The following is a 576,716-nucleotide window of genomic DNA, read 5'->3' as shown; positions in this document are numbered from 1 at the left end:
GGCGGATGAGGAGGAGTAAGAAGAGCATGCTTTAAACCTTTCTGGGACCCCTGTTGTTGTGCGTGGATGGGGAGAGGAGAATGAAGAGGACGACATTATCCTGGATGATGAGCAGGAGCCAGGCCACCACACCGCTTCCAGTTTAGTGCAAATGGGGGCCTTCATGCTCCAGGGTTTTAATAGGGACCCCCGTATAAAAAGCATAAGGGTCAAGGACCAGTACTGGGTGGCAACGTACTTAGACCCCCGGTACAAACATAAAATGGCGGAAATGCTACCGCCGTCACAGAGGGCTGTCAGAATGCAGCACTTCCAGGCCTTGCTTCGAGAAATGCTGCATTCTGCTTTTGCGTGCGCTGGCAGAGGAGCAATTCCCACTCCCAGAGAAGGAGCTGCGGGTACCAATCCAACAGCGCCTGCAAGAAGAGGCCGGTTTGAAGATGTGTTGGTGACTTCGGATATGAGGTCATTCTTTCAGCCGACCCATCGACAGGTGTCATCCGGATCCAGCATCAGGGAACGCCTAGACCGTCAGGTGTCCGACTACATCGGGTTAACGGCCGATGTGGACGCTCTGAGGAGTGATGAACCCCTGGACTACTGGGTGGGCAGGCTTGACCTCTGGCCAGAGCTTTCCCAATTTGCAATCGAACTGTTGGCTTGCCCCTCGTCCAGTGTCCTGTCCGAAAGGACTTTCAGCGCAGCAGGGGGGATCATGACCGATAAGTGTACTCGCCTAGCTCACGACAGTGTTAACTACCTCACATTTCTAAAAATGAATGAGGCATGGATCTCGGAGGAATTCAACACATGTGACCAGTAGACCATGTATAGGTCTATAAACAATTTTTTTAATCGAGCACACAGACCTTCTTTCTTCATTTGGCTCACTTCCTTGTCCAAAAAAAGCACACCGTACTATATGCCCGTACCCTCCTCTTTGAAGAGGTTGAGCGGTGTCATATTTCTACTGGGGCTGCTTATTATGAGGGGCTCCCACCATCCCTGTGCTGTGCTGACTTCCTCCTGGGGCTGCTTATTATGAGGGGCTCCCACCATCCCTGTGATGTGCTGACTTCCTCCTGGGGCTGCTTATTATGAGGAGCTCCCACCATCCCTGTGCTATGCTTATTATGAGGGGCTCCCACCATCCCTGTTCTGTGCTGACTTCCTCCTGGGGCTGCTTATTATGAGGGGCTCCCACCATCCCTGTGCTGTGCTGACTTCCTCCTGGGGCTGCTTATTATGAGGGGCTCCCACCATCCCTGTGCTATGCTTATTATGAGGGGCTCCCACCATCCCTGTTCTGTGCTGACTTCCTCCTGGGGCTGCTTATTATGAGGGGCTCCCACCATCCCTGTGCTGTGCTGACTTCCTCCTGGGGCTGCTTATTATGAGGGGCTCCCACCATCCCTGTGCTATGCTGACATCCTCCTGGGGCTGCTTATTATGAGGGGCTCCCACCATCCCTGTGCTATGCTGACATCCTCCTGGGGCTGCTTATTATGAGGGTCTCCCACCATCCCTGTGCTGTGCTGACTTCCTCCTGGGGCTGTACCTCTGCTGTGCATATTATGAGGGGCTCCCACCATCCCTGTGCTATGCTCATTATGAGGGGCTCCCACCATCCCTGTGCTATGCTCATTATGAGGGGCTCCCACCATCCCTGTGCTATTCTCATTATGAGGGCTCCTACCATCCCTGTGCTATGCTGACTTCCTCCTGGGGCTGCTTATGGTGCAGGTGTCAGTGCTGTATATCACGGTGCTGATGTGAGTACTCTCTATCACGGTGCTGCTGTCAGTGCTGTATATTACGGTTCTGGTGTTAGTGCTTTATGTCACGCTGCTGATGTCAGTGCTCTCTATCACGGTGCTGTTGTCAGATGACTCTATCACGGTGCAGGTGTCATTGCTGTATGTCACGCTGCTGATGTCAGTGCTCTCTATCACGGTGCTGCTGTCAGTGCTGTATATCACGGTGCTGGTGTTAGTGCTTTATGTCACGCTGCTGATGTCAGTGCTCTCTATCACGGTGCTGGTGTTAGTGCTTTATGTCACGCTGCTGATGTCAGTGCTCTCTATCACGGTGCTGGTGTCAGATGACTCTATCACGGTGCAGGTGTCATTGCTGTATGTCACGCTGCTGGTGATCATCTCCTGCACCCTCTTCTTTGCCTACCCTGGTCCCTGACCTTCCCTCTCCTCCATTGCCTTCATGCGCTCCACAGTACTGAATTGTCACAACAATTTCCCATATAAAAAAAGAATGCTTGTAGTTGTCGATCCCAGATTCACCTCATACATGTGTTATGTCATTGGCCATGTGGTGGGACTATGTTTACACAGCTATTAATTATTTTGTGGCTGCAAATTTGACCTGTAGGTTTGCAAAGTTTGCCTCCCATTGAAGTCAATGGGGCCCGCCACGAACGTTCCAGTTCGCAAACTATCGGCCACGTTCGCGGTCCGCGTTCACGAAACGTCCCGTCGGAAGTTCGTCCATCACTACAGGTGTATACTGTGCTGGAGGCACACAACACCCACTAACTCCTGCAGATGGCTGCATTAGAGAACACCAGCAATAAATGGTAGATACAGGTGTATATTGTGCTGTGCTGGAGGCACACAACACCCAATAACTCCTGCAGATGCCTTTATTATAGAAAACCAGCAATAAAGGGTAGATATAGGTGTATACTGTGCTGTGCTGGAGGCACACAACACCCACTAACTCCTGCAGATGGCTGTATTAGAGAACCCCAGCAATAAAGGGTATATACAGGTGTATATTGTGCTGTGCTGGAGGCACACAACCCCCACTAACTCCTGCAGATGCCTTTATTATAAAACACCAGCAATAAAGGGTAGATGCAGGTGTATACTGTGCTGGAGGCACACAACACCCACTAACTCCTGCAGATGCCTTTATTATAGAACACCAGCAATAAAGGGTAGATACAAGTGTATACTGTGCTGTGCTGGAGGCACACAACACCCACTAGCTCCTGCAGATGGCTGTATTAGAAAACAACAGCAATAAAGGGTAGATACAGGTGTATACTGCGCTGGAGGCACACAACACCCACTAACTCCTGCAGATGCCTTTATTATAGAACACCAGCAATAAAGGGTAGATATAGGTGTATACTGTGCTGTGCTGGAGGCACATAACACCCACTAACTCCTGCAGATGCCTTTATTATAGAACACCAGCAATAAAGGGTAGATACAGGTGTATACTGTGCTGTGCTGGAGGCACACAACACCCACTAACTCCTGCAGATGGCTGTATTAGAGAACAACAGCAATAAAGGGTAGATACAAGTGTATATTGCGTTGGAGGCACACAACACCCACTAACTCCTGCAGATGCCTGAGAAAAGAACAAACTGTCCCTGCCTATCCTTCTCTCCCTGCACGCCGGAACAAACTACACAAGGCCACCGCGCTGGCTGCCTTATATAATGTGGGGCCTGTACTAAACCCCCTGAGCTATAATTGGCCACAGGCATCCTGCCTGTGGCCAATTGTGGCTCTCCTCGTTTCCGGGGCTGTGATTCACAAGCATGCGGGGTCACAGTGCATGCTTGGCCAATCATGAGCCAGCAATGCACTACGATGGCGCAGTGCATTGTGGGCCATAAACGCCACATGAATTTGGCGCGAATGGCTCATAACGTTCGGTATTTGACAAACGTGCGAACAGCTGATGTTCGAGTCGAAACATACGTTTGACTCGAACACCAAGCTCATCCCTAGAGAGGAGTATAGAGACGTAATTCAGGATGGGGCCCAGACCTATCTGCACTAGAGACATTTGGAGAAATTGGCAGTCAACCCGGTCGAATGCTTTTTCTGCATCGACAGTTAAAAGACATAGAGGGACATCATGGGTATGTGCATAGTCAGTAAGAAGCAGGCCGCGTACACACGCGGGGACTGTTCGCCCAACTTTGTCCGCTGAACAGTGTTTCGGCGGACAGTCCGCCCGTGTGTGGGCTTTCAGCGGACAGTTTCAGCGAACAGTCTGCTGAACCAAGTTTTTCGGAAATTCCGAAAAACTGTCCGCTGAAACTTGGTTTCAGCGAACAGTCCCCTCGTGTGTAGGCTTGTTCATCAAACTAAGTTCCGCGCATGCTCAGAAAGTTGTAATGCAGTGTATAGGACGTCGTATTTTCCGTCCCGTCGTACGTGCCGTTCACGTCATCGCGCACGGTTTCAGCAAACTGTTCGTTCGTCGTGTGTGGGCAAGTCCGTCCATGCTAATTTTGAGCGGACTGTTCGCTGAAACTGTTTGACGGACAAAGTTGAGCGAACAGTCCCCGCGTGTGTACGCGGCCGCAGGGTTTTCAAGGTGTTATCTCTTCACGACCACCTACAAAACCCACCTGATCCAGGTCTATGAGGTGGGGGAGCAGCAGCTGCAATCTATTGGCTAGAATTTTGGCATATATTTTTAAGTCCACTCCAATTAACTAGATGGTTCTATAATCAGCGCACAAAGTTGGGTCCTTATCTGGTTTTGGGATAATGGCAATGTGGGCTTTAATTGGTTTGTGGGGTAAACACAGAGCCTTCAACTTTTATATTTTACCCAGAAAATTCGTTAATAAAAATGTACCTTCGCCTAAGTAGACAAAAATCCTTGCACTGACCCTTCTGAGCTTATGCAGCAACCTCCTGTCGTCTACATGCATTCACTCCAGCAACTGCTACACATTATTTTTCTGGACAAGTTTCCTTATGGACATGACAGTGGATCATGCCTGTGCAATGTATATCAGCAAAGCCACTTGTAGCATCCATTGGAAGAGGCAGATAACAGATGACATCTATGTGTACCATCCAGCCCCTATCATAGGGCAAAAGTACACCCAACGCTTCCATCTGGTACTATAGGTCAATCAGTAGGCAGATAACAAATCACTTCCATCTTTGCCATACAGCCTATATCATAGGTCAGAAAATACACCCAATTCTTCTGTCTGGTACTATAGGCCAAGCAACAGGCAAATGATGTATAAAATCCTTGCGTGGCATCCAATATTTACTTTTATACAGAAAGTGTATTAGAGGATCTGTCTAGTACTATAGATTAGCCAAGCAACAGAATTAAAAACAACCTAGTGGTAAGCAATAATCATGGTACAAGGGTAGATAAAGGACATTAGTAGAAGAAAAAAAAAAGGAAAGAGCTCAAATGGTAGTAATGTAGAAGAGATTGGGAGAACAGAAAAGGACATGAGCTTTGTTCAATGTGGTGCTCACCAACTTTTCACCGTTGGTGGAGTTGCTCAAAAATGCTCTTTGTTTATCAGGATTCTAGCAACAATCCTGGCACCCTAACAGCCAGTCAACTAACATTAACCATTAATGTTATGATTGATTATGCTCATGAATCAAAAATGATAAGACCACCACCTGACAACAATAGCCTATAGGCAGGTAGCCTACTGTATGTGTAGTTAGCACAGATCGGGGGGAAAGGGTTAACGTTTTTTCTGCCTTTCCCTGGCATGTTCATGGACTTTTTCTGGGGTCCAGCCTTCCTCCTGTGTTCTATAAAAGGGAAGAGGTCCAGATCCTAAAGGGGCTCCAGGGAACAAATGGGGAAACGCATGGGGAAAGTATACTAAAGACTTGCTGGGACCCATGGTCCGCTCTGGAATGCCGATTCACTGTAAGAACTCTGGAACACAAACTTTAGATCACTGTCAGGTTTGAACTTTCCTCTGAGAGACTTCGTTTGTGCAGGTAACCTGGGGCAGCCATAGTTAGGTTCAGTTAGGAACGGAATGTTATTAAAAGTTATACATGTTTGCCATACTAAAGTAAACAGTGATTTAACTGCTGAGAGCCTGGTCTGAAGTTATTCAAAGGGGTGCATGTGAGGTCTAGGCAGATTATTATAGAACTCGTGCACTCAAACACAATATGGGGTATGCGTAACATTACAATAGCAAAGGTTCATGAGTAACTACATCGGTCACCGAGACTGGACTAATGTTACAAAGATCTATGCCTGGTCACTTGGTACGGAGAGAGAAGAGTTAAACGAGTGCATCCATGAGGTCAGCGCTATGTGCTAGGTGGAACCTGTTTGGTTACTGGGAGTCAGGTAAAAGAGGTATGCTGACCGATGAAGTGGGTATCGGCTCAGCCTGTCCCTCTGAATGCAACACGCACAGTACATCAGAGAAAGTGTGTAGAACATGAAACGTAGAAGCTTAAGGAGGAACTCCAGGTCATGGGTACTGCACACATGTGGCTCATCATGAAGTTATGAGACCGCCTTAATGTTTGACTTTTCACATGACTGCAGCTCCCCCCTGGTCCCTGGGCATTGGAGAGCACTTCCTGTGGAAGGGTTAGTGACCACGTTTAATGCCTGGTGTAGTCCAAAGAACCCACCTTGAGGGGGAGCCTTTCATGTGACCCTTGCTTGGCGCCCAATGAGGGAGGGAAGCAGGGAGGACATGATAGACTATCAGTCTAATCAGGGCCGGTGCTACCACTAGGTAGGCTAGGCAACCGCCTAGGGCACACTGCCACCTAGGGCGCCTGGCCACTGGCTATTCTACTCCCACACTGTCCTCCACAGAGCTTGCAACTACCGCTCTGCCATGTCAAGCAGCAGCGCCACCCCCCGTGTGCGGCGCTCTGGCACTCCGCTCTGATGTGTTTCTAGACAGTAATCCCCCCTCTCTGCTCTGCTATCATAATCAGGGCCACTGATAGGGCAGTACAACTGGCCCTGCTGTACCGGGCCTGACCAGCAGGGGGGCCCGGGCAACCTGAACTGCAAAGTAAATTTTTAATGAAAAAAAAAAAAAGATTCTCCTCCACCGATCATCGTCCGCACCCCCCGCCATCAACACAGTGCTGACTCTGCTCACCGCTACATGGAGAGATAGCGGGTTGTTTACCGATTGATTGGAGCTCACTCATAGCTCCGGATCACAGCCAGGGACAGCCGCTCAGAGCCAGCGCTGACACTTCCATCCTCCCCTCACAAGCAGGAAAGGAGAGAGAGCTGCTAATGCTGCTGCTCCTCCTCCTTCCGCCCACTTCTCCTGTCTGCCCCGCTGACCCATCAGGGGATGAAGCCAGTGTCGGACCAAGTCCCGAACTTCCGGCACTGCGCTCCACTCAAGGAGGATTCTTAGCTATGCCAGTCTGTTCCTCCGCTCGGTGCCTCTCTCCCCGCCCGCCTTGGTAACCCTTTTTTGGATCTGCTGCTCAGCCGCTGTAAACACAGGAGAATTCTGTAGAACCGCTCCACCTCTCAGCTCCGCCCCCCCATCTTCGGCTCTCACGGTACCTTATTCCTGCTGGTAAGGCAATATAAATGATGTGGATCTTAAAGAGGGCAAGGGGTGCTGCTATAAGGGGGGTCTCTAGGGGGGGGCACTCTAATGTAATGGGTATCTTTCTTTCCCTCCACTCCCCCTGTACCACTTACCCTCCCTCTGTGCTGTGCCCTCCAGCTCCCTCCTTTACCTTACTCTCTTGTCATGTGCCCACTTACCCTCCCCTGTACTGTACCCTCCTCCCCCCTGTACTGTGACCACTTACCCTCCCTCCTGTGCTGTACCCACTCACCCTTCCCCTGTACTGTACCCTCCTGCCCCCTGTACTGTGCCCACTTACCCTCCTCCTGTGCTGTGCCCTCCTCCCCCCTGTACTGTGCCCACTTACCCTCCCCCTGTGCTGTGCCCTCCTGCCTCCTGTACTGTGCCCACTTACCCTCCCCCTGTGCTGTGCCCTCCTGCCCTCTGTACTGTGCCCACTTATCCTCCCCCTCTTCTGTGCCCTCCTGCTCCCCTGGTACTTTACCCTCCTGCCCCCTGTATTGTCCACTTACCCTCCCCTGTACTGTACCCTTCTACCCCCTGTACTGTGCCCACTTACCCTCCCCCTATGCTGTGCCCTCCTGCCCCCTGTACTGTGCACACTTACTCTCCCCTCTGTGCTGCGCCTTCCTGCTCCCCCTGTACTGTCCCATCCTGCCCCTGTACTGTGCCCACTTACCCTTCCCTTGTGCTGTGCCCTCCTAACCCCTGTACTGTGCCCACTTACCCTCCCCCGTGCTGTGCCCTCCTACCCCCTGTAATGTGCCCACTTACCCTCCCCCCATGCTGTGCCTTTCTGCTCCCCCTGTACTGTACCCTCCTGCCCCCTGTACTGTGCCCACTTACCCTCCCCCTGTGCTGTGCCCTCCTACCCCCTGTAATGTGCCCACTTACCCTCCCCCCATGCTGTGCCATCCTGCTCCCCTTGTGCTGTACCCTCCTGCCCCCTGTACTATGCCTGCTTACCCTTCCCCTGTGCTGTGTCCTGCTCCCCCCTGTACTGTGTCTAATTACCCTCCTTATACAGTTATTTATCACTTGAATTATTTTTCCCATTATGGATGTGAGTGGGGCCTCATGCCTAAGTTTTGCCTAAGGCCCCACAAAGCCTAGAGCCGCCTCTGCCCTGCCAATACACCTAAAAACTATCTACAGTAAACTATCTTTAACGAGACCTGGCTTGTTGTTTTTTTCAACCTTTGTCATTTGTTTAATCTCCCTAATTTTTTCAAAATACCATTTTATTTATCCATTAATGGTTTGTATTACATATAGATATTAACGAGGTCTGTTCTCATCTGAAAACAGTATTTCTTTTGGATAATCAAACCTATAACTGGCTGGAGAAAAACAAATATCACTTGTAGACAAACCTACACTTTGTTTCAAGGCGGGGTCTGGGGAGGGGCAATGGGCGTGGCCAGGGGTGGGGCTGAAGGAGGGACCAGGGGCGGGGTCAGGGTGGAGCTGAAGAGGGCCCCATCAGGTAGGCTGTATGGGGCCCCATGATTTCTATCAGCGGCCCTGATCATAATGTCAGCAAGCTAGTCACAGACAGTGTCACATGTGTCCAGCAACCCCCAGGGGGCTCTCTGGTGTGTGTCAGTGTCAGGCAGCAGCCCCAATTCCCACTCTACTCTCCGCCTGACACTGTCTGTGACATGTCATGTGCCCCCGAGGCCGCTCTCCGCTCTACAGTATCCATGTCCTGTGTCCAGCAGCACAGCCCCCCCTGGCCCCCCCATGCTCTCCTGGCCGTGTCACTGGAGCAGAGTACATGGAGGATCATGGGATATAGCATGGCATGGCACTGGAACTGGAAGAGTCACACATTGACACAGAACAGTGGCATCAGGCAGGTACACAGACAGAGGAACAGGCTGGCAGCAAGCAATCACAGGGTCACTATTCATGTTGTCGGAAGTTTGCTGAGCCCATGACCGTCACCTGGTGACACTGGTGTGGTAAGTAAAAACTGTTGCTTTCTCTCTTAATGAGATTGTATATGTGATGAAAATGAAATGGAATTTCAAAATGTGTGTGTATATGACTGATCTGCCAAATGCCCCCCCCCCCCAGGCTGCATTGATTGTCGCTAGTGAAGCCGCATTGATGGGCGCTGGACCGCTGGTGAAGTGGTATTGATGGGCACTGGTCAGGCTGAATTTGATGGCCGCTGGACGACTGGTGAAGCTGCATTGATGGGCGCTGATGAGGCTGTATTTGAGGGGCTCTGGTGAGATGGAATTTAATGGCCGCTGGTGAGTCTGTATTTGATGGGTACTGGTGAGGCTGTATTTGATGGGCACAGGTGAGATGGAATTTGATGGGCGCTGGTGGAGCGGCATTGATGTGCGCTGGTGAGGCTGTATTTGATGGGTGCTGGTGAGTCTGTATTTGATGGACGCTCATGCAATACATGCAAAATTTTAGCGGTCTATAAAAAAGTGGAGTGTACATGGGCAGGGCAAAGGGGGTGGGGTCAGGGGTGGAGCTGGGGGGAGGGAGGGCGGCAAAATGAGGTTTCACCTAGGATGTCAAAAATCCTTGCACCAGCACTGAGTCTACCCCCCCCCCCCCCCCTTTACAAGCCTGTTCAGATCTGTTATATTCTATTTCTAATGCAGCAAATAAGCAAATCTATTCTAAAATGCAGCTGATGTAGCATGAATCTGCAAACTGTTCTCTTAATGGTGTAATGAAAAACTCTAAACTTAATGTAAATACAGCTGTTACACTTTTTAATTTGACCACATAGTAGAATTTTGTGCTATAAACATAGAGAATGTACTGACAGCATCTGCCACGGCTTCTAATTTACATAAAAAAATGTACAAGAAAAATTACCCGATCCCTTGCATATTTCATCTGTGGGTCCTGATTCTAAGCCCTTGTACACACGGTTGGAGATTCCGACAACCAAATCCGTCAGATTTTGTCTGACGGATCTTGTCCAAAACTGTTGCATACACACGGTCGGAAAATCCGACGTGATGACGTTATTCCGTTATGACGGGAATACGTTCACGCTAGTACCCAATAGCTTTGGTGTAGGAATTTGATCCGAGCATGCGTGGCACTTTGTCCGATCGGAATTCTCTACACATGATCGGAGTATGTCCGATTGGAGCATTTTGTCGGAAAATTTTACCAACAAGTTGTCCGTCGGATACCTCAACGGAAACAGTCCGATGTAAACCACACACATATATCCGACAAATATCTTCAACATCACAAAACAAGTTAAGCTGTTCTTGGTAAGGCGTGTCAATGCTATGTAAATGAGTTGCCTAAATAAAACATTCATGAGCCATTACCTATAATAGCCTTTAGATTTAGAGGGGCCACATTTAAACTCAGAATTTACTCTTTATATTAATTGTTTTTCCTCTGTTTGGATTCACTTGTTGGCAAACCAGCAACACAATTACTGGAGCAGCAGTAAGGAATCCTAAAGCCCCATACATACGATCGGGAAATCCGACAACACACATTTGTTGGCGGAAAATTTGAAGACATACTTGCCAACATTTGTTGGTGGAAAGTCCGTCAACAATTGTCCGATGGAGCACACACTTCCCGTCTGAGTGTACAGGTCTTAAGACTTCAGGTTTAGGGATACACAGCTATTGTCCCATCCTTCTGCAGACTTCTACTTGATCGTGTTCTATCCAGTGGAGGCTATGCACTTGAGGTGCAGGGTTTAATATTACATACTGTTTTATTGTTATAACGATATTTTAGCATCAGGAACCTAAAAATAGTAAATACTTTGGTTGATCAAAATACAGTGAAACAAAATTGCAAACAGAGACACAATGGACTGTAATTTTGTAGAATCAGAATGATATAATTGTAATGGAAACCACTAATCCTAAAGATGGGTACACACCACAGGTTTTTTTTCGTGCAACGCAGTGGGTTACACAAAAAAAAACTGCCAACTCCAGCCGGAGCCACTGTACCAATAATCCGAGATCAGTTCAGCGATCTCACCCGCTGAGCTGTTGTGTTCTGATAGGGAGACTCCACCAGAACACTGCGTTGGCTGAGAGCACTGATTGGGAGTTGGTCGCTATTGGTTTTCCAGCATGCATGTCCAACAGAAGCGGACAGACCAACATATACATGGGCACAGTGATGGCAGTTTTTTTTTTCAACAGGCAAATGTCTCCAGACATTCTGCCGATGTGTATGGAGGGGCGGATCCAGGGGGGGCAACAGGGCAATTGCCCCCTCCGAGAATACGGGTGGCTCCGTAGGTGATCGGGCGGTCATCTGTCATTCTGGGTGGGAGGCTCCGTGGGTGACAGCCCGCGAGCTGTTCCGCAGGTGTTGTTCCGAGCGGGCGGCTCAGCGGGTGACAGCGCGGGCGGGTGAGGTTGGGACAGCTGGGCAACTCAGTGTTCGAGCAGGGGAGCAGGGAGATTACATCATCTCTCACTTCCCTGCATCTCTGCAGTTCCGTCCGGAATTGTTAGTTCAGCAACAGCCCATTACAGGCAGTCCCTTGGCAAAGCAACACTTAACGAGTGAGCAGCATATCATATCACCTTCTACTATCCTGTGGCCCTGTTTTCACCTGGCGACCTGTATTAGAGTGCCCCAACTTAGATGTTAGATGTACGAGCAGATATAAATACACTAACAAATTGAAGCCAAACTGAAGCTACACTTTCTAAGCAATTATAGCAAAATGTTTTTCTTTCTGTGATAAAGGTGTTACACATATAAAAGCTAAGCATTTCAAGCACCCCTGACTGTGTTGAATGATTTATCTCAACCCTGTAACTGATACATTCTGCAGGAGAGCTTGTTCTGTTGAAAAACCAGGCCAAGACCACCAGATGAAAATAACAGAAAGAAAAGCAGGTATCCTTGAGATATAATTATATTATAATAATAATAATTATTACTATACAGGATTTATAGAGCGTCAACCATTTGTGCAGTGCTTTACAACATGCAGGCAGACAGTAGTTCCAATACAATTCAATACAGGAGGAAACAGAGGGCCCTGCTAAAAGGGAAGGTTAGGTTATATAAATGGTAATAACTGTGGGAGATAAGCTGATGATGAAAATAAAAGTACTGTGGGAGTACTGTGGGAGATGAGCTGATGGAGAAAATAAAAGTACAAAAAGAGAATAAAAACCGGTCTGGAAGAGCCTACAGTGTTTCTGCCAGTTTGTTTAGGTTGGTGTACCCATAAGTGTGCACAGCCTATTGCATTAGGGTGTGCACCCCAAAGCTCAAACACACGTGCCTTTCTCTGCAGTCTCAGTTGCACTGGACAGTGAATGAATTAAGTAGTGCTCTGTGCTGAGCGTTTTCCTGTTTATTCACAAACTGAAGCATGATAAACACAGTTTACCATGCCTCAGTTATGAATGAACACAGTGTGTGAGAGTATTAACTGTGTTCATTTAGAAAATTAAGGGGCCAGTAAATTATATATTTACTAGGGGGTGAGAGGGGGGAGCAACACGGGAAGAATCGGCATGCCTGGCACACCCCCTGCGCATGCCTATGAGTGTACCACATCTGCCTTGGCCAGTTTGCCGCTATATCTATTACTGGTATGCCTGGCATAAATCAGGTTGTACTGGTCCCAATGAGTCACCAGAGTATCCACTGAAGATCTCTTCACCTGTATACGTACCTGTCCATTTTGTTGTTGAAGCTGGAGACCAGGCAATCCACCAATTGTGATACAGGTCCTGAAACACCTCTGGGTGTAGAGGCCATTCCTCCAAGTCCAGGTGCTGCTGGCAGAAGTAGTGTGCTTGTTAATTGCCCATATCTGGGATGTAAACAGCTGACAAGCCTTAAAACAAAGTCCTGTCAAGGACAGAACTATTTCTTGCCATCACAAAACTTCTGATTCCGCTCTAATGGTTGATGTATGCCCTTGCTTTGGTGTTGTCTGAATTGAAATCGCATGACCTTCCATTTGGGAGGTCCAGTGTGATGTCCAGTATTGTAGGGAAAAACTGCTGACTTTGACAAAAAGTCAAAATGGGCAAATCTGTAAAAGCGCTGTTTAGTCCGCACAGTTTAACTGCTTCCCACTTAGCCACTTTTATATAAACGGCTGAGCGGGACAAGCATCGATCCAGGAGTCATTCGGGGGTATTTGTACTGTCCTGGCATTTTAGGGTCTCAAGAAATGAGATAGTCCATCTGTACATCATGAATGATCAATTTTCAAATGTATATATACCATAATTTGTAGACTCTATAACTTTCACACAGTACATTGATTTGGGTTATTTTTGCCAAAGAAATGTAGAAGAATACATTTTGGCCTAAATTTATGAAGAAAGATTATTTATTTGTAAAATTTGCAGAAACCAAGGAAAACATATTCAGTCTTCAGTCGTTTTCCATACATACATATATATATATATATATATATAAAGCTCTATCTTTTTCAAAAAATTATCTAACATTCATTTAGGTACAGTAACTGAGTAATTGTCATTCAAAGTGTGACAGTGCTGAAATCTGAGTAATGGCCTGGGCAGGAAGGGGGTGAAACGGTTGAGTCTTCAAGTGGTTAAGGAAATAGTATGTTTGAAAAAACCGATAAGGCAAATTATGAATGCACTACTATGTTTAGATATTTGGAGAATATAAAGGATCACTTTAAGATAGGACTCGAGATACAATAATGGATTCATTTTCTCTATTGCCTCCCATATACAGTACATAATGTATACAGTATAACCTTCTGCTGTGTATAGCTGTGGAAAGCAACACAACTATATTTCCTCTTTAGTAACATAGCCACAAACAGGTCACACTCACACTATCTCACCCTAAATGTCATATTCTTTAGCAGTTTGTTTAAAATTTGGATTTCTTCTATGAAATAAACACCAGGATGCATTATATATAGTGGTGTTATCAGCAGCATAAGTCTTTCTCTTGTGTAATTTACTGCTGCCTTAAACCCCGTTCATGTGTCCTTTATCAAATAGCATACGCACACAATGCGTGTGTACAAGGTATATCTACAAACAACATATGAGGGGCATGGCCAAGAGACAAAACCTGTATTCATAGCTCAGTTCTAAAGCCTTCCTTTGTGGAATTGTTATCATTCACTAGCAGGAGTGCTTCTCTAATAAACATCAGTACAAGCTGAATAATGGCCTTTATCTCCGTAAAGCAGCACTAGATAAACCACAATAATGTAATGACTCCATCCACATTTATAGGTTTGGAGTGAACATTTGATGCAATATACAGATGATGCAATATTTACAGCTGTAAACGATTTTTGCAAGGTAATTTGTTTTCCCCTTCTGGGGAAATACTAGTTAAGTGGTGCTTTGGGTTCCTTACCTTATACACCAGAAAGCATAAAAGCACAGACACATGAGCTGAAAATAAAGTAATTAGAACATGTCAGCATTTTTTAAGCAAGAATACGTACCTCCAAGGGATTTTGTTGCTCTCCTACAGTGGATACCCCTTAAAAGAAATAAAAAAAAAGAAAATCAACTATCAACTTGGGTATGCAACATTGGCTTTTGAAAGATGCAAACATAGTTGTGGGCGGAGCCACTCACCTTGCACGTGGGGATACCTTTCATCATGCACACGCTCATCAATGCCAGGGACCAGGCCGGACTGTGTTCATGTGAAAGTCTAAGCCCCTGTACACACGGTCGGAGATTTCCACAACCAAATCCGTCGGATTTTGCCCGTCGGATTTTGTCCGTCGGATCTTGTCCGAAACTGTTGCATACACGCGGTCGGACAAAGTTGGCGAAAAAATCCGATCTTTCAGAACGTGATGACGTAATTTCGTTACGATGGGACTACATTCAGGCTAGTAGCCAATAGCTTTGATGTAGGAATTTGATCTGAGCATGCGTGGCACTTGGTCCGATCAAAATTCTCTACACATGATCGGAGTATGTCAGCCCAGTTGGTCGGGAAATATTTCCAACATGTTGGAAAATTGGGTCCGACGGATATTCAGACGGAATCAGTCCGATGCATACCACACACAGTCGGATTATCCGACGACACGGTCCGATAGGACACATTCCGACGGATTCTCCGACCGTGTGTACAAGGGCTTAGATTAAAACAATTCCCTGACTTAGAGATGAGCTGTATCACTCTGTACAGCAATAAAAATACAGAGTTCCTCTGGAAAGTGCTGTCCTGTGTCACTACACACTTTAACTTTATGTATGTAACAATTCAGAGGGATGTTGTTGAGCCCACACCCTCTCCAGCAGTCCAACATATGTTGGTTACCCCACTCCCAGTAACAGAATGGTGTGCTTCCCTGCACCTGGCATGGACCTCATGCGTGCACTTGTTAACTCCTTCACTGTTAACTCCTGTGACCAGGTCATGGATCTCCATAACGAAAGGTTGGTACTGGTTGCTACTGAAAACTGACCGCTGGGAAGGAGCCAGCATATCGACCCATTTACTACTGTAGGACCCCTCACCTACATTGACCACCTTAAATGCACCTTGAAGATTCTGAGATCACATGGAAAAAGGGATTTTGATCAGATGAGACTAAAATTGAATTATTTGGCCTCAACACTCAAGCGATATGTCTGGTGGAGATCTAATATAGCTCACCATCCAAATCACACTATTCCTATAGTAAAGCGTGGGGGTGGTAATATCCTGTTATGGGGGTGTTTCTCTGAAGCAGGGATTGGAGCACCTGTCTGGATAGAAGAAAAATGGATGGGCAAAATATTGTGAAATTCTTGAGGAAAATCTGCTGCCCTCTGCTAGAAAGTTGTCAATGGGAAGAAGGCTTCCAACATGACAATGACCCAAAGCATATAGCAAAAATGACCACACAGTGGTTGAAGGAGAAAAAGGCGAATGTCCTTGAATAGCCTTGTCAGAACCCAGACTTAAACCCCACTCAAAATCTGTGGATTGACTTGAAGACTGCAATTCAAAAATGGTCACCATCAAATTCAACTTAACTTGTGCAGTTCTGCAAAGAAGAGTGAGCAAATACCGCAACGCAAAGTCGAGATGTGCAAAGTTAGTAGAGAGACTGTCTCTAACTTGTGTAAAGTTGGTAGAGAGACTGGATCTCTACTAACTTTGCTCATCTAGACTTTGCAACAGACTAAATGCTGTAATTAAATAAAATGTGATTCAACAAAATACTGACACAAGAGGGTGATCCTTTTTTCAACTCAGTGATTCTATTTTTGAATCTTTTTATTTTTTTCTGACACGTTGGTGTTATATCTTTCACTTCAATGTTATAAGTTGCGCTATGAAATACAGCTGGATAAAATAAAACCTGTGTCTGTCTTCATTTCAGGCCGCAAAGCAACAAAATGTAATTATTTTAAAGGGGGGGGGGGGGATTCTTTTCTATACCCATTGTATATTAGGTACTACGCTTTGGTTACATTGTACCTTGCACCAATACTTGGTTACCCACAGCAACTGCATTATTCCTCCTGCTTGACTTGCTGAGTAGACCTTTGTAGAAGCTTTGCCTCATACCCGACATGTGCCTTACTGACCCACGTTCTTTCATACGTCAGAACCAACATGCACCCCTTTGAATAACTTCAGACCAGGCCCAGAACAGTTGAAGCAGAGCTGTAGTACTGGAAACAGGAGAAGTGTGTTCCCGGATATCTGTAAAAATCACCATATACTATACAATCTCCTTTAGATCTACCATCAACTATATAGTGCAAGGGCCTGCCTGATTGTATACAGAGTGATTGGATAGATAGGTGTGTCCTCCTATTATATAGTTTTGGTAAATTTAAAGAAGATTTTACAATCAGATTGTATGGTGTATGGCCACCTTTATGACAAAAATGGAGTGAAGATGTGAAAAACATAGGGGATATCAGCGCAGTCACATGGTATGTATGAGAGCAGAAAGTCCATCATTTTAGCCCTTGTTATGGAGATCTTAGTATGAATGAAGAGGGGCTGAGACTAAATGGGGAGGGGGGGGGGGAGACTTGTATACAATTGGCTCCAGGATATGCAAAAAGAAGAAAACAGGCACCTCCAGGTTAGAACTAATAGTATTTAATGAATTACAGGTTCAATTATCCACTTACATCAAAGTTATGGAAGTCCGGCACATGTCACATCCACGCTGATGTGGCATCCGTCTGGCGCTTTAGCATTACTGCAGCTTTTTTTAGTCAGGAGAAGGGAGTCCCGTCCAGCAAGATTTCTGGGAGGCTGGAGAGCTGTAACCAAGGCTTGGTTGAAGCTGTGGGTCGGTGTTGGAACACAGCATCGGGTTCAGTGATGTCACTGGTGGCCGCAACGACATTTCAGAGCGTGCGCTCTGGCTAACAAGACAGGCGTGCTTCTTTCTCAAGCTTGAAGTGACGTCAACACGCCCGACGCTGCATTCCAACACCGACCCAAGGCTTCAACCAAGCCTTGGTCACAGCTCTCCAGCCTCCCAGAAATCCTGCTGGACAAGTTTTCCCTTCTCCTGGGCAAGAAAAGCTGCAGTAACACTAAAGCGCCGGACGGACGCCACATCAGTGTGGATGGGACATGTGCCAGACTTCCATAACTTTTATGTAAGTGGATAATTGCACCTGTAATTCATTAAATGCTACTAGTTCTAACCCGGAGGTGCCTGTTCTCTTCTTTTTGAGTGAAAATGTGAGGAAGGGACATTTTACCCACGTGAATTTCCAGTTACCTTGGAGCTCCGCCTGTATAGCCCGTAAGTGTTTCCCCTCCCAGCAAACAAAGCAGTGACTGTTCCTTAAAAGAAGAAGTAGGAAAGTGGTGGAAATAAAAAAGAGGTGGTGTAGTAATGAGGGAGGTGTGGTCCAGATAGGTAAAATGCCCTATTCTGTGATGCGGTAAGGCAGTACATCAGGGATATGCAATTAACGGACCTCCAGCTGTTGCAGAACTACAAGTCCCATGTGGCATAGCAAGACTCTGACAGCCACAAGCATGACACCCAGAAGCAGAGTCATGATGGGACTTGTAGTTTTGCAATAGCTGGAGGTCCGCTAATTGCATATCCCTGCAGAAAATGATGGGATATGAAGTTCCTGGAAGGTCACATGATTATACAAAATGTCAGACCTCAGAAAGCATTTTACCATTTTGAAATGGAGTTGAAAATTCAAAACTTCCATTGACTGGGTAACTGAGAGATAAGCACATCGGGATGGCTTGGACAGAAAATACGTTTGAAAAGGCTTCTATTTACTCTGAAAAGAGAGCCCGTAGCTGACAGCAAAGCGATAAGTGTAGGGCGGACATGACGGGGTTAACAGGAGGACAGCAGAAAGAATGGGGGAAGGACGTAGGTGCCGAGGGGGCGGGGACAGAGAAGAGTCAATATAGTCTCCCGGAGCATGCTGGGAGTCAACAGAAGAAGGAAGAAAAGTTCCCACCCTCCCTCCCTACTTGATGGCGGTGGTTGGTTTTGCATAGATTGTACGGGGGTATGGGGGTTGTTTTTTCTTTCTTTCTTCCAGGTTCCTGGATGGTGGATGTCGTGGCAGAATGGCGGGTTTTTGGTCGGTGCAGGCGAAGGAGATATGGCAAATGGTTCAGGAACTATCGCTGGATTGGATCCTGATGGTGGTTTCCGGCTAACGGAGGTTAGACGGAAAGTGGTATGGGGCACTGCGGCCAGCGTTTGTCTTTGAGCCTGCTTGTCGGCTTGAGGCCCATTATTACGCTGGGAGATGGACCGCAGTGTCAAGTTGGTCATGGTTTTAGATGTTTGGTGATAATTGCCTGCACAGACCAATGCCATGCAGTGGTTGCTACTCAGTAGTTACATGGGGATATTGTTTGTTATTGTTTGTTATTGTTAAAAAAATTTTTATTTTTGAGAGTACATATTTTCATACAGAGTTTTTTCCCCTATTGGAATTTATTTGTTTAAATTTGTTTTAAAAAATAATAAATGCAGGCTGCTACGGCCTTTCTTACTCCAACCAGTGTGGTGTCAATTTTAATGGGATATAAGGTGAGGTTGGGGTTTTTTCTGGAAGCGGCATATCTGGTATACCACAGTCAAGAGAAATTCTGTCTGAATTCTATGAATTCTGTTGGGGCTTTACTGCAATCCAAGCAAATTGAATAACATGGAGTGGCATTCTTAAGCAGCAAAAAAAGCTCAAAAAAAGACGCTGTTAAAACATCCGTGTGTACATGGGCGTCCACAGAACTTTTTTCAGGGGGGGGGCATAATTTTAGGGTCACCCATGCGCCGCTCCCTTTTCGACAATGTCATTATCACATTATCATGGTCAGAGACTGCAGACTTAGTACATTCCCTAGGATAAGTAATGGATAATGGCCAACAGGCCCTCTTACCGGACCCAGTGAAACAACACCAGTGATCCCTCCGGCTGGACAATCGCTCACTCGTCCCGGGGGCGACTCTTGTCAGTAGTGTAGCATGTCTGTATCCTGGCAGTGACTCATTATTTCTCTCTCTGGTGGTGCTGAACAGCATGGTTCTCTCCAGAGTGCTGAACAGCATGGCTCTCTCTGGTGGTGCTGAACAGCATGGCTCTCTCTGGTGGTGCTGAACAGCATGGTTCTCTCTGGTGATGCTGGACAGCATGGTTCTCTCTGGTGGTGCTGGACAGCATGGCACTCTCTGGTGGTGCTGAACAGCATGGTTCTCTCTGGTGGTGCTGAACAGCATGGTTCTCTCTGGTGGTGCTGAACAGCATGGCTCTCTCTGGTGGTGCTGGGCAGCATGGTTTTCTCTGGTGGTGCTGGACAGCATGGTTCTCTCTGGTGGTGCTGGACAGCATGGTTCTCTCTGGTGGTGCTGGACAGCATGGCTCTCTCTGGTGGCGTGGGGCATTGTAGTTTTCTCTCTGTTGGCGCTGGGCAGCGTGGCTCTCTCTCTCTCTCTGGCTTCTGCCCAGCACAATCCTTGTTCATTTTGCTGTAGCGCACTCTCCCTCAGCTTTTTTCCCAGGCTACGGTCTCTCAATCTCTCTCTTGATCGAGCTGTATCCTCCTCCCTGTGGAAAATGGGGCCGCCAATCTTTGGGACTACATGTCCCATGATTCTCTCCTCTCCTAGTCTCCTTTGATTGGCCCTTAGTTATGGCCAATAGGGAAGAAACAGAGTGGGCAGGAAGCTGGACAAGGAACCTGGTGAGAGCCGTCATCTCTTCTCCCTGACAGAAGAAAGGGGGGGGGGGTGACCGGGGGAAACCTGATAGCACCGCCGCTGAGTTCTCTGCTGGACTGAGCACGGAAAAGAGCCTATACTGATAGGGGGGCTTGGCAGAACCTTGATGGTGTCACCCCACTGGCGGGTTGCACACAGGTGTGGGCTGAACGCACCCCAATAGCGATGGAACTGTGTTGAATTTAAGATCTCATCCCTGATTCCAGGGGGGGCACTTGACCCCCCTTGCCCCTACCTGCGGACGCCCATGCGTGTGTATGAGGCCTTACAATCCATAACACCACAAGCAGAGAATTCATGTTAGAGAACGGAAGCTGGCATCTGATTGTATAACAAAATTTGCAATACCTCCTGTTCCTCCATTTTTTTAGAACTAAGCCCCAGGGGTCATAATGTGTGCTTTGTTGGTATACAGACAAAAAAGTGTCATTGATAAATCGTTAAAACAAGTGGGCACTGGAAACCAAAGGGGAAAAATAGTTTCAAACGTGTTATGCAGTTAGGTAAACATTCCCTATTCTGTGATGTGGTAAGGCAGTGCATGATGGGATATGAAGTTCCTGGAAGGTCACATGATTATACTAAAAGTCAGACCTCAGAAAGCATTTTACCATTTTGAAATGGAGGTGAAAATTCAAACTTCCATGGACTGGGTAAGTGAGAGACAAGCACATTGGGATGGCTTGGACATCTATTAGCAGTGTTTGTACAGTGTATACTAGATTCTATGCAGCACAGACAAATTAGAAGTGCTCAGGTGGGATGCAGAGAATTAAAAAAAAATATGTTAGCAATCAACAAATTAGTTAATTAAGGCATGATTTATTAATGACAAATTAATTATACCTTATTTTGCAGTTCTATTAAGCTTGATGAGTATTTTTATTAATCACCACTGTGCTAATTGCAGACACATACAGAAGGAGCACTAATTATACATGCAAGCATATGCAAAAGAGCTGTAGCTGCTGAGATAGGCAGAATATTTGTGCTATTTTTCTAAGTTTTTCTTCATTTCCAAACTTTACAATTTTACTGATAATAAAGAATGGAAAGCAGCGTACTCAGTAGCTGCCTTCCAACAGCCATCAACAATGGATTACAGGTATAGCACTTCTTATCTTGTAATTTACAACCTCATCTATTATTTCTCATCATTCATTTTGTTAATGCCTATGTTAAGCCTAAGGCCCCTTTCACACGAACGATCCGTTCAGGCCCGCCTGTCAGTTTTTTAGGATGCTCCATAGAGGTCTATGGAGCGTCGGATGTCAGCGGTGACATGTCTGCTGACATCTGACCCGCTCCGATTCGAAAAAGTTTGACGGAGGAAAAAGCTATTTTTCCATCCGTCATCGGATCGGATCGGGTGCCGACGGACACTGCGGTCCGTAGTCATCCGATCTCCCATAGGGGAGAGCGGTGCTCTGACAGGTCCATCCCTGCGCAGTGTGCAGAGACGGACCTGTCATCTTCCTGCTCAGCGGAGATCGCTGATCCGCCCCGTGTGAAAGGACCCAAAGAATAAACATCTCTTATTTGCTCCCTCTATGTCTGTTATACACCATTGGAAGAGTTTTGTTATATCTGTTTGAGAAATGCAAAAAACCTGTTGATCTTCTGAGCAGTCTTGTATACTTTTCACACTTCCTGTATTATCCTCCTCAGAACCTCACCCCCTGCGCACACCCTGGGCATGCTCTGTGACTGCTGTGTCCCACAGCGGCCCTTTACCATGTGATCAGCTTTGTCCAATCAAGGCTGATCACTTGTAAATAGATTGCCAGTTATTGCCAGTCTTTTCCTCATGACCTGTGTCTGTGTGAGGACAGGAGAGCTGATACCTGGCAAAACTGTCAGAACATTGTTTATAATAAGGGCAGTGATCAAGCGTGCAATGATTATCATCCTTTCCAAAATAGAATTTAGTTATTTTTGTACTAATGAGGAAAGCTGAACTCAACGTGACCGATTATCAATTATGATAAGCAAATCAAATAAATCTCAAATTAGGCAAAATGTGATTATGTATTTTTAAAGCATTTTGGGTATGTCTAGTCTGTGTAAAAACCCATATTAATAAACATTGCCTGAATATGGTATGATTCTCCACAGATCAGATATATCCTCATACAAAAATATTCTTAAAAATCACATTTGCTAATTGCCAGATCACCCATCACTACACATCTTCCACGGTTCTGACTGTTCCAACCTGAAATCAGATCTGTCTGCCCAAGGATACCACACTTTGAATATCGCTGCTCTTGAACTGTCATATTAAATATGTCTGTTAATGTCTTATGTATGAACATCACAGCCAGTCTCACTGCCAATTTCATTTTAAATCTCCAGTCAAACAAGTCACTGCCTATGTTAGAAGAAGATCTTCTAAATTATTTATAAATGCCTATTCCCAAAGGAATAATTAAGTAGATTAATTAATAGAAAGTGACTTATTCGGTACATTAATGGATTAAGCCTCTTACGTCTTCCACTGCATTACCAGAGATACAGAAAGCACAGCAGCCATCAAAGTAGGGCAGCAATACCAGGGCAGACAGCATATGGTAACCAGTATACAACACAGATCAATGAGTCAGTGGTGTGTGGAAATCTCAGTGTCTCAGATAAAGAATACCTAATGCTTATGTTATATGCCACCCTACTGCCAAATTATAGACACAATCCGAGACTGGTCTTTTTAGGAAACCCAAACAATCACACTGGTAGCTTATTGCAGGGTATAATTTGGGGATGTTATTAAACTTTAATGGGTTATTTCTAGATTATACAGCCTCTGGCACTTTTGGGTGAAGCAGAATGACATCTGCCAAAATCCACTTTTTTATTAACATAACAAAACAATTTATTTCAGACGCCAGAAGGGGTACCCTGCTACTGTAATAGTATTCAAACATAGACTAAATGTAGATGGCTTCCATTCTCCATTGCGATCCTGTTGGATTTATCTTTTTATCACAAAGAATGCAATAGAGCATACAAAGTTGTATGGGAACAACAAAAACTCCAAGATAGACAGGAATAGTCACAGGAATAGAGCAGGGAGATCTTACTGTTGGAATATACAGTGCATCTAAGCCAGGGCTTCGGAAACCATGATCCACCTAGCTAAACACAGCTTTGGAGGAACTTAGCCTTAAATTATTTTACCAATACAGAAATAAATACAGAATCCAGGAATAAATATTAAGGGCCAATGTCGATGGGGTTTGGTCTTGTGTTGATGACATCATTTTGAGATGCTTCTGAGATAATTCATAATTCACTGACAGGTGCATCTGACCTACAGTTGGCCTTCCTCTGCCCTGCATTTGACTTGCTTTCAGCTGACTTAGAATTCCTTTAAACTAGTATGGCCATATAATATCCACATGATATGAACTAAAGCCCACAGGCCCTAAATGCCTTGAAAGCCCTTTAGCAGGCCATACATAGTTCATTAGGAATCATCCAAAATTTGATCAGTGAGTAGCCCTGTTAGCACTACTCTACCTGAGATCCTTCAATTGCCATTTGAAGAATCAAAGGAGTCAGGTGGAAAGTTGCTGGCCCAACAGTGGCTGTATCCAATCGAGTATCCTGACCGCTAGCAGGACATTCATCCATCCATGCTGTTTAATGTTGATAAAGGAATTTGTTTGATTTCTTTCATTCTGCCCCAAAAGTTGTATGACCAGCTTATTTTTATTCATTTAATTTTTATTAGCAAAAAAACATTTTATTTTAGTTGGTATAGTTAGCATTTGATGACAAATAGCTAATTACAAGCTTAAACCTGCATGTTTGGTGCCCCTTATGAAAATCAATTTAGGCACCATGAAATATTTTCAGACCGCCACTTTTAGACTATGAGGTCCTCACGGCAATTCCATTCACTTATAAGGTGGACCACACTATGGTAAATAAAGTACAATATTCCCAATGTACATGTTTCTGAACCTGGTTGTGGGTATAGATGGGTGCTGTAGCGTCCATGGGTTGGAACAGAGAATGTTCAACCTGGTGTGCTGGTGACATACTTCACACTCCTTGTTCTATTTATGACTTGCCAACACATTTGGCGAGCAGTGAATTTGCTTGTTTAATATTAAAATTATTAACAACACGGTGTTGCTTAGATGTTGAATTTAAAAGATTTGCTAATATATATCTATATATATCTTATCTTTCACTTATAGTGATGTACTATGAATTTATGAAAACAACCCATTGTCAACATTTCACTTTGCACACTGAATGAAGCAAAATGAAGAATTACAGAATACATATATGAATATGGCAGAGATACACTTAAAGTGTTATTAAACCCAGGACCCTGCATTCACTATATCTGGTCCCCCACAGTACACAGAACATGGAAATGCAATTACGTTAGTAAATATAAACTGCTAAATACCTTTTCTCATTAACAGTATATGGCAGTCTTGTGACTTCTATCAGTGTCTGGTTAAAGCTTGTAGGAGGAGTTTTCATTCTACTCTGACTGTCCTATGAGGCTGCAGGACCCCTGACCAAACAGAGTCTGTTTGGTCAGTGCTGATTGGCCCTGTTAGGATCACATGCACCCTCTCAAGAAAAAAAAATCTCTTTAGCACTACACACCAAACTGAGCATGTGTAGAGTGATTCCAAAGGCTCTATCTTATCAGGAGATGGATTGGGGACAGTGCAAGAAGGGGAGGATCAGAGTAGACAGGATCAAACAGCCTTTTTACACAATGTAGAGGATTACCCCCTTATGCCGCGTACACACGTATCAGACTATCCGGCGGACTTAGTCTGGCGGACAAACCGCCAGACTGTCCGCCGGACTTTCCGAACGAGCTACCTGCCCACACACGGCACTTTTGCGGCAAACTTTTCAGATGAACGGACTCGCCCACACATGGAGGAAAGTCCATTCATTTTGAGCGCGGCTCCAGGTAGCCGGGACCAGCAAAGGAGGCGGCCCTGGCCCCGTCACCTGGTATGGACTTAAAGGGGGATCCCTACGCCGAAAACGGCGTGGGGGTCCGCCCAGAGTCCATATTAGACCCTTATCCGAGCACGCTATCTGGCCAGCCAGGAAAGGGGGTGGGGACGAACGAGCACCCCCGCCCTCCTGAGCCATACCAGGCCGCGTGCCCTCAACATGACTAGCACACACACATATTACTAAACCCACAACAGTAAAATCAGTCTGTATATGCAGTAAAGCATGCTTGTTATACTCATTGTGGTGCCTAAAGCCACGTACACACGATCAAACAATCCGGTGGACTCGCATTTCGGAGGACAATCCTGCCGTGTGTGTGCTAGTCCGGCGGACAGATTGATGTGCAAAACTACAATTTTAGTCCGCCGGACTTTTGGGTAAAAAAAGTCCGCCGGAGCCCACACACTTTTCCACCGGATTGTTTGATCGTGTGTCCTTGGCTTTAGGCACCACGATGAGTATAACAAGCATGCTTTACTGCATATACAGACTGATTTTACTGTTGTGGGTTTAGTAACACTTAAGTAACTAACAAAAGTACTTATGGCTACTACAATAACAATATTTATACTGCTACTTCTACTATTACCACTGCTATGAAAATGCTAGCAGTGTTAATTCAATAAATAGATGCATCGTTATAATAATTAAGTCAGGTTCATAATGTTAAAATTAACTAAAAAAAATATTCTTCAGAATTAAAGGAGGCAAATAAAAAACTACCGTATTTATCGGCGTATAACACGCGCCGGCGTATAACACGCACCCCAAGTTTAGGAGGGAAGTTTAAGGAAAAAAACTTTTAGGAAGCAAGTTTAAGGAAAAAACCTTACATTTTAAATGCCCATCAATGTAGCCTTCAACTGTCCCCCTGCAGCCCTACACTGTTCTCCTGCAGCCTTCCACTGTCCCCCTGCAGCCCTACACTGTTCTCCTGCAGCCTTCCACTGTCCCCCTGCAGCCCTACACTGTTCTCCTGCAGCCCTACACTGTTCTCCTGCAGCCCTACACTGTTCTCCTGCAGCCTTACACTGTCCCCCTGCAGCCCTACACTGTCCCCCTGCAGCCTTCCACAAAATTGCAGTATGGTTAGTTTTAAATTTACCGCCACCGCCGCCATCTTCGGCTCCTCCCGCCACGATCTTTGGCTCCTCCCGCCACCGCCGTCGAGATCTTCGGCTCCTCCCGCTGCCACCGTCGAGATCTTCGGCTCCTCCCGCCGATGACATAGACCGAGCCGAGCTGAGGGTACTCGGCTACTCGGCTCTGCTCGCAGTAACGCCCCGTAAAGGCTAGGAGGCGGGACTGGGCGTGACTGAGAGCGGAGCCGAGTACACAGTACACTCGGCTCAGCTTGGTAAATGTCGGTGGCGCTCCACAGAGTGCAGATCGGCAGATCGGCGGGGGGATCGGCGTATAACACGCACCCATGATTTACCCCCGATTTTAAGGGGAAAAAAGTGCGTGTTATATGTCGATAAATACGGTAATTGTCAACCAAAACTCAGTTACATATTAAGCATTTATTTGGCTCCATCGCTGAATAAATTGTCCCTCCCCCCACCCCTAATATCTTGTTTACAGTATGCCTTTCATGGTAAGGGTACCCACCTACTGAAATTGAAATACCCCCTGGTGAATGTATGAAGCTGCTTCTGACCTCATGTGCTTCTCCAACCATGGCATCTTGTACATTTAAATCCTAAATCCTCTAGCAACCTTCCTCTATTTTTCCAATTTCCAAACCCTGCTTTTAGATTTCAGCTTTTTTTTAACACAATACAGTTGTGCTCATAAGTTTACATACCCTGGCAGAATTTATGATTTCTTGGCCATTTTTCAGAGAATATGAATGATAACACAAAAACTTTTCTTTCACTCATGGTTAGTGTTTGGCTGAAGCCATTTGTTATCAATCAACTGTGTTTATTCTTTTTAAATCATAATGACAACAGAAACTGCCGAAATGACCCTGATCAAAATTGACATAACCTGCTGATTTTGGTCTGATAACATGCACACAAGTTGACTCAAAGGAGTTTGAGTGGCTATTAAAGGTAACCATCCTCACCTGTAATCTGTTTGCTTGTAATTAGTGTGTGTATAAAAGGGTCAATGGGGGTTATTTACTAAAGGAAAATCCACTTTGCACTGCAAGTGCACTTGGAAGTAAAGTTGCTGTAGATCTGAGGGGGGCATGCAAGTAAAATAAAAAAAAGCATTTTAGCTTTCACATGATTGGATGATAACATCAGCAGAGCTTCCACTCATTTCAGACCTACCCCTTAGATTTAGAGCAACTGCCGTGCAGTGCAAAGTGGAGTTGCCTTACATAATTAACCTCCAATGGACTTCTGACAGACCTTTGCATCTCTCATTCAGTACTGCACTGATGTTTCTGGATTCTGGAGTCATGTGGAAAGCAATAGAATTGTCAAAGGATCTATGGGAAAAGGTAGTTGAACTGTATAAAACAGGAAAGGGATATAAAAAGATATCCAAGGAATTGAGAATGCCAATCAGCAGTGTTCAAACTCTAATCAAGAATTGGAAAATGAGGGATTCTGTTGAAACCAAACCACAGGCAGGTAGACCAACTCAAATTTCAGCCACAACTGCCAGGAAATATGTTCGGGATGTGAAGAAAAATCCACAAAAAACTTCAGGTGAAATACAGGACTCTCTGAAAACATGTGGTGTGGCTGTTTCAAGATGCATAATAAGGAGGCACTTGAAGAAAGATGGGCACCATTGTCGAGTTGCCAGAAGAAAGCCATTAATACACAAATGCCGCAAAGTATCCAGCTTACAATATGCCAAACAGCACAGAGACAAACCTTAAACCTTCTGGCACAAAGGCATTTGAAGTGATGAGACCAAATTGAGCTTTTTTGGCCACAACCATAAACACTACATTTGGAGAGGAGACAACAAGGCCTATGATGAAAGGTACACCATTCCTACTGTGAAACACGGAGGTGGATCGCTGATGTTTTGGGGATGTGTGAGCTACAAAGGCAAAGGAAATTTGGTAAAAATGAATGGCAAGATGAATGCAGTATGTTATCAAAAAATACTGGAGGAACATTTGCATTCATCAGCCAGGAAACTGCGCATGGGACGTACTTGGACATTCCAACATGACAATAATCCAAAATACAAGGCCAAGTCGATCTGTCATTGGCTACAGCAGAATAAAGTGAAGGTTCTGGAGTGGCCATCTCAGTCTCCTGACCTCAATATCATTGAGCCACTCTGGGGAGATCTCAAATGTGCAGTTCATGCAAGACAGCCCAAGAATTTCCAGGAACTGGATGCTTTTTGCCAAGAGGAATGGACAGCTTTACCATCTGAGAAAATAAAGAGCCTCATCCACAAATATCACAAACGACTTCAAGCTCTCATTAATGTTAAAGGGGGCAATACACAGTATTAAGAACTGGTGTATGTAAATTTTTGATCAGGGTCATTTGGGTAATTTCTGTTGTGATTATGATTTAAAAAGTTTGATAATATATGGCTTCAGCAAAACACTAACAATGAGTGAAAGACATTTTTTTTTGTTATTCATATTCTCTGAAAAATGGCCAAAAAATCATAAATACTGTAAACTTATGAGCACAACTGTATGTGTGAATACTGGGTAAATCTTTTTTGAAAAAAATGTATAAATACATAAACCACAATTAGACCCATGCACATGCAGTAATGGTATCCTTTATAGCAGCTTAGGTGGTGATGTTTTTAAAAAAACAAATATTGGAATTTCTAATGTTTAGCACAGAAATACAAACAAAAGAAAAACGAACAGACATAAGTATAATGCACGTAAGTACAAATGACCCTTTCCAATATAAAGGGTTGTAATTCTTTAATCAACCCCTTGCAACCCCTAACATATTGCCCAAATTTCAGTTTTACATGCCAAGCAAGGTAAAACCCAGGTCTGAATATTGTGAAGAGTCATGACAAATTACTAATACAATTTTCTAAAATGTCAAATGTAAAATTGTGAACTATAAAATATAATCTGATTGTGACACTAATACCAGGACTTTGTGTGCTGTATAGTGCCGGGACAAGGTCATCCAGTGTCCAGGGCGAAGATTGAAAATTGTGCCCCCCTCCCTGCCTATCATCCCCACCAAACCCTCACAACCCCATGTTGGATAGAGAAGGGGACAAGGACAATACATCGGCACATGTCAAATGCTAGTAATGTTTGCAGCATGAAATTAAATAGTACCAATATTTATGGTACACTGCAGCAAAATGAAAGGTTTAACATTTGTGTACAAATATAATGTTAACAGTGACAAATTATCTTGGAGTTGGTAGTTTACTGAAAGGAAAAAAATGTCCCTGAGTTAATGGTTTCATTGAAATTAAAAAATGTACCTGAATCGATGGTGTGACTGGAAATAAAGTCCCATGCGTCAGTGGTGTCACTGGGAGGAAATTGTCCCTGAATCAGTGGTGGAAGAAATACCATCACAAGGATCCATCCCCTAGTACAGAGCTGTTCCCTGAACCTCTAAAATTTGTCCCAACTACAAAATTCTTCTATCCCCACCAGTACAAATCTCTCACAATCCCTGAACCTCTCAATCCCCCCACTACAAAATTATCTCTCCCCCCATCCCAGTACAGAGCTCTTCTACCCCCAGCTACTTACACAGTTCTCAGTGTAGGAGCCACTCTGTCACTTGTTATTGTTAACACAGAAGCCAGCATAGGAATTTGGCTTCTGTTTTTAGAACAATAACAGCAATGAGCACAGTGCTAGTGCTGGAGGTGGCAGTACTGAGTATCACCCTGTTCTGCCTTACCACCAGGAGTAACGCTGCAGTCACTCTTATAAAATTATATATATATATATATATATATATATATATATATATATATATATATATATATATATGATTAATACTGTTGCGCACAACCTTGCCAGAAGAACTAAATCACATTTTCTAGAAAGCTGCTCACATATAAAAGTGTTCTCTGCACTCAAGCATAAAAATAAAGGGGGGGGGGGGTGTTTTATGTGGCGCTAACTATAATACAGCTACATGTGTATACCCTAAAACAATATAAATAATTCAAATTACAAAAATAGTAATACAGTGCATACAAATGTGCAAACAGTGCCAAACAATAAAGTGCATAGAAGTATCCGTATTAAAGTGCAAGAAGATGTATGTCAATATGCTAAATAACATCAAACAATCAATCCATGCAAATAGTGTAAAATAGTGTATATAGCAAAAATATGATCATGCTAAAAATTAAATTAAATCAATAAAAAATATCCGGTGAAAAGTGCAAATGCAAAAATAGTCCACTCAAAAAATATGTGCAATCCGTCCAAACAGCTGATGATAATCGTGCAATGTGAGCAATAAAGTGCAATCTACACCCTGTCTTCCAGGCTTCAGTGCTTAACGTGCACCCCTTATTTCCCCCAGCCTCTCACCTCTAATAAAGGTCCCTATGGACCGGATACCGCTTAGGGGCTGGTTGGTACACAATCTTCCACCTCTTATAAGTACACCTCCGGGACATAAACTCAGTTCCGCCAATATCCACACTCCGGTTTCATATATAAGAGAATAAGGGGGCCGCCAATGTGTAGTAAAGTTAATCCACTTTATTAATAAGAAATATCCACACTTACATTGAAAAGTAGAAATACAGATGTAAATACTGGTGCTTCCGGTCTCGGCCGCGACCGGAAGTGACGATTGACACCTAGACTCCTCCCTGGCGCGTTGCGTCACATATCACGTGACTTTCTCAAAGGGTGACAGGTTCTCAAACTGTGACAGGTGACTTTACAAACCACAAACAATACCATTGCTGATGCAATTTTTTTGTGCTTATTATTATTTCCAAATAATCATAATTTGAACCCACAAAATGTGATATGTGTACCAACATCAGAAATTAAAATGTAATTCCCAAAAATTTGAGGGTAACATCACGATTCTACACAGACCCACAAAGAACCACCAAATATCACAGAATACACGAAGAAGAATAACTCTTGAGTAATGTAATTCCATCACCTGTATTTCCAAAGGAATGCGGTATTTATGTGTAGGAGGTTTCCACATGTGGCAGCTCTGTGGCTTGGAGGTTAGAACTTGTGCTTAGCATCTCTGCATGTCTGGGCTCAAATCCCAAACATGCTGCTTCATGTAGAGAAGTTGTCTCATCTCCCCAGTCTTAAATCGATGTCTAAATGTAGTATTTATGCGTAGGAGGGTTCCACTACCATTGTAAATCTTGCCAGATACACTATCTAGCCAAAAGTATTATGACACCTACCTTTACATGCACATGAACTTTAATGACAGCCCAGTCTTAGTCCATAGAGTTAAAAGTTGATTTGGCCCATCCTTTGCAGCTAGAAGGGCTAGGAAGGCTGTCTACAAGGTTTAGTGTGTCTTTGGGAATTTTTGACCATTCTTCCAGAAGTGCAATTGTGAGGCCAGGCACTGATGTTTGATGAGAAGGCCTGGTTCACAGTCTCTGCTCTAATTCAGCCAAAAGGTGTTCTATTGGGTTCGTGTCAGGGACTGGACTCTGTGCAGGCCAGTCAAGTTCCTCCACCCCAAACTTGCTCACCCATGTCTTTATGGACTTTGCTTTGTGCACTGGTGTGCAGTTATGTTGGAACAGGAACAATAAAGTCCACCCCCAAACTGTTCCCACAAAGTTGGGAGCATGAAATTGTCCAAAATATCATGGTATGCTGATGCGTTAAGAGTTCCCTTCACTGGAACTAAGAGGCCAAGCCCAATTCCTGTAAAACAACCCCACATCATAATCCTCCCTCCACGAAATGATTTGGACCAGTGCAAGACATGGATGAGTGAGTTTGAGGTGGAGGAACTTGAATTGAATGTGTATGCAAATGGACTTCGATCTTTGGCTAGGGTTGCCACCTCATCCCTTTAAAACAGAACACATATTAAAGTGGAAGTAAACCCATGGATTTAAACAGTTAAAAAAAAGGCATGCCGGGAATGCAAAACTGCACATTGGCTGTCCTCTCAGCCAAACTATCAAACCATCCAATGGCTGGTGTCATAACGAATCACATGTGCAGCACCATAGCAGTTGAAGATTAAACAGAGGCAAAGATGGCAGCTTCCTTGGCTGAAAACGATAGGGGAGTTTACTTCCACTTTAATTACACATGTTCTGTGACAGATTAAGGTGGTAATTAAACTCACTTGGGGCCTTATCTGCATTAAATTAGCCTCAGAACCCGTGTAATTCATATGCTTTCGGGTTTAAAGGGATGAGGTGGCAACCCTATCTTTGGCCTGTAGTTGGAGATTTGATGCACATAGCCAAGGGCTAACACAGTTGCAAATAGTATTATGTGTTCCTGCTCATCAGGTTCAATCACTTTAGGCATACATGAAGAGACAGATTGAAAGATACTAGTGAGCTTGTACTTCTATTGGGCGTGTGTCAGTGTGCTAATAATACAACCTATCTCATATAAAGGACCGCAGTGGTGGTGGGGGTTGATTTAGCCTGAGAAGGCTAGGTTTTTTGCTGTGATTTGTGGGGTAGAAGGAATGATATTGTGCATGTTGACAAACGTCCAACTAAGGCCGCGTACACACGGGCGGATTGTCTGCCCAACTTAGTCCGCTGAACCGTGTTTCAGCGGACAATCCGCTCGTGTGTGGGCTTCAGCTGACTTTTTCAGCGGACAGTCTGACGGACTAAGTCTTTTGGAATTTCCGTAATTTTGTCCGTCCAAACTTGGTTTCAGCGGACAGTCCGCTCGTGAGTAGGCAAGTTGGACGGACTAAGTATGACGCATGCCCAGAAAGGATTTACAGGGCGGACAGGGCGGAAGCACTCGGTCTTGTAAAACTAGTGTTCGTATTGAAGCTAGCATATTCGTCATGCTGCTAATTTTGTGGTTTTTTAATATAGCCCGTTCTTTTCTTCTTCGTAATGCAAGAAAAGTGAAGTAGCTTTGCTGCTTATATTCACACAGTTATACCAAATGTTTTTATTCATCCTCATCCTATGATTAATCTTCCAATTATAGAAAAATATATTAAAAAATAATTAAAAAAAAAACCCCCAAAAAAAATCAAAAAAAAAAAAAAAAAAATATATATATATATATATATATATATATACATATATATTTTAAAAAAAATTATAGAATTTATCTATTACTATATATTTTTTGGAACTACTATTGTCAGTAAATTTTTTATTTATTTTTTTGTGGGGGGGGGGGGGTGGTGGGGGGTTTGAAACAAGATGGACTTGCATTTTTTTTGGCCAAGCAGGACTATGTAAGTAGAGATAGATAGATAGATAGATAGATAGCTAGATAGATAGATAGATAGATAGATAGATAGATAGATAGATAGATAGATAGATAGATAGATAGATAGATAGATAGATAGATAGATAGATACCCAAACCAGCATGTTAGCTTACACATGATTGCATGTTCAAAATCAGCAGAGCTTACCCTCATTTCAAATGTTAAGCCTCAAATTTACAATAATAATAATAACCCCCAGAGTATTTTGACATGTACCTGCCTACTCACAAATAAACTCTGTTTTTTCAGCCAAAAAAAAAAACATACAATATTTTTTGAAATAATAAATATTTATTTTTCGTCAGAACAAAACTAAATCAAGAGGGAGGCAACACTGGAGACAATTTTGACGTTTGTGAAGCCTTTTGTCCCCCAGGCACACATCAAGTGAGTGGCCACCAAAATTCAGAACCTGTGTAACATGTAAATAGGGAGCACAACATGGTCCTAGAATCCCAAAGACCAGGAACAGCAGCAGATGAGATCTATGTCCCCAGACTGTGGTACTACAACAGCCTGCGTCTTCTTTCAGAGCAGACTGAAGCCAGGCAGTCACTTCCGACTCTTCCGTCTAGCCTTCCCTCCACGCTTCGCTGGAGGCTGTGCCTCTGGTGGTGGACTTGTGGTAGGAGGAGGAGGAGGAGGAGGAGGAGCAGTAGGGTCTGCGTTATACAGTTTGGTGGTCGGTGTTAGCTCCCCCCTCAGACCCCGTTGAATGGCATAAAAAAAAATGGCTTCGCACAAGTTGCGCTGTGCTTTTTCCATTTCTAGTAACTTACTATCCAAATAAGTACCGTAGGCCTCCTCAGGATTGGGGGGTTTGCTCAGCACTTGGGTGGCTTGGCGTATAAGTGCCAAGGACTCCTCCTCTGTACGTGTCATCCTCCTGGGCCTTTTGCTGGCTAGGCGGAGGGGAGGGACCTGGCTTTCGGTCCGACTCCTGCTGGGTCCAGCTAGCTCCTGCGTGTGGCTGGTCTCCTCCTCCATACCACTGGTCCCGGCCTCCTCCTGGGTGAGCTCATCCTGTGTAAAAAAACTAAGAAATCAATAAATAAAATATGTCTATATTTTGAAATCATCAATCACTGACAATTTTACAGTTCTCACTTGCAAATACATTTGTCTTGAAATACAAAAGGCTATCATTTTGACACTATCATTTTTCCATCAGTTCACCAAGATTTGAGCCACATTTGTGGAAACTACTGTATCCTTCTATCTAATTTAATTTGTGATGAAATCCTAGATTTGGAAGAAATTCAAACATTGAACTTTACATCATTAATATTTGAACAATCCTAACTTTAGAAACTAAAATATACCTGGCTCCAGCTGGGCGCATCAACTTCGTCCAGCAAGGAAGGGTCTGGATCTTCCAGGGATGGCTCACCTGTCATAATACCACAGCCTAGGTACATAGACCTGACCTGCTGCTGATCCTGATGTTTGGGACTCTAGGATCTTTTTGCGCTCCCGCCTATACACGCTACGCAGGTTCTGAATTTTGTTGCTCACAAAGTCAGTGTCTGCCTGGGGGAGTCGGGTTTTCACAAACGCCAAAACTGTCTCCAGTGTCTTCCTCCGGCCAGGACGGCTAGAATATTGTGGGTGTTTGGAATCCCAAAGGCTCCTGTGTGATTCTATTAGATCAATAAATGTGGAGAGGAAGGCCTCCTCCTTAAAGGGGTCTGGGTTATACTTTTGCATTTTGATTTCTGAAAAACAAAATAAAAAAATAAATAAATACTAAAAAAAAAAAAAAAAAAAATGTCAGACCAAATGCACACTATTTATATTGTGACAATGTAGGCGAGACACACACTACCACACACGCTACCCCCCCACACACACACACTACCCCCCCCACACACACACTACCCCCACACACTACCCCACACACACACACACACTACCCCCACACACTACCCACCCCCCCCCCCCCACACACAACACACACACACACACACACACACACACACACACACACACACACACACTACCCCCCCCACACACACACTACCCCCCACACACACACACACTACCCCCACACACTACCCACCCACCCCCCCCACACACACACACACACACACACACACTACCCCCACACACTACCCCCCCCACACACACACTACCCCCCACACACACACACTACCCCCCACACACACACACTACCCCCCACACACACACACTACCCCCCCACATACACACACTACCCCCACACACTACCCCCCACACACACACACACACACTACCCCCCACACACACACTACCCCCCCATACACCCACACACACACACACACACACACACACTACCCCCCCCCCCATACACCCACCCCCACACTACCACACAAAACACCAACCCCACTCAACCACCAACCCACATAAAAATCAATTAACCATCAATAAGGCTAAATTTTCACTATACACATTCCTAACGCAGGCTTAAAATTAAAATAAAATAAAACGATAACTATCTTACCGTCGCGTGTAGCACTCGCTGCTTCCGTTCGGACAAGCGTACGGCCTCGCGGTAACGCTTTATATACAGCGCATGCGTTCAAGCTCCGCCTGCGTCGCCCGCCCCTGACGTTCCGTGTGACCGTATTTCCCCGCCCCTTTTACCCTCGTTCCGCTGTGGGAGATTGATAGGTGAAAATGGCGGACGTAAATTCAATGAGCAGCGCGGAGGAAAGCCCTGAACCCCATGCTTCCGGAGCAAGGAAGAGATATAAGGCCACAAACATGGCCTTTGAAGAGATGGTGGCTATATTGAGAAGGGAGGACTATGATGGGGATAATGGGCCGTACCCCAAACCCAATATCCACAAAAGCAGCATCATGGACATGGTCGTCACAACTTTGCAGAGCAAATTTGGGTTACGAAGAGGCAAGGACCAGCTCCGGAAACGATGGTCCGACATCAAGTCCAGGGAGCCGGACCAATATCATCGCATCAAAAAGGCCCTGAAAAAAAGTGAGTAAACTCCGCGTTTATCGTGACTGTCGGACATAATCGTTTGTATAGGTATTATATGTAAATCTGGCGAATTTGATCGTAATCGTTCGTATAGGTATTGTATGTAAATCTGGCGAATTTGATCGTTCGTGTAGTTAATAGTTCATGTAATGAGCGCATATGGTTGTTCGTATATGTGGGCGTAAATAGCATGAATTTGTATATGGTGTAAATTTATCTGGTGTTGGATTAGATTTTAATTAGTTATTAATTTTTTTGTATTGTTCATGATAAACTGAATTTTCACACGCAATTTAGGATATACATTTTTAATAAAGTTTCATAAATTTATTCAGTGCAATGTAGTCTCAATAAAAAAATGAGATAGATAGATAGATAGATAGATAGATAGATAGATAGATAGATAGATAGATAGATAGATAAAATGCTGGTTCAACATCTGGACTGGGAATCATTTAGTGTAGTTTGGGACATCATTGAACATTTTTTGACATAATCACACACAGGTACTCCAGGGGATGATTCGAGTGTGTCCGTCTGTGAAACTTGGACAAAAGATATAAAGTATCACAGTTTGGTTAAAGGCTAGGTTCACATTGCTGCAATGTACGAGATCAAATGTGATTTGCACCGCACTGCAGTGCAAATCACATGTGATCTCTGTGTGATGCGATTTCAGCCATACATATAGTATGGCTGAATTCGCATCGCATCCGGCCCAAACTTGTACATGGCCCTTTTTTTAGTCCACAGCCGAATTGGATCACATGGGTGTTCACACCATGTGGTCCGATTCCTGTCCGAGTTTAAAGAGTGCACTGTGATATGAGAACTAATTTGGAGGTGTCAATAAAACTTTACACTGATACTCCCAGCAGGTCACATAGGGCATTGCGAACTGCCTCCGGGAGGCATGCGATGCGTGAAACCACAGTAGATTTGCAGCGTTCGCACATCGCAGCAGTCTGAACACAGCCTAACTAAAAAAAAATCATTTTAATGATGTATTAAACTAGGAGCTTGTAATAACCAGCTAATAATTGTACACCACTTCAAACCAATGTTTCATATTCCAATTTCTGAACTCAAATATCACTATGCTTAAAAGTATACCTTTTTTTGTTTGTTTTTTCATTCTCATAGGGGAACAAAGACTCAGACAAGAGGCGGAGCAGCCCAGGACCCCCCGACCTCACCAGCCTGATTGGGCAGTTAGCCCCAGCCCCGTGTCCGTGATGGAGCTGCCCAGCCCTGTGTCCCTGAGGGAGCAGCCAAGCCCAGTGTCCGAGCTGGATCAGCCCAGCCCAGGGCTAGATGTGGAGGAGGAAGAGGTGGTGGAGATACACACCCCACAAAGTGAGTGTCTGACAGCCCAGCTTAAGGTAAACAATTAATGGCTGTATATTTTAACCAATTTTTTATCTACACATGTTTTTAGGTGATGATCTGGTTGTGGATGGACAAGCCGCGGAGCCATTTTCCACAGACAGTGCCCAGAGGCTGATTGGGCAGATCATGGCCTGGAATGGCAGGATTGATTTCATGGAGAACAACATCCATGCCATGCAACACCAAATCCATGCCATGCAACATCAACTGGACACTATGAGGCAGGAAATGAAGAACATGATCAATGTTTTAGGGAGAATCTAAGCCCCTTTTCCCTAAAACAGAAGATCATGTTCTTCATTTCCTTGCTAAAAAGTTTTTAATGTTTTTAGAACATTGTTTTTAGAGGCCAAATTTTGAAGATGCACACGGTGTGTCAACATGTGCTATGTGCCATCAGAGGATCGCAATGGACACATTTGGTGTTTGCAAACCCTTCCTCATTCTAGTATGTGAGAGGAAGGGATTGCACCCACCAAACACGTCCATTGATCACTCATGATGGTACATAGCACATGTTGACATTACCAATTTTTGGTGTGCATCTTCAAAATTTGGCTTTACCCCTTGTTTTCTGTAAATAGTTAAAAATTTTATTTTATGTATTTTTTTTATAATTTTATTTTATATATATATATATAGATATATCTATATATTTATATGTTTCCAAAAAAAAAAAAAATTACCAAGAAAAAAACAAAAAACAAAAAGAAAAATATCTAAAAAAGAGGCACTGGTTGGAATGTGCACTATTAAAAATTCCAAAAAAAGATGTGTGTGTGTGTGTGTCTTCTTCTTTCAATACTCAATACCAGTTTGGGAAGTCATTTTGTGTTTTCTGTCACAAAGGGCCTTATTTACTATTGGCAAAAACCACTTTGCAATACAAATGCACTAGGACAGGAATATGCAATTAGTGGAAATCCAGCTGTTGCAGAACTACAAGTCCCATGAAGCATAGCAAGACTGACAGCCACAAGCATGAGACCCAGAGGCATGATTGACTTGTAGTTTTGCACAAGCTGGAGGTTGGCCAATTGCATATCCCTGAATTAGGAGAATGTAGGAGACAAGCAAACAAGAACCAAACTTAAATATTTGAACAGACAATACATATTTCAAGAAAAATAAATTTTTATTGCTCAGCTGGCATTGGAATAGCCCCCTACCATTAAAATAGCTGACATAGCGGTCACGCACCTCACGTGCTGTTTGGGGGGCTAAACCAGGAAGGGCATGATCCAGCCCTGTCAGTTCTGGAAATATTAGTCCGGCCTCAGGCCCAATAGGCTGCAGGTACTGGTTCCCTGAAAGTTTGCGGAGAAAATTGTGCAAAATGCAGCAGCACAGAATCACATAGTTCAGTTTATATTCTGCTAGGTTGATCGCTGTCAGTAACAGACGGAACCGGCTGGCCATAATGCCAAAGGCACTCTCCACAACCCTTCTTGCTCTGGCCAGCCGGTAATTAAAAACCCTCCTCTCCGGGGTGAGGGTCCTTTGGGGGAAGGGTTTCATAAGATGGTCACTCAGACCGAACGCTTCATCAGCTAGAAACACAAACGGTAGACCCTCCACATTCTCGGCATCTGATGGCAAGTCCAGGCCACCAGTGATGAGACGGTGGCAGAACTCGGTCTGCCTAAAGACTCCTCCGTCAGACATCTGGCCGTTCTTCCCCACATCCACATAAAGAAAGTCACATTGTGCTGACACCACCGCCATTAGCACCACACTATGGAACCCCTTATAATTCCAATAGTAGGATCCCGAATGGGGTGGGGGCACAATCCTCACATGTTTCCATGGGTGAGTAGGGTGGGGGGACTAATTAATGAGTATCCAATACCTGCAACCAATTTGAGTGGGGTGGGGGGACTAATTAATGAGTATCCAATACCTGCAACCAATTTGAGTGGGGTGGGGGGACTAATTAATGAGTATCCAATACCTGCAACCAATTTGAGTGGGGTGGGGGGACTAATTAATGAGTATCCAATACCTGCAACCAATTTGAGTGGGGTGGGGGGACTAATTAATGAGTATCCAATACCTGCAACCAATTAGAGTGGGGTGGGGGGACTAATTAATGAGTATCCAATACCTGCAACCAATTTGAGTGGGGTGGGGGGACTAATTAACCACTTCCCGACCAGCGCACCACGATGTACGTCGACAGAATGGCACGGGCAGGCATATTGGCGTACATGTACGTCCAATATTCGTTGCCGCCGTGCCATCGGGGGCGCGCCGCCGGCGGCGTGCTCCCGCGCTGGTCGGGACCCCCGTGAGTCCGGTCGCGGGACCCGCGGACTCGATCGCCGCGGGCATCCCCGCGATCGTCTCACGGAGCGGCCGAATGGAGGAAATGCTGTATAAACAACATTTTCCCATTCTGCCTAGCAACTAGTGACGCTGATCTCTGCTCCATGTGATTGGAGCAGAGATCAGTGTACACTAAATGACAGCCCAACCCCCCCACAGTTAGTAACACACCCCTAGGAACACTTAACCCCTACACTGCCACCCACTGGTTAACCCTTTCACTGCCAGTGTCATTTACACAGGAATCACTGCATTTATATAGCAGTGATTACTGTATAAATGACAATGGTCCCAAAAATGTGTCAAAAATGTCCGATGGGTCCCCCACAATGTCGCAGTCACAATAAAAATCGCAGATCGCCGCCATTACTAGTAAAAAAAAAAATAATAAAAAATTATTAATAAAAATGCTATAAAACTATCCCTATTTTGTAAACGCTATAACTTTTGCGCAAACCAATCAATAATCGCTTATTGCGATTTTTTTTACCAAAAATATGTAGAAGAATACGTATCGGCCTAAACTGAGGGAAAAAAATGTTTTTTTATATATTTTTGGGGGATATTTATTATTACAAAAAGTAAAAAATAATGCGTTTTTTTCAAAATTATCGCTCTATTTTTGTTTATAGCGCAAAAAATAAAAACCGCAGGGGTGATCAAATACCACCAAAAGAAAGCTCTATTTGTGGGAAAAAAAGGACGTTAATTTTGTTTGGAAGCCACGTCGCACGACCGCGCAATTGTCAGTTAAAGCGACGCAGTGCCGAATCGCAAAAAGTGGTCTGGTCTTTGACCAGCAAATTGGTCCGGTCTGAAAGTGGTTAATGAGTATCCAATACCTGCAACCAATTTGAGTGGGGTGGGGGGACTAATTAATGAGTATCCAATACCTGCAACCAATTTGAGTGGGGTGGGGGGACTAATTAATGAGTATCCAATACCTGCAACCAATTAGAGTGGGGTGGGGGGACTAATTAATGAGTATCCAATACCTGCAACCAATTTGAGTGGGGTGGGGGGACTAATTAATGAGTATCCAATACCTGCAACCAATTTGAGTGGGGTGGGGGGACTAATTAATGAGTATCCAATACCTGCAACCAATTTGAGTGGGGTGACTAATTAATGAGTTGACTATCCATATATATATATCTATATATACATATATATATATATATATATATATATATATATATATATATATCTATATCTATATCTATATGTACACACACACACACACACACACACAAAGGGTGTATACAAAGAGTATACAAAGGGTGGGGGGGCCAGTAAAATAGTACAATGGAGCTGACAATATGAATGTGGGTGTATAGGGGCCCAGGATTGAATGCTGAGGACGTTAGTGAAAGCAAATATGCACGTGGGACGCAAAAAGGTAAAAAGCTCAAAAAAAATGACACAAAAAAAAACCCAAAAAAAACAAAAAAAAAAAAACCATCAAAAAAAAAAAAAAATGCATGCATTCATATAAAGGGGACATTCACATTATATTCCTGTCATGGATATTAAAAGTCATGATGAAATGAATACAAACATACAATGCATATAACGCATATAATGCAATATTAAAAGAACAAACTTACCTTCATATATTCCTTCTGCAGGACCCGAATAATGGCAGAACAGGTCTCTGGAATAATGATCCCCAGAGCCTGGGGGGAGATGCCTGTCGAGAACTTGAGGTCCTGAAGGCTTCTCCCTGTCGCCAAGTAGCGCAACGTGGCGACGAGCCTCTGCTCCGGAGTGATGGCTTGCCGCATGCAGGTATCCTGCCTGCTGATATAAGGGGTCAGCAAAGCCAGCAGACGGTGAAAAACGGGGTCCGTCATCCTGAGATAATTCCTGAAATCATCAGGATTATTCTCACGGATCTCACGGAGTAAAGGCATCTGCGAGAATTGGTCACGCTGGCGCAACCAATTCTTTGTCCATGAACTCCTCCTCACCCTGTTCACAGACTGGGCTCGGGTCAAAGTATTAACCCCAACACCAAGCCCCAATATAGCACAAACTCGTTCCCGAGTACGTCCACTCTCCATGGCTTTGAAACGGTCGGCTGGACAAACAAGCTCAACTGAACGCACTGAAGAACAGCCAGACCTATGAAGAACGACCTGAAACCCAGAAACGAGCGGACCAGAAGCGCCTAATAACAGGTACAACTGATCCACGCGTACCGAAAGACAGATACAAACCTCACAGGTAGACTGCGCCGCAGTGAACGGACAAATTAAGCTGAAGTCTGAAAAGCGCGAATCGTCTCTAACCAAACTTCTACTAATGCAAAGTCAGCAGAAGGAGCCCAAAGGGTGCTTTGCTGTGTCTTGGACTTCCTATTTCTAGTCCCGTCGTATGTGCCGTACGTCATCGCGCAAGCTTTCAGCGGACTGTCTGTTCGTCGTGTGTGGTCAAGTCTGTTCATTCAAAATTAGGACGGACTGTCTGTCGGATTGTCTGACGAACTTAGTTGGCCAGACAATCCGCCCGTGTGTACGCGGCCTCAGGCTGTTTGTTTGCTGAAATTCTTGTGTAGTTTTTCCATTAAAAGTGGATTTATGTGGCCATGCTGTCAATGTTGCGTGTATATTGTTCCTGTCTGACCATGCAAACATGGTTTGGGAGCATGTGCTGACTAGGGATGAGCCGAACACCCCCCAGTTCGGTTTGCATCAGAACTTGCGAACAGGCAATAAATTAGTTCGAACATCCGAACACCGTTAAAGTCTATGGGACTCGAACATGAAAAATCTAAAGTGCTAATTTTAAAGGTTTATATGCAAGTTATTGTCATAAAAAGTGTTTGGGGACCTGGGTCCTGTCCCAGGGGACATGTATCAATGCAAAAATGAATTGTCGGCTCCTGGTAATACAGAGAACAGTCATTGAAATCATTGATAAAAAAAAGCGTAGTGGTCCCCCAAATTCAATTACCAGGCCCTTCAGGTCTGGTATGAATATTAACGGGAACCCCGTGTCAAATAAAAAAAAAATGACGTAGGGTTCCCCCCAAATATCCATACCAGACCTATAGGTATGGATTTTAAGGGGAACTCCACGCCAAATTGAAAAAAAATGGCGTGGAGTTCCCCCCAAAAATCCATGCCAGACCCTTTATCTGAGCACGGAACCTGTAAGGGCCACAGGAAAAGAGGGGGGACGAGAGAGCACCCCCCCTCCTGAACTGTACCAGGCCACATGGCCTCCACATTGGGTAGCCCCCCAAAGCACCTTGTCCCTATGTTGATGGGGACAAGGGCCTCATCCCCACAACCCTTGCCCGGTGGTTGTGGGGGTCTGCGGGCGGAGGGCTTATCGGACTCTGGAAGCTGCTTTTTCCTCCATCTTCCTCCGCTTCTTCCTCCAGTCTTCACCATCCTCCTCTGGCTTCTTCTTCCTCCGGTCTATCTCCTCCGCCGCTCCCGCCCCCGACCCACTGAACATGAAAACAACGATCTATCCGCTTCCATAGCACACATTTCGTATATGACTCTGGGGTGTGGCTGCTGGATGATGTCAGCAGACCCCTTGTGACATCACTGACCCATCATGTCCTGGGAGGTGAAGTCACAAGGGACAGGGTCTCAGGTAATGTCATGCGCCTCATCACAGCATTGGAGGAGGTTAGTTTTTTGAATGTTCAGTGGGAGCAGCGGTGGGAGCAATGGAGGAGAAAGACTGGGGGATGAAGCGGGGGACGAAAAAGCCGGAGGAAGATGGAGAAGACCGGAGGAAGATGGAGGAAGAAGCAGCTAGAGGAAGAAGGAGAAAACTGAAGGTAGACCAGAGGAAGATGGAGGAAGAAGGAGGAAGAAGCAGGGGAAAGAAGAAGACATTTTTAATAAAGGAATTGTCAAAAACTGGCTATTGTCTTTTGTCACTGCTTTTTTAGGTGAATGGGTAGGGGTACAATGTACCCACTACCCATTCACATTGGGGGATGAGATCTGGGGGCTTCCAGATTCCAATAAGCCCCCCGCCCGCAGACCCCCACAACAAACGGGCAAAGGTTGTTGGGATGAGGCCATGGCGATGGGGACAAGGTGTTTTGGGGGGGATGTGGTATGGGCATGTGGCCTGGTATGGTTCAGGAGGGGGAGGCTCGCTTGTCCCCCCTTTCCTGACCTGCCAGGTTGCGTGCTCGGATAAGGGTCTGGTATTTTTTTTCAATTTTGGTGTGGAGTTCCCCTTAATATCCATTGCAGACCCGAATGACCTGGTATGTACTGTTGGGGGGGGGGGGGGGGCGCTACGCCATTTTCTTCTTTGATTTTTACTCTATATTGCCGGGAACTGGAAATTCACTACAGCCGCGAGCAATTTTTTGTTTCAATGTTTTTTTTTTTATTGATTATTATTGATAAAACAAAGATTGCATGTTACATACACATAGTAAAACATAAATCTGAATATCATTGTAATTATGAAATACAGAATTTGAAAATAAAGCAACAATATGAATTGATATTTGGCATAAGATAGAAATGCATAGATCAATAAAATAAAAATTAAACAATAAAAAAAACACACTTGTAAATATCTATCATATAGATGAAATTACTCCATGCTGGATAAAATTGATTTAAACAACACATGCGTATATATGGAGTCATATTAGTCGCATACCTACATCTCATAAGAAACCAAAAAAAAAGTGTAACAAACTAGAGTAACAATGAATCTGTAAATTCCATATTATCTCACGCACCCCTAATGGGATCAAACTGTGCGCGAAAATAATTTGAGTCCTAACATCAGACTGTATATAAGGTAGTGGTCTATATGGCTTTAATCTGAGCTACAACCAACATGGTTGTCTACCTTATAAGGGATTAGTATCCAGAATTGAGTACAAGCTGCTATATAAAAGCAGTGAAATTTAATTTATTCTATTATATTAAGTTGGGGTCCCCAGGTCAAGCTAAACAGGGAAAGATATTAGGGTGTTATATGTAGTCGAGCACTTAAAATGTGACCAAAATGACCACGTTTTATAAAATTTAGTATGAGTATCTTTCACTTGAGAGATCAAGCCCTCCATTTCAGCTATTTTCTCTATTCTGCGGAGCCATTCAGAAATAGTGGGGGGGCCGCGAGCAATTTTAATTTACATTTTTTCCTTCAGAAATGTAATTTTGCTGTGGTACTGTTCTAAACACGGGAAAGGTGTGCTAATTTACAGGCATACTAAGGACACCTCCCAGGCACGATAATTAAAGGAATTTTTAATTTTTATTGTTTCACTTTAAGCATTATTAAAATCACTGCTCCTGAAAAAACGGCCATTTTAAAAACATTTTTTCCAATTGATATATGTTCTCTGGGGCAGGACCCAGGTCCCATACACTTTTTATGGCCAAGCACTTGCATATAAGCCTTCAGTGAGAACTTTGGATTTGCAGGTTCGAACCCTATTGACTTTCACTATGCCCACATATGTGATCTGACAGGTATGTTCGCCGGCAATAGCTCTGCTTTCCATTTGTATTAGTGCCCAGTTTCTAAGAGTTGAAGTCTTAATTGGCCTTAATTGGGTGCTATTTTCCGGGACTGCAGGATCATTTATGGGCACTATAGTAAATGACCCCCTATGTGTCTCACCCACATTTGGTCTGCTTTGGTCTGAAATACCCGGCAGTGCTGTAACAAAGTCCCGCCTCCTGCGAGATAGATGGAACACTGATCCAATGCAGTGAAATCAGCTTGACGTGTATCATAGGAGCCACAGCTGATCTAGAAGCAGGACTTTGTTACAGTGGCCGCCTGGGAGATTCAAATCCAAGCTCCGTGACAGCAGGAGATTGTCGCTGCTCTGTGTGATCCAGGATCACCGACAGGCAGCAATTGGTGGGCACTGGTAGGCTGCAAATGGTGGGCACTACCAGGCTGTAATTGATGATCACTGGTAGGCTGAAATTGGGTGGGCACTGATAAACTGCATTTGGTGGGCACTGATGAGGCTGCATTTGGTGGGCACTGATGAGACTGCGTTTGGTGGGCACTGATAAGCTGAATTTGGTGGGCACTAATAAGGCTGCATTTAGTGGGCACTGGTAGGCTGCATTTGATGCAATGATTTCTTGTATCATGTCTGCAGTCTCTGACCATCTCCTGTAGTATGTTTGCAGTCTCTGACCATGTCTTGTATTATGTCTGCAGTCTCTGACCATCTCCTGCACTATGTCTGCAGTCTCTGACATCTCCTGTACTATGTCTGCAGTCTCTGACCATCTCTTGTATCATGTCTGCAGTCTCTGACCATCTCTTGTATCACGTCTGCAGTCTCTGACCATCTCCTGTAGTATGTCTGCAGTCTCCGAACATCTCCTGTAGTATGTCTGTTCCTGTATTTTGTTTAGTGTTAAAAGATCATGTGAGGATCCCAGGATTATTAAAGACTCCTTAGGGGAGCATCTCTGCGTTTGAGTTGTTGACATAGAAACATTTGTAAAGGGGAGAGGTTAGTAAGATGACCATGCCCATGTGGGGGCGCCAGAAATATTTCTGCACCCAGGCGTCTGTGACCTTAGCATTGGCCCTGCCTGAAAGTACTCCCCACTCCCAGGATGCCCCCTGGACATCTTAGGGCCAGGTTTGTAAATAACCCCCCTGGTAATATTCTCATGTTAATCTAGGGGTATGAACATTTTCCTCAGGTTCCCAAGAATTTTCATCTGGCCCAAATCCTTCCCAATGGACCAAATATTGTAATTTGGCTCTGGGGACCCTGAAGTAAGGCTGAGGTGCTCCAGGGACCCTGATGTAAGGGGGATTACTCTGGGGAGCCTTATGTAAAGGGGATTACACTGGGGACCCTGATGTTGGGGGAGGGGGGGAGATTCTTGGGACTTTGATGTAAGGGGATGGACTCTGATGTAGAGAGGGGACTTGAAGGAGAATTCTGATAGGGGATTCAAGATGTCAGAGGCAATCTGATGTAAACCAGTGGGTTTGACCTGATGCCGCACTCTAAAATGTTGTTTTGTATTTTTTTTCTGACTCCTGCATTCTATACATTATGTTGTACATTACATAGTCCTGCCCTGGGGGAGCCCAGTCATCTGCAACCCCTACGGGGGTAGTGCTACATACATTTAAAAAGGTACAGCATTCTGCATTTGTTTGCACATAAGTGTACTAGAATGGAAAAAACCCACATGCGCACCAAATGTGAGGATTGCAGTGTAAATGAGCTTGGTGTTCGATTCGAATGTATGTTAGACTCGAACATCGGCTGTTCGCACTTTCGGCGAAGCCAGAACGTTATAGGCCGTTCGCGCCAAATTCGTGTGGCGTTCACGGCCCACAATGCACTGCGCCATTGCAGTGCATTGCTGGCTCATGTTTGGCCAAGCATGCACTGTGACCCCGCATGCTTGGCCAATCACAGCGCCGGCAGTGAAGAGAAGAGCGAAGAGAGCAGCAAAGGATGCCTGTGGCCAATTATAGCTCAGGGGGTTTAGTACACGCCCCACACTATATAAGGCGGCCGGCGCGGCGGCCTTGTGTAGTGTGTTCCGGCGTGCAGGGAAAGAGCTTGATAGGCAGGGACAGTGTGTTCTTTTCTCAAGCATCTGCAGGAGTTAAAGTGGATGTTGTGTGCCTCCAGCACAGTATACACCTCTATCTACCCTTTATTGCTGGTGTTCTCTAATACAGGCATCTGCAGGAGTTAGTGTGTGTTGTGTGCCTCCAGCACAGTATACACCTTTATCTACCCTTTATTGCTAGTGTTCTCTAATACAGGCATCTGCAGGAGTTAGTGGGTGTTGTGTGCCTCCAGCACAGCACAGTATACATCTGTACCTACCCTTTATTGCTGGTGTTCTCTAATACAGGAATCTGCAGGAGTTAGTGGGTGTTGTGTGTCTCCAGCACAGCACAGTATACACCTGTATCTACCCTTTATTGATGGTGTTCTCTAATACATGCATCTGCAGGAGTTAGTGGGTGTTGTGTGTCTCCAGCACAGTATACACCTGTATCTACCCTTTATTGCTGGTGTTCTCTAATACAGGCACCTGCAGGAGTTAGTGGGTGTTTTGTGCCTCCAGCACAGCACAGTATACACCTGTATCTACCCTTTATTGCTGGTGTTCTCTAATACATGCATATGCAGGAGTTAGTGGGTGTTGTGTGTCTCCAGCACAGCACAGTATACACCTGTATCTACCCTTTATTGATGGTGTTCTCTAATACATGCATCTGCAGGAGTTAGTGGGTGTTGTGTGTCTCCAGCACAGTATACACCTGTATCTACCCTTTATTGCTGGTGTTCTCTAATACAGGCATCTGCAGGAGTTAGTGGGTGTTGTGTGCCTCCAGCACAGTATACACCTGTATCTACCCTTTATTGCTGGTCTTCTCTAATACAGGCATCTGCAGGAGTTAGTGGGTATTTTGTGCCTCCAGCACAGCACAGCACAGTATACACCTGTACCTATCATTTATTGCTGGTGTTCTCCAATGCAGGCATTTGCAGGAGTTAGTGGGTGTTGTGTGCCTCCAGCACAGCACAGTATCCACCTGAACCTACCCTTTATTGCTGGTGTTCTCTAATACAGGCATCTGCAGGAGTTAGTGGGTGTTGTGTGTCTCCAGCACAGTATACACCTGTATCTACCCTTTATTGCTGGTGTTCTCTAATACAGGCATCTGCAGGAGTTAGTGGGTGTTTTGTGCCTCCAGCACAGCACAGTATACACCTGTATCTACCCTTTATTGCTGGTGTTCTCTAATACAGGCATTTGCAGGAGTTAGTGGGTGTTGTGTGCCTCCAGCACAGCACAGTATACACCTGAACCTACCCTTTATTGCTGGTGTTCTCTAATACAGGCATCTGCAGGAGTTAGTGGGTGTTGTGTGTCTCCAGCACAGTATACACCTGTATCTACCCTTTATTGCTGGTGTTCTCTAATACAGGCATCTGCAGGAGTTAGTAGGTGTTGTGTGCCTCCAGCACAGTATACACCTGTATCTACCCTTTATTGCTGGTGTTCTCTAATACAGGCATCTGCAGGAGTTAGTAGGTGTTGTGTGCCTCCAGCACAGTATACACCTGTATCTACCCTTTATTGCTGGTGTTCTCTAATACAGGCATCTGCAGGAGTTAGGGGGTGTTGTGTGTCTCCAGCACAGTATACACCTGTATCTACCCTTTTTTCGCGGGTGTTCTCTAATACAGGCATCTGCAGGAGTTAGTGGGTGTTGTGTGCCTCCAGCACAGTATACACCTGCATCTACCCTTTTTTCGCGGGTGTTCTCTAATACAGGCATCTGCAGGAGTTAGTGGGTGTTGTGTGCCTCCAGCACAGTATACACCTGCATCTACCCTTTTTTCGCGGGTGTTCTCTAATACAGGCATCTGCAGGAGTTAGTGGGTGTTGTGTGCCTCCAGCACAGCACAGTATACACCTGTATCCACCCTTTATTGCTGGTGTTCTCTAATACAGGCATCTGCAGGAGTTAGTGGGTGTTGTGTGCCTCCAGCACAGTATACACCTGTATCTACCCTTTTTTGCTGGTGTTCTCTAATACAGGCATCTGCAGGAGTTAGTGGGTGTTGTGTGCCTCCAGCACAGCATGGTATACACCTGTATCTACCCTTTATTGCTGGTGTTCTCTAATACAGGCATCTGCATGAGTTAGTGGGTGTTATGTGCCTTCAGCACAGCACAGTATACACCTGTATCTACCCTTTATTGCTGGTGTTCTCTAATACAGGCATCTGCAGGAGTTAGTGGGTGTTGTGTGCCTCCAGCACAGTATACACCTGTATCTACCCTTTATTGCTGGTGTTCTATAATAAAGGCATCTGCAGGAGTTAGTGGGTGTTGTGTGCCTCCAGCACAGCACAGTATACACCTGTATCTACCCTTTTTTGCTGGTGTTTTCTAATACAGGCATCTGCAGGAGTTAGTGGGCGTTGTGTGCCTCCAGCACAATATACACTACCCAATTGCTGGTTTTCCCATCTCCCTGCAGGCCATTACTATGTCTGGAAGGCCAACAAGGAGAGGCAAACAGTCACGAACCAATAAAAGAGGGCAAGCAGGCTCTGTGTCTAGAGACAACAGTGCTGGTCATGGATGTGGTGCACCGGCATCAGCACGTGGCCATGGGAAACGCTTGTCCTTATTTTCGGCAGCTGGATGTGTTGACCCGCATCATGCCGAAGACTTGGTAGAGTGGGTGACCAAGCCATCTTCATCCTCCTCATCCTCTCTAACCCAGGCTCAGGGTACTAGCAAAGCAGCTGCCAACGCATCGTCTTCCCTCCTCTCAATGTCATCATCAGTCACTCCTTCCCTAGACCCACCATGTCCTCCTGAGGAGTCCCCAGAACTCTTTGAGTACAGTGTTGGGTACATGCTCCAGGAGGATGCCCAGCGTTTTGAAGGCTCTGATGATGATACTCAGCTAGAGGAAGGCAGTAGCGTGAGCGCAGAGAGAGGGGATGCTCAAGAAGGACAGCAATCTGGCAGTCATGTTCTACTAGCTGCAGCACATTGCCAGGTTTGCTCCAGTGATGAAGAGGTAGGGGGTGATGAGGTCACTGACTCCACATGGGTGCCTGATAGGAGAGAGGAGGAGGAGGAGGCACATCTCCAACGAGGCAGGATGCCCTCCAGGGGCCAGCTTAGGGGCAGCACACTGACTGAATCACACCGCAGAGCTCTGCCTGTGCAGGGCGCTGCCTCTGCACGTTATTCCAAAAGTTCTTTGGTGTGGGCCTTTTTTGAGACCAGTGCATCAGATCGTACTGCTGCTATTTGCAACATATGTCTCAAGCGTATCTCGCATGGCCAAAACATCAGCCGCTTGGGCACCACATGCTTGACCAGACATATGTTGACCTGCCATGCAGCTCGTGGGCAAGCGTACCTTAAAGACCCACACCAAAGAACAAAGCGGAACTCTCCTTGCTCCTCATCAGCTGGGATCTCCAACCCCACTAGATCTTCAGTCCTCTCTGAAACCTACACTGAGAGGAATGAAGGTGTAGAATTAGGTGTGTCACTGTCAGAGACCATGAAACAGACTGAGACAGAAGTACAATCAAATCACATTTGTTTATTAATAAAAATAAAAAGGTAAATAGAAAAAAGCGTAGTCAAGCATAGCCAGAGACCTGTAGCCAGATCGGGTAGTCAGCCAGTCCAAAGTTCATTAACCAGGTCGGGCAATCAGCCAGGCCAGAAGTCAGGGATCCAAGGAGAGAAACCGCAAGCAGGATAAGAAGCCAGGTGGGATGTCAGCGAGCCAGTCTTGAAACAAACAGCAGGAGATGGTTCCCTGTGATGTGACCAATGCAAAGGCAAATGAAAAAGTGAGCAGGAAGGCTTTAACCACTTCCCACCCGGCCAATGCATATATACGGCCGGGTGGGAGCCGTCTAATCCTGATAGGACGTTCAGGAACGTCTTTCAGGAGTAGCGGGATCGCGCGCGCGCGCGTCCGCGCAGCGGCGCGATCCCAATGTGCTCGTGTCACCCGGACACGGCACATCTCAGATCGGCAGGAGGGCTCTGTGATTGGCCCTCCTGATCACATGACGGCCGTGTCCAATCACGGCCGTCATGTGATGTAAACAAACAGCCGGTTGCTAGGCAATCGGCTCTCCTCTCCTCACACGGAAGTCACCGCTGAGGAGAGGAGAGCAGAACGCTGCAGCCGGCTGATGATCAGTGAGTATGAGCTGCTTTTTACAGCTTTTTACTCACTGATCATCAGTGTAGTGTAAACACACAACACACCACACAGTACAAACACAGTCCCCACATATGTCCCCAAAACACACATGTCCCCAAAACATACATGTCCCCAAATAATAAAAACACATGTCCCTAATAATAAAAACATGTCCCCCACATATGTCCCACTAAAATCACATGTCCCAATGATTATCTGCACACATATGTACGTGATCACCTGCACACATATGTACATGATCATTTGCGTACATATGTCCGTGATCACACAAACCAATTATTATACACTTAACGGAATTTTTTTTACCAAAAACATGTAGCAGAATACATTTTGGCTAAAATTTATGACAAAATTTGATTTTATTGGATTTCTTTTCAAATAGAAAAAAGAAAATATAGTTTTTTTCCCAAATTTCCGCTTTTTTTGCGCTTATATCGCAAAAAAAAAAAACGGAGTCGTGAATAAATACCACCAAAATAAAGCTCTATTTGTGCGAACAAAATGATAACAATTTCATTTGGGTACAGTGTAGCATGACCGCGCAATTGTCACTGAAAGCGCTAGAGCGCTGAAAGCTGAAAATTGGGCTGGGAAGGAAGGGGGTGAAAGTGCCCTGTATTGAAGTGGTTAAATAGGCAGGTCAGAAGAGCATCATCGGGAACAGCTGGTAACTGTGGAAAGAGAAGAGAGATGGCAATTAGCCGACAGCTGAATGGCCAGCCCAGAGGAGGAAGGGCTAAGCCAGCCCTGACAGTCACAGCCAAGTACTTGCGGGCACTCTGCTAGCAGTACACCCACATCCGATTGTAGCAGGCAAATTTCCCTGCCCCAGCTGCTGGACCGTCAAAAGAAGTTCACTCCCAGCCATGCACATGCCAAGCAGTTGAATGCTAGCTTGGCTAAATTGCTAGCACTTCAACTGCTACCTTTTCAGTTGGTAGACTCAGCCCCCTTCCGTGAGTTTGTGCAATGTGCGGTTCCTCAGTGGCAGGTCCCCAAACGCCACTTTTTCTCACGGAAGACGATTCCGGCTCTCTACCGGCATGTGGAAGGCAATGTCCTTGCCTTGCTGGACAGGGCGGTCAGCGTTACGGTGCATATTACCGCTGACTCATGGTCCAGCAGGCATGGACAGGGATGTTACCTATCTTTCACGGCCCATTGGGTCACTCTTCTGGCAGCTGGGAAGGATGCAGGACAAGGTGCAGTAGTGTTGTTCTGCCACCACGCCTCCTAAATGCTACTACTGGTTGTGACACACCTCTCTCCTCCACCCCCTCCTCTTCTTCTTCCTCCATGGACTCTTCCAGTGCTCTGCCCTCAGAACCAGCGGTGCTCCGTAGGCGTTCAGGGGGCTACGCATGTACGCAGGCAAAAAGATGCCATGCCGCGCTTGCGCTAGTTGGTTTGGGGGACAGGAGCCACACTGGGGCAGATATTTTGTCAGCTCTGAAGGGGCAGGCCGAGAGGCGGTTGACGCCATGCCAGCTTAAGCCAGGAATGGTGGTTTGTGACAATGGCACCAATCTCCTCTCCGCCCTCTGACAGGGACAACTGACCCATGTGCCCTGTGTGGCTCACGTCCTTAACCTGGTGGTGCAGCGGTTCTTGGTCAGGTACCCCGGCTTACAGCATGTCCTGAGGCAGGCCAGGAAAGTCTGTGTGCATTTCCGCCGATCATTTAATGCCAGTGTTTGGCTGGCTGAGCTCCAAAAGGAGTTGAACCTGCCCAAGAACCACCTTATATGTGACATGCCCACCAGGTGGAACTCAATGTTGGCCATGCTGCAGCGGCTGCACATGCAGCAGAGGGCCATCAATGAGTACCTGTGCAACTACGGCACCAGGATCAGGGGAGCTCGGTTTGTTTTCACCACACCAGTGGGGCATGATTAGGGATGCATGCACTGTCCTGTCACCATTTGAGGAGGCCACCAGGATGGTGAGCAGTGACAGTGCATGCATCAGTGACACTGTATCTCTTGTCCACCTGTTGGAGCATACACTGCGTGGAATAAAGGACAGGGCACTTGAGGCAGAACAGTGGCAGGAAAAGGAGGACTTCCTTGCCTCTCAAGGCCCCCTTTATCCAGACAGTGTTCCTGCTGTCCCACCCATCACACAGGAAGAGGATGAGGAGGCTTGTGTCAGCATGGAAGTGGAGCCTGGCATTCAGCATCAGTAGAAGCAGTCTTTTAGGGATGATTTACAGTCCCAAGAAACACGTGGACTTGTACGTGGCTGGGAGGAGGTTGCTGCAGATCATGTTGTTCTTAGTGACCCAGAGGACTCCGGACCAAATGCCTCAGCTAACCTAGGCTGCCTCCCCGATTCTGCAAAGCCTTCGGAAGGATCCTCGTATTCTTCGGATCAAGGAGAGAGACCATTATTGGCTGGCCATTCTCCTTGCTCCACGGTACAAAGGTAAGGTTGCGGACATTATCTTGCCGTCGCAGCGGGAACAGAGGATGAGACATCTCCGGGAGGCCTTGCAGAAAGGTCTGTGCAACACGTTCCCAGAGACTGGGAGGTTACAAACTCCTGATCCTGGACAACGTTTTGCTGAGGTTTTGTTCAGTCACAGAAGGAGCGGTGGAGAAGGTGGCCATCTGACCGATGCGTTCAGACAATTTTTTAGTCCACAGCCCCAAGGTATGATCGGTTCCAGCAACCATCGCCAGCATCTGATTTACATGGTGCAGGAATACCTAGGGGCAAGGTCAGACTTGGACACCTTTCCCACCGAAAATCCTCTGGCTTACTGGGTCTTGAGGATGGATCACTGGCCAGAGCTTGCACAGTATGCAAGTGAGCTACTGGCCTATCCTGCATCCAGCGTTCTTTCGGAATGCACGTTCAGTGCTGCTGGTGGCTTTGTAACCGATCACAGGGTGCGCCTGTCCACCGACTCGGTTGATCGACTGACCTTCATAAAGATGAGTCAGTCTTGGATCACCACCAGCTACCAAGCACCTGAAGCTGATGTAACCGAATAATTTTTTTGAAATGTCACATCCCTTCAAAACTGCCTATGCTGATGTTGAGTGACTGTCCTGTTATGTTGACTGACTATTCTCTTCCTCCTCAATGATCCTGCTGATATATTGGAAGAACATTTTTGATTCTGGGTGATGCCACCAGCCCAATTTTTCAGCCCCTGTTTAACAGGGGCGTGTAATTACAATTTTTGATGCAATGCTTTGCAGCAGGGCTCATTCCTGCACTCCAAACAGAGTATATGGAAGAAGTTGCAGTGTAGTGGCACCAGAACCAGTGCCTAAGGCCCAATTTTTCAGCCCCTGTTTAACAGGGGCATGTAATACAATTTTTGATGCAATGCTTTGCAGCAGGGCTCATTCCTGCACTCCAACTAGAGTATCTGGGAGAGGTTGCAGTGTCGTGGCACCAGCAAGCAGTGCCTAAGGCCCAATTTTTCAGCCCCCATTTAACAGGGGCATGTAAATTACAATTTTTGATGCAATGCTTTGCAGCAGGGCTCATTCCTGCACTCCAACTAGTGTATCTGGGAGAGGTTGCAGTGTCGTGGCATCAGCAAGCAGTGCCACAACCACCAAAGGTCAATTTTTCTACCACTGTTCAACAATGGCATGTAATTACAATTCTTGATATAATTGTTCACAGCAGGGCACTCCAGCGCCCACCAAGAGTCACTTTGAGGGCTTACAATGTTGTGGCAAAACCAACACCTTGTTCCCCTATTTCTGCAGAGCATATAGGGCAGGTCCCTACTTTCAAACATCCAACTTACAAACGTCTCCTACTTGCAAACGTCTCCTACTTGCAAAAAGACGGACGGCCAAAAAAATTATACAGGGGCGATAACCCTTCCCTATGTTTTCCGAAAAGCTTAAAAATACATTTTTTGACTGGAGCTACACTTTAAAAATGTACCAGTTCAAAATTACAAACAGATTCTACTTAACAACAAACCTACACAGTCCCTGTCTTGTTTAGTATATATGACCTGGGGGCCCCACGCCTTTGCTTTTTTTTTTGTTGGGGTACGGGGTTCCCCTTAATATCTGTACAAGACCCAAAGGGGCTGGTAATGGGCAGGGGGGCTACCCATGCCATTTTTCTCAATGATTTTCATCCATATTGCTGGAACCAGATATTACATTAAAAGTGCAAGCATTTTTAAATGACTTTTTTTTCTGTTAAATATCATTTTGTCCAGGGACTGTTCTAAACATGGGAAACATGTGCCACTTCACAGGCATACTATAGACACCCCCCAGGCACGATATTTAAAGGAATATTTCACTTTTTTCACTTTAATCGTCATTAAAATCAGTGCTCCCGAGAAAACAGACATTTTAAAAAATATTTAGGCATTGACCCATGTCCCCTGGGGCAGGAGCCAGGTCCCCAAACCCTTTTTAGGCGAACCGAACCAGGGGGGGGGGGGGTTGTATGGCTCATCACCACTTCTGACATTTTCTGTCGCAGTGACAACCAGTTTGACCAGAAAGGAAGTGAGGAATAAATTAGGGGGTTTGAGTTCTACTCTACGGGGAGTCTGGAATTGAAGCAAAATGGGACAGAGGTTCTAATCCTTCCCAACCTCAGCAATGTTTGGCTCATCCCTACAGTGAAGGTTAGTTAGGTCTATCACTTCAACAATTGTAGGAGGGATGTGGTCTTTCCATTTTCTGGTAATTGTTAATCTGGCTGCTAGAAGTATATGTGCGTTGTAGAGAGACGGGGAATTGGTCTATCCCCAGAGAAAGTGCCAGTGCTGGGTTTAGTGGAACTTGTAGTTGGGCTGATATTATGTTGAAAACTTTTGTCCAGTACAATAAAAGTTTAGGGCATTTCCATAACGTGTGTAACAGGTCTCCTCTGGCACCACATTGTCTCCAACAGTTATCAGAGATTTGAGGATTGAATCTGGATACAGTGGCGGGTGTGTAGTACCAACGTAGGGTTATTTTAACCGAGAGTTAACACAGTGTGGAGCAATTGGATGTTTTTTGAGTGATTTTACATGCTTTTTGCCACTGAAGTGGTGTGAAGGACTGCTGCAGATCTGTTTCCCATTGTATGTGGGAAGGAGACTTAACATAGGTGAGCTTTTGCTGGAACATGTTGTAGAATAAAGTGATTCCCTTTTTCTGTGGGGTGTGAGATGTCAGGAAGGATCATGCTGATGCATGAATATTTTGCAAAGGGTCGGGAATGTTGTGTAGACAATGTCTTATTTGAAGGTATTGGTAGAAGCCTGTTTGAGGTATATTAAATTCCTTCTGGATAGCGGTAAAGGATTTAAAAGAGCCGTTAGCGTAAAGGTTATGAAGATATTTTATGCCACTATTTTCCATAGCTTAAGTGACACTTGGTCTATTTTAAAGTTCAGTACTGTAATGGGAATATTCATAATAGTCTTGGGGTCTTTGTATTTTTAGTCTCAGACTTTTTAGGCTCAGTAGCCTGAGCCATGTTTTGATGGATATTACCATTGTAGGTGGGAGGTAGGATGGAGTCCGCAATCCCATTTGGACACCGAATAGCGATAAATTGGTTGGGCCATAAGTGCTATAACTGGATTCTATATTGCCCCATGTTGTTGTTATAGGTTTAGGCCAAAACCATTCTTTTAACTGGAGTATGGAGGCCGAAAAGTAATCTTGGAAATCTACATCGCCCACTCCGCCATACATTCTATGTTTAATTAATTTGGATTATGAGCATCTGGGTTTTTTCCCATTACAAACATATCTCGATAGTAAGGCTCGGAGGGATTTAAAGAAGCTGGTAGGAATAAGGATAGGGAGATTCCTGAAAAGATAGAGAATGTGTGAAAGTTGAATAATTTTGAACGCAGCTAGTCTGCCCCACCAGGAGAATTCGTGTTTACCCATTTTGTGCAGGTAATTTTGAATTTTGGCTCGCAGGGGTATATAGTTGTGTGAGAAAAGGGATTTTGTAGACCTCGTGAGATGGATACCTAGATATGGTATACTGTAAGGATGAGCCGAACACCCCCCTGTTCGGTTCGCACCAGAACCTGCGAACAGACCTAAACTTCGTGTGAACTTTAGAACCCTATTAAAGTCTATGGGACTCGAACGTTCACAATCTAAAGTGCTAATTTTAAAGGCTAATATGCAAGTTACTGTCCTAAAAAGTGTTTGGGGACCTGGGTCCTGCCCCAGGGGACATAGATCAATGCAAAAAAAAGTTTGAAAAACTGCCGTTTTTTCAGGAGCAGTGATTTTAATAATAATTAAAGTGAAACAATAAAAGTGTAATATTCCTTTAAATTTCGTACCTGGGGAGTGTCTATAGTATGCCTGTGAAGGGGCGCATGTTTCCTGTGCTTAGAACTGTCCCTGCACAAAGTGTCATTTCGCAAAGGAAAAAAAGTCTTTTAAAATCACTTTCAATTGTAGGCTCCCGTAATACAGAGACCACTCAATGAGTGTGCTCTGTATTACGGAGCGGACTATTCATTCATTGATTAAAAAAAAAAAAAAAAGCGTGGGGTTCCCCTAAATTCAATTACCAGGCCCTTTAGGTCTGGTATGGATATTAAGGGGAACCCTGCATCAAATAAAAAAAAAAATTGACGTGGGGGTCCCCCTAAATATCCATACCAGACCCTTCAAGTCTGGTATGGATATTAAGGGGAACCCCGCGTCAAATTAAAAAAAAATTGACGTGGGGTCCCCCTAAATATCCATACCAGACCCTTTATCTGAGCACGCAACCTGGCAGGCCGCAGGAAAATAGGGGGGGATGAGAGAGTGCCCCCCCTCCTGAACCGTACCAGGCCACATGCCCTCAACATTGGGAGGATGCTTTGGGGGTCTGTGACCCCTCAAAGCACCATGTCCCCATGTTGATGGGGACAAGGGCCTCATCCCCACAGTGGTTGTGGGGGTCTGCGGGCGGGGGGCTTATCATAAATAATGTTTTCAGCTTTGAACTCTGCCAAAAAACACAATTGTACGACACTTCCAACCAATGTTTCATATTCCTATTTCTGCCCTCAAATATCTGTGTGCTAAGTATTCCTTCTTTACATTCTCGTAGGGGAGAGAAGACTCGGGACGTCTGAGGACACCAGGGAACCTACACCTCCCAAAGAAGGGGAAATACTAACATCAGAAGCAGAGGAGGAGGAGGAAGGAGAGGTTGTAGAAGTTTGCGAAATTGACACCACCAGGGGCGGACTGACCCATCGGTGATTCGGTCGCCGCCCAAGGGCCCGGGGCCATTAGGGGCCCGTGCCGGCCCAACGAGATGCCCCTTAAAGCTGCTGTAATAATACCGCTAATGGCGCGCTGCTCCCAGATGGCCCCGTGCAAGCCTTGCGCTGTATCACCTAGGATTCTAGGACGGACGAGAGGAGGGGCCGGCGGGGACCAACGTGCTTCACTCACCCGATGCCTGTAATAATACCGCTAACGGCGCGTTGCTCGGCGCCGGCCCCTCCTCTCCTCTCATTCGTCCTAGACTCCTAGGTGATACAGTGCAAGGCTTGCACGGGGCCGACGGAGAGCAGCGAGCGCCGTTAGCGGTATTATTACAGGCATCGGGTGAGAGAAATTATTTTTTACTGGAGGGTCGCCATCGGAGGGAGGGGTAGTACAGATGAATGGGGCCCGGGCCATACTTCAGTGTGCTCTCCCCCCTCCCCACACTGTCCCCCTTGTATTCTCTCTCCGCCACACTGTCCCCCCTGTATACTCTCCCCCCCACACTATCCCTCCTGTATACTCTCCCTCTCACACTGTCCCCCCTGTATACTCTCCCCCACACACTATCCCTCCTGTATACTCTCCCTCCCACACTGTCCCCCCTGTATACTCTCCCCCCACACCATCCTCCCTGTATACTCTCCCCCTTCACCGCCCCCCTGTATACTCTCCCCCCTCACCGCCCCCCCCTGTATACTCTCCCTCCACACCTTCCCCCTGTATACTCTCTCCCCCACACCGCCCCCTGTATACTTTCCCCCCACACCATCCCCCTGTATACTCTCCCCCCACACCTTCCCCATTGTATACTCTCCCCCCACACTGTCCCCCTGTATATTCCCCCCCCACACTGTCCCCCCTGTATATTCTCCCCCCACACTGTCCCCATGTATACTCTCCCCCCACACTGTCCCCCCTGTATACTCTCCCCCCCACACCTTCCCACCTGTATACTCTCCCCCCACACCATCCCCCTGTATACTCTCCCCCCCACACTTTTCCCCATATACTCCCCCCCCCCACACCTTCCCCCCATATACTCTCCCCCACACCTTCCCCATTGTATACTCTCCCCCCACACTGTCCCCCCTGTATATTCTCCCCCCACACTGTCTCCCCTGTATATTCTCCCCCCACACTGTCCCCCTGTATACTCTCCCCCCACACTGTCCCCCCTGTATACTCTCCCCCCCACACTGTCCCCCCTGTATCCTCTCCCCCCACACTATCCCTCCTGTATACTCTCCCTCCCACACTGTCCCCCTGGTATACTCTCCCCCCACACCTTCCCCATTGTATACTCTCCCCCCACACCTTCCTCATTGTATACTCCCCCCGCACTGTCCCCCCTGTATATTCTCCCCCCACACTGTCCCCCCTGTATACTCTCCCCCCACACTGTCCCACCTGTATACTCTCCCCCCACACTGTCCCCCCCTGTATACTCTCCCCCCCACACTGTCCCCCCTGTATATTCTCCCCCCACACTGTCCCACCTGTATACTCTTCCCCCCACACTGTCCCCCCTGTATACTCTGTCCCCCTGTATACTCTCCCCCCACACTGCCCCCCTGTATACTCTCCCTCAACACTGTCCCCCTGTATACTCTACCCCCACACTGTCCCCCCTGTATACTCTACCCCCACACTGTCTCCCTGTATACTCTCCCCTTACGATGTCCCCCCACACTGTCCCCCTGCATACTCTCCCCCCACACTGTCCCACCTGTATACTCTCCCCCCACACTGTGCCACCATATACTCTCCCCCACACTGTCCCCCCACACTGTCCCCCCTGTATGCTCTCCCCCACACTGTCACCCCTATATGCTCTCCCCCACACTGTCCCCCTATATGCTCTCCCCCCACACTGTCCCCCCACACTGCCCCCCGTATTCTCTCCCCCACAGTGTCCCCCCTGTGTGCTCTGCTCCCCCCCACAGTGTCCCCCTGTGTGCTCTGCTCTCCCCCCCACAGTGTCCCCCTGTGTGCTCCGCTCCCCCCCCCACAGTGTCCCCCTGTGTGCTCTCCCCCACAGTGTCCCCCTGTGTGCTCTCCCACACAGTGTCCCCCTGTGTGCTCTCCCCCACAGTGTCCCCCTGTGTGCTCTCCCCCACAGTGTCCCCCTGTGTGCTCCCCACCACAGTGTCCCCCTGTGTGCTCCGCCCCCCCAGTGTCTCCCTGTGTGCCCCCCCATGTCCCCCTGTGCAGGTGTGGCTTGGGATGCAGGGGGCCCCATGATCTTTTATTGCCCGGGGGCCCCATCAGTTGTCAGTCCGCCCCTGGGCACCACAACAGGTGAGTGTCTGAGACCACAGCTTCAGGTAAGGTAATCAATATATGCCTGCATATTTATAATACACAGTGTTTTTTTTTGGTTTATTTTTAGGTGCTGTGGATGTTGTGGAAGAAGAATTGCATTTTACCAGTGAAAGTGCCCAGATCATCATCGGGGAGATAATGGGGTGCAATCGCTATTCAGATAATATCAAGAAAAACATCAATGATGTTCAACAAAAAATGAAGAACATCATTGAAGTTTTAGGGAGAATCTGAAACACCCGAAACTAGCTAGCATCCATTTTCATCTTTAAAAAACACTTTTATATTTTTAGAAAAGCCAAATTTGTTCAGTGTGTCAACATGTGCTATCTCCCATCATGAGGGATCAATGTACGCATTTTGTGGGTGCAACCCCTTCCTTGCAACTAAAGTGGCTGAGATTAAAGGGTTGCACCCCCAAAACACGTACATTGATCCCCCATGATGGGAGATAGCACATGTTGACTTTAGGCATGGGATCAGGAGGAAAATGGCCAGTTTGATTCACAATTTGTGTGCATCTTCCAAATGTAACTTTTACAGGGGTGACACCCCATGTGATGAAGGCAATATCAACACAGTTTCTACACATACTCATGTCTGATATTGTGTTCACTTTTCAAAGTTGAACTTTGTAAGTTCCTGTGTATGTTATGCTTTGATACATGCCTGTTTACACAAAAACGGCAAGTTATATTAATGTTACCAGAAATAATGTTATATACACCAAATATGTTGGTTTGTTGTAAAACCCTTTTATAAACTCACATGTGAATGTGCTTTAAGTAAAAAGTGTAATTATCAACAATGTGTTTTCAATGCACAAAAGCAGTATTTGTAGTAAAGTTGTTGTTTTCTGTGGCAATGGATGGTATTTACTAAAGGCAACTCCACTTTGCACTCCAAGTGCAGTTTCAGGTGCACTTTTGCAGTGCGCTTGCAGTGCATAGTGGATTTGCCTTTAGTAAATAACACCCACAGTGCTTTTTAAATTGCCTCAATCACACCATTTTCATGATTCCACACATTTCTGTCATGGTGCTGAAAATGAGCAATATTTTTGGCAGTAATGCACTACATACACTAACAACAAAAACAAGGTGTGTGTAGCAGACCCACAACATAATAATATTCCACAATGGGAAAAGTCCCAATGGGTGGCAAAGTGGGAGGCCACAGTCTGCCATTTCTGTGGCATTAAAGGAAACTGTGGAGTCAAACAAGAAAAAAATTTTTTGTCATTTTGCACATCAACATTGCAAGCAGATTAGACACAAACCAGATCAGTATAACATTTTTGGAAATGAGTATTTAAAGCCAAAAGTATAAGGTCCCCTTATCAGATTCGCTTGAAATAGATATGATGTGTATCTATCACAGGGTGGTTCTGTGGATACACTATAAAACAAAAAACCAAATGCCACGTCCTTTATATATCTTGAAAGAAAAAAAGGGAAGGAAACAGGGAAGGGAAAAACACAAAAAAACCTCAACAAAAAATGTTGGTTGTGTTGGACTTTTTAGGCATAGTAATATATTTAAATGTAACAAAAAGGGAAAAGAAAAAGAATGTTTTAAATAAAAAAAAAAATTTATTTATAAAAAAAGAAAAAGAAAGAAAATGTATATTCCCATTAGGCATATGAGCCCCAAAAAAACAGACAGTAATACTTAATATAAAAACTGTTTACAGTAGACAGGATATTAGTTACAGAACCAATTGGATATATTCTGATGCTCTACATGTTTCGCGTTTTGATTAACGCTTCCTCAGGAGCTTTACCAATTTTATTTTTCATGGGAGTGCTCCAAGAAAAACATGCAGGAAAAAAGGAAGAGAGAAGGGGAGATATTTTTCTATGCAGATACAACGATTTTCATATCGACATCACACTGTTGTATGTACAGGAGCCTGCGGTTAGCATAGAGGCTTCAAATATTTATGATGTGAGACAGCAACGGAAAATGGTATAAACCATAATCTCTTAATGTTGAATTTAGCGGGTTCCTATGTACATTTCTTCAACGAGATATATGCAGACTTGTTGTGATGGTTCAGAGGTGTAAGGGGGACAGTTCAACCCCTCAGGTGCCTTCCTTCACCAGAAAATTCAGACCACTGTGCGTGATCTTTTTCTTTTCCCTTTTTGTTACATTTAAATATATTACTATGCCTAAAAAGTCCCACACAACCAACATTTTTTGTTGAGGTTTTTTTGTGTTTTTCCCTTCCCTGTTTCCTTCCCTTATCAGATTCCTCACCCCCCCATCCCCCTCATCTGATGGCCCATTGCAAACAATTAGGGGGGATGTTTTGGACAGGTAACCCTCTACACTTCATTGAGAACTGAATGCATAAATAATGTTTGATACTTTGACCAGCCCCTCCTTACATGCACTATTGGCAGCCCACCGGACAGGTAAGAAGTGTCAATGGCGCTTACTGACGACGTCATTACGACGAAATGTACGTTGAGGCGCATTCCGGTCACATCGTTTGGTCCGAACTTTTGGTTCCCGAGATCAAGGGGATGGAACTCACGCCAATTCAAGCAGCGGAAGCGGCACGGCTAGGTTCCAACTCACCCGGTCTGATACGTTTGTTCGCTCTAGTGCCGAGGCATTGCCACTTTTAAAGTAATAGGCCATTTGGCTATTTTTGTTTTTTATGTTATTTTAAATAAAAAGTTATTATGCCATGGTCTGGTTCTCTCTATATTTTTTCTTGAGAAAACGTGGATTGAAACAACATTTCTGGTAGACCTAAGCAGAGTTTCCCCATCAAGGTTGGCAGTTCCCTAAACCTGCTAAAGCTTTACTTGACCTTCCTTTTAAACAAAGGGCTCAAGGTGAGTCGGTGAGTAGGCTACTTACCATAATTCACCGGGTGACGTGTTTGTGCATTTCTCCTAAGCGGTGACGGGGTATACAGGACTCATCCCTACTTCAGCTTCACCACTTCTCTTTTTTCCTTGTCAAAAAGATTTTATTGAACATACAATAGAGTATTTGACAATAGGTTAAGTACATAATATACAACAGAAGTAATGAATCTCAGAGTTATATATTCAATACAATGTAATTGATATATTCAACTATAATTACTCCTATAACAATAACGCATATTAATGGTATGATTTATTAGAGGAATTAGCTTAAGTAGGAAAGAGCTTCAAAATCATCACTTCTCTTTTTTTATGTACATGGACATTTTCTATAAGTTGACTGTTTGAGTTGATTTGATGTATTCAATTTATATTGCAGCATGTATTGACTAATAAGATACCTGCAGTACTATTAAGCACTAGAGCACTTTATTGTTATTTTTAAGGTTTAGTGAGCACTAGAGCCCTTTACTGTTGTTATTTAATGTTTATTATATTTAGCGCCCCCTTATCACTTACAACCCACAAGAAGTGTCATGATACAAAAAAAAATAATAATGAACAAATGGAAGCACATCTTTACATTCTGCTATTACCTATCAAGATAATAATAGGATAAAAAAAAATTAAACAATAGCATTTGAAGGTATTGAGGCAAGCCCTTGCACTACATGCTTTGGTGAATTCATCCATAAATCTGACCATAAAAGAGGTAGGTATAGTGTGTATTGGGTTTGGCAAAGCCAGCAGATAGAGGATTGCTTTCAGCTGACCTAGCAGTTGGGGGGAGGGTGGTTCCTAATAAGTTTGGCCCACCAAAAAAAAACCATCTGGCACTCTGCATGAATTTAAGCACACCCATAAGATTTGTACACATTTCAGGGGGTGTTTAGGGAAAAGCAATACTATGGAGCTGACAAAATACATTGCTAAGTGACTAGGCTATAGGTTTATGGGCCCAGAAGAGCATTCTGGGGAGGTTGGTGAAGGCAAATATGCATGAAGGACAAAAAAGGAACTTTAAAATCTTCCAGCATGCATGAGGACAAAGGGGCACAGCATATCAATTACAGCATATTGCAATCATGGTAATTAGGGAATGAGGAAATAAATACAATACATTAGCAAACATTAAATACATGAATGTGTTGTTAAAGGAGAAAACTTACTTTAATATAGTCCTTCTGCAGGACCTGTATGATGACAGAACAGGTCTCTGGAATAATGATTCCCAGAGCCTGGGGGGAGATGCCTGTCAAGAACTTGAGGTCCTGAAGACTTGGCGATGAGCCTCTGCTCTTGAGTGATGGCTTACCACATGCAGGTATCCTGCCTGCTGATATAAGGGGACAGCAAAGCCAGCAGACGGTGAAAAACGGGGTCCGTCATCCGGAGATAATTCCTGAAATCAATATATCGTCTCTAACCACACTTCTACTAACACGAGATCAGCAGAAGGAGCCCAAAGGGTACCGCACGTGGTGCTGAACATCCCTTTTCTAGTCCCGTCATGCGTGGTTTACGTCACCACGTTCTTGTCGACCGGAAATTCCAACAACTTTGTCTGACCATGTGTAGGTAACACCAGTTCCGGACTAAATCCGTCAGAAATTATCCGACGGATTTGGTGATCGGAATGTCCGACCGTGTGTACCGAGGCTAAGATTTGTGAGCATTTCACAAGATCCCCGGGTCAGCCACTGATCCTGTATCACTGAGGAAGAATTCTGCTAATTTTTTGGAGAGATACTGGAGATTGTCTGGGTTTTGCAGGAGAGAGTTGTTAATTCTCCACATGAAAGAGTTAGGCCTGGAATTGTTGTTTACCAGTTTGATGCTAACAGGGGCATGGTCTGACCAGGTGATGGTGTGGATTCGGGCTTCGGGTATATTTTGCAACAACCACTTATCAGATATAAACAAATCAATGCGAGAATAAGTGATGTGGGAAGAAGTATGTGTAGTCCTTCTCGGTCGCGTGACAACACCGCCATACATCATATAGGTCATTATCTGTAAGGAAAGAGGTTAGTGGAGAGATAAATCGTTTGGGTGCAGAGGACGAGTCCATGTCATTGTCTGGCACTAGGTTAAAGAGGAAGTAAACTCTCCCACTCTGATGCTTCTTTTCATTAAGTACATTATAATAAGTAATTATCAAACTATAGCCACTGTAATCCAGCCCAAATCGCATATTACTTACTGTTGAAAGAAACTTTAAAAAACTTGTTTCCAGGGGTTAGGTAGTGCCATCTTAAGTATTGTTTTCAGTCCACAGGGGAGTGTATTTCCGCCCTTACATTGAGCACTTCCTGTACTGTTTATCAAGCCTCCTTCTCAATCCAACATTTCTATGGCAACCCTGCTTCCCTTTTCATAGCTGACTTGTTTTATTTCATAGTATTTACTTGTGCCGATTGTCTAATGTTTGCCTTTGTCAGTCTTATTAGCTTCAGCTGATAAGACTGCAGTAATGGCCAGATTTACACTGCATGTGATGTCACAAGGGGGGTATAGGAGGAAGCTCTGAATGATTCTGCAGTCTCCTGGGATTTCAGTGGTGTGCTGTAGGAAGTCCTGATAACAGATAGACAAGCACGTAGAGAGTGTGCTGTAAATCAGGGGAGATCTGGGCATGCTCAGTGATGTCATTCTATGGCCTATGGCGTGCAAAAGACACCCAAAAACTTCCACCCGGTGCCAAAAAAAGCGCACACACATCAAGAGTGAAACACAAAAATGTGCCACGGGTGTCTGCTATCCTCCACAAGGAAGGACCTTACCCTGATCCCCCGGGGCTCTAGGCTCTAGATGGGGACTGAGGTACCAATACATGGCTCATCTAGCCGAAGCCAGACGACCGCCTTTCTCCGGAAGGTCTGCCGAAACTCCCCGAAGGGAGACCCCCCAAAGAGAGGGCGACCCAAGCCAGAAGGCCTGTGTCCACCCTCCCACACAACTTTCAGGATTGGCCCGAGGACCGACACCCTACTCGTCAAATGTGCAGTGACAACATAAAACGTGACACACAACACACAAATAAAATAAATAAAAAGTGGGGAAGGGATAGTGAAGTAGGAGAGTGAAAAGGTGGCCATTGTGAATACAATGACCAGGCCCTCCGGACAGGAATCAAAAATTCCTCTGGTCCTAGCCAAAAGGCTGGGCCCTAGAGGCAGGTGTGAAAAGGTGTATTATAGTGACGTGACCAAGGTGCCAAACATCAAAGTGATTAAATCACAGTGAAAGTAAGGCACCCCTGAACTGCCACTTCAGGGGCACATCATATGCTGAGTTACATGGGACAAAGTTGTGGGGGAGAGTTTACAGCCACTTTAAAGTCTCCACAAATTAGCAGGTGTCCATGCTGTACTTCCCTTATTTTCTTTAGAGTGTTTTTAAGGAACTGTATTTGTCCGTGATATGGGGCATACACAGTTACTATGGTATATGTGACATTGTCTATGAGACATACTAGGATGATAAATCTTTCTGGGACCAGGGTACATGTTTGTAGCTGGAAAGATATGGTGTCTCTGATAGCAATTAGAACTCCCCTTTGATTCTGTGAGTAGCATGCTTTGTAGATGTGAGGAAAGGATTTGTGTTGGCAATGAGGGGTAGCATCTTGAGCAAAATGTGTTTCTTGCATGCATAAAACATCGCTGCCATGTGACAGCGCTGTTTTCCATAAGTAGGCTCTTTTGGCCGGGTGATTCAGGCCTTTTGCATTAATAGTCAGGAGATCGATAGTCATTATGGAAATGCTGAAGACAATTGGTGTGTGGTAAAACTCACTTTTGGAAGATATGGATGTTGCTCCGTAGTTGGGTGGTAGCGGATGTTGGTCTTCTGGGGTTCCTTGGTTTCTCTGGAAATGTGGAAATTACAGCAGGTACCTTGTGTTGGCTGTGTTGGTAAAGATAAAGAAGTCAAAATAAAGCAGTTACTCTATACAGGTGGGTCCTGTGGGTCCCTTTACCAAACTGGTTAGTAAGTAGATATCTCTGTCGTTATTTAGGTAGACACTGTGTCCCACAGCCGTGGGAAGCCTAACTACGGAGTGAAAAAACAAAACTAACTGTAACTCAAAAAAGGTCAATAAGAGTAACGAGTATTACTGACTAAATGTGAGGGTAGTGTTCAGAAAAGATGTACCTCAGCAGGACAGAGGACCGGGGATATATGTCGCAGGTGTAGTAGGTTGCTGTGAGGCATGTCACTTTCCTCTGGGATTGCGAAATTCCTTACGCTGATTACTCTGTTGTTCCAGCAGGGGCCTTATTTTCTTTGCTGGGGTACTCAGGGATTATTTTCCAGGATCACGGTTGTTGACCCATTATTGGTGATCACTATAGTAGCCGGGTGATGCCATTTTTATGGGATCTTGTGGTTGTTGAGGGCTTTAGTGATCGTCTTCATCTGTCTCCTCATGTTGAGAGTGTATTGGGAAAGATCAGCATAAAGATGTATCTCATTGTATGGTGCAGGGAGCTCAGGTTGGGATCTGGCTTTTGCCAGCAGTTTCTCTTTGGTGGGGAAGAAGTGAACTTTCATTAGGACATCTCTGGGTACTGAGGCCTCTAAGTGTTTAAGTTTTGGTATGCGGTGAATGTGATCGATAATGCATTCAATCTGTGACACCTCAAGGAGTAGTTTAGCAATCATGTTGCCCGTGTATTTCTGCAGCTCAGCGGGGCGGGGGGTCAGGGGCAAATTCGGGCACCCCCTTAGTTTTACATTATTTCTTCTCGGGTCCTCGAGGTCTGCGAGTTTCGCCTTTATCCAAGCTGTGCCATCTCTTTGACCTTTGCATGCATCTACTATAAGATCGTTTACAGTTGTGGTGCATTCATCGATTTTATGTTCAATGTGTTGCACTCTCTCTCCCATTCCATCTCAGTTGTAAAGTTATTAATCATGGCTGATATGTTCAGCATTAGGGATGTCTGTATGGAAAGGAGTATGTCCTTCATTGTCGTGTCAAGGATCGGCTGGCCAGATGTGGGATAGTTGGCTATGGAGGATGGCAAGCTAGGCCTACCTGGTCCTGACACGGAGCTTCATTCCCAGCGCTTGAGGCCTGTGCCTCGGGATCCATCCGCATCCATGATTTTGCCAGGCTGTTGGATGACGGGCTGTGTAATGCCGATTACGGACTTATCCCTGCGTCCCATGATCCAGGATTGACGTCTGGGAGGTCGGTGTAGGAGGATGAGGCCTGTGGATGTTCGCCGCCAGCGCTATCTTGCCACTGCTTCCCCTCTGTCGCTGGCATTGTGAAGAAGTCAGTGAGTTTTTTAGGGTATCAGTCCTCTTTTTTGTTTTTGGATTGCATCGAGCGGTCCCCCGGTGAAGTGGTGTTCTGTGGTGACTTCTGATGTGCTGTGTCTTGTTGGCAAAGTCGCTCTGTCCCTGGTCTCTAGTCAGAGCTGTCGGCTTAAGCAGCCATCACGATCATGTGCAAGCCACGACCCCCCTCGTATTACTCTTTTGATAAATCCAAAGTTGATTGTACAACGACTGTATGGTCAGATTGTGTATGGTGACTCTTATATGCACTAGCAGAGTTAGATGGACTTAACAAATTAAAGCTGAAATCCTGCTAAAAAAATGGCCATACATTCAGGGCCGGGACAAGGGGTGGGCAGGAGGGATGGCTGCCCCCTGGGCACTGTGGTATCTTGTGAGGTAGGGAGGAGGGGGGCACCACAAGAAGATTGGAGGGAAGGGATTTGTGTTGGAAGAGGTAAGTATTGTTCTAGGAAGGTAAAGGCTGGGAGGTGGGGTCCTAAGAGTGGTGATTTAGGTGGATTTGTGTTGGGAGGGGCTATGGGGGAAGTAGCTTTGTATTGGGAGGAGGATTTAAAGCAGGGGGGGGCAAAGATGTGTACTGGGAGGATTTGTGCTACGTGGGCTCAATTTTTTTGGGGGGTGGGGGTTTGGGGGCAAAGATTTATGCTTAGGGGGTAACTATGCAGATTAGTGCCCAGTGTGTTTGTGTGGGAATTTTTTGCTGACACATAATGCTCATACATCTTGGGGGTGCTGTAGCTGCTGACTTTTAATAGAATGACACTTACCTGTCCAGGTGGGTATCCCACGATCTCGGCATGCCTAGTCGATTCATCAATCGGCATTGGGTGCAAGCGCTGGCATTTTAAGGAAAACAGGAAGTGAAGCCTTGCGACTTCACGGCCTGTTTCCTACTGTACATGCGTGAGTCGCGATGCGCCTTTCTGAATGGTCCCGTGGTCTTCTAGGACATGTGTGTTTACCAGAAGGCAGCGGGGGGGGGGGGAAGGAGGGGCCAGAAGTTTTGTACATTACCCGGAAGTGGGAGCAGGTACCTGGTTTTGACAAGTATACACTCCCACCTCCTCCCTGAAAGGTGGCAAATGTGGCAGTGGAGGGGTGGAGTAAGCAAACAGGCGGAGCCTCCCCTTTTGGGTGAAGCTCCTCTTTAAACAGTTACACCAACAGTTTGTTTTCTTTTGGATATGGTTTAAGATAGAATGTTGATCATTGTAAGTTCCTGTCAATTGGCTCATCTCAACCCTCAATTGTCACTTTTGTTGGACAGCTCGGTCTGTTAAAAGAAGTTGAGAAATAATGTCAGGATCACCAAGTGAGTAAAGAAAAAAAGCCTAAAAAATGAAAACAAATGCAGCCACCCTATTTACAAATTGAAAAGCTGCAATATATTACATTTTTGCTTTTGGGTTTTAGGGTCACCATACACATTACAATATGTCCATACAATCTCTGAACAATCAATCTTAAATATAACAAAACTATGTAACACGAGGACCTACCTAAACAATCCAACTGATTTGTATTTAGCCAGGCAGTCCCTTGTACTACATTGATGGTAGATGTAAAGGCTCATGCAGACTTGCAGTAGAGGGTGTTAAAAATGCATGTTTGAGCTGCATTTTTAGTGCCCCCCCCCCCCTTACAGTCCCCCCTTAAAGAATATGTTAACTCAACATTTCATATTCCTGATATGTGCTTACTAGATGTACCATCTACTTGTGTGAATACGAATCATGTTCTCTTTGTATTGCTTCCTTTGTGTAAAAAAAACCCTGGTGTTCCTGCCAGTCCCTCTGCTTTCCTATTAAAAACTGACCACGCTAGGCAGGAGAGCACAGCTTGGTGAGTTCTCTATCTATGATGGGAACTCAGCCTGCTCTCCTCCAACGTTTAGACTTGTACTTACACCCCCCCCCCCCCCCCCCGCTCAGCCTATTACTGGGAAGCTCAGTGGACTACTGTTTCTCCTCCCTCAACTCTCTGTGAGGCTGAGAACAGAGGCTATGTGATCATTTAGGCAAGTGGTCATCAACCCTGTCCTTAGAGACCACTAACAGGCCAGGTTTGCAAGATAACTGAAATACATCACAGGTGATATAATTTTCTGCTCAGTGATTTCAGTATTGTAGTCTGCATCTCCCCAAGGTAATACATAAAACCTGGCCTGTTAGTGGGCCCTGAGGACAGGATTGATGACCACTGATTTAGGCTACTTTCACACTGATCCGTGGCAAAAACAAAGCAGCAATTTTGTTTTTAAAACAAATGTGACCCGCAGTTGCGTTTTTGCTGTGTTTTTTACAGCCTTTTCCATTGCTGTCAATGGGAAGGTGCGTTTTTTGATTTGTTTTTCTTAGCTCCTCAAACATGCTACAAGCAGGATTTTTTTCACCGCAACGGAAGTGTGAACACGTTCATTGATTTTAAAGGGAAATATTTTTCTTGAGCTTTTCAGGTGCATTTTTTTTTAACAGAAAAAGCTTTTGAAAAAGAGAAAAAGGTATTTATAATGTTTTTTTTTTTTTTATATCTAAACACAGCATTTTTGCCTTTCATTTCTATTTTAAACTGAATGGGATATTTTGCAAGGTGAGGGTTTACATATGCTGTAATCTGCAAAGGCAGCAAACAGAAAAAAATTATTAATATTAAACACGAAAAAATTAATACTATTACTCTTCTACGACGTGGTTGTGGCACGTTGGTGCAGCGCTTATAGGGTTAAAACAGGCAGTGAGGAGCTGTCATATTGCCTCCTCACTGTCTGTCAAACACCACTAAAAAGTGATCTGAATGCAGCTTGCTTTTCAGAGGTGCAGCCTTTTAGACACAAGTCTAATAAATGTAGCCTAAAGGGGATTGGACAATCAAATTGTATAGTGTATGGCCAGTCTAATACTGCTTTAACTAATAACTGATTTACTGCTTACACATCAGCTATAGCAAATAATGTCCATAGAGCAGCAATGCTACACATAATGATCACATTCACTTTGGGGGGGCATTTGAATAATTGTTTACAACTTCTAAGTGAGAAAATCAAAGCAGCCAAGCCAAAGGCTTCCTCTGAATGAAGCCAGCTCCATGTGATATAAGCAAACACAAATAAGAATGACAAGGATGTGTTGTGATATTAGTAATTGACTGTATTTGGACATGATCTAGATTGCTACTTGGTGTATGTAGGTCCCCAGCATCTGATTAATGACCTCAATTGAACATCTGTCACATTGGAGTCAATTATTTCTCAAGTGCATCCTATTGTTGGAGGATTATGAAGCTTCATTTCTCATGTCTCTGCCTCTGTAGGGCTAATGATCTGTTGTCCAAACTGCAGAGCATCAATAATTGCTCTGATGGCTTCATTAACTACAGGACCTGCGCACAGTCCACTGCTAATACACATAGGACATGGCATGTCCACATAGAAGACTAGGAGTAATGACATATATTATTGGATTTCTAGTGCAGGACACTTCATGTGTCATTAGAAGTGATTGATGGATTGTCTGAAAATCACTGTAGATCTTGTATAGAATTGATCTCCTGTGTGGGGAGATCCTAGTCCTGGACAATACAAGTCCTAGAGCTGGACAGGAGATAGTGTTCTGCTGCAAATTTACTTATTAATGAGATTGCACACAGTGTGCTGTAGAACAGATGGCTGAGCCCTGCCTGGGCAGCCTCACATAAACGTTCCAGCAGATCCATGCTGTATCCTTCCAGATTTGATAGATTTCCCAGAATCCTAGCATATAGGTCCCAGGGTGGTAATGAGCTGGTATGGGAGCTTAGGGACGCCTGCCCACCTGCCACCATCTGCTGAGCCCCAACATAAACAATATAAATAGTGGACACACCAGTCAACCATTGAGGTGATCAGTCCAGTGCTGGGATCACAGCATATACCACGCTACCGCCTGTGTTATAGACATTTGTGACTGTGCCAGAGACTACCAGGGGCATCTAAACTACCTATATGATGTTCTAGAAGTTCGCATCTATACTTTTGGAGATAACCCAGGACTGCTGAAGACATGAAATCTGATGCATCATCTCCTCCTAGTGATCCCACTTCTGGGTGCCAGGGACAGTCCAAGGGGGCATCGAGATGCCTACTAAGGTGTATGCCAACCAGAGTGGAAGGGTCAACCAAGAGGAGGCTGGCAGCCAATGCCAGGGAAAGGAGGAGGATGCAAGGGCTTAACACAGCGTTTGACAGCCTGAGAAAAGTGGTCCCTCAATGGGGAGAGGACAAGCAGCTGTCCAAGTACGAAACTCTACAGATGGCACTGAGTTATATCATGGCACTAAACAGGATCCTAACAGAAGCAGAGAGATACAGGGATGGAGGCGACTGGTCTGCCACCCATCACTATGAACAATTTCATCAGGACTGTCAGAGCTACCTGGAACTGTCTTCTCCAAGTGACTGTGATCACTTCATTTCACAGACCTTTTCTCACTAGGGGAGGTGGCAGGACTTTCCATATACTCAACAGCACTGGCACAATACCTGAACCCCTTTATATGCAGTGCTACCTACAGAGACTATTAGGAGGAATATAAATGACGGGGGGTTCTTATTTATAGACTATAAAAATTGAATATAACTATTACAGACCGTTTATTGAGAATATTGATGCTTTGGATTATTGTAACATTTATCCTTGCAGAATAACAATCATTGTAGCATTCTATTGTGGGACAAAAGGTATTTATGGGTTAATTCGTTTTATTTCTGGCTTAATTCTTATTATTGTTAGGTTAACTTGTCTTATTTACTGTTATTACTTCATTTCATAGACCATTTCCTAATGGGGAGGGTGTCAAGAGGTTCTATGTATTAAATAGGACTGGTACAACACCTGCACCCCTCTATATGAATAATATGAACCTTGGGGACTGGTTTATAAACTATTAGATCACATGGCAATGAATATATCTATTATAGACCATTAGATGAGAATATTGATGCTTTGGGATATTATAACATTTACCTTTGCACTAAAACAATCATTGTAGCATTATGGACAAAGACAAAGGTATTTCTGGGTTAATTCTTCTTATTACTGTAATCATTTAATTACACAGACCGTTTGCTAATGGGGAGGGTGTCAGGAGGTTCTATGTATTAAATAGGACTGGTACAAAACCTACACCTCCTCTCTTTATGAAGAACACAGACCATGGGGGCAGGTAAACTTAGATCTCATGAATATATCTATTATAGATCTATTATAGACTGGTTGAAAATATTGATGCTTTGGGTTATTATACCATTTATCTTTGCAGGTAACAATCATTGTAGCATTATGTTTTGGGACAGATGGCTTAATTCTTATTATTGATAGGTTCATTCTTATTACTGTAATTAACTTTATTTAAAAGACCATTTTCCAATGGGGATGTTCTATGTATTAAATAGGACTGGTACAACACCTGTACCCCTCTGTATGGGGGGGGGGGGGGGGGGGTATCTATAGTAGACCATTGGTTGAGAATACTGAACCAATACATTTTGGTGATTGAAGCATTTACTTTTGTAGGGTGACAATCATTGTAGCATCCTGTGTTGGGATGAAATGCGTTTCTGTTTTCATTTATCTCATTACAGTGATCACTTAATTACATAGGCCTTTTCCTACTAGGTAGGGTGTCAGGACTTTCCATGTACTCAACAGGACTGGTACAATACCTGCACCTCTTTATATGAAGAATTTAAATGGTGTGATTTATAAACTATTAGATCACATGGCAATGACTATATCTATTAAAGACCATTGGTTGAGAATATCCATGCTTTGGTGATATTGTAACATTTATCTTTGCAGCATAACAATCATTGTTAGGACAAAGGCATTTTTGGGTTAATTCTTCTTAATACTATGATCACTTAATTACACAGACCATTTCCTAAGGAGAGTGTCAGGACTTTTCATGTACTCAACAGGACTGATATAACACGTGCACCCTTCTATATGAAGAATATAAATGATGGGTACTGATTTATAGACATAGGATCAGATTGGAATGAATATATCTATTATAGACCATTGGTTGTTTTGGGTTGTTGTAGCATTTATCTTTGCAAGATAACAATCATTGTAGCATTCTGTGTTGGGACAGAAGGTTCTGTATTTCTGGGTTCTCATTGCACTGACATTGTAACCATGTCCAGCCTGTTACTGCAATCACAGAAAGTTAAAATGTAACAAGTGTTTCCTATGGAACAAAGGATAGCAGTTTGTAGTTGTATAATAAAAGGAAGGTTTGGAAACCAAGTTGGTTGCTAAAGTGCTTTATAGAATAGAAGAAAATACAGGTGTCATTATACTTTGTACTTTCATATCTATTAGCCATTAAAGAAAAAATGTTTTTTTTTTTTTTTATAAAACACTTCTCCGAATTCTTTACTGTATGTTACTAAGCCAACACATACACAACAATCTGATTGTACAATCTCATTTAGATCAATATAAAGGCCTGCCTAATTTACTACTGATTGAATGGATTGTTTAGGTTTGTCCCCATATTACATCATTTTATTAACGTTAAAGCTGGCCTTAGAGCATGTATGGGCAGGCTGAATGTACCCAAGTTGATCAATCGATTAACTTGGGTACAACCACCCCGCCAGAACACTTTGGTCAACGCTCTCTGCCATTGGCTAAGAGCAGTGATCAGGAGCCGATCGGCAAACCTTTTTCGGTCATGCCCCTTCTACAGAAGCTGGTCGACTCCAGTACACACGGGACCAATTGTGGCTGGTTTCTATTGAGTGTGTACTAGGCTATATATTTTTTTCGAAGGTTTAATCATTTGTAGATTGGGTTTCTCTAGATCTGAACATTATTTAAATGGTTCCTCCACAGTAAAAGGGCTGGAAAAGCCAAATTCAGACAAAATAACATAAACATTGGGGGTTATTTATGAAAGGCAAATCCACTTTGCACTACAAGTGCAAACTATAAGTACAAAGTGCATTTGGAAGTAAAGTCGCTGTAGATCCGAGGAGGACATGCAAGGAAAATAATAAACAGCATTTTAGCTTGCACATGATTGGATGATAAAATCAGCAGAGCTTCCCCTCATTTCAGACCTACCCCTCAGATGTACAGCGACTGCACTTCCAAGTACACTTTGGGGGTTATTTATGAAAGGCAAATCCACTTTGCACTGCAAGTGCACTTGGAAGTGAAGTTGCTCTAAATCTGAGGGGTAGATCTGAAATGAGGGGAAGCTCTGCTGATTTTATCATCCAATCATCTGCAAGCTAAAATGCAGTTTTTTATTTTCCTTGCATGCCCCCCTCCGATCTACAGCGACTTTACTTCCAAGTGCACTTGCAGTGCAAAGTGGATTTCCTTTAGTAAATAACCCCCTTTCAGTGCAATTTCAAGTGCACTTTGCATTTGTAGTTTGCACTTGTAGTGCAAAAGGCAGCAGTGTACCATGCAGGCTAGTGTCAGACTCGGTTCACACCGGAAACGGCCGTGGATCGCACGGGAACGTGTGCGTCCTTGTTCTCTGTTTCAGGGATGAATCATTGCTGAATCTTTGCCTGAATATGGCTCTGAAACAGAGCCAAAGATGCAAGGGTTTCTGTGCAAGCTGCACTGCCCCGGAGATATGTGAACCGGCTCCATAGAGAGCCAGTCACATTCTCCTACTATGCGAATTGGATGCGGAGAAAAAAGCATCCAATTCGCATAGGGGTGAACCCAGCCTCAGGGCTGGCTGCAGTAGGGAGCAGTGTGATGCACCTGTTTTTTTAATTATAAGTGTCACATAGAGATTTAATAAAACGGGTGCACTCAGAATCTGGTGCAGCTGTGCATGGTAGCCAATCAGCTTCTAACTTCAGCTTGTTCAATTACAATTTAACAATAAGCCCCCGTACATGTAGGCCCGTTTTGACATGCGATTTGACCTGCCAAATCGCATGCCAAATTGCTGTCTATTTCTGGCAATGGGACCATCCGACTCGGTGTGATGCCGACTTTTCGGCGCTGTACCGATTACCAAAAGTATTTCCTGCACTACTTTTGCCAAATTTGGGGGAGATTTCAATACACATCCGTGCAGGAACCCTCACAGATGTCTCTGAAATCACTCCCGAAGTCGGCCTGAAATGCGGATTTGTAATCTTGCGAGTTCATCTGAACTTCCACGATTTCAAACCCGCATTCAGTGTGAACCCAGGCTAAAACCTGGAAGCGGATTGGTTTCTATGCAGAGCTGCACAAGATTTTGCACTCTCCAGCTTTAGTAAATCCGATTGTGACACTTCATTCACGTTCTGCACAATAGCAAGGTGCATTGTGCTGCTGTACGGTGACATGCAGTGTGCTGTGGAAAAATACACAAGCATTATGATATGAACAGGGCACATAGAAAACAATTGTTCTATATGTGCCCCAGCCGTGACCTACATTTATCAGCCGTGTCATTTTTAACCCCCCCCCTCCCCCCCAAAAAAAAGAAAGACAATAAATTGCTGATTATCGGTGCTTAGATGTGGTGACTGCATTTGTTTTCTTTATTTAAGGTTTTTTATAACCTGGTGATCTTGTATCATATACTGTACTATACAGAAAAGCAGCATTGTCATCCTAGGACAGGAATTGAGTTAGCACTGCAGCTTTTCCAAACACTTTAAAGAGTTAGTCCAGCAAAAAATGTTGTGTTTGAAGTGGGGAAGGAATAGAACCCATGTAAGCTATGATTGATATCTGAGGCTCTATCAGAGAGTATTCCCCACACTTCTGACCAGGGAGAAGCCAGAACTCTGTGGGCCGTTCACGCCATATTCATGTGGCCCTCACAGCCCACAATGCACTGCGCCATCGCAGTGCATTGCTGGCTCATGATTGGCCAAGCATGCACTGTGACCCTGCATGCTTGGCCAATCACAGTGCCGGCAGCGAGGAGAGCCATAATAGCTCAGGGGGGTTAAGTACACGCCCCACACTATATAAGGCGGCCTTGTGTAGTGTGTTGTGGCAGTCAGGGAAAGAGCACGATAGACAGGGACAGTGTCTTTGTGGCTTGAAAACCTAGCACTGTTAAAGTGGGTGGTGTGTGCTTCCAGCACAGAATACACCTGAAGCTACCCTTTATTGCTGGTGTTCTGTTTCTGTAATACAGGCATCTGCAGCAGTTAAAGTGGGTGTTGTGTGCCTCCAGCACAGTATACACCTGAAGATACCCTTTATTGCTGGAGTTCTGTTTCTGTAATACAGGCATCTGCAGCAGTTAAAGTGGGTGTTGTGTGCCTCCAGCACAGTATACACCTGAAGATACCCTTTATTGCCAGTGTTCTGTGTCTGTAATACAGGCATCTGCAGCATTTAAAGTGGGTGTTGTGCGCCTCCAGCACAGTATACACCTGAAGCTAATCTTTATTGCTGGTGTTCTGTTTCTGTAATACAGGCATCTGCAGCAGTTTAAGTGGGTGTTGTGTGCCTCCAGCACAGAATACACCTAAAGATACCCCTTATTGCTGGTGTTCTGTTTCTGTAATACAGGCATCTGCAGCAGTTAAAGCGGGTGTTGTGTGCCTCCAGCACAGTATACACCTGAAGATACCCCTTATTGCTGGTGTTCTGTTTCTGTAATACAGGCATCTGCAGCAGTTAAAGCAGGCGTTGTGTGCCTCCAGCACAGTATACACTTAAAGATACCCTTTATTACTGGTGTTCTGTTTCTATAATACAGGCATCTGCAGCAGTTAAAGCGGGTGTTGTGTGCCTCCAGCACAGTATACACCTGAAGATACCCCTTATTGCTGGTGTTCTGTTTCTGTAGTACAGGCATCTGCAGCAGTTAAAGTGGGTGTTGTGTGCCTCCAGCACAGTATACACCTGAAGATACCCTTTATTACTGGTGTTCTGTTTCTGTAATACAGGCAGCTGCAGAAGTTAGAGTGGGTATTGTGTGCCTCCTGCACAGTATACACCTGAAGATACCCTTTATAACTGGTATTCTGTAACACAGGCAGGCAGCTGCAGTAATTACAGTCGGTGTACTGTGTCATCTGCTCAGTGTGCACCTAAAGCTACCCAATTGCTGGTTTTCCCATCTCCCTGCAGGCCATTACTAAAGGAGAGGCAGACAGTCACGAGCCAATAAAAGAGGGCAAGCAGGCTCTGTGTCTAGAGACAACAGTGCTGGTCGTGGATGCGGTTGTCACGTACCTGGTAGCTGAGCCCACAGATGCTGGGAGCGGCTTCTCGTATTCCTCTGGCTCAAAAACTCCTGGTAGAGCAGACAGATGTTCAGGAGCACAGAAGGGGCACAAGCGCCTAGCAGGTCACTGATGCAGGAGCTGGTCCGGACTCCAAGAAGCAGAGGGGTACCGGATGCAGGCTGGAACTGAGGTCAGCGGTGAGCAGGAGCAGCAGGAACACTCACACCAGATCAGAGAGGAAGGTGTCTTGTAGTTCAGGACACTCAGCGGATCTTCAAGCAGATCGGGTAAGATGCTGGTCGACAGGAACAACTCAGAGGCAGCAAGCAAGGCGTAGTCGTAGTTAAGCCGGGTCACTCACGGGTGGGCAGGTATGGTACCAAAACAGCAGGCAGAACAATAGTCAGACAAGCCGGGGTCGGTGGCAGGCAGCAAGCAGAGAGTAGACAGAGGCGATCCGGGTAACAGGAATCAGGTAATAACTAGGTAGTAACAGGGGGACTCTCAGGAACGTTGTAGACCGGACAGCAAGGAGGCAAGGTGACAGGTCCCTTTAAATAACCCCTTTGGCACCAAGACCTGTCATACTGCGGGCCCACGTGTGTTCACGCGCATCTGTGCACGCCCATGCGCATGTGCGCATACACCAGCATTAGCGCGCACCCGCGTGCACCCACCAGCATTAGCGTGCACCCACATGCACCCACCAGCATTAGCGCGCACCCGCGTACACCCGGCAACATCAGCGCCCACCCGCGTGCAACTACCAGCGTTAGCGCGCACCCGTGTGCGCCCGTCGGGGTTAACGCGCTCCCGCGTGCGCCCATCAGCGTTAGCGCGCACCCGCGTGCGCCGGTTGACCCTTTTGCAAGGAATTCCATAGGTAAGACTACCGGGGACAGCCGGATGATCAGAACGTCCTTCTTGACATTGCCCGCCCCCAAGGGGCAGCCTCTGGATGCCCAATTGAGCCATATTAGTTGGGTGCGCCTTCTTGAAGGCAAAGATCAGTCTTTCAGCATGAATGTTGGATTCCTGCTCCCATGAATTATCTTTTGGGCCATACCCCTTCCACTTCACCAGGTACTGAACCTGACCACGTTTCTTCCTGCAGTCCAGAATTGATTCCACCTCAAACTCAACCTATCCCTCGATCAAAACAAGCTCAGGCGGACCAATATTTCTGCCAATGAAAGGATCTGGGACAGTGGGCTTGAGTAGAGCCACATGGAAAACCGGGTGAATTCGGAATGACTCTGGCAACTGTAGCTCATAAGTCACACTTAGGGATGAGCTTCGTGTTCGAGTCGAACATACGTTCGACTCGAACATCGGCTGTTCGCCCATTCGGCTAATTCCAAACGTTATGGGCCGTTCGCGCCAAATTTGTGTGGCGCTCACGGCCCACAATGCACTGCGATGGCGCAGTGCATTGCTGGCTCATGATTGGCCAAGGATGCACTGTGACCCCGCATGCTTGGCCAATCACAGCGCCGGCAGCGAGGAGAGCCATGATTGGCCACAGGCAGGATGCCTGTGGCCAATCATAGCTCAGGCTGTGTAGTACACGCCCCACACTATATAAGGCCGCCAGCGCGGCTGCCTTGTGTAGTGTGTTGGCGTTTGAAGCAGTTAGTGGGTGTTCTGTGTACCTTCAACACAGTATACACCGATTGTTATCGGCCGATTTTTCGATCTTGCTCTTCTGTAGTGGTTGTTGTCTGCGTGCCCTGACCGCAGTATACACCGCTATATTCACCTCACCTATATAGCTAGCGATATATCTATCTTTTATAATAGAGCTTGCAGTCAGTGTTAGGAGCTTGTGCGTGCTGTCTGCGTGCTCTGTACCCAGTACACACCGCTATATCCACCTACATAGCTCTTCTCTATTTGAGCCATCTGCCATCTGCAGGAGTTATTGGAAGTTGTGTGTGCCTCCAGCACAGCACAGTATACATCTGTATTTACCCTTTATTGCTGGTGTTCTATAATAAAGGCATCTGCAGGAGTTAGTGGGTGTTGTGTGCCTCCAGCACAATATACACCTGTATCTACCCTTAATTGCTGTTCTCTAATAGAGCCATCTGCAGGGCTTAGTGGGTGTTGTGTGCCTCCAGTACAGTATACCCCTTTATCTACCCTTTATTGCTGGTGTTCTATAATAAAGGCATCTGCAGGAGTTAGTGGGTGTTGTGTGCCTCCAGCACAATATACACTACCCAATTGCTGTTTTACCCAACTCCCTTCAGGCCATTACCATGTCTGGAAGGCCAGCAAGGAGAGGCAGACAGGCGCGAGCCGATAAAAGAGGGCAAGCAGGCTCTGTGTCTAGAGACAACAGTGCTGGTCGTGGACGCGGTGCATCGTCATCAGCACGTGGCCATGCGACATGCTTGTCCTTCTTTTCGGCAGCTGGACATGTTGAGCCGCAACATGCCAACGACTTGGTAGAGTGGATGACCAAGCCCTCTTCATCCTCCTCATTCTCTCTCACCCAGTCTCAGGGTACTAGCAAAGCAGCTGCCAACGCATCGTCTTCCCTCATCTCAATGTCATCATCAGTGACTCCTTCCCTAGACGTCCTCCTGAGGAGTCTCCTGAACTCTTTGAGTCTCCTGAACTCTTTGAGCACAGTGTTGGGTACATGCTCCAGGAGGATGCCCAGTGTTTTGTAGGCTCTGATGATGACACTCAGCTAGAGGAAGGCAGTAGCGTGAATGCAGAGAGAGGGGATGCTCAAGAAGGACAGCAATCTGGCAGTCATGTTCCACAAGCTGTAGCATACTGCCAGGTTTGCTACAGCGATGAAGAGGGAGGGGATGATGAGGGCACTGACTCCACGTGGGTGCCTGGTAGGAGAGAGGAGGAGGAGGAGGAAGCACATGTCCAACGAGGCAGGATGCCCTCCGGGGGGCCAGCTTAGGGGCAGCACACCGACTGAATCACACTGCAGAGCTCCGCCTGTGCAGGGCGCTGCCTCTGCGCGTTATTCTAAAAGTTCTTTGGTGTGGGCCTTTTTTGAGACGAGTGCATCAGATCGCACCGCTGCTATTTGCAACATATATCTCAAGCGTATCTCGCGTGGCCAAAACATCAGCCGCTTGGGCACCACATGCTTGACCAGACATATGTTGACCTGCCATGCAGCTCGTTGGCAAGTGTACCTCAAAGACCCACACCAAAGAACAAAGCGGACCTCTCCTTGCTCCTCATCAGCTGGCATCTCCAACCCCACTAGACCTTCAGTCCTCTCTGAAACCTGCTCTGAGAGGAATGAAGGTGTAGAATTAGGTGTGTCACAGCCAAGTGCTTCCAGGCACTCTGCTAGCAGTACACCCATGTCCGATTATAGCAGGCAAATGTCCCTGCCCCAGCTGCTGGACCGGCGAAAGAAGTTCACTCCCAGCCATCCACATGCCCAGCGGTTGAATGCTAGCTTGGCTAAATTGCTAGCACTTCAACTGCTGGCTTTTCAGTTGGTAGACTCGGCCCCCTTCCGTGAGTTTGTACAATGTGCGGTTCCTCAGTGGCAGGTCCCCAAACGCCACTTTTTCTCACGGAAGGCGATTCCGGCTCTCTACCGGCATGTGGAAGGCAATGTCCTTGCCTCGCTGGACAGGGCGGTCAGCGGTAAGGTGCATATTACCGCTGACTCATGGTCCAGCAGGCATGGACAGGGACGTTACCTGTCTTTCACGGCCCATTGGGTCACTCTTCTGGCAGCTGGGAAGGATGCAGGACAAGGTGCAGTAGTGTTGGAGGTTGTTCCGCCACCACGCCTTCAAAATGCTACTATTGGTTGTGACACACCTCTCTCCTCCACCCCCTCCTCTTCTTCCTCCATGGCCTCTTCCAGTGCTCTGTCCTCAGAACCAGCGGTGCTCCGTAGGCGTTCCAGGGGCTACGCAAGTACGCAGGCAAAACGATGCCATGCCGTGCTTGCGCTGGTTTGTTTGGGGGACAGGAGCCACACTGGGGCAGATGTTTTGTCAGCTCTGCAGGGGCAGGCCGGGAGGTGGTTGACGCCACGCCAGCTTAAGCCAGGAATGGTGGTTTGCGACAATGGCACCAACCTCCTCTCCGCCCTCCGACAGGGACAACTGACCCATGTACCCTGTGTAGCTCACGTCCTTAACCTGGTGGTGCAGCGGTTCTTGGGCAGGTACCCGGGCTTACAGGATGTCCTGAAGCAGGCCAGGAAAGTCTGTGTGCATTTCCGCCGATCATTTAATGCCTGTGCTCGGCTGGCTGAGCTCCAAAAGGAGTTGAACCTGCCCAAGAACCGCCTTATATGTGACATGCCCACCAGGTGGAACTCAACGTTGGCCATGCTGCAGCGGCTGAACATGCAGCAGAGGGCCATCAATGAGTACCTGTGCGACTACGGCACCAGGACAGGGTCAGGGGAGCTTGGTTTTTTTCTCACCACGCCAGTGGGGCATGATCAGGGATGCATGCACTGTCCTGTCACCGTTTGAGGAGGCCACAAGGATGGTGAGCAGTGACAGTGCATACATCAGTGACACTGTACCTCTTGTCCACCTCTTGGAGCATACGCTGCGTGGAATAATGGACAGGGCACTTGAGGCAGAACAGAGGCAGGAAGAGGTGGACTTCCTTGCCTCTCAAGGCCCCCTGTATCCAGACAGTGTTCCTGCTGTGCCACCCATCACACAGGAAGAGGATGAGGAGGAGGAAGAGGAGGAGGAGGATGATTGTGTCAGCATGGAGGTGGAGGCTGGCACTCAGCATCAGCAGCAGCAGCAGTCTTGTAGGGATGATTTACAGTCCCAAGAAACACGTGGACTTGTACGTGGCTGGGAGGAGGTAGCTGCGGATCATGTTGTCCTTAGTGACCCAGAGGACTCCAGACCGAATGTCTCAGCTAACCTACGCTGCATGGCCTCCCTGATCCTGCAAAGCCTGCGGAAGGATCCTCGTATTCTTCGGATCAAGGAGAGGAACCATTACTGGCTGGCCACTCTCCTTGATCCACAGTAAAATGGTAAGGTTGCGGACCTTATCTTGCGGTCGCAGAGGGAGCAGAGGATGAGACATCTCTGGGAGGACTTGCAGAAAGGTCCGTTCCCAGAGACTGGGAGATTACAAATGCCTGGTCCTGGACAACCCGTTGCTGAGGCTTCGGTCAGTCACAGAAGGAGCGGTGGAGAAGGTGGCCATCTGACCGATGCGTTCAGACAATTTTTTAGTCCGCAGCCCCAACGTATGATCAGTTCCAGCAACGATCGCCAGTGTCTGATTTACATGGTACAGGAATACCTAGGGGCAAGGTCAGACTTGGACACCTTTCCCACTGAAAATCCTCTGGCTTACTGGGTCTTGAGGATGAATCACTGGCCAGAGCTTGCACAGTATGCAATTGAGCTACTGGCCTGTCCCGCAATCCAGCACTATTTTGGAACACACTGTCAGTGCTGCTGGAGGCTTTGTAAACGATCACAGGGTTCACCTGTCCACGACTCGGTTGATCGACTGACCTTCATAAAGATGAATCGGTCTTGGATCACTACCAGCTACCAAACACCTGAAGCTGATGTAACCGAATAATTTTTTTTGAAATGTCACATCCCTTGAAGACTGCCTATGCTGATGCTGAGTGACTGTCCTGTTATGTTGACTGACTATCCTCTTCCTCCTCAATGATCCTGCTGATAGCTTGGAAGAACATTTTTGGTTCTAAGTGACGCCACCAGTGGCTAAGGCCCAATTTTTCAGCCCCTTTTTAACAGGGGCATGTAATTACAATTTTTGATGCAATCCTTTGCAGCAGGGCTCATTCCTTCACTCCAACTAGAGTATCTGGGAGAGGTTGCAGTGTTGTGGCACCAGCACCAGTGCCCAAGGCCCAATTTGTCAGCCCCTGTTTAACAGTGGCATGTAATTACAATTTTTGATGCAATGCTTTGCAGCAGGGCTCATTCCTGCACTCCAACTACAGTATCTGAGAGAGGTTACAGTGTCGTGACACCAGCACCAGTGCCTAAGGCCCAATTTTTCAGCCCTTGTTTAACAGGGGCATGTAATTACAATTCTTGATATAATATTTCACAGCAGGGCCTGTTCCTGTGCCCATCGAGAGTAACTGTGAGGACTTATAGTGTTGTGGCACCAGCACCACCACCACAACCACCAAAGGCCCAATTTTTCTACCACTGTTCAACAATGGCATGTAATTACAATTCTTGATATAATCGTTTACAGCAGGGCGCTCCAGCGCCCACCAAGAGTCACTTTGAGGGCTTACAGTGTTGTGGCAACACCAACACCTTAGGCCCACATTTCTGTAGAGCATATAGATCAGGCCCCTACTTTCAAACATCCAACTTACAAACGTCTCCTACTTGCAAACGGAAGGAGACAACAGGAAGTGAGATGAAAAAAGACGGACGGCCCAAAAAATTATACAGGGGTGATAACCCTTCCCTATGTTTTCCAAAAAGCTTAAAAATAGATTTTTTGACTGGAGCTACACTTTAAAAATGTACCAGTTCAAAATTACAAACAGATTCTACTTAACACAACAAACCTACACAGTCCCTGTCTTGTTTGCACCTGAGTATATTGGGTCTGGGGGCCCCATGCCTTTCCATTTTTTAATTTGGGTACGGGGTTCCCCTTAATATCCGTACAAGACCCAAAGGGGCTGGTAATGGGCAGGGGGGCTACCTATGCGATTTTTTTTTCTCAATGATTTTCATCCGTATTGCCGGAACCAAACATTACATTAAAACCGCAAGCAGTTTTAAAATACTTTTATTCCGTTAAATGTCATTTTGTGCAGGGACTGTTCTAAACTCGGCAGACACGTGCCCCTTCACAGGCATACTATAGACACCTCACAGGCATGATATTTTAAGGAATATTTCACTTTTTTTTTTCACTTTAATCGTCATTAAAATCAGTGCTCCCGAAAAAACTGCAGTTTTAAAAAAATCGTTTGGCATTGATCCATATCCCCTGGGGCAGGAGTCGGGTCCCCAAACCCTTTTTAGGACAATATCTTGCATATTAGGCATTAAAATTAGCACTTTTTATTTTGAACGTTCGAGTCCCATAGACTTCAATGAGGTTCTAAAGTTCCTACGAATTTTCGGTCCGTTCAAAAGTTCTGGTACGTACCCGAACCGGGGGTGTTCGGCTCATCCCTACTTCTGACATTTCCTGTCACAGTGACAACCAGTTTGACCAGAAAAGAAGTGAGGAATAAATTAGGGGGTTCGAGTTCTACTCTACAGGGAGTCTGGAATTGAAGCAAAATGGGACAGAGGTTCTAATCCTTCCCAACCTCAACAATGTTTTTTGAATGGGTGTGCTGAAATACTGCTCCTAATTTTTGATATATGTGTAAAAATTGTGTTTTTACATACATTTATATGATATACAGCAGGGATATGCAATTAGTGGACCTCCAGCTGTTGCAAAACTACAAGTCCCATCGTGCCTCTACCTCTGGGTGTCATGCTTGTGGCCTAAAAGTCTTGCTATGCCCAGGGCTGGACTGGGACAGAAATTTTGCCCTGGACTTCATCCAGACTGGCCCACTTACATTTTGAGTGTCCCATCAGCACTCCCTTACATCAGAGTGTCCCATCACCAGCCCCCTTACTTCAGAGTGTTCCATTACCAGCCCCCATCAGTGTGTCCCATCAGCACCCCCTAACATCAGAGTGTCCCGTCAGCACCCCCTTACATCAGAGTGTCCCGTCAGCACCCCCTTACATCAGAGTGTCCCATGAGCACCTCCTTACATCAGAGTGTCCCATCACCAGCCCCCTTACATCAGAGTGGCCCACTGAGCCATCGGCCCACCGGGAAACTCCCGGTAGTCCCAATGGCCAGTACATGCCTGGCTATGCCTCATGGGACTTGTAGTTCTGCAACAGCGGGAGGTCTGCTAATTGCATATCCCTGATATACAGGATCTATAAATGGAGGGAGTGGAGCTATCAAGCATCCACCCAACTGCCATTCATAAATCCTGTTACATTCATAGGAGCTACAGTGCCTTGAAAAAGTATTCATACCCCTTGAAATTGTCCACATTTTGTAATGTTACAACCAAAAAAAATGTATTTTATGTGATAGACCAACACAAAGAGGCACATAATTGTGAAGTGGAAGCAAAATAATAATATGATTTTTTAAAAGCAGCTTACCTGCAGTGGCGGAACTACCGCCATAGCAACACATGCGGGCGCTATGGGGCCCGCAGTCAAGTGGGGCCCGGTGAGGACAGGCGCCACGGCTCCGCGGGAGATAGCCGGCGGCTCCGCGGGAGGTCCGCGGGTAGTCCGCGGCTCCGCGGGAGGTCCGCGGGTAGTCCGCGGCTCCGCGGGAGGTCCGCGGGTAGTCCGTGGCTCCGCGGGTGGTCCGCGGGCGGCTCCGCGGGTAGTCCGCGGGCGGCTCCGCGGGTAGTCCGCGGCTCCGCGGGTGGTCCGCGGGCGGCTCCGCGGGTAGTCCGCGGCTCCGCGGGTGGTCCACAGGCGGCTCAGTGAGTGAGAGCGGGCGGTCAGAGGATCCGTGGGAGGCGGATGAGAGTGGCCAGTTCGCTGGTGAGAGAGTGGGCTGGCCAATCAGGGAGCTGACAGGCGGGGAGCATAGAGATGACATCATCTCTGGTCGCCCTGCATCCCTGCAGTGCAGTTCCCCCCTCACTGGGCAGGCAGCCAGGAAGCAGAGAGCTGACATTATTATCTCTCTGCTGTCTGACTGATAATCTGCTGCCTGACTCAGTGACACAGCAGGAAAGTGGCAGAGCAAGTGACAATCCATAATGTGTGGCAGGCGACGTGGCAAGTGACAATCCATAACGTGTGGCAGGTGACATGGCAAGTGACAACCTGGATGTGGCAAGTGACAATCCATAACATGTGGCAGGTGACGTGGCAAGTGAAAATCCGTGACGTGACAAGTGACAATCCGTAATGTGTGGCAGGTGACGTGGCAAGTGACAATCCGTAATGTGTGGCAGGTGACGTGGCAAGTGACAACCCGGGACGTGCAAGTGACAATCCATAATGTATGGCAAGTGACAATCTAGGATGTGGCAAGTGACAATCTGTAATGACGTGGCAAGTGACAATCCGTAATGTGTGGCAGGTAACGTGGCAAGTGACAACCTGGATGTGGCAAGTGACAATCCGTAACATGTGGCAGGGGACGTAGCAAGTGAAAATCTGTGACGTGGCAAGTGACATTCCGTAATGTGTGGCAGGTGATGTGGCAAGTGACAATCCGTAATGTGTGGCAGGTGACGTGGCAAGTGACAACCCGGGACGTGGCAAGTGACAATCTAGGACGTGGCAAGTGACAATCCGTAATGTGTGGCAGGTAACGTGGCAAGTGACAATCCGGGATGTGGCAAGTGGACAATCCACAACATGTGGCAGGTGACATTCTGCAACGTGTGACAAGTGACAATCTGCATCTGGTGGCAGGCGATGTGGCAAGTGGACAATCCGCAACATGTAGCAGGTGATGTGACAAGTGACAATCCTTAATGTGTGGCAAGTGACAATCCAGGACGTGGCAAGTGACAATCCATAATGTGTGGCAAGTGATGTGGCAAGTGACAATCCAGGACGTGGCAAGTGACAATCCATAATGTGTGGCAAGTGACGTGGCAAGTGACAATCCAGGACGTGGCAAGTGACAATCCATAATGTTTAGCAAGTGACGTGGCAAGTGACAATCCAGGACGTGGCAAGTGACAATCCATAATGTGTGGCATAATGTGTGACTTATCTATCTTGGCAAGTGACAATCTGGGATGTGGCAAGTGGACAATCTGCAACATGTGGTAGGTGACATTCCGCAACCTGTGACAAGTTACAATCTGCATCTGGTGGCAGGCGATGATGGCAAGTGACACGCTCAGGGATCCCACTGATTTTGCATTATGGTGAGTTGAACTATTTCATTTTATATAATAGAACAGAAATTGGTTAGAAGGCCTGGAGGTCTGCAATGTGTTCCCTTCAGGGGCTGCATACAGTATAGTGCATACTTTGTTGTTCAAAATTAATATAAGCTGTTGCCTGGGTACTGTGCCACATGGGTGTGGTAGTCTGTTGTTCAATGGCATTAGTTCATTTTTTTTTTTTTTTTGATGGGGGGGGGGGGGGGGGGGCCATACAACATTTTGCTATGGGGCCCTGTGATTTCTAGTTACGCCCCTGCTTACCTGTACAATCCTTTTCTTGAGATCACATCACGGGACACAAAGCTCTATTCATTACATCATGGGTTAGATAGCCACCTTCAGGTTTTGGACACTGGCAACCCTAAATGAGTTCCTCCCCTATGAAACCCCTCCCATATGGAGAGTACCTCAGTTTTGTAGCAAAGCACTAAGTATCCTGATGCATATATATTCATAAATCCCAAAGAGGGGCGGGGAGCTCTGTGTCCCGTGATGTAATCGCAAGAAAAGGATTTTACAGGTAAGCTGTTTTAAAAAAATCCTATTTTCTTCTTCATACATCAGGGGACACAGAGTACAATTCATTACATCATGGGACATCCCAGAGCAATGCCAAAATTGAGGGGAGGGAGCAGGGCCATCTTTAAGGCAGGGCAAAAGGGGCAGCTGCCCTGGGCCCTGCATTGTTGGGGGGCCCAAAGCAGCTGCCTTATACTTGCCAACTAACCTGGTTTAAATTCCCTTGTCCCTTGAAGTTTTAGTCCTGTGCTGTGTCCTGATATCTCAGTGCAAAGTGCTGCTACTAAGGCTGCCCAGCTCTGCCCTATTGTTGTGTACAGATGACTCACCTGCAGACCCTGTGTTTACATGTAAATAACCGGCATTTATATGTAAATAGCAGCTTCCTGCAGCATTGATATGTAAATTAAGGGGGCATTCCTATGCATATCATGCTGCCCTGAGGTCATATCCACCATCACCTATACTGAATGCTTCCCACTGGGGAGGGGCATGCTTGAAAGTCCTGCCTGCAACTGTGGTCATTAAGCCTACCATCAGCCTGTTCTGCAAAGGTAAGCAAATTGGTGGTGGTGGTGGGGGGGGGGGGGGTAGTGTGGGGTGTGTAGAGGTAGGTAGAGAAGGAATTACAGCTTGGGGTGCACAGATGAGCAAGAAGGGGATTTATGGAGGTAAGGAAGGTAGGTGCAAAGATGAGCAGAGGAGGCAGGTAGAGTTAAAGGGGGAAGGTTGGAGTGGAGAGGATGGGGAGGTTTGGGGTGCAGAGGCACTGCTATGTATCTGCTAAAGGGCAGCACATTTCTGTGGTGTCAGGAAAGCGATTTTGCATGTGTTCCCAACACACACATGTGAACGCAGGCTAGTGTGAATGCTCCCCTTACATTAGTGGTCAGTGTAAATCCCTCCTTAGATTGGTGGTTACTGTGAATGCTTCTATTACATTAGTGGTCAGTGTAAACCCCTATTACATTGGTGGCCAGTGTTGAAACTCCTCTTTATATTGGTAGTCAGTAAAAAAAAAAAAACAGCATTGCCATTGGTCACACCCTCCCCTTCCCTCCCTCAGTACTGCCACAGATCCGTGGAGTTCTAGGATCCCTTGGAGTTTTCTGTCTATTGATGGGTCCATTCACCACCCCAGTCCATGGTGTGCAGGCAGTGAGGAGATGGTGTGCTGTAACCTCTAGCAACCAATCAGTGGGCAGTATTACTGTAAAGTAATCTCTAGCGACCAATCAACAAGAAGAAATCATGTGTTGTAACCTCTAGCAACTAATCAGTGAGCCATATGTATGCTGTAACCTCTAGCAACCAGTCAATAAGCGGTAATGATATACTGTAACCTCTGGCAACCAATCGCAATTGCTCCCTGATCGGATACAGTAAACTGATTTTGAGTCCAGTAGCTATTTATTGTATGTCTCAGAGCAGGTGGAGAGCGAAATTACATGGCGGGGGGGGGGAAGGGCCCAAGAATATTTTTGCCCAGGGTCCAATCAATATTAAAGACGGCCCTGGGAGGGAGACACAGATGAGAAAAAACTGCCATTGGACGTGAGGGCCTACACTGCTTCCTGCAGTACACTGCGCCCGAAAGCGATATCCTCATGCTCTCTTACATCCACCTGATAAAATATAGTGAATGTATGGACCGAAGACCAAGTTGCAGCCTTGCAGATCTGAGCCATGGAGGCCTGGTGATGCACTGCCCATGAAGCACTTACTGCTCTAGTCGAGTGAGCCTTAACATAAAAAGGAGGAATCTTCTTTTCCAGACCACAGGCCTGAACACTAACCTGTCGAATCCACCTAGCTATAGTGGACTTCGACGCTGCCTGGCCCTTTCTGGGACCGTCTGGCAGTTCAAACAGAGAGTCAGTCTTCTGCATCTGAGCAGTTGCATCCAGATATACTTTGACTGCTCTAACAACATCCAGTGTAATAAAATTTCCTCCACGGACTGCGGATCAGGAAAAAAGGATGGTAGGACCACATCTTGGTTGTAACCCTGTTGTAACCCTGATACCACCTTAGGTAAGAAAGCCGGGTGAGGACGCAACACCACCCTGTCCTTGTGAATAATTAAGTATGGCTCTTTACATACAGTATCACGCAAAAGTGAGTACACCCCTCACATTTTTGTAAATATTTTATTATATTTCTTCATGTGACAGCACTGAATAAAGGCCACTTTGCTACATTGTAAAGTAGTGAGTTTACAGCTTGTATAACAGTGTAAATTTTCTGTCCCCTCAAAATAACTCAGCACACAGCCATTAATGTCTAAACAGCTGGCAACAAAAGTGAGTACACCCCTAAGTGAAAGTGGGCAAATTGGGTCCAATTAGCCATTTTCCCTCTCTGTGTCATGTGACTCATTAGCAGGGCCGCTGATAGAAATCATGGGGCCCCGTACAGCCTACACGACGGGGCCCCCTTCAGTTCCACCCTTGGTCCTGCCCCTGGTCCCTCCTTTAGCCCCACCCCTGGCCCCTCCCCAGACCTCGCCTTGAAAAAAAGTGCAGGCTTGTCTACAAGTGATATTTATTTTCTTGTGGTGGTATTTGGTCACCTCTGCGGTTTTTACTTTAAAAAAAAAACAAAAAAATAAAAACTATTTTGAAAAAAAAACAACACATACACAAACATCTATATATATATATATATACAGTGGTGTGAAAAAGTGTTTGCCCCCTTCCTCATTTCCTGTTCCTTTGCATGTTTGTCACACTTAAGTGTTTCGGAACATCAAACCAATTTAAACAATAGTCAAGGACAACACAAGTAAACACAAAATGCAATTTGTAAATGAAGGTGTTTATTATTAACCACTTGCTTACTGGGCACTTAAACCCCCCTCAGTCCCAGACCAATTTTCAGCTTTCAGCGCTGATGCACTTTGAGTGACAATTACGCGGTCATACAACACTGTACCCAAATGAAATTTTTATAATTTTTTTTCCCACAAATAGAGCTTTCTTTTGGTGGTATTTAGTTACAGCTCGGAGTTTTATTTTTTGCTAAACAAACAAAAAAAGATGCAAAAAAAAAAAAATCATGTTTTAATAGTTTGTTATAAAATTTTGCAAACGGGTCATTTTTCTCCTTCATTGAAGTGCGCTGATTAGGCGGCACTGATAGGCTGCATTGGTGGGCACTGATGGGCTGCATTGGTGGGCACTGATGGGCTGCATTGGTGGGCACTGATAGGCTGCACCGGTGGGCACTGATAGGCATAGTTAAGGCGGCACTAATAGGCACAGATAAGGCGGCACTGATGGGCAAAGATGGGCACAGATAAGATGGCACGGATGGGTGGCACGGATAAGTGGCACGGATGGGTGGCACGGATGGGCACTGATAGGTACCACAGATAGATGGGACTGATGGGCACTGATAGGTGGCACTGATAGGTGGCTCTGATAGGTGGCACTGCTGGGCACTGATGGGCGGCACTGCTGGGCACAGATGGGCGGCACTGCTGGGCACTGATGGGCGGCACTGGGGTGCAGCACCTTTGAGGCAGATTGGGTGGCACTGTGGGTGGCACTGTGGGGTGGCACTGTGGGTGGCACTGTGGGTCGCACTGTGGGTGGCACTGTGGGCACTATGGGCACTGACGGGGGCACTGACGGGGGGCACTTACTTTTGCTTTTATTTTACTTCAGGATGGCACTGCGGGAGGCAGGTGGGCACAGGCAGGTGGCAGGTGGTCCCTTGTATTGATGGCCGTGATCGGGACTGATGTCCCGATCACGGCCGCCGGTGATCGGCTTTTTTTTTCTCTCCTCGCGCTGTCAGCGCGAGGAGGAATAATAGCCGATTACCGGCTCCGTTCTATCACATGATCAGCTGTCATTGGCTGACAGCTGATCACGTAATCAGGGGTCGGGATCGACCCCTTACACGGATCGGTGATCAGGCGAGTCTCACGGACTCGCCGATCACAGAGCGCGCCGCGCGCGCCCCTCAGGGGGCGCGCAGGCCGCTCGTAACCGGGACGACGTCAATAGACGTAGTCCCGGAAATGTAGGTCCGCGCTAATGCCGTCATTTGGCAATAGCGCGGATCTGTAGTGGTTAAAGGTGAAAAAAAATCCAAACCATCATGGCCCTGTGTGAAAAAGTGATTGCCCCCCTTGTTAAAACATACTATAACTGTGGTTGTCCACACCTGAGTTCAATTTCTCTAGCCACACCCAGGCCTGATTATTGCCACACCTGTTCACAATCAAGGCATCACTTAAATAGGAGCTGCTTGACACAGTAAGGTCCACCAGAAGATCCTTAAAAGCTACACATCATGCCGAGACCCAAAGAAATTCAGGAACAATTGAGAAAGAAAGTAATTGAGATCTATCAGTCTGGAAAGGGTTATAAAGCCATTTCCAAAGCTTTGGGAATCCAGCGAACCACAGCGAGAGCCATTATCCACAAATGGTGAAGACATGGAACAGTGGTGAACCTTCCCAGGAGTGGCCGGCCGCCCAAAATTACCCCAAGAGCGCAGCGACGACTCATCCAAGAGGTCACAAAAGACCCCACAACAACGTCCAAGGAACTGCAGGCCTCACTTGCCTCAGTTAAGGGCAGCGTTCATGCCTCCACCATCAGGAAAAGACTGGGCAAAAATGGCCTGCATGGCAGAGTTCCAAGGAGAAAACCACTGCTGAGCAAAAAGAACATCAAAGCTCGTCTCAATTTCTCCACAACACATCTTGATGATCCCCAAGACTTTTGGGACAACATTCTGTGGACCGATGAGACAAAAGTGGAACTCTTTGGAAGGTGTGTGTCCAAGTATATCTGGCGTAGAAGGAACACTGCATATCATAAAAAGAACATTATACCAACAGTAAAATATGGTGGTGGTAGTGTGATGGTCTGGGGCTGTTTTGCTGCTTCAGGACCTGGAAGACTTGCCGTGATAAAAGGAACTATGAATTCTGCTGTCTACCAAGAGATCCTGAAGGAGAATGTCCGACCATCTGTTCGTGTACTCAAGCTGAAACGAACTTGGGTTCTGCAGCAGGACAATGATCCTAAACACACCAGCAAGTCCACCACCGAATGGCTGAAGAAAAACAAAATGAAGACTTTGGAGTGGCCTAGCCAAAGTCCTGACCTGAATCCTATTGAGATGTTGTGGTATGACCTTAAAAAGGCAGTTCATGCTCGAAAACCCTCTAATGTAACTGAATTAGGACAATTCTGCAAAGATGAGTGGGCCAAAATTCCTCCAGGACGCTGTAAAAGCCTCATTGCACGTTATCGCAAACGCTTGGTTGCAGTTGTTGCTGCTAAGGGTGGCCCAACCAGTTATTAGGTTTAGGGGGCAATCACTTTTTCACACAGGGCCATGATGGTTTGGATTTTTTTTCACCTTTAATAATAAACACCTTCATTTACAAATTGCATTTTGTGTTTACTTGTGTTGTCCTTGACTATTGTTTAAATTGGTTTGATGTTCCGAAACACTTAAGTGTGACAAACATGCAAAGGAACAGGAAATGAGGAAGGGGGCAAACACTTTTTCACACCACTGTATATATACATATACATACACATACATACACTATATATATATATATATATATATATATATATATATATATATATATATGTATAGATGCTGCTGCAGTAGTATTAGTAGATCTCGAATCAGATATTGAGCTCAAAATAAAAAAATAAAAAACTCAAAAAGTAACCGGGGGGGAAAGGGAGGATGACTCCGACAGACAATGTTTGGTCATGGTGGCTGGAGGATTTATTTTTTTCACATTAATTAGTTTTGTGGACAGGTTTCCCGGGCCCCCCTGCTGGCCAGGCCCGGTACAACAGGGCCAGTTGTACTGGCCTATCAGCGGCCCTGCTCATTAGTGTTACAAGGTCTCAGATGTGAATGGGGAGTATGTGTGTTAAATTTTGTCTTATCACTCTCACTCTGTCATGTTGGTCACTGGAAGTTCAACATGGCGCCTCATGGCAAAGAACTCTGAGGATCTGAAAAAAAATAATTGTTGCTCTACATAAAGATGGCCTAGGCTATAAGAAGATTGCCAAGACCCTGAAACTGAGCTGCAGCACAGTGGCCAAAACCATACAGTGGTTTTACAGAACAGGTTGCACTCAGAACAGACGTCGTCCTGGTCGACCAAAGAAGTTGAGTGTCACGCACCTGGTTATTGAGCCCAATATGCAGAGGGAGGCCTCCCTTACAGTCCTGACTCGCAGCCCCTGGTAGAGCTGACAAGAGGCACAGGAGTGCAGGGCAGCACGAGTGCCTGGCAGGATCAACAGCTGGTATGCAGGTCTGATGCTCCGGACGTAGCTGGGACAGCAGGAACAGCAGGTGGAATGCAGCAGACTGGAAGCTGAAGCTGGGAGGCAGGCACTCACAGGATTCGGATGGATGGTCCCAAGGATTGAGACACAGGAAGGTCAGGCAGGCTGTGTCATACACTGGAAGGCAGTACTGGAACAGGTGCAGAAGGCAGAAGGAAGCTCACTAGGCAAGCCGGGTCGGTAACAGACTGGTGCAGATAAGCTAAAGGATCAGGCAGGAGAGAGGTCGTGGACAAGCCGGAGTCAGATGCCAGGGGATGGCAAGGATAATCACAAGGCAAGCGGATAGTCACAGGAACGGATCAGGAACACAGGAACTCTCAGGAAACGCTGTAGATCTGGCAGCAAGATTTCTCTGTCATGACATGGTTTAAATAGCGATTCTGGCGCCAATGGACATGCGCCCATATGCACACATGCACCCACGCGCATGCGTGTCAGCACGCTCGGACGCGCACAGGCGGCGCATGGGTGCGCATGGAACTGTTGCTCTCAGGAAGCCTTTCCTGACATTGAGTGCACATGCCCAGGGTCATATCCAGAGGTTATCTTTGGGAAATAGACGTATGAGTGCTGCCAGCATCGTTGCAGAGGTAGAAAGGGTTGGGGGGTCAGCCTATCAGTGCTCAGACCATACAGCGCACACTTCATCAAATTGTTCTGCATGGCTGTCGTCCCAGAAGGAAGCCTCTTCTAAAGTTGATGCACAAGTATGCCCGCAAACAGTTTGCTTAAGAAAAGCAGACTAAGGACATGGATTACTGGAACCATGTCCTGTGGTCTGATGAGACCAAGATAAACTTATTTGGTTCAGATGGTGTCAAGCGTGTGTAGCTGCAACCAGGTGAGGAGTTCAAAGACAAGTGTGTCTTGCCTGCAGTCAAGCATGGTGCTGGGAATGTCATGAATGAGTGCTGCCGGCACTGGGGAGCTACAGTTCATTGAGGGAACCATGAATGCCAACATGTACTGTGACATACTGAAGCAGAGCATGATCCTCTCCCTTTGGAGACTGGGCCGCAGGGCAGAATTCCAACATAACAACCCCAAACACACCTCCAAGACGACCGCTGCCCTGCTATAGAAGCCGAGGGTAAAAGGTGATGGATTGGCCAAGCATGTCTCCAGACCTAAACCCTATTGAGCATCTGTGGGGCATCCTCAAACGGAAGGTGGAGGAGCGCAAAGTTTCTAATATCCACCAGCTCTGTGATGTCGCCATGGAGGAGTGGAAGAGGACTCCAGTGGCAACCTGTGAAGCTCTGGGGAATTCCATACCCAAGAGGCTTAAGGCAGTACTGGAAAATAATGGTGGCCACACAAAATATTGACACTTTGGGCCCAATTTGGACATTTTTACTTGGGTGTATTCACTTTTGTTGCCAGTGGTTTAAACATTAATGGCTGTGTGTTGAGTTATTTTGAGGGGACAGCAAATTTACACTGTTATACAAGCTTTACACTCACTACTTTACATTATAGCAAAGTGTAATTTCTTCAGTGTTGTCACATGAAAAGATATAATGAAATATTTACACAAATGTGAGGGGTGTACTAATTTTTTGTGAGCTACTGTAAAAAAGCAGCTAACTCCGATACCCTCCTGGCAGAGGATATGGCAACAAGAAAAAACAACTTCTTGGTCAAAAGACACAAAGAAGCATGACATAATGGTTCAAAAGTCAGTTTTTGCAAAACAGCCAAATTCAAACCCCATGGACACACGGGCGGCCTGACTGGTGGGCTTAAACGCAGTGCCCCCTGAATAAAGGCCCAGGCTAGCGAATGAGAGGTAAGCAGTTTCTGAAAACATACCGATACCGACAAGGCTAAGATCTGACCCTTGATAGTGCTCAAGGCCAGCTTCATCTCTAATCCTAATTGAAGAAAAGCAGGAATTCTATCAAAAGCATAGTCCTTTGGACTCACACCAGGAGACATATGCCTTCCAGATTCTATAACAGATGAGCCTGGAGGCTGGATTCCTGGCATTAACCAGAGTGGTTAGGACTGGACCCGAGAGCCCACATTTTTTAGGACGTGGGTATCAACAGCCAACCCTTCAAATTTAGATTTTTTTAAGGAAGGATGGAATACTGGCCCTTGTGAGAGCAGGTCTGGTTGCAGTGGGAGCACCCATGGCCTTCCGACTGCCATCCTCATGATCTGTGCATTAGACATGTGCAGAGTAAAATATTTCGTTTCGGAATTTCGTTTTCGTCTGAAAACTTAATTTATTTAGTTACTCCCGAAATTCGTTTTTATTTATTTCGTTTTTCGTTCAAAAATTGCATTCGTCCGAAAATCCACATGAATTACGGTCGAATCTGTCTTGGAAGGCTTATGGTGTCTGTCGAATGTATAAAGAAGATTCGACGGAGCTAACTATATAGCATACTTTAGAACCCTATTAAAGTCTATGGGACTCCAACGTTCAAAATCTAAAGTGCTAATTTTAAAGGCTAATTTGCAAGTTACTGTCCTAAAAAGTGTTTGGGGACCCGGGTCCTGCCCCAGGGGACATGTATCAATGCAAAAAAAAGTTTTAAAAACGGCCGTTTTTTCGGGAGCAGTGATTTTAATAATGATTAAAGTGAAACAATAAAAGTGTAATATTCCTTTAAATTTCGTAGGGGGGGGTTGTCTATAGTATGCCTGTGAAGGGGCGCATGTTTCCCGTGCTTAGAATTGTCCCTGCACAAAGTGTCATTTATGCAGGAAAAAAAGTCCTTTAAAATCACTCGCAGCTATTATGAATTGTCGGTTCCCGTAATACAGAGAACACTCATTGAAAGTCATTGATAAAAAAACAAATAAATAAATAAATAAAAAAAAAAGCGTGGGGGTCCCCCAAATTCAATTACCAGGCCCTTCAGGTCTGGTATGGATATTAAGGAGAACCCTGCCTCAAATTTAAGAAAAAATTTGACGTGGGGTTCCCCCTAAATATCCATAACCAGACCCTTCAGGTCTGGTATGGATATTAAGGGGAACCCCGCGTCAAATTAAAAAAAAAATTGACGTGGGGTTCCCCCTAAAAATCCATACCAGACCCTTTATCCGAGCACGCAACCTGGCAGGCCGCAGGAAAAGAGGGGGGGACGAGAGAGCGGCCCCCCCTCCCTCCTGAACCGTACCAGGCCACATGCCCTCAACATTGGGAGGATGCTTTGGGGGTCCGGGACCCCTCAAAGCACCTTGTCCCCATGTTGATGAGGACAAGGGCCTCATCCCCACAACCCTGGCCGGTGGTTGTGGAGGTCTGCGGGCGGGGGTCTTATCAGAATCTGGAAGCCCCCTTTAACAAGGGGACCCCCAGATCCCGGCCCCCCCCTGTTTGAAATGGTAAGGGGGTACAAAAGTACCCCTACCATTTCACAAAGAAAGTGTAAAAAATGTTTAAATAAAACAAACACACTTTTTAAAAATTCCTTTATTAAAAATAAAAAAAAGATTCCAGCGGCGGTAATCCACTCTTGCTATCCAGCGACGGACGGTCAGCTCTCCATCGATGTCTAATGTCATCCAGCGCAGCGCAGCATCCTTCTTCTGTCTCCTCCACGGAGACACTGGAGGCATTCCGGCGCTGACGTTTCTTATATACGGAGGGCGGGGCCACCCGTCACCTGACCCCGCCCCCTCTGACGCAAGGGGCAACCCGGGGTTCCCCGTGACGTATGGGTGACCCCACCCCCCTCTGATGTAACGGAAACCTGCCTGTGTTACATCAGAGGGGTGCGGGTCACCCCTACGTCACAGGGAACCCCGGGTTTCCCCTTGCGTCAGAGGGGGGCGGGGTCAGGTGACGGGTGGCCCCGCCCACCCTATATAAGAAACGTCAAGCCGCCGGAATGTCTGTAGTGTCTCCTCCACGGAGACAGAAGAAGGATGCTGCGCTGCGCTGGATGACATTAGACATCGATGGAGAGCTGACCGTCCGTCGCTGGATAGCAAGAGTGGATTACCACCGCTGGAATCTTTTTTTTATTTTTAATAAAGGAATTTTTCAAAAGTGTGTTTGTTTTATTTAACCATTTTTTACACTTTCTTTGTGAAATGGTAGGGGTACTTTTGTACCCCCTTACCATTTCAAACAGGGGGGGGGCCGGGATCTGGGGGTCCCCTTGTTAAAGGGGGCTTCCAGATTCTGATAAGCCCCCCGCCCGCAGACCTCCACAACCACCGGCCAGGGTTGTGGGGATGAGGCCCTTGTCCTCATCAACATGGGGACAAGGGGCTTTGAGGGGTCACGGACCCCCAAAGCATCCTCCCAATGTTGAGGGCATGTGGCCTGGTACGGTTCAGGAGGGAGGGGGGGCCGCTCTCTCGTCCCCCCCTCTTTTCCTGCGGCCTGCCAGGTTGCGTGCTCGGATAAAGGGTCTGGTATGGATTTTTAGGGGGAACCCCATGTCAAATTTTTTTTAAATTTGATGCGGGGTTCCCCTTAATATCCATACCAGACCTGAAGGGTCTGGTTATGGATATTTAGGGGGAACCCCACGTCAAATTTTTTCTTAAATTTGAGGCAGGGTTCCCCTTAATATCCATACCAGACCTGAAGGGCCTGGAAATTGAATTTGGGGGACCCCCACGCTTTTTTTTTTATTTATTTATTTATTTTTTTATCAATGACTTTCAATGAGTGTTCTCTGTATTACGGGAGCCGACAATTCATAATAGCTGCGAGTGATTTTAAAGGACTTTTTTTCCTGCAGAAATGACACTTTGTGCAGGGACAATTCTAAGCACGGGAAACATGCGCCCCTTCACAGGCATACTATAGACAACCCCCCCCTACGAAATTTAAAGGAATATTACACTTTTATTGTTTCACTTTAATCATTATTAAAATCACTGCTCCCGAAAAAACGTCAGTTTTTAAAACTTTTTTTTGCATTGATACATGTCCCCTGGGGCAGGACCCGGGTCCCCAAACACTTTTTAGGACAGTAACTTGCAGAATCTTTTCTCTCTGTCAAATCTTTTTTCTCTGTCGAATATTTTCTCTATATAATCTTGGACTAATAGAGGTAAGGTTAGGCACATTCGACCACAGGTTCTATAGACACAGATTGTTGTCAGAGTCATGTCGAATCTCCTATTCTATATCGAACTGTTGTAACAATGAAAACGAAAATAAAGCATTTATTTATGTCGGATCTTTCGTTTTTCGGATTTTGTGCTTTCGTTATCGTTTGTCAAAACGAAAACGAAAATAGCTGAAATTCGGACGAAAATGCATTCGGACGAAAACGAATGCACATGTCTACTGTGCATACCAGGACCTCCTGGGCCAGGCTGAGGCTACTAGGATCACTTGCTTCCCTTCTGACTTGATCCTGCCAAGTAACAGAGCAAGAAACGGAACAGGAGGGAATGCATAGATCAGAAAAAAATGATCCCACTGAACTATCAAAGCATCTGAACCTTGTGCTAGCAGGTCCTTTGTTCTTGATACAAATCTCTCCAGTTTGTTGTTGAACCTGGAGGCTAGTAGGTCTACATCCGGGGTACTCCACCTCTGGCATATTGCCTGAAATATGTTGGGGTGTAACGACCATTCTCCTGGGTCCAGCTGCTGGCGGCATAAAAAGTCAGATTTCCAATTCTCCAATGCCAGCCAAGGCAAAAGAGGATTTAAGTAATGATTACAGCTTTTTGTCAGTTGGATTAGGCTTTTATTCACATAAGAAATAGCCGCATCTATTGCTGGCACACTCCATTACTTGGTGAATTTTTCCTCCCATGGGGCAGAGCAGGAAGAATTTCCTAGGAGGAGAAAATGATTGAGGCCGCGTACACACGCGCGGACTGTTTGCCCAACCTTGTTCGTCAAACAGTTTCGGCAAACAGTCCGCTCAAAATTTGCACGTCGCGGGCTCCGCCGCCTGGAATGGGCTTAAAGGGGAACCCCAACGCCGAAAAAAATCGGCGTGGGGGTTCCCCCAAAGTCCACACCAGGCCCTTGTCCGAGCACGCTACCCGGCCGGCCAGGAAAGGGGGGCGAGCGAGGCGCCCCCCTCCTGAGCCGTACCAGGCCGCGTGCCCTCAACATGGGGGGGTGCCTTGGGGAAGGGGGGTAGCGTGCTCGGACAAGGGTCTGGTGTGGACTTTGGGGGAACCCCCACGCCGATTTTTTTCGGCGTTGGGGTTCCCCTTTAAGCCCATTCCAGGCGGCGGAGCCCGCGACGTCTCCTTCGCGGGCCCCGCCTACCTGTACACGCGCTCGAAATGGGCGGACTTTCCGAGCGGGAACAGTTTGCTCATTTCGAAAGTAGCCTACACACGGGCGGACTGTTCGCTCAAACACAGTTTCAGCGGACAGTTTTTCGGAATTTCCGAAAGACTTTGTCCGTCCAACTGTCCGCTGAAACTGTCCGCTGAAAGCCCACACACGGGCGGACTGTCCGCCCAAACACTGTTCAGCGGACAAGGTTGGGCGAACAGTCCGCCCATGTGTACGCGGCCTTATCCGGGTGAGCCCAACCATCATACAATAGTTTTTCCATTAATGGATGGATGGGAAAGGAAAAAGCAGCCTGTGGAGACTTCCGAGATCCCAAGGATGAAACAGGGGACACAGCAGGTTCAGTACAGGGCAAATTGTGGGTGGTACGCACCACCTCTGTACAATATTGTACCTGCAGCCTGAGAGCCTGCGAGGTAGAAGAGAGCTTCTCCTCATCCCCTGATTCGTCTGACTGCTCATGATCCTTGTCCCCCGACAATGTTGTATTATCATCAGACTGCTGATCATCTGATAGGGAAACCAGAGCAGAGGAAGGAGACCTACCCAGTTTTCTGCTATCTGCTAAGGATGCTGTGATAAAAACAATAATCCTTTGTTCTAAACCACCAATGTTGCTTCCATAGCATCTTCAGTAACATATGCAGGGTCTGCAATATTGGGAAGGGCAGCAATGCCTGACTGTGGCGATGGGTCCCCTTGCATGGCTGCCTCCAGTCTCCAAGGGGACTCAATATGGCAGCTGGGGGTGAGGGGGGAGGAAAGAGAAGACCGGAAGGCTACTCGGAACCCTAAGACTGCATGGGATCCCCTTTATTATTGAAGTGGCAGAGCCTGCAGCGGAGGAGGTGAGCGACTGACAGAGCGGCTTCACTGAGCTGTATTTCCTGGAAGCATGTAAGTAACACCAGATATGTCTCTTACTCCCTCTAGTGGTGGAAACAGGTAAGACATGCAACGACTCAAAGAATATAATACTTAAGGCGTTTTCCTAGGAATGCTTCATTTACCTTATCTCCACCACAGGATACTGCTGAGAAAAACCAGACCCAATCTTCACCCCTCACGGTGGGTAGTGTTGTGCCAACCTTCAGGGTTTTGGGTTCCTACATACAGGAGCCTCTTACCTGGACCCGTAGAAGACTCTGTCAGAAAACTTTGCACAATTTTAATATATGTGCTCAAAAGTACTGGATCCCAGAGCCCAGTCCTCAGAGAGAGACATTACAGGCAAACATTGTATCTTCTTCCACAAGGCCCAGGTACCATCCATCTGAGGCGATATAAATTGGCCCAAGGTATGGATCCTGTTTAGTTCCTAGTACCCCAAACAGAGCTTTCTTCTAAGCACATCTTGCATCGTGACCAAACACCTTAAACACTGGTGAAAAAACTGAGCTACTCTCCATATGGGAGGGGTTATATAGGGGAGGAACGCTCCATACAATTAGCGTTGCCAGTGTCCAACACCTGAAGGTGGCTATCTAACCCATGATACCGTGATGTATGAACAAGAAAATTTATTTTCAATTTTGTTTACAAATACATATGTGAAAAGTGTGGCTTGCATTTGTATTTAGCCCCCTGACTCAATACTTTGTAGAACCACCTTTGACTGTAATTACAGCTGCAAGTCTTTTTGGGAATGTCTCTACTAGCTTTACAGATCTAGAGTGATGTCTTTGCAAAATAGCTCATGCTCTGTCAGACTGGATGGAAAGCGTCTGTGAACAGCAATTTGCAAGTGTTGCCACAGATTCTCAATTGGATTTAGGTCTGAACTTTTACTGGGCCAGCCTAACACATGAATATGCTTTGATCGAAACCATTCCATTGTAGCTCTCGCTGCATATTTAGGGTTGTTGTCCTGCTGAAAGGTGAACCTCTGCCCCAGTCTCAAGTCTTTTGCAGACGTTAACAGGTTTCCCTCTAAGATTGCCCTAAGATTTGGCATCATCCATCTTCTCATCAACTCTGACCAGCTTCCCTGTCCCTGCTGAAGAAAAGCATCCCACAACATGATGCTGCCACCACCATGTTTCATGGTGGGGATGGTGTGTTCAGGGTGATGAACAGTGTTAGTTTTCCTCCAGCGTTACCATGGGCCTCTAGGCTGCTTCTCTGATTAATGCTCTCCTTGCCCGGCCTATTAGTTTAGGTTTGCAGCTGTGTCATACGCTTTCCATTTTCAGATGATGGATTGAACAGTGCTCTCTGAGATGTTCAAAGCTTGGGATATTTTTTTTATAACCTAACCCTGTTTTAAACTTCTCCACAACTTTATCCCTGACCTGTCTGATGTGTTACTTGACCTTCATGATGCTGTTTGTTCATTAAGGTTCTCTAACAAACCTCTGAGGGCTTCACAGAACAGCTGTATTGATACTGAGATTAAATTACACACAGTTGGACTCTATCTACTAATTAGGTGAATTCTGAAGGCAATTGGTTCTACTAGATTGTAGTTAGGGGTATCAGAGTAAAGGGTGCTGAATACAAATACATGTAACACTTTTCAGATATTTATTTGTAAAAAAAAAAAAATTGAAAACCATTTATCATTTTCCTTCCAATTCACAATTATGTGCCACTTTGTGTTGGTCTATCACAAAAAATGCCAATAAAATACATTTAAGTTTTTGGTTGTAACATGACAAAATGTGGAAAATGTAATAGTGTATAAATACTTTTTCAAGGCACTGTATAGTACGAGTAACGGTGTCGGTGTATGAAATAGATTTTCACAAAGGAGTATATTAAAAAAGTCAGTTCCTCCAGTATGTGGACCGAATGTCTGGGGCAGGAGGGGTGTTGTTCTGGGTATCTTGCATGGAAATTACCCTCTGTCGCCATGTATGTTCACCTGTACCTGGACCACGTTGTATGTCTACCCCCCCCCCCCCCCTTATTTCCCTTATGTATGTTAATTTCCTGTGATGTTCCCTTTTTCTGTTCAAACTTCAAAATGAAAATAAAAATTATACAAAAAAAAAATAATTCAGTTCCAAAAGTGTTTAAGCCAGCTAGCAGCGCCGCAGGTAGGTATACGGTATCCCTAGAATAGAACAATAAAATAAAGTGCAGCACCAAAAAATTTTTTAACCGATACAAATAGCATATACAGTATCATACACTAACAGCAAAAAAATATAAAGATGTAAAAGTAATTATAAAGTTATTGGTATAAATTCAATTTAATTAAAAAAAATAATAATTTATATACATTCTTATATTCATGATGGAAATGTTCCACTAAGAGAAGAGGAATCAGCACATCCTACTGACTGTAAAGGCTGGTACACACAGGACGAATATCCATCAATATCAGATGGTTCAATAGAAAGCGGCTGACATTCGGCCAGTGTGCATAGTAGCCTGTCCAACAGAAGCCAGCCTAGTGTCTGGCGTCTGTCAAATGAGCACCCTGGAAAGCCAGCAGGTTTCAGTGCATATTCAGAAACATTGGTTATAGTCAGCCATTCTGATGACAGCCTATGACAGCTCCCACAGTTTTATTACAATAGAAGAGGCATCAGAACAAGGGACAAATCCTACTGACTATAAGTTAAATTCTTTGTTCTGATTTTAGTATTTTTTTATTTTGACTGCACTTAGGCTTTAAAGAATTACAGTCAAAACCTGGCAGGTTTCTATTGCTGTCTGTGCCACTGTTAAGGAGATGTGTCTCCTTCATTAGTCCTATTAACCATTATCACTGAAATTGAAAGTAAAAGAAAATCTCACATTTTGGGTTGCCCCCAGAACAGTAATAGTGGGGATATCCTCCAAATAGTTCTGTTGACCCTAATGACACCCCAGGATTCCCTCACTTTAGAGGGATTTTCTCTCACTTCCTATTTTGGCTATGGGACAGATAGTGAAGGAAAATTACCCCTCTTTACTCCACCCAAAATGAAAACAAAAGTTTTTCCTTTGGTTGTAGTTTACATGATTCTTGTGAAAAGGTAAAGTATGGTCAAAAGGCTATATTTAACCACTTCCCACCCACTGCCCCCCAGAGGCCAATTATGGCAAGATGGTCAGAAAATGAACCTGGTGGAGGAGACGCTCCAGAGACACTGTGATTCGTCCACAAGCAAAGTTGGGCAGGCAATGGGATGCGGTGTGGATGAGGTGTGTTTGTCAATAAGGAATGTTTCAAACAGAGCCCCCTCTTATTCCATCACGAGGCCAGCTACTAGGATGTGCTAAGTATACTCTTGTATTGTGTTCTGATTGGATGCTAGGTAATCTTGTAATTTTTAATAATACCTTATATAAGCTTTCTTACTTCCTTGGGAAATAAATGAGACTTGTTTACTCTTAAACAGTAGCATGCGCTCAGAGTTTTAATAGACTAACTATTCTATAGGGACTAGACAAATTAATACACAGATGATATAATAATAGTAATTATAATTTATTGAATACTTCATTTGGCACCCCAGATGGGACACGAATCCACAATGTGTGATTAACTGTGTCCAATCACAGCTAATCACAACAAAACGCACTGAATGGATCAGCTTCAGTAAAAACGACTGCTTATACCAGTAAAATTCACTGTAAAATTACCACTTCAAAAAAACTTACCATGCCTCTTACTAAATACCTTGGACTGTCTACTTTCCAAAGAAGAGGTAATTTGGAGGAAATTTCTACTGTCCTGGTATTTTTGGGTCTCATAAAATGAGTTAGGCCATTAGAACATCAGGAATGATCGATTTTAAGATATATACCATATTTTGCGGACTCTATAACTTTCCTAAGGACTAAATAATAAACACTGATTTGGGTTATTTTCACCAAAGAAATTTAGCAGAACACATTTTGGCCTAAATTCTTGAAAAAAGATCATTTATTTGCAAACTTTTATAGCAGAAACTAAGTAAACTGTGTTTTTTTTTCAAAAATTTCAGCCTTTTTTCCTCTTTATTTAGCAAAAAAAACAAAACACAGTAATGATTAAAGTGGATGTAGGCAGAAGTTTTTTTTTATGCTAATGCATTGTATGCATTAAGATAAAAAGCCTTCTGTAAGCAGCAGTCCCCCTCAGCCCCCTTAATACTTACCCCACCCTGATCCAGTGATGTTGCACGAGAGACTGCCTCCTCATTGGCTGAGACAGCAGCGTAGCACCATTGGCTCCCACTGCTGTCAATCAGTGAGTGAGCCAATGAGAAGAGAGAGGTGGGGTGGGGCCAGGCCATGGCTCTCTGTTTGAATGAACACAGGGAGCTTCAGCTCGGCTCGGGTGCCCCCATAGCAAGCTGCTTTCTGTGGGTGCACTCAACAGGAGGGAGAGGCCAGGAGTGCCAAAGAGGGACCCAGAAAAGGAGGATCTGGGCTGCTCTGTGCAAAACCACTGTACAGAGTAGGTAAGTATAAAATTGTTGTTATTTTTAACAAAGAAAAACAAGACTTTAGTATCACTTAAAGGGTAACTCCACTTTTGTGGGGGAAAAAATTGCAAATAAAGAAAAAATAATGTAGCACATAATTAATTATAATTATAATAATAATAATTGCGACACTACTCCTATTGTAATTGAATGTTATTAAAAATGACCTTTCCTTTTCAATCTGCAGCCAATGTAATTTTCTGAGAATGCATTGCAATATGGCTACATGAAGTTGTTCTGTACACAGATTGTGTACTGACCACCCCCCAGAAACATAATTTCCTGCTTGTGTAATTGTCTCACTAGTTTTCCCGGAAGTCTGTATAAGATTCAAGTTGGATTTCAGGAATCCCCTGCAAAAAAATTTCATTTTTGGAGAGATACTTTCAATAGGAGCATGTCTAAAAGGATGCAGGCCCAGCAGATTTCCTCATTAGTGCCCCGCAGCTGCACACCTGACAGTTAATTATGAAACCGCTCCCATTAGACCCACTCAGTACAGAGGCACAGACAAGCACACATGGATTACTTCAGAATAACAAAAGGTAGGAATCTGCAACAAAGATTGTTATAATCCTTGCAGTGTATATAGATCACCCAGAGGGAAATGTTTTTTCATCAAAAGTGGAGTTACACTTTAAATACCACAAAAAGAAAGCTCTATTTGTGTGAAAACTGAAAATTTGCCTGCGCAGGAAGGAGGTGAAAGTTCCTGGTATTGAAGTGGTTAAAGTAACTGTGTAAACAAAAGGGTTGAATGTATTAATATTAGTCCAATAAATGGTTTTCTATAAGTTATCTATAGCAGTGTTTCTCAACTCCAGTCCTCAAGGCGCCCCAACAGGTCATGTCTTCAGGTCTTCCATTATTTTGCACAGGCGATTTGATCAGTTTCACTGCCTTAGTAATTACCACAGCCGTTTCATCTGAGAGAAATCCTGAAAACATGATCTGTTGGGGCGCTTTGAGGACTGGAGTTGAGAAACACTGATCTTTTTTTTTTTTTTTTTTTTTTTTACAATAAAGTTTATTTATTTTGAATAAAACAAAATAATAGATACAGTGGTAAATTCTCTGCAATTCACATATACAGTACAAATAGTAGCATAAGCAACCTGATATTATAGTCTAGAGTAGTATTACCATGCCCGGGGGCCCCACCAGTTCAGGGTCCAGAGCTAGTAAATGAAGGTCCCGCTGGTTGAACACAGATCTAGTTCAACATATATATAGTTTATTAATGAAGAGTACGGGGGGGGGGGGAGAGGGGGACCGCCTCCCTTCAAGTTCAACCTCCCAGCAAACTCTGGCTGTTTGGTGCCTGACTCCAAACCTATTCCAAACTCAAGCTCCTTTCTTAACCCGTGCCGCTCCATACTTTCTCAATTTTTTGGGGGCAATTGTGTCCTGTATAGGTGAATTTATACAAAGGTAAAGCTGTATCTACAGAGGATCGCCAATGTTGCACTCATGGGGGAGCGGGGTCCTTCCATTTCAGGAGTGTTGCTTTTCTGGCATAAAAGGCTGTGTAGAACAAATAATTTTTTGGATTGGGTGGTCTCAAGTGATTCAATAATACCTAAGAGTAGAGGTATTGGATCACGCTGGACATGTAGCTTGCTAATAAAGTTAATGTCCTTAAGCACCCCATCCCAAAAAGACTGGATGCGCTGACAGGACCAGGTTACACGTATAAATAAGCCTACTTCCGTGCTGCTCTTGGGACAGAGTGGGCTGCTGGTTGGGTAGATCTTGGCTAGACGTTCCGGTGTGTAATAAGCTCAGTGTATAAACTTGAGTTGCGTAAACCTGTCCCTCGCTGAGATCATGAGGGGAAGGCATTGCTGTATCCCCTCCTCCCAGTCATCAGCAAGGGTTGGTATATCTGTCTGCCACCTGGAAAACAACTTGGTCACTTTAGAAGTGTCCAGCCCAGTCAAATCAGAGTAAAGAACTGACAATGGTTTAATGTCCTCCTCCAGACTCAACACATGCTCAATCCTATTAGTCGCCAAAGTAACAGGAAGGGGAAACTGGCCTCGATGTGCATGCCAGAGCTGTAGGTAACAACAAAACATGTGGTTAGGTACTCCATGATCTCTGAGAAACACTGATCTTTAGGGTTCAGAAAATACATAGGAAATAAAAGTGTTTCAATAACTTCTGGGTTTATTTAAAGGGATAAGAAATAAAGAAATATGTGGGGTGCCATTGCTCACCCCTCGAAAATGCTGTTATCCCATCTCTAAATTCAGCTCTTGCTGACCAGCGACACGTATGCAAGTAGCCACTGGCATCTCTCTGTCTCCTATTTAAAAAATTTAAATTTGCTCTTTAATGGTAAAATGTTATATTTGTAAAGTGAAAGACTTTTTCACAAACAAGATTCTGCGCAAAATAATCAGAATGCACAATAAGACAAACAACTGATGGGGAAACTGTATATTTTATATTATTGTTGGCTCATATTGTGGCTCACTAATGAATTCTAGACCTCCACATCCTGGCCAAGGAGCCATATAAGGGCATGTGTATAGATTTATCGTTCACCAAACGATAACTGGTCAAGTCCTTGAGGGGTCTTATTGCCAAGAGAGTTGACTGGGGGGGTATTTTCAAGTTCTATATTACTACAGCCAAATCCTATAAGAGGCTAGTCTCACCCAGAACAGCCACGAGGCAAGTGTCTGGTCCTGTTGCGGAACAGCAAACGAGACTCCATGGTGGAAAAAAGCACCTTTAGTTAATTATTCTTGTTATATTTTCTTTATCTTTATCTGTACCTGTCATTACATTTAATAAATGTTATACTTTTAAGTATTTGTGTGATCTCTTTTTTGCACATATCGAACACAACCCAAAAACATGACTAAACATTTGGTACCAGGAGTGGGGTCCATTTGTGCAAACAAGAGATACAAAAATGATGCAGAATTGTGCTATACTGTTTGTGCTGGGTTTAATTTGTATTGTAAGCCATAGTACATTCAGAAAGCGTAGGAAATGTATCCAGCACTGCCTTAACCCTCTTGGGCATGGAGTTCACCAGAGCTTCACAGGTTGCCACTGGAGTCCTCTTCCACTCCTCCTTGAGGACATCACAGAGCTGGTGGATGTTAGAGACCTTACACTCCTCCATCATCTGTTTGAGGATGCCCCACGGATGCTCAATAGGGTTTAGGTCTGGAGACATACTTGGCCAGTCTATCACCTTTACCCTCAGCTTCTTTAGCAAGGCAGTGGTTGTCTTGGAGGTATGTTTTGGGTAGTTATGTTGGAATACTGCCTTGCGGCCCAGTGCTCTGCTTCAGTATTTCACAGTACATGTTGGCATTCATGGTTCCCTCAATGAGCTGTAACTCCCAAGTGCTGGCAGCACTCATGTAGCCCCAGACCATGAGACTCCCACCACCATGCTTGACTGTAGACAAGACACACTTGTCTTTGTACTCCTCACCTTGTTGCTGCCACACATGCTTAACATCATCGGAACCAAATAAGTTTATCTTGGTCTTATCAGACCAAAGGACATGGTTTCAATAATCCATGTCTTTAGTCTTCTTGTCTTCAGCAAACTGTTTGCAGGCTTTTTGTGCATCATCTTTAGAAGAGGCTTTCTTCTGGGACAACAGCCATGTAGACCAATTGGATGCAGTGTGAGGCATATGGTCTGAGCACTGACAGGCCTCAGGGGGGGACTCGAGAGGCGTAAGCCTTCCTCTGAGTTCACGTCATTTGGTAAGCCTCCTCTCCCCTTCCTTATCACGGTGGTGGTGGTATTATTCTACACATCAGAAGTTGAATTTCACCTTTTTTACGTCACCTCAAGTTTGGAATTGTGATTGATATTACACATTTCAAGGACTGTTAGACGTTCACTTGATGGACGGTTCCCAGGATAATAAATTTTTTTGAAAAGAAAAGTTTTCGAATTTGAATAGTTTTCCAATTTCCAAAGAGAATAAAATAGAATAGAAAATAAAGGAATAGAATAGAAAAAAAAATGTTTTCTATTCTATTCCTTTATTTTCTATTCTATTTTATTCTTTTTAGAAATTGGAAAACTATTCGAATTCGAAAACTTTTCTTTTCAAAAATTTTTATTATTAATTAACAGAGTGATTACACAGTACAATGTAGTCATAATATAAACAAGTCATTAGGCTAAGTAACATGAAGACGGCAGCACTGGGACTACGTCCCAGGATAATAAAGTCAAGCTTAAAGTGGGATCTAGAGAGTCTGATCGTAGAGGAGAGTAAATTCTAATATGAACAATGAGGGACCGGCGTCCCGAAATCTCCGGGGTTGGGGAAATGGGTTACTCCCTGGATTGAGAACTGAAGCATACATGGGAGTACAGATACTGCGTGGGCAGCGTTTTTAGGTATGGAGAGGTAGAGTGGAGAAAGAGGATAGACTAGAAACTGAGAGAAGAGTGAGGAGGGGAACAAGATCGAAAACTTCAAATTTGAAAACTATTTGAAATTGTTTAGAATACTTTTTGAATTCGAAAACTATTCTGAATCGATTACAAAAACGAATAAACAAAACGAATCCCGAAAGCGAATTAAACTAATGAAACAAAAATTTACTAAACGAATTTAAGCAAATAACGAATCAAAATTAAACAAAAATTCTGCCCATGTCTAGCAGCAACCATCTGTAAAAACATTGCCACTTAACCGCAGCTGAACTGTTGGTGCAAGTTCCATCTGTTCTGATGGTCGAGTACCTGAACGGTTCCATCCGCTATCATGGTCAAGTACCTGAATCTGATGGTGAAGTACCTGAACTGTGTTTATCTGCTCTGTTGGTCAAGTGCCTGAACTGTCTGTAAAGTTCCAGCTACTATGTGGTTATGTGCCTGCATGTCTATGATTTGTGAGCTCCAATAGTCTGGAGGATGGATGATATGGACTTTGTATTCTACAGTTCTTTTAGTTCTACAGTGTTGCAATTGCTGTGCTGCAGTTGCAATCTGATAACTGAATGTCTAAAGACCCCTACACCCTATCAGATTTTCTGCTGATTTTTTCCTTCGGATTTACCAAAAGCATGTAGCGCAAGGGCCTGCCTGATTGCATACAAATTGAAACTCCAAAGGTTTGACCTCCATATTATATGGTTTTGGTAAATCTGAAGGAAAAACTCAGCAGAAAATCTGATAGTGTGTATGGGGCTTAAGACTCTGCTGTCCATCACCAGATATGGAGGTCTTTGACAAGTTTATGCTTTTAGCCACTTCAATACAGGGCACTTTCGCCCCCTTCCTTCCCAGCCCAATTTTCAGCTTTCATTGCTCTAGCGCTTTCAGTGACAATTGCGCGGTCATGCTACACTGTACCCAAATGACATTTTTATCATTTTGTTCGCACAAATATAGCTTTATTTTGGTGGTATTTATTCACGACTCCGTTTTTTTTTTTTGGCGATATAAGCGCAAAAAAAGAGGAAATTTGGAAAAAAAACTATATTTTCTTTTTTCTATTTTAAAAGAAATCCAATCAAATCTAATTTTGTCATAAATAAGCTAAAATGTATTCTGCTACATGTTTTTGGTAAAAAAAATTCCGTTAAGTGTATAATAATTGGTGTGTGTGATCACGGACATATGTATGCAAATGATCATGTACATATGTGTGCAGGTGATCACATACATATGTGTGCAGATAATCATTGGGACATGTGATTTTAGTGGGACATATGTGAGGGACATGTTTTTATTATTAGGGACATGTGTTTTTATTATTTGGGGACATGTGTGTTTTGGGGACATATGTGGGGACTGTGTTTATACTGTGTGGTGTGTTGTGTGTTTACACTAGACTGGGGATCAGTGAGTAAAAAGCTGTAAAAAGCTCATACTCACTGATCATCAGCCGGCTGCAGCGATCTGCTCTCCTCTCCTCAGCGATGACTTCTGTGTGAGGAGAGGAGGAGCCGATTGCCTAGCAACTGGCTGTTTGTTTACATCACATGATGGCCGTGATTGGACATGGCCGTCATGTGATCAGGAGGGCCAATCACAGAGCCCTCCTGCCGATCTGAGATGTGCCGTGCCCGGGTGACACGAGCACATCGGGATCGCGCCGCTGCGTGGGCACGCGCGCGATCCCGCTCCTTCTGAAGGACGTTCCTGAACTTCCTATCAGAAGTAGATGGCTCCCACCCGGCCGTATATATGTGCATTGGCCGGGTGGGAAGTGGTTAAACACTTGGAAAGGAAAGTTTGATGTTCTTACCCGCTCCTGTGCTTTCGAAAAGGAAATGTTTGGTGTTCTCCTGTTGGTCCAATATATCCCAGGTAAATCAGACATGGAAAGAAAATTAGGTACCTACACATAGATTAGATAAACTTTAGATTCCCCATTTTTCATGTAAGGTAAACCGGGGAGGGGGAGAATTATTCTTTTTGTTTACAATCATTGGGTGCTCTCCTTTCAATGCTGACATGTTGCCTTTATGTACAGTTGGAGGCATTATATGATAATTGTGAGCCAGGGGGTGGTGAAGTGATGGGGAAATGGTATATTTTATATTATTGTTGGTTCATATTGTGGTTCACTAATGAATTTGAGGCCTCCACATCATGGTCAAGGAGCCATATAAGGACATATGCATAGATTTACTGTTCACCAAAGGAATGTTATTCTTAACTGGTCAAGTCCTTGAGGGGACATATTGCCAAGGGAGTTGGCTGGAGGAGGTATTTTCAAGTTCTATATTACCACAGCAAAATCCTATAAGAGGCTAGTCTCAACCAGAACGTCCATGAGGCAAGTGTCTGGTCCTGGTCACCCGTGCCATGCTGCAAAACAGCAAAACGAGACTCCATGGCGCTAAAAAGCACCTTTAGTTAAGTATTCTTGTTATATTTTCTTTATCTTTATCTATAATTACTTTAAATAAATGTTATATTTTAAAGTATTTGTGTGATCTCTCTTTGCACATATCGAACACAACCCAAAAACGTGACGAAACAACAACTGATGATAAAACAAGTCTAAAAATATGCAGTATGTTGCCGCTTTATTTCACAATACATCTGTTTTTCCATTTCACATGGACAAACTTTCCAGGACTTAAATAGTGGGAGATGGCACGGTTAACTGAAAGCATCTACAGTGTCAGCCTCACTACAAGAACAATGTAAATATCTGTTAAATACAAATGATACACATCTTCATATTAATAGAACATCTATTGATCTTTATTCTGCCTAATAACATAAATAATTAAATAAGGTAAATACACAGCATTACCATGTTAAAACAGATCCCACTGTCAGTGACACAGTGACACAAATCTGTGTATATTTCTGGTGTGCCCAGCTTGTAGAAAAGATAAATTCATTTCTATATGGGTGAACAATGGTGCCTATAAGCCCCAATATGGTTAAATGTTTAAATACTTTTTAGGCTGTTTAAAACGGGCAATAAACTAAAACCATATTTTAAAAAAATAGAAAAATTGACTTTTGTAAACTTTCCGCCATAATTTTCTTCACAGTTTTAGTGTTACTGTAGCCAGCTGAATTCACAGCTCATCACTCTCTATCACATCACGGACTGGAGACATAAAGCTCAGCGGGGTTTCTGCGGTTGGGTACGAATTCAGAATATCCAGGTTTGGCATGGAGAATGTTGAGTAACGGTTTGAAGGAGGTCGTATTTTTTTAATTGACTGAGGAATCTGCTGGTGCCACTGAGCTGCAAAAAGTTATGGAAAATAATGTAATACTGTCAATTTAAATATACTAGTCATTACAAACAACAACACATATTGTTAGGCTATGGTACCACAAAATCTGACAGTGTGGAAGGGTGAAGGTGTCAATACATTCTGCAACACACAGTTTTCTTATACTTTAGGCACACCTTTAGCAAAAAGTTTGCTTTGAGTTTTGGATAGCGAGAGTAAAATATAGAACTCCTGTTAAATTGTTATTGAAGTTTTTGTTCTCATTCTCTCACTTCCCCAGTGGACAAGAAATAAAGGGGTCCTGGTGTCACCAGGAAAGGAAGACTCAGAGAGCAATATAAACCTGATAAACTTTCTAAGCTGCCCTCAATCTACTTAATAGATTTTTTTTGCTGCTGTCTCTGTCTCCATCAGAGCTATCCATCCCATCATGTCATTTTATGGTAATAAAGGGGAAAGTAAATGAAAGTAAATCTTCCCAAAGGGGGCAAAGCAATAAAGACATAGGTTCTAACCCAGTGGCCTCCAAACTGCAGCCCCTTACTTGCTTTTATCTAGCCTTAAGGGCATTATTCCCCCCCCACTTTTAGCAATAATGGGGAGTAGTTCCTCACACAAACATGGACAGTGGGACACTATTCCTCCCATTGACAGAAGTGATGGGGCACTATTCCTTCCATTGATTTCAATGATGGGGCACTATTCCTTTCACAGACACCAATGATGGGGTACTGTTACTTCCACGGACACTAATGATGGAGCACTATTCCTTCCCTGACACCAGTGATGGGGCACCATTCCTCTCACTGTCACCAATGATGGGGCACTAGTCCTCCCACTGACACCAATAACAGGTCACTAGTGCTCCCACTGACACCAATAATGGGGTACTAGTTCTCCCACTGTCACGAGTGCTGGGGCACTATTTCTCACACTGACACCAGTGCTGGGGCACTAGTGCTCCCACTGACAGCAAGGATGGGGCACTATTCCTCCCATTGACATCAATGAAGGGGCACTATTCCTTCCACTGATACCAACAAAGGACAACTATTACCCCTCCAAATATCAATGACAGGGAATTGTTTATTCCCACTGACTTCAGAACACTTTCTTCTTCCACTAGCTACAACCCCCCCTCCCCAAAGTTTGCAGGACAGTAATCTGGTCCTTTGTTTAAAAAGTTTCGAGAACCCTGTTCAAACCCATCCACACAGTATTTTATTAAAAAAAATAACAAATATATTGGCTGGGACTGGGTTTTTAGCCCTTCCATCTCCTGAGTAAGAGGAACATTTTGATAACATCTCCTCACAGTTAGCCCTTGTACACACGGTCGGAGAATCCGTCGGAATGTGTCCTATCGGACCGTGTTGTCGGATAATCCGACTGTGTGTGGTATGCATCGGACTGATTCCGTCAGAATATCCGTCGGACCCAATTTTCCAACTTGTTGGAAATATTTCCCGACCAACTGGGCCGATCGGACATACTCCGATCATGTGTATAGAATTTTGATCGGACCAAGTGCCACGCATGCTCAGATCAAATTCCTACATCAAAGCTGTTGGCTACTAGCCTGAACGTAGTCCCATCGTAACGAAATTACGTCATCACGTTCTGAAAGATCTGATTTTTCGACAACTTTGTCCGACCGTGTGTATGCAACAGTTTCGGACAAGATCCGACGGACAAAATCCGACGGATTTGGTTGTCGAAATCTCCGACCGTGTGTACAGGGGCTTAAAGACATATAAACTCTCTACATGAACACGAATACTGGTCCCCATTAGGCTGTCAAATTTGCAGTGGAAAGCTGAAAGATATAAGAAGGCTGATTCACTAGAGATATTTGGAACCTTCACAGAAAAAATTTGTACATTTTCAATTCAATTATCTGTGTGTGAAAAGCATCTAGCCATGATTTATTTTATTTCAAGTGAACAGGAATTTCTTTTTCACATGATTGGATAATTGTAATAAATATTCACACAAATTGTTCAGTTAAGGTTCTCAACTCCATTAGTAAACCAGTCTCAATGTCTCCTTTGCTCTGTTTCAATAAATGTGCGCCGCCCCCCCCCTCAATTCATTAACAGAAATATATAAAGCATTCCATTGGTTGTTCTGGACAGGGGCTTGTCTTCATTTTCTCCATTGTAAGACATCTTTCGAAATCTTTGTGGTCTTCTAGGATCAGGTAGTCCCTAACCTCTCTGGTAACCCCCTTTTATTAACAATTTTTTTTAATGATATTTATTTTAATTTGACATGTAAATGTATGCCAGGTGAGTAGAATTTATAGTATAGTGAAGATTTAGAGAGAGTAGTACATATGAATGCACCAAGTATCTCTAGAAGTACCCACTGAATCCCTTCGCTCTATCCAGCTTTTATGTAAATAGCTAACATAATGTGCATCTATCATACAACGCTCTGTGGTTATGTACAGTTCCCATACCACTCTTCTTGGTAACATGCTTCTCTTATAATACACATCAGATAACATGCATGTCTCTTTTGTACATTTTTACCAGTCCAAGAAATACTGCTTGTTTGCTAATATACCTTAGTTATAGTCTTTGTTTTTTTTCATATATTAGAATGCACTTAAACCTACCGTATATGTCAAGTCTAGCAGTACAGGACACAATCCCTGCTTCATTCTTTGCTGACAATGTATACCACCCTGCGTCCTCTTTTTTAGCTGGCTGGATGAGAAGGCACACATACCCCGTGGCATCCTGGTGCATACTGCAAAATGGACAAAAACAGCACATATCTTTCTCACAATTTGGAAAATCAAATGCGACATATAAATACGGGGCAAATATAGATGGGCATGTAAAATTGCAATTTTTTTATGCCATAATCTTGATGAATAATATTTATCAGACAACGTAGAACAGAACCTTAGTATTGTCGGCTAAACTAAGTTTTACACCTTTTGGTCAAGAGAATACTGAGTGAATTATAATTATCTTCTGATCTCCAGCCACGATAACAAGAAATCTCAGGAAAAATAGATCCAAATCACAACATCTCTCTTGAGTATTAATTTGATCACACAGTACATGGAAGTACAGTGGTACCTTGGATTATGAGCATAGTTTGTTCCAGAAGAATGCTTGTAATCCAAAGCACTCGTATATCAAAGCAAGTTTCCCCATAGAAGTCAATGGAGACTCAGATAATCCATTCCATAGTGACTTCCAATGTATGCAGTACCGCATGTGGCCAGAGGTGGGGGGGCACCAGAGACACATTCAGAATCCACTCGGATGCACTCAGAAAAACTCTGAGAAGCTCGGAAACAGTCGGGAACAGAGTGTTTCCGAATGTCTCCGAGTGCATCCGAGTGCATCCAAGTGCATCCGAGTGGCTCTGAGTGTCACCGGCGCCTCTGGCCAAATGCAGTATTGCACACCACAAAGGTTTGAATCCTGCTTGTTTTGTGAGACAACGCCTGAAAAGTGAGTCAGGATTTTTTTTAAACAATAGCTCATATTGTGAAATGCTTATTAACAGCATTACTCACAATCTGAGGTATTACTGTAATAAAACAGAGATCTGTTGTAGTATTATACACAATGAAAGTGAACAGAGCATCTCATTTCAAAACAGCATTTAGAAGCAAAGTATATCCCCCTTATTAATAAGAAGATCTGGATAAAAGTTACGTACAATATTACGAGCACACACCCTTAAGCAGCCATACATTAGTATTTTTTTTTTTTTTTGGTCAACCAGTGGGTTGCACAAAGAAAAAAAAAAAAAAGGATTCAATTACAAAATCCACCTATTTTTGGTGGTTGAAGGAATCCTCCCCCCTGTGAGATTGTGTTCTGACAGTGGGAAAACTTCTCCACCATTGGAACACACTGAGCAGTGCTGCCTGCTATAGTCATTAGTGCTGATCGAGTGAAAATGTTCCAATAGGGCGGTTGTACACAATTCGATTGGTAGATCAACTTCTATACAACCAACCTGCCCATACATGGATTAAAATTCAGGTGGAACCGGAAAAAAAAAAATCAATCCATGTATGGCTGGCTTTAGTTTTTTTCCTGAGGCAAAAAGTTGATTGGCCATTAAGGAATATTTTAGCCAATCTATTGTTGTTTTTTGTAATGGTTTCCAGGCACTAATGACTCATTGGTGTCAGAAAACTATCTTTCATTCATAGAATGCATGCTAAAGATATATTGGGCTATATAATTATGAAACAATCAACTTCTAGTTGGACAAACGTCCTTATATGAATTCCTGTGTTAATCCCAAAGACGTTATTACATAAGTATATTGTAATAACACGACAGCTTAGTTAACACAGATAATCATGATAATGAACAGTGTCAGTACATACCTTATCCTAGGTTTGTGGGCTGGAATGGTTTCATTGTCTTTCTTCCAGTAGAAGACTGGAGGAGGCATTCCAATAACTCGACTCTCCAATCTAACTGGATGACCCTCTGGTACCCCAGAGTTCTGCAGCTTCTCCAAAAATACAGGTGGTCTCTGCACTTCCTTTGCTGAAAGAAAATTGGGAAAAATGTAGGAAGGTTAAATAGGTGCATTTTTAAAAACAGAATGAAAATCTACATCTAGTAACCTCCTCTCCAGCCACTACTTTTGTCCCAGCCAGCAAAAATGAAGTGCTTCCTGGCATGTTGGGGCCAGTGACCTCCACTCATGGTGCAGTACTCAAGCCTAGCAGGCAATAGCTAGGCCTAGTTACTGTAATGCCGCGTACACACGTTCAGATTATCCGGCGGACTTGGTCCAGCTGCCCAGAATCCACCAGACAATCTGCCCGTGTGTGGGCTCCAGCGGACTTTTTCTTCTCAAAAGTCTGGTCGACTTAGAAAGAAGTCTTGACTCAAAATCTGTCCGTCTGTGTGCTAGTCTGCCGGACTTTTGAAATGAATGGACTTGCCCACACATGGAGTAAAGTCCGTTTATTTTTCAACGTGACTCCAGGTACACAGGACTAGCACAGGAAGTCAATGTCGCTGCCTCTAGCGGCGAGATTGACACCTTGCGAGCCCCGTCACCTGGTATGGATTTAAAAGGGAACCCCTACGCCGAAAAAACGGCGTGGAGGTCCCCCCAAAGTCCATACCAGACCCTTATCCGAGCACGCAGCCTGGCCGGTCAGGAAAGTGGGTGGAGACGAGTGAGTGCCCCCCCGAGCAATATCAGGCCTCGTGCCCTCAACATGGGGGGTGCTTTGGGGAAGGGGGCCCTGCGGCCCCCCCACCCCAAAGTACCTTTTCCCCATGTTGATGAGGACAAGGGCCTCTTCCCGACAACCCTGGCCGTTGGTTGTCGGGGTCTGCGGGTGGGGGGCTTATCAGAATCCGGGAATCCCCCAGATCCCGGCCCCCCACCCTATGTGAATGAGTATGAGGTACGATGTACCCCTACCCATTCAGCTGGGGGAAAAATTGTTAATAAAAAAACACAACAAAAAATACTTTATTAGAAGCTCCGGGGGTCTTCTCGCCTCTATCTTCTGCTCTTTTACTAGCTCTTTTACTAGCGGAGGAACCCGGCTTTCTCCTTCATCGCCGCCGCCATCCAGGGGCCTTCTTCCATCTTCGGGGGGCTTCTTCTGACTTCAGGGGTCTTGTTCCGGGCCAACGCTAGTAAAAGAGCTGGTAGAAGTAAGCGGAGGCCCGGCAAGAAGAACTGAAGAGTGGCACAAGACCCCCGAAGTCGGAAGAAGACCCCCGGACGGCAGCGGCGACGATGGAGAAAGCTGGGCTCCTCCGGTAGTAAAAGAGCTAGCGGTAAAAGAGCAGAAGATATCGGAGGAGTCCAGCGAGAAGACCCCTGAAGTCGGAAGAAGACCCCCGGAGCTGTCTAATAAAGTATTTTAAAAACCTGTGTTGTGTTTTTTTATTAACACTTTTTCCCCCCAGGTGAATGGGTAGGGGTACATCGTACCCCATACTCATTCACATAGGGTGGGGGGCCAGGATCTGGGGACCCCCTTATTAAAGGGGGCTCCCGAATCCTGATAAGCCCCCTGCCCGCAGACCTGACAACCAATGGTCAGGGTTGTTGGGAAGAGGCCCTTATCCTCATCAACATGGGGACAATGTGCTTTGGGGTAGGAGGGCCGCAGGGCCCCCCTTCCCCAAAGCATCCCCCCATGTTGAGGGCACGAGGCCTGGTACGGCTCAGGAGGGGGATGCTCACTTGTCCCCACCCCCTTTCCTGACCGGCCAGGCTGCGTGCTTGGATAAGGGTCTGGTATGGACTTTGGCGTAGGGGTCCCCCTTTAAATCCATACCAGGTGACGGGGCTCACGACGTGTCAATCTCGCCGATGGAACCTGACTACCTGGAGCCACATTCAAAATGAACGGACTTTACTCCGTGTGTGGGCAAGTCCGTTCATTTCAAAAGTCCGGCGGACCCCAGCCTTAGTCCGGCGGACCTAGTCCACCAGGAAAGTCCGGTCGTGTGTGGGCAGGTCTACTCGTTCGGAAAGTCTGTTGTAGTGTCATATTTTGCTCCCCATCGTAGAATGCTCCGGAAGTGACGTTGCGGCCAGAAATTTTGCACTGCGCATGCGCCATGCGTTCCAACACACTTGCGCCATGCGTTCCAAACACTTGCGCCATGCGTTCCAGAGAATTTGAGACAATGCAGTTCAGTGAGACCGTCAGATAATGTCATGAAAGTGAGGGGAGGTAATCGGGACGTTAACTTTAGACAGAGTGACGTTATCTTTAGACAGAGCGGAGAGCAGCGGAGAGAGAGTGGGCTAACCGTGGCTCGGGGAGGGGATTACCTCCCCTCACTTCCGTGACATTATGTGATGGTTTCACTGGTCTGCATTGTTGCAAATCCTTTGGAACACATGGCGCTTATGTTTGGAACGCATCGCGCATGCGCAGTGCTAAAATTCTGGCTGCAACGTCACTTCCGGAGCATTCTACGATAAAGAGCAAAATATGACACTACACCAGCGGACCCCTGCTGCAAAGTCCAGCGGGTTGTCCGCTGGACTAAGTCTGCCAGATAGTCTGATCGTGTGTATGCGGCACTACATGTCAGATGGGGTGATATCACCTGACACCAGCCAACATGTGGTATTTTGGTAGTGGTTATGGCAGAGGAGAGAACTGTGGGGAAAACACTGAAAAGGTCAATATCAATAGGTTGGTGAGGTTCCCGGTGCCTGTACACAGGCACTCTCATTTAGTGGGCAAGGTGGCAGTGCCACTTTCATTTTATTTAAGTAATATTGTAGTACATGATGCTCTGACCTGTCCTAGGATAGGATATCTCAGGATAATTATCAGTAAGACTACAGGTCTGTCTGTGCTTACAGTACTGATTTCAAATAGCGCACAGACACAAGCCACAGTTACTGAATTCTATTTAATGCTGTGGTTCATTTGACCTGCAGTTATCAATGATTTTTTTTTTTAGCAAGTGACCGGTATTGCCTTCAAGTGCTTACCTACTGTTCACGCTAGGTATAAAATAACATATCACATGCAATCTTACCCATCACACTCAGCTCTAAGCTGAATGAGTTTTGTCCTGTCTTATTAGTGGCAATGCAGGTGTATGTCCCGCCATCAGCTTGTGAAAGAGGATCAATGAGAAGTGAGTGAATTCCATTCTCTCTGACCAGCATTTTGTGAGTAACATCTGATGAGACGGGTATTCCATTAAGAAGCCACATAATGTCTGGTGGCGGTAGACCACTAACCTGTTAAAACAAATAATTTTTTCAATTTCTTTCTTTGAATTAGTATAGGAAGGGCATTTAATAGAATACCATTAAGTAGACCTCTATATTTCTTACCTTGCAGTCTAACCTGCATAACCGCCCTTCATGTGCCACCATATCTCCAGGAGCTTGGAGAAAGTATGGCCGGAAGAATCTTTCCTGTACAGTTTCACTTTCCACTTCTGTCTGACGTGGCCTCACCCTACACAAGGGATATGCAATCTTAATAAAAAAGATGCATTCATTTATAACAAGATAAAAAGTTTGTTCAGCCCTATTTTTAATGTACAGTGGTATATGCTCTCGACAGGTCATTGCTGTAATTCAGATGTGTCAAACACAAGTCCCATGGGCCAAATCCGGCCCTCAAGTCCATTTCATGAGGACCTCACACCTCTGCTGCAGCTGCAGCATCCCCCTCCTCGCCACACCTACCTTGCCTCAGCAGGGGGCAGCAGTGAGAAGCACATCTGCAGCACCCCCTTGTCTCCCTGCCTGCCCTGGTCTCAGCATTCAGCAGACTCTGGCAGTTGACATCAGACCTACTCTGGTCCTCCTCCAGACCCTGTGCTTTCTGCTTCCCATCTTTGTCCCTGCTTCTTCCTGGCAGTGGCACAAGGAGTGGATTTATATAGTTTTACAGATACAACCAGCCCATTAAGGGCAACCATATTGATGATGCGGCCTGCTACTAAATTAAGTTTGATACCCCTGCTTTAATTGCTTCACATTTCATCTGCATTTTTTGTTTTATTCATAATATACAGGAGGGCAGCTAAATAATTAATTGAATTTCCTTCTCATTTTCTTGGGATTTATATAGGTCTTTGTGAGTTCTCTCCACGTAGGATCTATAAGATCCTAGGACTGACGATCTGATTCTGGCTTCACCATGTAATTAATTGCCCAGCAGAGCAAGCATGTATTTTACAAGTGTTTTCAACTTCAAAAACAAGTCAGAAATTAAAGTTCCCATATTACTGTCCTGTGTAAACTATTAATTTATGTACCAGCAGAAGTAGCACAGCAGTCATGCATGGCAGGCAATCATATTTCTATCCCTTTCCCCTTTTGACACCAGAAGATTGAAGTCTGAGTGTTTGCTCTTGGTCTCAGCACTTTACACATAATCAATGCACTTTACTCATTATCACTACTTTTGCATTTTCTTTAACATGTGTAGCCATGTCCCAACCCTCCTTCAGTCTAATGAGAACCTCCGGGGCCAGAGATAGCTGACATCCTTCTGGATATGGTGGGTTGAATGGCATAGTGGGTGTAATGCAAGGTAGATTAAATGGGCGCCATACACTTCTTTAATGCAAAAGAGATTTTATTTCTCTTAACAGAACTTTGGGAGAGAGGGTTAGGGCCAGGACAACCTTAGGTAGTTGCAAGATTAATTGGCAGACTCCAAGACTTCAACAGTAGGATAGCCATTCAGGGAAAGGCATCCAGCAAGACCCCACATCTGCATGTGTAGGAATGCTGTCTCCTATGGTAACAGTCTTTAACAGTCCCTAACACAAAGTGTAACAGTTCCTTCACTTCCACTACAGTCACTTCTTGTAGTTCTTCAGCGCACTGAGCTCCCAGTCTCTCTCTAGACTAGATAATTCAATGCCACTGAATCCATTGAGCTCCTCAACTCTTTGTAGTAGTATCTTCCTCAAGCTTCACTCCCATCTCTCTGCTGGGTCCCTTGCTTGGCACTCAAGATACTTCTCAAGCTTTACCCCACTGGCCTGTTCTGTCCCTGGCTTGACACACAAGGCTGCTCTGCAAGCGTTACCACTGCTGGCTGGGTCCCTGGCTTGATACCCACTGAAGTTTCCCGATTCTTCACCATCCCCGGTTGGTGTGAATGCTGCTCCAGTACTTGCTTCAGTTACTCACTGTGGTCCCTGGTAGTAAGGTGGTTGGTCCCTTAGTAGCGACAGCGTCCCCTCTAACTCGGACTACTAACAGGTTCTGCGGCTGGCAGAACCGTCACTTCTGGTTGGACTGCAAGCCGCAATCCCAACCCTGCGCTGCTCTCTTGCTTCTGGATAGGCCCTCAGACAGCCTAGCAGCCAGGATTGCCCGGGATAGGCCCAAACTCTGGCTTAGCAGCCCAGGCATTACAACAAACGTCCACCCAGACAGGCATCCAGGTGGCACAGAACACTGATCACCTGACTCCACCCAAATATATAGGTTCTCCCAGCAGACCAAGGGATCCAAGAAAACCCCTGCCCATTTGCTGAGATGCCCCATATACCCATAATCTGACCTTGCAGTGCCCCTCTCATATCTAATGCCACCAGGCACCCGGCCACCTAGAGGCATAAGAGAGAAGTGCAGCAATTACAGACTTAGAGTGAAATTATTTGATCCGCGACAATTAGCCAGGGCAGGTAAATTTAGGAGCAACCCTGCCTAAACACCAGGGTGCTACATCTGTAAGCCTGTTTATACTCATGCACAGAAACAAATATCGGACTCTTTTCAGCCACATGACTGTTCTGAAAGATGGGAAACCTTCCAATGGGGATGCTTCCAGTAAAAGCTGTCTGAAAGATTTAAAAATCAGCAAGTCAGATACCAAGTTAGCTCAAGTCTTTGCCAAGCTGACATATTGCACAAACCCACCCATCTCAAGCAACGAAATAGCTCACTGAACAGCAATCCTACTCAAATTATCCAAGCATTTTACAAACATATGTCAGCCATGACAACTAAACAACATTCTTTTAACCACCTTAAGGCGTCACGTTTTTTTCCATGATTGCAACACCAATAATCACACAAATGCTCAGAGACGCTTTAGAGGCAGAAATTACTTCAATGGAGGTTCAAAACACAATCAAGTCTCTTAGGCCTAACAAACAACCTTCAACTGAGTGGTTTACCATAACCTATTGTAAGAAATTATCCTGTATCCTTTGCTTTATGTCCTGTCTGACTGCCACATTTAACAGTTTGCTCAAAAGCAAACATTTCTGCACAATTTCCTTAACAGCAGCCATGTGCATCATGATACCCAAGCCATCTACTGATTTCTCTAATTGATCAAATTACCCCCCTCCTCATCTTACTACTACATTTAGACATCAAACTATTAGCCAAAATATTGACCTCCTGTCTCAACACAGGTCTGCCCACCATCGTTTTCAAAGACTCAAGTCAACTATGTACCTGTCCAAAAGGGTAGAGACAATATTCACAGAATCCTACAGCTTAATCAACTCTTTAAATCACACTAATGACCCTCAATATTACTGTCCCTTAATACCCAAAAGGTATTCGACTTCCTTCTGTTTTTTCTATGTCTTAGAACAATAGGGCTTTGGAGTTTATGGTGCAAAGTCCTATATTGTAATCCACCAACTTTTATAAAATATTCTGCATGTTGGCCATCCCATTTTCTTACCCTTGCTGGAGCATGCCAGGTTTGTCCCCTCTCCCCTGATCTCTCTGAAACTATTCAAACATCATTCACGTTTCAGTTGACCCCAAGTTGCCTTTCCTAATTGGGGATCTTTTTGACTAGTTACTATAACCCTTTCCCGCCGAGCATACGCAGATATGCGTACTCGGCTTCCGGGGGTTATACCGGGATGATGCCCGCACCTGCAGGCATCATCCCGGTACCGTTTTTTGCAGCAGGCGATTGGCTATCCAGGCATAACAACCGATGTGGCTAAAAGCTGCTCGGCTGTTATGCCAGAGGAGCGGGAGGGGACGTCCCCCCCTCCCGCCGCCTCCCGCCGCTGTTACCGGTGCTCCCGCTCGATCGGGAGCACCGATTCGTGATCCGACGCCTCCGGCTGCTGGGGAGGAACTGGAGCGAAGCCGTAATCGGCTTCGTTCCAGTCTCCTCATCGTAAACACGGAAGCGACGTCATGACGTCACTTCCCGTTTACTCGGCTGCCAATGGCGCCGGTTTTAAAAAAATATCCGGTATTCAGAATCGCCGTTTTCGGCGATCTGAATACATTGAAGTGTAAAGGAAGGGTGGGGGGTCTTTAGACCCCCGATCCCTCCATAAAGAGGACCTGTCACCACCTATTACTGTCACAAGGGATGTTTGCATTCCTTGTGACAGCAATAAAAGTGATCAATTTAAAAAAAAAAAAAAAAACAATTTAGTCATTTTAAAATAAATAAAATAAATAAAAAAATAAAAAAAAATTTTTTAAAGCGCCCGCCGTCCCCGCGAGCTCGCGAAGCAAAGAAAACGCATACGGAAGTCGCGCCCGCATATGTAAACGGTGTTCAAATCACACATGTGAGGTATCGCCGCGATCGTCAGAGCGAGAGCAATAATTCTAGCACTAGACCTCCTCTGTAACGCTAACCTGGTAACCGTAAAAATTTTTTAAAGCGTCGCCTATTGAGATTTTTAGGTACCGTACTTTGTCGTCAATCTACAAGTGCACGTAATTATAAAGTGTGACATGTTTGGTATCTATTATCTTTCACATTACGCAAAAAAATTGGGCTAATTTTACTGTTTTGTTTTTTATTATTCATGAAAGTGTCCTTTTTCCCAAAAAGTTGCGTTTAAAACACCGCTGCGCAAATACCGTGTGACACAAAATATTGCAACAATCGCCGTTTTATTCTCTAGAGTCTCTGCTAAAAAAATATATATAATGTTTGGGGGTTCCAAACATTTAGTTACATTTAGTTGAGACACTGTAATCAATGTGGCTGTAATTGTTTGTTAGGTAAAAGCATCATTTTCTTACTGTACACAGTGAAGCTGCAATCTATTAGTCAGGTCTGCTCAGTGCGTACAGCTGCTGTCAGTCTGGTCTATAGCTTCCTCTTCAGGGAACTTGAAAAGTTTCTGGATGATTGGTGTGGAGTTATGCAGATGGCAACATGAATATGGATACAGCCCTGACCTATCCCATAGAGGCAGGCTCTGATGGCAAGCCTGAGGGCCTAGATGCTGAGACCTGGGTGCTAAAGAAAGTTGGCTGAGGAGAGACTGTTTGCAGAAGATCTGGTTTGGTATCACCACAGTAAGGTGTTGCTTGGAAGTTGGAAGGAGGCAACCAGCTGTCCTTGGGCCTTGTGTAAGTACAGACGCTTAAGAGATCTTGGAGACCTTTGTGCTTTTGCCACCCCTCTGGTGCTGGAGAAAGTCAGCTGTGGGCCTATTTAAAGGGAACACTGGCTGGTGTCCTAAAGAGCTTGTCCATATATTCTTCCATTTAAAAGGGACTCTGTTTTTGTAGCTCTAAGAGAGGAATTTATAGTTTACTACTGCTACTACTACTACTACTACTACTACTACTACTACTACTACTACTACTACATTAAAACTAAAGTCTACTGTTTGCTATAAGCACAGACTTTAATATAGCTTGTCCTGAAGAATACCTAGGTCCTTAAGTGAACACAGTTCTAGTTTTTGGAGTATCTCACCTACTTCCCTCAACCCTATCCAAGTTCCCAAAAATAAAAACAAATAAAAAAAACACCCCTAGACTAGTCATTGAAGAAATGTGTGAATGAGCCTGTGTGTGCCTGGCTGCAGGGCAAAGTCTGTGGGGCAGACCCGGACAGTGATCCTATGGCTCCTACGAGTGTAGCACTTCAATGTAAATAAAACCTTATTAAAAAAAGAAAATCTGACTTTACATTATTTTGTATCTTGGGGAATTAAAGCCAATTCAATCTAGTGGGACACATATACCAAAACTAAACATATCAGTGGTTGTATCCATTCCCTACTTTGTCTATAACTAATAAAAAATAAATGAAAAAGTTTTGGCTTTAGATGTACTTTGGCTAATCTACAGATTGCTGAACCATGATGAACAGCAGTAAATCGAGAGTCTGGTTTCCTTCCAGACCTTATGCCTGTGCCTGCACCAAGCTTTCTGTGCATTCCTTTATAGTACCCCTAATGGGTCCTCATGTTTTGGGTGCCCATTTGGGAATAGTAGCACAAGCTACACAGGTAATATGTAAGTCTCCGTGCTTGTGAACTGTGAGCATTCCAGTTTAATAGGTCAGTATGAAAAGTGAAAACCAATGACAGGAGTATGTAATAAAGACATTACCTGTGGGCCAGTACAGTAGGAATTGAACGAGGACGTAGTGGAGCTGACTGTACAAGTAAATGTCCAGAGCAGCTGATTTTTCCCTGAAAAATAAAATATAATCTACATCAACAATGGTAAAGTATAACATAAGAAAGTGTTAAGGCTGGATTTAATACTGAGTAAGACATTTAAGAAAGGGCATAATTCTTCGGTAGTTATCAGTCCATCTGTAGGCACCCTTTAAACACTAAGTAAATCTGTGTTGAATAGTTCTGATCTGACAGAAGGCTGCCAGTTTAATTTATGAATTCCCAAAATAAAGTCAAAACTTATGTTCAGTATAAAATAACATGTATTATATGGCAAATTGCATCCAAAGACCAACTATATTATTCAGCCTATATCGGGCATTCCAGTAACAACTGCGCCATCTTGAGGCCATAATGTCTTGTGCATTTGCGTCCCTCCTTGGTTACATTCACAAGGGTGTCTAAATTCCAGAGTTCTGCTATGTTTAGAAGAGTTTTCGAAAAGTTGCTGGACCCACACAATGCAAAGAAATCATGTTGTTCTTACATAATGATTAGCAACGTTTAGTTGCATACAGCTTAGCTGCGTTTAGGAAAAGAGGGAAAGTGATGCATCCAGGGTCGACTATCTGTGGCTATCAAGAGCTATCTGCAATTAAACATGAATTTCATTTAGCTACAGATAGCTGCAGTGTGTTTTTGAAATGGAATGGGTTGTGTTTGCAGCCACTTTCCTGGGTACATGGAGGAGGAAAAGCTCATGATTGCCTGTGCCTGTGCTGACATTCCCAACAGATCCACTGATTACCTGCAGCAACTGATGTCACCCCTCTCTAACTGTGTCAGGGCCAGTTCACACCATATGCAGTCCAGTGCGTTTTTTTTCTGCATCAAAAATGCATGGATAGTAGGTTAAATAGTTTTCAATGGCACAGTTCATACCAGTGTGGTCAGTTTCAGTGCGTTCCTCTTCCATAAAACAAAGTAGAACATACTGCATCTCTTTCTGAATTGAACTGTAATGGAACGTGGTAAAACACATTAAAAATGCACGGAACGCACCCAAACACACCAAAAATACACTGGAACACACAAGTCCTTATTTAAGGTGAAGAAAAAAGAGGGGGGAAAAAAAGCACTGGAACGCACCAAAAAGGCATCAAAGATGTTATCAAAAACAGATGAAAAATACGAATGCAGAAAAGCATCTGGAACGCATGCGGACTGCGTTTCTATGGTGTGAACTGGCCCTCAGTCATCTTCTGTCAAGCAGGCACGCAACAGTAAATGCAAGCTTTACTCTGTATTCCATTTCAATTGCACAGCTCTATCTTTTGCTCAGAAAACTACCCACCAAAAGGAAGACAAGGTGCTTGGTTTATAACATTCCCCAAGAATGAGGTATTGGGAAAAAGGCCTGAAAACTCTGAAGCAATTAAACACAACTAAACTTATTTAGAAGCCGCAACTATCTGCAGGAAATATTTTTAACTCCCCATTCGTTGAGAAGAAAAAAAACATTCCCCTCTGTGTGATCTGTGTACATTGCAAGAATTTTAAGAAACTTTGTTGCAGATTCCTACCTTTTGTTATTCTGAAGAAATCCCTGTGTGTTTGTCTGTGTCCATGTGGTAACTAAATCTAATGGGAGTGGTTTCATAATTATCAATCAGCTGCTGCACATGCCGGGCTCTAATGGCGAAAATTGCAGTGTCTGCATCCCTTTCGATGCGATTTCCTATTGGGAGCATCTCAACAAAATTACATTTTTGTTGCAGGGGATGCCTGATAACTGACTTGCATCTTAGTGCAGACTTCTGGGAAAATCAGTGACCAATCACACAAGCAGGAAAATACATTTCTAAGGGGCATTCTGTACACATTCTGTGTACAGAACACCTCTGGGTAGCCATATTGCATTGCATCATACAAAAAATTACAGAGCTGCAAATTGAAAAGGAAAGGTCATTTTAAATAACATTCAATTACAATATGACTTGTGTCGCAATTATAAATGATATATATATATATATATATATATATATATATATATATATATATATATATATGTGTGTGTGTACGTGTATGTGTGTGTATATATATATATATATATATATATATATATATATGTGTGTACGTGTATGTGTGTGTATATATATATATATATATATATATATATATATATATATATATATATATATATATATATATATATATATATGTATTATTATTTTTTTTACCACGAAAGTGGAGTTACCCTTTAAGTGCAGATTACTGGTGTTAAGTTGTAAGCTTATGATCAAACAAATGTGCATATGGTTTGCCTAACATTTTCCCTCTAAAAAGTTAAGACTGTAATGTAATTTATTATAAAACTACACCAATTAACCACTACATTAGTGTACATCACACTATTTTGTTTTTATACAAGTTTTAAGCAAAATAGAAAATCCTGAATTTGTAATAAAGCTATTTATTTATTCAGACTAGTGAAATGTTCATTTATAGAACATATTCAGGCTAGTGTTGTATGTGCTACCTGCTTGTTGCAGACTGTAAATATGAATTTGTATTATTGTAAATTAAATTACAATTTTGTAATAAATGTAATAAATAAAATTATATATTTTTAGATTCCTGAACATTATAAATAAAAAAAATATGCATACAAAAATACAATCCATTTTGGAATTCAGTGAAAGCCATGTTGTGTCTGTAATTGTCCTCACTACCTACAGCTATGATAAGCTTAGCTGCAGAAGTCCATTTTTTTATTTTAATTCTTTCAATTCTTTCAATTCTTCCACATTTATATAGCAAGTAAAGGCATGGGAAGAGTAGTACTGCATGTTATAGTATTTGTAAACTCACACTGGGCCAATGTTCTGTCACTAGTTTAGATGAAAATAATGCTCAGCAAGGTTCTTTTTTCAAATAAAACATTAATTTGTATTTAATAATCTTAAAAAAAAATACATAATATTTAAATTGCATATAAAAGCTGTTCATGTTACCTGAGGATTTGCAGCCATGATTGTATAATTTCCATCATCATCATTATTGGCATATTCTATATGTAAAGAACAGGATCCATCTGCTTCTCTCCTCATGTTACAGTGTTCATTTTTCTTTGAAATCTGTTTGCCATCTTTAAACCAGTATACCTAAAACAGTTATAATGTCAAAAACATAATATAACATTAGCTTTAACCTGTTACATTTAAAAACAGTACGGGTGATCAGAGATTGGTAAATCCGATGCTGTGACCTCTAGCTCAGTACAGGCTGTAGGGGACTTTGACATTTCATTTATGGGCAGTGCACACAAAGTTGATCTTGTTTCTTTGGTAGATGCTGGAGAGTTAAAGCGGGAGTCCACCGGGACTCCGCGTTTTTTTTTTTTTTTAAAAGCCAGCAGCTACAAATACTGCAGCTGCTGACTTTTAAAATAGTGACACTTACCTGTCCAGCGCGCCCGCGATGTCGGCACCCGAAGCCGATCGCTAGGTCGTCTGTCGGGTCCTGCCGCCGCCATCTTGGGTATGGGAATCAGGAAATGGAGCCTTTCGGCTTCATTTCCCGGTTCCCTACTGCGCATGCGCGAATTGCGCTGCGCAATAAGGACGCTCCCCGCTGCCTCTGGGAGCTGTGTGTTTCCCAGCAGGCAGCGGGGCACTTGCGGGAAGGGGCGGGCACTTGCGGAAAGGGGCGTAAGTTACTCCCCTTTCCGCAGAGAGCTGTCCCGGAAGTGGGTGCAGTTACCTGGATTATCCAGGTAACTGCACCCCCCTCCCCCCTGAAAGGTGCCGATTGTGGCACCGGAGGGGGGGAGGGTTCCGATGAGCGGAAGGTCCACTTTAGGGTGGACCTCCGCTTTAAAGTAGTTGTAAAGTCTCAAGGTTTTTTTTACCTTAATGCATTAAGGTGAAAAACCTTCTGTGCTGCAGCTGCCCCCAGAGCCCCCTCCCCCCCTTTTCTCACCTCAACCCATCCATTCCAGTGACGAGCACAAGCCCAGTAGCTCCAACCGCTGTTTCAGTCCCCATTGGATAGATTGAGCTATTGTCTCCCACTGCTGTCAATCAAATCCAGTGACACAAGACCGAGTCCTGCTGTCTGTGTCAATGGGCGCAGCAGCGGGACTTGTGAGCGCGCCCGCACAAGTGCCCCCATGGAAAGCGGCTCTCTGTGGGGGCACCCCTTGAAGAGGAGGAGCCAAAAGCGCCACTGGGCCACCCCAGAAGGAAAGTATCGGGCTGCTCTGTGCAAATTCTTTACACAGAGCAGGTAAGTTTAACATGTTATAAAAAAAAAAAAAAAAAACAAACCTTTAAAATCACTTTAACCCATTTAACAGTTTGGGAACCTTCGAGAACCATATTGGTAATATCTCTACAATGAAATCCTGGGTCTGCATATTCATTTTTCATTTATTCTATATCAGAAAATGCAACACTGATTTTTCTGTTGAATCTCTCTCCAGCGATGTCCACGAGTGTCTTAGCCATCCGGCTCTCCTTGTGATTGGCTGAGACAAAGCAGCAGCGCCATTGGCTCCCGCGGCTGTCAATCAATGTCAGCTAGCCAGAGGGAGAGGGGAGAGCGGGGCCGGGTCAGGGCTCTGTGACTGAATAGACACACAGAGCTGGGACTCAGCCAGGGTATCCCCATAGAAAGCTGCTTGCTGTGGGGGCACTCAACAGGAGGGAGGGGGGCCAGGAGTACCGAAGAGGGACCCGAGAAGAGGAGGATCCATGCTGCTCTGTGCAAAACCACTGCACAGAGCAAGTAAGTATAACATGTTTGTTATTTTAAACAAAACAAGACTTTACAATCACTTTAAGCAGATGGAGGCTGTACAACTAGCACTACACCATAATTACAAATAAACCCCATTTTTCTTATGAAGCCTGCTCTTATTACTCATGTCCAGTGCTAAGTATAAGGCCTTCTCTGAGTATACCTAAAGTATACCTAAAAGCATTCTGATTTTAGTTTTAGATTGAGTGGAGAAGGATTGCAATCTCTGCTGCATCTTTACTGCTGTTAGGGAGATTTACTGCCTCTATTTGTCCTATTTACCATTATCAATGAGAGTGAAAGTAAAGTTTGGGTGGTCACCAGAACCAGAATATAATGGAACCTTCCAATGGGCAAACTAGTATCGGTGACCCTGGTGACAACCAGGATTTCTCTCACTTTGGAGGGATTACCACTCATTTCCTGTTTGGCTATGGCACAGGATATAAAAGGGAAATCTTCCCAATGGGACACAGATGGCAAAAAAATCAACTCTAAAGACCCATACACACTATCAGTTTGACCTCATATTATATGGTTTTGGTAAATCCGAAGGAAAAAGTCAGCTGAAAAACTGATAGTGTGTATGGGGCACAGCAGCTACACTATCCAAAAAAACAAACATTTGCCTTTAGTTCTACTTTATTTCACACACTATTGCTACATATGACTGTCATTTGTACCAAAAGCTTCTGTTTGTTATAATGATACAGATACTGAAGACATTCTAAGTTTGGTTCTTACAAGAGAAGAATGTTTTTTTTTATTTTATTTTTATAGAAATCATACTTACCTAGGTGGATGCAGCATCTGTCCCCCTGCCGACTCTAAGTCTGGGTTCACACTTATGCAATGTGAATGAGTGCGATTCTCATGCAGATTTTTTCTGGAGTTTAGTGCGATTTTGCATTGCAATTTGTGCTAAGGACAGTGTAATTTTAATGCAAATTGAATGTGTTCTTCGGATGGGATTAGGAGCAGCTCAGATTTCTGTGAGGGGCGGGGAGATATGTAAAAATCTACACAGGAAAAGCAGCGTTCGCACACATCTGAACACAAGATGCGATTTCATGTCAGTTTCCACTGATGTCTATGGAGAGGAAAACTCACACAGGACTCTTTTTGTTGCTGCATTGCATTCGCATAGCAATCACAACGTATAGATGTGAATGACCGTCATTGAACATTGTTTTTGGATGACATGCACATCAAGGCTTTTTGTAACACATCAAATTTGCAACAAATTTGCATCAGTGTGAACCGGCACTAAGACTGAGAACCGAGCGATCAAAGACCGCTGATCGCTCAGTTCTCAGTGCCCTGTGAGTCATTGCTGTCTGCTCTGCTTATCCCCCGTGTGCTCACTGGAGCCAGCCTAGACTGACTCTGTGATGTCAGCCGACAGCAGGCTAAAGCCTGAAAGGCTGAAAATAGGTCACAGGAGTGCAGGACAAATTGTACTCCTATGATCCACAGCAGAGGTACAGCCAAACAAGCTTTGGCTGTTCTTCTCCTTTAATGCCTAGCTAAAGCGGTTATAAACCAAAGATGCTTAACAAAAAAAAAAAACTGCAAGGCAATGGCATAATGTGCTAGTATGCATCGCATTCTAGCATATTATGAAATACTCACCTTGGAACAAAAGCCTTGCAGTGCTGTAAAGTCACCACTGAGAGAGCTGACATGTTCCCTCCTCTGTCTAGCTGGTTTATGAGCTCCGGCTATGTTGTTGGCCAGAGTTGCGATGACCTCACTCTCGCGCATGTGCGTGGGAGCATCCGTTTCCGGCATGGGTTTTGAAGGTCCGGCCCTGCAAGCCAGATCTTCAGAAGGCATGCGCTGCTGATGTCATTGGCTGCATGCACTCTGAATCTCTCCCAAACTGTGCATGTGTAGGAGATATTCACAGTACCTACAGGTAAGCCTCATTATAGGCTTACCTGTAGGTACAAGTGGTAGCACTTTAATAGATTGGTCTAATGTGACTTAAAAGGATAATCACAGATAAAGATACAAGTATGCTTTCGTTTTTACATTGGTGTGGTGGTAACAGCCATAAGTGGCTTATCCAATAATTTAAGAAGAAACTACAGTGGTTTTAGGTTAACTGTATTTATGTATTTTTCAAACTGTATAAGCTGATAAAAATGTATAAAAATCTATTTTAAAATTAAAACGGTATTAAAATCTTATTGTTTTGATTTTTTAAATAACAAACATGTTATACTTACCTGCTCTGTGCAGTTATTTTGCACAGAGCAGCCCGGATTTTCCTCTTCTCAGGTCCCATGCCAGTGCTCCTGGCCCCCCTCCTGTCGGGTGCCCCCAGAGCCGTTGCTTTGTGTGTCCATTCACACACAGAGCCATGGCTCGGCCACATCCCCTACGTCTACTGATTGGCTCACTGGCTGTGATTAACAGCAGCAGGTGCCAATGGCTCACACTGCTGGCAAAAGCCAATCGAGAGTACGAGTCACCGGAGAGCCAAGACTCTTGTGGAAATCACTGGATTGAGAGGGGGCTCAGGTAAGTATTAGGGGGGCTGTGGGGGACATAGAATGCACGAAGGTAAAAAACCTTGTGACTTTACAACCACTTTAAACATTGGATTCGGGATGTTTTCATTCTTTCATATATGCAATGCATATCTTAGAAAAAAGAAAGAAGATCCAGAGGAGACTGTGCAGGACAGGAGATGGTGTACCTTTCCTCTTAGCCACTAAGGGGTTGAATTACTAAAACTGGAGAGTGCAAAATCTGATGCAGCTCTGCATAGAAACCAATCAGCTGCCAGTTTTATTTTTGTCAAAGCTTAATTGAACAAGCTAATATTAGAAGCTGATTGGCTACCATGCGCAGCTGCACCAGGTTTTGCACTCGCTAAGTTCTATGTGTGTGTCCCGAGATCCTGTAATTCTGTACACTACAGCACAACAGAAAATCAGCACTCTGAAATTCAGGAGCATCAGATTTGGACTTGCCATCAGCTGGCTACAAAAGGGTAAATGTGAGACATTGGGGGTTATTTACGAAAGGTAAATCCACTTTGCACTGAAAGTGCACTTGGAAATGCGTTCACTCTAAATCTAAGGGGTAGATCTGAAATGAGGGGAAGCTCTGCTGATTTTATCATCCAATCATGTGCAAGCTAAAATGCTATTTTTATTTTCCTTGCATGTCCCCCTCGGATCTACAGTGACTGCACTTCCAAGTGCACTTTCAGTGAAAGGCGGATTTTCCTTTAGTAAATAACCCCCATTTAAATGCAGTTATACTTGAATAAATGTATATAAAATAAATATTGTCTACTCCTGAACATTACACATTCGAGAAAACATATGTAAAACACTATTCATTCTCTTTAAGCGCTCCAAACCATTTCACTTACTTTGGGTATAGGTATCCCAACAACTTTGCACGTAAATGTGACTGATGCACCTTCTACAACGCGGAAATTTTTCAGCCTACGATCGAAGATAGGTGCAATGCATTTTCCTGTAGGGATCTCATCATGTTCTACTTCATCATCTGATTCATCTACCGGGGTGCGCTCCAAGCGAAACTCTATCTCATTCATCAGCCTCTGTTCGAAACTTGATATTTTATATTCCTACAAGTATGGAAATTTAACAGCTGATTAAAGCTTGTAGGAGGAGTTTTCATTCTGCACTGACTGTAATATCAGGATGCAAGACCCCCGACCCTCTATCTGGACAGTGCTGATTGGCCCTGTGCCCAAGAAAAAAAAAAAAAACTCTCTAGCAATGCACACCAAACTGAGCATGTGCAGCCTGTCCCTGGCTCTGTATTATCAGGTAATATATTGAGGACAGTGGAAGGAGGAGAAGATCAGAGAAGACAGGATCAAACAGCCTTTTTACACAATGCAGAGGATTAACCCGTTAGGTTCCACAATGAATATAACGAGCATGCTTTACTGCATATAGAGACTGATGCTACTGTTGTGGGTTTAGTAACACTTTAATTATACTGTTCTTCAAGTTGCAATTTCATTGAAACCTCTGTAAGGGATTGATGTTCCCGAAGTGGGATCTCCTATTGGCGTTGGTCTTTTTTTGCATCAGATGCCTTCAACCAAAGTGGCCCCTGTGGTACCTCTCGCTGAAATCTGCTTTCCTGGTGGCAATTGCATCAGCCAGAATAATGTTGATATTAGCGACCTTGGGAGTTTAAAGAACCCTTTCTCACCATTTCCCGGATAGGGTGGTACTCATGCCGATGCTCAAATTTGTGCCTAAAGTAGTCCATATCATACAAGAAGTTGTCCTTCCTATGTCCCTTTTGTGGTGTACCCAAGAAGTTAGCCCATTGGATGTGGACAAAGCTTTAAAATGTTACATCAAGGTGACTTCTGGCATCAGGAAGTCGAAAGCAGCTGTTTGTTATTCCAGGATTCCAGGTGGAGCGCACAATGATTTCATGGCTTCAAACAAGATTATTGCCTCTTGGTTGTTGAAACTCATCCCTAGGCCTACAATTTGTAAGGGTTGACTGTGCCAGGGGGATCACAACACTCTCCACTAGAAGAGTCTCGACCTTGTGAGTGGCAGCAGGCCGAGTGTTCCCAGAGATGATATGCATGGCAGTTACGTGGATGTCAATATAAAAGCAGCCTCAATGACAGTTGAGTTTGACAGATGCATCCTGGCATCTGCTTTTAGCCAGAACTAAGGAGTGTGTAGAATTATCCCTCTCCGTGTGGCTAGTTAGTTCCCAGCTATGCTGACATGGAGCCATCAGGGAAAATACAAAATTGAATGACAGATACTTACCGTAATTTTCCTTTCCTGACAAGTTCCATGTCAGCACTATTCCCACCCAGCTTGGTAGGACTAGTTACAGAATGCCGAGGCTGCAGTTGGGCTCAAATTTATGAGTTAGGTTCTGGTGGCATGGGGGGGGGGGGGGGCAGGGCCCATACCCAGCTGTACTGACATGGAGCCATCAGGAATGGAAAATTATGGTAAGTATCTATAATTACATTTTCTGTTTTCTGCTAGTCTGTCTAACATAGAATCACTACTGAAGTGAAAATCCTCAACTTTTGAAAAGTTGATTTTTTGCAAACTTTCTTAATATGCATAGTTGTTCTGGACCACTAAGAAAAATGGGACATAACGTATCAGAATAAAAGCCAAGAAAATATTCCCTGCAATGGCATCCCATTCCAGATTGTTTTCATGACAGGTTAATCCTAAAATAACACCTGGTTATCCTACCAGGAAATTCCTTGTTTAGGCCCTTCCTGTTACAAAGTGTTAGTTTGCTCCTGTTTCCTAATTGTGCTTCTGCGTTGTCACCTTATCTTGTGCATCTCTGATTGAGATTATAAGTGATCATGCTGATATACAGTCATACAGGTATTGTCCACTGCTGCCATTATCAGGAAGCCAGTCCAGAGGAGCTGACACTAGTGTGAGTTCATGTAGACAGGAAGTGGCTTTAAAATGCTTCGAGTGGGATCATCAAGTTAGGGCTTAAATCTACTTTAAAGCCACAGGGTTAGCATGAAAGCCAAGCAGTGAACATTTTCAGGAGGATAACATAATCACTATATAATAGACATTACACACCTGTTGCCGAGGGAGTGCATCCTCTCTAAATGAGAGTTTCTTTTCTAACTCCCGTACCACCAAATTCTTATTTTCACGAATTTGATCTTGAGGTGTAAACCTTACAAGATTTAAATTTTTCTTTAATGTAGCTTGAGGAGGCCTGGGATTAAAAAGACATTGTATTGTTACTATATTATAATCTGTTATTTGAATAACATCTAGTTCTAGGCACATAATAAAATGATCTAAAACTGCATTCTGTTAAAGATATTAGACATCAACCAATACAGGGGTATAGACATGATTACTTGAACATCTGCACATTTCGTTTTGTTGTTTTTTTTTTTTTAAACTAAATCTGTTTTTAGTTGTCATGGCCAGCCTCACCTGGGTTTACTCCTCTTAGGCCCCTTTCACACGTGACGGATCAGTAATGATCCGCCCCGTGATGATCCGCTTGCTCAGCGGGGACCGCTCCGTTGTCCCCGCTGAGCCGGCGGCGGACAGGGCGGTCTGACACCGCCCTGTCAGCTCTCCACTCTCCTCTATGGGGATCGGATGAGCACGGACCGTCTGTCTGTGTTCATCCGATCCGCTCTACAGACGGATAGAAAAATAGGATTTTCCTCCGTCTCAAGAATCGGACAATTGCGGAGGCGGACAATAGTGGGTGTCTGCAGATGTTCATCCGCAGACACCTGCTATCCCATAGGAATGCATGTATGTCGGTATTTCATCCGCAAACGGATGGATGAAATACAGACATAATGTCTACATGTGTGAAAGGGGCCTTATGGACACTCAGAACCATCTTTAGCCTAGCACATAAATAGAGAGTCCCTCCGGCTCCCTCTTGTTCTCCTTTCTTGGTCGACTCCATGCCAGCAGAAACAGCGAGATAGAGAGAGAGAGCATGGCGCTCCCCCTGCCGAACCTCCCCACCCAGGTTCAGTCTCTCCTGGGGCTTGAAGGTCCAGAGTGATAGAGGTAAATCTTCTTAAAAACCCAGACACCCTTAGTGATGGGGCCACAGGCATAGATGGCTTAAAGAACCTTACATTTCTATGGCTGTGGTGTGCTATTAGCAGGATCCCTCTCTAACCTGTCTTTCTTGTGCTATACTAGGGCTACCCGGCCAGTCTCCTCAGCTTTTCCTTAGGCTGATGCTGATGTCCCGAGTAGGAGAGTGAGCAACAGGCATTGATTATCAACTGCTCTGCATAAAACTGTAAGTCGCAATGGTGGAGGCTCGGAATTCCACAGTGACAGCAGCCCACTGTGTAGGTCAGTGTGCAGTGAGGCTGCTGAATTCTCTGTGTGGTGTGGATCTGGTTCTGGCCATTTTTAGTGTGCTTACATTGTTTCTTATTCTCTTTTCCCCTTCCTGATCTTCAATCAGCTCTCTGCTGTCACCCGGTGGAGCCTCTGCTTCATTGCCTCTCACCTGCAGGCTTTCTACTATGTACCAGGTGCTGGAGGCCAACGGAGAGAGAGGGCTTCCCAAGTTACAGATCCCCCTGAGGGTGAAACATGAGAGGTCAGCAAGATGTTGCAGGTCTAGGATAGTGCCAAGACTGGAGCCAGGTTGGAGGAAGCCATAGTAAGGAGCCAGGTGGGTATCAGAGCAGACGTGGTGGATAGCTGACCTCAAACATAGGAAGCAGGAGGAGGTCAAGCCAGGTCGGTAACAGGAGACACAGGAACAGGAATATCATGGAGATAACACACTGAAGGAGCCGAAGATCAATCAGAAACTGTAATCACTGACAGGCTCCCTTATAAAGGCTCATGGGCACCAAAACTAGATTGTGAGCGCGTATGTCTGAGCGCCAGCACGCATGCATGGTCTGGCCACACTTGTGCGCGCACCTCCTTGCGCACATGCACTGTGCATGCATGTGCGCCTGTGTGCATTGGTTATGCACCAGTGAGAATTCCTGTGGCCATGTGTAGTACTGGCCGAGCTGCCAAGTCCTTGAGCACTTCTATTGCTGTTGGTGCCCTGACACTTTCCCTCTGGTGCGACCTGGTGAAATTACTGCCTTATTGCCAGTAAGCTATGAAGAGATCTTAAAGGGCCGGAAAAAAAGGATTATACTAATCTTACTTTTTCTATCTATAGCTATGAGCTTTCCACAGCCACACAAGGCACAGAGATCGTCAGAAAGGTAGGAGGGGGCTATGAGGGACAGGAAAAGAGTGCTCTACACCAGACTGACTAAGTGTTTATCTTTTAAGAGCAAAAGCCCTAAAAAGAAACATTTAAGAAAGGAAAAGATCCGCCAATGCTCAATTTCACAGCAACCAGAACCATACTCTAGCCATATGCCTCACTCCCCAGGTGGGCCTCGCTGCAGTAAATCTCCAGCCGCAGAGCCAAAGAAGTCAGAGGGCAGCCTGCTGAGGGCCTGTGTTGGGACCCAGAAAACTCCTGTGTGCCGAGTGAATTAAAGATGTGGCCACAGATAAGTAGGTGGAGGCGATCAGAATCAAGGATTATATCCAGGAAGCCATAGCCGATAGTGTACATCTAGTTGCTAATACAAGCCCGCTGAAGAGTAGGCCTAAAACAAGAGGTACCCCAGAACAGACAGGGTTGTCTCCAGTGCTGGAAATATCGAAGGAATTTTCCAAACGTTTGTTTGATATTCAATTTATAGATCCATATATCACTGCTATAAAGGAAGCCATAGAATAGGAGCAAGACTCTCAGTCTCCAGAAAAGATAAAGAGATACTTTCCAAACCTGAAAAAGCAGGGAGCAACATTTCCGTTTATGATGCAAAACCAAGAATTATTTGAGGACGAATGGGAAAAACCTAAGAACAAAACAAATAACCAAATTCGTTTTACAAAGCTATATCCGTTTAGAGCCACCAATGACGATTTCTGGGAGACACCGCCAGGGGTGGGCGCAGTCTTGCAATACCTGGCAAGGCAGGTATCTCTTCCCTTAGGAGACTCCACCATCTTTAAGGACCCGATGGATAGGCGAGCAGACGTAGATCCTAAGAAGATATACTCGGTGGCAGGCGCAGCCTTTTTGCGATCATATCGCTGACCTCCATTTCTAGGTCCTTAAAGGTATAGGTCACAAACGTGGAGACAGCAATAAGATCTGGAGTGGAGAGGGCCAGGATCATTACGGCATTGAAAGAACTAAATCTGATAGCAGCCTTTCTGGCAGAAGCATCCATAGACCTTGTAAATTTGCTAGCGAGACTCAGAGCACTCTGTGATGCTGAAAATGAGAGGCAAGATCATATAGGTCCAGACAGGAATATGCGAGGGGCCAATGGAGAGTAATGCAGAACTCCTTTTTAAGGGGTGTGAAATCACGAGTAGCCCAGACTAAAAAAAAAACTTTTTGACGGTGTAACCATCCAACTCTTTCAGGTGGGCGCCAGGCCTTTTGGAGGGGCGGAAAAAAGGTCAGGGATCAATGGGTCCAAAAGACAATAAAAATGGGCTACAAGACAGTGTTTCAAGAGAAACCACCGAATATCTTTGTCCAGACAGACTGGCCACAAGTTTGGAGGAAGTGAGAATATTTGCTAGAATATGTAACCGAATGGCATCAGAAGAATGCAATTATATCAGTACCTCTACAAAGGCACAGAAAAGGCATTTATTCACTGATCTTCTTGGTACCCAAGGTATCAGGGGACCTCAGACGAGACTTAGGCTTAATATCTCTGAACCTATTCATCGATCCCCAAGGATTCAGGATAGAATTAATGTATACATCAGTGATACAGCCAGACAATTGGCTGATATCAATTGATCTGGCAGATGCGTACCTGCACATTCCAATAAACAAGCGCCACCAGAGGTATCTGAGATTCACATTGGGAGAAGACCATTATCAATTCAGATGCTTGCCTTTTGGGATCAACACGGCTCCCAGAGTTTTCTACAAAGTGCAACTATCCACCATTGCAAACATTGTCTAAGAAAGATAAGAATCTACCATTACTTGGATGATATCCTGATAGTAGCCCAATCAAGTGAAGAACTGAACACGAGAACACAACCGGGTATTACAGATCCTCTCCGACTTTAGTTGGCTTGTAAATTCTCTAAAGAGCCATTTAATACCATCTCAAAAGATGGAGTACCTGGTTCTGATATTCAATACACAAAGAGGACAGATCTTCCTACCTGATAACAAAGTGGCCGAGCTCATAGCTTGCGTTGACACATGTGATGAGATCACCTGTACTTTCAGGAAGAGACTGCATGACACTCCTGGGGATGTTTACGGCAGCAAAGCCTGCAGTAACCTGGGTGAAATTTCACGCAAGAGCTTTTCAGATGTCTTTCTTATGTTAGTGGAGCGGCGCATCCCTAGAGCAGAGGATCTGTTTGCCAACACGAATCCACCAGAACCTTGTATGGTGGAGGTTACCGGACACCCTGTCGCAGGACATGTCCCTCAGCCCAGCAGATCTTCCCTCCTGTTCCTCTGATCTTGAAGACATTATTGAAGATTTTGAAAGAAATGACCCATGCCATCCTGATACTACCCTTCTGGCCTTGAAGACTATTACAGATGGTGTCAACTCCACCAATATCACTGCCCCTGAAGAGAGACCTACTGAAGCAGCTCCAGTGGATCCATCCAATCCAGGGAGGCTGCAACTAGCGGCTTGTCTCTTGAATTAGCCAAATTACCACACTATTGAAGGCAAGGAAAGCCTCATTGAACACCATGTATTCCATAATTAGGGGATGATTTGTATTCTTTGCTGGAGAATGAGGTGTTCACAGGCCGCAAGCAGGCAGAAGAGCCCTTAATACAATTTCTCAGGGCGATAATGAGAATACGAACTCCTAGGAGGAACCTCTTCCCAACCTGGATCTTGGGCACAGTACTAAAGGCTCTGCTAACAACCTCCATTAGTTCCCACAGAGACATGTCTATTGTGGTTTCTAACAGCTAAATTAACCTTTCTTACAGCCATTACGTCAACCAGAAGGGTGTCGGAAATAGCAGCCCTATCTTGAAAAAATCTGCTTGCATTATTCTGGCAGATAAGGTAATTCTGCGGCCCTCACCAGCCTCCAAGGTAATCTCTAAGTTTCACATAAATTGGTAGTCAATCGTACCAAGTTTCAAACAGCCACTGGCACAAACAGATGAGCTAGACCTTAGACCACTGGTCAGCTTATTTACAACGTACCTACTGTGTGCCCAATAGATACATAATCCAAAAGTCTATTCATTTTACCATCAGGACCTAAGAGAGAGGAGGCAGCATTGGCAAAGATCATATCAACTTGGATCACCAGGACAATTAGCCTGGCATACAAGCAACAGGGCTCCTCCACAGGTGTTATAAGCTCACTCAACAAGAGGGGTGGCAGCCTCATGGGCAGTACTTACCAGAGTGTTGGTGGAAGAAATATGCAGAACTGCCAGCTGGAGTTCCTGTGCGACCTTTGCCAGACACTATAAACTGAGGGTAATGCCAACTAGTACAACTAGATTTGAAACTGCAGTGATGTTGACCTTTTCAGACAAAATAAAGTCTATTTGTGAAGCATGTTATTTTATTTGATTTTCCCACCCTAGATAGCCAAGTTAGATCCCAGGTGGGCTAATGTGAGGCTGGCCAGGAAAATGGAAAATTATTACCAATACTTATTATAATTTTCCTTTCCTGGCAGGGCCTCATATCAGCACAACTTTTCTTCCCTCCCTAAGTGGTCTGTCGCTGATAAATATAGAAGAACAAGAGGGAGGGAAGGGGAAAGGGTGGGGCTCTCTTTTTATGTTCTAGGGTAAAGGTGCTCCTAAGGGTTCATAGGAGGAGTAAACCCAGGTGTGCGGACGTGAGGTCGGGCCAGGAAAGGAAAATTACGGTAAGTACTGGTAACAATTTTCTGTTTTTTGCATAGTAGGGAAACAAGAAACAAACTGGGGTATAAAACAAGTTAGAAAACACTATTATTGGATATTGTAGGATTATTCTGATGAAGTAATATTACACAATAAACCTTGATAACAAAAAAGTTACATGCTCATATAAATTATAATACAGTTTATTTGATGTGCTCGTATAATCAATTTTTGTATACCCATGAGGCAAGATGCTGTGTTTTAAAGACTGAAAAATAACATTTGTGTGCATTTGTGTATGAAGTTTGAAGAGTATAGTCAGACAATAGTTTGCCTATGTTCTTTTATTTAGGGTGTGCAAAGGGGGAAAGCGGGCATCTATGTTCAGGATGGGAAAAGTGGGTTAAAGTAAAGTGCATTAAAGCAGGAGGATGAATCTGTTTTAAGGATCATCTGCATATTTAAAATGTATTTATAGCCAAATAATTTTTGTTTTTTTTATAATTGGGAAGCATTAGTCAGGTTTACTGCTATCCAATGCTCTGTTAAGCCGGCCATAGATGGTTTGAATCTCGGCTGGTTCAGCAGGAACCGCTCAAGATTCGAACCATTTAAGGTTCCCTACCCCTGATTTAAGGGCAGACGGAATTTACCCAAGTTGATCGATTGATCAACTTGGGTACAACAAGCCTGTCAGATTTTACATGTAATTATTGCGAGTGGTTGCTATAGCCACTAGCACTAATCACTGTGTTCTCCCAGTGGGGGCGGCTTCCCCTGCCCCCCAACTTGGAGAACATAATGTCTCCACTGGAGAGAATCAAGCGATTTTACCTCCTGCAACTCATGACACTCTAGTCAGAGTTCCAGAGCTTTGATGCCTATAGCTCTGTGTAATGTTTTACAGACATGGAGTGGTGGGTGAGTTGTATCCACTGGGTATATATCTTTAGGAATTTCTTACTCTTATCAAGAAGGAAGTTAGTAAGCTTTTCATTAATGAAGAAAGTGTCTAAGTGACAGCAGACCTCTGTGAAAGAAACAATTAGCTGTTTCCAAGCTCTTGCTATAGTTTGTTTAGCTGTCAGTAAAACATACGTTGCCAATTTAAATTGAGATCTTGTCAGACCTGGGGCTTTAAATGTAGTAAGATGTGCCAAGGGTTTCTAGGGAGGGAACATGTCAGCAATGACTGTAAGAGTTTAGGAACTTTCTTCCAGGGCCTGGAGAGCACAGGGCAAGTCCACAATATATGGAGAACATCCCAGGAACAGAGCAGCCTCTGAAGCAGGCGCCGGTGAACGATGAATAGAGGTGTGCTAAATGAGACAGGACAATATGCCAACTCAATATAAAAAGAAACAAATGCTCCTGCGCTCAAAAGATTGCCTTAGGGTAAATAGGGAAAAAGGTCTCCACAAATAACGACTCTGCATCAGCTGTACTGCTACTCTCAAAAGGTCAGGGGAACTCAGAACAAACTCTAAAAGAAAACAAGGACCGGGGGCGCACCAGCCTTGGCATTACCTTTCTAACACTGAAATGTATTTAAAGGTAAAATTGCATACTCACAAACGAGTGGTAAAAAAATGCAGATAATAAAAAGTCCATCATAAGCATCATCCAGCAAGATCTGCTGGGTGAGATGAAAGTCCAAAGAAAACGGACATGTTTTGAGGGGTATTCCTTCTTCTTCATATACCATATGGGGATGATTCAAATTTAAGTTTATTGATGGAGAATAAGGTTAACGTGGACCAGATTTGTGTCCAGTCTTCCTTATCTCTGGCCTTTTTAAGGTTCTGTTCCCATTTAGAAATGTAAGCATGATTGTTAGGACTTTGGAGGTCATTCATTTGCGAGGAGATGAGTCTGGGAAAAAGAGGTATGCGACGGCAAATGTGCTCAAATATTGAGAGTCAGGGTGTCAGGTCTTTATTAGAAAGTACAGTTTTTAGCCAATGCTCAATTTGTAAAAAGTTCAGGAGATGGAGCCTGATACTTGTCCCTGATTTCTGCCCAAGCGTAAACAGTGTGACTGTTGATGAAAGAGTAGAGGTTATAGAATTTGTGAGTCACCAGTGAAATGCACTGGGTGACTCTAGCCCTGGAAAGTATAGTGGGTCACCTAAAAGATGGAGAAGGGGCAGGTGTGGCAAAATTAAATTGCTAGAGTACTTAGTGGAGGCTCTGAGTTTGTGGCTCATTAGAGGGCTTATAGATCTGAATTTTGAAGGGAGTTATGTGAGCAATCGGAGAGAGATCAGACAGCAGTAAAGTGCCTCCAAAGCGACCCATAAGAGAGGATGTTACTCAGTATGAAGAGCGATCAATTAAATAATCTTGACAGCTAGTAATTATTTGATGAAATTTAGGACACCCAAGCCCCCTTATTTCTATTGTATGAAAATAGTATGTCTTGAGACTTGTGGCTTTTTGTCAGCTCAGGCAAATAGGCATAGGAAGATATGGGGCAGGAAGGGTGCGAAAAAGGTATAAAAGCTTTAATAAAATTGTCATTTTTATGGCAATAATTCTTCTTATTAATGCTGTAAGACCAAGACGAAAGTAATGCTTTTAGGCATTGGAGGGTTGAGGTGGACAAGGAAGTGGATTTCATTTGATAGCGAAAATAACTTCTGATCATAAATTAACCTTCATATCTCTTTTTGTCCACATAATCTCATAATTTGAACTGAAGAAATAAGATTGTATTCATGAACAAAGTATCTCAGTGATGCCAACTGATGCAAAACAATCCATAATTTTTTGGGCAGTCGACTAAGTTTGATTGATCTTTATCAAAATTGAGTCGAAATTTATCAGAAGGGAAGTTATGGCTATTTGAATGTTGGCGGACTTAGTCATTTTGATCGAAAATGCACATCAATTGAAAAAAAAAAAATGAAGCGTGTGTAACCCTCATTAAGGAGCCCTGGATAGCAGTTAACCCTGACAGGGGTTTTAGCCTCTCTCTACTCTATTAAAACTAAAAATAAGTATACAGATACAATTTGATGATACTTAATAAATTGTTTACAATGGGGTGGCGGTACCAAAGGATTAAAGATTATAAAGGTCCATGTGACCTTTATCAGAGCGTGGGCCTTGACTAAAAGGACTGAACTTCAGGGTGATATGGTGTCACCTTATACTCTGTGGCGTAATCCAAGCTTATGTCACTTTTTTGCTTATCCAGATCCAATCATCTGGACTAGATATGGGATAAAAACAGTGGGTGCAGTGGTTGGAAATGGGGTGTTGTTGACATTTGATGTGCTCAGAAGTAAGTACCGCTGGCAGAAAAAAATAAATTACTCTGAATAATTCACACATGAGATACACACAATCTATAAAGTGCTTAGTGCTCATAAAATACATTGAATAAAGTGCAGCAGTGCTCCAAACTTGTTAGGTGCCACACTCCTCCTTCGGTGATCCCACTCACCAAAAATAATGGCTCCTCAGATTTGTAGTCTGGGCCGAAATAGGCTGTGATCTGGGGTATGAGGAATGGTTGCTCGGAGGCTTCTCCAGAAGGAAATCTTAAAACAGAGAGGATTCAGCACAATCCATAGATGGGAAAACAGAGAGAAAACTCATAGTGAAATACCGGTAAAATAAAGTGCAAAGCGCAAGCTAGGTGTCACTACAGGATAGCTGGCAAAAACAAGCATTAGTTAGAAATCATCTGAGATTCCGCCACTGGTTGTTGTGTGTTCCACGGATGCGGAAATTGCGTCAATGGTTTACTGTGGCACCTAACAAGTCTGGAGCACTGCTGCACTTTATTCAATGTATTTTATGAGCACTAAGCACTTTATAGATTGTGTGTATCTTAAGTGTATACGTTTTATATACGTTTAGTTCACAAAGCACTAGTTATTATGTCTCACGCTGAATTGCTCAGAGTAATTAGTTTTTTTCTGCCAGCGCTGTTTATATTCTTTTCGCTGTTTAAGGTTGTAGCACCTTTGCACAGCTGTTGAAATCTTTTATATATCACAATTTGATCAACTTAGCACAAGTTTTTTTATTGTTTATTATCAGAAGTATCAGCTCCCCAGCTCGCACCTGTTTCCTTTCTTCCAGTTCAGACATGGTTTTTCTGTCCAATTTGGGTCCTCCACTCTGGATGTGTGGGATGGAAAACTGGAATCACTGCTCAGGGATAAAGACCTACCTAAAGCCTTGTCTACTATCTACAAGGAATTATTCATAGATACTGCAAAGGCTCTAGCAACCTGTCGTGCTGCATGGATGCCGGATTTCCTGCAGCTTGACAATGATGATTGGGATAATGTATGGAGCACCACATTTGCTAGACTGGTGTCGGCGCATGATCACTTGATACAGTTCAAGTTCCTTCATATGATATACTAAACCCTTACTAAACTAACAAGGGTTTTCCCTGTTCACACGTCGAACTGTTGGAGGTGTGATACACCTAGGGCAGATTTTTTACACATCTTTTGGCTTTGCCCACACATCCGGCAGTTCAGGGTGGGGGTGCTGGACTGTGTTAGGTCGGTCACTACGATCACCATTGCACCATCTATATAAGTCTGTCTGTTGGGCTTGGTGGACACTTTAGCACCCAAAAATGTGATCCGTACTTTGCTCACCTTGCGCTTGTAAAGTGATATCGGCCCGTACCATTATAGCCTGGAAGGCATTGATTAATAAGGCTCTACCAATGTATGAAGCCACGTATCTCAATAGAGGGGTACCTGATAAGTTTAAAAAGGTGTGGGGTGGTTGGATAGAAATCAGCTCAACAACATCAGATTAACTGCCTCCTGGTTGATGGTTGTCATATGTGGTGAGCAGTGAGGCTTGTGTAAGCCTGGATGGGCACCTATAACGTCCCCTGGTACAGCAGGGGAGGATATTGTACTGCATATAATGAATATGTATTTCTTTTATTTGGAACAGGAGCTGCATTGTACACTGTTGCTGTTAAATTGTAGTGCTGAATGTTTACTATGTTCCAAGTTTGTATTCTTTTTTCGCTATGAGAAAAATCATTAACCCCTTGCCGACCGGCTCACGCCGATATATGTTGGCAGAAGGGCACGTACAGGCATATTAACATATCTGTACGTTGCCCTTTAGGATGCAGCATTGTGGGCGTGCACATGTGCTGCTGGCGGCGCTTGCATGCCTGCCGCAAGCTCTGTAAGTGTGATAGCTGATCCCGTGGACTCGATGTCTGTGGGGATAGCCATGATCGTCTCACAAAGAGGAAGAACAGGGAAATGCTGATGTAAACAAAGCGGTGATCAGTGTCACGCCACACGTAGCCCATCCCCCCTACAGTTATAATACATCCCTAGAACACACTTGACCCCTGCAGCGCCCCCTGCTGGTTAACCCCTTCACTGCCAGTCACATTTACACAGTAATCAGTGCATTTTTAATCGCACTGATCGCTGTATAAATGTGAATGGTCCCAAAATAGCGGCAAAAGTGTTACATCTGTCCGCCATAATGTCACAGTAATGATAAAATTTGCAGCTCGCCGCCATTACTAGTAAACAAAAAAAATTATTAATAAAAATGCTATAAAACTATCCCCTATTTTGTAGACACTATAACTTCTGCGCAAACCAATCAATAATTGGTTATTGTAATTTTTTTACCAGAAATATGTAGAAGAATACGTATCGGCCTAAACTGAGGGAAAAAAAGTTTTTTATATATATTTTTTGGGGATATTTATTATAGCAAAAAGTAAAAAATATAGTGTTTTTTTCAAAATTGTTGCTCTTTTTTTGCTTATAGCAAATACCACCAAAAGAAAGCTCTATTTGTGGGGAAAAAGGATGTCAATTGCTTGGGAGCCACGTCGCACGACCGTGCAATTGTCAGTTAAAGCAATGCAGTGGTGAATCACAAAAAATTTTCTGGTCTTTGGCCAGCCAAATGGCCCGGGGCTGAAGTGGTTAAAATAATTTTCAAAAAAAAATTATAAAGGTAAATGTTCACTGAGTTTTGTGAATAAGATGAAGCAGTGTTCACTTCCATATAAAAATCATGTTCATTTCATAACATTCACTTTGGAAGGTGAAAAAACCCATTGTTAAGTGAACAGCCAATTGGGCAGTCATTGTCATTTAAAAAATCATTTGAACCTGCGTGAGAATTTTGGACATCTGTACTTATGTGTTCCAAAATAATTGAACGAACCGTTGTTCTAAACGGCTTTGGCCATCTTTCTACATGCAGTTCCTGCCCTGTCCTAGACTTTGAATTAAAACAGTCACATCATATGAAGAAAACTATCCCACATTTCTGAGTGTGATCAAAATGAGCCTATCTTATCAGTGAACCTCATTGCACTACTGCAATACACCTAAACCCCATATAAATAAAACCTAAGAATAAAATGGAGGACTTATATTTACCTTCAAAATGCAAAAGGAATTTTATAGGAGAAAACAACTACATCTCACTCTTATCCTTTATGACATCATATCTATCCCATTGACATTAAAGTGTTTGTAAAGTCACATAGTGACTGGTATCACCTCCGGATTATGCTGGCATTAAATACTGTGTATGCGTTTTTTTTAACATAAAAAGGCTAAATACCTTTTCTTACACCGCAGCTTTGTGGTCAGAATGCCTCTGCTCTTCTTCCCTGACCTATGGAAAGAAGCGGGAGGGGTTGAGATTCCCCTGTGAGGTCACCCGGCCATCCGAGGGAAGTCACGTGACCGCAATGTGGATGTGTCAGAAAAGGTATTTAGCCTTTTCATAAAAAACAAAAAAAACACATACACTGTAGTTAATGTTAACATGTATTTTTGCTGCATATTGCAGCTGAATAGCGGTGGTAGGGGCAGGTAGGAGAGTCGCTCTCATGCTGACCATGGTATTGTGTCTCAGCAACCATGATTACTGTGGTCAGGATCAACCAGGTATATTGCAAAATAGGAAGGGGCAAATTACATGGCACAAGCACTGTGCTATAGATCATGCCTTATTTTTAGGGTTACAACCACTTTAACAGCTGCAAATATATATGTCCCATTGAAATCCAACCTCATCTATCAATTGGCAGATATTAACAAGATAATGATTTTATATGTGAGAGACGACCGTGATTACTTACATGGAAGAACTCTTTGGCAGGCCCATTGAATTTGTTGGAACTGGTGTTGGAGGTAATGAAGGAAGAACAGAACTAAGAAAGGCAACAGGGTTTTGAATTCGTGGAGGAGAGACAGGAGTTTGTAATACAGTCTGTGCTTGGAATTGATTCTTGCTTGGCAGTGTAGAAGGTGGTGAAGATAATGTTGAATCTGTAGCATTGAATGGAGATTGCCAAGTAGAGGACAAAAATGTTGCAAACTCAGGGTAAGTGCTGGTGGTATTCTGAGAGGCAGCTGTCCATGGCCTTGTAGGTGCAACAGTGTTAGCTGTAGGCAGTGGGTATACATTTACTAGATCTTGACTTGAAATTTGCTGCTGAGGACGAGCAAACATGTAAGGTGATCCAGAATTTGGGACAGCTGTATTCAGTGGGACATCTCTTGCTGTGGAATTGGAGGTTGAAGGTTGAAATTGCTGCTCATTGATAACCTGATTATGTAGCTGTTGTAATTTCATCGCATCTCTGTAAAATACACATTGATATTTGTTAGCAAACTCTTACTTGGGTACCACCCTCTAAGAAGATACTAATTATTACAACTGTTCTGAGGAGAATACGGCTTAACGTCTGTAAGTAAATGTTTATTTTACATAGAGAACATTCTTTTCTCCTTTAGTAAATCAACACTATTCTCTTTATCACCCAGAACAGCATTACATTCATGGGGCCAGTAGGCAGGTATGTGTGAAAAACCTATGGAACACATAGAGTGGTAATGGTGGCTTAGAGATTTCATTGAGTTTTTTGGAAGAACTAAGATGATGTTTGTTCAGTCACAACTTTTAAAGTGTATGTAACAATAAACTTCTCTTATGTGGGTATTTATTGGGGCACATGTTGGATATACCATTGAAAGTGTTTTGTTACATCTGTATGATAATTTGATAAATAAAATATACCTGTTGATCTTCCTGGAAATCTTGTGAGCAGATAACTTCCTGTAACCTCTGCCTGTGCCAACTGTTATCAATTACATTGACTACATTGACTACAGAACTACACCCTTCTCTGTTTTGGACAATATAGGTGGGGTTGGGTTCCATATTCCTATTTTGTTTCTGTTGCCCTGATACAGAAGGTTGAGAAATTGTTATCATCCTTGGAGAGGAAGTGTTTTACTGCCAAAATCACCAGGTAAAAAAAAAAAAGCTAAAAGCTAAAAAAAAAAATGGTTGAAAGAAAACTATGCATCCATCACCTCTGTTTGTATTGAGGATTAGATATCCTTTAATTGAAAACACTGAAAAAATTATGGTTTTCAAATTTTTTTTTAGCCCTATAGTAACTTTGTTTTATTCTTTTTAAAATTAGGGCATTTTATGGTTTCTAAGGTGGTCATAGTTCAAGTTACATTTTCTTATCACACATGACTTTGTATACCCATATAGATACTGTATCTACATTACAGTTCAAACATTTTGGAACAACCCATTTCCCATTTTTATTAAAATATACACAGTTACGCAGTTCAATATCTCAAGGACATCCAGTCTGAGAGGGATCCCAAGGTGTTCCTGAGGGAGTGGGCCGATCTGGTTACAAGGTGGCCAGTCAGGTTTTTCTGGGAACTGGTCGCTTGATTCTTTGGTCGCAGGAAGGGTGAGCGGGCATTTGCCCATCCTTAAAGACACGATAGTCAGGCAACATTGCCTCACCAGTACCCGCATTTGTAGGAACATTGCACCCTGATGAACAGTCACCACATTCCACTTTGCCTATCAGGATACTACTAGCATCCTACATCAAATTTTTGCCTACCAGGATACTTTGAAGTACCCCTTTGTTTATCTTGTTCAACAGGACACCAAGTGCACCAACGCCAGGCTAGCTGAAGATCCTGGATATCTCCATTGTGAGGACCCTTTCTGTTACTCATTCAGGATCAGTAACTTTAAAGGGGAATTCTCACATTAAAGGTTAAAGTGATAAATTGCATTTATGGCATATTGCCTGGGTCTGTGATTTCAGGATTTGAGGGAAACAGACTGACTGTTGTTAAGTCAGATCAGTTCCTCTTTATGCCTGAGTGCATAGGCCACTCTAGACCTATTTAAGTTGTTTGATTGTGTTATTTTGAAGTCTGCATTTTAAGTTTGGTTGACACTATTAACCCCCCTAGCGGTAATCCCGAGTCTGGCTCGGGTTAGGAATTTACTGATAGGAGCGGTAACCCCGAGCCAGACTCGGGATCGCATCGCTGGATGCAGGGGAGGACACAGTGAGAGTTACTTACCTTGTCCCCTGGATCCAGCGATTTCCCCCGCGCTGTGTGATCGAGCTGTCCTCCGCTCGATTCACAGTGCCGAATGCCGCCGAGCTCCGTTCCCTGCGACGGTATGGCGCACGGGAGCGGAGAACGGTGGCAAATTCAAAAAAATAAAAAGACACAAAACATACACAGCACTGTAATCTCACAGATTACAGTGCTGTATTACAAAATACACACCCCCTTTGTCCCTAGTGGTCTGTGCAGTGCCCTGCATGCACTTTTATATTATAAATACAATTTTTTCTGCCTGGAATTTGGAGATTGCCCATAGCAACCAAAACATGTCCCTTTTTCAGTGTTTTAGGATTTGATTACATTATTGAATAATTTTTATTATTCTTTTTTATATTATAAACTTTATCATACCGGGGATGTCCGCTAGACTCTGGTTTGAAGAGATTTAAGAGAGTTATTCCTAAGAATCACAGGACTACAAAATAAAACGCCAAATTTCCATGCAAAACAATTGTACCACTTTCAGCACCTAAAACTGGACTGAATCATACCGCCAGGGAGGTTAAATACCACAGTTTGCCATTCTTTACTATTGAGTTACCAGATCACTTTTTGTTTGATTGTGAAAAGTCTCCCAGTAAACAAACTTCTTGTTCACTACATCTGTGTCTGTTGTACTGTGTTTGCAAGTACACTGTTTGCTAGGTATGCCAGAGGGGAAGTTCTTTTGGGTTTGAGAGGCAAGGTAACGGACTGAACAAACAAAAACAGCTCTTTCAGGGTTATCACTACAATTGGGGGTTCGTCCAGGATAATTCCACTACTCTGCAATCAACTCCTCAAGACAGCACCCCTACAAGTGCCAAGATGAACCCCCTTCTTTGACTTAGTGGTGTTGTGAAGAAGTTGCCTGCTTAGATTTCAGCATGGTGATTAAACTCCCTGGGGAAGCCTGGGCTGAGGAACAAATCAGCCAAGCGGTGAAGACAGTGTCCCCAGACAGGAAGGTGTGGGTCATTGCTGTCAAAACAGACCGTGGGACCTCCTGCATCTTTGCACTGTTAGAGAGGAGACAAGAAGTCCCTGAAAGCTTCAAAGGTGCCAGTGTGCAATCGGCCAACAAGATGGAGCTTTGTATAATCCATCTGAAGGTTCCAGATGAGGGTCCTACCAGCTCCAGTCAAGCCAAGTCAACTACGGAAGACGTTCCCTCCCCATCACCTCTGGCCATGATTGGACCAGAATTCTTTGCTGCCCTGGGAAACTTTGTGTCAAAGTGTCAGAAAGACCCTCCAACATACTCTGGCACTGGGTATCAGAAGCTCAGGGCCTTCTCTGGAAGACAATCAGTGCCTACAGGGGAGGACAACTTTGAAGAGTGGCTGGACCAGGACACACAAGCCTTGCATGAATGGGACATTCCTGAGACCCATAAGAAGCCATCCACAATTTGAAGCTCAGCAAGCAAAATTGTGTTGCCCAGGACTACCTGAACATTCTGCAGGATGTGTTTTGGCGCACAGAGAGGGTTTCTGATCTAATTTACCAGTTTGAGCACACTTACAAAAATGAGGGAGAGAAGCTGTCGGAGTACATAAGACGTTTGGACAAGATTATACACCAGATCCTGCTGAAGAAAGGACTAGACCACTGGAAGGGGGATGAAGTCCGAGCCCAGCAAGTCTTGAGGGGCACCCAGACCTTGGACCCCATCAACCTGCTCTTGTGAACCCGGCAAGATGGTAGCATCTTGAAGTATCCGGATCTGATCCGGATTGTGTAGGAAGAGGAGACCATGCTGGAAAACAAAAAAAAGAAGTCAGAGGCCAGGATCTGTTGAGTCAGGATGGCCAGTGCAGCTGATGGCGACCCCCAGGTCGAGCTTCATAAGACTCAGGTGTCGCAGCTGATAGAGATGATGACCCTGTTAACCGCCAAGCCCACTGTTCTACCCAGCGATAAAGTTTCAGTGCCCAAGAAGTCCTCAAGCTCAATGGTTGCTCAGGTGGAGAAGCCAGCAAACCAAAGAATCAGCTTCAACTGTGGAGGAGTTGGACATTATTGATGAGCATGCCCAAGCCCAGTGAAGTCTGAAGCACAGCACCAAAAGTCACCTGGAAACTCCATAGGGCCTCGGTGAAGGAGTCAACCAGGTGCCCATCTACATTAGCTAGCTCCAGAAAAACCAACATTGCAAAAAGACCGTAGCGGAAGTCCAAACCCTTGCAGAGGGCACCCGTTGTTGCCTCCCAGCGACTCAGTGTCCCACTCCCTTTGACCCATGCTACCCGGCGCCGGAGAGTCAATGTACACCAGACCCCCAGAGCTCAACTGACTCAAGCCAGATCAGAACTTCCGCAAGAAAGGAGCACGGATACAAGCCACCGAACAGGCCAAGGTTACCACCTTCCCCAAATTCCCTGCCAAGCTAGTGGGACCTTCTCCCATTGTCTCCATCTAAGTAGAGGGAATCTACAAGAAGGCTCTACCAGTCAAGCTGACCTTCGATCCCCCTGTAGCTGGGAAAGCTGAGACCTTTGAAACTTTGGCCCACCAGGGGCCAGTAAGAGTTCTCTCATCACCGGGACTAATACTGATCTTGTCGGAAGACTCTTGACACCTCTTGTCCAAGAGCAGGACACTTCAACTACAAGTGTGCACCCAATGTTGAGACAAGCCTATCAGCATCTGGTACAAGAACAGAAGGCCCCAGCTGAAGGAGTGGGAAAGATCTGGCGCTTGGACCAGAGTGAGAAGGTGTTACAGCCTGGTGAAGTGGCCTGTTTATGGGCATCTGTCAAGCTAAATTGGATTATGGTTATCACCCCTGTTTTTTCATCTCCCTTCCTGTTGTCTCCTTCTGTTTGCAAGTAGGAGACGTTTGTAAGTTGGGTGTTTGAAAGTAAAGGGGCCTGTCCTATATGCTCTGCAGAAATGTGGGCCTAAGGTGTTGGTGTTGCCACAACACTGTAAGCCCTCAAAGTGACTCTTGGTGGGTGCTGGAGCGCCCTGCTATGAACGATTATATCAAGAATTGTAATTACATGCCATTGTTGAACAGTGATAGAAAAATTGGGCCTTTGGTGGTTGTGGTGGTGGTGCTGGTGCCACAACACTATAAGTCCTCACAGTTACTCTTGGTGGGCGCAAGAACGGGCCCTGCGGTGAAATATTATATCAAGAATTGTAATTACATGCCCCTGTTAAACAGGGCTGAAAAATTGGGCCTTAGCCACTGGTGGCGTCACCCAGAACTAAAAATGTTCTTCCAAGCTATCAGCAGGATCATTGAGGAGGAAGAGGATAGTCAGTCAACATAACAGGACAGTCACTCAGCATCAGCATAAGCAGTCTTGAAGGGATGTGACATTTAAAAAAAAAAATTGGTTACATCAGCTTCAGGTGCTTGGTAGCTGGTGGTGATCTAAGACTGATTCATCTTTATGAAGGTCAGTCGATCAACCGAGTCGGTGGACAGGCACACCCTGTGATCGGTTACAAAGCCTCCAGCAGCACTGAAGGTGCATTCCAAAAGAACGCTGGATGCAGGACAGGCCAGTAGCTCAATTGCATACTGTGCAAGCTCTGGCCAGTGATCCATCCTCAAGACCCAGTAAGCATGAGGATTTTCGGTGGGAAAGGTGTCGAAGTCTGACCTTGCCCCTAGGTATTCCTGCACCATGTAAATCAGACGCTGACGATGGTTGCTGGAACCGATCATACCTTGTCTGAATGCATTGATCAGACGGCCACCTTCTCCACCGCTCCTTCTGTGATTGACCAAAGCCTCAGCAACACGTTGTCCAGGACCAGGAGTTTGTAACCTCCCAGTCTCTGGGAACGCGTTGCACGGACCTTTCTGCAAGGCCTCCCGGAGATGTCTCATCCTCTGCTCTCTCTGCGATGGCAAGATAAGGTCGGCAACCTTACCCTTGTTCCGTGGATCAAGGAGAGTGGCCAGCCAGTAATGGTCCCTCTCCTTGATCCGAAGAATACGAGGATCCTTCCGCAGGCTTTGCAGGATCAGGGAGGCCATGCAGCGTAGGTTAGCTGAGGCATTCGGTCCGGAGTCCTCTGGGTCACTAAGGACAACATGATCCACAGCCACCTCCTCCCAGCCACGTACAAGTCCACGTGTTTCTTGGGACTGTAAATCATCCCTAAAAGACTGATGCTGATGCTGAGTGCTAGGCTCTACCTCCATGCTGACACAAGCCTCCTCCTCCTGTGTGATGGGTGGGACAGCAGGAACACTTTCTGGATAAAGGGGGCCTTGAGAGGCAAGGAAGTCCTCCTCTTCCTGCCTCTGTTCTGCCTCAAGTGCCCTGTCCATTATTCCACGCAGCGTATGCTCCAACAGGTGGACAAGAGGTACAGTGTCACTGATGTATGCCCTGTCACTGCTCACCATCCTCGTGGCCTCCTCAAATGGTGACTGGACAGCGCATGCATCCCTGATCATGCCCCACTGGCGTGGTGAAAAAAAACATGCTCCCCTGACCCTGTCCTGGGGCCGTAGTCGCACAGGTACTCATTGATGGCCCTCTGCTGCGTGAGCAGCTGCTGCAGCATGGCCAACGTTGAGTTCCACCTGGTGGGCATGTCACATATAAGGCGGTTCTTGGGCAGGTTCAACTCCTTTTGGAGCTCAGCCAGCCGAGCACTGGTATTAAATGATCAGCGAGATGCACACAGACTTTCCTGGCCTGCCTCAGGACATCCTGTAAGCCTGGGTACATGCCCAAGAACTGCTGCACCACCAGGTTAAGGATGTGAGCCACACAGGGCACATAGGTCAGTTGTGCCTGTCGGAGGGCGGAGAGGAGGTTGGTGCCATTGTCGCAAACCACCATTCCTAGCTTAAGCTGGCATGGCGTCAACCACCTCTCGGCCTGCTCCTGCAGAGCTGACAAAATATCTGCCCCAGTGTGGCTCCTGTCCCCCAAACAAACCAGCGAAAGCACGGCATGGCATCTTTTTGCCTGCGTACTTGCGTAGCCCCTTGAATGCCTATGGAGCACTGCTGGTTCAAGGGCATCAGGACAAAGCACTGGAAGAGGCCATGGAGGAAGAAGAAGAGGAGGGGGTGGAGGAGAGAGGTGTGTCACAACCAGTAGTAGCATTTTGGTGTTAGCAATTTAGCCAAGCTAGCATTCAACCGCTGGGCATGTGCATGGCTGGGAGTGAACTTCTTTCGACAATCCAGCAGCTGGGGCAGGGAAATTTGCCTGGTACAATCGGACGTGGGTGTACTGCTAGCAGAGTGCCCACAAGTACTTGGCTGTGACACACCTAATTCTACACCTTCATTCCTCTCAGTGCAGGTTTCAGAGAGGACTGAAGGTCTAGTGGGGTTGGAGATCCCAGCTGATTAGGAGCAAGGAGAGGTCCACTTTGTTCTTTGGTGTGGGTCTTTAAGGTACGCTTGCCAACAAGCTGCATGGCAGGTCAACATATGTCTGGTCAAGCATGTGGTGCCCAAGTGGCTGATGTTTTGGCCAAGCAAGATACGCTTGAGACATATGTTGCAGATAGCAGCGGTGCGATCTGATGCACTCATCTCAAAAAGGCCCACACCAAAGAACTTTTGGAATAACGCACAGAGGCAGCGCCCTGCACAGGCGGAGCTCTGCGGTGTGATTCAGTCGGTGTGCTGCCCCTAAGCTGGCCCCCAGAGGGCGTCCTGCCTCATTGGAGATGTGCCTCCTCCTCCTCTCTCCTATCAGGCACCCATATGGAGTCAGTGACCTCATCATCCCCTCCCTCTTTATCACTGGAGCAAACCTGGCAGTATGCTGCAGCTGGTGGACACAGTACACAGACTGTAATTACTGCAGCTGCCTGCCTGTGTTACAGAAACAGAACAACACCAGCAATAATGTGTAGCTTCAGGTGTATACTGTGCAGGAGGCACACAACACCCATGGTAAATGCTGCAGATGCCTGTATTACAGAACACCAGCAATAAGAGGTATCTTCAGGTGTATACTGTGCAGGAGGCACACAACACCCACTTTAACTGCTGCAGATGCCTGTATTACAGAACACCAGTAATAAAGGGTAGCTTCAGGTGTATATTGTGCTGGAGGCACACAACACCCATCTTAACTGCTGCAGATGCCTGTATTACAGAACACCAGCAATAAGGGGTATCTTCAGGTGTATACTGTGCTGGAGGCACACAACACCCAATTTAACTGCTGCAGATGCCTGTATTACAGAACACCAGTAATAAAGGGTAGCTTCAGGTGTATATTGTGCTTGAGGCACAGAACACCCAATTTAACTGCTGCAGATGCCTGTATTACAGAACACCATTAATAAAGGGTAGCTTCAGGTGTATATTGTGCTGGAGGCACACAACACCCAATTTAACTGCTACAGATGCCTGTATTACAGAACACCAACAATAAGGAGTATGTTCAGGTGTATACTGTGCTGGAGGCACACAACACCCAATTTAACTGCAGCAGATGCCTGTATTACAGAGCACCAGCAATAAGGAGTATCTTCAGGTGTATACTGTGCTGGAGGCACACAACACCCACTTTAACAGCGCTAGGTTCACAAGAAAAGAACACACTGTCCTTGCCTATCCTGCTCTTTTCCTGAACGCTGCAACACACTACACAAGGCCACCGTGATGGCGGCCTTATATAGTGTGGGGCGTGTACTAAACCCCCTGAGCTATAATTGGCCACAGGCATCCTGTCTGTGGCCAATTATGGCTCTCCTCGCTGCCGGCGCTGTGATTGGCTATGCATGCAGGGTCACAGTGCATGCCTGGCCAATCATAAGCCAGCAATGCACTGCGATGGCGCAGCGCATTGTGGGCCGTGAGCGTCACACGAACATGGAGCTTTTGGAATTAGCCGAACAGGCGAACACCAAGCTCATCCCTAGTCCTGGAGCGTCTGTGGTCCATTGCACTTCAAAAGTTTTTTTTCCCATTGTGGATCAGAACATTCAGCACATTTATTTGGACTTTATTTACATGTTGTTTGCTTTGTATATTCACATCTGTACTCATCCACACTTGGTGACATATGTTTATTAACATTTGCGAGCGCCACATTTTCATAATTTTACATTTCTAGTGAGTAGCACTTTGTATGTGGCAGCTGCTTTAGTTTTCTTTTTCACAGTTTTTTCACCATATAGCAAAAGTTTAAATTTTATAATATTCACTAGACGGGGGAAGAGAGCCTGCTTGAGGTGTAATAATTTGTTAGCAGTGAAGTGGAGGAATTCACAGAATGTTTTCATTCTGTCCTCGCTTCACGCAGAGACGGCAGTCCAAATTCCTATGGTGACTGGTGTTGTCCCTCCTTTCCTGACCAACCTGGTCTCTGCATCGGTGAATGTTTCAAACGCTACCACACACTAGTGGAGTTTTAGCATAGGGTACAGCATAACACAGTCCTAGGCACACTAACACTGGGTCTCAGGGTCTCGAAAGATGTGGTGGCCATCACAGAGACCCTAATCCGCAATGTTCAATTTACAGTTTTTTTTACAATAAATATAAAAGTGAAAAAAGGAAAAAAAAAACACACAAAAAATAAATAATACTATGTTTTATTGTATTTGCTTTGCAGGTATGGTATGTTATACTGTAATGTTACTTTGTTTTATTGTTAACCATCATTTGCTTAGCAGGTACGCCATTCAGCTGCAGCACAGGTTTACTTATCTTGACAGAAACACTGTTTGCTCCCATGATATATAAAGCCGCGACTCCAGCGCTGTCGGAGGTGATTTCACCACCACAGTTAAAAAAAAGAGCATATATGCCGAAGCATGGGGGCAGGGGTGGAGGAGCAATTTGCCTCTAACATTAGGGGCGGATTGCCCCCATGCTTCGGCATATATTTTTTTAGGCACAGATTGCAATGTTTTATTTTTACTATGTTTTATTGTATTTGCTTTGCAGGTATGGTAAGTCTTACTGTTATACTGTAATGTTACTTTATTTTATTGTTAACCATCATTTGCTTAGCAGGTACGCCATTCAGCCATTCAGGTTTATTTATCTTGACAGCAACAGCATTTGCTCCCACGATATGTAAAGCCGTGACTCCAGCGCTGTCAAATTCATCACAATGATGATTTCACCACTACAGTTAAAAAAAAAATGGTGCATGTATGTCCACCATTAGAAGTGGGTGGATGAAGGGAGGTATTCTAATGGTAGGCATGCCCACCAATCAATCTCTTTTTTTTTATGCAGCAAAAAAGAACATTACAATGTATGCCCAACAAGGACATACTGGTATGTGGCTGGACTTTGAGTGGTTATACCACAATGATGCCTGCAGGTTTAGGTATCTTAGTATCATTCTTTTAAGCCAGCGGTCAGCTTTCATATAAAAGCAATCCTAGGGGCTAATTAGCCTCTAGACTGCTTTTATAAGCAGTGGAAGGGAACGAACCCCTCCCCCACCATCTTCCATGGTTTTCTCTGGCTCTCCTGTCCCAACAAGGAACACGAGAATGCAGCTATTGGTTCAGCCAGCTGACCATAGAGCTGATCAGAGACCAGAACGGCTGCAATCATCTCTACGGCCTAAGAAGCTACAAACGTTTCATGACTTAGGTTTCGTCAGAACAGCACCATTGGGAAATTGGCAAAGCATTTTATCACAACAATCTTGGTGTGGTCAGATGCTTTAAGGGCAGAGGAGAGATCTAGTGTCTAATAGACTCCAATTTAAAAAAAAAGAGTACCTGTCACTACCTATTGCTATCACAGGGGATATTTACATTCCCTGATATAACAATACAAATGATTTAAACAAAAAGATGAATGGAACAATTTAAAAATACAATAAAATAGCAAAAAAAAAAGCACCCCTGCTCACACGCAAAGGCGAACGCAAACGTTGGTCTGGTGTCAAATGTAAACAGCAATTGTACCATGCATGTGAGGTATCACCGCAAAGGTCAGATCGTGGGCAGTAATTTTAGCAGTAGACCTCCTATATAGATTTAAAATGGTAACCTGTAAAGGCTTTTAAATATGTTGCATGTTTGTGCGCAATTTTAAAGCATGTCATATTTGGTATCCATCTACTTGGCATAAGATCATCTTTTTTATTTCATCAAACATTTGGGCAAAATAGTGTGTTTTAATGCATTAAAATGAAAAAAGTGTGTTTTTTCCCAAAAAAAATCGCTGCGCAAATATTGTGTGAAAAAAGAATTGCAACACCCACCATTTTAATCTGTAGGGCCTTTGCTTTAAAAAAAATGTATAATATTTGGGATTTCCAAAGTAATTTTCCTGACAGACTCCATGGCAGCCTACGTATGGGTTAATCCCGCCTCTCATACCTCATAGGACCCCACTCCCATAAATCTTTGCGTCTAGTCAGAGACCACGTTACTTTTTTGTCCTCCTCCTAGGACCAAGGTGTCTTACCTTATGAAGTTTTCAGATCCAGGCCTGGTGGTTTTGCACATGAAAATCAGGAAGGCGGTATTTTCTGGAGTCCAGCTTTCCCAGCTATTAGCAGGGTGGACACGGGCGATTTTGAAGCAATGCCATGAAGAGCTTACTGTCTAGCCATTGGCTGGGAAGTGGCAACTTGGCCAAACTTCTTTGCTATTAGCGGAAGGCCCCCTCTTTTATGATGCCCCGGGAGTGCAGTGAGTACTTCAGGCTCCCAGTCCAGGTCAGATCACGCTTGTGCTGTGGTTGGTAATGTATATATTGTTTTTTTCCTGTCATGGCAGGAGTTTTTGTGTGTTCGTTTGTCCATTTGTTTTTTGCTTTTTTTCCTGGTCATGTCGGCTGGGACGCATCTGCGTTCCAGTTCGACGCTTTCTGCCCCTGACTGCGCAGCTACCACGTCTCGATCTCGATCGAGGCTTGGTTCACGCATGCGTGATTGGGGCAAGATGGCGGCGGCCGTCTTGGCGCAAGCACACTGTAGGCGCAATGACGTCATCACTCGGCGGCAGATTCAGATGCTTCAGATCTCAGGCAGCTGCTCCCGGTGACTGCTTCTCTGATCTACAAGGTAGGGGACTTAAGTACTCCATTGTCAGTCTATGCTGCCTCTGTATTCTTTTTTTTTTTGCAAACACTGTTTTATTTGTGTTTTACTATTGATGTTTTTAGTTGTTTGAATCTGTCGCTATGGACATATCGCCGCCCCCCAGTGGCCAACCCTTATGCCACAGGTAGGATTAAAATTTTTAGTTTTCATTCTACCTGTAATGTTTTGGGTTAGGATCAGGATAACGTTCTTTTTTTGTTATTTTCTTCAGCCCTTCTAGGTCTGATCCTCATTTGACAGCACACAAAGATACTGACCAGTCTAGGTCGCAAAATCGCCATTCTACTTCAAGTTCTAGACATATTAGGTCACCCTCCAGACATCGCAAAGAAAGGTCTAAGTCTGCGTCTGGTCGCCATTCACACCGCCATGCCAGCCGCTCAGAGAAAAAAGTTTGCTGGGGTTGTAATGCTCAGGTCCCAGAGGGTAAATCCCTCTGTGAGCTATGTTATGATAGAGCCACGAAGGAGAGAGGAGCCGGGGACCAGCAAGTGGAAGCTCTGGTCAGGAGAGTAGTTCAAGAATCGCTGAACAAAACTGATTCTGATCGGCCATTTATCCCTCCTTCCGTTACAGCTCTAGCCACTGAAATATCCGAAATGGAAATTCCTGGTCCCTCTCGTCATAGTCCCTCATTTAGTGGATCATCAGACAGCGAGGCAGAGGTGGTTGAACTTGGTGCCAGTTTAGATTCTTCTTTAGTTCCGCAGTTGGTCAGAGTGGTTAAAGACGCATTGAGATGGGAAGAACCCGTGGAAGCACCCTCTAAACAGAGGAAATATTTCAAACATCTTAAGAAGGAACACCCAAACTTCCCCTTCTTGGGTGAACTTGGCGAAATTATCCTGGATGAGTGGGGTAAAGTTGAGAGGAAAAACTCCTTGATTTCTAAGATAGCGAAAATGTACCCATTTAAGAGTGATGAGGTAAAGCATCTAGAGTCGGCACCTCTTATTGATGCAACTTTAATGAGGTTAGTGAGTTACACTCCCTCTGGAAGATACTGTGTCCTTCAAGGATGGCTTAAAAAGGAAGATTGATGTGGATCTAAAACGTATTTATATCACAGCAGGTATGGCTTGTAAACCAGCCTTAGCCCTGGCAGCATTGTCCAAAGCTATGGAGTCCTGGACGGATGGTGTTGGTGCAGCCCGAGGAAGTGTGTCTGAAGATTTGGTCAGGAAATCACCAATACATGAGCTGAAGCTTACATCAGTCTTCCTGGGGGAAGCATCCCTTGATATTAATCGCCTAGTAGCACATGTTATGCTTTCTTCTATTACAGCTAAGCGTGCCTTGTGGCTACACGCATGGGTTGCAGATCCTGCCTCTAAACAGGTGTGGTGCAGGATTCCCTTTGAGGGATCCTTCCTCTTCAGGAACAAGCTGGATTCGGCCATTACTCGTGCTACAGGAGGTAAGTCAGGGTTCTTACCCCAGGATCGCCATCTCTTGGGACAGAGAAGACCTCAACCCAGACAAGATCCAGAGCATGCCAGAGATTCCCATCGCTACAGGCCTGGCCACGAATTTAGAAAGAACTGGAGGAGAAATCTGCCCTCTGGCCAGAAGTCCTTAAAGACAGCTCTGTCCGGAGGACGGGAAGCTTCCAAGTCCTTTTAAAATAAAACCTGTCCAGGTGGAGCAAGTTGGGGCTCGTTTACTCCTTTTTCAGCATGTCTGGGCAGTCTCGGTCAGGGACTACTGGACGGTCAAAACAGTCTCATCGGGTCATTCATGGCTCTTCAGCAGCTCGCCCATACACCAGTTTGTTCCTACAATTCTACCACACTCAGAAGAAAAGAGACAAACTCTTCTGTCTTATACAGAATCCCTGTTGGCTCAAGGTGTTGCCATTCGGGTTCCAGCCGGGGAAAGGTTCCAAGGGATTTACTCCCCCCTTTTCATGGTCCTCAAAAAGAACGTTTCCTGGAGGCCAGTCATCGATTTGACACACCTGAACTCATTTATAAGGAAAGAAAAATTCAAGATGTAAACACTGCAAACAATATGTCAGACGATTCAGCCAGGCGACTGGCTTATTTCCATAGACCTGAAAGATGCTTACTTTTATGTTTCAATTGCAAAGGATTTTCAGAAGTACCTTCGTTTTGCAGTGGATCAAACACACCTTCAATTTACATGTCTCCCGTTCGGGCTTACAACATCGCCTCGGGTGTTTTCGAAGCTCTTACTGGCTGTCGTGGCTCTAATCAGGGTCAGAGGTATCCGGTTACACCATTACCTGGATGACCTACTCTTACTTTCTCAAAACAGAGACCAACTCTTGATACATCGAGATCAAGTCATCTCTACTCTGACAAAATTCGGTTCGCTGTTGAACAGGGAGAAAAGTCTAATCCCAACACAGTCTCTAATTTTCCCCGGAGCCCAATTTGACACGGTGAAGAGTACCATCTCCTTACCTCCAGAGAAGATTCCGGTGATTCACGACAGAATTTATCTTGCCATGTCATCTCCCCTTCTCAGGGCCTCACAGTGTCTGATGATAATAGGTACCATGGTGGCCACAGCTCCGATGGTGAAATGGGCGCAATGGAAGATGCGGCACTTTCAGAAGGGCTTTCTCCAACAGTGGGATCCGGGCTCCCGAGACCATCTTCTTCGGATAACCTCTTCACTGCGGGAGAGTTTCCCCTGGAGGTTACAGCAGAAAAATCTTCTCGATTGCCATTTGATAGCCCCGGTCTCATGGGTAACAGTGACAACGGATGCCAGCAGCAGAGGTTGGGGTTCTCTCTGTCTGACAGAGGTAGCCCAGGCGTATGGGATTTTCCATCTCAGAAGGTAGTCTCAAATGTGCTGGAGCTCCGTGCCGCCTTCCGTGCCTTACAGGCTTTTCTCCACCTAACATCAGGAACCTCAGTTCTCCTAAGGATGGACAATATGACAGCTGTGTCTTACATCAAGAGACAGGGGGGCACCCGCAGTCTCTCCCTACTGAAGGAAGTAAGTCTGATCATGTCCTGGGCCTAGTCGAATTTGATAAATCTGACGGCGGTCTATCTTCCAGGAATTCAAAATGTCCAGGCAGATTTTCTCTCAAGGTTTTCCCTGGACAACAACAAATGGTCTCTCCACATCGAGGTGTTCAACTGGATTCTGTCTCTGGGAATCGTGCCAGAGGTAGACCTCTTTGCCTCCCCGTGCAATTTCAAACTAAAGAAATATTACATGAGGTGTCGTTGTCCCCAGGCCTTCGGAGTGGATGCCTTGACGGAACAGTGGAGGTTCCACAAGGCTTATGCCTTTCCCCCAGTTCCGGTCATTCTCTGATTTCTATCGAGGCTCAGGTGGGAAGAAGTCAAAATAATATTGGTTATTCCGTACTGGCCCAACAGACCATGGTTCCCACTCCTGTTGTAGCTCAGCACCAGGATCCAGTTCCTCTCCCTTCCAGACCGGATCTCTTGTTGCAGGGAACAACTCCTCACCCATGCCCATCCCAGCTCCATCTGATGGCCTGGTTTTTGAGAGGGAAAGGCTGGAAGCGTTAGGCTGTCCTGATACAGCCATTGCTACTTTACTAAATGCCAGAAGACCAGATACCAACAAAGTTTATCAGAGAATTTGGTCAAAGTTTGCGGCCTATGTGTCTACAACCAACGGTTCGTGTAGAGATTCAAAGATACAGGATGTTATAGGTTTTCTACAAACAGGTTTGGATTTGTCCTTATCAGTGAATTCCTTGCAGGTTTCAGGTTTCTGCAATCTCTACCTTCTCAGGGGTTTCCTGGGCCAGGCATCCTCTCACTAGGCAGTTCTTCAAAGGAGCAATAAGGCTCAGACCTCAGAGAAAACCGAGGTTTTCCAAGTGGGATCTTCCGTTTGTATTGGATTTCTTCTCAGATATACATGTGGGGCAAGCATCTATCAAAGAGCTCTCTCTTAAAACTGCCTTCCTAGTAGCCATAACGTCGGCTAAGAGAGTTTCTGAGATTAGTCCTCTACGCTGCAAGGAGCGATTTCTCACTTTTTTCCAGATCGGGCAGTCTTGATTCCTATGTTAGGATCAAATCCAAAAGTAACAACTGTATTTCATGAAAATCAAGATATTGTCCTTCCAATTTTCCAGTCAAATGAAGACTCCAGTACTCATCCTCTAGATGTTGGGTAAGTCCTAAAGCAATACTTAGAAGCCACAGCTCCTTTCCGGAAATCAGATCACCTGTTTATTTATTTCAATGGGAAAAATAGGGGTTTGCGTGCCTCTTCCAGAACCATCGCAGCTTGGATTGTTCAAGCCATCCAAAGGGCTTATAAGGATAAGGGTTTGGCTCCTCCAGAAGCGGGGACTGCTCATTCTACTAGAAGTGTTTCTACATCGGGGGCGGCTTCCCGTCATGTTTCCCCGGAAGTGATTTGTAAGTCGGCCTCATGGTCGTCAATTAATACATTTATGACGCACTATTGCGTAGAACCGGCTTCTTTGTCTTAGGTTAATTTTGGTTTGAATGTCTTATCTGTTGACGGTGCCAATTAAACCTTTTCTTTCTTTAACCAGCAATTGCCCACCCGGGTGTGTATGGCTAGTTATTTGCCATATGTAGGCTGCCATGGAGTCTGTCAGGAAAACTGAAAATTTATATCAAATACTTACCGTAATTTTCCTTTCCTGATGGACTCCATGGCAGCAGGAGTTCCCTCCCATTTGCTGGAGTAGGCTAAGTTACGGAATGTGGTCTCTGACTAGAAGCAAAGATTTATGGGAGTAGGGTCCTATGAGGTATGAGAGGCGGGATTAACCCATACGTAGACTGCCATGGAGTCCATCAAGAAAGGAAAATTTACGGTAAGTATTTGATATAAATTTTCAGTTTTCTTGCAAAAACAAAAATATTTTTTCATGTAAACAAAAAGTGTCAGAAAGGGCTTTGTCTTCAAGTGGTTAGAAGAGTGGGTGATGTGTGACACATCATGAGGTGTCACACATCACAATGGGGTCATTTGGGGGGTTTTGTGCTATCTTGTCATTTCATGGCCTCCGAAACTGTGATAGGACAAAGTTGTCAGAAAATCCGATCGTACTTAACGTGATGAAGTTATTTCGTTAGGATGGGACTACGTTCAGGCTAGTAGCCAATAGCTTTGGTTTAGGAATTTGATCTGAGCATGCGTGACACTTTGTCCGATCGGAATTCTCTACACATGATCAGACAAAGTCTGATCGGATCATGTTGTCGGAAAATTTTATAGTTGGAAAACTTGGTCCGTCGGATACTCCGACGGAAAAAGTCAGATGGAGCCCACACACAGTCGGATTATCCGACAACACGGTCCGATCGGACATCTTCCGTCGGAATGTCCGACCGTGTGTACAAGCGCTTAGAAAGCCTGAAGGCGGTGATTGGTTTTTTTCGGGTCCTGTACACGGCTAGGCTCCCAAAAAGTCTCACACATGTGGTATTCCGGTACTCAAGAGAAGCAGCAGAATGTATTTTGGGGTGTAATTTCACATATGCCCATGGCACGTTTGAGCATTAGATCATTTAGTGACAACTTTGTGAAAAAAAATAATTAATTTTCCGGCAACTTGTGGCAAAATATTAAAATATTCCATGGACTCAACATGCCTCTCATCAAATAGGCTGGAATGTCTACTTTCCAAATTGGGGTCATTTGGGGAGGGGGTTGTGCTATCTTGGCATTTTATGGCTTTCAAAACTGTGATCTGTAGTGGAGTGAAATCAAAAATTTACACCCTTAGAAATCCTGAAGGTGGTGATTGGTTTTCGGGGTACTGTACGCGGCTAGGCTCCCAAAAAGTCTCACACATGAGGTATCTCCATACTCATCAGAAGCAGAGAAATGTATTTTGGGGTGTAATTCCACATATAACCATGGCATGTGTGAGCAATATATCATTTAGAGACAACTTTGTGTCATTTCTCTTTTTTTGTCATTGTTCAATCACTTGTGACGAAAAAATTAAATATATATGGGCTCAACATGCCTCTCAGTAATTTCCTTAGGGTGTCTACTTTCCAAAATGGGGTCATGGGGGGGGGGGGGGGTTGTACTGCCTGCCATTTTAGCACCTCAAGAAAGGTGCATAAACTAAAAGTCATAAACTAAAAGCTGCGTAAATTCCAGAAAGTGTACCCTAGTTTGTAGACACTATAACTTTTGCACAAACCAATACATATATGCTTATTGAAATTTTTTACCAAAGACATGTGGCTGAATACAATTTGGCCTAAATGTATGACTAAAATTGAGTTTATTAAATTTTTTAGAAAATATTATTTTTTTTTCAAAATTTTTGGTCTTTTTCCGTTTATATCGCAAAAAATAAAAATCGCAGAGGCAATTAAATACCATCAAAAGAAAGCTCTATTTGTGGGGAAAAAAGGACGCAAATTTCGTTTGCGTACAACATTGCATGACCATGCAATTACCACTTAAAGCAGCACAGTGCCAAAATGTAAAAAGTCCTCCGGACATTGAGCTACCAAATCCTCAGGGGCTGAAGTGGTTAAATTGCTTATATTTCTAAAAAAAGAAAGTGAAAAGTGCTGTTCTGAAACTTCTGATCAGCTGATGTACTTTTTAAGCTGGCAAACACCACTGACTTTATCTTCCCATGAAGGTGGTGGCTATTATTTATAATAGAGAATCTAGAAGAGTAACACAACCATATACTTTTTATATAACTCTGAAAATTACATTATTTTTCAGTTTTTGGTAGCCAAAACTTTTTTTTAACCTTTGACAGTTTATTGCTCACCCTTCTACCATTTCAGGTTATTGATTGAACTTGAACTGCTTATATTTCTATAAAAAAAATTGAATAGGTAGTGTTCTGAAGCTTCTGATTAGCAGTGCATGCAATTTTTTAAGTGGTAAACACCACCGACTTTATCTTCCCCTGAACGTGGTGGCTATCACGCATAATAGAGAGTCTGTAAGAGTAATAAAACAACATATGAACTGGAAAAGATGGTTGGTTGCTATGGTTGCTACCAAAGACTGTATGAAAATCAAGATCACATGCTGTCAGTTTGTTTTAAATCATATTTTCATATATGTGATTTTCAAGTATTCAAAATTCTTTTCTGTTATCCCAGCTGTATGTCCCTCTCACTTTACTGATATTTTACGCAGACAATAATTGCATATAATGACTGCATATACAGAATAGCATTTCATAATGAAAATGAGTACATATATAGTGTATTTAACACAAAATTACTTACAGTTTAGGCTTAGCAAATACTGGTGGAGGTTCCTTTGAAGATGCTAAAAATGCTGCGTATGACTGGCCATTTAACATATCCTGATTATTCGACTCATAGTTCTTTGCATCTTCAGATGAGGTTTCACTTCCTTTGTCATCTTCTGGCAGATTAAAATGAACTCTTAAGCCAATTTTCGAACTTGGTCTTGGCTCATTGTGGTTCACTAGAACTCCCTCCAACTTGGGTTTTGGGGGTGATTCGACCACAGGTGGTAGCGGTGGTGGCGGTGGTGGTGGTGGTGGTGGTGGTGGAGGTGTTGCAGTTGCTGGCAAAGGTTCCCGTTTAAAAGCATCAATATTGATTGTGGTAATGGTTATGGGAGTTTGATTTTCATTTTCATTGGAACCTATAACAAGAATGCATTATCAGGAATGCATGCAATAAAGCATATAAAAAATAAATTTGAGGTACTCTGCAATAACTGACATGGTAGTTTGTCCTTCATTATTTATTTATGTAATGAAATTTTGGGTATGTGTCAATGGGTGGTTTCTTGTTTAAATCAAAGGAGCTTGCATTCCCATGCAAGCCTTTGGGAATGTAAAAATCCCTTGATGCAAGTACAATGCAGGTCAGAAGGAGGGGAACTACAGACCGAATGCATGTGTGTCCCGGTAGTTCTAGTGCTAGGACCGACAGGGTAATGTTTACCAGTGATGTCGGGTCTGATTTTCCACTTCAGCTTAGATTTCTCTTGTGGTTTAAAAACTGGTTTAGCCTGAACTACAAAGCATAAAACACCAACAACAGTCAGTTATTTTCCAAAGCATGGTTCCAAAAATATGGTACAGTTCCAAATGATTATTTTCAGTCATGGTTAGTCCCATTGCCAGATTTTATCAGAGGGGAATGCAATACTGCAGTGCTTACTAATCAGTAGAAAATGCACCCCGCTGTAATCTCTCATCTGTTCTCCAACTGGTAATCCAGCTGCATTCCTCCACCATATTGTACAAGTGCTGCTCCCCAACTGCAATTCTCTATTCCCGGGACCACCTTCCCTTATATCCTGGACACATCCCTCCTGAAAGCAGCTTAACACTAGGAAGGGGAATCCTGACAATGTGGGCTGCACCCTGCTACACATCTATCATTGAATTCTGAATGATTCCGCCCTCGTTCACATTGAATGCGGCTTTGAATTTGCATGACTTCATTTGAAATCGCACAATTTCAAAACCGCATATCAGTGCAAAGTCAGGTGCGACTTTGAAGACATCTGTGCAGCTTCATACACAGATGTCTATGCAAGTCACACCTGAAATCACCAAAAGTAGTGCATGAACCAGGTCTTTCAAAGTGAAAAAGAATACAGGATAGTATAGTATAGTATAGATAGATGATCATCTTTTTACCAACATGGCAGCACAAACAGCACATCTCAGCAATCTTTAAGCAAATCTGAATTCCATTGCACTTGACAGAAGAAAAGAACGTCCCATAAGATATGACTGATCTGTGATAATCTGACAACCACACACCAAACTCATCTTTATTTTTTATCAGTGGTGAAACGGGAGACGCTCTGAGAAGGGGATACACAAGTTGGAAATACCAGCAGTGTCTTTTAAAGGGACCGGATTGATGATCTCCCTAAAAAGAGATCTTGTCAGCTGGTAAGCCTCACTGAATCTGGTGGTGGAGGAATTTCTTTCTCTGGGTGCACTTGCTACATACTTAGAGGGTGTGTTTTACGGAGTCACCTAAATGGACTGAAGCCTCATCTTCTTGTCTCTCTCCCCTTTTTTGGACTGTTCACGTTTTTAATCAGTTTATGATTTTATTTGTATTATTTGTGGTTATATCAATTTTCTTTTTTCCACACAGGATATATTATGTTATATTATTATTCTAGCACTATATAAGTTCTAGCGCAGCTTTCTTTTCAAATTATTGTATATTGTGTGTGTCTCACATTAAGTTGCAGCAAGAATTTATAATTTAATTTCCTGTTTCACTGGTATAGGATTTTTTAGTATTTTCTGGACAGCACTGTTTTCCAAGATTTTTTACCTTAGCCCACATGCATGACTAGCTTTAGTTTCATGAACGAGGTGAAGCTGTGTTTATTTAATTATTGATGTGCAAACTAATATACTGATTTTTCACTGAATTTTCTCTTGCACATGATTGAGTATTTAACCACTTGCCGACCACTGCACGCCGATAGACACCACACAATGGTGGGCAAATGGGCGTATCTGTATGTCCCCTTTAAGAGCTGGGGATAGCAGACGTGCGCGTACAGCGTTACAGTGAACATGGGACTGGCGGACTTGATGGCGATCATGTCATGGAGCCTCAAAACTGGGAAGTGCCTATGTAAACAAGGCACTTCCCCATTATGGCTAGTGTCATGACAGAGATCACTGGTCCCTGCCATTGGGAGTGGTGATCACTGTCATGTGACTTGAAGCCCACCCCCCACAGTTAGAATCACTCCCTAGGACACATTTAGCCCCTTCATCGCCCCCCTAGTGGTTAACCCCTTCACTGCCAGTGTCATTTACACAGTAATCAATTTATTTTATAGCACTGATCACTATATAAATGACAATGGTCCCAAAATAGTGTCAAAATTGTCCAATATGTCCGTTATATCACAGTCCCGATAAAAAATCACAGATCGCCATTGCTAATAAAAAAAATTAAAAATAAAAATGCCATAAAACTAGCCCCTATTTTATAGACGCTATAACTTTTGCGCAAACCAATTAATATACGCTTATTGAAATTCTTTTTACCAAAAATATGTAGAAGAAAACATATTGGTCTAAACTGAGGAAAAAAATATTTTTTTTATATATTTTTGGGGATATTTATTATAGCAAAAAAGTAAAAAATAATGCATTTTTTTTTTTTAATTGTCGCTCTTTTTTTTGTTTATAGCGCAAAAAATTAAAACCGCAGAAGTGATCAAATACCACCAAAAGAAAGCTCTAATTGTGGAGAAAAAAAAGACATCAATCTTGTTTGGGTGTAACGTCGCACGACCACGCAATTGTCAGTTAAATTGACGCAGTGCCGAATCGCAAAAAAGTGCTTTGGTCAGGAAAGGGGTAAAATCTTCCGGGGCTGAAGCGGTTAAAGGAAACACAGATTCACCTTATTAACAAATCAAATGGAACATACAACCTGCAAAATGAACACTTGCTTTGTTAAGTGAACAGTACCTACTTCTTTAGTAAACCACCCCCACAATCCTTATATAAGAAACTTGTTTTTCATATTAATGGAATTAATGATATAAATCTTTATTGTTTTAAATAGGCAAAGCTGTGCATTGCTATACATCAGAGCAGAGATCAAATATAATGTTATGAAAGCTGTGTACAAGGGAATGTTGGTGTAATTACAGTGAAATGTAGGGAATCCAAAATGATGGGCTGTTCAGTAGATGGTTCTATAATGAGGAATAGTGACTGATATATGAGGAGCATGCCAGCCAAGTGCAGAAGACAAACATGATAATGAATTATGCATTTGGGTACAGCCAGGGTCAGCAAGCAGTGTGACACAGCAATAGATCAAGCACAGTAAATCTATACAATTTAACATGTTATTAATCTTTAATTTAGCCAAAAAGGATGTTTTAATTGTGGTTGGATGCTGGTGATCTGAACTATATCTTTCTGGAGATTCCAGCTCCAGAGGTGTAACTGCAGAGTCTCCTGTTTGGCCACACCAAGTCACCCTGCTGCTTTTTCTCAATGCAGAACAGAAATAAAATCCAAAAGATGGAATGATGTGGCATGTGGAAAGACATAAAAACCCTGGTAATGTATTCCAGAATATTAGGTGGGGTGGTGCATCATTAAGCCCAACAGCATTCGTCCAAAACTGAAATATGGGTTTTCAATAGAAACATTAAATGTTTATATCCATAACTGATGAATAATCATTTAATAACTATCCAAGTCAACCTCCCCAGGATAATACTATCCTACCAGTCATTAGATGTTGTGGCTGCATTCATGTTTTCACGTGATGATCCAGCAAAAAATATGCTTTATGTCCTTTCATGGCTGTACTCTTTCCTTAAATTTATGTATGGATTAGTCATTGATGTAATCAAAGCTGGACTACAAACATTTCTTCCTTGTTTGATTTCCACCACACGGGGGTGAAGGGATAAGCAGTGTACTGAAGGAAGATCACAATGGGGTTTATTTACTAAAGGCAAATCCACTTTGTACTGAAAGTGCAGTTGGAAGTAAAGTCACTGTAGAGCCACAGGGTATACGCAAGGCAAATAAACAGCATTTTAGCTTGCACATGATTGGATGATAAAATCAGCAGAGCTCCCCCTCATTTTAGATCTACCCCTTAGATTTAGAACGACTGCACTTCCATGTGCACTTGCAGTGCAAAGTGTACTTACCTTACGTAAATAACCCCCAATGTTTGTGCTTTCAGTTAATTTCACAGAAAGCGACAAGGACACAGGAACATGAGGTATTTTTCTGTACTTGCTAAAAATGTTCATAGCCTAAAAGGTGAACATATAATTTATATTCTTGGGTTTATATTCTTGGGTTTAGATATCCTTTAAGTCAGGTTCCCTGACACTCTGCTGTTGAGAAGTGGCTTGGCAATTAAGGTTGTTGCACCATCCAAATTGGAGAAAGAGGTAAACTGGAAATTCCATTCCTATCAATATACAAAAATTATTATTATTCAGGAATTATATAGTGCCAACAGTTTGCACAGCGCTTTACAATATGAGGGCAGACAGTACACTTACAATACAAATCAATACAGGAGTGATCAGAAGGCCCTGCTCTTTAGCGCCTAAAAATAGCTCTTTTGTGTAAACAACAAAGCTTGGTTCCTTAAAAGCTTGAGAAAAGAGAACAAACACAACATTTTGTTGCCAACAGCAAACAAGTTTCAACTGCATCATAATTCTTGAAAACCAAAAGTTTTAGCGCTCGTTCATACCATGCTTGCATGAAAACTGATGAGAAAACCGCACAGATTTTACTTGCAGAGACATCAGTTTCACATCAGTTTACATCAGTTTTCATGCTCGTTTCAGTCAGTTTTATGCATGTTAGTTTTCATGTACATCAGTTATGTGTCCTGTTCACCCCAATGCTGATGTCACATCAGTTTTTTTTCCTGTGGAAAAAACTGCATACACGTTGCAGATTCCTGCACAGAAAAAATCTGCAGGTTGTGGTGTGAACAGGGCATATAGAGAACAATTGTTTTTTTTTTTTTTTGTGTGCCCTTGCAGAACGCGTGCAGAAAAAGTGATGTCTCTGCACCATGGTGTGAATGAGACCTTAATATAAGGTCATTTATAAATAATACTTTTACCTTTCACAGTCAAATAGGCAATGCTTGAAGTGGTTCCATATTTGTTGCTTGCTGTACATGTAAACATGCCAGAATCTTCAGAGAAGACTTCTGCAATGACTAAAGTGCATATCTCTTCTGTGGAAGAAAACACAATCAGTTTTGTATCTCTCAGCTTCTATATTTTATGTATTATTAAAATAATAGATCGATACACACTAGCTGTGTTTCATTTTATGCATGCTCTGCAACACTAAAATCTAGGATATTAGCAATTCCCCTCTAACCCCTCCTTCCCACCCTCCCTCCTAACTATCCGCTAGTATGGAAAAAAGCTATCCAAATGCCCATTTTAATAAAATTTAAATCTATGATCATGTGACTTATTTGGGTCTTTTTATTTTAGGTGCCCACATTGCTGCCTGTGTGGTGTGGCACCTCCTAGTGGTGGAGGCAACATTAGCAGCAGCAAGGTCCTCTCTCATAGGCTCCAGAGGCAGGAGAACTCATGGGATAGTGAGGGGACTGGTGCCCTAGATTATAACATGCAAGGAAAAATGCCTGGTCCTTAGGGCAGGAACTTATCTTGGCTCATAGAGGAAGAGGCGTTTGGAATCAAAACTGATAACTAAGGTAAATGATGCACAATGTACTATTTCAATTTTATTTTTGCCTGGACTTGGGTTTAAAGAGCAGAGATCTTACCATTAGAGCCCCTGAGAGGCATGAAAGACTATCAGGTCTTTTACCCTCCAGCATCTAACAAAAAAGATATCAGCTTTGGGCAGACTGACCCTTTGTTATTGAAGTAGCTGTTTTATATTAAATAGGTTGTCATAAAGCATGCCTTATACAAAATATTGGATTGTCAGTGTATCCAGCCAGCTAACCACTCACAAAACGTAAATATGCGTGTCATGTAAACATGTTTTAATAACTTTTAAGGATCATACGGGATTGCATTCAAGGTTCAAGCTATTACCTGGTTCCGCCATAGATCGAGGCTCTAGAAAGACAAAAATATAAAAAAATAATTTATTCCTATCTTGATTTCAAATTACATTTTCTTGAAATGTAAGGACTTATAACATAATTGCTTGTATGAAAATTGTTAAAGTCTCTTCCCTGTCTAAGAATGTGTGATTGTGAAAGTTATTCATTTTTAATCTGGGTCCTGATAAACCCTGTTACTATCCTACTTGTTCAAATAATTGATGTTTTTTACAGTTCACTCCAATATCCATGTGTTGATGAATATTGTAATTTTTTCTTTAGAAGTTTAATCGTCTTTGCAATTGAACCTCTCATATGTCATTTGTATTTTTGTAATGGTCTACAGTTATCTTATTGTTGATACAATAAATTGAGATTGAACTAAATAATGTGTGATTGCAATTGGCTTCTGCTTGCAACAGCTATAGCATTGTTTGTTTTTAACCACTTAAGGTCTGAGCCTCTTTTTTAGATGTGCTGTTTACAAGTTAACCACTTCCCACCCGGCCACTGCATATGTACGGCCGAGTGGGCGCTCTCTCCTTCTGTGTGGATGTTGAGGAACGTCCCTCAGAAGGAGGGGGATCCCTCAGAAGGAGGGGGATCCCTCAGAAGAAGTCGTAAATAAATACCACCAAAAGAAAGCTCTATTTGTGCGAACAAAATGATAAAAATTTAATTTGGGTATAGAGTAGCATGACCGCACAATTCTTACTGGAAAAGTGAGAGCGCTGAAAGCTGAAAATTGGTCTGGGAAGGAAGGGGGCGAAAGTGCCCAGTATTGATGTGCTTAAAAACATTTTTTTTTGCTAGAAAATGACTTAGTACCCCCAAACATAATACATTTTTTTCGAACCCCCTAGAGAATAAAATAGCGTTGGATGCAATTCTTTCTGTCGCACCGTATTTGCACAGCAGTCTTACAAGCGCACTTTTTTGGGAAAAAATAAATTTTTTGAATTAAAAAATAAGACAACAATAAAGTTAACCCAATTTTTTTAATATTGTGAAAGATAATGTTACGCCAAGTAAATTGATACCCAACATGTCCCAACATGTCACGCTTCAAAATTGCGGCCGCTCATGGAATTGTCGACAAACTTTTACCCTTAAAAATATCCATAGGCAACGTTTAAAAAATTCTACAGGTTGCATGTTTCCTACAGAGGAGGTCTAGGGCTAGAATTATTGCTCTTGCTCTACCAATCGCGGCAATACTTCACATGTATGGTTTGAACACTGTTTTCATATGCAGGTGCTACTCACGTATGCGTTCGCTTTTGCACGTGAGCTTAGCAGGACGGTTTAAATTTTTTTCTTATTTATTTTACCTTTTATTTTATTTTTTTACACAGTTTTTTTTTTTTCTTGTAATAGAAAAAAAGCATGACAGGATCTCTTAAATATGAGATCTGGGGTCAAAAAGACCTCAGATCTCATATTTACACTAAAATGCAATAATAAAAAAAAAAATTGGCATTTAAAATTATTATTTTTTTAACCCTCCTAGCGGTAATCCCGAGTCTGGCTCGGGTTAGGATTTTACTAACAGGAGTGGTAACCCCGAGCCAGACTCGGGATCGCATCGCTGGATGCAGGGGAGGACACAGGGAGAGTTATGCCGCGTACACACGTAGCCGTCTATCCAACGGACTTAGTCTGGCGGACTTCCCGCCAGACTGCTGGCGGACTTCTCGCCAGACTGTCCGCCGGACTTTCCGAACGGGCTACTTGCCCACACACGGCACTTTTTCAGCGGACTAATACGGCGTACTAAGTCCGCCGTACTATCCGCCCTACTGAAAGGACTCGCCCACGCACGCGGAGGAAAGTCCGCTCATTTCGAGGGCGTCTCCAGGTAGGCGGGGCCCGCGAAGGAGACGTCGCTGGCCCCGACACCTGGTATGGACTTAAAGGGGAACCCCAACGCTTGCCCCCCCACCCCAAAGCACCTTGTCCCCATGTTGATGAGGACAAGGGCCTCTTCCCGACAACCCAAGCGGAGGAGCCCGGCATTCTTCTTCGTCGCCGCGGCCTCTTCTTCCGACTTCGGGGGTCTTGTCCCCCTCTTCGGTTCTTCTGCCGGGCCACCGTGCCTTCTTATAGCTCTTTTACAGGCGGCGGCCCGGTCTTCTGTCGCCGCCGCCGCTGCCGCCTTCCGTTCTTCTTCTTCTTCTCCTTCTTCTCCTGGAGATGTTGACTCAAAGCTCTCTCCGGACGCAAGGGACGCGCTGCGCGGTGACTTATATAGGGACAAGGGGCGGGGTCATCGGTTGATGTCACATGGGTTGATGTCACATGGGTTGATGTCACATGACGGCAGTCCCAGCATCCTCAGGGACTGTGACATCGTAAGGGGGCGGGGTCACCATGTGACATCAACCCATGTGACATCGACCGATGACCCCGCCCCTTGTCCCTATATAAGTCACCGCGCAGCGCGTCCCTGGCATTGCGGCCGGAGAGAGCTTGTGTCAACATCTCCAGGAGAAGAAGGAGAAGAAGAAGAAGAACGGAAGGCGGCGGCGGAGGCGGCGGCGGCAACAGAAGAACCGAAGAGGGGGACAAGACCCCCTGAAGTCGGAAGAAGAGGCCGCGGCGACGAAGAAGAATGCCGGGCTCCTCCGCTAGCAAAAGAGCTACAAGAAGATAGCGAAGGAGAAGACCCCTGAAGACAGAAGACCCCCGGAGCTGTGCAATAAATTATTTTATCTTGTGTGTTGTGTTTTTTTTTGTACTTTATTTTACAGGTGAATGGGTAGGGGTACATTGTACCCCATACTCATTCACATAGGGTGGGGGGCCGGTATCCGGGGGCCCCCTTATTAAAGGGGGCTCCCGGATTCCGATAAGCCCCTCGCCCGCAGACCCCGACAACCAACGGCCAGGGTTGTCGAAAAGAGGCCCTTGTCCTCATCAACATGGGGACAAGGTGCTTTGGCGTGGGGGGGCCGCGCAGCCCCCACTTCCCCAAGGCACCCCCCATGTTGAGGGCACGCGGCCTGGTACGGCTCAGGAGGGGGGGCGCTCGCTCGCCCCTCCTTTCCTGCCTGGCCGGGTAGCGTGCTCGGACAAGGGTCTGTTGTGGACTTGGGGGGGACCCCCACGCCGATTTTTTTTGGCGTTGGGGGTCCCCTTTAAGTCCATACCAGGTGGCGGGGCCAGCGGCGTCTCATTCGCGGGCCCCGCCTACCTGGAGACCCGCTCTAAATGAGCGGACTTTTCTCCGGGCGGGAAAAGTCTGTTCATTTCAAAAGTTCGGCGGACTGGCACACACATGATTGTCCACCAAAATGCGAGTCCAGCGGGAAGATTCTAGTGCAAAACTACTTTCTAAGTCCGCCGTACTTTCGGGTCAAAAAAGTATGCCGGAGCCTACACACGGGGGGATTGTCCAGCGGACTAGAGTTTGCCGGACTTTTCCACCCGCTTGTTTGATCGTGTGTACGCGGCATTACTTACCTTGTCCCCTGGATCCAGCGATGTCCTCCGCGCTGTGTGATCGAGTTGTCCTCCGCTCGATTCACAGTGCCAAATGCCGCCGAGCTCCGTTTCCTGTGACATTACGGCGCAGGGGAGCGGAGAGCGGCGGCAAATTCAAAAAAGTAAAAAGACACAAAACACACACAGCACTGTAATCTTACAGATTACAGTACTGTATTAAAAATGACACACCCCCTTTGTCCCTAGTGGTCTGTGCAGTGCCCTGCATGCACTTTTATATTATAAATACAGTTTTTTCTGCCTGAAATTTGGAGATTGTCCATAGCAACCAAAAAGTGTCCCTTTTTCAGTGTTTTAGGATTTGATTACATTATTGAATAATTTTTATTATTCTTTATTATATTATAAACTTTATCATACCCGGGATGTCTGCTAGACTCTGGTTTGAACAGATTTAAGAGAGTTATTCCTAAGAATTACAGGACTACAATATAAAACGCCAAATTTCCATGCAAAATAATTGTACCGCTTTCAGCACCTAAAACCAGACTGAATCATACCGCCAGGGAGGTTAAATGGACCTTTAAGAACTATGGGCCACTTCCGCCCTGCAATGTCATGGAAACAGGTGGGGACCATCTTCCCCTCACTCGTCTCCATGCCAAGGAAAGAGGAACATCCGATCGCCTCCACCGCTTCCGACGGCTCCGGTAAACGGGCACCGGAGCGCAGCGGGAGGGGCAGGCCCCCTCTCCCACCACCGATAAACGTGATTTTGTGGTGAATCCTCCACAGAGTCTACTTTTATCTTGAAGAGGACCGCCGGCCGAACAAGAGGATACCAGGGTCATGGCAGCTAGCTGCTGCCATAACAACGATATCCCCCATCAAAGTAAGGAACTATATCGGTGTGCGGAGGTCCGGAAGTGGTTAAGTTGGGTACAAATTAAACCTACATTATTTATAAACCTTCAGCTAGCCAAAGACATATGACAATGTTTGCCAGATGTAAAGACAATACCCTAAATAAACAACCTTTCGTAAAAAAAGATCATTCTATAAGTAGTAAATTTCTCTACCACAAAAAGTGTAAAAAAATGAAATAAAAAAATAATTTTATATATATATATATATATATATATATATATATATATACACACAAGGTCTGTTCGGAAATGTTCAGCCATTAATTATTAATATGTAACAAGAACAGTTTGTTCACATGCGTGAACAATGACGACTACACTGTACAAGCCAGTGGGGGCCATTGTAGGCTGACACATCATTGTTTTTTGCAATATATTAATAATTTAGGCCTTAAACTTACTAATGAGATAATTTGTCTAAATGTTGTAGCTTATAAATAAGGAATTTATAACATCACAAAACATCTTATACAAACCAACTAAGAAGCTGACAGTAGTAAAAAATAAGACAGTATTTACATACTTTTCTGCAAAATCCGAAAATCTGGAGAATCTTCAATCAGAGTTCCTTCCCTGTACCATTCCACCTTTGGATATGGAGATCCTTTCACTCTGCTCTCAAACACAACTAACTGACCCTCAGAGGCCGTTATGTCCTGCAATGTCTGGTAAATAAAACGTAGGGAAAAAATAGGAAATAGCAGATATTGGGACATGTTTAGGGTGTCAAATTATTTTTAGTTTCACAAAACAAAAAAAACAAAAAATGCAAAGGTATTCACAAATTGAAACATAGACGTATAAACCTGCCATCCCAGAAAATAAAAGATTACCAAAATATACTCTTTGGATAATATTGTGCAGAAAAGTCTATTAAATGTCTGGAAGAATTGGATTAAATACGTTTCATTTTCTGTTTCACTGTGGAAAAAGGTAGATGATTTGTATATAATATAGAAATCTAAATTGTGAAAAAGTGACCAACTATTCTTAGTAGATAAAATGGATTACTTTTCTGTAATATTCCAGTCTGGGTGATTTAATAACTGATTATTTAATCAATTATAAAAAAGATGTATTGTTTGTATAATATATTTGCCTATATTTTCTGCCTAATTACAGCAGATTAAAATAATTTACCTTGGTGAAAACAGGAGCAGCCATTAATGGTCTTCCATCCAATCCTTGTAGGTACGTATTCGGGTCCTGTGAAATATCAATGATACAGAAAGGAAAGTAAATTAAAATTAACAGCTGCATTTCTCAAAATACATTTTAAATAGTGTAGGGAAAGGTTAAATCACTGATAGGTTTTTATTGCTGTCTATGTCTTGGCTGAGAGGAATCACCCTGTCTTTTTGTCTTGATGCCCATTATATTCAGAATTCAATATCTACCCAATAAACTGGACATTTAGCTATGATGGCTGTATCTTTCACATTCAAAAATGTAGGTGTCTGTTAAATTTTTGTATCTATGTTTAATTTTAGAGCATTGTATCTTTTATATTCAATGATATGCACTGCAATTACATCAGTTGTATGTTTAAAAAATCGTACCTGGCTAGATTTAAGCTTTAAGAAAGAAAACCGGATGTAAAAGCGGATGTTATTTGCTAAATCTGGGACTATACAAGACTCCTGAGCTTTTGTACTAGAGAGGCAGAAAGGGGTGTTGCAAAGCTTAACTTTTACAGCAAAGGTTCAACTTCCTATATATGTGACTCATTGTGATTTACTCATTTAAGATATATCATATTTTTCTATTATTAGCTGCTATATATGAATATATCACATATTATTTACCTGTTGTATCATTGTTGGTTGTACATTCTGTACAATTGTGATTGGAACATTTATCTCTTGGCAAACAGCTTCCTTTGGTATCTCTGGAGTAACTAATGACAGATGTTCAGCCTGTGACCTTCACAACAATACAGCAAAGTCAGTGACATGTTGGTATTCATTCATCTGAATATTTTGGCTCAAAATGTACTAACACAAAGACAAAAATACACAAAATAGCAAAAAATGTTTAAGGTAAAATAAGCAGATCACAATTATAGCACAGCTGCCAGTGTAACACATATTCAATATTCAATAGTGTATACTATAACTATGGTGTGACAATATACAATTATGCCGGGTACACCCGGGAAATTTTTTTTTGTTCAATCCAGTGGGCTGAAGGAAAAAAAAACGCACAGATTACAGTGATCAGTACTTGCAACTTTTAGCTGTGAGCACTGATTGGAATCTGGTTTTCCAGCATGCTCATTCAACAGAAGCCGGACATAAGACTGGCTTCTGTCAGACGAGGAGCTATATACAAGGGCCCAGAGTTGTCTGGTAACTGCCAAATCAACCATTTTTAGCTTGTGTGTACTTAGCTTTAGAGATTTATAAAACAACGTAGGGACATTTTTAGATTTAAAAATTTGTCAGGGAAACTGTCTGCTTTAACAGAAAGTCTCAAAATAATAGTGTGGAGTCACTTTGGGTGGGGTGGCCCGTGCAACCCAGCTTACCTTAGAGAGGTCAGGAAACTCCTTGTTCAGCTTCCCAGGCCCCTCTTATGTGTAAGTCACCCTGTGTGTTTTGTTTATAAGACTTGTTGAAAAGTTTGAATGCACCTATGTTTTATGTTATTGAATATAAAGTTTACCCCGCCCTGTATCTCTATACCAACAAGGAGGGAGGATTCTCTCCAGGGATATGTACTTGTGTCTGTTCTTCAATAAAAGTTTTATGCTTTTATCCACCCTACACTGAGTTAGGGCTAATGATTGGGTGGGCTAAGGGATCTTGAATCGTGCTGGTACAGGGTTCGTCACATTGGTGGCAGTGGTAGGATAGTGCTTCCTTGCTGTGAACACGTCCAAACCACCACTGAGATCCAAGATCGGGATAGCAGACTTTGGTTGCACCAGCGGAGATATGGACCTGGCATCAGAGTCTGCGGGGCTGCTGCAGATCGCCCTTTCAGTATACCCCAGGACTGTGTCTGCGAATAAATACCTGAAGCTCAGGCAGTGGATTCGGGTGGAGCTCTGGACTGGAGCCCTCGAGGTTGCTGGTATGCACCAGGGAAAGTGTTTTCCAACCCCAGGGCAATGTAGCCAGTGACCAACGGGAGTTACGAATGCCATTCCTGGGAGAGCAGCCCCAGGACCAATGGTGTCTGAGTTGGACAGGCTGGTCCAGCAGGAGATAGAGCTGGACAATCAATTTCATACTCTTCAATGGCACGCAGAGCACGAATATTTAGGGAAGACAACAGAATGCTCTCCGGAGGGCTATGACTTTGGCAACCGTGGATTGCTTTGGGGGAGCCTTACAGATGGTTTTGGTGATGAAGAGGAACTTATCCTTGAGGACCTGCGAGAATACAGAGAGGTTTGGTCGTGCAGGAGTCTCAGAGCTTAAACCTGATCTGGAATATTTGGTAAGGAAAGAACAGCACCTGTAAAGGGCATACACTGCTAGAATACGTTCAGCAGCATGCCCCAGAATCAGCAGCAGAAACTCTGGAGATTGCCATTCCCAAAGCTGAAGTGCTGACAACAGGGCAGAGTTCTGATAGCCTCTGCCCAGCACCAATAACATCTTCTTGGTTCCACGGACAGGAGATGGTGAACCTCTATTCCCAGACACCAGTTCCAGAGACTGGGGATTTAGACCTTTCTGGTGAGGAGGAACAACTCAGTGAACCTCCAGCGGAAGAGCTGGCTTCAAATCATGGTCCTGTTGACTTCTACACAGAACAATCAACTCAGCAGGAGCTCCTGGGAGAAAATGCAATCGGCACCTCACAACTGCAGCTTGAGCTGGTGTTCATGGATGGGACAGCGGTCTCCACTGACAACAAACCTGCAGAAGAGCTTGCAATAGGGCAGGGTGCTGCTGGTCTGGGACAATTTGCTTAGGTTACTGTGTGGGTACAGGCATTAGGGCAGCGGTCATCAACCCTATCCTCAGGGCCCACTAACAGGACAGGTTTTATGTATTACCTTGGAGAGATGCAGACTAGAATACTGCAATCACTGAGCAGAAAATGATATCACCTGGGATGTATTTCAGTTATCTTGCAAACCTGGCCTGTTAGTGGGCCCTGAGGACAGGGTTGATGACCACTGCATTAGGGGACTGGAACTATAGACCAAAGTCAACCAATCTGGGGTCTCCTTCTGTCTCAGTCTCCTGGCGAAAGGGGAGATATGTGACGGGAGTCACTTTGGATGGGGGCCCGTGGAACCCAGCCTACCTTGGAGAGGTCAGGAAATTCTTTGTTTAGCTTCCCAGGCCCCTCTTATGTGTAAGTTTGCCTGTGTCTTTTAGGGGCATAGGGTGACCGAGAAGCCACACTTCTTCCAGCCATGCCTATGGGGTTAATGTTGGTCAGTAACGCTACCCCACCCTCTTTACTCTGTGTATTATGCATGTTCCAAGCATGAAGAAAGCATTGGAACATGGCTGCATTTTTGTTTATAAGATTTTTTGAAAGGTTTGAATGTGCCTGTGCCTCATGTTATTGGATGTAAAGTTTACCCCACCCTGTTTCCCTATGCCAACTGTGTCTCTATGCCAACAAGGAGGGAGGATTGTCTCCAGGGATATATAATTGTCTGTTCTTCAATAAAAGTCTTATGCTTTTATCCACAGCTAGGGACTGGGTGGGCTAAGGGATCTTGGAACATGCTGTTACCTGGCAAAGGAAGCTTATACGGCAGACATACTCCTCAGGAGTATGGGGCTCCATCATAAATAGTAATAGCATATACCAAAAGTGGGCAAGCTACAATGTCAAAGAGAAAGAGCAATTGGAGGTCAAAGCTCACCAACAAGGGAAAATTAAGACTAACAGGATAATGTGAATGTCACAAAAGGTGAAACTCTAAAATAACCAGAGACAGATCAGCACTTGGGCAGGGCTAATCATCAATAAAAATACTTTATAGGTGTACATCGGTATGTGTGTATATATATCATGTACAGTTTTAATTTCATAAAAGCTAAATATTTCTTGATAAAATTTAATAAATTTCACTTGCATTTAAGTCAAGGAATATATAAATGAATGTATTTAATCATGCAGCATACCAAAATAAGAAACAGCTCAGACTTTATTGTAAATAGTAGGTGGCATTTGTATTTTTATTAAGTTGACAAGATATTTTATTTGGGTGCACACTTTGAAATATATGGACAGAGGTGCATGTCTTAGTTCTGATAGTATAGTCCTCTGAGGCAGGCTGTAGACAGACAAAAGTCTCACTAGAAGGGATAGGTAGTAATAGGTAGTAACTACCAGTGTCGCAAAGGTCGCACCTGCAACCAGGCCCTTTTGTTCCACCACCATGGAGGGCCCATGGCGGCCGAGTGGCTACCGAATCCATTTCTCTGGGTTTGACCAGCTGTCTCAGTCTAAGTCCTGTGCAGAAGAGGGAGGAATTCAAAGAATTCAAAGAAGGACCAGGCGACAGCACTGCAGAGGAGGGGACATTGCTGCCATAGTGTGTGCATGGCAGAGTTCAAGGGGTGGGGAGCATGGTGTCCCTATTTTTTGATTGGAAGTGTGGTGTCCCCATGCCATTTATTGATTGGAAGTGTGGTGTCCCCATGCCATCTATTGATTGGAAGTGTGGTGTCCCCATTCCATTTATTGATTGGAAGTGTGGTGTCCCCATGTAATTTGCTGATTGGGGAATATGTTGTCTACATGTCATTTATTGATTGGTGCCCCTGTGCCATTTATTGATTAGGATCATGGTGCTCCCCCATGTCATTTATTTATTGAGATTGTGGTGTCCCAATGTCATTTATTGATTGAGGTCATAGTGTCCCCATGTAATTGAGTGGGATTGTGGTGTCCCCATGTAATTGACTGGGATTGTGATGTCCCTATGTCAAGGGCAGAATTACCAGGGTTGCAAATGTCACACTTGCAACTGAGGGAAGGGCCCCAGGATCAAAGGGAAGGATTCTGGGACTGATGGAAAGGGACCAGTGGATTTATGGAAAGGACCCTGGGGCAGGTTTAGGGGGGGCCCTTAATGGTTTTCAAGGTTCTAGTTATGTCTCTGGGTAATAAGATATGTGCCCATTCTCTCTCACACTGTTGGAATGCCAGAACCCAACACAGTGTTCTTGGCAACACTGAATAGAGTTTCCTTTGATCCATTGAAAAGCGATCATCACTTGTTTGTACATGTTGGAAAACATTTGTGTCCGGTAACAAATGTTTCTGATGCTCAAATGTACATAACACCCTTTAGTAAACATCTGCATTTCATAGTTATCCAACTATGACAGCACGTGGGTGTGGGCATAAAAAATGTATGGTAAAAGTTCTAGTCCATTTTCTTCACAGAAATGGGAATAATTATTGCTCACTTGCACTGGGATTTGGAAACATCCTGGGAAATCTCTGTGAACAAAAATGAGTGCTTATAATGCTCAGAAGTGCTCAATATACTTATCTACTAAACGTCTACATCACCCAACAGTTGTTCTTCAAGTGCAGATAAAATCAGCTATACAGCTGGCAACTATCAGTTTATGTATTTATTTAGGGGCACATATGATTTTCTTCTGGAGTTGTTGCCTGGGAAATGTCCCATTCTTGAAATGCTGACTGGGAGAGATCCTATTTTGGAGCTTCTGATTGGTAGAGACTCCATTCTGGTGCTGCTGCTTTGGAAATATTCTATTCTTGAGCAGATGACTGGAAGAGATCCCATTCTGGAGATGCTGACTGAGAGAGATCCAGTCCAGTATGGCTGACTGGGAAAAGTTGCATTCTGGTGCTTCTGACTGAGAAAGATCCCATTCTTGATTTGCTTGATTACAAGAGATCCTATTCTGCAGCTTCTGACTGAAAGATATACTGTATACCATTTTGAAGCTGTTGACTGGGAAAGATCACATTCTGGGAAAGGTCTGATTTTGGAGAAGTAGTATGGTGAAGAGTATACTTTGATAATTGTCTCACCTAGTTAGCTGGCTGTGCAACACGTAAATAATATGAGTTCCTGATAAATAGAGTGAACCATCCACCCAAGTTTGTACATTTATCTTTTGCCCAAACCACACCTAACATCCTAATTATTACTCTTGCCCTACTGTAAGAAACAAGCCTGAAGAAAATATCTTCCCAAGTCTATGTAAAGACGAACCAGCCTTGACCTGTAGTGAGTAAATATGGAGGCTGCCATTGCTGAGCTCTTTTTCTGAAAATACTCTAGCTGTTGTGTTTATCCAATGGCTTTAAAACTTTAAAAAGACTCTTAGGGGAAGGGGGAAAACCAAACTTATGCAGGTATAAAGTGCAGGCATTAGAGGTGTACATACCTGCAGCAGGCTCTCAAACTTATCTGTCATGGACAAATCTCAGGCCATTCTGACTTCCTGATAGTGCTGAAGCTTGCCTATCCCTTACTGCCTCCTGCCCATTCCATAGTTCTGGACCAATAGGGGTAGGCAGGCAGGAATAGAGCTCAGTCGCAAGCTCCAACACTCCCTAATGTGGCAGAACAGCCCAGGCTTCAGCTGTGATGGGAAAATTTGGAATACCGCTACAGGTATGTGGTACCGCCAGGGGCCTGCACTTTATAGCTGCACTTTGCCTACCTTGCCCCCAGTGACAGAATATCTGTAAGTCCCCTACCTGCAATAAATATACAGATTAGAAATGCTAACCTCACTCTGATTTTCCTGATTTGCAAGCGTTTTCCAAATAAATCAGCCAGGTAGCTATCATTTTCAGAAGGTCAGTAATGGCATCCTCAATATATCTCTAGATACATGCTTCCTTTATAAAAAGAGAATATAATAAAAAAAATAACTGAACACCACATACGTACTGATCCAAGTCAGTCTTGCTCGTGTCACCTTCAGAATCAGAGGATGATGCTCCTAAGCAAAAGTAAAAAAAGAATTGTTACATTTATTACAAGTATATATATATACACACCCATTCTCACTTAAGAATAGGAGCAGAGTGCAAGTATCTAGTGGAAGACTAGATACTGCTCGGATAAGGGTCTGCTATGGACTTTGGGGGACCCCCACGCCATTTTTTTCAGCGTAGGGGTTCCCCTTTAAATCCATACCAGGTGACGGGGCTCGCGAGGTGTCAATCTCGCCGATGGAGGCAGCGACATTCACTTCCTTCGCTAGTTCCGTCTACCTGGAGCCACGTTCAAAATTAATTGACTTTTCTCCGTTCATTTCAAAAGTCTGGTTGTGTATGTGTAGGTCTGCTCATTTGGAAAGTCCAGCGGACCTCCGCTGCAGAGTCCGGCGGGTTGTCCGCCGGATAGTCTGATCTTGTGTACGCGGCATTACAGTGCCCATAAATATTTGTTTATAGTTTATTAGTTGGTAAGGTTGAATAAAGGCACTATTCCATCCAGTTCAACCAGTGTAGGTTGACAGTGAAAAACCCCCCTACACAACTTAAGGTTAAACCACTTCTCCTCCAGTCTCATTGTGTGGCCCTGTACCTGACATTAAATAGTTTCCTACCTACGTTGGAATCACCATTGAGATATTTTCATATTGCTATCATATCTCCTGTCAAGCGTCTCTTCTCCAGGGAGAATAAGTGTAGTGCCCTTCTCTGAACTCATTCCAGTTCCAGTACTTCCTTCCTGAGGATTAGTGACCAGAACTGGATGGAATACTCCAGATGTGGCCGAACCAGAGTTTTAGAAATTTGCAGGATTATAGTTTTATCTCTGGGGTAAATTCTCTTTTTTTGCATGCTAATAGTCTGCTGCTTTGCTTGCTGCAGCTTGACATTGCATGCTATTGCTCAGTCTGTCTTCTACTAGGACCCCCAGATCTTTCTCCATCCTGGATTCCCCCAGAGGTTCTCTCCCTAGCAAGTAATTTGAATTTATAATTTTAGCCCCCCAGTGCATTACATTTTTCAACATTAAACCTCATTTGCCATATAGTTGCCCACCCAATTATTTTTATTCAGGGTTTCTTGTAAAGTTTATATTAACTGGTATGAAGTTATTGCCCTACTTATTTTTTTTTCATCAGCAAAAACTGAGATTGAGCTGTTTATACTAACCTCTATATCATGTAAGAATAAATTCAACAGAATTGGTCCTAAGACAGAGCCTAATGCCCCGTACACACGAGAGGACTTATGTCCGACAGACTTCCAAAGGAGTTCCGCCGGAGTTCCGCCGGAGTTCTGACAGACTTTTCGGCTGAACGGACTTGGCCACACACGATCACACTAAACTCCGACGGATTCGAACGTGATGACGTACGACCTGACTCGAATAAGGAAGTTTATAGCCAGTAGCCAATAGCTGCCCTAGCGTCGGTTTTAGTCCGTCGGAGTAGCATACACACGAGCGGAGTTTTCGAAGGGGACCGGGTCCGGCGGAGTTCCTTCGGGAAAATTTGAAGCATGCTTCATTTCTAAAGTCCGTCAGACTTTGGCGAATCAAAAGTCCGTTGCAGCCCACACACGATCGGATAGTCTGACGGACTCGGTCCTTCGGACTTTGGATGTTGAAAAGTCCGCTCGTGTGTACGGGGCATCAGGGTGCCCCACTGATCACTCCAGACCATTCTGAATACATGTTATTTATCACCACCCTTTGGACATGCCCCTGTAACCAGTTTTCTATCCATGAACAAACCGTATGGTCCATGCCCACCATCCTCAGTTGGTAGATTAAGCGTTTGTGGGAAACTGTATTGAATGCTTTTGCAAAATCCAGATACACCACATCCACAGGCCTTCCTTTATCCAGGTGGCAGTTCAGTTCCTCATAGAATGTTAACAGATTGGTTTGGCAAGAATGAACCTTCATAAACCCATGCTAATTACTACTAATGATACTGTTTTCATCAGAAAATTCTTAGATATAGTCCCTTATCATCCACTCCAATAGTTTACATACTGCCCAGTCAATATCTGGAAAGTTTAAGTCCCCCGTTATGATGAAATTGCCCTGCCTCGCTGCCATTTCTAACTGTAAGAGGAGGTCCAACTCCTCCTCCTCTTTCAAGTTAGGGGGCTTGTAACATACCCTCCTCACTATTAATTTCCCACTTGCTTCTTCCCTTTGAAGTTCTACCCACATGAATTCCACCTCCCCCTTGCCCCATTTAGGATGCCATTCCTCTCTTCCACCAGTATATCATTCTTGATATATAGGCACACCCCTCAACCTCTTCTATCCTCCCTGTCCCTCTGATACAGGGAATACACCTGGAAAGTTGCCAGCCAGTTGTATGAGCAGTCAAATAAAGTTTCTGATATTCCCACAAAGTCCAACTTTTCTCTATTTTGTTAGCTAGGCTCTGGGCATTTGTGTATATGCCTCTCAGTTTTGTACATGCACATATTATTTTCACCTTTTCTAAAGCTGGGATTTTGATCTGTTAACTCATTCACACAGGGTTTAGGCATTATGGTTATATTTTCACTAATGCCTCCATTAGTACCCTCTGTCCTTCACTGACTGCTGCCTATCGCTTCCTCTGAACCCTTACCACCATCACCTAGTTTAAAGGCCCCTCTAACTTCTTGGCCATCCTTTCTCCCAACAGAGACATGCAGACATGCAGCAATTACCTGTGGATAATTGCTACTGGGTGCAAACAGAGGCCGATTATCCACACGTAATCCCTGCATGCCCCAATACATGAGAACATCTACAGACACTGTCAGTCTCTTGTTGATTTGTATAGAACTTCCCGCCTGCAGCTGTTTGCATACACCCCATTGAGTCTCCCGCAGGAATTTGCTGTCTGCCCCTAATAACAAGCATGAATGGGGCCATTAACTTCCAACCTGCCAATATTTACATAAAATGCCATCATATATGAACTATTGAGCCTTTTCACATCTCACCAGTGCATAACACTAGACCTAAACTTTGGTCTAAAAGAGGAATAATTAGATAAAGGTGAGGGCTTAGCTTCTGGATTTTTACAAAAAGTCAATATTTGTATATCAGTAATAAAGCTGCACATTTTGGGAAAGAAGAAGAGCATATAAAACAGGATTAAGAAGGTATCACTATATTTACATGCCTGGGAATAAAAAGGTTTACTGTTAATTCCCCAAGCTAAAAATGTATGGATACTTCCAGTAATCCTTTGCCCATTATGCTTTGCATAGTAGGAATATCTTCCTGACATGGTCACTAACTGCTCATATTGAACTACTCTTTAAAAGAAGTGGGCAGTGTCCTAAAATTTCACTATAAGCAGATCTACAGCCACTGCTGGCATCTAACACTTCTGGATGTGTTGAATACCTGGTACCCCACCACATGCGCCACATTATAAATGAAATAGAGTTTGATATTCAAAGTACAATTTCTGTGTTTGCAGATGACACCTAGCTATGTAGTGGGAAAACGTCCCCCACAGGAATTTTCCAATTTACAAGCAAACTTAATGCACTGTTTAATTGGGTAACTATGGGGCAAAATAAGTAAGTATAATGTTGATAAATGTAAAGTTATGTGATTGGGGGCTAAAAATGTGCATGCGTCATACATACTGGGGGGGGGGGGTGGATGGATACAACTGAAGGAGTTAATAGTCAAGAAGGATCTGAGTATTCTAATAAATTATAGACCTAATAATAGCAAGCTGCGGTTTCTAAAACAAGCAAAATATTCTGTTGTATTAAACAAGGTATGGACTTAAGAGAAAGAGAGAGAAACTAAATTCTGCCCCTGTATACAGCATTAGTAAGACCTAATCTGGAAAATGTAATTCAGTTTTGGGCACCTGATCATAAAAAGGATATCAGAAAACTGAAGAAAGTGCAGAAAAGGGCAACCAAACTGATAGGAGGTAAGGAAGACCTTGGCTACAAGAAAAGATTAACTGACCTGAATTTATTCTCTTTTGAGAAGGAGTGATGAAGGGGGATATGATCACGATGTATAAATACATACTGTATTTATTGGCGTATAACACTCACTTTTTCACCATGAAATTCGGGTGCAAATAGTGTGTGCGTGTTATACGCTAATCCAAAAAATTTTTCCTGAAACTTCCCTCTTAAAATTAACGTGCGTATTATACACCTGTGCGCTTTATATGCCGATAAATACGGTAAGTAGTCCATATAGTGAACTTGGTGTAGAGTTATTTACTTTAAGGTCATTACAAAATTTATGTCTGGACAGTGAGAGCTGTGAAAATATGAAATAGACTCCCTAAAGAACTAGTCTGGCCAGCTCAGTAGATTGTTTTAAAAAAATAGCTAGGTGCATTTCTAAATGCACAAAATATAACCAGAAATTAACTATTATAGGCAATAACACCAGAGACTGTTGGTCCAAAGAAAATCTGATTGTCTTCTGAGAAGTCAGGATTTAAAAAAAAAATTCCCCTTCTGCAGCAAATTGAACTATGCTTTATTGGCTGTTTCTGCCTTCCTCTGGATCAACAGTGGGTATAAGAACCCCTATATAAAGGTTTTCAAGCTTTTTTTAATGTATTTATTCTATTTTTTTTTCTATTGGTTAAACTGGTGTCTTTTTTTCAACCTGACTAACTATGCAATCCAACTATGTAAAACTCCTCAGTCTTAATTGACTGAAGACTTCCAGGTCAGTGACATGTAGGGTATTAAGATGATATTCCAGAGCCTTCACCCTAAAATATCTTAAAAGATTAAAAAGATGAACACATCTCAAATGCTACTGGTTCTGTAGCTACTTGTTAGCTCTTCGACATTATTAACCACTTGCCGACTGCCCCATAGCACTATTAGCCCTTGTACACACGGTCGGAGAATCCGTCGGAATGTGTCCTATCGGACCGTGTTGTCGGATAATCCGACTGTGTGTGGTATGCATCGGACTGATTCCGTCGGAATATCCGTCGGACCCAATTTTCCAACTTGTTGGAAATGTTTCCCGACCAACTGGGCCGATCGGACATACTCCGATCATGTGTAGAGAATTTTGATCGGACCAAGTGCCACACATGCTCAGATCAAATTCCTACATCAAAGCTATTGGCTACTAGCCTGAACGTAGTCCCGTCCTAACGAAATAACGTCATCACGTTAAGTATGATCGGATTTTCTGACAACTTTGTCCTATCACAGTTTCGGAGGCCATGAAATGACAAGATAGCACAAAACCCCCCAAATGACCCCATTGTGATGTGTGACACCTCATGATGTGTCACACATCACCCACTCTTCTAACCACTTGAAGACAAAGCCCTTTCTGACACTTTTTGTTTACATGAAAAAATATTTTTGTTTTTGCAAGAAAACTGAAAATTGGCTACTAGCCTGAATGTAGTCCCATCGTAACGAAATTACGTCATCACGTTCTGAAAGATCGGATTTTTTGACAACTTTGTCAGACCGTGTGTATTTCGGGCAAGATCCGACGGACAAAATCCGACGGATTTGGTTGTCGAAATCTCCGACCGTGTGTACAGGGCCTTACTGCTACAGAGCGGCCGCACTGCGCAGAATCATATATATATATATATATATATATATATATATATATATATATATATATTTTTTTTTTTTTTTTTTTCTGTACTTCCAGGTATCAAGTGCGCACAGCTGGAAAAAATATGTAGGCAGAATACACAAAATATGTAGCAGAATACACAAAATATGTAGCAGAATACACATTGGCCTAAATTGATGAAGATATTTGATTTTTTACATTTTTTTATTGGATGTGTTTTAAAAACAGAAAGTAAAAATTTTCTTTTTCAAAATTGTCAGTCTTTTTTTTTTTATAGTACAAAAAAAACAAAAAAAAATGCAGAGGTCACCAAATACCACCAAAAGAAAGCTCTATTTGTGGGAAAAGGGACATACAAAAACACAGTACCATATCGCAAAAAATGGCCTGGTCAGGAAGGGAGGTAAATCTTCCGGAGCTGAAGCGATTAAGGCAATTCAACTTGTAGGCACAATGCGTTATGCAGAGAGGGAGTATTTATACAATACAAATTGGGTTATTGTGAAACTATTGTATGGAAAGTGAAATCTGAGATTAGATAGAGAGATGCGTCACTGGCTTGCCTGGCCAACCTTGCCTGCTATTTGTGTTCATCTGAATCATGTTTCCCAATTGTCTATATTTAATCTGTTCTGGAAAATTAGCATGGAATTGTGTAGTGTCATGTCTAATACAACAGCAAAGATGCTAAAGCTTCTACAAAGGGAATGATTCACGTTTATATAAATTACCTTCTACATAAATCTCTGCAGAGGTTGAATCTGTTCCATAAATATTTGATGCAAAGCAAGAGTATCGTCCAGTGTCCTCTTCAAAGGCCTCAGTGATAACTAAAGTATTCAGATCTCCAATTTTCTGTATTTGGATATATGGAGAGTTTTCAAGTTCTTTTCCTTCACAGTACCACCTGCAAAAGTGCAACAAGTAATGCATTATATTCTGGCTTTTCTGAACAACCATCATGCAAATACAAAAGGAGAAACAACCATCATGAAAGTACAAAAGGAGAAACAACCATCATGAAAGTACAAAAGGAGAAAAGTAATGGGAAAGTGCAACCAAAACGGTATAGGAAGGAAGCCAGATCCTATTCTGGGAAAAATTTTTGGGCTGAAAATGACAAGAGAGAGAAGACACCGATTGATTCAGCCCTCAAGATTCCCCTTATAATTCAATATTAGTTTTAGGTGGGCTTAAAAATAAAAAGTGGATCAATAGACAGAGGAAGGAAAAACTATGTGAACCCCTTGGAATTAACTGTTTTTCTGCATAATTGTCATCAAATATGATCTGATCCTTATATAAGTCAATACAAAAGGCTGATAGCTGATAACACACAAACAATTGTAATCTGTCATGTAGTTATTGAACACATCCATTAAACATTCACAGTGCTGGAGGAAAACGTAAGTGAACCAAAGACTTCATGGTCCACAATGGGAAAGGTGAATGGTGAGGAGTACCGGGGCTTTGTGACACCCACATATTAAATGATCATACAAAATAATGAAAATGTAAAAAAAAAAGTGTATTGGTATATGGGTTATTGAAGTTGAACCAAAGACTAATTACTTCAACGAAAGCTAATTGCTACTACTACTACTACTACTGCTAGCTGATTGCTAGTAGTTTGCACACCTGTAGTCCAGTTAATGAAACCCATTTGGAGTTGTGGTTTACAGTTCTTTTGATTGATAAAAGACACTCAAACATTTTGCTATTTATAAAAAGCATCAGCTAATGTAAACTATGCTGTGCAAAAAGGAGCTTTCTGAAGACATGCGATCAAGAGTAGTTGATCTACATAAGGCTTTATGAAATTAGAATTACTTGTGTGTTATTAGCTTAAGCAGATTGTGGTAATCTATTGTTGTGATTTAGATGAGGATCAAACTACAGTTTACGGCAAATTCCTGCAAAACACAGTTAATTCCAATGGGTTCACATACTTTTTCTTGGCACTATATGTATTGTTCTGTTAAACTAAGAGAACATCTTCAATGTCTACCTGTGAACTCTGTTCTTGTTGTTGTGTGGTCAGTGTTTGGTTCTGTTAATGGCTCTAATGCAGTATAGCTGGTTTATACTTCTAATAAAGGGGAATAGCACAGATTCTGATTATAAACCTTAGCCTACCTCAGGAGACAAATTCTGGGGAAAATCTACAGCATGTTGCCTTTTCATTTAAGTAGCCAAAGCAGGGAATCCCACTGTCAGCCCGATCTGAAATATCCACTTGAAAATATATGATGTTACCAGAATTGATTATGCAGAACACTTATGCCACGTACACATGATTGCACATTCCGACAACAAAATCCATGGGATTTTTTCCGATGGATGGCTCAAATTTGTGTTGCATGCACACGGTCGCACAATGTTGTCGGAAATTCCGAATGTCAAGAACGCGGTGACGTACGACGAGCTGAGAAAATGGAAGTTCAATAGCCAGGGCAGCTCTTCTGCTTGATTCCGAGCATGCGTGGAACTTTGTGTGTCGGAATTGTGTACACAAGATCGGAATTTCTGACAACGGATTCTGCCGGTGGAAAATTTGAGATACAGATCTCAAATTTTGTGTGTCGGAAATTCTGATGGAAACTGTCCGATGTAGCCTATACACGGTCACGGTCAGCGTGTATGCGGCATTACAGATAATCACACTACAGACCCAGTTTAAAAACTATTTAGTTTAAAAACCACAGTTGATATACAGTGTGTGCAAGATTTACTAACACTGGTGCTCACAGGAGATGGTGCAGCTGTGCATAGTAACCAATCAGTTTTTAGGTTTTATTGTTAAAGCTTATAGAAGTGGTTACTATGCACGACTGCACCAGATTCTGCATGCACCAGTTTTAGTAAATATCTATCTATCTATCTATCTATCTATCTATCTATCTATCTATCTATCTATCTATCTATCTATCTATCTATCTATCTATCTATCTATCTATCTATCGTATATTTGACAATTATTCAAACGATTCCCTCGTTTGCAAGGCATAGAGAAAAGATTATTTCACCGAGCGTGCCCCCCAATGCTTATGACCTGCTCTCTCATTAGAGGAAGGAATTAGTCCCTTAACAAGTCTCACACCCTCCCATGGTGGTGATGGTGGTTGGGGGGGGGCGTTAAAGGACTGATTCTTTCCTGTAAACTAAAGAGCAGGTCATAAACACTTGGGGACTGAAAAACATTAACTGTGCATATACACAGTGCCATCTTAATAGCATCATGGGCCCCTGGGAAAAATAATGCTTTGGGGCACCAACAATGAAGATGGTGACCTGCAGCGTGCTACGTGTGCCGTGGCAAACAGTGGGTATGGCTAAATTATGCTACATATTGGACATGGCTTTTTAGGCTGATTAGAACTTTTAGTTTGATTTTGAAAAAAAACAATTGTTTACGTTTTTTATAATGCTGTTGTCTTAACAGACCCCTGAAGTCTCACTTTTGATACAATGAAAGGGACTGAGGAAACATATTTCCCATTTGGGAATGAGTTGGTGCATGGAACTAAAGGGATCTAGGGGGACTCTGAGGGAGGAAAAGGGATTGAAAAGGCTCCAAGGCAGGGATAGGCAACCTTATGCCGCGTACACACGATCGGAATTCTCGTCGGAAAAAGCTCTGATGGAATTCTGACGAAATTCGGCTCAAGCTGTCTTGCCTACACACGGTCACATCAAATTCCGATTCCGAGTTTATAACGCGGTGACGTACAACACGAACGACGGGACTAGAAAAAGGAAGTTCAATAGCCAGTAGCCAATAGCTTCTGTCTTGTAGTTGAATCTGAGCATGCGTGATTTTTGGCGTGTCGGAATTGCATACACACGATCAGAATTACCGAAAATTGAGAAGATGCTATCATTTTTTGGCTGGCGGAAATACGGACAACTAAATTCCAAAGGAGCATACACACGGTCGCATTTTACGATGAAAAGCTCTCATCTGTCTTTTTCTGGCCGGAATTCTGATCGTGTGTATGTGGCATTAGACAGATGGAGATCTACTTGAACAACACTGATGAAGTCAAAGATCACCGTGCACAGTGTCCTGTTGTTAGGGCTGGTTCACACCAGAACGTTGTGCCAGTGCATGGACTACTGTTTGTGCAATTCTGATGTCATTTGCAGGCAGGGCTGGATTTACATCTAAGGAGCCTATAGGCAGGGAATTCTGATGCACTCCACCAAACAAAAATAAAAAGACAGTAAGCAGGTTTAAGGAGTGCATGATGCTCAAAATGCAGGATTAACGCATGCTCTGCGCTCAGAATGCAGGGTTAAGCAGTGCGTTATGCTCAAAATGCAGTGCCAAGGCTTGCGTTGTGCTTAAAATTCAGGGTTAAGTCGTGCATTGCACTGAGAATGTAGGTTTAAGGAGGCTGTTGCTCTCAGAATGCAGGGATCAGGAGTACTTGCTCTCAGAATGCAAGGATCAGGAGTATTTGCTCTCAGAATGCAGGGATCAAAAGTGCATTGCTCTCAGAATACAGGGATTGGGAGTGTGTTCTGCTCAGAATGCAGGGATCGGGAGCGTGTTATGCTCAGAATGCAGGGATTGGGAGTGTCTTATGCTCAAAATGCAGGGATTGGGAGTATGTTATGCTCAGAATGCAGGGATCAGGAGTATGTTATGCTCAGAATGCAGGGATCAGGAGTGTGTTATGCTCAGAATGCAGGGATCAGGAGTGTGTTATGCTCAGAATGCAGGGATCAAGAGTGCGTTGCTCTCAGAATGCAGGAATCATAAGTGTATTATGCTCAGAATGCAGGGATTGGGAGTGTGTTATGCTCAGAATACAGGAAATGGGAGTGTGTTATGCTCAGAATGCAGGGATCAGGAGTGCGTTATGCTCAGAATGCAAGCATCAGGAGTGTGCTATGCTCAGAATAAAGGGATTGGGAGTGTGTTATACCCAGAATGCAGGGATCAGGACTGTTTTGCTCTCAGAATGAGAGGAATCAGGAGTGTGTTGCACACAGAATGCAGAGACCAGGAGTGTGTTGCAGTCAGAATGCAGGGATCAGAAGTATGTTGTGCTCAGAATGCAGGGATCAGGAGTGTGTTGCGCTCAGAATGCAGGGATCAGGAGTGTGTTATGCTTAGAATACAGGAAATGGGAGTGTGTTATGCTCAGAATGCAAGGATCAGGAGTGTGCTATGCTCAGAATAAAGGGATTGGGAGTGTGTTATACCCAGAATGCAGGGATCAGGACTGTTTTGCTCTCAGAATGAGAGGAATCAGGAGTGTGTTGCACACAGAATGCAGAGACCAGGGGTGTGTTGCAGTCAGAATGCAGGGATCAGGAGTGTGTTGCGCTCAGAATGCAGGGATCAGGAGTGTGTTGTGCTCAGAATGCAGGGATCAGGAGTGTGTTGCACTCACAATGCAGATATCAGGAGTGTGTTGCACTCAGAATGCAGGGATCAGGAGTGTGCTGCGCTCGGAATGCATGGACCAGGAGTGTGTTGCAGTCAGAATGCAGGGATCAGGAGTGTGTTGCGCTCAGAATGCAGGGATCAGGAGTGTGCTGCGCTCAGAATGCAGGGATCAGGAGTGGGTTGTGCTCAGAATGCAGGGATCAGGAGTGTGTTGCGCTCAGAATGCAGGGATCAGGAGTGTGTTGTGCTCAGAATGCAGGGATCAGGAGTGTGTTGCGCTCAGAATGCAGGGATAAGGCATATATTGTGCTCAGAATGCAGGGATCAGGAGTGTGTTGCACTCAGAATGCAGGGATCAGGACTGTGCTGCGCTCAGAATACAGAGATTAGGAGTGTGTTGCACTCAGAATGCAGGGATCAGGAGTGTGTTACGCTCAGAATGCAGGGATCAGGAGTGCTTGCATTCAGAATGCAGGTATCAGGAGTGTGTTGTGATCAGAATGCAGGGATCAGGAGTGTGTTGTGCTAAGAATGCATGGATCCGGAGTGTGTTACTCTCAGAATGCAGGATCAGGAGTGTGTTGCGCTCAGAATGCAGGGATCAGGAGTGTGTTGCGCTCAAAATGAAAGGATCAGGAGTGTGTTACGCTCAGAATGCAGGGATCAGGAGTGTGTTGTGCTCAGAATGCAGGGATCATGACTGTGTTGCACTCAGAATGTAGAGATCAGGAGTGTGTTGCGCTCAAAATGCAGGGATCAGGAGTATGTTGCGCTCAGAATGCAGGGATCAGGAGTATGTTGCGCTCAGAATGCTGTGATTAGGAATGTGTTGCGCTCAGAATGCAGGGTTCAGGAGTGTGTTGTGCTCAGAATGCAGGGATCAGGAGTGTGTTGCGCTCAGAATGCAGGAATCGGGAGTGTGTTGCACTCAGAAGGCAGGGATCAGGAGTGTGTTGCACTCAGAAGGCAGGGATCAGGAGTGTGTTGCACTCGGAAAGAGAGGAATCAGGAGTGTATTGCACTCAGAATGCAGGGATCAGGATTGTGTTGTGCTCAGAATGCAGAGATCCAGGAGTGTGTTGCAGTCAGAATGCAGAAATCAGGAGTATGTTACACACAGAATGTGACCCTGCCCATAACATTGTCCTCTGCCCCTTCACCCTCCCCCCCCCCCCACACACACACAGTCATGTCCTCTGCCCCAATTTCCCCTATTACAGTAACCTCTGTACCCCCTTCCCTCACATAGCAGTGTCCCACTGCGCAACAACCATGTACATTGCATGGCTGTAGGGTGGTTATGGTGCAGCCCCATTCATGGTGACATGCTATTTGCTTTTTGTCACATGTACTGCCCTGAACTGAGTGGTCAGGGATAAAGTCATGGCTCAACTGTCTGCTTTTACTGGCCTTGTTTAGACTTGTGATTATGAGGGTGGCAAAAACAGGTTGTTAGAACATGATTTTACCAATACCCCCTGTTGTTTTCAGTGGGCAGTATTGCCCATTGAATGTTACCAATTTAAGTGCAGCTGATGGTCAGTGTATTATGATCTTGATGTCAGAACACAATGTGCTGATCGGGGACATTGTGTGGATTGGAGGAATCTGACTGTTCTTCGATCAGACTTCTAGCTAAGGACTTATACACACGGTACGATTGTTGGCGGAGGATTGTCTGCTGACAGACTGTTGTCCTAAAATCTTACCGATAGTATGCTCCTTTTGACAATTGTCATTCAACTTTCGGCCAACAAATGTTGGATGACAGGCTAGTAAATTTTCAATGGACAACAGCTTGACATCTGATTTTCATATGCTCAGTACACAAATCCATCACACAAAAGTCGAAAGTACAAATACACATGGTCGGAATCAGTGCTCACCAAACATGAAATTAGCAGAAGGGGCCCAAACGGTGGCGCTCAAGAGCTGAAATTCCTCGTAGTATGTCACTACGTTCATGTTTATGGCACGACAATTGTGTACCGTTAGTATGCAAGACAAGATCCTGGCACACGCCTTTTTGCCAAAAATGTGATGCTCGGGTTTGCCAACAATCGTAACATGTATACGAGGCTTTAACCCCTTGCCGGCTAGCTGCCATCGTGCCGCGGGCATGAGAGGCAGAACAGGGAAGTGTATGTGTAAACACACAAATCCCTGTTCTGTTCTGTGAGTGTTGACAGATCGTGAGTTCCTATTAGCTAGGAACCATGATCCATCACTTCCTCTAGTCAGTCCCCCTCCCCCTAGAGTTAGAAACACACCTAGGGAACACAGTTAACCCCTTGATTGTTAACCCCTTCCCTGCCAGTGAAATTTTTACAGTAATAGGTGCAATTTTATAGCACTGATCGCTGTATAGATGCCAATGGTCCCAAAAATGTGTCAAAAGTGTCTGATGCATCAGCGATAATGTCGCAGTCCCGATAAAAATCGCAGATCGTTGCCATTACTAGTAAAGAAAAATAATAATAAAAATGCTATAAATCTAGAGATAAAAAGACGCTATAACTTTTGCACAAACCAATCAATATACGCTTATTGTGATTTTTTTTTTTACTAAACACATGTAGAAGAATACATATCGACCTAAACTGAGAAAAAATTTGCTTTTTTTTTTTAAAAAAAAAATGGGGGTATTTATTATAGCAAAAAGTACAAAATATTGTGTTATTTTTTTTCAAAATTTTCGCTTTTTTTTGTTTATAGCGCAAATAATAAAAACCGCAGAGGCAATCAAATACCATCAAAAGAAAGCTCTATTTGTGGGGAAATAAGGACGTCAATTTTATTTGGGTGCAATGCCGTACGACCGTGTAATTGTCAGTTAAACCGCCACAGTGCCGAATCGCAAAAAATAGCCCAGTCATTCAGCAGCCAAATCTTCCGGGGCTGAAGTGGTTAAGGAAAACTACTCATCTATGGGCAGTTTAAATAGTTGCAGAAAACGTGTTAGGCTGCAGGACAGTTGGAAGAGATAAAAAGTGAGCAGGCATAGAAAGGGTGCAAAACAGTCCATACATTCATCTGTCTTGCACCCTTTCTATGCCTGCCCACTTTTTATCTCTTCCAAATGCCCAGAGATGAGACCAGAGGCTGCAGTGCTGTTTAAAATGCAGATTTATGGACGGCAGAGGACATAGAGTTAACAGAGGAGAGGGGGGGGGGATCAGATAGGATGTGTGAAAGTGTCCAACTTATGGCAAACTGAAAGTGTAGATAGAGGGAGAAGCAGAGGTTGAGCCTTTTGTAGCATAAATAATTGAAAGAAACTCATCTGGAAAAAAGGTGGAGTGAGCCAGTGCTCCAATCTACCAGATTTAAATTTACTGACAAGATACCCAAAATTTACTGGCAAAGCCATGTTTACTGGCATTTCCAAAATTATAGATTTAAGTGAAAGTTTCAGTATTTACGCTACAAGTACAATGACAATGTGCAATTAGCAATGTGATTTAAGGTAGATATTAAGGCAAAAACATATTTCTTATTTTATTTTCGATATAGTAAGTCGTTTAGGGTCAAGACTCAGGAGGGCAAGAAATTAGAATGAGTAGGCACCACTTGGCTCCCTTGCACTGCATCATAACATCACACAACACACTCAGGCACCACCTCTGCCAGACCCACTTCCCGCCGGCGCTGCCTGTACACACTGTAGCAGGCACTCGAATAGTCTCGGCCAGCTCCGGACCGAATATGCACATGCGTATTTACAAGTGTCACAGCCATATTTTTTACTAGCAGCCTTTTTCTGTCACTGGCATTTACTGGCAGGAGAAAAATGCCAGTTTTTTACAGGCTGCCAGTAAAAATACTGATGGTTGGCAACACTGGAGTGAGCAGTGAAAGGGGAGTGAGGAGTATTTCCACCCCAGTGCCAGCATCTCCCTAGGTCTGGGCCCACCCTGATGGGGCCCCATGTGCACCTGGGGCCCCTGGGCAGTGCCCAGGGTTGCCCGCTGGGTAAGACGGCCCTGCATATACATCAGAGAGTAGAGGAAACTCTTACTGTAACATGGGATGTAACATTCTGAGAAGCAGCAGCTAAGAGCGGGGCAAAATATATTTGAGGTGTGCAATCAATCTTTTACTTTTTTAGTTCTTCCACATGCGTCTCTCTGTTTTTGGCATGGAGCCCTGTACACTGAAAATATTGCTTAGAAGTTCTTAAAGAGGAAGAAAACCTCCCTGTATTGTTTGTACCTATAGGCAAGCCTAAAACGAATTGGCTCTTTGGCAGCTTCTGCCTCTCATACACCCTCCCTCCTGTATAGCAGATACTTCAAGAGGATGACCATCATTATACAACATCAGCTGATCACAGACTTGCTCTTAAGACTGAAGAAATAGTAGGGCTGAAACTAACTTACTCTTCTATATTGGAGTATCAAGGACAGCTGGCAGATATACAGTTGAAAATTAGAGATCACTGAACACTGAAATTGTTTATTTACACATTATTGTATTACAATGTAGACTCATAAAACTTCAATGGTGTTATCTTTTAAGCTTTTGTATGTTTTATATGCTGCTACTCTATCTGTAATGTTTTTGTATTCTATGCAGAACATGGAAAATCCTTTATAATTCAGTTTGTATGCTTATACATATACAGTGGGGATCGAAAGTTTGGGCACCCCAGGTAAAAATGTGTATTAATGTGCATAACGAAGCCAAGGAAAGATGGAAAAATCTCCAAATGGCATCAAATTACAGATTAGACATTATTATAATATGTGAAAAAAAGTTAGATTTTATTTCCATCATTCACACTTTCAAAATTACAGAAAACAAAAAAATGGCAAAAGTTTGGGCACCCTGCAGAGTTAATATATTGTTCTGCCCCCTTTGGCAAGTATCACAGCTTGTAAACGCTTTTTGTAGCCAGCCAAGAGTCTTTCAATTCTTGTTTCCGGTATCTTTGCCCATTCTTCCTTACAAAAGTGTTCCAGTTCTTTGAGATTTCTGGGCTGTCTGTCACGCATTGCTCTTTTAAGGTCTATCCATAGATTTTCAATAATGTTAAGGTCAGGAGATTGTGAAGGCCATGGTAAAACCTTCAGTTTACGCCTCTTGATGTAATCCCCCGTGGATTTTGAGGTGTGTTTAGGATCATTATCCATTTGTAGAAGCCATCCTCTTTTTAACTTCAGCTTTTTCACAGATGGCATCACGTTACCATCCAAAATTTGCTAAAATTTTATTGAATCCATTTTTCCTTCTACTCGTGAAATGTTCCCTGTGCCACTGGCTGCAATACAACCCCAAAGCATGATTGATCCACCCCCATGCTTAACAGTTGGACAGAGGTTCTTTTCATTAAATTCTGTGCCCTTTCTTCTCCAAACGTACCTTTGCTCATTCCTGCCAAAAAGTTCTATTTTAACCTCATCGGTCCACAGAACTTGTTTCCAAAATGCCTCGGGCTTGTCTATATGTTCATTTGCAAAGTTCAAATGCTGATTTTTGTGGTGAGGACGTAGAAGAGGTTTTCTTCTGATGACTCTTCCATGAAGACCATATTTGTATAAGTATCTCTTTATAGTGGAATAGTGTACCACAACTCCAGTGTCTGCCAGATCTTTCTGGAGGGATCGTGCAGTCAAACGTGGGTTTTGAATTGCTTTTCTCACAATACTGCAAGCTGTTCTGTCTAATATTTTTCTTGGTCTTCCAGATCTTGCTTTAACTTCCACTGTTCCTGATGACTGACATTTCTTAATTACATTCCGAACAGAGGATATTGACATCTGAAAATGCTTTGCTATCTTCTTATAGCCTTCTCCAGCTTTGTGAGCGTCAACTATTTTCAGTTTCAGTATTTCTAGACAACTGCTTAGAAGAACCCATGATGCTGATTGTTGGGGCAAGGTCAGATGAGTCTGGCCATTTAAAACCTTTGAGATTGACATCACCCGGTCTTCCCAGACGATGATTGAGAACAATCCATGACACTGGCAGGTCCCAGCTTTGCAAAGGGGCCAGTGCATGCTATAAATTCTGCAGGGTGCCCAAACTTTTGCAGATGCCATTTTTTCGTTTTCTGTAATTTTGAAAGTGTAAATGATGGAAATGAAATCTAACTTTTTTTGACATATTATAAGAATGTCTAATCTGTAATTTGATGCCATTTGGAGATTTTTCCATCTTTCCTTGGCTTCGTTATGCATATTAATACACATTTTTACCTGGGGTGCCCAAACTTTCGATCCCCACTGTAGGCAGAAACTTGTTAAAACTAACATTTTCCATTATCTTTCAACAGATCCATCTTTTTTTGGTTTCTTATTGAAGACTGTGGCTGGTCACACTGGGACACCCATGCTACTGAGTTGTTCTAACTGTGGCTGGTCACACTGGGACACCCATGCTACTGAGTTGTTCTTCCAACTGTGGCTGGTGGCGCATTCTGAGACCCAGACATCTCAAGTCTCCCGGAAGGTGCGGAAGACTGCCAGTTCTACAGCAGCTCCCGCACAACCGCAAATGCCTCCCGATCTCCCGGGAATGATTGGTGCGGCAGGGATCAGCTGTAACCATGATCTCCTTTGTATAGATTTTTAGCTGACAGCTGCTTCTCCTTCTCTCCCTCTCGCGGCTGACGGCTAAAAAGGGACACAGGGAGATCGGTGATCACAGCTGTCCCTCCAGCCGCACCGATCATCTCCAGCTGCTCTGTGTCCCCCGACCCCATCCATATCCCGGGGGGGAACTAGTAATAGGACACAGTGAGCGAGATCGCTCCTGTGTCCTGTGATTACTGAGCAGAGTAAACTGTGCCCAGTTTATGAATGAACAGAAGCCTTTCTCTCCTGTTCATTCATCTTTAGTCCTGAGAAAGGGACTGGGGAATCTCTGTCCTCAGTCCCTTTGTCTGTCTCAAAGGGGAGATGTCGGGGGGGGAAGGGGGGGGGCGATGGGGCGTTTGCAGGCGTGAAGCGCCACCTCCCTGAAATTAGTTTTTGCAGGTTGGGATGTCTGGAGACCTGCAGTGGTACAACATATTATGAACCATATGAACTGCAGAATTAGGCTTGCCTGCCTTTGGCGTGGACAGGTTACAGAATACCAGCAAACAGAAGCACAGCAAGTGTCTATGACATGATAGTAATTATAGTGATAAGCGAGCTTAAATAACTGCAATGTGACAGACTGCTGCATCAACAAGCGGCTGAACACAAATAAATCAAACTGTCGTAATTAGATACTAATTCAAATATGAAAAGCATGGAGAGTCTTCAAATAACATCTCAAAATACTCCTCCAACACAAGTCATTGCTGAGGCCAATGGTGTAAGTAAGGAATTAGATTATTGTATAAAAATACTGAATATCCCAAAAGACTGTTTGTATGGAGCTAAGTTTATGTCCTACTAACTGTATTAGTGTAAATAGTACTAAGTCCTCTGAGTAATTGACCTCCACAGAGAGATCTATGGTCTTTCTAGAGCAGTGGTCATCAACCTTATCCTCAGGGCCCATTAACAGGCCAGGTTTTATGTATTACCTTGGGGAGACACAGACTAGAATACTGCAATCACTGAGCAGCAAATTATATCACCTGTGATGTATTTCAGTTATCTTGCAAACCTGGCCTGTAAAGCCCCATACACACTATCAGATTGTCTGCAGACTTTTGTCTTCAGATTTACCAAAACCATATAATATGAGGTCAAACCTCAAGAGTTTCAATGTGTATGCAATCAGGCAGGCCCTTCCACTACATGGTTTTGGTAAATCTGAAGACAAAAGTCTGCAGACAATCTGATAGTGTGTATGGGGCTTTAGTGGGCCCTGAGGACAGGGTTGATGACCACTGTTCTAGAGGACAGCTTATTCTCTGCACCTGGAACAAAGCTGTTTGAAAAACCCTGAACCCTGAAGAATAATCTTGTATTGACAAGACTTCAGTGGCAATGGAGTCATTTTTTATTTCATTTATTCATTACAGGTACTTATATAGCACTATAAATTTTTCAGTAAAGATTAAGCAATATAACATATGTGAGTTCACTAAATATAAAGATCGAATCACATTTTAGGACCCATAATTACAGGAATCCAGAGGTTTACAAACTTTTTTGCGCAGCTGTAAAATACTGTCATATTATCATGTGATTAATTATTTTCTCCCACTCTTGAATATTGTGTCACAATCTGCAATTAATTCTTAGGCATACATCAACTGGCATTTGATGTAAAAACATAAATTAATATTACTTATATGTGAGAAAAAAAGACTGTTCTCACGAATACCTTCCTGCCTGGATGAACTACTGCGAGGAGAAGAGTAAAGGAGGACTCTGAATTGCTGCCACTGCAAGAGAAGGACTGGTAAGTGGTCCATGGAACTGGACTGACCAGTAACAAAAAGGAGTATAAAGGACTGGTGGTTTGCTGGGAGAGCTAGGAGGGATACTACTGGCTGCCCCCACAGAAGTGTAGGTTAGACCTGTCCACTGCATGGATGGACAGTCTAGGAACCTGAGGTGCACTGTAGCAGGGCAGAGGGACCTACACAATACAACAGTTTTACTGGGAGTAGTGTTACAAATGATAATGTTGTATGCATCACCAATGGACCCTTAGTCAGCAAATAGTAATACAACAACAAAAAGCCCACAAAAATGTAACAGTTCACACGCAAATAAACAATGTAACGACTTTAATGCAAATAAATATATCTACAGCAATCACATATGTAGCACCCTCTAGGTAGGTAGGTGCTAGAGTGAGGATTTTTGGTTAGGCCTAGGTAAATTTAGGCAGGCCTGGTTTGCAGCCAGGCCTGTTTGTTTTGATTTGGTCTGGGCTGGGAGTGGTTCAGGGTAGCAGCTGGTGACTCACAGGCAGTCTCACTGAGACTTCCCTCGTCTTTCTAGAAGATTCTAGAAAGAGAGGAGGAGCTGCCTGGAGTGCTTTGGGGAATCTTGACCAATCCCCAACCTGGATTGGCAGGGGGACAGGCCTCCTTAAATACCTAAGGTCAGCCCAGCTGGGGAGGAGTTGGAGCTGTTCAGAGCTTGGGGATGGAATGCTAGGCTGTCGGGGCCTTTGAGGGAGCCCCCCAGTCTGGGGGGGGGGGTGACCTTGGGCCTGGGCTCGGGTGTGGACAGGGCCCTTAAAGAAAATGTGGAGGTGTCCTGGACATGAGGCACAGGAGGAGCAAGAGAGGAGACCCAACGTTTCCTGCTGGTAGACACCACGAGGCAGAGGAGCAAGATGGCAGAGGGTGGACGTGTATACCCAGCACTTACCTGGTGGCCTGATCTGCTGGAGCGGACACTGGTGGACAGTTGGAGCATCGCGGGGGATTTGCCCAGGGGATGGTGGAGGGGATGGAGCGACTGTGCCGGCCGTGTCCAGAGTGCCGGATACCAACTGCAGTGGTCAATGCATGGATCCGGTGTGGCCATTGTGGCGAACCACTCACCCAGCTTGCATCCAGCTAGCTGGAGCCACAGTACTACAATGTGGACCTGCACTCAGAACTGTGTCATGTGCAGCCCTAGTAGTCCCGGAGAGGGCCTGGAATCATCCCTGAAAGGTGGAGTGGAGTCTGAGCCTGGTGACTCCCCTGCGAAGATCAGTTGCATAAGGGAAGAGGAGTCTGTCATGGCCTATGCCCTGGTCGGGGACCTGGTGACTGTGAGTAGTGCCATGCAGGAGCCAGATGTCCCTGAGATCCTTATCATCCCACCCCAGTCAACTCTTCTCTACCAACAATTCTCTACTTTGCCCTCCACCGCCTCCACCCACCAACTCACTCACTGCCCAGGAGATCGGCAATCACTTCAAACAGAAGATTGATACAATTCGCAAGATCTCTACTGTTCATATATCCTCAACGCTTTACACCTCATGCCCACAGGTACAATCATAACAACATCAGACAAGGTTGCTAAACCACTTGCTAACGTCCATCTTACCACCTGCCCTCTGGATCCTATTTCCTCACATATGCTACGTTCACCCTCTGGCTCTATTCTACACTCTCTAACCCATATTTCCAATCTCTCCCTCTCTTCTGGTATCTTTTCCAACTCTCTAAAACATGCACTTGTCAGCCCCATGCTTAAAAAGCCCTCACTGGACCCATCCAATCTTAACAGCCTACACCCCATCTCCTTTCTCCCCTTTTTATCCAAACTCCTTGAATGTCACCACCTTGCTGATAATAGCCTTCTTGATCCCCTTCAGTCTGGATTTTTTCCTCAACACTCCACAGAAACTGCTCTCCTAAAACTAACAAACGATCTACTAACGGCCAAAACCAATGGACACTATTCTGTACTCCTACTCCTGGACCTCTCTGCTGCCTTTGATACGGTTGACCACCCCCTCCTCCTCAAAAATCTCCACGCCTTTGGTCTCCGTGACTGTACTCTTCGCTGATTCTCTTCCACCTTTAGCGTTACTTACAATTCCACTTCCTCCTTTCCTCTTCCTTTCTATGTTGGGGTCCCCCAAGGTTCTGTTCGTGGACCTCTCCTATTTTCAATGTACACCTCCCTGGGTCAGCTGATAGCCTCCCATGGCTTCCAATACCACCTCTAAGCTGACGACACCCAAATCGATTTGTCTACCCCTCAGCTCACTCCTTCAGTCTTCTTACGTATCATTCATTTACTATCAGATATATCAGTCTGGATGTCACACCACTTCCTCAAACTTAATCTATCCAAAACCAAACTTATCATTTTTCCTCCCCCACGTACCCCTTCCCCTGATCTCTCTGGCAAAATCGATGGCACAACCATGAGCCCATCTCTGCATGCCAAGGTCCCAGGTGTAGTCCTGCACTCTGAACTCTCCTTTAAGCCCCATATCCAATCACTATCTAAATATTGCCGCCTCAACCTCCGCAACATCTCCAAAATATGCCCCTTTCCAATCAATGACACAACATAGCTCCTAATTAACTCCCTGGTCATCTCTCGCCTTGACTACTGCCACTCCCTCCTCATTGGTTTACCTCTATATAGTCTACCCCCCCTCCAATCCATCATGAATGCTGCTGCCAGACTCATCCACCTTACCAACCACTCTGTGTCAGATACTCCTCCCTGTCATTCCCTCCACTGGCTTCTGCTCACCCAACAAATTAAATTCAAAATCCAACTACTTACAAAGTCATCCACAACTCTTCCCCCAGCTACATCGCTGACCTAGTCTCAAAATACCAACCTAATCGTTCTCTTCATTCTTCTCAAGACCTCCTGATTTCTAGCTCCCTCGTCACCTCCTCCCATGCTAGCCTCCAGGACTTTTACAGAGCTTCTCCAATCCTATGGAACTTCTTACCCCAATCCGTCCGATTATCTCCTACTCTATTTGCTTTTAGACAATCCTTGAAAACCCACTTCTTCAGAGAAGCCTATCCTACCCACACCTAACAACTGTATTTTTATTTTCTCCATCTGATCATCCCCCACAGCTATTACCTTTTGTTCCACTTCTAGATTGTAAGCTCTTATGAGCAGGGCCCTCCGATCCCTCATGTATTGAATTGTATTGCAACTGTACTACCTGCCCCATGTTGTAAAGCGCTGCGCAAACTGTTGGCGCTATATAAATCCTGTATAATAATTCTATTTAAATTTAGTAATAAGAGTTGTTTCACACTCCCACCAGATGAAGAGTCAACATTTACATGCATTATGTACTCTGCACTTTTAAAATGAGTAATTTAAGAACACTAATTGCAAATGCATGCATTTTGTTTGACACAAGAAAGCAAATCTTTGATTTAGGTAATCCATGGGCAAATTATGATACTTGCCAGTCGTGTGGTCAGTTTCTAAACCATACAGAAAATTGGATGAAACATAGGGGTTGATTTAATAAAACTGGACAATCAGCTTCTAACTTCAGCTTGTTCAATTAAACTTTGACAAAAAAAAGACCTGGAAGCTGATCTTCTATAATAAATAGTATGCAGAGCTGCACTAGATATTTGATAAATCAACCCCATAGTTCCATAAAAGGTAACAACTCTCTACCAATGAATCCCACTTCTCAAAATACACATGTAATGGTGCAAGATAATATAGAAACACTAATTCGAGCTAGAGAAAGTACGCATAAGTATTTTGTGCAACTGTTCAATTACAATAATTGGAAAATATTGTATATGTGTTTTTCTCTACTTTCACATAAATTTCAGGAGATTATTTTAAACTACTGGCAGCATTTTAAGCCATACTAAGAAAATGCTAAGCTGAATAAAGAAAAGTGATCATGTATTTTTTTTTCTACACTGCAGTTTTCTTAACAGCCTGTGCTCTGCAGAGCACTGCAACATCACTTTTCCATGAAAGTCTTGGGAAATCCTAATACCATGTGATATAAGTGGGTGTTTTGACAAAAATATTAGGCAAAGTTTTTTGCCTAATGTGTATCGTGGTGAAGCAGAACTGCACATATCCTTGGAACCAAGTATCTAAAAGGCTTTCAAAAAGAACTGCTGATGCCGTAAAGTGGAACTTCATTTTGGATAGGGTATGGGAGGGTTATAAGCTATGTCAGTTTTTTCCCTCTGTGAGATTTGCCTACAGTTCCTTGTTCCATAGCCAAAACAGGAAGTGGGAAGAAATTTCTCCAAAGTAAGGGAATCCTTTCTCACCAGGGTCAACAAAACTAGTACCCCTATTTGAAGATTTTCCTTCTATCCCTGTTCTAGTGACACTTTTGGTGATACCGGTAAACTGCTAAAAGGACAAATAGAGCTGAAGAATCGCCCTAACAAAGACACAGAACAATAAAAAGCTGACAGGTGTTCTAATCCATCTCCATCTCCAGTTTTTCCTTTAGTTATACTTGGGTTGTATCCTTTTTTGAAGTTGTGTGGGTTAACAGAGGGCCATGTTCACAGGATCACTAAACATCCCAACAGGCTCCTAGTTTTGGATAACTGAACATTACTTTCTATATACACATTTAAACTACTACGACAGATTGGTTTTCAAAAGACCCCATGGTAAGTGATATTGTGAAATCGGACAAAACATAAGGAAATTAGTCACTTGGCTTACTAACTAGTTAACATTACCTACCCTACCCTAGAAAATGGTGATCTATTCAGTATTCTTTGCTTGGTCTCTTTGTTTTTACGAGTTTAAAGTGAATAGCAACTGGACATTACAAGCATCAAAGCACCATGAGTCAGTGAAAGTTTTACTGGCCTGAAATGATATGCACTAAAATATGATCATGGTGTTTTTCTTTCCTGATCTAATAAAAGAAAACATGTCTGGATGGAATAAAGTTTCATAATAGACCCTAAGTGCAGCGTATAGAACATGTAAAATTTGGGCACTGAGGTTTCACTGGCTGACAGGTGGTGAAGAAAGAAACCTGTTGTGATCTTATCTGTCAATCATTGCTTACTCATTTGGAGGTTATTTAATATCAAGAGTGTTTCGTTGTCTCTGCTCATCTATTAGTATAGAATTATGCTGAGCAATCAGAAAACATTGTTTTTGCATACTAATAGAAATCTGGTTTCTCTGAATCAATATCTGCACAACTCACTGATGATCTGAGGCTAACAGATGGCAGGAGGGGGATTATTTTTTTTAGATCATGATAACTATAAGCATACTATGCATTTGTATCAAGCAGAATTTTTTGGTCTCAACTTTAGAATACAATTTTACTTAACTTCAATCAACCTTTTACTTGCAGCACTCTGTCTGAGAAAACCCTTGATGCTGCTGGTTGGGTTGAGGTCATAGTATAATACAAAGATAGGTTATTTTCCAAGCATGCATACCAGTTCATAAATTACCTGGAAGTTCCATTTAAATTATGAACATAATAGTACAAAAAAGAAAAAAATAACTGGTTGGGTTCTCTTCATCACTTAAATACAATCAAAAGCCAGTAAGCAGCGCATTTTAACACTATAAAAACCAAACACACGAAGTGCCATGAAAAGAATGTAGAAATACAGACACTTATGCTTTGCACCATGGATTAAATAAATATAATATATACAGTATACCTATATATATATATATATATATATATATATATATATATATATATATATATATATATATATATAATAAATGTAATATAGTTAAAAAATGGAAGTTTGCTGTTTAGGCTAGGTACTAACTAGTTCACTATCTCAGTAAATACCTATAAATTTTTTTCAGTTTTTTGGTAAGTGTTTAACAAGTAGTCTGATAGGCGTTCCAATTGCTGACAACACACTCAGAAAATAGGAAATAGTAGGGCAAAAGAAGTATTATTACTCATTACATTATATTTAACGGGGACAGTTGGGTTGATCACAGTCACTTATCATTGGCTGTTGGTGTCCCAGTGACTACTTGATAATGAGCATGTGCAGTTCCCCTTTTGCCTGCAATTCACTTTCTTGCAGTCAGCAGCTGTCATGCTGTTGAGCTGTATCCTCACCCCCTACCAGTGGCGAACGCTCAAACAGGGCCCCTAATCTACATGCAGGGCACCAGATGCATGGATTCCAATATGTTTTTGAGGGGGTCTGTTTTTTTAGAGGCACATGATTAGAGCCTGAGCCTGCAAAAAGGGTGGACTCGGGGTGTAGGGTAGGGGCTGATTGGTTGACTGGCTGGGGGGGTGGTTAGCTGGCTGGGGGCCGTTCCCCACAAGAAAACTGAGCACCTCCAGGCTCCACTGCCCCCTACTAATACCATACATACATTACTCTTACTGAAAGGGTTTTCATACCACACTGAACAAATGGCTCTTATTGTTCGAATGTTCACTGGTCCAGTGGGACATTCATTACACATTACTATCATTGAGGAAGCTTCCTGCAGTACCTTTCTTTTACAATGAAAATAGATTATAATGTGATCCTTTGCTGTATTCAGAATGTGCAAACAGCTGAATGACTCAAAGGAGAGACAAACCCAACCTCCCCATCTTTAGTCCACACAGCTCTGTATAAAATATAATTTTAGAGATGCAACCCACTCCGAACGGCTGCTGCCACTGCCAGACTGTCTATTTACCTGTGTTTTTGGTATTACAAATATGAACATTTTACACCAATGATGCTAAAAAGTGACACAATCATTGTAACATTCACCATTGTCCTTCTCCTTAAATCACTCTTAGTGGCAGTTTATGTGGGTGAGGGGGTGTGGAGCCACACCAGGTATTGCCACTTGGAGGGGGGCCTGGTGCAGCTGCCAGTGACATGCAGAGTGGCAGTGATGTGGCAGGTACTCGAACGCCCTCTGCCATCCAGCACCCAGCACTAAAGAAGCTGGAACTGTCAGGTAGAATGACCTCTGCCTGAAAGTAGATGTATATTCCTAGCGGATGGCTAGAGAGGCAGCAGTTTGTGAGTGGGTATTATTATAGCCTAATATTGAACACCAATGCTGAGGGGTTTACCATTACTACCCCTAACTACCAATAAGATGGGGATTATTGCAGCTATTTACACCAACGATGGGGTTTACTATTGCTGCCTCTGACACCAATGATGGGGCTTATTTTACCCTCACACTACAAGCTATATACCATAAAGCAACATCCAATTTATTGGCCATGCCTCCAGGTGTTTGGAGGCTGTATTTTTCTTCTTGATCCTTTCAAGATGTCCTTCTAATGATTTTTAAATTATGTCAACTATGCTGGTGATAGCATCTCTGAACTTCTGCTAGTTGGGTGGTTTGAGATGTTACGTTCAGTCTGCTCATGTTGTTGTTTGCCCTCCACCAGCCAATTCTGCTCCCATCCCCAGTGTGCATGATGTTTGAAATCATGATTATTACAGAAAATTATTTTGATATGTGGGAGCTGGGTTGTTTTCTTAAAGGCAAATGGGTGGTTAACCTGCAAGGGAATTTTTCTTTAGCTTAGCAAATATGGAGGATATTCACTTTGCATAGATTATACAATGACATGCAAGGTAAAAAAAAAAACTGTATTTTTGCTTACACACGATTGGATGATTGATCTGTTAGCAGAGCACCCCCTCATTCACTAAACTAAGGAAATATTCCCTTGCAAAGTGAACAGCCTATTTGCCTTACCCCCAACCCCAATACCTTAACATTTATGGCACACATATGAATAACTGTTGCAAAATTTAGACCAGATACAAATACCGGTAATCTTACTCTTGCAAAACCCTTTTCTTTCTTTCTTAGGCCGCGTACACACGGGCGGACTGTTCGCCCAACTTTGTCCGCTGAACAGTGTTTGGGCGGACAGTCCGCTCGTGTGTGGGCTTTCAGCGGACAGTTTCAGCGGACAGTTTGACGGACAAGGTTTTTCGGAATTTCCGAAAAACTGTCCGCTGAAACCTTGTTTCAGCGAACAGTCCGCTCGTGTGTAGGCTTGTTCGTCAAACAAAGTTCCGCGCATGCTCAGAAAGGATTTTCACGCCGAAAGTTATAATGCAGTGTATAGGACGTCGTATTTTTCGTCCCGTCGTACGTGCCGTTCACGTCATCGCGCACGGTTTCAGCAAACTGTTCGTCCGTCGTGTGTGGCCATGTCCGTCCATGCTAATTTTGAGCGGACTGTTTGCCGAAACTGTTTGACGGACAAAGTTGGGCGAACAGTCCGCACGTGTGTACGCGGCCTTACTTTCTAAATTAGCAACCCAAAAGTACTGTACTTCGTTGACTTTTGGAATACTTTTTGCTATTAATGAACTTTATTCATGTATTTGCTATATTTCTTATAATGGCGTCTGCTGTTATGCAATAAAGGTACTTTGCTTTTACATTTACATTGACTCTACCTGATTAACCACTTTTGGCACTGTGCTATTTTAACTGACAATTGCGCGGTCATGCAACTTTGTACACAAATTCAATTTATACAATTTTTCCCCCACAAATAGAGCTTTGTTTTGGTGGTATTCGATCACCACTGGGTTTTAAACATTTTTGCCTTATAAACAGAAAATATCAGTAAGAGTATATTGATTGGTTTGCGCAAGAGTTATAGCATGTACAAACTATGGTATATTTATTGGAATATGTATTATTTTTTTTATTTAATGCTAGTAATGGCGGTGATCAGCAACTTATAATAAGACTGTGATAGTATGGTGAGAAATCTGACACTAACTGACACTTTTGCAACTTTGTGGGAGCCATTGACACTATACAATGATCATTGCTAAAAATACACATTGTCACTGTACTGGCTGAGAAAGGGTTAACATCTAGGGCGATCAAAGGGTTAAAGGTGTGCCTAACAGTGCTTGGTGCATTCATTGTGTGCTGTTTTTAGTAAGTAATGTGCCGGTTTTTATTCCCTGCTTTGCAAGGAAACAAAAACCGGCACATCCCCACTGACAGAACAGAGCTCTGTATTGTTAACGTTCACAGAGTCTGCCCTGTCATCTTCTTCGCTGATCAGCAGGTGCTGGCGGTCATTTCATTGGCCGTCACCCACTGATCAGTTTGTGCTGTGCGCCCCCTACCCAGAAGTGCTGGATCACATTCTAGATACCCGATCCAGCACAGGAGAGACGCTCTGCCACTGTACTCCTACGCGAGGCAGTTAGCAAGCGTTTAATATGGGATTGTATATTATGCTCATTTGCACATTATATAAAAACAGTACTTTTATACCTTACTTCTGGAGCTGGAATTCCAACCACAATGCAGTCCAGTTGTACTCTGCTTCCTTCTATAACTTCCCTACTTTTTAATTTCTGAATAAAATTTGGAGGCTGCCCAATAGTCTCTTCCAAATAAAAAGAGGAAGCAGGGTTGGTTTCTACTTGCAAAGCCTCATTATCAGTTTCTGGTCCAATGGCTTTCAAACTCTCAGGTTCTTCAGATACTGTCAGATCTATTCCTGTATCTACTGGTGAAAAAACAGGCCTCTCTCGGTTTTCGGACTGGCTGGTGAAATTAGAGTGGTCTTCTTCAAGAGTTCCACTTTTTAAATCACGTTTTCTACTTCGATTTTTTAATGTCTTAGGCCTTATCCGTTTGGAACTGTTGGCTTTAAACAGTGAAGAAAGCTCTTCTATGAAATCTGCCGCTTTATTTAGAAACTCTTTCTTAGACTCTGACTCACCCCCATAAGGATTACTCCTCTGTGGCCTTTTTGTATCTTTAATGTCTTCCCCAGAGTTCTTTGTATCCTTTATGACATGTTCTTGTCTATAGTTAGTCTGTTCTTCTTGGTCAGTGGTTAAAGGCTGGCTTACTGGTGGTTTCACAGAAGATTTGGTTTGTTTTTTCAATTCTCTTGGAGGACATTTAACAACTGGTACGTCTTTTTGTTTTCCATCATGGTCAATCGATTGTCTTGCCAAATGAACACTTTGGTCTAATTCCTCCTGGCTCAGGAAGGCAGAAAGATCAGAAAAGTCATCTGTTCCCCCTATATCATCAACTTTATCAGAGCAGACACTGTTCTCGTGATGTGTTATAGTTTCACGTTGATAGCTCTCTCTCAGAAGCTGAGAAATTGATGTAGAGCCTTCTATATTATCGTCTTGCATGCTGTTAACAAAAAGAACAAAGTCCAGCCACGTAAATATAATGGTGGCTTATTCTTCAGTAATAAATGCTTAAAACCTCAGCATGCCAATGAACTATATATACAGTTAACTTAAAATATAAGTAATAATTTTTATATAAGAACATTTAAGAGGAACATCTCTAAATGTACATTGTGGATTATGGAAACCTTATACAATTATACAGCTTCTAATTTACTACAAACATAACAGATATTTGACAAGATACCACTGTCTGAATAGACATTATTTAAATAATATGCCCCATTATTACTATACTTGTTAAGTAGGACCCCTTAAATTTGGTTTAAAGATATAAAATAGCTGGTTTCAGAGTTTCTGACTTCACACCATGTGACCCCAACTAGTGTTTAAATACACTATGTGTGAAACAACTTCATTAAAGTTGGTCAAAGAACAGATATATTTTTGTGGAAATATCTAACTTTCAAGGGTAATACAGTATTAACCCACCAACAGACACTATTAAAAAAAGCATTTATCAAAAAATGTGTAAATGAAAAAAGTTACCCTTTGGAGAATGTTTCCAAAATTTTACTGCAAAGAGAATGCATATGCAATTTGGTGTATGTCTAGGCTGCGTGAAACAGCTGTTGCAATCAATAAAAATTATAAAATTGTAGCGAAATTAATAAATACACATTAAATGGAATTCAATGCAAAATGTTTTAAGTACATCAATTCTGTCATTTCCTTTTTAGTCAATAAAACATAGAGTAGTAAATACAGAAAAAAAATGCGCTAGTGCCCTAAAAATATGAAAGCAGCCAGCACAGCAATAGATAATAATGCGTAATAAATGACAAAATAAGTAAGAGCTAAGAAAGTGAGAAAAACCTTTTTAGGGTTAATAAAATATAGGCAAGTATATAGTAGGTGCAACTGAACGTTCACTGTGTTATGTGTAAAAATAAATTGACATAAATATATTATCATACATCAAGAGACAATAATAAATGACCATAAATGGTTAAATGAAAAAGGTGATGAATATCCAATATGAAAGAAAAAATTGTTGAATAGGTTAAACGTGTAAGGAGAGCAAGAGGGAAATATCCACTAGGTATATCACATATGTGCATAAATGTTGACACAAAGATGACAGTTATACTGGTGCTAAGAAAAATATCCAAAAGGATACTAAAGTGCAAAGGAGAAAATGTCCAATGGATTCATTTCTGAAATGGCAAAGACAAAAACAATGTTCCCGTGAATAGTCCAAAGAAGGAGAATGGAGTCCCAATGCCAGCAACAATGGTCACATGCTTGAAAAAGATCCACCACCAATATGGAACAGGCTTATCAGTACTAGTGGACTCAATAAGGCTTATGCCCAATGAGTCAACCAGGCAAGGGGTGTAACCACACCAAAAAGGGAGCTTTCACGTCACTCTTTCCTGAGCACAATGGAAGGTGATCCCTTGATCTTTATTGCAGATCAGTCTTTGGATGACTCGATTGTTTAAACAATGATACACAAAAGAGCCAAGCTGTATTTCTCGATGAGAAGCAATATATCCAAAAAAGACAGAGAAACTCCATATAGTGTAAATCAGCAAGATGTAAAATTTATTTTAAAGTCAAGAATAAAAAAGCGCTTATTTCAAATATCACTCAGCATAACACAATGGCACTGACAGAGCTTGTTCCAACTCGTTTCATCTAAGGAGACATCATCTGGGGTGAGATGACGTGTTCTTAAACAAAATGCTCCAGTTTGAGCACTGTCTGTGCCATTGCGTTATGCTGAGTGATATTTGAAATAAGCTCTTTTTTATTCTTGGACAAAGTTTTTCTCACTTTCTTAGCGCTGCACTTATTTTGTCAATAAAACAGGTTTAGGGAAATCTATTAAATATAGACAGATGGCAAAAACTTACCGGAGAAGCTAAACCTTCCCCACTTGATCCAAAATGTACATAGAAGATTGACATCACATCAACAAAGCTCTCCTAATATCATAGCAAAACGGTTTAAAGTTTATCTGTTTAATTTCCCTTAAAAAAAGAAAATTACAAAAAATGTAATTTTAGCTCTTATTTCCCCATATTTCAGATAGATGGGTACTGCTTAGCCACAACTGTATGATCATGCCAAACACTCATTTTGTCTTATCTCTGCTCAGCCTACTGAGCCATAACTATACAGTACTTAATTATGGTTGGCTAAGGCATTCTGTAGTATCCTTCAGCTCACCCATAAAACCACAGCAGCAGTACTAGAAATGTGGGGAAAGCGCATAGGGGCAAAGAGAAAAGAAAGACACAAAAAAGTTCAAGCAGCTAAATACATTCCAGGTGCATCAAAACAAAAAGTGTGCAAAGTCTCACAAAGTCTCACAGCAATTTTTATTTAAAAGGGAGCCACAGCCTGAGTAGGTAGCCTGTCTACTGCCAACATATGCAGGGAACCAGAGGCTCAATAATTGTTTGTCAGAGGCAATGTCAGATGTCTGTAGAGAAACCACTGCTTATATGCATAGACAGCAAGAGTCCTGGCATGCTGGCAAGGGAAAGGTTTTTTTAATCAGACTAAGGCTGCTTTTCACAGAAAACAAACTGTAAGACTTGTGCACTAGTTTTGTTTTAAAGTACCTGGAATGTATTTAGTTAATTTAAAATTAAAGTTTAATTGCATTATAAGGGATACATGTTTTTTTTATCATCTCAAGTACCGCTTTACACAAGTCTATTTATCACCAGTGTCTCCTGATCATGTATTAAGGTTTTCCAAATAATATTTCTTGTGTTTTATTTTTATTTTTAAATATTTTTATTTTATAACTGGATTACCATTTGGTAATATTGGATACAATTACATATGATTATATGATAGCAATCTAAAGTGTTACCAGAAATGTGTCCCATAGACTACTGGTTGAATGCTATGATATAAACCAGGTGTCTCCAAACTTGCTAATCAACGGGCCAGTTTAATGTCCTTTGGGCTTCAGGGGGGCCAGACTTTGGACAGTGGAAATAAAAAAATGCCCCAGCATTGGTTTTAGTGGGAGGAATAATGACCCATTGTTGGTATGAATAGGAAGAATAGTGCCCCATTGATGGTTGCAGTAGGAGGAATGGTGCCCCATAATTTGTGTCAGTTGGTAAAATAGTGCCCCAAGAACCAGATAAAAGCAAACAAAGGGCCACATCTGACTCCCGATATAGACCACAGGGTAAAGTTAGGGTATCTGTGTTTGCAGGGATGAGAAAGGGAACCACTATTTTGGGTACAAAATCGATTTCATCCCAAAGAATCAATTTTTCATTTGTGCACATCTTTCCATACAGTGCCTAAAGTGGTTTATTTATTCAGAAGACCAACTGCAGCTTAAATAAGCAAATTGTCTAGCCAACTGTTCACATTCTGTGTCTATGATATGCAAAGACATAAGTCATGTACATAGAGTTTAGCTGTAAGCTTGAACTTTAGATGACACATAACTCATTAGGATAGATGGGTCTACGTAGGTGATTGGTTTCGGCAGCTTGTGCACAGACACGATCAGCATGCAAACATTTTCTTTCTTACGTTCACTAGTGACAAGACAGGAGATTTAATTACATTGTACAAATTTTTACTAGAGCAGCACATTTGATTTCTTGCCATAAAGAAATATTACAGATCCGATAATACTATCAGTAGTGATCTAAAGGGGACCTGTCATTGTCTTTCTTTGACATATAACATTTAAAAAAAAATATGAGCAATATAATGTTATGCCACTCAAGGTGTATACAATTTATTGCATGTGCACCCAAATATCTAATACCACCAACAATAACAAAAAAAAACTAAAATATTTGTTTGGCCATTTTAAAATTATAACAGTCAATATAATAATTAAATAGATTGTATATAAAACAATACAATAAAAAGGAAAGTTACATTTTTGGTTTAACCTCATTCTGCTTGTGTACAGTACATCCGGAAGGTATTTAAAGCCCTTCACTTTTTCCACATTTTGTTATGTTTCAACCTCATTCCAAATTCCTTATTCCAAAATAGATTAAATGAATAATTTTCCTAATAAATTCTACAAACAATACCTAATAATGTCAATGTGAAAGTTTGAAATCTTTACAAATTTATTAAAAGTAAAACATTTCAAAAAATCACATGTACATAGGTATTCACATGCTTTGCTCAATATTAGGTTGAAGCACCTTTGGCACTAATTACAGCCGCAAGTCTTTTTGAGTATGATGCTACAAGCTTGGAACACCTATTTTTGGGCAGTTTCTCCCATTCTTTTTTGAAGGACCTCTCAAGTGTTATCAGTTTGGATGGGGAGTGTCGGTGCACAGCCATTTTCAGATCTCTCCAGAGATGTTCAGTCAGGTTCAAGTCTGGCTGGGGCACTCAAGGACATTCACAGAGTTCTGTAGTCACTCCTTTGCCTCAGTCTGAGGTCCAGAGTGCTTCGGAGCAGATTTTCATAAAGGATGTCTCTATGCATTGCTGCATGCATCTTTCCCTCGATACTGACTAGTCTTCTAGTTCTTGCTGCTGAAAAACATCCCTATAGCATGATGCTGCCACCACCATGCTGCACTGTAGTGATGGTAATGGCCAGGTGATGAGCGGTGCCTGGTTTCCTCCAGGCATAACAAAGGCTAAAGAGTTCAATATTTGTTTCAGCAGAACAGAGAATTTTATTTCTCATGGTCTGAGAGTCCTTCAGGTGCCTTGTGGCAAACTCCAGGTGGGCTGTCATGTGCCTTTTACTGAGGAGTGGCTTCTGTCTGGCCACTCTACCATACAGGCCTGATTGATGGAGTGCTGCAGAGATGGCTGTTCTTCTGGAAGGTTCCCCTTTCTCCACAGAAAAATGCTGGAGCTCTGTCAGAGGGACCCTTGGGTTCAGAGTGACCCTAGGGACCCTCAGGGAGGTGACCACCCACTCTAGGAGTCCTGGTGGTTCCAAACTTCTTCCATTTACAGATGATAAAGGCCACTACTGTGCTCATTGGGACCTTCACTGCTGCGAAATTTTTTCTGTGCCCTTCCCCAGATCTGTGCCTCGATACAATCATGTCTCGGAGGTCTATGGACAATTCATTGGACTTCAAGGCTTGGTTTGCGCTCTGACATGCAGACAGATGGGACCTGATATACGGGACCTTATATATGGGACCTTATATAGATAAGTGAGTGCCTTTCCAAATCATGTCCAATCAACTGAATTTACCACAGGTGGACTCCAGTCAAGTTGTAGAAACATCTCGAGGAGGATCAGTGGAAACAGGATGCACCTGAGTGTCATGGCAAAGGCTGTGAGTACAGTAACTATGTACATGGGATTTTTTTATTTTTAACAAATTTGCAAAGATTTCAAACAAACTTCTTTCACATTGTCATTATGGGGTATTGTTTGTAGGATTTTGAGGAAAATTATGAATTTACTCTATTTTGGAATAAGGCTGTAAAATAACAAAATGTGAAAAAACGGAAGCAGTGTGAATACCTTCCAGATGCACTGTATATAGCAGACTAAGAGTAGTAAGTGGTTTTAATTTTAATTTAGGGATGGTACCCATAGGGGACATTGAAAGGAAAACATGAGCCTACCCCTGGGCTTTTTTTTTATACAATAAAAACAAGCTATATTACTGGTTATATATGTAGGCCTGGTGTGTTTTAAATGTTGTATTAAATATTGTGGCTATTGTGTTGTGTTATAATTATTTGCAATGGCAAATAAATCTTGAAGCACATGCAGTAAATTGTAAGTTTAAAAGAGATATATAACCATGTACTTAGGGATGTCAGAACAGTGGATGATGATTGAGTAATATGTGTTGAAATGCCAATTGGAAGCCTTTGTGGGAGGGTGACAATACAGGGGCACAATTAGGACACAGAGTTGTCACCCTGTAACAGAAAGTGGTTGTCATTATATATTTGTCATAACTACAATGTATCACACCATAAATATGCAAGGTGTTTTCTTTTCTTTTGTTTATGATTTATTAAAATCATAAAAAATAGAGTTACATTAAAAAGTTAATGCAACAAGAATCAGCATGCTTTCTACCTGATATTTTACTACTCTAGAGTCCCTGGATACCAATGTACAGTCCCTAGTTGCCACCTCATCCCTTTAAACCCAACACGTTAATTACACAGGTTCTGGGGCCAATTTAATGCAGATAAGGCATCAAGTGAGTTTAATTATCACCTTAATCAGTTCAGTTTTAAAGGGATGAGGTGGCAACCGTACTTCTGTAGCAATACCTATACTGAATGTTATGTGTGCCCCCCTAGTAAGTTGACCACCACTGCTCTAGTCCAAAACATTTTTTCAAGTTTTGCAAATGTGCCTATCTTTACAGATAAACATTTTACACGTGAAAAATATATTTAAACTTTTAGGGATCACTTAAAAAGCAGCGGCTTGGCTACATCTTGGTTATATCACTGCTTAGGAAATAAAAAAAAAGCGCTGCACATTCATAAAGTACTGTAATGGTTTACAAATATGCCAGAGTCCAGTAGCCAGATCGGGTAGTCAGCCAGTCCAAAGTTCATAAACCAGATCTGGTAATCAGCCAGTCCAGACGTCAGGGATCCAAGGTGAGCAACTGCAAGCAGGATGGAAGCCAGGTGGGATGTCAGCAAGCCAGTCTTGAAACAACAGCAGGCGATGGTTCCTAGTGATGTGACCAAACGTGAAGGCAATGGAGAAATGAGCTGGAGACTTTAAATAGGCTGGCAAGACGAGCATCATCGGAAACAGCTGGTAACTGTGGAGAGAGAAGAGAGCTGGCAAGTAGCCGATAGTTGAGCGGCCAGCCCAGAGGAGGAAGGGCTAAGCCAGCCCTGACAGCACCCCACTGGCTTTGGAACTCTGCTGCTGATGAGATTGAACTAAATATAAGTTCTGTAAGAAAAAAAATCTGTGATGAGGGCCTGTTGTGGCCCCCCTGCTAGATCATCGTCACAAGCTATTAGTTATCCATCCACCTACCTACCAGATGCTTTCCCTCAGATTAATGGACCCTAAGAACTGGGCGAAAAAACTCATCCACACAAGGCCGGCCATCCCCTGTCACGGCTGCTAGGCGGGATCCTTCTCTCTTAGGGAGATTGCAGGCCCTGCTGGCTGAACTAGCTATGGAGTCTGAGACTTCCCCATGTGTGGCTCCCCTTGCCCCCTCCTCCCAAGATAGCACTGTAGTGATCCTGGCCGCCACTGAACAGAGCAAAACCTCCATGCTGGTGAGAATTGGGACTCAATCAGGACTCAAGGTAAACTGGGACAAATCCCAAATTTTACAGATAGATAATGCCATGAAGGATGTAACAGATCCCATCCTAGAGTTGCCACCTGTCCAGGATTCACCTGGACAGTTCGGGTTTGGAATCATGTGTCCGGGTTTCAGACTGCCCGAAACCTGGACACATTATTTAGACTGGACTATGGCTTCCCAGCAGGGTTGCTGGCTGCAGTTGTCTAAGCTGAGAGTGTCTGTTACACTCTCTTTCACACTGCCCAAAGCCAGAACTAACAATCCCCCACCATGCAGATGGGAGAGGCGAGAGGGCTTGATCTGCACCTCTTCCTACCCCTCTGGGTCAGCCCTCAATCCTTAGAAAAGAAAAGTGAGGGCTGTGAATTTGAAGTTCAGCAGCCTCAGATACATCTGGATGAGAGGTGTTGACTGCCAAGGGGTGAGTGAGCCATCCCTGTCTGTGACTGAAGTCTCCTCCTTCTATCTCCTTCCTCTGAGTGGGTACACAAAGGTAAACCGGGGTTCTCAGAGCACACGTTATATCAGAGCTCCCCTTTACACCTGAGGCCACAGTGTTCCCCCTTCAATCAGAGTCCGCTCTGTACACCAGAGTTCTCAGTGTCCCCCCTTAAATCAGGGTTCCCAGAGGATCCCTTATGTCAGAGTCCCCAGAGTTCTCCCTTACATCAGAATCTGCAGAGTCCCCCCTTACAGTGAAAGGAAACTCTACAAGTTCAGATATAAAAGGGGGAACTTTATGGACTCTGATGTAACTTCATATGATTAGAAATGTTATTTAATAGCGAAATATATGTATAGTTTATTCTACAAAAAAAAAGAATGCTGTGTGCCCATAAAGTGTTCGGGTTTGGCTTGAAGAAAAGGTGGGAACCCTATCCCAACCTCCCTTTACTATGGACAGACAAAATTAAATACCTAGGTATTTACATCTCCACATCTACCTCTGACTACCATACCCTTAACTTAGAGCCACTAATACAACTGACGAAAGCAAGACTGAAGGTGTGGGCACATCTCCCCCTTTCTCTAAGTGGTAGAATTAATCTATTCAAGATGAAGCTGCTACCTGCTTTCCTCTATGTTCTCAGACATGCCCCTGTCTGGATACCCCAAAAAGTATTTCACCTGATAAACACCATTTTATTGTCTTTTCACTGGGGCACCGGTCACCCAAGATTTAGGCTGACAGTGCTACAGAGACCTTAGGAAGAGGGAGGTCTGGCTTGTCCTGACCTCCATTCCTATTTTGTTGCTGCCCTGTTATCCCATGCCCACAACTGGCTGGTCTCAGATGACTCCAATGCAGCGGTAGGAAGCAGCAAGTTTTGGGTCTTATGAGGCACTACGGAACCTACTTTACCGGGGTCTTAGAGCTCCCTTCCCTCTTACAATGGCAATGAGCGCAATCCTGAGGGCATGGTCAGTGGCAAATTCCTTGCGCCCCATGCCTCCTGGACACATCTCCCCACATAACCCTCTTTGGTTTAAACCACAACTGTCAGAATTTGGGTCTATACCCAGTCCCAGTGTGTGGGCATGCAAGGGCATCAAATATGCGAGTCAGATCTGTACTGAGGGCTAACTACAGACATTTGATAGATTGAAACAACAATATAACCTACCTAATTCCCATTTGTTTAGGTTTTTGCAGCTTAGACATGCCTTTAACACTCAGTTTGAAAATGCACAAGGGGCCTTTTACACCTAAACCTTTATCCACCATGTATAAAACATTATTTCTTAACATTCACACGGGCCTTGAAAACCTTAAGGCGAAGTGGGTGGTCGATTTCCCTACACTAGATACAGAAGATTGGGAGGAAATGTGGGAGTGTCCCTTTTCACAGCTAGTATCAGCTAGAGATTGATTAGTGCAATTCAAAATACTACATCAAGTGTATTACACGCCCATGCGCCTACACAAAATATATCCATCCATCCCAGCTTCTTTCTGGAGATGCGACTCGGATTTCATTCATATTTTTTGGAAATATTCTCAGATTAAAGTCTTTTGGGCTGAGGTCACCACTTTTATTTTGGCTGCCACCACCATTCCTGTGCCATTGTCAGTGGAGGTATGTCTGTTGGAACTTGTAGAACTGCTGGCCCCTCGCTGGGCTAGCAGAACCCTACTAGGATTATTACTTTATTATGCTTGTAGGTTTGTAGTACTCCGATGGAAGGCTTCATCCGCATCCTCAATACATTTTAGAAGAGGTTAGTGAAGAAGAGGTTAGTGAACTTGGCTCTGCCACTATACAAGGCTACTTACCTGTCGTGTGTCTGTGCTAAGAAATTCTATAAAATATGGGACATGTGGACAGAATCCCTGTCCACTAATGCAGACTCGGTGGGCAATTAGTAACGCTCTATTAATTACCTGTAATGGCTCAAGTGGCATCTCTGAACTTGTAGGCTTCCTTGGGTTGCTCGGTCAATAGTTATGGGGAGAGGGGAGTGTGAATGTGTAAAGTGTACTTCATTTCATTTCATAAATAATTAAAATAAGCTATGTGGAGTATCTGTGGAAATTGAAGAATACTTTAGATAATCTGCACAGGTGGTTGATCGTACAGTAGGTTTAGTTGTTTATTATTATTTTATTTTTTAGTTTGTGTGTGACCGAGCCTGGGTATGCCCAGTAAGCTCTGTATTTCTTTTTTTACCTTGAAATGACAATAAAAACAACTTTAAAAAAAAAAAAGATGCTTTTGCCGGCAGTGTGTCCCCGGAGCCGATACATGTGCCTGGCAGGCGCGATGACCGCCAGGCACCCGCGATCGCTCGTGACAAGGTGAGAACCGGGATCTGTGTGTGTAAACACACAAATCCCGGTTCTCTCAGGGGAGGGGAGACAGATTGTGTGTTCATACCAACACCAATCGGTCTCCTCCCCTAGTCAGTCCCATCCCCCCCACAATTAGAACACACCTAGGGAACACAGTTAACCCCTTGATTGCCCCCTAGTTTCAACCCCTTCTCTGACAATGACATTTATGCAGTAATCAGTGGCTATTTTTAGCTCTGATCGCTGTATAAATGTCAATGGTCCCATAAAAGTGTCAAAAGTGTCTGATCTGTACGCCGCAATGTCACAGTCCTGATAAAAATCGCTGATCACCACCATTATTTAAAAAAAATATATTAAAAAAAAATCCCATAAATCTATCCCCATTTTGTAGACGCTATAACTTTTGTGCAAACCAATCAATATACACTTATTGCGATTTATTTATTAATTTATTTTTACCAAAAATATGTAGAAGACTACATATCGGCCTAAACTGATGAAGAAAATTGTTTTTTTTATGGGATATTTATTATAGCAAAAAGTACAAAATATTTTGTTTTTTTCAAAATTTTCGCTCTTTTTTTGTTTATAGTGCAAAAATAAAAACCACAGAGGTGATAAAATACCACCAAAAGAAAGCTCTATTTGTTAGGAAAAAAGGACATCGATTTTGTTTGGGTACAACGTCGCACGACCACACGATTGTCAGTTAAAGCGACACAGTGCCGTATCGTATGGTCAGGAAGGGGGTAAATTCTTCTGGGGCTGAAGTGGTTAAGAGAGAACTCCAGGGGGCTTTGCCAGAACAACTTTAATCAATGGGATGGGTGGATAGTGATATCCATTTTTTGTTATAAATGTTTGGCTAAAGGGACATCTTCTTTCTGACGCAGCTGTATCTCGCAGAAACTTATGACTGAGCTGTCTGATAAATAATGAATAATTGCCATGAGTCATTTAGTTCTGTATGTTTAATTTTACCTTGTGCTATTGATCTATGCAACAGTATATATATACAACAAGTGGTAAAGAGAAATGTGAAAAGAAGATGAATGCTCAACCTACTGCCTGGATATATAGTCATATTATTATTAATATGCAATATTTACCCAAGAAAGAAAAAAAAATGTTTTTTTTATTCTAACTATAATATATAAAGTATGCACAAAGAAAAATGTGGATATTATACTGCTAATTTTGTCTAAAACAATCCCAAAAACGTAGCCCTTGTACACACGGTCAGAGATTCCGACAACCAAATCCGTTGGATTTTGTCCGACGGATTTTGTCCGAAACTGTTGCATACACACGGTCGGACAAAGTTGTCGGAAAATCCGATCGTTCAGAACGTGATGACGTTATTTCGTTATGATGGGACTATGTTCAGGCTAGTAGCCAATAGCTTTGGTGTAGGAATTTGATCTGAGCATGGGTGGCACTTTGTCCGATCGGAAATTCTCTACACATGATCGGACAAGGTCCGATCGGATCATGTTGTCGGAAAATTTTACTGACAAGTTGGAAAACTTGGTCCGTCGGATACTCCGACGGAAACAGTCCGATGAAGACCACACACAGTCAGATTATCCCACAAAACGGTCCGATCGGACACATTCCGTCGGAATCTCCGACCGTGTGTACAAGGGCTTGTACAAAGTAATCAAAAAATCCAGCTAGAAATATCCATAAATAATCACTAGCTAGTTACCACCTAAAATGTGTCATTCATTGGGTTTACCCATTAGAAAGCCCTACCAGTCAATATACAATGTTCTGACCATACAATAAAGTCATACTTGAAATCAGTGCTTCCCATTCGTCTCCTAGCCTGAATGCTGATTTGCAAGGGATTATATAAGGCTAGTGGCAAGACTGATGTATCAATTTTAAAAATCCATGTATTTCTTAATGAATATACACTTTCATGACCAGTGACCACTGATGCCTAGATGCCAAGATCAAATTTAGCAGGATCAGGAAGCATTGTTAACAATAACTCTATAACGGAGGCTATGCGGGGGGGTGGAGTACCATGACGTAGGCGCGCGGTGAGGACGACCTCCGCATCCGCCTCCTCCCTCCAAACGTTTGACCCGCTGGATCCCTGCGGGAAGACGCAGCCTATGACAGACGCCGGCGTAAGAGTGGAGCGCCGACGACGGGTCTGAGATCGAGGCTTGGACACGAGGAAGACCCGCAAGCTGCACGGCACACGTTAGACGCTATAGAGAGAGACGAGACATGGCAATCCGAAGCTCCGCCGGACCAGAGCAAAGGGGAGAAACAGCCTGATAGCTCAGCAGACGACCCGGGATTCAGCTGGTCGGACCCTAAACGGGTAACATCAACAGGCAGAGTGTCAGCAAAGGACCCAGCAACCGGGAGCAACACGGGACGGACCCTGAGCGTAAAGGTACCGGACGGGGTAGGGGGACGGATCCTGATACCAAGTGAGTAAACTGCCATATATTGCTGCATAAGGATTCTACTGAGAAAGGACTGTTACAGAAATGTTTGCAGACGATCTGAAGTGATAAGATGTAAATTGGCTGACCTGGATTCACATGTCTGTTCATTAAGAGGGGAAAAGGGTTCTTGCATCCCCCAATCTATTGAGACCCAAATTACCATAGCCCTTTAGATGGTAAGGTGCAAAAGGTATTTCAGCCACGAAGCAAGTAAAATAAGCATTGCGATTAACTCTGTAACTCTATAGACCGTCCTGGAAATATACGGGTGGATGATGGAGGGTGAACATTCATAGAAGGTCTACATACGATCCCCTGACCAGACCAGATCCCCCCCCCCAGAAGGAAGGTACTCCCCCTACCTGAATGTTGGGAAAAAGCTACATTGGAGTAGAGGGGACTTCTTGTGAACTGTGGTAGAGTGGAGTTCGGGTGCCGGTATCTGAGCTAGCCGTCGGTGACCAGAGGGCCCCTTCTTCAGAGTGGGGAAAAGCTCGATCTGAGATACGCGGGTCCCCCTACCTCCTCTCGAGTCTGTCTCTCCAAGTCCCTGCCTCAGAAGAGCGAGTAGGTTCTGAAACCCCTTTCAGGCGGTAGCAAGACATCAGCCGAGACCATCCTGTATATTGGCCCCCCAAGATTCGACCCACCTGGAAATAGGCTATCCACCTATGCCATTCGACCTCCTCCGGAGATAAATGCACCATCCTAGCCCGAGTGTCTGGAAGGAAAGTTTTCTTACTATTCCTGTACACCCCTAGTGGGTACACGGAAGGTTTGTCTAGACATTGTGGTATATCTGATGTAAGTAAGGAGAGCACAGGTTGACGCTAAATAAGGGCCACTTTTTGGGCTGAAGGATCCACTTGAAAGGACCGTAAGGAACTTACCTCCCCTAGTAGTGGGTTGATCAACGTGACACTTCCCAAGTGTATGACTGAGTTCAGACGGGGATAACTGCACCTCCCTGATTTTTATTTTTCATTCTCTTTTCCTTCTCTCCTTGTTTTGTTGTGCGCACCCTTCTCCAACTTATTGCCTCAGAAGAGTAAGAAGGTATCAAGCCTCTTTAGGGTGCATCCGAAGATTCCCCCAAGGGACAACTCCGTCAGTCCACATAGGTTGACGGGGAAGAACATCATATATATATTTCTGTATTTTTCTCGTGTGTTTATTACAGGTGTACAACGATACTTCTGTATATTTGTGTGTAAGCAAAGGAGGGGGGAAAATGAGGGGGAAGACAAAATCAGGTAAAAGGGCCCCCCGATAGCCAGTCCCGGTGGGATACAGAGATATATGGCATGTAATAATGCGAACACCAGCATATTGGAGGAGGGGCAGGAAAGCCCAAAACAGGGAGGAGGAAGGAGGTCAGGGCCGAGTAGACAGAAGCTGGGAGAAGAAGGTAAAGGTGCAAAAGCAGACGGGGGTAGAAGTGGGGGGAGGAAAGAAACAAGCCCAAGTATTACAAGCACTATAACCCAAAGCTCCCACAGAGGCCAAGGGGAGAAAGAGGGGGAGAGAGCAATGGGAGAACCTATCACTGAGGAAGAGACCCCGCGTCCCAATCCCCAAGTGGATCCCGCCCCAATAAAAGAGATGCTGGGAGAAATGTTTGCAAAAATGGAGATGGCTTTAAAGACAGAAATAGCGGGAGTACGGACAGATATAGGTAGAGTTCTGGAGAGGGTAGAGGAGGTCGAAGAGAGAATGGACAACCAGGAGTTGAGAATAGAGGAGATAGCAGAACAGGTACAGATCTTACGGAGAACAAATAGGTCCCTCCTTTACAAACTAGAAGACCAGGAGAACAGGAGCAGGAGGAAGAATGTACGCATTAAAGGTATCCCTGAAAAATATGGCGCCGCAGAGCTGAGCAAAATAGTGCAGCAGGTTTTCAACCCATTATTACAAAGAGACCCAACTGAGAACATAAAACTAGATAGGGTTCACAGGATAGCAGATCGGGGAGGAGTAAGCAGGGAAGTAACACGAGATGTGATTGTGAGGTTCCACTATGTAGAGGAGAAGGGGCAAATAATGGAGAAATTGAGGGCAGTTTCAGGGATCCCCTTTGAGGGTACAGAACTGCGAGTATTCTCAGACTTAGCTCCAGAGACATTGAGGAGAAGAAGACTCCTAAAACCCCTAACAGAAGTTATGACCGCTGCGGGCATCTCTTATCAGTGGGGTTTCCCAGCGTGCCTGCGGGGGCGAAGAGACGGCCACCTGGCGGTACTTCGCTTCCCGGAGGACCTAAAAAGGTTTTGTGAGAACCTAGAGATTACTCCCCCCCCGCTACCTGGTTGGCAGGAGGAGATAGATACGCACTCCCCCCAAAGAAAGCTAAGATGGCAGAGAAGGAGCGCTAAAGGGAGGAACGATGGAGAGGAAGATAACAGATACAGGAGACAGCAAAGTTGAGGGCTCGAGGGATCCAGGGGGAAGGGAGGGGAGGGGGCGGAGGGGAGGGAATCGTCGTCATTGGGTAGGTACTACCAGGTATGAACCCCCAAAGAAACATGAAGTATAGACACTGTCAGAGAGACAGAGCCAGGTTCATGTACATCTATTGGGGGGGAGAGACCCCCCACCAACGCCTGCAGTGGCAGAGTTGGGGGGGAGGGAGGGAGGGGGGAAGGGGGTGCGGGGTGGGGAGTAGTGGAAGGGGGGGATGTGGGGTTTTGTTTTTTCCCTTTTTTTTTTTTTTTTTTTTTTTTTTTTTTTTACCTGTCCTTCGTGTCCTCCTGGTCCGCTGGAAGGGGTGGACCCACTCTGGGTCGGTGGGTGTGAAGTAATAAAATAGTAGATACCAATGGTTCTTATTAACGTAATAACATACAATGTAAGGGGATTAAATACAAGTGAAAAAAGGTACAAAATCAATAAAGAACTACAATTTATGGGGGGAAAAGTTATATGCCTCCAAGAAACCTATATTACTAGTAGCTCCGGGATAAGTTTATCATCTCATCAATTTCCATTGTGGTTCTATGGAGATTCCACATCAGCACACTCCAGAGGAGTAGCGATTGGGTTTGAAAAATCAGTAAGATTTGAGATTGAAGACCGACTGACCGACCCAGAGGGGAGATACCTATTCTTAAAGGGCAAGTTGGGAAATATGAAATGTACGATCGTTAACGTGTATGCACCAAACAGCAATCAAGAGAAATTTCTGCTGAGAGTATTAAGCAAATTAGAAGATTTCAGAATAGGAATGGTAATCTTGGCGGGTGACTTAAACTGGTGCCTGGATCCTAAGCTGGACTCCTCAGGGGGGGGCTCATGGAGATCAGAGCATCAGTATAGGAAAATAAATAAAGCACTTAACAACGCTCAGCTACACGATGGGTGGAGGATTACCCACCAGAAAGAGCGGGACTATACCCACTTCTCCTCCGTACACAAAACTTTTACAAGATTAGATTATATTTTTGTAGGACAACAACTGGTAGCCTTTTTAAAAAAAGCAGAAATTAAGCCAATTACTCTGTCAGACCATGCCCCTGTAAGTGTCCAACTAGATATACAGGGTCAGATGGGGACAGGAAGCGCGTGGAAATTAAATGATTCACTCATCCTTGAACAAGATGTAACTGTAAAAGTCCTGCAGGAATTAAGTGATTTCTATACGACGAATGACACAGGAGAGTGCTCGAAGGCTACTATTTGGGAGACCCATAAGGCGGTTATCAGGGGGACCTTGATTGGAATTGGCGCAGGGAAAAAGAAAGACAGGGAGAAGGCGAAGAGACAGTTATATAAGGAGATTGAGGAGTTAGAACAAACTTCCAGACCCAGAGGGCTCCAGGAATCACAGGAACTACAAAAAAAAAAAAGAGAACTAGAAGAATATCTAGAACAAGAGAGGAGGACAGCTTTCCATAGAATAAATAGGGAGAGACACTTGTGGGGTAACAAATCAAGTAAGTGGCTATCTAGAAGAGTAAAGGAACAGAAGAACAGGACTTATATATCGAGGATCAGAGATAGGGAGGGGGAGATGAAATTCGCAACATCGGATATTGCAGAGAACTTCCAGGCATATTATAGTGCATTATATAGCATAGGAAGGAGAGGAGAGGGGAAGGAGAAAAGGAAAGAAATAACCAGGGATTACCTAGAGAAGTTTAAAAGCTTAAAAGTGTCAAGTGAAGATCTGCAGGAACTAGAGAACCCTATTTCAGTAACGGAAGTGGAAAGGGCAATTAAGGAAACAGCTATGGGGGGAAGTCCCGGACCAGATGGCTATTCCATCGTGTACTACAAAAAATTTAAAAATTTCCTAGCACCCAAGCTTTGCGACTATTACAATGAGGTGGGGGATGGGGGGGCCTTCCGTGAAGAGGCCCTGCTTGCCCACATCTCATTGATTTTAAAAGAAGGAAAGGATCCAGCAGCGATGGAAAGCTATAGGCCGATCTCATTACTGAATGTAGACGTAAAGCTATATGCGAAAATTTTGGCAGAACGATTTAAATCTCTCCTCCCCAAGTGGATCCATACCGACCAAGTGGGTTTTGTCAGGGGACGAGAGGGAAGGGATAATGCTTTAAAGTCAGTAATGCTGATACAGGAAGTAATTAGAAGAGAGACTCCCACTCTGCTCTTGTCGGTGGATGCCGAGAAGGCATTTGACAGAGCAGATTGGGAGTTCATCAATGAGACCCTGGAACATCTGGGGCTGGGCGAGAAAATGATGCAGAGGGTAAAAGCATTGTATAAAAAACCGACAGCTAGGATTAGGGTGAATGGCTCCCTGTCTCGCCCCTTTGAATTATTCAACGGGACGAGACAGGGATGCCCTCTTTCCCCGATTCTTTTTGTGATTGCCCTGGAGCCATTATTGGCAGCAATTCGGGACAATCAGGACATACGAGGAATAGCAGTAAGAGGGAAGGAGTATAAGGTGTCTGCATTTGCGGACGACCTGCTCTTGTATGTGACGCACCCCAGAGTATCAATACCAATGATAGTGAAGGAATTAGAACAATACGGTCGAATATCAAATTTTAAAATCAACCTATCTAAATCAGAAATATTAAATTTGAATGTATCCAAAGAAATTCAGAAAGACCTAACCGCAAGCCTACCCTTTAAATGGAGTGGAGGGGAACTGAGCTACCTAGGGATTAAATTGACGGCAAAAAAAACGAAATTGTATGAAACAAATTATATACCCTTGCTTAATAAAATTAAATCCCAAATGGAAAATATGAAACATAAAAGAATATCGTGGATAGGCAGAGTGAACGTAATAAAAATGTTTATATTGCCAACGGTACTATATACATTCCAAATGCTCCCCATCGCCCTCCCGAGTAGTTTTTTTAGAAAATTAAAATCTCTTGTTCTTGCATTTATATGGTATCCCAAAAAACCTCGCATTGCTCACAAGGTCCTAGTAAAGGAGAAGGAAAAGGGAGGAGTGGGGCTACCAGATTTTAAAAAATACTACGAAGCCATAATATTATCCAGGATAGCAGATTGGATACATAACTCAGAGGGGAAGAACTGGGCAGAGTTGGAAATAAGTTTAAGCGGGACAGACTTAACAAAAATGATTTGGATACCATCCCAAGTAAGGAACTTAGGAATAGGCGCTAGCACGATCACAAGGCACACACTGAGAACATGGGACAAAATAAATAAGTCACACAACTGGACATGTAACTCCCCCTTAATGTCACTACTAGACACAAAATATTTTATACCAGGAATGGAAGAGCGAATGTTTTATAGCAGATGGGCACAGAAAGTAGAAGTAACACTGGGTGAGGTGATGATAGGAGACAGGATTTTAACATATAGGGAAATTACTCAACAATGGGGAAATAGACCCTTAGATAAATGGAGATACAATCAACTAGCACATTTCACACAAGGGCTCCCACAACCCCTACGAGGAATGAATGATTTAAGGCCACTAGAAAAATTATTTAAGGACCCACAAAGTACAGTGAAAAGGATATCCAAAGTATACAAAGTATTAAGAGGTGAGGGAGAAGGGGAATCACCCATATATTTAGGGAAATGGGAAAGGGAACTGGGGACTCTGAGAAATGACGAACAAAGGAATAAAATATTAAAAATGACATACACACTAGCGAAAGACTCACGAACATATGAAATGGCATATAAGTTAATAGCGAGGTGGTATATGACTCCCATAAGAATGCAGAAATTAAGAAAAGGAGAGGACTTGATGTGTTGGAGGGAATGTAATGAACAAGGCACGTTTAAACACATTTGGTGGGATTGCCCAAAAATAAGACCCTTTTGGGATAAGATAATTGAAAATATCTACCTGATAACTGGAATGAGGATCAGGAAATGCCCATGGTCTTGCCTGTTCCACGACACAGACATGGGAGTAAGACAGTATAAAGCTACTCTTATCCCCTACCTCTTGAATGCAGCCAAGGCCGTAATCCCAATTCATTGGGGAGACCCCCAGGGGCCGACAATCTTAGAGTGGGTGAAAAGGGTGGATCAGAGTAGACTGATTGAAGATTCGATCAATAAAACCCTGGAGCCAGAGAGTGCAATCCAAGGGAAATGGCAACAATGGCTGACATTTATAGAGAGTGGGACCTGTCTTGTCTGAGTAAATAGGAGTGGGGAGTAGAGGAGGAGAACGAAGGACACGGGCGGAGAATGGGGGGCACAACTCCGTCCGACTTTTTTTTTTTTTTTTTTTTTTTTTTTTTTTGCCCGTGAGGGGGGAGGGAGGGAGGAGATGTATTCTTTTAAATGTATTTTGTAAGAAGAGAGGGCTAAGGAGTCGGTAGCTTTGTAATAGGTAATACGACTCCACCCTCAAGATCTGTAAAATAACGTGTGAATAACTTTTGAAAAATTCTGTCTTTGAAAAATAAAAATAAAGAATATATAAAAAAAAAAAAAAAAAAAAAAAAAAAAAAAACAATAACTCTATAACTAGTTTGCACACCTAAACAATTTATACATATAAAGACATGTAAAGGTTTTATTTGGTACACAGACAAATGCACAAATATGTAACAAAAATCTTAATTTTTTTCTTAATTTTTCTTTTTTTATGAATTTATTATAATTTTTAATACTGCAATTGTATATGAGAGTTACACTACTTAATAGATAGGACTGAAAGTGAACAATGCAGCCTGTTGGTGGCAGTGTTCATCTGCAAGCTAAATACATTCATTTGACTTTCATCACAAGATCACAAGATTGCTTTAGGTGATTGTAGCTGTATAAGTGCACTTGCGATAGAAACAATTGAGTACTGTCCATGAAACTTTTTTTATTTGCACTAACATACAATTTTTCAGGACAAACTTTCGGGGTATGTCCCCTTCTTCAAGGTCCCAGCAGTATTCACATAGTATGTGAATATATATATATATATATATATATATATATATATATATATATATATATATATATATATATATATAATTCTGCTAAAACCTATAAATCAGTACTGCTGGGGCCTTAGACAATTGTCATTCAATGTGTGAGAGCGCTGAAAGCTGGAAATTGGCCTCCGCAGGAAGGGGTTATAAGTACCCAGTAGGTAAGTGGTTAAAGTTATTGTAAACAATATTTTTTTAAATAAAAAGAGATGTTATACTTGCTCTGTGCAATAATATTGCACAGAGTGACTTTATACCTCTTTTGGATTCCCTTAAGGGTGCTCTCTGCTCCTTTTTCCTACAAGTGCCCCCTCAGCAATGCGGCTTGGCCACGCCCCACGCTCCTTCCTTACAGGATTTGACTGAAAGCAACATGCCCACTGCTTCCTGTGTCTACTGTGTGAAGAGGAAGAGAATAGAGAGGGACTGCAGATGGGAAAGCGCTGGATTGGTGGAGGAGTCAGGTATGTGTTTGGTGAAGGGCTGGGGAGGTAGTGAGGAACAGATAATGGGATATTTTTTTCCTTAATGCATAACCACTTTCAGACCGGACCAATTTGCTGGTCAAAGACCAGACCACTTTTTGCGATTCGGCACTGCATCGCTTTAACTGACAATTACGCGGTCGTGCGACGTAGCTCCCAAACAAAATTGACATCCTTTTTTTCCCACAAATAGAGCTTTCTTTTGGTGGTATTAGATCACCCCTGCGGTTTTTATTTTTTGCGCTATAAACAAAAATAGAGCGACAATTTTGAAAAAAACGCATTATTTTTTACTTTTTGTTATAATAAATATCCCCCAAAAATATATAAAAAAACATTTTTTTCCCTCAGTTTAGGCCGATACGTATTCTTGTACATATTTTTGGTTAAAAAAAAATCGCAATAAGCGATTATTGATTGGTTTGCGCAAAAGTTATAGCGTTTACAAAATAGGGATAGTTTTATAGCATTTTTATTAATAATTTTTTATTATTTTTTTTTACTAGTAATGGCGGCGATCAGCGATTTTTATTGTGACTGCGACATTGTGGGGGACCCATCAGACATTTTTGACACATTTTTGGGACCATTGTCATTTATACAGTAATCACTGCTATATAAATGCAGTGATTCCTGTGTAAATGACACTGGCAGTGAAAGGGTTAACCAGTGGGTGGCAGTGTAGGGGTTAAGTGTTCCTAGGGGTGTGTTATTAACTGTGGGGGGGTTGGGCTTTTATTTAGTGAACATTGATCTCTGCTCCAATCACATGGAGCAGAGATCAGCGTCACTAGTTGCTAGGCAGAATGGAGAAATGCTGTTTACAACTGCATTTCTTCATTTGGCCGCTCCGTGAGACGATCGCGGGTATGCCCGCGGCGATCGAGTCCGCGGATCCCGCGACCGGACTCACGGGGGTCCCGACCAGCGCGGGAGCGCGCCGCCGGCGGCGCACTCCCCGTGGCAGGGCGGCAAATTTAAAGGGACTTACATGTACGCCCATTTGCCTGCCCGTGCCATTCTGTCGACGTACATCGTCGTGTGCTGGTCGGCAAGTGGTTAAGGCCAAAAATGCTTAGACTTGTCAGGTTCAGCAACTCAAATTCAAGATTTAACCCCTGAACCCCTAAAAAACCTCATATAATGTATAATCTTTTCTCACACTTAAACTCCCCAAAAATATTTTGGGTTGGAGTAGTGCTTTAACCACTTGCCTACCAAGCACTAACACCCCCTTCCTGCCCAAGCCATTTTTCAGCTTTCAGTGCTGTCACACTTTGAATGACAATTGTGCAGGCATGCTACGCTGTACCCACATTTTTTATCACTTTCTTCATACAAATAGAGCTTTTGGTAGTATTAAATCATTGCTGGGTTTTTTAGTTTTTACAAAAAAAAGACCAAAAATGTTGAAAAAAAATGTTTTTTACTTTTTTTCTGTCAGTAAATTTTGTAACTAAGTAATTTTTCACCTTCACTAATGTGCTCACTTATGGGCACTGATGAGGCGGCACTAATATGCCGCACTGATGGCCACTGTTAGGTGGCACTGGTGGGCACTGATTGGTGGCACTGGTGGGCACTGATAGGTGGTACTGATGGGCATTGATGGGTGGCACTGATGGGTGACACTGATGGGGATTGAGTGACAGCAGTGATGGGCATTGATGGGCAGCACTGATAGGTGCCACTGATTGCCTGTGCTGACTGACATCGCTAATGGGCACTGATTGGTGGCACTTGTGGGCAGTGGTGGGCACTGGTTGCTGCCACTGGCGGGCACTGATAGCTGGCATTGGTGGGCACTGATTGGTGACACTTTTTTTCTTTATTGTAATCAGGGCACTGATGATCAGTGCCCTGATTACATTTCTGCATATGGCCATCTATGTATTGTTAGAGTAGAGCAGTCATGTGACCAGGTCAGTGAAAAAAACGGAGCTATTGAGGTATATGGAAGTTTCGTTTTACAATATGAGTGACACAGGAGCAGTGTGGTAGAGGCTGGCAGTGATTTATCCTTAACTGTAGAGATTGTTGGCAGTGCTATCCCAGGAGCCTGGGGGTCTCCTGGGAGTGCAGGGGGGATGTGTACTGGAAAGTGGCCTGTGTAGGGGGAGGGGGGCTGTATACTGGATGGGGCCTGTGTACTAGGGAGGGGGGCTGTGTACTGGATGGTGGCTGTGTACCAGGGAGGGGGGCTGTGTACTGGATGGGGGGCTAGTACTGGGGGGGTGTACTTTGCAGGGGGAGGGGGACTGTTTACTGTAAAGGAGGCTGTGAAAACATTTTTTCCTTAAACTTCCCTCTTAAAATTGGGATGCGTGTTATACGTCGATAAATACAGTAAGTTTTGAGTGAATCTTGCAGGTGAGAAGTTTATGCAAAATGTTTTTTTCACAATGTTACATTATTTATTCTCTATTCTGTAACACTTGTTACAAATGTAGCACTGACTCTCCTGTCTATTAATGTATGTTAGCATGTTATAACAGAAGTCTATGGATGTTTCTATGGCTTAGTGTTTGGCGCCATCTAGGGGCCAAACACTGAAAGTGAACTTAAATAATATTTGGCTTTCAAGCATTGAACTATTTACAGGAAGCGACTGTTATTTACATTGGAGTGTTGACCCTTTTTCCCAGGATGCCGAGTGACCTACCCATGGACACCCTCTCTTGCATTGTATGCTGGATAGGAGATAAAAGGACCTGAGCCGCCATTTTAGATCTCTTGGGAACGCATGGCCTACCTGTGAGGACTTGTGCAGAGGAAGCGACTTATTTCCTGTGCGGAGCGCAACCCTGCTTGGTTGTGTGAGTGACCTGAAGTGCCAGCGACTCAGAGATCGGATTGAGAGGATCTGGAGATACTCATTTGAGCATCGGAAGACTAGGTCCACCTGTCAGGACGGGACGGAGTGACGGAGCCAGCTGACGCAGAGGCAAGCTGCAACTACAGGACCAAAGTTACCATACCAAAGTTCCGATCCAGTTGGTGAGCAGGTTACTACCCACCGTTTTCTAAATCATTGCACCTAGTCAGACTTATATACAGGCCTTGCTGGGATACTTAGTCCCACAGAGGAGGAGTATAGCAACTGACGCTAGGCAGGCATAAGGCCTACGTACTATCCCACTTCAAGCACTCTTCATTCAACTTTAACTGCTTTAAAGGATTACAAATTTATATGGAGTTACCCTTGCTAGCGAAGAACCAAGAAGAGTACTTTAACCACTTCCCGACTGGCGCACGCTGATGTACGTCGGCAGAATGGCACGGGCAGGCATATTGGCGTACAGGTACGTCCATTTTTAAATGCCACCATTGCACCACAGCTGTGTCAAGGGGACTGAGGCAAGTTAGTGGGGCTTTGTTACTAGAGTGCATGCCCAAAATTAAATCAGCCGCTCCTTCGGGAGTCAGTGCTACACAAATAAACTGTAATTCATTTAGAGTAGAATAAACCAGAGAAGAGAAAAAAGAAGCTCGCCAGCAAGTGGTACTTATATTTAGCATACGCTGTGACTTGCTGTCACAGCAGACTTATGACTAAGGGCCACACTGACTGGCAATGGGCTAATGCTCTGTGATCTTCTTTAGCAATGGCAAGTTGATCCAATTGCCAAATATAGGCAACCTTAATGGCACAAGTGAAGTATCACTTTCTGATATCTCAACACAGCCCTTCTATGTCAACTTGTGTTATCGTTTCAATCAGGAAATCAAACATTGTTTACATTTTTATCAGTTGGTGTATGTGGCTATAGCAGGCACCTACAGTAACTAATATACAGTATATCTGCACCACTACAGACATAATAGTGGTTTGTTGGAAAACAATCTATCAACATTTTTTTCATGCAAAAAAAAAATATATACTGTATATTACATTGGTAGTTTGTAGATTGGCTATAAAGGGTTTTTATCTGCACTTGCCATGAGACTGTGGGGAATTGACCAAAACTTCCAAACTTGCTTTACTTCCTTTTTTTATTACTTTATAAATTTTTCCTAATTTTAGTGTTCAACCTGCTGAAATTACTTACAGTATCTCCTCACATTTTTCTGAATATTTTATTATATCTTTTCATGTGACAACACTGAAGAAATTACACTTTGCTACAATATAAAGTAGTGAGTGTAAAGTTTGTATAACAGTGAACATTTGCTGTAACCTCAAAATAACTCAACACACAGCCATTTAATGTGTAAACCACTGGCAGCAAAAGTGAACACACCCCTAAGTGAAAATATCCAAATTGGGCCCATGTGACTCGTTAGTGGTACAGGGTCTCAGGTGTGAATGGAGAGTAGGTGTGTTAAATTTGGTGTTATCGTTCTCACTCTCTCATACTGGTCACTGGAAGTTCAAAATGGCGCCTCATGACAAAGAACTCTCTGAGGATCTGAAAAAAGAATTGTTCTACATAAAGATGCCCTGGGCCAGGGATATGCAATTAGCGGACCTCCAGCTGTTGCAGAACTACAATTCCCATGAGGCATAGCAATACTCTTAGAGCCACAAGCATGACAGCCAGAGGCAGAGGCATGATGGGACTTGTAGTTTAGCAACAGCTGGAGGTCCGCTAATTGCATATCCCTGCCCTAGGCTATAAGAAGATTGCCAAGACCTTGAAACTGAGCTGCGGCATAGTGGCCAAGACCATACAATGGTTTAACAGGACAGGTTCCACTCAGAATAGGCCTCGCCATGGAAAGTAAAAGAAGTTGCGTGCACATGCTCAGCATCATATCCAGAGGTTGTCTTTGGGAAATAGACATATAAGTGCTGCCAGCATTGCTGCAGAGGTTGAAGGGGTGGGGGATCAGCCTGCCAGTGTGCAGACCATACGTCGCACACTGCATCAAATTAGTCTGCATGACGGTCTTAAAGAAGCTGAGGGTAAAGTTGATGGACTGGCCAAGCATGTTTCCAGACCTAAACCCTATTGAGCATCTGTGGGGCATCCTCAAACGGAAGGTGGAGGAGCGCAAGGTCTCTAACATCCACCGGCTCCGTGATGTTGTCATGGAGGAGTGGAAGAGTACTCCAGTGGCAACCTGTGAAGCTCTGGTGAACTCCATGCCCAAGAGGGTTAAGGCAGTTTTGGAAAATAATGGCAGCCACACAAAATATTGACACTTTAGGCCCAATTTGGACATTTTAATGTCTATGCTCACTTTTGTTGCCAGTGGTTTAGACATTAATGGCTGTGTGTTGAGTTATTTTGAGAGGACAGCAAATTTACACTATTACACAAGCTAAACACTCACTACTTTACATTGTAGCAAAGTGTCATTTCTTCAGTGTTGTCACATGAAAAGATATAATAAAATATTTACAAAAATGTGAGGGGTGTGCTCATGTTTTTGAGATACTGTATCTGCAGTTAACAAACACAATTCTAATGTTTATGCATACCTTTTACTTTCCATACTTTATATCAACCTCTAAAAATATAAATTAGATGTACAATATTTACATTGTGTGAGCTTAAAGCAGAACTCTAGTCAAAAACAACAAGTAAAACATTAATAGCTTTAACAAAACAATTTTTAGCTGCAATATTCAGCTTCAATGCAGTTATTCTACCCAAAGTATTATTTTCTTCCTCTAGATGTCTTCAGTTTGATGGCCAACATCACTCAGGCTACATTTTTCGGTCAATGAAAAGATGATATAGCATGGTGATTAGCTTATTTTCCTGTCACTCTTTCTTTTTTCTCTCCTATTAAAATACATTTAAAGTTTATTTCCACCTCTGTAGCCAAACTGGGATAATGGCGGATGATTCATGATTGGGGGCCGATCAGGCCTGTCAGGGACGGGTGGCATCACCTGTTGTACGCTGTTGTCTGGAAGCTGGGCAGCAGACATGCTGACTGGTGGCTGCTTTTGGCTGAGCAGCTTTCGTTGCAATGGATGGCAGCAGTTAGCGATTGGTTATGGAGGTAATTATGCATGGCGGAGGGGGCAACACTGGATGTGGGTCCCTCACACCATTGCCCCCCACCCCCAGTGGCCGCTGTGGCACCAATTTAGGCTATATAAAGATATATATATATATATATATATATATATATATGGTGGCATGTTGTGGTTTGGATGTTCTCCAGGTAGATTCTCCTACATCATTCTTTTCTATAGAGGTTGGCATGTCTCAGGTGTAATATCTATGTATTTATTTTTTTGTATGTTTTTTCAGTCAGGCTGGTTTTCCTTTGCTGCCAAGATACATAGGATCCTGAAGAAGCTTATTAATGTGAAATTAATTAATGTGAAATTCGTCGATCTCTTGGACATATCAGCAAAGCTAAAATGTCTTTTGTACATATATGGCCTAATGGTTGTATGGGATTTGGTTTCACATGGTTTTAATTAGACCTTTTTAATATTTGTCATAGTAATGGCTTCATTCTATGTCACATATATCCCCCACTTATAATTGCCCTTTTACTTCAGAATTGAATGAAGCTGAGAATAAACAAATGTTTACCTTTTGACATGCTAAGATAATGTCACACTCACTACCCATTTGCTATTGCCAAGCCTGAGGTATCCAGAGTCTTTCCTTCCAGCAGAAAATCTTTTATTAGTTCACATATAACAGGTGGCATCTCTCTTGTGTTACTGTCACTCAATGACATTTGCAGGCCTAGCACTGATAAAGGTAGGAACAGCAACATATTTGAAATGACACTGGCTCTCTGGCATCATGTCACTGACTATTAAAGGGAAATGATCACTCTGTAGCCTAGTATTAAAGAAAAACCCACACGTCTGACTGGTATGTAAAGAGGCTGTTGTTTGGCATAACTCATGAAAAGCACAGACCATCTGATTAATGACATTTTGTTTATAAGTCACTCACAAAGATCATTTCATGCCATGCCCCCAAGGTACACACATTTGACATAAAGAGTAAAAAAACGAATGGTCAAACAAGGGATGAAATTCCATTTGTATACTTCTAGACATATTTGGCAGTGATACAAAAGTCTAGAACATGATAGGAATATCTGGAACCAAATTGGCACAAAAAAAAAATGATTTGCAACAATGGTCAAAAGGAAGTTGGGAAAATTGTGACCATGAACAGACTCTCAAAGAGGCTTAGAAATAGTCATACAGTAGTACATATTGTAAAGATCGAAGAGTTGATAGAAATATATACAACAAATAAATTTGTTTCTAAAAAAAAACAAAAAAACATGTCCCCCGATGTAAATCCTTTGTCAATCACAATGAACACCGGCCACCGACCTGCACGTAAAAAAACTCTGCTGCCAGTCAGACACGACCAGTTCCATCGCTTGTCAGGCACTGAATAACAGCACCACTTCCCTCAGTATCTAAATAAACAGAGGTGGGTAGCTGGGATCTGGGGTCCGTCCTCTTAAAGAGGGCTTCCACATTCCAATAAGCTACCCCCTGCACACCTACAACCCCAGGGCCAGGCCTCTGGGAAGGAGATCTTTGTCCTCATCAACATGGGGACAAGGTGCTTTGCCAGCGAGGACCCCCCATGTTGAGGGCATGTGGTATGGTTCAGGAAGAGAGGCCACTCACTCGCCTCCCCCCCATTTCTGGCCTGCTAGGCTGCATGCTCAGATAATGGTCTGGTATGGATTTTGGGAGGGACTCCACGCCATTTTTGTGTTGTGGGGTTCCCCTTAAAATCCATACCTGACCGAAGGGCCTAGTGAGGATTATGGGGGGAACCCCACACATTTTTTTCAATGCTGGCTCTTTTGTTCTCTTGTCAGTGAGCAATTCCATCATATCTCACTCCAATTCTGGTGAGACTATCAGTCAGAAGCAGCAGTGGCTTAGATGGTTGCATTGCAGGCATACAGATAGGAAGTCCAAGAGCACTGCCTTTTTTGGGAGGATTCCAAGATAAAGGGTATATATTCAAGGCACTGCTTCTTTACAATTAACATTTCCTGGTGCACCATGACAGCATACAATGAGTTGTGGCTCCGCCCCACAACTTGATAGGACTGGTTTACTATAAATCAAAGATAAATCCAGCTTGCAGAATTCTCCTTTTGGTCCTCCCCTGATCAGGACTGCAGTTGTGAGGTATCCCTTACCACTTGTCATTACAGCCAGGTTCAGCCTCTCCTGGGTGGAAGTCCTTCCTGTACAGCCTCTAAATGAGATATATGGTTGGAGCTAAATTCTGGTGGTCTGGGGGCATGGTTCAGCCTCTCTTGTGTGAAAGTCCTTCCTCTGCAGCCTCTAACTGAGCTATATTATTGGAGCCCCATTCTGGTGGTGCAGGGCTGTTTCTCTGTTGTCCTCCTCTCCACATCGAAGGCGCAAGGACTGCTCACAACTCCCCACAGGCAATATCTTATACAGTGCCTTGCGAAAGTATTCGGCCCCCTTGAACTTTTCAACCTTTTGCCACATTTCAGGCTTCAAACATAAAGATATAAAATTTTAGTTTTTTGTGAAGAATCACCAACAAGTGGGACACAATTGTGAAGTGGAACAAAATCTATTGGATATTTTAAACTTTTTTAGCAAATAAAAAACTGAAAAGTGGTGCGTGCAAAATTATTCGGCCCCTTTACTTTCAGTGCAGCAAACTCACTCCAGAAGTTCAGCGAGGATCTCTGAATGATCCAATGTTGTCCTAAATGACTGATGGTGATAAATATAATCCACCTATGTGTAATCAAGTCTCTGTATAAATGCACCTGCTCTGTGATAGTCTCAGGGTTCTGTTGAAAGCGCAGAGAGCATCATGAAGACCAAGGAACACACCAGGCAGGTCCGTAATACTGTTGTGGAGAAGTTTAAAGCCGGATTTGGATACAAAAAGATTTCCCAAGCTTTAAACATCCCAAGGAGCACTGTGCAAGCGATCATTTTGAAATGGAAGGAGTATCAGACCACTGCAAATCTACCAAGACCTGGCCGTCCCTCTAAACTTTTAGCTCAGACAAGGAGAAGACTGATCAGAGATGCAGCCAAGAGGCCCATGATCACTCTGGATGAACTGCAGAGAACAACAGCTGAGGTGGGAGAGTCTGTCCATAGGACAACAATCAGTCGTACACTGCACAAATCTGGCCTTTATGGAAGAGTGGCAAGAAGAAAGCCATTTCTCAAAGATATCCATAAAAAGTCTCGTCTAAAGTTTGCCACAAGCCACCTGGGAGACACACCAAACATGTGGAAGAAGGTGCTCTGGTCAGATGAAACCAAAATCGAACTTTTTGCCCACAATGCAAAACGATATGTTTGGCGTAAAAGCAACACAGCTCATCACCCTCAACACACCATCCCCACTGTCAAACATGGTGGTGGCAGCATAATGGTTTGGGCCTGCTTTTCTTCAGCAGGGACAGGGAAGATGGTTAAAATTGAGGGGAAGATGGATGCAGCCAAATACAGGACCATTCTGGATGAAAACCTGTTGGAGTCTGCAAAAGACCTGAAACTGGGACGGAGATTTATCTTCCAACAAGACAATGATCCCAAACATACAGCAAAATCTACAAAGGAATGGTTCACAAATAAACGTATCCAGGTGTTAGAATGGCCAAGTCAAAGTCCAGACCTGAATCCAATCGAGAATCTGTGGAAAGAGCTGAAAACTGCTGTTCACAAACGCTCTCCATCCAACCTTATTGAGCTCAAGCTGTTTTGCAAGGAAGAATGGGCAAGAATTTCAGTCTCTCGATGTGCAAAACTGATAGAGACATACCCCAAGCGACTTGCAGCTGTAATCGCAGCAAAAGGTGGCTCTACAAAGTATTAACGCAAGGGGGCCGAATAATTTTGCACGCGCCCCACTTTTCATTTTTTTATTAGTTAAAAAAGTTTAAAAAATCCAATAGATTTCGTTCCACTTCACAATTGTGTCCCACTTGTTGGTGATTCTTCACAAAAAATAAAATTTTTATATCTCTATGTTTGAAGCCTGAAATGTGGCAAAAGGTTGAAAAGTTCAAGGGGGCCGAATACTTTTGCAAGGCACTGTAAAGTAACAAAGAAGCAGATGTCAGGGAAGTAGTGGCATTGATTAAAGAATCAGCCAAAGAGTCGATACATGAAGCCTCTACTCGTTGGTGGCTGAATTGCCTAGCACTTCCAACCAGAGGCATCAGGTGGCTTCTGATTTGGAGTCCAAAAATGAGATCTAAATCTGCTCTTATGTAGCATCTGCCTGCAGACCTGCAACAACATTTTCAGTGGTAGGCAGAGCAATATCAAGTTTGACAGCTAATATTAATGAAGCCTTTTTGGAGGAAATGGAGAGAGACAAGGTGGTAAAAGCTTTGTAAGAGCTGAAATTGGTGGGAGAATTTGTGGCGGAGGAGTCAGTAGACGTCATTAGATGTTCTTCAAGAGCAATGTTGTCCAAGGTCATGGGAAGGAGGGCATTATGGTTGGAGCCATGGTTGGCAGATCCCCCCTCATAATTAAACTGGTCCAAGATACTAGAAAACTCCTCCAATCTATTTGGGAGTAGACTGGATACAGCAATCTCAAGTGTCAGATCAGTTGCAGGTCAGAGCTGATATCATCTGACAAAAAACAGAAGAGTCCGAAAAGTCCAGGTAGATTGCAAAAAGAGAGAGTTTGGGACTTCATATGAAGCATACGGCCAAATTAGACAACATGAACAAGCAGTGTCTGGCGGGTATATGATGAAAAAGAGCTTAATAGCATTATGTCATATCATGTACATAATATCATAGCATAGACCAAATGCATACATTTTGTATAGTTTATTATATATGAATCACATACTAACAAGGTAACATGTGAGTAGATGACATTAACAACAACCATAACACATTGGTAAAGGCCAGTAAAAAAATGTTTAAAAATATTCAATAACACTCTTGGTTTGTATAATCCTACTGTAGACATCTATATAGCTCAACGCATTTCATGGATAGCCTCCAATCTTCAGGAGCAGATGCAATATCGGTAGCTATAAACAATTATATAACAAGGATACTACAGAGTTATTTTAAAACTTGTAGAGTATGGTGGGGGTGCTTCTCCCTGGAGGGGAGGGGCAAGTCGGAATGACGTCACCCCCCAGTCGATTATGCCAGTTGTAGTATCGATGCCACATCGTGGACACCGGAATCGTGATGCATTGATACTACAATTATATTCAACACCCCTAGTAAACACACAAATCCCATTTTTTTTAGGGGAGTAGAGAAAGATTGTGTGTTCATACTAAGTTTGAACACCGATCTCTCTCTCCTCCTAGACAGTCCCATCCCCCTACAGTTAGAACACACATAGGGAACACAGTTAACCCCTTGATTTATACAGTAATCAATGCATTTTTATAGCACTGATCACTGTATATTTGTCAATGGTCCCAAAAGTGTCCAATTTGTCCGCCGCAATATCGCTTCCCAATAAAAATCTCAGATCACCGCCATTACTAGTAAAAAAAAATAATAATAAAAATGGCATAAATCTATCCCTTATTTTGTAGATGCTTTTGCACAAACAAATCAATTTACGCTTATTGCAAATTTTATTACCAAAAATATATAGAATACGTATCGGCCTAAACTGAGGAAAAAATTAGCTTTTAGAAAAAAAGAAACGAGGATGTTATTTATAGCAAAAAGTACAAAATATTGTGTTTTTTTCAAAATTGTCCCACTTTTTTGTTTATAGCGCAAAAAATAAATAGCGCAGAGATGATAAAATACCACCAAAAGAAAGCTCTATTTGTGGGAAAAAAAGGATGTCAAATCAGTTGCCAGTTAAATCCATGCAATGCTGTATAGCAAAAAATGGCCTGGTCTTTCAGCAGTCAAATCATATAGGGGCTGAAGTGGTTAAGCTATTTTTCATCATATACCCACCAGACACTCTTTGTTCATGTTGCCTAATTTGGCCGCATGCTTCATATAAAGTCCTAAACTCTCTCCTTATGCAAATTGCAAATAGGGATGGAGGCACTTGACATTCTATGTCCTGGCCTCATAAAAAGTCCCAAAACTTTTTTCCTTGATCAACTCCCAGGTAGATATGAGGAGGCAAAATCCTACAGACCGGGAAAAGATTGCAAGGGAAACTGGAGAAGTACCCAATCTTCATTGCTGAAGCCTTAAAAAATTGAAGGCGCCTGTCTTGGGGTAACAGCAAACTGAAGCTTTGAGCACACACCTGGATGGAAAATATTCAGGATCAGTAGGCCTTAATGGCTGTATTGGTGTGGCATTAGTGGAAGTTTAACCACTTCAGCCCCGGACCAATAAACACCTTAAGGACCAGAGGTCTTTTTCCAATTTCGAACTGCACTGCTTTAACTGGTAATTGCGCGGTCATGCAATATTGCACCCAAACAAAATGTGCGTCCTTTTCTTCCCACAAATAGAGCTTTCTTTTGATGGTATTTGATTGCCTCTGCGATTTTTATTTTTTGCGATATAAATGGAAAAAGAGCGAACATTTTGAAAAAAAAAGATATTTTCTTCTTTTTGTTATAAGAAAAATCGAATAAACTAAATTTTAGTCATACATTGAGGGCAAAATTTATTCAGCCACATGTCTTTAGTAAAAAAAATGTCAATAAGCGTATATTTTTTGGTTTGCGCAAAAGTTATAGCGTCTACAAACTAGAGTACATTTTCTGGAATTTACACAGCTTTTAATTTATGACTGCCTATCTCATTTCTTGAGGTGCTAAAATGGCAGGGCAGTACAAACCCCCCCCCAAATGACCCCATTTTGGAAAGTAGACACCCCAAGGAAATTGCTGATGGGTATGTTGAGCCCATTGAATATTTATTTTTTTTGTCCTAAGGGATTGAATAATGACAAAAAAAAAAAAAAATATTTTACAAAAAGTTGTCACTAAATGATATATTGCTCACACATGCCATAGTTATATGTGGAATTGCACCCCAAAATATATTCCGCTACTTCTCTCGAGTATGGGGATACCACATGTGTGGGACTTTTTGGGAGTCTAGTCCCGCACGGCACCCCGAAAACCAATCACCACCTTCAGGATTTCTAAGGGTGCAAATTTTTGATTTCACCCCTCACTACCTATCACAGTTTCGAAGGCCATAAAATGCCAAAATAGCACAAAACCCCCCAAAATGACCCCATTTTGGAAAGTAGACACCCCAAGCTATTTACTGAGAGGCATGTTGAGTCCATGGAATATTTTATATTTTGCCACAAGTTGCGGTATTATTACAAACTTTTTTTTTTCTTTTTTTTTTTGCACAAAGTTGTCACTAAATGATATATTGCTCACACATGCTATGGGCATATGTGAAATGACACCCCAAAATACATTCTGCTGCTTCTCCTGAGTACAGGGATACCACATGTGTGGGACTGTTTGGGAGCCTAGCCGCGTACGGGACCCCGAAATCCAAGCACCGCCTTCAGGATTTCTAAAGGCATACATTTTTTATTTTACTCCTCACTACCTATCACTACCTATCACAGTTTTGAAGGCCATAAAATGCCAAGATGGCACAAAACCCCCCCAAATGACCCCATTTTGGAAAGTAGACACCCCAAGCTATTTGCTGAGGGCCATGTTGAGACCATTGAATATTTTTTTTTTTGTCCCAAGGGATTGAATAATGACAAAAAATAAAAAAAAATTTTTTTTTACAAAAAGTTGTCACTAAATGATATATTGCTCACACATGCCATGGTTATATGTGGAATTGCACCCCAAAATATATTCCGCTACTTCTCCCGAGTATGGGGATACCACATGTGTGGGACTTTTTGGGAGTCTAGTCGCGCACGGCACCCCGAAAACCAATCACCACCTTCAGGATTTCTAAGGGTGCAAATTTTTGATTTCACACTCCTCACTACCTATCACAGTTTCGAAGGCCATAAAATGCCAAAATAGCACAAAACCCCCCAAAATTACCCCATTTTGGAAAGTAGACACCCCAAGCTATTTACTGAAAGGCATGTTGAGTCCATGGAATATTTTATATTTTGCCACAAGTTGCGGGAATATTACAAACTTTTTTTTTTTGCACAAAGTTGTCACTAAATGATATATTGCTCACACATGCTATGGGCAGAAGTCAAATTACACCCCAAAATAAATTCTGCTGCTTCTCCCGAGTACGGGGATACCACATGTGGGGGACTTTTTGGGAGCCTAGCCACGTACGGGACCCCGAAAACCAAGCACTGCCTTCCGGATTTAAATATAAAATGCTACCAAAAAAACTGTTAGCGATGGCAGGGATCAGGCCTGACTCTGCGATCGCTGCAGTTATGTGTTTAGTGTTTTGTAAGTGACAGTGATCGATCGATACTGCACTTGGGTGGGCTGGGCGGAGGGGCAAAACGCAGGTGCTAGCAGGTATCTGGGCTGATCCCGCTAACAATGCGTTTTTTTGGAACCCTAAACTGCTGGGGACACTAGTATAGATTTGATCAGATCAGATATTGATCTGTTCAGATTCTATACCACTACGGAAGGTTTATGCTTTGCGTGTGGGTGTTAGCGGTACTGGCACTAACCTAGCGCTGCCTGGGATGACGCAGACCCTGACCCTAAAACCTAATTGATATCACCCGCCGGGTGATCAGGGGGTTAAACCTTTATTGGGTAATAAATGGTGGGTGCCCTGATGCTATAAAAAACAAACTAACCAGAGTCACCCATAACACTTATACGGTGATCAGTGGTGAAAGGGTTAACTAGGGGCAATCAGGGGGTTCACATTTTTATTAGGTAGTATATGGGGGTCCCTGGCGCTATTTAAAAACCTGACGGGGAACCTAAATAACTAACTGGCTAACCAGCGTCACCAGTGACACTTATACTGTGATCGCTGGTGAAAGGGTTAACTAGGGGGAATCAGGGGGTTAAAACCATTATCGGGTAGTATATGGGGGTACGTAACGCTATAAAAACCTGGCGGTGAACCTAAAAAAATAACTAGCTACCTAACGACACTAGCGACACTAATGCAGCGATCAGAAAAACGATCGCCTAGTGACACTGGCAAAAGGGGGTGAAAGGGTTAACTAGGGGCAATCAGGGGGTTAAAGCCATTATTGGGTAGTATATCGGGGTACCTAGCGCTATAAAAACCTGGCGGTGGGGGGGCGTGTCCGGCAGCCGAACCTGGAAGGACGCACATTGTGAGTGCTCTCCTCCAGCCCGCCGCTACAAGGCACTAAATCGGGGACCCACCTGCGCCTTATGGGGAGATCACGGGCTACTCGTTCCTCCTCACTCCGGGGAACGCCTCAGCCTCCGCCGGGACCCGCCGCGGCCTTTAAAAACTACTTCCAGCCGCCCGAGGCCTTGCCGGGCGGAGGAAGCAAGATGGCGCCGGACGGCGCGGAGCCTCACGGACGGACTCCTTCGGCCCCCTCTGACCTCCGGACGGATGCCGCACATCAGCCCCCGCTCCCCCTGGAGCCCGCGGGGGAGCGGGAAGCCTTCTACCACCCCTCGGACCCTGCTCTGGATTACCAGGAGGCCCCGGATGGGCCGGCCAGGGATCCTCTCCTCGCGCTAGGCCGCAATGACAAGATGGCGCGGATCGGGCGCCCGGCGTCCTCCCAGGTATGCCAGCCCTCTCCCCTGCCTGCAACCGCACAGCCCCTGTCCCAGTCTGCCTTCTCCCAGGACGTTTTGCAGGGCAGGCAATTTTCAGGAGAGGCCACCCAGGGTTCCCCATCTACCACTCCCCCCTCTGTGCTCTGCGGGGAGCAGGCCACAGATCCACCACCCTCCCTGCTGCATACCCAGTGCTCAGAGGCCTTCCCCCGCCTTCTCCGCTCAGCTCCTCTCCCGAGCACGGCCCTCAGCTCATCCCTGTCCCCCACATCCCTGGGCATTTTGGAGGACTCTCGGGAGTGCTCGGACTGTCTCCCTAGTGGGGATGCTGGAACGCCCCTGGCGGCTGTGGGGGGGGGGGCACGGTGACATGGCCGCGGCCTGCCTCTCCTAAGGTGCAGAGGCCCCCCCGTTCTCGGGACTCTAGTGAAGTCAGGGTCCGCTCAGATGCCACCCCCTCCTATGCCCAGGTGGCCCAGGCCCCTGGCCGCCTCCGAGGAACTGCCCAACTGGACCCCTCACCCTGCCCCCCCATGCTACCTCCTGGGCTGACCCCAGGGGACCTCTGCCATCGTGGCCCCCCTCTCCCACCCGGGAACTGCAGCGGGGTGAGCCGCCTCTCCACTCTCCGCCCTCCTTGCCTTCATCCCGATGCCATGAGGCCGTCCGCCCTGACTGGCAGATATACCTGCAATCTATGCCGACGAAAGAGGACTTTAAACAGCTTATTACGGAGGTACAGGCCACTTGCCGCGCTGAGATCAAGTCCCTGCACACTGGCCTCAAACATCTATCTGACAGTGTGGAGATGGTGGAAGAGGAGGTCCAGGAGACCAAGCTGGCGGTCCATCGTGCTCAGGTGGAGACCTCGGACCACCGCCTCCTGCTTCGGGATATGCAACGCCACGTGGAAGACCTCGACAATAGAGGCCGCAGAAACAACATCCGCATTCGCGGCCTGCCTGAGTCGGAGGGCGCCGAGGACCTTCAGTCTTCACTGCAAACGCTATTCAACGAGATGTTGGGGGAAGACCCGGACAAGCACATTGAAATGGATAGAGCCCATCGGGCCCTGAGACCCAAAGGCCCGGCCTCCAAACCCAGGGACGTTATCTGCAGAATTCACTCCTTCCCGCTCAAGGAAGACATTATGCGCAAGTCCCGCACCATCCGAAATCTGGCCTTCGATAACTCACCGATTCAGCTTTACCCGGACCTCTCCTGGATCACGCTCCAAAAACGGAGGCTGTTGCAGCCTCTTCTCAGAGCCCTGCAAGACAAGCACGTTCTATACAGATGGGGCTTCCCCTTCAGCCTGACCGCGAGACACCAAGGGAAGTCGGCAACTCTCCGCTACCCGGAAGATCTTGTCCCCTTTTGTGACACTCTTGACATCCCTGTCCCTCATCTGCCTGATTGGGATCTGGTCGCCTCTCCCCCTCCGATGCCGGTGATCTGGCAGAAAGTCCCTTCAGCCAAACGGCGCAAAGGCCCGGATCCCCACCGCGGGTCACCCAAGCGTGACTGAAGTACTGGCCCTGTCCAACGGACGTCTCCCCTCTACGGTTTTTCCTTTTCCCCTATTTTTGGGGTTTTGCTACTTTTTTCCCCCCGATTGCCGGAGCTACATATTTTACCAGTTTTTTTTCCTCGGGCTGGCCTAGGTTGAGTCTCGAACCGGATCGACTCCCGGGTTACTGCCCCCCCCTGTGGTTTTCCACTTGTTGGTTCCTTTGGTGGAGTGGACTGTTGGTGCCTCCCTAACCCGACTTTTATTTTTGGGTTGGGGAGTCGATAAGGAATCGTGCAGATCCGGTGTCCCTATAGGACTTTGCACCCGCAAGACCGCCAGTACACCTTCTTCTCCGCTCCCCACGGCACGCACTCGCGCATTGATCACTTTTTTGTTAATAACGCGACACTGCGGGCGGTCCAATCTGCAAATATACTCCCCATCTCCTGGTCAGATCACGCCCCCATAACTCTGACTCTAGCGCTGGACTCCCCCCTCTATAAGCCCTGCACCTGGAGGCTGAATAACTATCTCCTGCAGCATGCTCCGGCAAAGGCAGAGCTGGAGTCTTCGCTCCGGCACTACTTTGTTGAGAACGACACCCCAGACGTCTCCCTTACTACCCTCTGGGCCGCCCATAAGGCTGTCATCCGGGGCGCTGTATAGCTCTGTCTTCAGCCTTGAAGCGGGACGCACGGACCGCCAGGTTGCTGGCGGAAAAGCGACTTAAGACCCTTGAAGCCCGTCTCTTGGTCTCCCCCTCCGTCCCCACCCTTAAGCGAATCGTCCAGACTAGGCAGACACTTCGGGACCTGGCGTTGGGATCGGTTGAGAAAGCTCTAGTCCGCTTACGACAACTGTACTATGACAAGGGGAACAAGGCACAGTCGCTACTGGCCCGGAAACTGGCGGACCGTACGGCGACCTCTGCCCCGGCCCAAATTAAAAATAAGGGGGGGGACCTTTTGACCCACCCCCAGGCGATAGTGGATGCGTTCGCGGACTATTATACTGACTTGTACAACAGACCGGACATCCCCCACAATCCCCCAACCTCGGACCAGTCCGCCCGCATTACCCAGTACTTGGACAATATAGTCCTACCCCGACTGCAAGCCGTGGACCTCCGAGAACTGAATGCCTCTGTTACTGAAGAGGAGCTCTTGGAGACTGTGAAGACCCTCCCTGCCCACAAGTCCTCTGGACCGGACGGGCTCCCCTATGAATACTACAAGGCGTTTATACCCCTCTTAAGCCCGTACATGACCAAGCTTTTTAACTCCTTTCTCCAGCAGACCCCGGTCCCTACCGACATGCTAGGCTCGTTTATCTCCCTTATTCCCAAGCCAGACAAAGACCCGACTGTTTGCGCGAGTTACCGACCTATAGCCCTGCTGAACGCTGATTTGAAAATTTTTACGAAGCTCCTAGCGAATCGCCTTAACACAATCCTCCCTTCCCTAATACACAAGGACCAAGTGGGATTTGTCCCCTTGAGACAGGCAGGGGATAACACTATAAAGATCATTGATCTCATTGACGTGGCGAATAGGGATAACCTAGGATCTTTGGTTCTCAGTTTAGACGCCGAGAAGGCGTTTGACCGCCTCAGCTGGCCTTTTATGGAGGCCACGCTACACCGCATGGGCTTCCGGGGCCCGTATCTGCGAGCGGTGCGGCACCTCTACACCACCCCCTCCTCGCAGGTTAAAACCCCCTTCGCCACGTCCTCTACTTTTACTATCACTAATGGCACCCGCCAGGGCTGTCCGCTCTCTCCTCTCCTTTTTGCACTATGTGTGGAGCCTCTGGCGGCTGCCGTTAGAAGCAACCCCGATATTCGGGGGATCCCGGTCAGGGGCAAGGAATTCAAGATTTCGCTCTTCGCAGATGACGTTATCCTTACCTTGGCTCAGCCCGGGATCTCACTCCCCAACCTCCACTCCGAGCTGGACCGCTATGGGGAACTCTCCGGCTACAAAATTAACCCGTCCAAATCGGTGGCCCTCCCCCTAAACATGGAGGCGTCTGAGACGACCCGCCTACGCTCCGCTTTCCCGTACAAATGGGAAAGCTCTTCCCTTAAATATTTGGGGGTCCTCCTTACGCCATCATTCCACTCCCTGTATCAGGCCAATTTCCCCCCCCTCTTTCGGGCGATTAGGGAATTACTACGTAAATGGAAGGCCCACCACATATCGCTCATAGGACGGATCACGTCTATTAAAATGGTGATCCTCCCCAAGCTCCTGTATCTGTTCCAGACATTGCCGATCCCAGTCCCATATGCACAGTTACGCGCGCTCCAGAAGGATCTGTTGAAATTCGTATGGAACTACAGAAAACACCGGGTCCCGAGCTCTGTCCTGACGGCCTCGCGCTCTGACGGCGGTTTGGCGTTCCCCGACCTAGTCCGCTACTACCAGGCCACTCAGCTGCGGGCCATAGCCTCCTGGTTTCCGCAGAAGTCTTATAATAGGTGGTCGGAGATTGAAAAGATCTGGCTGGCTCCTGTACACCCGAACAGTTTCTTATGGGGAGCGAGGATTGATATAGATTCGGGTCGACTACTGGGGCCGATGACCCAGCTTCGTCTCCTCTGGCGGAAGCTCTCCCGCGACCACAGCCTCCACTCGGAGTTCTCCCTACTGACCTCCTTCCTCTATAACCCGACTCTACCGACCAGCTTGACCCACCAGATGTCCTGGCCTTGGGCCTCGCGTGACCTGTTCCACTTGGGGCACCTAGTGGACCCCAGAACACGACGGCTGTTGTCCTTCTCGGAGCTCCAGGCTAAGCATGACCTCCCCCATCAGACGTTCTACAGCTACATACAAATTAGGCACTTTACACAATCTAGGGCCCCTCACCTACGGTTCTCCCCGCCCTCTCCCTTTGAACAGATAATCCTGGCAGGACGGGATCGCAGAGGGTTGATCTCAGACATATACCGCGTCCTCAACGCATACCACTTTCAAACGAAGGGGAAGCACTCCTACATGAAACGCTGGGAGGGGGAATTGGGTGAGGAGCTCCCCCTTGAGACCTGGCAGGGGGTGTGGTGCCAGGCAGCCAAATCCTCTCTGTGTACATTGTACAAAGAGAATTTCTACAAAATTATTTTCTTCTGGTACCAGACCCCGGATATTCTCCACAGGATATACCCCTCTACCTCGGATCGCTGCTGGCGATGTCTGAGGGAGCGGGGCTCCCTGTTCCATATCTACTGGGCCTGTCCCCTGATTGCCCCATACTGGCTTACGACTCGTGGGCTGCTCCAGCGTCTATTCGACGTTCCTGTACCCCACTCCCCCAAATTTTTCTTGATGGGCCTGTCCCAACCCGCTCTGACTAGGCCGGGCCGGAAGCTCCTTAGGCACATCCTGACAGTGGCCCGCTGCCTGATAGCCCTTAACTGGAAGAATCCATTGCCCCCGTCTAGGGAGGCCCTTTACTCCAGGATCAAGGACGTTGAGCTCATGGAGAAGATGACTGCCAGGATGAGGGACAGGCTTGAGGAGCATGACCTGGTCTGGGGGAGATGGCGGCTGCTGGAGGATTGATGGTGAACCGGTGTGGACATGGTGATGTGGACCGTTGGCACTCTATTTCTTTTTCTCTGTCTTTCCCTCTTTCTTCCCTTCTCTCTCCTCTTCTCTCCTCCACTCTTCTCGCTCATACTACTGATGGTCCTTGTTTTGTTTTAAGTTTGGCATGTAAGCTAAGCAGCAGACCCCGGGTGGCCTTTCGGTTTCCAGCACGGATAACTGACTTTTGGTGTCTTCCGTCCTGCTGTGCACCCTGGGTCGGCTGGTCTGATCCCGCTGTATTTCCCGGTACTGTACTTTTCTGCACTGTCCACTTACAATGGGCCTCCTGTGTTTTGGAAGCCATGTTACTATTGCTGTATGCCTGCACTACTACTTTTGTTATGCGACCACGAAAACTAAATAAATTGTTATTTGAAAAAAAACCTGGCGGTGAACCTAAAAAAATAACTAGCTACCTAGCGACACTAGCGACACTAATGCAGCGATCAGAAAAATGATCGCTTAGTGACACTGGCAAAAGGGGGTGAAAGGGTTAACTAGCGGCAATCAGGGGGTTAAAACCATTATTGGGTAGAATATCGAGGTACCTAGCGCTATAAAAACCTGGCGGTGAACCTAAAAAAATAACTAGCTACCTAGCGACACTAGCGACACTAATGCAGCGATCAGAAAAATTATCGCTTAGTGACACTGGCAAAAGGGGGTGAAAGGGTTAACTAGCGGCAATCAGGGGGTTAAAACCATTATTGGGTAGTATATCGGGGTACCTAGCGCTATAAAAACCTGGCGGTGAACCTAAAAAAATAACTAGCTACCTAGCGACAGTAGCGACACTAATGCAGCGATCAGAAAAATGATCGCTTAGTGACAGTGGCAAAAGGGGGTGAAAGGGTTAACTAGCGGCAATCAGGGGGTTAAAACCATTATTGGGTAGTATATCGGGGTACCTAGCGCTATAAAAACCTGGTGGTGAACCTAAAAAAATAACTAGCTACCTAGCAACACTAGCGACACTAATGCAGTGATCAGAAAAATTATCGCTTAGTGACACTGGCAAAAGGGGGTGAAAGGGTTAACTAGCGGCAATCAGGGGGTTAAAACCATTATTGGGTAGTATATCGGGGGGTACCTAGCGCTATAAAAAAACCTGGCGATGAACCTAAAAAAATAACTAGCTACCTAGCGACCGTAGCGACACTAATGCAGCGATCAGAAAAATGATCGCTTAGTGACACTGGCAAAAGGGGGTGAAAGGGTTAACTAGCGGCAATCAGGGGGTTAAAACCATTATTGGGTAGTATATCGGGGTACCTAGCGCTATAAAAACCTGGCGGTGAACCTAAAAAAATAACTAGCTACCTAGCGACACTAGCGACACTGATGCAGCGATCAGAAAAATGATCGCTTAGGCCGCGTACACACGCGGGGACTGTTCGCCCAACTTTGTCCGTCAAACAGTTTCGGCAAACAGTCCGCTCAAAATTAGCATGGACGGACATGGCCACACACGACGTACGAACAGTTTGCTGAAACCATGCGCGATGACGTGAACGGCACGTACGACGGGACGAAAAATACGACGTCCTATACACTGCATTATAACTTTCGGCGTGTAAAGCCTTTCTGAGCATGCACGGAACTTAGTTTGTCGAACAAGCCTACACACGAGGGAACTGTTCGCTGAAACAAGGTTTCAGCGGACAGTTTTTCGGAAATTCCGAAAAACCTTGTTCAGCGGACTGTTCGCTGAAACTTTCCGCTGAACGCCCACACACGGGCGGACTGTCCGCCGAAACACTGTTCAGCGGACAAAGTTGGCCGAACAGTCCCCGCGTGTGTACGCGGCCTTAGTGACACTGGCAAAAAAGGGTTAACTCTAGGGGCAATCAGGGGGTTAAATCTTTATTGGGGGGTGATAGGGGGCTACCCTGGACCTAACACTAACTGCCCTGACAGTTTTTACTGTCACATCTGACACTGAATACAGTGATCAGTAAAGAAATGATCACTGCAATCAGTGACACTGTGACTGGGGGGGGAGGGGGGGGCGGGGGGGGGGATCGGGGGGGTTTGTGTGCCTGTGTGTACCTACATGTCAGTGTAGTGTTGGTGCACACTATTACTATTAGTCTTCTCCTCGTAGTCCGGTCAAAAAGACCGCCCCGAGTAGAATGACATCACTTCCTCCTTCCTGTGTAAACAATACACAGTGGGAGGAAGTTTGTCATTGGCCAGGAGCGATCCAGAGGGGGTGGCCAGAAACTAACGGCCATCCCCTCATCACGGATCGCTGCTGGAGGGAAACGGACCGCCGTATCCAGCGGGAGGGGGTCCGATCGGACCCCCCACCCGCTGGAAGGCAGGCACGTACATCTACGTGCTTGTGCCTGCCTGTGCCATTGTGATGACGTATAATGGCAATACGGCGGTCCTTAAGTGGTTAAGGGATGTACACCTTCTGATCACTTCCAGACAGCCATGATGCCGGATTCAATGACAAAGCAAAATATTCTGGTCCAGTTTGTAGCCAAAGTAATTAAAAAACAAGCTTGTGAAAGTTCCAAGCGCCCAGAGGAGATGAGGATTCTGTTCACCTCTGTTCCTAGTAAAAACAAAAACAAGAACAAAAAGTTGGAGTTTGAGATAAAGAATCCCCCATAACATCCACAAAGGTCATACTGTCTGCCATAGCGAGGAGATGATAATATACAACTACTTGGATGGCATCCTTTTGCTAGCCTGCAATCGGGAAATGCTTATCCAGCATTGAGATGCTCTGTTACACAATCTGCAAAATTTTGCAGTAGCTAATCAATTGGAAGAAAGGCTTCCTCTGCCCAACCCAAAGAATGATGAGGCGTATTTGCATAAACAGAAAAATTCAGTAGAACTTCTATGAGGGAAGATCTGTCCGCTGATAGAGAAAGGGTCTTCCTCATTGAGCAATTGTTTCTGAATGTAACATTCTTATGTCAGATGCCAGCCAGAAAGATTGGAGGGGTGCATTTCAAGGAGCAGGCTGCTCAAGGTTATGGGATGTTCAGCACACAAGGCATAGTATCGAATGCTCTCGAACTGAGAGCAGCGATCAAGGCCCTTTTGGCTTTTACACCTTTTATAAGATGAACAAGAATTGTACTGTGCCTAGACAACAAAATGGCAGTTACATACATAAAGAGGCAGGGGGGAACAAGGCGTCGAACCCTGATGTTGGAAGTGCGAATGTTAATCGAATGAGCTCAGATTCATCTAAAAGACCTGAGGGCAATCTGTATGCCTGCAACTCAAAACTGGTCAGCAGACTCGTTGAACAGTACCTTCTTATTAAACAATGAGTGGTCCCTCTGGGATGTTCAGTCAGTTAATTCTGAAGGGAGGGTCTCCCCAGGGGGATCTAAAGACAACTCCCTGGAATATGAAATGTGGCAGAATCCTAGCAAAATGCACCATACCCAGTATTGGAAGGATAGACTTCTTAGTCTGCTAATGGAAATTCCAGTATGGATAATTGAATTATACTATTTTGCCTGAGGAAGCTCTGCTGTCCATCTTTCCTACAGTTTAGCATTGAGTCACCCCTTCCTCTGCCAGTGATGCCAGATCTGCTCTCTCAAGGCCAGTTTTGCCATCCAGCCCACAGAGACTACATTTGATGGCATGGAAGTTGAGAGGCGGAGGCTACTTATCACCAGGACCAACCAAAGTTCTACAGTTCTTACAACTGGGACTGGACAATGGCTTAGGTTCAAATATCTTTAAAGTTTCAGCCCTGTATGCACTTCCTGGGGTTTAATGGGCCCTTAACCTATTGATAATCAGGGGCAACTCCATGAAAAGAGCAGTACCAATTGCTTCCTGAGGCTATTTGGCAAAGTCAGCAACATGGTCCTCCCACAACAACATTCAAACATTCAGGCCCAATAATACCATGCTGTTGCAGTAATAACACATTGGCGCATTGCGGTATTATTAGTTTTGAATGGCAACCCAACTCATCTGCCAAAGGACTTGTGTTGCAGCACAGTGTAAAGCATGACAATCCACTAACGTGTGTTGCAGTTAGAGATAAACACGCAAACAGGCAAAAAATTTGTATGAACACCGTTAAAGTCTATGGGGCACCCACATAAAAAAAGTGCTCATTTTAAAGGCATATATGCAAGTTATTGCCATAAAAAGTGTTTGGGGACTCGATTACTGCCCAGGGGACATGTAACAATGCAAAAAAAGTTTTAAAAACTGCAGTTTTTCAGGAGCAGTGATTTTAATAATGCTTAAAGTGAAACAATAAAAATAAAATATTCATTTAAACATTGTGCCTGAGGGGTCTCCTTAGTCTGCCTGTAAAGTAGTGCATCTTTCCCATGTTCATAACAGTACCACAGAGAAATTAAATTTCTAAAGGAAAAAAAATTGTTTAAAACTGCCTGTGGTTGTAATGTATTGTCTGATCCCGGCAATATGCAAAAAAATAATTGCAAAAAAATGGCATGTGTTCCCCCCATCTATTACCACGCCCTTCAGGTCTGGTATGTATATTAAGGGAAACCCTGTGCCAAAATGAAAGAAAGAAAATAGCGTGAGGGTCCCCCCCAAAATCCATACCAGGCCCTTCAGGTCTGGTATGGATTTTAAGGGGAACCCCGTGCAAAATCCATATCAGACCCTTAACCAATCACGCAACCTAGCAAGCTGCAGAAAAAGGGGGGACGCCCCCTTCCTGAACCATGCCAAGCCACATGCCCTCAACATGGGGAGGGTGCTTTGGGGTCTCATCCTCACAAACCTTGCCCAGTGGTTTGTGGGCATGAAAGTAAAAATGTCTACTGTAATTTTTACTTTTTTTACACTTTTTTGGGTGAATGAATAGGGGTAGAATGTACTCTATACCCATTTACATAAGAGGGGCTGAGATCTGGGGGCCCCCTTGTTAAAGGGGGCTTCCAGATTCCGATAAGCCCCCTGCCCGCACACCTCCACAACCACCGGGCAAGGGTTGTGGGGATGAGGCCCTTGTCCCCATCAACATGGGGACAAGGTGTTTTGGGGGGACCCCAAAGCACCCTCCCCATGTTGAGGGCATGTGGCCTGGTATGGTTCAGGAGGGTAAGGGCACTCTCTCGCCCCCCCTTTTCCTGCAGCCTGCCAGGTTATGTGCTCGTATAAGGGTCTGGTAAGGATTCTAAGGGGAACCCTGCACCGTTTTATTTATTTTGGCACGGGGTTAAAATCCATACCAGACCTGAAGGGCCTGGCATGGATTGTGGGGGGGGCCCCCACACCACTTTTTTTTCTAAATTTTGTCATGGGGTTCCCCTTAATATCCATACCAGACTCGAATGGTCTGGTTTGGATTTTAGGGGGGCCCCCATGCCATTTATTTTTAAATTTGGATCCGGGTTCCCCTTAATATCCATATCAGACCTGAAGGGCCTGGTAATGGACTGGGGGGGGGGCTCCACCATTTTTTTCAATGATTTTTATGTATATTGCCAGGATCTGACAATACATTACAGCCGCGAGCAGTTTTAAGATGATATTTTTTCCTTTAGAAGTGTAATTTCTCTGCTCTCATTCATTACACTATGTACGGCCGCTATGTAAGCAGCCTTACATAGTGTGGGTCGAGGTGCATGCTTTGGCCAATTATGGGACGCCAATGCACTGCGATCTTGCAGTGCATTATAGGGTGCTCCACAGCACTCAAATTTGCAGCGAACGCCCCATAATGTTCTAAATTCCACGATTCAAACATCAGGCTCATCCCTAGTTGCAGTATAATGACAAAAACAAGTGCATGCACTATTTTTTGGCAGCATAGCACATATGCTCTATTGGGTAGATAGGGGATGAGTTTATAATGAATGGAACTTCATCACACCAACACACATAATGTAGGGTGAACTGGCCCTTAAAATGCTGCTTCACATAAAGGACATACAGTAGCTACTGTATCTACACACTTTGATTTGACAATGATTTTTTATCTTTAAAGAAGTATTACACACATAAGCAAATATTTATTATGATGCAGCTTACTAATCCTTAGATGTGATTATTATTATTACTATATAGGATTTATATAGCGCCAACAGTTTGCGCAGCGCTTTACAAAATTAAGGCAGACATTACAGGTAAGATACAATTTAGTACAAGAGGAATCAGATGTCTGCATGTTTTCTGTTTTAGGCTTTCTTTCTTTTATTTTCACCTGGTGTTCCAGCCAGTAAGTCTGTTGTTTTTCAACAGAACACACTCTCCTACAAATATAGCAGTTAGAGTGAAGAGACTGCTTACCACTGACAATGGTCAGCTTTTATTTGTGTAAAATCTTTATCACAAAAGAAAAAATGGTTGCTGTAACTGCAGTGTGAGCTGGAGTTTGGATTAGATTTGTTAGTGTATTTAAATCTGATAGTACATCTAACATTCCAGTCCCATAGACTTACAATGCTGCCATCCACAGGTGCCCCTGTGCTTCATCAAAGGATTGGTAAGCTGCAATATACTACATTTTTCGTTTTAGGTTCAATACTGCTTTCATTGTGTGAGGAGAATATTCATGATATGCACCATACAGTTACAGCTACAAAGTTGCTAATACAAATGGCCAAAGAACATTCATCCTTGTCAACCCTTATTTCCCATTAACTATAAGGCACCAGTTCATAGACATGACTTTGTTCACATGTAGCCAAGAAGTGACTTAGCAGTTGCTGTTCATCTGTCACTGCATTCAAGGCACCTTCAAGACATAAGTGGAAACAGTTGGTAAATGAACTTCAGAGAGATTAATTAGACATGAAATTAGTAAACTGTCCCCATTCTGTAACAGAAGAAATTCCAATGTCCCATAAGATCTGAGTGGCTGAATCCTATTGAATTGAGTGGCAAACAGTGGCACAGTCAGTGAGATATGGAATTTTTACTATTTTTGCAGGGCATTTTAAAATTCACGGCAAGGTCATTTTAAGTGAAATCTGAGTTAATGTGCAAATACTGCAGTGATGTTCTGCAAATATTTTTTAAATTTGCTGAAACATTTTATTTAGAATCTATAGTGTTTTTCAATATATATATATATATATATATATATATATATATATATATATATATATATATATATATATATATATAGATATACAGTGGGGAAAATAATTCTATAATTTTTTATCATAGGTGTATTTTAAATGATAGAGACAGAATATCAACCATAGTCAGCATTTTTCTTCCCCCAAACATGGCGAGTGCCCCTCCTTAAGAAGGTACATGTACAATCAAGCCAATGAACATCTATTGGCTTGACTGTACATCTCTTCAGATGAGACCAAAAATTTAGCTCTTTGGCATAAACTTCACTCACCATGTTTGGAGGAAGAAAAATGCTTACTATGACCCTAAGAACACCTCCCATACATTCAAGCACAGAGGTGGAAACATTAGGCTTTGGGGCTGTTTCTCTGCTTAAGGTACAGGCCGACTTTGCTGAATTGAGGGGCCAATGGACCAGGCCATGTATTGTCAAATCTTGAGAAGCAGGGAGGGTGGGTTTTTGTTGAGGGTGGATAAGCGGGGAGGGGGGTTATTGTTGAAGGTGAAGAAGCAGGGTGGGGGTTATTGTTGAAGGGCGGGGAGAGGGGTTATTGTTGAGGGTGGAGAAGCAAGGAGGGAGGTTATTCTTGAGGGTGGAGAATCCGGGAGGAGGGTTATTATTGATGGTGGAGAAGCAGGGAGGGTGGTTATTGGGGGTGGAGAGGCGGGGATCGGGGTTATTGTTTGGGGGTAGAGAGGCAGAGGTTGGGGTTATTGTTGAAGATGGAGAAGCAGGGAGGGGGGTTATTGTTGAAGGGCGGGGAGGGGGGTTATTGTTGAGGGTGGAGAAGCAGGGAGGGAGGTTATTCTTGAGGGTGGAGAAGCCAGGAGGAGGGTTATTATTGAGGGTGGAGAAGCAGGGAGGGTGGTTATTGGGGGTGGAGAGGCGGGGATCAGGGTTATTGTTTGGGGGTAGAGAGGCAGAGGTTGGGGTTATTGTTGAAGATGGAGAAGCAGGGAGGGGGGTTATTATTATTATTATTATTATTATGCGTTGGGTGTTGTAGTGCAGTGATTGACTGCTGCTGCAGAACTTCTTGGGGGGGGGGGGGGCAGAGCTGCTGGGTGTTGTAATGCAGGGCAGTGATTGGCTGCTGCTGCAGAACTTCTTGGAAGGGGGTGGAGAGGAAAGGGCTGCTAGGTGTTATATATATATGTGTGTGTAGCGGCGGCTCCTGAAGAGCATGCGCTATGCTTTTTTCAAAGTTAAAGTTATGCCTGAACTGCAGTTTGGTTTGAGTACAATTGTCTAAATTAGACTTCGGCATCAGTCTGACTGGACTGTGAGATTTTCAGCCTGGCCACAGGGGGCACTGGGAGGCATGGAACTATGGTCTGGTTAGGTGCTTAAGTTACTCTCTCTTGGAGCCTGCCCAGTGGAAGTGGCGCTCTCGCTGTGCTTTCTGGGAGAGGGTATTTAAGATGCGGACGTCACGTGGTTCAGGGTTTCAGTCCAGAATGATGTACTGACTTCATGGTCCTGGTCCTCCTGTCCAGCGCCCAGGAAGGCTATGGCCTGGGGTGCGGATCCACCCGATTTTGATATCTCTGGGCTGGCTAGCCCGAGGCAAGGAAGCTAAAGGAGGATTCTGAGGGGGTTGGGTGCCGTCTCAGGTTTAGGAGAGACCCAGGGAGGACTCTTCAGAAGAAGACCACGTACGGGTTGGTTTCTTAGTAAGAGCCTGGAAGGGCTGAAGTACCCAAGAGAATACGGTCTCGTGGATATCGCCAAGCTGGTTGAAAGATCCAGGTAACCTACCAGTGTTCTTCAAGTTTAGTTTTCCTACGTGTTCTACAACAACGTCTGTGGCAGAGACATTATCTTGTACGTTCTACAACAACGTCTGTGGCAGAGACTTGTTCCTGAGTAAGCACCTTGTTGGCTGCTAGGCCTTGTGAGAGAAGGACTTGAGTGAACGTCCAGTTGCAAATGGCTATTCTCTGGATGCAGTCAAAGTAAGCAAGTTCTTCAACATATTGACTTTGACACTAAGAGTACCTGAACTTCCTTTCCAACCCTCTGATTACAATTAAAGAGACTGTTCATTGTCTACGTTTTGCAAATAAAATCCATTCAAGTGGATCTGTTGTCAGTCTCTCAAGTTACTGGGCCATCTACCACGGGACACCCCTAGACATGAAACGAGGAGAACAGAAGGTAACGGTAAGCCCAAATCTAACCAGCAGCTCCTTCGAGGGTAGTGCTACATGTGGGGTCTCGTAGTCCGGGATTTACCATTACCCCCGCAAAGAACTGTACACGTGGTAAAGCATAGGACAGAGGGTGGTGTTTTTGAACTGCCCCATCAGCGCCATCTTTACTCAGACTTTCACTGAGGTGCGTAAGTGTGGGAGGAGCCCTTGCCGAAAAGCCTGCGAAGTTATGCAGCCCAAGCTATCAGTGGGAGGAGTCTGAGTTGTTCTTTTCCTGCACGAGACACCACGTGAGAGTGTGTTGAGTAAGGAAAAGAAGTCAGTTTAGTTTTCTCTTGAAGTGTTGAAGAGAAGATTTTTTGAGAATGCACCGTGCTCCGGGTATGCAGTCTGTATCAGGACCCAGGATGCCTACTGAAAGGGATCCCACAGGCATGCAGTTGCCCGGTACCGTGCTGACAGACACGGGCATTCGCCTGCTGCCGCAGGGGTGGTTTGTGTTGTACACCACAAGAGATATTGAGGGCCTTGGCATGTTATGCGTGAAGTGTGACGGCCTGATTGCCAACCATCGGCCGTTTGCAAGATGCAGAAGGTGTGGAGAGTACGCCTTTGAAGTGGAGCAGCCCACCGAATTGCCTCGGGCTTACCACATGAACTGGATCACAGGCATAGCAACCGAGGAGTCGATTGTTTATGCCCTGGTATCATCCATTGGAGCCTGCACTGCAAGAAGGGATGTTGCCCCCTACGAAGTTCAGGAGACTACCCCAGAGGTCGTGGACACAACCCCGGCTATGAGTACTTCTGTTGAGGTACTCATTTGCAAAGAGGGAGAACAACTCAATGCTCCCCATCGTCGCAGAGGCAGACCGTCCCCATGCCTCCTCTCTTGGCCGAATATATGGAAAAAGATATCTGTGGACAAGCACCGGAAAACTGCAGGTGTTACCATGGGAAACTGACGGCCTGCAGTGGAGTCGTCACAAAGTTTAGGGGCTAGTTCTGGCTCCGACGAAGGAGATGACTGGCATTTTGAGCCAAGGTTGCCGTGAGTACATTTGAACTTTTCTTTTAAAGGCTTCTAGTTGTTAAGCCATTCTGTGAAGTGAAAAAAATAATAATTGCATGATTATGACGAGATCCTGGTCTCAGAGACTTTTGAAATAAGCAGATGGCAACAGAGTATGGGGTTGGAATTCCCCTATGTCCCAAATGATATTATGAACATTATTGAGGAGAACCACAAGACACGATACGAGGAAGATGTTTGGAGCTACTTAAAAGTACCAAAGCTGCTTTGCAAAAAGGCTTTTTCACCGGAGTTGTATCAACGGAGTTATGGTCGGCACATTTATGGAGACAAAATTGTGATTTGCAGACCTGAAAAAGACAGTGCTGTTTATTTTATTACTACTGTGGATGCACAGGGGAAAGATTTAACTTTGCCTGATCCACGTTTCTACTGGTGTCAAGTCTTTGAATTTGCAAGGAGAGTTATTCCAGGTCTTTAGCTCTTTGCATTTCTCTTTGAAACTACTGAACTATGGGGTAGTTAGACAGAGCCAGTTACATAGAGAAAGGAACATCCACCGTGTCAAGATCACTTTACCGGACACAGAGTCTGTTCTAATAAGAGACTGCACCTTAGCGGCGCATACCACTAGGTGGCAAGAGTCAGCGCAATTTGCACTGTTTTATAAGTAAAGAAAAAAAAGGGGGTTTTAAAAGTTTTAAAGTTTAGAGGAGAGGAATCCATGGAGATTGGATGGAATCCTGCCTTCTAATAATCTGTGTACAGTGTATGTTTGCATGTTTTTTTATTATCTTTTAGGATTCACCAAAGAGCATCTATCAAGCTGCCGGAGAATGGGTGGTTTAGATAGACAGGCTTGGGTGGTAATCTTTACTGTATGATAATGCTGTGTTTAACAATGTTTTCACACATACTGGAAAGTTTATTGCTTCCCTTTTTTCCCATTTCTACCCCCAACGTTCGGGTAGTGTAAGGTTTTTGATAGAGCTAGTTTGTTATCTCTGGGTTTCTTTTCTCCTGTCTTTCCCAGATGATGAGGACGTTGTATAAATAAGCAGGGTGAGTGTGTAGCAGCGGCTCATGAAGAGCACGCGCTATGCGTTTTTCAAAGAACTTCTTGGAAGGGGGGGGGGGGGAGGAAAGGGCTGCTCTAGGTGTTTTGTGTGTGTGTGTGTGTGTGTTTATATATATATATATATATATGTAGCGGCGGCTCCTGAAGAGCACGCGCTATGCTTTTTTCAAAGTTAAATTCATGCCTGAACTGCAGTTTGTTTTGAGTAAAATTGTCCCACAATTGAACCAGCAGCTCCTTCGGGGGTACTGCTACATATATATGTTTATATATATATATATATATATATATATATATATATATATATATATATATATATATATATATATATATACTAGATATCATTTCCAAGCCTAACACTTTCCACGTATTTGAGGATGACCTACACAGTGGGGGTTATTTCCTAAAGGAAAATCCACTTTGCACTGCAAGTGCACTTGAAAGTACACTGAAAGTGCACGTGGAAGTAAAGTTGCTGTAGATCCAAGGAGGACATGCAAGGAGAATAAAAAACAGCATTTTAGCTTGCACATGATTGGATGATAAAATCAGCAGAGCTTCCACTCCTTTCAAATCTACCCCTTCGATTTAGAGCGATTGCACTTCCAAGTGTACTTTCCGTGCACTTTCAAATGCACTTGCAGTGCAAAGTAGAATTGCCTTTCGTAAATAACCCCCAGTGCTTCCCAAATTCCAAGAACACTAAAGGCTTTTAAGAGAGTATCATTTGTTCAGTGGGTTCGTCTAAACATTTGTTGCAAAAGTCATACGAATGCATCAGTTGTTAAGCATCCAACAAGGACAATTCTTTCCAGGTCCCTTTGTAGTGCTCGGTCTCCAGTTCCATACGACTTGCTTTCAAACATGTAGATGCCATTCCACCAAATTATCAAGCTCTAATTAAAGTCAATACTTTTACAGAAATCTCATTCATAATGAGCCATGCTTCTATATTATTTTTTTTGAATACAAGAAAGAAAAGAAACAAATGCTGTGCACACTGTAAAAGTCCAGATACAATGCCCACTAATATGTATTTTTCTAAAATGCAATTTAAATAAAACCATAAAGACCTGGCTACATTAATATGTCTGTAAGTGTTCTGATATATACAGTACATACTTATATGTACACCTAGGAAATCCATTTAGATAACATATGTGTAGTTTTCTCTATACACTACATTTCTGGGGTTTATAAAACAATCTGCAACAATGCATTACCTATATTACAGCTTACGTCTTTTTCTGTAAGTTATTAAGTGCAAACCTGTCATCAGCGCAATAAGTAGGCCACTGCTTGCTTCTCCTAAAAATACTACATGCTTTGTGTTATTGCTGATGGTTTTTGCCTTTAATACTTTCTGAGTCACTGACCTTGAACAAATCTATATATAAGAAAATGTCAATTTTATCTCATTTTCATTTGATGCATGCATGTTACAGGACTGTGGTTCACAACTACTGGAGCCATACATAGACAAGCAACTAGCATCAACTAGCATTTTAGAAATAGATCTGTAATGGTGGCCCACATATTTTTTAATGCATGGGTGTTGCTAGGCTTTCTTTCTGACTGTCACTGTAAAGGGAGCATCTCTCCAACCACCCACAATTTAAGAAGGGGGGTATTTCTCCACTTACGACGAATGGGAAAACAATTTCACTTACCACCAGTGTAAGGGATAGGGATGAGCTTCGTGTTCGAGTCGAACGTACGTTCGACTCGAACATTGGCTGTTCGGGCGTTCGGCGAAATCCGAACTCTTGGTCCGTTAGCGTCAAAATTCGTATGGCGCGCGCGGACCACAATGCACTGCGATGGCGCAGTGCATTGCTGGCTCATGATTGGCCAAGCATGCACTGTGACCCCGCATGCTTGGCCAATCGCAGCGCCAGCAGCGAGGAGAGCCATGATTGGCCACAGGCATCCTGCCTGTGGCCAATCATAGCTCAGGCTGTGTAGTGCACGCCCCACACTATATAAGGCTGCCTTTGAGGCGGCCTCGTGTAGTGTGTTGGAATCTGAAGCAGTGGGTGTTCTGTGTACCTTCAACACAGTTATACACCAATCGTTTTTGGCTGATTTCCTATCTTGCTCTTGTGTAGTGGTTATTGTCTGTGCCCTGACCGCAGTATACACCACTACACTATATTCACCTCACCTATATAGCTAGCTAGTGATCTATCTTTAACCACTTAACAACCGCCCATTGCCGATTAACGGCTTCAGGGCGGTTGTTTAACTCTGAGAGGCCGTTAATTAGCGGCCTCCCAGAATTCTGCTCTCGCGCGCCCCCTGGGGCGCGCACTCGAGAGCATCCGTGACCGCCGGGTCCACAGGACCCGGCGCATCACGGATCACAGTAAACGGCCGCTCGTCGCGGCCGTTTATCACGTGATCGCTCCGTCAAATGACGGAGTGATCACTTGTAAACAAACCGGCGTCATGTTATGACGCCGGTTCCTCCCTCCCCTCTCTGTACCGATCGGTACAGCGGAGGGGAAAGAGATCGGTGTCAGCAGCGATGTGGGCTGCATCTGCAGTGCCCACATCGCTGCTCACCGAATTTAACCCCTCAATTCCCTGCCAATACTCTGCAATACCAGTGCATACTCTGCAGTACCCTGCCATTACTCTGCAGTACCCCCCATTACTCTGCAGTACCCTGCCTTTACTCTGCAGTACCCCCCATTACTCTGCAGTAACCCCCATTACTCTGCAGTACCCTGCCATTACTCTGCAGTACCCCCCAATACTCTGCAGTACCCGCCATTACTCTGCAGTACCCCGCCATTACTCTGCAGTGCAGTACCCTGCCATTACTCTGCAGTACCCTGCCTTTACTCTGCAGTACCCTGCCATTACTCTGTAGTACTCCCCAATACTCTGCAGTACCCTGCTATTACTCTGTAGTACCCCGCCAATACCCCGCCAATACTCTGCAATACCCTGCCATAAATTGCCATACCCAGCCATACTCGGAGATACCCAGCCATACTCGGAGATACCCAGCCATACTCGGTGATACCCTGAAATACCCAGCCATAGACGCCCCCCACCCCTCACCGCCCTCCGGTGCTTCTACCAACTCGCCAGTACGATCAAAGCCAGAATCTTTTTTTTATTTTTTATTTCAGGCTTCCCAGCCTAGAGGTGAGATGTGGGGTCATATTGACCCCCAGATTTCACTGTAAAGAGGACCTGTCACCCCATATTCCTATTACAAGGGATGTTTACATTCCTTGTAATAGGAATAAAAGTGATCAAAAATATATTTTTGGGGAAAAAAATGTCAAACTAAAATAAATAAAGTAAAATGAACAATAAAAAATAAAATAAAAATTAAAGCGCCCATGTCCCCATGTGCTCGCATGCAGAAGCGAACGCATGCGTAAGCCCCGCCCACATATGAAAACGGTGTTCAAACCACACATGTGAGGTATTGCCGAGAACGTTAGAGCGAGAGCAATAATTCTAGTCCTGGACCTCCTCTGCAACTCAAAACATGTAACCAGTAAAAAAAAAATTTATGAAGAAAAAATTACTAAATTACTCTGCAAAATTTTATAACAGAAACAAAGAAAAATTCATTTTTTCGCAGAATTTCCGGTCTTTTTTCTTTTATAGCACAAAAAATAAAAAAACTGAGAGGTGATTAAATACCACCAAAAGAAAGCTCTATTTGTGTGAAAAAAAGGACAAACATTTCATATAGGTCCAGTGTTGCATGACTGGGTAATTGTCATTCAAAATGTGAGAGCACCAAAAGCTGAAAATTGGTCTGGTTATTAAGGGTGTTTAAGTGCCCAGTGGTCAAGTGGTTAATAATAGAGCTTGCAGTCAGTAGTGTTAGGAGTGCGTGCTGTCTGCGTGCTCTGTACCCAGTACATACCGCTATAATATAGGGCAGGCCCCTACTTTCAAACATCCAACTTACAAACATCTCCTACTTGCAAACGGAAGGAGACAGCAGCAAGTGAGATGAAAAAAGACGGATGGCAAAACAAATTATACAGGGGTGATAACCCTTCTCTATGTTTTCCAAAAAGCTTAAAAATAGTTTTTTTGACTGGAGCTACACTTTAAAAATGTACCAGTTGAAAATTACAAACAGATTCAACTTAACACAACAAACCTACACAGTCCCTGCCTTGTTTGCACCGCCTGTATACTGCTGTTCTGAGTATATAGGGCCTGGGGGCCACACGCATTTCCTTTTTTTAATATGGGTACAGGGTTCCCCTTAATATGCGTACAAGACCCAAATAGGCTGGTAATGGGCAGGGAGGGCTACCCATGCCATTTTTCTGAATGATTTTCAACCATATTGCAGGAACCAGATATAACATTAAAACCGCAAGCAGTTTTAAATGGTGTTATTTCCGTTAAATGTCATTTTGTGCAGGGACTGTTCTAAACACGGGAAACACGTGGCATTTCACAGGCATACTACAGACACCCCCCAGGCACCATATTTAAAGTAATATTTCACTTCTTTTTTTTTTACTTTAATTGTCATTAAAATCAGTGCTCCCGCCAAAACGGCCGTTTTTAAAACTTTTTTTTGCATTGACCCATGTCCCCTGAGGCAGGAGTCAGGTCCCCAAACCCTTTTTAGGACAGTATCTTGCATATTAGCCGTTAAAATTAGCACTTTCCATTTCGAACGTTCGAGTCCCATAGACTTCAATGGGGTTCTAACGTTCGTAACGAACGCGGGGGCCGTTCGCAAGTTCTGGTGCGAACCGAACCGGGGGGTGTTCGGCTCATCCCTAGTAAGGGAGAACTTTTCAACTGATGACAAATGTAAAGGGTCACTTCTCCAATGACCTCCAATATAGGGTGGCAACTCCCCACATACTGCCAATGCAAGGAAGCAATTCTCCAATGATCACCAATTTAGTGGTGCATTTCTCCACTAACCACCAAGGGGAAAACTCCCCACTGACCACCAATGTAAGGGAGCCCCTTTGCACTGACTACCAATGTAAGGGAGCACCTTTGCACTGACCATCAATGTGGGGAATACACCTTTCCACTAACCACCAAAGTAAAGTGGCACTACTTCTCTGAACATAATTGTGAGGGAGCATCTCCCCACTATGCACTAATGCAAGAGGGTACCTCTCCACTGAGCATTAATGTAGGGGGCCCCCTTTCAAAGGACCACCAATGTAAGGGAGCCCTTCTCCATAGATCACCAAAAGCCCAAGTTAATATCCTATTAATAGGAATGCATAATATCCTATTAATAGGAATGCCTTAACAGCAGTAAAGAATACTGATGTCAGAATTCTCCAAGGCTACCACTACCACTATTATCAAAGTTAGAGAGTGAAAGAGACACATACTTTTACCGTGTTCATATGCATTAAAACTGTGCACTGCCCTCATGCAAATATGAAAAATACAGATAACATACCATAACACAGTCAAATAAATATTAAAAGTACCCAAATAATTACCATTTATTCAAAATATAATACTAAATTTTTTTGCTTTCCTTGGCACTAGAACCAAGGCTAACGCAAAGTTGAACTTAGCCAACTTGGTACCTTTTTACAATCATGCTTGCAATATGTAACTATGTACTCATGAATTGTAAGCAACACTTTAATGACTACTAAAGCCGCGTACACACGGGCGGACTGTCTGTCCAACTTAGTCCGCCGAAACACATTTCAGTGGACAGTCCGCTCGTGTGTGGGCTTCAGCGGACTTTTTCAGCGTGCAGTCTGGCGGACTAAGTATTTCGGAATTTCCGTAATATTGTTCGTCCAACTTTGATTTCAGCAGACAGTCCGTTCGTGAGTAGGCTAGTTCGACGGACTAAGTATGGCGCATGCTCAGAAAGGATTTACACGGCGAAAGGTTGCATTGCTGTGTATTGGACGTCCTATTTCTAGTCCCGTCGTACGTGCTGTACACGTCATCGCGCAAGCTTTCGACGGACTGTTTGTGTATCCGTGTGTGGTCAAGTCCGTTCATTCGAAAGTAGGACGGACTGTCCGTCGGATTGTCTGACGGACTTAGTTGGCCAGACAGTCCGCCCGTGTGTACGCGGCTTTACATTTCATTGTAGACTATCAGTTGTCTACATATCAAATACATCACTCCAGTTATACAAAAAAACAAAAAATATCAGTCATACCACAGTGTGTACCGCCATGTCATTTGATGTAATTTGTATTAAAGTCCCTATCATTGTACCTTCATGCCTGCTTAAATAGCTTATTGGATTTCCCTTTGAACCTGTTTTTCAACAGGAACAGCTGTCTTAATATTATGTTATCAAAAAATAGTAACATGGTCATCATGTGTAAGGTGATGGTCATCCATTCAACAATATGTTATGAGTTAGCCAGCCAATGAATTGATAGAAAACCTGATATGTACATTTTGTCAGTAAAGCAAGGTTGAAGATGACAGCCCTAGAGCTAGTACCAACAAACACAAGTCAACAATGGCAGCTACTATATTTCCATACCAGTTCCTTTTCATGGCAAATCTGCTGTCACAAACACATATCTGCTTGAAGGAAAATGTATATCACTTAAATTAAAATGTTCAAAATCTGGTGTAAACGTACCTTACATCAACAATATTCCTATTCCAATTCATGTCACATATACAGTGATAATAGGCAACTAACCACTGTCAATTAAAATTTTCTTATACAAACAGATGTATAGGACTTGGCTAAGTTTAATTTGTGTCTCTGCTTATTTAATGTTCTACATATAACCTAGCTGAATAATGGCAACAGATATCATCAAACAAAAGCACAAATGACACCCAACAAAAATACTTTAATGTGCATACATAAGTAGGTCAGCCTGAAAAAATGAAACGGCAGCTTTTGCTGCAATACTCACCTACACGCTGGCACTGTCCATTGTAGACCCAGGCTGTCATGGTTATACACCATCACATCAGCTTAGCTCATAGTACAATACTGCAGATAATGGTGCTGCAACTATAACTTCAGTGCTGTTCTTTGAAGTACTGAATACAATATACTTACGCTGTGGGAATAGAAGACTAAAAGATGTCACATTAATTGATCAGAAGTCTAATTTGTATATAGGAAATTGAAAAAAAATATGTGTGGCGAGGGAACATTATTTTATAAACTGGAATCTGCTTTAATTCTTGTTTGTAGCCAAAAATTTGTAAACAAAATAAATAAAAAAAGCACTACAAAATATCATGTAAACGTAACATAATGAGAAAAAAAAAAGCAGACATGGAAAAAATGTTTCTTCCAGTGGATAAAAGACTGTTGGACTAATTTATTAAAACAGAGTTCCAGCCTAAATTACAGCAATGCTTGCAATTAGTGAAGACTGCATCCCCATTCATATTTGGATACTTTTTTTTAATTGTAATTTTCTACCTTTTCTTGAGTCTAAAGGCTGCACTTCCATCCAACTTCGCTGTGATGAATTATGTCATTTCTGCTTGTCCATTGGCTCCTGGAAAAGCAGTGTCATCAATCCCATGAGTCAATGGGCATCCCCCACTGCCAGCATTGCGTACTTTCACAACCAGAAATGACACAATGCTAGGAAGAGATAGGCGCCATTTTTGAATTGGGAATTCAGTCTTTGTTTAGATGTTAGCGACTGGCAGTGGCGACGACAAGAACAACAAGAGCAGCATCGCAAATCAGAGGTTATTTTATTGCACTGAACACTCATGGGATACCGCATGATGAAACTGATGGGGCAGTTCGTGCCCACTTCACATGCGCGAGAATGGGAGGTGCATGCTTGGTAGCCAGCTGCACCTAATCCCTGGAGAGAATCGCAGTGAGCTTCAGATACCCACAATCAGGATGACTGCATGCTGAATATGGAGTTTATAGTAAGTACTAAAAAATGCACATAGAACAGAAAAGGTACAATAGACAACACATGCAGATTTGTAATTGACAAGCAATGACTGTCACAGGGGTTATTTAAAAAATAAATAAATAAATAAAATATCTGGAATTCCGCTTTAAAATATAATGTATAACTAAAGGCATTTTTTTTTGTTTCGGAGAGTGGAGATGAAATAGACCATCTGTCAGTTTTTGTTTTTTTCTCTCTGTGCCGCTCTCTATTTGTCCTGTTTACCGTTATCACTGAAAGTGAAAGTAATGCCGCGTACACATGATCGGAAATTCGGCCAGCAAAAGACCAATGAGAGCTTTTGGTCGGAAAATGCAATTGTGTGTATGCTCCATCTGACTTTTGCTGGCCGAATTGAGTTTGAGAGCATGTTCACAATTTTTCGTTCGGAAAAAAGTACCTATCCGAAAATGCGTTCGTGTGTATGCAATTCCGACGTGCAAAAACTCACGCATGCTCAGATTCAACTACGAGATGGAAGCTATTGGCTACTGGCTATTGAATTTCCTTTTTCTAGTCCCGTCGTACGTGATGTACATCACCTCATTCTTGACGGTTGGATTTTGGTGTGACCATGTGTATGCAAGACAGCTTGAACGAAATCCCGTCGGAATTCCGTCGGGAAAACCATCAGAGCTTTTTCCGACCAAAATTCCGATCGTGTGTACACGGCATAAAAGAAAACTCCCAAATTTTGGGTTGACATCAGTATTCCAATAGAGGGGAAATCTTCCGATAGGGACACTGGTGACCCTGGTGACCCAACGGAATTCTCTCACATTTCACTATATCTGGTCTCCCACAGTACACAGAACACGGAAATGAAATTGTTTTAGTAAATATAAATTGCTAAATACCTTTTCTAATCAGCATTTAGAGCAGTCTTGTGACTTCTATCAGTGCCTGGTTAAAGTTTGTAGGAGGAGTTTTCATTCTACTCTGTCTATCCTATCAGGCTGCAGGACCCCTGACCCTCTCTCTGGACAGTGCTGATTGGCCCTGTGCTCTCTAGCAATACACACCAAACTGAGCATGCGCAGCTTGCCCCCTAGCCTCTGTTCTATCAGGAGATGGTTTGGGGACTGTTGAAGAAGGGGACAAACAGAGAAAACTGGATCAAACAGCCTTTTTACACAATACAGAAGATTACACCCTAATGCAGCGTACATACGATCGGAAATCTCGCAAATGTCCGATGTGAGGGTTTGGTCGGAAAATGCGACCGTGTGTATGCTCCATCGGATTTTTGCTGGCGGAATTCCTGCCAGCAAAAGATTGAGAACAGGTTCCTTATTTCTCGGTCGGAAAAATTTCCTATCTGAAAATGCATTCGTCTGTATGCAATTCGGATGCACAAAAAATCACGCATGCTCTGAAACAATTTGACACATGCTCGGAAGCATTGAACTTAATTTTCTCTGCTCATTGTAGTGTTGTACGTCACCGCTTTCTTGACAGTCGAAAGTTCAGAGAACTTTTGTGTGACCGTGTGTATGCAAAGCAAGCTTGAGCGGAATTCTGTCAGAAAAAACATCCAAGGTTTTTCTGACGGAATTTCTGATCGTGTGTATGGGGCATAAGGTTCCACACTGAGTATAACAAGCATGCTTTACTGCATATACAGAAAGATTTCACTGTTGTGGGTGTAGTAACACTTTAAGGAAAGTGGGGACAGTTGCCTGAAAAAGGGAGTTATTAAAAACGATTGTCAACACCTCCGAAAGCTGGTATGCACAGTCCCTAAGGATAAAGCCTGAAATATTATCTGAGCCTGTAGCCTTTCGGGAGTTAACTTTCTGCAGGGAACCTCTGCTAGAGTCACCCTGAGGGGCAACTCACTTGGAGAAGGGATGAGCCTGGAATGAGGGGAGGTGTTGGAATCCTAAAAACAGGTATACAAAGTGTTCAGAGCATCAAGAAGAGAAGGATACCTCTGACATTTGGCATCTTTGCTGGTGTAATCTGTAATGCCCCTAGTGTCCCTCCACATGCTCCATTGGTCATTGGTGGGGAAGTGACCCTGAGATTTGAGAGAATAGTTAGCAATGCTTCTCCTTGCTGCTCTGAGTTCATATGCACCACTAGACCTGATTGTGGAAACAAGGGAATTTTTAGCAGAAAGCAAACCTCTGCATTCAACCAGGGGTTCTGTTTGGGGTGGGTAGCAATTGTTATAGTTGTAGTAATTTCCTCCACACATTTGCTGATATAGCCCATAACAGATGATGCATGCTCCTCCAGGTCCACATTTCTGACACATAAGGCAGCATCACCAGGCCATAAAAGTCTTTGTTGTTGGTTTACTGACTTTCAGCAAGGTGCAGTAGACAGGGATCCACATAATTGGGCCACATGTTGAAAATGCTGAGTTGGGGAAAAAAGCATATCTATGTATGCCCCTTCTCTATTTGTATATGGCCAATCAAGAGTTTTTGCTCCTTGAGTGGAATAGTGAGCTCAAGTACCTTCAGTGCATCATTAGCCTCATCACCTGGGGAACATAGACAGCAATATTGAATACTAATTTTAACTTACATAGCATTTTACTGTTAAATATTCTACTGCCTCAAAAGAACAGCCAAGAAGGAATTCTCTTGTGACACAGGAAGCAATATAGGGAATTAAAATCCAGGATACTTCTGATAATAGAGTCCCTAATGCCGTGTACACACGACCGGTCTTTTCGACAGCAAAGTTCCAACGGAACAAATCCGATGGACAAATCGATCATGTGTGGGCTTCATCGGACCTTTTCTGTCGCAAAATCTGACAGACTTTAGAAATAGAACATGTTTGAAATCTTTCCGCCGGAACCAGTTCCTAGTGAGAAAACTGTTCGTCTGTATTCAGGTCTGACGGACCAACAACGACGCAAGGGCAGCTATTGGCTGCTGGCTATTGAACTTCCTTTTTCTAGTCCCGTTGTACGTCATCACGTTAAACGATTGGACTTTGGTGTGATCATGTATAGGCAAGTCTGCTTCAGTGGAACTCCGTCGAAAAGTCAGTTGAAAAGTTCATCCCGATGGAAAGTCCGGTCATGTGTATGCGGCCTGAGCCCACGTACACACGGTCGGAGATTTTGCCAACCAAATCCGTCGGATTTTGCCCGTCGGATTTAGTCCGAAACTGTTGCATACACACGGTCGGGGCAAGTTGGCGAAAAATCCGATCTTTCAGAACGTGATGACGTAATTTCGTTACGATGGGACTACATTCAGGCTAGTAGCCAATAGCTTTGATGTAGGAATTTGATCTGAGCATGCATGGCACTTGGTCCGATGAAAATGCTCTAACATGATCGGATTAGGTCCGTCCGGCCCAGTTGGTCGGGAAATATTTCCAACATGTTGGAAAATTGGGTCGGACGGAGATTTGGACGGAATCAGTCCGATGCATACCACACACAGTCGGATTATCTGTCGACACGGTCCGATAAGACTCATTCCGACAGATTCTCCGACCGTGTGTACAAGGGCTAAGAGTGTGACATCTGCAACCAGGCAAGTCCAACAAAAGCAACTGTAACTATTTTGGGCCAGAAAGACTAATAAAACTAACCCAAAATCTAGACTCTCTAATTCAAGGAGAGAGGCCAAATAGGAAAGGATAAATACTGTAGGAAGAGCAAAAATCAAGAAAGTGTGGACTTCTTATGAGGATCGCAGAGGACACCATCTTGCACAAAGTGTGAAAATGTAGGAACTGATTGACCTGAAGAATGGTCTGTAAAATGTTCCCCAGGGATTAAACCAGATTAAAAAGGGGTACCAGGGTCAACATAATGGTCAGTGCTGGAGAATAGTCAAAAGTTACTTGATAGAGAAAATATATACCTGTGCTAAAATCCCAATAGCTGTACATTTATTTGAACTATCAGGTGCTAAAGGGGTGTGACCACATATTAACACTACAAATTCTGGAAGGACCTCTGCTCACTGTTAGCCCTTGTACACACGATCGGAGATTCCGACGGAATGTGTCCTATCAGACCGTTTTGTCGGATAATCCGACTGTGTGTGGTATGTATCGGACTGTTTCCGTCGGAATATCCGTCGGACCCAATTTTCCAACTTGTTGGAAATATTTTCCGACAAACTGGTCCGATCGGACATACTCCGATCATGTGTAGAGAATTTTGATCGGACAAAGTGCCACGCATGCTCAGATCAAATTCCTACATCAAAGCTATTGGCTACTAGCGTGAACATAGTCCCGTCGTAACGAAATAACGTCATCACGTTCTGAACGATCGGATTTTCCGACAACTTGGTCCGACCGTGTGTATGCAACAGTTTCGGACACAATCCATCGGACAAAATCCAACGGATTTGGTTGGCAGAATGTCCGACCATGTGTACAGGGGCTTACAGTGCTGCAGTGTGCAGATGGACTATCTAGACTTTGAAAAGTTACTTGATTACTCAGTATAGTCAGTTCCTCATTAGAGAAGGGAATAGCAGTAACTGAGTGTTGTTGACCTTGTAGATTGAGGTGTCCCTAAGAAGACAGGAGGATAAGAAGTGAAATCATTCTGGATAAATATAATAAACACCTTAGGTAAAATGTATAAGGAACAACATTTGCTAAAACAAGTTCCTATGGAGTGGCCGGGATGTGAGCACGAGCGGACATGAGACTATGGAGCTCCTGATCCTGTCTTTTATCTATGGGCTTTTTCAGCATTACCTCGGCTCAGATGGCTCAAAGTAAGTAGCATATTGGTAAATGTAAAATAAAGGTAAATGTATTTTATTGGGATTTTATGTGATAGACCAACACAAAGTGGCACATAATTGCGAAGTGGAAGATAAATGATAAACGGTTTTCAAAATGTTTTACAAATAAATATCGAAAAAGTGTGGCATGCATTTGTATTCAGCCCCCTTTACTCTGATACCCCTAACTAAAATATAGTAGAACCAATTGCCTTCAGAAGTCACCTAATTAGTAAATAATGTCCACCTGTGTGGAATTTAATCTCAGTATAAATACAGCTGTTCTGTAAAGCCCTCAGAGGTTTGTAAGAGAACCTTAGTGAACAAACAGCATCATGAAGGCCAAGGAACACACCAGACAGGTCAGGGATAACATTGGAGAAGTTTAAAGCAAGGTTAGGTTATAAAACAATATCCCTAGCTTTGAACATCTCACGGAGCACTGTTCAATCCATCATCCGAAAATGGAAAGAGCATGGCAAAACTGCAAACCTACCAAGACATGGCCGTCCACTTAAACTGACAGGCCAGGCAAGGAGAGCATTATTCAGAGAAGCAGCCCAGAGGCCCATTGTAACTCTGGAGGAGCTGCAGAGATCCACAGCTCAGGTGGGGGAATCTGTCCACAGGGAAACTATTAGTCGTGCACGCCACAAATCTGGACTTTTTGGAAGAGTGGCAAGAAGAAAGCCATTTTTGAAAGAAAGCCATGAAAAGTCCCATTTGCAATATTCCTCCATATTATTTTTTCCATTATCTACAGTTCTCTCATGCTTTCAGTGCACAGTTTCCGGGGTCCTCCTGCATGATTGTCAAATCAGGTGGGAACGAGTACTCTGCACAGAGTGTGATAGGAAGCCTGCTTCACATCTCTATTCCCACTTAGTATATATATATATATATATATATATATATATATATATCTTTACCACCTTTGGAGGGGCTCTGGACCAGATGGCTATGTGTCATCCCTGTGTTGGACAATGATGATTGGGTTGACATCTGGGATTTCCTCTTCTGATCCCTAGTATCACTACGTGATCATCTTGTGCAATTCAAAATAGTGCATAGGGCATATTTCACCCCCTATAGGCTCCCTAAGATGAACGCTGAAATTTCATGCCCCCCCATGGAAGTCTGTCTCTTGGGCCTAGTTGAAAACTTAGTACCAACTGTAGCCAAAAGGACACTGATTGGACAGCTCCTTTTTTACGCTAGGAAATATATTGCAATGCAGTGGAAGAAACCCTCTCCCCCATTCCTTTCTCAATGGAAACAATTGGTGAACAACAATCTCAAAGATACATACATAAATAGGGGCTGCCCTACAAAATATGATAAAGTGTGGCATCAGCATCTGCCATGAAGTAAACCACTGCTTTTTAAGCTGACTAAATACACCAGGTTGCTACAGAAGTGCCAAAGGTCATAGCCTTTAAAACAATGGACACTGAGTTGCAGGACAAATAGAACGGAAGGGAAAATCTGCTGAACAAGATGGAGCATATTCAGGTCTAAAGTGGGAGCCAAAGCAAGAGGTATGAGCATCCAAACTGAAAGGGGATAATTTTCAGAGGGACCAAATGGATGAAGGAACAATAACCATCAATAAAAATGGGGGTGTATCTTCAAACAGAATGCTATTGACTTTGACATCTGCAGTTCTAGTGAGAGGCAGACTCTGAACCCCAAAAAGATAGTACATCTATAGTGGTTGAGCATTAGGTTTCTTCTGTCCCATCTACAGATTTTCTGCAATGAAGCAGGTACTCAATAAGATATCCATGGAACCATGCAACAGTTTGTGTGTCCACCTCCTCAAGTTCTCCCCAACAGATCAATATGATCTGCTTGGAAGGGTAGCAGTTGACTGATTTGTTAGCATTGAAAGGGTTTGAAAGGTCACCAAATCAATTGAATTCTTTTTCAGTTTGATTATTTTAGTCAACTCAAACGATCAGTTGAATGGTCGTGCCAATACATGTATGACCAACTTAAAGTGGTTCTAAAGGCATGAAGGTTTTTTTTTACCCTAATGCATTCTCTGCATTAAGGAAAAAAACTTCCATGATCAGCTCCCTCCAGCCCTCCCTAAATACTAACCTGAATCTGATCTCGATCCACCGATGTGCCCAAGAGCAGCAGTGCTGCTCTCTATCCCTCTCTCTCCTGCTGCAATCAATCAAAACCTGTGAGCAGAGAGCAGTGGGTAGGGCTGAGCCACTCTGTGTGTCCACACACGTAGCCCAACTTGGGAAGGAGCCTACACGTCTGCCCTGCTAGGGGGCAGACATACTGTAGAAGAGGAGGAGTGGACAGGCCCAGTGGGAGACCCCAGAAGAGGAAGTTCAGGGAAGTATACCATGTTTATTATTTCATTTTAAAAATATATAGCTTTACCACTTTAAGACATCTTGTTAAATGACGACCTGCATGATAGTGCAGACCAGCCATTCTCAACAAATGCCCTGAAACATTAGGGTTCCTCCAGAGGATGCTAGAGATAAATTGAGCTGTTGCCGATCGACCTCCCATTTGATGGTGCATGCAAAGTTTCAGAGTCCATGCCACTTGAAAGAGTCAGCTGCATGACACCAATAACTTTTTTAGCTGTCTATAAGGGAGGCATTCTGATCTCCACTGTAGGAGGCATTTATCCCACTGACCCCCAATGTAAAGGGCATTTTTCCAACAGACCTCCAATTAATTTGTTTTAAAAGGGTTCACCGAGACCTGAAAAGTATTTCAAGGATTCCTATGGAGGAAAAAGATAAGAGAAAGGCTAGACAAAGTATGAGCAGCCATAATTGTAATTGTGTGCATATTTCTATCGCTGTGCATCCCAATTAAGCATTCAATTTGACTCAGCTTAGATGGTGCTACATATGCTTTTTTGGCACTATAGCCGAATGGATGTGCCATATACCATAACAAAGTTAATTGATTGTCAAGCACAAAATAAAGAAACAAATTAAAAAATGTGTCCAAAAAAGTCACGTTGGTTTAAAATAATCCTTGTGTCCATTCTTAAATATTCAATAAATAGGAGCGAGGGCTTTTCTGTTGTAACACATGGTTGTGTTTTTCTAAATTATACACTTTTTACATGTAAAACCAAGAACAGTCATGAATTAGATTAAGCAAAAGCGAATTTGAATCATTATCCTGCACGCCGTTAAGCGATGATGGGAGTGCTGCTATTTTAATGAGGGTTGCATTACCTAGACCTAACATCTGCTGCTGTTAATCAACGGTCTGCTGGAGAAGGAAAGGCACAGAGTCCCCAGGAGCTCTGCCCTTTCCTATACGACCAGTGCAGCTGTTGTGTACTCTAATCTACAGTGCAAATCACATTGGTCTAAATATAATCAGCAGGGTCGTTTTACACAGTCTAGTATAAAGTAAGTCTTTATTAAAAATAAAAAGTCAAAGTCCATTTCCATAGATAATCACATGAAATAACATTACTTATCAGTAGCAAATTTACTTAGTGTTAGTAACCACTACTAACCATGTTAATTCACAGCACAGACTGCCAAGGAAAAAGCTGCATTTATAAACTTAAATTCTAAGAAAACATAAAGTACTATTCCATGATTAGTTACCAAGTGCACAGGACTAGTTTGTTAGCATGCTTTTCGGTATGTATATTACATTACATCCTCATCTATGTGAAGAAGTTGCAGTGACAGATCACTTGTATTTATTTTCCATAATTACCTAGAAATATGTTCCTGTGTCCAGCCCTGGCTGTCTCCTCTTAAGAGATAATATCCAAAGGGAGTTAAAGAAGCTGAAATTCGACAGTCCTGGTGATCCAAGGCACTTATCCAACAGGACAAGAGGAGGGTTATCCTGAAATTTTGCGAAAATGATTGTATGAAGCTAAGTCAACCTGTCACCACTGAAGAAGCAGCATTTGTCAGTGGCAGGTCCTGTGTTATTTTGGGCACCCCACACCATGTGCCTACAAAGCAATTCACCTCATTGGACAGGAAAACTTCAGGCAAGTGCTCGTCATTCTTGCCATAGCTAGTTTTACATGGGAAATACACTGCTTTATTTCCTAAATGATTTCCTCTTCAGGCTAATTTATTTGCATACAGATAGTTTTTAAGTGGATTTTGCACAGGTTTTAAACTAATAGGAATGCATGATAAAGAAAAATTGTATTATTATTTATGGGTATGTACTCAGATTTTTTTGCAACATAATTAACACTGTGCATTTTTACTTCCCTTGATTGAAAGCGCTCAGCTTTATTCCCTTCTTTTGTAAACAGCTACACTGTATACTGTAAAAAGCATATAAAAACTGTGACTATAATATCACCAAACACATGCGCTGACCAACCATACAAAACGCCCTTACATACACAAGATATCTCTATATATACATAAACAGCACCAAATAATACATATAAAAGTTATGTGAATAAATATTTGGGGAAAATATAACCAGGATTGTGAAAGATCCCACGCACCCTTGGCACACTAACGATAGTACATATATGGCGAAGAGTGGTTGTGGCCAAAGTGCACAGTGGGCGGGTATTAAAGGGGTATGGTTAAATAAAACCCGAGCCTACTCTGCTCTGGGTCTAAGTAAAGCTTAGTGCATGCATGAGGAGTAAGTAGCGCATGGAGATTACTGGGGGTAACAGTAAATATTGCCCAAAACGCAGGGGTAAAAATTAAGTAACGCACAGAGAGCAGAACTTAGGAGTAAGTAATACACAGAGCACAGAATTACCAAAGGGGGTGTGTGAGAAAGATAGATTGTGGAAACAGTGAGAGAGGGTAGGAGAAAATAGACTTAGACTGACTAAGACAGTTGCAGGCTGTAATTTTAATATCTGCTCCTGATGCCCATTGCTCACACAACTTCTCCAGAGACTGGCAGCAAGCAACCATTTAAAGATGAATTCCAGGTATCTATATTTTAGACATAGTTAGGTTGCTCCAGCTTAATGTATTTATGTACAGTGGGGAAAAAAATAATTTGATCCTCTGCAGATTTTGGAAGTTTGCCCACTTTCAAAGAAATTTTTATAATAGGGGTAGTGGCGGCCCTTAATCCAAGCCCCCCCCCCCCCCATCGATACGTCCAGCCCCCTAATCAACATGCGGGGTGCCAGACGCATGGATTCCAATGGGGTTTTTTCTTCTTTTTTTCTTTTTTTTTTGAAGTACATGGTTTTTTTGAAGTACAAGTACAGAGGCTCTAATTGGCTTAAAAAAAGGGCAGGCTCAGGGGGCGCAGAGTACTGCGCCCAGAACCCACCCTCTTGTGTGACAATAGCTAAGTATTTTTCACTATTGTCCTCCTGATTCTCCTCCCAGCCAATCAGGAAGCGGCCATGGGCTCTGGGACCTGATTGGCCACGGATTCTTGGGATCCACTTCCTGTTCGGCTGGGAGGAGAAGGAACGGACCCAGGGCAAGGTTTCCATGGAGGGCTCACCCGCAGCCACATCCAGCACTACGGCTCGGGTAGTGGAGGGATGGAAGGGGGGAGATCACAGTGTCATCCCAGGTGGACTGGTGATCTACCTAAGGTAAGGAAACCCTCCGCCTTCCCGTCTGTCCGTCTCCTGCCAGGGGGGTTGGTGGTGCTGGTGATCGCTGTGACCATCTCGCCCCCCCCTCACATCTCCCCCCCAAAATATTGAGCACCAGCTGCCACTGCATAGGTGTATTTTTAATGATAGAATATCAACCAGAAATCCAGAAAAAAAACACAATACAAATGTTATAAATTAAGTTGCAGTTCAGTGAGCAAAAATATTATCTGATTTCCAAGCAAAACATGCCTTAGTACTTGGTGGAGAAGCCCTTGTTGGCAAGCACAGAGGTAAGATGTTACTTATAGTTCGTTACCAGGTTTGCACACATCTCAGGAGACATTTTGATCCACTATTCTTTACAGATCTTCTCTAAATCTTTAAGGTTTCTTGGCTATTGCTTGGTAACTCAAAGTTTCAGCTCCCTCCATAAATTTTCTATAGATTTAAGGTTTGGAGACTGGCTAGGCGACTCCATGACCTTAATGTGCTTCTTCTTGAGCCACTCCTTTGTTGCCTTTGGTGGTATGTTTTGGGTCTTTGTCATGCTGGACGACCCATCCACGTCCCATCTTCAGTGTTGGCTGAGGGAAGAAAGTTTTCATCCAAGATTTTACAATACAATATAATACAATTGAGGGACCCATTGGCCCCTCAATGCGGCAAAGTCAGCCTGTACCTTTAGCAGAGAAACAGCCCCAAAGCATAATGTTTCCACCTCCTTGCTTGATTGTAGGGATGTTCTTAGGGTTATAGTCAACATTTTTCTTCCTCCAAACACGGCGAGTTGAATTGATGCCACAGAGCTAAATTTTGGTCTCATCTGACCACATCACTTTCTTACAATCCTTCTCTGAATCATTTAGATGTTCATTGACAAAACTTAAGATGGGCTTGTACCTTCTTGAGGAGAGGGACCTTGCTGGTGCTGCAGGATTTCAATACATGGTGGCGTATTGTGTTACCAGTGGTTTGTTTGGTGACTGTGGTCCCAACTGCCTTGAGATCAGTGTAGTTCTGGGTTGATCTCTCACTTTTCTCATGATCATCCTTACTCCATGGGGCAAAAATTTGCATGGAGCTCCAGACCAAGGGCAATTGATGGTTATTTTGTATTTCTTCCATTTGTGAATATTCACTCCAACATTTGTCTCCTTCTCACCAAGCTTCTTGCTGATGGTCTTGTAGCCCATCCCAGCCTTGTGCAGATCTAAAATCTATCTTGTCCCTGACATTCTTTGACAGCTCTTTCGTCTTGAACAGGATGGTGGGTAGGGATGAGCCGAACACCCCTCCCCCCCCCCCCCCCCCCGGTTCGGTTCGCACCAGAACTTTCGTACGGACCGAAAATATGTGCAAACTTTAAAACCCCATTCAAGTCTATGGGACTCGAACGTTCGAAAATAAAAAGTGATAATTTTAATAGCTAATATGCAAGATATTTTCCTAAAAAGGGATTGGGGACCCGGCTCCTGACCCAGGGGACATGGGTCAATGCCAATTTTTTAATTAAAAATGTCAGTTTTTTCAGGAGTACTGATTTTAATGACGATTAAACTGAAAAAAAAGTGAAATATTCCTTTAAATATCGTGCCTGGGGGGTGTCTATAGTATGCCTGTGAAGTGCCACTTGTTTCCCGTGTTTAGAACAGTCCCTGCACAAAATGACATTTAACAGAAAAAAAGTAATTTAAAACTGCTTGCGGTTTTAATGTCATGTCTGGTTCTGGCAATAGGGATGAAAATCATTGAGAATAGCCCCCTGCCCATTGCCAGCCCCTTTGGGTCTTGTACGGATATTAAGGGGAACCCCGTACTCAAATTAAAAAAAGGAAAGGCGTGGGGCCCCCAGACCCTATATACTCAGAACAGCAGTATACAGGCAGTGCAAACAAGACAGGTACTGTGTAGGTTTGTTGTGTTAAGTAGAATCTGTTTGTAATTTGTAATTTGTAGTTTGTAATCTTGTACATTTTTAAAGTGTAGCTCCAGTCAAAAAATCTATTTTTCAGCTTTTTGGAAAACATAGGGAAGGGTTATCACCCCTGTATAATTTTTTTGGCCGTCCGTCTTTTTTCATCTCACTTCCTGTTGTCTCCTTTTGTTTGCAAGTAGGAGACGTTTGTAAGTTGGATGTTTGAAAGTAGGGGCCTGCCCTATATGCTCTGCAGAAATGTGGGCCTAAGGTGTTGGTGTTGCCACAACACTGTAAGCCCTTGAAGTGACTCTTGGTGATTGCTGGAGCGCCCTGCTGTGAACGATTATATCAAGAATTGTAATTACATGCCATTGTTGAACAGTGGTAGAAAAATTGGGCCTTTGGCGGTTGTGGTGGTGGTGCTGGTGCCACAACACTATAATTCCTCACAGTTACTCTCAGTGGGTGCAGGAACGGGCCCTGCTGTGAAATATTATATCAAGAATTGTAATTACATGCCCCTGTTAAACAGGGTCTGAAAAATTGGGCCTTAGGCACTGCTTGCTGGTGCCATGACACTGCAACCTCTCCCAGATACTCTAGTTGGAGTGTAGGAATAATCCCTGCTGCAAAGCATTGCATCAAAAATTGTAATTACATGCCCCTGTTAAACAGGGGCTGAAAATTTGGGCCTTAGGCGCTGGTGCCATGACACTGCAACCTCTCCCATATTCTCTAGTTGGGGTGCAGGAATGAGCTCTGCTGCAAAGCATTGCATCCAAAATTGTAATTACACACCCCTGTTAAACAGGGGCAGAAAAATTGGGCTGGTGGCGTCACCCAGAACCAAAAATGTTCTTCCAAACTATCAGCAGGATCATTACGGAGGAGGAAGAGGATAGTCAATCAACATAACAGGACAGTCACTCAGCATCAGCATAGGCACTCTTGAAGGGATGTGACATTTAAAACAAAAATTATTCAGTTACATCAGCTTCAGGTGCTTGGTAGCTGGTGGTGATCCAAGACTGATTAATCTTTATGAAGGTCAGTCGATCAACCGAGTCGGTGGACAGGCGCATCCTGTAATCGGTTACAAAGCCTCCAGCAGCACTGAAGGTGCGTTACGAAAGAACGCTGGATGCAGGACAGGCCAGTAGCTCAATTGCATACTGTGCAAGCTCTGGACCATGAGTCAGCGGTAATATGCACCTTACCACTGACCGCCGTGTCCAGCGAGGCATGGACATTGCCTTCCACATGCCGCTAGAGAGAAGGAATCGCCATGGCATTTGGGGACCTGCCACTGAGGAACCGCACATTGCAAAACTCATGGAAGGGGGCCGAGTCTACAAACTGAAAAGGCAGCAGTTGAAGTGCTAGCAATTTAGCCAAGCTAGCATTCAACCACTGGTCATGTGGATGGCTGGGAGTGAACTTCTTTCGACGGTCCAGCAGCTGGGTCAGGGAAATTTGCCTGCTACAATCGGACGTCGGTGTACTGCTAGCAGAGTGCCCGCAATTACTTGGCTGTGACACACCTAATTCTACACCTTCATTCCTCTCAGCACAGGTTTCAGAGAGGACTGAAGGTCTAGTGGGGTTGAGGATCCCAGCTGATGAGGAGCAAGGAGAGGTCAGCTTTTTTCTTTGGTGTGGGTCTTTAAGGTACGCTTGCCAACGAGCTGCATGGCAGGTCAACATATGTCTGGTCAAGCATGTGCAGATAGCAGCGGTGCGATCTGATGCACTCGTCTCAAAAAAGGCCCACACCAAAGAACTTTTGACATAATGCGCAGAGGCAGCGCCCTGCACAGGCGGAGCTCTGCGGTGTGATTCAGTCGGTGTGCTGTCTCTAAGCTGGCCCCTGGAGGGCATCCTGCCTCGTTGGAGATGTGCCTCCTTCTCCTCCTCCTCTCTCCTATCAGGCACCCACGTGGAGTCAGTGACCTCATCATCCCCTCATTCTTCATCACTGGAGCAAACCTGGCAGTATGCTGCAGCTGGTGGAACATGACTGCTAGATTGCTGTCCTTCTTGAGCATCCCCTCTCTCTGCGCTCACGTGTATATTGTGCTGGAGGCACACAACACCCACTTTAACTCCTGCAGATGCCTGTATTACAGAACACCAGCAATAAGGGGTATCTTCAGGTGTATACTGTGCTGGAGGAACACCACACCCACTTTAACTCCTGCAGATGCCTGTATTACAGAACACCACTAATAAGGGGTATCTTCAGGTGTATATTGTGCTGGAGGCGCACAACACCCAATTTAACTGCTGCAGATGCCTGTATTACAGAACACCAGTAATAAAGGGTAGCTTCAGGTGTATACTGTGCTGGAGACACACAACACCCAATTTAACTGCTGCAGATGCCTGTATTATAGAACACCAATAATAAGGGGTATCTTCAGGTGTATATTGTGCTGGAGGCACACAACACCCAATTTAACTGCTGCAGGTGCCTGTATTACAAAACACCAGTAATAAAGGATATCTTCAGGTGTATACTATGCTGGAGGCACACAACACCCACTTTAACTTCTGCAGAAGCCTGTATTACAGAACACTAGTAATAAAGGGTAGCTTCAGGTGTATATTGTGCTGGAGGCACACAACACCCAATTTAACTGCTGCAGATGCCTGTGTTACAGAACACCAGTAATAAAGGGTAGCTTCAGGTGTATATTGTGCTGGAGGCACACAACACCCACTGTAAATGCTGCAGATGCCTGTATTACAGAACACCAGCAATAAGGGGTATCTTCAGGTATATACAGTGCTGGAGGCACACAACACCCAAGTTAACTGCTGCAGATGCCTGCATTACAGAACACTAGCAATAAGGGGTATCTTCGGGTGTATACTGTGCTGGAGGCACACAACACCCAATATAATTTCTGCAGATGCCTGTATTACAGAACACCAGCAATAAGGGGTATCTTCAGGTGTATACTGTGCTGGAGGCACACAACACCCACTTTAACTGCTGCAGACTCACAATAAAAGAACACACTGTCCCTGCCTATCCTACTCTCTCCCTGCACGCCGCAACACACTACACAAGGCAGCCGCGCTGGCGGCCTTATATAGTGTGGGGCGTGTACTAAACCCCCTGAGCTATAATTGGCCATAAGCATCCTGGCCATAAGCAACGGGCGAACAGCTGGTGTTCGAGTCGAATATGCGTTCGACTCGAACACCAAGCTCATCCATAATTGTGGGTTTGAATGAAAGAGATTTTGTGGACAGATGTCGTTAGGGGCACTTTCTTAAATTGACAAGACTAATCTGTGTACCACATGAACAATACTATAGCCAGTCTGTGGGAGCCAGAATTATTGTTGGTTGGATCAAATAATTATTTTACTCATTGAACTGCAACTCAATTAAAACATGTGATCATGTGTGTTTTTCTGGATGTTTGGTTTGTATTCTGTCTCTATCATTTAGAATACACTTATGATAACAATTATAGACCCTTAATTTCTTTGTAAGTGTGCAAACTTACAAAATCTACAGTGGATCAAATATCTTTTCCCCCACTGTACATACCGTGCCTAGATGATGTCCCTGGAATCTAAAAGTCACTTAAGTAGACACCACTACCCCAGTGACCTCCATGCTGAGCAGTTGGGCTGCTGAATTCTGAACACAGGAGGTTTTTCGCTCAGCATGGGCTTTACATTTTCTGAATTAATGCAAAGCGTTCTCTGATTGGATGAAGTGGAGAGGCAGGGTGGTGACGCCACACTCTCTCTCTCAGCCAATCTGAAAGAGCTTTGATTTCATTCATAGAACACAAAACTCTCTGTGAATGGCTGAGTAGCGCTCACTTCAACTTGATTTTATTCTGGCAAAGGGATGGGAAATTCCCATCACACTGCTGAACACAGCACTGTATACTGCGTGATTGATTTACTAAGACCGGAGAATGCAAAATCTGGTGCAGCTCAGCATAGAAATCAATCAGCTTCCATGTTTTTTTTTTGTCAAAGCTTAATTGAACAAGCTGGAGTTAGAGCTAACTGGCAGTGGATTTTGCACTCTCCAGTTTTAGTAAATCAACCCTAGTATGTTACCAGTGCTACATATAGTTCATACAGCACTCACAGCCACTGCATCTGATATTGAAGTACATAGTTTGTTTGGACCAGCTTGGTCCAAACAAACTGTTTAGAGTTCACTATAACCTAGAGATCAGGCCATACTAGATTTTGTTTCTGCAACATATTTGCATATCTCCCATTGTGCTGGGAGTGTGTTGCAGCAATCTTACTGAGAGCCCTGGGCCCCATACTAAAGTTTGGGACCTGGAACATCCAATCCTGGGTCAAATGATCACTGTGATAGCCTCTGATTGGCTGCCATAGTGATTAATCATTGTGAAGCTCACCTCATGTTTCTCTCGCTGTGAATGGATGAGCGAGATGCATCATATCTCTCTCTTTCCCTACAGAGAAAAAAAGGGTGTGTAAAAAAATAAATAATAAAAATAATAATTTAAAAAAATACAAAAAAATACTTAGATTACGGTTTGATCCAGGTCAGTGTCAGGGTTAGTGTTTAGGTCAAGGTCAGGGTCAAAGGTCAGGGTTAGTATTTTGGGCAAGATTTTTTTTTCAGTTAGTATCAGTGTAACATACACATGTGGTATTACTAAGATCATCAGGAGCAGGAGAATTTATTTTGGGTTGTTCTTTGGTGGAAGGTTATGCTAGTAGCAAGAAATATACAGCTAAATTTAAAAAAAAACATGTCAAAGTTGCAAAATTGTGCTTAGGCATTAAGATTTGTTTTGCCCTGAGGCCGGGTTCACATTGGTACGACACGAAAGTGGTACGACTCTGGATCCGAATTTGCCCTGCAACTTGAAGTCAGACACAATCGTCCGACTTCAATAAATGGGGATCCAACATTGATCCTGACAGTATCAGGCACTTTGTGTATGGTATGAATCTTTAGGGGAAACTCCACACCAAATAAAAACGGCATGGGTTCCCCCTTCAAGACCATACCAGACTGCAGATTTTAAGGGGAACCCTCACACCAGACCCTTATCCGAGCACCCAGCCCAGCAGGTCAGGAAAGGGGGTGGGGACAAGCAAGCCCCCCCTCCTGAAACGTACCAGGCTGCATACCCTCAACATGGGGGGTGGGTGTTTTGGGGCAGGGGGGCCCTGCGCCCCCCACCCCAAAGCACCTTGTCCCCATGTTTATGAGGACAAGGGCCTCTTCCTGACAACCCTGGCCGTTAGTTGTCGGGGTCTGTGGGTGGGGGCTTATCAGAATCTGGAAGCCCCCTTTACCAAGGGGCCCCCCAGATCCCGGCCCCCCACCCTATGTGACTGAGAATGGGGTACATTGTACTCCTACCCATTCACCTAAAAAAAAGTGTCAAAAATAAAATGCAGTACACAGGTTTTTACAGTTATTTATTTAGGCAGGTCCGGCATCGGTTTTCTTCTCCCCTCTTCGGCTCTTCTACCTCCTCTGCTGATGTCTTGTTCCTCTGCCGGTTCTTCTCTCCTCTCTGGTTCTCCTCTGCTCTCCACTGATGTCTTCTAGCCCTCTCTGCTTCATCTCCCTCTGTTCACTTTCTTCTGCCGGGTCTCCTCTCTGCACTGTCTTCTCCCTCTATTCTTCTCCTGGTGTTGCCTTGACGCGCTCTCCCGATGTAATGCCAGATCCGCCGTGTGCTATAACTTATAAATATATGGGCCAGGGCCATCCACTGACATCACATGGAGACCCTGTCCCCTTATGATGTCACCACCCATCATGCCTGGGCAGTGACGTCATACGGGGCAGGTCTCAATGTGACATCACTGGATGGCCCCGCCCCATGTCTTTATACAGCCAGGGTTGTAGGGAAGAGGCCCTTGTCCTCATCAACATGGGGACAAGGTGCTTTGGGTGTGGGAGCACAAGCCCCCCTGCCCCAAAGTACCATCCCCCATTTTGAGGGCATGTGGCCTGGTACGGTTCAGGAGGGGGAGCGCTCGCTCGTCGTCACACCCTTTCCTGACCTGCCGGGCTGTGGGCTCGGATAAGGGTCTGGTATGGATTTTGAGGGGACCCCACGCCATTTTTTTGGGGGTTCCCCTTAAAATCCATACTAGACCAAAAGGCCTGGTATGGTCTTGGAAGGGGAACCAATGCGTTTTTTTTTTTTATTTGGCGTGGGGTTTCCCTTCAAGATCATCAGAGCACCAGTTGCATGCCAAAGTCAGATCAGTCAAGACGGTGATCTGACTTCAGTAAATAATAAATAAATTGCGGCGCTCACCATAAAAGAATATCTAATCAATAATAAACTAAAAAATATATATAGAAAGTGCAATGAGTGTGAATCACCTCACAAAGTGCAAATAGTGCAATTAAATCAATGCAATTCAGGTAATTGCTGCGATAATAAATGTGCTCATATAATATATATATGCCCAAAAAGAAAAATGCAAAATCCGAGGACATAAAAAATGTGCAAAAAAAACAATTTTAAAAGACACAGTAGATATGTAAATCATGAATGTTCATAAATTCCCGTTCATGCAGATGCTTTGTGAGCTATAAACAAAGTCCATGCATAAAAGTGACTTCCACAGTGTGTACTGATCCAGTGATTCAATTCAGTGCCAAGCCAGTGCACCACCTGTTTCCCCCAGCCTCTCACCTCCAATACTTGATAAAGAAGCACAATTTAAAAGCCAGAGCTATTTCCTCCACAATCATCCAGTGGCTAGTATCCAGCTGACTTTTTCTTTCCCAGGTTCTCCACCTCTCACATAAGTAAAGAACAGAAGGACAAGGGGGCTCTCATGTGTAGTATCCAGATAAAACGATTTTAATAACAAACAATAGTAACTTACAGTTCAGTAGATAACAGCGAATAGATGTAGTAACAATCCGAACTTCCGGTCTCGGCCGCGACCGGAAGTAACAAGTGCAATACCACAGCTCCTTCCCATAGGGAACTAGAATTTAACATCGCTGGTAGGCACAAAACAACTGAGTTTACATCAACAACAACCAATAGAACACACACTATTAAGACATTTTGTACTTGCAGTACTAGACACGTGGTATATTTAATAACTTGCCCGTGCGGGAAACAGTATGTGGGGAGAACCACGAGAACGTTTGCAACTAGAGTAGGAGAGCATATATCCCTGATAAAAAGTAAGATTTCTAAACATACTGTCCCGAAACATTATAGAGAATGTCACAACAGTGACCCTACAGGCACACAATTTCTGGCCATCGACAAATACACACCCCCTTGGAGGGGTGGAGCTATGACTCGTGGTGTTTCCCAGTTAGAGACCTACTGGATATACACAATTCGATCTTATGTTCCGTTTGGTTTAAATATTGAATGGGACATCAACGCGTTCATTAATGATGGGTAGATCTATGCTGGTAATTGTCCTGATGGTTCTAGTTTCTAAGCCACTTGAATTTTTTGGGGTTCATCTTATGTGAACATGTTTGTCTATATATTTTATTTTATTTTTGGTGTAGCCGCTATTTATTTATTTATTTATGTAATGTATTGTTTTGGGATAGAATTCTATCTGCCCTCAGTGTCAACGCATTGGTCCTTGGGTTCTTTTGTACTCACTGGCTTATACAGAATTACGGTTGGGTCTTATATACACATGTGTGTACCACCATGTGTATATCCATTTCTGATAACTTCAGGAATGGACGTTCCACTGTAAGGAGTTTGTGGTGGAAATCTGTCTATTCTGTACATTTTAACATTTTCGATAAAATATAATTTGGCATGCAATTATTTTTGTTAAATTTAAATTCGGCATGTATTTTATCTTTTTTATATGAGGATAGTGTATTTTTTATGTTTTTTAATTTTATTTTTATTTTTAAACGATTATACAAAAAAATATTTTCTGTCTCCTTTTCCTCTTCTATTCGTTTTTTTTGGACCCGGTATTATCAGGGGTTCCGGTTTGAATATGTGCGCTTCAAGCGCACATCTATTTGCGTTTCATTAGCAATTGGTTGTAGTGCGTGACTATCTGCTGTCATTTTTACAATAAAGTTTAGTTTATTTGAAGTGCGCTCCAGCGCACTTCTGTTTGCGTTCCGCTGCGGGTAGACGTCGGGACGTTTATCCACATCACTTCCGGGATTCGACGTGTCCTCACGTGGGAATTCCGGAGGCGTGGTGCGTCTTAGCCTTTGTTTGGCTGACATCACTTCCGTCGCAGCTCAGCGAAAAGCGGAAGTGATGTCGGAATAATTTGTGGGTTGGCCCTTTGATTGGTCAACCAGCTTACTGGTACTCGTGACCCGGAAGTGACGTACTATGCATAATGTCACGATCTTAATATACTCACCTCTCTTTACTCAGTAACGTTTATGAGGCTGGTTTTGACGCTTATTAAGTTAAGCTTTATTCCATCATTCGGGGATATATTAATACGGGGTCAATTATTAAATAACACAGTAACGAGGCGTGGAACGCACGCCGGAAGTCTGGTCGAACCGGAAGTAATATGCGGTGACACAGGCAGATCGAATTTTCGCCCAAATTAGTAAGTTAAGTATAAAAGGAAGTGGTCTGCAGTGGAGTAGTACCCCAGATGACGTCTTTTGAGGACGAAACGCGTCGGGACTCCTACTGCAGCTCTGTTTTTATGATAAAAGCGCTTTATTCATTTGGATTCATGTAAGTTCATTACTTATTTCATTAAATTTTTTAAAACGGATTTACACTATTGTGGCCCTCATTTTTCCTCCTGTATGAGTTCTACAATGGGCGTTGAGGTTTAAAGTGGAAGATTTTCCCATCGTTTGAATACTTGATTGAGAATTCCCAGGAGAGCCTTTTTTATGTTGGACAACTCTATATGAGAATATTCTGAAGTTTGATTGATCCTTCGAATGTATATTCGTTTGGATCCATTCTATCTGGTAAGCCTACATCTTATTTGGTGATGGATATGCCACAGGGTGCCTGCATGTGGTCTTCATAGGACGAAGGTGGATGGCTCTTTCCCTCTCACGTGTGGATTGGATTTAATCGAATAACAGATTTTTTGGACTGTTTTCACATTTTTTTGGGTTCATTATAATTTTTTCATTATTTATGCAATTGCTGGGCAGTTTGGGCAAGCACTTTTGTATGTCATGCAATTTTGATACTTATATATTATTGTCACATCACTTAGTGGTTTAATCATATTTTATATAGCGCTACACTATAATTTAACATTTGGAATTTTCTTCACTACTGTATATCCTTGTGATTGTGTTAGCAGCTTTTTTGTATGTAATTTTTGGGGTTAGCGCAGTGTTGATTGTCATTGACAGTTTTTTTGGATACACAGAAAACATATTGACCTAAATTTATGAAGAAATTTGATTTTTTTCAATTTTTTTATTGGATGTATATTATAGCAGAAAGTAGAAAATATGAGGCTTTTTCAAAATTGTCGGTCTTTTTTTTCAGATATAGGCATCCAGATAATAATCTCCAAACACTGTATCATTTGTAGGATTTCCTTTTATGATCATGCAATATTCATGAATCTCTCTCAGTGTTCATAGAATGAAAAAACAATCTTATAGTGTATAACCATTTAAAGTAAAAATTTTGCACATCTAAAAAATGTTCACATCTAAAAGTATTCACTTTACACTTACATTATGAAAGTGCACAAAGCACTATGATAGCATTAGCTTTTCAGGAGAAACTGTAATCCTGCCTGTCCTACTGCAACCACATCAGATATTAATCCTCATGCCCTGTACATATGGTTGGACATTCCGACCACAAAATCTGTCAGATTTTTTCAGACGGATTTTGGCCTAAACTTGTGTTGTATACACACAGTTGGACAAAGTTGTCGGAAAATCTGATCATTCGGAACGAGGTGACGTTTGTTGCGTATGACGGGACTACATAGAGGCTAGTAGCCAATAGCCTTGGTCCCGTAATTTAATCTGAGCATGCGTGGCACTTTGTTCGTCAGAATTCTCTACAAACGATCGGAAAAAGTCTGATCGGATTTTGTTGTTGGAAAATTTGAGATCCAGCTCTCAAACTTTTTCCGTCGGTATTTCACACGAAAGTCCGATAGAGCCCACACACGATCGGATTTTCCGACAACATAATCCGATCGGACCTTTTCCAGCGGAATTTCCGAACGTGTGTACAGGGCATTACTCTTCATGGGTTATAGGCTCATCTCTGTATGTGTAGGAGGTCACATGATAGCATGACCACTTTGTCCTTCTCTATATGTTTTGTCCAATGACTTCTACAGGGCAAAATTCAAGCTGTGGGCACCAACCAGCCTAGTCAATGTTTTAATCAGCTGTTGCCAAAGGACCAGGTTGGAAAATGTGTTATTGTTCGGTCATTGTAACAACCGTGGGTGTCGGCTGTCAGAATACAACAGGAAAATACAGCGTGGATGGAGGAACATATTAAAATCTATTAGAGATTCTCCTGGCCAGGTAGCTTTTTTTCCTTCTGTACATGTGCGTAAAAAATCATATTAATTTCTGTGAAGAGGCTGTCCACTGTTGAGATGCAAATAAGACTAGCTCTCCTTCGGAATGATTAGGATTTTTGTTTGCATGTGCAAAAGAAGCTGGTATAGTATTCAATGGTGGCTATGTGGCTCTCAGCAGAAATCTAGCAGGAGCGAGGACAGGTAAGTATAACATTTTAGGGGAGGTCTCACTTAATTGATAACTATGCAAAGGTGAAGTTACCCTATAATATTTCCCAAATGATAATAAGATAATTGACTGATTCAGTTGCAACAAAACACCTTTATTTTTAGTGTGGCGAAAAGGGAGAACACCTTTGTAAGGGATTCTATTGCTGTGTGTGTTGTCTAGGCCAAAGAGACCCTGTTAATATGGGTTTGGCAGATTGTAACCAAGACCTTAAGCAAGAAAAAACTCCTTCATATGGGAACACATCCAAAAACAAATATCTTACATAGTTTCTAACCCTTCTCCACTATTTCCAAAATGAAAAAAAAAAAACATTATTTTGACGCATTTGTGAGAGGGGTCATTTTATCTGGTGAGAGCATATAATAACCCTATGGACTATATTGCACACTGGGACTTATAAGCCGATTGCTGGTTTTGATTAATATGTTGTATATAGAAAAATATTTTACTGGAGCTGAGTTTTAGCTAAATTTACATGTATTTTTACATTTTATACATCACCCAGAACAAATATCTGCAGTAATTTATTTCCTGTCAAGACCGGGGTAAATAGGTTCTGCTTCAGCACCTTTTCTCACCCTACTAGGCAATAAGGTAGGAATTTCATGGAGTTTTGATTTCATGTACATAAAGTTCTGTGTGAAACCAACATTTTCAGTGTCTTCCTACAATACAATCTGGCTATACATCAACTGGATGTTTCACTAACAAAATATTATATTGGACTACAACATGAATATATGTGAACGTTGATAATACAATTTAATCAATTTTGGTAATATATACAGTATATTGTGTCAGATTTGACCTTTGGGAAAATACATATTTTGGATTTTGTCCTGGTTCATTCAGAAGTGATGAGATCCTATGCCAGGAAAACATCTTGGAACTAGGAAAGATGAAGCATTCTGACTGGATCATTGTCCGTGGTTTGTCATTACTAAAGAATGAAGATGGTGTTTAAGGTATAATCTCAGCCAAACATACCAGTGAGAGTAGAGTCTGACAGTGCGTACCCAGTGGCTCAACATGCCATACTTTATTTCCCAACTAGAGAACACTATAACTGTTATTAGAAGGAGTGTTGAACACACTGCACATTTATAATAATAAACATAAGACAGAAGTAGTCATTGTGAGCTTTAAACAGGCCAAGCCTAGCCAATCAGGGAGCCAAAGACAGGTAACAGAACTCAGGAATTCTGCAGACTCCCAGAAATGCCCTGTCAGCCTTGAAGCTGGAATGTACTCAGGTTTCAGCAAGGATAGGAGAAGCACAGTATTGCAGATTACTGTCTCAGCCAAGAGTACCAGCAACTGTTGTTTCTGACAGTGCGTACCCAACGGCTCAGCATTCCGTACTAGTTCACTGTCCGGTGAAAAAGAAATAGATAGTGCACATCAACAAGGCCCGAGCAAATAAAGCAGGTGTTGGGTTAGTATCCATACTATACCTATTAAAACATGGGGAAGGACACAATACAAGGAAGATCAGTTTACCCACATCACTGATGGGCCTACAGTTCTGTCATCTAACCCATTTGTTCTTAATAGGACCATGTATGACCCAACAGAATGAAATTGTTATCAACCAATAAGTTTTGTGCTGCATTTATTTCATATCAAGATCTAAGCTGTAACAAACTGCTTGGAAATGCTCTTCTTCATTATATAACATTTTGTAAAACCTTAATAAAAATATATTTTACAAAAATCTATGAAACAGCAGAGTATCTCCTTCCCCAAAACATGTACACAAGTTCTACGCACATTTGTGAAAAATGCAGGGCTTAACAACTCCTGTATATGGAGTAACAATGTGGATGTGGATATGGAATTACACTTCAATATACTGATTCCAAACTGAAAATATATATGACTCTTAACATGTATACACACTGTTGAATCAAAAAGGTTCATTGGGGTGTCCAAGAGCCCCAAGCCCATCAGAATCGGGCACCAGTGCATGCAGTAATCTCTAGCAACCAATTAAGGAGCAGAAATAATTTGCTGTAACCTCTAGCAACCAACCAGTGAGCCGTAATGTGTGCTGTAACCTATAGCAACCAGTCAGTAAGCAGTAATTATATGCTGTAACCGCTGGCAACCAATCACAATAGCTGCCTGATCTGATACAGTAAACTGATTTTAAGTCTAGCTGCTATTTATTGTATGTCTCAGAGCAGGTGGAGAGTGAAATTGCATGGGGGGAGGGGGCCCAAGAAATGTTTTTTGCCCAGGGTCAAATCAATATTAAAGACGGCCCTGACGTGGTGCGATGAAGCTTGTTACAACACACCCATCAAGCCCCCTAAATGAACAGGCAATAGGATTAAGTTTTAGTTGGATTTGTCTGTCACAGGGTGTACCACTATAAACTGTGTTCATTTCAGTATTAATGCACTGAAGAGCACTGCTTTGGCCTTGTGGATAATTGGAGATGCAGGCCTTTTAATGTCTTCAGTTTCCTACTCCATCTTATGTCTCCTCCTCTCTTATATCATCTTTAGAAATTATTCAGACCTTTCCATGTGCATTAATGGGCTTTAAAAAAAACTGAGTTTTAATGCAAATTATTGCAATGAATGATAACACATGTTATGTGTGTGTTTTTATTCATTTTGACATTTTGATCATCATGGCACCCCAACACATGTATACAGAAAAAAATCCACACTGCGCAGATAGGGACGCTTAGACCTTGTGCTGCTTAAAACAGTGCAGGAGCATTTTGTTATGGGTTGAATCTTGTTTATTGCCTACTGAAAATGGTAGAGATACCTTAATGTAATGGATATCAAGGCATAAAAAAATGTGCATTGATGCATGTTCTAACACACATTGGACCCTTAGACTTTACTACATATTTCATTGAAATTATAGGCAACATATGAACTGCTTTCATGCTATTGTATCAGACCAAACCCACATGTTCCCTTAGTATGCCAACTCCACTGTTGCAGCAATACTATCAGTGGTTTATCATGAAACCAAACAATGCCACACCTGTCCAACCTTCCGCCTCATCTCTGTCAATCCCTCAACTGGCTGCTAGTTACTGAGAATATTTAACTATTCTTAAAAGATCAATACAGTCATCTATTGCCTCACTTATTTCCAGGCACTATCCCAAATACAATCCCTGCTCAGCATGTTATCTTCTACACTTCTCTACTGCAGTCACCTGTTCGCATCACCAAATCCAGGGCTTCTCATCTGCCTCTTGGCCTTTCTCTGGGATTCCTCCCTTGTAGAATTTGACACTTGGAGCATTTGTCCACATACTGTGGGGCTAATTTACTAAAGGAAAATACAGTTGCACTCATTTTCCCCAGAGCTTATTTAATGTAGTAAAGCTCTACTGATTCCCATCACCCAATCATGTGCAAGCAAACATGTTTTTCTTTTCCTTTTTTTTTTCCTTGTACCTGATTGGGTATTATTTACAAAGTGAAGCTTCACCACATTCAGTAAGTTCTGGGGTAAATGAGTGCAACTGCACTTGCAACGTGCACAGTCGATTTGACTTCAGTAAATAAACTCCAGTATGTAGTCAAGAGCACAGGTAGTTAGGACCTTACACATACAAAGCATTAATAATCTAAATATCTCAAAATCCAGATGTTGTTATGGGTTCCTTGAGCGATTAACAATTTCTGCTTCCCAATAAGTAACCACTGAAACCAATGACTATTACAGCTTCTTCAACCTCTTAAGGACCAGCCTCCCTAGTTATACTGCGGAAGGTTGGCTCTCCAGGGCGAATCGCCATTCCTGTACGTCGGCTGCTATAAGAGCTGTAAGGGGAGTGCACACGCCAGACGGAGACAGAACAGAGATCTGTCAATGTAAACAGACAGATCTCTGTTCTGTCAGGGGAGGAGAGACAGATCTGCTGCTACTAAAGATTAGCAACAGTGATCGGTCTCCTCCTCCAGGCAGTCCCTTCCCCCCACAGTTAGAACACACATGAGGGAACACACTTAACTCCTTGATCGCCCCCTAGTGTTAACTCCTTCCCTGCCAGTGACATTTATACAGTAATCAGTGGCTATTTTTAGCTCTGATCCCTGTATAAATGTCAATGGTCCCAAAAAAGTGTCAAAAGTGTCCGATAATAAAAATGCCATAAATCTATTCCCTATTTTGTAGACGCTAAAACTTTTGCGCAAACCAATAAATATACGCTTATTGCGATTTTTTTTACAAAAAATATGTAGAAGAATATATATCAGCCTAAACTGATGAAGACATTTTTTATTTATTTTTTGGATATTTATTATAGCAAAAAGTAAAAAATATTGTTTTTTTTTTTTTTTTCAAAATTGTCGCTCTTATTTTGTATATAGCGCAAAAAAAGAAAACTGAAGAGGTGATCAAATACCACCTTCTATATGTGGGAAGGACGTAAATTTTGTTTGGGTACAGCGTTACATGACCGCACAATTGTCAGTTAAAGCAACGCAGTGCCGTATTGCACAAAATGGCCTGGTCATTAAGGGGGCAAATCCTTAAGTGGTTAAAGGAGGAATTCTCCTCACTGATAACCAGTGTAAGGGACATTGTTCCCACTGACCACCAAAGTAAGGGGCATTATTCCCATTGAACACCAATGTAAGGGGCCTTCTTACCACTCACGACCAATGTTAGGAGTACCATTAGTGCAAAGGAGCCCTTCTTTACCAATCACCAATTTAGGGGGGGGGGGGGGGGATGTTCTCCACTGATTAAAATTGTAATGGAATGTATTACTGGCCAGCAATTTAATGAGCACAACACTGACCACAGGTGCAAATAGATGTAACAGAACACTTTTCTACAGACCACCAATGTAAGGGAACATTTGACTGACCACCACCAGTGTGACTACAATTTTATTGGTAGTTTCTTCTTTGGTCTTTATTATTTTTATTAGTTTCATTTTTTGATATTAATGAAAAATTATTTAGTTGTTAATATGCTAAGTATGCCGCATTATTTATTCTTTTTTTTTCTTATATCCACAAGCAGGGGTTTCCTGAGACATGGAAGTTGTTTCAAGGGTACTCCCATGTCAAGAAGGTTTGGAAAGGCAGCTTTATAGTAGCCAAATAAAATGTACACTTCCTAACTGTCATTGCTAATGCATTTTTGAAAACAGGCAGCAGACACAATAATATATGACTTCTTTGCTGTATGAAACAGATTTATACCCTTTATACCCAAACCAAGAGTAAAAAAAGGCAATCAATGCCTACCATCAATTGATATATGCTGATTTTCTCAGTAAAATTGCTGGGCATTGATTGAAACATGCTAAGACAGTCAAGTTCTTGTTTTCTTTTCAACCACTCTATGCTATAAAGTGAACCAGATGCAGGTGTCTTGTAGACTGAGAGGTTTTCCACTAGAACTGATCTGCTGCTATGATTTGTTTACTCTTATTCAAAACTGCAATAAAAAGAATAAAAAAAAAAAAAAAAAAAAGATAAAAAGCCTTCTATGTGCAGCAGCCCCTTCAGTCCCCCTAATGCTCCAAAAAAAAGACAAAAAATGGAAGGCGCACACACCTAGGTAGCCCAGCTCTAAGGAAGGAGGTGCGCCCCCGAAGCGCGTTAGCTTACACTTTGTGATGGTATATGGTACATGGTTCTGTGCTATGTGTTTTTATGGCTCAATTGAATTGCTGTTTGTGAGTACCCACCTTTTATGAATTGTATTATTTATTAAACGTAATTGTAATGTAAATGTAAATGCTATTACCTTTTGTACCACCACCCCCTCCCTTTAGAATGTAAGCTCTAAGAGCAGGGCCCTCCTGTACCTTTTGTATTGTACTGTAATTGTGTTGTCCCTCCTATACATTGTAAAGCGCTGCGTAAACTGTTGGCGCTATATAAATCGATAATAATAATAATAATAATAATAAAAAATTTAATTGTTAATGCTCTAGGTGTGCACGCCTTTCATTTTATTATTTTTTGATGTTTTAGGGGGACTGAGGGGGGCTGCTGCACACAGAAGGCTTTTTATCTTTTTTTAAATTCTTTTTATTGCAGTTTAGCAGCACTGTTGCAAAACCAGCGCTACCAATAGGGCCACGCAGGGCCATCACAAAGTAACATATGATTAACTAACAAGGACCGTATAATATAATGTACCCCTTCACCCCCCACCCCCCTCCTAAACACCAGCTCATCTCGACAACCGTGAGGTATGGAAGACAGGATAATGTGTATACGGGGTTATCATGACTAAAATAATAGCATCACAGTCTATTTGAGGTAAACAATAAGACTAAAATAAGGAAAGTGAGACCATATACCCTTATACTTATAGGAGGAGTAGTATTAACCCTGAGCCCAGGGTTGCCTAGGAGTATAAGTATAAATAACAGGAAATAGTTCACCAATGGTTAGTTAATCAACTATCCCACAGTAGTAGAAATAGAAAGCCAGGTGTGCCAGACTTTATGAATTTTTTTCTCACACCCTCGAGAGATATATGTCACCTCATAGTATGGTATTATAGCGTTAACCAGGTCTTTCCAAAATGACAGTGTAGGAGCAGCAGACCTCTTCCAGTGCAAAAGAACAGCTTTTCTAGCGTAAAACAGTAAAATATTAGGCAACGTTCTATGGGCTCTGGAAGGCACCACCTCCTCTACCAGTCCCAATAGGCAAACGCTAACTGACATAGGGATGGGGATTGTGAGAAGTTCTGTTATGCAAGAAGTCACTTCCGACCAGAAGTCCTGCATTTGGTTGTCCAAAATATGTGGTCAGCATCAACAAGGGAGTGTGTACACTGCCAGAACTCAGTCAAGGCTGTGGGATAAATGCTAGCCAACCTTGCAGGTGTATAGTAAATTTCTATGAAGACATTTTAACTGAATCAGTTTATCTCTGGCAGGGACAAGATGTCTGAAAGGTTGTTTCCACATTTCATCCCAGTCCTCACCCTGGATATCAGGTACCTCAGAAACCCATTTCTCTCTACAATTCTTCATCGCAGGTGGTGTTTTTTTAAACAATTCCTTGAAGGCTATAGAGTTTTGGAAAGACCCTCATCAGACAATAAACTTTCAAAAGCAGAAGACCCTATCCCCATATGTCGAAGTTGGATCTGAAATGCATAATGGAGTTGAAGAAAACAAAAGAAATAAGAATTTGGAAGGTCGTGTCTGCTTTTCAGTTGGTCAAAGGTTAGAAGTTCACCCTCTCTAGTAATGCCTCCTATTGGTTTAATTTTATTAATGGCCCACACCACAGGATCTGGTAGATGGCAAAAGTTTGGGAGCCGAGGGTTCATCTATAAGGGAGACGAGAGTGTGATGCCCACTTAACTTGGACATGCTAGTTTTAAGGCTGCATCCCATGCAGTAGCTTTCATAGTTAACGTAAGGGGGAGACCAGAATTAGGACCTCTGAATAACCTTTCGTAGGTAGAATAACTCATCGTAGGCTTTCATATGACCCCCAACTGACTGCACCGCCTCCAGTACAGTAGCGGAATCCCCATCATCTGACAATAGCCAACGGCAGGCAAATACCATTTTAGCCACATAATAATAATTTTGCCAATCGAGGAGGGCCAGACCACCCTCACCCCAAGGTTCTTGCAGAATTTTTATCCCTATACGTGGAGATAAGGGTGACCAAAGAAAACAGCTGATGATACAATAAAGCTGTTTAAAGTATGATTTAGGTATCCATGTCGGAGCATGTCTCAAATAGTATAAAATGACAGGAAGGATTTTCATATTAAGGATTTATCCTGCCTATTAAGCTTTTTCCAGGTCTGTACTTGCTGATTGAGTTGTGTCACTAGTGGGGTTAAGTTCATGGTCATATAGTCATGAACCCTAGCAGTAATTTGGACTCCAAGGTAAATGAGGGATGTGACCCAGCACAAATCTGGATCTATCACTTCTCCAGCTCCTTCATCCAACAGCAAAATGGATGATTTGCCCCAGTTCACTCTACGGCCTGAAAAAAGTCGCAAAATCATTAAAATAGTCAATGTCCTTTGGAGAGATGGCCCCGGGTCCTTAACGAATAAGATAAGGTCTTCTTCATATAATGCCACACATTCGTGAATTGTGCCTACTCGAATGTCTCCAGTTGGTCAAAGGGCTATTGCCAAGGGCTCCTTGATAAGGGCAAAAAGGAAGGGGGATAGAGGGCAGCCTTGCTTAGTGCCTCTACCCATATTAAAAAAGGGAGAGATAGAAATGTCCAGTCGAATTACTGCTTGGGGGCAACTATAAAGCAATGTGATCCATCTCCTAAAATGAGGCCCAAACCCCATAAGCTCCACGACCCTATGCATGAGCTGCCAGTCAACAGAGTCAAAGGCTTTTTCTATGTCAATCGATCCTGGTTGATGTGACGGTATTGGGAATTTGTAGATGAGAGATAAATCTACACAAATTTGTGTCTGTGGATTTACCAGGCATGAAACCAGTTTGGTCAATATCAACTAAGGATATAATTTTTTGCTAATCAAGACGCTAGAACTTTAGTAAGGATATTAAGGTTCATGTTTAAAAGGGCAATTGGAAAGGCTTTTAAATCTTAATGCATAGAATGCATTAAAATATAAAACCTTCTGCCTTTACAACCCCTTTAAAGTCTAGGATTGTTATAAAAAAATAAGCTCAGTGAAATAAAATCTCAATTAAATCTATTTTTATTCTAAAAGCATATACAAAATGTTGCTCTCCCTAACCCATGCTGTATAAATATCTGAAGTATATTAAAAAGCGTTATATGCAACATACTCATAGCTCATAGCAAAAACACATTAAATAGCACCATAGCAAAGGTCACATTAAAAATAATCCAGGCTCTATAATGGATATGACCTGGTTTGTACCTTTCTTCTATGCAAAAATTAATAGAAATAGATTAAACATAAAAACAATCGAGAGGTACTCACAGAGGTGCTCACAGAGGATCAAGCACCACACCCTCGCATTTCTTGCTCTACGGGCAACCTCCTCTCAGTGTGCTGACGTCACAGTACCCAAGCCCTGCCCAACCATTTTTTTCTATATGGACATCATCAGGAGTGGTCGGCATTAGACATAATGGACATAATTATTTTATAATAAATACAACTTGTTTTTGCGCAATTTAATTATTTTTCAATGAACTGTTAATTGGATGGACTATCCAGGCCATCCAGTCTATCCAGTCTGACAGCTGCTGCAGTTGGATGGTGCAATTAGCTGAGCAAACGTTTGTGCCCAGGGATGACTGCCTAGAACGCAAGAAGTCTACATTCCAGGTAGTCTTCCCTGGGCAAACTGCCCTAAGCATAGTGCCGCTAAGCACTGTCCAGCCGTAGCAGCTGTCAGATTCTCCGAGTTTTACAGGCTGCTGATGGTACGGCTGGACAGGGCATTTGTGCTCTCTGCTCTTAGCTAAAAACCAGAGCTCCATCAACCGGGCTATTTGCCCACTGTGCATGGGGACCCCGAAAAACAGCCTCTAGTTTATTGTGCCTTCCTCACCAGATGGAATATGCTGAAGGACCATGACAATTCTTCTATTATAAAAACTCTCAAGAATTTGAAAGTCTCCAACTCCTCTTCATTTGTATTCAAAGGGGAATGGGTGGTCTTCCAGGATCTCCTGTAGTCCACTATTATCTGCTGAGTTTTTTAGTATTTAGTATCATTTTTTTGTACAAATCAACCAGATGTTGATCTTCTTCTCTGTTGAGAATGAATGGTAAATTCAGATTTATTTTTGGTTCAGAGACACAAATTAAAAAAAGTCACACCCAAAGTTGTTGTAGTGCATCGTACAGGTTCCATATACCCAGAGTGACATTTACACAGACACTGATCGGATGTTTCAAATGTCAACTTTTCACAAACTTGCTGTGATGGTCCTCTGCATTGAAATATATACAAAATAAGATTGATCACCAGCTAAAATGTGACAGACTCTGTGGCTCAGTGATTTGGACCACAAGGGGCTGATTGACTTCTGCCTGTCTATGGTCATCCAACACCTGCTATTGAGAAAGCACATAATCATGTGCCTGTTCATGTATCATTAAAGTTGCCGGACTGTCTAAGTATTATAAATCTTACCTACACAGCAAAGATGTGTTTGCCAGAAAGTGAGAGAGTGAAAGAAGCTCTTACAAAGTAAGTAAACAAATTCCTGGTCTATAATTACTTCCCGAAAGAAGTATGATTCCACCAGCAGGGGGCAGAGTGGTTATTCTGGAAAGAAGTTGAACATGGGTTTACATGTAAAGAAGTGCATTCAAAAACTATTTATTATTGTGCATACAGAAATAAAAATACACATACATGAATCAGTATGATGACTGTTAGGGGCTTATTTTTAAAATGAAAGAAAAGACAGAAGAAGCAAAGATTGGAGATGTTGTCAATAGGCAATATAGGGAGGTATCATCTTTGGTTATTTAAAGAGTAACTCCAATTATTTTTAGAAAAAACACTTCTCTTTGGGTGAGATGTACATTGCAGGGATTTTAACAAACTTTGTTGTAGATTCCTACCTTTTGTGATTCAGACGAAATAGTTGTGTGTGTGTGTCCATGTGGTAAGTGAATCTAATGGGAGTGGTTTCATAATTATCAGTCAGCTGTTACACCTGCAGGACTCTAATGAGGACCGTAGCAGTGTCTGCATTCCTTTAGACGTGATTTCCCTTTGGAAATATCTCACTAAAAATGTCATTTTTGCTGATGAGGAAAATCTGACATGTATTTTAGTGCAGGAAAATAAGTAAGCCAATCACACAAGCAAGAGATTACATTTCTGGGGGGCGTTCAGTACACCAACTGTATACAGAATGCCTCCAGGTTGCCATATTGCATTGCATTTTATAGAAAATTTCAGTGGTGCAGATTGAAAAGGAAAGGTCGTTTTTAATAACATTCATTTACAATACAATATGACTTGTGTCGCAATTGTATACGCTATATTATTTTTGTTAATTTTTTTTCCCCCATGAAAGTGAAGTTACCCTTTAAGCATTTTCTACATAGCAGCAATGGCACTTCGCTTTTATTAGACCCTGCTATTTGCGTTTACATAGATACATAGTTGGCAATGTTAAATAAAATAGGAAAAAATTGGATATATCGTGCTATCACCCCAAAAGGATAATCAAATAGTAGCCAGCACAGCACCAAACAAGTGCAAACCAAAAATACATATGGTATATAAAAATGATGTGCAGCGCTCAAAGTGAATATGCAAAATCAATTAAGTAAAATGTGAATGACCACAGAGAATAGAATTATGTACTTCTACACATTCTGAATAGTGTAAATGACCACAAACAATATGTGTAAAAGTGACGTGGAAAGTCAATAAGTAATTAGTCCATATATTGTCATACAAAGATTAATATGACGTGAAAAAAAGTCCATAAAAAAGTAGCAAGGAGACCAAGAAAGGTATTTCCACGTGACATCAATATTATGTGAAAAAACAGCAATAAAACCACCACCGGTTGTAGGAAGGCTTACCAAAGTAAGAGGACTCAAATGGGCATAAGCTCAATGAGTCAATAGGGCTTGTGGTGTAAAACACCAACGCAGGGATCATCTACGCCTGTAGTCAGGATCAGAGTGGAAGGTGGCCCATCTGTCCAGAGATTAACACAAAGCAGCAATCCTTAGCCCTTGTACACACGGATGGAGAATCCTTCGTAATGTGTCCTATCGGGCCGTGTTGTCGGGTAATCCGACTGTGTGTGGTATGCATCGGACTGTTTCCGTCGGAATATCCGTCGGACCAAATTTTCCAACTTGCTGGAAATATTTTCCGACAAACTGGTCCGATAGGACATACTCCGATCATGTGTAGAGAATTCCGATCGGACAAAGTGCCACGCATGCTCACATCAAATTCCTACATCAAAGCTATTGGCTACTAGCCTGAACGTAGTCCCATCGTAACGAAATTACGTCATCACGTTCTGAAAGATTGGATTTTTCGACAACTTTGTCCGACCGTGTGTATGCAACAGTTTCGGACAAGATCCGACGGACAAAATCTGAAGGATTTGGTTGTCGGAATCTCTGACCGTGTGTACAAGGGCTAAGAAATGGCCAGTGTGATGCACTAGATAGTCTCATGCAGTCAAATATGGATGTATTTATCATGTCAAACCCCAAACCAAGCTGCTGTAAGCCCTGATGTCTCACATTTGAAACAGAGAAAGAAACTGAGGGCAGAGATTCCCGAGTCTTTCTCTGCAGCATGGGGAATCCAGGAAGTCGTTAAGCAAAATAGCCAGCAGATATGCAGCGGACAGAGCAGGAATGGAGAATTTTCAAAAAAGCTTATATTGGATTGTCAAAAACAACTATCACTTGTATTATTATTACATTGATGTTAAAAAAATAAAAGTGTATGCCGTGACTTTAGATCTCCTTTAAAATGAACCTGTCATGCTCTAAAAAATATTTAATTCTATGCTAGTGTACTCATCCCTCAGTGGGATGAAGAGTCCGGCGGATGCTGCAGAATTGGCGTGAGACATGGGCTCCCGGAGAGGTAAGAGTACCTGTCCACCAGCTCCGATGTCACTTCTTAGTACTGTAGCTCCTGGAGCTGACAAATACTGAAGAGTCTGATGGATGCTTCAGTGCTGGACCACAGTGAGACGGGGCTACTGGAGAGGTAATATTTACTTTGCTTCGGGAAACATCCAATAGGATTTTTTTAGAGCCTAAATGGTCTGAAAAAAATATTCATTATGATAGGTTTGCTTTATATATTGTTTCCACTTATAAATTAGAAGGCTTTATAAAAAATATTCTACTGCTATAAAATGAAATATCAAATATTTAGTCTTATAAACCTGTGCAGTTACAGAAAGCTCCACTTTAAAAGATAAAAAACTTCTACTATTTACACACCCATCTACCCTTCATTTAACAAGGAACTGTGTAAGCTAAATCCTATGTACAATATGTATTACATAATTTAAATCCAATATAAGCCATAAAGTATTCTCTTTTCAAAATCATTCTGCTGAAACCAATGTGTCATCTTTATAAACAGTCCTGGGTTTGTGTCATGCTATCAGTATGTACTAATAATCTAAATATAGTATCAGCTCCTGGACCACCTAATGCCCAGCTTACTGAGGGAGATTGCATGGTGTTACATGCTAAAGACGAAACATGAAAATCCATCAGTTAATCAGATCATATGGGACTTTTGTGTTTGTCAGCTTCACTACTGTGTGGTGCATGAACTACACACACTCATGTTGCATGTTAACATCGGTTGTCAACACACCCCAGCACCCAGGAAATTGTACCTGACCTTTTTTTGGGAACACATGGCAACACAATGTAGTGCATTACCATGTGTTGTCTCACTGGGGTGATATTCAAAATGAATAGCACTGCAATGCACTAACCTATGCATTGTTTGGGCCACCGCCTATTGCTACAATGCAAATGTTTTACCCAGACCTCATATATAAACATTCCATGACGATTGCAAGAATAATAAAACTTTATACTTTAAAATGTGTAAGGCGAAGGCTACCACAAAAAAAATACAACACAAATGTTAATTTAGCGAGTATTCAAAAGATAACCTTTGACAAGGTATTCAAAGAAAACAAATTGATACTGTACAGCATACAGTACTTAAACCTTGTAGCAATGGGTACTGTAACAACCAGATGGATAAAGCCATGCAGCCACATGAGATAAAAACATACAAATTGCCAGCACACCTTTATCCTTGGGACCATGTAGGGTCTCTTCATCGAGGCACATACAGTGCCTTGGAAATGTATTCACCCCCCCTAGGCATTTGTTGCGTTTGTTGCCTCACAACCTGGAATTAACATGGATTGTTTGAAGATTTGCATCATTTAAATTTACAGAACATGCCCACAACTTTGAAGACTTTTTTTATTGTGAAGCAAACAACAAATGGGACAAAATAATAGAAAAATTCAATGTGCATAACTATTTACCCCCTAAAGTCAATACTTTGTAGAGCCACCTTTTGCGGCTATCACAGCTTCAAGTCACTTTGAATAAGTCTCTATGAGCTTGCCACATCTTACCACTGGGATTTTTGCCCATTCCTCCATGCAAAACTGCTCCAGCCCCTTCAAGTTGAATGGTTTGCGCTTGTGAAGCAATCTTTAAGTCTGACCACAGATTTTCTATTGGATTTAGGTCTGGGCTTTAATTAGGCCATTCCAACACATTAACATGTTTCCCCTTAAACCACTCAAGTGTTGCTTTATCAGTGTGTTTGAGGTCATTGTCATGCTGGAAGGTGAACCTCCATCCTAGCCTCAAATCACACACAGAGTGGTACAGGTTTTGCTCAAAAATATCCCTGTATTTAGCACCATCCATCTTTCCCTCAACTCTGACCAGTTTCCGAGTCCCGACTGCTGAAAAACATCCCCACGGCACGATGCTGCCACCACCATGTTTCACTGTGGGAATGGTGTTCTTTGGGTGATGTGATGTGATGTGTTGGGTTTGCGCCAGACATAGTGTTTTCTTTGATGGCCAAAAAGTTCAATTTTAGTCTCATCAGACCAGAGCACCTTCCTCCATACATTTTGGAAGTCTCCCACATGCCTTTTCGCAAACTCAAAATGCGCCATTTTGTTTTTTGCTGAAAGTAATAGCTTTCTTCTGGCCACTCTGCCATAAAGCCCAATGCTATGGAGTGTACGGCTTATTGTCGTCCTATGTACAGTCTCTGCTGTGGAACTCTGCAGCTCCTCCAGGGTTACCTTAGGTCTCTGTGCTGCCTCTCTGATTAATGCCCTCCTAGCCCAGTCCGTGAGTTTTGGTGTGCGGCCGTCTTGGCAGGTTCTTTCCATTTGGTTATGACAGATTTGATGGTGCTCATAGGGATCATCGAAGATTTTGATATTTTTGTTATAACCTAACCCTGACTTGTACTTCTCAACAAACATTGTCCCTTACTTGTTTGGAGAGTTCCTTGGTCTTCATGGCAGTGTTTGGTTAGTGGTGTCTGTTGCTTAGTTGTTGCAGCCTCTGGGGCCTTTCAAAAAAGGTGTGTACAATCATGCAGATCATGCAACACTTAGGTTACACACTGGTAGACATAATTTCACTAATTATGTGACTTCTAAAGGTAATTGGTTGCACCAGAGCTTTTTATGGGCTTCATAAGGGGGTGAATACATACGTTCATGCCATTTATCAGTTTTTTATTTCTGAAAAAAAGTTTTATGTATATATTGTTCTAATTTTACTTCACCAACTTAGACTATTGTGTTCTGATCCATCACATATAATTCCGAATTAAAAAACATTGAACTAAAGGCTGTAATGTAACAAATAGCTAAAAAGCCAAGGGGGTAAATACTTTTGCAAGGCACTGTATTAGCACTACAGTTAATAAAAATTACTTGGAAAAAGGATAAAGGTGTTCTGATGGCAAATGTTTTTCTCATAAGCATTAGATAACTGTCACATGATCAAATTATGGTAGGATGGGTGGGATGATCTCCATGCTGCAGTGCAGAAATATTTTTGCAGCACAGCCACGCAAATGATACAGGACAAACTTCATTATTAGATATTTTTGCACTTAAAACTTCAAAGAAATCAGCAGGGAATGCAAACAAACTAGGCAGTTGACAGATACCAATTTTAAAGGCTAGCAAAGCATCAAAAGTGTAGTGCATGTTTGACAAAAACGAGTGACATCATACATGAATACATTTTACTCTCCATTTCAAAGGAAAGACTAGGGCTGTGCGAAGACCAAGGGGTTGATTTACTAAAGCTAAATAGACTGTGCACTCTGCAAGAGCAGTTGCTCCAGAGCTTAGAAAATGAGCAGAAGCTCGGGTGACTTCCATCATCCAATCATGTGCAGGCAAAAATGCATTTTTTTAAAATGTTTCCTTGCACATGCTTGAGTATTCTTTGCAAAGTGAAGCTTTACATGATTTGCTAAGCTCTGATGCAACTGCACTAGCCTTTAGTAAGTCAACCCCTTGGTCTTTGCCTTTAGTAAATTAACCCCAGAGTGTCAAGATTGAGTTCTTAAAATTATAGAAGTGCTATATATAATATACCAGGCGTTTTTTAGAGTCAGATGCAGATCCAGAAGAAATAATATCACATTATGTTGGGGGGGGGGGGATACTAAAACTTGTGCACACAGAGTCTGGTCCTACAGTGCATAGTAACCAATCAGCTTCTAACTGCAGCTTGTTTAATTAGGCTTTGACAATAAAACCTGGAAGATGATTGGTTACTATGCACATCTGCACCAGATGCTGAGTGCACCAGTTTTAGTAAATCTTTGCCATTGTCTCAATTTTCCAAGGCATCATTCACAACAGAAAAAAATATTTGCAGTGAACGAAGCATTCATTTTTATAGCCTTGAATCGGGACACTTCAATCATTTTGAAAAGATATATCACTGCAAATTTAAAGTTTATTTTTACTTCTTCATGTTTATACAAGTTGTGGCTAGACAGTAAAATTGTAATATCAACCCTTGTATCAATGATGCAGTGACAACTTACAATATTAACCTCACTTCTAGCCATATACAGCCCAAATGCCAACCACATTGCTCTAATGCCATGGGCAACTACTTTATAAATGCTCTATAACACCTTATTACACTCACTGATTAAATGTTTTTTAAACCAGATCCTCTTCTGTCCAGTGTTCTATAGTGGTATTTTGTGTGTCTGGCACTAGAACAACATCGTACTCATCTAATAGAACTAGCATTGTTTAGCCCCCACTGCTGACCAATAAGGAGATGCAAATGTACCCAGGTTCAATTCTCCAAGGGTTTAGCGAACTTGCTACTGCCATGGAGGACATGTACCAATGCAAAAAAACTCAAAAACAAATTCTGTACATCAGGTAGAAAGTGTTCTCATGGCTTTCGAGGACAACAAGAAAAATACAAAAATCCATGTTATCGAACAGTATGATTTTCATGGACAGTCCCAGCATTGGCAATAGTGTGCACTGGCTGCACAAATGTGGCTGTGGGATTGTTTTTTTTTTATTTTATTTTATTTTATAATGATCTTGGCTTACTGTATAGCAGCAGCATCCCAATCTCATTCATTTCAGTGAAAAAAAGCTTTTTCTAGGTAGTTTTATCAGTGACGTGTTTTTTATCAAACAGTAACAGTACTGTTTTGACCAATAGATGGAAACTGGAGAGTAGTTTGGTGAGGCTGTCCCTCCTCTCACTGACCCAAACTGACCTGCCATTTGACAGTTTCTATCAAACACTCATTAGGGTTTAAGCCACTGAATTTAGGGACTAATACCTCTAAACTTGAACTGCTCCTGAGAGACATTTCTCTTGGGAAACCCCTGTCTATAAAAAAACTTACAGGAGGAGAACTGGGCTGATATGTGCGACTACTCCTTCTGGCATCACTATATTAGATATCACTCTGACCATTTCCACTTGTCTTTTGGAGTTGGTGCTGGGGATCCGGGACATGCGGTGAGGTCGGTGGCTGTTGAGGCATTGGTTAGTATCAGAGCCAGATACACACAGGTTACATATGCCACCAGGGCCGTCTTTAAGGCAGGGCAAAAGGGGCAGCTGACCTGGGCCCTGTCATTGTTGTGGGGCCCAAAACAACTGCCTCATACTTGCCAACTATCCAGGTGTAAATAGCCTTGTCCCTTGAAGTTTTATTCCTGTACTGTGTCCCAATATCTCAGTGTGAAGTGCTGGTACTAATGCTGCCCAGCTCTGCCCTATTGTTGTGTGCAGATGACTCACCTGCAGACCCTGTGTTTACATGTAAATAACCGGCATTCGTATGTAAATAGCGGTGACAATACTGAGTAAATAGCTGCGGCTGGTGGCATTGATATGTAAATAAAGGTGGCATTCCTATGTATATAATGCTCCCCCGCTGTGAGGAGGTGATGTGCTGTAACCTCTAGCAACTAATCAGTGAGCAGTAATGATATGCTGTAACTGCTGGCAACCAATCGCAATTGCTGCCTAATCTGATACGGAAAACTGCTGCTATTTATTGTATGTCTCAGGCCGCGTACACACGGGCGGACTGTTCGCCCAACTTAGTTCGTCAAACAATCCGACAAACAGTCCGCTCAAAATTTGCATGAACGGACTTGACCACACACGATGAACGAACAGTCCGCTGAAAGCGTGCGCGATGACGTACGTCACGTACGACGGGACTAGAAATAGGAAGTCCAAGACACAGCAAAGCACCCTTTGGGCTCCTTCTGCTGACTTTGCGTTAGTAGAAGTTTGGTTAGAGACGATTCGCGCTTTTCAGACTTCAGCTTAATTTGTCCGTTCACTGCGGCGCAGTCTACCTGTGAGGTTTATATCTGTCTTTCGGTACGCGTGGATCAGTTGTACCTGTTATTAGGCGCTTCTGGTCCGCTCGTTTCTGGGTTTCAGGTCGTTCTTCATAGGTCTGGCGGTTCTTCAGTGCATTCAGTTGAGCTTGTCTGTCCAGCCGACCGTTTCAAAGCCATGGAGAGTGGACGTACTCGGGAACGAGTTCGTGCTATATTGGGGCTTGGTGTTTTATTTGTTATGAATTGTTTTTATTTAATGACTATTTTTTTTTTTTCCTGTGTTTGACTCCCCAGTGTCCTTCCACGCCACAGGAATGGCAGACTGTGGCTTCCCAATTCGCTGCCCGTTGGGACTTTCCCAACTGCGGAGGGGCAATCGACGGGAAACATGTGAGGATTGTGCCCCCACCCCATTCGGGGTCCTACTATTGGAATTATAAGGGGTTCCATAGTGTGTTGCTAATGGCGGTGGTGTCGGCACAATGTGACTTTCTTTATGTGGATGTGGGGAAGAACGGCCGGATGTCTGACGGAGGAGTCTTTAGGCAGACCAAGTTCTGCCACCGTCTTATCACTGGTGGCCTGGACTTGCCACCGAGAATGTGGAGGGTCTACCGTTTGTGTTTCTGGCTGATGAAGCGTTCGGTCTGAGTGAACATCTTATGAAACCCTTCCCCCAAAGGACCCTCACCCCGGAGAGGAGGGTTTTTTATTACTGGCTGGCCAGAGCAAGAAGGGTTGTGGAGAGTGCCTTTGGCATTATGGCCAGCCGGTTCCTTCTGTTACTGACAGCGATCAACCTTGCAGAATATAAACTGAACTATGTGATTCTGTGCTGCTGCATTCTGCACAATTTTCTACGTAAATTTTCAGGTAACCAGTACCTGCAGCCTATTGGGCCTGAGGCCGGACTAATATTTCCAGAACTGACAGGGCTGGATCAAGCCCTTCCTGGCTTAGCCCCCCAAACAGCACGTGAGGTGCGTGACCGCTATGTCAGCTATTTTAATGGTAGGGGGGCTATTCCAATGCCAGCTGACCAATAAAAATGTATTTTTCGTGAAATATGTATTGTCTGTTCAAATTTTTAAGTTTGGTTCTTGTTTGCTTTTCACGTTGCTTGTCTCCTACATTGTCCTAATTCAGGGATATGCAATTGGCCAACCTCCAGCTGGTGCAAAACTACAAGTTAATCATGCCTCTGGGTCTCATGCTTGTGGCTGTCAGTTTTGCTATGCTTCATGGGACTTGTAGTTCTGCAACAGCTGGATTTCCACTAATTGCATATTCCTGTCCTAGTGCATTTGTATAGCAAAGTGTTTTTTGACAATAGGAAATAAGGCCCTTTGTGACAGAAAACACAAAATGACTTCCCAAACTGGTATTGAGTATTGAAAGAAGTAGACACACACACACACACACACATCTTTTTTTTGGAATTTTTAAATAGTGCACATTCCAACCAGTGCCTCTTTTTTATATATTTTTATTTTTTTATATATTTTTTTTTTTTGTCATTTTTTAGTTTTTTTTTGGAAACATATAAATATATATATATATATCTATATCTATATATATATATATATATATATATATATATATATATATATATATATATATATATATATATATACAATAAAATTATAAAAAAAATACATAAAATCAAATTTTTAACTATTTACAGAAAACAAGGGGTAAAGCCAAATTTTGAAGATGCACACCAAAAATTGGTAATGTCAACGTGTGCTATGTACCATCATGAGTGATCAATGGACGTGTTTGGTGTGTGCAATCCCTTCCTCTCACATACTAGAATGAGGAAGGGTTTGCAAACACCAAATGCGTCCATTGTGATCCTCTGATGGCACATAGCACATGTTGACACACCGTGTGCATCTTCAAAATTTGGCCTCTAAAAACAATCTTGTAAAAACATTAAAAACTTTTTGGCAAGGAAATGAAGAACATGATCGATTGTGTTTTAGGGAAAAGGGGCTTAGATTCTCCCTAAAACATCGATCATGTTCTTCATTTCCTGCCTCATAGTGTCCAGTTGATGTTGCATGGCATGAATTTGGTGTTGCATGGCATGGATGTTGTTCTCCATTAAATCCATCCTGCCATTCCAGGCCATGATCTGCCCAATCAGCCTCTGGGCACTGTCGCTCGAAAACGGCTCTGCAGCTTGTTGTCCTTCCACAACCAGATCATCACCTAAAAACATGTGCAGATAAAAAATTGGTTAACATATACAGCCATTAATTGTTTACCTTAAGCTGGGTTGTCAGACACTCACTTTGTGGGGTGCGTATCTCCACCACCTCTTCCTCCTCCACATCTAGCCCTGGGCTTGGCTGCTCCAGCTCGGACACGGGGCTGGGAAGCTCCATCACCGACACGGGGCTGGATGGCTCCATCACCGACACGGGGCTGGGGCTAATTGCCCAATCAGGCTGGCGAGGTCGGGGGGTCCTGGGCTGCTCCGCCTCTTGTCTGAGTCTTTGTTCCCCTATGAGAATGAAAAAAAAAAAAAAAGGATACTTTTAAGCATAGTGATATTTGAGTTCATAAATTTGAATATGAAACATTGGTTTGAAGTGGTGTACAATTATTAGCTGGTTATTACAAGCTCCTAGTTTAATACATCATTAAAATGAATTTTTTTTAGTTAGGCTGTGTTCAGACTGCTGCGATGTGCGAACGCTGCAAATCTACTGTGGTTTCACGCATCGCATGCCTCCCGGAGGCAGTTCGCACTGCCCTATGTGACCTGCTGGGAGTATCAGTGTAAAGTTTTATTGACACCTCCAAATTAGTTCTCATATCACAGTGCAATCTTTAAACTCGGACAGGAATCGGACCACATGGTGTGAACACCCATGTGATCCGATTCGGCTGTGGACTAAAAAAAGGGCCATGTACAAGTTTGGGCCGGATGCGATGCGAATTCAGCCATACTATATGTATGGCTGAAATCGCATCACACAGAGATCACATGTGATTTGCACTGCAGTGCGGTGCAAATCACATTTGATCTCGTACATTGCAGCAATGTGAACCTAGCCTTTAACCAAACTGTGATACTTTATATCTTTTGTCCAAGTTTCACAGACGGACACACTCGAATCATCCCCTGGAGTACCTGTGTGTGATTATGTCAAAAAATGTTCTATGATGTCCCAAACTACACTAAATGTTTCCCAGTCCAGATGTTGAACCAGCATTTTATCTATCTATCTATCTATCTATCTATCTCATTTTTTTAATTGAGTCTACATTGCACTGAATAAATTTATGAAACTTTTTTAAAAATTTATATCCTAGAAACTGAGTGTGACAATTCAGTTTATCATGAACAATACAAAAAAATTAATAACTAATTAAAATCTAATCCAACACCAGATAAATTTACACCATATACAAATTCATGCTATTTACGCCCACATATACGAACAACCATATGCGCTCATTACATGAACTATTAACTACACGAACGATCAAATCCGCCAGATTTACATACAATAACTACACGAACGATTACGAGTAAATACGCCAGATGTACATTCAATACCTACATGAACGATTACGATCAAATCCGCCAAATTTACATAGAATACCTACACAAACGATTACGATCAAATCCGCCAAATTTAAATACAATACCTATACGAACGATTACGATTAAATCCGCCAGATTTACATAGAATACCTACACGAACGATTATGTCCGACAGTCACGCGGCGTTTACTCACTTTTTTTCAGGGCCTTTTTGATGCGATGATATTGCTCCGGCTCCCTGGACTTGATGTCAGACCATCGTTTTCGGAGCTGGTCCTTGCCTCTTCGTACCCCAAATTTGTTGTACAAAATTGTGACGACCTCATCCAAGATGCCGCTTTTCCGGACATTGGGTTTTGGGTACGGGCCATTTTCCCCATCATAGTCCTCCCTTCTTAATATAGCCACCATCTCCACCATCTCTTCAAAGGCCATATTGGTGGCCTTATATCTCCTCCTTGCTCCGGAAGCATGGGGTCCATGGCTTTCCTCCGCGCTGCTCACGCTGCTCGTTGAATTTGCGTCTGCCATTTTCACCTATCATTCACCCACAGCGGAACGAGGATAAAAGGGGCGGGGAAATACGGTCGCAAGGAACGTCAGGGGCGGGCGACGCAGGCGGAGCCTGAACGCATGCGCAATATATAAAGCGTAACCGCGTGGCCGTACGATTGTCCGAACGGAAGCAGCGAGTGCTACACGCGACGGTAAGATAGTTATCGTTTTATTTTCGTTTAATTTAAAGCCTGCGTTAGGAATGTGTATATTGAAATTTAATCTTATTGATGTTTAATTGTTTTTTATGTGGATTGGTGGTTGAGTGGGGTTGGTGTTTTGTGTGGTAGTGTGGGGGTGGAGGTGGGTGTATAAGGGGGGGGGGGGTAGTGTGTGTGTGTGTGTGGGGGGGGGGGTAGTGTTTGTGTGTGTGGGAGGGGTAGTGTGTGTGTGTGTGTGTGTGGGGGGAGGGCGGGGGTAGTGTTTGTGTGTGTGTGTGTGGGAGGGGTAGTGTGTGTGTGTGGGAGGGGTAGTGTGTGTGTGTGGGAGGGGTAGTGTGTGTGTGTGGGAGGGGTAGTGTGTGTGTGTGGGGTAGTGTGTATGTGGGGGGGTAGCGTGTGTGGTAGTGTGTGTCTCGCCTACATTGTCACAATATAGTGTGCATTTGGTCTGACTTTTTTTTTGGGGTATTTTTTTTTTTCTTTTTTTGTTTTTCAGAAAATGCAAAGGTATACCCCAGACCCCTTTAAGGAGGAGGCCTTCCTCTCAACATTTCTGGATTTAATTGAGTCGCACAGTAGTCTTTGGGATTCAAAACACCCCCAATATTCAAGCCGTGCTGCCCGGAAGAAGACACTGGAGACAGTTTTGACGTTTGTGAAAACCCGACTCCCCCAGGCAGACACTGACTTTGTGAACGCCAAAATTAAGAACCTGCGTAGCGTGTATAGGCGGGAACGCAGAAAGATCCTAGAGTCCCAAACATCAGGATCAGCAGCAGGTCAGGTCTATGTACCTAAGCTGTGGTATTATGACAGGCTGCGTTTTCTGGATGACACGTCAGAAGCCAGGCAGTCACTTTCGACTCTTCCGTCTACCCGTCCCTCCACCCTTCCCTCCACCTCAGGTGAGCCATCCCTGGAAGATCCAGACCCTTCCTTGCTGGACGAAGTTGATGCGCCCAGCTGGAGCCAGGTATATTTTAGTTTCTAAAGTTTGGATTGCTCAAATATTAATGATGTAAAGTTCAATGTTTGAATTGCTTCCAAATCTAGGATTTCATCACAAATTAAATTAGATAGAAGGATACAGTAGTTTACACAAATGTGGCTCAAATCTTGGTGAACTGATGGAAAAATGATGGTGTCAAAATGATAGCCTTTTGTATTTCAAGACAAATGTATTTGCAAGTGAGAACTGTAAAATTGTTAGTGATTGATGATTTCAAAATATAGACATATTTTATTTATTGATTTCTTTGTTTTTTACACAGGATGAGCTCACCCAGGAGGAGGCCGGGACCAGTGGTATGGAGGAGGAGGCCGGGACCAGCCACACACAAGAGCTAGCTGGGCCCAGCAGGAGTCGGACTGAAAGCCAGGTCCCTCCCCTCCGCCTAGCCAGCAAAATGCCCAGGAGGATGACACGTACAGAGGAGGAGTCCTTGGCGCTTATACGCCAAGCCACACAAGTTCTGTCCAAACCCCCCAATCCTGAGGAGGCCTATGGCACTTATCTGGCTAGTAAGCTACTTGAAATGGACAAACCACAGCGCAACTTGTGTGAAGCAATATTTTTTGATGCCATCCAACGGGGTCTGAAGGGTGAGCTCACACCCACCACCAAGCTTTATAACGCAGACCCTACTGCTCCTCCTCCTCCTCCTCCTCCTCCTCCTACCACAAGTCCACCACCAGAGGCACAGCCTCCAGCGACGCGTGGAGGGAAGGCTAGACGGAAGAGTCGCAAGTGACTGCCTGGCTTCAGTCTGCTCTGAAAGAAGACGCAGGCTGTTGTAGTACCACAGTCTGGGGACATAGATCTCATCTGCTGCTGTTCCTGGTCTTTGGGATTCTAGGACCTGGTTGTGCTCCCTATTTACATGCTACACAGGTTCGGAATTTTGGTGGCCACTCACTTGATGTGTGCCTGGGGGACAAAAGGCTTCACAAACGTCAAAATTGTCTCCAGTGTTGCCTCCCTCTTGATTTAGTTTTGTTCTGAGGAAAAATAAAACTTTATTATTTCAAAAAAATATTGTATGTTTTTTTTTTTTTGGCTTAAAAAACAAAGTTTATTTGTGAGTAGGCAGATACATGTCAAAAGACTCTGGGGGTTATTTACAACTTCAAGTGCAATTTTTAAAGCACTGCAAGTGCACTTGGAAGTGCAGTCGCTGTAAATTTGAGGCTTAACATTTGAAATGAGGGGAAGCTCTGCTGATTTTGAACATGCAATCATGTGTAAGCTAAAATGCTGGTTTGGGTATCTATCTATCTATCTATCTATCTATCTATCTATCTATCTATCTATCTATCTATCTATCTATCTATCTATCTATCTATCTATCTATCTATCTATCTATCTATCTATCTATCTATCTATCTATCTATCTATCTATCTATCTATCTATCTATCTATCTCTACTTGCATAGTCCTGCTTGGCCAAAAAAAATGCAAGTCCATCTTGTTTCAACCCCCCCCCCCCCCCCCACAAAAAAAAAATGACAATAGTAGTTCCAAAAATATATAGTAATAGATAAATTATATATTTTTTTTTTAATAAATATATATATATATATATATATATATATATATATATATATATATTTTATTTATTTTTTTTGTTTTTGTTTTTTTGTTTTTTTGGGGGGTTTTTTTTTTTTTTTTTACATTTTGAATATATTTTTTCGATAATTGGAAGATTAATCATAGGATGAGGATGAATAAAAACATGTGGTATAACTCTGTGTGAATATAAGCAGCAAAGCTACTTCACTTTTCTTGCATTACGAAGAAGAAAAGAACGGGCTATATTAAAAAACCACAAAAATTAGCAGCATGACGAATATGCTAGCTTCAATACGAACACTAGTTTTACAAGACCGAGCACTTCCGCCCTGTCCGCCCTGTAAATCCTTTCTGGGCATGCGCGAAACTTAGTCTGTCGAACGAGCCTACACACGAGCGGACTGTCCGCTGAAACCAAGTTTCAGCGGACTGTCTTACGGGAATTCCGAAAAACTTTATTCGTCAGACTGTCCGCTGAAGCCCACACACGAGCGGACTGTCCGCTGAAACACTGTTCAGCGGACAAAGTTGGGCGAACAGTCCGCCCGTGTGTACGCGGCCTCAGAGTAGGCGGAGAGGGAAATTGCTTGGGGGGGGGCCAAGAAAATTTTTGCCCAGGGTCCAATCTATATTAAAGAAGGGCCTGTACACCATGATCATTAGCGCGAGAGCACTGGACCTTCTCTGTAACTCTAAACATGTAACATGTAAAAAAATGTTGGCGCCATTCTACATGTGTGAGAAATTTTAAAACCCCATTTTCATAATGCAATCAGATTCAATCATGGGACAGTATGTGAGGAGAAATATATCTAATGGTGTCCCAGATGGCAGTAGAATCCAAAAGAGGTTCCTCTTCTTCGCTACTCTATCCTAAACTAAAAAAAAACAAAAAAAACAGCTGGACACTTAATTTCAGAGCCAATGACCTCTGGACAATATTTATATAATAAGCAGAGCTTTATATGTGCTAGTTTTTAAGCATCTGCTGTTAAATTCAGCAAAGTGAACTTTATCTTTAATCAAGCCTTAGGCGCCATTCACACCTGTGTTCATTTGCATTCAATCAATCAATGGGAAGCACCTGCAAAATGCCTGAAAAGCGACTGGAAATCGCTTTTGGCAGCAGCGATTTGTGGGCGCTTTCAACCCTTTATTTGGCCACTAGCAGGGGTTAGAAGCGCCCCAATAGCACTCGAAAAATGCTGGTAAAGCACTGCTAGTTTAAGCAGCGCTTTGCAAGCGTTTTTCGGATGCTGGTATTGTGAAAGGGCTCTTAAAGCACTTGGGCTTTCACATTGGGATTGCAGATGAGGCTTCTTTCAAGTGCTTTACACTTTTTTTTTAACGCTAAAGCGCTTGAAAAACACCCCAGTGTGAAAGGGGTCTTAGTTGAACAACCTGAAGTTAGAAGCCGATTGGCTACCATGCACACCTGCACCAGATTTTGCACTCTCTAATTTTAGTAAATCAACCCAAATGTGTTTGGTGCTGTATCCCAACCCCAAAAAATTATTAAACTTCAGCTTAAATCCAGCCATGAAAAAAAATTACTAGGGACATTAGAATGGAAGTTCTACTTAGGCAAGGATTTTTGTGAATACTTAAAAGTTCCCTATATAGCAATAGAGTATATTTCAGTGTTAATGTACTGAGAAATTTGTGCGAACATAAGTAGAAAATCTGTTAGTTTATGTCCAGCTTTAGGTCCTTTTCGTAAAGTAAAAATGCTTATTTGTTCAGATGAGCTGGGCTGTGGAGTGAAGGTGATCTCTGTCTGTTCCCGTAAGCATTTAAAATAATGAATGATGAAAAAATAAAATAATGAATGAATGGCCCCTTCTGACTCCCCTTTTGAAATGCTCTTCAATTATACCATTTTCTGAATTCCTTTATAAACCCCCAGAATTTCAGCCGACGCTTAACAACTTTTGAGGAATATTACTCGGATGAAGGAACCTTGCCACAAGTCCTATCTAAAATGTACAATTTGTTATGCACTCCCCCCAAACAACCACACCTACCTTGTATGAGAAACTGGGAAACGTAGGTAAACCGTAAGTTCACAATGGGCCAACAACAAAGCTTCATTAGATTTGCCCTAAAATAATCAATTTGTACAAAAATTCAAGAAACCAATTTTAAAAATTTGATGAGGTGGTATCACACTCCTTATATGTTACATAAATTATATCCAAAACTAACCACAATCAGTTCTAACTACAATTGATTGCTGCTGGAGATGCCAGGAGGGAAATGGAACGCTACTTCATATTCTGGTCTTTTCCTAAGTTAAAGTATTTTTGGGCGAAAATTACTCAAAAATTCACAGGCTACAAAATTCCAGACGATCCAGCCTTTTTTGTTACATGCCTCAACTATTTCTGCAAAAATCTATAAAAGATGATTTGTACATCACCTGTTGAACACCGCTAAATCCTGTATTCCCCTTCATTGGAAAAAGTCAATGTCACTGACTATTGTGAATCAGCTTCACAAAGTGGAAGGCATAAACAAAATGGAGGTGTTAGTACTTACAGCACAGCAGAAACGTGAAAAATACTCCAAGACTTGGGGCCTATGGAATATATTTGTACTGTCTGCCATTGCCATCCCAGGCTTCTCTCTCCATCTCACTTCCCCCACCCCCTATTGACATTTCTATTGTATCTTTAATCTTGTTCTCATGAAAAAGCAAAAAGGAGCAGGCAGCTCCATACTCACATACATACAAGTATGTAACTAAATGTATTAATCTTTATACATTGTTAATGCAATGTGTTGGTTCTGCCCTTTCTGGGATTCAATGAAAAATATATTTGAAAAAAAAAAAAAGAAATTACAAGTCTCCCAGACTAGAAGAGTTTAAGGAAAGCAGTGTGTAATTTATGCTGGCCATACACAATGCGAATTTCGAACGAAAATACAAATCGAAAGTAAACTAATTTGTTTTTCATATCGTTAGTGTGGTATGTTCAACACACGATTTTTGTACGACAGCCGAAATTGACTGATCTAACATGTTGGCTTTTTCTACGAAAACCGTCCAAATGTCATATCATTAATGGGAGAGTTGGACGATTTGACCTAAGAAACAGAACTGTGCATGATGGCGTGACCTGATTTTGTACAGTAGGGGTGTGTCCAGTAGAGGTGTGGTTAAAAGGTTAAACATTACATCACTTCCTCTAATGGCATGAAAACAGTGTTTGGAAGTATGATTTACGTAACTAATTGATGGTATACTCGCATGCTGTATGTGAGCGCCACTTCCGTTTATCGCTCAACGCATTGTTCGAAATTTGCATCGTGTATGGCCTGCCTAAGCCATGGTTCCCATATTTTATGGAATTAGGGTTGTGAGTTATTGAGATAACTTCTCATCAACTAACAGCAGATTCATGTGACCTTTAACAGCTTTAAACTTGACTGAGGTATTTTTTTACAGGCCCAGACTATTGAATGCTTAGCTGACAAATTTTGTTTGCTTTTAACATTCGATTTTGGAGTGTATGAACTTTACCAAACGAAAATGAAACATTCACTGTTAGAAATTCATTTGAGAAAAATATTCAATCCTGCATTCTGTTACTGCAGTCGAAAGCAAACATCGAAATGACCCAACCAACAATTAGAAAATTGAACAAACCTTCATAAAATGAAAACTTTTGACCAAAATTCTACTACTGTATGACCAGCTAAAGTAAAAAAAAATCTTTCTGTGTAAGCCTATTTGAACATCTTTTTACTAGCGCAAACATGCTTTATTTAATTTGAACAGTTATTGGAAATAGATTTCCATCTTAGCAATGATTTTTGTGATTTATATTACCTAGTGATATGTAAGGTTTCTTATTCTAGCATACATAAGCTGTGTTAGTCAATTCATTAGAATGCAACCTTCCATTCCCGTTACTAATGAGGTTGCCCACTACAGAAGGCTCTCAAGTTCCCCATGCCTTCCTTATAGTCAGGTATCGTTTTTCAAAAGGTTAACTGCCCAACACCCCCTGTCCACATCGGTTATAAAGATGTTTAGAATGATTTACAGGCAATTTACCAACCACAAGCTTTACAATCATTGTGTTGGCTTAGGTCAGCAGATTGCAAACTTGTGAAACCCACATTCATGCTATTTAAATTCACCTATTCTCCTGTTTCAGAGTCATTAGGGCTTATATTTGCACTTTCTAGAAGCATTAATAAAGCAAATTATTTTTGTGACTAGCATTATATTATTTCAACAATAAAGATCCTTTATTGTTTCTGCAGTGTAAGCAATTTAGAAGAGCAAGTGTTACAATTTGATGTAAATACAGTTACAAATAGCTATGAGATTGTAGAAACGCCTTCCTTCAATTTTAAACCAGGCGCTTGACCATAGGTGCCTACAAACACAGGATTATCCAAGCTTTCAATTTATGGCAGGAACAGGATGTGAACATGTAAATCCCAACTTTAAAGATATTATTAATATCTATGTCTTTTATATGTCTATGTATGTTTATGTCATACTGATTGTATTTTTGGGCCTTCTGAATGCCCCAATGGTCCAGGCTTACATGCAATTAAAGTATAAACACACACATGCTGCTGGTATACCTTTCCCAGTAAACTTCTGCAAAAAAATAAATGAGAAGTTTACAAGAGGTCATTAAAATGTGGGAAACTGTCTAAAACGAGCCAGCAGGATAGGTAGACCAAAGAAGCATGCACCATGCAAGTACAACGCCTTCTATTGCAGCAGAAGTAAAGACAGACATGTTACCCGCGAAGCCTGTACTACTGTACAGGAGCAACAAGAATAAAAGGGCAAGGAGAAAAAACAGGTGCAACTCATTAGGGGACTAATGCCTATGTATGCAGCACCCCCTCAGTGACACCAGAGGGACTACACCAAACTCAGGGATCTTTTTCAGCAGTAAAGTCACCAAATATAATATGTCCTATACCTGGGGATAATACTTCAATAGTTGCTAACACAGCCACACACCTACTGTAAACAATGCAGAGAAATGTGGCAGGACCTGGCAAGTGAGTAATGAGTTTGAGATGTCAGGTATTGTAGAATATGCCTACTAAGTGAATTTTCCTTTATCTTTGGTATTGTGATGAAAACTCATCTTGCAAAGAATTCCCAACCACCTGCAAGGAAACAAAGGGAAAAAAAAAAAAACAGTAATATTCCTTGCATGTGATTGCATAATAGAAGTCAGCAAAGCTTCACCACATTGAGCTACGGGTATAATTCCTTGCAAATTCGAATAACGTATTGCCTTTAAAAATAACCCCAATTGCTCCATATCTAATCATAGTTGACAAAATGATCACTCCTAAATATTGGAATTAGTACAAATCTCCCAGTTTTTCAGATTAAGTAAATTAAATCAACTAATTAGATTTACTATGAGGAAAGAAATGCTCTCTCCTCTACTAGAAAAAAAAAAAAATGAAATCTAGGCCAGTTGGGGCAGCTTTAAATCGGAGCTCCCATCTAGAATTTTTTTTTCAAAGTCAGCAGCTACAAATACTGTAGCTGTTGACTTTTAATATAAGGACACTTACCTGTCCAGGGACCCCGCAATGTCGGCACCCCGAGCCGATTTGTGAGTTTCTTGCCCATGTTTCTACAAATGCGTGAATAATGCACTAAGGTGATGTGCGTGTGATGTCATTATTTCTTAATGACATCCCAAACGCGGGTAGCAGTCACTCGTCTTGTTGTGCATTTTCCAAAAGTGTGAAAAATGCAGAAAAAAGCACGTTGAGCCCAATCCCGATCCACTGCTGTACCCATCTGCCGCAGTTCTTCTCCCCATCCCTCTTCTCACCGAAGACTTGGCTGCAGTAGAAGCCACCGATTCCTGCTGCTGTCAATAAAATCCTGTGAGGGGGAAAGGGCTGTGCAATGCTATATGTGTCTATAGACACACATAGCCTGGTTTGGGATCAAGCCCGCACATCTGCCCCCCATAGCACTGTGGATTGCTATGGGAGCAGACAGAGAAGAGAAGAAATGGACAGGGCCTTATACAAAGCCATTGCACAGAGCTGGTTAGTATGACATGTTTATTTTTTATTTTTTTTAAATTAACCTTTACAACCACTTTTAGCCAATTAAAAAACTGAATACTGGGGAGATTCTAATGTTAGAGTGTGCTGTGTGTGCTAAGTGCATTTGGTGGTCTGTGTAGTGTGATCTCTCTAAGGCCGCGTACACACGCGGGGACTGTTCGCCCAACTTTGTCCGCCAAACAGTTTCAGCGGACAGTCCGCTCAAAATTAGCATGGACGGACTTGCCCACACACGACGAACGAACAGTCCGCTGAAACCGTGCGCGATGACGTGAACGGCACGTACGACGTCCTATACACTGCAATGCAAACTTCGGCGTGTAAATCCTTTCTGAGCATGCGCGGAACTTAGTTTGACGAACAAGCCTACACACGAGGGGACTGTTCGCTGAAACAGAGTTTCAGCGGACAGTTTTTCGGAATTTCCGAAAAACTTTGTTCAGCAGACTGTCCGCTGAAACTGTCCGCTGAAAGCCCACACACGAGCGGACTGTCCGCCGAAACACTGTTCAGCGGACAAAGTTGAGCGAACAGTCCCCGCGTGTGTACGCGGCCTCATGCTGCTATCACTGTTGTATTGCTCGTACAATGTGGTCTGTTAGTGGGTCATGCAAACAAGTTATTTCATATCACATTTTCTAACTGTGCAACATGAAGCATGCTCTGAACATGGCACAGACTCAGAAAATCGCAGACACAGCTACCACCCTTGAGGAATTCACCTTAAAAACCTCAGAAATATTATGTTGAATTAAATGGGGTCTATTTTATAATAGACCTATCCTATATTTTATATATGTATATCTTTGCAAAAATGACACTGTGTACACTGTGTAACGATTCTGACCAAACGTGTTTTGGCTCATCTAATGATTAATTTATTAAATGGTTTTAGAACAGTGAAAAATATCATGCTGTCTCCAGATGTGTTATTTGCAAATGAATGAAGAGAGAAACACTCACTCATCTCTAGCTTCCTTTGGATGAGAACTTTCCTGACCCTAAATAAGAAAACAGATATTATTTGGCATAATGTCTTGACCTCTCCCAGAACCAGAATTGTTAGGCACCAAAGCTCTGTACCTGCGGGAGGATATCTATAGAGTGAATCAGTATATCTTTCTGTAATGATGAATCCAGGCCCCTAGGTTGACTCACCTGCAGTGGATATTACAAAAGGAACCCTTTTTAACCATGCTAGACTTTTTATTTGTTGCATTATTCAAAATGAGGTTCTTCTGGCTACAGCAGAAGTGTGACTTTGTACTAAACTGTGGCAGAGGTAGTCTGTCTGGAGCCAATAGGCGATTCAGCTCATCAGTGTCTAGAAAATGTTGGCTGAGTCGACAGACCCTTTAAAATCACCTTCACTTTAAATATGTTCTCAGACTTATTACTTCATTTACCCTAGTCTTTTCTTATACCTTTTTGGTTTAAATGACTATGTTTTTTTTATTTTTTATTTGCTTTAGCCAGTACAAGAACTCCAAGTGATGTTAGTACAGACAATGGAAGGCAAAAGCTGAGAAGGGATTTGAAAAGCCAAACTGTTATTAACAGTATATTGTTATACAGAATATTACCCCCTAGATATTACTTAATAGTGCTGTGAGCACATTGTGAGACTCCAAAATAAATTAACTTTTCTGATTTCATCCACCTTATGTTGCAGCAGATCAAAATCATACACTTATTCTGGCATAAGCCATTCTTCTGTCTCTTCCATTAAGGCACAATCTGCATAATTAAATTGTTTTTGTTAACAACAATTTTCAATATTATTGGCTGAGCATTTCTCTATAAGTATATAGCAATTCTGAAATTAAATCTTCTTATTTTTAAATAAATACCTTAACTACTTGCCATGAGATCTGAATACACAAATGTCTACAGAGGTACTACAATATTATAGTCATGCACATAGTGTTTATCAGTATATATATATATATATATATATATATATATATATATATATATATATATATATATATATATATATATATATATATATATATATATATATATAATGCTTACATGCACAACATTAGTGTAACAAAACATTTACCATGAAGTTGGACTACAGATTATGTATATCCTCTTGTAGGAAAAGAACCCAGCTTAAAGGTGCGATGAATCAAGACTCCAGTTTACCTTGTTTATATCTGCTGGAAAAAAACACAAGCAATAGTAATATAATAAAAGGTACTCATAGACAGTTATCCAGAAGAATTTTCTCTGCTGAACCATACTAAACACAGTACAACCGTGTTATTTATTCTAATATTTAAATTTGTATAGCTGGGCAAAACCATTTTCATAAAAGCTTTTCAGTCTACGGTGCAAGCGTATTGAATATGCTTGAGAGCAAAGTTCAAGTTATACATATAGAATGTAATGTGTGTTCATTTATCTGTAAGAAGACATATATTTTAATGGCTGGGAAGCTCTATGAATTCACACTAGACTGAGAATACACTCACTTACAAAAGTGGCTGGATTAGGCCTGAGCTTTTTTTGCTGTGTCTTTTAGCACATCAGTCAGGATAACTTTGTCAGTTAAATTATATAAGAAAGATGGTATATAAAACAGATTTGACCTAAACAGCTTCCAGGGTAAAACAAAGTGCTGAATTTGAGGCTTCAAAATCAATCTGTGTGCCCTGTTAGAGCTTCTTGGATACTAGACTTAGGCTGCACATGGGGCTTAAATGTCTGCAGGTTTGACAGTTGATTGACAGTATGAGGTTTAGTGACAGAAGGGAGTGGGGCTTAATCTTAACTTGGGCAGAATTTCGAATCCTGGACTTAAAATCCAATGGGACTACAAGGAGACCAAGGGATTGATTGGAAGGCTCATACAGGTCCTTGCAGGCACAACAAGGTGTCTGAACTCAACACTGATATCTATTTTAGGCACCGTGAGTTCAAATTGTATCCCTGTAGTCAGTATTCCTGTTAGTTTTACTATGCCTCCCACCACCTAAATCCAGGGCTTTATGGTACACAGTACAGGTTAATTTTAGTTTTAGAAAGCTTAAAATACATTGGGGTTTATTTACTAAAGACAAATAAACTGTATACTTTGCAAGTGCAGATGCACTCATTTTCCACAGAGCTTAGTTAATGTGGCGAAGCTTCACTTTTCCTCAATGAGGTGCAAGAAAAAAAAAAAGAGAACAGCGTTTTCTTCTTGCACATGATTGAATGATGGAAACGAGCAGAGCTTCTCCACATTTACTAACTTCTGAGGAAAATAATGTAACTGCTCATGCAAAGTGCACAGTCTATTTGCCCTTAGTAAATCAACCCCACTGTTTCCTAAATATTTAATATAGGCATACCCCACTTTTAAGTACGCAATGGGGTTTATTTACTAAAGCAGAAAAGTGCAAAATCAGACTTACTTCTGCATAGAATACAATGAGCTTCTAACCCTGGTTTGTTCAATTAAGCTTTGGTAATAAAACCTGGAAGCTCATTGGTTTATATGCAGAAGTGAGCCTAATTTCACACTTTCCAGCTTTAGTAAATAAACCTTATTGTGTACTTTTGCTTTTGGAGTATGCTTGTACTGTTGCACATGATGTTGCATTAGCTTTTAACAGATCTATTTAAAACAAGACAGCGTCAGCGACTAACCTAGACCTTTAAATAAAACAGCTTTCTGCATAGCCCCTAACTCAGTGTTTCTCAACTCCAGTCCTCAAGGCACCCCAACAGGTCATGTTTTCAGGCTTTCTATTATTTTGCACAGGTGATTTGATCAGTTTCCAGAGGCGTAACTTCAATCTTCAGGGCCCTGATGCAAGAAACCATAAAGGGCCCCCACCAGGGGCATTGCTAGGTCTACAAAAGATCTCGGGCTAGAGCCCAGGGCAGGAAAGTAAAGAAGGTCATACACTTGGGCGGGCATACATCTGTATATAATATACATGCGTGTGTGTGTATGTATGTATTATTTATATATATATATATATATATATATAAATAGTCGCATATTTGAGTGCGGATCCGCCCGTACATCAGGGTCCCCAGAGAAGCCCCTCCTTACATCAGGGTCCTCAGAGAGCCCCTCCTTACATCAGGGTCCCCAGAGAGCCCCTCCTTACATCAGGGTCCCCAGAGAGCCCCCCCCTTACATCAGGGTCCCCAGATAGTCCCTCCTTACATCAGGGTCCCCAGAGAGCCTCCCCCTTACATCAGTGTTCCAAGAGAGCTCTCCCTTACATCAGGGTCCCCAAACAGCTGCCCCCCCCCCTTTCCCGAGGTTTTTCTGTACCTGGCTGGTCTCCGCTGTCTGTGCACCTCCAACCCCCAGCACATCTCTGGGGGGAGGTGGGTGGGGGTGATTGACAGCTCTTTGGTGTTCATGGACAGCGGGATCTCCCTGGGGCTAATAGTTCCCCTAACGAGTGTATACAGTGGAGAGGGGAGGGGCCTCTGACCTGAGCATGTATCAGTAACAGTGTACAAGCAGAGTGACTCACTTGCACACTGAAGAGTGAAACTGATACATGCCTGGGTCAGAGGCCTCTCCCCTCTCCACTGTATATACTTGGGAGGAGAACCAATAGCCCCAGGGAGATCCCGCGGGCACCATAGAGCTGCCGATCGGCACCTCCCATCTCACCCCACTGCATCTCAAACTGAAAGCCAGGGGTGCAGGGGGAAATGCTGGGTCTTGGGGCCTCCCTCACAGTGGCAGAACGGCAGGGCCCAATAGAAAGTGTGACTGCTGCGACCCTGAAAGTTCCGCCACTGTCAGTTTCACTGACTTAGTAATTACCACAGCCGTTTTTGAAGAAACTCCTGAAAGCATGACCCGTTGGGGCACCTTGAGGATTAGAGTTGAGAAACACTGCCCTAACTGACAATTCAGTGTTGTCCAAGGGGTACCCTGTTTCACCCCAGGACTTTCACTAAATAGCAGAAACCATGTCAACAGTCACTAGGTGGAAGTATGAGTTAAAGTATATGTTGGCCTTCATAAAGGACAAGAACAGAAATTTACAGCTTACTAGTCATTATTTCTAGATGTTAAGCTGCATTAAAAGAGAGAATATGGGAGTTACTGCAGATTCATACTTACCTAGGTGGATGCAGCATCTGTCCCCCGGCTCCTCTTCACTGAGAACTAAGCAATCAACATCGCTGATGGCTCGGTTCTCTCAGCTCCCTGAGCAGAGAGCTGCTGACTGTCAATCAGCTGCTCTCCGCTCTGCTCCTCCATGCTCACTGGAGCGCTGAGCTTGGGGGGGCATGCTGAGAGGCTGACACGGCTATCAGTCCAGGCACCTGGCGGATCCAGACTCCTAGAGTTGGGATGATGCGGTGCCTGGACTGATATTGGTGATGTCAGCAGAGAGCGGACTTCAGACCGCTCTCTGCTGAAAATGGCTCAAAGGAGTGCAAAACTCCTGTGACCCATAAGAGAAGCCCAGCCAAACGAGCTCAGGCTAGACTTCTCCTTTAATTTACCATTTTCAGACTTAACATATTTCTGTAAATACAAACAAAATACCTGATCTTGCCTGAAATCTTGCATCCTTGTAAACATTTTGTGCACTGAACCAAAATATCAAACAAACAATTAAATCAGCCTTCCCATCTGTCTTGTGTGAACTAAAGGCAGTGTTGCCAACTGTCAGTATTTTTAGTGGCAGTCATTAAAAAAAAGGGCACTTCTCTCCTGCCAGTAAATGCCAGTGACAGGAAAAGGCTGCCAGTTAAAAATGTGGCTGTGGCGTTCAGCTCATGCGCTGTTCCAGTCTGTAGCCAGCCGAGACTATCCTAGTGCCTGCTACAGTGTGTTCAGGTGAGGGGGCGTGTCTGGCAGAGACAGTGCCTAACCGTGTCGCGTGATGTCATGGTGCAAGGGAGCGGAGCGGCCAGAGCCTTGTGTGCGGGTCTAGGGCACGGAAGAAAGGCAAGCCGAGAGTGGGACTGTCAGTGCTGTTTGGACTGAAGTGGACTGAAGGGATCACCTGGCATGGAAACAGACAGTCACTGTGACTCAGGAGGGGACGTGTTGTGTCGGTGAGGTGTCATCATCATCTGTGCTGCTGCACACTGCTGTAAGTGTCACTGCAAGAGTTCATTTCATGTGTGTGTAATAACAAACAAATATTGGCGCAAAAAGTAGGTACAGAGTAGGAGCCTAGAGTTCTCAGTAGGAATAATGACAGTTCAAAAATTCCTTAAAAGTAAGTTAAATCCATGTAAAATGCTCACTGTAGTGGCAGCTCAGTGTTGGAGCAAGAAGCAACTCTAGAAGATAACAGGGGAGAGAACACAAACGCCTTCTAAGCATAGCATGTATGGAGGTTATTACAGGTAAAAAAGAGTATTACTCACAAAGATATTAAAATCCAAGCATGTAACGCTTTTAGTAAGATCCTCAGCATCACTGTCCGGGGGGGCCGTGAATGTACAAAGCTGTGTCTCCAGGATCGTATCACATTGGTGGACTCCGTTGCTTCCTGGGTCTGTGGAGCGCACTGTTGGGCTGCTGTGATGTCACTTCCGGTATGTAAAGTGCAGACATTGGCGACGCATTTGCGGAGCATGTGCTCAATCTTCAGGCATCTTCAGGGTGGCCTGAAGAAGGAGTGCATGCTCCGCAAATGCGTTGCCAACATCTGCACATCACATCCTGGAAGTGACGTCATGGCAGCCTGACAGTGCATTCCAGGGACCTAGGAAGCAAAGGAGTCCACCGAAGCTACCCGAATGAGAAAACATAGATTTCTACATTCATCGGACACTCCCAGGACAGTAATACTGAGGATCTTACTAAAAGCGCTACATGCTTGTGATTTTAATATCTTTGTGAGTAATACTCTTTTTTACCTGTTATAAACCACATACATGCTACACTTAGAAGGCACTTGTGTTCTCTCCCCTCATTTCATGTGTATGTGCCTGCCCATTCTAATTTTTTGCCCTCCGGAGCCCCGTCCCTGTGTAACTTACTTACTATATTGAAAATAAAATAAAAAATATGTTTTTTGCCTTAATATCTACCTTAAATCCCATTGCATATTGTACTTGTTTGTAGCCTAAATATTGCCATTTGGGATTAAAACTGTAATTTTGTAACTTCTGAAAATGCCAGTAAAGACTTGGCTGTGCCAGTAAATTGGTTGGCAACACTGACTAAAGGACACCTCCTTCCTATGTAATGGAGGTGAGATGAGGAGAGGGGGAGGTGTTTGTAGCCCAAATAAGGACAGCAGCCTAGGATTACAATGCTACTTCTCCATAAATACAGTACAGTGATTATGTTTTGCCACCCTACAACAGGAAGTACAGTATTTATCGGCGTATAACACACGCTTTTTTCCCCTTAAAATCAGGGGAAAATCATGGGTGCGTGTTATATGCCAATCCCCACCAATCCCCACCAGCGATCGCTGCTGAGATACACATAGCCGAGTGCACTCCGCTCCGCTCACAGTCACGCCCAGTCCCCCCATTGGACCTGTGTTATGTCCATCATAGGGCGGGACTGGGCGTGACTGAGTGGATCCGAGAAGAGGTGAGTACACTCGGCTATGTGCATCTCGGCTCCGCCCAGTCCCTGCGATCTCGGCGGCATTCGCTCTGCTCAAGCAAGTCTCGGCGGCAATCTCAGCGGCGCCAATTTTTAATTCATCCAAGGCTGCGATGGACACTGGGGGCAAGGCTGCACTGGGGCAAGGCTGCATTGGCAAGGCTGCACTGGGGCAAGGCCACACTGACAAGGCTGCACTGGGGCAAGACTGCACTGACAAGGCTGCAATGAATACTGATAAGGCTGCATTGATGGGCATTTAAATGTTAAAATTAAAATTCCCTCCTGAACTTGGGGCGTGTGTTATACGCCGGCGCGTGTTATACGCCGGCGCGTGTTATTCACCGATAAATACGGTATGTTACGGGCAGGATCCCCATGTGAAAATAATAGGAAAAATATACTATAATGCGGGTTAAATATACTTGAAAAAACTCCTCCAGAATAATCACATTTTTTCAACATTCTGTCACGTTACAGGTATCAATAAACCACACCTGTCATCATTCAATCCTGACTAAGAAAAAGCAATAGGAATATCACTTTACATCTGTACCTGATCCCAGCAACCTCCTGTATGTTACTGGGTGAAGAAGGCTCATCATGTGAAATACAGACAGCTGCACATTCTTATTTTGTCACATTATAGCTGCACGTAAATATTTCTGGACTCTGAAGTCATTCATGGACTTACCTCATAGAAATAGGTATTACTTACTCGGGAGGCATTTACTCTATAAATGTGACACTAATATAGAGGGCATTTATCAGTGAACTTTGGGCACTGCTAGGAAATACTCTGAGCTATGGCTGCAGTGAATGTAATTATAAATCCAGGCAGCGCTGATTCATACTCAGATCACATGGCAACAGTCTGAATGTCAGTGACGACATGGGCATACTTTGAGCACAGCAGGCAATCTCTGCTTAGAAAATCTCAGCTAAATAAGGTAAATAGATTTTTTGTATAAATATGTTTTGTAATAGGCTTTCTGTAGCAATTCTGAATTATTATTTTTTTATTAAGAAACAAAAATTTAAATTTAATTTAATAAAAATTTAGTGCAGCTTCACAGTAAATAGATATGGTGGCTCCATTTGTTTTCTCTCTCAGGATAATGAAAAAAGGGGGCACAATGTGGGCCCACATTCCTGAGATCGTGGCCACCCCATCCCAGGTTATCTTAACCACTTCAATACAGGGAACTTATACACCTTCCTGCCCAGACTAATTTTCAGCTTTCAGTGTTGTCGCACTTTGAATGACAATTGCGCAGTCATGTGACACTGTACCCAAACTAAATTTTTATCGTTTCGTTCTCACAAATAGAGCTTTCTTTTGGTGGTATTTGATTGCCTCTGGGATGTTTATTTTCTGCTAAACAAATAAAAAAAGATTGAATTTTTTTTTTGTTTCTGTTACAAAACTTTGTAAATAAGTATGTTTTCTCCTTCACTGATGGGCACTTATGGGGCTGCACTGATGGGCACTGATGAGGTGGCACCAATGAAGTGGCACTGATTAGGTGGCATTGATGGGCACTGGTAGGTGGCACTGATGGGCACTGGTAGGTGGCACTGATATGCGACACAGATGGGCACTGATAGGTGTCACAAATAGGTGGCATTGTTGTGTGAAGTATTGTACTGATGGATGCCAATCAGTGCCAAACAATAATGCATGCCAATCAGTGATGCCCATTGTGGGCACTGATTGGCATCCATTGTGGGCACTGACTGGAATCCCTGGTGGTCTAGGGTGGCATACCTGGTGCTGGGCATCCCTGATGGTCCAGTGTGGCCATCCTGGGGGGGGGGGGGGGGGCTGCGCTGATAATTGATCAGCACAACCCCTCCCCGTCAGAGGAGCAGCTGATCGGCTCTCCTCTACTCGCGTCTGGCAGACACGAGTGAGGAAATGCTGATCAACAGCTCTTCCTATTTACACTGTGATCAGCCGTGATTGGACACGCCTGATCATGTGGTAAAGAGTCTTCGTCGGGGACTCTTTACCGAGATCATAGTTGCAGTGTGTCAGACTGGGGCACACCCAGCGGCTTAATATCTGTCACAATCTAGGTAGGAGGCCGAGATGCTGAGAGGGCTCCCCTTGCGGCCGAGTGCAGTACAACCCTGAAGATGACACAGGGATGCAGTGCCCACAGTAGCACAGGTTGCCAGGTAGCAGCAGCAGATGAAGGAGCTGAGAAGACCAGTCTCCGGAGGCAACTGTGCAAGGAAGTCCAATGGCAGGGTCAAGGCCAGGCCGGGGGTCAAACACGGGAGGTCAGTCCTGAGGTCGGAGCAACGGGTCCTGAGCTGAAGACCGGAGAGCAGGAGCCAAGCCAAGCCGAGGTCGGGTGCCGGGAGCAGACAAGGAACGTCGGGTACAAGCCAGAGGTCAGAGCCAGGAGAACAACAGAAGCAGGTCAAACAAGCCGGGTCGGTAAACAGGAGGTCAGACAGCAGGAATCACGGGCACAGGTACTCAGGAGAAGCTGACGATAATCCAGCGATGCAGCACTGTCAGGTGAACGTTTAAATAGGCAATGACGTGTAACGTTATGCGTTCGTCTCACACCGCGTACTCGCACTCGATCAGACGCAACATCGGGCGTTCGTCTAGGAACCACACTGCGCCTCCGTGTGCGCTGACGCGCGTTAACCCGATCGTACCTCGCGAGGTTACGCCTATTTCCCTGACAATATCCTGAGGACGTCATATGATGCCCAGTCAGGGTATTGAAACCACTTTGCCGCAGTCATTCTGCTATATGGCGGGCTGCAAGTGGTTAAATATAACATTAGTAGCATTTAGTGGTAATAGGCATGTAAAGGATGCTGTCCCTTTAAGGACAGAGAATAAGGGATCCAGCAGGAACCAATTAAATTCCTGGGGCTTTCCCTCTTTTCTGGTGGCCAGAGAAAGAAGGTAAAAGCTCCTTCCATTGCTGACATGAAGTTCCTTGTCAGGCAGCTCCTTAAGAAGGGGGGCAGTGAGGGAGGAGAAGTATGGCTACGCCCCGGCCTGTCGTTATCTGAAGAAGAGGAAGAACTGTCAGAGAGAACCAGGGAGGTGGAATGGTGTTGGAAGGAGTGCGGGCAGAGCAGGGAAGTTCAGGGCTGTGGGAGGGGGAGTCCGCCCAGCACAAGCGACCAAGATGAAGCTCTCCTCCAGGTAGGAGCCGAAAGGCTACGGAAGAGGTTGAAGAGGTTCTTGTGCCATTGGGGAGAACAGAGGAAGATGACAGCAGCATGGCGTGTCGGGGGGGGGGGGGCCACCACGTTGGCAGAATGAGGCAGATATATTCGCTATTGCCACACAGGCAGGGGAGGACATCGGGACCAGGTAAAGCAGCCCACAAGAATGGAAACAAGTGAGCTGCCGCCCTCTCTGCAGGCTCCCAGACTACAAGAAGCAGAGGCCATACAGCAAGGCACTCGGTATGCAGAGGTGCCACAGGTGTTGCCAGTTGGGAAGGTACCACAAGTCCCAGACCCTAGGGTGCTGCTGGAGGAGAAGGCTCAGCAGGAGGCGGTACAGCCTCCAGCAGCTGGTGAGCTAGCACAATTAAGTGCCTTGTCTGGTCTAGTAGGATTACTATCCTCTGTTGTTAAATCTAATGTGTCAGTTCCTACTGTCTCTCCAGCTCCTGTCTCTGCACCAGTTAACCCTTCTGCTGCTATTCTTAATATTCAACCTGCTAACTTGTCTTCTCAATGCCCGGTTGTCGGTTTTAATGTTGGGATTCAGAGGGATGTATTAGGTCCTGAGCCATTACACACAGCTGAACCTGTCACGGTTAATGTCCCTGAACCTTGCATGAAAGATGCTATGCTCTGTGAGATATCTCCCCTAGGCTACCATTTACGTTTATACGGATAAGGAGAAAATATTCAAAGAGGAGTTTATAGATATAGTTTCTCTCCTGGCTTTTCTATGGATTTCATGGTTAGAACAGAAAAAAAAGGGGAGAAGAGAGGAGCGAGGAGGCTGGACGCAGGCCAATACCCAGGTCATTTAACAATTGGTTGCAAGCATATTGTATCTACTCTGGCATAATGGCAGAAAAGCATCCAGAATTGTGTGGGTGCCTGTTCCAGCATTTGGACCACATTTTGGCAGCCTATAAAAATTTTGGAGGGCTGGGGTGGTTCTATTACTATGAGTCTTTCAGACAAAAATTGTCCATTCACCCTTCATTCAAATAGGGAAGAAAGGACGTGGGTCTGTGGCTCAATTTGATTCTGCTGCATAAGCAAGCCATAGTTAACCCTTCGAATACAGCCTATAGAAAAGGCTGTTGTTTTACATTCAATGAAAATCAATGCCATTGGAATGCCTCTTGTAATTACATGCACAAATGTTGATTTTGTGCTGGAGCACATCCGGTGGCGAAGTGCTTCAAGAGAAATGTGAATGCATGTTCCAGTCAAGCGCAGAGGGAAATTTTTCCAAAAAGCCTGCACTCCAGTGAGGCTGGAAAAAATGCGCCTATGGCTGGCAGTTACCCAAACAAGGAGAAAGCATGTTTTCTCATTGAGGGATTTTCTAATGGTATTCCATTGCCTTCTTTTTCTGGGGAAGGGTGTACAGTGGTTGGTAATTTGAAATCGGTGGAGCTTTTTCCCTAGGTGGTTAGGGATAAGCTGTGCAAAGAAATTGCCAAGGAGCGAAATGAAGGGCCTTTTGAATATTCGCCATTCAATAATTTTCGCATTTCCCCATTAGGTGTGGTGCCTAAGCGATAACCCAACTTATTCTGCATCATTCATTATTTGTCCTTTTGGAAAGGTGATTCTTTAAATGATGATATCGATGGAGCTTTATGCTCAGTTTCATACGTGATTTTTGAGGATGTACTCATCAAAATGATTATTATTATACAGGATTTATATAGCGCCAACAGTTTGCGTAGTGCTTTACAACATGAGGGCAGACAGTACACTTACAATACAAAACAATACAGGAGGGATCAGAGGGCCCTGCTCGTTAGAGCTTACAATCTAGAAGGGAGGGTCAAGTGGAAACAAAAAGGTAATAACTGTGGGGGGTGAGCTGATGGAGGAAATGAAAATACAGTTGTTAGGTGTGGGTAGGGTAGGCTTCTCTGAAGAGAAGGTTTTCAGGAATCGTGTAAAAGCTAATAGAGTAGGAGATAAGCGAACAGATTGGGGTAAGGCATTCCATAGGATTGGAGAGACTTTGGAAAAGTCCTGGAGGCGAGCATGGGAGGAGGTGACGAGGGAGCTAGAGAGCAGGAGGTCTTGAGAGGAACGAAGATGAACGAGTAGGTTGGTATTTAGAGATTAGGCTAGTGATGAATGCTAAATTAGGTCTTTCAGTACTGGGGCTTTATTGGCTAAAGCTGATATAAAATTGGCTTTTCGCCTCCTGCCTATTTCCCCATCAGCTTTCAAATCATTAGGTTTTTACTTTGATAATTCTCTAACATCCTGTGGGATGTTCTATGTCGTGTTCGTATTTTGAGGTCTTTTCCACCTTTCTTCACTGGATGCTTTGTTTTCAATCAGGTTCAGATAGTGTGATTCGCTATCTGGGTGATTTTTTATTTGTAGTTCCACAAGACTCTTTGTTCTGAGTTGTTGCAAACATTTTGTGACATGTCCCAGTATTGGTGTTCTGCTTGCTTAGGAGAAAACGTATTTGCCTACCACATAATTAGAATTCTTGGCCATGCAGACAGATATTTGCAGAATGAAATTTCGTTTGCTTGAGACAAAGTTGAGAAAATTTAAATCTTTGCTGGCACTAATTTTAAGGAAGAGGAAAATATGGCTAAAAGAAATGCAATTGCTTTTAGATATCCTGGCATTTGCTTGCAAGATTATGCTGGTTGGCAGAATCTTTTCACAATGTCTTTATCTTTCCGTATCTGGTCTGAAATTGACTTTTGCCCACATTAGGCTCATTAGTTCCCTTAAAGAGGATCTCTTAGTTTGGGCCAATTTTCTCGTTATAATGCAGTCCTTTTTTTCAGGCAGATTTTATTTTTGCCCCAGATTTTCGTTTGTTTACTGATGCGGCAGGTTCCAAAGGCTTTGGTGCTATCTGGAAATGAGCAGCATTGCCAGAGTCTTGGATTAACAAACATGCCACCAGGAATGTGGTTATGTTAGAATTGTTCCCAATCTTGGTGGCCTTGGAATTCTGGGGAGCAGATTTTGCGAATAGGCGCATTCTGGTGGAAATAATAATAGAGGAGTCTTGTATGCAGTGAATTGCCTCTTGTCAGATTCCTTGTTGGTGATCAAGATGTTAAGGCAGGTTGTTTTTCTATGCTTGAAATTCAATATTTGGCTTAAAGCTAGATATACTCCCAGGATTTAGAATAATATAGCTGACTCATTGTCTCGGTTTCAGATGGATTGGTTTCCGCAGTTGCATCCAGAGACGGATGAGGAAGGCATCCTGTGACTGGAACATCTGTGGGAGGTGATATAACATTGTACAAGCAATAAGGGGCACATTAGCCCCCAAGACCTGGTCAAGTTATTCAGCTGCCTGGAGAAATTGGTTGTCATTTAAGAGCAATGAGGGTTTTAGTTTCAGTAACCCATCTGAAGAAACTATTTGATTTTCTTATCTTTTTTAATGCGGCAGCATTTTTCAAGTCGTCATGTCATGAAAACGTTGGCTGGCATTTCCTTTTTCTTCAGGTTAAGGGGATTCCCGCCTTGTACATCTTATTTTTTAGTAAAATAGGTGCTGAAGGGTTACAAAAGGATGACCTTTGTCTCTCATAACAGAAGACCAATCTTTCTTGACATCCTTAGTGGCCTCTGCGGGGTTACAGAGGCAGTTTGTTTTTCAACATATGAAGCTTTGCTATTGAAAACAGCTCACATTTTTTGGTGCGTTACGCTTCTCAGAGTTAGTGCCGGAAAATAAACATGGTATTTTTGGAATTTTGTATAATCAAGTGGTGGTTGACCACTCTGGCGTGCATATTTTGCTGCAACATTTCAAAATGGCTCAATGTGGAAGAGGCAGATGGGTCAATTTATGGGCTCATGATAATATATTAGTGGGCCCAGTAGCTACTGTTCAGCAATTCATGGGGGGCATTTCCTTGGGTGGGGCATTTCCTTATCCATTCTACTTTAGCACCACTAACCGAGTACCAGTTTAATGTGGTGTTGCGTAAATGCCTGGAACATATGGGATTCAGCAATTTTAGTCTCTCCTCCCACTCCTTTAGGGTAGGCACATCTTCAGAGGCAGTCTGGAGGGGATTAACAGAATCAGCCATTAAGGAGATGGAGAGGTGGAAATCAAAATGTTTTATGTCATATGCCTGACCTTGTTTAAATTCTTCAGGTTTACACCATACAGTATGGATTCTGGGATACTCGTTTGTACATTAGGCGCTTAAAAGAGTGGCTCAACGCAGTTACTCGTGAATTTGTTCCTGAAACTGGAATCCTTTAAGTTGTATTGGAAGGGCATAAGAGGCCTTCAGTGGTATTAAATTTATTTTCACTTATCCAGGTTATACCAAATATGGCCCCGTCTTCTATCTTGGTTGTTCATTTAGGGGGTAATGATTTAGGGAACATTAGAACTCTGTACTTTGCTTCAGTATTACTTCCCCAGGTACGATAGTCTTTTCTGAAGTGGTCCCTCATCTCTCTTGCCTGTCCTCTGCTCAGAGGAGGATTATGGAGAAGATGAGGAAGAGGGCTAATACGGCACTTGAAAAGTTAATGTCCAAGATTGGTGGGTTATCATATCGACATGTGGATCTGGAATATGGTATTCCAGGCTTGTACAGGCCAGATGGAGCTCACCTCTCAGATGTGGGTCTCTATAGATTTAATCTGGGCCTGCAGTACAGTATTGAGATGGCTGCAGCAGTGGGGGTGGGCCAGTCTTGATGCTCAAGCCCGGCTTGTGGGGACATGTTATTTCTATGTAAATATGTGGTACTGCTGCTTGAGTTCTGAAAACTGAGCAGAAAAAAAGGTCTTTTTGAATTTATGCTGTTATTTGATGATAGTGAAAGAGAAAGATATATTTAATTGGTTGTATCTGGGGAAGGTTTATGGTAGGGTGGGTGTGGCCTGCACTCTCATGAAAAAAGGGGGCATAATGTGGGCCCCCTTTCCTGAGATTGTAGCCACCCCATCCCAGGTTATCTTAAATATAGCATTAGTAGCGTTTAGTGGTAATGGACATTTAAGGGATGCTGTCCCTTTTAAGGATAGAGAATAAGGGATCCAGCAGGAACCAATTAAAACCCTGGGGATATTCTGGAATACCAGGATAGGCTATATAAGGATAGCTGGAAAGGGCTTGCCCTCTTTTCAGGTGGCCAGAGAAAGAAGGTAAAAGCTCAATCCCTCCCACCCCAGTCGCAAGCACTTTTATGTGGTAGGGTCACCCTAGATTCTAGGAGGGACGGGTTATTTCTATGTAAATATGTGGTACTGCTGCTCGAGTTCTGAAAACTGAGCAGAAAAACTGTTGTTTCTTTGAATTTATACTGTTATGTGATGATAATAAAAGAGTTATAAAGGATATTATTGTTTAAACCAATAAAAGTGTCAAACTTCTGTTTTGTGTTTTATTTAACCACCTCAATACAGTGCAGTTACACCCCCTTCCTAACCAGACCAATTTTCAGCTTTCAGCGCTCTCACAGTTTGAATGACAATTACTCAGTCATCCAACACTGTATCCATATGAAACTTGCGTCCTTTTTTCCACACAAATAGAGCTTTCTTTTAGTGGTATTTAATCACTAGTGGGTTTTTTATTTTTTGTGCTATAAATAAAATAAAATTAAAATTTTGTGAAATAAATGCCTTTTTCTTTGTTTCTGTCATACATTTTTGCTAATTAGTAATTTTTCTTCATCAATTTTTGGCCAAAAAATGTTACATATCTTTGGTAAAAATAACCCACATTAGTATATATTATTTGGTCTTTGTGAAATTTATAGAGTCTACAAACTATGGTGCCAATCACTGAAAATTGATCACTTCTGATCAGGCCTTCAGTACATCAGGTGTACCTCATTTCTTGAGACACTAGCAAGTCAGGAAAGTACAAATACCCCCCAAATGACCCCTTTTTACAAAGTAGACATTCCAAGGTATTAAGTAAGTAGCATGGTGAGTTTTTTTTAAGTTGTCATTTTTTCCCACAATTCTTTGCAAAATGAAGATTTTTTTTATTATTATTTTTTTTTTACAAAATTGTCATATTATCAGGTTATTTCTCACACACAACATATGCATACAACAAATTACACCCCAAAATACATTCTGCTACTCTTCCCGAGTACGGCGATACCACATGTGTGAGACTTTTACCCAGCCTGGCCACATACAGAGCACCAACATTGATGTAGTACCTTCAGACGTTCTACGAGCAAAAATGACGCATCTCATTTCTCAACCACCTATTTCACTTTTGAAGGCCCTGGAGTACCAGGAGAATGGAATTTCCCATAAAATGACCCCATTTTGGAAAGCAAACATCCCAACATATAATCTGCGAGGCATAATGAGTATTTTTTTCCAGAAGTTTTTGGAAAATGCAGAAAAAAATTAAAACACTTTTTTTTTTACACAAAATTGTAAATTTATAAGATATTTCTAACACATAGCATGTATATAGCAAAAATTACACCCCAAAATACATTCTGCTACTCCTCCCGAGTATGGCGATACCACATGTGTAGGACTTTTATACAGCCTGGCCACATACAGAGGCCGAACATTGAAGTAGTACCTTCAGCCGTTCTAGGAGCATAAATGACACATCTCATTTCATTCCTACCTATCACACTTTTGAAGGTCCTGGACCACCAGGACAGTGAAATTACCCACAAAATGACCCCATTTTGGAAAGCAAATTCCCCAACATATATTATATGAGACATGGGCTGCAAATAGGTACTCGAGTACTCTGATGGGCTGGAGATAGGTACTCGGGTACTCTGATGGGCTGGAGATAGGTACTCTGGTACTCTGATGGGATGGTGACAGGTACTCGGGTACTCTGATGGCATGGTGACAGGTACTCGGGTACTCTGATGGCATGGTGACAGGTACTCAGGTACTCTGATGGCCTGGTGACAGGTACTCGGGTACTCTGATGGCCTGGTGACAGGTACTCTGATGGCTTGGTGACTGGTATTTGGGTACTCTGAAGGGCGGTGACAGGTACTCATATGGACTGTGACAGGTACTCGGGTACTAAGATGAATTGTGACAGGTACTCAGATGAACTGTGACAGGTACCTGGGTACTCAGATGAACTGACAGGTACTCGGGTACTCGGACTGTGACAGGTACTCGGGTACTCAGATGGACTGGGACAGGTACTCGGGTACTCAGATGGACTGGAACAGGTACTCGGGTACTCAGATGGACTGGAACAGGTACTCGGGTACTCAGATGGGCTGTGACAGGTACTCGGTTACTCGGATGGGCTGTGACAGGTACTCTGGTACTCGGATGAACCGTGACAGGTACTCGGGTACTTTGATGGGCTGTGACAGCTACTCGGGTACTCGGATGAACCGTGACAGGTACTCGGGTACTTTGATGGGCTGTGACAGGTACTCAGTACTCTAATGGACCGTGACAGGTACTCGGGTACCCTGATGGACCGTGACAGGTACTCGGGTACACTGATGGACCGTGACAGGTACTCGGGTACCCTGATGGACCGTGACAGGTACTCGGGTACCCTGATGGACCGTGACAGGTACTCGGGTACCCTGATGGACCGTGACAGGTACTCGGGTACCCTGATGGACCGTGACAGGTACTCGGGTACCTTGATGGACCGTGACAGGTATTCGGGTACCCTGATGGGCTGTGACAGGTACTCGGATACTCTGATGGGCCGTGACGGGTACTCGGGTACTCTGATGGGCCGTGACAGGTACTCGGGTACTCTGATGGGCCGTGACAGGTACTCGGGTACTCTGATGGGCCGGGACAGGTACTCAGGTACTCAGGTACTCAGATGAACTGTGACAGGTACTCGGTACTCAGATGAGCTGGGACAGGTACTCGGGTACTCAGATGGGCTGTGACAGGTACTCGGGTACTCTGATGGGCTGTGACAGGTACTCAAATACTTTGATGGACTGTGACAGGTACTCTGATGGACTGTGATTGACAGGTACTAGGAGGGGTGGTGACAGGTCCTCTTTATTGGGGGGGGGGGGGGCAAGCAGTATGATTGGTGTACACTGTAGGCGGTAACGAGATGTTACCACAATCTCCTCCTCACACACAATCGGTGTGTGAGGAGGAGAACCCGGTAACATCTCGTTACCGCCGTTTGTTTACATTTTAGTGATCGGCTGTGAAAGGATCACAGCCGATCACGTGGGTAAACAGCTGGCCAATGGCTGTTTACCAGCGTCGGTGACGAGCAGTGTTCCCGGGGAACACGCCGCCACCGACGTGCACGTGCAGCGCGCTCACGATCGCGTGCATGCGCCGTGCACAGTCGGGGTGTGACCATCTGTGATCGGCCATGACTTCATCACGGCCGATCACGTGGTAAACAGCCATAACCAATGGCTGTTCACCCCCTTCGGTGGCGAGCGGTGTCTCCGTGACACGCCGCCACCGAAGAAACAGGGATGCCGCGCACGATCGCGTGCATTCCCTGTTTAAACGGGAGGCTGTCATATGACGGACTCCTGCCACAATAGGTGCGCCGCCTGGCCGTCATTTGACAGCATCTAGTTAATTGGTTGTATCTGGGGAAGGTATATGGCTGTGGCCTGCAATCTCATAACTCACATTCTGTCTTTTTATGTCTACTTTCATATTTCACTGTACTTATGGGGGCCGTCGTAACTGACACATAAGCTAAACTTCAAACAAGCCTGCCTTTATCTCTATTGCATTGTAGATTGATGGGAATATAAATTGTGAGCTCTTTCCAGCTCAAAGGAATTGACAAGTACTTTCTGTACTTACTAAAAATGTTCTTAGCTTGAAAATGAAATCTAATGTAGTCGACACTGCTAAGGACTGGTAACCTGCAATATATTAAGTTTGTATTTTTAGATTTAGATATGCTTTATACAGGCATACCCCACTTTTAAGTATGCAATGGGGTTTATTTACTAAATCTGAAAAGTGCAAAATCAGACTTACTTCTGCATAGAAAACAATGAGCTTCTAACCTTGGCTTGTTCAATTAAGCTTGTAATAAAACCTGGAAGCTCATTGGTTTATATGCAGAAGTGAGCCTGATTTTACACTTTCCAGCTTTAGTAAATAAACCTTATTGTGTACTTAAAAGTGGGGTATGCCTGTATAAACATCTTTACTTGTGTACTTATTTCACATATAGGAAATCTCCAATGCCGTTTACACACGACTGGACTTTTGGACAGACTGAATTCCGTCAGACTTTCCGAGGGACTTTCGAAGGACTTCCATTGAATCAGACTTGTCTACACACAATCACACAAAAGCCCAACAGATTCAACCGTGATGACGTACGACCGGACTAGAATAAGGAAGTTCATAGCCAGTAGCCAATAGCTGCCCTAGCGTCAGTTTTTCGTCCGTCGGACTAGCATACAGACGAACTGATTTTTCGACCGGACTTGAGTCCGTCGGAAAGATTTGAAACATGTTCTAAATCTAAAGTCCGTCTGATTTTTCGACAACAAAATGAACTTGCATTTTGAATGACAATTGCGCGATCATGCTACACTGTACCCAAAACTAAATTTTTATCATTTTGTTCCCACAAATAGAGCTTTCTTTTGGAGGTATTTTATCCCCTCTGGGATTTTTATTTTCTGCTAAACAAATAAAAGAAAGACCGAAAATTTTGAAAGAAAAATGTTTTTTTTTGTTTCTGTTACAAAACTTTGTAAATAAGTAAGTTTTCTCCTTCACGGATGGGCACTGATGGGGTGGCACTGATGGGCACCGATGAGGTGAAACTGATGGGCACTGATAGGCGGTACGGATAAGCAGCACTGATGGGTACACATAGATGGCACTGATGGGCACTGAAAGACGGCACTGATGGGCACTGATAGATGACACAGATGGGCACTGATAGGAGGCACAGATGGGCACTGATAGGTGGCATGGATGGGCACTGATAGATGGCACAGATGGACATGGATGGGCAATGATAGGTGGTACTGATGTACACTAATGGATGGTACTGATGGGCATCACTAATTGGTAGGCATCTATTGTGGGCACTGATTGGCAGGCATTGTGGGCACTGATTGTTATCCCTGGGGGCCATGGGTGGCATTCTGGGGGGGAGCTGTGCTCATAATCAATCAGCACAGACCCCCCCTGTCAGAGGAGCAACCGATTGGCTGGACTTTCTAGCCATCAACAATGTAGGAATAAAGGGTCTGGACTTCAACAGAAGATCCAAAGGATCTGGAAGGATCCATGAGGATTCTGCCAGGACCGAACACGACATCTGCCTTGGCCAGTTCAGTGTGAATAGAGTTTTTGGAATTTTCCCCATCTCAATTCTTCAAAACAGACCAGAGAGCAGTCTAAGAAGGGGAAAGGCATTAAGGCATCCAGCCAGATGATCCCTGGACCTGAAAATTAACCTTTCCATTTTGTTGGTGAATCAGAAAGCCAGGAGGTCCATGTCTAATGTCTAAACGTTGATGACTGAGGAAGTTTACCTGACATTTTTTAATACCTGGAATGTACATGGTGGACAGTACTCATATGTGTAGTCCCACCCGAGTCAGAGTCTAATCTGCCTCTATGAGCTGTGTTCTAGTTCCCCCTGGTGGATAATGTAAGCCACTGATATTGCACTGTCCAACTGAATCCTGCTTGAATTACTGCATATTCGAGAAGTTCAACATTAAAGTGCTAACCAAATTGCCCTGAGCTGTGGAATGTTGTTCATGAGATAAGCTTCTTCCAGTGACCAAGTCCCTTGTACTGAGAGAGAGTACAGGACTTATCCCCAGACCAACAAGCAGGCATCAGTTGTGAGTATCTTCCAGCAGAGGAGAAAAAAAAACTTCCCTTATTCCAAATCTGAATGTGTGACCCACCAGATCTTGGACAGGGAGGTTTGCAGAAGCAGTCCCAGTTACTCCAAGTAATAAATCAGTTCCAGCTCGGACTTCTGTTTATTCAGGATCCACCAAAACTGCTGCACGGTTTGAAATGTTTGTTTTGCATCTGCCAGTCTTTGTAGAAACTTTGACAGGTTTAACAATAGGAAGACTGACAATCCTGGAAGGTTCTGAATCCACGTGGCTGCAAAAGGTCATCAGGTGCCCCCCTACATTGACGAGTGGGGGCATGACTTCATTGCATATTTAACACGGGGTTTTCACACAGATTTTCTACAACATTTTAAGCCAAAGGGTCTTTTGCATGTGCACAGTGAAGAGACTTATTCTGGAGATTTGGGCAGGTAACATCCACCAGGCTATCCACACAATAGAGCAGTGCCACAGGCATGACTTTCAGCTGTTAAAGGACAAAGAGATTAGAGAGGCTACAACCAAGGTCACTGGACACATCCTTAGCCCAAACACCTAAGGTTGGGCAAATGAACAAAGCCATCCACAATAGCAGGCTCTACAAGGGAAAGAAGGCTTTGAAAGGGGCCTCAAGCCTTTAATTCACCCGATACTTGAATGCCATAACACCCCATACTGGGACAGTTAAAGTCTTAGTTAAAACAATTAAAACAGGCAAGATCTATAGAGAAATACAAGGCTAGATCTACAGAGAAAAGTTGAATTTTTTAAGAACTCCTCCTTCATAGCAGATTATTGGGCAAAATGCTTATACCGCATACACACGACGTGACTAGGTCTGACGGTCTTCCGGACTGATTTTTGGCAAAGTTCCAAAGGACTTCGCAAATGAACGGACTTGGCCACACACAATCACACCAAACTCCGACGGATTTGAACGTGATGGCGTACGACCGGACTAAAATAAGGAAGTTCGTAGCCAGTAGTCAATAGCTGCCCTAGCTTCGGTTTTTGTCCATCGGACTAGCATACACACAGGCGGAGTTCTCGATAGGAACTGTGTCTGGCGGAGTTCCGGTGAAAAAAATTGAAACATGTTCTATTTCTAAAATCTGTCAGATTTTTGAATAGCAAAGGTCTGATGGAGCCCACACACGATCGAATTGTCCGACGGATTCGTTCCGTCTGACCTTTGATGTAAAAAAAGTCTGGTCGTGTGTACGTGGCATTAGGAGGAGAAAAGATCTTGTCCATGTTAGGCTAATCACTATATAAACCAGGCTGCAATAGTAAATTAACAAGAAAGGGCTTTTTAGGCTGGGGACTTTAATATTAACTCACACTAGTAACCTTAAAGCGGAGGTCCACCCTAAAATGGACCTTCCGCTCATCGGAATCCTCCCCCCCTCCGGCGCCACAATTGGCACCTTTCAGGGGGGAGGGGGGTGCAGTTACCTGGATAATCCAGGTAACTGCACCCACTTCCGGGATAGCTCTCTGCGGAAAGGGGCGTAGATTACGCCCCTTTCCGCAAGTGCCCGCCCCCTTCCGCAAGTGCCCCGCTGCCTGTTGGGAAACACACAGATCCCAGAGGCAGCGGGGACCGTCCTTATTGCGCAGCGCGGCTCGCGCATGCGCAGTAGGGAACCGGGAAATGAAGCCGAAAGGCTCCATTTCCTGATTCCCATACCCAAGATGGCGGCGGCAGCACCCGAGTGACGATCTAAAGATCGGCTTCGGGTGCCAACATCGCGGGCGCGCTGGACAGGTAAGTGTCACTATTTTAAAAGTCAGCAGCTGCAGTATTTGTAGCTGCTGGCTTTTAAAAAAAAAAAAAAACGCGGAGTCCCGGCGGACTCCCGCTTTAAGTAAATCAGTCAGGTTGTTCAAAGTCAAAACATGTGTGGACTGCATCTGTGAGAGCCGCAATAAGTTTTGGAGTTATGCCTTTAGACTGAGAGTCCTCAGATAACAAGTCATCTACCACAAATAAAGTACCTTCCTTAGTATCTTCAGCTAACCATGTCAAGCAGTGTACTAAGTGTACACAGTGCACAAAGGCACATTACAGACCACCCCTGCTCCTTTCTCATTACCCAGTCCAGGATACGGCTTCCAAGCTTTGCCGAGGAGCAGCTAATCCAGAAAGCTGCAAAATGATCCCTGCAGCACTGAAGTAATCTTGGTACTGTAGATGAAAAGCAAGCTTGATAAAACCAAGGAGGCAAGCTGGAAAAGGGTGTCCAGTGTCCAAATCTGAAAGTGGCAACATAACCTTACATCTCTGAATACAATCCTGAGTATGGTTAAGAAATAGTGTTTTGCAAAAAAATGTTTTACCACACACAGTGCATTTGGAAACTAAGTTTGGGATAATATTAAAGTGGACTTTGCACTACAATCAATGTCCACTTACTTACTCCCCACCCCTGCTAAAAACCTGCAATATATATAAAAAATTCTGCAGGAGAAAAAAACCTTAATAAATATATTTAACTGCCTCCTGGCTTCCATACCACTCTAGGTAGTATCATATTCTTTCCTAAGAGATCCTGGAGAATTCTGAGTTTTCCTATCCCATGAGATGACTCTACAATATAGGAGCATCTTTTCACAAGAGTTGGAATATTCAGCATTCTCTGGGATCTCAAAAAAGGAGGACACCCTTGCTAGACACACGCAGGTTTTTCTTTCAATAATAATTTAAAATGTGTACTTATAGAAAATATGTTACAATTCCAGTATAAAATATATATCAGATTTTGGGTGGAGTGGGCTTTATATACTGCAAGCTGGTAAAGGTCTCCTTGACATATTAGGTCCTATTGCATATATTCATATAATGCCAACATACTTGGTCTCGTCCTATCCCTGGCACAGCTATGACACAGTATTTTAAGCTCAGCTGTACTGAGCTTGAAATTTTTCTGACCTCAAGGATTGCACTAAATTATCCTACAGGGAAGAGACTGGAGGGCTTCCCTGGTGCCACATAATGATAAAGGAAAAAATTGCTAACATGATACAGCAACAGTCAGTGATGTCTGTTTTATTCAGTCAATAAATTGTGCCATGTGTTCTAAGGTTAATAAAGTCATCAGTGCACTACAAAATAACAAATAATTTTTGTGCTAGGTAGCACTTGCAAAAACAATCATTATTAAAATCAATACATGTGAAATAAAGAAATATTAAATAATAATGATAAATGGCATGTCCAAAATATTAATAATGTCCAGTCCAAAGTAATATTGTTCCTGTAAGGGTCTTGTAAAGACCACCCCTTAATATTGGCCTTACCTTGTGCTTTATTGTAACTTGTAACTTAAAGTGTTACTAAACCCAGTAATATGAAAATAGTCCATAGTGAGTATAACAAGCATGCTATTCTGCATATTGTGGCAGCAGGCAGGTAAAGTCACCTGGTTGTATCCAGGATGGTAAATATGTGTGTCCTAGATTCAGGCTTTATGCAGACTTTTACAATTAGAGGGGAAGAGTTAATGAGCCCAGCTGAAGTAAGTGGGCTCATTAAGACCTCTACAAAAAACCCCAGCATGTATAGGGAGATGCTCCATCCTGGAACCAGTTTTGTGTGTATAGACTGGGGAGTCTGAGATCTGTTCTGTGAGTTAACGCCTGTGTGGCAAACCCCTACAATTGAGACAGGGACTGGGGCAACACAAGGCTGCACCCAGTTGTTAGACAGGGAGTCTACGTGTGTAGTTAGAGGTCAAGCTGACCAGGATTTATTTTCTTGTTTTATTTTGTTTGGCTGTTATATGTATCACTGCATGTAGCCTAAATAAACCGGATCTTTTGTTTTTTGAACCTACACCGCTGTCTGCTGTGCCTGACTTTGTGTTGTGAACCCATCCAGGGGGTCACACACACCCGCTGCCGAGCTAACCCCTCACAGTTGGTGGAGAATTTTGGCACTTTTTTTTTGTTAAGGCCAGCATGGAGGAGATACTGAGACAGCTGGCTCTAGCAAATGCAAACCAGCAACAAGCAAATGCAAATCAGCAGCAGACAAATGCAGGTTTACAAAAGAGCCTTGCAGCCCAGCAGCAGATAAATGCAACTTTGCAGCAGAGTTTGGAAAATCAGCAGAAGGCTCACCAGCAGAGTTTGGAAGCTCAGCAACAAGCCCAGCAGCGATCTGAAGCCCGCTTCATAGACCTGTTGCAGAAGCAAGAGCAGAATTTTCAACAGAAAATAGAGACATTAATACAGCAACGTCCGCAGACCAATGAAGCAAGTGGTTACAATAATACCGCATCCTTTGGTGTGAGCCGTTTACTGACAAAAATGACTGGAGAGGATGATCCGGAGGTGTTTTTGACCACATTTGAAAGGACTGCTGAAAGGGAAAAGTGGCCTAAGGAGCAATGGGCTGGACTGGTGGCCCCTCTGTTAACTGGGGAATCGCAGAAAGCTTATTATGACCTAGAGCCTGACCAAGCAAAAGACTATGTGGTGCTAAAAGCAGAAATATTGGCACGGCTGGGTGTCACCCTGGCCGTCCGGGCTCAGCGTGTGCATAACTGGACTTTTCAGGTTGGAAAACCTCCCAGGTCTCAAATGTATGATCTCATTCACCTGAGCAGGAAGTGGCTGCAGCCAGAGACTTTGACTGCACCAAACATTGTGGAACGTGTGGTTATGGATCGTTTCCTGAGAGCTCTTCCTACTGCCATCCAAAAATGGGTAAGCCATGGAGACCCAGAAAATGCAGATAAAACTTGTGGATCTGGTTGAGAGGTACTTGGCTACAGAGAACCTGACCACCTCTTCCAGGGACTCACGGACTTTCCCCCCTAAGACCAGATCATCCCCAGTGACGGGTAAGATGACTCCAAGGGGTGAGGGTGGAGAGAGTGAGAGGGTGGGAGTTCTACCTAAGGTCTGGCGGGAGAAGCCCAGGAAGCCCATGCTGCAAGAGGCAGCGAAAAAGATTATTTGCTACCGCTGCCGGCAAGAGGGACATATTGCAGCCAATTGCCCAGTTGTGGATGAGCCTATGCAATGTGACTTTATAAGGGAGAGACGTCAGTCGCTGTTTGCGACAGTTGCATGCACTGCCATTCGGGGACCTGAGAGACATTTATGTAAAATGTGTATTAATGGTAGGCATGTTGATGTGTTGCTAGATTCAGGTAGCCTGGTAACATTGATAAAAGCTGAATTAGTTACTACAGAGGTCTCTGGGAAGAACAGGGTGGCTGTTATTTGTGTGCATGGGGACACCCGAAAGTATCCTGTAACTTCAGTGTTTTTTGAGACCCCCAAAGGTAACCTCTCTCATCAGGTGGGGTTAGTGTCTCACTTACCACATGATGCTATTGTGGGAAGGGATTTTCCAAAATTCTGGGAACTCTGGGATTGTCCTGAGCCCCCCACTGGTGCCCCTATAGACCAGGAAGATGACCAGAATTCCTCTGGGAGTGGTGAGGACTCTCCTGAATTTCCCTTGTCGGTATTGGCGGGGGAAACTCGAGAAACTGGGGAGGAGCCAACATCCTCAGTTGAAAACATGCCGTCTGTGGAGTTTTCGGACCTTGAGGTTCACAGGGAAAATTTTGCCACAGAACAGTTAAAAGACCCCACCCTAATAAAGGCACGGGAAAATGTGGTGAAAATAGATGGCGAGTTAGTGAACCCAGATAAGACTTGCACTTACCCGTACTTCACTGTGGAAAGGGACCTGCTGTATCGAGTGGCTCAAAGGGCAGAAGAAACCATTGAGCAACTTGTGGTGCCCAAACCTTACAGGAAGTTGGTGTTAGAATTGGCCCATGGGCACATTCTGGGAGGTCATCTGGGGACCGAAAAAACCAGAGAGAGGGTACTGCAGAGATTCTATTGGCCTGGGGTCATGAAGGAAACAGAAAATTATTGTTCCTCCTGCCCTGTGTGTCAGAAGTCGGCACCTATGCCACATTTCCGTAACCCGCTGGTACCTCTTCCTATCATTGAGGTCCCCTTTGAAAGGATCGCAATGGATTTGGTAGGTCCGATAATGAAGTCCGCTAGGGGGCATCAGTACATTTTGGTTATATTGGACTATGCCATCCGTTATCCGGAAGCAATTCCTCTTCGAAATACCTCGGCCAAAACCATAGCCAAAGAGCTATCTCTTGTTTTTAGCCGCGTGGGTATTTGTAAGGAACTGCTTACGGACCAAGGTACACCCTTTATGTCCCGGGTTATGAAAGAATTATGCAAGTTGTACAAAGTGAAGCAATTGCGTACATCTGTGTATCACCCCCAAACAGATGGGTTGGTTGAAAGATTCAACAAAACCCTAAAACAAATGTTAAAGAAGGTGGTGGATAGAGATGGAAAGAATTGGGATTGTCTAATACCCTATCTGATGTTTGCCATTAGGGAGGTACCCCAATCCTCTATGGGTTTCTCACCCTTCGAGTTGCTCTATGGGAGACACCCAAGAGGGCTGCTGGATATCGCCAAGGAAACTTGGGAAAATGAGAGTTCTCCTCACAGGAGTGTGATTGAGCATGTTGCCCTGATGCAAGATAGAATTGTACAGGTAATGCCAATTGTAAAGGAACATTTAACCCAAGCGCAGTTAGCACAGCAGAGAGTGTACAAACGTGGGGCCAAGACACGTACTTTTTCCCCGGGGGATAGGGTCTTGGTGCTAGTCCCTACGGTTGAAAGCAAATTTCTGGCCAAATGGCAAGGTCCATATGAAGTAATTGAAAAAATTAGTGAGGTGAACTACAGGGTTAGACAGCCGGGAAGGCGAAAGCCGGAGCAGATCTATCACGTCAATCTGCTGAAAGCCTGGAGGGATAGGGAATCCCTAGTCGCAGAGACTTTGTCACAAGTACAGCCTGATTGCTTAGTTCCTGAGGTTGGAATAGCAGACACCTTATCGAAAGCCCAACAACAGGAGGTTAAAGAGTTTGTACTTCGTAACAAAGAGATTTTCTCTGAGCTTCCGGGACAAACATCTGGCGTAGAGCATGACATTATCACCCCGCCAGGAGAAAGGGTAAAACTAAAACCTTATAGAATACCAGAGGCCCGACGGGAGGCAATACGTGGGGAGGTTCAAAGGATGCTGGAATTGGGTGTGATAGAGGAGTCCCAGAGTGACTGGTCCAGTCCTATCGTACTAGTGCCCAAACCTGATGGGAGCTGGCGGTTTTGTAACGATTTTCGACAATTAAATAAAGTTACAAAATTTGACACCTACCCCATGCCGCGTATAGATGAGTTGATTGACCGGCTGGGAACAGCCCGATATATGACAACTCTTGATCTCACCAAAGGGTATTGGCAAATTCCCCTGGCCGAGTCGGCCAAGGAGAAAACTGCGTTTGTAACCCCAGATGGGGCATTCCAATATAAGAGAATGCCGTTTGGGTTACAGAATGCACCGGCAACATTCCAGCGGAAAATGGATAAGATTCTGAGGCCCCATCAGAAATATGCTGCAGCTTACCTGGATGATGTGATTATTCATAGCACAGACTGGGTCTCACATTTACCAAAAGTACAAGCAGTCCTAGACTCTATCCGGGAAGCTGGGTTTACGGCCAATCCAAAGAAGTGTACCATTGGACAGGAGGAGGCCAAATATCTTGGGTACACTATTGGGAGGGGGGTGATAAAACCCCAAGTCAATAAAGTCGAGGCCATACAGAGTTGGCCACGTCCCAACAGCAAGAAACAGGTACGAGCCTTTCTGGGAATCGCTGGCTATTATCGACGATTCATTCCCCAATTTTGCTTCTCAGGCTGTGCCCCTCACCAACCTGATGAAAGGGAAAGAGTCGGTCATGGTTAAATGGTCCCCAGAGGCTGAAGAAGCATTTCAGTCCTTAAAAACAGCCTTATGTAGCCAGCCAGTGTTGTACTCACCAGACTTCTCTAAGGACTTCGTGGTACAAACTGATGCATCAGACGTTGGGTTAGGAGCAGTGTTATCCCAGGTCTGGAACGGGGAAGAGCACCCAGTCATTTACCTCAGCAGGAAGTTAAAGTCCCATGAGGTAAATTACTCCACGATTGAGAAGGAATGTTTAGCAGTCAAGTGGGCTCTAGATTCCCTTCGGTACTATCTGCTAGGTAGGCACTTTGACCTGGTGACTGATCACGCTCCTTTAAAGTGGATGGCTCAGAACAAGGAGACCAATAGAAGGGTAAATAGGTGGTTCCTGGCCCTACAGGAATTTAACTTTACAGTTAAGCATCGCCCTGGTGTTAAAATGGGGAATGTGGATGCTTTGTCTCGGATACATGCGTGTCTGACTGCTGGTGTTACAACCCCAAGGTTGAAACAAGAGGGGGGGGTATGTGGCAGCAGGCAGGTAAAGTCACCTGGTTGTATCCAGGATGGTAAATATGTGTGTCCTAGATTCAGGCTTTATGCAGACTTTTACAATTAGAGGGGAAGAGTTAATGAGCCCAGCTGAAGTAGGTGGGCTCATTAAGACCTCTACAAAAAACCCCAGCATGCATAGGGAGATGCTCCATCCTGGAACCAGTTTTGTGTGTATAGACTGGGGAGTCTGAGATCTGTTCTGTGCGGTAGGTTAACGCCTGTGTGGCAAACCCCTACAATTGAGACAGGGACTGGGGCAGCACAAGGCTGCACCCAGTTGTTAGACAGGGAGTCTACGTGTGTAGTTAGAGGTCAAGCTGACCAGGATTTATTTTCTTGTTTTATTTTGTTTGGCTGTTATATGTATCACTGCATGTAGCCTAAATAAACCGGATCTTTTGTTTTTTGAACCTACACCGCTGTCTGCTGTGCCTGACTTTGTGTTGTGAACCCATCCAGGGGGTCACACACACCCGCTGCCGAGCTAACCCCTCACAATATACAGACTGATTTTTCTGTTGTGGGTTTAGTAACACTTTAACTTAATCTAGAGTGCTTCTATAACAATGATTTGTAGCTAGTCTAGTATGTGGCAACACTGTTATTATAGAAAAGTATGAATTTGCTATATCAAAATACTGAATCTGAACGTGAGAAATATAACCATAGACAGTTTGCCAATATGCTCAGAGTGTATGTTTAGAGAATGTAACTATAATATGCTGATAATATGTCTAGAACTAAATAGCCTTCAGATATATATACTTTAACTACTTTTACCCCCTTCCTGACCAGGCCATTTTTTGCAATACTGCACTGCGTTGATTTAACTGACAATTGCGCAGTCATTCTTTCAGTGGTATTTGATCACCTCTGCAGTTTTTATTTATAAAAAGACTGACAATTTTGAAAAAGAATCAATATTTTTTACTTTCTACTATAAACATTCTCAATAAAAAAAATTTAAAAATCAAATTTCTTCATCAATTTAGGCCAATATTCTGCTACATATTTTTGGTAAAAAAAATCCCAAAAAGCATACATTGATTGGTTTGCACAAAAGTTATAGCGTCTATAAACTATGGGATAGATGTTTGGACTTTTTATTTTTTTAAATGTTTTTACTAGTATTCAGCAATTTCTAGCAAGACAGTGACATTGTGGCAGACAAATGTGACACTTACTGACACTTTGTGAGGACCAGTGAGACTACTACAGTGAGCAGTTCTAAAATGCACTGACACTGTATAAATTACACTGGCAGGGAAGGTGTTAACATCAAGGGAAATAAAAAGCTTAACTGTGTTCCCTATGAGTATTTTCTTACTGTGTGAGGGATGGGTGCACTTGTGGAAGAGACACAACTGTGTTCCTGATTAGCAGGAATCACAGAAGTCTCTCCTCCTGTCTGACAGAACAACGGTCTGCCTTGTTTACATAGGCAGACCGTTCTACAAACTACAGTGTCCGTCCATAGAAGAGTGAAGGAGATACTTGTGTCTTGACACCAGAAAAGTAACCCCTGGCATCCTCCAGATTGCATTAACCTCCTTGTTATACAAGAAAAGTCAGCCTAGCTTTTTGTTCATTCAGGGACCAGATCATGCCACAAGGTTGATGCCTGGGGTGGATAACCTTTCCTTGTGGTTAGATGGGTCAGTGATCCAATGGCTCAGATAGCAGGCATCCAGAATCAGTAAAAGAAGAAGAGGAATCTTCTCATGGTGTGAAAACTGCATATTTATTGGTAAAAAGCCATTCCCGTTCAAAGCAAATACAGGCATACCCCACTTTTAAGTACACAATGGGGTTTATTTACTAAAGCTGGAAAGTGAATAAACCCAATTGTGTACTTAAAAGTGGAGTATGCCTATACTTAAAAACATACAAACTGTATATGCCCAATCTATCTGATCATTTAGTAAGCTACCATGCAGTTTGCACACATTCCACCTAGGCCAGAAATAACATACCGAGAGTTCTGCTTGAAGGCATTTCATCATAAAGTGATGTCCTCAGAAGCAGGGACCTTCTGCTTCTGGGGAGGTCACATGATGACGAAGCATGTCAAGTGGAACTCTCGGCGCGTGGCAGGCATTGAGATTATATGATAGATTTACAATGAGGGACATTTATTAGGATTTTTTTTAACAAGTGTTTTTGTTTCTAGCTTACATCTTTTTTTTGTGGTAATGAGTAGGGGTACTATGTATTCCTTACTCATTCACTTTCAGTGACAGTATCTTGGGGGCCCCCTTATTATCAATAACCCCTTGCCAGGGTTGTTGGAAAGAGGCCCTTGCCCACATCTTTAACATGGGGACAATGTGCTTTGACGGGGGGGGGGACTACTTAATTTCATACAATATAACAACTATTCCAACAGCTAAGATTAGTAGCATAATTACTATGGAAAAAAGAGGTGCATTTCAATGTTTACTGTTTTGTACTGGGAATTTATTAGCCTCCGGCATTATTTCTGTGTGGAAGCATATCAGAAAAGACCTCAATCACAATTGCCAACATATTCTACTAAGCACTTTCACAGAATGTTGTTTAGTAACATATTGTTACTAATAAACCCATGATAGTACATTGTTCTTTTGTTAAGCAAATTAACTTCATATATGTATGAAAGTATTACTGAACTAAAAATTCTTTGAACCTGGGTGTTTGGTATAGCCAACAAAAGCACTTTAAACCCTCTTTTGGATGGATTCATACATTGATATCGATATATATAAGTGCACAAGTTGCCTTTGATTATCAAAAAAAAAAAGAAGCATACTCTTGTAGTACAAAGATTATCATATAGCCAGATGGTATAAACGATAAGAAGACACCAGTTACTTATCTAGCAATACAATAGCAATGTGCATGTGAAACCCATATGTACTGTAGTAGGGCCTACTAAAGTGACAGAATTCCAAAAATATACAAGTAAATGAGATAGATCAAAGCAAAAAATAGGATGCTTGGTGGACAACAAATACAACACAAAACAATAGTCAGAAATAAGGCAGATCACGTATAAGGGAAACTATAAAACAACAGTCCAAGCAATGTAACAAATTCCAGCTTGGATAGCAACAACTGCCAAAGAAAACGAACACCCAAGAACACTTAATGTATATGTGAACCCTTACTTTGTAAAACAGCCCATTTAGTTTAAAATAGAAATGAAAGGTAAAACACTTGTGTACGTATTTAAAATTAAAAAGACATTACAAATAACCTTTTTTTCCATACTTAATCCCATTACTTCTGTTCTCAGCAACATAAGGGGTTTAGAGAGGTGGGGGTGGAGAAACATCAGTACACTGATGTACTGATCTTTCTAGTATAAGGCTGTGGAATAAAACATTTTTGGGGAAACACTTTGTCGCATTGTATTGCATTTTCGTTCCTGGGTTTAGATATTTTGAATAAAGGATATTTTCCAACATGTTATAAAATCTATCTGAACCCATTAAAAAATACTCCTCTTTAAACAGTACTGTATCTACATAAGCTGACAACTTTTAGAGATTGAATTGTGTGCTTCCTAAGGTCCCATTATCTGTTCCAAGTACATGAAATCACTGTACCTCTGTGCGAAACAGCTGATGGCCTGTTCAGGCTAAGAAACTTTAGTGGGTGTACCATATGGATATCTTTATTACAGCAAACATTTGTGTCAAGCAGGTGGGGGAAGGGTGCTCTAGGCTATATAAATAACATCACGTTTCATTGCGTGATAAGGAAATGGACTGCTCACCTAAAATGAACTTCCCAAAACACAAAGGGTCATATAGTACATCAATATTGCACATTTGAAAAAGAAAGGTATCAGAATAAGCATAATATATAAAAAAAAAATTGCTCTGCTTGTGCAATGTACTAAAAAAATTAAAGACACAAACAATAGCACTGTAAATAATACAGTCTGTTAAATAATACAGCCTGTTAACTTTTAGGCAGATATTTTCTTAAAAATATTGACTTCTGGCAAATAAAGTGAAATTTAATTTAAAAATAACATAATTTTCAAAGAAAATGTTTACTGCACTTTGTAAAAAGCTATTATCTAATATTTTAGATATATTATCTAGAGTCCGTTGCTGTACCAGATCATTTTTAATAAGCTCTGAAAAGTATTATATTATTGTGCATTGATTATGCTAATTTCTTAAAATTACAAAAACATATGATTAAAGCAAAACCTTACAAACTGTCCTAAAACAGAAGAAATATTCTAATTGTATTTTCAACAAACATACGGTATATAATGTAAGACAAAATGCTTCGATCCGATCTAAAAACTCAAGGTATTTTTTTTTTCAGTTTCATATGTAAGAATAATTCTCGGTTTCATACAAAAATCACAGCTAAATCAATGACTGAGGTTTAAAAACTGAAGTTTAGCAAAGTATTTTGCTAGAGCTCATAGAAATGAAATCTTACCGGTGACACACATCCAGCATCTGCACTTCCTCTCTCTTTCATGGTCCTTGGTCTCGTGCCTTCCTCTGTAAGGACAGTAATGGCTGCTTTCTTTTTTGCCTTTTTAGCATGCTAATTATAGGTGCCCTCCTCATCCTGCAATGGAAAAAAAAAAAAAACATAATGTCATGCCAAGAACTGCTACCACTTGTTGTAGCTATGTATGCAGCCTTCAAACTGAGGTTTAGACAAATTTAAGATAAGTCTCCTGATTGTAATAATCACACATAAATTAACAAAGAATGTTTTTAAAGGAAATACCTTTGCAGAGAGTGTATGTTATAAGTTACTTTTTATGCGACTAACATTTTTATACATTTGATCTTTTAAATAGTTGTTGTATCAAATAAAGAGTGCATCTAAAAACATTTAGCATGAATTATTTCAATTTAAAATTTTTATTTAAAACCCTTTGTATAATTAATCTCCATAGTGCAAAATGTTGTTAGGTTTGCATTTTGGTGCCAAATGTAAAAACATTACAGCACGTTTTTGAATCTACAACAAAAAAGTCCTCTTACATTAACTATTTCAGTTTATCATTTATAAATAAATTATACAATTACTTCTACCCACATTCCCAATTAATTGTTGCAATTTTAGATGGAACTATAAGAAGGTATTTAGTTCTTAAATGCCGACAGATGACTACACCTCTCGGCCTGTGTTGCAAAAGCATACATACTTAGAAGTCCTGAAATGCTGTTCTCCACCATTTATAACCTCTTGCTTACTGGGCACTTAAACCCCCCTCCTGCCCAGACCAATTTTTAGCTTTCAGCGCTGTCACACTTTGAATGACAATTGCGCGGTCATGCAACACTGTACCCAAATTTAATTTGTATAATTTTTTTCACACAAATAGAGATTTATTTTGGTGGTATTTAATCACCACTTGGGTTTTTCACCACTTGGGTTTTTTATTTTTTGCTAAACCAACAAAAAAAGACAGAAATAAAAAAAAAAAACGTTTAATAGTTTGTTATAAAATTTTGCAAACAGGTAATTTTTCTCCTTCATTGATATTTGCTGATGAGGGTACACAGATGGGTACTGATTGCCCCTGATGGGCTGCACTGATAGGCACTGATAAGACGACACTGATGGGCACTGATAAGATGGCACCGATGAGGCGGCACTGATGAGCTCTGATAGGTGGCACTGATGGGTGGCACTTATGGGCACTGATAGATGCCACTAATGGGCACTGGTAGGTGACACTGATGGGCACTGGTAGGTGGCACTGATATGCAACACTGGTGATGAGGCACTGATTGGTGACAATTATAGGTGGTGTTGTGGGCACTAATAGGTGGCACTGTGGGCACTGATAGGTGAAACTGTGGGCACTGATGGGTGGTACTGTGGGCACTGTTAGGTGATACTGGTAGGCACTGGTAGGCGGCACTGTTGTGCATGGTTATGCACTGGTAGGTGGCACTGGCAGGTGGCACAGGTGAGCACAGATGACTCTGCAGAGGCTCACCATGATTGGGACTGATGTCCCTCTCACAGCCGCCAGTGATCGGTGATGACCGGCTCTGTTTACATCACATGTTCAGCTGTCATTGGCTGACAGCTGATCACGTGGTAAGGGGTTGGGATCGACCCCCTACTCCAATCTGTGATCAGCCGAGTCTCATAGATGCACTGTGCATGCCCTGCAGGGGACACGCAGGCAGATCGAGCACGGACGCCCTCCCGGCAAAGTAGGTCCGCGCTGTAGTCGTCATTCAGATATAGCACAGACGGGAAGAGGTTATTATGAACTATTCTCCAGCAGATTTGGGTGGAAATATGTGGTCTCAATTTTATAGATTTTTATATAGCTATACAATTATTTCATATGAAAAAAAGGTTAATCAACATAAACCTTTCCCATAAACCCTCTGGGCAACGATGACCAATTTTTAATCCCAAAAAACAAAAAAATAAAAATAAATTCCTGCACTCACAAAGCAGTCAAATCAATGCCCTGGATCAAAATATTACCATTCTATCTTTAGAAATTACATTGGTTGAGGGAAAATTATTCAAACCATTTTTCAAATAATAATGTTACCATCTGTACTTCCTCTCCTTGTACAATAAATCCTCCTGTAAAATGTAATTCGTTTTGATTAATAAATGACAAAAAGCATTTGTAATTTTCTGATCATGGTAATTAAAAAACGTGTTCATATCACTATGTTCATGTTTCATTTCTACAATGTGTTCAGTAATGCTGTAGTGCCAGAGGGCTACAAACAAATGTCTTTATTTTTTTCCTTTTTGTTTAAATGGTTTCAGTTTTACTATGGTGTGATATTTTGGATTTTTTTTGTTCATCTGTTGGAATACTGATGACAAATGTCTAACTTGTAATGTTACATAGCTCATGTCTAATACGTTATTTTGCTTCTGCAGAAAACAGTTTTATATTTATGTAATATTTGGAGCTGAACTCTAAGCAGATATAAAAGATACAATTTAAAGCGTGACTTCACTTTAATGGGGAAAAAAATACCAAATAAAAAAAAATAATCAAGCATATACAGTTGCGACACAGGTTATATTGTAATTAAATGTAAATAAAAATGACCTTTCCTTTTCAATTTGCAGCACTGTAATTTTCTAAAAAATATAATGCAATATGGCAACCTAGAGGTGTTCTGTACACAGATGGTGTGATTGGCTCAGTGATTTTCCCCAGAAGTCGGCACTAAGATACAAGTCCAGATTTTGGGCATCCTCTGCAACAAAAATGTACTTATTGATTAGATACTCCCAAAGGCTAAAGTAATGCAGACCCTGACACTTTACTCATTAGAGCCCTGCTGGTGCAGCAGCTGATTGATAATTATAAAATCACTCCCATAAAGATTTTTTTTCATATGTACACAGACAAACAGCTACTTCTTCAGAATAAAAAAAGGTAGGAATCTGCCACAAAGTTTGATAAAATCCCTGCAATGTACATTGATAAACCAGAGGGGATTTCTTTTTTTCCCAACAAAAGTGGAGTTACTCTTGATTGCAGTTTTGTACCTAATAACGCCACCCCTATAAAACAGAGATCAAAGTAGTAAAGAGGGATGTAACACAAAAAGCCAGTTAGTTCAAGTAGAACTATAGGCAAAACTTTTTTTTTCCATGGCAAGGGAAAAAATTCCTTGTCAGATTTTTTTTTATGCCATCTCTCTCCGATTGTGGAGATTTCCCTTCAGTTCCTGTCCCATAGACAATTAGGAAGTGAGAGGAAATCCCTGCAAATGAAGGGAATTTCTTGGGGCACCCAGGTCACCAGAACTAATGTCCCCATTGGAAGATTTCCCCTCTTTTACTTTTCTGGGGACAACCCAAAATGCAGTATTTTCTTTTACTTTCAATAATCCTTATTTATAAAGCAGCCATTGCCACCTCTACCGAGCATGCTCCAGTTTCAGTTACCTTCTAAAAGTTTTATATCCTCTTATTTCTCTTATCTATGCAGCCCATGTGACTATATAGTTATACATGTGGGCATATAAACAGGGATAAAGGACAGCCCACGCCTCTTTCCTCCTCCATGCCCACTAATAGCTAAACATTATAGAAGTGGGATATTACATGTTGATTGATGGAGGCATCACCCCCTGTAATTCTAAGCACATACAGTACTGTGCAAAAGTCTTAGGCAGGTGTGGAAAAATGCTGTAAATTAAGAATACTAAATAGAAGTGTTAATATCCAAATAATTCAAATTTTGCACCTGCTGCCAATTTTCTGCCAAGCATACAAACTGGGGTGCAGAAAAATGGCAGCAGGTGTTCTGTACTGATGAGTCAAAATTTTAATTATTTGGCTGTAGCAAAAGGCAGTTTGTTCAGGAAGGGCTGGATGGTGGTACAAAAAGGAGTGTTTGGAGGTAACAGTGAAGTAGACATGTGCGGTTCATTCTGAATTAAAATTCGGATGTATCCAAATTTTCTAATTAGAATAATACAGAATTTAAATGAAACCGAATGGCTAAAAAAAAAATTGTGACGAAATTCAAATTTGAATAGTTTTCAAATGGTTTTTGAATACTTTTTGAATTCGAATAGTTTTCAAATTTGAAATGTTTTCAAATTCAAATTGTTTTCAAATAATTTTCTAATTTGAATAATTTTCCAGTTTCCAAAGAGAATTAAAGCAGTTATGGTGAACCTTGGCACCCCAGATGTTTTGAAACGACATTTCCCATGATGCTCATGCACTCTGCAGTGTAGTTAAGCATAATGGGAAATGTAGTTCCAAAACATCTGGGGCGCTAAGGTTCACCATCACTGCACACAAGAGGGCTACACCAGCGGCTGAAGATAGAGCACCATCCCACTGGAAAGGCAATATTCTGGGATCAGCTAGCACCTAAGGATAGGAAACAGTGGACTCCATTACAAAACTAATATTTTTTTGACTGGAGTTCTACGTTACCATTTTATCTTCTCTAAATCATACCAATTATTTTGGCAAAAACTAGATCTGTGCCAAGAAAAAGTAGACACAATTCTTGTGATATAATTAACACACAGTCTTTAGTAAGTAGTAAGTTTTCACTGTAATACGATTGATCGACTTTTTAGAGTGTTAGAAATCAAATCAGTTAATATAGTTATAGTATATTATTAAAATACCTTTCAGTTGCTATTTGTACCTGGATTTACAGAACTATACAGAACTACATTCGGAAGTGTTGAGGTGCCTTGATAGATTACGCCAGTGGCAGTGGCGTAACTAGAACCTTCAGGGCCCCGGTGCAAGAAACCATGGAGGGCCCCTCTGACCTCCAGCCAGGGCCCTTCCCACTGATCCCGGGGGCATCAGGACCTGGATAGAAGGGGGAACAAATCCCCTCCATTTTCCTCCTGCAGCCACTTAATGCCTATCAGAGGGAGAGGAGGAGATGCAGACTTTTAGTGGCTGCAGGAGAAAAATTGAGGGGATTTGTTCCTCTAAATGCCCCCACCTCAGCCAGGTGTTCAGGGGCAACATGTGCGCTAATGCAATTGTGATCCCTGTAGTTACGCCCCTGGGATGAGTGGCAGCAGTGGTGGTGGGGGAGGGATAGGATCAGTGGCATCGGTGGTGGGGGATGGGATGAGTGGCAGTGGTGAGGGAGAGATGGGATGAGTGGCAGCGGTGGGGAGTGTGGGATCAGTGGCAGCAGTGGTGGTTGGGTGGGGGGGATGGGATGAGTGGCAGCGGTGAGGGGGGATGGGATCAGTGGCAAGGGTTGTGGTTGGGGAGGTAGGCTCAGTGGTAGAGGGGTTGAATGGGATGAGTGGCAAGGGTGATGGTTGGAGGGGGATGAGATGGGATGAGTGGCATCAGTGGGGGGCATTGGATGAAATGTGTGGCAGTTGTGGTGGAAGGATGGGATCCGTGGTGAGGGTGGTGGTTGGGAGGGTGGGATGGGATGAGTGCTGGGGAGGGGAATGGTATCAGTGGCAAGGATGGTGGTTGCGGGATGGGATCAGTGGCAGTAGTGGTCATGGTGGGGTGGATCAGTGGCATCAGTGATTGTGGTGGTGTGGGGGGTATCAGTGGTGGTGTGGGGGGAGGGGGAATCAGTGGTAGTAGTGGTTGTGTTGGGGGTATCAGTGGTGGTGGTGTGGGGAGAGGGAATCAGTGACAGTAGTGGTGGTGTGGGGGGGGTATCAGTGGCAGTAGTGGTGGTGTGGGGGGAACCTGTGGCCGTAGTGGTGGTGTGGGGGGTACCGGTGGCAGTAGTGGCGGTGTGGGGGGGTACCTGTGACAGTAGTGGTGGTGTGGGGGGGGATCAGTGACAGTAGTGGGGGTGATCAGTGGCAGTAGTGGTGGTGTGGGGGGTACCTGTGACAGTAGTGGTGGTGTGGGGGGTACCAGTGACGGTAGTGGTGGTGTGGGGTGGATCAGTGGTGGTAGTGGTGGTGTGGGGCGGATCAGTGGCGGTAGTGGTGGTGTGGGGGAATCAGAGACAGTAGTGGTGCTGTGGGGGGGACCTGTGACAGTAGTGGTGGTGTGGGGGGGACCTGTGACAGTAGTGGTGGTGTGGGGGGTACCTGTGGCAGTAGTGGTGGTGTGGGGGGTACCTGTGGTAGTAGTGGTGGTGTGGGGGGATCAGTGACAGTAGTGGTGGTGTGGGGGGATCAGTGACAGTAGTGGTGGTGTGGGGGGATCAGTGGCAGTAGTGGTGGTGTGGGGGGATCAGTGACAGTAGTGGTGGTGTGGGGGGGATCAGTGACAGTAGTGGTGGTGTGGGGGGATCAGTGACAGTAGTGGTGGTGTGGGGGGATCAGTGGCAGTAGTGGTGGTGTGGGGGGATCAGTGACAGTAGTAGTGGTGTGGGGGGATCAGTGGCAGTAGTGGTGGTGTGGGGGGGGGTCAGTGACAGTAGTGGTGGTGTGGGGGGTACCAGTGACGGTAGTGGCGATGTGGGGCGGATCAGTTGAGGTAGTGGTGGTGTGGGGGGGATCAGTGACAGTAGTGGTGGTGTGGGGGGTACCTGTGACAGTAGTGGTGGTGTGGGGGGTACCTGTGGCAGTAGTGGTGGTGTGGGGGGATCAGTGGCAGTGTTGATATTGGGGGATGGGTGCCACTCACTTGCAGATCACTTGTGGTTCCTCTTCCTTGCTGTCTTGCTTGGGCGAGCAGAGAGGATGGGCGGGGCTTGTAAGTGAGGGCGGAGCCAGAGAAGATGGCGCGGACTGTGCCCATAAGTGCAGGCGGTGACAGAGAATATGGGTGGGGCCTTGAATGAAGGCGAAGAAGATGGGCGGAGCGGGCGGGGACTGATTTCATGAGTGCAGGCGGTGACAGAGGATGGGCGGGGCCTTGAGTGAAGGCGGAGCCGGAGAAGATGGGCGGAGCGGGCGGGGACTGATCCCATGAGTGCAGGCGGTGACAGAAGACTGTGAGTGAAGAAGAGAAGATAGGCGGAGTGGGTGGGGAATGTGCAGGCGGATAGGATGGGCAGAGTAGGCGGGGACTGTCCCCGTGAGTTTGAGAGCAGAGAATGAGTGGAGAAGATAGGCAAAGCAGCCCAACTATCTCTCGGGTGGCAGCGGGCCCCCCTACATTGGCGGAACTCAAGGGCCCAGTCGCAAATGCGACTGGTGCGACCCTGATAATTCCGCCACTGGCCAGTGGGATCTATGTGGAAAACAACTGGACCAATTCCACTTTAATTCTAGAATAATTCCCAAAGGTTTTCACAAATTTCAATCCATGTAAAAATTGGGGGGCTGCATCCATCATGTACACGTATAAAAGCATACCTGCTCTTCCATGCTATACCCTGAAACTCCCAGAATTAGGGTACACTCACACTGGCCCTTTTATTGGTCCCATGATTGGTTAAGTGTACCCTGCCTGGAACGACTTGGAAGAGGGTGCCCCCAGCATGGTTGACTTGTGGTCAGGAATGATTTGCTTCAGTGCGAGTGCAAAAACTGTGCTGGAGCACAGAAGTCTCCATGGAAGACTATGTACTGAAGCAGGGATCACTGTATTTGGTTAGCAAAAGTGTACCCAGGAACACCTCCCTATAGTCAGTGTAAGTGCAGACCAGCTGGGGAGGGGGGACAACTGATTTCAGGCATTCTTCAGGTAAAATGGTCCCAGGGTGAGTGCACCCTTAATCAGCCTGTATAGTGAAAAATGTCTAGCTCCACTTCTGGGTGAAAAAGTGTCTTGAATGAACTCTATATCACCATAAAAATCTTGACCATTGAGTCTGTATAAAAAAGTCAGGCCCATGGAATTCATTTAAAATCCATTTTATTAAATTTTAAACTTTTTAAGGATAGGGTCACTTATTGCAATTAAACATATTACATGCGATAATATATCAATTGTGTGGCTTCCTAATTAGTGTGTGAGTATTATGTTGTGACTACAGGTTGGTATACGACCAGGATCATCTTCATTAATCAAAATCATTATCACTTTACTTAGATTTAAATCAAGTATCTTAGCCATTGCTTTCACTGCCAGGTTATAGTGACTTTAAAGCAGAGCTCCAGTCCCCCCCCCCCCCCCCCACCAATAAAAATTAAAAGTCAGCAGCTACAAATACCGTAGTTCCTGACTTTTAATATTAGGACACTTACCTGTCCAGGGATCCCGCGATGTTGGCAGCCCAATCGATTTTTCAACCAGCTTTTGGATGCTGCCACCACCATTCCTTGGAAGGGAAATTGGCAGTGAAGCTTTGTAAATGGATCTGCAGCAGGGGAAGGAGGAAGGGGGCTGAAATTCCGGGGGACCTCCCCGCAGCGAGGTCTCCACAAAGTGGGGATGGGTACCTGTCAAAAACAGGTAGGAAGCAAACAAACGGAGCTTCCCCTTTTGGGTGGAGCTCCGTTTTAAGATTTGACAGTCTTTATCAAGCACTAACATTGCATTTCATTGTGTTTGTGGGTGATTCTGAGTCCAGAGGTATGTGCGGATACCTCTGGACTCAGAAATTAGTAACTGGCTACAAGGGCAAGTTCAAAGGGTAGTGATAAATTGGGAGTACTCGGAATGGTCTGGGGTGAAAAGTGGAGTCCCCCAGAGTTCTGTACTGGGACTAATCCTATTTAATTTGTTCATAAACGACCTGGAGGATGGAGTATACAGCTCAATCTCTGTATTTGCGGACGATAGTAAGATAAGCAGGGCAATAAGTTCTCTGCAGGATGTGGAAACCTTGCAAGTAGATCTGAACAAATTAATGGGGTGGGCAAGTACATGGCAAATGAGGTTTTAATGTGGAAAAATGTAAAATAATGTATTTGTGGGGAAAAAATATGAATGCAATCTACTCACTGGGGGGGGGGGGGGACCTCTGGGGGAATCAAGGATATAAAAAGCTGCTGCTAACAAAGCAATAAGAATATCGGCATGCATTAAAAAGGGGGTTAATTCAAGAGATAAAGCGATAATCCTCCCACTCTACAAGACTCTGGTCCAGCCTCACCTGGAGTATGCTGTCCAGTTCTGGGCACCGGTCCTCAGGAAGAATGCGCTGGAAATGGAGTAAGTACAGAGAAGGGCAACAAAACGAATAAAGGGACTAGAGGACATTAGTTATGAAGAAAGGTTACGAACACTGAACTTATTCTCTCTGGAGAAGAGGTGCTTGAGCAATATCATTTCAATTTACAAATATCATACTGGTGACCCCACAATAGGGATAAAACTTTTCCGTTTAATAAGAAACGTGGCCACTCATTAAAATTAGTAGAAAAGAGGTTTAACCTTAAACTACTTAGAGGGTTCACTACTGTAAGAACGGCAAGGATGTGGAATTCCCTTCCGCAGGTGATGATTTCAGCGGGGAGCATCGATAGTTTAAAAAAACTATTAGTTACAGTGAGGGAAAAAAGTATTTGATTCCCTGCTGATTTTTTACGTTTGCCCACTGACAAAGAAATGATCAGTCTATAATTTTAATGGTAGGTTTATTTTAACAGTGAGAGACAGAATAACAACAAAAATATCCATAAAAACGCATTTCAAAAAAGTTATAAATTGATTTGCATTTTGATGAGTGAAATAAGTATTTCATCCCCTATCAATCAGTAAGAATTCTGGCTTCCAGGTATCTTCTATACAGGTAATAAGCTGAGATTAGGACCACTCCTAATATTAGCTTGTTAGCTGTATAAAAGACACCTGGGAGCCAGGAGCAATTAATCAGATTACAATCTCTCCAACATGGGCAAACCCAAAGAGCTGTCCAAGGATGTCAGGGACAAGATTGTAGACCTACACAAGGCTGGAATGGGCTACAAGACCATCGCCAAACAGCTTGGTGAGAGGATGACAACAGTTGGTGTTATTATTCACAAATGGAAAAAAACACAAAATAACTGTCAATCTCCCTCGGTATGGGGTTCCTTGCAAGATCTCACCTCATGGCATTTCAATGATCATGCGAAAGGTTAGGAATCAGCCCAGAACTATACAGGAGAATCTTGTCAATGATTTCAAGGCAGCTGGGATGATAGTCATCAAGAAAAAAATTGGTAACACACTACGCCATGAGGGACTGAAATCCTGCAGTGCTCGCAAGGTTCCCCTGCTCAAGAAAGCACATGTACAGGTCTGTCTGAAGTTTTTCTAATGCACATCTGAAGGATTCAGAGGAAAACTGGCTTAAAGAGGGATTCCACCTAAAAAAAAAATATTAAAAGCCAGCAGCTATAAATACTACAGCTGATGACTTTTAATAAATGGACACTCACCTGTCCCGGGTTCCAGCGATGTCGGCAGCCGAGGCCGATCGATCGCTCGGCTCTCGGCTGCTGCCGTCACCATTCTAGGTGAGGGAATCAGGAAGTGAAGCGAATCGGCTTCACTTCCCGGTTCCCTACTGCGCATACGCGAGTCACGCAGCGCAATAGGAATTGTCCGCGCTGTCACTGGGACCCGTGTGTGTCCCAGCAGACAGCACGGCAGGACAGGAAATGACATGGAGTCTATGCCCGGAAGTGGGTGTAAATACCTGTCTTTGACAGGTATCTCCACCCCCCTCCCCCCTGTAAGGTGCCAATTGTGACACCGGAGGGGGGGGAGGGTTCCGATCAGTGGAAGTTCCACTTTAGGGTGGAACCCCGCTTTAAAGTGTTGTGGTCAAATCATGCCAAAGAGCATGATTTTGGTCCAACTTGCTGTGTTTGGAGGAGGAGGAATGCTGCCTATGACCCCAAGAACACCAACCCCACTGTCAAACATGGAGGTGCAAACATTATGTGTTGGGGTTGTTTTTCTGGTAAGGGGACAGGACAACTTCACTGCATCAAAGGGACGATGGATGGGGATATTGTCAGGGCTGGGCTCAGCTCTTCCTTCTCAAAGTTGGCCGCTCAGCTGTCGGCTAATTGCCAATGTGTATCTCTCCACAGTGGCTCACCTGTTGATGATATCTTGCTCATCAGTCCTGCCTACTTAAGCCGTCCAGTCCAGATGATCTCTGCCTTTGCCTTTGTCACATCTCTAGACACAATCTCCTGTGTTCCTGTTAAAGACTTGTTTGGCTAACATTCCTTCTGGCTCCAGATCCTGCTTGCTGTTCTATTACGGTCATCTCTGGTTCCCTGACATTTTGGATTGTCTGACTATCCGTTTCGGTTCCTGAACGCTGGCTATGTTTTGACTACGTTTGCTCTGTTTACCTTTTTTTATTATAATTAAACAAGTGTGATTTAACTGTACTTCTGTCTCAGTCTAATTCATGGTTTCTGTCAGCCATGTACCATCAAATCTTGGGTGAGAACATCCTTCCCTCAACCAGGGCACTGAAAATGGGTCATGGATGGCTTAAAAAGAAGCACATTAATGTCCTGGAGTGGCCTAGTCAGTCTCCAGACCTTAATCCCATAGAAAATATGTGGAGGGAGCTGAAGGTTGAAGTTACTAAACGTCATCCTTGAATCCTTGGAGAAGATCTGCAATGAGGAGTGGGACAAAATCCCTCCCAAGATGTGTGAAAACCTGGTGGCCAACTACAAGAAACATCTGTGATTGCCAACAAGGGTTTTGCCACCAAGTATTAAGTCATGTTTTGCAAAGGGATCAAATACTTATTTCACTCATTAAAATGCAAATCAATGTATAACTTTTTTGAAATGTGATTTTCTGGATTTTGTTGTTGTTAAGCCCCATACACACCATCAGTTTTTCTGCTGGGTTTTTCCTTCACATTTACCAAAACCATGTAGTGCAAGGGCCTGCCTGATTGCATACACATTGAAACTTCTAAGGTTTGACCTCATATTATATGGTTTTGGTAAATCTGAAGGAAAAACTGATAGTGTGTATAGGGCTTAATTCTGTCTCTCACTGTTAAAATAATCCTACCATTAGAATGATAGACTGATCATTTCTTTGTCAGTGGGCAAACGTACAACAACAGCAGGGGATCAAATACCTTTTTCCCTCGCTGTAAGCACCTGAATGAGCACAACATAAAGGGATATACAATGTAATACTAACATATAATCACACACATTTGATGGACTTGTGTTTTTTTTTTCAACCTCACCTACTATGTAACTATATAACAACCTCCATCAAGTCCAACCTATGTGTGTGATTATATGTCAGTATTACCTGGTATATCCCTGTATGTTGTGGTCGTTCAGGTGCTTACCTAATAGTTTTTTGAAACTATCAACGCCCCCCGCTGAGACCACCGCCTGTGGATGGGAATTCCACTTCCTGGCCGCTCTTAAAGCTTTCTCCTTTATCAAACAAAAGCTTTAAATGTCTTAATATATTATATTAATATTATTTAGGTGTGCAAATTAGCCAAGTTAACCAACACATGTTGGCACAACTAAATTTGGCCTGGGCACCTACATTGCCTTGCAAACGTATTCACCCTCTTGGCATTTTTCGTGTTTTATTGCCTCACAACCTGAAATTAACATGGATTGTTTGGGGATTTGTATAATTTAATTTAACCCTTTCCCGCCGAGCGTACGCAGATATGCGTACTCGGCTTCCGGGGGTTATACCGGGATGATGCCCGCACCTGCAGGCATCATCCCGGTACCGTTTTTTGCAGCAGGCGATTGGCTATCCAGGCATAACAACCGATGCGGCTAAAAGCCGCTCGGCTGTTATGCCGGAGGAGCGGGAGGGGACGTCCCCCCCTCCCGCCGCCTCTCGCCGCTGTTACCGGTGCTCCCGCTCGATCGGGAGCACCGATTCGCAATCCGACGCCTCCGGCTGCTGCGGAGGAACTGGAACGAAGCCGTGATCGGCTTCGTTCCAGTCTCCTCATCGTAAACACGGAAGCGACGTCATAACGTCACTTCCCGTTTACTCGGCTGCCAATGGCGCCGGTTTTAAAAAAATATCCGGTATTCAGAATCGCCGTTTTCAGCGATCTGAATACATTGAAGTGTAAAGGAGGGGTGGGGGGTCTTTTAGACCCCCGATCCCTCCATAAAGAGGACCTGTCACCACCTATTACTGTCACAAGGGATGTTTACATTCCTTGTGACAGCAATAAAAGTGATCAATTTTTTTTTTTTTAAAACAATTTAGTCATTTTAAAATAAATAAAATAAATAAAAAAATAAAAAAAATTTTTTAAAGCGCCCGCCGTCCCCGTGAGCTCGCAAAGCAAAGAAAACGCATACGGAAGTCGCGCCCGCGTATGTAAACGGTGTTCAAATCACACATGTGAGGTATCGCCACGATCGTCAGAGCGAGAGCAATAATTCTAGCACTAGACCTCCTCTGTAACTCTAACCTGGTAACCGTAAAAAAAATTTAAAGCGTCGTCTATTGAGATTTTTAGGTACCGTACTTTGTCGTCAATCTACAAGTGCGCGCAATTATAAAGTGTGACATGTTTGGTATCTATTTACTCGGCGTAACATTATCTTTCACATTACGCAAAAAAATTGGGCTAATTTTACTGTTTTTTTTTTTTTTATTCATGAAAGTGTCCCTTTTCCCAAAAAGTTGCGTTTAAAACACCACTGCGCAAATACCGTGTGACATAAAATATTGCAACAATCGCCGTTTTATTCTCTAGAGTCTCTGCTAAAAAAAATATATATAATATTTGGGGGTTCCAAGTAATTTTCTAGCAAAAAATATGGATTTTAACTTGTAAACATCAAATTCCAAAAATAGGCTTAGTCATGAAAGGGTTAAACAACAAATAGGACAAAATAACAGAAAAAGCCAATGTGCACAACTATTCACCCCCCCCCCCCTAAAGTCAATACTTTGTACAGTCCCCTTTTGCAGCTATCACAGCTCCAAGTCGCTTTGGATAAGGCTCTATGAGCTTGCCACATCTTAAAACTGGGATTTTTGCCCATTCCTCCTGGCAAAATGGCTCTAGCTGCTTCAAGTTTGATGGTTTGCGCTTGTGAACAGCAATCTTTAAGTCTGACCACAGATTTTCTATTGGATTGAGGTCTGGGCTTTGACTCAGCCATTCCAACACATTTACATGTTTCCCCTTAACCTCCCTGGCGGTATGATTATTTCAGATTTTAGGTGCTAAAAGCGGTACAATTATTTTGCATGAAAATTTGCCGTTTTATATTGTAGTCCTGTAATTCTTAGCAATAACTCTCTTAAATCTGTCCAAACCAGAGTCTAGCAGACATCCCGGGTATGATAAAGTTTGAAAAATTAAATTAAATTAAATTAAGTGATTACAATTTATTATCGCTGTTTTCGAGCTGGTCTAAAATCATTTTTGATGTAAAGTGACAGTTTTGGTTGCTATGGACAATCCCAGTTTCCAGGCATAAAGAACAGTTTTTATTATATAAAACTGCATGCAGGACACTGGGCAGACCACTAGGGACAAAGGGGTTGTGAAATAATTACATACAGCAATGTAATCTGTAAGATTACATTATACTGTATATATAGTGAGTGTTTCACTTTTTGAATTTGGCGCCGATCTCCGTCCCTGTGCGTCGCAGCGCTCGCAAGGAACGGAGCTTGGCTCCGTGATAGATCGAGCAAGACACAGCTCGCTCGTACAGTGGGGGGACATCGCTGGATCTGAGGGAGAAGGTAAGTAAGTGTCCTCCTGGATCCAGCCCTGAGTCTGGCTCAGGGTTACCGCTTTTGGTATAAAAATTCCACCCCGAGCCAGACTCGGGAATACGGTCAGGGGGGTTAAACCACTAAAGTGTTGATTTAGCAGTGTGTTTGGGGTCATTGTCCTGCTGGAAGGTGAACCTCCGTCCTAGCCTCAAATCACGCACAGAGTGGTACAGGTTTTGCTCAAGAATATCCCTGTATTTAGTACCATCCCTTGTTCCCTCAACCCTGACCAGTTTCCCAGTCCTGACTGCTGAAAAATATCCCCACAGCATGCTGCCACCACCATGTTTCACTGTGGGGATGGTGTTCTTTGGGTGATGTGATGTGTTGGGTTTGCGCCAGACATAGCGTTTTCTTTGGTGGCCAAAAAGTAAAATTTTAATCTCATCAGACCAGAGCACCTTCCTCCATTCATTTTGGGAGTCTCTTACATGCCTTTTTGCAGACTCAAAACCTGCCATTTTGTTTTTTTCTAAATGTAATGGCTTTCTTCTGGCCATTCTGCCATAAAGCCCAACTCTATGGACCATATGGCTTATTGTTGTCCTATGTACAAATACTCCAGTCTCTGCTGTGGAACTCTGCAGCTCCTCCAGGGTTACCTTAAGCCTCTGTGCTGCCTCTCTGATTAATGCCCTCCTTGCCCGGTCTGTGAGTATTGGTGTGCAGCCCTCTCTTGGCAGGTTTGCTGTTGTGCCACGTTCTTTCCATTTGGTTATGATAGATTTTATGGTGCTCCTAGGGATCATTAAAGATTTGGATATTTTTTATAATCTAACCCTGACTTGTACTTCTCAACAACATTGTCCCTTGATTGTTTGGAGAGTTCATTGGTCTTCATGGCAGTGTTTGGTTAGTGGTTCCTCTTGCTTAGGTGTTGCAGCCTCTGGGGCCTTTCAAAAAGGTGTGTATATGTAATGTTAGATCATGTGACACTTAGTTTGCACACAGGTGGACAGCATTTCACTAATTATGGGACTTCTGAAGGTAATTGATTGCACCAGAGCTTTTTAATGTGCTTCATAGCAAAGGGGGTGAATACATACACACATGCCAATTATAATTTTTTTATTTCTGAAAAATAGTTTTATGTATATATTTTTCTAATTTTACTTCACCAACGTAGACCATTGTGTTCTGATCCACCACATATAATTCAGATTAAAAGATGTTGAACTAAAGGCTGTATAGTAACAAGATAGGTAAAAAGTCAAGGGGGTGAATACATTTGCAAGGCACTGTAGGTATCAGGGATCTCTAGCTACAAAAATGTTAAACATATTCATAAGTATTTCAATGGGAGATATCCTTTTTATATTTGCAAAACTGGACTGTATAGAATAAAGAGTTCCTGCCACATTGCCAAATACAAAGCAATAGTTTCTACAAAGGACACCCCAACTTCTATAAACACATCTTACCTGTTCTCCCATACAGTACCTTACTCCTTTGTAGCCAGCACTAAAATCAGCTGTGTCATCACCCGAGAGGAGCTGTAACATAATTTCCCTGGTCGTATTAGTATGCCCAGGCCTAGTGATAGGCCCAGACATGGTCAGAGGGAAGTAAGTCACATGCTCTCCCATACCCAGAAGTGTTTGAAGGCTGCAAGGAAAAGCGAAGAAGTGGATATTTCTCATCCTCAAAATTTTGTCACAGCTAATGTACACTTCAGTGTGTGAAGTGTACCTGCAATATCCCCAAAAAAAAAAAAAATAAATAAAAAAAGTGACAACAACACTGTACCACAGGCATCATAACATGCCCGCTTCCACATTGCCAGGGCAAGTCACTTTCAATGTTCTCATGCACACTGGATGTTTTTTACGGCTGTTGTTTTTGGTTTCAGGCGTTTTTTTCTGCAGCCAGTAAACTCCCCAGCATGTACATACACACATAGGCTTTTATCAGCGTTTTTTGACAGGGGCGTTTTCTGGCTAGAAAAAAAAACAGAACTAGTGGGTTTTAGGAGTTTTTTAGCTGTAAAAATGCTATAACTCTGATAAGAGCTCAAAAATGCTGAATAACACTGAAAAACACGGCTATTCAGCATTTATCAGCGTTTTTGAGCCATGAGCTTTTGTGGGAGTATAGTTTTGCAAAAAAAAAGCTAAAAAAACCCTACAGCTAAGAAACACTAAAAAACGCTGAAAAGTGCTACTGCAAAAATACTGCAAAATTCATTGTACAGCTTTCTACAGTTAATGCTACTGGTGTTTTTATAACGTCCAGTGTGCATGAAGCCTTTAATCAGTTAACAAAGCCGCCATAGCCGAATGACGGCTACAGTGTGCCTCGATAACTTTTTAAAATAATGGCGTGGTGGTCACCCCCAAAAAAAGAAAACCGGGCCACCGCCTGTAAAAGAGCTAGAAGAAGGCGCGGTGGCCCGGCAAGAAGAACCGAAGAGGGGGACAAGACCCCCGAAGAGGGGGACAAGACCCCCGAAGTCGGAAGAAGAGGGCGGCGGCGAGGAAGAAAGCCGGGCTCCTCCGCTAGTAAAAGAGCTAGAAGAAGATAGCGGAGGAGTCTGGCGAGAAGACCCCCGAAGATGGAAGCTGTGCAATAAACTATTTTAACCCTTGTGTGTTGTGTTTTTTTTTTCCTTTTTTTTTTTACAGGTGAATGGGTAGGGGTACATTGTACCCCATACTCATTCACATAGGGTGGGGGGCCGGGATCCGGGGCCCCCTTATTAAAGGGGGCTCCCGGATTCCGATAAGCCCCCCCCCGCAGACCCCGACAACCATCGGCCAGGGTTGTCAGGAAGAGGCCCTTGTCCTCATCAACATGGGGACAAGGTGCTTTGGGGTGGGGGGGGGAGCGCAGCCTGGTACGGCTCAGGAGGGGGGGGCGCTCGCTCGTCCCCCCCTTTCTTGGCCGGCTGGGTAGCGTGCTCGGACAAGGGTCTGATGTGGACCTGAAGGGAACCCCCACACCGATTTTTTTGGCATTGGGGTTCCCCTTTAAGTCCATACCAGGTGGCGGGGCCAGCGACGTCTCCTTCGCGGGCCCCACCTACCTGGAGACGCGCTCAAAATTAGCAGACTTTCCTCTGCGTGTGTGGGCAAGTCCGTTCATTTCAAAAGTACGGTGGATAGTCCGGCGGACTTAGTACGCCGTATTAGTCCGCTGAAAAAGTGCCGTATGTGGGCAAGTAGCCCATTCGGAAAGTCCGGCGGACAGTCCGGTGGCAAGTCCGCCGGACTAAGTCCACCAGAAAGTCGGCTACGTGGGTACGCGGCATAAGTCCGCCAGACTTTGGAAAGAAAAAGTCCACCGGAGCCCACACACGGGGGGATTGTCCGGAGTACTCTGGTCCGCCGGATAGTCTGATCGTGTGTACGCGGCCTAATGCCGCGTACACACGGGCGGACTGTATGGCCTACTTAGTCCGCCGAAACACATTTCAGCGGACAGTCTGCTCGTGTGTGGGCTTTAGCGGACTTTTTCAGCGTGCAGTCTGGCGTACTAAGTATTTCGGATTTTTGGAAATTCTGTCCGTCGTACTTTGGTTTCAGCGGACAATCCGCTCGTCAGTAGGCTAGTTCGACGGACTAAGAATGGCGCATGCTCAGAAAGGATTTACACGGCGGAAAGGTGCTTTGCTGTGTATTGGACTTCCTATTTCTAGTCCCGTCGTACGTGCTGTACATGTCATCGCGCATGCTTTCGTCGGACTGTTTGGCTATCCGTGTGTGGTCAAGTCCGTTCAGTGGAAAGTATGACGGACTGTCCGTCGGATTGTATGACGGACTAAGTATGCCATACAATCCGCTCGTGTGTACGCGGCATTAGGATCACTTCTATAAAAGCACGGGGGATGGGATGAAGTTTGATAAGTGCAATAACATGGAATTTTGTGGATGGACATTTTCAAGGACTGTTTTTTTTTTTGTTAGTTTTTTTTGTTTTTGTTTCACATGTTTTTCACAAATAGTGATTTAATGATTTAATGCATGGTGTTGTATCACATGTTTTATCTTCATATGTCACCTGAAATCCGTTCCCATTCACTGCAGTGGGGCGGTGTGCTTGCGGGACATTAGAAAAATTCCTGCAAGCACCATCTTGGGGGGGGGGGGGGGAGGGGGGGGGTTGGGAGTGCTATTAATAGATCTTCCATAATACCCCCGCCCATTCAAATGAATGGGTAGCGCTTTAAAAGCTCCGCAAAATGGGAATGGGTCTTTTTTTTCTAAGATCCGGTTGTCACACTGTTTTAGCTGTGCTTCAGTGTGAAAGGGGTCTTATTGTATGGTGGTGAATCATATATAAATGACACCAACCAGATATTGTTGGTAATATAGATCAGCAGTTAGTAGTGAGGAGGATTAGCGCCTAGTTTATTTAGCTTTTTTATTAATAAATTTATGCAGTCTATTTTACAGCTCAGGTTTGTAAACATACTGGTTGCTATGGCAACTGTGTTGTTTACCTTTTAGCTGGTATCTCATGTAGACGACCCTTATGTTTCCTTCTAAATCTAAATAACCTTGTTGTCACAGCAACCAATTTGTTTACTTATTTACAAACCTATACAGGTTTGTCAGCTAAAAGGTAAACAACCTCATTACCATAGCAACCGGTTTCTTTACAAATCTGAGCTGTAAAACAGACAGCAGGAGGATGCGTTTTTTACAGCTCAGGTTTGTAAACAAATAAACAAAATGGTTGCTGTGGCAACAGTGTTGTTTAGCTTTCTAGCTGATATCTCATGTAGAAGGCCCTTATGTTTTTTTTTTCCATATCTAAACAACCCTGTTGTCACAGCAACCGTTTTTTTTAACTTTTTTACACATCTGTGTTGTAAAATAGAGAGCAGGAGGATGTATTTTTTACAGCTCAGGATTGTAAACAAAATGGTTGCTGTGGCAACAGTGTTGTTTACCTTTCTAGCTGATATCTCATGCAGAGGGTCCTTATTTTTTTATCATATCTAAACAATCTTGTTGCCACAGCAACCGGTTTGTTTACACATCTGAGCTGCAAAATAGAAAGCAGGAGGATGTCTTTTTTACAGCTCTGGTTTGTAAACAAGTAAACAAAATGGTTGCTATGACAACAAGGTTGTTTATCTTTTTAGCTGAGAGCTCATATATAGGGCCCTATGTTCTCAAGAACAGTAAAGAAATGATGCAGGAAGCATAGAAGCCAGAGCCAGCCAGGGGTATAATATAATTTTCAGAAGGCGATTAGCAATGGCAGCCTACATATTTCTTGCAGTATGGGTTCCTTGAAACCATTTGGGGGGATCCTAGTGGTCCCCCGAAAAAATTCCTCCCTGGAGTCAAATATTTATAATTTTTTAGCAATATCATGGTGTGGGCAGATTTCTGCCAGTCAAAGGCTGCGTCACACCCCTCCAGCCTGTGTCTTAGAATAACAGGGCAGTGAAGCCTCCATCAATCAATATGTAATATCCCGCCCCTATTGTGTTTCGCTGGTTAGTGTGCATGGAGGAGGAGGAAGGGAGTGGGCTGTCATTTACCACTGTGTATATTCCCACATGTGTGACTCTATAGTCACACGAGCTGCTCAGATGTGATAGGGAGAAAATACTCAACATAGAAACAAACTATAAACTGAGCATCTACAGAGCTGCCAACTCCATAGCTGAGTTGGGGACATGAACAGAAGGTGGAGCCAGAGAGCAGAAGGATCAACCAGTTTTTTTGCAGACTACAGAAAACAAATTGAAGTGACTGAGTGTGTATGAACAACATATAATACAGCATTATTGTTAGTTATTTATGATGTGGGTCTAATGACACTTTAAGAGTTGAGATTTATATTTATCTATCAATGCCCATTGGCAATATGTTCTTTATTAAAGATTTTTTTCTGATGTTGAATATAAAGCGACAGCAGATGTTACAGTATGAATTCTGTAGTGCCACCTGCTGTTGTGTGCTGCAACATAACTATACTCTTAAAAGAAAAGATGGAAAAAAAATCAAGCAATGTTCAGTAAGGCAACAAAAGAAAAATAGATACAAATTCCTATAACAGATTTTCTTGTGTACTATTATGTTACATTATTCTACAAGAGGAGAACTCACATAATACAGTTGAAGATCTGAACCTTCACTGCTCATATAAACTCTGAAGTCTACGTTTCAGCCGACGTTTGCCAACTTGTGCTTGCATTTTCTGCTAACAGGTGCTAGTATCTGATATGCACTGCTCACAGCAAAACGAAGCCCCATCAATCTGACTAATCAGAAAAACATCTGAACTGCACGGAAAAGGTTAACAAAACTGCTTATCCGATTTCAACATGCTGAGGTCATAACAACATGTGCCTCTGCCTATCACACAGCAAACTTCCATTCAAAGTCGCATTATGTTATCATTATATTTAAAGTGGTATTAAAACTAAAAACAAAAATGTGATGTAGCATTTTCCTAGTTAGGTAGCTATGAAGTCAGGCAAATTTAGTTATTTTTTGCTCCTATGTAGTTAGTATAGCAGTTGTTGATTACTTTGGCGGTTCTGGGTCTCACAGACTGTAGGTTTGATTGCTCGCCCCTATTTTCCAGAGGCTTCTGAAACATAGAGGGTTGCTTACCTCCCCTCATGTGTTCTGACTAAGAGGCCAGCCACTTCCACCTGGTGTTTTTTTATAACCTCTCCTCTAAGCGTGGCTCCACCCCAGGCCCTATCAGGGAACCCTATATTAACCTGTGCACTGCAAGCCAGCAGGGCTCATCAACCATTGTGTGTTTGGCTTCCTGTTTCCTGCTTGCCGTGTGCTCTGCGTTTGTCTCTGTTACCGACCTTGGCGTGTTCTCTAAGATTCCTGTCTGCTTGCGACCTTGACCTTTTGCATGGCTCTGACCATCCCTGTCTGCCTGTGACCCTGAACCTTTGGCATGTACTCTGTTGTTCCTGTCTACTCCACAATACCTAATGGAGAAAATAAATCATTACACACCAAACCGCAGTCTTCGATCAGCCAACAAAAACCTCCTCCTCGTGCCCAAAGCCCGGTATAAATCCAAGGGGGATCGGAGATTCGCTGTCCAAGGTCCTCAGCTATGGAATGCTCTACCAATCAACATCCGCCTGGAAGAAAATCACCTGGCTTTTAGGAAAAAACTCAAGACCTCCTCTTCTAGCTGATGATCAAAGCTCGCCACAGCGCCTAGAGGTGATTCAGTTCGCATTGTGCGATATACAAGTATTTCATTCATTCATTCATACTAGTTGCCCTGACCTCTGCCGTATCCCCTTACTATCCTTGTCGTTCCAGCCTGCTGCTTCCTTCTTCTGTAGTCTACTGTGAGCGTGAGCTGTGAGACCCTAGGGGTCGTGACCTGGAGCCAGACTGCAGCGAAGTCCATCCTCACCACTGGAGGCTCTGGCGAACACCTGCTGGCTCTTAGACTCCACACCCTGGGGAATCTATGCTCCAGCTCCCATTGGGATCTGTGTTAGTGATCCTGTAGACCTGTGTCCTGAATCTCCCTGGGTACAATCCGCAGCAGTCAGTCCTATGGTCCACTACCTAGCGGTGCATCTGTCACCTGATCTCAGGTGACCTGACAGTATCTGTCACCTGGTCTCAGGTGACCTGACAATAGGAAACCTGAACTATCCCATACCTCTCCCATCCCAAACAAAAAGAAAAACCCTAGACTGATCATTGAGCTGGAACAAGTGAAATGTTGCTGTGTGCTTGGCTGCCTCTGCACTGATTCTAGGTTAGAGTCGGGTTCATTACAACAGCTTCTTATATATTGCAGCTGACCAATCCTTAAATGTTGTGGCTGCATTCATTTTCTTTTCTGTTTTTTTTTTTCCCCTGTCGGCTGTGGGCCATCAGGTGCATTCAGAGCATGCGTGCTCCTTCAGGCTCTGATAGCATCATGATGGGATGAGGCAGTATTTGTATGGTGACATGAAGGGGGGAGGAACTACATTACCAAGTGTCCAATGCAAGCTACTAAGGTGGTCAGATCAGGACCGGCCCTACCATCAGACTCAGTGGTCCCATGGTCCCAGGCAGCATTGTAAGAGGAAAGGCAACCGGCAGTAACAAGTTGTACCCATCACCCTTGCCGGCTGTCTCCCAATATCTGCCTGTGGGACTGTCACTGCTGTGAAAGGCTGCATCCAATGAGTGTGCAGTCCAGGCTGCCTGTGAGACAGTTTCACACTGAGCTGATATTGATGCTTGCTAGAGCCACTGAGTGTGTGAAACTGTCATGTAATGTAGCTGCATGCAGGGAGAGACCAGCTGTCAAAATTGAGCATTGATGTTAGGGTTGAGCGGGACCCAGCAGCTATCAAAGACCAGCCAAATAAAATTGCAAAAAATGCAGAGATATATAGATGTACAACCATCAAAGAGTATTCAACTGGAAGAACATAATCACCTTTTCCAATATGAATACTGGACCCAAACCTCTCATGTCACGTAGACCAGTCTACAGTGGGCCCTTACCTACCCCCTCACTCAGCTCTAGAAGAAACCACAAAGCACAAGTCCAATCCAGCACCAACAACACAGCTTTGCCCAGAAAAGCCAATCTGGATAAAACGCCACATCCACCAGACCCTAAACCTCAGAGGACAAGAAGGAAGTAAGATAAAAATGGAAAAGGCAACATCAAGAAAACTACACAAACTCATCAGACTAGCCCATTGGATTCAACGGCATCCACAACCAAGACAAACAGCATATCTGCCACTTCCAATTCATCAACATTTCAAAAGAGGCAGAAGAGGGGGAAGACATATTTGCAAGAAAAAAGGACAAACTCTGCAAACTATAAAAATATTTAACTTATCTTGACATATACTGTCCACAGAGGATACCGCTCTACTCAGTAAAGGACTCAACTTTGCTCCTACCGCCCATCCCAATCCATTTACGCTATTTGTTGATCAGCACAAATTCATTTGTAACCTGACAGTTAAACTGTACTATCATATACAGGCCCCCAAGGAAAGGAAAGCCTTGCAACACAGCCCCCCAATGACACCAACACATATGACCTTCTGGAGGTAGACACCTCTGATGCTGAGGCTTTAGCTCATCTTGACGACTTATATACAGATTTTGATGAAGAAGGATGCAATGATAGACTATTGCTTACTCAACTCCCACCAATTTCACCTCCAATTCAACACAGCAACCTCTCTCTGAAATCCATCTTTAACCCTACCCACGTCAAGGGGCCATACATCCAGAGTTTTATCAAGTGGTGCTCTCGGACGTACAACATAGGTCAAAAATCCTCAGGACCTGAACACGGCATCTGCTCCAATCTTACCAACCCAGAAAAACAAGCACTCTATCAACTATACATTGATATAAATATATTTATCAAATCAGTAGACAAGGGAGGTGGTATTGTCCTACAGGACAGACCGGACTACCTTAAGGAAGCATACAGATTATTATTCGACCCAAAGATCTACACATGACTCTTACAGGATCCACTCTCTCATTTTATGCTTAAAGCTCAACAACTATTTAACCGAGCACGAACAGATGGCATCACCATGAAAATTGAAACCACTTTCTTCTAAGGGACAACTACAGTACACCGTACTTTTACCATCTGCCCAAAATTCATAAGAGCTACTACTACTTTTCCATCTACATTGACCACTTCCTTTAACGTCTAGCCCAACAACTATCAATATATAACCGAGACAGCATCCATCTTCTTAATACCTTAAATCCATCCCTGGGAAAGTACATACTTGTGGATTTCTCTCGATGCATCGTCTCTGTACACCTCCATTCCTCATGAAGTCGGACTCCGAGCAATGGAACGCTTTTTCTACCAAAACCCACACATCAACACCAAACAAGCCCTATTCATCAGAGATGTCACCTTTTTTGCCTCACTCATCATTATTTCCAGTTTGATGCCAAGTTCTACATACAGATCCAGGGTATGGCTATGGGAGCCAATTTTGCCCCCAGTTATGCCAACCTGGCGATGGGTCTTTGGAAAGACCACTCCATCTGGAAGGATAACCCCATGCCAAGAATATCTTCTACTACGGACAATGCATTAATGACATAGTCATCATTTGGGATGGATCAAGATCGCTGGTAGAATCCTTTGTTTCATACTGTAACTCCAACCAGCTTGACCTCTCCTTCACCCATGTCTGTGACCCAGACAGATTATCCTTTCTGGAACTTGAGCTATGCCACACAGAAACTACAATATATGCCATAAACTACACCAAACCCAAATTGGGCAAGTCCTATCTCCATTTTCAAAGCTGCCACCATCCAAGATGGACAACCAACATACCGAAGAGCCAATTTTATAGACTTCTACATAACTGCATGTGCAAGGAAGACCACATTATTCAAGGTTCCCTTTTCAAACAAAAATTGGAGGAAAAAGGATATCCCTCTAAGCTGGTAGAGGAGGCATTCGATCTGTACCTCCATCGACATAACTATAATTTAATTTAAACCAAATCTAAGAGCACACCTCAGCCACTCAGGTTTACAACACAACACACCAAACATAGGAGAATGGAATACATCTTCAAACAACATTGGAGCATACTTTTTTTACAATCATCCATTCCAGATAAGCCCAAAATGTCCTACAGACGAACTTGCAGCATTAAGAGAAAAATTGCTCCAAGCAGACTAAAAAATTAAAAAACTACCTATATGACCCACTCTTACCTTCTTGCCCATCAAGGGCATGTACCAGTGCCACAAATACAACTGCCTTACCTGCAAACATGTCCAGCATGGTCAAAAATAATTTACGACCAAGGGCAAGAACTATATTTTTGATGATCTTTTAACTGCTCCATCAAATTCTTCATCTATTGTCTATCCTGCTCCTGTAACCTACTATACGTAGGCAGAACTATTAGAACTGTCAGAAAGAGATTTGTCAAGAATTGGGAATTCTAAGGATGTTGGGGCAGTTGCGAGGCTGCTCCCTTGATATCCACACCCAAAAATGTTTGTTGAGGGGACTATTGCGGTACTAAATAAATAATTCATAGAAGACTTTGTTATAAAAAATTACAAGTAATTTAATAAGGGCAAAAAAAATTGAATCCATCAAAACTTTCATATTGCTAAAATCATATAATCCACAATTTAATAAACTACAGATGGGTAGCCCCGTAAGGTTTCTATTGAAGAGAGGTATAGAAACGTTTCCTCTACCGGTTTCGCGGCAAACCGCTTCTTCAGAATAAAAATATTTGCAAATAATCAAATAGCAGCGAATCATATAATGACATAACAGAAGATTTACAGTAATTTAAATAGTGAGGGGATCAGCTCACCCACAGAGGAGGAAGCAGTAGATCACAGGACCCATCGGTTTTCTCCCACGTCAGATGCGGGGGATTGTAAAGGACTCTTCAAATTTAAACAGATATATATGATATGAGAGTTAACGTGAGATGACACATTAACCTATACACACCTAAAGAGCGATATGAATATAGCCATAGACTGAGTATAGCCTCAAATACAAAATATACGTAATACATATAACAGTAATCAGAAAGATTTGGCGAAAACATACAGGCAGTAGAAAATGGCACAGACAAACATAGTGTTGTCAGACACTTTCTAGAATTTCACAATCAACAATCCACAGGCCTTTGAGTTTGGGTCTTAGAAACAATCTCAGAGAGCCTTCCGAAATCTGAATGGTTCCGGTGCCTTTGCGCACGAGAAACTTTTTGGATATACACTCTGGAAAGTATGGCGTCAGGAGGCCTCAACGAGGATTTGGAGAGCCACTTCATCTTATAATCCATTCCTCTGCATAAAGTCATCTAGAGCCTAATCCACTGGCCTATCTAATAACCATCTTCATAACCCCAATTATCTTCACATATATTCATACTACTTACATTTACACCTATGCATATAATGCCTTTTATTTATATTTGTACATTTTTGAAAATGTTTTTTGATCTCTCTATATACACACATGTATATGCATACATGTATACATGTGTATGCATCCAAAATTCTCTATACAGAATTTTCCTATTTTCAATAGAACCTTTATGGCCATCCTCTGAATTTGCATTACCCTAATCGATGTGCGGTGTACTTATCCTCATTTGGCTCATGTATTACCAATATCCAACATTAGAGGGCCAGCCTCATATCCACCATTCAAGTAGTTCCAGTCCCCTCTATACCAAAAATCTCTTTCCTACTATTCCATATAATCTTGCTTACTCATTTTATGTACAAATTTCATGGGACAGCAGGCTGGAATTTTTATTTAATAACTTTTGAAATAAGACAAGCAGACAGGTGTTTGGATAATAATGGCCGCGGTTGTTTATTATTGGTTTCAAAATGTTGTACATAACTCATCAAAACTCATCCAATAAACTTAAAGCTAGCCCAGTCACTACGGCTCAGGCAGCAACACAAAATATCCAACACTTGAAACACTATAAGTAAAAAGCCATAATAACATGTCCCCCTTTGCTGTTACAATTCTGTATTATTTTTTATTTTATTTTTTGCAAAGGTGACTTACCACATAACAACAACCGCGACAAAATAAATGAACATAACCATACAGAATTAAAATACATTTAAATACAAATTATTATTTTTTTAGGGAGGGGAGAGAACACCACAGCTCTTCTTCTGAGGCAAATGAGCCCCCTCAGCAGAACCTCCTTTATATAGCCCCAAGAAAACTGGTTTAAACCAGTTCTTCCCAGGCTTTTTTACATGTCATGAAGAGGGGTCACCTGTACCCCTCCTCAAAAACATGTGACTAACAGCTGTTTCCCCGCTGGCCACAGGCTCTGCGGGGGAACTTGAAACAGCTGATCCAGCCGCTCTCCCATGAGGAAAAGGGGGGGCAAGAAACTGCCCTCTCCCTTTTCCTGTCATGGGACAGCAGGCTGGAATTTTTATTCAATAACTTTTGAAATACGACAAGCAGACAGGTGTTTGGATAATAATGGCCGCGGTTGTTTATTATTGGTTTCAAAATGTTGTACATAACTCATCAAAACTCATCCAATAAACTTAAAGCTAGCCCAGTCACTACGGCTCAGGCAGCAACACAAAATACCCAAAAGGGCAGGAGGTCCTAAGGCCAACTGCCCACAGAACCCCAACCCGCGGCCATCTCAACACAGTAACTTAAACCTACATTGAAAATATCCAAGCCAATATCAGACAGATGAATGCCATCCTGCCTGAAAAGGCCGGGGATACCCCCTTACAGCTCCGTGTGCCTAAAGGATAGCATTCCCAATCTTGATAGCAACTTGGATACTGCCCTGTTCACTCTCTTCCTGATTTTTTCAAAAGGACGTACAGAAGGATAGGAAAGCCAACCTATCCTCTGCACAATTTCTGAAAAAAAAAAAAACTACTGAATTGGGAAATGATAACTGTATCTTCTGTAGATCATCCCTAATCCGAAAATTAAGGTCCAAAGTTTTATGGTAACCAATATCATTACCACTTATATAAATAATTAAGATATCCAGAGAGGGAAAATGAAGAAGAAGCTGTGAAATAAAAGAAATTAGGTCTGACCATAACATTCCCCTCTTTCCACACCAAAAAATCTTAAATTTAGAAGCATCCAATCCTAAATTGCTAGTATAAACTCGTTGCTGAGCTCTCAAATTCGCCCAATAGATGAAGGAGTGTCCAATCATCCACACAATGCGAGTAAATAAATAAATCATAATATTGCGTTAGGACGAATATAAAGCAAATACCTATCTGACTTCCATCTATCAAACTGTTTAATAGATCTAACATCAAAACCCAATCTAGCGGCCTCTGTTGCTGCTCCGAACCGAAAAGAATGCATCGATAAATGTTCCTGATCTAAATTTAAGGCCTTCAAACATCTCCTGAAAACACATAAGAACTGGTATTTAGTAAGGGGTAACCCTGATTCATGAATGAAAAACTTAGAAAACCCCAAAGGCCTAATTGATGAATATTGACGTATCAGAGCCACCGGGCAAATGCTAGTACTCATACACATATCTAATGTTAACCAATTACCTTTACCTACCTGATCCGTTTTAGATCTGCTAATTAAAATTTTTTATGAACTTTCAAAAATAACAACTTCAGACATGTGTATTTGAACCAGCTCAGATACCCCAAGCGCCGCAAAAAACATAACTGAAAAAACCGCCCAAAAAAGAACCGATTCAAAATGAGAATTTATTTTATTTTATTTTTTATTTTTTTAACCGTCACGGAGCAAAGCTCACCCAGTACTAGAGGAGTGATGGGCTTCCTTGAACCGGGCCTAAAATGAATCCTTTTGTAAACTTTTAAAGCTTGTTTTATAGAAAAATACTGCATGCAAGATGGCATGTTATTTAATTTCAAGAAAAAATTAATTCCCGGCAGGGTTTTATGTATGTACGACCAAGAAATAATTCTGCTCAAACAAAGAACCAACAAACTTCAATAACAGCAATTCAGACACGGAACCCAACGGTTCACCTAATATGTTTAAAAATTCTTGATACATAAACCAAGCAGATTGATATCCTGCCCAAGTAGAAGGTGCCAAAGAATTGATAATATTCAAAATAAGGAAAATAAAAATAAAAATTGTAGCTGTCATGAAGCAAAGCAGAACCAAGAAACTTTAATAAACAGTAACAAACTTAAAGCTAGCCCAGCCACCACGGCTCAGGCAGCAACAACAAGTAAACTTAAAGCTAGCCCAGCCACCACGGCTCAGGCAGCAACAACAAATAAACTTAAAGCTAGCCCAACCACCACAGTTCAGGCAGCAACAACAACTCAGACAAGGAACCCAACGGTTCACCTATCATATTCAAAATTATTATTATTATTATTTTTTTTATACAGAAACCAGGCAGAATTGATAATATAAATAGAAATAGGCCTTAAACCAGGTCCCATAAATTGATTGGACAGGAGTGTCCCACACGATCCGCCTCCAGAAGTAGCTTGAAAAAATGCTCCACCTGTGAACGAGACAACTCATCTGCCAAATCATTGTCCTTACCTGGTACATGTAAAGCCTTTAACCAATATGTTCAAACGTAAGCATTTAAAAATCAGGTATCTTATAAGGACAATAAATGGCGGAGACTTGGATGTTAGACAATTAATAGCGTACATTACTCCTTTATTATCTGTACGTATCAAAATTATTTTACTTTGGAAGAAAGAACAAAGCTCAAATGCAACAATGATAGAAAATAATTCCAATAAGACTATGTTTTTAATGTAACACTTTACTAATCAAAAAACATGCCAATGTTCAGCGCACCAATGCTTCTGCCAAATTGCGGCAAAGCCATGTGACCCTGCTTCATCAGTGAAGAGAAGGAAATCCGAATCTAGAATGAAAGCCCCCTGCCATAAGGCCCTACCATTGTTAAATGTGAAAGAAATTGCAACCAAACCAGCAAATACTCCTTCACATCACTGCTTTTTTTTTTTTTTTATTAACTTGATCAATAAAGAGGCTATTTTCTAAATTTTTTCTTCTGATAACCTAAACTCCATTAACCAGTATCAATAACGATACCTAGAAATTCCAGACAAGTTGAAGGCCAAATAGTCCTCTACTGAGCCAATGGGATACCAAAATGGTCGCAAACCTCAAAAATTTTCTGTAATAAATTAATACAAAGGAAAGAATCGGGAGGGCCTAAAAACAAAATCATCTAGATAATGAATTAAAAATTGTGAACCGGAAATGGCAAAAACTACCCACTTTAAAATGAAGAGAAAGACTCAAAATAAAAGCAAGACAAGGAACAACCCATAGGTAAACATTTATCAAAATAAAAATCATCAGTAAAGAAAAAACCCAAGGAAATTAAAAGATAAAGGATTAATGGGAAGTAAGCGAAAAGCTGACTTGACATCCGCCTTTGCTAAAATAGCTCCCTTCCCCAACATTCTTTACTTTACTAGAGCACCTCCAAAAGAAGCATATGAAACTGATGACATACTCTCATCAATTTGGTCATTAAGGGAATTGCCTTTGGGAAAATATAAGTGATGAATTAATCTAAAATAATTATTTTCCTTTTTTTTTTTTTTGGAACTACACCTAAAGGAGAAATCCTGAAATTTGAAAACTGAGGGAAAGAAAATGGGAATTTGAAAACGGGGGGAAAGAAAAGTTGCAACCCTTCCTTCTGAAATTTCAAAATTAACCTTATCTAAAACTTGAGGAAATTCAGAAACTGATTTGAATTATTAACTATGGTACAACCCTGACCTTGAAATATAGGCAATAAAAAACCATCCCTAAAACCTACAATGAGAAGATGGGCCTTCAACTTGTCTGGAAATGCCTGAAGCCATGGGAGCATGTTTGCTAATATCACTGGTGTGTGTGCTGTTTGAAAAATCTCCAGATTACAAATTTGTTGCTGTTTTTTTTTTTTTTTTACTTCTGACGAAATGCCTCATCAAAATTAAACCATGCCACTTAATGTCTAAATGTTGAAATAAACCCGTACTTTTTTCAGGTGATATTTCACATAAAACACCCGCAAAAATACAAAACGCCTGTAACCAGTTATTTAAAAAAAAATTTGATACAGGTCTATGTCTGTCGTCATCCTCTTATTTTTTTTATTTATTTTTTTTAATAATAAAATCTTTAGCGGAAGGAAAAATTAAAGAATATCTAAAAATTTCCCCCACCAAATTTTTCCTTAACAACCTGACACAAATGAAATCCCAACGGAAAAATATCACAGGGCATGGACTCCTTTAAACAAATTTCTAGCAAGTTTTGTGATTTAGCATTACTATAATACACATTGATATTCTGTTCTAAATGAATTGGCAAAGCTGGAGTGCCATTAGCAGAGACGCCACTAGGTGGCGACCAAACTTCCATAGCTGAAACGTCAGACATTCTTATAGCTGGCTGACAAAACAATTTCTGAATAGCTAATTCTTTAGACACTTTAGATCAGTGGTCCCCAACCTTTTTGGCACCGGGGACCGGCTGTGTGGATGAAAATTGTGCCAAGGCCTGGGGGGGGGGGGGCGGCGGCAGCGATTTTTCACGGGCAATGGCTGGTGTTAGTGATTCAATCATCACGGCACCATGCTTGATATGGTGTCAGGGTGATTGAACCGTATTATTTCTATTATTACATTGCAGTAATAAATGAAATAGTTCAACTCGCCATACTGTAGAATCAGTGGGAGCCTTGAGTGTGTCACTTACTACTGTCGCCTGCTACTAGATGTGCATAGTCACTTGCCACGCTGCCGGTCACTAGAAGCGGAATGTCACTTGCCACACTGCCTGCCACAAGATGTGGATTGCCACCTGCCACGTTGCCTGTCACCAGATGCGGAGTGAGTGGAGCGCCCCTTGTGGTATGTCAGGCAGACAGCTGAGGGGGTGAACTACAGGTCCCAGCACACCTCACCTGTACTCCCACACACAGCTCACCTGTCATTGATGATGTCACATCTCTGTGGGATCGCCCCTCTGGATGTTGCAGGGTGTCTCTCTCCTCATGCTGCAGCTGGTCTCATCTGGCAGAGGGGGGTCCGGGACTCCTTCGGCTCTCAGTCTCTGGCTCCACCCTTCTGCCACCCCTGATTAGCTGTCTGGGGGGCAGGCAATCTGCACCGCTGAACAAGGAATCAGCATAAGTTTTCACACACGAGGAGCCGGGGGAGAGCGGCGATGCAGGCAGTATGAGATGATGTCATCTCTCTGCTCCCCGCTGCACCTCCGACACAGACTGGCTTTGAGGGCGGAAGACAGGTGATGCAGAGGGGGCGGAGAGAGATATCATCTCTGCTTGCCCGCCCGCTCGCTCGCTTCTTCCATCCACCGCTTTCATACCCATAGCCCAGCATGTGTCTTGCGGCCGCCCGCACCCGCGGCCCACCTGCAGAAGGGCCACGGCCCGGTAGTGGGCCGGGGACCGGGGGTTGATGACCCCTGCTTTAGATAATAGTACCATTTAATAATTCATTAACAGAAGGTTCATACATACCTGCACTCCCTTGATGTAAAGCAGGCCCACTATCAAGCCCTGCTTCAGTGAAAGGCAGCAAGGTTGGTTGCCTAGGTGATGCCTGACGCTGTGGAGGGGGAGACCACTCCCTCAGAGAGGTTGCTCCGCCTTCCGTACCACTTCTGGCCCCACCCACCGCTTCAGACGTGGATGCTCTTCCGCTCAGCTGGCTGCTCTGCCTGCCCGCTCCAAGCCTTCCCCCGCCCGCCTGCCCTCTGGTACAGTCCTGAGAAGGACCAGCTCTTCTAAATAGCAGGGCGCGGCGGGTAGGCGAATAGCTCCGGCAGGGGTTGCGCTTCTTTTTCGCCGCCCCATCCGACCGAACCGGGGGCGGTGCTTCCTTGCTGACGCGCTGGCTCCTCCTCCACATCTTCGGGATCCGCTTCTTCCTGACGCAGCGACGGCTCCCGGGCTTCCACCGCTGACCACTCTCCTCTTCTTTCCTCCGGACCAGGATGGCTGACAGGCGGTGTAGCTCCCACCGGAGCCTCTTGACACGACGGGCGGGTAGGTCTAGGCATTGGCGAATCCAGGCTTCCCTCCTCTCTCATCTTCCGGCCTCAGAAGAGACTGTTTGTTCAGGGCAGAACCCAGAGAGAACACCACAGCTCTTCTTCTGAGGCGAATGAGCCCCCTCAGCAGAACCTCCTTTATATAGCCTCAAGAAAACTGGTTTAAACCAGTTCTTCCCAGGCTTTTTTACATGTCATGAAGAGGGGTCACCTGTACCCTTCCTCAAAAACATGTGACTAACAGCTGTTTCCCCGCTGGCCACAGGCTCTGCAGGGGAACTTGAAACAGCTGATCCAGCCGCTCTCCCATGAGGAAAAGGGGGGGCAAGAAACTGCCCTCTCCCTTTTCCTGTCATTCTTAAATCCATTTTTATTCTGAGTATCTATGTACACTACACTACACATTCCCCTATGCCTTTTGGCTGCACTAAATGTTACCATCTGACCACCTTAGTAGCTTGCATAGGACACTGGGTAATGTAGTTTCTCCCCCGTTCATGTCACCCTACAAATTTTCCGGCGCAGTGAACCAACACATTTGAACGTGCGCAAATGCCGCTTGCGCATGCGCAGTGCATAAATTGACCTCATGCAGTTATAAACGTACTTGCAGGCACAGCAGACTTGTTCAGAAAAAGTTACCTTCTCATTCTATTTTGGGCATATTTGTTACTTGGGCAGTTGTTACTACACTTCCTCACATCACCCCATTATATTAGAACTTCCAGCTTCTTTTAATTTTGAATTGAAGATGCCCTGCGCCATGTCCATAGTGGCGCAACGATTGCCTCCTCCCGTGCGCCGAGATTACTATAGTAAATGGGGAATAGCGCTGTGTTACAGGCGCAAGCCTTTTCGTAAATACCAAAATGTACGTTGTGCCTCAGCGTGCGCCTCAACTCATGGCGCAAACGGTTTGTAAATCAGCCCCTCTGTGTTGTATCTGTGGATCAGCTGAGCAGGGAGAGGGGGAGGTGTAGTGAGCAGGGGGAGTGAATGCCTGTTCACAATGGACTGCATCTGCGAATCAGATGCGTTCCCATAGAAGATAAAGGGCCTGAATTCGCACCTGAGCTGGACCGCACTGCCTAGAAAACGCACACTTTTTGTTGGCAATGCGGAGTGCGAATGCACTGCAGATATGTGAACCAGCCTTATTTAAATGAAGGTATTTTAAAATGTAAAGCGAACTGGATGAGGTGTGAGCCGCATCCAAGTCGCATAGGCGTGGACCCGGCCTCAGACGTTATCCAATCACATTGCATAGTGTATGGGGAAATGAATTGTCCAGAATGCATAATACACAGACATGTATTAAGAAGATGTTTTCATGGAAGTTTCCGGTCCACCAATGATTATAGACTATAACCATAAAATGCACACAATTACATTTTGACAATTATGTCATTTCACATCCAAATCCAGGGAAGATCCGCACAGTTGTTGATAGGAAGATCTATAGAATGAATATTGAGTTGTTTCAAAAAGAAATTAATGAATTAACATGAATGATCAGCATTACAATGAGCACATGCCCGATGTATAAGCAGTTGTGTGCGATGGAGAACGCAGATGCGCCCATGCGCAACACACTTATTTAACAAGCTAAAATGTGTGCGCCCTGAAATGGTGTGCTATGTCAATGCATATGTGCAGTTGAGTAAGGCCGCGTACACACGCGGGGACTGTTCGGCCAACTTTGTCCGCTGAACAGTGTTTCGGCGGACAGTCCGCCCGTGTGTGGGCGTTCAGCGGACAGTTTCAGCGAACAGTCCGCTGAACAAGGTTTTTCGGAATTTCCGAAAAACTGTCCGCTGAAACCTTGTTTCAGCGAACAGTTCCCTCGTGTGTAGGCTTGTTCGACAAACTAAGTTCCGCGCATGCTCAGAAAGGATTTACACGCCGAAAGTTATAATGCAGTGTATAGGACGTCGTATTTTTCGTCCCGTCGTACGTGCCGTTCACGTCATCGCGCACGGTTTCAGCAAACTGTTCGTACGTCGTGTGTGGCCATGTCCGTCCATGCTAATTTTGAGCGGACTGTTTGCCGAAACTGTTTGACGGACAAAGTTGGCCGAACAGTCCCCGCGTGTGTACGCGGCCTAAGCTGAAAGAAGGTGTAAAAAGGCTTGATTAGTTGTAAGCCCCTGTACACACGGTCGGACATTCTGCCAACCAAATCCGTCGGATTTTGTCCGTCGGATTTTGCCTGTCGGATCTTGTCCGAAACTGTTGCATACACACGGTCGGACTAAGTTGTCGAAAAATCCGATCATTCAGAACGTGATGACGTAATTTCGTTACGATGGGACTAGTAGCCAATAGCTTTGATGTAGGAATTTGGTCTGAGCATGCGTGGCACTTGGTCCGATCAAAATTCTCTACACATGATCGGAGTATGTCCGATCGAACCAGTTGGTTGGAAAATATTTCCAACATGTTGGAAAATTGGGTCCGACGGATATTCCGACGGAATCAGTCCGATGCATACCACACAGTCGGATTATCCGACAACACGGTCCGATAGGACACATTCCGACGGATTCTCCGACCGTGTGTACAAGGGCTTAGACAGATCTTCTGGATAGAATTTGTGTATTTAAACAAGATTATATACATACATTTTAGCCTGGTAATAGAAGATGGGAAACTGTAGTAAAGTTATCCACAGTATTCAGACAAAAATGTAGAAGATTACATTGGCTGTACTTGCTAATGGTAGGCGCGAAAGAATGCGTAAGTGCGCAATAGAGATTCCTTTGTAAATATGGTTTGGCGCATGTGAGTGCACCATCATTTTTGATAAATGTCTTGAGTTCCGTTTTTTGTGCAATTGCTCCAATTTCTCCACTGTACCACAGGCACAGGTCTTTAGTAAATCACCCCCACTGCCTCATCCAATTGTGACGCTATCACAGCCTGAAGAAGGAGCATGCATGCTCCGAACGCACACCTCACAGCCATGTGTCCCACATCTAGTGATGTCACAGCTGATGGGGAGACAACTGCCAGCTTGACTCAGAGCCTTTGGAAACCCCTTCAGCTAGCGAGACAGCAGCAGCGCTTCACACCACTGGCTATCTGAATCAGGACTACATAGCAAGCCCCCCTTGTGACTAGCCCATTTTTCACCCTTTCCCTGTCAGTTAATTTAAATTTGTAACCTTAATACATGTATCATTCACTTGTTTTAATATACTGCACTCAGATGAGTGCGGGTGTTCTCCCCATTATATACCTACAGAGCTGCTTCATCCTCCACAGCTGGCTGCACCTCTAGAGTGATAGATTATATATATATATATATATATATATATATATATATATATATATATATATATATATATATCTTCAACCCACTGAACTTGTTCTTAACCCATTTAAGCCTGAACTGAACTTTTCCAGGGTCCAAGCCATCCCTAACCAATGGACTTTATTATCATAACCACCTTTGCCTATAGTACAAGCCATCCCTCAGGCCTGAAACCACCATCCAGGGCACTCTGCAGCATTACAGACCTCCTCAGACCACCATCCAGAGCACTCTGCAGCATTAGCGCAAACAAACTGAAAAAATGTTGAAAAAAAATAAAATAATAAAAAAAACATCAATTGCAGCCACTGTGCCATCAAACGCAGCCATTGTGCCCATCAAAATCAGCCACTGTGCCATCAAAATCAGCCACTGTGCCATCAAAATCAGCCACTGTGCCATTAAAATCTGCCACTGTGCCATCAAATGCAGCCACTGTGCCATATAACACAACCCCTGTGCCATTAAATGCAGCTACTGTGCCAAACACTGCCTCTGTGCCCATCAAACACTGCCAGTGTCATCAAACGCTGCCACTGTGTCATCAAACGCTGCCACTGTGCCTATCAAACGCAACCACTGTGCCATCAAACGCAGCCACTGTGCCATCAAACGCAGCCACTGTGCCATCAAATGCATGCAGCCACTGTGCCATCAAATGCAGCCACTGTGCCATCAAATGCAGCCACTGTGTCAAATGCGGCTGCTGTGCCCATCAAAGGCTGCCACTGTGCCCATCAAATGCAGCCACTGTGCCCATCAAACGCAGCCACTGTGCCCATCAAACGCAGCTACTGTGCCAAACGCTGCCACTGTGCCATCAAATGCAGTTACTGTGCCAAACGCTGCCACTGTGCCCATCAAATGCTGCCAGTGTGCCCATAATATGCTGCCAGTGTGCCCAACTGCCCATCACATGCTGCCAGTGTGTCCATCAAACGCAGCCAGTGTACCCAAATGCCTATCAAATGCTGCCAGTATGCCCAAATTCTGCCAGTGTGCCCAACTGCCCATCATATGCTGCCAGAGTGCCCAAACGCTGCCAGTGTGCCCATCAAACACTGCCGGTGTGCCCATCAAATGCTGCCAGTGTGCCCCCTGCCCGCTCACCGTCTGGCCGGCACTTACCTTGTGTCTGTGGGGCATCGGGAGATGGCGACGAGCGGGGTCCTTTATGCATCTTACTTACCAACTCCGCTCGGGCCGCGCATTCCACGGAGCTTCTGACGCTACTTCCGGTTTCCCTCTGGCACAGATAAACCGGAAGTAACCTCTTAACTAGTGATACTACTTAACGTAGTGATACTACGGACGGAAGTTGTTCGGCGCGATGGAATGCGCCTCAAAGCAGGTAAAAATCCTGCAAATGAAGCGCCTCGTCTGCAGTCTCGTGATTGCATTGATGTGGCGCTTCCAATAGTGCATTGTGTCCAGCGTCCAAAAACAGTGCACTTTTTTCTTTTTTTTTTTTTTTAAAGGGCCTTCATCAAAACTCTGCAGCATTACAGGCCTCCTCAGACCACCGTCCAAAGCACTCTGCAGCATTACAGGCTTCCTCAGACCACCATCTAGAGCATTCTGCACTAGCATTACAGCATATATCTCAAGTCTTCCACGAGGTGCGGGAGTCTCCCCCATTTCTTCAATGGTTCCCACACACCCGCAAGCACCTTGCGAACTCCCAAGAATGATCGGTGCATCAGGGAACAGCTGTGAACACCGATCTCCTTTGTATCGATTTTTAGCTGACAGTCGCTTCTCCTTCTCTCCCTCCTGTGGCTGTCAGCTAAAAAGCTATACAGGGAGATCAGTGTTCACAGCTGTCCCTCCTGCTGCACTGATCATTCCCAGCTGTTCAAGTGCTTAGCGTAAAGTCTGTGCTGGCGAAGTCAGAAGTACACTCTTGACGTGTCCCCGGTGTATCTCTAATGAAATAGAAAATATGGAAAATGGAAAATGTGAAAATATGGAAAATATGGAAAATGGAAAATGTCGTTCAGGTAGGCAACAAAGATATCTAGGAAGTCCCTGAAGATATCATTTACGAACTGTGGAAAAGTGGCTGGTGCATTGCATAGGCCAAATGGCATGACCAGATACTCGTAGGGACTGAAGCCGGTACGAAATGCAGTTTTCCACTCATCGCCCTCCCTGATCCGGACTAAGTTATAGGCTCCAACGTTAAGTTTCTTAAAAACACTTGCAGACTTGATCAAGTCTTTGAAAGAGTCCAGGAACTAAGGGCAGGGGGAAGCGTTTTTTTACTGTGATTTTTTTTTTATGACATGGTAGTCCACACATGGCCTTAGTGACTGGTATTTTTTCTCCACATAAAAATATACCTGCATCAGCTGGTGAAATTGAGGGGCAAATTAACCCTTTCTGCAGGTTCTCTTCAAAATAGTACTTCAGAACTTTTAACTCTCTCTCAGACAGGGGAAAGATATGTCCAGAGGGAATTTCTGCCCCCCCCCCCCAGGAAGAAGTTCAATGGGACAGTCATATGGTCTGTGCAGAGGAAGGGTATCTGCATCCCGTTTACTGAACACATCCAGGTATTCATGGTAGCATTTGGGGACTACCTGTCACAGTTCGCCATGTGATTCCAAGCATAGTAAAGAAGCAGAAGGTTGAGGCAGTGCTGGACAGCATTGTTTCTGACAGTAAGGTGATAGGAACTCTACTCTTCCGGACTCCCAGTCAATATGTGGGTTGTGAGCCTGCAACCAAGGGAGGCCCAAGATGACAGGAAAAAGTGGTGATGAAATTGCATCCAAGCGTAATAGTTCCTGGTGGTTAGTAGCAGTGATGGTGAGAAGCAGAGAGGTTTCCCTGGTCACAAGTCCTGATTTGATGCAAGATCTGTCAGCCAAGAACACAGTGAGCCCTTGGTTCTTAGGTTGTAGTGGAATGTGCTGCTGGGCCACGAAGGACAGATCAAAGAAGCAACTGCAAGCTCCCGAATCAATGATTGCAGTCACTGGCACAGTTCTTCCCAGAATCTGGAATGAGATAGGCAGGACTATATGGGCTGAATTGGCAGATATGTTGGGTTGATTAACTGAAGAAAGTGAAAGACACTTACGTAGCTAAGCAGGGCAAGTCTGTACATATTGACCGGCCTCCCCACAGTAGAGGCAGAGGTTGTTCAACCGTCAATGTTGGCATACCAGCGGGGTTAATGATGGGCGGATCAGGCCCAACTTCAGCGGTTCAGGTGCCTCTGGAACAGATGGGGCAGGATTTCCAAACACAGGGTCAGCAGGCATGGGTGCCTTGGAAAGCATCCATACTGGTTTCAACTGCTACGAGGATCTCTCAGATCTGTGTTCCCATAAGTGGCGATCAACCTGTATAGATAATGTGATCAGAGCCCCCAGTGTGTTTGGTATGCATACCCAGGAAAGTTCATCTTTAAGACCTTCTGAGAGGCCCAAATGGAACTGGTGACGCAGGGTTGTGTCGTTCCAGGCGGTATCTGCACTCCAGTGTCGGAAATCCATGACATAATCTTCGCCCAGTTAAAGGGCACGCAGGGCTATCTCGGCAGTAGTGGTTCATTGTGGGTCATCGTACAGTTGCGACGTGGCAAGGTATTTAGCTGTGCGTTGTCTTCCTCCAGTAGACGATGAGCCCAGGACTGTGGTTCTCCTTGGAGCAGAGAAATGGTAAATCCCATTGTAGCTTCTAGGGAAGATAAATGTCCTTGGCTGAAGAGCAAACTAGAGCTGACAGGCATTGCCGAAGGCTCTAAACTTGCTCTGATCACTGGAAAACCTCTCTGGGGCTGGTACTCGAGGCTTGGGAGGTAGCATCATTACTGGAGAACTTGCAGAGGCCCCAGTGGATGTAGCAGGAGCAGATATGGTAGAAGTCACAGCAAAAGTCGCAGCAGGTGTGGCCAGTGCCTGAATGCGACCCTCCAGCCAGTATAGCCTTCTGGCAAGAATGTAACCGCCTGGGTGAGTGAGGCAAGGTGCTGGCAGATCTTGTCTAATGGAGAGGGTCCTCTTGCAGGCTCAGTCATGGCTGTTTGGTACTGTCACATACCTGGTTCCTGACCTTGACGTGTAGAGGAAAGCCTCTTGTACCACACTGGCTTGTGGGTCACTGAGGGTGAGACAGCAATCACAGAAGCACGATGACGTAGGAGTGCCTTGGATCAGTCCAGTAGTCAGTATAACTGGTTGTCCGTGGCTGGATGTGAAGCAGGCAGGCTGATGATGGTTAAGTAAAGCAGAGCCATGGCAGGCTGGGATCGCAGCAGAAGCAGGAACCAGATGCGATTTGCAGAGCAGAGCCGTCGCAGGCTGGATGAGCAAGTGCAGGGTCAGGCAGGCCGGGTCAGTAACATTCAGGCAGATAAGCAGAGCAGCAGGTAGAAGAGAAGTCCAAAACAATCTGGGGTCAGGGTATCAAACAGACAGCGTTAGTGGGAACAAGCCAGATCAGAGGTCAGCACAGGTAACAGGTCAGAACACACAGAAACTACAGACCAAACAGCACAGAGTCCTTGGTGGACTCCGTTTAAATAGCCTTTTTGGCACCAAGTCTTTTGCATACACTAATGTAGGGCTGAAACAACTGATCGATTAATCGACAACTAATCGATTATGAAATTAATCGATTACTATTTTCATAATCGATCTACCAGTAACATAATGGGGTTTAAAAAAAAAACTAAAATGAGCCCTTTATAGTATAAAATATAATCACTACTGTAAATATTACTTTCACTGTTCTACAGTAAAAAAATGAACCCCTTACAGTAGTGATTATCTGCTTTTTTGTACTATAAAGGGGTAATTTTAGTCTTTTTAACCCCATTATGTTACTACACGTCTTAGGCCTGGTTGATATCTATATGTTTATTGGTGCTTTTTGCAGAAATGCACTGTCATGTCATTTACATGGTTTCCTATGGGACACACGCAAATTGCAGTAAAATCACGTGCGCAAAAATAAAAAAAAACGCACAGCAAAAAGCACTGCAGAAACAGATCAAAAGCAAAAACTGCATAGGTGTGTACTGAGCCTTATGCTGGCCTCACAGATCGATTTTCAGGTGAGAATATTAAGATGAAAAATCTTTGTAATTTTGTTTGAAATTTTCACTTCATTTCTGAACAAAAACCACATACACTGTCTGAAAATTCCTTTGACCGAGAAGTTTTCTATTATTTCAAAATTTTCCCGTCACTGTGGTTGAAAATTTGACCCACTTTTTTTTTTTTTTAAGGTTATTAACTGATTAATCGAAACAATAATGGGCCAACTAATTGATTATGAAAATAATCGTTAGTTGCAGCCCTACTCTAATGCCGCGTACACGCGAGCGGAATGTCCGACTGAAGAAGTCAGACGGAACCATTTTATTGTATATTCCGATCATGTGTATGCCTCATCAGACTTTTTTTTTTTTTACAAAAATTCTGACGGACCTAGAAATAGAACATGTTTTAAATCTTTCCGACGGAACCAATTACTATCGAGAAAACCGTTTGTCTGTATGCTGTTCCGACGGACCAAAAACGACGCATGCTCTGAAGCAAGTATGAGACGGATTCGCTTGGTGTGGTAAAACTACCGTTCGTATTGCACATTACTCACGCTGCTAATTCTGTGAACTTTTAATGCAGCACGTTCTTTTCTTCTTTAGAATGCTGGAAGAATGAAGTCGTTTTGCTGCTCACAAACTTCTTTCTTCATTATTTATCCTCATCTCATGACTAATATTCTATTTTTTTAAAAGACAGATCTCCATAATAATGTTACTATTATTTATTTTACGATTACTTAAAAATTATTTTCTAGTGATCTCCATATAATTTGTTTTTTGGAGTGTCAAGTTACCACAATAACATTATTATCTTATATTTTTTTTTATTAACCTCAAGGAGGTTGGTGTACCTTGTTAATTTGGCATTGTCTTTTTGAAATGTACCTGCCTACTCACAAACAAAAAAGGAAAGTATTTTGCGCAAAGAAAATATCCATTTATTCTGGATAACAAAATAAAGAGGAAGTCAATGCTGGACAAACCTTTGGCTGTGGAAAAGAAAATTGGTAGCTTGAGGAGTCCATATAATAGGGAGCACAATCTGGTCCAGGAATGTCAGAGGTCAGGACCAGCAGCAGATGACATATCTGTCCCTAGATTGTGGTACTACAACAAAGTGCGTCTTCTGTCAGACCAGACTGAACCCAGGCCATCACTTTCTTCTCTTCCCTGCAGCCTTCCCTGCAGGCTGTGTGTCACGTCCCCCACAGGGAATTGCGTCTCTTGCAGCTCCAACTCGAGGGCCCTGTTAGGATGAACAGGAAGCACAAGAGCCAGGAGTGGCACGAGTGCCTGGCAGGATCAACAGCAGAAAATGGATCAGGAACCCAGGAAGCACTGTGTAGCAGGACCTCGGACTGGATCAGAAGATAGGCAGGAGCCTGGAAGGAGCTGGATCGGCAGGCAGGTGCAGCAGACAGGAACTGGGCACCAGGAAGCAGGAACCGGCACACCAGTGCATGACCACAGACTAGAACTGGGCTGCAGACAGGAGCTGGTCAGCGAGCTGGAAGCTGGGCAGCTGACAGGGAAAAGGAACCAGGATACTGGAGCCGGACCTCAGACTGGAACTGGACTGCAGGCAGGAGCTGGACCACAAACTGGGAGCAGAGCAGCAGGCAAGTGTCAGTAACCAGGATACAGAGAGCGGAGAATCAGACAAGCCAGGTCAGTTATCAGGCGGACAGCGGAGGTACCAGAGGATCAAGCAGAAGAGTAGCCAGGCAAGCCGTGGTCGGGTGCAGGGGGGTGACAGGGATGGTCGGAGACAAGCCAGGTAAAGTTCAGGCACAGGAAACAGGTTTTCAGGATCAGAGCACACACACGCTGTAGGTCAGACAGCAAGATCCCAGAGTGACAGTCAGATTTAAATAGCCCGCCTGGTGCCAACAGGTGCGTGCACACGTGCATTGGCGTGCGCACAGGCGCTTGCGAATGCGCAACGGCAAGCCCAGGACGCCTGTTACTGGCAGGATCTTCTGAGACTGTGGCTCTGGTGGTGGACTTGTGGCAAGAGGAGGATGGGTGAGCTCACATATTTGGCTGTTCTCACTCAGCTGGCCCCTCAAACCCTTCTGAAGGGCATCAGAAATAAACGCCTCACAGAGGAGGCGTTGTCCCTTCTCCAATTCCAGCAACCTGGTGGCTAGATAGCGGCCATAGGCATCTTCCGCGTAGGCCATAGGCATCATATATATATATATATATATATATAGTGCCTTGCAAAAGTATTCGGCCCCCTTGAACTTTTCAACCTTTTGCCACATTTCAGGCTTCAAACATAAAGATATAAAATTTTTATTTTTTGTGAAGAATCACCAACAAGTGGGACACAATTGTGAAGTGGAACGAAATCTATTGGATTTTTGAAGCTTTTTTAACTAATAAAAAAAATGAAAAGTGGGGCGTGCAAAATTATTCGGCCCCCTTGCGTTAATACTTTGTAGAGCCACCTTTTGCTGCGATTACAGCTGCAAGTCACTTGGGGTATGTCTCTATCAGTTTTGCACATCGAGAGACTGAAATTCTTGCCCATTCTTCCTTGCAAAACAGCTCGAGCTCAGTGAGGTTGGATGGAGAGCGTTTGTGAACAGCAGTTTTCAGCTCTTTCCACAGATTCTCGATTGGATTCAGGTCTGGACTTTGACTTGGCCATTCTAACACCTGGATACGTTTATTTGTGAACCATTGCTTTGTAGATTTTGCTGTATGTTTGGGATCATTGTCTTGTTGGAAGATAAATCTCCGTCCCAGTTTCAGGTCTTTTGCAGACTCCAACAGGTTTTCATCCAGAATGGTCCTGTATTTGGCTGCATCCATCTTCCCCTCAATTTTAACCACCTTCCCTGTCCCTGCTGAAGAAAAGCAGGCCCAAACCATGATGCTGCCACCACCATGTTTGACAGTGGGGATGGTGTGTTGAGGGTGATGAGCTGTGTTGCCTTTATGCCAAACATATCGTTTTGCATTGTGGGCAAAAAGTTCGATTTTGCTTTCATCTAACCAGAGCACCTTCTTCCACATGTTTGGTGTGTCTCCTAGGTGGCTTGTGGCAAACTTTAGACAAGACTTTTTATGGATATCTTTGAGAAATGGCTTTCTTCTTGTCACTCTTCCATAAAGGCCAGATTTGTGCAGTGTACGACTGATTGTTGTCCTATGGACAGACTCTCCCACCTCAGCTGTAGTTCTCTGCAGTTCATCCAGAGTGATCATGGGCCTCTTGGCTGCATCTCTGATCAGTCTTCTCCTTATCTGAGCTGAAAGTTTAGAGGGACGGCCAGGTCTTGGTAGATTTGCAGTGGTCTGATACTCCTTCCATTTCAAAATGATCACTTGCACAGTGCTCCTTGGGATGTTTAAAGCTTGGGAAATCTTTTTGTATCCAAATCCGGCTTTAAACTTCTCCACAACAGTATTACGGACCTGCCTGGTGTGTTCTTTGGTCTTCATGATGCTCTCTGCGCTTTCAACAGAACCCTGAGACTATCACAGAGCAGGTGCATTTATACAGAGACTTGATTACACACAGGTGGATTCTATTTATCACCATCAGTCATTTAGGACAACATTGGATCATTCAGAGGTCCTCGCTGAACTTCTGGAGTGAGTTTGCTGCACTGAAAGTAAAGGGGCCGAATAATTTTACACACACCACTTTTTATTTGCTAAAAAAATTTAAATTATCCAATAGATTTTGTTCCACTTCACAATTGTGTCCCACTTGTTGGCTATTCTTCACAAAAAATTTAAATTTTATATCTTTATGTTTGAAGCCTGAAATGTGGCAAAAGGTTGAAAAGTTCAAGGGGGCCGAATACTTTCGCAAGGCACCATGTGTGTGTATTTGACAGCCAATAGAGAGGCAATATGTTGCCTACTGACCACCTGTTTTAACCCCTTAAATGCATCATCACTATGCTGTAACTGCATGCAATGCACACAGTTGCAGGGGGGTTGCAGTGCAGCCCCATTCACCTAGGGTTGTACTTCAAGTGTGCCCTAACTGGAAAAAGATTGTGAAACACCGACATAGAGGAACCGATCTCTCCATTTTCCTCCTGCAGCCGCTGAATGCCTGTGGGTGGGAGAGGAGGAGAAGCAGAGGGAAATCGGTTCCTTTATATGCAGCCACCCACTTGTGATCGGAGGACCCTAGTGTTCTGCCACCAGGCTCGGAGAAAAGAGCTTTGGCCAGAGGTCGGGGGGGGGGCCCTCCATGGTTTCTTGCATCGGGGCCCTGAGTATTCTAGTTACACCACTGAGGTGGAGGTACGCACAGCTGAAACACTTTGTGGAGTCCCTCCCCCAACTGATCAGGTCGGAGGACAGCCTGCTCCCATTAGAGCGGCTGTGCTTAGCGACAGATGGTAGGAGAGGGATTTCGAGTATTTACTAAATTTTGAATGGGCTAAAAATATTGGGGCCCCAGCCATTTATCAAAAAATGGGAGGAAGAGTTGGGAACAGGAGGCATGGAGGTAGATACTGGCAAAATATTATGGTTGACACATGCTATATCATCGGATTGTAGCTCAATAGAAATGAATTACAAGTGCTTGGCACGATGGTATATAACTCTAGATAAATTACACCAATTTCAAAGGGAGGCTTCTAATTTATGTTGGAGAGGATGTGCAAAAATCGGAACTATGTTCCATATTTGGTGGACATGCCCTAAAAAAAAAGTATACTGGAAAGAAGTACAGTAATACTAACAATAGAAGAAATCCCCAGCACTAAAATATCTGAATAGCCTTGGGTTTGTCTGTTCCATGGGACTAAAATGTCCATCAAAAAATATAGGAGAACACTGTTGCCTCATCTCCTAAATGCAGCAAAAATTATCATCATCACCCGGACAGTGGAAGGACTACGAGAGCCCTTCATTGAAGAGTTGGCTAGGGAAAATTAACAAAACTTATAATATGGAGTTCCCAAGGTTCAGGGGTGAAATAGGTGAAGAAGGGTTTGAAAGGAGTAAAATATAAGCAATCACCAAGATATGCCAAAAGGATTGTAAAGGGAAGGTAGCGAATGAGGATGAAGGGTCAGGATAGTAGACAGGTATTTGAAGAGACCCGGGGGTGGGAGGTAGTAATTTGAGACTATTGGTATTTGTATAAGAAGAGCTAGGGTTGCAACTTGGCTCTGACTGAAATTGTTTTGTATGAATTTTCTGTTTAAAAAAATAAAATAATCCCAATAAAGAAATGGAAAAAAAAAAAAACACAATACACGAGACAAAAACACTAATGTCAGTCTAAACTCTCGTAATCTTATCCCAATATAGGCCTCCAACTTGAAGCAGTATAGGCCACTGTGATGGGCCAAGTTCAAATTTTACCTTTGTTTAGGACGCTCACCACTTCCGTTCATCCTTCCCCCATACACACAGATCAGATGTACGGCGCGTGTTAGCTTGATAACACAAAAACACCAATGTCAGCCTAAACTCATAATCTTATCCCAATATAGGCCACTTCCATTTGTTCGTCCCACACGGAGATTGTACTTACGACAGATGTGTGTTAGCTTTATATACACTGCGCATGTGTCAAACTCTACCCGCATCGCCAGCCCCTGATGTTCTTTTTTCCACAAATATTCCCCTCCCCTTCTTTCTTCAGTGCGCAGTAGGAGTAGTAGGCTAAACATGGCAGAGACACATTGTGTAACTAGCAAGGAGGAAAGCCCAGAGCCCCAAATATCCGGATCCAGGAGGAGGAGATTGAAGGCCACCAACGTGACCTTTGATGAAATGGTTGAGATGGTTGGGATTTTGCGCAGGGAGCATTATGATGGGAAACATGGTCTTTAAACCCTTCCCAATCTGCAAAAGGACAAGATCATGATCAATGTTGTCAACACCCTGTAGCACATTTCCTATTATGATAATTAACTTGCATGCTGCTCCATGTGCTTTTCATTACTGTTGTACAGTTTGAAATGGCTACTTTCTTGTTCGTGGGCACAGTAATCGTATCAATAATCGTATTACAGCAGCAATGTAATAATAAACAGAAAAATACCAAGCCACCTGGCTCTCTTCAGCAGTACTGCCTTTTAGGCTTTACACTTCAGCCGTCTTGGCCATATAACAGAGATCTTGTACAACTACTGTACCTTTTTCATCTTCCTTGCTGCTCAACCCACAGCTTTGGGCCCTCTGACTATACCATGCAGACATGCATGCTTCTCCCTTGCTTGCCTGGACTTCTGGGGAGGGTGGAGCCCAGAACCCTGGTCTTGGCTCTGTTATAAGCCCAGGACCCACCTGTTCAATCACCCTGGCAGTTCCCAAAACCCAGTCCCAGGATTGGAGATTCCGTCCCACCCATAACACTATGGAATCTCCGGGCTCCAGGTCCCCAACTGGATTTTTGTAAACAATGAGGAAACTCGACCTAGAGGGCGGAACACACAAGTTTCTTTTGGCACCTCTGTGCCAGCTACCATTTACAGGAGTCCAATTTCTGTCCAACCTCACTTTTCCTAAAGGGGAACTCTACCCAATGCCTCCTTTGGTGTCTTCCTCTAAGCCTCACTGTCACTCTGCTACGAGCTTTGATGCGACCTTCCCAACTTTTCTTCTGAGTGCATTTCCATAAGCACTTCCTCTCCTGAAATTTTAACGGGTTACCGCTGGTCTTTCTACCAGCCCTTCTGCCTCCACGCTTCAGGTTCCCATGTTTCCCAACACCTTTGGACACCACATTATCATATACCTTCAACATATTTGGTTCATCATTAACGGACATATTTAAACCAAGATTACACCTCTCAATGTTGCAAATGTCATCAACAGTTTTCCCAGGGTTTGTTAGGGAAGTGTCTGTAGAAGGCACACACAAGAGGGTGACCATCACCTATGGGGACCTCACCAGATTCCACCTCCTCAGGTGTCCCCCATTCTGCAGGCAGCTGTTCTACCACCTGACCTTTGCCAACACAGCCTGATCCACATACAACTTTTATTGCACTTCTTATCCATTTCCCTGTCTCAGGAACCTTATCAGGTTTGTCACATGAACCTACTATGGGACTGGGGACCCCGGTTCCTTTAGCCACCTCTATCTGAGCCCCCATCAGGATTTCTGCTGGTTTCTGGTCTACAATTGGCCCTTCCATCTCATGTGGTTTTTCCACTGGTGTAGTATACACGCCCTTCACCAACAACTGACCAGCACCACCCTGGACCATAGCAGCAGAAATGCTTCCCATTTGGCTGTTAGGATGTGAAACCACAGACATTTCAGGCTTATTTTCCATTTCTCTAAAGTCTCTCTCAAATACTATTTCTTCTGGACATAATCCAGCAGCATACACAGTGGCAACTTTTAACAAAAGTAACAAATTCAGGAATAAACCATTCCTGTCCTGTTATTTGTTCTGTACAGCCTGCCATTCAGTGTGCCACCTAGTGGTACTCCGCAGTACCAGACCGTCTGTGGAGGAGACTAGTATAGACTGGCTGTACATTCCAAAGTTCAAGCATCTCTTTTAATGCTTTGGTTATAAACCAGGCCCTTGACTTCAGACAGAAGTCCTTCCTGGGGACTTTCAAGACACTCAGGATGCAGACAGATTCATTTGCTGAGACTTGAGAAGTTGCAACTTTCAAACGAACATCCTCCCAGCTGGAGGTAACCACAGCCTGGTACTCCACCAGAGCGCTGCCAGGTGCTGGACTCATGCGCAAATTTTCAGGCTCAGCATCAATGAACAGCTCCAGATTATTACTAGCGACAATGTCACTTGGGTACTTTATGTCAACCTCAGCTTTGTGGATCACAGACAATGTCTCTGCTGTGCACTCGCCATTATTTTTATTGTCATCCATGGTAACCAAACCATCAAAAATTGCCAATGTGCTGCATTTTTCATCATGGTCAGAAATATAAATGCATTTGTTATATTTCATTTTCCCCATGTTCGGCGGGGCTGTGTCTGGAGAGGAACTGCACCCAGCGGAGTGGTCGTCTACGGCCGCTTCACTATACACCAACTCCACTGGCATGAGACCCTCTGCCAGCAACTGTCCTGACCCCTGACCACCATCACATAAAACATTTGGACCTGTGACTACAATCACTTCATTTATTTCTGTGCCGTCTGGCACTTCCACCAACCCTAGCTCATTTGGCATGGCATCAACCATTACCACATCATTATGCCCTTTGTGGATCACAGACATGACCTCTTCTGTGCATTCGCCCTTACTTGGCGTTTCCATCTCGTGAGCCACATCTGCAGTAGCAAGTGCACCCTTGCATACAAGTTGCTCTGCAGGTCCTTCTTCTGGCACCGCAGAAGTCGTGTCTGCTACACTCTTACTAACAGGAGGCCTTTTCCAACAAAGCCAACAGGTTTTTTGCCCACCTGTCCCAGTCTGTTATCTCTGCGCTCCCAGAGGGACAGAGTGGCTCAGCAACAGACACATTGCACATGTCATTTTTGTTCAAACCAGACTGTTGTAATACATTTTTAACCAGAGCAGGCTGCAATACCACACTCTCACCACCTTGCTCTGGTGGCGCTTCATTAAACGCATGAACGCTTTCATATCTGTCATTGCCAAACTGCATTAAACCATTTCCACCATGAGTGTTTTCAAACATTTCAGTTTTAACGTTCAACATTCTGTCATCACCATGTTCAGGTACTCCCTTATCCCTCAGAGCGGCACCATAGCTGTCCCAGGCAACCTCAGGCTCCAAAATGCAGAGCTCCCTGGGGGTTTCTAGGGACACCTCTGTGGCCTTCATCACCATTGTTAGGGGAGTTAGCACATCTTTAACCGCATTCATAGCAATGTTTTTACCTCTAGTGAGTTGCATTAGCCCATTAGCAACTGGACAATCAACTTTAGTCAACACAATATTAGCAGTTTTACCCATCACATTGTCGCATTCAAGTTTACCACTTGCCTACCCATTGGACAGGGCACTGCAGCGAGGCAAGTCTTTTTCCACACAGACAGTGGATCTCCCATTTGGGGTCACCTCCACTCCAGTGTGCACAGCCACATAGTCTCTTTCATGTATTTACCAGTAACAGTCTTACCCATCGCAGTAGTTAGGGTCACCATCTTCATTTGAGTACAGCGTCTCAAGAACCAGTCCTCTGCTGCACTTTTACTGGCCAACTCCCCCTGGCGGCCATGTGATGAAATTACAGCAGGTATCTCCCACTGTTTAGCACCCCCTGCTGACACAAAAGGAAACTCCTTCTTGTTGCTAGGGGTGACTGCAAACATATTTTCACAGGAATCTAAACCTGCAAACAAAAACTTTTGCTCAGCAGTAGTGTCTACAGCCATATTCCATAATCTAGGGCAAGAAAACATACCATGACCCAGCTGGCCACATTCCAGGCATGGTACTAGACAACTTTTTCCCAGGGTGCTTCTCTCCTGGTGACTCCCAGCTGGCAAAAACGCACAGGCCTCTTTGTGGGGATGTTGAGCCAAATCTCCCCTGCAGTTCCTCCTTTCCGGCGCCACTTTCACTCTCATTGCCATGGGAGACCGCACTCTCCCAGCAGAACTTTGCTGGATCTCTCTAACATGCTATATTGGCTCCTCCGGAAGCCACTTGCCACGACTCTTGGCAGGCATAGCCCATGGTCCACAGACAGCCCGACTGGCCTCCTCTGTGTTGCTATGGGCAACCATTCTCAGTCCCAGCCTTTGATCAGCCTCTCTTCTGGCACATAACCCAGGCTTCCGTCCGCTGGACCCTGTCTGAAGGTGTGTCAGTTTCAGCCCTTGTACACACGGTCGGAGATTCCGACAGAATGTGTCCTATCGGACCGTTTTGTCGGATATTCCGACTGTGTGTGGTCTGCATCGGACTGTTTCCGTCGGAATATCCGATGGACCAACTTTTCCAACTTGCCGGTAAAATTTTCAGACAAAATGCTCCGATCGGACATACTCCAATCATGTGTAGCCTACTCCGACGGACAAAGTGCCACGCATGCTCAGATCAAATTCTTCCGGAATTAATCCGTCGGAATTACTCCGAGGGATTTGGTTGTCGGAATCTCCGACCGTGTGTACAAGGGCTCACACTTTTTGCAACAGCTGCTGTTTAACTACAACAGCATTGCCAGGGGCAACAACACCTCTATCCCAAGTATGGACATCTAGCAGCTCTCTCTTTGTAACAAAGGTTGGCTTGCCTTCCACTTTAGCTTGGTCCATTCCTGCCAGGTGCCGCTTGCACCAATCCACTGCCGATTCAATCATTGGTGAACTCTCCATATTTGCAGACACTCCCCTGCACAGAGCAACAACAGGAGCACTGTCTCTTTAAGGGGCCTCTCCCTTCCAGGTACACCACCTGCTGCACACACTGCAGAGCATAGGCAGTTTCTGGCAATAGCTCACTGGTATATGCAAGGATCTTCAGTTATGCCCGCATCCGAGCACCACTTGTGATATTTGAGGGTTCTTTAGCTTCTGAGTAGAGCACACCAGTGAGCAGAGTCCATGCCAGTCATGCCATTTAAGGGCTTGTTGGCCCACTTTTATTAAATGAAAAAAAGAAAACAAGTCCAATAACAGGAGGGTTGCCCACACAGGGGTTTCAGCTTTCCACAGCAGCAATGTAATAATAAACAGAAAAATACCAAGCCACCTGGCTCTCTTCAGCAGTACCGCCGTTTAGGCTTTACACTTCAGCCGTCTTGGCCATATAACAGAGATCTCGTACAACTACTGTACCTTTTTTCATCTTCCTTGCTGCTCAGCCCACAGCTTTAGGCCCTCTGACTATACCATGCATGCTTCTCCCTTGCTTGCCTGGACTCCTCGAGAGGGTGGAGCCTAGAACCCTGGTCTTGGCTCTGTTATAAGCCCAGGACCCACCTGTTCAATCACCCAGCCAGATTTCTGGCTGTTCCCAAAACCCGGTCCCAGGATTTGAGATTCCGTCCCACCCATAACACTATGGAATCTCCGGGCTCCAGGTCCCCAACTGGATTTTTTTAAATAATGAGGAAACTGAAAAGCCAGTTTCCTCCCAAATAAACAACTCCCCTGGAGCCCCTCAACCTACCTGTTTGAGAACCCTGCATCCTTCTGCTGGTGGGGTACCATACTACCACATATTTCTAAATAATCAACAATTTTAGGTGATTTTCTGGTTGTACGCGTTTTACGGGTGCAACCCCTTCTTCATAACTCTAGTAGGTGAGTGGAAGGGATTGCACCCCCAAAACACGTCCATTGATGCCCCATGATGGGAGATAGCACATGTTGACATTACCCATTTGGACTCCCAATTTGTGTGCATCTTCAAAATTTGGCTTTTACAGGGGGTGACATCACTCCATCATATTTAAGGCAATAACAAGACATTTTTGAAATTTTTGACACTATAATGTTGGATATTGCCGTTAACACATTTTATAAACGCACATGTGTAAACATTTTGAAATACAACAATGTGTGGCTTCTTCTTTCAATACTCAATACCAGTTTTGTAAGTCATTTTGTGTTTACAGTGACAATGGGGCTTATTTACTAAAGGAAAATCCACTTGGCACTACAAGTGCACTAGGAGAACCTAGGAGACAGCCAAAAAGAAAAGCAAGCAATAAAGAAAATTCTAGATTTTATCAGTAAAATAAATTAATTACAAAAAATGTTATACATTGTCTGGCATTGCAATGGCCCCCCTACCCATAAAATAATTAACATATTTCTCCCAAACTTCACAGGTGCTTTGGGGTGCCAAAGTTCGGCCTCAGGCCCAACTGAGGCTAGATAATTCTGGGAATTTTTTCTTAAATAATTGTGCAGGATGCCGCACAATAGGATGATATGGTTGATTTTGTAGTCCACCATATGGATTGCGGTCAGAAACAGGTGTAACTGGCTGGCCGTTATCCCAAAGATATTCTCAACAAGTTTTCTCGATCTGGCCATCCGGTAGTTAAAAACCCTCCTCTCCAGGGTGAGGGCCCTTTTGTGGAATGGCCTCGCCCAGACCGAAGGCTTCATCTGCAATAAAGACGAAGGGGAGTCCTTCCACGTTGTCCACATCAGGTGGCAATGTCAGGCCACCAGTCTGGAGACACTGGTAAAACTCTGTCCGGGCAAAGACTCCTTCATCTGACATCCGGCCATTCTTCCCCAAGTCCATATAGAGGAACTCATAGTGTGCCGACACCACTGCCATTAACACTACATTATTAAACCCCTTATAGTTATAATAGTAAGACCCCGAATGGGGTGGTGGCAAATGTGGACATGCTTCCCATCTATAGCCCCTCCACAGTTGGGAAAGTCCCAACGGTCAGCAAAATGGGAGGCCACAGTCTGCCATTCCTGTGGCGTTAAAGGAAACTGTGGAGTCAAACAAGAAAGAAAATATAAGTACTTTTGCACATAACATTGCAAGCAGACTACACAAAAAACATTCTTGCACAACATCAGTATAACATTTATTTGAAGGAGTATTTAAAAAGACAAAAATATAAGGCCCACTTATCAGATTCCTCACCCCCTCTGATGGCCCATTTCTAAAATTGTATTGGGGGGAGGGTTTGAGATGACTTTGGGAGCCCAAAAAAAAAATAGCCTCAAGCACCCTGCCTGAATTTAAGGACACACATTACATTTGGACACATTTTAGGGGGTGGGGGAGGGTTATAATTGAATTTAAAGTGGTTGTAAACCATTACAAACCACTTTGACCTACAGGTAAGCCTAGATTAAGGCTTACCTGTAGGTCCAAGAAATATCTCCTAAACCTATACGGTTTAGGAGATATTTACCCGAAGACAGCCACCGCTGTCTACGGCGCATGCACCATAGACAGCGGCACGCAGGTGCACTGGGCAGGCCGCAGATCGTGGCGATATGCTGCGAGTGACGTCATCGTGGCTCTGGCGAATCACAGCGCTAGAGCAGCGAGACCTGGAAGTCTCTCCAGGATACATGGCAGCGGCGAAGAGGAAGACGGAGGACCGCTTCGGGGGCTTCGTTCTCAGGTAAGTTATTCATAATGAGCTAGTATGCTATGCATAGTAGCTCATTATGCCTTTGTCTTACAGGGTGTGTTTTTTATGTTATTTTTTTTGCCTTTACTTCCTCTTTAACCACTTGACCACTGGGCACTTAAACACCCTTAATAACCAGACCAATTTTCAGCTTTCGGTGCTCTCGCATTTTGAATGACAATTACTCAGTCATGCAACACTGGACCTATATGAAATTTTTGTCCTTTTTTTCACACAAATAGAGCTTTCTTTTGGTGGTATTTAATCACCGCTGGGTTTTTTATTTTTTGTGCTATAAAAGAAAAAATACCGAAAATTCTGTAAAAAAATGAATTTTTCTTTGTTTCTGTTAGAAAATTTAGCAGATTAGTAATTTTTTCTTCATAAATTTTGGCCAAAATTTATACCACTACATATCTTTGGTAAAAATAAGTACAAATTGGTGGATATTATTTGGTCTTTGTGAAAGTTATAGAGTCCACAAGCTATGGTGCCAATATCTGAAAATTGATCACACCTGAAGTACTGACGGCCTATTTCAATTCTTGAGACCCTAACATGCCAGAAAAGTACAAATACCCCCCAAATGACCCCTTTTTGGAAAGAAGACATTCCAAGGTATTTAGTAAGAGGCATGATGAGTTTTTTGAAGTTGTCATTTTTTCCCACAATTCTTTGCAAAATCAAGATTCTTTTTACTTTTTTTTTTTTTCACAAAATTGTCATATTATCAGGTTATTTCTCACACACAGCATATGCATACCACAAATTACACCCCAAAACACATTCTGCTATTACTCCCGAGTATGGCGATACCACATGTGTGAGACTTTTACACAGTGTGGCCACATACAGAGGCCCAACATGCATGGAGCGCCATCAGGTGTTCTGGAGCACCCAGGACAATTCTGACATTTCTCTCCTACATGTAAAAATCATCATTTATTTGCTAGAAAATTACATAGAACTCCAGAACATTATATATGTTTTTTTAGCAAACACCCTGGAGAATACAATGGTGGTCTTTGCAACTTTTTATCTCGCACGGTATTTGCGCAGTAATTTTTCGAATGCTTTTTTTTGGAAAAAAAACAGTTTTGTGCTTAAGAAAAAAAAACCACAGTAAAGTTAGCCCAATTTTTGCATAATGTGAAAGATGAAGTTACGCTGAGTAAATAGATACCTAATATGTCACTCTTCAAAATTGCACACGCTCGTGGAATGGCGCCAAACGTCGCTACTTAAAAATCCCCATAGGCGACGATTAAATTTTTTTTACTGGTTATATGTTTTGAGTTACAGAGGAGGTCTAGGGCTAGAATTATTGCTCTCGCTCTAACGTTCGCAGCGATACCTCACATGTGTGGTTTGAACACCGTTTTCATATGTGGGCGGGACTTACGTATGCGTTCGCTTCTGCATGCGAGCACATGGGGACAGGGGCGCTTTAAAAAAAACATTTTTTTTTATTGTTCATTTTACTTTATTTATTTTAGTTTGACATTTTTTTCCCCAAAAATAATTTTTTTGATCACTTTTATTCCTATTACAAGGAATGTAAACATCCCTTGTAATAGGAATATGGCATGACAGGTCCTCTTTACAGTGAGATGTGGGGTCAATAAGACCCCGCATCTCACCTCTAAGCTGGGAAGCCTGAAAAAAAAAAAAAGATTCTGGCTTTGATCGTATTAGCGATTCGGTAGAAGCACCGGAGGGCGGCGGGGGGGGGGGGGGGATGTCTATGGCTGGGTATTGCAGGGTATCTCAGAGTATGGCTGGGTATCTCAGAGTATGGCTGGGTATCTCAGAGTATGGCGTTGCAGAGTACTGCGTTGCAGAGCATTGCAGGGTATTGGCGGGTGTTGCAGAGCATTGTAGAGTGTTGCAGGGTATTGGCGGGTGTTGCAGAGCATTGCAGAGTGTTGCAGGGTATTGGCGGGTGTTGCAGAGTGTTGCAGGGTGTTGCAGAGTATTGCAGAGTATTGCAGAGTGTTGCAGAGTGTTGCAGAGTGTTGCAAGGTGTTGCAGAGTGTTGCAAGGTGTTGCAAGGTGTTGCAGAGTGTTGCAGAGTGTTGCAGAGTGTTGCAGAGTGTTGCAAGGTGTTGCAGAGTGTTGCAGAGTGTTGCAGAGTGTTGCAAGGTGTTGCAGAGTGTTGCAGAGTGTTGCAGAGTGTTGCAGAGTGTTGCAGAGTGTTGCAGGGTGTTGCAGAGCGTTGCAGGGTGTTGCAGGGCGTTGCGGAGTGTTGCAGGGCGTTGCGGAGTGTTGCAGGGCGTTGCGGAGTGTTGCAGGGCGTTGCGGAGTGTTGCAGGGCGTTGCGGAGTGTTGCAGGGCATTGCGGAGTGTTGCAGGGCATTGCGGAGTGTTGCAGGGCATTGCAGAGTGTTGCAGGGCATTGCAGAGTGTTGCGGCATTGCAGAGTGTTGCAGGGCATTGCAGAGTGTTGCAGGGCATTGCAGAGTAATGCAGAGTAATGGCAGGGTATTGCAGAGTAATGCAGAGTAATGGCAGGGTATTGCAGAGTAATGCAGGGAATCGAGGGGTTAATTTTCGGTGAGCAGCGATGTGGGCACTGCAGATGCAGCCCACATCGCTGCTGACACCGATCTCTTCCCCCTCCGCTGTACCGATCGGTACAGAGAGGGGGAGGGAGGAACCAGCGTCATAACATGACGCCGGCTTGTTTACACGTGATCACTCCGTCATTTGACGGAGCGATCACGTGGTAAACGGCCGCGATGAGCAGCCGTTTACCGTGATTCGTGATGCGCTGGGTCCACTGGACCCAGCGGTCACGGATGCTCTCGTGTGCGCGCCCCAGGGGGCGCGCGAGAGCAGAATTCTGGGAGGCCGTTAATTAACGGCCTCTCAGAGTTAAACAACCGCCCTGAAGCCGTTAATCGGCAATGGGCGGTTCTTAAGTGGTTAAGGAGACACATTACATTTGGACACATTTTAGGGGGTCGGGGAGGGTTATAAATGAATTTAAGGACACACATTACACTTGGACACATTTTAGGGGGTGGGGGAGGGTTATAAATAAATTTAAGGACACACATTACATTTGGACATATTTTAGGGAGTGGGGGAGGGTTATAAATTAATTTAAGGACACATTACATTTGGACACATTTTAAGGGGTGGGGGACGGTTATAAATGAATTTACGGACACACATTACATTTGGACACATTTTAGGGGGTGTTTCGGGGAAATCAGTACAATGGAGCTGACAATATACATTGTTAAAGTGCAGGGGCATCGGTAGGGGGTGGCTAGCAGTGGCTGAAGCCCCGAATGTGCTACTGAAAAGCCCCGAGTCTGGTACGTTTATTTCATAATTACTAGCCCCGAGTCCTGACTCCCCACGGTGCCGCACTGCGCATGAACGAGAAGGAGCATCGGCGGCACCTCACTGCGCATAAACGAGGAGCGTCGGCGGTGCCGCACTGCGCATGAGCGAGAAGGAGCGAGCGTCGGCCGGCGGGTCGTGTGACGTCGATACCACATGTGACTGTATCGACGTCACACATCCCGCCGGCCGACGCTCGCTCCTTCTCACTCATGCGCAGTGTGGGGCTGCCGACGCTCCTTCTCGTTCGTGCGTAGTGCGGCGCTGCAGATGCTCATTGCTCATGCGCAGTGCGGCGCCACCGACGTTCCTTCGCTCATGCGCAGTGCGGCGCCGTGGGGACTGGTGGGAGTTATTAGTTATAAAACTGTGAGAGAAGGAGCGCGAACGGCGGCAGGACGGCTCGGTAGGCATGATTAATAACTTAGCTGGAGCCTGGAGGATTATTTAGCTCTGATCCAACGTTAATCAAGGATCAGTAAAATCCCAAAAATAGTGCAAATCAGTATTATATCTCTTGTGCCCATAAAGTGCAGAGTGCAAAAAAATAAAAAATATCCAAAAAATATGTAAAAATTGTTAAAAAAAAAAAAAAAATTGTATATGCAAAAAACTGTGAAAAAAACGGAGCAAAACAAAGCTGTTTTATATATGCCACATAAGGCTACCAGCTATATAAATAATGCGCTCAGTCAATATGTATCAGTTCACAGGAACCATGTGGTAGATCAGCCTCGCGTACAACACCCAACCCCCCCCCCCCCCCCCCGTTTCCCGTTTGGACTCTGGGCTGAAGCCCCTGGTCTTTTTGCCACCTAGCAACGCCCCTGTTAAAGGGACTAGGCTATAGGTGCATATGGGCCAAGGATAGCATGCTGGGGAGGTTAGTGAAGGCAAATATGCATGTAGGCAAAAAAAGGAGTATTAAAAAAGCTTCCATCATGCATTAGGATAAAGGGGACATTCACAGCAATCATGGTAATTAGGGAATGATGAAATAAATGCAATATATTAGCAAACATTAAATACATATCGTTAAGGGATAAAACATACCCTAATATAGTCCTTCTGCAGGACCTGAATGATGGCAGATCAGGTCTCTGGAATAACAATCCCCAGAGCCTGGGGGAGATGCCTGTTGAGAACTTGAAGTCCTGCAGGCTTCTCCCAGTCCCCAAGTACCGTAAGGTGGTCACTAGCCTCTGCTCTGGAGTGATAGCTTGCCGCATGCAGGTATCCTGCCTGCTGATATAAGGGGTGAGCAAAGCTAACAGTTGGTGAAAAACAGGGTCTGTCATTTTGAGATAATTCCTGAAATCATTAGGATTTTTCTCCTGGATCTCACGAAGCAAAGGCATGTGTGAGAATTGGTCCCACTGGACTAACCAATTCTTGGTTCATGAACTCCTCCTTGCCCTGTTTATGGACTGGGCTCGGGTCAAAGTATGAACCCCAACGCTAAGCTGCCACATAGCATGAACTCTACAATGAGTACGTACCAGCACCATGGTTTCAAAATGGTCGGCTGGTCAGAACAAACTTACAGTGGGGCAAAAAAGTATTTAGTCAGCCACCAATTGTGCAAGTTCTCCCACTTAAATAGATGAGAGAGGCCTTGTCATCATAGGTATACCTGAACTATTAGAGACAAAATGTGTAAACTTTTGAAAGAATTTATTTTAGTAACAAGCGGACCAGAACGCACTGAAATACAGATACAAACTGACTACACGCACTAAAAACCAGATACAAACCCACAAGCACAAACTGAACAGCAGTAAAACGATCGGAATAAGCTGGAGTCTGAAAAGCGTGAATCGTCTCTAACCAAACTTCTACTAAGAAGAGATCAGCAGAAGGAGCCCAAGGGGTGGCGAACTAGGTCTTGAACTTCCTTTTTCTAGTCCCGTTGTATGTGCTGTACCTCACCGCATTCTTAATGATCAGACTTTGGTGTGATCATGTGTATGCACGACAGTTTCAACGGAACTCTGTCAGAACTCCGTCGGAAAAACCTTCAGAGTTTATTCTGATGGGAAAACCGGTCGTGTGTACGCGGCATAAGTCCTTCTATCCAATACAGCCAAGGAAGCTGTCATCTTAGCCTTGTCTCTATTGAATCTGCAGTTTCTATTGTGCTGCAAATGTATTCAGATATGATGCCAACTATTTAATGGCTTGACAGTTCGGCTGGGAGCAAAAGCAATGTGACAGTAAGCATTCACAGTATACCTTGAAAGTAACTTTTTTTTTTCTGCTGCTATTAAAGGATATGCTGCAACAGAGGAATGGCGCTGTTACGATAGTGATAGGATTGGCCTGCTGCCACTGAGATGGATAGAACAGCCCCAATACCATAGCAGAGATTTGGAATGGTGGCAACATATCAATAGAAAGACCAGCCCTGCCGCTATGGTGATTGAGTGATTTCTCACACCATTGTTGCTATGGTGATCAAGAGATCAGACCAATCACCAAGGATCAGTCACTTTCTGTTGTCTTGGTTAGCAGGGGATCAGCCAGTTGAGGTGGCGATAGAGAGATTGGTAACTATCATGGTGGCAATGAAAAGACTAACCCTATTGTCATGGTGACTAATGCCGCGTACACACGATCGAATTGTCCGGCGTACTTAGTCCGCCGAAACGCATTTCACCGGACAATTCGATCGTGTGTGAGCTTCAGCAGACTTTCTCAGCGTAAAGTCCGGCGGACTTAGTAAGTATTTTTGCAGTCCAATCTTTCCGCCGGAGTTGGGTTTCAGCGGACAATACGTTCGTCAGTATGCTAGTCCGGCGGACTAAGAATGACGCATGCTCAGAAGCAAGTACGAAAAGGAAGTTATTGGCTACTAGCTATTGAACTTCCTTTTTCTAGTCCCGTCGTACGTGCTGTACGTCATCGCGCTAGCAAACGTCGGACTTTCTGTGTGTCCATGTGTGGCCAAGTCCATTCAGTAGAAAGTCCGCCGGACTATCCGCCGGATTGTTTGCCGGACTAAGTACGCCGGACAATTCGATCGTGTGTACGCGGCATAAGAAATATGTGCCACTGCCATGGCAATGAAGACATTGGTTCTGCTGCTGTGGTGCTATTGGATTGTCCCATTCAGCATAAAAACTGAAAGATCGTCGTGGTGCTGGCACAGAAATCTCTCACTGTATTGTTACCATAATAATCAAGCGCTTGGTCTGGTTTCCATAGCACCCAAAGGGACTAGTCACTGTGCTATTGCCATGGGAACTAAAGATTTACCTGTTGCTGTAGTAACAGAGAGATTGGTCCTTGTTGGTGAAGCAAAGTTTCAAAGTTTAACCCTACTGCCATGATGACAAATTAAACTGTGCAACTGCAATGGCAATGAAGATCTCTGCCCTCTTTTAATGTGGAAAGATTGGCCCCATTGCAAAAGCAACAGAAGAATCGGATATAATGGTTTTCCCAAGGGAAACAGAAGAATCAACATTTTCCCATGAAAACTGAGGAATCTGTAACAGTATTGCTGGCAAAGTGATGGGCAGATCCACTCAGTTGTCGCAGCAAAGCTGTGATCAGTAACTCTGCTGTTGCCATGAAGGTGGACCCCATATACCTTGTTGCTGATAGGGATCTGTGTCATTGCCACAGTGATAAAAGCGTTGGCTTGGCAATGAAGGGATTGGCTCTGTTTTTGTGTTGACAATGAAATCTCTGCCATATTCATGGACTAGCCACACTGCAATGGAGGTGGAGGGATTGGTTATTATCATGCTGCTGTTGCTATACATGAATCTGCTCCATTGACGTGGAAAAAAATTGTATTTTTTCGTCATACCTACCTGTAAAATCCTTTTCTTTGAGTACATCATTGGACACAGAGTCAGGCTAATATTCATTACCTGCTGGGACATCCCAGAGCAATAGCCTTGAGGGGAGGGAGACACTCTGCAAGATGATAGCCATCAGAATATGGTAGCCCACAGTACACAGTGGCCAAAAGCCAAATCCTTGGCTGCTCAAACATTCACTTGATAAAATTTTGTGAACGTATGCATTGAAGACCAGGTAGCAGCCTTACAAATCTGAGCCACACATAGCTAATGGAGAAAAGCCCAGGAGGTTCCTACACCTCTGGTAGAATGAGCTCTCACCCTAAAGGGAGGAGTTTTAAGTTTGAGACCGTAGGCCTGAATGACCAATTGACAGACCCAATTGGCAATGGAAGCTTTGGAAGCTGCCTACCCTTTCTTGGTGTCAGAAACCATGAATCAGACTGAAGCAGAAGTAAAGGTAAATCACACTTGTTTAATAATAATAACAAAAAGGTAAACAACAGAGTAAACATAGTCAAAACATAACCAGAGTTCAGGAACTGTAACGGATAGTCAGACAAACCAAAATGTCAGGGAGTCAGAGATGAGCAGGACTGATGAGCAGGATATCATCAACATGGGAGAGAAAGGAGGTGGCAATTAGCCGACAGCTGAGCGGACAGCTTTGAGAAGGAAGGGCTGAGCCCAGCCCTGACACTTGGGTCCTTTTGGTAAAACAAAAAAGGAGTCTGATCCTCGGATCTCTACAGATCTAGACAAATAAACGTTGACTGCGCAGACAACGTCCAAGGAGTGCAGTGGTCTCTCTTCTGCCGAACGAGGCTGAGAGAAAAAAGAAGGCAAAATAATGTCCTGATTTAAATGAGAGGCCCACACCACCTTTGGCAAAAAGGATGGAACAGGTAATAATGCGACCCTGTCGTGGTGAAGGATCAAGTATGGTTCCCTACACGAAAAGGGCTGCCAACTTCGACACCCTTCTAGCCCAGGTGATGGCCATCAGGAAGGCTAGCTTGCATGAGAGCAAGTCTAATGGAATTTCCTTGATAGGTTCAAATGGTGGTTTCTGTAAGGCCGCGTACACACGGGCGGACTGTTCGCCCAACTTTGTCCGCTGAACAGTGTTTCAGCGGACAGTCCGCCCGTGTGTGGGCTTTCAGCGGACAGTTTTAGCGGACAGTTTGACGGACAAAGTCTTTCGGAAATTCCGAAAAACTGTCCGCTGAAACTTTGTTTGAGCGAACAGTCCGCCCGTGTGTAGGCTACTTTCGAAATGAGCAAACTGTTCCCGCTCGGAGGAAAGTCTGCTCATTTCGAGCGCGTGTGAAGGTAGGCGGGGCCCGCGACGGAGACGTCGCGGGCTCCGCCGCCTGGAATGGACTTAAAGGGGAACCCCAACGCCGAAAAAAATCGGCGTGGGGGTCCCCCCAAAGTCCACAACAGACCCTTGTCCGAGCACGCTACCCGGCCGGCCAGGAAAGGGGGGCGAGCGAGCGCGCCCCCCCTCCTGAGCCGTACCAGGCCGCGTGCCCTCAACATAGGGGGCGCCTTGGGGAAGGGGGGGCCGCGCGGCCCCCCCACCCCAAAGCACCTTGTCCCCATGTTGATGAGGACAAGGGCCTCTTCCCGACAACCCTGGCCGTTGGTTGTCGGGGTCTGCGGGCGGGGGGCTTATCGGAATCCGGGAGCCCCCTTTAAGAAGGGGGCCCCCGGATACCGGCCCCCCACCCTATGTGAATGAGTATGGGGTACAATGTACCCCTACCCATTCACCTGTAAAATAAAAGTACCCAAAAAAAAACACAACACACGAGAAAAAATATTTTATTGCACAGCTCCGGGGGTCTTCCGTCTTCGGGGGTCTTCTCGCCGGACTCCTCCGCTATCTTCGTGTAGCTCTTTTGCTAGCGGAGGAGTCCGGCTTTCTCCCTCCCCGCCGCCGGCCTCTTCTCCCGACTTCGGGGGTCTTGTCCCCCTCTTCGGTTCTTCTGCCGGGCCACCGCGCCTTCTTGTAGCTCTTTTGCAGGCGGTGGCCCGGTCTTCTGTCGCCGCCGCCTTCCGTTCTTCTGCCGGGCCACCGCGCCTTCTTATAGCTCTTTTGCAGGCGGTGGCCCGGTCTTCTGTCGCCGCTGTCGCCGTCACCGCCTTCCGTTCTTCTTCTTCTTCTTGTTCTTCTTCTTCTTCTCCAGGAGATGTTGACACGACGCTCTCTCCGGCCGGAATGCCAGAGCCGCCCTGCGCTGCCACTTATATAGTGCCAATGGGGCGGTGTCACATGGTATATGTCACATGGGTTGGTCACATGGGTTGATGTCACATGGTGACCCCGCCCCCTTACGATGTCATAGTCCCCATGTGACATCAACCCATGTGACATATACCATGTGACACCGCCCCATTGGCACTATATAAGTGGCAGCGCAGGGCGGCTCTGGCATTCCGGCCGGAGAGAGCGTCGTGTCAACATCTCCTGGAGAAGAAGAAGAACAAGAAGAAGAAGAAGAACGGAAGGCGGCGACGGCGACAGCGGCGACAGAAGACCGGGCCACTGCCTGCAAAAGAGCTATAAGAAGGCGCGGTGGCCCGGCAGAAGAACAGAAGGCGGCGACAGAAGACCGGGCCACCACCTGCAAAAGAGCTACAAGAAGGCGCGGTGGCCCGGCAGAAGAACCGAAGAGGGGGACAAGACCCCCGAAGTCGGGAGAAGAGGCCGGCGGCGGGGAGGAAGAAAGCCGGACTCCTCCGCTAGCAAAAGAGCTACACGAAGATAGCGGAGGAGTCCGGCGAGAAGACCCCCGAAGACGGAAGACCCCCGGAGCTGTGCAATAAAATATTTTTTCTCGTGTGTTGTGTTTTTTTTTTGGGTACTTTTATTTTACAGGTGAATGGGTAGGGGTACATTGTACCCCATACTCATTCACATAGGGTGGGGGGCCGGTATCCGGGGGCCCCCTTCTTAAAGGGGGCTCCCGGATTCCGATAAGCCCCCCGCCCGCAGACCCCGACAACCAACGGCCAGGGTTGTCGGGAAGAGGCCCTTGTCCTCATCAACATGGGGACAAGGTGCTTTGGGGTGGGGGGGCCGCGCGGCCCCCCCTTCCCCAAGGCACCCCCTGGTACGGCTCAGGGGGGGGGGGCGCGCTCGCTCGCCCCCCCTTTCCTGGCCGGCCGGGTAGCGTGCTCGGACAAGGGTCTGTTGTGGACTTTGGGGGAACCCCCACGCCGATTTTTTTCGGCGTTGGGTGTCCCTTTAAGTCCATTCCAGGCGGCGGTGCCCGCGACGTCTCCTTCGCGGGCCCCGCCTACCTGTACACGCGCTCGAAATGGGCGGACTTGCCTCCGCCTTACGTGGGCGAGTCCGTTCATTTCAAAAGTTGAGCGAACTGTTTGGCAAACAGTTCGCTGAAACAGTCCGCTCGTGTGTGGGCAAGTCCGCTCATGCAAATTTTGAGCGGACTGTTGCGGCAACTGTTTGAAAGTTTCAGCGAACAATCCCCGCGTGTGTACGCGGCCTAACACAGACAGCACCAAGTTCAAGTCCCAAGGACACATAGGTGACCTAATGGGGGGAAGCAAGCGAGTTGCCCACTGCATAAAGGTTTGGACCAGTGAATGGGAGGCTAAAGGCCTTTGGAAGAATACTGATAGGGCCGAAACTTGACCTCTGATTGTACTCAAAGCCAATTTGATTTCCACAGATGACTGTAGAAAAAAGAGAGAATTCTCCCAATCACGTATTTCCGAGGATGCCATTTTCTGGCTTCACAACAAGCAATACAAGTCTTCCAGACCTCATGATAAATTTTCCTAGTGACAGCTTTTCTAGCATTCACTAGGGTAGACACTACTGATCCCGAGATGCCCCGGTCTCTAAATTGGGGTGGAATATAGGACCTTGAGACAGTAGAGCAGGGAGACGTGGAAGCGTCCATGGTCCTTCTATTGTCAGTCTCACAATCTTCGGGAACCAGGGCCTTCTGCCCAGGCTGGTGCCACCAGAATGATTGGAACCCCCTCTTTCCAAATCCTGCGCCACAAATGTGGAAGGAGAGGGATCGGATGAGAAAGCATAAACCAGGGAGTACTGTGTCCATGGAACTATCAGAGCATCTGCTCCGATTGCCAGAGGATTCCTTGTTCGGGACACAAATTGGTGTAGCTTGTTGTTGAACCTGGATGCCAATAGGTCGACCTCTGGCCATCCCCAACACTGGCAAATTTCCTGGAACACCCCTGGGTGTAGGGACCATTCTCCCAGGCAGATCTGATGGTGGCTGATATAATCTACCTACCAGTTCTCTACTCCCGGGATATGGACTGTCGATAGAATAGAATCAGCACATGTCCCTCTGTATGTGGTTTACCTCCTTCAGAGCTAAACGACTCCTGGTATCGCCTTAGTGGCATTGTCAGACTGAACCCTGATAGGGCAGTCCTGAAGCTCCACCATCCATGAACGTAGGGTCAGATGTACTGCCGTAAATCCAGGACATTGATGGGCAGGATCTGTTCTGTCCCTGACCATTTCCCCAGAGCTGTGAGCCCCTCTAGGGTTGCTCCTCAGCCTGAGAGACTGGAATCTGTAGTCAGTACTCTCCAAGTTACCTGGAGAAAGGATTTTCCCTTTTCGCAGGTTCTGATCCTGCATCCACCAGTTTGGGCGTGCCTGAGGAGATAAGCACATAATCCAGAGCCTGTTCCAGGCCAACAAGATGTCTGTCTGATGTTGTAAAAGCCTGGAATGGAACTGGGCATAGGTCACTGCCTCGAAGATATCATGTCCTTTAGATGGAGTGGGGGCGTACTCTCAAAAGGAGGGCTTGGTGCTGGGTTTAGAAGAATTTTAGACCCAGTCCAGTGTCTTCTGGCCCTGGCCCTGTGGCTTGCCCCTGGCCCTAGCACGCTGTTGGCGGCGGAACCTTCTTGACGCTGAGACATTGAAGGAAGCAGTCCCTGAGGTTTTAAACGAGGGGCGTCTGGTGCTTTTCTTCACAGGAAGTAGAGAACTCTTTCCTTCGGAAATCTTTTGGATATATTTATCCAAATGATCATCAAATAAACTTTCCCCATGAAAAGGGAAACTTGCCAATAACTTTTTACAAGGAAGACTGGCTCACCAGTTCTTAAGCCACAAGAGTCTGCGCATATGTACAGACGAGAGAGTCAAACGAGAAACCAGCTGTATTGAATCCTTTAAAGCGTCAATAGAAAAACACATCGCTCGAGAAATATCTATCTTACTTTCCTGCAGATCATCCTCCTGGTTAGGTCTAATAAGCATTTGACCTGATCCTTTATAGACTGGCACATACCAATTGCTGCAACAGCTGCCTGAATAGCTGAACTGGCCAAAGAAAAGGAAGCCTTTCATAATGACTCCAATTTCTTGTCAACAAGCCCTGTGCATTATCTACTGGACATGTTAACAAACTTTTCATCCACGGGATATGAAAGGGAAAACCTCTTAGGAGGAACAAAAATCCAGTCAGGATGTTCCCAATCAGTATACTCCGCCTGCTCCAAAGGGGGAATGCCTGCGCGGCCTCAGGAATCCCAAAAATGGCCAGGGGGCTCAGTCACCTCTGCAAGAACAAAGCATTTCGCTCAGAGTCAGGATCAAAAGGCTATGCGACTTAGAGGCAGACATCAACTGGATATTTTCTTGTCCAGATTGCTTGGAAGCAGACTCAACTGCTGCGCTCTCCACAGAGTCCTAAGCTTTAAGCTCTTCCCCATCCTCAACCCATTCCTGCTCCAGACTAGGAGGCTCCGGGGAGGGGGATATTCACGCTTCCTGCTACCCTGCCTATGGAGGCAATCATGCCAGCAATCCTGTGCGCTAATCTGGCTAGGGCAGAGTACAGTTCATCCTTAGTGATTAAGGGTGAAGCAGCAGCGTTCACTTTAGGCACAATACCAGGTGCAGAGGCAGATTGCCCGGAAGCCTCTGGTCTTTCAGGGGATACAACACTAAAGATACAACTAGTTTCATCAGGAACTACTGGCGACATTGGTGTGCCCTTACCTGTAGTGTTAGTCCCGCTCCTCTTTCTTGAAGACATTTACCAGCCACAAAAAGAGAGTACTTGCAGGGGCGGACTGATAGCTCATGGGGCCCCCGGGCAATAGGAGATTATGGGGCCCCCAGGAAATCAGAGATTATGGGGCCACACAGTAGACACAAACACACACACAGTATACAATCACACAGTATACACAGACATGTTTCTATTGGCTGAGAAGGTACTGGAGAGGTGGGGCAGCTATAATCTCAGGATTTTTAGACCAAAAGGATGTCAGTAAGGGACATTTTGGAGTCAGATGTAAAAAAAAAAACACAAATTTTTAGATACTGGGGCTGGCAACCCTGATGGGGCACCCTAGTGGCATGGGGCCCTCGGGCAGTGCCCGAATGGCCCAATGGTCAGTCCACACCTGAGTACTTGGATGTAGTATTAAAACACCTCAGAAGGGAGACCCTTTAATAGGGCTCGCCAAGCCCCTATGTAACAATCCTGCTAAGCACCTTAGCCTGACAAGCAACACTTGGTGACTCACGTGTCCCAGGTAAGGAAAAACTGAACCACTGCAAGTGTCTGTTCAGAGCCTGCTCTGTGTCCTACAGCTGCCTTCTGGAAGCGCCGCATGCTTGTTCTATACAGCTTACATAAGCTGGGTGTGCGCCAGAAAGTTCTGTGCTGAGCACAGCGGCACTCTTGCGAACGCATGTGCACCCTGGTGAACCAATGCGAAATGGTGCACCGTCATGCTCCATCTTACAGGCAAAAAAAACAGCCAGACACAAGCAAAAAAGGTACACTTTGCAAACACCCACAGCTAGCCCAAAACTCCCCCCACCTGGTCACCGCACACAAGTGTGCAGCCTCTAGCTAGCTTGACTGATTGTTACACTCACTGGGACACCCCGCAATAATAAGTAAAGGAGTTTCACTTACCCGTCCAGGCACTGGGCAGCTTAGCAACTAAGAGCCCAATCTTCACCCTTCATGGTGGGTTCCTGTCACTTGAGGACCCTCACCTGGAGATGGAGTATAACATAGCAGTTAATGAATATTAGCCTGACTCTGTGTCCCATGATGTATGAAAAAGAAAGAGGGATGTCACATTGCCCATGCTATGGCAACTGCTGGGTCAGCTTTTTAAATAAATAGAATAGTTATTCCTGCGCTCCAATGGAATATGAATAAATAATGGTCAATGGTGCTGCAACCACCGTATGTGCCAAACACTACCCAAAAAAAATATATGCAAAAACAATCAAGTGATGGTGTTGCACTCCAATGTGAACTGTGATAATATAAATACCCACTTACAACGTGGACACGGATATGGGACAAACAAAAAAATATAGGTAAAATAATAAAAACCATGACTCCGAAGAAGTCACGTGACAGTAACGATACGCGTTAGGACACAGGACACCGGAAGTGATGTTTTTACCATCCGAGCTCACTGCTCGTTTGTATACAATGCACTGTTGCTAGTTTTAACCACTTGACAACTGAGCACTTAAAACCCCCTCCTGCCCAGACCAATTTTCAGCATTCGGTGCTCTCACAATTTGAATGACAATTACTCAGTCATGTAATACTGTACCCAAATGAATTTTTTAGTCCTTTTTTCCCCACAAATAGAGCTTTCTTTTGGTGGTATTTGATCACCTCTGGGTTTTTTATTTTTTTCGCTATAAATGAAAAAAGACAGAAAATTTTGAATTTCTGTAATAAAATTTTGCAAATTATTAATTTTTCTTCATAAATTTTGGCCACAATTTATACTGCTACATATCTTTGGTAAAAAAATAACCCAAATTAGTGGATATTATTTGGTCTTTGTGAAAGTTAGAGAGTCTACAAGCTGTGGTGAAAACCATACAAAATTGATCACATCTGATGTACTGATGGCCTAATTTCTTGAGACCCGAACAAGCCAGGAAAGTACAAATACCCCCAAAATGACCCCTTTTTTGAAAGTAGACACTCCAAGGTATTTAGTAAGAGGCATGGTGAGTTTTTTGATGTAGTCATTTTTTCCCACAATTCTTTGAAAAATTAAGATTTTTTTTATTTATTTTTTTTCCCACAAAATTGTCATTGTATTTCTCTCACTTGGCATGTGTATACCACAAATGATGCCCCAAAATACATTCTGCTACTCCTCCTGAGTATTACAATACCACATGTGTGGGACTTTTCCACAGCCTAGCCACTTAGAGAGGCCCAACATTCAGGGAGCACCATCGGGTGTTCTAGGAGCATAAATTACACATCTAACTTGTTGACTACCTATTACACTTTTGAAGGCCTTGGAGCACCAGGACAATGACATGTGACACTGACGTGGCACTGATGACAGATGGCACTGATGACACGTAACACTGATGTGGCACTGATGACAGATGCCACTAATACATGACACTGATGACAGATGACACTAATATGTGGCACTGATGACAGATGGCACTAATACGTGGCACTGCTGACACATGGCACTAATATGTAGCACTGGTGACAGATGGCACTAATACGTGACACTGTTGACAGATGGCACTGATACCTGGCATTGATGACACGTGACACTGATAACAGATGGCACGTGACACTGACAGGTGGCACTGATATGTGGCACTGATGACAGATGGCACTAATATGTGCCACTGATGACAGCTGGTACTATGTGGCACTGATGACACTTGGCACTGGGGACAGATGGCACTGACAGGTGGAACTGGGGACAGGTGGCACTGGGAGAAGATGGCACTGACAGGTGGCACTGGGGGCAGATGGCACTGACAGGTGCCAGTAGAGACAGATGACAGTGGGGACAGGTGGCAGTGAGGACAGATGAGCACTTTATTTTATTTTTTTCCCGCTAACCGCTGCATCTCTGACTAAGCGGTTCATCTCTCCCTCCTCACACGCTGTTTCTGTTGTTTACATATGAGATCATCTCTCATTGGACACGCCGATCGCACTGTAAACGGCTGCTGTGATTGGCCATTTACAGCAATCTGTGACTGGCTGTGTCCAAGGGACACGGCCAGCACAGAACTTCCCCGATGCGCGCTCGCGGGAGCACGCATCGCGGAAGTAAGCAGGAGGACGTCCAGGGATGCCCTCCTGGCCGTTAGCGTCTGCGCTGTAGCTGTCTTTTGGCTATAGCGTGGGCGCGAAGTGGTTAAATGTGAGTACCCTATTTTTTGCTTTATTTTGAATAAACTTACATCGAGTGTTAAAAATACTACACCAGAGAGCCTCTCCTATGTTTCTCTACCTGTTTGACACACTGGAAACAAACCACTCTGCTGATTACCTGTCCCTGGAAACAAGCTGTGACCCTTTAGGTGATCTACAACTGAGAAGAAAGGAAAGAGGCTCCTTCCCCTCTGCCCCAGAGTGACCTGCTGGCTTTACTATATGCTGCTTACCTTGCAGCTGTTAGGTAATAAGTACACCTGCGGGTGACATTTCTCACCGAAGATTCACCTAAAGTCACTGTGTCACCCTACTGATGCTACCCCACATCCTGCACTTTAATACTAAGTGGAATCTATACCACTTGTTGCACCTTTGCACATTCTGAAGCTTCGACTTATTTATGGTGTGATTATTATTGTTTTATGAGTTGTAAAGGACTTTTAGCCACTTTATTTTGATTGCTTGCACCTTAATTTGGATGTTTGCACTTTGCTGCAAATTTGGACATTCTGAAGCTTCATTGCTATATTTATGCAAATTTTTTATTTATTTTTTTCATTGTATTTATGCTAGCTGTTAAGTACTCTTTATCTATTGTAGCCCGTTTTCACTTCTATTTTGCTTTTTTGCACATTATTGATTACGGCTTTTATTATTTTACTTATATATTTTTTTTGTCCCATATCCTGGGTCAGCTTTTTGCTGTGTTCGTACCTCATAAAGCCTGACAGGGAAACTTCTAGAATGTTGAAAAGTAAAGTAAAGCCTAGTGTTACTGCTAACCTTCACCATAACAGGAGTGAGCTCTCAAAAGCTGAGCTCAGAGCTACCGCAACAGGGGAGATAAAATGCATGAAGCAGAGATAAAATGCACTCCTGTGATGGTCAAGGTGAGCAGTAATAACTGGGCCTCTCTGAGCAAAGTCCTGGGTTTTTCAGTGAGGCTTCGGGTATGTAAATAGCCCACACCTATAGCAAAAGCTTTATTCACCTTTAGTCAAAGCTTCACAGTTTTTTTTCCTACAGACGTCCCTCGTCTTCATAGGCAGTTATTTGGTAAAGGTGAACTATGCCTTTAATGGAACGATAAGCCCTATTGCCATAGAGGGGTTTGTTACTGTGCCATTGCTATGGCTATTGTATAGTGGAATCATCTCCACTACAGTGGTGACGGATGGGCTCCATTTGCATGTAGCATTGCCTGCAATGACAGAACCAAGTCACAGAAATGTGGCCACAACAATAAAGAGATCAGTCTGATACCATAGTGAACGAAGAAACAGTCACAGCCCCTATATTGTAAGCTCTCTGATTCCCTCCCGTATTGAATTGTATTGTAATTGTACTGTCTGCCCTAATGTTGTAAAGCACTGCATAAACTGTCGGCGCTATATAAATCCTGTATAATAATAATAATTTCCATGGCACAGGCACAATCACATCTGTTGCTATGACAATGAAAAAACTTGTCATGGCAGTGTTGGCATAACAAATGAGGGATTACCGCCATTGCTACTGCAACCACAAAATATGTGCCATTGCAACTGAGGGATATACAATGTTGTTATGGCTACTGGGGGTTGCCCCACACTGCCCTGACAAAACAGGGGGATTGACCATCCACCCTCATTGCTGTGGTGGCACGGGTATCAGCCACTGTTGGCACCGTGACATTTGGATGTGATTAATGCTGTTATGGCTCAGTACAATCTTAGCATGTTGGGGCTCAGTACAATCTTAGCATGTTGGGGCTCAGTACAATCTTAGCATGTTGGGGCTCAGTACAATCTTAGCATGTTGGGGCTCAGTACAATCTAAGCATGTTGGGGCTCAGTACAATCTCAGCATGTTGGGGCTCAGTACAATCTTAGCATGTTGGGGCTCAGTACAATCTTAGCATGTTGGGGCTCAGTACAATCTTAGCATGTTGGGGCTCAGTACAATCTTAGCATGTTGGGGCTCAGTACAATATAAGCATGTTGGGGCTCAGTACAATCTCAGCATGTTGGGGCTCAGTACAATCTTAGCATGTTGGGGCTCAGTACAATCTCAGCATGTTGGGGCTCAGTACAATCTCAGCATGTTGGGGCTCAGTACAATCTTAGCATGTTGGGGCTCAGTACAATCTTAGCATGTTGGGGCTCAGTACAATCTTAGCATGTTGGGGCTCAATACAATCTTAGCATGTTGGGGCTCAGTACAATCTTAGCATGTTGGGGCTCAGTACAATCTCAGCATGTTGGGGCTCAGTACAATCTTAGCATGTTGGGGCTCTTTTTTTTATGGGTGAATTGACTTTAATGCTTTATGTAATTTTTGCAGTTTTTACCTCACATTTTTAACAAATTTGCAGAATTTACGTAAAATTCGATATTTTTCTTTGATGAATTGACTTTGATGCACAAATATCGCATGTAATAATCTTTAGATCCCTTTCACACTGAGGCGCTCAAACCTGGCCATAAAACGTCAGGCGTTTTTGCGGCATTAGCGGTGTGCTTTTCTAAGATTCCGTGACTCAAAATAACTTTTTAATTGCTTCCCATTCATTTAAATGGACAGGGATGTTTTTGAGGTGCTTTTTTAAGTGCTCCAAACATGCTCCAAAGATACTGCTTACAGGACTTCTTTCACTGCACCACCAGCGCACCGCCCCAGTGATCCATTGATTTTAATGCTTTTTTTTAGCGTGAAAGCACTTAAAAAGCTCACCAGTGTGAAAGGGATCTTAGTGATGTGATCTGTCAAAAAAAAAAAAAAGAAAGAGAAAAGCAAGGAGTGCCACGTGATGTAATAAAATGTGCATCCCATCACTCCCTGCTGCATGGCTCTGCAGGCCAAAACACTGTGGGGGTAGCAGCATTTTGGGCTGCAGGGTAGTGTACATGAGCCCTTGGGTCAGAAGAAACCTGCCTTTGAAACAAAAAAGGGGAAAACAATGCATACAAAAGCATGGAAATGTGCATTAAAAAATGCATGGACATGTAAATGACTGCAAGTGTGTATTGTAGTGTGAATGGGCCCAAAGGCCCGCCACTTAAGGCACTGCAAAGGTGCGACACGGTGCTACTTTTTTTTACAACAATAAATATGCAACACTTATAAAATAAATAATATTATGAGTGAGTGATCATAAAAAAAGAAGGCATTAGTAAATGACATATTTTCTAGCCCCTTTGCCCACTCTCCACAGGAGGGAAGCCAGCAGCACTGCGGGATCCAACATGGGGAAAGCCTGAGCAATTGAGGGATTCGGCACTGCATGTAGTAATTGGGGTGTAAATGTGACTTTTTCAAGAAACTTCATAAATTTTAGTGAAAAACTTAATAGTGGGGAACTGTGTATTATAAATCTAAATGATGTGAAATCATTTAGTGCAAAATACAATTAAGGATCAATCATCAAAAACTTTAAAAAAAAATTAATCCTCAAATAAGAATCATTACTCTGCAACTCAAATGTCCAATAAATTAAAAAAAAAAAAACATCATAAAGTCAAAAAAAATGTATGATGGTGCAACATAGTGTAAAGTATCCAATGTGACTATACAACAAAAATGTAGTCGATCTTGTTTTTTCAAACAAAAATAGTGCTTGACCACGTGGACCCTTCAACTCTGTAAATCAAATAGTGAGTGGAGGCTTACCAGATCACCGGTCGGTATGCGCGGATACGGACACACAATCGTTATGATGCAGAAAGCCGGAACCGGACCACCTCTTCGGATATATCGTAATCCTCGAACTGGATCGAAACCTCTCCTGAACCGATCTCCGCGGATGCGAGCATGTAGGGGTTTCGGTACAGGAAGCCGGAAAACGACCAACTGTCTCGAATGTTTCGTAATCACCAGATCAGCTCCGATCCTCTCGCAAGCCTCGAAGCAGATCACCAAAAAACGAAAAACAAAAGTGCGCCAAATCGTGTGATAAAGTTTAAACAAATTTATTCTAATTCAACCGAGTGGTTTAGGCACTAAAAAATGACTCCACCGAGTCGTACAATAATTAACGAATCGTTAAAAAATCAACAAATTGCTAGCAAAAAAATATTAAAATTAACAAACGCTGAAAGCACAAAGGGTGAGCGTGGCTACCCGACGATCGTTTCCTCAAAGTCTGACGTCATCAAGGGTACCTCACGAGAGGTTTCGATCCAATTCGAGGATTACGATATATCCGAAGAGGTGGTCCGGTTCCGGCTTTCTGCATCGTAACGATTGTGTGTCCGTATCCGCGCATACCGATCGGTGATCTGGTAAGCCTCCACTCACTATTTGATTTACAGAGTTGAAGGGTCCACGTGGTCAAGCACTATTTTTGTTTGAAAAAACAAGATCGACTACATTTTTGTTGTATAGTCACATTGGATACTTTACACTATGTTGCACCATCATACATTTTTTTTGACTTTATGATGTTTGGTTTTTTAATTTATTGGACATTTGAGTTACAGAGTAATGATTCTTATTTGAGGATTAATTTTTTTTGAAAGTTTTTGATGATTGATCCTTAATTGTATTTTGCACTAAACGATTTCACACCTTTTAGATTTATAATACACAGTTCCCCACTATTAAGTTTTTCACTAAAATTTATGAAGTTTCTTGAAAAAGTCACATTTATACTCAGAGGTTAAGCGCTGCACTTTTGTTGTTTTGTCTTGTTGTGCCTAGTATCTTGGTTACAGTGTTCAGCTGCTGACTTTTAATTTAATTAATTTAATACATTTTTTTACTAAGCGCAGATTTTCAATTTTTTCTCTAGTAATTGGGGTGTGCCAAGGCACACCCCCTGCACATGCCTATGCCGATGATACCGGTATCCACCACTGGAGGATGTCCCACTAAGCACTGGAAGGAAAGTGCTCACCACATGCAGCCACACTGGAGGGTCTCATATAGTGTAGTATTTACTAAAAAAAAATGTAAATTCAATTGTAAAGGCTGCATCTAGATATCAAACATAACAAGAAATACAGTGCACTTATTAAGGTGGCCGTCAACTCCAATATCTGAAATGGCAGTGTGACGTTAGCGTGTGGCTCTAACGCGTTTCGTGCTAAAGCTATGCACTGACATCACACCTCCATTTCCGATCTTGGAGTTGGTGGTCATCTTAGTAAGTGCACTTTGGAAATGTTGGTGTGATGTCACCTGGATGCAGCTTTTAAATATGAATTTCAATTTTTTTTTTTCAAAATAAATACTACACTATATGAGACCCTCTAGTGTGGCTCCATGTGGTGAGTACTTTTCTTCCAGTGCTTAGTGGGACATCCTCCAGTGGTGGATACCAGTATTATCGGGCACCTGTGGACATTAAAGCAGCTGGATGGTTGTGTGTGACCGGCCAGGAAACCTTTTTTGCTATTTATGCGCTGTTTGCTGCTCATTCTTGGCAGCATAAGAGCGGGTGAGTGCGGCAGTAGCACTGTACACAAGAGGTGGTGTGATTTAGTTAGAATCTTATTCTTGGTACCAGTGGACACTATCTAAAAATTTCTTGGGACTTTATATTTTCACTATTGTAGCCTTTGGCTTTTCATTTGCTTTATACTGATTTTTATGTTCACATAGTGTATAAGTATTCAATGTATATTATTTATTTTATAGGCGCTACATATTTATTGTTGTGTCATTTTGGGGTTTTTGCATATCCCTTTCATGCCTAAGCCTATTTCTGACATTTGTTGCTTACAAGTTAAAATTCTTATTTTTTTCTAGAAAATGATATGTATATGTGTGTATGTATATATATATATATATATACACACACACACACAGTGTGTATATACTGTATATATATATATATATATATATTTTTTATTATATATATTTATTTGTATATCCCTTTCATGCCTAAGCCTATTTCTGACATTTGTTGCTTACAAGTTAAAGTCTTTATTTTTTTTCTATAAAAGTGTGTGTGTGTGTATACATATTTTTTTATTATTATTAACCCTTTCATGACTAAGCCTATTTTTGGAATTTGGTGTTTACAAGTTAAAATCCATATTTTTTGCTAGAAAATTACTTGGAACCCCCAAACATTATATATATTTTTTTAGCAGAGACTCTAGAGAATAAAACGGCGATTGTTGCAATATTTTATGTCACACAGTATTTGCGCAGTGGTGTTTTAAACGCAACTTTTTGGGAAAAGGGACACTTTCATGAATAAAAAAAAAACAAAACAGTAAAAATTAGCCCAATTTTTTGGCGTAATGTGAAAGATAATGTTACGCCGAGTAAATAGATACCAAACATGTCACACTTTATAATTGCGCGCACTTGTAGATTGATGACAAAGTACGGTACCTAAAAATCTCAATAGGCGACGCTTTAAAAATTTTTTACGGTTACCAGGTTAGCGTTACAGAGGAGGTCTAGTGCTAGAATTATTGCTCTCGCTCTGACGATCGCGGCGATACCTCACGTGTAATTTGAACACCGTTTACATACGCGGGCGCGACTTCCGTATGCGTTTTCTTTGCTTCGCGAACTCGCGGGGACGGCGGGCGCTTTAAAAAAATAAATTTTTTATTTTTTTATTTATTTTAAAATTACTAAATTGTTTAAAAAAAATAAATAAAAAATTGATCACTTTTATTGCTGTCACAAGGAATGTAAACATCCCTTGTGACAGTAATAGGTGGTGACAGGTCCTCTTTATGGAGGGATCGGGGGTCTAAAAGACCCCCCACCCCTCCTTTACACTTCAATGTATTCAGATCGCCGAAAACGGCGATTCTGAATACCGGATATTTTTTTTAAACCGGCGCCATTGGCAGCCGAGTAAACGGGAAGTGACGTCATGACGTCGCTTCCGTGTTTACAATGAGGAGACTGGAACGCAGCAGCCGGAGGCGTCGGATCTGTGATCGGTGCTCCCGATCGAGCGGGAGCACCGGTAACAGCGGTGAGAGGCGGCGGGACGTCCCCTCCCGCTCCTCCGGCATAACAGCCGAGCGGCTTTTAGCCGCATCGGTTGTTATGCCCGGATAGCCAATCGCCCGCTGTGAAAAACGGTACCGGGATGATGCCTGCAGGTGCGGGCATCATCCCGGTATAACCCCCGGAAGCCGAGTACGCATATCTGCGTACGCTCGGCGGGAAAGGGTTATATATATATATATATTTGTATATCCCTTTCATGCCTAAGCCTATTTAAAATCATTATTTTTTGCTAGAAAATTACTTGGAACCCCCAAACATACATACATACATATATATTAGTAGAGACCTTAGAGAATAAAATTGAATCTTTCAGGTGCTTTACAGACACTTTTTTTTTTTACACTAAAGCACCTGAAAAACGTGCCAGTGTGAAAGGGGTCTAATGATCGCAGCCATACCTCATGTGTGATTTGAACACCCTGTACATATGCAGGCGCGACTTACACATGCTGTTTCTTCACTGTGCGAGTTTGCAGGGACAGAGGCACTTTAAAAAAAATATATATTTTTCTTATTTATTAATTTTTTTTTTTAATTGTCACTTTCAAAAATGATGATCACTTTTATTGCTGTCACAAGGAATGTAAACATCCCTTGTAACAGTAGTAGGCAGTGATGGGTACTCTTTATGGAGTAAAGCCCAAACCCCAAATTCCTCCTAATGACACCAACAATGGGGTACTATTCAACTACCTCAGCCACCCCCCTCAGGTACCACTGCAGCAACGCTCTCTCGAATACCACCGCTACCACCCCCCCTCAAGTACCACCGCAGCCACCCCCCTCAGGTACCACCATCCCTCAAGTACCACTGCAGCCACCCCCTTAAGTACCACCCCGGCAACCCTCCCTCAAGTACCAACTCCCGCCAGTACCACCGCTACCACTCCCCCTCAAGTACCACCGCAGCAACCCTCCCTCGAGTACCACCGCTACCACCCCCCCCCCAGTACCAACCGGCTCAAGTACCACTGCAGCCACCCCCTTAAAGCGGTTGTATAGTTCTATTTTTGACTTTAACCTACAGGTAAGCCTATAATAAGGCTTACCTGTAGGTAAAAAGAATATCTCCTAAACCTCTATGGTTTAGTAGATATTCCCCTCACTAACTTCAGCGGCGCATGCACACAGGGGATTTTCGGCTGAAAGTCTGGCAGACGCCAGACCTTACTGGGAAGAAAACTCCCGCACGCATGCGCCAGAGTGATGCCATTGTGGCTCTGGCCACTCACAGCGCCAGAGCCACGATACCCGGAAGACACACAGAGGGAACATGTCGGCTCCCTCAGCGTGGACCAAGTGAGTTGCCGACGCCTTGTTCTAAGGTAAATATTTCATAATGCGCTAGTATGCGGTGCATACTAGCTCATTATGCCTTTTCCCTTGCAGGTGAAAAAAAAAAAAAAAAAAAAAAAAGAGTCAGCGGGTTTACTCCCACTTTAAGTACCACCCCAGCAACTCTACCCTGAATACCACCCCCCTCCAGTACCACCGCTACCACCCCCCTCAAGTACCACCGCAGCAACTTTCCCTCGAGTACCAGCACTACCACTGCAACCACCCCCCTCAAATACCACCGCAGCAACCCTCCCTCGAGTACCACCACTACCACCCCCAAGTACCACCGCAGCCACCCCCTCAAATACCCCCTTTCAGTTGAAATAAGAACAACACCTGACTCCCCAACCTCTACCATAAGACCCCCCCAAACACAGCACTGACTCCCCAACCTCTACCATGAGAGCCCCCCACACACAGCACTGACTCCCCAACCTCTACCATAAGAGCCCCCCACACACAGCACTGACTCCCCAACCTCTACCATAAGAGCCCCCCACACACAGCACTGACTCCCAACCTCTACCATAAGAGCCCCCCACACACAGCACGGATTACCCAACCTCTACCATGAGAGCCCCTCACACACAGCACTGACTCCCCATCCTCTACCATGAGAGCCCCCCACACACAGCACTGACTCCCCATCCTCTACCATGAGAGCCCCCCACACACAGCACTGACTCCCCAACCTCTACCATGAGAGCCCCCCACACACAGCACTGACTCCCCAACCTCTACCATGAGAGCCCCCCCCCACACACACACAGCACTGACTCCCCAACCTCTACCATGAGAGCCCCCCACACACACACAGCACTGACTCCCCAACCTCTACCATGAGAGCCCCCCATAAAGCACTGACTCCCGACTTCTACCATAAGAGCCCCCCACACACAGCACTGACTCCCCAACCTCTACCATAAGAGCCCCCACACACAGCACTGACTCCCCATCTTCTACCATAAGAGCCCCCCCACACACACAGCACTGACTCCCCAACCTCTACCATGAGAGCCGCCCCCCACACACAGCACTGACTCCCCAACTTCTATCATAAGAGCCCCCACACACAGCACTAACTCCCCAACTTCTAGCATACGAGCCCCCCCACACACACACACACACACAGCACGGACTCTCCAACTTCTACCATAAGAGCCCCCAACACACAGCACTGACCCCCCATCTTCTACCATAAGAGCCCCCACACACAGCACTGACTCCCCATCTTCTACCATAAGAGCCCCCCACACACACAGCACTGACTCCCCAACCTCTACCATGAGAGCCGCCCCCCACACACAGCACTGACTCCCCAACTTCTATCATAAGAGCCCCCACACACAGCACTAACTCCCCAACTTCTAGCATACGAGCCCCCCCACACACACACACACACACACAGCACGGACTCTCCAACTTCTACCATAAGAGCCCCCAACACACAGCACTGACCCCCCATCTTCTACCATAAGAGCCCCCCACACACACAGAGCACTGACTCCCCAACCTCTACCATGAGAGCCTCCCCCCCACACACACAGCACTGACCCCCCCATCTTCTACCATGAGAACCCCCCCCCCCCCCCCCACACACAGCACTGACTCCCCATCTTCTACCATGAGAGCCCCCCCACACACACAGCACTGACTCCCCAACCTCTACCATAAGACACACACACAGCACTGACTCCCCAACCTCTACCATAAGAGCCCCCCCCCACACACAGCACTGACTCCCCAACCTCTACCATAAGAGCCCCCCCCACACACAGCACTGACTCCCCAACCTCTACCATGAGAGCCTCCCCCCCACACACACAGCACTGACTCCCCAACCTCTACCATGAGAGCCTTCCCCCCCCACACACAGCACTGACTCCCCAACCTCTACCATAACACACACACCCCACTAACTTCCCTGCCTGCTCACTGCTCTGCACTTCCTACACACTCGCCCCGCCCCCATCTGCCATGTGACACAATAAACAATTCCTCAGCGTTCGGGCACCTTCTAGCACACGATGACGTCAGTGCTCGGTTCGGCTCCCCCTCCCGGTAACCCAGAACTCCCTGGAATGTTCCACCCCCTCCCCCGGTCACCGCGCACATGATACACGTCACGGCGCCGCTTTGAGCCGGGGTTGCGGTTGGATGCGGAGGCAGCGGGTGAGTGCTCGGTATCCTGCGACACGTATTATTGTTCAGTGACAGCTGATGTCATTGTGTTCTGTGTGCCCCCGGAGAGATCAGTGCCTACATGTCAGACGGCAGTGCCCTCTCCTCAGTCCCAGGGTGATCTGTCAGCTTCCCCTGTGATGATGCTTTGCTGGTACTCCTGTCCTTCCTTTGTATATGTGAAGTCCCATAGGGGTCCGTGGAGAAGTTTTTATTTTTAGGAACAAATGTGTTTGGAGGAGGAGAAGGCCTGAGAATAAATGTAAGGGGGTGAGAGGGAAGGGATCAGCCTCCATTCAGCATGTCACACAGGACGTCTCCTTTTAGGGCCCATTCACACCACAATTCTACGCCCCTTTCCTGCACCGCCTTCAGAGCGCACTGGGTGTGCCATCTGTGCCAACGTGTATGACCCTAACAATACCCCAAATGCAGTGTCTGCACCAGATCTCATGGTACCGCAATACTATGCAGTCCGGTTGCAGTGCATTTTTGAAAAGTAGCGCAAGCACTACTACTCATGCAATCCAGTGCGATTTCTGCTCATTCAAATGATGGGCTTGAAAATTGCACCTCACTGAATTGCACAGAGGAAGGCAAAGGAACGTTCAAGTGTGGAGCAGCCGTTAGGGCTCTTTCACACTAGTGCTTTGGTCTCCCTGCATTTGGACCGTGCTTTTAACCACTTCAGCCCCGGACCATTTTGCTGGTCAAAGACCAGACCACATTTTGCGATTCGGCACTGCGTCGCTTTAACTGACAATTGCGCGGTCGTGCGATGTGGCTCCCAAACAAAATTGATGTCCTTTTTTCCCCACAAATAGAGCTTTCTTTTGGTGTTATTTGATCACCCCTGCGTTTTTTATTTTTTGCGCTATAAACAAAAATAGAGCGACAATTTTGAATCCCCCAAAAATATATAAAAAAAAATGTTTTCCCTCAGTTTAGGCCGATACTTATTCTTCTACATATTTTTGGTAAAAAAAATCGCAATAAGAGATTATTGATTGGTTTGCGCAAAAGTTATAGCGTTTACAAAATCGGAGATAGTTTTATGGCATTTTTATTAACTTTTTTTTTTACTAGTAATGGCGGCGATCAGTGATTTTTATTGTGACTGCGACATTATGGCAGACACGTCGGACATTTTTGACACATTTTTGGGACCATTGTCATTTATACAGTAATCACTGCTATATAAATGCAGTGATTCCTGTGTAAATGACACTGGCAGTGAAGGGGTTAACCAGTGGGTGGCAGTGTAGGGGTTAAGTGTTCCTAGGGGTGTGTTACTAACTGTGGAGGCCTGGGCTTTCATTTAGTGAACACTGATCTCTGCTCCAATCACATGGAGCAGAGATCAGCATCACTAGTTGCTAGGCAGAACGCTGTTTACAACGTTCAGCCACCCCGTGAGACAGTTGCGGGTATGCCCACGCCGATTGACCACCAGACTCACGGGGGTCCCGACCGGCGCTCTCGTGATGGTAGGGCGGCATACAAGATTGGACGTACCTGTACGCCAATATGCCTGCCCGTGCCATTCTGCCGACGTACATCGGCGTGCGCTGGTTGGGAACCGGTTAAGGACCCCCCCACCTCACACTATAGTGGGTGGGGTGGTAAAACCCCAGCAGTTTAGCTGTGCTTTTGCAGCTGCCCACCGCCACTACCCACTTTAGCTGCTCAGACAACAGCCGGTAGGTGTACACGTGCTTTGTTTTGCAGTCGCGGTAGGAATTGCACCCCCTGTCAGCACAACCCATTAAGGGCTTGGTTCACACCTCTGCAGTTTGCTTTTGATCCTTTCTGCAGTAGTTTTTTTCTTTTTTAGCAGATGCGATTTTACCCCAATTTGTGTTTTGCATTTTATTTTTATGGGTTTTTTTTGGCCAATTTGTTGTTGGGCAGATTAAAAAATGCAAATTGTGGCAAAAAATGAACTACATGTTTTTTGCAGCTTCTCCATCAAAGTCTAGAGAACAAAAAAAGCAAAAATAAATAATAATAATAATAATAAAAAAAAAAGCATCTTTGCATTTAGTAAAGCCCCTGACCCTTTCCAAAAAGGCAGCGGCTGAAAAAAAAAGCATAGATATGAACGTGTCACATAGAAAACCATGTTAAATGGACTGTAGTGCCTATAAAAAACACAAAAATGTGGACAGGGCTGCTCTGCAAGCACAGGGTTCAAGGGGTTAAAGCTGGTGGTAAGGAGGCGATACAACATCTCTCTACCACCTGTCAAATGCTCTCTGAAGAGCGATCCAAATGCAGATCAATCCATAGAGCGCAAAGCTAAAAGTGAACAAGCCCTTAACCCTTTTGCTGCCAGAGACATTTTTTGCACACGTTAAAAATATTTAGGCCTGAAGATTACGTAAAACTCCCAAACAATATATATTTTCTGAAAGCAGACGCCCTAGAAAATACAATGGTGGTAGTGCCAATTTTTTTATTTATACAATACAGAAGTTGACCAAAGGTGGCGCTGGAGTAATTGAACCTCCTCTTTTTGAAGTGTCGTCAGTACGCTGAAACGTCACTACATTTGTGTGTGTTGTCTAAAAAGTCTGATCGACTGTGTATGCAATACAAACTTACGGCCAATGCCCTTTGTACAAAAGTTTGTAGAAAGACCGATCGTGTGTATGGGGCTTTAGAGTCTGCAAAAGACTTGAGATGGGACAGAGGTTCATCTTCCAGCAGGACAATGACCCTAAACATACAGCCAGAGCTACAATGGAATGGTTTAGATCAAAGCATATCCATGTGTTAGAATGGCCCCCAAAAAGACTTGCGGCTATAATTGCAGTAAAATGTGGTTCTACAAAGGATTGACTCAGGGGGGCTGAATACAAATGCACACCACACTTTTCACATTTATTTGTAAAAAAAAAAAAAATTGAAAACCATTTATCATTTTCCTTCCACTTCACAATTAGGTGCCACTTTGGTCTATCACATAAAATACTAATAAAATACATTTTATGTTTTTGGTTGTAAAATGAGAAAATGTCAAGGGGTATGAATACTTTTCCAAGGCACTGTATTTAAAGCTGAACTATGAGGCAAGCAAATATTGTCTAAATACAAGTGTCATTTATTCTTTCTTGAGGCTGGGTTCACGCTGGTGCGAACAGAAACAATGCATGTGATTCGCACGGCATTGCTGTGCTGATCACATGCGATGTTGGTGCGATGCAACTTCAGCCATACAAACTGTTTGGCTGAGATCGAATCACATTCGTGAAAAAAATGCCGCAGGACCCTTTTTTGGCCTGCACTAGAATTGGATTGCCTGGGTGTTCACATCCATACGATCCGATTCCTGTACCGTTTAACAGTATGCACTGCAATCTGTGTCATTAACTTTCTATTGACACTCTCAGCAGTTCGCAGAGGGCAGTGTGAACTGCCTGCACGTGACATGCAATGCGGGATCCCGCACTGGAATTGCGCTGGTTCTGCATAGCATGTGTGTGAACCCAGCCTTTATCTTGCTGTGCTTTTCCAGATCTGGGCAGTAATCCAGTGTGAAACTTTGCCTTTGTGTAGGAGCTTCCTGTATTATTACCGATCACTGCTGCTCTGTTTCCTGGTCTTATTTGGTCTCTGCCCCCTCCTGTAGTTTTCTCCAGGTAGCCTGTAGTGGGTGAGGCCTGCTGGGCTCCTCCCACAGCTCTTATTACTGTACAGGCCATATACAGCACAGTGATGTCACTGCTAATTTAACAAGGTAATATCATGGTTTGCAAATTAATTTGGAGCTCGCAAAGCAGGTTTTCATCCTTTGTGGCTAATGAGGAAAGTATTTAAATAAAAATTTTTGTGCCTGGAGATCAGCTTTACCAAGAAAAGTACACTAAGTGCAAAAATGGCTTTCTTTATTCTGCTCTGAATTTTACAAACTGTTCCACATTTTAAGCTTTTTTTGGTATTATTTAGAGTGATTAAATACATTTGGCATGACTGGATGTACTTTATGTTCTGAGTCATAGTTTATAAACCAAATGGGTGAGGCGTTGACTCAGAGCTGTCACTTACATGACATTACCAAGTAGAGTGTTATCCTCTATGTGTTGGCCATCAGGACTAGTTTTGAACTTCATTCATAGTATAGGAAATGTGGACACGGGTAGTAATCCTACACTGAGGAGGGCACACAGGTCCCAAACTGCACCCAGAAGTCTTGTTTCAGAAAATGTCCACCATGTAAGTGAGGTAAACACAGTGACCCAGACCTCCACTAGCTTCTTTGTTTGCTTTTGTTTTTAGTGACTTATTTTTTATTTTTTTTGCCCCCCCAATTCTTCATTTTTTTTTTTTTTTTTTTTATTCTTCTCTTTTTGTTTCTTTAAGGTCTCCATATCGGTATTACAGAAAAAGACTCTTCAATCCGCAATCCTGGAATACCACTGATCCCTGGATCCCATCGATAATGTTGTGCTGGGGAAATGCTTCCTTTGGACAACTAGGACTAGGGGGAATCGATGGAGAAATTATTGTAGAACCCACAAGATGTGACTTTTTCCTAAATAAAACTGTCCGTGATGTTGGCTGTGGCAGCAGGCATACTGTGTTTGTGTTGGATGATGGGACCGTTTATACCTGTGGATGCAATGATCTAGGACAGTTAGGACATGACAGAGGCAGAAAAAAGCCAGGTAAGGGGCTGTGTTTGAATGCTTGACGTGTAATATATGTGCAGTTACAATGATAAACATCTACTTTTGGTTTGAATTATCACAACGGTAGAGGAAATGCTGACACTCGTGATGGTAACTTCACTTTTCTTTTTTTTTCCTCTGGAAACTTTTTAGAAAGAACTCAACATCTATTGGAGTATGTTAGTGAAGAATAATCTGACTTTGGCATAAATTCACTAAGCTTTACCGCATATGATAATATCATGTTACTCGTTCTGCATAAATTTTCACATGCTGTATATTAAGTCCAACAAACAAAAATGATGGGGTGTTTACCAGAAGAAAAAAAAATGTTTTGGTAAATATTGCATAAAAAGTTCGAGAATCCTATTCACAAACATACCAGAGAGTAGAAAAGCAATGCGATAATTACCACTAGAGTTTTCTGGCGGTATAAAATGCGGTATTTGCCAAAAAACAGCCTGGCGATCGGGAGACTCCCAGGCTGTTTATTGACAAATAGATGATTGCTAAGCAGCAGGCTGGGAAGCTGGCCGTTGCATACTTAGCAACCAATGACTCATCAGCTGTCAGTGGGCTTCCCCGCTAACAGCTGATTGTGGGAAGAAAAACAAAAAAGGTGCCAATTAAAAAGTATGAGAAAAAAATTGTGGGGTACAAGCCCCACCCCCCATCCATACCAGGCCCTTCAGGCTTTTGGCCCATGCCAGTTTTTTTTTTTACTTTTTTGGTAAAACCCAGAGACAGTTCCCCCCCCCCCCCCCCCGATGTAAATCCATCGTCAATCACGATGCCGGCATACCACCGGAACCCCAAAAAAAGGCAATAGCAAGAGTCTTGCTATTGGGGGCACTGGTCAAGGGGGAGTTGTCAGGAGCGTTAGTGGGGAACCCGAGATGAGGAGGATCTAGGCTGTTCTCTGAAAAAACATTACACATAACTGGTAAGTATGACATGTTTGTCTGTGTCCGACACAGAGGAAAACATAAATCTAGTTTCTTATAAATGCCTTTGCAGTTCTCTGGATAATAGCAGTGCTTATACACAGATCTGGATTTTGATGTTAACTCCCAGACAGCCATGTTCTTAAAGCCAAACTATGGGAAACTTTACAGTTATCCCTTGTAGTGGGCTGTGCCCGCACTGCAGGGCTTAACTGCCCGTTTAAGTCTAGTGGACACAACAAAGTAGATTTACTTACCTGATCCTCCACTGCTAGATTGGCTCTCCCCCATGCTCCAGTGGTCTAAGGTCCTGACATCATCAAGACAAATGCAGGGTCCCTAGCCCTGCACTGGATATAATGATGCTAAGGGACAGTTCACCAATGGAGCATGGGGGAGCGAATCTGCCGGGGAAGTGAAGGATCAGGTATTTAAAGGCTCTTCTCCTCTTCCATAGAAAAAGCAAGCAGGCGCAGCCCCACTTCAAGGGATCATTTTACCATTTGCCAGAGTAGGGTTTTAGGCAAAGAATGCATAACGCTTTGGTAAAAAGGTCAACTTTATTATTGCAATAAAGGAACTCATACAGCAGTCTTATTTAAGCTGGCCTCCAGGCAGATATAAAAATGAATGCATTTAAGAGTTTACTATAGAAAAAATAAAAGCATTTTTGGGATTGATGCAACGTGATGTCACTTGCTACGAACAGTAATATAAGCAATCTCTGAAGTAGTAATCCATTTTATTTTTTATTTTAAAGACCATTGGTGGGGATAATTTTATTTTTATTTTTTCCTTTATTTTCAGAACAAGTTGGAGCCCTCGATGCTCAGAGTATTGTTGCCGTCTCCTGCGGGGAATCGCATACATTGGCTCTCAATGACAAAGGTCAAGTGTTTTCTTGGGGTCTAGCTAAGGATGGACAGCTAGGTCTATCTGTGATTGAAGAATACATCCGAATACCAAGGTAGCCTGTATTTCTTTATAGTTTGAGTTTTACTTTTAGCAAAAACTGTTTGGCAATTTTAGGTTTAGGCTGGGTTCACATATGAGCACTTAGCGGCTCACAGCAGGAGTCCGGTGCGTCCGCGTTCACCATTTCAGGTCCAATTTCAGCCTGAAATTTTGGCTGAATTCGCACCTGAAATGGACCAAAAGATGCACAGGGCAAATTGCACTGGAGCCGCTGCTGAGATGTGAACCGGCTCCATAGAGAGCTGGTCACAATCCTCCTGCTGTGCAAATTGGATGCGGGGAAACTAGTGTGAACCCAGCCTTACTGTTTGGCAAATTTAGATCTAGTTAAAGTTGTTATTAACCCTTACATGCATACCAGTGAAGTGACTGCTCCCAGGTGATACATAGATGAAACAAATCCACCTACATGAGTTGTACCTTCCTCTCTGCAAAGTCCAGAATTTTTAAAGCTTGTCTGAGCTGTCAGAAAAAAGGGGATGCTGAGCTGAAGTTAAAGTATGGGGAGCTTAGTGAGGAGAGCTCTGAGAGCCGATTGGAGGGAAGGTGGGACACATCCCCTCCACACAGCTCACAGGAACAAAGCTGAGGCGGTCTGTCAGCTGGAAATCCCTCCTGTCACTATTTTTCTCTTGATGTCAGGAAAACTTGTCATAAGGGAGTCATGCTGATAGCAGAGGAATGGGGCAGCAGACAGAAATGACACTTAGTGCTCTTAACTGATGAACGAATGAAGTATTTGTATAGCGCACAACGTGAACTGAATCGCCTCAAGGCGCTGTGAAGAGCTTGGTTGTCCAAACATCTAGAAACACACTATAGAGGGATATGGTTTGCTCATGTTTCATTTCATGTCTGGGGTTTAATACTACTTTATTGCTCTGGAAAATCTGATTTATATTCCTTTTTCTGTTTAAAGCGGAGGGCCACCCTAAAGTGGACCTTCTGCTCATTGGAACCCTCCCCCCCTCCGGCGCCACAATTGGCACCTTTCAGGGGGGAGGGGGGTGCAGGTACCTGTACAGTACAAGTATCTGCACCCACTTCCGGCGTAGATTCTGCAGAAGGTACGCCCCTTTCCGCAGAATCTACGCCCCTTTCCGAAGGTCCCCCACTGCCTGCTGGGAAACGCACGGATCCCAGAGACAGCGGGGACCATCCTTATTGCACAGCGCGACTCGCACATGCGCAGTAGGAAACGGGAAATGAAGCCGAATGGCTCCACTTCCTGATTCCCATACCCAAGATGGCGGCGGCAGCACGCGAGAGACGATCGAGAGATCGGCTTCGGGTGCCGACATCGCGGGCGCGCTGGGCGGGTAAGTGTCATTATTTTAAAAGTCAGCAGCTGCAGTATTTGTAGCTGCTGGCTTAAAAAAAAAAAAAAAAAAAAAAAAAAACAGCGGACTCCTGCTTTAAAATGTAAAAAATAAATGTTTGCCTATAAATATAAAGAACAAAAGAATGCAGCGACTTATTATCAACAGTCATTTTACTCTTGCAATAATATGCTTTAACATGGAGTAGTAGGTTAGTAGGCTTGCCCATGACCTCGCTTTACAGAGAACACCATAGCCCCATGGCCAGTGCTACTGCAAATTGTTATCTTCATGATCAGTTGGTATAACAGTCCATCCTGCATCCTGATTGAGATAATGTGATCCCTGCCAGAGCTTAGCTTTTGCTGTGTCAGCCACATGGCATCACTGGGTGGAATTCTTTGGTGTTTTTTTTTTTGCCTATAAATACATTTTTTAACTCAAATATCTCTTAAACATTTTTGTTGTACAAAAGAACATAACATCAGCAATCATTTAATGACTGGTCATGTCAAATGGTTGAACCTAGAGCTGGGGAAAAAATTCACAAAGAAAGAAAACTTGATGCAGTTAATATGATACAATGTTTCCATGCTGTACAATCAATATGATAGTTATACAATCATTGTAACGTGACGGTACAATGGGCATCTGAGCCTTTGAGCCCGTCTACATGTCCAAAGTGTGTGGGTCTTATTGGGGTCAGTACTGTCTGTGGCCACTAATGTCTCTATTGCCATGATGCCATCAAGAATCTGGACCCACTTCAAAACGTGCTGGAGCTGTTGTTTTCCAGTGATGGACTACACATGTGGCTATGAGGCAGAAGAGAGAAGGGGAAAGTGCCTCTAAGTGTAGATTTATAAAAATGGCTACTCACATGTAGCAGGTAAAATGTAAGCTCGTCATAGTGTGTAATAACAGGCAGGGCCATCTTTAATATTGATTGGACCCTGGGCAAACATTTTCTTTGCCCCCCCCCCCCCCCTAGAAGTTACAGCACACATTACGACTCACCGATTAGTTGTTAGAGGTTACTGCACATCCTTACCGCTCACTGGTTGCTATAGGTTACATGCTCACTGATTGGTTGCAGGAGGCTACTGCAAATTACTGCTCAGTGATTGGTTGCTAGAGGTTACTGTGCATCATTAGCACTTATTGGTTGCTAGAGGTCACATCACATCAATACAGCTCACTGATCGGTTGCTGAAGGTTACAGCACATCATCTTCTCGCTGCCTTCACACCATAGACTGGGGAGGTGAGGGGACTTGCCAATAGACCGAAACTCCTAGAACTTGTTATTAGCAATGAGCAGAGCAAAGAACACACAGCTTTTTGAAGGTTACCTGAGTGCAGCTAGGAACAGAACCCAATAGAAGCAGTATCCCTGAGGACAGGCTGCCAGAAATAAATTACTAGTCATGCCGCCTGCAGTAGAGCAGTGTGAAGGGGCGAGCTGTGTACGGAAGGGCAGGATTGAGGGGTGAGCTGTGTATTTACAACTCTTCTGTATTTACAAGTGGCAGTAGTGAGCAGCCAGCGCTGGATCATTGAGGTGGAGAAACTCAGCTGAAAAAAGCCAGGGAGCAGCGTGGGCCCCAGAGGCAGCTGCTACGACCCTGTATCCGGGGGGATGAAGCAGGTGTCAGCTGAGGGCCCGCCGGGCTCCACTGTCGCAGGGATAGACATGAGCAGGCCATGCCCATCAGCTGACACCGGCTTCGTCATCCCTGACATTACACACTAAAAAGAGCTTGTCTTTTTATCTGCTGCATCTGAGTAGCCATTTCCATTTTTGGTGTCCTTTGTCTTAAAAGAGAAGCATGGGGTTTTTTTTTTTTTCATATTCATACTTACCTAGGTGGATGCAGTATTGGCCCGATGCTGCATCTGTCCCTTGGTGCCTCTAACACTGAGAACGGAGCGACTGAACACCGCCGATCACTTGGTTAAAACGGCACCCCGAGCAGAGAGCTGCTGACTGTTCATCACAACTCTGTGCTCTGCCGTCCTGCTGTGACTGGAGCACTGAGCTGTGGAGGGGGGCCGGAGTGGCTGGCCCAGACTTTCAGCGGCCGGCCCAGACTTTCAGCGGCTCCTGACTCCATGGTCATGATGACACGTAGCCTGGACCGACAGTGACGTCAGCAGAGAGCGGACTTCAGCCCGCTCTCTGGTGAAAATGGTGTGCAGAACGAACTGCACTCCTGTGATCCATAGACTACAGCCATAGACTACAGAATCTGGTGCGTTTGTGCATGGTATCCAATCAGCGTCTAACTTCAGCTTATTCAATTAAGCTTTGGCAATAAAACCTGGAAGCTGATTGGTTTCTATGCAGAGCTGCATCAGATTCTAAGTGCTCCATTTTTAGTAAATCACCCCCAGTGTCTCAAGATCTTTTTAATCTGAAATGCACACTGGGATCATGGAAAGGAGAACTACTTCAGGAAAAGCTTCAGCACTAGCTGTGCACATACTATTGTGTGTAATGAAAAAGGGGTAAATAACACACAATTCCCAGCAGATATATGTGCATTCTCCATCCATCCACCTTCAGCAGGACCTAGGGGTATAAATACATTTTAATTTGCGACCATAAAAAATTTAAATGGCTCTCACTTTCCTGCACCCTCTTCTGCTGCCGAGCTAAACCACAATATCAGATGACTATATTGTACACAGCTCATACATTCCTCTGTCTTGTGTGGTTGTTTTGCTAGAAGGAGTAGTCTTAGCCCTTGTATACATGGTCGGACATTCCGACAACAAAAACCGTCGGATTTTGGCTGACTGATTTTGTCCGAAACTGGTGTTGCATACACACGGTCGGACAAAGTTGTTGGAAAATCCGATCGTTTGTAACGTGATGACGTAATTTAGTTACAACGGGACTACGTTCAGGCTAGTAGCCAATAGCTTTGGTCTCGTAATTTGATCTGAGCATGCGTGGCACTTTGTCCGATCGGAACTCTCTACAAACGATCGGACAAAGTCCAATCGGATCATGTTGTCGGAAAATTTGTCGGTCGGGTATTCTGACGGAAACAGTCTGATGGAGCCCACACACGGTCGGATTATTTGACAACACGGTCCGATCGGACATTTTCCGTCGGAATGTTCGACCCTGTGTACAAGGGCTTAGATCTTTACTAGGACTTCGTGTTGGCAAGCAATAGTCAATGCAGATGTGCATTTTTCATTGAATTTGAGAAATTTGGAACAGAGTGCACCTCTCCAAGACTAACATGGGTCTGTTTTGCTATTAAGGTTTGCAGTCTAAAAAGGAAGTTGGGGATTTAACACTTGAGTCTATGCAATCTGCTGTAAATATTTTCTGCACTGCTGGAGTGTCTGTGCTGCTGGCTATGGAATCCCAATGTCTGAGGCTATTTTAATAGCTCAGGCATTTAGTACGTTCTGGTATCTTCTAGCAGTCAGGGTGGGAAACCCTTCTGTGTTTTTTCTTTCACTGCTGCTTATGTGTATGTATGTTATTTAAAAGTAGTATTAAACTCATTAAACACAAAAAAAAAAAAAAAAAAAAAATCATTCCTCAGTAAATTTGTTTAATTTATTACCCCAGAAATGACAGTTACGACGTTCAATGTGACTGGCTTCTGCTGTCTCAGTGCTGCTTGATCACCGAACTTCTGGTCTTCACAGGAAAGAGTTAACAGTGCACAGTGGCTAATTTTTAAATTTTAATTATTTTTTTTTTAAAAACTGTCCGTTTCGGTTTTCAGCCAAGTGCATCCTGAATTTTCGGTTTCAGTTTCAGCAGGAGCTTAAATGGTGTATGGAAAATTTAACAATTTCTCTTATTTGCTTCCTTTTTGGATTAGATTGGAAAAAAAATGTTTAGGCATCAGCATCGATTGAGTGCTGTGCACGTCTGTAGCTCTTCTCTTCCCCTCACTTCTGGGTTTCGCTGGCTTTGCTGGAGCACCAGGAGCCATTGGCTCTCAGTGCTGTCAATTAAAGCCAGTGAGGAGGGAACGGGGGGGAGCAGCGGGGCTTGGGAGTGGCTTCCCTGAAGGCACTGGACAGAGGGGAGGGGCCAGGAGCATCAGCGGGGGTACCCAAGTAGGGGAGGTTCATAGCCTCTCTGTGCAACTCCATTGCACGGAGCAGGTAAGTATAGACACGGTTATTTTTTTTAAAGGAAAAAAAAACTTTTTACAATCTCTTTAGAGCCCAACTCCAGGCTGGAAAGAAATAAAATCACTTCCCCCTGCACTGAAAAAGTTAAATGCTTGTTAACTACAGGGGTAATGGAAGGGGTTACTTTACCCCTTGCCACGGTGCTCCCCTCTTCTCTCTGACATTGCAGCCTGTGGGAGTTACCTCCGCATCATCGCATACAATGCAGGACTGTTAGTTTCTTGTAGTATGTGACGGAAGCAAGCATGTGACTGTGTATGGGAGCTTCTTAGGGAGGATGAAGCGGGGAAGCTGTTGCACAGATGGGGGGGGGGGGTGTGGAGCCTGCTGGATAGGGGAATAAGATTGATATTGCTCATTATCACTCTACACTGATACTAAGGTTAATAAAATGCGAACAGGTATACTTTGTTGCAGAAGAGACATGCAGTGTCTGGCATGGAGCCAGTGTTGCAGGACAACTGACTCCTATGCATGCGTGGGAGTGATGCCATCCTGCGCTGACCGTACAAAGCTGTCCAAGATTTGCACTCGGGAGAAGATGCCAACGAGGGACCTTTTTAAATATATACCCTTGAAAGAATTTGTTATATCCGTTAAATGCAAAAACCTGCCTGGTAATTCTGCCAGATGTAGTGAGTGTATAACTGCTTGTGCTCTCTACCTATACTATCTGTTATCAGTTTTTAGTTCTGTCTGGACTGCGGAACACCTCCCCTCTCTTATGGAGTGAGGGAGGTATTTTGACACAGGGTAACAACATTGCACCTGTTTGAAGTACAGCAAGTGAGCTTTGTCACCCTAATACTAGAAATGATTACTGGCAGGATCACCAGGTGAAAAAAAAAAAGCCTGAGAAAAATACTAATGCAGCCACCACTACACCAAAGGATTGGTACGCTTTAGTATACAATACTGTGCAAAAGTTTCAGGCAGGTGTGAAAAAATGCTGTAATTTTAAGAATGCTTTTAGAAATAGAAGTGTAATAGTTTATGTTTTTATCGATTAACAAAATGGAAAGTAAAGGAACAAAAGAGAAATCCAAATCAAATCCATATTTGATGTGGCCACCATTTTACCTTCATGCTTTCTTAAATCACTTACCCTTGTTTCCATGTCCTATGCACGAAAACATAGGAACTGGGGTGCAGAGAAATGGTAGCAGGTGTTTGAGCCAAAATGTGAAATATTTGGCTGTAGCAGAAAGCAGTTTTTTCACAAAGGGCTGGAGAGCAGTACAAAAATAGTGTCTGCAGGCAACAGTGAAGCATTGTGGAGGTTCCTTGCAAATTTGGGGCTGCATTTCTGCAAATTAAATTAGACATTTGGTTAGGATCAATGGTGTGCTCAATGCAGAGAAATGCAGGCATATATTTATCTGTCCTGCCATACCATAAGGGTGGCCTGTGTTTGGCCCCAAATTTACTCTCCGGCAGGACAACGACCACGTACATGCAGCCAATGCCATTAAGAACTATTTTCAGGGTAGAGAAGAACAAGGAGTCCTGAAAGTGATGATTTTACCCCCACAGAGCCCTGATCTCAAACTCATCAAGTTTGTCTGGGATTACATGAAGAGACAGAGGGATTTGAGAAAGCCTACATCCACAGAAGATTAGTGGTTAGTTCTCTGAGATGTTTAGAACAACCTACCTGCCGAGTTCCTTCAAAAACTGTGCAAGTGTACCTAGAAGAATTGATGCTGTTTTGAAGGTAAAGCGTGGTCACAGCAAATATTTGATTTGAGTTTCTCTTCTGTCCATTTTGTTAATTGATAAAAAAAATAAAAAAAACTATGAGCACTTCTTTTTGTGAAAGCATTTTTAATTTACAGAATGTTTTCACACCCACCTTAAACTTTTGCGCAGTACCGTATAACATTTTTATTTTTGGGTTTAGGTACATAGTTCATAAGTAAAAACATGTGCAAATAAATGCAGATAATGCGCATAACCTCCAGTGATTTAAAATACCATATCAATAATATGAGTGAGATGACTTGTAAACAAAATAATGCACACCACATAACCAAACTGTAAAGAGTGTGCAATTGTCATCTAGGCCTGAGTAAAATAAAGTGCATCCACTGCAATCAATATAAAATGCTAATCAGTCCATAAAGTGCAAGTCAAAATATAAAGTGCTCGAAAAGTGTGTAAAAAGTGCAAAATAACAAAAGTTCAATGCTGTAATTCAAGTGAATATGTGTGCTCTTTGCGACAAGATTCCCACTGCCAATCGCTGACTGTAGTTCCACTGGTGTGCTCTTACCACATGGGCATAAATAAATGCCTTAGCCATCTATGGGATTAGGCCCTTATTTCCATAAGTGCAGGTATGTCAAATGCAGAGTTAAACATCCACTATGAGTAGTATGTAGGAGCTTGCGTTGGTTAGCAGTATCTTATTTTATATTTTTAATTGGTGGTCACATGATGGCTTATGCTCTTCTTATCCCCACATAACCAAGGGTTGGGGGGCAAAATCTTGCAATGATTCTTAGCAGCTTCTGGCCAACAGCTGCTGCCTTACAATCATAAATGACAGTTTCCTGGCTGCCTGCTGAATGTCAACAAACCACCCGGGGATTTTAGCTGACGTTATTGACCAGGAGATGTAAACGTTGGTGTAATCAGCAATGGCAGTACAAGCACAGAATGTATGCATCTCAACATGAACTCAAGTGCGTTTTATGTCTGTATGGGTTCAGATGCAGACCACTTTTTACATGGGAACTTGCTACCAGAATCCTACGTAAATTTGAAATTTAGCTCCAGCTTTGCTATCGCTTTAAATAGTTTGGATGGGTCAAGCTAGTCTAAACAAACTATTTTCTCTACTAACACATGTGGCTGCTGTCAGATCTGTATAAACTGTATGTAGCATCTACTACATACGCTATACATTGGCAGTGGTATGGGGACTTCTAATCTGCTGCCAGGACAAAATAGTCCGCCATTCATAGGATATCGTTGAGGTGGAGAGGCAGATGGGTAGATAACGTCACAATCTCCACTTCAGCTGTTAGGAGGAAGCCTTGTATTCATTGATACAAAAAATACAGAGCTTCCTGTGAATGGCTGAGCGGCATTCAGCCAGACTCTGATTTGTTCCGGGAACAAAAAGAATGGGATTTAGAAATAATGGACACAATTTCAGCATTCCAAATCATAAGGAACAAGCCGAAAAACACTCAAGTGTGAATGGGGGCCTACAACTTGCTGTTTTGTAAGACTTTAAATCCAGAAACAATTATTTTAAATCTTGTAGTGGATTGAAGTGGTTGAAGTCAAGTCTGGGAAACTTTCTCCCTCTTGGTGGGTTCTGTGCCCACACTGCAAAGTTAACTGCTTGTTTTAAGCTAGGAGGCATAGAAAAGAAAATGTACTTATCCACTCCTTGATCACAAAGCCATGCTCCTTCACTGATGTCATCAAGATTAATGCAGGGCCAATAGCCTAGTGGTTCACAATGTTGGACTTTATTGCTAGTTTAAACTTTGCCAAATTTGTCTGAATTAATTTTTTGCTTCTTCCAGAAATATAAAGAGTTTGTCTGAAGTCCAGATTGTGCAGGTGACATGTGGATACCATCACTCAATGGCCCTCTCTAGAGGTAATGAGTTACAATATTCCATATGTTAATGTCCAAGGATAATTTCAGTTTCTTCCTCATCAACACACCACTACAAGTCACTGTGTTGTGTTTGTGTCCAATGATATTTGTCCAGCTACAGTTAGCATGTTAAAATGTATCTGTAGGCAAAACTTTTTCCAATTTAGGGTAGCAAGGATAGGGTCCATTCACACAGGGGCAACACGACTTTGAGCGAGACTTTGGGAGGCAACTTGGACATGACTTGAGTATGAATCACAGCACTACTTGAGGCAACTTGCAACGCAACTTGAAGTTGCTTCCAGGACAGGGGACTTTACCAGTGGACAATCACATAATAATCAGCTCTGTGGGAGGGAGGGGTTTGCCTAGAAAACTATTTTTACTTCCTGGAAAGTTGCTTCAGTTAAGACAGGGGATCAGACTTGGAGGCAACTTCCATTGAAATCAATGGGTACAAGTTGCCTAGAAGTCGGATTGAAGTAGTACAGGAACCTTTTCTGAAGTCGGAGCAACTTCAGTAGTGTGCATTAAGATGGCTCTCATTCACTTACATTGATTTTATCATGTTGCGCGACTTGAGGCAACTTGGGGCGACTTCAAGTCGGATCCAAAGTTGCTCCTGTGTGAATGGACTTACTTCAATCCGACTTCTAGGCAACTTGTACCCATTGATTTCAATGGAAGTTGCCTCCAAGTCTGATCCCCTATCTTAACTGAAGCAACTTTCCAGGAAGTAAAAATAGTTTTCTAGGCAAACCCCTCCCTCCCACAGAGCTGATTATTATGTGATTGACCACTGGTAAAGTCCCCTGTCCTGGAAGCAACTTCAATTTGCCTTGTAAGTTGCCTCAAGTCGTGTCCAAGTTGTCTCCCAAAGTCTCGCTCAAAGTCATGTTGCCCCTGTGTGAATGGACTCTAAATGTACATGGGACACTTTTAGAACCTTTAGAATGATTTAAATTGACAGATAGTAATCTGCATTTAAAACATCTGTTTTTGCCGCATTTACAGGCCGCGTTTAGCATTTTTTTTTTTTTTTTTTTCTCTTAGCCAAAAATGAAAAGCGGCTAAACATGAGTTACTGCTTTTAGAAGCGTTTGGCGTTTGAAATGCCTCTAAACTTGGCATCTGAACTCCATATTTTTTTTTGCTTTCCAAAAAAGGCCTTTAAACTCAAACTGCCTAGAAACAACATTAAACGAACCTGTTGTACGTGTACTGATAATATAACATAGAGGAGAGTCTCAGAACAGTTGAAAAAAAAATGCCCAACTGCTCCTAAACGTCCATTTAGCAGCAGTGTACATGAGGCCTTGGAGTCTGGCAGATATTTATTGCTGTCCTGACAGAGGTTCTAAACCTTTCCCATACAAACTAAAACTAGACAAAGTTTTGGCTGCTACTACTACTTCCCTTTCTACTTTAGTCACCTCCCTTGCATCCAGCCCGCAAGTGGTCAGTGAAGCAGAAGAAGCAAACTGATGAGATTATCCCCTTGCTTGCTGTCAATATATTCCTTCCCAGCACATGTATGCAGTGTACCTGATTAGCCATCTGTTTCTCTGAGTTGTACTGTACAGGGAATTAAAATTGGCTGATATCAAGTTTAAATTCAGGTAGACTAGTTGCATGTAAAAATACATTTCATGATCTTTTCTTATTGAATACATAACTGTATTGGTTAGTTTTCTCAATATTCACCAAAAACGTTACTCTAACAATGGTTAGGGGCTCCGTGTGTTTAATGTTCGGTTCCGCATGCACATTTTACATGTGTTTTGCTATGCACTTGCAGTGTGTGTGTGTGTGTGTGTTTGTTTTTTGTTTTTTTATTTTGAGGGGGGTGTAATTTTAATGTTTTTCTTCACCAAGTTGCAAAAGGGGGGGGGGGGGGATTTTTTGGGACTTTGAATGAGGTGGGTGGGAGTGTCTAAATAAGTTGGTTTTGAAAAGGATAAGTTTTATGGTCAAAAAGCATCACAGCATAACATAAATGCAATGAGTAAATATAAAAATCACATGTTAAAAAGCACATATGGTGAAAACAGTAATACAGCATGGCAGGCCCATAGTATGGTAAATGGTAAGATCTTCCATGTGGAAACAAAATAAGATCACAGAAATCTAGTACATACAGTATATTAGAATCAATAGATCTACAGAATAGGTGCATCCAGTAAGTCCGATGCATTTTGTGTATATAAAATGACACTCTTCAGGGGCAGGTGTACTTGGGTCTACAACAAAACATGAATAAATAAATATGTACCATGGTTGAAACCATATATGGGAGAAGTACATTCTTACAAATGTAAACTCGTCCCTTTTGGATACTTCACTGAGTTGCATTTACATGCCTTGGCAGTGTGCTCATGTACATTCTGATGCACAAAAAAATGCAGCATGCTGTACTTTTTTTTTTTTTTTTTTTTTTTTTTTTTTATGTATATGAAAGCACCACAATGGTGTGAACTAGGCTCATTGTAATACATCACTTTTTCTTGCATATGCATTCATAACGTGTTTAAAAATGCATTTAATTGCATATGGGGTAAACAAGCCCTGATGCCTCAGTCAGATGGGTTTTGAGGGCCATATACCGTGAACAAGCTGCTTGGTCTGTATTTAGTAGGGCTCTCATGCATGCTTGTTACATTAGGGTGAGCGGCTGTGTCTGTGCAGCCACTGGGTCCTAATAGACTTCAATAAGCTGCCTGGGGGGTAGGGTATAATATAAAGGGAGTAGGGGGTGAGTCCATGTAAAGAATTTTTAAGTTCACTCCCCTCTGCCAGAATACACCAGTCAGCATTCGCAGCCATTGGCTTGCAGTGCTGATCGGATGCTGGTTTTCTAGCATGTCTAGCGATTTCTGTTAGATCAGGCCGATATTCGGCCTGTGTGTACCACACTTAAATCTGTAAAATTCAATGTTTAGTTTTTGTTTGATAAACTGTGTAACAATTTGCCTGTTAAATATTGTGTTTTATTGCACTACAGAAAGTGAAATCTTTGTCTGGGGATCGAACAGATATGGCCAGCTTGGTCTGGGCTATGAACAGAAGAATGTAACTGCGCCAAGACCCTTAAAATCTTTATCGGGGATCCCTTTTCACCAGATTGCTGCTGGAGGTGCCCACAGCTTTGCACTAACACTCTCAGGTGCCGTTTTTGGCTGGGGGCGGAACAAATTTGGTCAGCTTGGTCTGAACGATGACAATGGTAAGATTTTTTTTTTTTTTAAGGTATTTTTATACAAAGACCATATTTAACATACTTAGAATACTAAGACATACATTTTACAATTTATATATTATATGCAAGGTTTGAATAATAGTGGCTTACAAATGTTAATAAAATGGCTTGCATACACAAGACTTGGAGTAGACATGAAAATTCCTGTACAGCTGTGAAATGTATGAAACCTACAGGAAAGTTGGGGTTATTAGACATAGCAAATGTTTACAGGTCATCTGTCCTGTTTTCATGTTAAACAGAAAATAAAAGCAATTGTATCTGATAAGGGGTTACATACAACATATTTTTTTTTTTCATTCTGCTTATCAGCTAACAGTATAAGTGCTCTTGAAGATGAACTTTAAAAAATAAAATAAAAAAAATCGCACCAGTGATCAAACATAAGTTCATGGGCGTGTACTATCTGTTTCAAAAAGGATGTGCCTTGTATTTTTTTTATTTGCTTTTAGAATATAAACATACAACACACAACAGACATTGAGGTTGGTTTATTAAAGGAAAATGATACTGTGCACTACAAGTACAGTTGATCTAGATCTGAGGGGAAGCTCTGCTGATTTTTATCATCCAATCAATCCAAAAATGCTGTTTTTTTTTTTTTTTTTTTTTTTCCCTTGCTTGTGATTGGGTATTCTTTGCAAAGTAAAACTTCACCTCATTTACTAAGCTCTGGAGCAATTGCACTTGCAGTGTGTGTGTGTGTGTATATATATATATATATATATATATATATATGTATGTGTGTATATATATATATATTTTTTTTCTCTATATCTCATATTTTCCTTTTAGTACACCAATGTTTACCAGTGGTGGAAGTACAAATCCTAGCATGCTGTGGCAACTTCCTGGCCATCCTTTTTACTTATTTTTATTGTCAGCTTGCTTGTAAGTCCACAACATTTAAAAGATCTGGCTGCATAGCTCTGGTTTACAGTGCCCGAATTGGAGAATGTATTGTGTACTAAAATTGAAATGGTCTAATTAAAGCAAATCAAAACAGTTTGTTTATCTATGATATTTTTCTTTTCTACTCTACAAATTGGTTGCCATGGGTTTTAGTCATTGCCTTGCATGGGTCTAAAAATAATGTATGTACACAAAAGTACACACGTACACGTAGTTACATAGTAGGTGAGGTTGAAAAAATAAACAAGTTCATAAAGTCCAACCTATGTGTGTGATTATATGTTAGTATTACATTGTATATCCCTGTATGTTGTGGTCACTCAGGTGCCTATCTAATAATTTTTTGAAATGATCGATGCTCCCCGCTGAGACCACTGCCTGTGGAAGAGAATTCCACATCCTTACCGCTCTTACAGTAAAGAACCCTCTACGTAGTTTAAGGTTAAACCGCTTCTCTTCTAATTTTTGTGAATGGCCTCATGTCTTTTTAAATTAGTTTTTTTTTATTTATTTATTTATTTTTTGGGAAGAGTTTTATCCCTATTGTGGGGTCATCATTACGGTATTTTTCCATTGAAATCATATCGCCTCTCAAGCGTCTCTTCTTCAGAGAGAATAAGTTCAGTGCTTGCAGTCTTTCCCCATAGCTAAGATCCTCCAGTCCCTTAATTAGTTTTGTTGCCCTTCTCTGGACTCTCTCCAATTCCAGTACATCCTTCCTGAGGACTGGTGCCCAGAACTGAACGACACATTCCAGGTGTGGCCAGACCAGAGTCTTGTAGAGCTGGAGAATTATTGTTTTATCTCTGGAGTTGATGCCCTTTTTAATGCATGCCAATATTCTGTTTGCTTTGTTAGCAGCAGCTTGGCATTGCATGCCATTGCTGAGCCTGTCATCTACTAGGACCCCCAGGTCCTTTTCCACCCTAGATTCCCCCAGAGGTTCTCCCCCCAGTGTATAGATTGCATTCATGTTTTTGCCACTCAAATGCATTAGTTTACATTTCTCTACATTAAACCTCATTTGCCATGTAGTTGCCCACCTCATTAATTTGTTCAGATCTTCTTGCTAGGTTTCCACATCCGAAAAGTTATTGCCCTGCTTAGCTTAGTATTGTCCACAAATACAGAGACTGAGCTGCTTATCCCATCCTCCAGATTGTTTATGAATAAATTAAATAGGATTGGACCCAGCATAGAACCCTGGGGGGACCCCACTTTCCACACTGGCCAAATCCGACTACTGCCCAGTTATCACCACCCTCTGAACTCGCCCCTGTAGCCAGTTTTCAATCCATGTATTCACCCTATGGTCCATGCTGACAGACCTTAGTTTGTACACAAGCGTACACACTAGGGATGCATGAAATTTCGGTTGCCGAAACATATCGCCCGAAAATGGCCCTTTCGCCAAAAAGCTGAAAGAGAATTTTCGCCGATACTGCTGTTGAAAATGAGGCAGGCCTGCTGGGCTTGGCCCCGCCCCGGTGCCGCCCATCACGGGGGTGTCATTCTGTCTTCACACTCTCCTCCTCCCCTCCCTCCTCACCTATATTGCAGTCCCCTCTCCACAGCGGTGGCTGCACATGGCTCCTCAGCCGACGTGTAAATCAGCTGTGCAGGAGCTGGGCACGTTTACTGTGAAAGTGAAAGCAAAGGAGAGGCGTCTAGCAGTGTGTGCTGTGCTCTCTGCCTCCCCCTAGAGTGCAGTACCCAGCATGGAGCTTAAAGAGGAAGTAAACCCTTCCAAACAACTTGGACCTATAGGTAAGCCTAGATTAAGGCTTACCTGTAGGTCCAAGCAATATCTCCTAAACCTATATGGTTTAGGAGATATTTGCCCGAAAATGGGCACCGCTGTCTACGGCGCATGCGCCGTAGACAGCGGCGCGCATGCGCACTAAATGCGGCAAATCCAAGAATGGATTTGCCAAATTTGTCGACTCCCGTGCGCATGCGCGGGAGTGACGTCATCGCGGCTTCGCCGTATGACAGCGGCGGAGCTGCGAGGCGCGACTCCCGTGCGCATGCACGGGAGTGACGTCATCGCGGTTGCGCCGCTGTGATTCGTCTGAGCTGCGAGACGCCACAAGCAACATGGATGCGGCGGACTACAGGGGACAGCGGCGACTTCGCTGGCTCCTGTGTCAGGTAAGTGACACATAATGAGCTACTATGCGATGCATAGTAGTCCATTATGCTTTACCTTTGCAGGGAAAAAAAAGAGGAAGTAAACCCATCAGGGTTTACTTCCTCTTTAATGTACAGAGCTGCAGCTGCCAATTTTTAAAAAAAAAGACTGTTTGTTATATATATATATATATATATATATATATATATATATATATATATTTTATTATAGTGTGTGCGTGTGTGCGCATGTGTATGTTTGTTTGTTTATGTGTGTGTGTGCGCGTGTTTATATGCACTGGTGAGGCACATGCAGGCTACATGATGGGCACTGGTAGGCTGCTGGGCACAGTGAGGCTGCATTGATCTCCTGTAGCAGCCTGCAGTCTCTGGCCATCTCCTGTAGCATGTCCCCAGTCTCTGGCCATCTCCTGTTCCAAGCCTGCAGTCTCTGGCCATCTCCTGTAGCATGTCCCCAGTCTGTGACCATCTCCTGTATGAAAATATTTTTTAAAAATAGTCAATTTCGTTATCAGTGCTGTTTCGGTATTGGTTTCGGTTTTCGGGATCACGGAAGATTTATTTTCGGTATCGGTTTCGGCACCAAAAAACCCATTCGGTGCATCCCTAGTACACACGTTTCCTGTAATTGTGATTGAATTCATTTTATAGAACCTTTTTATAGCTGATTTTTGGTGAATTATAAATGTCTTTTTCCTGCAGACAGATATGTTCCATGTCTTCTCAAGTCACTTCGCTCTCAGAAGATTGTACATATCTGCTGTGGAGAAGATCACACTGCTGCACTTACTAAGGTACAATAATCAATAAGATAATTATGTCTGCAATAAAGGTATAAATAGAGAAACTGAAGTTGTCTTTGTAAAATCTATTCTTTCATATTGGTCACGGGTAGTAAATGATTGATTCTTTTGAATAGGAGGGAGGCGTGTTCACATTTGGAGCTGGAGGATATGGGCAACTAGGGCACAATTCTACAAATCATGAAATCAACCCCAGGAAAGTGTTTGAGCTCATGGGTAGCATTGTCACACAGATCGCATGTGGCAGGTAATTACTTCCAAACCAGTAATATGATTGCTTTGTACCACTTGAATAGATTTACTTTATAAAGATAAGATTGTAAAGGTACTTTTTTTTTTTTTTTTTTAATTTTCATGTTTTAACCACTAATCCACTGGGCACTCTCACCCCCTTCCCGCCCAGGCCGTTTTTTAGCTTTCAACGCTGTCACATTTTGAATGACAATTGCACAGTCATACAACACTGTAACCATGGGAAATTTGTATCACTTTCTTCACACAAATAGAGCTTTCTTTTGCTGGGATAAAAAAAAAAAACGAAAGTGAAAAAGTTTTCTCTTAGTTTTCTGTCAGTAAATTTTGTAAAGAAGTAATTTTTCTCCTTCACTGATGTGCACTGATGGGGCTGCACTGATGGGCACTGATTAGGTGGCACTCATGAGGAGGCACTAATATTCTGCACTTATGGGCATTGATAGGTGGCACTGATGGGCATCACTGATGGGCGGCACTGACTGGCATCGTTAATGGGCACTGATTTCTGGCTGTGGTGGGCACTGTTGGCACTGGTGTGCATTGATGATTGGCATGGGTTGCTGGCACTGGGGGCGCTCTAATGTAATCAGTGCCCTGTTTACATCTCTCACTGTCTCCTGTGAGGAAATGCTGCTGATCGGCTCTCCTTGCCACACACTCTGTCAGAGAGCCGATTACCGGCAATTCCTTGTTTACATTGGACACAGCCGATCACATGATTAAAGAGCCGCATCATTGGCTCTTTATAGAGATCGGGGTCGAGCCATGTCCTAGCAAAACGGCACGACAGTGATCGCCACACTGCACGCCCCCGCAGGTGTGCAGAAGCGCCCATTTGGGTGCACCGTCATATGACGTCCTCCCAGAGCGAGAGTCCCGTCCTGCTGTAATTTGAGGGCTTTCACTACAGCAGTGCGCTGGCAGGACATCAGGGAAAAGTCCTGCCAGCAGCTTCTTTGGAGCGGTGAAGGAGCGGTGTGTTTACCGCTCCTCCACCGCTGCTCCCCATTGAAATCACTGTAATACCGCCAGCAAAATGCTGCTATTGTGGCGTATTGCTGGCGGTTTTAACCCTTTCTCGTCCGCTAGCGGGGGGTAAAAGCTCCCCGCTAGTGGCCAAAATGCGCCGCAAATCCGGCCGTAAAACGCCGCTAAAAATAGCAGCGTTTTACCGCCCACACTATGGGCAGTGTAGTGTGAAAGGGGTCTAACCGTTCCCTCTGTGCAAGAACACAGTTTGATAAAATTAAGATTTTTTTTTGGGGATTTAAAAACAAATCTCTTGTCAAGATGTTTCTTTGTAGGTCATTCCACAACAACAATTCCAAATAATTTGGGGCGCTGAGTAAAATCTACAATGTAATGATTCGCAAATCTCATAAACCCATATTTTATTTACAATAGAAAACATAGCAAATGTTTAGACTGAAAAAATGTACCATTTTTAAAGAAAAGGGACACTTTGAAATTGATGGAAGCAACACGTCTCAAAAAAGTTGGGACCGGGCCATGTTTACCACAGTGTAGCATCCTCTCTTCTTTTAACAACACTGTAAACACCTGGGACCTGAGGAGACTAGTTGCTGGAGTTTTGGGAGAAGAATGGTTTTCCATTCTTGCCTGATTTAGGATTCTAACTGCTTAGCAGTCTTGGGTCTTCTATGTCCTATTTTTCATCTCAAGGTGCAACACATATTTTCAATTGGTGAAAGGTCTGGATTGCAGGCAGGCCAGTTAAGCAGCCGGACTCTTCTATTATGAAGCCATGCTGTTGTCATAGATGCAGTATGCCGTTTAGCATAAGTGGTTTTCCTGCAGCAGTCAAATTCAAGAACCAGAATGCAAAGTGGTCTTTGCTCAGATAAGGATTTATTGTGCACACAGAATGTAAGGCCCCTGTGGAAGAACTCCCAACCGCCAACTCAATTATCTCGGTGCATTTGTGTGTATAGTGCATTAAGATAAGAAGTTAACTCTAATTACCATTCGGTCATTAATTACTGAACAATCCGCTTACAGAACCACTTTTATCCAATTACATTAGGGATTGCAATATGTCCAATAACATTATGAATTTCCCCAATCCCAGTACATGTCATCCAAATACAGTGTCTGGTAAACAGTCTATGAACATACCTGGACTTGTTTCTATAGCATATGTATAAAGAATACTAAATTATATTATAGATGTATTGATCATATAGTGGAACCCTGTTTAAATATAATGACTTCTCATTTATCTGCACAAGACTCTATCATCTTGTACTGTATGCACTTTAGCTGTCTTAAGTTTCCCTCTTATGCAGTTATGCTCATGAATATTGTTTTCAAATCACACGGATTACATAACAATGTGTATGGTATGTGTGTTGTCCAGAGATGATCACGATAGAGCTGACACAGGCTCCCAGAATCCCCTACACACCCTGAATAGACGTTGTCTGTATGGGGGCATATGCTGCTCTAAAACCTGAATATATCTTTGAGCATTGATGAACATCACAAGCTGGAAGGCCCCTCTCCTCTTTAGTCCGGATATGGCACTCACGCTTGCCACAAATATCAAATTTCAATTTTCTGACTACAGAATAGTATTCCACTTTGCAAGAGACCATTTTAAATGAGCTTTGGCCCAGAGAAGACTTTTTTTTTTTTTTTTTTTTCTGAATCCTGTTCAGATATGGCTTCTTTGCATGATAGAGCTTTACCTTGCATTTTTGGATGGCATGGTGAACTGTGTTCAGACGGTAATTTTTTTTTTTTTGAATTACTGATGTCCATCACAGAATCACACGTGTTTTTAATGCAGTGCCGTCTAAAGGGCTTAAAGTGGTTGTAAACCCTAGAAAAAAACAACCAAAAAAAAAAAACTTGCAAGACAAAGGCATTATGAGCTAGTATGCATAACATACTTACCTGAGATCGAGAAGCCCCCGGCAACGGCACGTGCCAATGACGTCACATGCAGATACAGGGGGAATATCTCCTAAACCATGCAGATTTAGGAGATATTCATTGTAGCTGTGGTAAAAGGTTTACAATCACTTTAAAGGTCATGGGTATCCAGTATTGCATTTTGGCCTTGTCCCTTGCGCACAGAGATTTTTACAGAATCTTTTGATGACATGTACTGTAGATTATAAAATCTGTAAGGTGAATTTACACTGGACCCTGTCCCCATCCCCCCTAGTCCTGCAACCTGGAGTCCAGCAATCGTTCTGACCAATCGCATCGCCACTTTACCAGTCAGGGGATTTTAAATCTTTTCTTCACCCGGGTGGCAGGACTGGCTCCGCGGGTTCTGATTGGTCGGCGCCGACCAATTAAAATGATCCTAAATGTAAATCCTGATGAGGTACGTTTTGGAGACTAAGCCGTGGGGATTTCTAAGTCCCTGACCGGGCGACCCGATGTGTCCGTGCTGGTGATCGCCTCGCTCAAGGTCAACGGAACAATGGGGGTTGGGGAGGGCGTCATGTTTACATTCACCTTACAGATTTTTCTGTAAAGGTGAACTTAACATTTAAAGTCTTTACAATTTTACATTGAGGAACATTATTCTGAAATGGTTTTGTGATTTATTTATTTATTTTTGACGCAGCTTTTCAGATTGGTAATCCTCTGGCCATCTTTACTTCTGAAACACTCTGACTCTCCAAGATGCTCTTTTCATTCCCAGTCATGTTACTGACCTACTGCCAGTTGACCCAATTATTGCAAAATGTTCTTCCAGCCCTTCCTCGAGTACCACTTACTCTGCCGTTTTTTTTTTTTTTTGCCCTGTCCCAATTTGTTTAGAGACGTGTTGCTATCTTCAATTTAAAATTACCTTATTTTTTTCTTAAAATGGTACATTTTCTAATTTTCAACATTTGATATTTTTTTTATTGTGAATAAAGTAATGGGTTTATGAGATTTGCAAATCATTGCATTCTGTTTTTATGTAGATTTTACCCAGCTTACCACCTTTTTTTGGAATTGGGGTTGTACAACTGCTGTGCCTGTGACACTCTGGAGTTTGCCCATTATTTTCTATAGCTGATGCCACCATGTGTGGGGAGCTGGGAGATATAGATAGTGCTCAGCCCCTGCAAAGCCATAACAGACAGCTTGCTGTAAGTCCTTATCTCGTAGGTCTTGTACTTTTTACATTGCAATGCACTGTCTATCAGGCTAGTTCACACCACCCTGTTGCAGTAGTATACACTGAAAAAAGTATGGCATGCAGTAGGTCCAGGTTCAGCAAACTTTTAACAGATGAGGTTCTAATTCCAGAAATTAACTTTTTTTCTTGTATATTAAGTCAGGCAGAAGATCCCCACTTCTTAACATGATTATCACAATGTTGCAGCAATTGGTATGGCTGAGTTTTTATATAATACTAATGGTGTCTCCTGTACATATGTTTGCACTCTTCCAGTTACCATACTGATAGCTGCACAATAGAAGCATTCTTTTAAGCCCCATAAACACTATCAGGTTTTCTGCAGATTTTTTTTTCCCTTCAGATTTACCAAAACCATATAATATGAGGTCAAACCTTTAGGAGTTTCAATTTGCAGTCAGGCAGGCGCTTGCACTACATGGTAAATCTGAAGACAAAAATCAGCAGAAAATCTGATGGTGTGTATGGGGCTTTAGACTGGATTTAAACTTGCAACCTATGTTGTGTGACTAGCTATTTCAGGGGTAGTGAAAATTTCTCATTCCTGCCTGTAGAAACCCACATTGCACCCGTGATCTACTGACCGTGGGTGCAGTGCTTTCCAGGCTCCTGTAGGAAAAAATAATAAATGCCTCCCTTTTCTTTTCTGCAAAAAAGATGTGCATTTATAAATTTTTTTTTTTTTTGTTGGAAAACTGCATTTAGTTTTTAAATTGGTGACCAACCCCTCAGTTAAACCCATAATTTCCTTTTATATAAAAAATAAAAAAATAAAATTACACATCTCATGATTAGCATACAGGGTGGCACTTAGATGCTCTAAGGCCTCATGCACACGAGACGCAGTTAAACGCGTGTTCAGATGCAGTTGGACACTTTTTTCAACTGCCCCTGAACTCATTTAATGTTATCCTATGTGTCCATGCACACAGTCTAGTTTTTTGCCGTTTTTATGCAGTTGCGTTTAACCTCGTTTTTCCAGAAGCAAAAAAATGGGTTCAGACGCAAAACGCGGCTAAACGCGGCATCCCAGTTTTTTGGATCTGAAAACTATCACCAAGTGACCCCGAGATAGGGGGCCCCAAAGTCGGGTCGCAAAATGTCATGCACTTTTCTGCATCAGAGAATGACATTTTGTGACCCGAATTTGGGGGCCCATATCTTGGGGCCAATTATTGCCAGGAATCCCAAATTTAGTATGTTGACACTGTGGATCTAGCACTATAACATATCTAAATATGGGGTTCCTATCACCAAGTGACCCCGAGATAGGGGGCCCCAAAGTCGGGTCACAAAATGTCATGCACTTTTCTGCATCAGAGAATGACATTTTGCGACCCGACTTTGGGGGCCCATATCTTGGGGCCAATTATTGCCAGGAACCCAATGTCATGTCATGCACTTTTCTGCATCAGAGATATATGGCCTCAAAGTCAACTGTGACCATCTGCGGCAATGTAATTTGGTCATTAGGGTTGGGTGTTATGGTAAGTGGTTATCCGTTAGGGTTAGGGTTATTGTTTAGGGTTAGGGTTGTTTAGGGTTAGTGTAAGGGATAGGGTTAGCTGTTAGGGGTAAAATTGGCACAAGAAAATTTTAGATATTTTAAAAAATTGGATAGTTTGCTATAAATAGACATTATTTTTTTTTAAATAAAGGACAGAGAAAAAAATTCATCTGTACATCTATAGATAAATATATTTTATAAATATATACACATACCTGATCGTTACCAACAGACGTTCCTCTGGTGACACACTGTTTCTCATATTGGTGTCCACGAATGTCAGACCAGGTCGTACTTTTTCTAAGAGCAGATCAAATGTGACAATGGACATCCGGCTAAAATTAAAAAACTTGTTGGGGTAGGTACGCAGCTGCACATACATGTTTGTGAAATATTCAACGGACATTCGCTGTCCCATCAACGGATGGGTCCAATATCGATGAGCTCTGACTCTGGACCTCTCACGAAATTTGTGACGACGTTGCTGTCTCATCAAGAGCAACATCAGGAGCATTTCCTGACATATATTCAATATGGGATCCATTTCAAAATATATTGCACAGAAAGAGAGGCAAATGCAAGTGTACAACTGCTCTCTATGCTGCTGCTGCTCACTCTGATCAAAATAGCAGAAATAGTTAAAAAAACATGCTTTGAGAGCTTGGGGAGGGTCTACGTGATGTTATCTTTATAAACGCTTATAAACGCAAACGCGTCTAAATGCGGCAAAACGCGCGTTTCAGCTTTTTTTAAACAGAGTTTTCACCTGCGTCTCGTGTGCATGAGGCCTTAGTATGCAATCCAGCGATCAGCCATCTTTCTCTTGTGTGGGCTAAACAAAGTTAATGTCATTCTAGGTAGAGAAAATTCTTCATTGCACAGAATGTTCACTCTATTCTACAGCCATACCACCCTGTTTAAATCAGTAGCTATTTTCTGAAATAATTTTCAGGCTGCTGTTATAACTTTGTGTTTTTAGATGGGCTGCAAAATATTTTTTATTAAATCTGTTTTAATGTTGTCTTGAGGAGTCCATTGTAACTTTTGTCCTCTTTCCCCCTCCATAGACAACACACCTTAGCTTTTGTTCCTTCTTCCGGGCGCATCTACTCTTTTGGACTAGGTGGCAATGGGCAATTAGGAACTGGGTCTACGTGCAATAGAAAAAGTCCATTCACTGTAAAGGGAAACTGGCTATCCCATAGTGATTACTCCCAGCTACCTCAGGGTAGGTTCCATATTTGGTGTTCATTTTGCTGTACACTTTCCTTCTGGCTAACTGCCTTGTTTTATGTTTTAGATGTGGACGGGTATTACTGCGTGAAGAAGATATATTCTGGTGGAGACCAAAGTTTTGCACATTATTTTCATATAAAGGTATTTTAAGAAACCAGCTTTTTTTTTTTTCTTTGGCTGGTTTATTTATGTGAGGATGTTACCTTTTTTCATGCTGTTTGCATTTAACTGTGTTTTGCTGCTGCAGTGTTCAGCAGAAGATATTTGTACCTGAAATTAGTTTGTTGGGTTAAAACTACATTTCACTACAGTAGGTCCTCTGATATAGACATGCAGGTGAAGTGTCATAGGACATTTCATACACCACAATCTCCCAAAATCGTCCATTATGACAGCCAAGAAGTGTCATAATAAGATAACTGTTTCATATTTGAAATTCTGAAATATACTTGGTCTTAATAATGTGCTGTGTTACAGCAATATGAAGCACCTCTTATGCTATGCACATTTTATCCCTAATCTTCTAGCTTGTCAACATGGCATACATAGCAAATAAGGACATTTTTATGGGTTCGCTTTTATACTTCATTAACCCCTTCCTGCCACCTCTCAGCAATCTATAAGTAAATGATAATGCTGGGAGGTGGAGGTAGCTTCCCGATCACGTGATTGCTATGATTAGCTGTCACATCAGTCACCTGATTGGGAGCCTGCTCATTCACAAACGGTGATGGGGAATTGTCGGTGACAGGCTTGTTCAGTGTGTTGTGAGTAGGCTTTCTGCACAGAGGCTTGAAACACCATAAACACATATGTGTTGCAGCTGGGCTTTAAGGCCCAATTTTTAATTTTTATTTATATATATATATATATATATATATATATATATATATATAATTTAAATTATAAAAAAATCTCCTTTTGGATACGGCCTATGGTAGAGAAATTAACATTCAATTCAAGGGAAACAGCTCTGGTGGACATTCCTGCTGTCAGCATGCCATTGCACGCTCCCTCAAAACTTGCGGCATCTCTGGCATTGAGCTGTGTGTTAAAACTGCACATTTTGGAGTGTCCTTTTATTGTGGCCAGCCTAAGGCACACCTGTGCAATAATCATGCTGTCTAATCAGCATCTTGATATGCCACACCTATGAGGTGGATGGATTACCTCGGCAAAGGAGAAGTGCTCACTAACACAGATTTAGACAGATTTGTGAACAATATTTGAGAGAAATAGGCCTTTTGTCTACATAGAAAAAGACATAGATCTTTGCATTCAGCTCATGATAAATAGGGGCAAACACAAAAGTTTGTGTGTGTATGTATGTATGTATGTATGTGTGTGTATATATGTATATATATATAATAATATAATAATATATTCTCAAACCTAGGGCAGGTTACTTCCTTCTCTTATTAAATTGTAGTTTTAGCAAGTACCGTCAAAGTGGAACTTCCAATCCTCCACCAATCAATATTCAAGGAAAAACAATGGGACTCGTGCTTTCAATGCATTATCTTCTTTAATCCAATAAAGGAATAGTTACATAGTAACTGCCAATAGTATCAGTAGCCACCGTACAGTTCCGAGCAAGCAACTGCTCTTCGTCCAGGCTATCTCTTGCTTGTATAACATCCTACTACCCACACTATCTTACAAATATAACAATCAAGGGTATACCACACAGGTGTACGGCCCAAATCACCAATCAATGTAATCACAGTAGTTCAACGTTAACCCCTTCGGTATAAGCCTATATCAATCAATCAAGATCATCATATATTATATACATATAGAATATATACTGATTCCCATTCAGTCATGATCGTTGGTATCCTTCATCAAAGGTACAGTATATATTATAATCGGCTAGTCCTCAGATATCTATTTATCCTAGCCAAATTCTAAAAGGGATAAGACAATAACATTACACACATACAATTAACTAATCATGACCAGTGCATCAGAGAAACAGATATAGATCGTAATCCTTATTCATACCATTGGGGCTTAATGTATGATCAATCTATTGATCCACCAAACCTCCCTCCTCTTAAGCCTCACAATCCTGTCACCCTCTCTTCTATCCCGGGTGACTTCTTCCAAGACCATGAACCGTAATTCAGAGTCAGTATGTCCTTTCTCGGAAAAATGCAAAAATTGAAAGCAAAATCTTTAGAAAGAACTCATTCTGTCTTTAAGTTTATAATCGTATAGGAATTCAGCATTTGAGAATGTAAGAACTGATGTGGTATTCTAGTCCTCACAATCCTTATGTTATCTGGAGAATAAAAGTAGGAGTTCTCTTTTCTATAAGCTACTCTGATAAAGAATGATTGGCAGAGTATTTAACTTTAAAGTGGTCTACTGGCAGTTCCACTACTCACGGTACATCCAGTGACCTCTAAAGTTAGCCTGCTGAGTACAGTATCCCTGCACACTGACACTTTAACCACAGATAGTTACCTTGTTACGTGTGTGTATTTTCACTGATGGGAGACCGAAAAGCCACTTTATATACCTGATTTCATAAGGTAACCCATGATACAGGTTTAAATCTTTAAAATCCCTGACTATCTATTAAAACATACTTCTAGATGACATAATTGAAAATCCCGAACCATAATTTTAACCATTAAACATACCTTTAAAGGGCAGAAAACAATATCGTGCAGATGTGCTTAACCCCCTTTTCACTACCATATGGCACACAGTCATGTTCAAAAATATTGGCACCTCTGCATTTCTGTCAGATAATGCACCACTTTGCCCAGAATATTGTTGCATTTACAAATGTTTAGGCATCCTTATGTTTATTTTGTTTGTATTAGTATGACACACAAAAGTGGAGAAGCAAAATGACAAATCTGAAACATTCCACGCAAAACTTTAAAACAAAATTATTGGCACCTTTTCAAAATTTTAGGAAATAATTGCATTCCAAGTTTGTAAGGCTCCTGTAATTTGTAATTAAACACACCTGTATCAATTAACACGTGCTGGGAATATAGAAATCACACCAGCAATCAGTTAAAATATGAAAAATGTAGTCTACCTCTCTGTGTGCCACATGGGTATGGAGAAAATAAGGATCAGCCAAGATTGTCTGTCCATGCTTTTCCACAATTTTTGTTCTCAAATGCTCAGTCTCAAATTTGCAAGTCCATCTCCAGAGATCTTAATGTTCCTGTGTCCACCTTCCTCAACATTGTCAAAAAAGTTTACAGCCTGTGACACTAGCTAATCTCCCTGGATGTGGTTGAAAGTGAAAAATTGATCAAAGATTGCAAGGAAGGGATGTTCGAATGGTGAATAAAGAACCACAATCCACTTTCAGACAAATTCAAGCTGACCGTCAGGATACAACTGTGTCAGCTCATACTGTACGCCACCATTTGAATGAAAGGGGACACTGTGGTGGGAGACCCAGGAGGACCTCACTGATGACACAAACATAGAAAAAGCCAGGTTGGTGTTTGGCAAAACTTACCTGAGGAAGCCAAATTCCTTTTGGGAGAATGTGCTGTGGATAGACGAAACAAAATGACAGCTTTTTGGTAAAGCGCATCATTGTACTGTTTTCAGAAAAAGAAATTGGGCCTTTAAAGAAAAGATTACAGTCCCTACAGTCAAACATGGTGGAGGTTCACTGATGTTTTGGGGTTACTTTGCTGCTTCAGGCACTGGATGTCTTGATCATGTGAATGGCATTATGAAATCTGAAGACTACCAAACAACTCTGGGGTGCAATGTAGGGCCCAGTGTCAGAAAGTTGGGTCTCAGTCAGAGGTAATGGGTTTTACAGCAGAACAATGACCCAAAGCACACCTCCAAAAGCACCCAGAAATGGTTGAAGACAAAGTGCTGCAGAGTACTGAAAAGGCCAACAATGAGTCTGGAGTCCAGTCCAGATCTCTGTGGAGAGATCGCAAAACAGCTGTTGGGAAAAGGAACCCTTCCAATCTGAGAGACCTGGAGCAATTGGCAAAAGAAGAGTGGTCCAAAATACCAGTAGAGAGGAAACTCATTGACGTTACAGGAAGCAATTGATTTCAGTTATTTTTCTAAGGGGTGCACTACCAAATATTAAATTGAGGATGCCAATAATTTTGTCCAGTCCTTTTTTGGAGTCTTGCATGGAATGTTTTTGGCTTTTTGTTTCTCCACTTTTTTGTGTCCTACCAATACAAACAAAATAAATAAACATGAGAATGCCTAAACATTTGTAATTGCAACAATTTTACGGGCGACGTGGTGCATTATCTGCCAGAAATGCAGGGGTGCTTTTTTCTTTTCTTTTCTTTTTTTGGCCATGATTGTACATCTGCAGCAGTGGGTTGTTTTTTTTTGTTTTGTTTTTTACACACATGCTCCTAGTTGCTACAGCAGGGAAGAACATGTGTAAATCTGACAAGTCGAGTGGAAGCTATCCAGTGGCCATAGCCACCAGAGCAATTCCACGCAACCCCGTTAGTGCAGGGCTTTGTGTTCATGTGACCACATAAAAATAACTACCGTATTTATCGGCGTATAAAACGCGCCGGCATATAACACACACCCCAAGTTTAGGAGGGAATTTTAAGGAAAAAAACTTACATTTAAATGCCCATCAATGCAGCCTTATCAGTGTCATTTGCAGCCTTGTCGTGCAGCCTGTCCGTCTTTGCAGCTTTCGCCCGCTGAGAACAGCCGAAGTTGGCCGAGAGCCACGAGAAGGGCCGAAGGCGGCTGAAAGCCGCCCAGGGCTCGAAAATCACACAAAAATCATGGAGGATCGGCGTATATCACGCACCCGTGATTTTCCCCTGATTTTAAGGGGGGAAAAAAAGTGCGTGTTATACACCGTTAAATACGGTATGTAAAAAATATATTTAAATTGCGCTTTGTACTACTCTGTATGCATCACGATGAGGAGACGTGGGGGTGACATCATTTGAAAGGTAAGAGTTATAGTGCCTGAACTTCTAACTTAATAAACCAGCCAAAGTATTAATCCAGGGGGATATTCTGCTTGGCAGACTTGGGTCACGGAGATCGAGCGACGCCTGATAAAGTGAGTGTAGTAGCTGTCCGTGTTTATCACAGAGTTCTACATAGCCTCGCTGGTGCTCATTTCTTTTATCAGTGCAACCTGTATATTAGAGACTGCTTCTGTTTATCTCCACCAAGCATATGCCATTGGGATCTGGTGAGTGGCCTATTTACTTCTACTGCTATTGTGTGCATCCTTTAGATCTCATATTACTTGGTCACCCATGTCTGAGGTCAGCTTGGAAGTGCATGATTCTACCCTATGTCAGTGCATTACATTAAGTTTCTCATTTTTAGAACTGCCTTCCTCCAGATGACTTCAGAACCCGTAGCCATTCCAGAGGTATATGGACCATAAATGAAGAGCTCATTCAGAGATGGTTGACTTACTCATCTGGAAGGCTTCCTCCAGACATAGTAAAGTAAGATTTTTGTCTATGAACACAATTTTCTTTATTTTTCCTAAGGCCTCATGCACACTGGTTGATTGTAAACGCTGTAAAAAGAAAAGTCACCTTTCCTTTAAGTACCTGGACTCTTCTACAAATCTATACTGTTGTCAAAGATGCAGTATGCAGTTTAGAACTGTTCTGCTGAAATATCCAAAGCTTTCTTTGAAAATGATACCATCTGAATGAGAGCATATGCTGCTCTAATACCTGGATATAGCTTTCAGCATTGATTGTGCCTTTCCAGTTGTGCAGTTTGCACATTCCATCCGCACTAAAGCATGGTACACACTGAGTTTTTCTCTCTTCAATCTAGGGGGCTGAACAAAAAAAAACTGTCACTGAGCCACAGTACTAACGATCCAACTTTAGTACAGTGATCTCCCTCCCGCCAGAACACTCCAATCGGTGCGGTGAGAATGTTTTGATTGGGACCTGATCGGCTGCTGGTTTTCAGACAGAAGCTGGCCAAACAACCGGCTTCTGTTGGACTGGACGCCATACACAAGGGCAGAATGTGGGACAGTTTTTGAGGCAGCCAATGTTGCCCGGGATTTCGGCCCATGTCTACAGGGCTTAATGCATTCCCATACCCTCAAAGATGCAGGCTTTTGAACTGAGTGCTGATAACAAGCTGCATTGTCCGTCTCTCCTTAAGTCTGAAGGAAGTGGCATCCATGGTTGCTAAAAAGAATGTCAAATTTTGATTAGTCTGACTACAGAATAGTTTTCCACTTTGCAACACACAATTTTTTTTCAGTCCTGATTTTATTTGTTTTCCAAAAGTTAAAACCTTAAAGCAGAGGTCCACCCTAAAGTGGACCTTCCGCTCATTGGAACCCTCCCCCCCTCCGGCGCCACAATTGGCACCTTTCAGGGGGAAGGGGGGTGCAAGTACCTGTACAGTACAGGTATCTGCACCCACTTCCGGCGTAGATTCTGCAGAAGGTACGCCCCTTTCCGCAGAATCTACGCCCCTTTCCGAAGGTCCCCCGCTGCCTGTTGGGAAAGACACGGATTCCATAGACACCGGGGACCATCCTTATTGCGCAGCGCGACTCGCGCATGCGCAGTAGGGAACCGGGAAATGAAGCTCCAGTTCCTGGTTCCCAAACCCAAGATGGCGGCGGCAGCAGCACCCGAGAGACGATCGAGAGATCGGCTTCGGGTGCCGACATCGCGGGCGCGCTGGGCGGGTAAGTGTCATTATTTTAAAAGTCAGCAGCTGCAGTATTTGTAGCTGCTGGCTTTTAAAAAAAAAAAACGGCGGAACTCCCTCTTTAAAATCTATATTTTTATTTTCACATAGGTTTGCTAAAAACCTTTGTAGGATGGCTGCATAAGGAAATCACAAAGACTTGTACATAATGTACGTAGTTTTTACTAAATACCTTCATCAAAACACACAAGAAAATCTCCTCTCTGCTATTGCACCACATAAACACCATCCTAATTCCATATAGTAACTTGACACTGCAGTAAATTATGGAAAACACTCCAAGGGGCCCATATACTGGTATAATTTTCTAGTCTATCATGCTCGACCACCAGTAGATATTCCAAATCCATGATACTATCTAGCTGCCAAATCTATTTGTAAACAGTTGGGATCTCGGAAGTTCTCAAATGCAGAGGGATGATGGCCCTGACTGCCATCAGAAAATGATGAAGAAAAAAAAAAAAATAGAAAAGCGCCACTCAGTAAAAGGTGTTTTAATACATAATAAAACATATTTCTGTCACTTACATCTGACATGCAGAAAGTTGGGCACACACAGGAGTAAATACTGTAGTCATCGGCGTATCCGGGAGTTACTCCTGTGTGTGTGTGTGTGTGTGTGTGTTTATTATGGATTAAAGAGGAAGTAAACCCTGATGAGTTTACTTCCTCTTTCATTCCCTGCAAATGTAAAGCATTATGGACTACTATGCATCACATAGTAGTCCATTATGTGTCACTTACCTGACACAGGAGCCAGCGAAGTCACTGCTGTCCCCGTAGTCCAGAGCATCCATCATCTTGGTGGGTCTCGCTGCTCTGTTGATTTCATTCGACAAAGCCGCGATGACGTCACTCCTGTGCATGCGCACGGCAGCCGCCAATCGCGACATATTGCCGTTGACAGTGCCGCGCTCGGTGCGCCTGTGCGCCGCTGTCTACGGCGCATGCGCCGTAGACAGTGGTTCCTGTATTTTGGCAAATATCTCCTAAACCGTGTAGGTTTAGGAGATATTTCTTGGACCTACAGGTAAGCCTTAATCTAGGCTTACCTGTAGGTCAAAGTGGTTTGTAAGGGTTTAAAAGCACCTTTTTACTGAGTGGAGATTTTCTATTGTTTTTTTTTTCTTTATATGACATGAGCTGGCTTCACTCCAGAGAAAAGCAGCCTTCTGTGGATGTGCACACATTATCCCTTGTCTGTCCAGCAAGTCCCAGCATTTTGGACTGATTGTATACCTGTGAGCACCTTGTATGTGACTAAAACAATTTTTTTGCTGGACAGTTGTCTTATGAAGACCTTTTACTGAGATTTATTATCTTATTCAATATATTCAGTTTAAATAAGCATGCGATTTGCATCGATTGACTGAGCGCCATTGTTCCTTTTTTCTTTTATCAGAAAATTATGGAGCACATATTTTTAACTGTTGCGATATGTGTGGTGTATATACTTTAAAAAATATATACACACCACACACTTACAGTGGAGAAAATAATTACTTGATTCCCTCTAGATTTTGTAAGTTTGCCCACTTAAAAAGCATTGAAGGGTCTACAATTGTTTTCATAGGTGTATTTTAAATAATAGAGTAATTTTAAATAAATTTTAAATTAACAAAAAAATAATATATCTATCAACCAAAATCCAGAAAAAACACATGATACAATTGAGATGCAGTTCGGTGAATAAAATAAGTATTTAATCCCCTACCAACCAACAACAATTCTGGTTCTTACAGACTGGCTTCAGTATGTCCTCGTGTTGTGCACAGATTAGTTCTGTCAATTTTAGGAGGGGCTCCTAAGGACTACGCATTATGTGTATAAAAGACAGAATCTTTTTCTTCCATTCAAATCCACCATCATGGGCAAGACCAAAGAGCTGTCAAAGAATATCGGGGACAAGATTTTAGAGCTACACAAGGCTGGAATGGGCTACAAGGCCATCGGTAAGAAGCTTGGCGAAAAGGAGACAACTGTTGGAGCTATTATTTGCAAATGGAATAAATACAAAATAACCATGCAAAGTTCCACCTCATTGGGGTAAAGATGATCATGAGAAAAGTGAGGTATTAGCCCAGAGCTATACGGGAGGAGCTTGTGACTGATTTCAAGCTAGTTGCAACCTTTGTCAAAAAAGAAACCATTGGTATCACAATATGCCGCCATGGATTGAAATCCTACAGCACCTGCAAGGTCTCCCTCCTCAAGAAGGCACATGTACAGGCCCGTCTGAAGTTTGCCAATGAACATCTAAATGATTTAGAGAAGGATTGGGAGAAAGTGCTGTGGTCAGGTGAGACCAAAATGTAGCTCTTTGGCATTAACTCAACTCACCATGTACTATAACCCCTTGAACACCATCCCCACAATCAATCACAAAGGTGGAAACATTCTCTTTTAGGGCAGTTTGATCGGTAAAGAAGAGTGGACCATAATCCCTCCTGAGATGTGTGCAAACCTGGTAACCAACTACAAGAAACGTCTTGCCTCTTTGCTTGCCAAGAAGGGGTTCTCCACCAAGTACTAAGTCATGTTTTGCGTGGAGATTAAATGCTTATTTTTCTCACTGAACTCAACTCAATTTATAACATTTGTATTGTGTTTTCTTTTCTAGATTTTTGGTTGATATTCTGTCTCGATCATTTAAAATACACCTATGATAAAAAATTATAGACCCTTCATTTCTTTGTAAGTGGGAAAACTTACAAAATTTGCAGGGGATCACATAATTAATTTCCCCTCTATAATTTTTATATATTGCTGTCACAAATAGTTTGACATGTCCCCATGTGGATTGTATTTGTATTGTTCATTTTAAAGAGAAGTCCCTAGCATCTTGTCTGTGCCTAGCAGATCCAATATAGGGACAGTGGGGTAGATTTACTAAGGCTGGTGCACTCAGAATCTGGTGCAGCTGTGCATGGTAGCCAATCAGCTTCTAGCCTCAACTTGTTCAATTAAGCTTTGGCAATAAAACCTGGAAGCTGATTGGTTTCTAGGGAGAAATGAGCATTATTTGTACTCTACAGTTTTAGCAAATAAACCCCAATGCGTCTCCTAGTCCAGCACTCGCCCTATTCCTATAAGTGTGATGCTATATCTTTGCATCTAGATGTGCTAAGGCTTCAGCATTTTCTGGTTGAGTCAGTAGAGAGTGGATCAGTGAACTGAAGTCAAAAATGTTTAGTGCAGCCCATTCCGATGCCAGATAAACAGGCTCCAAGCTCACAATCCAATGAAGATCAGGGCATGTAGAAGAAAATTAGTTGCTCCTAGTGATACTTTGGCAAAAGTAACTCAGCAACTTGAGGCTTGCTTGATTTTTGTTTAAATTAATTTCTTGGGATTTTGTTTTGACAGTGAAATCGACAAAGTGTTTTCATCTGCTGCCTGTCTGAATGGAAGCTTTTTATCGAACAGGTAAAAAGGTCTAATCCGTTCAATCATTTTAAAAGTTGTTTATGCTGTATATCGGAAGAAAAGTACTGCACTGCATGTGTTAAAGAATGTTACTGCAACATTGCATATTCCTGATGTGTATGTTGGATCATGTTTATCCTTATTGTGCAATACCTGATGAACCTGCCAGTCCCCCTGCTTTCTTATTTCAAACTGACTACACTCAGCAGGAGAGCAGAACCATCCCAGCAGGGTCGATTTTCTGACTGTGCTCCAATGGCCAAGACTAGTGCACACACGTGCCCCCCCCACCACCGTGCAGCTATTCCCAGGCAAGATCTGTGTATTGCTGTTTCTCCACTCCCACCTCTCAAAGTCCCTTGTGCAGAGCTGAGAACATAGATTATTTGATTACTTATGAAAAAAGGAAAGAAAAGGTATTTATATAAATACACATAAATGTTTGCTTTCCATTTCTATTTTAAACGGGATGGGTTGTTTTTACAAGGTAAAGGTTCACGTGTACTTTAACCACTTGCAGACTGCCCACCATCGTTTATACGTCGGCTGTTTGAAGAGGAATACCATTGTTATGGCAGCAGATAGCTGCCATTACCCCGGTATTCTCTTCAGTGGGCGGTCCGCTTTCAGCTAAAAGTGGTCTCTGAGGGATTTGCAGCGTGATCACTTTTATCGGTGGCGGGAGAGGACCCCCCCCTCGCATTCCGGTGGTCTCCGCCACTTACTGGAGCTGCCGTTAGCTGCGGAGACAGTAAGGTCCTCTCTCGTGGTTAGGCTGGCTGCCGAGTGAGAGGAAGATGGCCCCCCACTTGGCTCCATAGCATTGACTGGCAGGAGAGACGTCAAACGTCACTTCTGCCCAATGCTGTTATAGGAGATTTTTTTTTATTGCATTATAGTGTAAATATCTGTCTTTTTGATCTCGTATTTAAGAGGTCCTGTCATGCTTTTTTTCTACTACAAAGGATGTTTACATTCCTTGTAATAGGAATAAAAGTAACCCAAACTTTAGTTTTAAAAGGACAGTGTCAAACTAAAAAGTGAAATGAGAAAAAAAAAAATAGTAAAGTGCCCCGTTTTGACAAGCTCCCGTGCAGAAGAAAGACCAGTACGAAAACGGTGTTAAAACTACACATGTGAGGTATCGCCGTGATCATTAGAGCGAGAGCAATAATTCTGACCCTAGAGCTCCTTTGTAACTTAAAACTGGTAACCTGTAGACATTTTTAAATGTTGTCTATGGAGATTTTTAAGGGTAAAAGTTTGTTGCCATTCCACAATTTAAAAAAAAAAGTGTATTTTTTCCAAAAAAAAGTGGGCTTATGAGAACGCTGAACAAATACGGTGTGACAGAAAGTATTGCAACGACCACCATTTTATTCTCTAGGGTGTTAGAAAAAAAATATATAATGTTTGGGAGTTCTAAGTACGTTTTCTAGCAAAAAAAAATAATTTTAACTTGTAAACGCAGTCTGAAATATCTGACATTAGAAATATTAATTGTCCATTCCCTGACATGGCTACATTAATTTAAATGGAATTTCCATTAACAGGATAAAAAGTTGCAGGTGGACTTTCTATTGGAGACAAGGGAGTATAGGCCATGCGTGCACCAAGGATCAGAGGTGCATTTAAGGATTTACTGTATTCCTTACATTTTTTTATGATAATGAATACAGCGACAGAGTAGCAAATGTATAAGTATTATATCTGATAGGTCAACTTAAATACAGCACTGTGCAACGTGCAGTAATCTTAAGTGACAAGTCAGAATTCATCTTATGCAAAGTACGGATCACTGAAATCTGAATGCTTACCGTAGGTCCTCATTGTCCTGTTTTGCTTGCCTTGTTTTTTTTTCAGCTGTGGTTTCATGACTTATAATTTTTTCTTTTGCAGTAATAATGACCATTTTAGAACATGTGCAAAATTCTCAGGGATAGATATGAATTCTGCAAGACTTCTTTTTCACAAGCTGCTGGATTCAGCCCAGCCACAAACCATACAACAGGTTAGACTCAACCAAACACCACTGTGTATTGTGTATTACAAGACAGGCTAAGCTGGAGTCATCGATTTCTGGATTTCCTGGCCAAGTTTAGCAGTGTCGACGTGTTGATTAACCCAACAATACTTCTATAAATAGTTTTTAAACATTTTAATGAAAGACTTTTTTGGTACAGTTTTTTATTAAAATCAATTCTATTTCTATATATAGATAAATATAGCTATATCTATCTTATAGATAGCTATAGGTGTGTGTGTGTGTATATATAATATAATACGCATACTATATAATACACATAATTTATTGCACACACACGTGTGTGTGTGTGTGTGTGTGTGTGTGTGTGTGTGTATATAATTTTTTTATATTGTGCTGTGCACAGAACAGAAGAGAAATCCAAATAAAATCCATATTTGATGTGACCACCCTTTTGCCTTTAAAACTGCATACATTCTTCTAGGTACACTTGCACACAGTTTTTTTAAAGGAACATGGCAAGATGTTCGGCAAGCTATTCTACATATCTTGGAGAGCTAACCCACAGGTCTTCTGTGGATGTAGGCTCCCCCAAATCCTTCTGTCTCTTAATGTATTCCTAGACAGACTCAATGATGTTGAGATAAGGGCTCTCTGCATTGAGAACACCATTGATCCTGACCAAATCTTCCAGTCCATTTGCAGAAATGCAGCCCCAAACTTGCCAGAAACCTCCTCCATGCTTCACTGTTGCCTGCAAGACACTCCTTATTATACCGCTCACCAGCCCCTCTGCAAACAAACTGCCTCCTGCTGCAGCCAAATATAAAAAATTTTGACTCATCAGTCCAGAGAACCTGCTGTCATTTTTCTGCACCCCAATTCCTTGTTTTCATGCATAATTTTGTTTATCTAGCCTTTTTTTACATGTTGGAGTTATGGCTTTTTGGCTGCATTCCTTCCATAGAGACCACTTTAGGCCAGACTTCTCCGGACAGTAGATGGGTGTACCGGGGTCTCACTGGTTTCTGCCAGTTCTGTGGTGATGGCATTGCTGGACATCTATAAATGGTGCTGCGCTTTTACCAAAAGAAAATATAATAAAAAATTTTAGGAAAATAATCGCATCTGACCTCTTATCAAAGAATAGTGCAAAAATTACATAATACCTCTAACGATATATGTAAACATATAAACAATATATATTTATAAAGTGCAAGCGTGCAAAAAAAAAAGGATAAATATAAAGTGCACAGCGTGAATAAATAAATTGCTACTATAAATATAGTGTGAAATATATGTTGTGTTATATATCCCAATAATTATGAAGGAAACAGTATCATATCCAGTGCAAAATAATTTTATATGACAAACAATAAACAGTTCTTGATGGATTACTGAAAGTGATTCATCCGTGCCAAACCCATTGTGGACTGTTATTAGAGGAACTGGACGGTGGTCTGTGTGTCTTCTCCCTTTCATCCATCTTAGGAGTTACCATTCATGCTGTTTGCCTTACAGCTGTAAGGTAATTGTGTAATCCACACACTAGTTGGTGAACATTTGGATGTTTTTTTGTGGCACTGGGTTTGGCACGGATGAATCACTTTCAGTAATCCATCAAGAACTGTTTGTCATATAAAATTATTTTGCACTGGATATGATACTGTTTCCTTCATAATTATTGGGATATATACCATGACATATAGTTCACATTATATTTATAGTAGCAATTTATTTATTCACGCTGTGCACTTTATATTTATCCTTTTTTTGCACGCTTGCACTTTATAAATATATATTGTTTATATGTTTACATATATCGTTAGAGGTATTATGTAATTTTTGCACTATTCTTTGATAAGAGGTCAGATGCAACTTATTTTCCTAAAAACGTATTATATTTTCTTTTGGTAAAAGCGCAGCACCATTTATACTTCTTATCTATGCACTTTATATGAGATTTGGTTTGGCTCATATGGTGTGTGCAGCATTTGCTTTATTTAATTACTTTGGTTATTAGCGCAGGAGCCACAATTTACCATTGCTGGACTTCTGATGTCGGGGAAGTAAGGATGATGTGCCTGTCGTTTGCTACATAAAGTTTCTTTGGCCATCCACTGTGTCTGTGGCCCTCAACGTTGCACAATTTCTTTGTGCTTTTTCAAAAGAGCTTGAACAACATGTCCCGAAACCCTCAGTCTGCTTTGAAATCTTTGCCTGGAAGAGACCTTGGTGATTCAGTATAACTACCTTGTGTCTTGTTCCTGTGCTTAGTCTTGCCATAGTGTATCACCTGTGACATGTAACTGTCTTCCACAACCTCACCTTAGTAGCAGGATTTGGCTGTTCTTTTAAGCCTTCTGGACAGCTGTTTCCGTTATTGATGGTGTTTCAACCTATATATGAAATTAATGATCATTAGCACGTGCTTGATATATTTGGTTAATCATACACCTGACTCTAATCTTTCAAAATCCCTGACTTTGTGCAAGTGTAAGACCCCTTTCACAACCAGCCGTACGGGGGGCGGGGTGTGTCGGCAGAAAGCGGCGCTATTTCTCTTTTGTTCATTGACGGACACAGCATCATCTTGACCTTAGGGTTATATCGCCCCTTTAGGAGAGGACTAGGCAGAAAGTGTTAAAAACAGCAACACTTGCACAGTAAAGCCCAGGGGGCAGTCCTACTGGCTATAACCCCTCACACTGCATCCAGCAGCTCAGTTTTTTTCTGCCTAGTGTAGAAGGACCAGGCTCCCGGTGGGACCATTGGTGCTGGGAATTTTTTCTTATTTCAGAATTTTTGATTCCTGTGATCTACAATCAACAGCTGGGCTGGGTGACAGGCTGGATAATATAGATCCTTGTAGTCTCCCCAGCCTGGCCATCGAGCATGAGCAGGCCCTAGCTACACACTGTGTCGGCCACGACATGCCTAGTCTAATCCAGGGGCGGCCGGTGAGCTATATGCTCCGGGGCACACACATAACCGGGCTACTGCTGTCTGTGTCAGTGTTTTTCGTGGCCGGCAGCCACCCCGTACTGCTCGGGTAAAGGGTCTGTCTGTGGAATGCTTCCAGCAGTCCCTGCAGGAGGGACAAGTATGGTTCCACCTGTCTCGGCAGGATGGAGCAGCTGGGCATTCCCTGGGAGGTCGACTAGGGGTGCAGTGCATGTACCTAGCTGGGGGTCCTCCGGGGGGATTCTCTGGGTCCTGGCAGGGTGCTGCGCTTGATGTTGGGGGTCCACTCGTCCTCTTCCATGTTTCTGGGCCACAGTGGGGTGTTTGTGCTGTGTGTGACGTGGGGAGGCCGCCGCGTGCTCCGCGGTCTTTTTCCTGAGACCGCTGTTATTTTTTTGTAGCCACAAATAGTTTTTTGCCTTTCAGCCATTTTCTAGTATTTCGACAGCCATTTTCTTGGCGCCCTCAGACGTTTTTACTGAGGCGGCTGGTGGCTATTTTTCTAGTAGCTTCTGGTAGTTTTGCCTCTAGCGCTGGGTGCTTGTTTCCTTCTAGAACAGCATGCTTTCCACACACACACCTCGTGGATGACACAGGGGAGAGAAGACGGCACAGCACAGTACCTGGGTCAGGGTGGTAAGTCCTGCAGGGTGGCCCTCAGTCTGTGGCAGCTAGGAGGGTCGACTTTTTGTGTGACTTGCCTTAGGTGCCTAAGTGGTGATAGGCGAGTTTGAGTCAGCGCTTCTTTCCCAGACATCCTTGTTATGGCAACAGGTTCCCCTGGACCTGCAGTGCCTATGGACGCTCTATCGGCGGTCCTGGAGGCCTTTGTTGCCAGGATGGAGCGGCGTGCGGGAGCAAGGGGTAAAAATACCCCCCACGTCTTCTGGGGAAAGCTCTGATTCAGACGCGGGCCCTGCTATTACAGGCGGCCCCTGTTCTGATATGAGGATGCGGACTAGGACCAGTGAGGATGACTCCGTGTCCGGGTCAGCGCAGGAAAAGGTGATCCATTTTTACAGTGGTGGGGTCAGAATTGTGGCCAGTGTTAGCCACGGCCCTGGTGTCGTAGACCCTTACTGAATGGGCTAAATTGTTGCACCGTGAGATGGAGAACAGGCTTCCCCGGTCTGCGTGGAGTTGGCGGACCAGTTGGTGCAGGGCCTTAAGTATGTCTGTGATGCGGCCTTAGATGCGGCCCCCTTTCTTTCTAGAGTCTCAGTATCAGTATCAGCAGTAGTGCTACATCGCCTGATTTGGCTGAAATGCTGGTCTGCGGACCAGGCATCTAAGAAAGCACTGGTGGACTTGCCCTTCCAGGGAGAGAGGCTATTTGAGAGCCTCACTGGATGACATTATTAACCACTTGCCGCCCGCCCTATAGGCAATTGACGGCTGCAAAGTGGTTGCATAATCCTGACCGGACGTCATATGACGTGATCAGGATTATGAGCCACTGCGCGCCCTCGGGGGCGCACATCGCGGCGATCGTTGTTGCGGGGTGTCAGTCTGACACCCGGCAACTACGATCTCGGTAAAGAGTCTCCGACGGAGACTCTTTACCACGTGATCAGCCGTGTCCAATCACGGCTGATCACAGTGTAAATGGGAAGAGCCGGTGATCGGCTTTCCCTCACTCGCGTCTGTCAGACGCGAGGTAGAGGAGAGCCGATCGGCTGCTCCTCTGACAGGGGGGGTCTGTGCTGATCGATTATCAGCACAGCCCCCCCGAGGATGCCCACACTGGACCACCAGGGACGCCACCAGACCACCAGGGAAAAGGTAATCCTCCCTAGACCACCAGTGATGCCAGTCAGCACAATGGATGCCAATCAGTGCCCATAATGGATGCCAATCAGTGCCCACAATGGGCATCACTGATTGGCATGCATTATTGTTTGGCACTGATTGGCATCCATTACTATAGTATAACACCAATGCCGCCTATGAGTGCCCACCTGTGCCGCCTATGAGTGCCCACCTGTGCCGCCTATGAGTGCCCACCTGTGCCGCCTATCCATGCCCACCTGTGCCGCCTATCCATGCCCACCTGTGCCGCCTATCCATGCCCACCTGTGCCGCCTATCCATGCCCACCTGTGCCGCCTATCCATGCCCACCTGTGCCGCCCATCCATGCCCATCTGTGCCGCCCATCCATGCCCATCTGTGCCGCCCATCCATGCCCATCTGTGCCGCCCATCCATGCCCATCTGTGCCGCCCATCCATGCCCATCTGTGCCGCCCATCCATGCCCATCTGTGCCGCCCATCCATGCCCATCTGTGCCGCCCATCCATGCCCATCTGTGCCGCCCATCCATGGCCCATCTGTGCCGCCCATCCATGGCCATCTGTGCCAATTTGTGCCACCTATCAGTGTCCGTCCGTGCCGCCCATCCGTGCCGCCCATCCGTGCCGCCCATCCGTGCCGCCCATCCGTGCCGCCCATCCGTGCCGCCCATCCGTGCCGCCCATCCGTGCCGCCCATCCGTGCCGCCCATCAGTGCCACATATCAGTGTCCATCAATGCCACTTCATTGGTGCCCATCAGTGCCGCCTTATCAGTGCCCATCAGTGTAGCCCCATCAGTGCCCATCAGTGTAGCCCCATCAGTGCCCATCAGTGTAGCCCCATCAGTGCCCATCAGTGAAGGAGAAAACGTACTTATTTACAAAGTTTTAAAAACTGAAACAAAACAAAAAACATTTTTTTTTCAAAATTTTCAGTATTTTTTTATTTGTAGCACAAAAAATAAAAACCGTAGAGGTGATCAAATGCCACCAAAAGAAAGCTCTATTTGTGGGAAAAAAATGAAAAAAATTTCATTTGGGTACAGTGTAGCATGACCGCGCAATTGTCATTCAAAGTGCGACAGCGCTGAAAGCTCAAAATTGGTCTGGGCGGGAAGGTGTTTAAGTGCCCTGTATTGAAGTGGTTAAGAATGTTACTTGGGGGTAAGAGTACGTTGCTCCCACAGTCCAGAAAAGGGAAGGAGCCACGCCGTAGGCAAGGACCCTCCTTTTTCCACTCAAAAGCGGATTTTTCATCTGCCTGGGTCGGCAGGTAAGCGTACCCAGTCCGACAAGGTGCCAGCTGAGGGAAAAAAGCATCCCTGGTTTCGCAAGCCAAACAAGCCTGCGAGCAATTCTGTTACTGCATGAAGGTTTGCCCCCCGTCCGACTCTCGGTGGGGGGGTCATCTTCGGGAGTTGGCAGCCCGGTGGACCTCACTACTTTCCGACCAGTGTGTCTGAACTGGTTTCCTCAGGGTACAAGATAGCATTTCTTGTCCGCCAAACATATTTTTTTCCCTCCAACCATTGCTTTTATCATGTATGTTATGTTATTTACACATTATGATATTGTTATATCACATTATATCACATTGTTATATCACATTATGATATTGTTATGTTATTTGCTTTTATCATGTATACTAAATTACGATTACTACCAGTATTGTATGTTTATACTGTTTTTATTATGTATTATACCCATGCTATCATGTACATCAGATATTGTTATACCTGTATCTGTGATGTATCCAATAAAATTCCTTAGATTCACCTATTACCCCTTTGCAGTCTTGGGCTTCATATAAAGTCCCATTCTCCCCTTTTGCTTAGCCCCTTTTCTTTGAACCAGATTGGGATGGAAATGCCTGACCTTACCAGGTCAGGGTTTCAATTAAAGTCCCTAGGGATGGAAATACGTGACCTACCGGCCATGGCTTCCCTAAAGTCCCTAAAAAAAATCCCCCTTGTTTATGATCCCTCCAACCTTCATTGTCTTCTGGCTCGTCAGGAGGCTCTGTTTGGGGCAGTACAGGATCTTCTGCATATGCGGGGTGATAGTACCTGTACCAACGCCGGAAAGATTTCAGAGATTCTATTCCAATCTGTTTGTAGTTCCAAAGAAGGAAGGGGTCCATCCGGTTCTGGACCTCAAGGCCCTCAACAGCTTTGTGAAGGTACAAAGTTTAAGGAATCAGTTCGCTCAGTGGTCGCTGCACTCCATCATGGGGGTTTGTGGCGTACAGTCAGCCCCAAGAAGAATCCCACCTGCCGATCAACATACTGGAAATTCGGGCATATGTCAACCATGGTGTATGTCAACCATCAAGGAGAAGCAAGGAGCCTGGCTGCAGCACTGGAGCTCGCTCGCATCCTGTGATGGGCAGAGCGGCGCGTGCCTGCTCTATCGGCTGTGTACATTCCAAGCGTAGAGTACTGGCAAGCGGACTACCTAAGTCGTCAGATGCTGGACCAAGGGGAATGGTCGCTACAGCTGGATGTATTTCAGCTCCTTTGCCTAAGGTGGGGCATGCCAGATGTGGATTTCCTGGCTTCTTGACTCAGTCGGAAGGTACAGAGGTTTGTGGCCAGGTCAAAGGATCCCTGGGCAGATGCAGCAGACACGTTGATGGCTCCACAGGGGCATTATCGACTTATTTATGCTTTTTTCCCCACTCAAACGCAAAGGCCGAGGGGATCCTGGTAATTCTGATTGCCAAAGATTGGCCTCAGCTTACGTGGTACGCCGACATAGCACGAATGGTGGCGAATGTTCCTTGGCGACTGCCGATGTGGGAGGACCTTCTGTCGCAAGGTCCAATACTTCATCCTGCTTTACCGTCACTTGCTTTAACGGCATGGCTGTTAAAAGCCAGGTGCTAAGGGACCGAGGTCTGTCGGATTCCGTAATATCCACTATGTTGAGGGCACAGAAGTCCTCCTTCTCGGAAGATTGATCATCGTACGTGAAAGGCCTACATCTCTGTGTGAGGCGATGGGTTGGTGTCTGCGCACATACTCGATTTCCAGTTTGCAGCGAGGAGTGGATCAGAAACTTACCTTCAGCACCATCAAGGGGCAGATATCAGCTTTGGCTGTGTTTTTCAGCATTCATTGGCGAGTACCTTCTTCTACCTCCCGTGGGATTTGAATCTGGTGCTCTCGTTGCTTCAGGAACCACCATTCGAAAACACTTTTTCTAGTGGCCATTACATCTGCCAGGATGGAGTCCGAGTTGGCAGCCTGGTCTTGCAAGTCTCCCTGCTTGATCCTTCACAATAAGGCGGTGCTGCGTCCACAGCCTTTGTTTCTTCCAAAGGTTGTTTTGGCCTTTTATCTAAATGAGGACATTCTGCTTCCGTCCTTATGTCAATGGCCATCACACCCCAAAGAGGTGGCTTTGCATTTCTCAGACGTGGTCCAGGCTCTGCGGGTGTATCTGTCTGCTACGGCTCCTTTTTTGGAGGTCGGACTCGCTGTTTGTATTGGTGGCTGGTCCGAAGAAGGTACTGGCGGTCTCATTGGCCACCATCTCTGGATCAGACAGCTTGTAGTTCAGGCTTATGCCACAAGGGGATGGGCACCCCCCTTTCCTGTCACGGCACATTCTACCAGGACAATTGGTGCCTCTTGGGCTTTGCAACATCGAGTGTCCGTTTCCCAGGTGTTTAAGGCTGTGACCTGGGCATCCGTTCACACTTTCACAAAATTTTACAAGGTTGATGTGAGTGCATCTTCGGATGCTTGCTTCAGCCTCAAGGTTTTGCAGGTGGCTGTGTAAGGTTGCAACTTCTACATTGAGGAGCTCTGGTTGTTATGGGTGGAGTTATTGTTTGCTGTTCCCACCCCTCGTTTCTTTGACACTGCTTGGGGACGTCCCTAAGGTCAAAATGAAATGCTGTGTCCGTCAATGAATGAAAGAGAAAATAGGATTGTAGCACTCACCGTAAAATACTTTCCTCTGAAGTTCATTGATGGACATGGCACCCACCCCTCCTAGTACTGTGCAAGCATTGCTGTTTTTAACACTTTCTGCCTAGTCCTCTCCTAAAGGGGTGATGTAACCCTAAGGTCAAGATGAGATGCTGTTTCCGTCAATAAACTTCAGAAAAAAGGATTTTACGGTGAGTACAAAAATCCTATTCTTCAGCGTAGCTATTCGGCTGCTAGCTGGGCGGTTTTTAAACCCGCCCCCCCCCCCCCACGATAGTGGCCAAAAAGGGGTTAAATCTGCCTGAAAAACAACGCTAGAGCAGCGGTTTTTCCGGCAGTATCGCAGCGCTGCCCCATTGATTTCAATGGGGAGCAATGGTAGAGGACTTTTTGCGACGCCCTGCCAGCGCACCGCTCCAGTGTGAAAGCCCTCGGGCTTTCACACTTGAGTGCTGGAGTGAAAGGAGTCGCTTTTTTCAGGCGCTATACAGGTGCTATTTTTAGCGCTGTACCGCCTGAAAAATGCTGGCAGTCTGAAAGGGGTCTCAGAATGGATGCTGGTTTGGTCACACCAAATTATTGATTTGGATTTTTCTTCTGTTCACTCACTGCATTTTGTAAATTGATAAAAATATATTTTTGAAGGCTTTTTAATTTACAACAATTCTTCACAACTGCCTAAAACTGTTGCACAGTCTGTATGTATATAATATATTTTACACAGTATTCTGATACTACAACATTAAGATTTGGTACTGCACCTGGAAGAAGGCAGTGTTCATCTGCAGGCTGAAGGCAAACATAATGTTCAGTGATGCCCCCTGCCTACATGTGATCACTATGTAATAGCTGAACACTAATTCATCTATTTCAGTTGCAAAATTAAACATTTTTGTTTTTGGAAAAAGTGTACATTTCATGCATCAGTCCCACACATTTGATAACAGCATGTTTTTAGCAGTGTCTAGACTTGATAGGCCGCAATTCACACTTGAGCATTTCGGCCTGTTTCCCTAAACCTGACTACACTCAGAATGCAGTATCTCATTCTTTCTGATTTGTCCCTGTTCACACAAAAAAAGTACATGAGCTATTTTTCCAAGTGTATTTAGTTTTTTTTGGCTCCTTAGACTTTAACAGGAATTCCTGTATATGTGTGTTTTTGCACATAAATTTTTGTGATTGAAAGAACTACTCTCCTCCCCTTGTCCAGGCAGGCTAACATAGCAAAGGTTGTCACATCTCATGGTACATACAGATAAAGGTTTTATGTATACAAGACTTGTTTTTCAGTCTTTGAAGTCCGTGTTTGAGCCCTAGCATTGTTCATTTTATTAAGCTTCATTTTGCTTTTTTTTTTTTTTTTTTCACCATGCAGGTGGCTGCCAGTTTAGAAAAAAATCTTATACCAAAACTAACAAGCTCACCACCTGACATTGAAGCTTTGAGATTATACCTCACGTTACCAGAGTGTCCGCTGATGACAGATCCCAACAATTTTTTCTCTTTGGCAGTGCCATTTGGGACAGCAATTATTAGCCTTGAGAAAGTACCATTGAAAGTCCTAGGTGAGTATCGCAGATGTCTTACACACTGCCACTTTTATAGGTCAAAATAGGCTTGTAGAGAAAACCAGTTGCAAAATGCTATTTTCTTGACCGTCTTTAGCTGGTTACCCTTTTTAGGTCACAGAACCAAAATTCAACACATTAAGTCAGAATTCTTTGTATAATGTTAGTGACTGAGTCAGCATAACTTCCAAAGAACAATAATTTCTAGTAGAAGGTCAGCAATGGCAACCTACATATTTCTTAGTACAGGTTTCCTATGAGCTTTCACTTACCTCAGTGTAAGGATTATGTCAGCGGCAGCTCTGACATAAACGGACTTCCTGCTGCTATAATAGCTCAGAGTTTTTTCACCTTTTTTTTATGGGATGTTGGCATTTTTGTAGAACTGATTCAGGTTTTTGTAAAGTCGCTCCATCACTTCCACATGCTCTGGTTCAAGGTGCTGTCATTACCCTGGGCCTGGCTGAGGAAGAAGCTGATCTGGTGATCTTGGCGACTACCAGGGATTTCCCTCACTTTGGAGGGTTTATCTCTCACTTCCTGTTGTGGCCATGGGACAAGAAAAGGGAAATCTCTCCAATGGGACACAACAAAATGCAACAAAATTGCAAAAGAAACTGATGGGTTCTACTTTTAAAAAGAACCTGTCATCTGCACTGTGCTATCAAAGTAATAAATCTAGGGCCGTCATTCACAGTTGGCTCTAAATTGATGAACTGTGGACAATTTTGGGTACTATCATTTTTTTTCTGTTCCATGAGTTTGCACAATTTTAAGGTTTTACATCTTTTTTTTGTTTTTTGTTTTTGTTTTGTTTTTAACAGATGTTAATGCTTGACAAATTTTGGTATCCATTTACTTGCCAAAAACCTATTTTGGATTTTACCAAAAAAAACTGTATTATATTGTATTTGCACAAAAATAATTTTAGTATATTTTTCTTTTTACTAAAGGTTACTAGGTTTGAGAAACCGTTAATTATAATATAATTATAATTATTATAATATTGTGTCCACACAAAAAATTGCAGCTGGCACCATTTTATTTTATAGTGTCTCTGCTTTCAAATAAATATGTTTTAGGTAATTTTTAGGCCTAAAATGTCCATTCCAACATGTACCATAAAGACTTTGGCAGAGAAAGGGTAATTTGCCACTTCGGGATGAGGCATAAAAAGATTAAATCCGGTCATAAAATGCTGTCTTTTAAATAATGCTTCGTCCCACCACCATTTAGCATCTTATGTCCTAAGGCTGATGTCCCATGGCCGATTTTGAAGCCTTTATCAAATTGCCATTGTCAGTTTTTGTAAAAGGCTAAATCACATATATCCCTTGTGCACATCAGGTGTATCCAGCCCAGAAGATATTCCAATGTCAACAATGAATAAGCCTAAGCCAGGATCTGTGCAGCTGTCCCTAACTGTCTGAACAAGGACTTGCAAACAATCTGTACAAAAAAAACAAAAGAGAAGGAAGCACAATCTAAAGCAATAAACCTTTTATTATACTGGCATAAAAAAAACACAGTTGTGCATCCATAATGTGTCCACAGCGAGCCACAAGATGTACAGCAGCCTATCTCCAAACTGAACTAAGCCAGAGCGCCAACGGAAAACACTGTTGTGCAGCTTATACTCTCACAGCCACCCCAGCGCCGGGACAGCAGGAAGAGACTGTCAAGGATCCTGTCTATGTGTCCAAGGAGCATAATAAGTTGTTGAGATCACACAACGTGTTTTTGGAGGTATGCCCTCTTTTCTCAAATGGTTTTCCCCCTTCTGTCTCAGCACTTGTCTAGTACAAGCCACTGGAGAAGCCGCAGGTGTGGTTAGTGTTCTGCTTCCTTCCTCCCCCGCTCTTCTCACCGAGGCTGTGGTGCCTGTGAGAGTATAAGCTACACAACAGTGTTTCTGCTGGTGCTTGGGCATAGTTTAGTTTGGAAATGGGCTGCTTTACATCTTGTGGACACATTATGGATGCACAATACTCTGGAATCATGTGAGTGCAACCTTTGTTTATGTCGGTATAATAAAAGGTTTATTGTGCTAGGTTGTGCTTCCTTTTCTTTTTTTTTTTCTTAAGACTGCCTGACACTCTCTATGAGATTGCAATGTTGTAGCACAGCTTGCTACTTGTACTGTGAACACCAGCACTGACAGGGCCGGTGCAAGGATTTTTGTCTGCTCAGGTGAAGATGCATTTTGGTGCCCCTCCCCAACTGTCCTCCTGTTACCCCCTTCACCCAATGCAACCTCCCACCCCCATATGGCATAAACTTTATTTCCGCTCCATTAGTGAATAGAGCAGGAGTATTGAATATAAATTCAAGGAGATCATGTCACTAAAATGTTCTCCCATCCAAGGTCCAAATCTCAAAATTGTGCAATGATTAGGAAAGATTGTAGTCATTGTATGTCTTGAAAAATGAGAAACATACAATTTCCGTATCATTTCAACAGTATCCCCATCAGAGTGTCCCTTTACATCTGGTCCCCCCATCAGTGTGCCTTCTAGCATCATTTGTTCCTATCAAAGTGTTCCCGTAGATCAGATTTGCCCATCAGTGTGCCCTCTAACATCCATTTATTCCCATCAGAGTGCTCCGTAGATCAGGTTCCCCCATCAGAGTACCCCTTTATATCAGATGACCCCATCAGAATGCCTCCATGGATCAGGTGCTCCCATCAAAGTGCCCCCATGGATCAGGTGTCCCCATCACAGTACTCCTTACATCAGGTTTACCTATTAGAGTGTCCCCATAGAGCAGGTGTTCCTATCAGTGTCCTCATTGAGCAGGTGTCCCCACCAGGGTGCCTCCATAGCTTGGGTGCCCCCATCACAGTACCCCTTATATCAGGTGTCCCCATCAGTGTGTCCCCATGGGGCAAGTTTCCCCATCAGTGTCCCCATGGGGCAGGTTTCCCCATCAGTGTGTCCCCATGGGGCAGGTTTCCCCATCACTAAGGGGTTGGGGTTAGGGGGTTGGGGTTAGGGGGTTGGGGTTAGGGGGGTTAGGGTTAGGGGGGTTAGGGGGTTGGGGTTAGGGTTTAGGATTAGGGTTTCCCCTAGAAGAACAAGGTTAGGACTCAGGGATTAGAATAGGGACCTCCCCCAAAGGTCAAAGGTCAGGAGGCGTGTCCCCAGAGGTCAAAGGTCAAGTGTCGGGCTGACCCACCCCCAGCAAAGTGTTCCGCCTACCCCAACTAAGTCGGAGGCATGAACAAGTCGGGGCTTGAACAAGTCGGGGTAAGCGTTTGTCCCCACCAGGGTGCCTCCATAGCTTGGGTGCCCCCATCACAGTACCCCTTATATCAGGTGTCCCCATCGGTGTGTCCCCGTGGGGCAGGTGTCCCCATCGGTGTGTCCCCGTGGGGCAGGTGTCCCCATCGGTGTGTCCCCGTGGGGCAGGTTTCCCCATCGGTGTGTCCCCGTGGGGCAGGTTTCCCCATCGGTGTGTCCCCGTGGGGCAGGTTTCCCCATCGGTGTGTCCCCGTGGGGCAGGTTTCCCCATCGGTGTGTCCCCGTGGGGCAGGTTTCCCCATCGGCGTGTCCCCGTGGGGCAGGTTTCCCCATCGGCGTGTCCCCGTGGGGCAGGTTTCCCCATCGGCGTGTCCCCGTGGGGCAGGTTTCCCCATCGGCGTGTCCCCGTGGGGCAGGTTTCCCCATCGGCGTGTCCCCGTGGGGCAGGTTTCCCCATCGGCGTGTCCCCGTGGGGCAGGTTTCCCCATCGGCGTGTCCCCGTGGGGCAGGTTTCCCCATCGGCGTGTCCCCGTGGGGCAGGTTTCCCCATCGGCGTGTCCCCGTGGGGCAGGTTTCCCCATCGGCGTGTCCCCGTGGGGCAGGTTTCCCCATCGGCGTGTCCCCGTGGGGCAGGTTTCCCCATCGGCGTGTCCCCGTGGGGCAGGTTTCCCCATCGGCGTGTCCCCGTGGGGCAGGTTTCCCCATCGGCGTGTCCCCGTGGGGCAGGTTTCCCCATCGGCGTGTCCCCGTGGGGCAGGTTTCCCCATCGGCGTGTCCCCGTGGGGCAGGTTTCCCCATCGGCGTGTCCCCGTGGGGCAGGTTTCCCCATCGGCGTGTCCCCGTGGGGCAGGTTTCCCCATCGGCGTGTCCCCGTGGGGCAGGTTTCCCCATCGGCGTGTCCCCGTGGGGCAGGTTTCCCCATCGGCGTGTCCCCGTGGGGCAGGTGTCGCCATCGGCGTGTCCCCGTGGGGCAGGTGTCGCCATCGGCGTGTCCCCGTGGAGCAGGTGTCGCCATCGGCGTGTCCCCGTGGAGCAGGTGTCGCCATCGGCGTGTCCCCGTGGAGCAGGTGTCGCCATCGGCGTGTCCCCGTGGAGCAGGTGTCGCCATCGGCGTGTCCCCGTGGAGCAGGTGTCGCCATCGGCGTGTCCCCGTGGAGCAGGTGTCGCCATCGGCGTGTCCCCGTGGAGCAGGTGTCGCCATCGGCATCCCTTGTGGTGCAAATGTCCCCACGGAGCAGGTGTCCTTTATGGAGTTGTCCCATCAGTGTCCCTTGTGGGGAAATATCCCCATCGGTGTGCCCATCTCCCATCTATAGTATTCCTCGGGTGTTCAAGATATACATGCAGCAGACTTTTATAATAACCACATACAGTCAGACATGATACAGCACTCTTTGCCCTACCTTCCATAGAAGATTCCTGCCATGCCCACTCCTATGTCTGCTGGCCCCTCCTCCTGGTCTCACTTGTCTGCCATTTCACCCAGCCCCGATGAAGGGGATTGTGTACCCCTGAAATGTGTTGGCTGTCCTTTGCCCTGCCAGTTGAACAATAAAGAGTTTGTATAGGAGAAGGAATCTTGGCGGCTACACTGTGAGCTTAGAGTGCAGCCATCTGGATTCCTTCTAACGTGACAAGTTGGGCTTACCCTGGAGCAGGATGTGTGTTGTATCTTAGTGAGCAGATTGACCTTGAACAGTGTTACTGTTTTTTACAAATAAGACTCTGTACTTCTAACGATTTTTCATTTGGTGCATTTTTTTGACCTGTGACAGTTGGATTTCTCAACTTGGTTGAGAGAAAATGCTTTGGCAGTGTTCAGGGCCAGTGAGGGAGCGATTCTGCAGAGGTGAGCCAAAGACTCTACAGCAGGGATCGCAAAACTACACATCCCATGAGGCATTGTAAAACTCTGACATTCACAGACATGACTAGGCATGATGGGAATTGTAGTTCCTGAACAGCTAGAGGGCCATAGTTTGAAGACCCATGCTCTACAGCATGAAACCCCCACTGGCAAGTTGTCACTAGCTGCAGAATCACCCATGTAACATCGGCCTAATAGCTCTTATTCAGTGGAATGGGTTATAGATTGTCATTGGGGATACTAAATAAATACTTGAAACTACCTCAGACAAATCAGATGTTGGTACAAGACCTAGGATCCAGTGGAAGGAACCACAGCGAGCTGAGAGGGAAATAGATATCCAACCCTTCTGACCAGTCGAGTGCTTGCAGGGACACTTTAGCCCTCCACTGCATGCATTCTGTGACATACTGGAAACCTGTAGTGGGCTTGTATGTGAAGGTTCTCATTTATCCAGGTCAAGGTACATCTGATAGTAATTGGCCACATTCAACTGAATTTCCAGGTTTAGGGAAGCTACAAAATGTTTTTAGCATTACAAACCAAGTCTCGTTGAATGTGACTGCTGCACTACTAGATGTCACGAGTTTTTAGTTTGTGTTCAGTGTTGAATTGTTTGTGAGATTTTGAAGAGCTCACTTTACAGTAAACACCCTTTGGTGCCAATCCACTGCATTATTGCTTATAATTGTCACTGTAAGAATTCTTCATTTAGAATTGTATAGTTCTCTGTGCTTCAAAGTTCTCAAATTTGAAATGTGTATTGTTTCTTTTTACAGAAAACTGGTGGTCTGGACTCGAACCCCCTAAGTTCATGCTGCAAGTACAGCTTTTTAAGGATGTTGTTTTACATCTCTTGAAACTAACAAAAATTGGAATCCCATTTACTGAAAGAAGGGTTTTTAACACATTTCTGAATACAGCCTTCCAAATTTTGGAGATCCTGCATAGGGTATGTATGGGCCTTTTATATCTCTGTATTTTGATAATAAAGTACCTTATTTATCTGCGTATACCACGCATCCCAAGTTTAGGAGGGGATTTTAAGGAAAAAAAAATACATTTAAGTGCCCATCAGTGCAGCCTTATCCGCGTCCATCTACAGCCTTATCCGCGTCCATCTACAGCCTTATCCGCGTCCATCTACAGCCTTATCCGCGTCCATCTACAGCCTTATCAGCGTCCATCTACAGCCTTGGCAGTGTCATTTGCAGCCTTGGCAGTGTCATTTGCAGCCTTGGCAGTGTCATTTGCAGCCTTGGCAGTGTCATATGCAGCCTTGTCATGCAGCCTTGTCCATCACTGCGCCCTTGTCAGTGTCATATGCAGCTTTGTCATGCAACCTTGTCCATCATTGCTGCCTTGTCCATCGTTGTCCCCTTGTCAGTGTAATTTTCAGCCTTGTCTGTTTTAATTTTCAGGTTTTACTTTAAAAAATGGCGCCGCAACTTGGTCTTCAGTCCATACTTTCACTAGATTCTATCAAGTAGATGTAAAAGGTCACAAGGAGATTGCCTTTGGGTGCAGTGTACTGCGGGCTGCAGTATAAGTCCTCTAGTCTCTTATTGCCCTACTTTTGTTGCGTCTCCCTCCCTTCAGTTGGCATTGCTATGGGACATCCCACATAGTAACTACTATGGCTCTTTGTCCCGTGATGTCTGATAAGAAAATAGGATTTTTAATGCAGCTTACCTGTAAAATCCTTTTCTTTGAAGCACATCACAGGACACAGAAATCCCTCCCTTCTTTGGTATACACATGTATTGCTTTGCTACAAAACTGAGGTACTCCCAGTAGTGGGAGGGGATATATATATATATATATATATATATATATATATCTTAGTGTATATGTGCACTTTTTGGTAAATTGATACCCAACATGTTGCGCTTCAAAATTGCGCCCGCTCGTGTAATGGCGACAAACACTTATCCAAAAATATCCATAGGCGACATTTAAATAGTTCTACAGGTTGCATGTTTTGAGTTAGAGGAGATCTAGGGCTAGAATTATTGCTCTCACTCTACCGATCGCAGCAATACCTCAAATGTGTGGTTAGAATACCGTTTTCATATATGGGCGCTACTCACATATGTGTTCGCGTCTGCACGTGAGCCCTGCGGGACAGGGCGCGTTTTCTTCTTTTTTACCTTTTTGTTTTTATACGGTTCTTTTTTTTAAAAAAGTGTCACTTTTATTCTTATTACAAGGAATTTAAACATCCCTTGTAATAGAAAAAAAAGCATGACAGGACCTCTTAAATATGAGATCTGGGGTCAAAAACACCTCCGATCTCACATTTACACTAAAATGCAATAAAAAAGAAAACAAATTGTCATTTAAAAAAAAAAATATCACGTTTAAGACGTTTTGACTTCGCTTCCCTCACTTGTCTCCATGTCAGGCTAGGGAAAGGATCCGATTGCCTGCACCAGTACCGACGGATCCATGAAGCGGAGGAGGGCACCAGAGCGTGGTGGGTGGGGGGGCCTCTCCCACCGTGGTTAAGTGATCTTGCGACGAATCTGCCACAGAGACCACTTTTTATCTTGAAGCGGACCACCCGCTGAAGAGGATACTGGGATTATGGCAGCTAGTTGCTGCCATAACAACAATATTCCTCTTCAAAGTACTAATTTATAACGATGGTGGGCAGTCCAGAAGTGGTTAAAGCAAAGTTCTATGTGTGGCAGAAAACTAACACTGCACATCACCCTGAACACACCCCCCTCGCTGTCAAACATGGTGGCATCATGTTGTGGGGATGCTTTTCTTTAGCAGGGACAGGGAAGCTGGTCAGAGTTAATGGGAAGGTGGATGGAGCCAAATACAGGGCAATCTTAGAAGAAAACCTATTAAAGTCTGCAAAAGACTTGAGACTGAAGCCGGAGGTTCACCTTCCAGCAGGGCAACGACCCTAAATATACAGCCAGAGCTACAATGGAATGGTTTAGATCAAAGCATATTCATGCGCTAGAATGGCCTATTGAAAGTCCTGTTAGGGCTGGGCTCAGCCCTTCCTTCTCTGAGCTGGCAGCCGCTCAGCTGTGGGCTAATTGCCAGCTCCCATCTCTCTACACAGTTACTTAACTGTTGATGTTCCTGCTGAGCAGTCCTGTCCAGAGGAGCTCTGCCTTTGCCTTGGTCACATCACAAGAAACTACCTTCTGCTTTCCTGTTTAAAGACTGGCTTTGCTGACATCCCTTCTGGCTCCAGATCCTGCTTGCTGTTCCACTACTTTGATCCCTGACTTCTGGCTTGCCAGACTATTCATTCCAGTTACTGAACTTCGGCTATGTTTTTGACTACGTTTTGTTCTTTTTATTTTTATTATTAAACAAGTGTAATTAATTTAACTGTACTTCTGTCTCGGGCTGATTTCATGGTTTCTGACAAGTCCAGACCTAAATCCAATTGAGAATCTGTGGCAAGACTTGAAAATTGCTGTTTAGACTCTCTCTATCCAATCTGACAGAGCTTGAGTTATTTTGCAAAGAAGAATGGGCAAAAATGTCACTCTAGATGTGCAAAGCTGGTATAGACATCCCTGAAAAGACTTGCAGCTGTAATTGCAGAGCAAGGTGGATCTGCCACCTTGTGTTGGTCTACCGCATAAAAACACAATAAAATACATGTACGTTTTTGGTTGTAACATAAAAAAAATTGGAAAATGTCTAGGGGTATGAATACTTTTTCAAGGCACTGTATATGGAGAACAGCAAATGCTGCTTTCAAAATACAATGTCTGGGGCCTTTACCCTCTATCCTCCTAAAAACCAGAGACCTCAAACCAAAGCCAGCCATAGATGGAGCGATTTTCTTTCCTGCAATCATCGGGTGCAGGAAAGAAAGCCACTGAATTCCCCCATCAACACAGTAAATTTTGATGGGGAAACCATCCCGCAGAGCAGTTTTTCTCCCAGGCTAGCAATAATTGCATGTAAAATCCAATAGGCTGATTGTACCAAAGTTGATCGATCAACTTGGGTACATTCCGCTTGCCCATACATGATTCGACTCTCGGCCGGTCCCTGCTGAACCGCCTGAGACATCTCTAGCCCCAGGATTCTCTGCGCTGAAGGCTAACCCTTCCTGCCCAAAAGGATAACATTAATATTCCAAATGGTAATTGCATATCGTTATCTATCTTCAGGTAAATGAGAAATCATCACAGATCATCCCTTATGATAAGTTCTACATCCATGAAATACAAGACTTTGTTGATATTCGGAATGATTATGTGAATTGGATCCAGCAACGGGCGCTTGGTCTGGTAAGTATGGTGCCTCATGTTTTATTATTTTTACTAGGCAAATGCTCTTATCTGTATTTTTGGAGTATATGTATTCTTAGTCTATAGTACTCTTGCTTCCTGACATTTGGTGATAATTTAATGCCGAGACTATTGGTGTTTTTTTTTTTTTTTTGTATGGCAAAGTAAGAGCTTCCTGGTAGGCTGAGGTGGTTTGCTATAGTTGTCTCAGATGAAGGCCTACTGTCCTTTTTTGGGTCTTAAAGCGTTTGCTAACCCAAAAAAAAATAATCTGTCCCTTTTAAAGCATGTAATAGAGCACAATGCTTGTGCTGTGTCATTTTGTCCCCTGCAACACCTGTAATACCTGGCTGGTCCTGCCTGGCTATACCCTCCCCTCTGTAAATTGACCATGGTGTTATGGCTTCTGAGCACTGACACAGTGGTCAGGTTACATGCCTTTGTCATCCGCAGCCCTCCTGTCCTCCTATGTGCTCCTCTGTCCTCCTCCCCCCCTCCCCTTCCTGCCTGTCAGCCCCTGTGTCCGTGTCGGCCCCCCCGGTCCTGCTGCTCTCATAACTTTTAAAACGTTACATAAGCCCTATTAACAAGTGCTCCTGTCTGTGTGCTTTTTTTTTTTTTTAAATGCCTCCTTTACCATATATCACAGCGGTTCCCCTCAATCACGTGATGGTCGGCTCTGTCTATTTCCTCCTCCTCGAGCCTTTGCAGACGTCAGCGGGGGGATCTCTGCCCCACCCGTTGCATTTGTCAGCTGGGCAGAGAGGTGATATGGGCAGTAACGTGATTGGGGAACCCCTGTGAAACAAGGTAAAGGAGGCTTTTTTTAAATGAAACGCAGACCAGAGCACTTCTTATTAGAATGCAGAGGGGCTTATATAATGTTATAGAAGTGGGTTAACAACCACTTTAAGAAATGTCTTCATAGCTTCTTGTATAAAATTGCATGTTTGATTAAAATAACAAAAAAAAGAGTTAAAATACAAAGCTTGAAATGAAACCATGCTTGTGATCGGCAAAAAAAATTGATGAAAGTGAAAAGCTGCTTACACAATATGTGATATCTCATATTAAAATGTTAAATTAAAAAAAAGTGTAGCTCTAATCCAACAAAAGCATACATATTAAGATGCTTAGGTAATGACTAAAAAGTGCAGGAATAATTCTGAACCCCAGTGGGTTTTTGTTTTGAGTGACCCAAAAATAAATAAACATAATGTGAAAACCACATCAATTTGTGTAGTTCAGTGGTTCTCAACCTTGCTAGTGCTGTGACCCCTTGATAAAATTTTCCAAGTTGTGGAGACCCCTAACAGTAAAATTATTTTCTTTGCATGGGTTGTCAGCACCCAAGGCAAGACTCATTTTTGCCCCTAACCCACTGACATTTAGCACTCCCTGAGTCCCTTCCACTCGTACAGTATTAAAATCCCTTTTGGTATAGTTTAGGGTGTACCACTCTTTCTCTTCTCCTTTCTTTCCCGTTGATTTCTCGCTATCCTAATTAATTGTTTTTTTTTTTTTGGGGGGGGGGGGGGTTCCCTATCCCCTCTCCCCTCTCCCTAGCTGTATTTCTTGTTCTTTCTCTTATTCTTTCTCTCCCCTTTTTCTTTGTTCCTCCCCCTCTTTTCCTCTCGGTTCTGTGTATTCTCTATTTTTATTCCTTCTCTTACTCCTTGGTGGGGGGTGGGGGAGAATGGGATCAGTGGCAGTGCTGGCAGGGGGAGTTAGGATCGGTGGCAGTGCTGGCAGGGGTTCTGATCAGCCAACTTGGGTGCTCTTGATCAAGGTAATCTGCTGATCTGAGAACTGTAGTTGGGATTTTTAATGGCAAGTATAATCACAGGTAGTGTTACTCACTGTGTCTCTGGCTTCACTGTGTCTTTGACTTTGTGGTGTATCGCAGCAGTGACACCTATGCTGAAATCAGGAGATGGGGTCTCCTCCAGCCCCTCCCAATTCACATTCCTCACCAGTCAGCTGACCTCTAGTCTCTGCCCCCCAGCCATGCCGTGAACTTAATGGGCAGCTGCAAAGAGGCTGAGTGTGCGGCCGTGGGCTCCAGGAACAGCCCATCTGGGCGGCCACAGGCTCAAGAGTGGAGCGGGATTCAGGAACAGCTCAGGATTCAGTAACCCCTGGCAAATCGTCATTCGCCCCCTGAGGGAGTTTCAAACCCCACGTTGAGAACCATTGGTGTAAGTGATTAAAAAGTAAAGATTATACAACATAAGTCCATATACGAAAGTCCAAGTTGAAATGTGAAACACTGTGACACCAAAATGTGAACAGAGCAGTGTTCTTTACTCTCACTCCATGCCACTCTGTATAGGAAATCCCAATTCGAGACATGGTAATGCACTTGCGGAGGAGATAGGACATCAGTGTACTGCTCAACCCTACTCAGAGAGCCCCCATTGATGTAATTTGTGACAAAACGTGTAGGACAGAGCAGTACGTCGTGATGTGATTTTGCAACCGGAAGTGCATCACTGTATCCCCAAAGTGGTTTTCTATACAGCTCAGTTACTGTGGTTTAATTGTGAGTATTTTTAATTCGTTTTATAATAAAGTATATTTTCAGATTCACACTATTGTGAGATTTTAGCTCTTCTATTTATCATACATATACCAGATTTGGATGAGACCTGTTACCTTTTACGGAGTGAGGAGGATGAAAGCTGTGGAGGTTTTATGACATCAGGCCTATTTTGACCACTCTAATGCAGGGTGTCATGGCTTTCTGGTAAGCCTCCATGTTGTTCACTAGGGTGCTGTGGAGTGGGAGTGAAGAGCACTGTTGAAGATTCTGGTGTCAGTGTTTCACATTTGAACTTGGTGAACTAACGTGTATGGATTTATATCTCCAGAAATCGTGCTGCTACCCCAAAATAACCCTTAAAGATAAACAGGGTGAGATAGAGACTCGTGCTTGGATAGCCCCAGTACTCAGGCTCTCAAACGTCCAGTAAAAAGAGAAAAAAATCCAGCACCACGATGTCTCTAGTCATTATGAGCAAGGACTATGTAAGAGCCTGAAACCCATCAATAATTATGGGTATTGATTCCGTTTAATGGATGGATCTAATAAAATCAAATGTTTTATTTTTGAGACATCGTGGTGCCAGGTTTTTTTCTCTTTTATTGGGTGTATGGACTTATGTGGGATAATTTATTTATTTTTTTTGATCACATATCTATATTTATTTTTGCATTGCTCATAAAAAAAAATTTGGATTTAGGTTTTAAGGCCCGGTTCACACTGGTGCGACAGGGGATCTGACTTGTGAGAGCACAAGTCGCATGACTTGGAAAATGAAATGTTTCCCTATGAGAGCCGTCTTAACTGATCCAATTCAAGTCGCTCTGACTTTAGAAAAAGTTCCTGCGCTACTTTGGTCCAGCTTTACGACTTCAGTGCCATAGAGTGTAAAAAGTCACATTAAATCAGACCAAATTGGACTGAAGTTGCAGGGCAAAGTTGGATCGGAAGTCACAGGACTTTCATGTCAGAGCAGTGTCAACCTGAACTAATCCTCTTCCCTTTTTATTTTTTATTTTCATTACCTAAGCATCTTAATATTTATGCTTTTGCTGGATTAGTGTCTACATTTTTATTTTATTTTTTATTAGAAAAAAATGTCTGGAAGCATAAAGTGAGGTTGCACAAAATGTTTAATACCATGCTGGGTCTTTACTGCAAAACACCACTCTGGTTGGGTGTTTACTCCCACCCCAGTATGTCGCCATGACAGCAGATGGCTGTGAGATAAAATTTGGCTTTGCTGTCTGGATTGTCTTTTTCATATATTTCTAAGGAGGCTACTGCATGCCACAGTATTTTTCTGTCACCAGCACTATAGCAAATGCTGCATAGGATTTTATATAGAGAATGCAGACTGGAAATGGGAGGTTTGTGCCACAGTTGCTTGCCAGCTATCATGACTAGGGCAGTCTTGGGGAGGAAGGGGTTGAGAGGTGAAGACCCAACCAGGGATACGAGAATCCTTGCTTCACTCCACCCAGACTTCTAAAAACAAAACAAGGAGTTGTGCCGTCTGGTGAAACTCAACTTGTAAAGGGAATAAACCCATCCTAAATGTTACTTTATCTGAATGCTTTACCGTGGTCTGGTTGTGCTGATTGTCCGTATATTTAATTTTTGAAAGCTGCTATATTTTGTTTTTAAAGCCCTGTTGAACCCTCATGATTTATTACTGTAATGTGAATACAGTAATAAAACCGATCTTCTACCCTTAGTTTAATTGGTAAATGCTGCAGCAAAGGTTGAAATGCCCTTTGGTCCATGGCTTTCTCCCATACAGCATGAGCCCAGGTTTTCCTGCAGTAAACCCCCTTACCTGTTCTCCAAGGGATAGTGCACCAATCGACTGCATCCTCGCTGTTTGAGCAGCACTGTTTATTAATGCACAGTTCAGGATGGGGGGAGCGTGGGATAACTGGACCACTGCTTTGTGTGAGAGTAATGCAGTAATGCTTGCCAGATTGCTGCAGCACAGGGTATGGTAACCCTTGTTGCAGCACTTATAACCTTTTTAAGAGCTGGATAAGAGTCTAGCACCAGAAAAAAGACAGATCACTACATGTGTATTATATATATTTCTAATGGTGCACAAAATTGTAGATCCCCAGATTTAGTTGTTTGATGGAAATGAACTGTGGCTAGTTTGCATGAAAATTGCATTGGGAATTTGGGTACTAACAAGCACTTTCCTACTACTGCATTTTCCTCAGGACGTAAACCAGGAATTACCAGAGGTAAGAATAGGCTTTTTTTTTCCATGTCCCCTGCCATATCCATGCAACCCGTCCTCTTCTTTCCAGCATCCTTTGCACCAGCAACAAGTCACATGCTAGCATTGTTCCACCCTCTGTCAGCTGCATTACATCTTTCCCCTTAAAGGTGGGCTGGGGGTGGGTATTGTTGGATCCTATATAAAAGTTTGAGCATATGGTATCTTGTGTATTAAAGGACAATGCTGCCAAAACCTCAGAATTCTAGTCTCAACATTACACTTTTCTGTGCACAATCAATCAGCTAAACTTTTTTGTTTCTTATTATTATATACACTTAAATAGCACATTTTTATTTCCACATGGTTACATGTTTTAATCTATTAAGAGTTGTGTTATATTCATTATTTAGGATTTTTTTTTACAGTACCTTAAAGGGTTTGTAAACCCTCCATTTATTTTTTTATTTAGTAAAAATAACAAACATGCCTATACTTGCAATCGTTTTGCACAGAGTAGCTTCCTCTTCTCTTCTTCTGGGGTGCCCTGATGGTGCTCAAGGCCCCTCCTCTTCATCAGCCTTCGTCCCCGAGGAAAGCCGCTTCCCATGGGGGCACTCCTGCGGGCACGCTCCGGAGTTCCGCTACTGCGTCCCTTGACACAGACAGCGGGACTCAACCCCGCCTCAACCGCTCCTGTGTCACTTGATATGATTGACCGCAGTGGGAGCCAATGGCACAGAAGGTCCTCCTTAAGCCTCAAGGTTTTTCACCTTAATGCGTTTACAACCACTTTAATATTATAGCAAAACAGCTGCATGTCTGTATGCATTGTCCAGAATGGAGATTTCAAATTTAGGCATTTTGAAACAGATTAATCCATGCTGAGCAGTTAGAGGATTAAACATTTTTTTTCCTGTGTGGTCTTTATGTATACAATATGTATTCAGAGAGCCAAATTCATTGCTACTGTACCCCAAGTTTCCCTCTTGTTTTACAGGGGCCAGATGGTTCTCTGACTATTTGCACATATCCTTTTGTGTTTGATGCACAAGCCAAGACAGCGCTGCTACAGACTGATGCCTTCATACAAATGCAGGTAGGCTATTACAGCCAAAAAGAGAAATGTGGTGCCTGTAACAGCCAATCGGTTTATGTTCATGCTAGAGATAAATGTGAATCTGGTTGCATAAAACAACATGGAATTTGAGGCATTTACTTGAAGCCCAGTTAGTTAATGCATATGGGCTGGCCGGAATTTTCCATCCTTATTTGTATTTTGCTACTATGGAGGTTACTATGGTTGTTACAGTAGCTTTTGTGGCTTAAAGTATAACCATGAACCTGTGCTGCAGTGTTTAATTGTCCCACATATACCTGTTGAACTTGCCTACGCAGCAATATGAAAGCAGTTCATCCGCCCCCCTACACAGTGACCACAGTTTATAAATCATCTTTTTACAGTAAAATAGTTTCTCCAGTGCTGAGAGTTTAGAAAGGAGGAGATTTTCACTTCAGCCTGTATACACGCCCAGGTGTGTAGTGTCAATATCGTGTCACCTGGCTAGCTTTGATCAACAAGTAAATGTGCTCTCCAGCATAAGACACAACTGGGCATGTGCAGGTCGGCTATTCTGCCTGTGTTAGCTGGCCTTCCCCAGATGCAGGGAGGGAAGGATCTGTGCATACAGGCTCAAACAGCCTTTTTACACAATGCAGAGGGTTAAGTGGCACATTGAGTATAGCAAGCATGCTATGCTGCATATACAGACTGATTTTATTGTTGTGGGTTTAGTAACACTTTAAGAGAAGTATGTCCATCCTTGAGTCTCCCTTGCCTGGTAACAGAACGATACAAAATCTCGCAGCCCACCCAGTCACTAGTCGGTACACAGTATAGGGTGGTTAAAAACCTAAAATTGTTTGTTGAAAACTCTCAAAGCATTTATTTACCATGCAAAATCAGATAAAAGCTTGATTACATTATCATATGCAAAGGAAACTGTATACAGGAATGTAATTAACATAACTAAGGATCAACCAACATATACTATATGCCAATCCACATCTTGCAACTAATAGCTGACAGTGATCTAATCACCATGAGCTAATTAACTAGGCCCTTAAACCAGCCTAGGTGACCTGACCATTTGGCACCTACAACCCTGAATACAAAGTACTGTACAATGCACATTATTACAGGTATAACACATAGAGGACAGAACAGACAGATACAATAGGGGATCCAATTAACAATGGGGAGGACACTTAGAAGGCACACTATGGGAGAGACCTACTTACAATAAACGCATGATGGCAGGTCTAGGCAACCCCAGTGGTTTGAGCTAATTAACATCTAGTCATCGCTGGTTTGAGGCATAGAGGCCACAAATATGTAAATGGAACCTCCAGTTCCCAGAGTCTGTGTGTATTGGGGTGATATAGCCTTGAATCCAAAGCAAGATCACTCTAAGGGTGCCCCAGGCACACACCTCCCAATCAATTGTGTTCCCTTAAAAGCCAGGGCCCATAGTACGCAAGAAGCCACCCTGCAGTCCCCTCCAAAAGCCCCTGTCCTGGGTGAGGTCTGTCACAAGAGTTGCCTCTCTCATGTAGGCTTTGCCTACTTGCACTACAATGGAATGAAAAGATAAAATTGCAGGGTCATGGCTATCGGTAATGTTACTGCTGATTCACAAGTATGCAAAAATAGAAAATATATGGAAGTCACAATATAATGTTGACTATTACCAGCAGGTTATTCATAGGAAAAATAATCCAGGAACTGGGCTAGCTGACGCATGTACAAATTTTCTTAGTGTCCGTAGATTGAACTATAGCCTCTATGTACTAAGACAGCAAAGTCTAACTTTTTCCCTTCATGTTTTCTTAGATGGCTGTTGACCAAGCCCACAGACAGAATTTTTCATCCATGTTTCTTCCAGTGGTTGAGTCAGTGGACCCATGCCTTATTTTAATAGTACGCAGAGACAATATAGTGGGCGATGCTATGGAGGTGTTAAGAAAAACAAAGAATATTGATTACAAGAAGCCGCTCAAGGTAAAGTTGGAAACTATCATTTTAATTACAAATATATTATTTGTTGTATACTCTGACATTCTTGCTGCTTCCTTTAGGTAATTTTTGTGGGTGAAGAGGCTGTTGATGCTGGTGGTGTCCGCAAGGAATTTTTCCTGCTTATCATGAGGGAACTGCTAGATCCAAAGTACGGGATGTTTCGCTACTATGAAGATTCAAGGCTTATCTGGTTTTCTGACCAGGTACAGAATAATCTAAAATGTTTAAGATGTTAAGCTGATAGTTCTACATGAACAGATCATCCCTCAAGTGTTATATTAGGCTACTGATTGTGTGTGTGTGTGTGTGTGTGTGTGTGTGTGTGTGTGTGTGTGTGTGTGTGTGGTCTCTTTATGGGCACTAGTGACAGTATGCCATATGACAGTTACATAAATTACTTATTTTATGTACACGTGTGGGTACTTTAATCAGAATATTTATTTTAGGTTTGTTGGTTTTTGCTCCTTATGTACACAGACATTTACAGGTTAAAAGTGCTCAAGTGTAAAACTCTCAGTGCTTACAGCCGGCCATACAAGTGAAGGGCTGTACTTGTGTAAACGCTGATCCTGTGCGTTGCCATTTACCCACACTTGCACATAGTGTATTTCTTGAACATGTGAGCATCTCATGTGGAGGAAAGAGATCATTTTTGCATACATAACTGTATGCAGATGCACTGGTGGTATAGACTTGTACAACTATTCACTTGTCTGGCCGACTGTACGCTTCACTTATGGCTCCCCCAAATCTTACATTTAAGCCTATAAGGCCTTGTTCAAACAAGCACTCAAGCCTGTAAGGCCTCATTTACTCCCATAGTCTGTGAATGAGCTTCGGAGCTGCTCACCTACACAGTGGCTGTGTCCATACAGCTGCTGCATTCCTGTAGATATGAATGAGCTGCCTGCATGATGCACCTGGCAGTTGAGGCCGCATAAAAATGGCGTTCAGACTGTGGGTGTCAGGCCTAATTGTCAGCCTGCATGACATTTAAAATAAAGCTGTCCATACCCAAATTGTAATGGGCTCCAGCATGCCCGCACATACATCTAAATGCTTTCTTCTGTAGTCTGTTTGTGCTCTAAATCCTGGTCTGCTGTCACCTGCAAGTTTCAACATTTCCTAATGGTGTTCCCATTTGTTTCTTTTGGTCAGTAAGACCAGGAGGGAGGGCCAGCACTTGCCACTAGCGCAAAGTGTCTAAATTTTTACAACAGCCTGGGATTTGGGCTCCAAAGACAGAAGTGGTGCCTGTGTTGTAGTAGAGGAGGCTGTTGGTACAATTTGGGTACTGGAATGTGTACTTTTGTGAGATGCTGTATGTATGTATCATTTTATAAAAGTGAGTACACCCCTCACATTTTGGTTAATATTTTATTATATCTTTTTATGTGACAACACTGATGAAATTACACTTTGCTACAATGTAATGTAGTGACTGTACAGCTTCTATAGCAGTGTTTGCTGTCCCCTCAAAATAACTTGGCATACAACCGTTAATGTCTAAACCGCTGGCACCCCCTAAGTGAAAATCTGCAAATTGGGCCCAAACTCAACATTTTGTGTGGCCACCTTTTATTTTTGAGCACTGCTTTACCCTCTTGGGCATGGAGTTCACCAGAGCTTCACAGTTTGCCACTGGAGTCCGCTTCCACTTCTCCATGACGACATCACGGAGCTGGTGGGTGTTAGCCCTTCTACACGCGGTCGGAAATTCCGACTGAAAATGTCCGATCGAACCGTGTTGTCGGATAATACGACCGTGTGTGGACTCCATCGGATTTTTTTCCATTGGAATGGCTGAGCAACAAAGTTTGAGAGCTGAATATAAAATTTTCCATCAACGTGATCCAATCGGACTTTGTCCGATCGTTTGTAGAGAATTCTGATCGGACAAAGTGCCACTCATGCTCAGATCAAATTACAAGACCAAAGCTATTGGCTACTAGCCTGAATGTAGTCCCGTCATCATGAATGAACATCATCATGTTCTGAACGATCGGATTTTCCCACAACTTTGTCCGACCATGTGGACAGTTTTGGACGAAATCCGTCTGAAGAAATCAGATGGATTTTGTGGTCGGACTGTCTGACCGTGTGTACAAGGGCTTAGAGACCTTGCGCTCCTCCGCCATCCATTTGAGGATGCCCCACAGATGCTCGATAGGGTTTGGGTTTGGAAACATGCTTTGCCAGTCCATCACCTTCTACCCTCAGCTTCTTTAGCAAGGCAGTGGTTGTCTTGGAGGTGTGTTTGCGGTCATTATGTTGGAATACTGCCCTGCGGCCCAGTCTCCGAAGGGAAAGTATCGTGCTCTGTTTCAGTATGTCACAGTACATGTTGGCATTCATGGTTCCCTCAATGAACTGTAGCTCCCCAGTGCTGGCAGCACTCATGCAGCCCCAGACCATGATACTCCCACCACCATGCTTGATTGTAGGCAGGACACATTTATCTTTGTACTCCTCACCTGGTTGCCGCCACACTCTTGACACCATCTGAACCAAATAAGTTTATCTTGGTCTCATCAGACCACAGAACATGGTTCCAGTAATCCATCTCCTTAGTCTGCTTGTCTTCAGCAGACTGTTTGCGGGCTTTCTTGTGCATCATCTTTAGAAGAGGCTTCCTTCTGGGAAGACAGCAATGCAGACCAAATTGATGCAGCGTACGGCATAGGGTCTAAGCACTGACAGGCTGACCCCCACCCATTCAACCTCTGCAGCAATGCTGGCAGCACTCGTATGTCTATTTCCCAAAGTTTTGGCCACCATGCTGCAGCTCAGTTTCGGGGGCTTGGCAATCTTCTTGTAGCCTAGGCGGTCTTTATGTAGAGCAACAATTCTTTTTTTCAAATCCTCAGAGAGTTCTTTGCCATGAGGTGCCATGTTGAACTTCCAGTGACCAGTATGAGAGAGTGACAACACCAAATTTAACACACCTGCTCCCCATTCACACCTGAAATCTTAACACTGAGTCACATGACACCAGGGAGGGAAAATGGCTATTTGGGCCCAATTTGGACATTTTCACTTGGAGGTGTACTCCCTTTTTGTTGCCAGCGGTTTAGACATTAATGGCTATGTGTTGTTATTTTGAGAGGACAGCAAATTTACACTGTTATACAAGCTGTACACTCACTACTTCACATTGTAGCAAAGTGTAATTTCTTCAGTGTTGTCACATGAAAAAATGTAATAAAATATTTACCAAAATGTGAGGGGTGTACTCACTTATGTGAGATACTGTATATACATATATTTTATTACAAACTTGCTTTTGTATACCGTATATACTCGAGTATAGGTCGACTCGAATATAAGCCGAGGCCCCTAATTTACCACAAAAAAACTGGGAAAACTTATTGACTCGTGTATAAGCCAAAGATGAGACATACAGCAGCTACTGTTACAGCTTAAGAGTGGAAAAGAGGGTCAACAATGCCCATCTGCAGCTGCATACCTGTGTACCTCCCTGTGTCCATTGCAGCCTACCTGTGTCCTGTGCATGCCTCCGTGTGCCAATCTGCAGCCTCTGTGTCCTTCTGCAGCTCTGTGCCCATCTGCAGCTCCGTGTGCCATTCCAGGATTCAAAAGCCGCACCTCTCCTCCTCGTCTGTGACAGACGGCGGCCATTTCACTGTTCAAAAGCTGCGCCTCCCTGTCTGTGATAGGCGGAACACTCAATTTCCCAGCAGTCAGTGTTCCGCCTATCACGGACATCCGCTCATCCTCATACTACGGACGAGGATGTCCGTGATAGGCGGAACACTGACTGCTGGGAAATTGAGTGTTCCGCCTATCACAGACAGGGAGGCGCGCGGCTTTTGAACAGTGGAATGGCCGCCGTCTGTCTGCACGACACGCTGATCAGGTAGGCAGATGGCGGTGACTCGAGTATAAGCCGAGGGGGGCACTTTCAGCCTAAAAAAAGGGGCTGAAAATCTCGGCTTATACTCGAGTATATACGGTATTCTGTCTTTGGAATGTGTTAAGTAGGCACATTAAAAATAAGTTTAAGATCAGAACGAAATATATCATTTATTATATAATTAATTTTTTGTTTTGTTGTAGACCTTTGAAGACAGTGATTTGTTCCACCTCATTGGTGTTGTTTGTGGTTTAGCCATTTACAACTTTACAATTGTTGATCTTCATTTTCCACTGGCCTTGTATAAGAAGCTGCTGAAAAAGAAACCTACACTGGATGATTTAAAAGAGATAATGCCAGATGTTGGAAGGTGAGCGAGTACTTGGTCTTGTATTCCATGTAGGTTGGTTTTCTTGTTTTTCACTTCTGTTCGGCTCATGCTCTGCCCCATAATCCAGTACATACTTCTGTTCATAACCTCAGTGAAATCATGTGTTTCCTGGCAAAGCCAAAAATAAGCAGAAACATTAGAAGTGAATGGTAGTCTACCCTCAGAAAAGTATTGTGCTAATTTCACTTATCAGTATTGCCACCCCAAAAGGGATACTTTATTTTACTATATCTATATATAGGTGGTCAGAATGACACTGCACAAAAGAAAAGCGTGGACATTATCCCCTTAATATGTATATTTAAAATGGAGCAAAAGGAACTCCAACTTCCAGATGGGAGATCAGAGTAGGGAGATATGCCACTTAACATATACAGTGCCTCGAAAAAATATTCATACCCCTTGACATTTTCCACATTTTATCATGTTACAACCAAAAAGGTAAATGTATTTTATTGGGATTTTATGTGATAGGCCAACACAAAGTTGCACATAATTGTGAAGTGGAATGAAAATGATAAATGTTTTACAAATAATTATGTGAAAAGTATGGCGTGCATTTGTATTTAGCCCCCCTGAGTCAATGCTTTGTAGAACCACCTTTCCTTGCAATTACAGCTGCAAGTCTTGGGTACAGTGAGGTAGAAAGTATTTTATCCCTTCCTGATTTTGTACGTTTGCCCCAGTGACAAAGAAATGATCAGTCTATAATTTTAATGGTAGGTTTATTTTAACCCCTTGCCGTCGAACGTATGCAGATGTACGTACTAGGCTTCCGGGGGTTATACCGGGATGATGCCCACACCTGCAGGCATTGTCCCGGTGCTGATTTTTAGAGCGGGCGATTTTGGCTTTCCAGCCATAACAACCGATGCGCTTGAAAGCTGCTCGACTGGTATGCCGGAGGAGGGGACGGCCTCCCGCTGCTCTTACTAGGGCTCCCGTTCAATCGGGAGCACCGATGTCTCTGGCGGCTAGGGAGGGACTGGAATGAAGCCTTAAGCTTAAGCATTCCAGTCTCCTAATTGTAAACACGGAAGCGACATCATTACGTCGCTTCCCGTTTATTCGAATGGCGCCGGATTAAAAAATATATACAGTATTCAGAATCGCTGAAAACTGAGATCTGAATACTTTGAAGTGTAAAGGAGGGATCGGGGGTCTTTTAGACCCCCGATCCCTCCATAAAGAGTATCTGTCACCACCTATTACTGTCACAAGGGATGTTTACATTCCTTGTGACAGCAATAAAAGTGATCAAATTATTATTCATTTTTTTTAAACAATTTATTAATTTTAAAATAAATAAGAATTATTTTTTTTAAAGCTCCCCGCGAGCTCGCGCAGCAAAGAAAACTCATACGTAAGTCGCGCCCGCATATGTAGACTGTGTTCAAATCACACATGTGAGGTATCGCCGCTATCGTCAGAGCGAGACCAATAATTCTAGCACTAGACATTCTCTGTAACTCTAACCTGGTAACCGGAATTTTTTTTTAAAGCGTCGCCTATTGAGATTTTTAGGTACCGTAGTTTGTCATCATTCCACGAGTGCGTGCAATTATAAAGTGTGACATATATGGTATCTATTTACGCGGCGTAACATTATCTTTCACATTATGCAAAAAAATTGGGCTAATTTTATTTTATTATTATTATTTTTTTATTCATGTGTCCCTTTTCCCAAAAAGTTGCGTTTAAAGCACCGCTGCGCAAATACCGTGTGACATAAAATATTGCAACAATCCCCATTTTATTCTCTAGAGTCTCTAAAAAAAATAAAAAAAATTATATATATATATATATATATATATATATATATATATATATATATATATATAATGTATGATGTCTGGGGGTTCCAAGTAATTTTCTAGCAAAAAATATGGATTTTAACTTGTAAACACCAAATGTCAAAAATAGGCTTAGTCATGAAAGGGTTAACAGAGACAGAATAACAACAAAAATATCCAGAAAAACACATTTCACAAATGTTATGAATTGATTTGCATTTTAATGAGTGAAATAAGTATTTGATCCCCTTTCAATCGACAAGATTTTTGGCACCCAGGTGTCTTCCATAAAGGTAACAAGCTGAGATTGAGAGCACTCTCTTAAAGGGAGTGCTACTAATCTCAGCTTGCTACCTGTATAAAAGACAACTGTCCACAGAAGCAATTAGATTCCAATCTCTCCACAATGGCCATGTCCAAAGAGCTGTTTTAAGGATGTCTGGGACAAGATTGTAGATCTATATAAAGCTGGAATGGGATACAAGACCATCTCCAAGCAGCTTGATGAGAGGGTGAAAACAGTTGTTGCAATTTATTCGCAAATGGAAGAAACACAAAATAACTGTCAATCCCCCTCAGTCTGGGACTCCGTGCAAGGTCTCACCTTGTGGAGTTTCAATGATCATGAGAACGATGATGAATCAGCCCAGAACTACATGGGAGAATCTTGTCCATGATCTCAAGGCAGCTAGCACCATAGTCACCAAGAAAACCATTGGTAACACACAACGCCATGAAGAACTGAAATCCTGCAGCGCCCGCAAGGTCCCCCTGCTTGAGAAAGCACGTGTACAGGCCCGTCTGAATGATTCAAAGGTGAACTGGGTGAAAGTGTTGTAGTCAGATGAGACCAAAAATCAAGCTCTTTGGCATCAACTCAACTCGCCATGTTTGGAGGAGGAGGAATGCTGCCTATGACCCCAAGAATCCCATCCCCACTGCCAAACGTGGAGGTGGAAACATTATGCTTTAGGGGTGTTTTTCTGCTAAGGGGACAGGACAACTTCACTGCATGTAAGGGATGATGGACGGGGCCATGTACTGTCAAATCTTGGGTGAGAACCTCCTTCCCTCAGCCGAGGCATTGAAAATGGGTCGTGGATGGTTATTCCAGCATGACATGGACCAAAAACACACAGCCAAGGCAACAAACGAGTGGCTCAAGAGGCAGCACATTAAGTTCTTGGAGTGGCCTAGCCAGTCTCCAGACCTTAATCCCATAGAAAATATGTGGAGGGACCTGAAGGTTCGAGTTACCAAACGTCGGCCTCAAAATCTTAAGGACTTGGAGAGGCTCTGCAAAGAGGAGTGGGACAAAATTCCCTCCTAAGATGTGTGCAAACCTGGTGGCCAACTACTAGAAATGTCTGACCTCTGTGATTGCCAACAAGGGTTTTGTCACCAAGTACTAAGTCATGTTTTGTGTAGGGGGTCAAATACTTATTTCACTCATTTAAAATGCAAATCCATTTATAACTTTTTTAAATGCGTTTTTCTGGATATTTTTGTTTGTTATTCTGTCTCTCGATGGTAAAATAAACCTACCATTAAAATTATAGACTAATAATTTTTTTGTCAGTGGGCAAATGTACAAATCCAGCAGGGGATCAAATACTTTTTTCCTTCACTGTATGTGTGTACCAGCTTTGCACATCTAGAACATGAAATTTTTGTCCATTCTTCTTTCCAAACTCAGAGCAGCAATTTCTTTAATCATACATCATGGGACACAAAGCCATAGTAATTACTATGTGGGTTATAGTCCACCTTCAGGTGCTGGACACTGGCACACCCTAAACAGGAAGTTGCCTCCCTATATAACCCTTCCCATACCGGGAGCATCTCAGTTTTTTCACCAGTGTCTAAGGTGTTGCTTACGAGTAAAGATGTGCTGTGCTGTGCTGTGCTAAGCTCCACTGGAACAATCTTTGCTGGGGCTAGCTATGCAGCTGGATCCATTCAAAGTGTCTTTTAGGCCAAATTGAATGGTGCCCAGGCCTTTTAGCCGAAAGAAAAGAGGTTTTGCTTGTAAATGCTTCTCTTTTTAGAGAGCTGGACCCCAGGATCCAGTACTTTTGGTATTTAAGGCCATAAAGTTTTACTGGTGGGGTGTACTATTACAGGTCCAGGATTGTGGGTTCCCCAAGGGTCCCCGGTTCTTGAAGGTTTAACGGAACCCACCATGAAGGGTGAAGATTGGGTCTGTTGATTTTACCACAGAAAACCCTGCGGTGGAAAAAGTACGTGGAGTTTTACAAGGAATTTTAGCATTTTCTTATGAAATGGCTCCTTTTAAGGTAAACATTGTCATGCCTAAGTGTCACCACTGGGGGCTGTGTGGAGCACGTATCTTCTGATGCTTTCCTCCGAGATCAGGCTGTGTCACACAAGCAGCAGATTTCCTCCGGCTTGCAGGCAGACCTCCGGTAAGTTTGGGGGGTTTTGCTTTCCTCCAGACACCCCCACCTGGGCTGAAATCTTCCCCTCTTCATGAGGCTGTGTATAAGGGAGAACTGAAAACTATCGGCAATGCTGTTTTCTTTCATCGCCCCTACTCGGCGGCAGCTTCCAGGTCTCCTCCACGCCATCCCTCCCTCACTCAGAAGCCGATCCCGTTGGGGGGGGGTGCGATGCGAGGTGGGGGCAGGGCTTAGCGTGGCGATGGTGTTCTCCTCCAACGTGGAAGTGTGTTTCTTTAAAAGAAAAACAACTCCATTTGTGCTGGCTGCAAAATTGTCGGAGAGACACAAGAGCAAAGAGGAGCATGAAAGAGGTTTTGGTGACACGGGCATTTTCTATTTGACACACTATTTGCATCAGGCTGAGCATTAATGGCAGTGGCTGACTATTGCTCAAGCTGTGGATGTGATTTCTTCTGGTAGTACCTCTGCTTTGTGCATCGGCTAAGGTCAGAAGGGGGGGGGGGTTGAAACACCCCCAAAAAAGAGCTAAAAGGGTCTCCCCTCAAGCTCTGGAAAGCCTACTCATTTCTACCAATGGCTTCCTCCCCTGAGAGAGTGAGGAGTGGTCAGTGAGCATCGGGACCATAAAATGTTTGCAACTGTTTTTAACACTTCAGCCACCGTTTGTTTTACTAAAAAGATATTTTTTTCCTCAGCCATGATAGGTTTAAAAAAAAAAAAAAAAAGTTTAGCGGTTTTAATCACATCACAGTGTGGGTCAAAATGCAACAGGTTTTCTTCCATTGCCTAAGACCCTCAAACCGAGGAACTAGGGGCGGGAGAAGACTAATGACGCCTCCTCAAATCCGTGAGAATCAGCTGTTTCTATCTTAAGATTGATGCTGCAATTTCTTGCTGAATGGTCCTCTCCACATTTATATACCCTTAACTGAGTGTTTGGGTTCGCTAAAGCCTACTCAAGCTTTGCATGCTTTTTCCTGTCCATTCATTCCCTCCTAAAAAGTTTTGTTCATACTTTATCCTATAGAGGAGAAAATTAAATAAAAGTGGGGTATACCAGCAATTAACGCTGCTATATCCTCTGGGAATAAGAGTTTGACTTGTCCGGCAGACAATGCTCAAAATTCTTAGGGATCCAATGGATAAAAAGTTGGAATTCCTATTAAAAAAAAAAAAAACGCTTTTTTTTCTCTGCCAGATTGAGTGTCTCAGCCTGCGCTGACAGTAATTGCTTAATTGTTGAGAGACTAGTTTAAACATGTGTTCAAGGTTATCCTGCTCAGCAGGCCCAGGATCTGGCAGATTTATGTTTGCAATTGTTCAGGTATATGCCATTAGCGGACCTCCAGCTACAAGTCCCATCAGGCCTCTGCCTCTGGGTGTCATGCTTGTGACTGTCAGAATCTTGCTATGCCTCGTGGGAATTGTAATTCTACAACAGCTGGAGGTCCGCTAATTGCAGATGCCTGCAATAGTTGCTATGAGTGATTCTATCTTTCAGGCCTTGCACCCTTCGCTAAGCACCATGCAGAAGCTTCTGGCTAGTCTTCCTTTTGCGGTGAAACAGGTATTTGGGGATGCTTTGGATAATACATCCTAAGAAATTGTAGTGGAAATGGCCTTTTGCCAATTTAAGAAAATGTAGATAGAGATCCAGGCTCATAGGTCCCCTGTTTCCCAAAGCACCCCCCCCCCCCCATGTTGAGGGCACGCGGCCTGGTACGGCTCGGGGGAACGCTCACTCGTCCCCACCCCCTTTCCTGACCGGCCGGGCTGCGTGTTCGGATAAGGGTCTGCAATGGACTTTGGGGGGCCCCCCACGCCATTTTTCCGGCGTAGGGCTTCCCATTTAAATCCATGCCAGGTGACGGGGCCAGCGAGGTGTCCATCTCGCCGATGGAGGCGCTGACATTGACTTCCTTCGCTGGTCCCATCTACCTGGACCCACGTTCCAAATGAACGGCCTTTTCTCCGTGTGTGGGCAAGTCCATTGATTTCAAAAGTCCGGCGGACTCCCGCCATAGGTGGCGGGTATTTCCGCCAGAAAAGTCCGGTAATGTGTGGGCAGTTCCGCTCGTTCGGAAAGTCTGGCGGACCTCAGCTGCAAGGTCCAGCGGGTCGTCCGATCGTGTGTACGCAGCATAAGAAATCCCGTTTGCAGTTTGCAAAAAGTCAAGTGAGGGACACAGCAAACATGTGGAAGAAGCCAAATATAGGCAATCTTAAAAGAAAATCTGTTAAGAATCTGCAAAAGCCTTGAGACTGGGGTGGAGGTTTACCTTCCAGCAGGAAAACGACCCTAAACATACATCCAGAGCTCGGATAAGGGTCAGCTTTGGACTTTGGGGGACCCCCACGCCATTTTTCCCTAATCGTATTTCAGGACAGCCACTATGAGAGATAGTCTCCTCCTCTTCCTCTGGAAACACTGCGCCAGCCCATAAATTCTTACTTCCCCTGCCGGACCTCAGTTATTAGTTTTTCCTCCGGCGGGGAGACACTGTGCAGGGACCAGGCCTATCCTATCGCGTCTACAGGGACGCAGCTGGCAAGCCGTTCGAAAGATTTCCCTGTACAAGGGTACAACCCGCCCTTTTTTTCTTTGAACCGAGCGGGCCGAACGACGGGCGACGTCGTATCCGGCTGAAACGAAGGCTTGACCTCGAATACGATCGACTTCCGGGTCGTGGAGCTGATAGGAGGGCCGGGCACAAGCTGGAGAGGAGTTGGGAACGCGCACAGGCAGCGTGAAACTCTGTAGTGAGCAGCCACCTGCAGTCATGTCGGAAGCTGAGGCTCAACCAACAGACACTACCTCCAGCATTCCTAAGGTAAGAGCACCCTGGGGAGGGGTACTCTCTATCTAGGATTCCCCCACCCCAATGTATGGTTCTATCATGGGGGGGGGGCAGATCCCCTGGGTGGCCGGGGGGGAGGGGAGGCTCAGATCCCTTCTTTTAAAAAAGGGTCTAGTGCACTCCCAGGGTTGTATCCCGAGCTTTGTATTGACTTTCTCTTTTCTGTTTTTTCCTTTTTTACTTATTACAGAAAGTTACGGAAAAAACGAAGTCTACGCATAGCTCTAAAAAGAAGTGTGCCTCCTGTAGGGACATTTTAGGGGAATCTTGGACAAAAGTGTTGTGCAAAGGCTGTATAGATTCCCTCGTTATGGAAAGGGAATCTGAACAGGAGTCAGGACTAGCAGCTTCAGTCAAAGAGCTCTCGTCCACCTTCTCTTCTTTTAGATCCCTTTTTTGAAAAATGTCAGCTTCCCACGGGTCCAGCTCCCCAGGATACAACCCCACCTCTAGCACAGAGTTCAACCTGCTACTACAGGGGGGACAGAGGTTGCAGGCCCTTCAGGGACAGGAAGGGAACTTCCAGACAGTTCCTCTTCCGACTCTCAGGAGGGTTCAGAGGGGGAGGACCAGGACGGGGGGTCCAGGAAGGCCTCCAGATATAAATTATCCCTTGATGAGGTAGAGGACCTCTTAAAAGCGATTTATACAACCCTCGGTATCCAGGCGGATAGGAAGCCCCTAACCCTTCATGACCAAATGTATTTGGGTTTAGGGGAACCAAAGAGAAGGGTGTTTCCAGTGCACGAAGTTCTAATGGAAACAGTTAAAAGGAGTGGCAGGATCCTGAGAGAAAGCCCTTTTTGTCTAGATTCCTCAAAAGAAGATTCCCATTTTCAGAGGACCCGGCATGTCTTTGGAATAAAAATCCCAAATTAGATGCCGCTTTCGCCCAGGTCTCCAGACACACAGATTTGGCGTTTGAAGACATGGGGGCTTTGGCAGATGTCATGGACAAAAGGATTGACTCTCTGCTTAAAAAAACGTGGGACTCGGCTATTGCCAATTTAAAGCCTGAAATGGCGGTTACGGTTGTGGCTCGCAATTTAGAGCACTGGCTCTCACAGATCCAGCAGCATATTGAGGCAGGCACAGATAAGGAAACCATTCTGTCGTCCTTCCCTACTATGCTGCGCGGGATCGCTTACATAGCAGATGCCTCTGCTGAGTCCGTCCGCATGTCGGGCAGAACGGCGGCTCTAGCCAATTCGGCCAGAAGGGCCCTCTGGCTTAAAACGTGGCCAGGGGATAATGCCTCCAAGATGAAACTATGTGGGATACCTTTGACGGGGGACCTCCTTTTTGGCCCAGGGCTAGAGACTGTTCTAGACCGGACAGCGGACAGTAAAAAAAATACTTTCCTCTCAAACGGAAAACCCCCGTACAAACAAAAAAGGGGTTTCGTCCGCAAGGGCGTAGGGAAACCCCTAAACCAGAGGGGAAAAAGAAAACCTGGCCCCAAAAAGGCAGGGGCAGAGGAGGGGGGATTTTTCGCCCTCCTGTCCAGCCCCGTAAAACCCAGTGACATTCCAGCTACAGTGGGAGGAAGACTGGGGGCCTTTCTCCCACAGTGGGAGACAATATCCCCCAATCAATTTATTTTAGGGGTAATAAGAAGGGGGTACCTCTTGGAATTCTTAAGACCACCCCCTCAAAGGCTCCTTGTCATGCATCTACCCAGGTGCATGGCAAAGGCCGAGGCCTTGCTGGAAGCTCTGAGGGAATTGGAGAATCAGGATGTTATTCTCAGGGTCCCAAAAGCAGAAGAGGGAAGGGGGTTTTATTCTCATGTCTTCGTAGTAAAAAAACCCTCAGGAAAGTTCAGATTGATTCTGAACTTAAAGCCCCTGAACGGTTCACTGACATACAAAAGATTCCGCATGGAGTCGATTTTTCAGTAAGGGCTCTTCTACCCCGCAACTGTTTCATGGTATCTCTGGACCTAAGGGACGCGTATTTACACATCCCGATAGCGGAGGCCTCGCAGAAGTTTCTACGCCTTGCCATAGATTTAGGAGAAAAGGTACACTTTCAGTTTCAGGCCCTGCCATTCGGGCTATCCTCTTTACCCGGCATTTTTACCAAGGTCCTGGCAGAAGCCATGGCCTTTCTTCGGCTCCAAGGGGTATGTATAATAGCCTACCTGGACGACCTGCTCTTATTTGCAGCATCCCCAATACAGTTGGTCAAGGATCTCGATCTAACCAAAAGGGTCCTTACAGACCTGGGGTGGCTTCTGAACTTGGAAAAGTCCAGCCTGATCCCCTCACAACAGATCTCCTATCTAGGTTTCCTTTTGGACTCAACACTGTTGAGAGTTTTTCTGCCAAGAGAGAAGGTACAAAAGCTGGACAGAGTGGTGGCCTCTCTTCAGAGCAACCAGCTGTTTTCCATAAGGTTTCTGATGTCAGTATTGGGTCTCCTTACGTCCACCCTCTCAGCAGTTCAGTGGGCAGGGCTACATTTTCGTCCCCTACAGACCTTCGTCCTAGGGGTGTGGGACCACAGTCAGGAGACTCTAGACACCCTAGTACATATTCCACACCAAGTAAAGAGATCCCTCTGGTGGTGGAGGAAAGTGACAAACCTGTCGCAAGGGCATCTGTGGCTCATCCCGGTGTCTCGGGTAGTTACCACAGATGCAAGTGGAATAGGCTGGGGGGCACATTTGGGTTCCCTTCTAGCCCAGGGCACTTGGGAGGACGGCGAGTTGGCTCGATCGTCCAACTGGAAAGAATTAAGGGCAGTGGGACTAGCCCTCAGATTTTTCAAAAAAGAGCTCCTGGGTCACCACATTCAGGTGCGGTCGGACAACTCCTCCGCAGTGGCCTATTTAAACAAGCAGGGTGGCACGAGAAGCGGAGCCCTGTTGTCTTTAGCGACAGAGATCCTGAGCTGGGCCGAGACCTACACCCTTTCGCTCTCAGCAGTTTTCCTGAGAGGAGAGAAAAACGTGGTAGCAGACTTTCTCAGCCGAAAGAGGCTGAGGGAGGGCGACTGGGTTCTCAACCAGGAGGTTTTCAATCTCATAATAAAGAGATGGGGGGCCTCCAGAGGTGGACCTTTTCGCATCCAGAAACAACGCAAAAACCCCCTGTTTTTTCTCCCTAAGAAGGGGAGAGGGAGCCTTAGGTGTGGACGCTTTGATCCAGAATTGGCACTTCAGAACTTGCTATGCCTTTCCACCTCCAGCGTTGTTGCCAGCAGTTCTGAGAAAGTTTCAAATGGAAAACACATCTCTGATTCTGGTGGCACCGCATTGGCCCAAGAGAGCATGGTTCTCAATGCTGAAGCAGTTGGCGGTAGAACCTCCCCTACTCTTGCCCCCTCGGGACGATCTCCTCTCTCAGGGGCCAGTCCTCTGCCCACGTGTACGCCAGTGGAAGTTAGCGGCCTGGCTACTGAGGAGGGTTTATTAAAAGCTAAAGGGTTTTCAGAGAGGCTAGTTTCTACCCTCCTGGACAGTAGGAAAAAGGAAACTCGCCAGATCTATGAAAAGGTCTGGTTACGTTTCAACAAGTGGTGCGCAGAGAGCTCTTTCCCAGTACGGAGCTCCTCCACAGTTTTGGAATTTTTACAATGTGGGGCAGATAAAGGCTTATCCATTAGTACCCTTAGGGGTCAAGTGTCAGCCCTCAGTGTTTATTTGGAAGATAATTTGGCTGCCAACCCGTAGGGCCCTGTCTAGACAGAGACCGGTCCAAGGTCTGTCCTTTCCCAGATGGGATTTATCTTTAGTTTTACAAAGTTTAGCTAAACCCCCCTTTGAGCCTTTAAAAGAGTGTTTTCTGAGAGAACATACTCTGAAGACAGTGTTTCTGGTAGCAGTAACAACTGCCAGGAGGGTCAGTGAGATGGAGGCCTTATCAGTCAGGGCTCCCTTTTGCGTTATTTTTCTGGACCGGATAGTTTTATAGACCGATCCGGCCTTTTTGCCGAAAGTGGCATCCAGCTTTCATAGAAGCCAGGAAATTGTTTTGCCCTCTTTTTGTCCCAATCCCTCCGGCGAGAAGGAACTAAAATTTCATTATTTGGATGTTAGGAGATGTATCCTACACTATTTAGAACTGACCAAGACATTCAGAAGGTCAGACTCCTTATTTGTTTTGTTTTCCGGGGCCAGAAAAGGTTGTAAGGCATCCCGACGCACTATTGCTAGATGGCTCAGAGTAGCCATCGAGCAGGCTTATTCAGTTGCAGGGAAAGAAATCCCAGTGGGTATTAAAGCACACTCTACTAGAGCTATGGCAGCCTCCCAGGCAGAAAGAGCGGGAGCAACGCCAGAACAGATTTGCAGGGCAGCAACATGGTCCAGCTACTCCACTTTTGTAAAACACTACAGAGTGGGTCTGGTGTCGGCAGGTGAGCAGGCCTTTGGGCGAAAGGTTTTGCAAGCTGTAGTCCCACCCTAACTGGTAAGTGCTCGTTTATCCTCTCATAGTGGCTGTCCTGAAAGACAATTAGGGAAAATTAGAGTTACGCTTACCGGTAACGTCTTTTCCAGTAGTCTTTCAGGACTGCCCTAGTTACCCACCCGGAAATTGGGGGGGGGGGGGGGGGGGGTCTTACAAAAGACCAGAGCGCAGCAAGATAATGGTATTTGACAATATGTTATTAATGTGTTCTTGTGTCTCCCGAGCTGGACGGAGGTAATCTCGATATAAACTGAGGTCCGGCAGGGGAAGTAAGAATTTATGGGCTGGCGCAGTGTTTCCAGAGGAAGAGGAGGAGACTATCTCTCATAGTGGCTGTCCTGAAAGACTACTGGAAAAGACGTTACCGGTAAGCGTAACTCTAATTTTTTGGCATAGGGCTTCCCCTTTAAATCCATACCAGGTGACTGGGCCAGCAAGGTGTCAATCTTGCCGATGGAGGTGGCGACATTGACTTCCTTCACTAGATGGGCAGATTGTCCGCCGGACTGCCGCGGACAATTTTGTGTCAAAACTTTTTTTCTAAGTCCGCCGGAGCCCACACATGGGCGGATTGTCCGATCGTGTGTAAGTGGCATTATGGTTTTCTTTCAGCAATGGCTTTCTTCCATAAAGGCCAGATTTGTGGAGTGTACGACTAATAGTTGTCCTGTGGACAGATTCTCCCACCTGAGCTATGGATCTCTGCAGCTCCTCCAGAGTTACCATGGGCCTCTAGGCTGCTTCTTTGATTAATGCTCTCCTTGCTCGGCCTGTCAGTTTAGGTGGACGGCCATGTCTTGGTAGGTTTGCAGTTCTGCCATACTCTTTCCATTTTCGGATGATGGCTTGAACAGTGCTCTGTGAGATGTTCAAAGCTTGGGATATTTTTTTATAACCTAACCCTGCTTTAAACTTCTCCACAAATTTTTCCCTGACCTGTCTGGTGTGTTCCTTTGCCTTCATGATGCTGTTTGTTCACTGAGGTTCTCTAACATACCTCTGGGGGCTTAATAGAACAGCTATATTTTTACTGAGATTAAATTACACACAGGTGGACTCTACTAATTAGGTGACTTCTGAACGCAATTGGTTCCACTAGATTTTAGTTAGGGGTATCAGAGTAAAGGGGGCTGAATACAAATGCACGCCACACTTTTCAGATATTTATTTGTAAAAAATATTGAAAACCAATTATCATTTTCCTTCCACTTCACAATTATGTGCTACTTTGTGTTGGTCTATCACATAAAATCCCAATAAAATAATTTACGTTTTTGTTTGTAACATGACAAAATGTGGAGCTGAATATTTTTTCAAGGCACTATAAGATTAAAACAGATACAGCTTTATTAGTACAATAAAAATCATAGAATGGTTACAAAAAAATTCTATATTCAAAATAAACGGACACAGTGCCTGGTGGCAACACATTTCACATAAAGTGCTTTTTCCTTGTTTCGACTTTTCTTCTACTGCCAACGGTTGTCTAAAGGCAGCTCTTAATTGGTTTAGGACTTTACATTATTTCTTTGTAACCCTCTAGCTAGGGTTGCAGATGTCAAAAACAAACCATCTTCTGCCCAGATTTAACCAGATATTGGCAAAATCTCTCACAGAAACATGAAATAGAATAGCATTTTTAAGGGGTACATTTAACCAGTTGTCTGTGACCAGCTGTGGTGTGTGTGTATGTATGTATGTATGTATGTAGTGATGCACCGAAATTTCGGCCGCCGAAACATATCGGCCGAAAATGCCCTTTGCCGAAAGAGAAAAACGGCCGATAATGGAGCCGAAAATGGGGCGTGGCCTGGGTGGGGGCGGGGCTCCGCCCCCTGGTGACGCCCATCATAGCGCAGGAGAGCCGCCTCCGCCGACTTTTTGATAACAGCGCCGGGAACATCACAGCTTTCATTTCAATTGCTGTGTGTTCCCGGCCGCGCGCCGTCACACGCAGCCCCTCCCCCTTGTCCGGGCACTTTGATAGACAGATCATCCGTCCAATCCTGCGGATGATCTGTCTATCTAAGTGCCCGGACAAGGGGGAGGGGCTGCGTGTGACGGCGCGTGGCCGGGAACACACAGCAATTGAAATGAAAGCTGTGATGTTCCCGGCGCTGTTATCAAACAGGCGTCGGAGGCGGCTCTCTTCCCTGCACACAGTGCACAGGCTGGCTGCAAAATGGCACACAGGCTGCAATGGGACACACTGGCTGCAATTGGCTGCAATGGGGCACACTGGCTGCAATTGGCTACAATGGGGCACACTAGCTGCAATTGGCTGCAATGGGGCACACTAGCTGCAATTGGCTGCAATTGGGCACACTGGCTGCAATTGGGCACACTGGCTGCAATTGGGCACACTGGCTGCAATTGGGCACACTGGCTGCAATGGGGCACACTGGCTGCAATGGGGGATGCCTCCTGTACCACGTCCTCTATCTCCTGTACCGTGTCCCCAGTCTCTGACCATCTCCTGTACCGTGTCCCCAGTCTCTGACCATCTCCTGTACCGTGTCCCCAGTCTCTGACCATCTCCTGTACCGTGTCCCCAGTCTCTGACCATCTCCTGTACCGTGTCCCCAGTCTCTGACCATCTCCTGTACCGTGTCCCCAGTCTCTGACCATCTCCTGTACCGTGTCCCCAGTCTCTGACCATCTCCTGTACCGTGTCCCCAGTCTCTGACCACCTCCTGTACCGTGTCCCCAGTCTCTGACCACCTCCTGTACCGTGTCCCCAGTCTCTGACCACCTCCTGTACCGTGTCCCCAGTCTCTGACCACCTCCTGTACCGTGTCCCCAGTCTCTGACCACCTCCTGTACCGTGTCCCCAGTCTCTGACCACCTCCTGTACCGTGTCCCCAGTCTCTGACCACCTCCTGTACCGTGTCCCCAGTCTCTGACCACCTCCTGTACCGTGTCCCCAGTCTCTGACCACCTCCTGTACCGTGTCCCCAGTCTCTGACCACCTCCTGTACCGTGTCCCCAGTCTCTGACCACCTCCTGTACCGTGTCCCCAGTCTCTGACCACCTCCTGTACCGTGTCCCCAGTCTCTGACCACCTCCTGTACCGTGTCCCCAGTCTCTGACCACCTCCTGTACCGTGTCCCCAGTCTCTGACCACCTCCTGTACCGTGTCCCCAGTCTCTGACCACCTCCTGTACCGTGTCCCCAGTCTCTGACCACCTCCTGTACCGTGTCCCCAGTCTCTGACCACCTCCTGTACCGTGTCCCCAGTCTCTGACCACCTCCTGTACCGTGTCCCCAGTCTCTGACCACCTCCTGTATAAAAATATTTTTTAAAAACAGTCATTTTCGGTATCGGTGCTGTTTCGGTATCGGTTTCGGTTTTCGGCCTAGTGTATTTTTCATTTTCGGTATCGGTTTCGGCACCAAAAAACCCATTCGGTGCATGTGTGTGTGTGTGTGTGTGTGTGTGTGTGTGTATATAATCAGCCATAACATTGTGACCACTTGCCAAATCTGTTAAGGCTTGGACTCCACTGTGGTATGCGGCACCCAGCCTTCAGTAGCAGATCCTTGAGATCCTGTCAGTTATGAGGTGGGGCCTTCGTGGATCTGACTTGTTTTTCCCAGCACATCCCACAAATTCTTGATTGGATTGAGTTCTGGAGAATTTGGAGGTCAAGCCAAACTTTTTGTATTCCACGGACCATTCTTGAATTCATGAGATTGGGCAACCATCTTCCATTACTCCTATGGTCCTGTTCCCATGCTCACATGCCCAGTTTGTGCACCTTGGCCGTTCTGCAGCTACACAGCCTCATACACAAAAACTGATGCACTGTGTTCTGGCACCTTCCTATCGGAACCAGCATTAACTTTTTCAGCAATTTGAGCTACAGTAGCTTTTCTAGTGCATCCGACTGCACAGGCCATTCTTCACTCCCCATGTGCATCAGTGAGCCTTGGTTGCCCATGACCCTGATGCTGGTTTTCCTGTTTTCCTTCCTTGGACCAATGCAGAATGGGAACATTCCACAAGAGCTACACTTATGGGGAGTAGCTCTAACCCAGTTGTCTAGCCATTACAAAGTCACTCAAATCCTTAGACTTGCCCATTTATTTTTTGCTTTTAATGCATCAACTTCAAGGACAACATGTTCCCTTGCTGTCTAACATCCCATCCATTTTCTGATGCCATTATAACACAATCAGTGTTATTTACCATACGTGTAAGTGGTCATGGCTGATCAGTGTGTGTGCATCTCTCTCTCTCTCTCTCTCTCTCTCTCTCTCTCTCTCTCTCTCTCTCTCTATATCTATATCTTGTATGTGTATTCACAAATAGCCTGCCTTCTATTTAGTTTTTGTCAATGGGAGATCTGGATCATGATTTATTTGGTGTTTGGCATGCAGCATTAAAGCACAGCCAATCCGTTTTGATGCGGTGGGTCAAATTTGAACCCAGGTGCCCTCCAATAAAACGTATTGTGAATAAGAATGAGCTTTGGTGTGTTCGCACAGCCCACTTGCAGAGCCCGCCGCTGCGCTAATTCCAAGCAGTAAGACATTTCCCGATGTCTGCAGCCGCGCATCGGGACAATGTCTCGCTGCTTGTGATTAGCACAGCACTGACTTCTGGCGGGCTCTGCACGTGTGCTTGCGAACACGCCGGAGCTCATCCTTAATTGTGAAGGCATTTACCATAACCAGAAAAGCTAAATAAAAGGAGTAGTATTCTCTGGAACTCTGTAATAATACTCCTGTTGTGGTGGTGGTAGTAGTAGTAGTATGTAGTTTACAGTTTCTGGTTAGTAAACCCTTCTAAACATTTTTCCTAATTTTTGTGTGATCCAGGAGCATGCAGCAGCTGTTGGACTATACAGAAGATGACATTGAAGATACATTTTGCCTAAACTTTACAGTACGTGTCCAGTGATAAGTTTTGGCTGTTACCAAGTCTAAGTGAAGCTGTGTGCTGCCCCAGGTCTAAAGGATCTTACTGCACTTTACCCTAAGGCTGCATTCATACTACATCATTTTGAATCGTAGGCAGATTTGAGATGCCATTCATTTGAATGACACCTTAAATCACAGTGCATGCCGCCCTAAAGAAGTTCCAGAACTTTTTTTGGGCAACATGCTATCCGCATTTTGGATTGACGCATGTTTTAGAATGTGACGATCGTGGCAGACCCGCACTGCGATTTGAAGTGTCATTCAAATGAAGTTCCGCGATTTATCATTCACACATCGGGGCTTTCAAATCGCAGGCAGATTCGTGGCAGATCTGCCCGCGATTCAAAATGCTGTAGTGTGAATGCAGTCTAAGCATTTAGTTTATTTTGTGACATGTGACGTGATATTTGTATATCTTATAGGTTAAAGAATTCAAGATAAAAAATGAGAGCCAATGATTAGGGGTTAATATCAGTAACCCAGAATGCAATACTCGCTGATGCACCAACAACTAGGGTGTGGCTCTCGTGACTGTAAATCTACTCATAAACAAAGACTCACAGAATGAGAACCCAGGCAGCATAGTATTGCAAAATTGGAAAAAGATTATCAAATATTTAATCAAAGGCACTGGAAAAAACGCTTTCACCCAACACCTTCAACCTCTTGGTGCCAGCCGCAGGCAAATATGCTTCCTCTCGGCGGGTGGGCCTTAGCCCTGAGCGGCTGCATATTTGCGTGCAATATTGCAAAAAACAGCTGTGTCGAGAGCATGTGCTCTGTGTGCTCCTGGCAGCTAATGAAAAGCTCCTGATCGGGAGACCATGTGACAGCCAATCACGGTGGTCACATGATCATAAACCCCGCTCCACCTCCCAGCATCCTAAACCCCTTAACCACTTCCGGACAGGCCACTGCGGATATAGGTCACTATTTTGATGTTAAATACTGTTGTTATGGCAACAGATAGCTGCCATAAACCCCGGTATTTTTATCCATGGCCAGCGATCCTCTTACACATAAAACTGGTCCCAACAGCGGATTAGTCACAAGATCACTTTTATGGGCGGTGGAAGAGGTGCCTTCCACACATCTCCGCTGCTTACTGGAGCCGTTGGCAGCTGCAGAAACGATCAGATCCCCGGGATGAATGGTCAGGAAGTCTAGTGAGGCCATGATGTCCCCCACTCCACTCTATGCCCTTGGAGGATCAGAGCGACATCAAATGTAACTTCTGGCCTTAAAGGGACCATTTTTATTTTTTTTGTTATTTTTTTTAAGTGTAAATGTGAGTTCTGAGGTCTTTTTAAACCCCAGATCTCACATTAAAGAGGCCCTGTCATGTGTTTTCTCTATTACAGGGGATGTTTATATTCCTTGTAATAGAAATAAAAGTGATCCATATTCTTTTTTTTTTTTTTTTTAAAGGGAAAGTGTAAAAATAAGGAAACATTTTTTTTCAAAGCATCTCGTCCCTCCGAGCATGTGCGCAGAAGCGAATGCACATGCAAGTCGCGCCCACGTATGTAAATGGTGTGCAAACCACATATGTAGAAAATTTTAAACGTCACCTATGGAGATCTTTAAGTGCCAAAGTTTGTAGCCATTCCACGAGCGGGTGCAATTTTGAAGCATGTCACGTTGGGTATCCATTTACTCGGCGTAACATTATCTTTCACAACATAGAAAAAAACGAACTCTAACTTTTCAGTCTTATTTTTTAAATTCTAAAAATGTTATTCTTTCCAAAAAAAAATGCGTTTCTAAGACTGCTGCGCAAATACAGGCTCGGTCCTTACGCAGTTAAAGGGCTGGGAAGGGGTTGGAATCATGACAACGTGGCCATAAAGAACCTAACCGGGCACTACAGCGCTCACACATGCACACAAAATCCCAGTAAATTAAACCTCTAAGTAGCGTGACTACCCTCATGCACCTAAATACAGTCAATAACGATAACAATTACATAACTGAGTAGGAACTATCAAATTCAAGAGCATGACGGCGAGTACCCACAGCCATAGCAGCTAATTAGGCAAAAATTGCTCACATCGCCACACAACATGCCAATACAACTGTCAAACAAACCCACAACTTCAAGAAGCTGTCAAATTTGTGCTAAAGCAAATTGTACATTTCCTAGAAAAGGGATTATAGCTTTGAAAGTAGCACAAACATCACTCTGTTTTTAAAATAAATGTTCATGTAAGAGCTGCTGTGTCATAGTTCCACCTAGTACCTGGAATGAGATATTTTAAATGCAAACTTATAGTGTCATACGTTGTTGCTGGTGCTTTATAAAGAACATAGAGAACATTTGTTCAGTTTAGTTGCTGCCCTTGCTTGGTTTACAGTCAATTGTCCTTTCTACAGTCTCGTTCTATTCAACGTTTTGCAAAGCTATATGAAATGGTTTGTTTTACGGTGCCTTTTACTGCAAAAAAGGTGGTTTTGTACCTTCTCTGCTTATAATTGTGTGAATTTCGCTGCCTTTTTGCTCTGCTATTATTTACTTGGATCTTGAGCAGTATTGATGGAAGATATGATTGTTTAAGACCCAAGTGTGTGTATTATGTATACTGTGTGAAGTTCGGATGTTCCACAACTGATTTGGATGGTAGGTCATGTCTATCTCCTTGGCTTGTCAGATCTGTTTTAATATGCCTATTTATGGGCAATTTTCGTCTCAATCTTTGAAACTATAGCTGTATTTTTATCTCATTATTAAACCAGTTTTCTATGCATTTTAGGACTTTGCTTTTGTTTTTCTGTTAAATAGATCACAGTGGATAATTTTGGGACGACAGAGGTCAGGGAGCTGATTGCAAATGGGGCAGAGATACTCGTAAACAAGAAAAACAGGTAATTTCTAAAGAATCCGTAACTAGATCTGTGTAGAAGTGTATATTTTGTCTTATCTGTCTTTTTCACTAGTTGGCAGTTTTGCTCAGCTAAACTTATCAGGCCAGTCAGCAGATTTATGTTCAATCATTTATCCAGTTTCTAATGACACTTATTGTGTTTCTGCTACAAATCACTGCAGTTATATAGAAATATGCTTTTTATTTTTGTGCAACACATTAAAAATCAACCAACAAAATCAAAATGGATGAAAGCTAAAAAAAAAAGTTTGCGTATAAATAGTAAAAAAAATTCTTCTATGTATGGCATTATCTAGCAAATGCTGTGCTATTCCTGAGCTAATTTTTTTTAAATGTCCCCCTTCTTTTACTTTTACTCTATTTATCCCAAAGGGACATTTTTGTGATACAGCCAGAAAGACCGCACAAGATCACAACAATAAACAGAACAAGATACAATGGCACAACAAAGTTACCAATAAAATTAGCACCAAATAAAAAAATAAAACTACGCTCTAATAAACAGTCCATAATACAGCATAGAATAAATGACACAGATTAAAATAACAGAAAATCAAGCTACCAAATGCAAGTAATACACCGCTTTCTCTAACATTACCTCAAATAATAAACATAATACCAACATACTATACTCCTAGAAGTCTTTTAAATAAAAAGCTGCAGTACTCCATCTCCAGCAGTGCCTTTTCTTCGCCACAAGATGTCTTCAGTCTTCTGGTTTGGATGCCCAGCTCAGAAAACTGAGGAAAGACTGAGTACAAGCCACCAGCCACCATGGCTGATGTCAGTGCTCCTCTGCATCATAAGCCATTGTTTAGGTATTACCCCCCCCCATAATGATTTTTTTGCTAGGAAGATTGTTCAGCATCCATAGCCTCAACATATATCAGGCTTGCGTCTATATGTAGATCTAAAATGGTGCACAGCTGGTTATGTTTAACAGGGTAATGCAAGATCTTTCATGGCTAACATCCGTCATCTATATAACACATTTGATTGCGGATCATGAGCATAAGGGAGGTCTTGAGCGAAAGGTCTTTTACAAAGCCGGCTCATTCCATGTGATAAAAGGAAGACTTAATGACTACAGTCCTGTTCATGGGCCTCAAAGTAACCAGTGATATCACCTTTACAAAATGAAGGTACTTGTAAAATGTGCAGAGGTCAGAGCAGACAGATATGCCGGCAATGCTAACAACTCATGACTGCTGCCTAAAAATACATTCCGACAGTAAGGCTAACGCTTTAGGTTCGTAGTGCTGGGAGCTGTTGACAGACCTATAAATACCAGTGTGAACAGATAGCCTTTGTTCATTAATTAGCACATCTGAGTGCTGAAGATCTTTGGTTTTTCGTCATGGGTTTGGAGCAGATTTTCTAGAAGAAGACACTTGTACAAGCTGTACTTGCTGTTCTGAGTATGCTGGCTAATGCCACAATAGATAACATAAGTGGCAACATTTCGCACAAAGCCAGGAGACAAAGACTGAAAGGGTTCCCGATTTCCCAACTACATTATAAGCTTTGTGTTTGGCACCACCTTGTGGATGGTACCTAGAAGTTCCTTTTTAGTGCAGCTTTTCTTGTAACGCTTAAACAAAAGCAAATTTTTCATCTTCACAGTGACCCATGGATAAGATTCTTGGTGTAAAATATACCTATTGACTTGAGAAACTTCCACATTGAATAGCAGGCTTCTCTAGGCACTTAAACATTTAGGTTATTTTTTTTTAGTGTCACAAACAGAAAATTTCCCAGCACGCTTACCATCTAGCTTGCAAAAAAAAAAAGATTGACCCTGTCTAACAATTCAAGTTAAATAAAAAAAAAAAAGAAAAGAAAAAGCAGTTTAGTTGCACACGTTTGCAAATATATGTGAAAGCCACGGTACCCTGCCAAGGGTTTTCTCTATACTGCAATCCAACCTCCTAACAACTATAACTTTGAGAGTCTCCAAGTTGGAGCATATATAGCAGTGGTTAGATTAAGATCAGGCTTGCCTGGAGGGAGCCCACTCCTCCTTAAAGGCACAAGGACACATTGCACGCCCAGCAAAAGCACAACAGCAGCTAAATGGCATCCAATGTGTCCCACCAAGGCTCTTATGTATGCTGTGGTTCTAACTCTGTATTTTTAAGAGTCTCCAAGTTGCTGCATATATAGCAGTGGATACATTAAGAGCAGGTTTGCCTGGAGGGAGCCCACTCACAGGGACACAAGCAGGCACTTAAACATTTAGGTTCTTTTCTTTTAGTGCCCTGGATATAATCATCGCTTCCCATGATCAGAAACTGTGGTTGGCCCTATTCTGCTTCCTGTGTCCTCTGCTGTACTCTTGATGAGTCTTGATGATGACACCAATTACCATGACTGCCCACTTTATAAATACTAGTTAACAATAGTAATCGTGGAGATTTTTGTATCGGGGATACAATGTTGGCTTTTTAAATAAATATGGTGCTTAAAAATATATATATTTTAGTATCTCGTCTGCAGAGGATAATCTTTCAAAATTTTAGATTTTTTTAAACGGCTTTACTATTTGCATGGGCATCTCTGGTCCAAACTTATCTACTGCCTTAATCTATAATACATCCCATATTATGCCAGCTTGGCCTATATAACCAGGTCTGTTTTGCTGGAATGATGGAGAACTTTTTTAAATCCATTCCTTATTTAGATTTACAAATATACATTAAACAATGGGGGGGGGGGTGGTATTGTTAGTCGATTGGGCTACATAGCACTTTTTTTTTATTTTATTTTTTTTATTGTTTATAGACTTCTTATACAGGCAAGGAGGCAGCCATGCCAGCATAAAAGTACAGGCATGCTTAAGAGGCTGTGAATACAGAGGCAGGCAAGAGTATTCTCCTGAAGGGGGAGAGCAGGTGCAGGTGCATGTTATTGAGGTCAGCTGCTGAACAACTTCCTTAGTTCAAGAACCGTTTTCCCTTTCCAAATGCCAAGACAGATAGCAGGATGTAATGGAGGAGATTTCTATATGAGACTGGAGGCTGAGGTAGCCTGCTCTAAAATTTAAAGAGCTGATATATTGCTACATGGGGAAGCTGGAATTTTGGGAAAAAAAGGTGATCTTGGCCTTTAAGTGTTTATATGATGTTTTTTTGTTTGTGGTGAATGGATTGTTCAAAAGACGTTAAAAGACAGCAAAATTATACCTATGATCTAATAAAAAAAAAAGTTTTATCCAGGCGTTTTATTGCAGTGATTGGAATCTTTGTTTCCCTGGTTCCATCAGCACAGCTGGGGTTTCTTTCGTGCTGAATAGGAAAAAAGCAGCTGTACTTTGACATGGTTTGTTCAGTCTTTTTTTTCACACAAGAAATGGAAAGAGTTACAAACATCCAACTTACATACGACGACTACTGAAGAACGGAGGCAGTGTGACAACATACTGGTTCTCTGAAACTGCCAGGTGGATCAGCCAGTGATCCCACATCACTGCATGGTCAGTTAACCCTCCCCTATGCTATCCAAAAATAAAATAATTTTTGGCTGGAGTTGCACTTAAAATATTTGACCTGTTTCAACTTGCATACAAATTCAGTTTAAAGTGGTTGTAAACCCTTACAACACACTTTGACCTACAGGTAAGCCTAGATTAAGGCTTACGTGTAGGTCCAAGAAATATCTCCTAAACCTACACTGTTTAGAAGATATTTGCTGAAAGACAGGCACCGCTGTGTGGCACCTCCCGTGCGCGGGAGTGATGTCATTGCGGCTTCACCGAATGACAGCGGCGGAGCGGGGAGACCCACCGAGAAGATGGATGCGCTGGACTACAGGTAACATCGCTGGTTCCTGTGTCAGGTAGATGACACATAATGGACTACTACGCGATGCATAGTAGTCCATTATGCTTTACCTTTGCAGGGAATGAAAGAGGAAGTAAACTCATCATGGTTTACTTCCTCTTTAAGAACAAACCTACAGAACCTATCTTGGTAACCCAGAACTGCATGTATATTCAAATTTAATATTTTACCCGAGTCTCCCACAGGTCAATTGATCATTAAAGAGGAAGTAAAACCTCTGGGGGAAAAAAAAAAGAAATAAACACCCTGTAAGACAAAGGGATAATGAGCTAGACTAGCATACTAGCTCATTATAAATTACTTACCTGAGATCGAAGCCCCCGCAGTGATCGTCGTTCCCCTCCTCCATCATATCTCTGACTTCTGTGTATTACGGCTCCGGGGCTGTGACTGGCGATGATGTCACTCCCGCGAATGCGCGCGGGAGCCGTCACGAACGGCACGATCGCCCTTAGAAATGGTGCGCCTGCACTGTAGACATCGGTGCCTGTCTTTTGCAAATATCTCCTAAACCGTGTAGGTTTAGGAGATATTACTTGCACCTACAGGTAAGCTTTAATCTAGGCTTACCTGTAGGTAAAAGTGGTCTGTAAGGGTTTACAACCACTTTAAAGTCACCTATCGCATTTAGCCAGCAGCAAGGCATGGGAGGTGGCAAAAGAAAGCACAGATTGGACCTTTTACAGTTGAGAGCCCGTGGCTTTGGGCTTGCCAGGTGGTTTATTTAGTTCAGGTACTCTTGAGGAGTTAAAGTACATGTTTATGGATCTCCAGATATTGCTGAGATGCTTGTCAGATTACATAGTAAAGACCTCTTTTGCATTTAGCTGTAAGCTAAGCACTATAGTCATTTGAGTTCTCAATTCTATTGGAAAATGTAAGTGTCCGAGCTTGATGACACCATTTGGCCTATAACTACAGCTAAAATAATGTCATTATTTTGACATGCATATTTTCTTTTTTTTTTTTTGTTTCTCTTATACTTATAATGGACAATTTATTTAGGATGTGGTTCTGCTTTAAGAAGCTTGACTAGACTATAAACTAAATTAACAAAGCTTTAACACAAGGATAAGGAGCTTTGTTTTAGAGATGTGATTGTAATTTTCAAATCTCTTAGTAACACCTTTGTTAACGGCTTTATTTCTTTAATAATCATCCTTATCGTCAGTGGCGTAACTAGAACCTTCAGGGCCCCGATGCAAGAAACCACGAAGGGCCCCCCTGAACCCCAGCCAGGCCCTTCCCTCCGAGTCTAGCGGTGGAACTCCAGGGCGTGGTCACAAGTATGACCTTTGTGAGCCCTGTAGTTCCACCACTGGTATCATTAGTTTTTTTTATTATTTTTTTTATTTATTTTTAGGTGCCCCATTGGGGGACTGTCCCTAGGCAGGATGGGGTCCCCGTCCCCAGAAGAGAGGAGGTCCTTTTCTCCAGGGCAGATAAAGTTACTGCCCCCAGGTGAGAAGGGGTCCCTGTCCCCAGAACAGACATCGGACTGAGCGGCAATGCATGGAGCAGGAGAGGGGTACTCTGAGGAGCCGGCCGAGGACACAAGTCATGCAGGGAATGCACAACTAAAGAGCAGGCAGTGCGATAGTTGAGCATGGAGCTCTGCTAGTCACCCTCCAGCCACCCGTGTGCATGGTGCACTGGTACCCCTAGCTGCCTATGCTGCTGCCGGCCATATGTAGAGGGGGCTGCATGAGCCCCCTGCATCACAGGGCCCGGTTGCGGTCGCGACTGCTGCACCCGCTATAGTTACGCCCCTGCTTATCGTAGTGTGTTCACTTTTTGGATTAAGCCTATGCTTCTTAAAATAAAAAAGTATACCAGGGGCTGGGACTTTTAGTAGACAAAAAATGTGTACAGTAAAGGAGCTTTGTGTTGTACAGGATTTGCAGTATGAATAGTGTTTTCACTTTTTGTGTTTTTTCGATTCACAGACAAGAATTTGTTGAAGCCTATGTGGACTACGTTTTCAGTCACTCTGTGGCCTCCTTATTTGATGCATTTTTCAAAGGTTTCCATAAAGTGTGTGGAGGCAGAGTTCTAGAGCTCTTTCAGCCTAATGAACTGCAGGCTATGGTCATTGGGAACACAAACTACGACTGGATGGAGCTGGAAAAGGTCCGAAAATCAAGAGCATTTTACTGAATATTTTGCTAATTAGTAGAAATACGTGAAGCTGTTTGAATTGACTCCACAAATTGTTCACTTCTGCAACCCTATACATTTCAAATGTACTATTCCTGTAGGTCTTTTACATCCTTTTTGGAGTTTAGAATGGTAAACTGGCTAGAACCTTATTCATACAATACAAATAAATGAAAAAAAGAAATCATAGCTGCCCCCATTTCAGCAGTTTATTAAAATGTTTTAAAAAATAAGTTCCAGGGGGAGCTTGTTTTCCATCCCAAGCTATCTCTTGTTAGTGAAGAGTGGGGGGATTACCAGTGAAGGTGGAGGAACAAAGTTTCACCATAGCTTTATTTTGTGATTGCTAGCTGCACAATAAATCCATGTCATGCAAATTCATAACTACCATGCCATGTTTTTTTTCCAGTGCTCTTGATAGATTTTTATTTTTTATTTATTTTTTTAGAACTCCGTCTTTAACATACTCTTTACTTGGAGAGTAAAATCCAGCTTAAAGTATAAGTAAACCTTAAAATAATGCTCCTCTATAGTGTTTATAAATCTGCTGAATCACTTTGTTCTAAAAAAACAAAAACAAACAAAAAAACATGCTTTTAACTTTACCTCTGGCTCTCCTAGTGGGTGCACATCTCTTTATTATGGCAAATATGGATTTTCTTGGAATATGTACTATGTAGCCTTGCATAAGTACTGTAAGTCTAAACAGGAGACAGAGAAGGAGGAATGTTTAAAACTTTGTGGCAGGCTAATGTGGAAACTACAGGAATGGTGTGTGAGCAAGGTCTCCTGTAATCCCATTGAAGGAGCATGCACAGCATCCTGTAGTTTCACTGAAGGAGCGTGCATGGTAGGCTGACATCACTGCTGCTGGTAATTGCGAGGGGAAACATCTTAATGGTGTTGTCCTTTAAAGTAAAATTCCAACACCAGGGTGGATTAAAAATATATAATTATGCTGATCCTTTTTACACAGTTTAGGCAGCAGGAGGGAACATGTTTAAGACTAGCTAATGTTAGGCTGGAATTCTGCTTTAAACGGGTAGTAATACTGGCAGGATCTCCCGGTAATAAACATATTAAACAATGATTGATTTACAAAAGGTACATAATGATGCATGATTGCCACACAGTGTGAAACTTCAGGTTTACATACAGTTTAAGATGGGGAAGACACCCTTCTAACTACATTCCATTCCATTTGTATTCAACTAACGTATACAGTGTGTATATGTGTATATATATATATATATATATATATATATATATGTATAATGTATGTATATGTACAGTATCTCACAAAAGGTGAATACACTTCTCACATATTTGTAAATATTATATTTAAGGGCCGGTTCACACTGCAGGCGAGGCGACACCGACTTGCCTCGCCGCGACCTCAGCGGCAACTTGCAGATGACTTCTGTATAGAAGTCAATGCAAGTCGCCCCGAGGTCGCCCAGAAGTAGTACAGGAACCTTTTTTCTGAGTCGGAGCGACTCGAGTCGCTCCTCTCAGAACGGTTCCATTGTACAGAACGGGGGCGACTTGTCACACTGCGGCGAGGCGAGTCGTGTCGCCTCGCATCGCCCGCAGTGTGAACCGGCCCTTATCTTTTCATGCAAAAACACTGAAGAAATGACACTTTGCTACAATGTGAAGTAGTGAGTGTACAGCTTGTATAACAGTGTAAATTTGCTGCCCACTCAAATAACACAACACACAGCCATTAATGTCTAAACCGCTGGCAACAAAAGTGAGTACACCCCTAAGTGAAAATGTCCAAATTGGGCCCAAAGTGTCAATATTTTGTGTGGCCACCATTACTTTCCAGCACTGCCTTAACCCTCTTGGGCATGGAGTTCACCAGAGCTTCACAGGTTGCCACTGGAGTCCTCTTCCACTCCTCCATGACAACATCACAGAGCTGGTGGATGTTAGAGACCTTGCACTCCTCCACCTTCCATTTGAGGGTGCCCCATAGAGTTAAGGTTAGGAGACATGCTTGGCCAGTCCATCACCTTTACCCTCAGCTTCTTTAGCAAGGTAGTGGTTGTCTTGGAGGTGTGTTTGGGGTCGTTATCATGTTGGAATACTGCCCTGTGGCCCAGTCTCCGATGGGAGGGGGATCATGCTCTGCTTCAGTATGTCACAGTACATGTTGGCATTCATGGTTCCCTCAATGAACTGTAGCTCCCCAGTGTCGGCAGCACTCATGCAGTCCCAGACCATGATACTCCCACCACCACGCTTGACTGTAGTCAGTACACACTTGTCTTTGTACACACACGCTTGACAGCAAGCTGTTTGCATGCGTTCTTGTGCATCATCCTTAGAAGAGGCTTCCTTCTGGGACGACAGCCATGCAGACCAATTTCATGCAGTGTGCGGCGTATTGTATGGTCTGAGCACTGATGGGCTGATTGATCCCCCACCCCTTTAACCTCTGCAGCAATGCTTGCAGCACCCATAGGTTTATTTTCCAGAGACAATCTCTGGATATGACGCTGAGCATGTGCACCCAACTTCTTTGGTCGACCATGGTGAGGCCTTTTCTGAGTGGAACCTGTCCTGTTAAACTACTGTATGGTCTTGGCTACTGTGCTGCAGCTCAATTTCTAGGTCTTGGCAATCTTCTTATAGCCTAGGCCATCTATATGTAGAGCTACATCTTTGCCATGAGGTGCCATGTTGAACCTCCAGTGACCATTATGAGAGAGTGAGAGTGGTAACACCAAATTTAACACACCTGCTCCCTATTCACACCTGAGACCTTGTAACACTAACGAGTCACTTGACACCGGGGAGGGAAAATGGCTAATTGGGCCCAATTGGGACATTATCACTTAGTGGTGTACTCACTTTTTGTTGACAGTGGTTTAGTCTTTAATGGCTGTCAGTTGAGTTATTTTGAGGGAACAGTCAATTTACACGGTTATACAAGCTGTACACTCACTAATTTACATTGTAGAAAAGTGTAATTTCTTCAGTGTTGTCACATGAAAAGATATAATAAAATATTTACAAAAATGTAAGCTATGTACTCACTTTTGTGAGATACGGTGTGTGTATCTTTTGTGTATAATATTGTGTATAATATTTTTTAAATATGGCATAGTTCTCTAATATAGAAGTATAAATAATGTGTTTTAAAAGTTCCAATTTTTTTCTATTTAGCATACAGAATATAGGGGCGAGTATTGGGCAGATCACCCAACGATTAAAATCTTCTGGAATGTTTTTCACGAATTATCCTTGGAAAAGAAAAAGCAGTTCTTATGTGAGTATTGTTTACACTTTAATACATGATTCTTCAGTGGTTTGTTCCATATATGACCAGTTCCTTGGGTAGTCTGATACCACTTGCATATGATCCATGTTGCTCTGTACCTCCAAGCATTACAAGAGACACATTTATTCACACTGGAACTTTGTGTCTAATATAACGATGAGCCAGATAACATGTCTGTGGGCCTGCAATATTATACAGGAACATTTATTAAAGTTGGAATTATGAAGTGTAGCTGTTGATACAGTGCATATAAAAATTCTACACACACCTGTTAAAATGTCAGGTTTCTGTGATGTCAAAAAAAGACAACGATGAATCATTTCAGAACTTTTTTCACCTTTTAATGTAACCTATAAACTGTACAAGTTAATTGAAAAACAAATCTTTTAGGTGAAGTAAAAATAAAAAAATTAATGTGGTTGCATAAGGGTGCACTTATAACTTGGGATGTAGCGGTGTTCAGAGTAAGGCAATCGCATTTAAATTCATGTTTAATAGGAGTCAGTGGACACTTGCTGTCATTTAACCAATTGCCTACCAGCCGCCGTCATTATACTGTGCCAGTTCGGCGCGAACCGTCGTGGCTGTATGTCGGTCCCTTTAAGCAGGATAGCAGTCGCATGCACCCGCTGCACTGCGGGGGTGCCGATGTGCATGGTCGGCGGTCATGGGCACAAGAGCCAGAACACAGACGTGTGTGTGTGTGTGTGTGTGTGTGTGTGTGTGTGTCTAAACTCACAAATCCCTGTTCTGTGAGGAGAGGAGAGACGGATTGTGAGTTCCTACTAGCTAGGAACAATGATCTGTCCTTTCCTCCAGTCACTGTAATCCCGTTACAGTTAGAACACACTCTAGGGAACACGATTAACCCCTTGATTGCCCCCTAGTGTTAACCCCTTCCCTGCCAGTGACATATACACAGTAATCCGTGCATTTTTATAGCACTGATCACTATATAATTGTCAATGGCTCCAAAAATTTGTTAAGTGTCTGATCTGAAAATCCAGACGTGGGCCAAGTTGCCGTTGGGAGTAATGGGGCGCATAAACTTGATCAAGATGATCCTCCTCCCTGGATTCTTGTATGCCCTTTGGCATGCCCCTTTTAGTTTGCCTCTCAGCCTTTTCAAGTCTATTGAAGCCTTGTTGCATTCTTTTGTCTGGGGCACTAGTCGGCATAAATTATCCTGGCAGGTCCTCAAAAACCCATCCGAACTCGGCGGGGCGGCCTTACTCGACTTTAACTTGTATTACCTGGCGGCGCAGCTTTATCATTTCTTCCACCTGGATAAAAGTGACAGGGAGCGATATTTGACGTTGATCTGTCCTAGCCATCAGGGAATAACTCACCCTTTTCAACTACTACTTCGGGATCCCACCACTAGGGAACGACAGGAGGGCAGGACGGGACTGCTGTACCATCACCGTAGAATCTGGGAGGTGGTGGGGAGAAGGCTCGGACTGTCGCCCACGCATTACCACATGTCATTATGGGACAATCCCGGGCTACAGGAACTCCTTCAGTTGCCGGCCCAAAATCTCTGGTTAGCTTGGGGGGGGTAAGAGGGGGTAAGATACTTGTCTGATGTCTACCAGGGGGAGGCTGTAAAATCATTTCAACAACTTAAGGAGGGATTTGGTCTCCCGCTACCTCCAGCTCCGCCACGCTCTACAGACTCCATTTCGAGAAGCCCCCCCCCCCAATGTGGAATGCCTAGATGTTAAGTCAAGAAAATCTAAAATGTATTTAGACAATATACAACATACTCCTCAGACCACAGGCGTTGACCCTGGTACACTGGGTGAAGGAGCGCTGGATTGGGGATGTGGGGGAGCTGGAGGAGGACGAGTGGGAGGATGCGCTCACTGCCTGTAAAAAGGTCTCGACAAGGTTTTCCGACTGTCTCACCCAATTATACATTCTGCATAGAACTTACCTGACACCGCTCCGCATTGCGAAGTACAAACCACACTACAATTCCCTATGCCCCAGATGTGGCAGTCCGCAAAGCACCTTTTTCCACATTCTCTGGCTATGCCCTGTGATACAGGCTTACTGGTCCCAAGTGGTGAAGTTCATTCATGACAAGATGGGTTCCCCCCTGACATTGTGCCCCAAGCAATGCCTACTGGGTTTTTTTCCCGACCCTGATTCAGACAAATTCCATAAGATATTCCTCCAGGATACGCTTTATATGGCTAGGTTGCTGATAGCGAGACATTGGCTCCAGGCTCTGCCACCCACCTCGCAGGAGTGGCTAGCTGCAGTTAATAAAGTGCTCCCCTACAAAAAAGACGTACATCCATAGAGGCTTATGAGGCTAAATTTAACAAAGTCTGGGGTACCTGAATGGGAACTGCTACCACTTGCGATGGAGGGCAATAGTGGCTGCTATTTCATGGGCCTGGCCGCCCTCTCCTCTGCTACCATGGGGGAGGGGGGTCGCTGTGGGGCCGGGAGACTTGGTTGTGAACTCCTCTTTGGTACGGTGGGATCTCCTAAGTTGCTAACGCCCATGTATTTGTTCTATGCAGCCCATTGCGATTGTTATCGAAACGAAGGTTTGCACCTCCCTGCTATTCTGCCGAAAAATGTACCCTACCATATGTATAATGTACACCTCACACCGTTGTACTGCCATTGTTTGTTATGCACTGTCATGTACGTATTTCATTAAAATCACGTTGTTTCTTGTAAAAAAAAAAAAAGAAAAAAAAAGTGTCTGATCTGTCCACCATAATGACGCAGTTCCGATAAAAATCGCAGATCACCACCATTACTAGTAAAAAATAATAAAAATGCCATAAATCTTTCCCCTATTTTGTAGACGCTCTAACTTTTGCGCAAACCAATCAATATACACTTATTGCAATTTTTATTACCAAAAATTTGTAGAAGAATACATATCTGCCTAAACTGTGGAAAAAAAATATCCCCATTTTTTTTTTTTTATATAAAAAAAGGCTATTTATTATAGCAAAAAGTACAAAATATATATATATATTTTTTTTTTTTTTAAATTGTCGCTATTTTTGTGTTTTATAGCACAAAAATAAAAACTGCAGAGATGATCAAATACTGCCAAAAGAAAGCTCTATTTGTGGGGAAAAAAGGACGTCAATTTTGTTTGGGTACAGCGAAGCAGTGCCGTATTGCAAAAAATGGCCTGGTCATTGAGCTGCCAAATCTTCTGGGGCTGAAGTGGTTAAAGTACCTCTGATTAGCCCCAAATAAAGTTTGGTTGTTCTAGTAGGTCATTCCTGACCTTTTCTTAGCAGCATCCTACAGCAAAAGCCAAGGTCTGCAGACAGCTTCCAATCAGAGGGATCTCATTGTTGAAAAGTATCATTCAGAAGAAGCGTACAAAAGAATTTCCAAGGCATTAGATATACCATGGAACACAGTGAGGACTGACATCATCCGGTGGAGAAAATATGGCACAACAGTGACATTACCAAGAACTGGACGCCCCTCCAAAATTGATGGGAAGAAAACTGGTGAGGGAGGCTGCCAAGTGCCCTACAGCAACATTAAAAGAACTGCAGGAATTTTTGGCAAGTACTGGCTGTGTGGTACATATGACGACAATCTCCCGTATTTTTCCTATTTGTCTGGGCTATAGGGAAGTCTGGCAAGATGGAAGACTTTTTTCTTATGAAGAAAAATATCCCAGCTAAATTATGCAAAACGCATCTGAAGTCTTCCAAAAGCATGTGGGGAAATGTGTTATGGTCTGATGAAACCAAAGAGGAACTTCATCTTTCAGCATGACAACGACCCAAAACATACATCCACAAAGCAATGGCTTCACCAGAAATAGATTAAAATTTTTGAATGACTTGAATCCGATTTGAAAATCTGTGGGGTGATCTGAAGAGGGCTGTGCACAGGAGATGCCCCTTACAATCTGACAGTTTTGGAGTGTTTTTGCAAAGAAGAGTAGGCAGTTATTGCCAAGTCGAGATGTGCCATGTTAATAGACTCCTACCCAAAAGACTGGGTGCTGTAATATAATTAAAAGGGGCTTCAACAAAGTATTAGTTTGAGGGTGTGCACACTTATGCAGCCATATTATTTAATTTTTTTTATTTTTACTTTCCTCCAGCTGAGCTGTACAGTTTATAGGTCACATTAAAGGTGGAAAAAGTTCTGAAATTATTTTAAGTTTGTCTCATTATTATTACATCACAGAAACCAGACACTTTTTTTTTTATTTTATTTTTTATATTAAAAATGCAATTGTATATTGTGTGACATGATGATAATTATACTTTTAGACGATGCATTGGTATTATCGTATCGTTAATACATTTTTTTTTTTTTGCAGTGTTTTTGACGGGAAGTGACCGTATCCCAATTCTTGGCATGAAAAGTTTAAAACTTATAATCCAGCCAACAGGAGGGGGAGAAGATTTTCTACCTGTCGCTCATACTTGCTTCAATCTATTGGACCTTCCCAAATACACCAGCAAATTGATTCTGCGAGACAAACTAATTCAAGCCATTGACCATTATGAAGGCTTCAACCTTGTTTGAAGAACTCCTATTAAGGCTTTTTCTCAATTGATTATTTGCAGTCTCTTAATAACTGAGCCAGCCAAAATTATATTTAATATTCTATGTATATTGTTTTCTAAAGGCTGTTTTTGCTATTGACAAAATGGGAAACATGTACAGGCTGTGTAAGTAAAACACAGGAACTATTCATTGTATATAACTATAAAAGATACTTTTCTCCCTCAAAAATTAGGCTTCAGTTTGCTCACCAGTTAGTTATTTCAAACCTTAATTTTATGCTATACAAACTATTCTGTGAAAAATAAACAATGTTTTTACATTATGCATTGGTAATTCTGTGTTGGGCATTTTATATAATATTTATTTTATCGTTTACTGGTATACAAAAGTGAACTAATGCTAATAGGAGCTTGGCCCACCTCTTCTCCATCACTGGTTACTTTAGCAGAAAGTGGACAGAGAAAACCTATTGGTCCACATGTTTACATTCTTTTAATGTTTTCTCTAATTTCTTAAAAAATGAAGAATCTATCATTACCGGAGCTTTGGAGACTACTGACCATTTACCACTGCTTACACTTATCATAATGTGCAGCTGCCCCTTCTATTGTAACTAAACTGTACTAAATACTTTTCTATTCCAAAAAAGTTGGGATACACAGGAGATTGTGTGTCTATGTAATTCAGCGGCGCTCGGTCCTCTTCCCTCAGAGACAGCAGGGATCGGTGTATAACACGCACCCATTTTAGGGAGGAAAAGTTTTACGCCGATAAATACAGTAATTTTGAAATTGATGGCAGAAACACATCTCAAAAAAGTAGGAGCAGGGCAACAAAAAGCTGGCAAATTAAGTGGAAGAACATTTTGCAACTAATTAGGTGAACTGGCAGTAGATCAGTAACATGATTGGGTATAAAAAGGGCATCTTGGGGAGTCTGTGTCTTAGAAGTAAAAATGGGCAGAGGTTTACCAATCTGTGAAAAGCTGCTTCTAAAATATGTCAAACAATTTCAGAATAATGTTTCTCAATATAAAATTGCAAAGACCTTAATATGTCATCATCTGCCGTGAGAATATCATCAAAAGAGACTGGAGAAATTTCTGTGCACAAGGCTGAAACGCAGCACTAGATACCTGAGATCTTTGGGCCCTTAGACATCAGTACATTGAAAACAGGCATGATTCTGAGATGCATATCACTACATGGGCTCAAGAATACTTCCATAAATCACTGTTTGTGGGTCCGCAGTGCCAACCAAAAATGCAAGTTAACCACTTCAACCCCTGGAAGGTTTTTACCCCCTTGATGACCAGGCAGTTTTTTGCGATACGGCACTACGTTACTTTAGCCGACAATTGTGTAACTTTGTACCCCAAAAAAATGTATCTACTTTTTTTCCCTACAAATACAGCTTTCGTTTGGTGGCATTTGATCACAACTGTGGTTTTTATTTTTTTGCGCTATAAGGAAAAAAATGCATTTTCTGCTATAAAACATACCCAATAAAAAAAAATGTCTTCATTAATTTAGGCCAATATGTATTCTGCTATATATTTTTGGTACAAAAAAAATCCCAATAAGCTTATATTTATTGGTTTTTGCAAAACTTATACCGTCTACGAATTTGGGGCTAGATTTATTTTATTTTTATTTTATCTTTTTTTTTTACTAGTAATGGTGGTGATCAGTGATTTTTAGTGGGACTGCGACATTGCAGCGGACAGATCGGACACTTAACTGACATTAGGTGTCCGATCTGTAACATTATTACAGTGATCAGTGCTAAAAATATGCATTGACATTGTACTAATGACAATGGGGGCAAAAATAAAGGGAATAACTGTGTTTCCTGGGTGTGTTTACTAACTATGGTGGAGGGGCTGCCTGGAAAAACAGAGATCCATATTCCTACATAGCAGAAAGACAGGATCTTAGTGTAATCCACTGTCAGAACGGAGATCTACCTTGTTTACTTCTGCAGATCCCCATTCTGTCTCTACGGGGAAGGATCGCGGGTGGCCGGTGGACATTGAGTCTATCGAACCTGCTGATTGGCTCCCCCGCTAGCCAATCTGCGCGCACCCACACAAGCTAGTGCATGAACCGCCGTACCAGTACAGCGATTGGCGCAGCCAAGGCAAGTGGTTAAAGCTCTGTCATGCAATGAAGAAGCCATATAAGAGCATGATCCAGAAATGCCACTGTCTTCTCTGGGCCAAGCAAAGCTCATTTAATCACATGCCGACCGGCGCACGCCGATATACCTCAGCAGAATGGCACGGACAGGCAAATGGGCATACAGGTACGTCCTTTTAAATTTGCCACTGTGCCATCACGTGCCGGTCGGGACCTCCGTGAGTCCGATTGCGGGTCCCACGGACTCGATCGCTGCGGGGATACCCACGATAGTCTCACGGGGAGGAAGAACGGGGAGATGCTAATGTAAATGAACATCTCCCCGTTCTGCCTAGTAACAGTGTCACTGATCTCTGCTCCCTGTGATCGGAGCAGAGATCAGTGATGATTTATACACAGCCACGCCCCCCCCCACAGTTAGAAACACAGTCCCCAGGGCTCACTTAACCCCTACACTGCCCCCTAGTGGTTAACCCATTCACTGCATAATGTCGCAGTCATGATAAATCACGCCGCCATTACTAGTAAAAAAAAAAAATTATTAATAAAAGTGCCATAAAACTATCCCCTATTTTGTAAACGCTATAACTTTTGCGCAAACCAATCATTCGCTTATTGCAATTTATTTTATTTTTTTTTGACAAAAATATGTAGAAGAATACGTATTGGCCTAAACTGAGGGAAAAAAAATTTTTTTTTCTATATTTTTGGGTGATATTTATTATAGCAAAATGTAAATAATAATGCGTTTTTTTTCAAAATGGTCGCTTTTTTTCTTTATAGCGCAAAAAATAAAACCACAAGGGTTATCAAATACCACCAAAAGAAAGCTCTATTTGTGGGAAAAAAAGGACGTCAATTTTGTTTGGGAGCCATGACGCATGACCGTGCAATTGTCAGTTAAAGCAGTGCAGTGCCGAATCGGAAAAAGTGCTCTGGTCTTTGGCCTGCAACATGGTCCGGGGCTTAAGTAGTTAAAATAGTCTGTTACAAAGTGGAAAACTGCTCTGTGGCCAGATGAACTGACATTTGACGGCTTCTTTTTTTTTTTTTTGTAACCTTGGGTAACGTGTCCTCAGGACTAAACAAGAGAGTGATCTTCAGGCTTGTTATCAGCGCTTGGTTAAAAAGTCTACATTTCTGATGGTACGGGGGTGCATTAGTGCATATGGAATGAACAGCTTGCAAATCCGAAAAGGTGCCATCAATATTGAAAGCTATATCCAGGTTTTAGAGCAGTATATGGTCCGGTAAGAATGGGATGGGACAGCACGCCTCTCCCAAAACTCCAGTAACTGGTCTGCTCAGTTCCCAAACGCTTACAGAGTGTTGTTAAAAAAGGAGGGGATGCTACACTGTGGTAAACATGGCCCTGTCGCACATTATTTTGTCACACATTTTTTGAGATGAATTTCAAAACTACATTATTTTTTTCTTAAAATGGTACATTTTCCCAGTTTTAACCCATATATGTAAACATATGAGGCCTCATGGAAGTAGGTCTTCTTACATGAGGTCGCATATATGCATACCATTGTTTGTGTTAAGCCCGTGGCTCTTACTAACAATCAAGAACCAGGACCCCCAGTTCCTGATCGCCGTGATAGCCTCTGATTGGCTATTGCAGTAATCAGTCACTGTGCAGCCAGCCCGGTATTTATTTATTTATTTTCACCTCTAAATGGAGAGAACTCTCATTGCCAAGGGAGAAAAATGTAAACAAAAGTGTTTAAAAATAAAAAATAAATCTAGATCAGTGTCAGGGTTAGTGTTGGGGTTAAGATAAGGGTCAAAGACCAGAGTCAGTATATTTTGGGTAGGATTTTTTTTTTTATCTTTTTTTTTTTTTTTTTAAACTGTTCGATATCGGTGTCAGTGTGTTTTAGGTACAATAAAAAAAATTGTTTCTGGGCCCTACTTCGGGTATAAAAAACAAATAACATCTAAATTATAAATATGTGGTACTGCAGCGATAGTAAGGAGCAGAAGTTGGGTTGTTCTTTGGTGGTAAATTATGATAATAGCAAGAAATATACAGCTAAATTTAAAAAAAAAAATTTTTTTTTACTATTTTGGGCCAGTTCTGAAAAAAAAAGTATGATTCACCTGTATACACAATAGTTGTTGTTATATGTAAAGTTTTACTAATGTATAATAAAATTGCAAAATTAATATATATATATTTATTAATGGGATAATGAAGCTGGTGATACTGATGGAGTTATTGCAACACATTTTCAAAGGCTTTTTTTTTTCTAGTGATATCAAGAATAATATTATGTTTTTGTTTTTTGGGCAAGTTACCACAACACCATTATCCCATAGTTTTTAAGATCAAAGATACAACTATGTTGATGTCCCTTGTCAATTTTACGTTGTATTTGCTGGCCGACGCGTTTCGACACCATCGGTCTTTAACAGGGGCATCTTGCCCCCGTTGAAGACGATGGTGTCGAAGCGCTTCGGGCACCATTACTTGTACCCCACATTGCTTTTATTCATTTTATTTTGTGATCACTTCAATTTTGTACTATATATATTTTTTCAATAAACCCATTGTTTTTTTTGATCTGCACCATCTGGAGCCCTTTTTTTGTTTTTCTTTTTCCATATGTTACTCATACGAGTTTTTACCTGAGATCTGAGTTTGGATATGCCTGGTTCCTGAAATACCATTCCTCCCTGGAACTTGGAGACCACTGGACGGTGTTTGTTGGGAAAACCTACCTCTATTTGCGATCCGGGATGGCTAAACGAGGACTTCACACCAGGATCCCTCCTACTGAAGGCCAGAGCATAACCTTTGGTGATTATAAGCCTTTCAGACCCATTGTCGTACGACAGGTGGGTCCAACACTATTAATAAGAGTACCCATCTTATATTTATAGAAGGTCCTCATATGAACATCACTTCAGACAAACAGATTGCTGCTGTTGGTTCCTTCCTCTCCTCTTGTTATATCTTGGAAGAGAAGATTGGCTTCTTCCCTATTCAGCACAATGAGAGGACATTTATACAGAGAGACAAACTGACATTAGCTTCTTATTAGCATTTATGATATGCAGCCTTATTGTTACTATGTTGCACAATAACCGTTTATGATATCCAGCTTTGGTATGCACTACATTGCACAATAATTCTTTGATACTTAGTTTTGTTTTTTAGTGCACAATAACTGGGATTATTCCTTCAGTATTTATATATTTTCTTTAGATTTTTGTTCACGCACATCAATTGTGTTCATTATTTTAGCGCTACACTATTTATTCTATACTCCGTATATCTTCCTGATGAAACCTAGTGTGCTGAAGATTTGCCCAGCATTGCCCTTTTTTAACGAATATGACACAAAGTTGATTTACTAAAACAGAAGAGTGCAAAATGTGTTGCAGCTGTGTATGGTAGCCAATCGGCTTGTTCAATTAAGCTTTGACAAAAAAAAAGCCTGGAAGCTGATTGGTTTCTATGCAGAGCTGCACCAGATTTCTCTTTCGTTCATTGACGGACACAGCTCTGTTAATCTTAACCGTAGGGTTATTACGCCACCTTCAGGAGAGGGTTAGGTAGAACATGTAATATATGTGAAAAACAACAGATTTGTACAGTTCCACCCATTCCAGCAATAACCCCTCAGCCTGCTTCCTGCAGCTCAGTTTTTTTCTGCCTAGTGAAAGCGAAGGACCTAGGCTCCCTGTGGGACCATCGGTCCTGTGAATTTTTTCAGTTTTTTTGCCTTTTGCGTGAGATTTTAAGATCCTGTGATCTTCTATCAACAGCCGGCCATCGAGCGTGTGCAGGCACTAGCTACACGCTGGGTCTGCCACGACATGCCCCTCAGGCACCAGGGGCGGCCAGTGAGCTACACGCTCCGGGGGAAAAAAAAACATGACCAGACTATGGATGTCTTTATCACAGTGTGCCGTATCCCGCAGCCACCCCGTACTGCTAAGGTGTGGGTCTGTGATTTGATGCTTCCAGCTCATCCGGATGGTAAGTACATCTCTCCCTGTCTCGGCAGGACAGAGCAGCTAAGCAATCCCTGGGAGGTCAATTAGAGGGTCCCTCTTCTCCCTTTCCTCTCTCCCTGTCCCTGTTTTTCCCTCCCCCCTCTGAGTGATGCTGCATGACTGGGCAGTAGGGCTGTGTATATACCTTGGCCAGAGGTTCTCTGGGGGGCTCTGATCCTTGATTGGGGGCTGCGCTGGCTGTCTGTGTAGGTTTTTGTTCCTAGACACTTGTGAGCTTTACAGGACACAGCGATCAGCAGCAGCACTCGGTCCGGGTGGTCAGTCCTGCAGTGGGGCCCCTCAGTCTGTAGCAGCTAGGAGGGTGGGATTGAGCACCTTGTTCTAAGTCCCCAAGGGTGGCAGAGAGGGGTGGGTCAGTATGGTGTGAGAAGCTGGCGTTTCTTTCCCAGACCTCCCTGCAATTGCAACTGGCTCGCCTGCAAATAGTGCAGTGCCTTTGGACACTTTGTTGACGGTCCTTGAAACGTTCATTGTGAGGGTGGAGGCGGTGGGTGTGCGCAAGGGGGGTAAAAAATGCCCCCGTTCTCTGGGGTGAACTCTGATGCAGATTCAGGGATTGGAGAAGCAACAGTCTCCTCCAGCCTGCGTGGTACTAGCAGAACAGTTGGTGCACAGCCTTAAGTATGTCTGTGATGCAGCCCTGGATACACTTTCCTTGCTCTCCAGAATATCAGTATCGGCAGTGGTACTGCGGCGCCTGATCTGGCTGAAATTCTGGTCTGCGGACCAGGCATCTAAAAAAGCCTTGACTGATTTGCCCTTCCTTGGTGAGCGACTATTTGGAGCCTTGCTGGATGACATTATTGAGAATGTCACAGGTGGAAAGAGCACGTTGCTCCCACAGTCCAGGGAGGGTAAGGAGCCACGCCGCAGGCAAGGGCCCTCCTTTTCCGCTCAAGAGGCTTTTCCGTCTGCCTGAGACCTCAGGTAAACGCTGCCAGTCTGACAGGGTGACTGAGGGACAGAAGCGTCCCTGGCCTAGCAAGCCTGGACCTAAAAGCCCTCAATAGCTTTGTGAAAGTACAGAGATTCAGAATGGAATCAGTTCGCTCCGTAGTCGCTGCACTCCATCAGGGGAACTCCCTGGTGTCTCTGGATAGCCAGGACGCGTACCTGCACATACCCATATGCCTCAGGCATCAGAGGTTTCTGCGATTTTCAGTAGGGGAAGACCACTACCACTTTGTGGCTCTCCCCTTTGGCCTGGCTTCAGCACCCCGAGTCTTTACCAAGGTCCTGGCTCCAATTTTGGCGTTGTGACAATGTGGGATCACAATCGTGGGTTATCTAGACAAACTCCTTCTGAGAGCAGCTTCTGCCTCAGAATGAAGGGAGGATGTGGCGATCAACATGCAAACTCTACAGGAATTTGGGTGGGTGTTGAACCTCAAAAAGTCGGTACTAGTGCTGACTCAGCGCCTGGAGTACCTAGGCTTACTGCTGAACTCTGTGGAAGCAAGAGTGTCTCTCCCTTCAGATAAACTTCAGACTCTCAGAGCCGCGGTGAAGTTGTTGATGAACCGCAGGTGGTCGTCGCGTTTCTGCATGCGAGTTTTGGGCCTCGTGGTAGCCTCCTTCGAGGCGGTACCGTACGCCCAATTTCACACCAGAGTCTTGCAGAAGGAGATATTGTCCAAATGGGACAAAATTCCGTTATACCTGGATCAGCAGATTCGGGTGAGCCAGTTAGTCAGGGACTCTCTTCTCAGGTGGCTGAGATCTCTAGCCCTTTAGTTTGGGAAATGGTTCCTACCTCTTCATTGGACGGTGATCACAACGGACGCCAGCCTGACCGGCTGTGGTGGAGTACTGGGAGTATAATCGACCAAGGGCCTCTGGTCGAGGGAGGAACCCCAGGTACCGATCAGTGTGCATGAGCTTCGAGTGATCAGGCTATGCCTCTCCACATGGTCGATGAGACTACGAGGCTGTCCGATCAGAATCCAGTCACACCATGTCACAGCGGAGGCATATGTAAACCGTCAAGGAGGAACAAGAAGCTCGGCTGCAGCACGGGAGGTTGCTCACATCCTTCGGTGGGCAGAGTGGCACATACTGGCCCTGTCGGTCATATACATCCTGGGAGTAGAAAACTGTCAGGCGGACTATCTCAGATGCTGGACCCAGGAGAATGGTCACTGCATCAGGAGGTGTTCAGGCTTCTTTGCCTGCATTGGGGCACACCAGATGTGGATCTTCTGGCCTCTCGGCTCAATCGAAAGGTGCAGAGGTTTGTGTCCAGGACACGAGATCCTTGAGCAGATGCGTTGGTGACTCCATGGGAGCAGTACCGACTGATTTACGCCTTCCCTCTGCTGTTACCACGTTTGCTCCGCAGAGTGGAGGCCAAGGGGATTCCAGTAATACTGATTGCCCCAGATTGGCCTCGGCGTCCTATGTACGCCGACTTGATACGCCTGTTGGCGGATGCTCCTTGGCGGTTGCTGTTCTGAGAAGACCTCCTATCGCAATGTCCTATACTCCATCCTGCTTTAGCGTCGCTGGTTTTAACGGCGTGGCTGTTGAAAGCTAGGGGCTAAGGAACAGAGATCTGTCGGACTCGGTAATTTCCACTATGCTGAGAACACGAAAATCTTCTCAGAAGATATACTATTGTACGTGGAAGGCTTATATCTCCATGTGTGAGGAGATGGGGTGGCGTCCACCCACCTATTCTGTGTCCAGGATCCTGCTGTTCTTACTGCGTGGAGTGGACCAGAAGCTGGCCTTGAGCACCCATGGCTGTTTTTTTCCAATGACCCCTGGCATCCCACTCATTGGTGAGCACCTTTGTGCAAGGGGTTCGGCATGTATTCCCTCCGGTGCGACCACCCCTACCTCTGTGGGATCTGAACCTGGTACTATTGGCGCTTCAGAAACCGCCGTTTGAGAACATCAGGGAAATTTCCTTGTTGACTCTTTCTCAAAAAGTGGTCTTTCTAGTGGCTATTACATCTGCCATTAGGGTTTCTGAGCTGGCGGCCTTGTCTTGCAAGTCGCCCTATCTGGTTATCCACAGGGATAAGGTCGTGTTGCATCCGCAATTTTTTTTTCTACCAAAGGTGGTTTCGGCCTTCCATCTCAATGAGGACATTGTGTTACCATCTCTGTGTCCTAAACCGACACATCCTAAGGAGGTGGCCCTCCGTTCCCTGGATGTGGTCCGGGCTCTAAGGGTATATCTGTCTGCCACGGCTTCCTTCCGGACGTCAGATTCCCTGTTCGTTTCTGTGACGGGTCAGAAAAAAGGGCTGGCGGTCTCTTGTCGACCACCATTTCCAGGTGGATCCGACAGATCTTGGTCCAGGCTTACACCTTGAAGGGGCAGGTGTCCCCCTTTCCTGTCACGGCCCATTCCACCAGGGTAATGGGAACCTCTTGAGCTTTCTGACATCAAGCGTCAGTCACCCAGGTGTGCAAGGCAGCAACTTGGTCATCCGTTCACACTTTCACAAAGTTCTACAAAGTTGATGTAAGCGCATCTTGTGATGCTTGCTTTGGTCACAAAATTTTGCAGGCGGCCGTGTAATCTATGCAATTTACACTCTTTCTTCTTGTTAGCGAAAGTTACATTTTGATTGTCCATGCATTCTGATGCATATGTTGGCCGCAAGTTCTGATGCGGTTGGTTCAGGTGATGACTCCTCCGTTGGGGAGCACCTCTGGTTGTGGGTGAAGTTATGTTTGTTGTTCCCACCCCTCGTTATGACACTGCTTGGGGACGTCCCTATGGTCAAGATTAATGGAGCGGTGTCCGTCAATGAACGAAATAGAAAATAGGATTTCTTTCTCGTACATCACGGGACACAGAGACTCAGTAATTACTGGTGGATTATAGGGTATCACTAGGTGATTGGACACTGGCACACCCTAGACAGGAAGTTCAATCCCCTATATAACCCCTCCCCCTACTGGAGGTAACTCAGTTTTTTCACCAGTGTCTTAGGTGTTGGTCACAAGTAAAGATGTGTTGTGCGGAGCTCCGCTGGAATATCCTTACTGGGGCCAGCTATGCAACCGGATCCATTCAAAGTGTCTTTTCCAGGCCGAATTGAATGGTACCCAGGCCTCGTGTCCAAAGAAACAAGGTTTTACCTGTAACGCTTCTCTTTTTAGAGAGCTGGACCCTGGGATCCAGTATTTGGTTGTTTCAGCCATACTCCTGGTAGGGTGCTTTACGGGCCCAGAACTGCAGATCCCCCTATTCAAGGGGGCCCCAGTCTCTGAAGGTTTTTTTCCTAACGGAGCCCACCGTGAGAGGTGAAGATTGGGTCTGTCATTCAGCTGGATAAGGTAAGGGAGGCTCCTCAATAATTTTTCTAATTCTAGTAGGTTTTCTCCTTTTAAGTAAATGTATGCTATGCCTATAGTTGCCACCAGAGGTTGCCAAGAGCACATACCTTTTCATGCCTGATCTGTCTGCTTGGTGTCCACGCTCTATGCTCCTCCAGCCATGCTCCAGGAAGGATGAAGGTAAGGGTTTTTTTTCCTTCTGGGATTCTCCCTCCACGGATTAGGGGGCTGAGACAGGCCTGGGCAGAGAGCGGTAATATAACCTGCCGCCATTACAGCGGCCTAACATACACCAGCCCTTCCCTCTCCTCTGTCCCAGCCTCCCCCCCTGCTTGCCAGCAGGGTTAAAGTCTAAACCTAAAAACGAGTGGGGGCGCGGAGCACTAGGCTACACAGGCTTTAAAGGGCACTCTTTTTCAGATGCACACAGCCTATGGAGGGACACAGAGCTGACAGGCGCATGTGAGTTTGGGAGACACAGGCATTCCCAGGCAGCATTTACTTAGGCGCCAGACTGAGTCTTAATTAGCAGTGGCAGTTGCTCAGGGCTCAGCAGTCAGTGCATTTTTTTGTGTGGTACCTCTACCTTTTGTTGCTTTGCACTATGGGTAGAAGAGGTACAAGTACCCCGAAGAATAGGGGCTCTAAGGGGTCCCCTTCAGGCTCTGAGGCCCCCCCCTTTCAGCACCTTCCCCCCCCTGCAGGACCCGGGGAGGCTGGCCAGGGAGAACCGTTGGGGTCAGGGGCTGCAGCTGCTTCTTGCACTTCAGCCCCTGTGTACATTACACAGTAGGTTTTTTCCTCAACCATAAACGGTTTAGAGGAAAGATTAGTGTCCTTAATCACATCTTCACTCAGTCACCCAGGACCCTCAGAGTGAGGAACTCTGGGATAAAGGCGAGGAATCCCCCTCAGAGGATTGGGGGAAAGTAATGATTCCACTTCTGAGGAATCTAGTAGAGAAGGGTCCTCTTCAGCTTCTCAGGATGAGAAAATGTTGGTGCAAATTCTTGCTGGATTGGTCCGTTCCAAGTTTAAGTTACCCATACCTGAGTCAGTTAAAGAACCCACTTCTCTGGGTTCACTGAAACCTCCTCACACTGCACATGCCTTTCCTAGTCATGGTTTGCTGGAAAGGCTTATCTATTCTGAGTGGGATCACCCAGGTAAACATTTTTTTCCTCCTAAAAAGTTTTCTACACTTTATCCTGTGGAGGAAAAATTTACTAAGATGTGGGGTATACCGGCAGTTGATGCCGGCATTTCCTCCGTAAACAAAAGCCTGACTTGTCCTGTTGACAACGGTCAGATGCTTAGGGATCCAACTGATAAGAAAATGGAATTCCTATTAAAAAATGTTTTCTCCTTGGCAGATTCAGTAGCACAACCTGCAGTGGCAGCAATTGGAGTCTGTCAATATTTGAGAGACCATGTTAAACAGGGGCTTAAAGCCTTACCTGAACAGCAAGCCCGGGGGTTAGCTAACCTTCCAGCGGCTCTGTGTTTTGCTGTTGATGCCATCAGAGATTCTATCCTTCAGACCTCTCGCCTTATGCTTGGATTGGTACACATGCTGAAGAATCTTGTGGCTGAAAAATTGGTCAGCCAAATCACCATGTAAGAAACTCCTGGCGGGTTTTCCCTTTTGTGGTGCAAAACTGTTTGGAGAGGACTTGGACAATTATATCCAAAGGATCTCTAGTTAAAAAACGACCTTTTACCAGTCAAGAATAGGAGTAAACGTCCCTCCTTTAAACGGGCGATTTCTCCAGTGCCAGGGGCATCAGACTCCAGGCAGTCACCACGGCCTCCTCCGTCAGGCTCTAAGGTTAAAACTCAGAGTCATCCCCAGGGACAAAAGAAGTCCTGGGGGAGAAGGTCTTCAAGACAAAACGCTAAGACCTCCTTATGAAAGTGCATCCCGCTCACTCGAGTGGGTGGAAGACTACTAAAGTTCTCAGGGCTCTGGCAGGAGAAATTTCAGGACAAATGGGTGGTCTAGGACTAGAATTCTGTTTCCTCAGATCAAATGTACCCAGAGACCCAGAGAAAAAGAAGTCTCCCCTAGCGTTGGAGCGACTATTGTCGCAAAAAGTTATCATGGTAGTTCCCATGCAAGAGGAGGGAACAGGGTTTAATTCAAACCTTTTCACGGTACCGAAGCCAAATGGAGATGTCAGACCCATTCTAGATCTCTAAGTTCTAAACCGATTTCTAGAGATATGGTCCTTTCGCATGGAATCGATCCGATCGGTAGTCTCCATCCTACAAGGAGGAGAACTTCTGGCATCAATAGACATCAAGGATGCGTACCTGCATGTACCTATTTTTCCTGCTCATCAAAAGTTCCTGCTTTTCGAAGTAGAAAAACTCCACTTTCAGTTCATAGCTCTGCCTTTCGGGCTAGCTACTGCACCTCAAGTGTTTACAAAGATCTTGGCCCCTCCTCTGGCCAGATTAAGTGCCCAAGGTATAACGATAATAGCATACCTAGACGACTTGCTCATGATCCGCCTGGACCAAAATTTGGTCATCACAATCAACTACCTGGAACGCCTAGGTTGGGTCCTCAACTTAGAGAAGTCTTCTTTAAAACCAGTAAGAAGACTAGAGTATTTGGGTCTGGTCATAGATACAGCCCAGCAGAGGATATTCCTACCCCAAGCGAAGATCAGTGCTATAAGAACTCATTCAGGTAGTCAGGCCAAAGAAGGGTCCTTCTATTCGTGTTTGTATGAGGTTGTTGGGGAAGATGGTGGCTTCAGTCAAAGCAGTTCCCTACGCTCAGTCTCATTCAAGGCTACTGCAAAACAGCATCCTATCGACCTGGAACAAGAAGGTTCATGCGTTCGATTTTCCGATGCATCTGTCCCCTACAACGCGTCGGAGCCACAGCTGGTGGTTGATACCCGAAAAACTGCGGAAAGGAAAATCCTTTTTGCCAGTTACCTGGACAGTGATAACAACAGATGCCAGTCTTTCGGGTTGGGGGGCTGTCACGTATCTGGTGTGACCAGAGCTGTGTTGACAGCAACAGAGGAACAAATGCAGATAAGGTGAAAATATATAATTTATTAAGATAAGTGAATAAATACAACCGCCTCCAATATACTATAATGTGCAACCAAACGACCACCAACAGAAACCCACAAATAGTAACAGACAAATATATACAAGTAAAGGGGAATACCGGAATCATAAACAGGGCCAGGCCAGGGTCAACAACGGGGGGTCAGCAGCTGGGGATGGAAGAGAAACAGGACAAGGAGAGGATGGATGGGTCACAGGAGGGACGGATCAGGTACAAGGCTCAGAGTCCAGGGTTCAGGAAACAAACAGGTTCACAGCGCAAGGAAGATACCAAGGCAAGACATCAGTGTGTCTGCCGGGTACTTATACACACCTCCTGCAATTACTCAGGTGACACCTAATTGCAGGAGATGATGTCGGCCCCACACTGCCAGGAACCACCCGCTGGTGGATGCCAGTACTGCGGCCCAAGGATCATATGATACTATCAACAGGGGAAGGCTCCCCAGGCAGTTCCAGACTGCCAGGAGACACCTGCTGGTGGACCACAGTATTGCACACCAAGTGTCAGACAATATCATCAGCGAGTGGAACCTTTCCTGACAGGGGCAGTCCTGGAACAGTCAACTGTCCAAGGGAGATGGTCCAGGACCGAGAGGGCCTTACCCATCAACATTCTGCAGATCTGAACAAAGCCTGAACACTCAGGTTGCAGGGTTGCTCTGTCAAGATCCAGTCCGACAATGCCACAGCAGTGGCTTATATCAATCACCAAGTGGGCACCAAGAGTCCTGCAGCTCAGGAAGAAGTAAACCAGATCTTGATCTGGGCAGAAAGACACATGCCATGCATATAGGCAGTCTTTATTCCGGGGGTAGAGAACTGGCAGGCGGACTACTTGAGCCGCCAGCAATTAGTGTCAGGGGAATAGTCTCTCCACCCCAACGTCTTTTTGGCCATATGACAGAGATGGGGGGGTTCTGGATGTTGATCTCTTTGCGTCCAGGTTCAACAACAAGGTCGTCAACTTTGTGTCAAGAATGAGGGATCCTCTTGCATGTGGGACAAATGCGTTGGTTACTCCATGGCATCATTTCTCTCTGATTTATGCATTCCCTCCTATTCTGCTACTGCCAAGACTGCTTTGCAGGATCAGGCAGGAAAAGAAGTCGGTGCTTCTGGTGGCCCCAGCATGGCCCAGAAGAGCTTGGCATGCAGAACTAGTGAAGATGGCGGTAGGCTCTCCTTGGACCTTACCGTCCTGTGCAGACCTGCAATCCCAGGGACCGGTATTCCATCCTACCTTACAAACGCTAAATTTAACGGTTTGGCTATTGAAACCCACATTCTGAAGAATCGTGGGCTTTCGGGCTCTGTGATATCTACCTTAAAGAGGAAGTAAACCCTGATGAGTTTACTTCCTCTTTCATTCCCTGCAAAGGCAGAGCATAATGGACTACTATGCATCACATAGTAGTCCATTATGTGTCACTTACCTGACACAGGAGCCAGCGATGTCACCGCTGTCCCCTGTAGTCCGGCGCATCCATCTTCTCGGTGGGGTCTCGCTGCTCCGCCACTGTCATTCGGTGAAGCCGCGATGACGTCGCTCCCGTGCATGCGCACGGGAGCCGACACACGTGGCATCTTCGTCGTTGACGGTGCCACGCTCAGTGCGCCTGCGCGCCGGTGTCTACGGCGCGGCTCCTGTCTTTCGGCAAATATCTCCTAAACCTTGTAGGTTTAGCAGATATTTCTTGGACCTACAGGTAAGCCTTAATCTGGGCTTACCTGTAGGTCAAAGTGTGTTGTAAAGGTTTACAACCACTTTGATTAATGCAAGAAAGCCAGCTTCCAGAAAGATTTATCATAGAGTCTGGAAAGCATATGTCTCCTGGTGTGAATCCAGGGGTTGGCACCCCAGAAAATATGGCATAGGCAGAATCCTCGAATTTCTGCAAAATGGATTAGAGATGAAACTGGCCTTGAGTACCATCAAGGGCCAAGTCTCGGCCTTATCGGTTCTGTTTCAACGTCCACTTGCTTCACATTCTTTGGTCCGAAGCTTTATACAAGGGGTAACGCGCCTTAATCCTCCAGTTAGGGCGCCTCTGAACCCTTGGGATTTCAGTTTGGTTCTGTCAGCTTCACAGAAGCAGCCTTTTGAACCAATACATCAGATTCCCTTAGTTCTGTTGACAAGGAAATTAACTTTTCTGGCGGCCATTTCTTCTGCCAGAAGAGTATCAGAATTAGCGGCCCTCTCTTGTAAAGAACCATATCTGATAATGCACAAGGATAGAGTGGTGTTACGCCCTCATCCTAGTTTTCTACTGAAGGTGTTCTCAGGTTTTCATCTAAACCAAGATATTATTCTGCCTTCCTTTTTTCCAAACCCTGTTCTACACAAGAGAAGTCACTACATTCTTTGGATGTAGTGAGAGCAGTCAAAGCCTATCTGGAAGCGACGGCTCAGGTTCTCAAAACGGATGTTTTGTTCGTATTGCCAGGGGGTTGTAAGAGAGGACAGGCAGCATCAAAATCTACCATTGCCAAGTAATTGTTTAAGCTTATGGTTTGAAGCAAAAGATTCCGCCTTTTCAGATCAAGGCGCACTCCACTAGGGCTATTAGTGCTTCGTGGGCGGTGCATCACCAGGCCTCCATGGCTCAAATCTGCAAGGCTGCAACCTGGTCATCAATCCATACATTCACCAAATTTTATCAGGTGGATGTGAGAAGGCATGAGGACATCGTCTTTGGGCTTAGTGTGCTGCAGGCAGTGGTACAGGGTCCTCAGGTCTGAGTACACGCTATGTTGTGTGGTTCCCCTCCCCTCAGATAGCATTGCTCTGGGACATCCCACCAGTAATTACTGAGTCTCTGTGTCCCGTGCTGTAGGAGAAAGAAAATAGGATTTTTATAACAGCTTACCTGTAAAATCCTTTTCTTTTGAGGTACATCACGGGACACAGCGGTCCCTCCCCTCTTCTAATACACTTATATTGCTTTGCTACAAAACTGAGGTACCTCCAGTAGGAGGAGGGGTTATATGGGGGATTGAACTTCCTGTCTAGGGTGTGCCAGTGTCCAATCACCTAGTGATACCCTATAACCCACCAGTAATTACTGAGTCTCTGTGTCCCGTGATGTACCTCAAAAGAAAAGTATTTTTACAGGTAAGCTGTTATAAACAAATCCTATTTTTTGTACTCACCGTAAAATCCTTGCTCTGAAGCTCATTGACGGACACAGCACCCACCCCTCCTATTTCTTTACCTTACTGCTTGTTGACGTAGTGAGCTGCAGGAAGCAGGCTGAGGGGTTATTGCCAGAGGGACTGCCCCCTGGGCGGAACTGTACAGTTCTGTGGTTTTTCACATGTATTACATGGTTCTGCCTGTCCTCTCCTGAAGGAAGCGTAATAACCCTGCGGTCAAGATTAATGGAGCTGTGTCCGTCAATGAACTTCAGAGAAAAGGATTTTACGGTGTGCACAAAAATCCTATTTTTGCACTCTCCAGTTTCAGTAAATCAACCCCAAAATGTCTACCGAGGATTCTTTTGAACCTAGTCTTAGTCATAATGACCTGTATATTTATTGTAACAGACAGATAGTATTGTTAGGTGATGATGTGTCCAAAACCACAATTGTGTATGAAAATTCATTTGATTTAGTTTTTTTTTATGATCAGGGCATTTTTTGCAATCCGGCACTGTTTCTTTAACTGGCAATTGCTCAACACTGTACACAAAGGTAATTTATATACTTTTTTTCCCACACAAATAGAGCTTTGTTTTGGTGGTATTTGATCACTACTGAGTTTATTTTTTGCTATATAAGCAAAAAAAATAAATACAGATGATGTTGAAAACTTCTTAGTTTTTCTTATACATTTTTCAAACAAATAATCTTTCTTCATAAATTCACACCAAAATTTAGTCTGCTAAATTTCTTTGGTAACAAATAACCCAAATCGGTGTATATTATTTAGTCTGTGTGGAAGTTATACAAATTGGTATATAGAGTATATTAAAAATTGATCAATCCTGATATATGGACAGTACATGGAAAGTGAGCAGTCCAAGGTATTTAGTAGGAAGCATGGCAAGCTTTTTGAAGTTGTAATTTTTTGTCACGATTTTTGGAAAATGCAGAAATGAAAAAAAGAAATTCTCACTTTTTTTTTTAACATACTGTCACCAGTGCAATACAGCGTCATCATATGACTAGTGTGGTGGTGATCAGGGTTACCGTACGTTTTTTTTAACACTGTTATTCGTTATAACAGTTACAATCACTGTTATACGCAATAGTTCTAGCTGTCATTCATCACAGCTTGCTTACTATTGTGATGCTGTGATTGGCTAGAGCTAATCACATGGTACAGGTTGCTAGGTATCATGTGATAGCTGTGGACCAATTATACGTCACAATAGTAAGCAAGCTGTCATGAATGGTTTTGATTCATGACAGTTTTGTTTACGTGTAATCATGTGATTGGTCATAGCAATCACATGATACCACGACAGCTTAACGCGGCTGGGTCCCGAGCACCATGATCCACTTGGTCCACCGCACATGCGCTGAGCGACATAACAGTACATTTCTTAGCCTGTAGTTTCTGCCCTGCCTCAGTAATTGTACTGTGGACAGGCAGCAAGTGGTTAAATACATTTTTTCTTTGTGTTTAGCACCTCAAAAGTCCAATTTTCTGTATATTTATATATATTTTTTTCTTAATACAGCCATCTTCATTTAGGTCCCAAAAATGATATTTAGGCAGTATTGGGAGCTGCATAAGATATTTCTTTCCCACATTATCGCTACATTGAGGAGGGAGCTTCACGCAAAATGCTTACTAAC

General features: G+C 43.8%; 3 protein-coding genes and 1 long non-coding RNA gene across 13 annotated transcripts; 1 reads left to right on the top strand and 3 right to left on the bottom strand.

The window, feature by feature from the left end:
• Positions 1 to 115,736: 115,736 nt before the first annotated feature.
• On the bottom strand, positions 115,737 to 370,197 carry MYPN (myopalladin). Of its 9 annotated transcripts, none has more exons than XM_077454256.1 (22): positions 370,072 to 370,197; positions 337,786 to 337,885; positions 336,684 to 336,721; positions 220,332 to 221,216; positions 198,059 to 198,234; positions 191,697 to 191,748; positions 185,641 to 185,758; positions 184,976 to 185,041; positions 184,359 to 184,500; positions 179,455 to 179,478; positions 178,494 to 178,610; positions 173,130 to 173,517; positions 153,586 to 154,089; positions 140,645 to 140,786; positions 138,439 to 138,660; positions 133,265 to 133,414; positions 130,240 to 130,322; positions 124,255 to 124,381; positions 123,951 to 124,158; positions 120,794 to 120,959; positions 119,048 to 119,181; positions 115,737 to 116,435 (listed from the first exon to the last, which is right to left on the bottom strand). In XM_077454256.1, the coding sequence occupies exons 2-22, from the start codon at positions 337,786 to 337,788 to the stop codon at positions 116,263 to 116,265; spliced, it is 3,918 nt and encodes a 1,305-aa protein (XP_077310382.1). In that variant the 5' UTR covers positions 337,789 to 337,885; positions 370,072 to 370,197; the 3' UTR covers positions 115,737 to 116,262. The 9 variants fall into 9 exon arrangements, with proteins under 9 accessions (XP_077310382.1, XP_077310388.1, XP_077310383.1 ...); XM_077454262.1 differs by lacking the exon at positions 220,332 to 221,216 and adding an exon at positions 336,804 to 336,878 and having other exon boundaries at positions 370,072 to 370,195; XM_077454257.1 differs by having other exon boundaries at positions 337,786 to 337,882; positions 370,072 to 370,165.
• LOC143929870 (uncharacterized) lies at positions 324,649 to 325,303 on the bottom strand. The gene is made up of 2 exons (XM_077453832.1): positions 325,098 to 325,303; positions 324,649 to 325,015 (listed from the first exon to the last, which is right to left on the bottom strand). Exons 1-2 carry the CDS (start codon positions 325,216 to 325,218, stop codon positions 324,798 to 324,800), a joined length of 339 nt encoding a protein of 112 aa, XP_077309958.1. The 5' UTR covers positions 325,219 to 325,303; the 3' UTR covers positions 324,649 to 324,797.
• A 52,969-nt stretch (positions 370,198 to 423,166) lies between the features above and the next one.
• On the bottom strand, positions 423,167 to 451,392 carry LOC143930201 (uncharacterized). Its single transcript, XR_013262731.1, has 3 exons — positions 451,267 to 451,392; positions 438,693 to 438,775; positions 423,167 to 423,917 (listed from the first exon to the last, which is right to left on the bottom strand). It is a non-coding gene; the product is annotated as an uncharacterized LOC143930201 (long non-coding RNA).
• HERC4 (HECT and RLD domain containing E3 ubiquitin protein ligase 4) lies at positions 451,278 to 558,693 on the top strand. Of its 2 annotated transcripts, XM_077454253.1 has the most exons (25): positions 451,278 to 451,424; positions 455,796 to 456,100; positions 457,855 to 458,014; positions 467,050 to 467,126; positions 470,128 to 470,349; positions 474,148 to 474,239; positions 474,365 to 474,495; positions 481,243 to 481,403; positions 481,476 to 481,552; positions 486,743 to 486,867; positions 491,480 to 491,539; positions 493,439 to 493,550; positions 503,590 to 503,779; positions 509,671 to 509,843; positions 513,046 to 513,165; positions 517,921 to 517,944; positions 518,920 to 519,018; positions 520,813 to 520,980; positions 521,058 to 521,201; positions 525,076 to 525,242; positions 541,574 to 541,640; positions 544,455 to 544,537; positions 550,343 to 550,526; positions 553,728 to 553,830; positions 558,170 to 558,693. In XM_077454253.1, exons 2-25 carry the CDS (start codon positions 455,875 to 455,877, stop codon positions 558,376 to 558,378), a joined length of 3,174 nt encoding a protein of 1,057 aa, XP_077310379.1. In that variant the 5' UTR covers positions 451,278 to 451,424; positions 455,796 to 455,874; the 3' UTR covers positions 558,379 to 558,693. The 2 variants fall into 2 exon arrangements, with proteins under 2 accessions (XP_077310379.1, XP_077310380.1); XM_077454254.1 differs by lacking the exon at positions 517,921 to 517,944.
• Positions 558,694 to 576,716: the final 18,023 nt, after the last annotated feature.

This window comes from Lithobates pipiens, unplaced genomic scaffold, assembly GCF_037356315.1.
Source record: "Lithobates pipiens isolate NorthernLeopardFrog02 unplaced genomic scaffold, aLitPip1_a1.2 Scaffold_25, whole genome shotgun sequence".
Taxonomy (NCBI): domain Eukaryota; kingdom Metazoa; phylum Chordata; class Amphibia; order Anura; family Ranidae; genus Lithobates; species Lithobates pipiens.
This window is presented reverse-complemented; position numbering and strand designations above follow the sequence as displayed.

What these genes read in the sequence shown, in the direction of transcription:
- LOC143929870 (XM_077453832.1), bottom strand. Translation starts at nt 325,218, where the DNA reads ATGGAGCCATCCAGCCCCGTGTCGGTGATGGAGCTTCCCAGCCCCGTG. An exon ending in GGAGATACGCACCCCACAAA is followed by an intron (nt 325,016 to 325,097) that starts GTGAGTGTCTGA and finishes ACATGTTTTTAG; the next exon opens with GTGATGATCTGGTTGTGGAA.
- MYPN (XM_077454256.1), bottom strand. An exon ending in ATGCACTCCCTCGGCAACAG is followed by an intron (nt 138,661 to 140,644) that starts GTGTGTAATGTC and finishes CCATACTTGTAG; the next exon opens with GAATATAAAATATCAAGTTT. An exon ending in TATGCAGGTTAGACTGCAAG is followed by an intron (nt 124,159 to 124,254) that starts GTAAGAAATATA and finishes TTGTTTTAACAG; the next exon opens with GTTAGTGGTCTACCGCCACC.
- HERC4 (XM_077454253.1), top strand. Translation starts at nt 455,875, where the DNA reads ATGTTGTGCTGGGGAAATGCTTCCTTTGGACAACTAGGACTAGGGGGA. An exon ending in CAGAGGCAGAAAAAAGCCAG is followed by an intron (nt 456,101 to 457,854) that starts GTAAGGGGCTGT and finishes CTTTATTTTCAG; the next exon opens with AACAAGTTGGAGCCCTCGAT. An exon ending in TTATCTGGTTTTCTGACCAG is followed by an intron (nt 521,202 to 525,075) that starts GTACAGAATAAT and finishes GTTTTGTTGTAG; the next exon opens with ACCTTTGAAGACAGTGATTT.